At 35.5% G+C, this 442,450-nt stretch overlaps 1 protein-coding gene and 1 pseudogene across 6 annotated transcripts; both read right to left on the reverse strand.

Annotated features, from left to right (window-relative positions):
- Positions 1-55,356: 55,356 nt before the first annotated feature.
- Positions 55,357-55,618, reverse strand: LOC117011673 (60S ribosomal protein L38-like; annotated as a pseudogene).
- Positions 55,619-66,620: 11,002 nt separating this feature from the next.
- On the reverse strand, positions 66,621-371,604 carry NOL4 (nucleolar protein 4). Of its 6 annotated transcripts, none has more exons than XM_033087852.1 (11): positions 369,793-371,604; positions 289,317-289,466; positions 271,402-271,513; positions 270,396-270,508; positions 264,669-264,801; positions 205,484-205,767; positions 160,263-160,442; positions 159,345-159,536; positions 142,427-142,540; positions 100,473-100,653; positions 66,621-68,599 (listed from the first exon to the last, which is right to left on the reverse strand). In XM_033087852.1, exons 1-11 carry the CDS (start codon positions 370,054-370,056, stop codon positions 68,406-68,408), a joined length of 1,917 nt encoding a protein of 638 aa, XP_032943743.1. In that variant the 5' UTR covers positions 370,057-371,604; the 3' UTR covers positions 66,621-68,405. The 6 variants fall into 6 exon arrangements, with proteins under 6 accessions (XP_032943743.1, XP_032943746.1, XP_032943747.1 ...); XM_033087855.1 differs by lacking the exon at positions 369,793-371,604 and adding an exon at positions 368,845-368,952; XM_033087856.1 differs by lacking the exon at positions 369,793-371,604 and adding an exon at positions 368,654-368,713.
- Positions 371,605-442,450: the final 70,846 nt, after the last annotated feature.

Consider the following 442,450-nt stretch of genomic DNA (forward strand, 5'->3'; position numbering starts at 1 on the left):
AAAAGAGGTAAATCTTTGATTGCCTTCTATTGACCAATTTAGAAACATAAGCACTGATATTGTTAAATTAAGAACATGTAAAATGACAGCACATGTTTGTTCAAATTATGTTTCTGAATTGTTTGAGAATCAATTACTCAAAATTTATCTTATGAGTTTCAGAACAGTAGCAGTTGACATACTTGTATATTACTGAGGAAACTGCTAATGTTGTGTAAGCAACACAGGAAATACATTAAGACCAATTAAAGTATTTGTTGCCATGCTTTTATAAAATTAAATACTTGCTGACCACCTGTATGCAATAGCCTTCTCCACTCCACTCTCTCTCTCTCCCTGCTTTATTTTCCCTGCTTTATTTTCCTCTGTATAATTATCATTATTGAATACAAAGGTTAGAGAGTGGCTTTGAATAAAAATAAAAGCACAGAAATCAGTTATATAACATAGATATGGCACTTTTATATTTTTTCTGATCTCAAGTCAGCTTAAACATGAGGTTATGTTTTCTTAAGAAAGAAAAGGAAGAAGAAGGAAAAAAGGACAATTTTCAAACACAAGCTATCTTCAAAGAGCACTGAAATCTATTTGAGATTTGATCATTACTATCACTTAATTCATACTGTAATATTTTTAGACATTCTTATTTAACTTTGTAATCTAACAAATTCATGCATTAGGTGATTAAATCTTTGTTTAGTATTTGTTTACATTTTTAATTCCTATTCAGTACTTATATATCTTATACTATAATCAATATTATTAGCTTGAAGCAGAGGTTATTAAGTATTAGTGTGCCAAAAACTAACTTGGATGCTTGTTGAAAAGGTACATTCTGCGTCTCTGCCATCAAGAATTGGTATATCGGGAGTGGGGCCCAAGAATCTATATATGCAATAGGTAACTCAGGTAATTCTGATATGCATAGTGCAGATATTTAGAGAATGTGATTGTCACCTGACATGTATTAAGGTATTATATCCTGACATGTAGTGTAACTCTAATATCTCTTTAGAACGTAATAAACTCTCTTTAGAACGTAATTCCTGGAGGAAAGTGGGCAGTGAAAGCCATAATATAGATACCTCTGACAGGTAAGCTTACATTGAGAAGGCTGATTTGTTGGATTTGTGGAAAAAGTATATAGGCTGGGACTTTGCAAACATGAAATGAGCTCATTTCACAGTTTTGCACATAAGCAAATGATATTTTTCCTTTCCCTTGCTTTTTAAATTTAGTTTCAGCTGCAGCATTTATGTCTCTTCCACTTTACTTTTTTAATTTATTTGACTGTTCACCCTGTAGGCTATTTGAGTAGGGGGAATAAAAGTAAGTTTTTGACAAATTATATCCACTCTATGAGTTTTCATATACTTAATAATAATTTTCTATTAGCCTTTTCACTCAACTGTGTTTCATCTGAAAGATAAATGTGTCCGCTGGTTAAAAGTGAAGTCTCTTAGCTTTAATTTATTTTCTAACTTGTATTCAGCCCTTATGCTGAATCGGAATTACGTAATTGTTTATCTCTTCTGATGGAAACCAGAAGTGTTTATTTCTTGAAAGGAAACTTCCATCGTTGAACAGGTATGTGTTATTTTAAATATCTTGTGTCTTTATTTACATACATGTGGAATCATATACTACAAATTTAATACAGAGTTAATTTATTTATAGGGTTAATATTATTCTATTCATAATATCCTCCAACTAACTTTTTGAATTTTCACAGCTAATTGCTAAACAAGATCTTGGCTAATTGTGTAGCACTTGCCTTTGTAAATACTAATACGCAATTTAATAATTTTAAGTTTTCTCTTCTCTACTTCTTCTATTTATGCTTTGGAAATAAGTACCCATAGTCAGAATTTGAAAAGAGACTATTTCAGATATTGGGTAATTAACTGCTACTGTGTTAAAAATTGACTGTTGTAAAGTGAAATAGTTACATTTTTCTCATCCTCTAGATTATAAAATAGTAACAAACCATAACAAATTAGATTACAGGTGAAGCCTTTGAGCTTTTGATCCACAGTGACCAGATGACCTGGAAAAAGCTCATAAAAGACACAGCAATAAAGATTCTTTAGATGTGACTAATTGAGTTAACTTTGTTCTCATTTCATTCCTCAGTATGGTTCTTTGAACCATTACAGAAATAAATTTGACTCATTGGTTTCCTGTTCTGTGTCATATATATTTCCTGTTCTGTGTCTACACAATGGCTATCTCTGTATTATCCTCCTGAAATGTACTGCCTGGCTTTCTCAGACTATGTGAAATTTGCTATTTCACATATTCAGGTGAATTTGCCATAAGCATAAAGTAGCTTGCTTGAAAGAAAAGAGTGTGTTTTATTTTTGGTTAATTTCCCACAGTGCTTTTTAAAGCACTCCAAAGGACTCTAGAGTCTTCTAAAATCTGGGGTTTGAATCACATCTTCGCCATTAGTAACTATGTGAGTTTTAATTCTCTGATTTTTAATTTTTTTTGCTATTTCGCACACATTACACTGAGGCGTACAAAGAAAATGTATCATCTTTATGTTCTATTTAAGAAAAGCATGAGGGAGATTCAGAAATCAAATCTAATCAAACCTGCTAACCTCAGTTTGATCATAACGTCAGTTAGATCTAGTTATTTAAAGATATTTTTTAAAGTAACACTCTTTTGTTTTGTTTTTTATAATTGACTTAATTTTTGGAGCAGTTGTTAGATTTACAGAAAAACTGAAGACATGGTAGAAAGAATTCCCATATACCCTGTACTTAGTTTCCCCAATTATTAACATCTTACATGAGTATGATATATTTATTATAATTAATAAAACAATATTGATGTATTATTATTAACTAAAGTCCCTAGTTTATTTATACTTCTTTAGCTTTACCTAATGTCTTTTTCTGGTTCAGGATCCCATCTAGGATACTACATTACATTTAGTCAGCATGTCTTCTTAGGCTCCTATTTGCTGTGACAGTTTCCTGGACTTCTTAGTTTTTGATGACTATAATAGTTTTGAGGAAAATTGATAAGGTATTTTATGGGATGTCCCTCTGTTGTAATTTGTCTGATATCTTTCTCATGATTAGACTGGGGACATAGGTTTGGGGGAGGAAGAACAGAGGTAAAGTGCCATTCTCATCACATTATCTAAAGAGTTAATACAATCAACATGATTTAGCATTGTTGAAGTTGACCTTGATCACCTGGTGGTCTTAGTGTTTTTTAACTTTGGTTTGCAATGTTTTCGTCAGTTCGGCTTGTTACTGGCCGCCCTGACCTCTCTTCATCAGTGAAATGTTCTCTCCCCTCAGAAAAACGTTTAATCCGTTTATACACTGCCATTTTCTTCATGGCATTATCCCCATAAACTTAGACTACCATGTTCCTGATTTCACTTCCACTCTTGTCAAGTTTAACAAGAAATTTAATGTTTGTTCTTTGCTTTAATTCAAGCTCAGATATTCACTCAATGGCACACAGAAACACACAATAATAATGAATGCCACTCAGCAAGACATCGCCTCACATCACCTTGAACACAGCTGTGAGACACTAATATACCAAGGTTATGAAACCTTACCAAGCTGCTTGTACAGTGCTGCCAATGTAAGCACACAGTGGCAAGTTCACGAACTTAATTGTCAAACTCGTATAATCCTAGTCCCCTCCCATTGCTTATCTCTAAATTCCCACTCCATAGTAAGAAAGTTGGCTCCCACAGTCAGCCATCCATTTGTTTAACTGTTCAGTTCTAACATACATGCATAGCAGTATCAGAAGTGTCAGCCCACACCACAGTGGGAAACGATTTTATCAACTAGAGTACAGTGCTTATGTGGAGTTCCTATTGCTGGTAGTCTAACAAACTCCACTCCTTCCCAAATTTACTTAGGTCAGCATCTTTTACTACAATCCCTATCAGTTAGGTTGTTTCATACATTTATAATACCATTAGATTCTCTTGATCAGTCTGCATTCCACCTTGCAATCCCCTGACCTCATAAATGATTGTTTTTTAATTTGCTTACATTAACGTTACTCTTCTTTCTTTTTGAGTTAATTTTTTTCACATATGATTTCACTGATATGTGGTGTATAAAACTGGAAACAACAAAGGAACAAGACAAACAAATGAAGAAACAAAAATTCATAGACACAGACAATAGTTTAGTGGTTACCAGAGGGTAAGGGGGAAAGGGGTTAGTAGATGAGGTTAAAAGGGATCTAATATATGGTAAAGTTACTCTTTATTCTATGGGTTTTGACAAATGTCATGTATCTACCATTATAGTATCATACAGTATAATTATACTGCTCTAACTATACCCTGTGTTTTACCTATTTAACCTGTTCTTTTCCCTCCAAACCCCTAGCAACCACTGATGCTTTTACTGTCTCTATAGTTATGCCTTTTCTACAATGTTATATAATTGGAATCATACATTATGTTGTCCTTTCAAAATTTCTTGTTTCAGTTAGCAAGATACATTTAAGATTTATTCATATCTTTTCTTAGCTTGATAGCTCATTTCTTTTTTTCACCAAATAATATTTCATTGTGGATTTATCACAGTTAATTTATCCATTTATCTATTAAAGAACTTCTTGGTTGTTTCTGATCATGAGTAAAGCTGCTATAAACATTTGCTTCCAAGTTTTTGTGTGAACCTGAACTTTGAAATCAATTGGGTAAATACAGAAGAGCATACTTGTTGAATCATACTTGTGTAGTAGACTAAGTTTAACTTTATAAGAAACTGACACACTGTCTTCCACAACAGCTGAACCATTTTGCATTCCCACCAATAATGAATGAGAATTCCTGTTGCTCTGCATCCTCCCACCATTTGGTATTGTCATGTTTTTAAAGGTTAGCCATTCTAATGCATGTGGGGTGGTATCTTGTTGTTCTAATTCACAATTCCCTAATGACATTTATGCTCCGCATATGTTCATAGGGTTATTTGGCATCTGTATATGTTCTTTGTTGAGTCCTCTGTTCAGATCTTTTGTCCATTTTTTAATTGAGTTGTTTGTTTATTATTGAGGTTTAAGAGTTATTTGTATATTTTGGATACATATGTCATCAAATTTGTGTTTTGCAAATATTTTCTCCAAAACCATGGATTGTATTTTAATTCTTTAATAGTGTCTTTAGCAGGGTAGAAATTTTTAATTTTAATAAATCCAACATTTTTGTTTTTGTTTTTGTTTTCATGAATTTTGCTTTGGTGTCATACATGAAAACACATCTGCAAACCAAAGGTCACATAGTCTTTTATGTTTCTTCGAGAAGTCTTATAGTTCTGCTTTTTACATGTAGATATTCAATTGAATTTGATTTAGTTTCTGTGAAAGGCACAAGATCTATGTCTAGTTTATTTTATGCACACAAACATCGTTTTCCAGCACCATTTGTTGAAAAGACTGTCCTTTCTCTATTGACTTTCCTTAGCTCCTTTGTCAAAGATCAGTTGACTATTTTTGAGTGAACCTATTTATCATTATGTTCCATTGATCAAGGTGTCTACCCTTTCATGAATCTCATGCTGCCTTGATTACTGTAATTGTACAAAAAGTCTTGAAGTCAGGTAGCATCAGTCATCTGAATTTATTGTTCTTCCTCAGTGTTGTGTTGGCTCTTCTGGACCTTTTGTCTGTCCATATAAACTTTAGAATTCGTTTGTAAATATCTACAAAATAGCATGTTGGGATCACGATTGGGCTTGCTTTGAATCTGTAAATCAAGTTGAGAAGACGTGGCAACAATCTGAACTGTAATCTATAAACATAGAGTATCTTTTCATTGATTCAGCTCTTCTTAGATTTTTTAAAATCAGAATTTTGTCATTTGCTGACTACAGATCCTGTTCAGGTTTTGTTAGATTTATAACTAAATATTTCATTTTTTTTTAATTCTGTTGTGAATGGTATTGTGTTTTTAATTCTAAATTCCAATTGTTCATTGATTGTATATAAGTAAGCAATTGGCTTTGAACAGTAATTTTGTATCCTGAGTATGGTATTAGTTGTAGGTTTGTTTTTTGTTTTTTTTTTTTTTTTATGTCAATTTGAGGATGTTGCCCTCTCTTGCTAGTTTGCTGAGAGTTTTTATCATGAATAAATGCTGAATTTTGATACATGCCTTTTCTACAACAATTGATATAACTGTACGTTTTTCACCCTTTAGCCTACTGATGTGATGGCAACCATCAAAATGTTCTCAGTATCTATGAGTTTGTTTCTGTTTTGTTTGTTTATTTTGTTCATTAGATTCCACATATAAGCAAAGCCATGTTGCATCTGTCTTTCTCTGTCTAACATACTCCACTTAGTACAATACCCTCCAAGTCCATCCATGCTGCCACAGATGGCAAGAACCCATTCCCTTCCATGGTTGAGCAATATTGGATATATATATCCTCCTCTTTATCCATTCATCCCTTGACAAAAATTCAGGCTGCCCTCACATCTCAGCTATTGTAGACAATGCTGCAATGAACGTATGATTCACAAGTCCTCTCAAAGTAGTGTTCTGGATTTCTTCGGATAAATACCCAGAAGTGGGATTACTGATTTTTTGTTTGTTTGTTTCTCGTTATAGCCTTTGTTTTAAAGTCTATTTTGTCTGGTATAAATATTGTTACCCCCAATTTTTTGTTGTTTCTTTGTTTCCATTTTCATGAAATATCTTTTTCTATCCCATTACTTTCCGTGTGTGTCTTTCAATCTCAAGTGGGTCTCTTGTAGGCAGCATATATAAGCGTCTGGTTTTCTTATCCATTTTGCCATCCTGTATCTTTTGATTGGCGCATTTAATCCATTTACATTGAAAGTAGTTGGTAATAGATATGTAATTATTGCCATTTTATTATTCGTATTATTTTTTTATTTTATTTTATTCATCTTAAAGAAATCCTAACATTTCTTGTAATACTGGTTTGGTGGTAATGGACTCCTTTAGCTTTTTCTTGTCTGAGAAGCTCTTTATCTGTCCTTCAATTTTAAATGATAGCATTGCTGGGTAGAGTACCCTTGGTTGTAGGTCCTTACTTTTCATTACTTTGAATATTTCATGCTAATCCGTTCTGGCCTGCAAAGTTTCTGTTCAGAAATCAGCTGACAACCTTATGGGAGCTCCCTTATAAGTAACTAGTTGCCTTTCTCTTGCTGCTTTTAGGATTCTCTCTTTGTCTTTAACCTTTGCCATTTTACTTATAATGTGTCTTGGTGTGGGCCTGTTCTCTTCATCTTGTTTGGGACTCTCTGTGCTTGTATGTCTATTTCCTTCAGCAGGTTAGGGAAGTTTTTGGTCATTTTTTCTTCAAATAGGTTCTCAGTACCTTGCTTTCTCTCTTCTCCTTCAGGTACCCCTATGATGCGAATGTTGTTAAGCTTGATATTGTAACAGAGATGTCTTAAACTATCCTAATTTTTTAAATTCTTTTTTTTTTTTTTGCTGTTTCAAAAAAACCCCACAGGTAAACAGTTAATTAAACAGTTCCTACTACCTGTCTTCCAAATCCCTGATGCAATTCTCTGTTTAATCTAGCCTACTGGTGATTCCTTCTAGTGCATTCTTCCTTTCATTTATTGTACTCTTCACTTCTGACTGGTTCCTTTTAATGGTTTCTATGTCCTTTTATATGCTTGCTATATCTTTGTTGAAGTTCTCACAAAGTTCCTTGAACATCCTTGTAATCACTGTTTTGATTATATCTGTATCTGGCAGGTTGTTTGCTTCTATTTTGTTTAATTCTTTTTCTGGAGTTTCCTCTTGTTCCTTCATTTGTGATGTATTTCTTTGTTTTCTCATTTTGTCTGCCTCTCTGTGTTTGTTTCTATTTATTAGGTAGATTTGCTATGTGTCCCAGTCTTAGCCACGTGACCTTATGTAGTGGGTGCCCTGTGAGACCCAGTGGCACAGTCACCCTGGTCCTGCACCAAGTGTTCCTGGCATGTCCCTTGTGTGGGTTTTGTGTGTCCTCCTGTTATAGTTGAGCCTTGATTGCTCTTGGCACATCAGTGGGTTGGATTGACCATCAGGCTGGCTGGCCACATCCACAGCTTATGGACTGCTGTGAAGGGGGGCTTACCCCACTGAGTGGTATTTGCCCCAGTGGGCTCTTGTGCCTACTGAGATGGCCCTTTGGGTATGCCACTTGTGGGGCTGAGTGGGTGGTACTCTGCTGGGGTCTGAAGCTGACCTCCAGGTATGTTGGTTCTGGGGCCTCTTGTGAGGGGCTCCAGTGCAGGCCCAGGTCAGCAACTGCCTATGACCAGCCGGGGACTACCTGGTAATAGCTACAAAGTGATCTGTGGTTGGTCTCTGCTTCTGCTAAACCTGGAGGTGCATGGGACAGGCCAATTTGCAAACTGAAGACACCTGCCACCTGCTGCCTCCTGGCTCTCATAAGGTTAAGCCGCTGATAAAGCCTCATGAGGTACTCAAGTTGGGTAGGGTGGGGTTACAGGGAGTCACCAGGGTAGAACAAGCCAATTCAGAGTCAGATTTGATAACGGGCATGAGGGAAGGGCTCAGCACAAGAAAGATGGCACCCGTCTGTTGGCTGCAGGTTTGAAGGGGACCTCACACAGGGAAAATGGCAACTGGCCCTCCATTCCTCACCTGGAAGCGATACCACTCAGTCTCTCCCCATATGTCTGTGACGCATACCCCACCCCATCCCAAGTCTATGTTCCTCCCCTGGAGCCCAAGGTGAGTGCCTGCGAGCAAGTGAGTCTGTGTGCAGGCCCTTTAAGAGGTCATGTGGATTTCCCGCAGCTTTGCCTTCCACCCAGAGGGTCGGAATCCCCACTAAGAACTCCTTAAATAAAGCCTGTGCTTTAAAGTGCTTCACACTAATCCACTGTTATTGCACTGGAGCCCTATTGACATAGTGATAAGGAGTCAGGGAAAGAAAGCCTTCTATAATCTTATTATTAAATCTCATTCTTTTAGTGGACTTGAGTCCCTGGAATATAACTTTTATAAGTGTACCTCCTCCCTCTCCACCCCCCCCCCCCCCCACACACACCTTAGGTGGGCCAAGAAGCCTCGATTGAGATGGCTGGAGTTGTGTAATTGTCTTCTGTTGCCTAAGTGAGATAAGGTTCTGGTAAATTCTTTCTACCTGGAGCGTAGACTTGTCTTATGGAGAATTCACTGGGAGTATTTCATAATGACTACTTTTACCTCCTCCAGTCAGAGACAGGAGGTGATTCTTCTTGGCAGTTCACCATAAGAATCTGGTTCGTCAATGTAAAACCCATGAAAGTATGGGTACTTTGATCCCCAGAAGTTTCTCACTTTCAAGTTAGCCCACACTCAACCTCCAGCAATTTGTTAAAATTACCACTTAAATATTCCTACAGTTATGGCTCTAGCAGCTTCTGCTTCAGATAAGCACATCTCGACTGTGTTTCTCTCTACTCATCTGTCTCTCCAGATTTCAGGGGAGCGATTTGCCCTGTGATGTCAGTTCTCTCATGGATCCATGAAAAGTATTGATTTTTAGCTTTTTCATCACTTTTTGTTGTTGTAAGTATGGAAGCAGCTATTCTAAGTTCGTTTCATGTCCAGAGCTGAATCCAGAAGCCCAGGAAACCTCCTCTTTTAAATAACTGTCTCCCTCTTGGATTTCCCTTCTCTTTCCTCTGGTCTTGTCTAAGATGGCATCTGGGCATCTGGGAGAAGAGGTATATGTGATCTTATAGTGGAGGGGTACAAGGGAACCTTTCTGTATGTTCCCAGGTTCTTGTTCTGCTTTGTGTCTTATCAGGTCTTCCCATAAATGTCACATGCCTATCTGGTTACTGATTATTCAGCAAGTGTCAGCAACTGAGGTCTGTGGCTAGTGAGTCAATGATCTTTCTTTTGTGTCTCCAGTGGTCCTCTCTGCTGACCCAGCCTCAACTTGGCCTTGCTGGAACTGTAGACCTCCACAGTTATGACAATGTAGGCCATTTGATCTGCATCTGATTATTCTTCATGTATCTCCTCACCAGGGCAGGGGCCAATCTGAGAGAGAGAGGAGTCTTTCTCAGAGTCCCAAATAGTCAATGGGCTAAAATCCTCTCTGCTTTTGACTTTGCTCTCCACTTATTTAACTATGTTTCCTTTGGAATTTTAGCTCAAAAGGAAATTAGGTACACTGATATCTGTTTAAGGGCTCTCTTAAAGATTAGGATAATATAGTTACAAACCATTTGGGAAAGTTTTATCATTATACTAATGTGAGTTTTTATTAGTTGATACCCTAAAGATAATTGCTAATCACTGTCATATAAAATAATACTAATACCATAATTCAGGGGTATATTTTATGTGTGTTTGAGGCATTGTATTGGAAATGTTCAGCAAAGAAGTGTCTACCACCTGTATTTCTAAAGATTCTTAAACTGGCTACTTTAATTCTGAAGGAAAAGAATAGTAGCAAATGTTAGATAATTGTTTCGATAATGTTTCAGCCCATTACTCGCTATAAAGTTCTTTGTTTTGCCTCAAGCATTAATAATAGATAAAGTCCTATGGTTGTATTTTCTTTTCCCTTGGGGAAATATACCTTAGGCATCTCAAAATAATCCTAAGGAGGAAAGATAATAGAAATTCCAAATAGTAGACTCATACCAAACGACTCATCATTTATTTGATTACTCTAAAAGTTATCAAAGGAATATATGCTGTTTGGGGAATATCATGAATCTTCCATCTGGTTCAACTAGACTGCAGAATAGACATCTTTTAAACAACAAACACACAGAAGAACAAATTCCTCAGTTCCAAAGCGGTAATGGACATTTCAGGAAAGAATTACTGTGTTCCTATCATAGGCAAGGCCTTGGGGTAGGCTGTGGAGATAAACAATTAACAATGGTAAGTGTACTAAAGGTCTTTTAGTTTAGATGGGAAGATGGCATGGAAACAGACATTTTAAAATAATGTTATAGATACTGTGATACCATGTTTCCCTGAAAATAAGACCTAACCGACCATCAGCTGTAATGCATCTTTTGGAGCAAAAATTAATATAAGACCCAGTCTTATTTTACTATAAGACCAGGTCTTTAATATCATATCATATCATATCATATATCATACAGCATCTTATATTGATTTTTGCTCCAAACGATGCATTACAGCTGATGGTCCGGCTAGGTCTTATTTTCCGGGAAAAAGGATATAGATAACTGTGGAAGCACAGAGAATCATCACCTACATCAGATTTGGGGTTGAAAATTGGCTTTTGGAAGAAGCAGTGCTGAACCTGAATCTTGTATATTGAGTAGAGTTTATCCAGGGAAAGAAAATTAAAAGAAATATTCAAAGCAAAGGAAGAGCAGAAAAATACATGACAGTATGGCAGAGACAGGAAATTGTAAGCTACTTAGTATTGCCGGAGCATAAAATGTAAATAGGGAAGTAGTGGTGGGAAAACGGCTGGAGCGGGGTAGCAGAGCCAGGTCGTGGAGGGTCTCCTGTGCCACACTGAGGAGTGTGGGCTTCAGCCCACTGGTGATGGTAAGCCTGTGAGGGAGTTTTAGCAGAGCTGACACATGGTTGGTTTTACTTTATGAATAAACCACTGTGATGTCACTGTAGAGAACAAGGAGAACAAGAGAGCAACACAACAGACAGAGGCCCTCAGGCGGAGCCTGTTGCAGTAGTTCAGAAAAGAGATGATACCAGAGATCATAGGGGATAGATCTGAGATATTTAAAACCTAGGTTAAACAGATTTGGGGAACCCCTTTAAAGTGTGGGTGTAGTGGGGGAGGAAATGGATAAATGGCAGGGAGGATGAGTCTAGGATGACTGTTCTTTTTTAGTGTTGAGTGAATAACAGCACTGATATGTAAGGTATCCAATACGGGAGGAGCACCGTGTAGGCAATGGTGTAAAATGCAACTGGATACTTTATATATCTGTGAGACATCAACATTATAATTGTTATCAGCAATTGAATACATTATTCTGAAGCCTTGGAGAAAGATGTGGCCAATGGTAAATATTAGAGTGTCATCCGCTTATAAATGATTGCTCATAGCATTAGAATGAATGACAGTGTTCAAGGTTAGTGTGTGGAGAAAAGAAGCCAATGGCCTGAAGACAAAACTCTGGGAAACACCTCTGTCAACAGGGCAGGACACACCAGCACTCCCAAATGTGACTCAGAAGTAACGGTCTAAGAGAAAGAGCGAGAAGAAATGCCATGGGGGGCAAGCGTGTCAGCAACATCACACACCGTTACCAGGGCCAGTAAAAGTCAGAATCTAAAGATGTCCCGTGCATTTGGACTTAAGATTTTCCAAAGCATTTTTGTGATACTTCACATATATGTCGTAAGTGACAGAATGAGTAAAAGAATAAAGTTCTACAGTAATTCAGGGTGTTGTTTGTTTGTTTTGTTTTTTGAAGGGCCAGAGGTCATAACACTATGGGTTGAGGAGTGAATGAAAAGTAAGAAATTGAACACAGCAAATATGGACAAAACTTCCCAGAAAATGGAGAAAAATGGGAAGATGAGTAATAAGAAAAAGGTGATGCAGAGTTAAGAGGGTTATGTTTTGTTTCTGTTTTGCTCTTTTAATTATTTTTAAATGGAAGAGACTTTAGCATATGTATCAATTGAATTTCCTTCAGCCAGGGGAGAGAACTGTTGAAGATACAGGGAAGTGAGGAACTATTGGAGGGACAAAGAACTAGACAAAGTGGTATAGAAGTAAGTTGAAAATATTGGTCTTTGGAGGGACTAGATTGGGGAAAAGAAGTTAGGATAGCTGCAATACAGATAGAATGCGGGGCTGGAGAGCAATCAGTCCGTTCACTCACCGAAAAATCATGATCTGCTGAGAGGAAGGGAACTGAGCATTGAGTGCATATGTAAATTTTTCATGACTCTTACTAGGTAAGGATTGCCTGTGAAATCATTTAATTAGAAGTGCTTATTGAATCAGTGCTTCAGAGCTCAGAGGCTTTGTGTTTTCAAAGACACTCAGAATTGAAGCCTTTCATGTGGATTGTCAGGCAGAAATACAAAAACAAGCAGTCACAATATTGACTTTCCTTCTGATTAACCTGCCCATACCATTTTAGGATGGAGTAAGAAGAATCGTATTATGCCAGAGAGCCTTTTTGTGTGTTGCCCTCTGGGTTGTACGGTGCCATGTTTACCTTCCTGTCCTCCCCACTCGAGACAGTGTGGTACAGTGGGGAAAACTGGAGCTTTGGAGCTACAGAGTTGCATCTGTAACTCTGGGTTGCATCTTACGGGTTCCATTTAGTGGCTGAATATCCTTGGGCAAATTACTTCTCGTCTCTGATGTTGCTAACCTTTTTTTTTTCTCATATCAGAGGAATTATTCATTATGAATTTGTACCAACTGGACAAACAGTTAACCAAGTTTCCTATTTGGAAGTGCTGAAAAGGCTGTGTGAAAAAGTTAGATGAAAATGACCTGAATTTTTTACTAACAATTCATGGCTCTTGCATCATGACAATGCACCAGCTCACAGGGCACTGTCTGTGAGGCAGTTTTTAGCCAGTAAACAAATAACTGTATTGGAACACCCTCCCTATTATCTAATCTGGCCCCTAATGACTTCTTTCTTTACCCGAAGATAAAGGAAATACTGACAGGCAGTCATTTTGATGACATTCAGGACATCAAGGGTAATACGACGACAGCTCTGATGGCCATTCCAGAAAAAGAGTTCCAAAATTGCTTTGAAGGGTGGAGTTGGCACTAGTGTTGGTGCATAGATTCCCAAGGGAAGTACTTCAAAGGTGACCATAGGGATATTCAGCAATGAGGTATGTAGCACTTTTTCCAGGATGAGTTCACTAACTTGTCTGACTTCATGTATAGTTCACAGACCTGCACAAATTTGGTGCAACACACAAACTGAATATATGGAACTTAGTAGGGTTGTCAGTCTCAAGTCCTTTCCTAGGCTGTTGACCCCTAAAGAGCTTAGTCCTGGATTCCTAGTTCTTAGCACAACCCTGGATACACACACACACACACACACACACACACACACACACAAACTCACTCTTAGTAAACGTTTTATTGGTTCAATGATCAAATAAATGATTTAAGGAAGTTCTTCCACTGTTAGTATTTTTTAATTAAAAAGCAAATCTTAATGAGTGCAATATACACTGATTTGTTTTGAACATCTTTAAGCAGAAGCTAATCTGGGTCCCGACCTCCTCTTAATGCATAGCACAATGATAAATGGTAACTTTTTTAAAAATGGAACTTTGTGTTAAGGGTGCCTTTGATACCTAATAAAAAATAACTGTTCAATTTCATTCTCTTTGTGATTTGGCATATTCTCTGGTAGAGTAGCTAATGGATAGTATAATGTGAAGGAAAAAAGCAAAACAGACACCATGTGCAAGTGTATTTCTGAATAACAAGAGTTGACTGTGCATGTGTGGTCTCCTTTTCTGTGTAAATTTTCTCATTATTTCCTCTCTAGCCTACTGGTTAGACCTAAAAACTATACATATATAAAGACAATGTGCAGTTCTTTGTTTTAAAAGTTTTCCAAACCCTGTAAAACAGGACACCCATAGAAATCTGATTAAAATCCAGTTTGATTTCTGGGTTATCAAAAACTGAGTGGGGGAAGAAGGCATCAATATAAAGAGGGAATGAGAGTGCTAACCCTTGCAGAAAACAGATTTTAAAAAGCTATTGGCGGGCCGGCCCGGTGGCTCAGGCGGTTGGAGCTCCATGCTCCTAACTCCGAAGGCTGCCGGTTCGATTCCCACATGGGCCAGTGGGCTCTCAACCACAAGGTTGCCAGTTCAATTCCTCGAGTCCCGCAAGGGATGGTGGGCTCCGCCCCCTGCAACTAAGATTGAACACGGCACTTGAGCTGAGCTGCCTCCCAGATGGCTCAGTTGGTTGGAGCACGGGCGCTCAACCACAAGGTTGCCAGTTCAACTCCCGCAAGGGATGGTGGGCTGCACCCCCTGCAACTAGCGACGGCAACTGAACCTGGAGCTGAGCTGCGCCCGACACAAGTAAGACTTGAAAGGACAACAACTTGAAGCTGAACGGCACCCTCCACAACTAAGATTGAAAGGACAACAACTTGACTTGGAAAACAGGCCTGGAAGTACACACTGTTCCCCAATAAAGTCCTGTTCCCTTTCCCCAATAAAATCTTTAAAAAAAATAAAATAAAAATAAATAAATAAAATAAAATACAAAAAAAAAAAGCTATTGGCACATTTTTCCATGGTTACAGCTGCTTTACTTATTTATTCTTTATGTACAGAGAAATTGGTAACAGCATGGTTAGTCGTTGAGTGGTGGTTACTGTGTTTTCCATACACAGAATAAGGCTGAGTGGGAGGGATCGTGACATTTGCTTGTAGTGGTCATGTATATATTGCTGGCTCATTAGTGGGTCCTTACAGCTCTCGCCATTCTTCTCTTCCCTGTATCTGGACAAGCACGGGGGAAATTGAAAATAGCAGAATGGATCCTGACACCTGTCTTCTGCTTCCACCTAAGGGACCTGGGTAGAATTGCCACTCATACTTTTTCTTTCCACAGCTTAGGTTGTTGCCTCAGTTTGCAATTAATTAGTCTGTTTATGAAATGCAAATCATACCTGACATTCTGTGTGGAACATAGAGGACGGTAGAAGAAGGAGGCTTTCCGTCCATGCTCGGGACTCAATGGTTTTCTTTCCCTTCAGGTTTGGCAGGGGCATTGGAGGAGCACAGGCTCCCATGGACGGGAGTGGAGAGCTGCAAATCAAAGGAGGTGTTTTTCCTAAAAGGGGATTTGTGGGTTTAGACTTCTTTCCATCTCTCTATGTCATCTGGTATCCCAGGGGAGTGTTACCAGATGGCCTTATTTTAGGAAATTTTATTTCACTAGTCATTATAACTCACTATCACTGAGCAGCATTGATTTGGGCAGAACATTTCTTTGAATGGATTTAAAGATGGATTAATACTGTGTCATAAAAAGGGGAAATAATGCAATTTATTTGCTTTTGTTTTCTGTACGTAGGTGACCAGTAAAGTATGAAACTGAAATACTCTTTTCCTTTCTTCCTTCTTTCCTTCTTTCCTTCCTTCCGTCCTTCCTTCCTTCCTTCCTTTTTTGTATTTATAGAACAAAATTACCCCTTCTATAAGGACATCATTTATTTTAAAATTGCCTACTATTTTGCCGGTCATAAGCTTTTTCTACACTATGACACAAACAGTTTTTCTCTCCTCTTTTGGACATTTTTTTTCCCCCCAAAGCTTCTTTACTTTATCTAAGAGCTGTTGTCTTTTAATGGTCTTCCCCATCAAGAAAAGAATTGATTACACATTATTTCAATTCAATTTCCTTGGTATTGATTTTTACCACTTCGGAAATGTAAAGCTGGCATTTCATTATCCTAAGATTTATACTTATTACGTATTATTAAACTGATTTTTATCTCTAGTCCTGTGTTAGTTATTAATCATTCATTTTTTAATTTAATTTTTTCTGGTCCTTCCTCACCCTCTTTCATTGGGATCAACATTTCCAGAACAACAGTGATGGTCTGTATGAACCACTGAGCATATACCCATAGAGTGTCTAAGTGCCTTGCGAACAAACTCATTTCATCCTCACAACAACTATGAAGCACAGAATTGTCACTTGACTCCCTCCAAATTTATACACAGCTGCTGCATGGCTGACCTGGGACTCGCGGTCATATATGGCTAATAAAGTCCCTCTTCTTTTCACTGAGTTTTACTGGAACCTTTCAAGCATTTATGAAGCATTTATGATTATGTATTAAATATTTTAGAAACCAAAACTTTTGGCCTAAAAAGAAAGCTTAATTGCTGGTATGTAAACAGTGATTAATGCCTTTAAATGAATGACTACTAAGTAGAAAACATGAAAGCTAAACTACTACATCAAATGCAATAGCTCCATCTTTGTACTTGGACTTATGAAACTGCCTTTTAATCTATTAAAATCTATTTTATGTCTTAGAAATGCTTTTTAAAGAAATGTTTAAAGATATAATTATAAGAATATTAAATGCAATGAAAAATGGAAGCAGCATAAATTTATCTCAACAGAGGACTATTAATATAAATTGTATTTGCCAGCATAATGGTATTCTCTGTAGCAATTCAAATGAACAAAATCCTATATATTTTGACTTGGAAGAATGACAGTGAGCAAAGCAAGTTACAGAGCAATATATGTGCTGTGTTATTATAGTTTCTGAATAAAAATACAGATGTGATTTTATGAACATATGGTTATATCTGTATGAGTAGCAAAAAAATCCAATGTGGAAATATTTTAAATTATATTAACCACAAATGTTAATAATGATTACTTTTGAGGTCTGAAATGAGAGATAATTTTACTTAGTATAAATACTTAAAAAGGTAGTGATGGGATTAGGATGATTTTTATAGCATTTGGTTTTTAAAAATCATTTTCTTTATTAATTTTAGTATCTGTCCTATACCTTAAGAAAGGAATTTCTCTGTGCTTCAGCAGGGATACTCTGTATCGATGGGGCATATATAATCTTCATACAGCATCCTCACTCCACTGAAACTGTAAAAAATCACCAGATAACAACAAAAAAGATCATACATTTATTTAAAACTAATAAAGAACTATGGATACATGAAATACAAGAACTAAATTAGGACAATTGCTGAGGTGGAGGCAAGGCTGGTTGAGGATCAGCCCTGCACAGTGTTTGCCTACACAAGGAGAAATCTTTAAAAAGCCCCTCCATTGGCATGCTGGTTTTAAATTGTAGGAGCCTCAAAAGCGAAGACAATTCTTTCAAGTCATTTTCTTACATAGGAATTTTGACAAGTAAATAGAAGCCGGGGGTGAGGCTGGAAAGTGGAAAGAGATCTCTACAACCCTGTGATCTGCATTCCTCGTCTTGAAGTCTCATGGTCTAACAATCTCATGGCTTCACAGATATGCAGTCTTGAGGTCTTCAAGTCTTGTAATTTGGTCCTGGGGAACTAGTGTAGGGAGAGGACTAAATGTCACACAAGTTAAAGCCAGAGATGAACTGAATCTAATCAAATTCATAACCAAACTTCCACTCAATTTAACTTCTGATGAGATCAAATATGTCAGTGCTGTGGCAGTGTAAGTGAGGCTGAAGAGCAAAGAGAAATCTATTAAACTCCTGGTGTTCTCATTCCAAAGCTCTGCTACAGGAATTAAAGCCACAGCCAGTTCAACCTTTGATTGAGTCAAGCTGAACAGCTTCCCTATTTCACTCCAGCTACCTAACATTATCAGAAGAAAGTTTTTTTCTTTCTTCTTTTTTAAAAGAAATGCACACATATATTTTTAGATACACTGTCCGTCATAAAAAGAAAATAATAATAATAAAAAGACATGGAAGAAAAGCTGGATGACTCACAGTAAAGGAGAAAAAAATCAGTCATCAAATACAAATACACAGATAATAAAGATGTAGGAATTATCAAACAAGAATTTTTAAATAGCTATAATAAATATGTTAAAGAATCCATAAAATAACATAAATCTTATGAGTGAAGGGATGGAGAATTTCAGGAAATATATTGAAGCCCTGAAAAGGACCAAATAGAAAACCAAGAAGTGATGATTACAATTATTTGGAAAAATATTATTTACTGGGGAGGTAGTCAGGGAAGTTAACACCAAACCAGACAGAAGAAGGGATCACTGAAATTGAAAACAGGTCAATAGAAATCATCCAAACGGAGGCCAAGGGAGAAAATGATTGAAAACATGAGAACAGAGTTTTAATGGGAAAATATCAAACAATTTTAACATTCATGTAATTGGAATAGCAGAAAAAAGAAGAGAGAATGAAAGAGAAAAGAACATTTGAAAAAACATTGGATAAAAATCATCAAATTTTATTTAAAAAGAAGATAGCCAGTCAGGATATTTAGAATAAATACTAAGAAAACCTCATTTAGGCTCATCCTAGTCATACTGCCAGAAAAAGCAAATTATGATAGAGAAAATTGTTAAAAGTAGGCAGAGGAAAAAAACACACAAAAAGAATATACCCTCAATCCATGACCTACCATCAAGAATTGTTTCAGCTCTTCTAGTTCCCTAGGGTTTCTATATAAAATTTTAAATTAGTTGATTATCTATTTTTTAAAAGTCTGCCGAGATGGTTTTCATCATGCCTCAGTCTTAGGTAGACACAGTCCTTGGGTATTGTAGGTGTGGCCTTCTAGGGTTCCTGTTTCTCCTCGAGCTCTAATTCTGGGCCTAGTACTGTCCACTGCCAGAAGCAGTGGTAACTTTTGTTTCTTTCCCCAGCTGCAAAAGCTTACTCAGGTGTCCTAAGGACATCCGCATAGACTGCCCCTATCCTGCCTCATTTCAGTATGAGAGGAGAGAAGGATCTGGGTACCTTTCTTGCAGCAGCTCTTGTCCCCCTCTTTCCCAGACTTTGCTGTCACCAATTTTCTAATCCTACTCTTTCCAAGTACCTGACCCTTCAGCCAAATCAGTAGCCATTGCCTTAGAATCATGTGGATCCGTGTTTCTTACCCTCTCACTCCAGACGGTGAACAGCCAGATGTACTGCTCAAGGTCCTGCCCAGTGAAAAGATTTTTCTTTCACTACTGTCATTCAGGGGTACCCCAGGGACTGTAGTCTAATCCATTTTCAATTAGTACCATCATATTTTAAAGACCCATTTGGAAACCAGACTTGAGTTTTTTTTCTTCCTCAGACAACTGGTCATAAGAAATACCCCAGGAGGCCGTAGGTGTATTATTGAGAGGCAGGCAATGCAACATTACTTGATGTTGAAAAAGTCAGTGCCACCTGCCCAAGCAACTTACTCATACCTTCCAGATCTGCCCAAGATGCACTATTTTTTACCATTTCCGTTTGGTGATAGATTGCTGCTGCTGCTGCTGCGGCTGTCGCTGTCCAATCTTATGGTTATGTAGATCAGACAACCCCGTTCATGAAGGCATACTCAGATCAATGGGACACGGTCACCTGATGTCCCATTTAGCCGTCCAGTCTCTACTAACACCCAGTAGAAAACCAGAACAAGAAGCTGTTTCTTAAAAGAATAGTTTTCTGTATATACATATAGATATAAGCATAACTGTATATAGAGAGAAATAGAAATAGATGCAGATGTAGATAAAGTTTTTCCAGGGTCTTAGAGATACAAACTTTGATTTTCCCTGTTGATGTTTGCCTAGGTCTCCATGCAGCTTCCTTATTTGTCACAGATACTGAGTATCATCAGATATGCTGAACCATAAACCCCAAGTGATAGAAGAGCGTGTACTGCAGAACTTACTCCAGAGTCTTCTCTCACTCTGGTCTCCAGTAAAAATTGGCAGCCTTAGGGATGACTCTTTAGCTGGGTTCAAGTCGACATTCAAATGTAATGTAAGTGGCCTACAAAATCTAAAAAGGCGTATGCCTGCCAAGCGTTTTTTAACGGTGGGTGATGCACAGTGCAGCAATTTATCTTTCATCTTGACGGAGGTATCTCTACATGCTTCCGACTATTGATCCCTCAGAAATCTTACTGAGATGGGCCCCAGAATTTTTGTTTACCTGGCACACTCTAGCTCACCTGTGTGTTACTAAAGGCATCTAAAATGCTTCTCACTTTCAGTTGATCATAGATAATATACACAATATCATCAATATAGTAGACTAGTCCAGTATTTTAGTGAATGTCAAACGTCAACGTTTTTGCAGACTATGCTCCTGCAGAGAGTAAGACACCTGAGGGAGGCCTCTGAAGGTACACTCCTGCCTGCATATGAATGGCAGGGCCCATGCTGTTCCACTGAAGCTATTACATCTAGAGTAGCAGCTACGTATTCATTCTCCAATATCTACATGATTTCTCCACAGGTTCAGTTGTTGAGTAATATATGGGTATTAGAGGTTTCACCACTTCTGCTTCTTTCAACTTTTTGATTATGGCATTAATATCTGAAATTTCCCCAGTTATGTGGGATGCTTGTGGTATCCCTTCATAGGGAGCAGGAAGTTTCAGGGCCTTTCACTTAGCCCTTTCTATAATGTCCAAACCCTATGAATCAGTGTCAATATGAGAATTTTGACAGTTGCCAGGTCTTTCTATTCTAATTACACATTCAGGCACTGGGCACATAATCCACCAGGGGGGTCTAGAGACTAACTTGGCTCACTGGAAGTTGGACTTACGGTATCACTCCATCTATCACCCAACCACAGAGGCATTTTGGGTCCCCAGGAATTAGCTTCAATTCAGAGCCAGCCAGTGTCCAGTAATCCTCCAAAAGTTTGGGTGTTCCACTTCACTAATGCACAGTAATTCTTGTAAGTGGCCAAAGGTCCCTTGTGGGGAGCCTTCGATAAAGATTTATAATATGTAGCTGGGGCAGTGGTACAGAGTCCTTCTTCAAAGGGACCAGAATTTCTCTTCAATCAAGGGTATCTGGGTCTGTGAATTGACTCAGGTTTAGAAACTGGATTCAACAGTACAGTAAACCAAGTCAGGTTTGTGTGTGTGTGTGTTTGTGTGTGTTTTCTGATGCCAAAACTGTATCAGGCAGAGTTCAAGCAGAAGATAGAAACCACACACAAATTTGAACAAGGAAAATTTAATATACAAAATTATTACCTTTAACAGGGATTGGCATAATGAAGGATGGACTAGGGAGAAGTGGCATCTAGAGCTAAGACAGAGTGCCCAAGGAAGAGACATCCACTTCCAAAACCCAGCTCTAAAACTTGTTACACATGGCATGGCTATAGCTCATTGGGTGGCAGAGAAGTCACTAAGGTGCTGGATTAGTGAAACTTGCAGGAAGTTTGCCTTCTGTATTGATGGGATAAGCTGCCCTGAGAGAAGAACTGACTCTTGAACTCACGGCAGAGCCTCCTGCGGAGTGCCAGGGAAACTGCTGGCCACTGGGCCCTGGAAAAGCCACACCATGCAGGAGCCTAGAGAGAGGAGCACACCAGAACCGGGAAGAAATACCTTCCTCTTCCCGTATCTCTCCAGTAACATCTACTGACAAAACGTGACATTGTGTCAGTTCACAAAAGGAAAATATTTAGTCCAGCTCCCTTATCACAGAGCAAGTGACAAAGGATGAATTTGGAGCCACATCAATAACTTGATAACTGGCACAGGGGGAGATGGAGGAGTACTCTTGTAAGCTTCTCATTTTGCCTATGAAGTACCATATTTCTCCACAGTAGGTTGTGATAGTTCCCTCCTCTGTGCCTCAGAAAATTAGCCTTTCTTTACCTGAAAACTTTTTGATGACCTCAACTGGAGTGGATGCCTTGGATGTGTAAAACCTGATTCCTCCACAAAACAACAAACAAACAAAGTTAATCAACCAACCAAAGAAGTATAGCTGGTAAGCAAAAGAGAGAGAGAAAGAGATAAAATAGAATCATAATAGTGCTCAATTAAAATAAAGAAAGCAGGAAAATGAAAAATAGGGAATATTATAAATATTATAGAAAAATAACTCTATAACAGTAAACTTGACACCTTACGTGAAACGTAAGTCGGCAAATATTTGTATTTAAATATTTATAACATCCTATTATATTTGTAGTAGCCAAAAAATTAGGAGCAATCCAAGTATCTTTTAACAGATGAATAAATAAACAATTTATGGCATACTAATACAATGGATTACTACTCAGCAATAACAATGAATGAACTACTGATACCCATAATCACGTGGCTGAAACTCACAAGTATGTTGGGAAAAGCAGTCTGATGAAAGAATATATTGTACGCTTCCATTTATATGAACTTCCGTAACAGGTGAAATTAAATATAGTTGCAGAATTGAGATCAGTGTTTGCCTGTTGGAATCGGGAGGGGAGGGGAGGATTGTTGGCATGAGAGAACTTTCTTGGGTGATAGAGATTTCCCATACCTCGATTAAGGTGGCAGTTATATAAGTGTATACATTTGTTAAAACTCATTTTATTGCAGATTTAAAACTTCTACATTTCTTATAGGTAAATCATACCTCATCAGAGCTGATAAAAATGTTAACTGAATAATTATTTAGGTTCTATTACGTGTAAGGCACGATTCTGGGTGTAAAGCCTTAACATACCACTTTATGTTACTTAGAAAAGTTGATCCCCCTTTTGTATGTAGCTGTTAGCCTCCCCGCAAACTATGTTTATTGATTTCTCCTTCCTGCTCTCCACCTTTATCACTCACATGCAGTATCAGTTATCATGGGTGTTTGTTTTTGTTTTTTTAGTTTTTGAAACTAGCTTAAGGAAGAATAATGATTTTAAGACGTTTTGTTTGTTTTGTTAGTTTTGAAAAGATGTAGCCTCATCTGTGTTGTAAAAAAATTGGCACACAATAGACACGAACAGATAAGCATCCGGCTTTCACTCTGACCCCTTCTTCAGATATACCCCTACCAGTTATTTCAGACAATAATTCCATGAATGTCAGTGGGTTATTGTTTCTGTACTGATGAAGACCCTGAAGCTCAGGCCAAATAATGTTCTCAGATTCACATACCAAGACAAAAACTCTGGGATTCAGGTGTCATAATAATCCCTTTTATATCTATGAAAAATTAGTTTTCATTGTACAATTCTATTTACATACCTCAAATACTCATCTATATATTTCATGAATAAATAAGGCCACTCCTGTCCTACTGTAATCCACATCACGACACTTGCCCCTTCTTTGTATCTGAAATATCTCTTTTCTTTTTGATGTTGCTGCAGATGTTAAAAGAAAGGATAGAATAAAAGAAAAAGAGTGATCTTTTTCACTGTTTTCTTCACACTCCATTTATATAACCTATAGGTCTTGGCTAAAATCATCTAATTGTTCTTTGGAATTTCAACAAATTGAATTCAACAAAACCCTAGAGATTTCCCCACAAATTTCTGAGTATATTTCTTTCCAATTGTACATTACTAGTATTTTAATGGTTAGTTAGTATGACCCAAGAAATAGTTGAAAAGTGAAAATTTACATTCTTACCATTATTCTTCATTTATTATGTATAAGGCACATACTTTTATTTTATTAAAAATATATGAATATATGTGTTTGATATAGCAAATTAACCAGCTGCTTCAGGGATGTTATAAAAATAGTTATTTGGTTTAATAAGAACTTTGGGCAGTTACACAATTTTTAGAAATGTTAAAGTGAAAAAAGAAATATACTTTGCAGAAATGCTCTCCCAAATCAATAGTAATAAATAATTAACTTATCTCATTGGAAATATTCTTCAACCTCAGACAAGCTCACAATTGCATTATTCTTTTTGATAAAAAAGGCATAAATAGCCCATAAGCAAAATATTCTGTTGGCTTTAGAATCTGAAACAGACTTTTGATCGTTTGCCTTTAGGCCTATCCAGTCTTTGTTCTATTAGGCTGAATTTTCTGTGTGCTTGTGATGAAAACAAACAACCTAAAACTTTGTGTCTTCTAGTATATTTCCACCCATGGTTCACAATACTCCTTTTTTCTCTCTTTTTCTCAAGGCTGAGGTTATATTGTTGTGTGTTTCTCCTATTGAAAATGTACTACCTCTCTGTTAAACCAAAGCCTGGTTCTTTACCATTTTTAGAAAACAGTCAAGTCACAAGCAGATTTGTTCTGAGGATTAAATTGCATACAAATTAATTATGACCAAAGCCCAATGCATTGTCGTCTGATGATTTTGAGAATATCAAGTGATTTGCTCTTTGAATTAGCCTTAGGTGGTTTGTCCTTCTCCACCTAGAAGCGCTTGTGTATTTTAGTCCAATCCAGTGCTGTCTCCATTCAGAGAATCGTTTCTGGATGGTAGAAGTTGTAAACAAGGAGGAAAATTCTCATGAACACCTTGGGATTGTGCTTCTCCATTGCTCCCTTTGCTTTCTATTTTTTCTGGCCTGTATTCTCTAAAGCCTGAACTGTGTTTCTTATGGAGCCTTGGAATAGATCTTGCTAAAGTCTCAGAATAGTGGATGTGTGTTTATGGAGGGTGAGGGGAAATATCAAGTGGGGGCCCTATCAAACGTGACTTCACTCCTGCTTCAAAAGATAAAAGCTGAGCTACCTGCTCTCACTTCATAGACTGTGTTTCCCCGAAAACAAGACCTAACTGGAAAATAAGCCCTAGCATGATTTTTCAGGATGCCATCCGCTGAACATATGCCCTCATGCATCTTTTGGAGCAAAAATTTATATAAGACCCGGTCTTATTTTTGTGGAAACACGGTAGTAAAGGTGATAGCTATAGAAGCCCATAAAACACTGAAAATTATCTTTTTAAAAAATCCAGCTGGTCTGTTATAAACACATATATTTTGTGGCAGCCCCATTTTTCTGGTCCTGGAGGCTGAAAACTTGGATCTTTGGGTAGTCAGTGAAAGAGTGTTCATTTGCACCACTCCCTTCCTCCAATCTAGATCTGTAAGTAGCTATTGCTCATAACACGGAAATTAGAACATTAGAGATAAGTCATCTTTTCTCATCATCCTCAAAAGAAGGCAGAGAGGGAAGGAAGAAGAACTAAAAGGAACTGTTCATAAGGCAAATTTAACTATTCTGATTTTCATATTGAGGGTTTGAATTAAATGCCCTCAAGAGGCAAGCAGGGGCTAAGTATTACATATATGAGTAAAAGAATCAATACTCTAATTTCTACTAATTTCCTAGGTCACTGGCATTAGGACCCACTGACTGAGTTACCTGGTATCACCTGATTGGCCAGTAGTAAGGTCAGGACTCTGCCCCAGCAGGTGCAAAACCTGTTGTTTACTTAACAATGTTTGCGGCAGCAGCTGCTGCCTGTGCTGTTTCAAAGCAATTAAAGAGTGTGCTGTTTATTAGGTTGCCAGGTGCTGGCTTCCCTAGGTGCTGTGACAGGTGGGGCAAAATTTCATGGAAACACCTGCCAGCCTCCAAGTCAGGCCTGTGCTAACTGGCTATTATGTACATAGCATTTAATCTTCCTAGGTTTAGCTGACAGAGCAGAAAGAATAGCTACAACACCCTCCACCAAGGGCTGGAGATATGATATGTAAGCACTTTCTTGCTTGCCCCGGTAGACAAGCATATTTTGGATATTATGAAGATTTTATTACTTTACATTTATCAGCTGTTCTTGGAGAGCACAGAAAACACCCCGAAGAGGGTAAAAAACTTTTATCTAGAGACATAACACATTAATTTTTAATTGTCGTTACTGAACTGATTTATGAAACAATAAATACAATCAAACAATTTTCTCCCAATGCTGAAAATCTCACTGTCTTTTCCTTTGGTTAAAGTTCTCTTCTTCTTGGAATAGTTGATGCAGGAAAAGTACCTTAATATTCATACTGGATATAAATAAGTATAAAGAATCACCATAGCTTTTGGATTTATTTGTTTTGTTTGTTTGATTGGTTTTCTTTTGGAATACTTGTGTGACTTGGATCTTTAGTTGCCTTTTTACACACAATGGGAAACATCTTGTGGAAGAAGTAGAAATCTAGAGATTTCCCAAAGGTAAGATTAAAACTATTTTCTCTTTGGTAAAATAATCCCAGGTGAACTCAGGAGACACACATAGAGGCTTATTTCTAAAACATGGTTGGTAGGTCTTAGCAATCTACCAGGAAAAACATTCTTCCATCAATTTTATTGCTGTGGAAACTCAATAAATTCAATAAAGTGTAATGATGCTATCTTAGAGCTGTATCCTTTGTATTTTGAATTTTTCATTGAAAAAGTGTCTGATATTCTGTCCCCAGTCAAGGTGGCCATAAAGAGCTAACAGTGTGTGGTATTTGAAGTGTACTTTGAACCTACCTTCAAGCATCACTTTTTCCATTTACTTTCCTTTATTTAAAGTTGCCTTCCAGAAAGAAGTTTAGAAATATTCTGTGGGGAGAGAGCCAGGAGTGCAGTTTTCAGGCTCTCATCCTCACATAGAAAGGTGCTGGCTCAGGTAGTAAATGGCCATTGACTGTGATTGGATGGCCATCAGCTGTGGCTAGTTGGCCGTCAACTGTAACCACTGAGCCATTGGCCACTAATATAACTGCTGTGGCTACGCTAGCAGCAAATGGGGGCTAGCAAGAAGATGGTGGGGGGCTAGCAAGAGCGGGTTGCAGCTAGCAAGTGAGGTTGGTTGGCAGAGAAAGAAGTGGACGGCGGATGGCGGATAGAGTTGCTCCTGCTTCCTGTGTCTCCAACCCAGCTGCCAGCGAGATTATAGTGGTGTGACTCCCCTATCTATGGCTCCTTAGGTGTTCCTGTTTGGCCTCACCATGTCCTGCGTTCTTATGTGGGGAGCGGGACTAGAGACCCCAGAAGAGACCCCGCCAGACATCCTGCATGACATATTCACACTAAAATATCACTGGCTGATGTCAAATATTCTGTTACCTGTCCCTAGAAATTTGCTTTTAGGATAAAATGATAAATATTAAGTCAAGGACAAACCAAAAAACAAAAAAACACCTGAAATATTAAGAATCAGCAAAGAGAGGAGGGTATTGGGAATGAAAGCCATTTCCAGTTTGCTTGCACATGCTTAATGACTGGACCTTTCTTGTCTATCCTTAATGAAGCTCACGTGTTTCCTCAGAAGAGGGTAAATGTTGGGTAGAGCAGTGATTTGAATCCTACTTGCCCACTAAGTCAAGCATTGTCTGCCTCTGTCCCCTCATCTGTGAAAAATGCAGATAACAGTATCAACACCTTCAACAGAAGGCTATTTTGGAAATTTCCATTAAAAGGCAATATATGAAAACACGTAGGATAGTCCTGGTGATTTTGTATATAGTTGCCAAAGATCTTTGGCAAGTGAAGCAGTAGAGAAATTGTGATTTCTTCCTTTGCTTAAATGCAAATCTAGTTGGTGTTTCTTCAGTAAAGTTCATTCTAAAAGTACCCTTCCTGGTTCGTATTGACCAATTGGAAACTGGCCACATCTTCGCATTTATGGTTGTAGGGGACCACTCAGCATATGATTTATTACTTTCTGTGGAAAAGGCTTTTGCATGAAATGTGAGTCTTTGATGCTCTCCTCCCCATCGTTCAAGGAAATAGTTCGTAACCACTGATTTACTGCTTGTGAAACTCAAAGTTAGTTTTCTTAAGTCTATCAAGCTTCGTGTGACCTTCAACTTCCCATTTCATCCGGCACAAACCTTCATTAATGTTCACCATTGTGATTAAGGTTGCATTTAAAAACTGTCACAGAATAATTTAGAGGTGATTATGTCTGAGAAAAAAATATACCACCGTTTCCAGGTGTCTGCTAAGAATCTACAATTGCCTCCATCAAAACTTCTTTGAAACCATGTTAAGAAGCTGATTTTTTAAATCAGGAAAAGCACCAGGTGGCAACGATACATTTTTATATAAAATAGATTTGACCTTTTTGCCATTGCTGAGCACAGGAAGAGAAGAATAAAAGGCTATGAAGTAGAAGCAGATGGAATTCACACAGGGAAAGAAAACTTTGTCCTGTGACAGGCCAAAGATATACACCAGGATGGATAACTGTAAGAAGTTAATGTTATCAAATAGAGATATGGGACAGTTGATCTTAAGGGGAAAGCAGGTGGTGTTTTTATATGTAAATAACATAAAAGAATAAAAGTCATTTTCTAGGTAGGGAGTCAAGAGGAAAAACGAATAATGAACTGTATGATGAACAACAACAAAAAGATTGTAAAGAAAATAGAGAATATACATATCAGAGAACAAATATGAAAAAAGTATACTAATAAAAGTCCTAAGACTATATTTACAAATAGTAGAAATAAAAGGGAAATTATTCTTTGTTTACTTCTGGTTTTAGAAGGACTCAATATTGTCGGTGTGGCATGTGTTTGTTTTTGATGTTCATGTTACAATTTTAGGTTGTTTTGTTGTTGCTGCTGCTGTTTTACTGACAGTGACTGCAGATAAAAAAGGATATTAAGTGTGAACAGGATACTATAGCATATACTTGATGTGACTTGGATGTTGGAAACAGTAATGATAAAAATAAAAGAATAAATTGAGCCAAAGTCTGGCTTTTTGAAATTCCTGCTTTGTGCTTTGGGCAAGTTATATTCCCTGTTAATCAGTTTCATCTTTAGTAACATGAGATGAACTTTTATATCTCATAAGGTTACTGAGGAGATTAAATAGATAATGCAAGTAAAGCATTAAAAATAGAGCCCATCTCTCAGTAAATAAACACCAATTACTATTGTTTTTAGCTACTAAGATTAGATTTTAACTCATTTTTTCTTTTAGTATGTAATTTTCTTTGAAGAAGTAATTCCTACAGAATGCACAGCAAACAAGTCCTTTTCTTTCTTGTTTACTTTCTGACCTCCAGAAAGTTCCTTTTTAGATAGAAATGGGAAAACTTCCTATTGCAAATGTATAATCTCAAAATTGTTTTCTGCTAGTGTAATAATCAATGAAGATGAAATCTGAATTTATATTAGGCTGTTAATGTAATATTTATTGGCTCTCCATCCGAAAGTCAATAACAAAGGAAATTGGTGTTGAGGAAAGTGATTATCATAGTTAAAAGAATGTTATTAATGATTAAGGACATATGGACATGGCTGGAAAGAACAGCCAATTAGAATAGACATATAACTTCATCATAAAGAAATTACTACCTAAGTTAGCTTAAATCGTTTTGATTCACAGAAGAAAGAAATAATTAAAATTATGCCGACACACATAGAGGGTGATTTTGTGTATAGTTGCCAAAGAACTTTGCATTGAAATACAATTGTGGTCTGCGGGAGGCACTGCTTTATTTCATTGGTAATCTATAGGAGAAAACTAGACCCAGAGACCTGAGTGTTTTTCTAACAGAATAGCCTATGTAATTTATCTCCTGATACACAGGGCTGATCAGTTCATTTTCAATTTAAATAAAAATACTTCACTCTCTCTAACAAATATATTCTATAGGTTCAATTAAAATTACAGTGTTTTGCATGCTTCATGAAGGTTGAGTGTTCTGTTCCTGGGAGATAAAACAAGAGCTATTTAATGTTCCAGGAAAAACAGACACCAAACTAACTTGCAATTCCCATTGATTATCCCCTGAAGAATATTTCTCCTTTTTCAGTATCATTTCAGTATCTAAACTAAGACATAGTAAAAGACAACCTTCATAAATGTAAATAGAACCTTCTCCCCCTTCCGACTGTCTCCTACTATGCACTTGGTTTACTTTGCATCTATAATCACCGAATATAAATATCCTAACTCTCTCATCATAAGACTTTTAACTGTCAAGTACTGGCCAAAAATATTCTTTCCTCCAAGTTTATAAAATATTTGTGTGACCTATAGTTTAATTTTAACAACACTATCAAAATTTTAAGCTTATAATTTCTATTTCCAAAATGTGGATATTAAACCCTTGTAAAATGTAAAATGTTATGCAATCTCTCATGATCATCACCAACTATTTAAGGAAATCTCCATTCTTTCACTAGATAAAACCGAAGTATAAAATCAAGGCCCCGAGCTGACAATTTTGAATCACAAGCAAACAATGAGAAAGTTCCTCTTTGAGATTATTAACCAACTACAAGGGAAGAAAACCTTTTTCAGATGGCAGATTCCCTCCTTTGGGAATCTCTTTGAATTAAGTACTCATTGGGTGATATTCATGATTACACCACGTAAACATACATAGGAAAGAAAACCATTAGATTTTTAATCAGGGCACTATAATGCTATTCGAGAAATTTCTAAAGAATTCAGGTCCTGGGGCTGCTGAAATATCATTTCATCCACTACTCTACTTACTGCCCACAGATTCATGAGTCTTCTCTACCTTGACAAGTCCACAGTAATGAATTTTAAGAGAGGAGGAGGTTCCTCGCCTTAACGTCAGTGTTTCAGTTGGGAAGTTTGAATGTTTCTATTCCCTGCTTAATCTTCTCACTTTCTCCTCTTATCTTTCATTCTGATTTTATTCATACAGTTGTATGGTAGCATGCTTGCTTTTTTTAAATGATGATTTGGCAATCTTTCCAAGTCTGTATGCATAATTCTACTTCATTCATTTTAATAATTATATAGCATTACAAAGTATGGATGTTCATTTACTAAGTAGTAATATTTAAGATAAAAGAGATAAAGATTACTGATTATGAAATCACTGTCCAGTTTAAGAAATGACATATTACCGATATTGTGGAAGCATGCTCTGTAACCCCTTCCTGATACCGTGCCGTTCCCTTCCTGCCCTCTCCTCTTCTCCAATAACTCCAAACCTGAATTGGAAGTTTACTATTGCTTTGCATGTCTTTCCACTTTCTTTATACTTTTTAATTACATGTTTATGTATGCCTAACTACTATATAATGTTTTTGCATGTTTGCAAACTTTTATAAATAGTATCAAAATAAATTTGATATTTTCCCTCAACAAAATGTTTATGCTATTTAACAGTATTGAGAAAGTTCTAGTAACTTTTAGTTTTTATTGATATAAAAAATGTATTATATAAATATAACACAGTATATTTATTCACTCTCCTAGTAATGGCCATTTACTTGTATGTGTTTTCAACTTTCATAACTAAAAATCACATGTTGAGAACTTCTTGTTTCTGGTCCAGCATGGAAAGAGTTTAGAAGTCATTCCTATCCTCAGAAAAGCTGAGCACATTGAAAAACAATAACTCTTCTTACAGTCATTAGAGAATTAAAGACAAACTGTTGACACCAAAACTGAAGAAACAGACAGACACTGAGTATCACAGCTTACTGAAGCAGAAGCTCAGGAGCAGAAATATCCTCAGAAATAAGTCCCAGGGTAGAAAAATGTAAACTGCAATTAACAAATTGCTGAAGGCTCAGGACAGACAAATTTGATTGTCAAAAATTCCAGTAGATCCATATTCAGGGAACCCTATATTTTTGTGAGTCTTACTTCCAGAAACCCCACCAAGATCTCACAGTAAAGATCAGAAAAAAAATCACTTGTGCTTATGGCAGGAAGAGTGGAAAAGTAACCATATTGAAATATGCCCAAAGCATTCTATTCTTACCATATTTCCCCAAAAATAAGACTGGTCTTATATTAACTTTTGCTCCAAAAGACGCATTAGGGCTTATTTTCAGAGGATGTCTTATTTTTTTCTTGTACAACAATCTAGATTTATTCATTTATTCATGTACAAAAATCTACATTTATTCAAATACAGTCATGTCATCTTCTTCTGAAACATTGTCATAACTCTCCAAACCCCGAATTCTGGCTTGAATTTCTTGCAACTCTATTTCTTGTAAAACCACTGGCCCCAATCTCTCATGTCCAGCAATAGAGTTCTCCTTAAATGAACACTTCTTGTCCATGTAGCCTGCTCGTAGTGCATTGGCAACTCAACTGTCTGTGACTTTATCCCATGAATTCTTCACCCACGTCACAACCTCTTGCAGGCTAGGCTTCATAAAGTTTCCACGCTGATGTCTCTCCATTCTGTTTTCAATGTAGTCATTGATTTCCATGTACAAATGGTCCTTGAATGGCTTGCGTATTGCAATATCAAGAGTCTAGAGATAGGCAGTCGGAGATAGGCAGTCATTCCTGTGGGAATCATTATTTGAGCTATTCTTCTCTCTACATGGAATTTCTTCATGTCTTTAGCACGGTGAGTGCTGGCTGAATCCCAGACTGGCAGACCTCTTTTGCCACCTCGCAAAATAAGTGGCAGCATTAAATCGACCCACTTCCTTATAACTGCTTGCTTGTGTGCACCAGGCTTTTTCAGTTTCAAGAACATAAATGCCTGAAACATGTTCAACCTTATCTTTCTTGCCCTTATTGATGAGTAGAGGTGGGGCTCTCTTTCCATCCAGACAAATTGCCAAAATACAGGTAACACGTGCACTTTGTAACCATTGGAGGGAATGTAGGTTGACGAGGCACCCCTCTGATCAATTGTTGTTTGAGATCCTTGGCCCATAAACACTGCAGTTTCATCCATAGCAATCATGTAGGAGAGCTGGTATTTAGAAAAGTCGATGCCATCAACAAAGGAATTGAATGCAAGTGCACGTTTAATAACTTCAGTATCTTCCAACTTGAACAGTGTTGTAGATATTAGAGATAGTTCATATCGCTGAAGGAAGCCAGCCAGTGTTGTGATGAATTCTGGGGATATTTCTAACTGTGGTGCCATTGCAAGGGCAAATGCTTGAATATCAGCTCTGTGCACAACCAAAGAATTTGCTCTCCTGTCAGCAATCCATTCACAGATAATGTCTTCCAGCTCAGGAAATAATGGTTGCTGACCTGATCCACACTTGAGCTTCTTAGCATTTCCCTCGTCCACCTTGTTGACTGAGGTTATCGTACTCTGCTTGCCATTTTTGGACCATTCAGAGATCCAACTTCTTCTCTTTGCAGGAAACTGTAAGATTCTTGCCCCCGGAGTCCTCCACGATTCCTTTCTTGTACTTTATGGAATAGCTCTTTCTTTTTGCACTCATTTTGTACACTCATTCTTTTTGTCTGGGGGTCAATATATTATTTCCTTTAAATCTACCATTAAATCAAGTGTTGATTGAGACAGGAATGGCAACAAAAGTGATGATAGTTAAGAATGATGGTCCACACAAAAGCGACAAAAAAGTTGCAGGCACCAAAACTCAGAAAACGTTTCTTTATTTCACAAGAGTCCATTAAGTACGTCCGTTACAACATACGACATATTGAATTATGAAGATTCGTATTAGACACAACCACGTCCATTCGTTATCAAGTGCACAAGTTATTCATGTGTTGTGTCTGTTCTCCGATTGGTCATTCACCAGTAAAAGTCTGGCGTTCATCTGTTTACATATAGCATTTACCTCTCATCCAAAGGCGCCCGCTTGGGTATTTACAAACACTTAATGTGTAAATTTATATTATATTAATTTATATTATCATTTATTTTAAGTATTAATGTCAATGTCATTTATTTATATTTAATTATATATTATTATTTTCTAATTCAATACATCCATCACGTGTTGCACAGACGTACTAAATATGTCTGTCTGACTGATGATCTTAACCGGGGCTTATTTTTGGGGTAGGGCTTATATTGCGAGCATCCTGAAAAATCATGCTAGGGCAGGACATAAACAGACACTGTTTTACCATAGCCCAAACAACTGGTGTTTCACCAGAGTGTAACTGACCCAAGGCAAGGGAAATAGCCAACTCTAGCCCCCTCTAGTACTTCCTGTCTTACCTGGGGGGCGGGGGAATAACTGAGAAACGCTGATAAAAGTCACATACTAGAGGCACAGGTTCACTTAAAGACTGAGACCTAATTATAAGACTATAGAATACTTCCTTTCTCCCCACATCTTACACTATACTAATCGGGCTCCGGCGCAGTAACAGGAAAATGCAACCCAAAGAACTGCCTGTCTCAGATGTTATTAAGACGTCGCTAGAAAAATCCAAAGATAGACGCAAAGACTAGACAAGGAAGACCAAATTAAACCCAAAGTAAGCATAAGAAAATAAATTTTAAAATAAAAGCAAAAATCAATGAAATTGAAAACAGAAAATCAATAGTGAATAATTAATGAAACCAAGAAATGGTTCTTTGAAAAGATCACTAAAATTGATAAATCTCTTTCCATGTTAACTAAGAAAAAGAGAAAGAAAAGACATAAATTCCCAACATTAGAAATGAAAGAGAGACTATCACTAATGATTTCATGGACATTAACATAGTATGAATAACTCTATACTCACAAATTTGGTAACCAAGATGAAATGAACCACTTCCTTGAAAGACACAATCTAGCCTGACTCACACAAGGAGAAATAGGTAATCTGAATAGGTCTGTACCAGTTAAAGAAATTTGATCTATAATTAATAACTTTCCAAAACATAAAATACGAGGCCCATATGGGTACTCTAGTAAATTTTACCACATTTAAGAAAGAAATCATACCAATTTTCTACAATCTCTTCCAGGAGATAGGAGCACCTGGGATTTAGTCCAGGTATACAACGCTGGTTCAACATTTGAAAAACAATACATGTAATCCACTGTATCAATAGGCTAAAGAAGAAAAATTGCATGATCTTTTCAATAGATGCAGAAAAAACTCTTGACAAAATCCAATACCCATTCATGGTGAGAATTCTGAGAGTCTAGGACTAGAAGAGAATTTCCTTAACTTAATGAAGAACATCTCAAAAAGACCCAAACACTAGCTGCTCCTGGAGGATGCAGTCCATGGTAAGACAAGTAAAATTTGGGATGATTGTACTGTCAAACTCCTTTTGCTATAAAAATGTTCCAAGGTCAAAGATGAAGTTGTGTGGGATATCATGGTAATAAACAAAGGACTCAGCTGTTCCAAGTACAATAGTTTGGCAGTAACATGTTGGAAACGGAAGGTAAAGCCACATTTAGAACACATTTATTCTCAGGAGGAATGCAACCATGGCCGGAAGTGTTGCAAGGCATATACAAAGAAAAGGGAAAATACCATGATGACCTCTCTCTTTCCATGTCTTCATCGCTTTCTGTGCCCCTCATTAGCCAAACTCACACGGAAGCCAGAAAGTAGGGATCCCAGTCTGCACACAGTAGGCACAAAAAAAAAAAAAAAAAAAAAAAAAAAAACTTGTTTAGAAAAAGAAAACTGGTTCAGAAAGAAAACTAAGACTAAAAACATTCACATTCTTGTATTATTCTACCAAAAAATAATAATGTGTGATTGATACATTCTGAATCTCTGATTCTGTCTCTAGTACTGTATTGAGATCAGAAGAAAAACTATTTCAAAATGGAGAAGGGGTGGGGCGGCCTGGGTATAAATTGCATGCCAGCAAGCCAAGGAAGAGAAACACATCTGATTGATTGTTCTAGTAAACTGTCAACAAGCATGTGGCCAACTTGAGCTGGTAATAATAAACATAAATAGAACCTTCATGTAATAAAGCATCTATCATGGATCAAATATAGTTACTGACACTTGTTGCTTCTCTCAGAATAACCAAGTGCTAGAAGGCAAATGATTATTGTGAATAGAAACATTCTATTGGCAATTAAATTAAATGAGGTGGGCCCAAAGCCAGAGAATATTCTTGATTGGACCCTTATTTTATTGCTCTAAATTTAGGAAGCCTAATTTTGGTAAGTATCATCCTATTCAGTTTTTGAAATGGAGGCTTTGGCATTTATCATAAAAAATCTCATTTTCATTTCAGAAATATCATAAGGCTCTATAATTACCCACACATAGATCAGTCTTTTTCTTTGATACAATATACATAGGATACAGTGACATCCCAAATTATATTACGGTTAACAGGTTGCCCTGGAGGAATCCAGACATAAAGATTTGGAACCTTGATGAGAGGAGGTGGGAAAAAACTGTCATTTACAAGTTGCCAGTGGTTTTTCTCTTCTCTAGAATAAAGCATTTAACTCACATTTGGGGCAGCCTTCTTTTGTGTTAAGGAAACTCCAGGAATTAGCCCTTCAGTTACACAAATATAAAACATACATCTACACATCATGAAGCAGAATGCCGTTTCCTGCACAACCTTAATATAGTTGTAATATTATTCTTTTGGTAATATAATATTATATATTTTTAAGCCTGAGCGGGGGGATAAAATGTTTTTGGAATTTGTTAATCAAGCCCATATTTTTCTAAAATCCTACATATTTTTAAAGAGCTAAAAAACAAAACAAAACAAAAAGCCTTACATTTTGAAATAATTCTAGATGTAAAGTTGCAAAATAGTACAGAGTTCTTATATACTGTTCAACCAGTTTTCCCTAATGTTAGTATCTTGCATAACTAGTATCATAGCACAATTTTCAAAACTGAGAAATGCACATTGGTATAATATTGTTAACTAAACAAAAGACTTAATTTTGGGATTTATCAGTTTTTTTCACGAACATCCCTTTTTCCCTTCAGTATCCAATCCTGAATCCCACATTGCAGTTAGTTGTGATGACCACTTAGTGTTCTCCTTCCTGTTATACAGGTCGGACAATTAAGTTCCTGAACACATCCTAGAAAAAGTGCTACATACCTCACTGCTGAGTATCACTACAGTCACCTTTGAAGTACTCTCCTTGGGAAGCTATGCACTGATGCCAGTGCCTAGTCCACCCTTCAAAGCAAGTTTGGAACTCTTTTCCTGGAATAGCCATCAGAGCTGTTGTCATATTACCTTGATGTCCTGAATGTCATCAAAATATCTTCCTTTCAATATTTCCTTTATCTTCAGGTGAAGAAAGAAGTCATTGGGATCCAGATCAGGTGAGTAGGGAGGGTGTTCCAATACAGCTATTTGTTGACTGGCTAAAAACTCCCTCACAGACAGTGCCGTGGGAGCTGGTGCATTGTCTTCATGAATTGTTGATGAAAAGTTCAGGTCATTTTCGTCTTACTTTTTCACGCAGCCTTTTTAGCACTTCCAAATAGTAAGTAAACTTGGTTAACTGTTTGTCCAGTTGGTACAAATTCTTAATGAATAATCCCTATGATATCAAAAAAGGCTAGCAACATTGTTTCAACAAGTTCGTGAACTTAATTGTCAGACCGTGTATAATCACACCATCTGCATATTATGATAATTTTATCTCCTTACCAATAATTATTCTTTAAGATTTTTGTTTCACTGTTCTTGAATAAAATTTAAAACAATATTAAATAGTAATGGTGAGGCATAAATGGGCCTTCTTCTCTTGTTGCTGATTTTAATAAATCCAGTGAAATATTCCCAACATGTACTCGATGGAACACTAGTCCCACAATAAGAACTGTGAAATGAAACCAAAGGATTTCATAATTGAGGAAACACTCCTCGTTATATTGCCCTTCTTGGAAGTTAACAGTTTGCTCTCTTCTATCTCGTCAAATCTTCTGTAAAATACATTTAACTAGGAAATGATTTTGTACTTAACTTCACGGGGTTTTGAATTTGGAGGGCGGGAAGGGGGATACAAAAATGAGCTGACACTGTTCTCAAGGAAAGTTTGGATGAGCTCACAGGGGCAAATCAGGAGTCCCTGTTACATTTACAAGGATACAATTGGCAGTTTCATCAGCACATACCAAGTAGGGAATGAGATTTCGTCTTCCCCTTCTCGCAGGCATCCCCAGTCTTAATGAATGATTGTTTCAGACAGTTCCTCTCACGTGGTTTGTAGCACAGGGCAAGAGCAAGGAATGCAGGCAGGCAGCACAACACTTTCCTATAGGCCAGTGATTGCGGACAGAGCTTGTCTCTTTCTGTGCAAGCCCTATTCTCCTTATGCAGCCTAGGAGAAGTTGAGCATCTAGGCGATGGTACAGTGGTACCGGAGGCTTCCAAGGCTGCCTCCTAATAAACCCAGGGCGGATGAGGGTAATCTGACCTCATTTTTTAATCGCTCTCTTTAAAATGTGAAGCACTTTTTTCTCTTTGTCCTCAGCTAAGAGTTCTAATGGCCATTTCCCAGAAATAGAAAATGTTTATTGATCATGGTATTAAATGTTTTCAAGGAACGCTAACATGTTTACTGTAGGTGGGGAAAGATTTTTTTTTTTTTTTTGTAAATTAGATATTCGATATTCAGTCTGGGTTTATTGGAAGAAGAAAGTGTAAAGATCTTTGAAAACCTCTCAAAGAACCTGATGTGTTTTATGTTGTTGTTGTTTTGTTTTTTTTTAATTGGTAGCTTTGCAAATAATTATCAGTTAATAGCAAAGAGTAGAATAAATGATCCTTTGAAATAGATCCCAACTCTAAGATGTTTCTGTGAAATGACAAGTGTAAACCACATCACGATAATAATCCTTGTTATTTTGCTGGCAATTAATTAATGCTTTTCAAAGAGTGACGAGTACTATAATAACTATGTGACATAAGAAAACTATATAAAAGATGACAAACCCATAGTGACATTACTGCTCCCTAGTGTGGTTCAAAGACAATGAGGCAACTACAAAAATAAATAACTTCATCAGTGATTAAAAGGATAACTTCATCAGCGATTAAAAGGATAAATGCCATTTGGTTCACTCTAAGTGATAGCTATAGTTCATTCTAATATTCCTCAGGAGTATACTTAAAACAATACTAATTCATTTTGTTTTATTTTATCTGGTTTTAAGGTAGCTTACAAAGACCCACATTATATAGCATGGGGGAAAAAAGTGGAAAAAGAAAACAATGGGGAAAATGAGGCAAAAGGAGTTTATGTAAGGTGAATTCAGAGTAATGTGATTTAATCCCCAAAAAGCATGTCATAAAGCACTTTCTGGGGAACTATGCAAAAAAAAAATCACCAAAAAGTACATGATTTAGGAGATCCATAATTTAGATCAAAATCAGTTCCTATGGGAAGCAAAATTATATCTGATACTGAAAGCTGACACCCAGAGGTGTTCATAGAGAAGGCACCTTTTATTTCAAGAAAACAAAGTACCAGGTGATATTATTAGTGTAAACACAGTAAAGAATTTCTTGGGACTATTACAAATTGTGACATTTTAAACTAATGTAAGCCCATATTAAAATGACACTCATAACTTTTTGTGTAGTGCAGGTACCTATAACAGAGTAGTCTTAATTCCCCCATTCAGACCTATGACATCATTTATTTCACTTATTCATATGTCGTTACATTAGTATTATTATTTTAAGCAAATTATTATCTCGTAGATTAATGAAGGAGAAAAAAATTTATTTTACTTTAACATATTTCTTCTCCAGTACTTTATCTAGATCCAAATTTCTAACCTATATAATTTTCCTCCCCTTGAAGTTCTTTTAACATTTCATAAAGACTGGTCAGCTGGCAATGATTTGTGTTATTTTTTGTTGTTTTGTTTTCCTGAGAAAGTCTTTAATTTCTCTTTCATTGTTGAAGAAAAATTTTGCTGGATATAAAATTATACGTTGGATTTTTTTTCTCTCAAAACTTTAAATATTTCACCTGCTATCTTGTTTGCATGGCTTCTGACTAGAAGTCTGCTTTAACTCTTATTCTTGTTCCTCTGTAAATAAGATACTTCAGCACACCTTGGTTTATTTCAAGAATTTTTGTCTTTGTCTTTCATCCTTTTGAGTATGTATACCTACCTGTAATTTGTTGTTGTGTTGTTGTTGTTTTAAAATTAGAGTTTACTTTTTATAGCAATTTTAGTGTCATAGCAATTTTGAGTAGAAGATACAGAGATTTCCCATTTATCCCTTGCCCACACACATACATAGCTTCTACCATATCCACAGCTCCCATGTGGTGATGCATTTGTTACAACTAATGAACTTACATTAATACATCATTATTACCCATAGTTCATACTTTACATTACACTTCACACTTAATGGTGCACATTCTATGGGTTTGGACAAACTTATGACATGTATCCACTATTCATATCATACAAAGTAATTTCCTTACTAAAAATCCCTAAAAAATTCTCTGTGCTCTACCTATTCATCTCTCTCTTCCCATAACCCCTGGCAACTATTATTTTTTTACTGTCTCCGTAGTTTTTCCTTTTCCAGAATATCATGTAGTTATAATCATACAATATGTAGCTTTTTCAGATTGACTTTTTTCACTTAGTAATTTGCATTTACATTTCCTCCATGTCTTTTCATGGCTTGAAGGCTTATTTTCTTTTAGTACTGAATAATATTCCATTGTATACATGTATCACAATTTATCCATTCACCTACTAAAGGATAGCTTGGTTGTTTCCAAGTTTTGGCAATGATGAAAAAACCTGCTATAAACATTTATAAGCAGGTTTTGGTGTGATTATAAGTTTTCACCTTCTTTGGGTGCTCTTTCTTGGTGAATCATATTGTGTGAGGTTGAGAAGAACGTGTATTCTGCTGTTGTTGGATGAAGTAGTCTGTAGATGGCAATTATATCAATCCAGGTGACTGACAGTGCTCTAGAATTCAACTGTGTTCTTTCTGATTATTGTGCCTGCTGTTATCTGTCCATTTCTGAAAGAGAGATGTTGAAATTTCCAACTATGGTAGTGGATCTCTCTAGTTCTTCTTGTACCGTGTTTCCCTGAAAATAAGACCTAACCGGAAAATAAGCCCTAGCATGATTTTTCAGGAGGCCATCCCCTGAACAGAAGCCCTAATGCATCTTTTGGAGCAAAATTTAATATAAGACCCGGTCTTATTTTCAGGGAAACACGGTAGTTCTATCAGTGTTTGCCTCACATAGTTTGACGCTCTGTTGTTAGACACACACATGTTAAAGATTGTTCTCTTTTTGAAGAACTGATCCCTTCATCATTATGTAACACCATCTATCCCTGATCACTTTCCTTGTTCTGAATCGGCTCTGTCTGAAATTAATATAGCTACTCCTGCTTTCTTTTGATATGTGTTGCATAGTGTATCTTTCCCCATCCCTTCACTTTTAATCAACATATGTCTTTATTTTTAAAGTGGTTTTCTTGTAGACCACATATATTTGGGTCAAATTTTTTGACCCACTCTGGCAATATTTGTCTTTTAATTGGTCCATTTATGCCATTGGTTTTCAAAGTGATTGTTGATGTAGTTAGATTAATACCTACTATATTTGTTACTATTTTTTATTGTTGTCCTTATTCTTTTTTTCCTACCTTTAACTGCCACTCTTTCCCTGCCTTTTGTGGTTTTTAACTGAGCATTTTATGATTTCATTTTCTCTCCCTTCGTGGCCTGCCAGTTACATTTCTTGCTTTTAAAAATATTTGTAGGGTTTACTCTTGAATATTCTGTATACATTTACAACTAATCCAAGTTCATTTTCACATAACACTATACCACTTCACAGGTAATCTGAGTATTTTGTAATAACGAAATAACTCCTCCTCTCATCCTTTGTATCATTGCTGTCATCATTTTACTTATACAAAAGCATATATGCATATAATTGAATATATTATTGCTATGATATTTTGAACTGATGGATGTTGTGTTCATTCATGGCCTAATTCAATTCAGCTCTTTATTCTTTTTCGAAATTTTCAATTAAAATTTATTGGGGTGACAATGATTAGTAAAGTTATGTAGGTTTCAAGTGTACAATTCTGTAATCCATCATCTATATATCACATTGAGTGTTCACCACCCAGAGTCAGTTCTCCTTCCATCACCATATATTTGATCCCGTTTACCCTCATCTACTACCCGCTTTTCACCCTTATTCTCTGGTAACCACTAAATTATTGTCTATGTCTATGAAGCTCTCTATTCTTAATTTATTACTAAATCCTTTTTTAGTTTTGGTTTCATAAGAACTTTCATATAAAATCTAATGTTCCTGAAATAGAAAATGTAGCCCATTTCTTCCCACCACATAAGCTGCACCTTAACCTAATGATTTTATGCTTAATATTTGTGCTTACTGTAGTTCCTTTTTAGGGTTTGCTGAAGATGGAATTATATAGGCTGTATTAGCAAAAGTTAGCAAGGTTTATCAGGTTTTATTTTTTATACAATAGGCTTCTTTAGAGGGATATAAAGCACCTCCAAGTCCTTTGAGTTTTAGGCTGTTACTAGCAATATTCTGGTGACTAATTTTGTTCCAGAAATTGTTTGGGTTTAGGGCTAAGCATACTGGGGTATTTAATCCCGGTTTGGGTCTTAGTTATAGTGTAGTAAAGATTCTTAAAGTCACTTTCGTAGCTTATTTTTATTTTAGCTATAGCTTTTACAGCCTAGTTAAAATGTAATTTATCTGTAAAAAATCTTTAACACACTTTACACGCAGGGTTCTATTAATATGGGTTAATCATTTGACCATGGTGGCTGGTACAAAATTTACCAACCCTTATTGGTTAATATAATTTAGTCAAACTTTCATTTATGGCTTAATTTTTATCACTACTGTTGCCCATGGGGGGTGTGGTTAAGCAAGACGTTATGAGTTACTTTTAAGTATGCTTGATGCCTGCTCCATTTAATCATTTTTAATTTGATTTAAAGAGCGTTCTCACTAGGATGCAGATGCTTGCATGTATAATTTTACTAAGAATTAATAGAAAGGCTGGGACGAGTAAGTGCACTCCTCTAAGTATTTTCAGTGACTTGCTTTGATATTAAGATATATTAACAGATTGAGTTTAGGTTGCATTTAGATAATGGGTTGGTATAAGGCCTGAAGTGTTAATTGGACCCTAATTTGGGAATATTAGTGATTTTGGTAAATTTCTGGATATGTATATATGGTTGTTTTTGGATAATTAAAAGGACATGACAGATTTAGAGGGGTAGCTGTCTAAGGAATATTAATTTATCAAAGTAGCATGGTTGTATCAAGGGGAGGATTTTTCTTTTGAATGGTTTCATAATGATTAGGCTGAGTAGATGTTCAATTTTGCTTGATTATATATAATAGGGTTATTTGTGTATATATATAAAATGGTGGGGGATAGGCCTTATGTATTATTGTATACTTAATCTTGTTTTGGGAGTTTGGCAATATATTAATAATTGCATACATTATGTTTAACAGGGTGGTAGGAGGTGTTTTTTAAGCTAGTTATTATTAGTACAGGCTAGCACGTGTGCATATGCATAAACGTATGTGTAAACATAGGCATATACATATATATGTAAATATATATATATATATATATATATATATATTTACATATATGCGTAAACACATGTATAAATCTTCATTATGTCCTGTAACCATTGACTAAATTGTACCTTATGGTTTTTTCATGCTGGCAGATAAAATTTAAATCATTGTACATTTAGACCTGCCATGCGAGGAAGCCATGATTATGTCCTGTGACCATTAACTGAACTACATTTGGTAGTTTTTGATGTTGGTGATATATTCAGTATAAGCTCAGCTACAAGTTGCTTGATTGTGTGAAGGCCTTTGGAGGCCATACCTGGATAAATTTAAAACACACCATAAATTTAAAACATACCAAAGACATGACACAACAGTATGTATCTACATGGGCTGATTAGTCATTAATCCCTCTAGATGTCTAATTTAAGGGGAAAGAGTGGGTGATTTTAGGTGAGATGATCCTGAAGTAAGAACCGGATGCTGGGAAACACTAATGATCAATGGGCCGAGAACGATAAAAGGGGTACTTTTGTGGAAGGGTTACTGTTTTCTTGAATCTTGGTAATTAAGAATTGATTATCAATTATGATATGCATGTTTTGACTGGAAATGATTTGCCAATGTGGTATGAACGATCAATAATAGTTTGTACTATGTAACATCAAGCATGTTATTGCGGCATGTAAAGTCATGTGGTGAAATAAGACTGTCAGAGGGCCATTAATGTGTTATATAATACCAGGGGTGCCAAAAAAATGTATGCACATAACTTTTATTCATCTTTTGTTATTAGTATATATTGGGTATTACAATTTTAATAGTTTTTTTCTTTCTTAAAATGTGTATACATTTTTTCACATCCTCTGTATATATAGTTTAACATACATGCTTATATGCATGCGGTAAATAATACACAGTTATACATAGTGTGTATTACGTACTATAAATCATTTATGTACTATGTATGTGGTATATAAGCTAATGCATGAAGTATAGAATGATGGATGAATTGTAAAAATATTTCAATACTGGCATAATACATAAAATTAATTTCATTCCACTCATGTAGGACCTTCCAAGGAGTAGCTGAAGTAGAACTTCAACTTTTGGTGCTGATGGTGGTAATTGAGCTTCTTCCTTGATGTTTGGGGGAATTATTGTTCTCCTCTGGTTTACATGAACAGGGTAATAAGTACACAACAAGACTCATTTAAAGATATTATTTTCTGTAATATTTTAGGGTTAATTATATACAAATAAGGAAAAAATGTAGACTGGATGCCAGTAGGCTGATGATAATAAATAAATGTTCAACTAGTTGTCCTCCAATTCATGTCAGTGTAAATAAATCTGCTACTAGTACTCCGACCAGGCATTGGCAAGGAGGTCGGAATGTCATGCTCCCAAAACATCCCATTGTTTTGGGGTCTGGTATACAGGTATAATAGCTAGGATTAAGACTGAGAAGATTAGGGCTACTATCCTTCTTAGTTTGTGGGGAATGGATAAGAGGATTGCATAAGCAAATAGGAAGTATCATTCTGGCTTGATGTATGCGGGAAGATTTAGGGGATTGGCTACGGTGTCATTATCTGGATCTCCTGGGAGGTCAGGTGAAAATAAGAATAATATTAATAATGCTAAAATTAGGAATAAGTCCTAGGATATCTTTGTATGGTATGGATGGAATGGAATTGTATCTGTGTCAGGTGGAATTCCTGTAACGGTTGTTAGATCCCATTTTGTGGTGAAATAGTGAATGGACAATTACTAGGGCTGAGATAATCAGTAGAAGGATGAAGTGGAAGGAAAGAATCAGGTGAGGGTGGCTTTATCGACTGAGAACCCACCTGAGATTCATTAGACCGGGTTGGTTCCGACGTAAGGGATTGCTGAAAAGAGATTTCTAATGGCTGTTGCTCCTCAGAAAGATACTTGACATCGTCTTTAACTATTACAGTGAACGGTAAAGTTATTTCAGTATTTCATGTCTTTCAGAATGTATAAGATCCCTAATATAGACCCCATCCTACATGGAGAAAAAAGCAGATAAAGAAAGTGGATTCTCTGTTGGTGCGTGGATATTGGATAATTCAGCTGTAATTTATGTCCTGGCAGATAAGGGTTACAGAGGAAAAAGCAGTTATTGTGTCTGATGGTATAGTGTATAGCTAGAAAAAGTCCTGCTAGGATTTGTTGGGCTAGGTAGATTCCTAGATAGGATCCAAAGTTTCATCATGAAGAAGTATCTGATGGGGCTGGTAGGTCAATGAATGAGTGATGATAATTTCAATTAGTGGGTAGGATTTTTGAATGTAAGGCATTATTATTATTATTATAGTTGAAATACAACAATGGTTTTTCATGTCATTGGTCACGGTTAGATTCCATTAAAGAATAATGATAACATATATTATAAGTACTATTTTTGTGGTTTTGTTGTCAGATCAATTAGGGATAAGAAAAATAAAAGCTTTTAATTTTTTCACCAATTCTTTCTCCAGCACTCTTCCTTTCTTTATTTGGATCTGAGTTTTTACCTCATCATTTGCCTACTCTCTAAAGAATTTTTTTTAACAGTTCTTTGAAGATATGCCTACTGGCAACAAATTCCCTCAACTTTTGTTTGTACAAGAAAGTCTTTATTTTTCCAGTACTTTAAATATTTCAGTTCATTCTCTTCTTTCCTGCATGGTTTCTGGGAAGAAGTTGGATGTAATTCTTTGCTCTTCTATAGGCAAGGTATTTTTTTCCTCTGGTTTCTTTCATTATTCTTTTAAAGTCTTTGATTTTTTTAGTAGTTTAAAGATAATATGCCTACATGTAGCTTTTTGGGGAATTTATCCTGCTTGGTCTCTGAGCTTCCTGGATCTGTGCTTCGGTGTCTGATAAGAATTTGGGGAAATTCTCAGTCATTATTTCAAATTTTGTTTCTTTTTCTTCTTCTCTAGTATTTCTATTAGGTGTATGTTATAAATTTGTAGTTGCCCCACAATGCTTAGATATTGTTGTGTTTTTCAGTCTTTGTTCTATTTACTTCTTGGTTTTCAGGGTTTCTACTGAGCTATCCTAAGCTCAGAGATTCTTTTCTGAGGTATGTCTACGCTACTAATAAGCTCATCCTAAGCTTTCTTCATTTTGGTTAGTGTTTTTTGTTTGTTTGTTTATTTGTTTTTATCTCTAGCAATTCTTTTTGGTGTTAGGATTTCCATCTCTGCTTGCTTTGCCCATCTGTCCTTACATGCTATCTGCTTTATCAGTTAAAACACTTAGCATATTAATCATAGTTCTAAATTCCCAGTCTGATAATTCCAATGTCCCTGCCATGTCAGGTTCTGATGCTTTGCTTGCACTGTGTCATCAAACTGTGTTTTTATTTTTGTTTTTCCTCCTAATATGTCTTGTTATTTTTTCTTAATATCCAGATATGATTTACTGGGCAAAGAGAACTGCTGAAATAGGCCTTTGGTTAATGTAGTAAAATGCGGAAGGCAGGGAAGCAGTCTCTAAACCTGTAATTAGGTCTTGGTCTTTTAGTAAGCCTGTGCCTCTGGATTGGGAACGTCACAAAAAGTTTCTTGGATTATTCCCCTCTTAGGTGAGACAGGATGGCTGCAGTGGGCTAGAGTTAGCTATGTCCCTTCCCCCAGGTTGTTTGATGAAATCCAAGTAGATTAGGCTCTAGTGAGATAGTTTTTCTTGAGGGTAGGTCTTATTAACAAAAACAGAACACTCTGGTGTATTTTCAAACTGATTCCTTGTCCCCTCCCACTGCTGGAAGCACAAGGGGATTTTTCTCTGAAATTTGTTGTAAGGATCAGGTAGATCTGCTGGAGATATACCTCAAAAAGTGTGTGGGGATGAGGGGCTTAAGACTGTATCCTCCTGGAGTTTTTAATTCTCAGATTTGTTCACACTGTGCCTCTAGGAGTTTGTTAATTACAGTCCAGGTTTTACAGTCCAGCTTTTCCTACCCCAGAACTGGTTCCCACCTAGTTTTCTGCTTATGGTGTTTTGCCCCAGTAAGTTGTGATTCTCTGTTCATTGCTGCTTTCTCCAATTTTGGGAGCTGTTTTGCCCTATGATCTCACTTCTCTTAAAAATCTAAGAAGAGTTGCTTTTTCAGTTCAGATTTTTGCTTGCTGTTAAGATGGAGAGGCAACTTCTAAGTTTGTTATATGCTGGATGGATTATAAACCAGAAGTACTTGCCAGTTTTTTGTTTTTGTTTTTTAATGTTTATTTGCTTGATAAACCTGAAGTTTCTGTATTCCTGTATCTGAGCTACCTATACTTGTGGTTGTGATTCTGTCATTCATTTTGTAATGTTCCAAGCCATTATTAATACAAATATTTCTTCTGCTTCATTTTATTTTCCTCTTCTTCTGATATTCCAGTTATGCATATGCCACATCTTTTAAAATTGTTCCATGTTTCTTAGATGTTTTGTTTTTTAAAACTTTTTTCTCTTTTCAGTTTGAGAAGGTTCTACTGTCCTTCCTTCAAGTGCACTGTTTTTCTCATCTGTGTCCAGTCTCCCAATAAGCCCAGCAAAGCCTTCCATTTCTGTTACAGTGTTTTTGATTTCTAGCATTAATTTTTATACCTTCCTAGAGTTTCCATCTCTCTGTTAACATTACCTGTGTTCTGTCATGTTGTCTTTTTATCCAATAACTATATTGATTATAGTTTTTTTAAATTCCCTGTTTGTTAATTTTAATATTTGTGCTATATGTGTCTGGTCTGATTCTTGCTTTGTCTCTTCAGATTGTGAGGGTTTTCTGTTGTTGTTGTTGTTTTGTTTTGTTTGTTTTGCTATGTATTTGTATGTCGTATAATTTTTTGAAAGCCAGACATATTTCAGTGGGTAATGGCAACTGAAGTGAATTGGCTTTTAGTGTGAGGATTTATGTTCATGTGTCCAGGCCTTGTGTGTGTTTAATGTTTGCTGTAACTGAGGGTACCAGAGGCTTCAAATTCCTTGAGTGCCTTTGATTTAGGGTTGAGTTGTTTTGTTTTGTTTTGTTTTGTTTTCCTTCTTCTTGACTTTGGCTATCTTAAGTTCTCCTCAGAGAAAATAGACATCCTACTTTTTGTTTAGCTGTAATCCACTAATATAGTGAAACCCTGTTGGTGTAGTGGTAAGGTGTGTGGGAGGGAGAGCATTCTACAATGCTATGACTCAATCTCAGTCTTTTAGCGGTCCTTTGTCTCTGGGCTTCCACCTTCTCATAGGTTTCTCTGGTAGTGTAGCTCCTCACCCCTTACTTGAGACAGGAAGGATTGGGGGAAAATGCAGAGAGTGGGGATGTCTTTCCCCAGTTGGGATAAAGTTAACTTTGTTCAGCTTTTTCTTATTAGTATGGGAGAGACAACTTCCAAGGTCTTTACATGTCAAAGCTAAAACCGGAAGGCCCCTTTTCTTGATTTTTTTGTTCTGTAACATTAAAATAATTATCTTCATCTCACTGTCCTTAAGGGAGCACTCCTTCTCTTCAATGGTGGGGCTATGTGTGGAAATAAGACTGCTTTTATCCTTTAATGGAGATGGTTGGAACTTTGAAACAAGATTTTTCAAAGGACTTGAGGATAACACAGGCAAATTATCATCACAGAGATTATCTGGTTTATAGGATACAGATTATTTCATTTAAATTTAGGATTACCCATCAGTGACCTCTTTGCCATGCTTCCAGGCTGCTTCTCTGTGGCAAAGATCATATTATCTCTGACCTTCTGGAGCCTTCTCAAATATTTTTAGATTTATCAAAGATCAGAGACATTGAGAGAGAGAGGAGAGAAATCTCCCCAAGCATATTCTAGTTGGAGATCTGGCCTTTTCAATTGCCTTCAGTGGGCAATTCACCCTCTTACCTTGTGTTAAAATCTTGTCTCAAGGTCTCAGTTAGGTCAACCCTCCCCAAAAGGTAACAATCCATCTTAAGGCAGAAAAAAATTAGGAAGGAATAGGTTTATGTGCCTACTGGTAGTAGTCACACAGCAAACAAACATTTGTTTAATCAATGAATGAATGAACCTAAATGTAGGAATTCGAAGCAGAAGAAAATAGATTTAAGGAAAGATAATAAATTAGTTTTTGGATGCTTTCTGATGATCTCTCTTCTAGAACACAGGAGGAAAATATTGAACATTGATTAAAAGAAAAATATCTAAGGAAAATGGTTGTTGCAATAACTTGCCTTTATGAAAGAAAAGAAAAAAAAAGAAAACGAAAAAAGGAAATGAAGATATTTTGGGCATTTGGAATTGAGACTGAAATTAAGGCTATTGTTTTAACAAGCATAGTGGCTTAACTCATATCTTTGCATCCAGTCCTATGCCTACTCCACACACAAACTTTTTGACCTCCTCCGATTTATTCTCCATTGTGCACTTGGAATTTTCCAAAATATGAATCTGATTAATTTCCCTGCTAAAAATCTCTGAAATTCTACTACCTAAATTTAATCACATATTTATTTTGGCATTCAAAATATTATCTTGCCTCGAGTCTCTCTTTCATTTTTTTTCTAGCTGCAGCTCTAGCCATTCTTCCTCAAATAATGTGTCCTCCAATCAAAAGTCTCACAGATTCCAACATAAACCACACATTTCCACATTGCCTATAGCTACAGTGTCATATTTTGCTTGTTGAACTTCTATGCATCTCTTAAAACTCACCTCACTATGTAAAGACTTTACTGAAGAGGCCTTCCCTTTGGCTGGTTCAGATGTTCTGTGCACTATTTCGTTATTTAACCTTTTATAGTAGAAAAAAGATTACGAGTTTTTATTGCATTGTGTGCGCAGCTGTGTACTGTTAACCAGCGGGCCATTATTTGCTGAGTAGGATGGGAAATGTGACATCAGAAGCCATGTCCACAGCTAAGACCACAGACTGGCGTTTCAGCTGCCTGCATCTGAAAGCCCTGCTCTATCTCAAACTGTACAATTTATCTAACTTTTGTTAAGTTATCTCACCTCTACGCCTAACATATGCAAATGATAATAATAAAACTAAAACCTTTGGGTCTTTGTGAGGATTAAATGAGCTAATCGTTAGAAGAGTGTTGGACATGTAAGTACACAATAATGTTTGTTACGGTCATGACCTTGAGGCTCGTGGTGGTGAGGATGAAGATGACATACAGAATTGGGGGCATATTGAATTGCTTTGTCTCATAAGTGGTAGAGACATTTGAACTTCGTTGGTGGAGGGGGGGAATCCAGGAGGAAGAAAAAAGTTAATGAGGCCGGGCAGTAAAGGAGCACATTTCTGGTACTGTAGGGCAGAATAAGTTTCAGACAACAGAACCATTTGGTTAAGGTATTAAATACTTTTCTGGTAATTCTGTGGTGTTACTTTTTGCTGTCCCCATCTTCCTCCATATGAGAGCCCTAAATGTACATTAAGAATAACACTTTGGGTAACACAGGATTCCTTCTGAGCTGTGAGAAGTATTGAGTACTGCTTCAATGTAGTGTGGGGCACAAATACCATTTGCAGGTGGGGACAGATGACTTCACATTTCAAGTGTGTGTCTTCTAACAATGCGTTCTGGAAGGCAGTACCCTTATCTTATTTATACTGTAAGTAACATTCTCCAGCTTTCACTGCCTAAGACAAAAATAACAAGGGTGACAAGAATATTAGTATTGCCCCTTAAGTGAAACCACTAGAATACTAGCATTTTCTCTTTCTTTCCACTCCTAAAAATTATTCCTTAACCGTCACCTGTGGGCATTCCTGAATAGTTCCCTTAGTCACACTCAGTTGGCTGATAGTGAACAATGATAATGCATATTTCTTGCTGTTTTCTTCCTTTGTTAATAACCCTGTCGCCATCTCCACTCCGTTTCCCCAGTAAGACAGACTTGCTCCATCCAGTTTCTTGTGTTGCAATTTTTTTTCTTCACCTTTTTCATTTTCAGGCACGCTCCTTTTGATACTTGAAATACTTCCTTAAGGCTGATCAGAGAGCAATAAAATTAATCCTTCTTGTTATGCAGCCCAAACATTCTATCCCCAGCGATTAGGTACCCAGAATAGAACCCTTGAGGAATGATCCCCATTTATCTGGAGGGGCACTCCCCAAGAGGTAAAGACAGCCTTTGTTCCTCACTTGTGTTTGAGAGCTTAAGTCATGAGGACACCGAGCCATTTTGACAAGTTTTATCCACATTTGTCCCAGGAGGGCTCTAAGAGTCTCGTATAAACCAGATCTGTCTGTTCTGATGAACTCCATACTGGCTTCCCTCTTACACCCTTTAACCAGAATTGGACTCCGCTGGAAGCTTGATGTTAATGTATTCCAAACTCAGGGCCAGTGGACAACAGCTGTCCTGTGCTCCTCTGAAACTCACTGAACATGGAAACCCATCAGCACATTTGACGTTTTAAGAGGTATCTCTTTTTTATTAAACAATAACAGCAATGAATTTATTAAACAATAACAGCAATGTGTGCCATCAAAGTAACCTCATATGAAAATAAAATGTTTTTTATTTCTGGATTTTCCTGCACACGGAAGATCATCATATTCTAAGATGTGTTTTCTGAAATTGAGGTGACCTTCCTTAAGAGTATTTTACAAAGCAGAATATTAAGTAAGCTGGTTTGAAATAATTGGCCACAGAGGCCAAACTTAATTTAATCTACTTTATTTATAATTTAAATCTTGTTCAAGTCCTTAAAATATTTAAAGTCAGACTATATTAATAAAGGTGATATGAAACAGATCAATTATATTAAGTAAATCAAAGAAGGAGCGGGACAGACGAAGATGGTGTCTGGGATGAATTAGTTACAGCAAAAGAGTGGGACATTTACCGTAGCTCTGAGCCTCCTGTCAACAGGGTCAGGAGCAGAAACAAATTTGCTGCAGACATGCCTTGAATGCATACTGTGTGTCAGGCCTAGTTCTGAGGGTCTTTTTATGGGTGAATTTCTTTTGCTTCTACAACTACCCTATGAGGCAGGTATCATTGATATTCACATTGTACAGATGAGTAAACTGAGGCAAAGGAAGGTAAAAGAACATGCCCAAAGTTACATAGCTAGTACATAAGAGAGTTGGAATCTGAAAGCAGGCCATCTGACTTCAGAGTTTATGCTTTTAACCAAAATGGTTCTTCCTACCCTCCAGTAAAAGTCTACTAAAAAGTAAAAGCTTTGCCTTGTCGTGATTTTAAGAAAAATGGTTTTAGTATATAGGCTTATAGCTTTAGACTGGTTGATGATATAGAAACATTCAAACCAAGAACTTGGTACCAGTTTTACAAAAGAAAAATATATTCTCCACATGGAAACTTCTTGTGTCACAGTCCTAAAGTTAGAGGAACAGCATTAACCCATAACGGGGAGGCATAGACGCTTTGTTCTATAATATTGTAACTTACCTAGCACAAGGGTAGGGGTTAAAGGTACAGGGAGATATGGTAGTAAACCTGTCTCTTAGACTGTCTGGGTCATATATCAGACATTTTAAACAAGATTTTGGAAATGTCAAAAAAAGCAATGCGGAGTTGGCTTATTTAGCCAATGCTTAAAAATATATAGTGCAGATTATTGATTAAAGCCATATACCTGCAGATGTCAAAATGCTGGTTTGTAGAATGGTGTCCTCCTCTGGATGGGCACAGGATTATGTGTTAGGAGTGGCTTTATTTACCTCCACACAGATATGGGCTTTGGTAGGGTGAGTTATGGAAATGGAAGGGACAAATTTGGGCAGAAGAAAAAAATCAGTCTTATCTATAAAAGAAACATATTAATAGTATCTCATGAGAGTATTTTTAAATCCACAGGCTACATTTATATATTATTAAGAGTTCAAGAGAAACTGAAGTAAATGAGCTAATATAATATAAATATGTGCTATCTCCAATATTCAGAAAATGTTTAATTTTTAGAAGTCAGATAACCCCTTACAATTACATTTTTCAAGAGAATGCCAGATAGTAAGAGTTTATATAAACAAGTAATTACTAAACAGCTCACACTTTTTAAATAATTATAGAAAAATAAAAGATTATTTTTGTTCTTAAAACATGTCCTGTATTAGGCTTCTTTTTTTCTATTTCACTGGAAGCCATCTTATATTCCTGTTGCTTCACTGTTTGTTTATTTTGGAAGTAGAAGGAAATAGAGGGGAGAATGCAACTGAGTATGTAATTTACTCTAGCAAAGTGAAAAATTTTGTTTCCAGATTAAAAAACTGTTGAAGTACTTTTAAACTACTAGTTACTATTTGTTGTTACTCTCTCTTCCAGTAGGGGACAGGATGTAGCAATCTGTGAACTCCCAAACTTCTAAGGGGTTAAATGAGGAATCCTATCATGTTGATTTGGAGTTACTGTTTAACTAAGTAAAAAGCTGATATTTTTTTCCTGACATATATGTTCCTGATTAACTCTATTAAGTCCCCAAAAGAGTGACTGTGGTAATTTGCCAATTATACTATATTGCACCAAATCGACACCTAGCCCAGTTCTCCTCCAGAGTACTTATATGCTTCCCGGGATCTCAAGAAAGTATTTTCCACTGTTGCTAAATAAATACATACAAATTTACTATATACTTCAGTTTCTACCCAGATGTTATAGTTTAGGAAAGAAGACAATATAAACATTTATTATTACTAGGAGAGCTAGATATCAAATACTGACTGACTGAACAGCAACTTGCATGCTTGACTTTCATCCAGGCTGTGAGTTGAAAAAGTGAATGGAACTTAAAGCTCTGCTTGCAAGGAGACTGCATTCCACTGAAAGGAGACGGAAGATCCACGTAGAAGTCATCAACTAAATAAAATGATTGTAGGAATTCATAATTGTTAGAAAATGAAATAGGTTAGAGTGGAGGGATTGCCAAGTGGTCAGGAAGACCTCTCTTGGGACGAAGAGGCAGTCCTCAAATTCTATATGGGCTGACCTCTCTAAGGCCCTTTCCTCAGGAATATCATGATTATAATATAAATAGCAAGGTTATTGGGAGCATTAAAGGTAACTTTAAAAGGGGCCTAGTAAAGTGTCTGCCATACAGTAATAGTAGTAGATAACTAAAATCTATAATATGATCTTCTAGACCAGGAGTTGACCAGCATTTTCTGTGAAGGGTCAGATAGTAAATATTTTTGGTTTTATGGAGCATATAGTCTCTGTTACATCTATGTAACTCTCTATTAGAATGTGGAAACACCCATAGACAGCATGTAAGTGAATGAATGTGGCTGACTTTCAACAAAACTTTATTTACAAAAATAATAAGCAGGCTGGAATTTGCCCACTGGCCATAATTTTATGACCCCTGTTATGGAAAACATTTACCTATATAGATAGATATCTATATCTATATATCTGTATCAATAAAAGAATCAGTAATTGGAGTATAAGGGAACCCAATCACCAAATGTGGCACTAATTCTGTGATAAAAAGCATCCAGAGAAAGCTCAGGGTGCCGGAAACTTGTCTCTAACCTGTTGGACAGAGAGGGACTGGACTGTCCTAACCACCCAGTCTTTTCTTGTTATAAATCAGAAGTCCATGGCCAGGGGCCATCCTTCTGTCAGACCAGAAGCTGCAAAGGGATAAAGTGGAGTCTGTGGGGTGAGAGAGAGGTGGTTTATTTGTTGGGAAAGAAGCCACAGGGTTCAGAGCTTCTCAAGAGCATAACATTGTAGAAGCATCTCTCTCTCTCTCTCTCTCTCTCTCTCTCTAATTTTAAAATTTTAATACAGTTCAGATCAGCATGTCTAGTTCATTTCAGCTCCTTCACTGCCAAACCTGGGGGCAGGAACTGCTTCAGTTCCTCTGCCTTCTCTTTGCGGTGACCAAGGTGTAAAGATATCTGCTGCTTCGAACTTTAAACTTCACATTATCCTTATCTTTCTTGATGTGACAGGTTTGTCCTTTCGCCTGTCTTTGAGCAGGAAGTCCTTGATTTCCTCAATTTTGTGAGGCAAGACTATGAGGCGCGGAGAGTGCACGGCCGCACCTCCCAGAGACACTTGTAAGAGCATCTCTCAACTCTGGGTTCTCAGGATGTCACTTTATTTTCCTTCAAACATGTCCACTTATCAGCCCATTTATCCCCTTTCTCTGGGTTAGAAGTTTTGAAACTATCAAGGAGTCTCAGAATCATCTGGGAGAGCTTACAAAAATGGCAGATTGCTGTGCCCTAACTACTCTGTGCCCCCCCCCATGCTGATTCAGATACAGCTATGGGGGTGCTTAGGGGTCTAAATTGTTAACATACACACTGTTAATATGTTTAATATGCCTCAGTTCACCTTTTAAGAGTAAAATCTATTTGAGCAAAAATTGATTCAACAGGGTAGCATCAAACCAGAAGCAGTTAGGAGCACTCTGCCAACTGGAGCCCGGGGAAAAACCTGCACAGATAAAGTACAGAAAACACAAGAAAGGAAATTACTTGATTGACTATAGCTTAAAGCCTAGTGGGCTGTTTGGGATTAGTTGTCCTTAGCGTTTTGATTTTGTAAACTTGAGACATTCACAGGCATAGATTTTGGCTTACTTAGCAGGCCACCACTGCATTAGCACTATATCGATGTAATAGTCTCCTTGTTTAGTTAATTTAACATACCCTAGCTCATTAAGCTGACACGTTCTGAAACATACTGCTCTAGGGGAAAGAATTGTTTGGCATTTGAGAGATATAGACTGGCATAAAGGCAGGGCTTGCTCTTTTCTGCCCTTTCTCTGTCCTTACCATAGAAACACCTCTCATCACTTTAAGTTTGGTACCCAGGGAAGTACACTGCAGAACTGAGGGTGATGAGAGGGAATTGGGAGGAAAGAGAAGTGGAAGCATGCATAAAAAGTATGCAGACTGGTGGGCTGCCTACTTCAATTTGCCCTTGAGCCTTGGCCCAGACAACGGAAACTGGCCCAGTGTTAGGTGGCCCCTATTCCTATGACAACCACTGCTGAATAAGCAGTGGTTGTCATATGAATCATGAGAGAAAGTGTCAACAATTTCACAATTAAAACATACGCATCTTAAAAAAAAAAAATACACATCTTGCATATTTCCCTCTGTCCTCCTCTCCACACGAAAAGGTAACTAAAAGATTACTCAGAACTAATTCAACATCATTTTTTCCTGAGAAATACTGCTCTAGCGTAAAGAATTGTTTGGGGTCAGAGATATAGACTAGCATAAAGATGGTATTTATGGCTTAAAAATGGCATAAAACTTTTTTTTGGAATTAGAAAATTAAAGGGACCAGGAATTAGGCATGTACATTTGTGTTTATAGTGAGTTCATTTTATTTTATGATCATAGGTCAAGGCTTTATGTGAATCTTAGGATTTTTCACTGATGTGAAATTATTAGCAAGGTAGGGTAGCATGGTAGTTAAGATTCTGCTATTTTTTAGCTGATTGGCACTGGAAAAGCATCTTCCTGTGCTTTAGGTTTCTCATCTGCAAAATGAGGATAATACCGCCTCCCTCATCTATACATGCATACATATACAGTGGTACCTGGGTTTTCGAGCATAATCCGTTGCAGAAGACCACTCGAGTTCTGAAACGTTAGAAAACCGAGGCACGGTTTCCCCACAGAAAGTAATGCAAAATGGATTAATCCATTCCAGACATTTAAAATCAATCCCTAAAACTGCAAATTTAGCATGAGTTTTACTATCCAATGATACCATAGATCCATAAAATTTACGATGTTCGTAAACCGAAATGTTTGTCAACAGAAACATTTGAAAACCGAGGTACCACTGTATATGTACATAAATTTTATATACATATATACACATATATATGTGTATATACACATATGTGTGTGTGTATATATATGTGTGTGTGTGTGTGTGTGTGTGTGTGTGTGTGTGTATGTGTGTGTGTATATACCTGCTGATAAAGGGGTAGGAAGTATACCTGCTAGAACAGCATTAATAGATAGTACTGCTTAAGACCCGCTAGCTATTATGGACCAGGGCATCATAAACTTGATCTGGTAGTGCAGAAAAGTAGTAAATCCTGCACTGATCTTACTTTTTCACTTAAAAAAAAAAAGTAACAAGAGCTAAGGTTTTTTGTGTTTGGTGGGAACTTCTTATAGAATTATGGGATACAGGGCACAGGTATTTCAACAGAGTAGCCAAAATCATGGGCTCTGGAGCTAGACGGAATAGCTCAAATCACCTCTTCACCACTTGCTAGTGTATTGTGAAGGACAAGTTGTTAAGCCACCAGTGCTCATGGACAGTTTCCTCATGGACAAAACTGGGGTGATAATAAGATATATATAATTGAATTCACACTGGGATTGAGAACTAATATATGGAAAACCCTTAGTTCTTGCCTCATAGTAAGAGCTCAGAAAGTATTAGTCATGGATATTATTTCAACGTCAGAGGGGAGGTGATTGACAGAGGAAGGGGATGGGACACAGAAGGAATCCCATGGCTCAGCAGGGAAAAGGAGGCCTCGTGACTGATTTGGTGCCTGTCTGGATCAGAGTCTTAAAGAATTAGCAAAAATAATCCATACAACGTAAATTAAACTTTTATGTATGATCCTTTGTTTTTGTTTTCAAACGTTCCTTTATCCAATTACTAAATAACTGTGTCCAAAACAGAGCCAGCAAACAGATTAAAAATTAGGTCTGGCTCAGCTTCATTTTCTGAGTCTATGTTGCTTTCAGTGAACATGCAGACCCAACAGGAACCTTGTGTGAGCAACCTTTTAGATCATCTGTGAATATTGCATTCTGCCTAGAAGTGCAGAGTAGGGCTGAGAAGCACGTTTCCTGTAAATACTGGGGCAAGCACTTACATTTTTAGTTTTCTTGTTTTTTTCAGTTAAAGTTTATTGGGGTAACAATGGTTAGTCAAGTTGCATAGGTTTCAAGTGTACAATTCTGTAATACATCACCTATATATCACATTGTGTGTTCACCACCCAGAGTCAATTCTCCTTCCATCACCATATATTTCATTCCTTTTACCATCATCAACCACCTCCCATCCCTTTTACCCTCTGGTAACCAATAAACTATTGTCTGTGTCTATGAGTTTTTGTATCTTTGTCTTGTCCCTTTGTTGCTTTCAGTTTTATATCCCACATATCAATGAAATCATATGGTTCTTGACTTTTTCTGTCTTATTTCGCTTAGCATAATAATCTCAAGATCCATCCATGTTGTCGCCTGGCACTATTTCATCTTTTCTTATGGCAGAATAGTATTCCATTGTGTATATATACCACAACTTCTTTATCCAATCATGTATGGAAGGACACTGGTTGTTTCCATGGTGGTGTAGCCATTATGGAAGGCAGTGTGGAGGTTCCTCAAAAAATTAAGAGTAGAATTACTATATGACCCAGCATGTCTTCTCCTGGGTATCTACCAAAAAAATCTGAAAACATTTATCCATAAAGATATATGTGCTCCGATTATCATTGAAGCTTTATTTATGTTTTTAGTTTTCATTTGGTTACATTGGTCTGGCAAGAATTGTTCTTATTTTCCAACACTAAACAACACTGCTGAGGGCTTCAAATAGAAATGCAAAAAGGAACAGTACTCTGAGATTCTAAATTTTATTAGTGTGTACCTCAAAACCTGTTCTATTTTCATATTTACTGCCATGTTTGTATTTGTGCAAGAGCTTATTCTCATTTTACGCATGGACAAATGGATCTGGCCCAGTGGCTGTCAGCATAAGGCCTGGGCCAAAATCCTCACTGGTGACTTGCAGACCCTTCAGAAGCATGTGTTTATTACTAAATCATCCACTTCTGACTCCAGAGGAGCGTGGGGTTCTGCCGGTTACAGGCATTTCATACATTTTGGTTGAACAACTTTCCTAATGAATTTTTATTAAGAAAAAAAAAAACAATCTACATGCCAAGGAGGGGAGAACATCAAGATATTTTGGTTTGAATATTTCCAAAGTTATAAATGTGTCAAAGGATAGGTATCATAAATGATTAGGAAAACATAGATAATGTGTGTTTGTAACATGTAAAAGAATTCTTTGAAATGCAATGTGAAATAATGGGACTGGGTGGGAGTGGGAGGCAAGGAAAACACAGGATTCAAAATTAGGAGACCTAGCTTCTTATCTTGGCTGGAACAGTTAGGAGAGTCCCAAAACTCTGAGCTTCAGTTTCAGAATGTGATTATAAAACCTTCTGTCTTCTCTATGATATGGATCAAATAAATCAATATCGCAGATGACAGTGATTTCCTAAAAGCTTGCAAAATTGTCCACTAAAACTTGTATTTCTAAACATAAATATTATGTGCTTATACGTATGTACTAGATGAAGAGTACCTCTGCAGTTTCTTACATCCTGCTTTTTATTTAGTGATGTATTGAAAGGGGCTTGAGGTGGTGAAGAGGGTGATAAATGATTGTGTCGTGTTGGTTTGTCCAACTGAACCAGGCTTTCCTTTCTGAGCATCAATATCTGCCTGCATATTTAGGATTCATTTCAAGTGTCACTAGAGCTGGCCTTCTGTCACAACACCAGCAGCGATGTTTAGATTCATGAGAAGAGGACTGAAGGACTGGCCACAGAGCAAGGTGCCCTGTGAGCAGACCCGCTTTATTGACGGGCAGATCCCCAATTCACAAAGGTCTTTTCTGTTTCCAGCTGTTTCTCCTTACCCTCCAGGCTTCAGCCTGGCCCGAGGGTCACTGTGGCTAAAAGCATCTGCAGCAACTCCCCCGGGACCCATGAGCAGGTGAGGGGTGGGCTGCTGTGAGAAAAGATTCCCAATTATAAGTGGCTTTGGGAAAAAAGACACACCAGTTAAGTCCTGTGGGGCGAAACGTCCTGTGAGAAAGAAATCCTATGCAAACATGATGTTGCAGGCACTATTCAGGAGTACAACTTCCTGTTTAATTCAAAGATCTTATGCAGAAATCTGAATTTGACCTTTGGCATTGGCAGTATCTGTAGCCGAGCTGTGTAATAATGAAGAGGAGGAGGATAATTGATTTAGGAGTGGGACAGGCACATCATAGCATTCCTGCTGCTCTAAGGTCCAGCACTACTCCATTCTTCAAGGGACATACAGAGTACAAATGTCACATTGTTACATCTTCCAAAGGAAACACACAACTCATGAGGAATTCTTATGTCATCAGCAAAACTAAAACAAAACCCAACACATATACCGTGTTATGAGGCTGCAGTTTTATTGTCAAACAGGTCCCTCTCCTGTGCCAGGCCTGCCACAGAGACTTCAATGGTCTTTTTTCCCAGCTTCATATGTTCTCCGTGGTCTGGCGTGAAATATAAGGCATCCCTCCTATGTTTCTATAGTGGATAGAAAATGTGTGCAGTAATAGACTTTTTTGTTTTTAATAGCTATTTATGAAAGATTTCTTATAATGAAAGGTTTGTCATAGGGGACCTTGTTATAAGTTAGGGTTGTCAAATGAGGTGAAAAATTGTTCCCTGGTCTTATGGTTGAGTGTTACAAGCAAAGCATTGATGGTAGAAGTTTTATTTTATTTCAAGTATATATTTTTTAACTTTTACAAAGTCTTCTTCCCTGTCCATCTTCCTTCCTTCCATTCTTTGCTGTTGGTTGGATATGTAGGTGTTATGCTGTTGCTTTACATTTTACTCATATTTGTGGGTCCTTGTTAAACGTACTATTTCTCCTCAGTATGATTCAATGCTCCCTGGCATCTCTTTCTGCCTCTCTCAAACTCTTTGACCTGCATGCAGCTGGATGGTTAGGTATTCCAGTTCCCTCTGCTTTTATTTTGCTTGAGGGTATGGAGAGCAGGAGCCTGGAATGTGTTGCTGGCCTTTGAGATTGGGGTACCAGTTTGTGATTTTCTTTTGCAATATCACTGGTAGTCCAGTTTCATAACTCACCACACTTAGGCAGGATTGGATGCCACTGGTATTTGGTGATGGGAAATTTGTCTAAAGATTCCCAAGTCCCCCACTTTCAGGGTGGACCTCTTGAAAGTTTGCTTTTGACAGAGGCAAATGAGACCCAGTAATCCATTTCTCTTGAATCCTGACACTTTCCCCGAGCAGCTTTGCCTGTTTCCCTCTTATAAGAGGCAAATATGACCAATGGGGTTCCTAAGTTTGGGCCACTGTGTTGTAATCAGGGGTGGGGTGGAGGTAAAGGAGAGGAAAAAGGGGACAGGACTTGAAGAGGGGGATGCTGGCTGAAATCTCCACTTACTTTTGTAGAAAACTTGCCCTGGGTGTCACCGTCTTTCTGCCTTTACTGTTCAGCCTTTCTTTTCCACCAGAGAACACCCAAAAAGTCAAGTCTATCCTGACAGTGGTTCTATTTCTGGAGACTTGAGGGCAGGGACTTGCATTCTTGAAGGGCTATGTACATACTTACTCCCAGGTCGTTCACCCGCTCCTCATTCTCCTTTCCAAACTAGGGATTTAAGAGTGGGGTTTTCAATATTCTTTCCCACTCGTCTGTCTTTGTTTGAATCTGTTTCCTGAGAAAGAAGTCACATTAATCTGTGACATTGACTAAATTTTCCTGGCTCCCACTCAATGTCCAGAGGACAATGTCTAGAGGACATTGTCCTCAATGTCTAGAGGACAAAACCATTCATTCCTTCCTTGTTGCTATGCTGCTCACATAATAACTTTTGGTTTTTACATTTAGGAATTTAATTTTCTTTTGGGAAGGGATGTCCCGTGATCCATGCTTACTTCTAATCTCCTTCCCCAGAAATTCATGCACATAGTCAACAGAGAAGCCAACAGACACGTGTCACTCCACTAACACAGCAGTGTGTCTTCATCCTCTACAGGACACAACCGATCTGCTTCGCACGGCAGGTCAGGCCCTGCACATCTGGCTCCTTCATTCCTCTCCAGGGATCTCTCTTTATTCTCAGATTCTGTCCTCTAGCAACACTCAACTGCTTGAGTTACTGTGCATACCATGCTATTCCGTCTCTTCTTTCCTCACGTGTTGTCTCCTGTGGCTAAAAAGCCCTTCACTGACACATCTTTCTTTCTTCTTCTATCCTCTCCAAACATACCCAACAGTTTTGCCAAGTATTCCCCACAGCTCCAATCTGTGTGACCATCTACCCCCCAGCTCTCCCCTCCCCCACCATGGCAGGGACTATGCCCTCCTTTGATCTGTCAGGCATGTTCTTCTGACATGTTGCACTGTTACTCTTCATCTTTTTGTATTATAACCATCTGCACTTCTGTCCCTCTGCTCCACTAGATGAGACGTGTATGAGACTCTTGAAAGCTGGCATAGATTTTCTGTACCAGAGACAATGCCTAGCACATAGTAGGTCAGAGAATACACACTGGTTAAAATAACAATTAAAATGAGCTGAATGGGTTACTACTCTATGGTGTTTACTTCATGGCATAACTTTGAATCCTTCCACCAGCAAAGAAACAAAGAAAAAATATTGTGAAATCTCTGGCCACTTGTTCTGTCACTGCAGAGGAGTACCTTAAATAAGTTAGAAGGCATTTCTCACAGGCAGCCTGGTCAGATCCATCCCTCAATAAACAAATATGAGAAATCCAAACTTGCAAGGGACAAAACATGTGGCAACCTCACGCTGTGAGTAATAGCATTCGCTCTCTGTGGTCTATGCATTTATTGTATTTTTTCGCTCGTAGCATTAAAAATGGTCTTGAATTATCTTTGATCTCTTCTTTCAGTGAATAGCCTCTGAAAGAAAAAAAAATGAGGGGCACTAAAACATTTAATATGTAAAGAAAAATAGTTTTCTAGCAAAGAAATAAAAGCAAAAGGTTTAATTTCTAAACTCAATTGATTATCCTAAATTCAATAAATGTTATTGCCGAACTCTTAATTTTAAAAGACCTGCCATCTAATAACATTTAATGTTAAAATGTCTTTTAATTGTTCAGAGTAAATAAAACTCTACTCGTAATTACCACTAGGTATTTTATGAATGTGGTTGGATTGCTTACAAAATTTAATTAAGCTTTGGATCCCCATGTCACCCCTTCTGGCCTAATGAATTGGAGCCTTTTCAAACATATCTCAGGTACTTTCTAAGAATCAAAGTGGAGGAAAGTCTCCAGAGACAGTTGTTTCATTACCTGTGAAAGATTTAGCTGCACTTCTATCATATTTATTTGTTACACTTAATTTGAACATGAGACATTTGAGAAAAATACCATCAAAATTTCCAAAAGACCGGTGCTGCTAATTTAGGATCTTTGCTACAAGAGAATGGACAAATACAACTGGGTACAGACAAGTATTTTTTTTTTAAAAGAAGGAAATTAAGGTACTATAATAGGCAGAATAATGCCCCCCCCAAAGATAGCCACATCCTAATCATCAGATCCTGTCAATATGTTTTGTTACATATCAAATTATAGAATTAAGTTTGTAGATGAAATTAAGGTTGCTAACTAGCTGACCTTAATATAAAAAGCTCATCCTGTTTAACCATCCTGTGAGCCCAGTGTATTGAGTAAAGGTTCTTAAATGTTGAAGAGAGGGGTTGAAGAAGAGGTCAAGAGGTACAGAAAGACTTGAAGGTGCTAAGCTCTTGGCTTTGAAAATGGAGGAAGGGGCCACCAGTCAAGGAATGCAGATGGCCTCTAGAAGCTAGAGTAGGCAAGGAAATGGATTCTCACCTAGAGCCTCCAAAGAGGAACACAGTCGTGCCAATATCTAGATTTTAGCCCACTGAGACTTCCAACCTATTGGACTGTAATAAATTTGTGTTGTCTGTGGTCATTGTTATAGCCACAGTAGGAAACTGATACAGGTGCATTTATACAATGTAGTACTACACAGCCATTAAAACTAATACTTGAGAAGAATACCTGATGTAGAAAATATCAATAGTATATTGTTAGGTTAGAAAAGCAGATGAGGACGCTCTATATACAATAATATCAAATACACCCCTTTAGATAAAATCTGAAAGATATAAAATGTCATTCATTGGTTCTCTGTGGATCCTGGGATTATTTTTTCCTTATTTTTCTGTATATCCCAATTTTCTTTTGTAATCAGAAAAATGAAGCATTATGTGATTGAGCTTAAAACTGGACATGTGACTCTACCAGTAGCATTTTAACTCTTAAAAAAAAAAGTTTTCAAGAAGAGCTGAATTGTAATTAATATCGTAAGCTTCTGTAGGTTAGCTTGTACTCAATCCTTACTTTACCAAATTTCTGCATCCCAAACACATGATTTCATTATTTAAAAGATAAATAATGTTAATGTCTACCTGCTTTATTTTTGGATCTTTTCTATGAACTAAAGTTTGAAACCTGGGCCATATGAAATTACAAAGTATTTTTGTCATACAACGATTAATCTTTGCATGGTATTTGTATTAATGGTTTCAGGATTAATTACACTAATCACACTCACAGGGATAGCACTTATATAGTGCCCAAGACTAAAATCTCGTGTGAATGAACTTAACTTTCTCAGTTCAGAACTTACCTTTCTAATTTTAACTGAGTGATTCCTTTTCTCCTTTTATACCTGATTCACTGCTGACACCCATCTTTGTTAAAAAGTCAGACTTCTCTTCATGCTTTACGTATTTGATTTTCATTAGTGGTGAGTTTCATTGTTGCTTTTTAGAAAGAAATTAAACCTCTTTAAGCAGAATAAAACTCTCAGTGTTTAGTCAAATGATTTATTTGATATCAAGTGCATTTTTAATAACTGTTATTTATCTAAACTAATAAAACTGCTAAACTTTAGTGTAAAGGCCTGGTTCTAAGTCACAGTGCTGAATGTAATTATGTAGTACCTGGGAGGCAGCAGATTACGGGTGACAGGTGTGCCTAGGTTCAAACAATCGCTTCATATCTCACGATTTCTGAGCTCCTGGCAAGTTGCTTCACTTCATGAGCCGCCTTTGTAAAATGGACAATGACTATCCAGATCTCCTGGGGTTATTGTGAGAAGTAAAGGAAACAACCAACATGTATTTCCTTGTGTAAGTAGTCAGTAAATAGCGGTTATCCTTATATCTGAATGCCCCTTTTTTGGAGAGTTTACTTGAATGACATAATTTAAGAAAATTCAGTAACTGCTTGTGTTTGTATTCTCTGTGGTTATTTCAAGTGTAATACTTCTTATTAAGTGTGATAAAGTAATACATATGTGACCAGAAACTGCTGTTGTACTGAAAGCTTACTGACAGAAGTGACAGAAACGTGTATTTGATCTCTGTGTTTTTGACAATTTTCTATCACCTCATTTGAATGACAATATGAACCCACAGCTAGTCTCTCCAAAATGTTTTATAAAGGGGTTGCAATCTCTCTATTCTCCTGTGACAGTGTATAAAAGGGCCAGAGTATTTTCAGGTACAAGTCATAAAGGAAACGGAGAACAAAAATGATATTTCATTTTGGCACCTGAGCTCTCCCAGGGAAATGATGGATTCCCAGTACTCTCATTCATTTAGATAAATGTACAAAAAAGAGAAGACACTGGTAAACTTAGTCCTGGGTGGACGGGCATAAGAGTTGTAATTCAAGATAAAAATTTAACAAAAACAAGAGTACCTTGTTGGAACTTAGCTTCTCAACTCCATTTGTTTTATTATCACTACTAAGGATTTTTTTTATGTATATGCCAAACTCAAACCTGAGTGTTACTTTGTGAAATAACAACTATGTCAAAGCCTCAAATAGTATTACAACAAAACCCAAAGCATAAGACAGGCTCTTATAACAGGTATGTTTCTCCCAAGCTAAATCTGGAGTGACTAAAAGACTCAGATTACTCATGCAAAAATGAGGAATGAAAGATAATAAATTCTTAAATCATATTTAAATAATAAATGAAATATTCTTGGGTTTGCTACTTTGCTTTATCCCTTCTTGGAATAAATTATTTATTAGACTGAATGTTGAGACTCTGGGACCTTAGGATATTCTTGAGGTACAAATTTGTCAATTTTGTAGGGGTGAAATACCATTTCCTATTTTAAAAGCAAAAGGTAAAAGTCTATCATTCAGAAAGTTTATAAGGTTTCGCAATAGCTGTTTTAACACAGAAATCTGTTTATTAAACCCAACAAAACAGAAAATTATACCAGCCCTCAATTTTTGAATTTTCATTTAAATAAGCAAACTCTAAATCCACACCTTAAGAGATGTTTGTGCATCTATGTATTTCCAAAATACTCATATTTCAATAAGATTTTCACATTATGTTCACCAACAGTATCACAAAAGGTTTTTTTTGTTTTGTTTTTTTGTTTACGTAACTGTAAGGAACAGTAATTCTAGAAACACTAGAAGAAAAAAGCATAGCAATGTCCACAGTTACAAGAAAAAGTGCACATTACTTGGTCACAATCACAGTCATTACTTGAAAAACTATATGTAACAAGTAGGTAAGAAATATCACTGATGCCTTAAACTCATTATCAAAAACTGAATGACATAAATTTTACATAAAAATAAGGCAAATTCATGAATGCACAAATAATCTGTAATGCAACCAAAGCTAAACAGAAAAAAAATTGTACAAGAAGCATAAACTGATGTGTTTCTCCTAAATATTTTAAAAATAGGTTTGCCTCAGTACACAAAGAAAACACCATCCATGTGTACCCGACACACTGAAATAAGGAAGGGCAAAGTATGGGAAATGGGGGGAACCGTTCATTGTAAGTTGCCGCCGTATCCGCTTAGAGTTCTTTACATCATTTTTACCTGGAACTGTAAATCATACAAATCATATCAGGAGAGGTAATGGTCTTTTTTGGAAACTATTCCTGAAATAGAGAAATGAAAAGAAAACTACACACAAGAGTGCAAATTTTCAGATTGTCACTTGCAATCTCTTAACATTCAGTCATCTACATCCAATTGCTGCTGTAAGGATGTCTGTAAGACAGCAGCGGCAATCTGGGGTGAGCTGGAAGAAACCAAGGTGTGATTTTTCCCCCCAGTGATAGGTCTTTTTAATATTAAAAACTTCTGTGATGCAAACCTCTATGGTAAAGCTGCAGTGTGGCGTGGGATGCTTGAGTGCAGAAATGCAGGCTTCTCTTGGAAGTAGTTCCTGATATGATGATTTAAAGAACGTAGACAAGGGTTGTTTATTTTTGTGTTTTTTTGTTGTTTTCTTTTTTTTTTCCAGCATCGTGTTATCTTTGTAGAAAGAATTTGGAAAGAGGAGAAGGCAAATGGATGTGGAAAAGGTACTTACAGTAGTTTCTCAAAACAGTTCTCTTTTAGGACCTATGGAAAAGTTACCAAAGTAAAAATGACAATTTTGAATGAAAAACAAGTTTTTTTTTATAAAAATTACATATATATATATTTTTTTTAAAATACAAGATCCTTTTCATTGTTATATCCTGTAGCAACAAGAAATTTTGGCTTTTTATTTATTTTTTTGCCAGATACTGCAGCTTTCAGTCCAATAGGTCAGTCGCAAATTCCACTAATATTTCAGTTGGATCTTGAACAAGTTTTATACCACAAGTTTCTTCTCTTTTATCCTTGAATTTGGAATATACAACCTTTTTTTGTTTGTTTGTTTTTGTTTTTGTTTTTGTTTTGCCCCAGCTAGTTATGCTGACACACTAAAAACAAAAAAAACCAGTCGGCTAGACACAAAGTATCTCAAGTACTTCAGAGGTCAGAGTTCCTTTGAAGCACCTTAATACATCACGTTAAGGATCAAGAAAAATGTGGCATAATGGAAGTATTTCTCTTAAGACTGCAGTAAGACCACAAGCATCTCTGCTGGGAAATCAAAATGTCATTAGTGGAAACGGCAAATTTAGACCTCAGTGAATAGGCCCGTCATTTGAGTCAGTTCTGTTGTAAAATAAGATTTTCCAGTTCATCTGCAGAACGTAATAAAAATGCAGCCGATTCTCGATATCCTGCCACGAGCTGTCTCACGGCATTGATTTCAGTTGGACTCAGCTGAGGTCTGGAGCTTGAACTGCTAGAGGATCCTGAGCCAGTTGCCAACTGCCTCTTCATGCTGAGATCTGTGGGGCCTAGGAAACAATAACGACAAAATTAGATGCGAACAATTTTTGTTCTGATACTGTGAACATAAGCATCAATCACCGTTGACTTAATTCCCAAATTCTTTCGTGAGATGCTGCTGATACCCTTTAATCAAGGGCGTCTCTCAGAAAGACTAAAGAGCAACACTGATGCAAAATGAGCAGCTAGGTGTTCTCTCAGACTCCTGGTCTAGCCTCTGGCAATCTCCTCTCGTGGTGGCAAGTAAGTAAAGACCTCTCTTAACATGTGGTTTTTGGAAAATTCAATTTTAAGTCTCCTTTCCACAGGTAGAAGTTTTTCTGAAGTAGTTTTAAAACGATGGGACTTACAAATGCTTTTTATTGGCTATGTTCGTTATCAAATAATTTATTAGACCCCACCAATTCAGAAGTTGAAACATCCTAGATGGTGATGCTAATGACACTGAATTACAAACTCCTCTATTTAAACCAGAGGAAACTGAGAGCTGGGGGAGTTCAATAACATGTTTAGAGTTCAACTTTTAAGTGGCACAATGAGGATGCGAATTGGGTAATTTTTCATTTCAGGCCAATGCTTTTTTCCCACCAGGTTGACTAGTATTTAAAACTGTGGACATACTAGAACGAAGTTTGCTTTAGAAGTGTGCAATAAGTAAAGGATCAATACAAACAATTCCACAAAGAAACTAGACTTGGAATACTCCTTTAGGTATTAATGTCCCTTCTGTGTTTATCTGCACAAAATACTCATGTGTCAAAACTTTTCTTCTTATATATATATTTAAACCAAAACAGATACATCTGTTTTTTTGACACTTTGTAAATTTTTACCAAAAAAATTTATATTTTGTCATTTTTATGTACATATGTACCTCATCTTCTTTATCCAATCACCTGTTGAAGTACACTTAGGTTGTTTCAGTGTCTTGGCTACTGTGAATAATGCTTCAATGAACATAGGGGTACATATATCTTTACAAATAAGTGTTCTCAAAATTTCTATGTACATACCCAGAAGAGGGATTGCTGGCTCATATGGTAATTCCATTCTTAATTTTTTTAGGAACCTCCATACTGTTTTGCATTGTAGCTGCACCAATTTACATTCCCACCAGCAGTGTATGAGGGTTCCCTTTTCTCCACATCCTCTCCAACACTTTTTATTTCTTGTCTTATTGATAGTAGCCATTCTAACAGGCATGAGGTGGTATCTCGTCATGGTTTTGATTTGCATTTCCCTAACAGCTAGTGAGGTTGAGCATCTTTTCATATATCTGTTGGCCATCTGTATGTCTCCTTGGGAAAAGTGTCTGTTCAGGTGCTCTGTCCATTTTTTAATTGGATTTTTTGTTGTTGAACTATATGAGTTCTTCATGTATCAGAGGTATCATTTGCAAATGTCTTCTCCCATTTGATTGGTTTCATTTTTGTTTTGTTGATGACCTCTTTTTTGTTTTGTTGAAGCTTTTTTGATGTAGTCCCATTCATTTATTTTTGCTTTTACTTCCCTTGTATTTGGGGTAAACTTCACAAAAATCTTCTGAGACCAAGGTCCATAAGTTTAGTGCCTATGTTTTCTTCTATGTATTTTATTGTTTCAGGTCTTATATTTAAGTCTTTAATCCATTTTGAATTAATTTTGGTATATGATGTTAGATATACCAAAGCATGTCTAGTTACATTCTTTTGCATGTGACTTTTCAATTTTCCCAACACCATTTATTGAAGAGCCTTTTCTTTCTCTATTGTATGTTTTTGGCTCCTTTTTAAAAAATTAGTTGACCATTTTTGTGTTGGTTTATTTCTAGGATCTCAATTCTATTCCATTGGTCTGTAAATGATGAAATATTGTCATTTGAGACAATATGGATGGATCTTGAGAGTATCATGCTAAGTCAAATATCAAATAGAAAAGGACAAGAACCATATGACTTCAGTTATATGTGGAATATAAAACAAAGCAACAAATGAACAAACTCATAGACACAGACAACAATATGGTGGTTACCAGAAGGGAAGGAGGTGGGGGTAGGACGAAGAAGGTAAAGTGGGTCAAATATTTGAGACTGGGTGGGGAGCAACCAAAGTAATATACAGATGTTATATTATAGAATTTTATATCTGAAACATATATTGTTATTAACTAAGGTTGCCCCAATAAATTAAATCGATAAACTTACAAAGTTATTTTAAAATCTTTAATTCAGACATTTGTATTAAGATGCTTTGCAGCAGTTATTGTTGGATTAATACTATTTTATTGTATACCTAAGTGTTCATTGTTATAGTTCTTACCTTTCCTTAAGCAATTGCTGTAATTAATTTGCAGTGAATAATAACTGTAAAATCCTTGAATAAATATTACTAAGCATATAACTAAAGGTATTCTCAAAAACTATAGGTATTTTATAACGTGAAAATATTTTAACAGATTTATTTCTAAACATTAACTTCTCAGTTCATTTCATGTACTATACAAGGGATGTTATTTTATCCTTCTAGTTCTCCTTGAGGCATGGAGACAGGTCAAGACCCAATCCCCTCCACCTTTACCCTAAAGGGAGACGTCTTCTGTCAGCCAGGAGGCAGTTGTCCCATGAGAGAGAAATAGCTTCACTTGGAATTTAATTAGGACAGAGACAAGACTAGCACACAAGAACTCTGACATCGGAGAGAAACTTATGTCTACTTCTGCCATGACCTTTCAAAGCTTTGATTTCCGAGCAGGAGTTAGCTTCCATTTGTTCGTGTTATAAAATCATGATACTGACATAACAAGCTGGAAGGGAGAGATGGAGGGAGGTCATACTTGCAAACTGAAATTACTGAATAAGTATTCAGCCACCAGTTTATTTGGAAAGTTTTGAGTGGATTTAAAAAACTTCATGACATAACAGGGCTTCTGATCTCTGGATGAACTATTTCAAATAGTTTTTTCTTTACATTCAATAATCCCAGTTCCCAGTACTAGTACAGATCTTTATGAAGGAAAGTTGAAAGAAATTTCCTCTCCGCTATGTAATCTCTAGTGTCTGGTTGGCTGATGATCATTTTTTCAGTAGAAGGTATAACATTTTATGAGAGTTTTGCTGACTAGCCAAGTTGCTGGTTGTCATCCTTAACTGAAATTGACAAAGTGTGGGATTAAGGCTCCAAGTTCTTTTTGAGATGAGAGAGATTGTGATTTTATTTGAATATAGTTGCCCCTTGGTATCCATGGGGGATTAGTTCCAGGATCCTCCCAGATACCCAATTCTCTGGATGTTCAAGTCCCTAATAGAAAATGGTGCAGTATTTGCATATAACCTAATGTACATCCCCCTGTATAGTTTAAATCATCTCTATATTACTTAATACCTAATACAATGTAAATGCTATGTGCAAATAGTCGTTGTACTGTTTAGGGAATAATGACAAGAAAAAAGTCTGTACACGTTGTAGATCAAACGACAGAGTACATGTCAGCAACAACGTAACTTTTTTGTTTTCAAATATTTTCGATCTTGGTTGGTTGAATCTGCGGATGCAGAACCATGGATATGGAGGGCTGACTGTATTGCAGTTTATGGATTACTCTCCATCTCTGGCTCAAGGCTATAAGCTTCCAAACTAAGATTATGGCTTCTACTTTCTTACAGATCATTATTAACATAGACAACTCTATAGATAGCTCAGTAATTTAGAAGCCACTCATACCTCTGTTAGTGTTCTGGAAGAAAGTTGACTTCATTATCTTGCGTTCTTTTGGATCTACATGATTTGGATTGAGTATATAAATCAAAACTACAAGGAATTATTCTGGATGAGTGTTTATTATTCCAATCTTCAAAGTTATGAGGTTGGGCAAGGAAGCCAAATATATATAAAACAAAAAATCACAAATGGACAAATTATTTAAGGGGCCTCTCAGCACCTAGCCCCTCACTAGAGACTCACACTGTTGCCCTTTGAGCCTCTCAGCATTTCAGTGGGGACAGTAGAACAAGATGACTGGTCCCATTTTAAAGTTGGGGAAACAGTTCCAGACAGGTTCACTGGCTTGTCCAAAGCCATAATGAGTTCCTGGTCCTTCCTCCTGCACCACTGTGGCCCAGCTCAGAGGAGATTTGAGTAGTAGGATAGAGGGGGACGACTGCTCTGACAGGAAGAACAAGGAAAAGTGTGGTACATGGGACACTGAGGGGTGCTGGCTGTGGGGAGCCAAGTGGGGATCGGGTTTAATATAAGATCCTACTGAGGTGGTGTCTGTTGGTGGCTTCGTAGTCGGGCCTCAATTTGATCATGGTTATTACTTGTCCCAGTTGTTCTTCTAGTTGGCTAGTGGTGATGTCCTCTGACTCCTGGCATCTTTTGTAAGTGGACATCAGTCCATTAGTGATGGAAATACCAGAAACAATGACTAAATATTTGCAAAGTAGTTCAGTATCCTTCTTTCATTATCCTTTGAAACCAGGTCCTCTGATTATCAGCTTGGGTACCTGAGATCATGATGAGTCTCATCTGGAATTGTGTAATTCTAGCCATACAAAATAAACCTGGAAGTGTTCCTTCCTCTTCTATTTTTTTTGGAAGAGTTTGATAGACTGCACCGATAAAGACATCTGGTCCTATGCATTTGTTGGGTGATTTCTGATTACCTCGATTCGATCTCCTTGCTAGTAATCGGTCTGTTCAGATTTTCTATTTCTTCATGATTCAGTCTTGGTAGGTTATTTATTTCTACGAATGTATCCCACTTCTAGGTTGTCCAATTTATGATCCTATATATTTCAATGGTATCATTTGTAATTATTCCTGTTTTCATTTTTGATTTTTTAAGTCCTCTTTTTCTTGGTGAATCTACCTGAACTAAAAAGGACTACAAATTTTGTTTATCTTTTCAACACACCAAGTCTTAGTTCATTGATCTTTTCGATTGTCTTCTCAGTCTGTTTCATTTATTTCTACTCTGATCTTTATATTCTTCCTTCTACTAACTTTGGGCTTTGTTTGTTCCCTTTCTATCCCTTGAGGTATAAAGTTGTTTGAGATTTATCTTTTTTCTTGAGGTAGGCATTTATTGCTATGAATTTTCCTCTGAGAAGTACATTACAGACTGATTACTTCCAGTTGAACACTAAGGTGGAAGTTCTTCAAATGAATAGTGAAAAGGATTTCGAAATACGGGAATCTACTTTTGCTATTGCATCAAGGCCCCAAAACCATCTCTGAGCCTATAGTGTGTGCTCAGTAATATATATCCACTAGAAATTTGAGGGAATGGAGATTGAACTTTTTGTTTTATTATACGTTTGACAGTATGGGAAGTTTTTAAGCAGCTAGCCGTTACTTGTGATCAAACAGTGTTGGTCAACTAGCACAGCACAAGCTTCACATAAAAGCATTGTTTTGCCTTGTAATTTTAAATTCATCAAGGAACTGTGTAATTTCTGTAGCAAATGCTAATTTCCAAAGCCATTCAGTGTTTGATAATAAAACTTGAGGGCAGTTCTTGTTCAGAAAAAATTAATATTAGCCCTGACCTGAAAAAAAATTGCAATAAAAATTTACCACTAAGCCATCAAACTACTGTGTGGTACTATATATTAGGATATATATATATATTAGGATATTCAGAATCTATTTCTGACAAAATTTCACAGAAATGATTAAATTGATGAGAACAAACGAAGTTTAAAGTTGACACTACTGTTTCAATAATGCATGTTAGATTCAAATGTTTTCCACACTCTACCTGCTGATGAACAATTCAAAGAACAACCAAATGCCTTGTTTTAACAAACTGAAAATTTGTCCAAATAAGCCTGTTTTTGCTTCATGAATCTTAGCAGATTCTACAAGTTGTACTTAGTTTTTTCTTAACTTTGAAAATATTCTCAGCTATAGTTATTTCATTCATACTATCCATAGATGCCAATTCTGTCACTTCAAACTCATCATTGATTCCTCAAATAAACAGTAACAGTAAGAGTAACATCTCAGTTTATTAAAATACAAGGAAAACCACTTGAAATCAGTTGACTTGTTTTTTTAATTGGCTATTGATATTCTCAACATCTCAATTTCTTCAACCCTCTAAGCACTGTTTTTGCCATAATGCTAATAGTCAAACAAGTTTATTTTCTCTGGACACATTCCTTCAGCTGCTGCAATCAATTTAATAAACTTACCAGGAAGTGAAGTAACTTTTCCTAACTGACAAATACATGAGCTACTTGGAAACTTACTTTGTTTGCAGGCTGATTTTCATTTTATATTTTGATCACATGTTTAATAGAGGTATTTCATTAATATTATTTTCATACTTTTATCTCAAAGAGTGAAAAAAATTATTCTTCAGCATCTTAGCTAAATTAGCTAATGTATTTAAAGCATCCTACGCAGCACCTGGGCTATAGCAGATACACATTACTAGAGTCAATATGCTAATGAGCTACATTTATATTCACAAGTGATTGCAATATAATTTGCCTTTTTAATACTGTTCTGGATGAGAGGATTACTGTAGCATCACAAAATGAGCCAGGGTGATTTCCATTTCTTTTTCTTTTCCCCTTTTTTTAGATCTGTTTGTGTAAAATGATTATCTAGTCCTTCAAGTTTTGGTAAAACTTATTTGTAAAACCATGTTGGTCTGATTTTTTTTAATGAACAGATTTTTATAATAATTCAATTTATTTAATTATTATAGGTTCCTTTGGAATAGTTATTCTTTAGTCTATTGGCCAATTATATTTTGGTAAAACAGTATTGTATCTCTAAATTTTCAAGTATACTAGCATAAAGCTATTAATATTTTTTATTTTCTTTTTTGAATTCTTATTTTATGCATCCTTTCTCTTAGTTCACCTTGTCCAATATTTTTTAAGACCTTTCAAAAATTCTGCTTTTGATTTTGTTGGTCTTCTCTATTACTTTTTCTATTTAATTTCTCCCTTTATTTTCTTTTAAAGTTTGCATTTTCTAACTTCTTGAGTTAAATGAGTAGCTCATCAATTTTCTATTTTTTTCTAATGTGTATGCCAAAATACCACTGTAGTTCTATCCCACAAATGGAATGTGTACTGCTTTCATCTTCATTAATTATAAATCTGAACATAATGCTATCAAGTATATTCTTTGTCATCATTGCTTAAATGATCAACATGTCTGAAAGAATATGTATTATCAGATAGTTGGGGACAGGTTCTAGATATAACCGGATTAAGTTTTAATTATTTTTTCAAATCCAAATAATTTTCTTTTCTCTCCATTAGTTTCCAAGAGAAGTGTGTTAAAAGTCAATGGCTATGATTGTGGATGTGTCAATATCTTCATTTAATTTAATTAATTTGAGGTTATGTTATTAAGGCACATAGTTTCTAGACAATTGTGACTTTCTGATAAACTATTCCCTTCATTATTAGGTAATAAGTCTTTCACACTCCAAAGCTTTTATCTTAAACAATTTTTGACATAAATAGATATACACACACTCATGTGTGTATATGTATAAATTTCCTTTACTTCTGGAAGATTGTTTTGTGTGGGTCCATTTTATCAAAATACAGCTACATTTTATTTACACATCTATCTAAGAATCTGTCCTTTAACAAAGAATGGATTTCAGTAGAACAAGACATGAGGTGTTAATGTAAGGCCTGGGGTCACTCCATCTTCAGGGATTTAGAGAAGAGAGATGGTCAGAAGCTACAGTTCAGTGGGAAATGTGTGTCTCCTCTGAAGTCTATGTTAAACTGAAGCCATTTTTAACCCATTTATGTCCACTGTAAACCTAATGATGGTGCTTCCAAATACTTAACTTCTCTTGACCTCATTACATACCTTATCCACTTGACAAACACTGATTAAAGAATATTAGGTTACCAAGCAACAGGGTATTTATCTGTAGGTTATGTACTAAGTTGCTGAGCATATTTTACAGACATCTAAGAAAACACGAAAAGCAAGATACAGATCACTGCCAGGGCCAAGTAGCTGTTTAAGGCAATATGCAAGGGAGAAAGGAATATATAAATTACCCCTACTCTCCCCACAAATTATGTTTCCCATGATGATTTGTAGGCAATTTTGATTGTTTACTTTAGACTATAATAGTCAATATCCCATACATTAAAAAAAAAAAAAATTATACGTGATTGTCCTGGGACAAATTTAGCTGTCTTTTATGTGCTTCAAAAGCTCTTGGAGCTGCCTTTAAAAATTCATGTATTAAGTTTTCCTTTTACCAGGTCTTCTCTAGTTCATCTTTTTTTTTTAAATTTCCATTGTTTTTAATCCATTTGCTTTATTTCTAAGTGTATCTTGTTTTTAAAAAAGATCAAAGAGAAAAATTGTAGTTGAACAAGCATCTCAGCATTTTTGTTCCCATTTCAATGTGTTTTCCTCTACAATCAATTTGAAAAGACTCAGTCACGGTCTTCCTAATCTTTCCTCTACTTACATTTGCTCATTCTTGGTACTCAGCTCTATAAGCTGCCTGTGTTTATTCAATGTGTGAGCTTCAAATGCAATGTTTTGCAGAGACCTGATTAATCATTTCGATAAACTCAAGGATGAACTACAAGAGTGAGTTACTATCCCAGCAGTCTTAGAAATTTGTGAGGAGAAAGACTTTTAGCATGTTTCTGTTTTCTGCCTATTTTTGGCTTGTGGGAAAAGACAAATATTACAGTAGAGAGAGAGGAGTTACTGTTTAACTTTAGTTGAATCAAATATACTACATGATAGCATAATGAATTACTGCATGATTTATGGGTTTATATATTTACATACATGTATAACTTCTTTTCTCAAGTAACAAAAAGCAACCTCTAAAACCAAAAAAGAGTGTCCATTATTTTTCAGAGAGCTGGGGTAAAAAATATCATAATTGTTTAGACAATTGGGTTCTGCCTTTTTTGGCCACTGTTAAAGTCTTACCTTTCCAAAGATTTGCAGTAAGTGTAGTAAACAATGATCAACATAAGATAAAAACCTCTAGAATGCCCTCAGGAAAGACTAGATATTTGCTTTTAGATGTTTGTTTTATTCTTCGACAGTTTTATTTTGCTCCATTTTTACGGGAATTTTTTAAAAAAATACTAAGCCACAATTTTTCAATATCAGTTGTAAAATGTATCTATTTTGGGTATTTGTTCAATATTTCCAGAAATATTTGAAGACACTTTAAAGATGTAAATTAAATGAAAATTCTACACCTTTGTTAAAACACTGATAACTCAAATAGTAAAAACCTACTAATGAATTTGTAGTTGGACAAACATTTTATCTGCAAACGATGACATCTCATTTAATACTTAAAAGATATAGCATACAGTGATAAGATCATAATACTAGCAAGTGGAAAACTTGGGTTCAAATCTTAATGCAGAAACTTTCTAGATATGTGAATTGTGAATTTCGGTAAGTCATTTACCATCTCCAAGATTCACAAGTAAAATCTGACTAATTCTTAATTGGGATCCTACGCTTGCCTAACTTATCAGTAATCAGGGTTATTTATGTTAAAGTTTAAACATTTATTTAAAATGACGTATCTCATTATAGGAAAGGTTCTCCAGAGAAACAGAACCAGTAGGATGTGTGTGCATAAAATACATGAATTGGCTCCCTCAATTGTAGAGGTTGGGAAGTCTCAATATCTGCAGTTGACAAACTAGATCCCCAGGAAAGCTGATGGTGTAGTTCCAGTCTGAAAGCTGGAAGGCTCAAGACCCAAGAATTGCTGGTATTTTAGTTCAGGCCCCAAAGCAGGAGAAGACCCATGTCCCAGCTCGGTTAGGCAGAAGGAGTTCCTTTTTGTTCTATGCAGGCCTTCATTTGATTGGATGAAGCCCAACAATAGTAGAGAGCAATTTTCTTTACTTAGTCTACCAATTTAAATGTTAATCTCATTCAGAAACACCCTCCCAGACACACCCAGAATGTTTGTCTAAATATCTGGTTCTCCTCTTGGCCAGTCAAGTTGACATAAAATGAACCATTACATTCATATACCTTACTCAAGATAATTCCCTGTCTGTTATCTCAAATGGAAGTATTCTAAATTACTTTTAATGTTTTCAGATACATAAAAATGTTTACTGTAAGATGGATAGATGCCTGTTATACAAAAAAAAAAAAAAGATTTAATAAAAGTTGCTTTTTGTTCTACATTCTCAAATAATTGCCAGATAGTGAATACACAGCCACATAACAGTTTTTATACCAGTGATTTAAAAACATAGAACAACAACCATAGCAGAAATACTGATGGCTTATGAGGTAGGAGACATGTAAATTAGTGAGGTAATAACTCCTCTGAAATTGGGATTACTAGTAATTAACAAAGTTAATAGTTACTATAGTAATATAAAAATGCAACACTAACTCAGCTTGGTCATTGTTACGGTGGACAATAATTTTTAGCAAAAATTCCTTAAAGTATGGTAGAATAATTTGTCTCACTGGCTGTTTTAAAGGACAAAATTATTTTTTTCTTATTTAACTATTTTACAACGATCTTGTCACTATCAGCAACCTGAAAAATGTGTAGGTCTATGACATTGTTTCTATTCATGTGTTTTCATATCTCACGTTGTTCACTATAAGTAGATAATTATGGAAAGCATTTACAGGATATAACATTTATAGGATCCCATATATATAAGCTTATAGGTTATATATTTATAGAATTGGATGTGATACAAGCATCATGGTGGAGTAAGAAGACTCTTTTGCATCTCCCCTTAAATCTTTATAACTAGTTGGACATCTATACTCCAACAAAGGTTCCTCTGCTCAACACACTAGCACACCTGAGCAATCTACACACGGTACACATGAAAGTGAATGTATTAGAATACATAAGGGGGGCAGCCAGATGGCTCAGTTGGTTAGAGCACAAGCTCTCAATGAGAAAGCCTCATGGGATGGTCCCCTGCAACTAAGATTGAAAATGGCGACTGGACTTGGAGCTGAGCTGCACCCTCCACGACTAGGTTGAAGGACAACGACTTGACTTGAAGCTGATGGGCCCTAGAAAAAGACAAACAAAACAACAACAACCAAAAAACACTGTTCCCTAATTAAAAATAAATAAATAAATAAATAAATAAAAAGAATACATAAGGAAGGCAGGATGGGCGGGGGGTGGGGGGGCGCGGAAAGACAGTGCTCACAGATGTGATTCCCTGGGTACCACAGCTGAACCCATGGCTCCAGCTAGCATGGGAGCAGTGGAGGAGTTGGGGTGTGGCCCCCACACAACAGCCCAGCAGAAGGTAAGAGGGGGCAGAAGCAGCACCAACTCCATCCCCCCATTGCTGTGGTGGAACCTGGCAGCAGCAGTGGAAACATGTCTGTGGCCTTCCAGCTATAGCACAGTAGTGCCAGCAGCCAGAGGGAACCAGATAGCACGATGGGCTCATGAACCCAGCTTCACCCCACATGCCATATCCTCTCACCATTAGTCATGCCCTGAGACGAAGGTGACCTGGATGCAGTGGGGACACCTACCACCATGGTCACCCAGGTGGTGACTCCAATGACCATAGCAACACCCTGCCTGAGAATCTCACCCCCCCCACTAGATCCATAGGCACCCCAATGCACTAAGTACTAATACCACCCTTCCCCCCACTCTGCAGCTGGCTCCTTGTTTCATGCTCAGAAGTATAATGTCAAGAGCAAGTCCAGTAAATGGAGAGCTATCACTAAAACATAAAGATCTGTGGGCAGAGGAGAAACCACAAACTTGGACTATAATGCTAACGTCTGTAAAACCCATAAGATGGAGACGAACCCCAATTATAACAACTCCAATAAACAGTACAGCCACCCAAAGGCAACTTGTAAAGATTTAATGAGATGTCTGCTACACAAAACTACTAGGAACATGTAAAATCAGGAAAACATGTCCTCACTAAAAGGTAATAATAATTTTCTAATAAACAAGCACTGAAGCATGGGATTTTGTGATCTAGCTGAAAAAATAATTCAAAACAGCTATTTTGAAGAAACTTAACAAACTTACAAGAAAACCCAGAAAGACAATTCTATGAGTTCAGGAAAAAATGTACAAATAAAATGACATTTACTAATATTATGAAAAAGACCCAAACAAATTTGGGAGCTGAAGAATTCAATTCATGAAATGGAAATTGCAATAGAAATGAAAATTGCAATAGATAACATCTGTAGTTGAATAGAGGAAATGTAAGACAAAATAAGAGGGTTAGAGGACAGAAATTTTGAAATAATCCACTGAGAGCAGAACAAAGAAAAAGAATGAAAAGAGTGAAGAAAGTCTACATGATCTTATGAGATTTGATCAAAAGAATAAATATTAGAATAATTAAGATTCCAGAAGGGGGAAAAATAGAGAAGGGGGCAGAAAGTTTATTTAAAGAAATAATGCCTGAGAACTTTCCAAACCTGGGGAAAAAGCTGGGCATCCAAGTTCACAAAGATAGTATCTCTATTATTCAATGCAAAATGAAAAACTCTAAGACACTTTATAATGAAACTGGCCAAAATCAAAGAGAATTCTAAAAGCAGACAGGGAAGATAAGTTTGTAACATAACAAAGGAAACAGCCACTAGGCTATCAGAAGCTTTCTTAGCAGAAAACCTACAGGAAAGAAGGACATGTCATATTCAGAGTGTTTTTAAAATGTTGAAAGAAAAAAAAATGGCCAACCATGAATACCCTATATGCCAAAGTAATCCTTCAGATATGAAGGAAAAATGACTTTCCCAAAGGAAAAAATGCTGAGGAAGTTCATCCACTACACCTGACATGACATGAAAAAAATGCTGAAATTGGGTCTTCAAGGTGAAAAGAAAACAGGCTAATCAGTGACATAAAACCATACAAAAGTATACAATACACTGATAAAGGTAAATACACAGAAAATCTACATCTGTAATAGGATGTTATTAAACATTAAAAATAATTATAGTTACTCTAATGAATCAAGCTATAAGTAGAGGTGAATAATGATATAAAAAATATGAAAAGGGGCAGTAAAAAAGGTAAAGCTTTTGCAGGCAACTAAAGTTAAGCCGCTATCAACTTAAAAAGGGCTTTTTAAACTATGAGATGTTTCATGTTAAGTCTTAGGGTAACCACAAAGCAAAAACCTACAGTAGATTGACTAAAGAAAGAAACAGGAAACAGAACAAATCAATATAGAAAATCACCAATTTATAGAGGTAGAGAGAAACAGAGAAAAAGAAACAATGAAAATACAAAACAACCAGAAATATATTAAGTTCTTGCACATCAAAAATAACTCTAAGTGTAAGTAGATTTTACTCACCCATCAAAAGTCACAGAATGTCCAGAATAGATTAAAAAAACAAAAAACAAAAAACACGAGACCCAACTATATGCTGCCTACAACAGACTCACTTCAACTTTAAGGACAGACATAGGATCACAGTGAAAGAATGGAAAAAAGGGGTCAATGAAGAAATAACATTCATAAATATATATGCATCCGACATCAGAGTACCTAAATATAATAAGCAATCACAGGTCTAAAGGGAGAAATAGATAACACAATAATACCAAGTCTCTTCAGTACTCCATTTTTAGTAATGGGTAGATCATACAGATAGAAAAATCAACAATGAAACATTGGACGTGAATCATACATTAGACCAAATAGAACTAACAGATATTTGTAGAATATTCTATCCAACAAAGGCAGAATACACATTTTTCTGAAGTGCATACAGAATATTCTCCAACATAGATCATATTATGGAATACAAAATAAGTCTTAGCATATTTAGGAAGGTGGAAATCCTATGAAGTTTCTTTTATGATCACAATGGTATGAAACTAAAAACCAACAAAAAGAGGAAAGCTGGAAATTGTACAAATATGTGGAAATTAAACAATACACTCCTGAACCAATGATAGGTCAAAGAAGAAATCAAAAGGGATATAAAAATATATATCAAAACCAATGAAAATTGAAACACAACATACAAAAACCTAGGGAATACTGCAAAAGTAGTTCTGAGAAGGAATTTTATACTGATAAATGCATATTTCAAGAAAATAGAAACCTGAAATAAACAACCTAACTTTACACCTCAAGAAATTAGAAGAATGAAAAAAAAAAAAAAAGAACTAAGCCCAAGTTAGCAAGTTAGCAGAAAGAAGGAAACAACAAAGATCAAATAAAATAGAGATGAGAAAAACAATAGAATAAAATCAACGAAAATGAGAGCTGGTTTTTTGAAAATATTTTTTAAAAAATTGACAAATCTTTTGCTCGAGTCCCTAGGAGAAAAAGAGGATTCAAATAAAATAATACATGAAAAAGGAGACGTTATAATTGATACCACAGAAATACATAGAATCAAAAGAGACTACTATGAACAATTATATACCAACAAATTGGACAACTTAGAAGAAATAGATAAATTCCTAGAAACATAATGTACCAAGACTGAAACAAGAAGAACTAGAAAATCTGAATAGACCAATAATGAGTAAGGGGATTATAAAAGTAATCAAAAACCTCCCAGTACATAAAATCTCGGGACCAGATGGCTTCACAGAGGACTACCACCACACAATTAAAGAAGAATCAATGTCAATCCTTCCTAAACCCTTCAAAAAATTTGAAGAGTGATCATAAGAGACTACTACAATTATGCACCTATAAATTAGACAACCTAGGAAAAAAAATGGATAAATTCCTAGAAACACAATTTAATGATGAATCATGAAGAAATAGAATATCTAAACAGACTGTTACTAGTTAGGAGATTCAATCAGTAATCAAACACCTCCCAACAAACAAAGTCCAGGACCACACAGCTTCACTGGTGAACCAAACATTTAAAGAAGAATTAATGCCAGTCTTTATAAAACTCTTCAAAAAATAGAAGAGGTTGGAACACTTCTATTTTCCAAGGCTAGCATTTCCCTGATACCAAATGAGACAAGGACACAACAAAAAAAAAATTGTAGGCCAATATCTCTGATGAATATAGATTCAAAAATCTTTAACAAAATATTATTAGCAAACCAAATTCAACAGTACATTAAAAGGATCATACAGCACGATGACATGGGAATTTAGTTCAGGAATGCAAGGGTGATTCAGCACAAGTAAATCAATAAATGTGGTACATCACATTAACAAAATGAATGATAAAATTATATGATCATGTCTATTAATGCAGAAAAAGCTGTTAACAAAATTTACCATCCATTCATGATAAAAACTCTCAACAAGTAGGTATACACAAAACATACCTCAACATAATAAAGGCCATATATGAAAGCCCACAGTTTCCAGATATAAAAGCCCACCATACTCCATGGTGAAAAGCTGAAAACTTTTCTTCCAAGTGCAAGAACAAGACAAGGATGCCCTCTCTCACCACTTTTATTTACCATCGTATGTGAAGTCCTAAGCAAGAAAGTTAAGCAAGCAAGAGCAGTTAAGCAAGATAAAAAAATAAGAGCCATCCAAATTGGAAAGGTAGAGATAAAACTTTCATATTTGCAGGAGACACGATGTTATATATACAGTGGTACCTCGGTTTTCGAACGTAATCCGTTCCAGAAGACCGTTTGAGTTCTGAAATGTTTGAAAACCGAGGTGCAGTTTCCCCATAGAAAGTAATGCAAAATGGATTAATCCGTTCCAGACCTTTAAAATCAACCCCTAAAACTGCAAATTTAGCATGAATTTTACTATCTAATGATACCATAGATCCATAAAATTTTCAGCGTTTGTAAACCAAAATGTTCGTCAATGGAGACGTTTGAAAACTGAGGTACCACTGTATAGGAAACCCTAAAGACACCATCAAAAAATAGAACTAATGAATAAGTTATGTGAAGGTGCAGTATACAAAATCAATGTAAAAAAATCTGTTGCATTTCTGTACACTAGTAAGAAATATCAGAATGACAAATTAAGAAAATCTCATCTACAATGGTATCAATAAGAATAAATACTTCAGAATTTAACTAAGGATGTTAAAGACCTGTACACTGAAAACTGTAAGACACAAAGAAATTGAAGAAGATACAAATAAATGGAAAGATATTCTGTGCTAATAGACTGGCAAAATTAATATTGTTAAAATATTCATACTACCCAAAGCAATATACAGAACAGAGACAATACAATTACTATCAAAATTCCAGTGGCACTTTTCAATGAAATAAAAGAAGCAATCCTAAAATTTGCGTGGTATGGCAAAAGCCCCAAAATAGCGAAAGCAATCTTGAGAATGAGGAACAAAACCAGAGGCATGATCATGTTCCTTGATTTCAAACTATATTACAAAGCTACAGTAATCAAAACAGTATGGTATTGGCATAAACAGGCACACTGATCTGTGGAACAGAATAGACTGCCCAGATATAAATCTACATATATATGGTCAATTAATTTATGACAAAGGAGCCAAGAATATACAATGAACAGGAAAGTCTCTTCAATAAGTGGTGTTGGGAAAAGTGGACAGCCAAATGCAAAATAATGAAACTGGGTCACTATATTACACTGTACACAAAAATTAACTCAAAATGATTTAAAGACTTGAATGTAAGACCTGAAACCATAAAACTCTATTCTAATAGAGGCAGTAAGCTACTTGTCATTGGTCTTGGCAGTAAATTTTTGGATTTCAGACCAAAAGCAAAGATAACAAAATAAAAATAAACAAGGGGGGCTACACACAACTGAAAAGTTTTTGCAGAGCAAAGGAAACCATCAACGAAATGTAAAGGCAATCTTCTGAATGGCAGAAAACATTTCCACATCACATATGTGATAAAGGGTTAATATCCAAAATATGTAATGAATGCAAACAGCTCTATAGCAAAAAAAAAATCTGATTTAAAAAATGGGCAAAGGATCTGAATAGACATCTTTTCAAAGAAGGCATACAGATGGCTACATGAAAAAGTGTTCAGCCATCACTGATTTTCAGGGAAATGCAAATCAAAACTACAATGAAATATCACCTCACTACTTTTAGAGTGGCTGTTATGAAAAAAAGAAAATAAATAACAAGTGTTGGCAAGGATATGGAGTAAAGGGTACCCTTGTGTACTGTTGGTGGGAATGTAAATTAGTATGGCCACTATGGAAAACGGTAATGGAGGTTCCTCAAAAAATTAAAAATAGAAGTGCCATATGATACAGCAATTTCAACTCTGGGTATTTATTCAAAGAAAATGAAAACATTAACTTAAAAAGATATATGCACCCCATGTTCATTGTAGCTTTATTTACAAAAGCCAAGATATGGAAACAACCTAAGTGGCCATTGATGGCTGAATGGATAAAGAAAATGTCTCTCTGTCTCTCTCTCTCTGTCTCTCTCTCTCTCTCTCTCTCTCTCTCTCTCTCTCTCTCTCTCTCTCTCTCACACACACACACACACACACACACACACACACACACACCTGAAGCTGGAATATTACTTAGCCTTAAAAAAGGAATCTTGCCATTTGCAACCTGGATGAACCTTGAATACATTATGCCAAGTGAAATAAGTCAGACAGAGAAGACAAATACCATATGATCTAATTTATATGTGAAATCTAAAACAAAACAAAAAACTAAGCTCATAGATACAACAGCTTGATGGTTGCCAGAGGTGTGGGGCTGGGCAAAATGTGTGAAGAGGGTCCAAAGGTAAAAATATCTAATTATAAAATAAATAAGTCATGGTGATGTAATATACAGTATGGTAATTATAGTTAATAATACTGTATTGCATATTTGATAGTTGCTAAAACATATCTCATCACAGGAAAAAAGTTTTTGTAATTATGAATGGTGACATATGTTAACTAGACTTGTGGTGATCATTTTGCAATGTATACAAATACCAAATAATTATGTTATACAACTGAAACTAATATATTATATGGCAATTATACCTCAATTTAAAAAACAGCATTTTAAGAAGCTGTATTTGGAGATATAATACATGTGCCTGCTTTTCCTCAATGACTTCTTATCAGATATTTTCTTTGTCAAAAATCAAGAGATTTAAAAGTTAAGCACAATCATTTTTATGAACCTAGGCACAATATTTTCTTGTATGGGAAGGTAAACAAGGTTGATGGATTTCCATAGATGTTAATGTTCTCCTCCCAATTTCTTAACCTTTGTTTTAAGTTGCATGGAATACAAATTAATACCTTACAAGAAACAAGAAATCATGGGAGTAGACCATAGTTGGACAGAGTGGTGGGAGAAGAATGGCCTGTGGAAGATGAGAATATGAAAGAGGTGGGTATATTATAAATAAACAAAAACATGTCTGTTTTGAAAGATCACACCAAAAATTAACATAATATGACCAGCCTTGTTTCACAATTATGAATAAACTGTATTCATGAATATCTTTTGAGGAACAAAGTGTTAATAAAACATGATTATCCCTGTAATATTGCCCCAAAGAACAATAAGTATAATTTATATTTCCAGAAATAGGAACCAGAAAAAAACTCCTCAATTAGAGTAATGTACAAGCTACTTTTAGAATCATTCCGAGTACTCAAGAGGATTATATTCTCTAATAGGTTTAAATTACCAGAAATAATTTGTTTCTCCCTAAGACCCTCGAGATATTAGCCAGAATGTCAGTCACCACACATTTAATTTTGTAATTATTTGTTACTTCTGAATTTGAGTGACTGGACCAAATATCAACACCAGAGGAGAGTTTGCACTGTGTGCACTCTTATTCAAACGCATATACTTCCACAAGTTCTAGCAATTATACATGGACTGGAGGAGGGCTTTCAGAAAAAGCATTTGTATGTTAGTCAAGAGCCAAATGTCATTTGAAGTGACCGCAAGCCTTGAAATCACAAAAGGAAATATTAGCAATGTACTTGTAATCATACTTGGCATTTGACATTTTTAACATGAAAGAGGAAATAAAGTAAGGCAACTCTGGCCTTCCTACCCTCTGAGAGTGATCCAGGCCGACAGACTCCAGATCTCTAGTGAGGCTAGGGGAGCAGCCTTGTGTCTATTTCAGGAAGATGAATCAGTACCCAAACCCAAGGAAAGAGGAATGTAGAAAATGGCTAATTCAATTTCCATATAGAGTGTGCTATTTCTGACTTACTAGAAAAGTAGAATATTCTGAACTCCCCAAGAGAGCTCCTTGCTGAGGAGTAGCAGAGGGCTGTTGAGGCCAGTCAAATGTAACTGATTTGTTCAGCTAGATTCCCAGGGGACATGTCCAAGTTCAAAGGATGTTGTATAAAGGAAACAACTAAAGCCAGCCATCATGAGTTCATACCACCTGGAAAGCCCTGAATGACATACCGGAATACTTATGGAGTCTTCTTTTCATTCCTCCCCTTCCGTAAGTAGGTACAACACAAAATTCTCAAGAGGACCTTTAAAGTACATAAAGATCCGTTTTACTGTAGAGAATAGGCTTTCAGGAAGCTGCTGCCCAAAAAGGCTGATCAATATTGAGCTGTAAAACCATTACATGTGCTGGGCAGTTCAGGAAACAAACAGGGCCACTCACCTCTCTTTTCAGAACACTTTCCCTGAAGCTCCCTGACCTACAGAAATACAGAAGCCTAGTGAAAGATTTGAGCGCTCAGTCCAATAGACTGACGACAGATGGTTCATTTTATTTTGCAGATAATTAATCTTTTTCCTTTCAATTTTCCAGCAAGTGATTAACATAATTTCCAATCATTAAAGTTTACAGATAAGCATCATTTCTCTGAAATTCTGTATCTCAATATGTATGTGTGTAAATCGTTCATAGTCTCAGTTGAGTTCTAGGTTATTACAGTATAGGTGAAAAAGCTGGATACACAGAATAAACTCCGGCAAAACGGTGGTCACATTTCAAGTAGTTTGGGTTTGAGTTTGCTTTCTCTAAACATCACACAATTTTAAATTCTGACACAATGAAATTCCTTAATTTTTTTTTTTGTTTTATGAAAGAATTTCAAGCTAAAGTGGAACCAGAGGATATAAAATGGGAAGTTTCATCCATCTGCCCTTGCAAAAACAAAACATAAGAACTGAGAGACTGATTTCCCATAAAGGCCTGATGTACAGAAAACTAGTAATATTGGAATTCTTCAGTGATACGGAGCTCATAAGGGGTTGCCTCATATCAACCTTGGAAAGTTTTGCTTTTGGTTTCCAGAGGTCTGAACAAGAAATAAACCCGGTCAGGCGGATGTTACAAAATGAGCTGAATTGAGCTTTGTTTTTATAACTGGACTGGTTTTTTCTCCTCAGGGAATTTTCAAAGCTTGTCTCCATTTGTTTTTTTATTTTAACAGACTCTAACAGAACCTTGCCCCCTTTACGTTCCTTGCCCATAAATACAGTCTACCCCAAACCCTCAGTGGACTGGACTCGCCTGGAGCTTGCTACAATTTGTGTCCTGAATTGCAATTCCTCTGCTATTCCTGAATAAACTCATTTTTTTTTAGCTTGCCTCAGTTTACCTCTTTATTTCGGTCGACAGTTTCTTGTTTTAAACTCATCCCAGCATATGTCACAGAGGTTTTCAATACCTATGTTACAACTTATTAGCAATTATCAGAACCCTGAAACAGCTTGAAGTTATTTAAAAGCTGAGCAGGTGGAATTGAAAACATTACTAGGTAAGAATCACTGTTCAAGTTTCCATAAAGTTATTCATTGACTCCACTTATTTCACTGAGTGAACGGTACATACATAATTAAATGCGAGGAGTCTGGTGGAATAAATGTAGCAAAGGTTTTCTGCAATAATAAAACCATATAAAGGCCGATATAATGGTGTAAGGTGAGAATAGTTGAATCTAGATTCAGTGTTCTTGAATACAGTAGCCAGTCACCATTTTAACAAATGAGCCATTGATTGAAATGTGTCCCAATGTGACCGAGGAACTGAATTTTAAATTTTATTTTAATTTTAGTTTCAATAGCCACATATGTCTATTGTATTGTATAGCACATACGTATGTTGATAAACTCATATTTGAAAGAAAGGGAAAACAAAGTAAGGATAAAAATGATTAGGGTTTAAAGTATGAAAATATTAAGTCAGAACATCAAAGAAATATACATGGGAGAAATTGGCTTCCTCCAGAATAGACAGTCACAAGTTGGACTCTGATAGAAAAATCTCTAGTGACAAACAAAGTTTCACTATGTACTATAGAACATGCTTTGACAACTCACTCAGGTTTATTGGAACTCTATTGAGATATAATAACTGCACAATCCCAATTATGTTGACTTTAATTAGATCACACAGTCACCTTTCTTCATATGATAATGTTATCACGAGGATCTTCCCATTGTGTAAAGGGCATACAAATTAAAGAGAAGGGATTGCTTAACTTTTGTGAATCAATTTTAGGCTCTACTCTATAAAATCATTATCTACACAGTTCAACATAATAGACCTTACGCATTTTTCACACAATAGAAACACCCAGCTGGTTTCTGGGAGCAGGATGACAATGGTTCTCTCCCCACGTATCTGCACTACTGTGCATGTGGCTAGTGAGCCAGAACAAGTTATTGAGAGGATCAGGTAAAGAATCTTCCCAGTTTCCTGGATAATTATGAGAAACATTCTTTCCTGAATCAGGGAAGTTAAGCTGAATATGCTTTAAAACAGAATTTCTGTGAGTATTTCAAAATATTTGTCTGAAATGTTTGATATGAAATACTTCTCTTCTTCTGATATTGTGCTCTTCAGGGGTATTAAGAGAAAAAGAGAACAAACTTCCACAAGACATCCTCAACTTTATTTATTATTCCCATGCTCAGCTGGATTTAGTTAAGTTCTCCAAAGAGGCACAATATTTTATCGGAATAATTTATTTCACTGAGTCTTTCATTTATCCATTTAATATTCATTGAGCACCAAGATAAGCCAGTTACCTACTGACACTGGTGATATAATAGTCATAAAAAAGTCATCTTGCCTGCCCTCAAAGTGTACATAGTCTAATACAGAAAAGAGCACATCATAGACAGGTTGAAATAAGACATATGACTACGGTATTGTGGGAACATCCAGGAAGGAAACTTAATGGGTGAGGCAACCAGAAAATTACCACAGAGAACATAAATAATAGCTGATGACATGTCAGGTTCAGGGGAGGGCATTCCTGCATAAGATAACCTCAGAAACAGGCAATAGTATGTGTGGAGATGAAGAATTCATTTTTAAATAACCAAATGTTAGGTTTCTTGGGATGTCTAAATCAAGCTATCTGGTAGACAACTGGATACAAAATTTGAAACTGAGGGCAAAGCATGGGGAGGATACACAACTTTTGGCATATTCTGCAGATGAAGCCATAAGAGTCAGTAGGCTCTTCTTTAAGCAGTGTATAGAATGTGAGAATGACACGACAAGCGCAGGGTGCTGGGAGGAACCCAGCACGGAAGGGCATGAGTACTGAGAAAAAGCCCAGGAAGCTGGAAGAAGGAGGATTATCTGAGGAGCACAAGGTGACATGAGAATATTATCATGGAAGCCAAGAGTGAATGTTTCAAAGTTCTAACCATCAACAGATTCAAATATATCCAAGAAATCTGGTAAGAAAAGAGCAAATATCATCTTTAGTTTTGCAATAAGTGGAATCACTGGTAAACTTAACCTGATCGGTTTCAGCAAAATGCCGGGGAGAAGTCGGCTACAGAGGATTAGAGTGAGTGATAGATGAGAAGGGAAGACAGTAAATGAACAGAAACACTCCTTTGAAAATTTCAGATCAGTGATGTTTCAGAATGTTGATACCTAAAGACAGCACTATCCACATACACAGCCAGTTATACCAGGATGAACCAGCTCTAGTGTGAATCTTATGGCCAGCTTCCTACGACTCATAATTATAGGCCCTTATCCAAAACATCTTTATAGACAGTGATCCTGAATGTTAGTGAGGAACAAAGAAGATAATGGATGTAAAGATTCGGGCAAACAAGAAATTGCCATACAAATGTTAGTTATTATGGTCATTATTATTACAATGTGGTCTTGTTTGATTTTGGTCTGTATATCAGCCCAGTTTACATGAGAGTTGAAAAACAAATTGAAAAGTCTGCCCAATGGAATTCGTGGAGAGGAAACATCAGTAGTTAACTTATGCAGCATGCATATAATTTAGACTCAAGAGACCCAATGAATAACCACAGTGAAGTACAATTGCCCTCTTTAGACAACTCAATGTGAACATCCTGATAGAAAGTCCTATGTAATTGGATGTGATTCCAAAGTCCTATGTAATTGGATGTGATAATAATGGGAGGATTGGCTGCTTGCTTGCTTCTCATTTCAGTTGGAAAATTTGAATAAATTCTTTATGCAAATTGTAACTGCTGTCATTTTTATAACACTCCAACTTGAAAATTTAGATTGTTAGGTGCAGACTCTTGCCAGCTCTAAACAAATGGAAGTTGGCTAACGAAGGATTTCAAGGGCACCCTTTCCATGCTAAGAAGTCAGTGATATGGGCAAGCTTTTCCTATTGCTACTGTACTCAAAATTAAATAGGAGTTTATAAAACTCTTGGGCGCCTTCCTCTTTCATCAACAGAATCCTCAAATTCATTTCAATCTTTCTTCTTTTCTCTGATTCCTTTGCTTTATCAAAGAAAAAAAATGCTTCACCCCTGTCATCCAATACACATAAATAATTCTCTTTGCACCTTTTTGTCTTTAGGCAACAAGTGTTCTATTTTTAAAATTTTATTCATTTATTAAGCCACCAAGTTTGGGCACTTATTCAGGGGATGCAATAGTGAACAGGGCAGAGTTTCTGCTTTCGAGGAGTGCATATCTATATAGGGAAATATATTTGAATATGTCACATTTGTCACATTTCAATGAAATAAGTGCTAGAAGAAAGGCCCATGCACGAGGCTGGAAGGGTGTCCAGGTAGAGTAAGGTTTCACAGAGGACATACTACTTAATCAGAATCAAAAATTTTGATGTTTAGACAATTTTTTTAATCTCTAATTGATGTGTAAGTTTCTTCAGGAGAATGATTCTACCTTACCCAACTTCGTTTCTTTTAAGGTACCTGCTATAAACTTTTTGTTTGCATTCGCCTCAAAATTCACATAGGGAAATCAAATACCATTGTGATGGTATTTGGAGGTAGGGCCCTTGGGCGGTGATTCGGTCAGAAGGGTGGAGTCCTCATGAATGGGATTAGTGCCCTTTTAAGAGAGACCCCAGAGAGCTCCCCCACTCCTTCCACCATGTGGGCACACAGCGAAAAGATGGCCATCTATGAACCAGGAAGCAGGTTCTATCCAGACACCAAATATGCAGGTACCTTAATTTTGGACTTCCCAGCCTCCAGAACTGTGAGAAATACAGTGTTTTGTTGTTGTTGTTGTTGTCGAAGCCACCCAGTCTATGGTATTTTTGTTATAGTAGCTTGAACAGACTAACAAAAGTAGCTATTACAGTTATTTGAACATGAGAACCCTAAAATACTTCTTAAATTAAATCCAAATGCTGGTAAGTTATCCTTTTCCATTCTTCTGCCTGTACCTTCTTCTTGAACATAGTATAATCTGCAGGGTTCACATTCTTATTACATCGGTTTAAGAGGTTCTGCAAACATTGTATTTCCTACAATCTTTGCCCTCCTATTTATGCTACCAATCCACATCACATTTCCCAGTTTCTGTTACTGGTTAGCATTCTGGTATCTTCATCTGCTTTATACATTAAGTCAGATGTATAGCTATTATACTTCAGCTTGGTCTCTTGAAACTTATAGCTGTCTTCCTCACTTTTCAGAAGATTTCTACGAATCCTAAATTCAGTAAGTCCCAAACTTAGATTAACTGGAGTTGTCAGCCATCAGATATGATGTTGGCATCTCATATGCTGCTAATCTTCTGCTATGTCCTTTTTAGCTGTCACGATTTATGTATATGTATGTAGTTTCTTTCTCCACAGGTCCAAACCTGTCACAGGGAATGGCTTTTCCAATGTCTTAAGAATGAAGAAATAAGCTAAAGATAATACTATTTTTAAAAGTCAGAATGTTTGGGATTCTCAGAATTTATGAAGAAAGTCCTCAAATAAAGGAAATCATGGGCCTTTTCTGTGATTAAAACAAGCAAAAAGTCAACAAAATCAAAACAGCGGTAGCCAATATCAGTTTTATAGATAATATGTGTTTTTATGTCTTTTTAAAATTTATTGGGGTAACATTGGTTTGTAAAATTATATAGGTTTCAAGTTTACAAATGTATAATACATCATCTACATATTGCATTGTGTGTTGTTATTTGTTTTGTTTTGAGAAGAAAAGTTATTTAGAGCTCTTTCACAACATGGAATTAACCATTTCCTTTGCTACCATTACTATAACTGGAGTCCTTTCTCAAATGTGAGCTGGAAAATTCTTTTTGGTCTAAGTCTAAAGCTGCTATTTGCTAAGACTAGTCTTTCGTCATTTTTATTTTTTTCTTTTAACCCAGTGATACTCCGCCCAATGCTACTGCTCAAAGAAAGTCACATCATTTTTTATTTGCTTCATGCCATACTGGTTATTCTGCTACTCTGTTTGTTTCTTCTCAGCAGTGCACAGATAGTCTGAAGAGTTCAAAGTTGTTCTTTGCTGTGTCCCTAAGAGATCTTTATCTCGTCATACAGAAGCCCAAAGATGTATGAACTGAACACCCAACAAAGCAACCTATATAACCTCGAGCAAGTCCCCTAACTTTCCTGGCCTATTTCTTTCTTTATGCTATTTAACAAATAAAGATGTTGTTATTGAAATATTTCTCAAGTCCTTTTAGGTACTATCTATGATAGTGAGGTTTTTCTAGGGGGGACAGGTATAGACAGGTGGTCCTTACCACAGTACCATAGTAGCTACATTCAAATTGTGAACTTATAAAACCTATTTTCTAACTACTTACATGACCGTATACCTGGAATCTATACCAGATCACCTATGGGCTTAGGAGCACTACTGAATGACACGACTGAGTTATGAATATCAATGTATTGTGATTACATGTGTGTGCACGTGGGTGCCCTGTGGTATCTGTTTCAAAGGACAACTTCAAGATGCTGAGATACAACTATATTTAATCTAGACCTAGAGTTCAGGATTTAAAAGATGAACAATAAATTAGGGATGTGAAGGTGAAAAAAGGCAGGACAAAGAAAAGTTCAGGTGTGGGGACACTGAGGAAAGCATGAAAAGCTGGATAATGTCCTTCTCCTAAGAACAGGGAAAGTCAACCAAAGGGTTTTAGAAAAGGACGTGATGTGGTCAGATTTTCCTTTTCTTAAAGATTACTTTGTTTTCTCTGTGGAGAATGGGTTGAAGGGCAAGAAAAAGTTTTGGACCCCTGTTCAATATTTCATAGCAAAAATTTTACTTTAAATTCCCTCCAGTTTTTATTCATAGTTGGCAGTTGCTCCAAAGTTCTCTCCTCTCTTCTCGAAAAGCTCTCTCAAAATATTCTCCCTTGTGTCTTTAATCTTTTCCTTTTACTTTTTTTGTATATATATATAATATATAAATATATATTTTTATATATAAAAATAATTACATTTCCCCCCCACAAGTAGCTTTTTCTTGCCTTTTTCATGAAAACACAATGCTTCCTCCAACTTTCTAACTAAGTAAATTAAAGGAACAAAGTGGGGCAATGAACATGTGTCATTCCAAAGGACCCTGTGCTTAGAAGAGTCGGATGCTTTGTTGTCACCGTCCTGAAATTCTTAATTTTTAAATAAGAGGCCCCACATTTTTATTTGGCATCGGGTTCCCCAAATTACTTAAGCCATTTATGGAGCAAACATTAAGTTATTTTGGTTATTTTTGAGTAGAGATGAGCAATACTCAATTTGTTCTATATTCTTCTTCATATGCCACTACCATGTCCAAAGTTTTGCCCATTTCTCTTCCTTTTCAGTACTTCCACTATAATCCAAGTTACCACTGTCTTTTCCTGATGTTATAGACATAGCTAACACTAGAAAAAATAGACTTAAAGGTTTACTAGTGATAAAGAGGAATATTTTACAATAAAAGAGTGACTTCATTAAGAAGACATACCAATATAAACAATATATGTACCTAACAAGAGAGTCTCAAAATAAATGTAACAAAACTATCAGAATTGAAGGCAAAAGTAAACAATTCAACAATAGTAGTTTGGAGACCTCAATACCTTTCTTTCAATAACGGATGGGAAAACTAGGTAGGTGGTCAAGAATATAGAAGATTTAAACAACACTTTAAACGAACTAGGCCTACTACACATTTCCATAGTACCCCACCAAAGGCAGAGTATACATTCTTCTCAGGTACACAGGGAACATTCTTCAGGATAGACCGCAATCTGAGTCATAACACAAGCTTCAATACATTTGAAAGCACTGAAGTTATATAAAGTATGTTGTCTGGTCACAATGGAATAAAATTAAAAATCATTAACGAAAAGAAATTTGGGGAATTCACCAATATGTGGCAATTAAAGAACATATTCCTAAAAAAACAATAAGTAAAAGAAGAAATAATAAAGGATATTAGAAAATAAGGTGAATGAAAATAAAAACAACATACCAAAGCAATGTAATGCAGATAAAGTAGTGCTCAAAAGGAAATTTATAGCTATAAATGCCTATATATAAAGAGAAAAAAAAGACTTCAAATAAATGTCTTCCTTTTCAAGTTAAGACACTGGAAAATCAGAGCAAAACTAAAGCTAATGTAAGCAAAATGAAGCAAATAAGTATAGGAATAGAAATCCATGAAAATGCAAATAGAAAATAGAGAAAAAAAATCAATGAAACCGAAAGCTTGTTCTTTGAAGAGATCAAGACATTTGAAAAAACCTTTAGCTAGTTTCACCAAGAAGATAAGGGAGAACACTTAAATGACTAAAATCAGAAATGACAGTGGGGACATCACTATTGACCTTAAAAAATTAAAAAAAAAAAAAAAGCCTGGATCCAAAGAAAGAAAAAAAATCTCTGTCTTTGCAAAAAAATAAAAAACAGAAAGAATTATGAAGAAATATTATGAACAATTATTAATAAATTAGATAATCCAGTTGAAATGGACAAATTCCTGGAAACACATAAGCCACCGAAACTAACTCAAGAGGAAATAAGCAATATCAGTAGATCTATAACAAGAGGTTGAGTTAGTAATCAAAACCTCCCAGAAAATCCCAGACACAGATATTCCAAATTCTACCAAACATTTAAGGTATTACTACTGTTCCTTTACAGACTCTTCCATAAAATAGAAATATGTAGACTAATGTTTTAAGGAAAACATTCTATCTATAATATCATCACAAAGGGAAATACTTAGCAATAAAATTAACAAAAGAAGTGCAAGCTTGTCCTCTGAAACATAGTTGAGAAATTTTAAAGAATGAAATAAACTTAAAGATATCTCATGTTCCTTCAAAATGTTATAGAGTTACCACATGTATGAACCAACAACTCTACTCCTAGGTATATACCCAAAACATTGATTATATAGTATACTATATATATAATTTGTAAATAAATGTTTATAAAAGCATTATTCATAGTAACCCAAAAGTAGGAAATACCCAAATGCCCATCAATTGATAAATGGCTAAACAAAATATGGCATATCCATAGAATAGAATGTTATTTGGCAATAAAAAAGAATGAAGTACTGACACATGCTATAACATAGATGAATCGTGAAAATACCATGTTAAGTGAAGGAAGCCACACATGAAAGATGATATATTGTATGACTCATTCATTTATATAAAATGTCCAGAATAGAGAGTTTCTGGAGACAGAGAGTATATTAGTGCTTACCAGGGACAATCACTTACCTCAATATTTACTCTCATTGCACAGATTATTAGTTCAGTAGTTTACAATGTGAATTCTGATGTCAGAGTGTCTGTGTTCAAATCCTGGCTCCTCCCTTTAAAAGAGAGGCTTTGGGCAAGTCACTCAACCTCTCTCTGAGCCTCACAAAATAGGTTTCAATCATGTTAGAAGAAAAGGAAGTGGTGCCTGGGCATTATGTTTTAGAGTGGGGCAAGTTTAATTTTATAAAATCTCCCCGCCCTCCCGACCAAATTGCAGAACATATCCCGTAAGACTGTGTAAGGATTAAATGGAGATTCCACTGACATACTCAATAAGTAGTAGTTATTGTTATTAGTTTATGTTAAATAAATTAATAACAGAATGATTTTTGAAACCTAGAGGACCCAAACTTTGTGTCCATAAAATCTTTAGTGAATACACTCTCCCTTCCCCACCCCCAAATTTTTGATTTGGTGGTTAAGTTCTGAAATACTTATCCGTTCTTCTTAAGTAAAATATGAAAAAAGAAATGTTAGTGTTTCCAGCTTTATAGGCTAAAAGCATGCTTAGCTTTTGTTTATGGTTCCCTTTTCTGATCTTGGATTTGCTCTTTTCTGCTGATTTGCTGTCCAAATAAAATTGAGACTTGAAAACAGCTGAGAAGGGCTCACTAACTTTTGAAAAACTAAATATACAATTGAAATTTAATTTCTTCCTAAAAGAAGCTGCTTTCTTTTTTTCTCCTTCCACTTGAGGCGCCACTCTTTTGAGCTGGAAGGCAATGGATATAGACCAAAACTCAGTGATCCTGTCCTTAGTGGACCTTTAATTTTAAGGCACACCAAAGAGCCCCAATCTTCCAGAGGAATCATTCTTGAACACACATGCAACAGATTCCCAGTCCTATAAAGGTAAGTGATTTTCTAGAGTACATACTCATTTGACCCTAATAATGCAATTCCCTCCTAAGTATAGTAAAAGCACACCAAGCCTAATTCAGCTCTTCAAATTCAAATTGGTCTTTTTTTTAAGGCATTTTCAGTTGGAACAGATAGGAAACACGTTTTTTAAACAACAACAAATGAGTCCTCACTGTTACTACCAATTCAAATACAAGAATTATGGTGTTTTTGCTTGAACTGATTGATTTTACTTACATCTGTTTCTACTTTGCCCCCTACCGAAAATCCTAGCTTTCACATACACCAACATAATTACAAATTTTGCTTAAACCACAACACACAGATAACAATCCCAAAATAATAATATGATTACTGAAAATAGTTTAAGGTTTTATCACAGGCTTCCATGTTGTGGAGTCAAAGTATGATTTTGTTTTAGATCATGTGGAAAAGTTCCTCTCTATGGGGCAATGCCAACCACTCAATAAATAGGTAAAGTTGATTTGCATTATTTTTTCAATATTAGGGATTCTTAAAGTCAGTTTCTTTCCTAACTATGTGAATATGTAAATTGTTACAAAGTTAAATTTACTAAACAAAATATAAAAATCCAGTAAACACAGAGAATCCAGACTTACATTCCATTCCCCATTCTGTTTTCCCCCATCCCTGCCTCTTTTAAAAAATTATATGAATCCTTTTTTAATGAATACTATAAGTACTTTTCATCTCTTGGAGTATATAAAGAAATTTTTCATTACTTTTAATAGCTGTATGTCACTCTCCTGTTTGGATGCACTATAATTGAATCAACCAGCCATCTATTGATGGGCATTTTTATAAGGTAACTTTTTTTTTTTTTTGCATTTGTAAAAAATGCTGCAATGAATACCCTTGTGCATCTATGTATTTTTACCAATGGGTCTTTGCGATAAATTCCTAACAAGAGATTCCTAAAGAGATTGCTGGGTCAAATGGTAAATGCACATGTAATTTTGCTAGATAATGTCAAATTCTACTCCAACTTTTTGCATTTCCACAAACAAAGAATAAGAGTACTCATATCCCCTACAGTCTTGCCAAAAGGATATTGTGTAAAGATTGGGATTTTTGCTAATCTGACAGAAGCTGAATTTCTCTTATTAGGCGTGGTGTTGAGTAACTTTACCTGTATTTATGGTACATTTGCACTGCTTTCCCTGGGAACTGTGTGTTCATATTTCTAGCCTTGTTTTTTTAATATATAGTTTTGGGTATTTCTTTTTAGAAAACCCTCAGGTATTGGCCTCTTAATCCTTTGTAGTATAAGTACAAAGGTAGCTAATAATTTTTCCACTTTATCATTTATTTTTTAATTTGCTTATCAAGTTTTTTGTTGTGCAAAAGTTTGTGTGTATGTGTGTGTGTGTGTGTGTGTGTGTAATGAAATTCATTTTCCCTGAGGTTTATAGTTTAGGAAAGCTTTTCCTACAACCCAGTTATAAGAAATTCACCCATGAGTTTATTCTTAATATATGTATGACTTTATATTATATTACTTTTGGAATTCATTCTGGTATACAAGCTCAAGAAATTCCTAAACACTTAGCCAGCATGAGCCAATATGAGCTGGCTCCAGTACACCATTCACATTCCATGTCATTATCACTGAGAAGCTACTGGCTGAAGGGCCATAGATTGTTTCCAGGGGTTATTTCAGTTTGTATGTTCTTAGGTATAAGAACTGTGTTCCTTCAAGTTCCTTCAAGTCAGTAAAGTTCCTGGTGCCTCAAATTTTCCAAATTAAAAACCCCTTTAAACATTGAGAAAATGTGTCATTATTCTTGAAGAATAGTGCATTACAGCTTTAGGGAAGAATGTATAGCTATTTGGTTAAAAAAAATTGCTATTTCTCTAGTTGAGAATTTTTTTTTTTAAATGTAAAACAGCAATCATTCAGTTGCGTAATAGTGCTGCTACTTTCAGAAACAGCAAAAGAATGGGGAGATATCCTTGTAGGGAGATGTATGTTATGTATTAAACAGTCTTGTTTTTAGCAAATTGGCATTGACTATTGCTTGTAACAGTATTATTTATTTTCTTCTCTCCCATTTAGAGAATTTACTACCCCCAAGTGGACACAAAAAATGCATTATGTAATATAGACTTACCACTACTGGAAGCATCATTCAGATTGAGCAGTCCCCCTCCTAGCCCTCTGTAACTATGGTAACTGTAGGTCCCATTTCCGTTGATGTACAACACCTCCTGTGAGCCTGAAACAGCTGAGGTTGAGTAAGTGGCCTGGGCCGCCTCTAGTTTACACTGTTTGTCACCTGGAGCCGACTCGTCCTGCAATGACAACAACAGTCAATTATTTACCAAATCCTTGTACTATTTCACTAGAACAGAACTATCTTATTTTATCTACATGTCTGCATTGAGTAAGAAAAAAATATATATATATGCTAATCCATATTAAGTCAGCACATATGCACATTTTTAATAACCACTAAAAACTAAAAAAGGAAAGCAAAGTAACAATGTGAGATATATTGGAGATGGAGCAATTTCCAATTTCCAATGAATTTAACATTATATGGAGAGTTGTTGGCAATAGCCAAAAGGTGGAAGCAACCTAAATGTCCATTGACGAATGAATAAAAATACGGAATATAAATACAATGAGATATTCAACGTTAAGAAAAGAGGAAAATCCTGTCATATTCTACAACGCGGGTGAACCTTGAGGACATAATGCTAAGTGACGTAAACCAATTACAAAAAGACAAACATGTATGATTGCATTTACACAAGGTATCTAAAGCAGTCAAACTCAGACACAAAGTAGAAAGGCAGTTGCAAGGGGCTGGGTGGGAAAGATGGGGAATTGTTCCCAGGGTGTAGAGTTTCAGTCATGCAGGATGGGGGCTAGTTCTGGGGAGTCTGTTGTACAACCACGTGTCTGTGGTTGACAATATTGTACTGTACACTCAGAAATTGTTGTGAGGGTGAATTTTATATTAATTTTTTTAAAAGAACTAGCTAGGCTTAAAAAATTACATGAAGAGAAATTACAATTTGCCAGAAAACATTTGCAAAAGTTGACATTCTTGAAATCTTTTTTTTCTGCTCTCTCTCTCCCTCCCTCTCTCCTTCTCACTCCTCTTTTTATTTTATGGTTACAGAAAAATTTATTGCATGCTACCCCACACTAGGCCCATTACACACATCACAACAGCCTGACAAAGACCTGAATAAATCCAGGCTTTTCAGCTGGTTTTTCCTTTCTTAAACTCCACCAGTGTCTACAAACTGTGCTTTAAAACTTCTAACCATGTCAAGTTGTAAAGACGTTGAAATTGAAATTTGCATAAACTTGTATATATTTTCAATAGTAAAACTGATTGAATGAATTGCCCTTCAGCGGTGAGTATAAAATCTAAAACATGTACAACATATATGACTTCACTTGCCTACTGCACTCTTCATTTATTCCTTTCTTTTAATAAGAAAGAACTATAAACAGATTTCTAGTGAATCCTTGGGAGTGTTTTTGTCAATCAGAAGTATTTTGCAGCTCTTAAAATTAGAGTTAATGTTTAGGAAAAATGTAACTTTGTAATACAATTTTTTGGTGGCACCAAGTACTAGGAAAAGAGGAAACAGAGCAAGTTTGCTCTATGAACCCAGTAGTATTGTTATACTCAGAAATATTCTAATCTTTCACATAGTGAAAGCACAGCCATAACTATCAGAATTATGCAGTTATTATTTTGCTCTTATTCTTTTGATTTTTTCAACTCTAACTGATCTATTCAACTCTGACCTTTACATTCAGCTGCAGACACATGATCTATGAGCTTTTCGTCTTTCCATTTCTAGGTAAATAAAATTATGAAATAAACAGCAACATTCCTTATTGAAAACTGAACTAAAAAAAAAAAAAAAAAAAAAAGATTTTTCCCCCCCAGAATTGCCTTGTAAAATAAAATGTGAACTGGCTGACCTAAACTGGTGTACAAACTGAAATGTCTGATTAATTCTATTTTGTTATTTAAACCTTAGAAATCCCTGGGTGGGTGAATTACTTTAAAATAACACTTTTCCTGGGCACTAAAGAAGGGACCAAGATTGAATCAAATTTTGTTGGTATCACAGGCTCTGCTATTTAGACTAGGAAGTGAGCAAGTTCTGCTGTTCTCTACTCTATACTCATTAAAATCACTGTAAAGCATTATGAACACCACCGGGCTATAAAGTATTCTTTCTGTAAAGACACGTAGCCATTGAAACCCTGAAAGAAAGCAGAATACTGTACACTTCAAAGCAATTCTGAGGTCCTTAGGAAGAGGCTGGCCTCAAACAGTTCCATCACTACTAGTGTAACTTCCCAGTTTTGTGACTGAAACTAACTTGGGCAACATGATAAAATTTGAGTGTCTAGTCTGGGAAAATGGGTGGTTCCTCTGAAACATATCTGTGTTTAGAAAATGACAATAAAATCCACTCACAGGAGAAGAGTTTCTTAATGAAGAAAGAAAAGGGAGAAGGCATTGTCTGCACAATACTTTTTCGTTGTTTTTTGTCTGATAGAATTAATTTGTTTTATTAAACATAAACATACTATATTTAAAATTTGCCTCACTCTTCCATTATTAATTGTTATTCCAAACCACAGTAACTGTACTGAGCGGGCAGATAATTAATTCCATTAATAATCGAAGTAGGCCTTGTAGGGAGTCACTTGTAGTTAAACACAGATTTGCATTATTAATGTTCTTGGCAGGCCACTATATGTTGAGAAATACAACGTAAGAAAATTCTAATAAAATCTGGTCTGTAGTGTCTTTTGGGCAAAAGTTTAATATAAAGTTAATTCATGTTTTTTCTCTTGAATGATTACTATTACTGGTTTCAAAGAAACATAGATTTTAATGACATAAAAAATAATATCCCCAGGAGTCACATTTTATCTCTGTAAGCAACATTTAATCATTAGTTCCCAAAGTCTCAAAGCTGACAGCTTGCCCCCTGGGCTGCTATGAAGACTATTTTCAAAAGAAGATAATATTAATATGTTACAAGACTGCATATACAGGCAACAAAATAAATTGTACTCATCAAACAGAAAAATTCCTATCCCTATCCCAGCTTTTATGAGACATATTTCAAATTTTCTTTTAAAATTCCATGAAAATAAGATAGCATCAATGACTGAATGACCACCAGCAGTGTACTAAATAATGAAGAGTTGTTTTGATTCAGATTTCTTTGATTAAAAATATACAACAGATTAAAGAAATACTTATGGTGATTTCTGTAATTTGGCTCTGTTCTCATCAATAAATATACCCTTCAAGGTCCATCCATGTTGCAAATGGCAGTATTTCAACTTTTAGTGGCTGAATAGTATTCCACTGTGTAAATATACCACATCTTCTTTATCTAGTCATCCATTGATGGACACTTAGGTTGTTTTGATTTCTTGGATTGTGAAGGTATTTACTTATTATACTAAGTAAAATATACTAATATACTAATTGTGAAGGTATTTACTTATTATACTTATTATACTAAGTATAATATTATACTTATTATACTAAGTAAAGTATACTAATATACTAATTTACTTATTATACTAAGTAAAATAAGTCAAATGGAAAAAGACAAATACTGTACGATTTCACTCAGATGTGGAATATAAAAGCAAAAACAAAAACAAAGTGAATGAACAAACAAAACAAAACAAACTTATAGAGGCAGACAACAGATTTGTGGTTACCAGATGGGGATGGGATAGAGGAGGGCAAAATGGGTAAAGGTGGCAGATGGAAGCTAGACTTTTGGTGGTGGGCATAATGCAGTACATACAGATGTTGATTTATAATATTGCACACATGAAACTTACATAATACTATTAGGTTGGTGCAAAAGTAATTGTGGTTTTTGCAATCATTTTTAGCCTTTTAAACTGCAATTACTTTTGCACCAACCTAATATAAACCAATGTCACCTCAACTTTAAAAAGTAAAAATCTGACCTTAATATATATAATTATGTATTTCATATTTTTAATCAATGGGCTTACGATCGGCTGGTAATTACTTATAGATGGTGGGCAAGAATGGAACGATTTACATAAGTAAATGTTGTCTCTTCATGACCCCCTCATTAACACATTCTTTGAGAAGACTGGTTTCTACTCCTTTGTACTCTATCCATAAAATCTGGACAGAAGCAAACTTGAGTTTGCTGAAACTGATCTGGTACTTGGTCCATACAGATTGAATTACTAACTCAGTACAGATGCCTAAGGAATCCTTTGCTTAAATAACTTACACAGACATTTTAAAAATGAATTTTGATTGATTCCACTTAACTTTCTGAGAGTAGGCTTCAAAAAAAAAAGCATGAAAAATGTTACATTGCCTTTACTGTATCTCCCAAGACCTCTATTTTTGCTTAGACTTTATATCCTCTACCATCTATTAAATATGCTGTACATTTTCTTTAACTTTTTTTTGTCTATGATCAGAAAACGCCAATAAAACTTACTGCTAGATTCAATAATCCAGATGCCTTCCTTCTGTTTGCCTTTTACCTTACACTGTTACAGCAGTTGGAGTTTGCAAGGCATTGTTGCAGCAATATCGAATTACATTTTTAGTTCATCACTGAGGTGGTCAGGGCACTTACTAGTCCACTTTTTTTAAGGTAAAGAAATAGACTTCAAATAAGCTTATTAGTACAAAATAATAAGCACATGATTAATCCAGACATCAATTTGTCTGAAATTTCTAAAAGATTGTTACTGGGTTTCTCCTACCTTTACATGTTCTTTGTAATCTATATGATAGAAGCATTTGTACTTAAGTTACTACTCTAAATTTCTTCCTTGCTCTGTTAGTACAGATGGGGTGAGGGAGTGCAATTTATTTTATATATAAACTACTGGAAAACATCTCTACCTTCTTAAAGCTTCTCTACTTGCATTTGATAGTAAGTGTTCCAGAGCTAAGTACATTGCTAAGAGTTTCCAGGGAAATTCATAAAAGATCTGAGAGAACCAGAGATCCCATTTAAACTGTTTTCCTGCTAAGAAAAAAAAAATGGTCTGCACTTAAAGTAAATGTGCTTACTATTTGGGAGAATGACAAGTGACTTACGATGCCATCAAAACACACACACACACTCAGATATATTGTAACACCCGGGAAGTAATTGCTTTCATATAATTAGGACCATTCCATAGTTTCCTCCACTTGTTGGCCATACTAATGATTAAGATGTTAAAACAGAAGATGGGTCTTTGCAAAGATGCTCCCAAACCCACTAAGACAAATTGCGAAAGACGTGCTTTGACTAAATCCAAGGAACCTAATGATAAGATTTGAAATAACGGAAAAGCCAGATTAAGTTTGTTTCTAACTTGAGAAGCTACAATCACAGCAGGATTGCTGTTATCTGAGCTTGAAGAACATATTATTATGTTAACAAACTCTCTTTGTAGCAATATTTATATTTTCCCCTCCCCCTCGTGACTTTATATACAATACAGGTTAGAGAACTGTTGCCTTAAAAACACAAAATAAATAGGGTCCCCAGCTCAACACGTTTGGCTAGTAATCCAGTACACTGCAAAGTTATCCACTCTAAAATTCTTCCTGATGGCCAGTTTTTTTATTAAAAATAAAAGTAGAGACTTAGCATTTTTAAATCACAATGTTGAATCCCATTTAGTTATTGAGCGAAAAAAATCAAATTTAAAAAATAAACGTCTTTTTATATAGATTTCTAACACTCAATTTTGAGTTACTTTGTTAATATGACAGAATGAAAATTTAAAAAGTAATGTTTCTTTGAGGTTCTAAAATCTGATTAAAGATATAAAATTTTTAGTCATTAATTTTATATGCATATTATAGTATTTTTCACCTCAGAAAATTTTCAGTTTTAACAGAACAACCAATAACCAAATTGGTATCTGTAACATTAAATTTTAATATATTTTAGGTATAAGAAATATGTTCTTCATACATTTTTGTTTCTCTTGTTTTTCAGTTTTCTTTTTCTTTTTTTTTAAATCTACATTTAGAAAAACTCAAGACATCTTTGAAATCACCCCTTTAGTTGCCATTGGTCTTATTGATTAAAAAAACAACAAACAGACAAAAAAATTTAAATCATTTTTTAGAAGTACCCTTGAATGCAATATTCTCTTGTGATAATATACTTGTAGTGCTCTACCTGGTTTTTCTATGGTACATATGGTTTCAGATATTAACTATATAACAGTTATTCTCACATTCTTACTTACAGCCGTCCCTCTGAGGCTCATGAATTTCTTATTATTCAGTTACATCAAATTTAACATTTCAAATTAAATTTATTCTTTCTTTAACTCTAGATATCCCCTGCAAAAAAAATTGTAATTAAAAAACAATACCTGTTCTATCACCAATGTTTCTTGGTCTAGTTAATGCATCATGCTAAGATTTTTTTCTTTTCTCTTACACTGGCTTCCCTCAGTTAAATAATACCTAAGTCCTCTCAGCTGCATCTTGGAAACGACCCTCATTGGCATATATGTGAGACACACTCAATGCTAATGCATAATTCAGAGTCCCCAATAATCTCTCATTTGGGCTTTTGGGCTAACCTCTTGACCAGTGTTTCCACCCTCATATCTTGTCCACATCTTCTCAAATGTGTCTTTTTAAATTGCTTATGTTGATTTCCCTTTAAGAACTTTTAAGATTTCCTTTTCCCCCATCTCCCCCTGGGAATTAAAACCTAAAACTTCTGGCATCCAAAGCTCTTCATAGTTTGAGAACAATCTTTACAGACACATGTTGTATCACTTCTTTTTGTATACTCTATACTCTGGTCATAACTTAAACTAAAAAAAAAAAAATCTTACCACTGTAATACTCTGAGCCACCTAAATTGTCCTGCATGTGCACCAATATAAAGTTTTTCATAATTATTGTATGAGTTATATTCTATGATATATCATTTAATGTTTAATCTTATTTCTAGAATTTTAACACGTATGTAATGTTAAATAACAAACTAAATTTTTTCTTAAAAGTTTTTTAGTACTCCCTTTTACTTTTTCTGTGAAGTAAAAAAGTGTTATCTAAATAAAGCCGGCTCAGAAATGGCTTTCATCAGAAGTAAGGAGGCATTATTAAAAGAAATTGAACTTCTTCAATTTCTTTTAATAATTGAAGAAATGGAAAGATATTTCATGTTAATGGATTGAAAGAATCAACATAGTTAAAATGGCTGTGTTACCCAAAGCAATATACAGATTTAATACAATCTCCACCAAAATGCCAATGGCATTTTTTAAAAAGAAATGGAACAACAGCGGCAAAAATCAAATTTTTATGGAATCACAGAAGACCCTGAATAGCCAAAGCAATCCTGAGAAAAAAGAACAAGGTTGGATGTATCACACACCCTGACCTCAAATTAAACTACAAAGTGACAATAATCAAAACAGCATGGTTTTGGCAGAAAAACAGACACACAGACCAATGGAACAGAATTGAGAACCCAGAAAATCTGTATGTATATGGGCAGATAATTTTTGACAAATGAGCTAAAAACACAATGAAGAAAAGAAAATCTCTTTAATAAATGGTACTGGGAAAATTGGAAAGCCATGTGCAAAAGAATGAAACTAGAATGCTATATTTCACCATATACAAAAATTAACTCAGAATGGATTAAAGACCTAAATATAAAACCTGGAACAATAAATTGCATAGAAGAAAGCATAAGTACTAAACTTATAGAGAGGATTTTATGGATTTGACCTCAAAGGAAAGGGAATTAAAAGCAAAAATAAATGAATAGAACTTTAGCAAATTTAAAAGCTTCTGCACAGCAAAGGAAACCTTCAACAGAACAAAGAGGCAACCAACCAAATGGGAGAAGATATTTGCAAACACCACCTCTGATAAAGGGCTAATATCCAAAATATATAAAGAACTCATAAAAGTCAACAACAGAAAAAAATCCAATTAAAAATGGGCAGAGGACCTGAACAAACACTTCTCCCAAGAAGACATACAACAGATATACAAAAAAATGCCAACACAAGTATATTCTAACAATTAGAAATTTCCATCAAAGCAAGAATCTACACAAGATAGTTTTGTTAGAGTCTTTAGCTATAATACATTACAGCTGTAATAAAAATGCAGAACAAATCAATATTAGTTATAATAAAAATTCAGAACAAATATTTTTAGCATTAACTTTGAGAAGCACAACGGATGGAGGCTGATAAGTTTTTTTTTTTTTTAAGCAATTAACCATTAGCTGTTACATAAAGATCCTATTAACATGGTGCTGTCAGAAGATCAAGGCTAATACATAATGGCTAGCTCAGTGTGATGTTGGGCAGCACTAGATGCATTATTTTATCTACAATGTAATCAAATCTGTGATCCGTGAAGGAGCTTTGTCAAGGGATTTAATTAGTTCCTGGTAGTTAACGATTCTAATCTGATAATGTGGCTACATATTTATTTTATGTTGTCCATATATCATATGTATATATTATAGATGAATGCGCAAATAAACTCAGAAGTATCAATGCTGTTTTGACTGTAACATTTTAGTTTAAATCAAATAAAAATAAAGCATGCCACTTTAAAAGATAAATTAAAAGAAACAAACAAACTTTCTTTTCATGTCCATGGATATTAGCTTTCCCAAAGCACAAGGTTAGGCTATAATTTATGTTGAAACTATGGTTGGATACATTGTCACAAATGTCTAAGTAAGCATGAGTCAACAAAACTCAGGCCAATTATTTTTAAAGTGACCTATCAGATACTATGTATTTATCCCAGATGTCAGTTACCCCAAATCTTCTAAGTATGGTCCTGGGAGTTTTCACTACTAGCTGAAGAAAATAAGGCTGAACTAGGAAACAGTCAATTGAAAAATACAATTAAAGTTTTTTTAAAAACCTGGCCATGGCCGACACTTTTCATCTTTTCACATTTCTTTTTGAGTAAATAGAGAAACTTGACTAATGATGCTATTTCAACACTGATGTTGGGAGGTAATCATAAATGGTTTCAAAATTAGAAACAGGTGTGTCGGCATGGATGACTGAGCAGACTGAAGAATGATTCCTTCCTAATGTCACTCAACATAATGGATTCCTTCATAGCTACTTTCGATGAACATTATGTTCAATCATATAGTAAACATAATTCCATCTCAACTGTATATCTTGAAGGAGCCATATAATTGAGATCTTAATTCCTACACTTTGGAATAAAAGTTTACAGGTTATTGTAATTTAATTTAAACTGGGAGTAAAAATTACCCATCCATTTTGATATTTCAAGTATATTAATTATGAAATAGTCAAACTAAGTTAATTAGAAAAGCCATCAAAATGGTGATGCCTGAATCACTGAGTGATTATAATGCTTTTACATTAATGTGAAATTAAATTTTAAAGGGAACATGCATCAAACATGAAATAATCTAAAAATAATCTAGTGATGAATTAAAAACACATTGCTTAAGCCTGACTATGCAGGGGTGTTATGTATATACATAAGTAGAATACTATGTCTTTTGTTAATGTTCCTCTCCTTAATACTTCTGCTTCTGTTACTTATAACTTAGTTAAGTGCTCTGATTTACAATGTTGACTGTGGGTGTAGAGAATGTAGTAAGCACAGAAATATCACTGTTGACATATTTCTTCATATGTCAGATATAAAGTTTGAATTTTTTCATCTATAATGAAAAGCTCATTTGTTATTCAGAAAGTCATTAATTTTTAGAAGTTCTCTAACTTCTCAAAAACATACACAAGTAAACCCATTAATGTTCTTGAACACAACTTGTATTTGAAAAGTAGAGGTATTATTTTCCTTTAAGATACTGGATTATATTATCCTACTCCATAATAAATTTTGGTATAATAGAAACAATATAACTTAGCTTCTCTTTTCTTTCCATTTTGATTCTCTTTGTGCCTGCTACTTTCTCTGCATAGTTTCCCTGCAAGATGTCGTCTGTATTTATGCCTTCATCTAACCCTTCTACTCCTACTAAAGACCTCTAAATCTAAATCTGTAATTAAGACCTATTTACAGGCCCACATTTCCAACTACCCACTAGACATAAATACTCGTACCTACATACAACACAGGTGCTTCCCAGCCAGTATGTCAAATTATATACTTTATCTTCTTATTGTCTCACTTCTTCTGCCATAATTTGCTCTGCATCCTGAATTCTTAATTTTGATAAACAATACCTTCATCTATCTAGTCTCCTGAGCCACATTCAATAGGCACCCTTTTTACTATTTCATATGTACAACCCAAGACAGTCTTATACAATCAATTTTATTGATTAGTGAATTATTTAAACAATGTTCTATTGAATGTCTTCTATGTACTAGGCTACACATTCAGCTAGGTGCTGGGAATGTATCATCAGATAAAATAGAAAAATCCCTGCTCTCAAGGGACCTACAGCGGCATGCGACAGGGGAAAGACTAGGCAAAAGGAAGAAATGAAAACTATAAGATAATAAGTTCAGCGGGATAACCATTAATAATAAAATAAAATAAGGTGATGTAAAAAAGAATGACTAGAGTTGGGTGTCCAAGAGGGAAAGCTTTTCTGAGAAATATTCATAAGCCAATTACCCAAAAGTAGAATAAAAAAGAGGCATTCCTGTGAAGATACAGGAGAAGTTCATGTGTGCATGTGTGTGAGAGAACATGACACAGAAATCCATTCTATACTTGATATGAAACATTCTTCATATCCAAAGGTCTTTTGATTATGATTTCCAGGGATGTGACAAAATAAAGCAGAGTGTGCTAAAAGATAGCATCATGAGGATCGTTCACAGCTAACAGAATGACCACGTCCAAAGGCTGATGAATGAAATGGATTGGTGCAATGAGAAGCAAGGTCTTTAGAAGTCATACCACAGGGTTTTGTCCTAAACCTTAGGCCATTCAATATTTAAATTGAGACACATAAGTACACTGATAGAATACTGAACAATTTAGGTGATAACAAGAAATAGGATGCAAAGAGGAAGGGAGAAGACTAAACAATATGAAAGTCAATAGTAACAGGATTTGAACAATTTCATTACAAGCTGATATTTCATAATATCAGGCTAGAAGTTTAACAGGGCTAAAAGTATAGCCTTAAACACTAAGTCTAAAATATTATCTGCACAACGTGAGGAAGAAGTATCACATAACATTAGCATCTCTGAAAAAAATGTACAGTTATAATTAACTAAAACATTTGTTAAAATATTTATTGAGCACGTACATTGTGCAAGACACTGCAGTTGTAGTGAATGACAGAGAGAATGCTGGCTTCCAGTAAACTTACATGATACCAGTGGAAACAGATAACACTTTAGAATTAATTATAATCAATTTAAGTCTAACGGAGAGACCGATTAATATTAGGAATGTATACAATAGGGGACCTAATGTATAAATGAATTAGACCAAAAAAAATAATGCCATCTTAGGTTGCATTACTAAACGTATATAATGCTGAGAATGCTGAGCTGCTGGCACTTAATTATGCCTTGAATAAAGAATGATGCTAACTCAACAACAACAACTACAACAAAAAGACATACATATTATATTATCAGGTAATATTTATTGAGCATTTACTATATGCCAGGCCCTATGCTCAATTGACTGTCATATCTTAATCCACACAACATCCCAGTGAATTAAATGTTATTAAACTCTCATTTTATAGACTGATGAAACGTAGGCACAAAGGCTGCAAAGGGATTTATCCAAGTTCCTATAGCTTCTAAGTATCGGAACTGAGATAGAAACCTAGGAACTCTGACTCCAGAGTGTGCAGGCTTCACCAGTATGCTCTGCTGAACAAGTCAAACCTTCCGGATGCCACACTATGAGCCATCAGAAACTGAACCTGTCCGGTAAAAAAACAAACAAACAAACAAAACAACGAGGTGGCTAGAAGATCTCAAAACTTAATATGAAATGAAAGGAACTGGAGGTATTTAACTAGAGAAGACAAAAAGTAATATTCATTTGTTTGTTCATCAGGAAATCACCTTTATCAGGCTTACTCTGTCAAACACTGTTGGGAACTCTTTTATAAGTGGCTAGATTGGATGGAAGGAAATTGGTAATCAAAGCAGATCTCACCAACTCTGTCATCCACAGTATAAGTTCATTGTGTTAGACAATTAGGGCACACACACACAAAAGGCTAGCCATATTATTTTAATAGTCAATGCTTTGTTATTTTAATCTGCAACAATGTGACAACAGAATTGAGACATTTTTTCATATAAAAAGTATCCCATTTTCATATCTGTTTATTGAATAAACAATACTATAATAGATGCTAAATGTTAAGTTTTTTTAGCATATGTAGTACTAAACATATTTTTAGGTGTATCTTCACATGTTAATAGGCAAAATTCCAACTTGTTTTTTTAATCTTTTAAAATTTGCCAAGTGCCCTAAACTGTAGCATCAAGTACAAACATCATTCAGTTATTAAGGGCTGTTTTTATTCAAAGATAACCGTTAAAATAAAATTAAGCAAAGTGAAAAATAATGGAACCACACAGGCTATTTCTATGTGAATTCAGCATTATCTTCACTTCAAAACTTCCCTTTGATGGGATTTGCTGTTTGTTTTCACTCAGGCACTGCGCAGGAGGCTGGATTTGGTGATAAGCAGTTTCTCCATTTCAATACAAAATCATGAAGGTGATTAATACTTCTAATTTCCAGGAGCCTAAATTATGCAAATACACTACAACTTTTTTTCCACCTCCTTTGCCTTTTGTGGCCCTTGTAAAAGGAATGATGGGATACAGTCCTGTCTTACCGTGTTTCCCTGAAAACAAGACCTAGCCGGACCATCAGCTCTACTGCGTCTTTTGGAGCAAAAATTAATATAAGACCCAGTCTTATTTTACTATAATATAAGACCCAGTCTAATGTAATGTAATATAATATAATGTAATATAGTATAATATAATATAATATAATATAAAATATATGTTATATATATAATAAATATAATATAATAAGACCGGGTCTTATATTAATTTTTGCTCCAAGAGACGTATTAGAGCTGATGGTCCGGCTAGGTCTTGTTTTCAGGGAAACACGATAACCTGTGCACAGGGTATAAGAACACTCCATTTCCTGTCTGTGGCTCATCTGAATGAAGTTGCAGTAAAATTGTGGACCCAGCTCTCCACATTTTTTTTTTTTTGTCCTGGTATGCTTTGGTGGACAAAGGGGCACAGTTCTATCTGCCCTGCAGAATCCATCTAAATAGGGTTATATTAATTGTTGTGATGCTTTTTGAGTACTGTAGAGTAAAACGCTGTATAAATAGAGTATTCAATACCACCACCACCCAAAAAACAAACGAAAACCCCCAAAACCAAAAAAACAATATGAACGTCTTAAACTCTATAGAAGGCTAATTAAAAAATGAGGACCTCGTTCTCAGATGTGTGCCTTTTGGGGGTTGCTGACTGAAGGCTGCCTTTCCTTACTGGGCTCTCTCACTCCTTCCACGGCTTTAAAGTGTTTCATGAGCTAACTGGCTTTCAGGATGCTTAATCCCAGCATCCTTCATTTCAAAGAACTTTATTTAGTGAATTTATTTTTTTTGTTTGCCTCTTAAATGGCTTATCATTCTAGCTTAAAGAATCTGGCCCCATTTTTAAACTAAACATATCTTTGCCATGACCAAACATAAATGTTGTGTTTACTTAGTGGGGGGACCCAGTGGCTTTCCTCCCTTTGAACTTGCCAGGAATAACAGGTAACTTAATTCAAAACAAATGCTGATAGACACATGCCAAGAAGGTGGGAAAAAAAAAATTTTGCTCAATTGACCTTTTATGTTTTGCACCACGCAAGGCTACTGGTTTCAAGTAGCTCACAGAAATCACACAAAAAGGTAGGATTTTAAATACACCTTAATTCAGTGGTTGGTTAAGGACAAAGTTCATAATTCAGCTTGAATTTGATGTATAGTCATATATGCTTCACATATTGTTACTGATATATGTATTATTTCCAATATTACAAGTATCCTCACAAAGGCAAAACTACATATTTTTCAATTCTAAAATATAGAAAACAGAAGAGTCAAATTTAAATAGCTTTCTTATTCCTACTCTTTTAACATAATTTTCTATTCTACTACAGCAACATGGAGCGATAGTATCTGTGCATTCATATAAGTTGGAATAGTAAAACATCTAAAGACTATCTTATTTCTCATCCTAATTATTTTTTCAAAGGATTAGCAAAGCTTTAATTTTTAAAGCGGAAACATTGGCAAGTATTTTCAGGTGATAAAAGACTGCTACTACTAGGGAAATCAAAGTCTTGATATACCTCAGGTGGCAAACTCAACTGCCTCTAGGGCCCAAGTAAGGTAGTTAAGTGAGTAAGGAGATTACAGGGCAATAGGAAGTTGTGGGGACTGGCAAATTCCAGAGCCCCATTGTAGAGCATTCAAATGCAAACATTTTATAGCCAAGTTCAGGCCAAGCGAAACACTTCTATAGTCTATTACCTAATTGCTATCCTTCCTATACACTTTTGATATATGTAGGTTTAATGTACTGAGCAGTGCTTGTCTGAGTTGGTGACGCAAGTTATGCGTTATAATGCAGGGGTAATACTGAATTATTCCTGGAAATACTTGTAAGACCTACTGAGTGTGATTAATCTGCTTTGAACCCTGTGATCACAGCTACAGCCCAGCCCCATGTTCCCCATCTGTGCTTCATGAACAGGGTCTCCTGAGTTACCTGAGACAAAAGCACCCACTGCATTTGCTTCATATCTGAGGTTCGAAAAACACAGGGGCCCTGACATGTCATGGACAGATACCTGAGTGGCTTGCTCAGGAAGGGGTTAAGGGAAGGAATTTGTAGCCAGGCAGCCCTGATATTTATCCCCTCAGTCTTGCATGGGGGTGAATTTGGGCTGGTAATGTGCTTGCTTTCATGCTAAGATGCATATAACTTTTCAGAACCTTGAGTGGGTGCCTCCATAATTAATAAATCACTGTCAAATTTTCTACAGTGCTTTGATATTTAGAGAAAAGCAATAAGGTAATAAAAGAAACAGACATCTATATACACATACACACACACACATATGTTAATTTTAGTTTGATTTTAGAACAGAATATACACATTTAAAGTAAAGCTTGGTCAGCATTTTATAGCTAATGAATGGATAGTACTTTTCAGGAAGCAGCTTATTAAAAATTGATTTCCTCCTCATCAAGAAGCACTTATTAGTAGTCTAATTACAGATGGCCTCAATTAGGGGATATGTACAGGGTATGTATGCATAAATCACTGCATTCTATAAAATCTTTGCCTCTAACGCAGAAAAAATCATTTTACATGCACATAGTATTCACATCTTACATTTCATATTTATCACAACTAAGCACAATTTTTAGGAAAAATAAGAGATTGAGATTTGTTTTTAGAAAAAGAACCGATTTTGTGGTGTGGATATATCGGGGTCTGAAGGTACTTTACACAAAGTATTTATTATGTGTTTGACAGTAACAACATACGAGATTACGTATTTGCTATCTGCATGAAAGAGCAAAGCGCATGTCAATAGGCAGTAGGGCTAATATACATCTTTTTTAAAAATTCCATTTCCAATGTTATTACTCACCACATTTATCACTGATTTCGGATGACTAGCATTTCTGAATATTTTGACATAAACTTTCATTTTGTGTAAGAGTTTATCTGTACTATGTACACTACTATGTAAGAGAGAAAGAGAAAGAATCTATGCCAGTTCCCTGGTGATAAAACTCATGCAATAAATAAATAAATAAATAAATAAATAAATAAATAAATAAATAAATAAACAAACAAAGATATTGACCCTACCCCAACTTTTATATAAATAAAACTCAAAGATAATTTATGTTTTCTTACCATTTATGTAGCATTGGAAGTAGTTATAGATTTTTCCATTTACAGATATACTTTAAATTCATCCCTTCAGGAGTTCTGCTGGTAAATTCTTATTAGGTGTTACTCGTGGGCATAAAGCCATATACACATTTTTTCAAAAAATGGAATGTAAAAATTGGAGTTAGTCCAAGTTATGGGTTGAATTTGTCAACACAAAGGAACCAGCACTTGATTTGGAAAATTGTCCAGAAAGCTCACTTTGGAAATAGGTGTGGCTGGAAAATCCTATGTTAACTAAAGAGATTAGTTGTGTGACTTAACAGGATCCAATCAACCTTCTCAGCAGAGGCCAGGGATAAAGAGGTTATCCAGGAAGGATGTTTGAGGAAGAATCACATCAAATGGTGTGGATCACCTTGACATCCACGAAGACTGACAAAGGTTTTGAGAATTTTATACTGGCAGAAAAATGAGAAGCCTGAAAGAGACAGAAATGGGATGGAATGAAAGAATGACTCCAAGGGCAAAGCCGAAGAAGCAGAGACCAGAGAGGGCAGAGCTCACTATGGCCAGCTGGACCAGATGTCCTTGGGCTGAGAGGACCCAGGTGGGCTAAGAGGCTAGGACTACTGCCCAGGTGGGCTGGGAGGACAGAGTTGGAGCTGTAGATCACTATTCTCGGACCTTGAAATTGAGTGTAATTTATCCTTCTGGGTTTTGGACTTGTTTGGGACCCTTAGCCATTTCTTCCTTTTTTATCCCATTTCTTCCTTTTGCAATGAGAATCCTATGCCTGTACCATTGTTGTATTTTGGAAGCTTATAACTTGTTTTCTAGGTGTCACAGGTCCACAAATGGAGAGGAATTTTGCCCTATGATGGTCCATACTCTGAGTCTCACCCATACCAGATTTAGTTTATTGAGAAAATAAAACTTGAGACTTTTTGAGTTGATTACATTTAGGTGAGATTTGGGATTTAGAGTTGAAGCTGGAATGGGTTAAGACTTCTGATGATGTTGGGATAGATAAATGTATTTTTTTGCAAGTGGGAAAGACATGAATTTGGCAAGGAAGGCAGAGAGTTGACTGTTATGGATTGAATTGTGTTCCCCCCAAACACATGTTGAAATCCTAACCCCTGATACCTGCAAATGTGACCTTACTTGGAAATCGGGTCTTTGCAAATGTAATCTAGTTAATAAGATGAAACCGTACTGAATTAGGGTGAGCCCTAATCCAATATGACTGGTGTCCCTATAAGAAGAGACACAGGCACAATATGGAGGCAGTCACTGCTGCCACAAGCCCAGGGATGCCTGGGGTTACCAGAAGCTGGAAGAGACAAGGAAGGATCTTCCCCTAGAGGCTTTGGGGAGAGCAGAGCCCTTCCAACACCTGGATTTTGGACTTCCAGCCTGTAGAGTTGTGAGTAAATAAATTACTGTTGTTTTAAGCCACCGAATTCATAGCACTTTTTGATGACAGCTCTAGGACACTAATGCAGCCCTACAGAGTGAACGTTATTTTTCTTTGGCCTTTCAGCACTCATCTGCTTCCCTTCACTCTCTTACTAACTATATCTGATTTTCCTCTCCCACTCTTATTCCATGTGGTTCTGCAGAGCTGACTATACGCATGAATCCAAAACTGAGCACGACTCCTATGTGTATTCTGTTCTCCTGGCTTCCGAAGTTGCGTCAGCGATGAGTGTGTAACCCAATCGCAGTCCATGGGGCTAGATGGAGCTGTCTCACCCATATTGCTACCATGAGGGACGACCTGGCTGAGAACAGAAACAACAAAGATGGAACAGAGCCAAGAGATCTCTGAGAGAGACCCTATTCATCTCTAAAACAATCCACCACACATAAAGCTGGAATTATTAGTTACTGATAGAATTTTTAGTTCCTGCAGGTTATAAATTCCCTTTTCTTAAATCATTTTCGACCACATCTTCTAACACTTTTAAGTAAGAGATTTTTGTGTGTTCGATTTCCCACTTCTTGGCACTGCCCTCCATCAGTTGCTTCCAATAGATCCTGAATGCCAGATCACTCTCTTGGGTCACTTCTAAACTGAAAATAAAAATGAAGTGAAGCTTTTGGTCTGGTGTTTCACTGATTACCTAATGTGGGAAATGCTTTGAAAATTCCTAATTCAGATTATCTGAGGAAAAAACGTTAACCAGGTTTCCTCATCTCTAAACATACTCACTGCATACTTTGATGTTTATCATTTCGTCCTGCTGCTGCAGTCTACAATACAGAGGCTGTTAGGCAATTGCATCTCGGTGGCCTGGGGGAGCAGACAGATGTTCCTTAACTTTTTCCTGGAGGAATTATACAGAAGAGTGTCTCTCTTCATATACAGTATTTGGATTTAGATTACATTGGATATACCTCGACTTCTGTGTCATTGAGGTGAATATATTTTATGTTTTTAAATACATTCTTAATGGTAAGTTCATCATAATAATAAACTAAATTTTACATATTCTTGTGTCCAAACTGCTTCCAAGCTTTTTGGAAAACTCCCCTACAGCAATTTTGATCCTAAATCTTAAATTTAGTTTATCATGTATTAAGTTTATTATATGTGCATTCTTTTGTAATTTATGAAATGCTGCTTTGAAATTACTATAAAGTCAACGTATATTAATGTTCCTCAAGCTTTAAGCAAAAATAAAATATTACTATTCTGATTATATTTCTATTTTTTCCTTTGTCACTAGCATCATTTACATTTTCATCTGCACACACACACAAGAATGAAAAAATGCAATGTTTAAATTTCCCCTAAAGGTGAAAATACATCCTGATTGAGAAAGAAATGTGGGGGAGGGGGAACTACCCTCATGGATGTACGTACACTAATATTTTTGATTTTTGCCTGATGTCTGTTCCATGGTACCATGAGGTCATGGTTTAGAAAATATTTAGAAACTCTTTAAGGTCACAAATTAGAATATGCAGTTTCTCTGTTGATCAGTATTTTTATTCTTTTTTTGTTTTAGGTAAGATCATCCATGATTATCATACATCTTACTTATTATTGGATGAGAAATCAATTTATTTTTGCTAAAAGTTGTGCAGTTGTCAACATTTTATCTGCATGTTTAGATTATGTATGCATTAATAATTATAACTGTTTATCAAATATGATTGTCTAATAATATATAACAATGTTGCTATTAAGACTTCAGTTTTGGGAGGACATGTCTACATTAATACCAAATTTAGCCTACTAAATCAAAAGCACTGTTTTAAAAACTCAAATTACTACTCCAGTAATGATCCCAAAGCCTTTTTATCAGACATTGACATATACCCTCTAGTTTATATGAATATAATGTATTTACATATATGTATATCTTTTTATACATAAATTTAAATAGCTATCTTTTGTGTATAAGACAGATATAGGAGGTACATGCATATATTTGTGAAAAAGCAAAGAGTAAACAAGAACAAAAATCATTTATCTGCTAAGTATAGACACAGCATGTATAGCTAAAAATTAGAAAAAAAGCTACACCCAATTTACAACATCTAAACTTTTCTCTTGTTAGCAACACTGTTTAAAATATCTTCTCCCCAAGGAACAATACTCTACACAGGATTTACTCATGGTGATGGCTCTACAAATCATCCAAACACACACAGTTGTCATTGCCTTTGAATATGGACTTCTTATGAAATGAGTACTTAAAAATTAGATACACACTGAATAGAGGAGAAAGATGGCCACTATTAAGGAACGATATACATACTTGTATATTAATGTTCAAATGTGTTGCATTTAGGGCTAAACTTCCTCCAGAGCTCGCAGTAGCACTTGTATCAAGCTGCTCAATTCAGCCTGCTGCTATGACAACTATCCAGGGGCAAATGTCAGGTCAGCTCTCAGCATCTGCGGCTTGCTGTAATTGCTTTGTCAGAAACCTAATAGCTGCTGCCTTTTTCACACTGAACAGTAAAAAGCAACAGTGTCCAAAGAACAAAATGTTGAAACATTCTTTATCCTCTCTCTCCTCAGCCTACGCCCTTGGTTCCTTGGTTCCTATCGTATTGTATTTGTGATTTCCCTTATTTGATGCTGAAATTGTGTTTATTAGGCTGTCAGACATTTTAAATGGCAATATTAATTGCAGTGATCACTGTTCTATTTGGCCATATTTACCATTCTCAGACTTGAGCATTCCTATTATGTTAGCACACATCTCATTAAGAAGCTCTTTCCTTCCTTAAAACTGAACTTTCTATCATGCTACATCAAGCCACATGTGGAAATTCATTTTGTGCTTACCCTAATTTCAGTATATAACTAGGAATCTTTCGGGGCTCACAGTGGTGAAAAGCCAAAATTGTTTTAATCCTACAGAGTGATACAAAATTGTAGTCAATATTCCAGAAGACACCTGGAGGTCATTATAATGTTAGCTGGGTATTTAATCAAGTATTAAATGTGTAGTACTGATAGTGGTGGCTACATCGAGAACCAGGAAAGGCACATGATTTTGTGGGCTGAGATTTGATCCAAGAGGTGCTTCTTAAAGTAGGTGTACTTTGAGGTTGATGTACAAATAAACATAGGAGTGGTACTGGAGCCAACAAAAAGCCTGGGTAAAGATATACTGGTGCAAAGAGAGAATTCTTAGAGAATTAAGAATCCTGCTCTAGACTTTTGGTCAAGATGGCGGAGTAGGTAATTGCTGTGCCTGCATCCTCTATGACCACGTCAAAATTACAACTAAACTACACAACAACCATTATTGAAATCTACCTGAATTCTAGCTGAACAGAAGCCCTCTAACTATGGATATATAGAAGAAGCCACATCGAGACTAGTAGGAATGGGGTGACATAGACAGACTACCGCATGCAGCGGATAAAAATCAGGAGAGGGATATATTGGCTGTGGAGGTTGCCCCCAGATGAGCAAGGAGTCCCAGCCCCACATCAGGCTTCCTAGCCCAGGGTTCAAGTGCTGGAGGGAGAAGACCCCATAACTTCTGGCTGTGAAAACCAACAGACATTGTGGCTGAGTGAGACTCTTGGAGTCTCAGGCATTCCTCTTAAAGGGTCCATGCACAGATTTACATTCACGGACAGACTCACTTTCTCTAAGCTCCAGCAGTGGGGCAGCAGCTCGAAAGGTTCCAGGGACATACAGAGAGGAACTGAATTGTCTGGGTTCATGGTGAGGGCTGGAGGAACAGTTTTCTCCCAGACATGCTGGCAGAAGTCATTGTTCTTTTGTTGAACTCTCTCCCCTCCCAGTGTGCAGATGCAGGTGGCCTCCATATTTGAGTCTCCAGCAACCAGTCTCCATCACCCTCCACGCAGCCCTGGTGATTCCCTGAGATCCCACCCCACCCAACTTGGGGACCCACCTGAGCCACTTACAGTGGCTTTTCCATACAAATGGCCTGTCTTGGCTCATGCTGTGGATCTTCCTAAAATCTCTCAAAGATTCACAAACCCCATACAAGCAGCATTTGGCCTCAGCGGGCCCCGTACCTCTTGCTAAGCAGCCCCAAGTCCAGCACTAGAGGCAGCCAGCCTTGGTTCATGGCTTAGCCTCTCCCAGGCACTGCAAGCCCAACAAGTGTGGAAGACATCTACGGATCACTTTGTGGCTCATGCCAGGTGACCTTTGTAAGGGCACTGGTGAAGGCTGAAGTTGACCAGGGGTATGGCTCCTCATAAGAGGCCCTGGGGCCTGCATGCCCTTGGCTGGGGACCACACTGGAGCAACACCAGGCCACCTCCACATGCAATACACCCAAAAGACAGATTTGACAGGCACCAGAGCCCTGTTAAAGCAAATCTTGCTCTGTTGGATCAGCACCTGCACAAGAACTCCTCCACTCTAGTCATGGACAGTCATCACAACCAATCAGCCTGAGGTTTAATCCCTCCCACTGATGTGCTAACCTTAACCAAGGCTCAACTGTGACGGGAGGGCACACACAACCCATACAAGGGACATACTTGGAGCACCTGACTCAGGTGACCAGGGAGATTGCACCACTGAGTCCTACAGGACACCTAAAACATAAGGCCACTCTACTAAGACTGAGAGACACAGTAGATCTACCTCATACATAGAAACAAACACAAGGAGGCAGCCAAAATGGGGAGACAAAGAAACATGTCCCAAATGAAAGAACAGAACAAATCTCTGGAAAAAGAGCTAAACAAAATGGAAATAAGCAATCTACCAGAGTTCAAAACACTGGTTTTAAGGATTCTCAAGGAACTTAGAAGAAGAGTAGATGAACTCAGTGAGAACTTTAAGAAAGACACAGGAAATATAAAAGTGGAGAGAGACAACATAAAAAGCAACCAGTCAGAAATGAAGAACACAATATCTTAAATGAAGAATACATTGGAGGGAATCACCAGTAGATTAGATGAAGCAGAGGATCGAATCAGCAGTTTGGAAAATAAGGTAGCAGAAAACACATAATCAGAACAGCAAAAAAAAAAAAAATGAATCCAAAAAACTGAGGAGAGTTTAAGGGGCCTCTGGGAAAACGTCAAGCATACCAACGTAAGTATCATAGAGGTACCAGAAGAAGAGAGAGCAAGGAATTGAAAACCTATTTGAAAAAATAATGACAGAAAACTTCCCCAACCTGGTGAATAGACATACAAATCCAGGAAGTGTATAGAGTCCCAAACAAGATGAACCAAAGGAGGCCCACACCAAGACACATCATAATTAAAATGCCAAAAGTTAAAGACAAAGAGAGACTCTTAAAAGCAGCATGAGAAAAGCAGTTAGTTACCTACAAAGGAACTCCCTAAGACAGTCAGCTGAATTCTCAGCAGAAATTTTACAGCAGAAGGGATTGGCAAGAAATATTCAAAGTGATGAAAAGCAAGGACCTAAAACTAAGATTACTCTACCTAGCAAGGCTATCATAAAGAGCTTACCAGACAAGAAAAAGCTAAAGGAGTTCATCATCACCAAATTAGTATTACAAGAAATGTTAAAGAGACTTCTTGAAAAAGAAGAAGAAAAAAGATTAAAAAATATAATTAATAAAATGGCAATAATTACATATCTATAATAACTACTTTAAATGTAAGTGGATTAAACGCTTCAATCAAAAGACACAGGGTGGCTGAATGGGTAAGAAAGCAAGACCCTTATATATGCTGCCTACAAGAGACTCACTTCAGAGCGAAAGGTATAGATTGTAAGTAAAGGAATGGAAAAAGATATTTCATGAAAATGGAAACAAAATTTTTTTTTAGAAAGCTGGGATAGCCTTTTTTTTTAGAATTTTATTTATTTTTTAAGTGTATTTTTTCAGGACCCATCTGCTCCAAGTCAAGTAGTTGTTTCAATCCAGTTGTGGAGGGCACAGCTCACAGTGGCCTATGGGGGGATTGAACCAGCAATCTTATTGTTAAGAGCACCGTGCTCTAACCAACTAAGCTAACCAGCCACACTGGGTAGCAATTCTTATACCAGACAAATTAGACTTTAAAACAAAGGCTATAACAGGAGACAAAGGAAGACTCAGTAATTCTACTTCTGGGTGTTCATCTGAAGAAACCCAAAACAATAATTTGAAAACACATATGCATCCATATTTTCATTGCAGCATTATTGTCAATAGCCAAGAATTGGCAGCAACCTAAGTGTCCATCAATAGGTGAATGGATAAAGAAGAAGTGGTACATATATACAGTAGAACATTACTCAGCCATAAAGAATGATGAAATCTTGCCATGTGCCACAACATGGATGGACCTAGAGGGTATTGTGCTGTGGGAGTAAATCAGAGAAAGACAAATGTTGTACAATTTCACCTGTATGTGGAATTTAAAGAACAAAATTAACGAAGAAACAAAACAGAAACAGACTCAGAGATTCAGAGAACATTTGATGGTTGACAGATGGGAGGGGTTTGGGGGGATGAGTGTAAAGGTAAATGGATTAAGAAGTACAAATTGGTAGTCACAAAATAGTCATTGGGGATGTAAAGTACAGCATAAGGAACATAGTCAATAATATTGTGATGGTTACGTATGGTGTCAGAGGGGTACTAGACTTATCAGGGTGATCACTTCGTAAGATATATAAATGTCTAATCACTATGTTGTACACCTGACACTAATACAATATTTTGTATGTCAATTGTAATTGAAAAATAAAAATATATATATTTTAAATAAAACAATGATGGATGCCTTTCCTCAGATTTCAGCATAAATGAAACATAATATTCTGTACTTTTTGTGTGTTGATATAAGAAAGAAAATACTTTTTCTAGTAATAATGTTTGGGAAACGGAAGTAGGTGGTTTTGAAGTAGGTGGATGGTTTTGACAAGGAGGAAATGAGGAACTGGTATTTTTTTTAAAATCATGAAATCAATTAGGAATAATGGTTCCCTCAAGTGGTTCAGAGTTATTTTGGTTGATGGTCTTGGATTATTTTTCTAAATGGACCTTATTTTTTAGACCATTTCAGGTTCACAGCAGCACTGAGTGAAAAATATAGAGATTCACACGAATTAAAATTAAAACGTCAAATGTTAAAGATAGAGAATCTTAAAAACAGCAAGATAAATACAACTTGTTATGCACAGGAGAATCCCATCAGCAGATTTTTCAGCAGAAACTTTGCAGGCCAGAAGAAAGTGGCATAATATCGTCAGAGAGCTGACAGAAAAAAAAAAAAAAACTTTTGGAGACAATGGATATGTTTATTATCTTGACTGTGGTGATGGTGTCACGATTATATGCATATGTCCAAACTCATCAAATTGTATACATTAAATACGTGCAGTTTTTTTAACATCAATTATACTTCAATAAAGTTGTTTGTTCAAAGAAAAATGAAGAATCCTGCTTTACCTTTACATACCTGTAAATCCTCCAAATACCGTTTATATAAAACAGCAGTAACAACAATAAGGAACTACATTTCCTATTTGTGTAATTTTTAGTCACAAATAATAACAGCAATAATGTAGGCTTCACTGAGTTTTGGTAAAAAGTTAAATGAAGAAATTTATGTGAATTCAACATTAAGGTATACATACATACATTAGTATACCTAGGTATGTACATTTCCCATACATGTCCTGATTATTTCCTGAATATAGTGAAGCTGATACTTTGAATGGTTAAGAACTGTGAATTTAAATCTGAATCTGAGTATTTGAAATGGTTTTAACAAATTTTGTCCTTAGAATATAAATTACCAAATAAATGGTAGCTCAAGAAATTGAATGTAAAAAAGTAAAGAAAGGATTCTGTATTTTTAAAAAACTACCTCGAATGCAGAATCGTATATAAAGAATTAAAGAAAATACACAGATAACTGGGCAATTTCCTAGAAAGGAAATTTTCCTCACACATATGGAGACATACAAAAACTTGACAGCTTCATTGGACTTCTCCAACTTGCTTCATAGGCAGTAACAAATGATAGAAAAATGCAATTGAATTAAACTAATGTGACCTTCTGAGTTCCGCATCTAAAATAGTATTCAAATTCTTGCATGCTATGAATGTATGCTGGCATTAATATCTGAAATTTATGAAGCATTCTGATTTTCATTACTGAGAACATTACCCTGAAATAAAAAAGGGAGCTGAATTCTTTATACTGTATTGGTCTCTTTTGTCTTTTCTTTGTAAAGAGAAATTCTGTTTCTAGTGAAATATGGAAAAATCATAAAGAAAGAAAAAAAGAAAAGAAAGAAAAGAGGGAGGGAAGAAAGGAGGGGGGAGGATCTAAACTGAATATAATTTTTCCAGGCCTATTTCTTACATAAATTTATTGAAATAAGTGGTCCGTGAGGTCATCTGTAGCTCTAACTTTTTAAAATGAGTGTAATATGTCCCATATAATAATTCAATCATTTGAAAAACAGCCTCTTCTTTTGCGAAGATGTACATTAGCCATCCTGTATAGCAATTTCATGTAGACACCTACATATAAATTAAAAACATTCCACTGCAGCTGATTCTCTAGACTCTGTTTTCCAAAGACCTGACTCAAAGGCTATCTTCTTCCTCTAATTCCTCAGGTCCCACCCCCTAAATTCAATCAAGCAGCAAAGATGAGGAAATAACCAATAAGAAAGATATTGGTATAGTTGAAAATTTTCTTGAACTGCTGTTTTTTGATGGAAATCGTAATGCCTCTGGAATTCAGATAAACTTTTCACTTACATCTACCTACTTTATACTTAAGTTTACAGTTATAGCTATGACGTTTTTTGTACTTTTGCTCTCTGCCCTTGTTCTAAAACCCAGAACTATGACATGACTTCTATTCAATCTCACTGAGATTTTCATAGAGGAATTCGAAACAGGAGGCTAATCACAAACCTCAGGGATGAAAAAAAGTGACTATTCCCGCCACGTGCTGGGAGTTCCCTGAGTGTCCTTGTGTATCAGGGCCAGGATATACTTCGTGTTTCCTAAATAAAACTAGCACCAAAACCAAAAAAATAAGAACATGGAATGTCCCTGGAGAAATGATTTAATGAGAAATTTGATCTTAACGGAGGATCTCACTGGACTGCAATTTAATTTTATAATTTAAAATGCTATGGTGATCTTGCTTGTATTCAAGGCAAAACATTAAAATGAGCTTAGAAATAAAGGTGACTTGGTATTTGCTCTATATGAGCATCAGTTTTCTGTTGATCAAAGAGTACAGGTAAGGACTCTTAGAAAATAGTTTTGCATAAACTCGCAAAACCGTGAGAGGCATTCCTTCTTACATCCCATTAACAGGCTGCAATTAAAAATGTACGTTGTTGTTTAGAAATCTATACTTGGGTTGAAGCAAAAAAAAAAAAAAATTTAATTTTGTTGACAAGGCAAAGAACACGGAAGATGGGTTTTTTCATGAGGTTGAGAAACTTGTAAGTGATTGAACCATTTCAGTAAAATTGATTGAAAAACATCAACATTGCTGGCAAGCTTATCAAAAAGTCAGGCTCCCTTCACCATTATCAGAAAAACATAAATCACCAAAGAAAGCAAGTTGACCTGCCGGAGGGATTTTCTCTAGGATCACCTGTCTGTCATGTGTACTGCAGGACCTATATCTGTAGCACCGCACAATCCTTAAAATTTATGATCAGAAGACATCTGTTATGAAATGAAGATGCACTGATATTTTTGAAAGATTTCCACTAAAAATGAAAAGTAAAACCATTTCAAAAGAAGACTAATCCTCAGCTACCTAGATTACAGGGTTCTCCAGGCTTTACAGAAACGCTGCTTTCCTCAAGAGCTGAGTGACAGAGAACGACAATGTGTTTCTTGAGGCCACTGGTTTCATTGCATCTACCACATGATTCATGTCAAACATCATAAATCTCTTTAGGAAGCATAATCAAATTTATCAAGCTATTATATTATCTAATTTTATAACAAATTTGTGACAAGGGCTAAATTTCCCCAATACACACAATATTGTCGTTTCACAGTAACTAATGGGGTTTTAAAGTGGTTAGATTACAGAGAAAAGACAGGATAAGGAATGACCATATTATGAGAAAATAAATAATAAAAATGAATATATTGGCATAAGCCAAACATGTCAGATTCTTCATTTATCTGCTAAGCCTAAAAATAATAGGTTTTAAAAATAAATACTATTAACAAAAATGCTGTCTTCATGGGGAGCCTAATAAACCATATGCTCCCCTGACTGGCATTGAAAACTGTATCAACATATTACGTTGAATTTCTCTGTCTGAATTCAAACCACCTACTCATATCCTGACATTTATCCACTTGAAATTAATAACATACTAAGCCAAAGATGTACCTAAAATTAAAAAAAAGAAAATCATTTCTATAGAAATGTGGGAGCATTCTCAATGAAGCCAGAACACCAAATAGTAGAATGAATAACAGAAAGACAAAAAGGAAAAACAAACAAACAAAGAAATTGAGGCTTCTTCTTACTTCCCCCCAAAAAACTCATACATGTCACCCCTCTAAAAGTAAAGTTTCTCAGCTTCAGAGTCCCCCATCCATAAAAGAGGAAAACCATTTGATCTACATGTTTCACAGTGCTTTTGAGGGACCAATGAAACAATGCACTGTAAATCACTGCTCAGATAGGAACTGATTTATAAGGAAAATATGTGCACTAAGGAAAAATACACAGAAGTAACTTTATTCTCCATTGAAGAAAAAAAGATAAAAATTTGTCTGAAAACTGTAATGTCAGTGCTTTGAGACACCATCGAAAGACAGAAAAAGATAAAAAGACATTTAAGACAGAAAGAATAATCTTTGTGTATAGTTACATAAGCTAAAACCAGAGGAAAACATTAAACTTTCATTCCTCATTAGCTGAGCTAACATTGTCATGGAAGAGTAGGTATTCCCCAATCACTCATTTTTAGCTTAGAAATACCCTATAACCATAGGAGTATTTTGTACCAGATTAATCTTCATAATTACTTTTTGGCATATGCTCAAATTTATGTATTTACATAGCAATACATAGCAAATCTGAAATGAGAGCTGGTAGAGAAAGTAATTTCTTGCTGAATCAGAGCCTCATTTTTGCCCTTGGTCTCATCTACACCTCCTTGTCCCTAGGGTTCTGAAGCTTCCTAAAAATTGTACGTGTCACTCTCCTTCCCCCTCCTCTCTGGCATGTACTTAAAAATCCAAACAATTTAACAGGACCTATAATAGCATGCACCATCTAGTTTAATCCTTCATGTCCAATTCCCTCTCATTTCTTTCCCAATATTTCACGTTTCCCTCACAGGAGATTGCTGGTTTTAATACTCAAGAAACTTTCATGTGTGGAAATACTCCATGTGTCTGGAATATCACCCTGTACATTTTTTGTCCCTCAAAATCTCCTTCACTGCTCAAGGTCCTGCTCAAATAGTGCCTCCTCTGGGAAGCCCCCCTGGGTTTCCCAGGAGGAATTAGGAGCAGTCTCTCCTGGCTCTCACAATCTGATCACACCCTAATTAAAAGAATATATCTGCAAAGCACAAAGTAAATCCAAATAAATCTAGTATATGACAAAACCTCAGTAAAAGTTTCCTTCTCCTTGTTTTCAACCCTCTGTACTGAGCAAATTTTCTTCAATGTTAGGAATGTTTGCTAAATAAACTATTTTAAGGCTTATTTATAAGTAATTTTCTCCTCTCAATCATATTTCTTACTGATACAGATCTACGAAATCTTTAAGGAATTACCTAGAGCAATTCAAAAACTTGGAAAAAATAAAATTTAAAACTTGTCCCATTTAAAAGTTATCTTGCAAGAAATAGAAGTTGGAATTATTAATAATTCATATTTGAAGTCCAGCCATATTATTAAGCTAATGCTGCAATTCATAAAGGAATTATTTTGCTCACAAAATACTAACAGAATTCAGATAAAATATCCTTCCCTATCAAGTAAATAAATATTCCACTAATCATGCTTCTCAAATATTATATAATCTACAAAAATTTTTAATTAGAATGGTCAATATACATTATAATTAGCCATAAGTGATATTTTATATGTGTAAAGTATTTGAATTTGGCATATATGTTTACTTTTCCATAGTTTTTATGTTTACAAAATTTTCTATGTTTGCAAACAGATAATGTAACAGATATAACATTTTCATATTGTTATTATTTAAAAATGTGATTATTCACCACTCCCAGAGTCTGTTCATAGAAAGAGGTATGATTGTAGGTTTGCAGTAGTGGGAATATTTATCATCAAATCTCTCTGGGCTGGTTTACTAATTTGTCTACCTCATGGTGCTCATGAATTTAAGGTCATGTTTTGATATATCCATGAGTCTTCGCTATTTCCCATATAGAAAAACCTCTGTTCCTTTGGAATATGATTACTTCCGGGACATACCTGGGCATGTTAGAGACTGTGTAAGTATTAATAGATGGTTCAGTGTACACCCTCATCAAAACAGGAATTGCCTAGTCATACCCTCCAAAGGTGAATGTGCGAAGAGCATATACATGGGTGATTTAAAATGATAAAAGCGTGCATCTTTGAACATTATTGAGTCATATCTCTTTGTGGCATTCTATTTGGAATAAAGTGTTAATTATTGTGGCATTTCTGTTTGTCAATTTCTTAAATGAAATTAATTGATGGTGATTTTCAAATTATAAGCAAATATTAATGTAATCTCAGAGGATACTTAAAATAGTTGAATGAAGATACAATATGAAATTGTACTTCAAGAATACAAGAATTAGAAATCATATGTGGCTTAATTTTTTTGACTGGGGGCATAATTGATATAGCCACTGATATTTAATTGCCTCATCATTGCAAAGAATTAAATTTAAGCCAAAGGGCCTGCTTAAGTTATTTTTATCTTATACCATGCAATTCTTACATCTAGGCTCTGATAAATTTAACAAAAAGTAAAAGGAAGGAAAAAAGAAAGCATGAAGGAAAATTTATTTGACATGATGACTGTAAAGCCTACAGAAAATATGTCGGTTTTGCACCTCAACGTCAGCCTATTCAAAATGGGAGTAACTGAGTTCTCAGTTTACTGTCAAGGTATAGATCTGAGAATTTATAATTCCCATTCCTGTATTCAAATCCTAAACTCGTCTGTCCATAGACATGCTTTTCAAGGACAGAGCAACCACTCGTCGGGGACACTTGGAAAATACAGAGCAGGTGATATAAGCATGAAGTGGGTGAGAGACCAGTTTACTAGAAGCTGTGACATGCTTCAGGCAGTTCCAATTGGTTAAGAATTGTCCCACTTCCCACATGAATTTCAAAAAGTCCTGCTGGATATTTTTATAGATACAATCCTATATAAAATGATCTGAGCCTAATAGTTAACTTAATTTTAGGTATAAACACCTAAAATAAGGCTTTGATGTATGCTTTTAAATATATATTGGATTATCTCAGGATACACTACCATGTAAATCAAGGGAATCTTGTGCTATGTTTTGTATGGAACTTTACCAATAGTTTCCCAGCATATGCTGGGAGCTGCCACAACACCCATACATCAGACAAGTTGTAGCTGTTGCTTCCTCACTGATTTGATGGACAGATGCAAACAGCTGATGACTTCCCTGTACCTTCTAGTGACACAGAATCCCACATTTCAACACTATAGTGTTTGTTATTTGATTATATATTACTTTCCTTTAGTGTATTGTTTATATTAAAATCAGGAAAAAAATATATATATACACACACACATTATTCTATGCTCACAATTGTACATACATATACATACATAAACATATGAATATACATATATAAAATTGTGAGCGTAGATAAATTACATTTTAGGACCTCAAAGTGAGGTATTTCATGGCGTTTTTGTAAAAAGACATGGTATGTTGAGAGGGTTAGGAACTAGTGGTTAAGAATAAAAGATTCCTAGTTAAAACAAGCTTCACATGGGCATATGCTTACCAAACAAGCTAAAATCCTTATTTTTATAGGAATAAGGCACAGATTTAGGGCACCGGCCTTATGCATATCAAGAGTTTCAAAACTTGCTGAGTTGTTTTTTTTTGAAACAATTCTCGTAATTTAGTCTAAAGAAATCGTTGGTGAGGCATTCTTTTCAGTTGCAAATTATGCCAGAAAAAATAGAATCGATACATAACTTAGAAAACACTACATGAGAGACTATTAAGTGGCTTTAAAAATAATCTGTAAGATCATATAGTGACAGCAAATACTCAAAATGTTAGGCTAAGTAGAAGGATGCAATGTGATATATTTCTGCTTTTTGAAATAAGAAGTTTTGCACAGAAAAAGTAGCAGAATTATACTATAAAATCAGTGGGGGAATTACTAGCAAATTGTATTAGGTTGGTGCAAAAGTAATTGCGGTTTAAAAGGTTAAAAATAATTGCAAAAACCTCAATTACTTTTGCACCAACCTAATATTTCTTCTTTATACATTTATTTTTCAAATTATCAAAAATAAGCCTGCATGTCTTAAAACATTGTTTAAAATGTAACAATAAGCATGATTTTTAAAAGCACAGGGATTGGATCAAAGTGGGGGTCCATCCTGAGCAACTCTGTAAACTAAGGGCTCTTAGCCTCCGTTTCTTCACTTCATTAAAAGCCATGACAATTACACAAAACAGGCAAAGCACCCTGCACAGTGCTGCACCCATAAATGTTCTCCTGTTGTTATTATTATTAATGTTGTTATTAATATATGATGAAAATAAGGTTTATTACAATTAGATGACTTGGGAAGTATATTCTATGCCAAACAGTTTAAAATTACACGTTACAAAGGAAATACAATGTATTTCAAGAACTACCCTTGGTGGTACTTGGTTTTTCTTATACAACAAATTTTCTCCTTTGGATGAAAGGGCCATGATGAAACAGGTTGAAAGATTCAAAGCCAGAAGCTTTTCTTCAAATACTGTATGTAAGAAAGGAAAATGCTAGGAGTAGAATCAAAGCTGAGGATAATTCAGAATAGGGACATGGGAGTGTGTCCCTAATAGGGACACAAAAGTAGGTTTCAAGCCGTATCTCAGTTACTATCTCTTTGTTTAAATTAAAGTATAAAACCCTATTGAAAACTGTTGCTTTTAGCTATGTATTTGTTAAAGATTACAAATGTTTTCAAAAGAACATAGAAATACAAAATGAAATATGAAATGATAGCTGCCTGTCTAAAAATTTGTCTTATATTTTTATTACAAATATAGCTAACATACAATATTATTTTAGTTTCAGGGGTACACCATAGTTATTCAACATTTATATAGCTGAAGAAATGATCACCAACCATGATAAGTCCAGCAACCATCTGACATCATACCACACTATCACAATATCATTGACTATATTCCCTATGCTGTATATTACATCCCATGACTTACTCGTTTTATACCTGGATATTTGGACCTCTTATTCCTCTTCACCTACGCCCCATTTTTTTCAATTATAGTTGACAATCAATATTATTTTATATTAATTTCAGGTGTACACTATAGTGGTTAGACATTTATATGATTTAAGAAGTAATCACCATGATGAGTCTAGTACTCACCTGGCACTATACATAGTTATTACCATGTCATTGACTATATTAGCTCTGCTTTACTTTACATCCCCGTGACTATTTTGTAACTACCAATTTGTACTTCTTAATCCCTTCCCCTTTTCTCTCCCAATCCCAACACCCCTCCCATCTGGCAACCATCAAAATGTTCTCTGTATCTATGAGTTTGTCTCTGTTTTATTTTGTTCTTTAGATTCCACATATTCGTATAAGCAAAATCACATTTCATCTGTCTTTTTCTGTCTGTCACTCCACTCAGCACAAGACCCTCCAGGCCCATAAATGCCACTGCAGATGGCAAGAACCCACTGCCTTCCCAGGCCAGGCAATATTCCATTGTATGTATTTACCACCTCCTCTTTATCCATTCTTCCATTGACAGAATCCCAGGCTGTCTCCATATCTTGGCCATTGTAAACAATCCTTTAATGAATATACAGATGCACATGTCTCCTCAAAGCAGCGTTTTGCGTTTCTTCAGATGAATACCCTGAAGTGGGATTACTGGGTCCTTCTTTGTCTCTTGTTATAGCCTTTATTTTAAAGTCTATTTTGTCTAGTGTAAGTATTGCTACCCCAGTTTGTTATTTTTCATTTACATTTTCATGAAATACATTTTTCCATCCTTTTACTTTCAGTCTGCGTGTGTCTTTCAATATGAAGTGAGTCTCTTGTAGGCAGCTTATGTAATGATTTTGTTTTTTTTTAATCCATTTAGCCCTATTTCTTTTGATTGGAGCATTTAATCCATTTATATTGAAAGAAATTGTTGATGGATATATAGCTAGAGCATTTAATACTCATAATTTTGATTTTTTTTTTCCATTTTAAAGAAGTTCCTTTAACATTACTTGTAATACTGGTTTGGGAGTGATGAATTCCTGTAGCTTTTTCTTGTCTGGGAAGTTCTTTATCTGTCCTTTGATTCTAAATTATAGCATTGATGGGTATAATACCCTTGGTTGTAGGTCCTCTCTTATCATCAAATTGAATATTTCGTGTCAGTCCCTTCTGGCTTGCAAAGTTTCTGTTCAGAAATCAGCTGACAATCTCATGGGAGCTCCCTTATAAGTTACTAGTTAGTTGCCTTTCTCTTGCTGCTTTTAAGATTCTCTTTTTGTCTTTAACCTTTGGCATTTTAATTATGATGTGTCTTGGTGTGGGCCTATTTTGGTTCATCTTGTATGGGACTCTCTGTGCTTCCTGGTCTTGTATGTTTATTTCCTTCACCAGACTAGGGAAGGTTTTGGTCATTATTTCTTCAAATATGTTCTTGATCCCTTCTCTCTCTCTTCTCCTTCTGGTACCCTTATGATGCAAATGTTGTTACGCTTGGTGTTGTCCCAGAGGTCTCTTAAACTATCCTCATTTTATTGGACTCTTTTTTGCTTTTTCTTGTTCCAGTTGGGAGTTTTATGCTACTTTGTCTTCCAAACTGCTGATTCGATTCTCTGTTTCATGTTGTCTGATGGTGACTCCTTCTAGTGCATTCTTCATTTTAGTTACTGTATTCTTCACTTCTAACTACTTTTTATGGTTTCTGTGTCCTTCTTTATGCTTGCTATCTCTGTTGAAGTTCTCACTAAGTTCCTTGAGCATCCTTATAACCATTGTTTTGAACTCTGTATCTGGTAGGTTGCTTGCTTCCATTTTCTTTAGTTCTTTTTCTGCCGTTTTCTTCTGTTCTTTCATTTGGGATGTATTTCTTTGTTTCCTCATTTTGGCTCTCTCTCTCTCTGTGCTTGTTTCTATGTATTAGGTAAGGCTGCTATGTCTTCCAGTCTTGGCCAGTTGGCCTTATGTAGTAGGTGCCCCATGGGGCCCTGGCACAATTTTCCTAGTCACCTGCTCCAGGAGTGTCCCTTGTGTGGGTTGTGTGTATTCTCCGTCATAATTGAGATTTGACTGCTATTGGCATGTCAGTGAGTGGGATTGACTTTCATGCTGATTGGATTTGGGGTTTGGCCATGTGCACAGCTCATGTGCTACTATGTAGGAGGCTTACCTTACTGAATGAGACTCGCCCCAGCAGACACTGGTGTCCATTGAGATCTCTTTTTGTGTGTGTCGCTTGTGGGGCTAAGTGAGTTGTGCTCACCTATGGTCTGAAGCAAATCTCCAAGTATGTTTGTTCTTGGGAGGGTCTCCAGGGCAGGCACAGGTCACCCACTGCCAATGACTGGCCAGGGACTACCTGGGAGGAGCTAAAAAGCGATTCGTGGTTGTTTGCTACCTGTGCTATCCTGAAGACACGTGGAAGAGGCCATGCTGTGAACCAACAATAGCTGCCACTAGTACCAGGCCCGGGAAGTTCCACAAAAATCCAGGACACCCTGAGGCCTGCCACCTGCTGGCTGCCTTAAGGTTCAGCCACAGTTAAAGCCTCGTGTGGTATGCAAGTTGGGTGAGGCAGGGTCTCAGGGAGTCAATAGAGTGGGAAGAGTTGTGGTCACTAGGTTAACGTAGACTCTGGTTGGATGCCATTGCTAAGCCTGGAACTACTCAGCAAAACTCTCAGAGTAAATGGAGGTCAGTTGCCGCCTGCCTGAGGACCATGGACTCTGACAGTGTTTCAAGAAAGAGTGCAATGTGGGCAAGGCTGGCTGTTCCCTCAGAAAGTGCCTCCAGCGTTGTGGGAGTTAGGTAGGGTAGGGTCCCTCCAGAGCTAACCAGACCCATTTAGATTAGATTTGGCTGTGTGTGGGGAGGGCTCAGCACAGGAATGATGGCACCCGCTTGCTGGCTGCACAAGAGGAGGACCCCACACAGGGAAAATGGCAACTGTCCAGCAGCCCTGGCTCCGAAACCACACACCTCATATATGCTTCTGATGTGCCCCTCTATATGCTTCTGATGTGCCCCAAGTCACTGTCCCTCTGCTGGAGCCCAAGGTGCATGCCTGCAAGTGAGTGAGGCTGCGTATAGGCCCTTTATGAGGATGTCTGGGTTTCCTGTGGCCTTCTGTCCCACCCAGATGGTTGAAATCCCCACTATTTTTCACAACCAGGTATTATGGAGGCTCCTCTTACCAGAACCAGTACTCTGGGCTGGAGAGCCTAGTGAGGGGTTGGGATGCCTTGCTCCTCCAGGGGACACCTCTGTGACTGAGATATACCTCCTGATTCTCAACCGCCACACAGAATTGCAGGGCTGGCCCATTCTGCATCTCTGCTCCTCCTACCAGTCTTGACATGGCTTCTTCTTTATGTCCTTAGTTATAAAACTTTTGTTCAGCCAGACTTCAGATGATTCTCTAGGTTGGCTGTTTCTGTAATTTAGTTGTAATTCTAATGTGTTCATGGAAGGAGCAGGCACAGTATTTATCTACTCCACCATCTTGGATTTCTCCTAAAAATTGTCTTCACCATGGTATTTCAGATAGTTTTCAAATACATCCATGACAAAATAAAAAGTCTGTATGAAAATTGCCACGACACTTATCTGGCTATATTTCAAATCTCTGTACCTACAATTACATTGCTTTTTATAATATGCCCACTCCTTAATACTCTAACACAACAAAGGAAAAATCATGAAGAGATACAGGCTGCAGTAAATTCACCATTACTAAAGAAAACAGAGTAGTAGAAACTATGGGCTTACTAAACATTTTTAGGTCCTGGGCCCATGTTTTCATGCTGGTTTTCTAGCAGTGATTTTCTTTCTTTAACTTAGTGATATATCAGTTGTAAGTATTTTATTTCTTGCAATCTCACCTCTCATTGTGTCACAAACAACTAACATGCCGTGTCCTCTATCCCCCCACAGTGGTCTTTTCAATAGAGTCTAAATGTCACATCACATCTGTCCTAGTCACGGCAAAAATTCAGTCACCCAGCACTCATACCGCCATGTCTTTCAGGAGGGCTGTATTTGTTGCTGCCGGGGAAGCCCCTGACCATTGGTTTTATGTGATCCCTTCGACAGAACTACAAATTAATTTGACTGAATGAACCAAACAGAGAAAAGCAAAAAACACACACCAGCAAAAAAGCAAAAAGTACACACCAATGGAAGATAAATCACCAGCAATTAGCTGGGTCTATTCTCTCTCACTTTCTGCCTGTCTCTCTGTTTAGATAAATTGTAATCAAGAACCTTGAGATATCTTTGTTTTTAAGAAAACAGCAATGAAATAATACCAAATAGTAAAGTTAGAGAAAACTACCATTTTTCAATCTGTGTCATAGATTTATAAAAGTGAACTCTGACATTGCCCATCCTTTTGCATTGTCAAAGTAAGAAAGAATTTCCTAGATAACATAAAAGTTCCAAATTTTCATGTTAAAAGAAAGCAATGCTGAATATATTCTATAACTCATTGGGGACTGACCTCAGTTCTGTAAAATCTGATTCCTGATGGAGCAGAAGATGGCTGTCCTTGCCCCTGGCTTGCTTTAGGGCTGAGGCTGCATAATAACAAGCCTCCTTTGGATTTTGGTGCAAGGTGGACGTATGAAATAAGGTATTTAACACATCCATAATTCCTTTCATGTTCACAGCTCAAAGAACTTTATAAAATCCAATTAATTCATCAAGCTTCACAAACTCAGAAGGGCACACATATTTACAGTCCTACATGTGGCTACCACCAGCAGCCAGTAGTCAGATGCATGGCTTAATATAATCCAACTTTAACTGTCCAATTTTTTAACTTCCATGTAACTACAGATAGGCAGGGGCACAGTGAGAATCTGAGTCATCAGAAAATTCTAAGAATTGTGAGTTAGGTTAAGAGTGCTCACAGCAAAGGAGGATCTCATTGGCAACACCCAAAAGACCTCTGGCTAACTCTACTTGGACAAAAAGAAGGTTTAGATCTAATTAGGAGAGGGCTCCCCCATCTCCATTTCTCGGTAGGAAGTGCAAAATCACTTGCTAGAAGCCACTATGTGGCGTGCCAAATGAAGTTTATAGAATTCATAGTAAGAAGAAATAGTTTAGATATTTTAAAATATCTGTTTAATATATTAAACTACTAAAAATATATTAAATATAAAAATAAAAACCACAAAAAACACAACATTAAATCAGTGTTCACAGTGCATAACCCATTCCCTGGATGATGTGAAGCACTTTGTGGGAAGTTTATAACCTTTTTCAAGCTCACATCAAAAGAAAAACATCATGCTTGGAATAAATTGTTTACTGGGGAAACCTGGTTTGCTAGTTATGGAAGAGTACAAAACAATCTTTGTGAATGAAGCAGACAGTTTTCCAACAAAAAACTGCACTGTCAAAAATATTGTGAGCAGAGGCACAAATAATGAGTCTGAAGAGTTTGTACCTGAACATAGGTTTTTCCCTTAGTGAACATAATGATAAGGTACAGGATCGTGGAGAGATGACAAGTGTCAGCCTCACATAATAGGAACTTATACCCTGACTGCCCAGGCAGCTGAGCAACCTTGTAGAAATCCTCCCACTTCTCTGAACCTGAGTTTCTTCGTATGAGGTCTGACAATTAAGTTCGAGAACTCATCCTAGAAAAAGTGCTACATACTTCATTGCTGAATATCACTATTGTCACCCTTCGAAGTACTCCACTTGGGAAGCTACGCACCGATGCTAGTGCCTAGTCCACCCTTCAAAGCAATTTTGGAACTCTTTTTCTGGAATGGCCATCAGAGCTGTCATCGAATTACCCTTGATATCCTGAATGTCATCAAAATATCTTCCTTTCAATATTTCCTTTATCTTCAGGTAAAGAAAGAAGTCATTGGGGGCCATATCAGGTAGTAGGGAGGGTGTTCCAATACAGTTGTTTACTGGCTAAAAACTCCCTCACAGACAGTGCCCTGTGAGCTGGTGCATTGTCGTGATGCGAGAGCCATGAATTGTTGGAGAAAAGTTCAGGTCATCTAATTTTTTCATGCAGCCTTTTCAGCACTTCCAAATAGTAAACTTGGTTAACTGTTTGTGCAGTTGGTATAAATTCATAATGAATAATCCCTCTGATATCAAAAATGGTTAGCAACATCATTGCAACAAGTTCGCAAACTTAATTGTTCGACCTCGTATATAAATGTGAATATTAATACCTGCTTTCATGGGGTTATTGAAAACACTAAATGAAGAAAAAAATGTTAAGCTATTAGGTTTCCAATAAACCATAGAATGTATTATCTATGTCATTTCTTCCATTTTCCCCATGAATCCCAAGTCCACTGAACTCTTCTAGGGCCTGCAAAGAATATTTCTATGGGGCAATTGAACATCCTCCATTCCCAAGTGACAGAGCGTTGCAATAAATGACCACTATGTGTAAGGACACAGAAAAAGAAATAGCTAACAAAGGAAGTAGGATCAAGGACCATTGGTCCTGAACCCTTCCATTCCCTACTCCCAAGACTATAGTAAGAAGTGACATGCCTCAGTATCGCTAGCAACTATTCTTCATAGGGTAGAAGCTCTAGGAAGCAAACTTGAGCTCAATTTAATGACCATCAGAATGATTATATCTCTCTGACAATAGGATACATGTTTTAGTAAATAGTAGGTCTTTCTTTTTGTGGAGGTAAGATTGTCCTATCACTTGAGGTATTCAAGCAAATGGTGAATATAATCTATCTTTAACAATATGTAAACTTATTAAATGCAGTACACTTTTATATGCACCGCCTTATTAAATCCTCAAATAAATCTATGAATTTGATATTTGTATCCCCATTTTACAGATTAAGAGAAGAGTGGTCAAGTAATTGACAACGTATTGGTGGAAGACTACCTTTGGGGATTTTGTAGAGTGATATCATAGGTAGTGGTAGTAGTACATTATAGAATCAGTTATTTAATTTTCGTAATCTAACAGCTCTATAACTGATACTATACAGGGATATTCTATTAGGTTGGTGCAAAAGTAATTGTGGTTTAGAAGGTTAAAAATAAAGGCAACCACCGCAACTACATTTGCACCAACCTAATAGAATACAGGTTAGGTAGAATATATATAGAGGGTGCCAAAAAAAAATGTATACACATTTTAAGAAATGAAAACTATATTAAAATTGTAATACTCAATATATAGCAATAACAAAAGTGGAATACAAGTCACTTTTGACTTCTGCAATTACAGGAAGTGATCAAAGTGATTACCACCAGCGTCCAGACACTTCTGATTAGGGTAAACTACTGCTTGAGCAACTATGACCAAAGTGTCCACTTGTATACATTTTTTTGGCACCTCCGGTATATTGGCAAGACAACAACCAGGAGAGCGCATTCAATCCCAGAATTCTACCATTCTAATTTCTCTAATTATGATCTTTTCTCAAATAGACTTAGTGTGACTTCAAAACTCCTATATATGTGATAGTACTATTAATGCTTCTTTCCGGTTTTACTTACATCAGTTCACTGACAGGAAAACTAGAACATCAGTTGAAATATTCTTTCTTAGGCTGCATTTATTGATGCTTACTATATGCCAGGCAAATACTAAGTATATAATATAAATGTGTCATTTAGAGTTCTCAAACCACCCTATAGGTTTATTATTATTATTATTATCATTGTTAATTTTGCATGTGAAGAAATCTAGGAACAGAGAACTGGAGTAGCTTTCTGAAGGTCATACAATTAGTAAAGGTAAAGCTGAGAATCAAAACCAGATTTATCTAATTCTAGAATGTGCAATCCTAATCACTATGCTAGATGGTCTTGTATATAGTGCTTGCATATAACTCATTTTAAGTATGCTAAATTTTAGAGTTATAATAATGATAGAAGTCTCAACTGAGGACATGCATCTGTGAATAAATACTGCTAGCAAAGAACGATTAGCCAATTCAAAACCAGCTTTTTCATATACATTTTATCTGAGACTAATACAATTTTTTATTTCACTAAAGCATTCATTTTTTACATTAAGAATTATTAGCATATGCCATATTAGTAATAAGCACATGAATTAAAAATTAATGCCATTCTGGAACATTTTTCAATATGCTAATCCTGGAATAGAAAAACTTTTTCCTATTTCTTTGAAGCTCATTGGCTCACAGGAAAAATAAAATTGGATTAATAATTTAGTCTTCTCATCCCAACCTCAATTAGAAATATGAAGCACCCAGATCATTTGTTGTAAAAATAATGTAAAAGTCGTAATAAAGCATAATTTTATGTGTAATACTTAATATTATACCGTGTTTCCCCAAAAATAAGACAGGGTCTTATATTAATTTTTGCTCCAAAAGACACATTAGGGCTTATGTTCAGGAGATGTTATCCTGAAAAATCATGCTAGGGCTTATTTTCTGATTAGGTCTATTTTGGGGGAAACACGGTATATTATAGTTTAGTTATTTATTATAGATAATTAAGAAGGAGGGCTGGAGAGAAAAAAAAAACAGATGAAGATATTCCAGACATGAGACAGGAAGACAGACTAATGCACATAAACCAAGGGAAAAACTGAGTCAAACATCAGTGAAGAATGCACAAAAAATATACACGTCTACAGGGATTTACATCCTTAGAAAAGAGACAAAGGAAGATGATTCTTAATTGGTATACAGTAAATGATTCATTAACGAGGAAGCAAGCCCTAGACATAGATTTTCATTATTTTATACCTCCATTTTATGGCTTTCTAGTCTTTCAAATTATCTTGTGCTTTCATCATTCCCAGCATAATCTATTTTGATGTTTAGTAGTAAACCACAGTAAATTAAAGTTCATTTTCATTCAGATGAATACCAACACGTCATTATCATAAACGGTCAGGTAAATTGACAAAACTACCGTAAGTGACCAGTTAGAATCTCTTATTTAAATAAGTAATTAGCCTTCACCTTGGATAGTGAACAGAGATATAACTCATTAATTTTACAACTATCCATTGTTCGTCACAGAGAATTTTTGCTGTTGAATCTTCATTGATTTCATTAACACGCATTTTCAAATGGAATTCTTATCATAGGTAAAAAACCCTATACATTTGTGTACTTCAAAATTCATTCAAGAATTTTTGCTGTTCTACATAAGTCAGACTAAATTAACCGTATTTTCTACGGCTGGTGTACACCACACCCCAAAACTCCTCAGTACCTGTTGTCTATCCAGACGCATTCTCTTGGCGGCATTTCTACTCTCACTCTCACAGGCTGAAGCCAAGATACTCTCTGCAACTGCTGAAGTAAGGTGGGAAGGAATAGGTCGAGACTAAAAAAAAACAAAAAAGAGAGAGAGAGAGAGAAAACAAACAAGAAAAAATTATTAACAGTATCGTTAAAAGGCCAATGCTACTCTCAGAAGAGCTCACAGGATGTGCAGGAGTATCCATTTATTTCAACTGAACTTATTCAATAAAAAGAGGAAATGGAAATTGCAAAGGTGAAAACTGAAAGCTAGTCAGAGCTTAAAGCTATAGTTACTACACAGATTCATCATTCATTCCCATAACTCCATCGTCACAAGTATTTAGTCTGGGCCATTAAGCTGGAGTTTGAACAGGCAGTGGAAAAACTGCTGACTGGATTTCACAAATAAAACAAGTCCTTTAATTTTTTTGTAACATATGACAAAACAAAACAAAAACAAATGACAGGGCTGAAACATAATTGGAAAAATTGACAGACATTCAGACCATGTCAATCTTAATATGAAATATTATAAATATTTACAGTCTAAGTTGTGAAAATTGATATGATTAAATCCTTTAACAAGTACTTACTTTAGTTTAAATACAAAGTAAAAAGTCAGTCCTAGGACCATTTTGATATAACAAAAATTTGATGTTTTAGATTTGAGATGTGTATGTGTCCACATGTTTTATTCATAAAATATGAGTTAATATTAATTTAATAGTTATACTTAGAAATCCATCATCTATGTAGCCCACATACAAATTAATTAACCCCCCCAACTAAGCTCCTAATTAACTATAAATTGTTTGCAACTAACCATATCATTTGTGATAATCGGAAAAGTTTTCCATTTTCTTTCCCCATAATTACATACAAAATCATCTAAGTGAAAGATGAAGTACTTAATGACATTGAGGAGTTTTTAAAATAAAGAGAAGTAAATGAAAGATAAGTAACATGAAAATTAAATCAGATTTTATAAGATAGCAAAATATATTACAAAATAAAAGAGTCTTTCTGGAATTTAGCGTATATGGTGGCATGACATCTTAGGGTTTTCAAAGTCTTAATCTAAAATATGTATGGATGACTTATTAGAAACCTCTGAACTAATAAAGAACTTTTTCTTTTTGTAAATGAATTTGAACACGTCTTTATGGTACTTGATTCATTTTGCTAACATTGGCATGTAAAATGTGCTGTTTAGCAAACTGACCCATGGGGTTTATGTCTCAAATAATATTCTAGAATAGCTAAATTTAGACCACAACGTTGAAACAGATACTCTTCAGTGGAATTTCTGTACTGTAGAAAGAGACCAGGCTCTGACCTTGCTTGAACTAGGAAGTAATTTCTGTAGCTGCCTCAGCCAACTTCCTCATGCTTCCACCTCCAAAGTAACCTCTGTAGACAATAGGTAGGAAAGGTAAATCATACAGTCTCCACCTGCTAACCTTGTGAGATGACTGAAAGGATGGTTAGACAACTTTGACAATAAAGCATATTTGTAATGTTATTTGTAATGTAAATGTCAGGATATTTGTAATGTTATTTTTTGCAAAAGAAAGAGAAGACAGTCCATTGAAGTGGCAGTTAAAATGCAGCAGAAGTGTTGAGAAGGAAATTAGAAAGCTAGGGCTGTGTGAGTGTGTATGCTGGGAAGAGAGAGAAGAGTCAAATGAGGCAAACCTAAAAAATTATCATAAAAATGTAAATATAATTTTAAAACTCATATTGCTTCTTCATTTCATTCTGTATTTCACTGAGTACAGATAAGTTAGTTCAGCCAAGAACCAAAAATATATTAAAGCTACAAAATCATTGTCGGATTAAAAGATGGCCACAGCCTGACTCAAAAATATAATCTAAATCACATGGGAGTTAAGTACTCAATGTTGTCCTTCTCAACTGAATTATGTTTTGAGGCAAAGGTGTTGTGGGAAAAACTGGAACAAGAACTTTCCATTACAAAAAACAAAAACACATTTATTTGATTATAACTAGCATCATTCAAATAGAAATGAATGTTCACACCTTTATAAACTATATTATTAGAACCTTCATCTAGCTCTAGGGACTGAATTAACAGAATCTAAATAAAATAAATATTGATAGCTGCATGAAATTCAGAAAGATGTATTTCAATTCCTCATTTATTTTTCTATCTTTATCAGGTATCTCCATTCAAAATTATGAACATGAAAGTTTGGAATTATATGTGTATAAATATATAATACATAATTTTATTAGGATGATTAAATTGTAGTAATGAACACACAAGTATTTAACGCATAAAATTTTGTTGAACAGAGAACACAAGGTAAAATATCCCTTCAATTAAAATCAGTAGCATTTTCTTTCAAATTCTGTTTTAATTTTAAAAACAAAATAGAAAATGACTTTTACTAGAACAGTACAAGTTGTTATGCATGATAATTTATATAATTTCCCTTTCTGAGAAAATGATAGAGTTGGGTCTTCCCCAGATATATTAAATTGGTCTTCTCAAAAACTAGAACGTATTGGCTGAGTGGATCTAGATATTTTTTAAGGTCACTGGATAACCTAATACTTCAAGATTTTAGGGGGAAAAAAATCAACTTCAGAATAAAGCAATCATGCATTCTTTTGTATGAAGTGGAAAAAATAAATAGAAGCAAAGAGATATAATTAGACATTGCCAGTGGTTAAATAGAATAGTTTTGAAAATAGAGTTGTTCTGAGTTTATTGCAGAATTATAATCACTGCAAATGCCATGACAATCAGTGAGTACCAAGTTTCTTCTCTAAAGTCTGAAGAAACTGAAACCCCAACAGATGAAATAATTTGCCAAAGGACAAATTGAGCCTGATATAGAACCCAGGTTTCATGTGTACCAATTCTCAACTTTTTCACTCTCTTTACATTGTTATTCATTATTAATATAAAATATTATTTCAAAAAATCTTTATATATAAATTGTTATGCTCAACCAAGAAAAAAGTCAAAGATAGCCCTTTACATGTGTGTATTATAATCATAATATCAGATTCAAGCTCATTGGAGAACAAAGCAAGAATGAATTATTAAAACCTATATTACAGTTTAAAACATATGTATGTATTTTTCAAAGAATTCACTATATCATAAATAAATATTGAAATATGTACTTCCAAGTAGCAAACAGTACTATAACCTAATTTTACAATAAAAATTACTACCTAACTCATATTTCGTGCTTAGGATGTGTAGGCATTAATACAAAAAGCTTAGATTCATTATCTAATTTAGTCTTCCAAACAACCCTTGAGAAAAGTACTTATATTACTCATATTTCAGAAAAAAATTAATTGAAGTTATGAGAGATTATATATCTTGCCCAAGATCACACAGCTATGGATGTGGAAATACCTGGATTGATATTAAAATCTGATCAAAAATTGCAAATAATAATCCCTAGTAAATAATGACATATTCTTATTTTACCACTAGAGCTCTTACATAGTACACATTCCTGCAGAGGAATCCATTTACAGTGAACTCCATTTTGCATTTAAGCAAAGAATATATTAGGATCTCTCGAAAAACCTTCTCTTAAAGTGATTGAAATCTTCCTAATATATTTCCTTATTAATTCTTCAAAATTCCCTTCATTAATAAATAGCACAAAGGTAAAATGTAACTTACCCCAGTTCTGTTCCATGTTCTAAACTGATGCAATCTAAATTTACAAGATTTTCATGTTGGAGCGACCATAAGTGGCAAGAAAGTACTGTACATGAAATGTAATAAACCTGAGTTTCATACCCAAAATGAGAATGAAGAGCCAGGCAGAGAAGTTCTTTCTCTCCTGTGAGGCGATCCTGCTACAAATCCCCTTGGCCCTAATACTGACAAGCTGATAATAAATGCAAATGCACCTCAATACATGCAGAGCTCAATTACGCTGTGCCTGGTTATAAGATCTTACGTATGAAAGTTTCTTCGACTGCATAATTTGGCTTTTTGCTTATTTTACAGGTCAGCAGTACTTATATTAAGATGGAAAGAAATTAATCAATTTTGCTCCTTATAAAGCAATTTTATCATACAGAAATTTAAACCTATTATTTAGTATGAGTTCTGAGAACTATCTTCACGGCAACTCTCCTTTCATTTACCACATTTAATAGTAGAGAGCTTATTTTAATATCGCTTTAGCGTCTCTCTGAGAGGTCACCAGCAGAGTGTGTTAAGGGCTGTAGTCATGGATTCCACTAGGGATAAGGGCTAAAGAGTTCCTCTTACATCAGTAGAAATAGTCATATAGCACAAAAGCTTCCATGTAATAACTTCAGATAAGACTATTTTAATAAAAAAAACCAAATGCAAAGAATTCAATAGATAATTTATGAAAAACAACACTTCTTCTGGTTGAATATAGCTCAACAAATATGCTATTTATTAATATGTAAACTTAATATACATATTAGTTTTTAAAATAATGATTAAAAATGTTTATAACCTTACACTCTACGTGATTTACACCTAGATTGAGATTTGTTACCTATTTCTTTCTCTGGATATAAAATAATGGTAACCACCCCTGCACTAATTATCTCTTCATAATTAATTGTTATTCTCAACTGAGATGAGTTGATCTTTCCCCAGCACTGTTCTTATCATAATAATTATCTATGCCCAAATCAGTGGTGGTTGTTTCATTAAACAGATGGCTAAACTGTCACATGGAGCTTTAGGAGTTCAAAAAAAAAATCATATTTTAATCAGCGATTTAAGATGTGACTGCTGTTGTCACAATATGCCTCTGTTTTTCCTTACATATGCATGTAAAATTTACCACCACACCAACAGGCTATTCCATTTTTTAATCTTAAAACTATAAAGTAAACAATATCTGAAACCCCTGAACTTCTGTTGTATATTTAAGATGTTGCACGATTTTTAAAATCATAACAATGTACAAAGAAACTAAAAATACAGATTCTGTTCATGAGTTAATATGGCAATACTTTCTAGACTTTAGTGTTTAGGTCTAGCCTCATCATGTATTAGACAAAGCCAGATTGGGAGCAACAGTGATATCCACCCAAGATTTTAAGTAGAATGAGCTCTCCTCCAAAATAAAGTAAATTATTCAGTAATCAGAGTTTAGGGGGGAGTCTACATTAAGATTGTTTCTCCCAATCTTGTTATTTTACAAAATATATAATTTAAGAATTTTGCAGCTCAGATGATATGCATATCCTGTCTCCCTCAAATGGTGTATCTACACCTTTAGGCATAATTGTTACAGGCTGTGTGAAAATTTTCGGCTCCTAAGGGAGCCCTTCTATTAAATAGGTAGCTTTAGTTGTAGATATCAGTGGAATCAAGTAACAGCTAAGCAACTAAATCAGATTGACCTGGATATTACTGTGTAATCAGCTATTGGCAATCTTTATGATTGCTTTTGCTATTTAATACCTCTGAACTTCAGTCATCCTGCCAGATATCGTTATTTCTATTTCTATAAATGGCAAAATTGAGACTCAGTAAGTTATGAATTGAAAACACATAATCTCTATATCATGGGGCAGTTGTTAAGAATTACTTCCGTTAAGTAATGTACATAAAATCACTGATATCCTCACTTATTTATTCAACAAATATATTTAATTAGCACTTACTATGTCAGGAACTGTGCCAAGTCCAAAGATAAGAAGGTATACAATACTATTTCTGCCATTATAGAATTCGCAAAGCAGTACAATACACAAAGGGTACAACATACATCCAATAAAGTATGTTTATTACAGACCCAGAATATTTATCAGCAATTCTGAAACCTTGACATGGTATAAACTGAAAGATTTCTTAAAACTTGGGGCAAGCTCAGTTGGCAGAAAAAACTGACATGAGAAAAATACTATAACTATAGTATTTTTCTTACTTTCTGTGCATATTTATAACTTTTGTGGCAGAAATAATAATATATTTATTATTGGGGTGTTTTGCCAGATCTTGCTGTGAGTGTTATGCAATAAACAGAATATGTACCCTATCATGTTCCCAACATCTAAAAAGTTCTGAATTCTGAACCATAGATGATCCAAGATTTCAGATAAGGTTAGTGAATGTGGACTAAAACAGCAGGTCAACCAAACCACACATCTCTAAGGTTTTGGCGGAAATGCTAAGCAATGTGCCTCATTGACCTGACCCTGGCCATATGATTTAGGGTTGAATAATCACGGGAGCTGATCTCTTTGTTCTCAGTAACTGATCCAAGAGATGGATATATGATCCAAACAGGGCCAATCCAAGTCCATTCATGGCAATGGGGGCCTAGAGCTTGAAGATTGCTCTTGGGTTGTAAGTTTTAAGAAGAGAGGCTGAAAGCTGCTGATGGCAGCATTTCCCAACAGTTAGCAAGGACCCATCTGAGAGGTAAACCAATACTCAAGGGAAGCATAGTTAAGAAATGAGAGAATGACAAATCCCTGACATTTGAGCCCAGGGATCCAGCTATGTGTGAAAACTTGGACTTTCCAGTTTCTTAAGAAAATTTCCTTGACTAATTTAGAATGAGTTTGGAAATTTTTAACTAAAACGCTAATGAACCTTCAACGAGGGTCTGATTTTAAATATTTCATTATGAATTAATAATCTGTGCTTTGGACTTAATGTTAAAACATTATGGGCCTTTAATAATGATCTTTCACTAATACTTGGGGAATTAATGTCTTACAGTCGATGCCTAGAAGCCTAGTTTAGCTAATGTCATCTGACAATACCTCTGATCAAGGCAAGATAAACAAAATTGTCAAATGAAATGACAGATTTTTATTTTTAACTAAGTGACCACTTATTTAAGTCTACACTAGGAAACATCTTTTAATTTTGAAAATAAGTGACTATATACATTATGATTATTGGAAATCATAGCATTTTTGTCCAAATAGTTTACATGTGTAACCTAAAACTGTACACAAATTCTATTCATACAATTAATATCACTACCTATGCATACTAATTGCTAAATAGATGAAAATATTTTAAAAATAGTATTTCAAGAGTTAAAAAGATAGTTAAAATTAAATGCTACATAACTGCCTTCTTTAGGGAAAAAAATTCCCTAAAGATTTATAATATATTAGGATAGATTTTCAGTTAGCAGTAGCTTTTAAATTCAAATACCAATTGCAGAATACTACGACACACATAACACACAATAAAAATGTTTCTCCCAAGAAATTTCTACCACAAAGTAACACCTTAGTAAGTATCCATTCACTCACTCATCTTTCATTCAAATTTTAATTCAAATGAATCGAACTTGTATTGAGCAGCTCTCATGAGCTACTAGTTGCACTGTGTAAGACGTCGTGGGTGATACAGAGACGCACACATTTAGAAGCATAGTATTCAAGAAACATAATTTCTTATTAGGGAGTTAAGTTCCATATATAAGTAACAGTAATATAAGACAGGATAAAATAAAACTACAAAAGAGGTATCACAAAGTACAATTTGCACACAGAAAAGAGAGAGATTTAGCTACTCTTAGCTAGAAGTAAGGATTACAGACACAAAGACATATTTGATTCAGTCCTCCAAGTAGTTCAATAGATTGAGGCAGCGAGGGTTTGCCAGTAAAGCAATTTCAGATTAGACTGCATTTTACCATGTCCCTCAGATACCATGTACTAGGCTAGGCAGGAGTTTTTATATTGTTATTTCAAATGTTACTGGTTTTCATGTGTAAGGTGAGTGCCATTTGTTTCCATTTTTCCCAGGAGGAAACTAAAAGTCAGCTTTATAAGGTCCACAAGTAACAAGTGGTAAAGCACAAATAAAAACAAAGATTCACTGACTATAAAAATCAGTGCTTTTCTTCAGGTTTCCTCAGCAGTGCTGCTAAGTTTCCACTGTTTCTATCCGGGTTCAGTTTCCTTCTTCTCGGAGGACATTTTAGTTCATTCAGAAACAGCCTGTGAATGGTAACCTCAGTAGTTGTCTCAAGTATCTCTTTCTTCCTCACTCTGGAAGTGTAGCTTAACTGAGCATTGATTTGTAGATGAAAAGTAGATTCTCTAAGAATTTTGAAGAGGGTTTTTTTGTGTGTGTTTTTTTTTTAATATTTCGAAGTTTGTCTTACGACATCTATTTTGAAATTAAAAATCGTGTTCATTCTGTCTTTCTGTTTTAGATAATCTCTTGTTTCTTCTTGATGAAATTTAAGAATTTCTTGGTCTGAGGTTGTTTCACTATGATGTTCACAGGTATGGATTTATTTTTATTTACACTGCTCAGGACTGGTCTAGTTTTCTGCGTTTAGGATTCAATGCTCTGCTCAATTCTTAAAAAAAAAAAATTCTCCCTGGTTGTCTGTTTGAATGTTGTCCATATTCTAATTTCTCCTCTGGAAGTCCTATTAGATAGCTCTTTATCATTCTATTCTCCATATTAACTTCCCCCCCCCCCATATTTCCCTTCTCTTTTCTTCTGTAATTCCCATAGCTTTATGCTTATGGATTTTCTCTTTGGTTGAAACTTATTTTCTAGTTAACTCATCTAATAAGGTTTTAATTTCAATGCTTATAATGCCTATTTTATTTCTCAAAGTTGTAACTGAATATTTTAATTCCCCTTTAATAGAGAAGTAGCCTTTACAGGGTTCCAGCTTTATATACAGTTTTCAGACTATGTTACAACCCAAAATTCATGTCTTCTAAACTTGAGTGGATATTCAGACCCCACATTTTCTATCTTCCTTTTTTGCTACTCTATCAAATTAAGGGCTTACAACTCTGGCTTTGAGGGGTTTTTGTTTTTGTTTTTTATTAATTTCAGGGCCTGGGAATTTTCTTTTCTTTCTTTTTTTCTTTTCTTTCTTATGAGTTTAGCTAGATATTTAAAAATTACAATATGTTATTCAGGATTTGCATGTATTTGTAGAGGAAAGGTGAGTGGGGTGTGTGTGTGGCATGGCCGGGGGGCAGCGGTTGGGGCGGTTTCCATGAAGCTCAGGTCAATTTTTGCTAAAACTAAAAGATCCAATTATGAGTAACTCTGACAACTATGTTGGCTATATTCTTTACATTCTAGTTATTTTTCAATTGTAATACATTTAGTAAATAATGAGGGAATAGTACCCATAATTCCTGAGTCAGGAAAAATCAGTGGACCAAGAGAACACACGTTGAGAGAAGGGGCAATAGTCCAATGTGATGGCCTAAGGTGTGAAAGAAAATAATTAAGCATATCAAAAGAAAGGGTAGAAAGAGGCTCCATTATATGCTAAACATTTTATATACATTATCACATATATTATCCCAACAGCTTTCTCCTTTAGAAAAATGGAAAATAAGAAACAGCACATAAAATTATACAGTAATTCAATGAAGCCAGAAATTGAACTTGGGTTTTTAAGTTTCAAAAAGCTATACTCTAGTATGTTCTAGTAAGAAATTTAGAATTTCTTCTAAGATGACAAATGTTTGACACTATCAAAGTTAAAATTAATGAATACTACTCCAGGGGCAAAGGGAGATTTTTTTCATAAAGCCAGTGAAGGTTAGGCAACAGGATACCTCAATTCGAGGGGACTCCTGAAGTTTCTGAATATTGTAAGCATTCTAGGTAGGGAGGGGAAGCCAAGTTAAACATCAGGAAGTATTTACATGCAAATATGTCTGAAAATTGTCTAAAAAGATAACAATAAAAGGCTATGAATCTTCAAGATTTCTCTGTTAAAAAATTTTTGTGTATGGTATCTTTTCTAACTCTAAATCAATATTCATCTTTTTACCTAATGTTTTGCTCATAATTCTGTAATTTGTCTTTTGTATAAAGGCCCTAATTTTATCATTTTCAGGCACAAATCCTAGTTCTGTCTCTACCTAAGAATAGAGGGTAGAGAGGGAGTATGAGACAGAAGTAGGAAATTTAGTTAAAAGGATCATGCAAGAGAATAGGCATGAGGTATGAAGGGTACTAAAGGTACTAAAGTGATAGCAAATAAAATTCAAAATGATGAGACTGATTTGGGACACACAGCAACAGAAGAATAAAGAGAATCAGTAAGTGGTAGGATGCAAGCCGTAAGTGTAATGAAGAGTCAGATCTCATTCCAAGGTTATGAATACTGGTGTAAATGGTAATAGTGATACTATTACCAGAAACAGGCAAGCAGAAGGAATTTACAAGTGATTTGGTAGATAAGGTGGAAGATCAGTAAAAAGAATGGGTGATGGAGAAAGAGTTCGGTGAGGATACAACAACACATTTGTCAAGTGTGTTGTTGGCATTTGGAATGAAATAACCAAAGCTTTGTAGATGACTGGGATTCTGCTTTGAGAGTAGAGTGGACCTCTACAGCCGTGGATAGGGTAACATACAGTACACGGCCAAACCCAGAGTCTGAGGAAAAGGCCCAAAGCAAAACAGGACGCAATTTTTAGCTTTGGTGCACAGGTAGTCATGTGATCTTCCTAGGAACCAATTCAACATAGAGGTTTGGTGAGAACCAAACTTTGAAGGTGAGGGACTACCAAGGGAGTTGGTAGTAGTAGGTATGATCTGTGAATATAAAACAATCTTACAGGAAGCCTGGCAAAGAAAAAAGGACTCAGATTCTGAAAAGGAAATAATGAGATTAAATATTTTCCTGGAATTTGGGAACTTATTCAAGTAGAAGAGAAAATTTTTCCTCTCAGGGAAGAAGGAAAATGAAATGTGAAAGAGTTGGGGTAATTGTCAGAGCAACATTTGAATAATATTGGCTGTACAGGTGTTATAAAGTTTTTAATCAAGACCTTGTATGAAGGGCTAGGTATATTTCGGATCAAATTTTTAGCTTAAAGGAACACTTTCATTCATTTTTCATAATATCTCTATTTGCTAAATAAGGAATAGCAAGTGTCAATGTAACTTCTGTAATGTTTCTGATATCAGGGAAGCTGTGAATTAAAAACAAATTTTGATCCTTCTACTTTGGGCTGCATTAGACAAGTAGAGGCAAATGATGTGATTAGTCAAATTCCCTTAAAAAAGTACTATCTCCAAAACATTAAATATTTATATTCTGATGAAAGAACTGTGATATCAGAAGGTGAGATATCAACTGAGGGTTGCTAGATGGGAGGGGGGTGGGAATAAGGGGGAAGGTGAGGAGATTAGAAAACAGTCAGTAACCACAAGATGGCCACGGGGTTCAGAAAATTAATTTGGGGAATGTAATCAATAATGTTGTAAAGATTTGGTAGGGTATCCGATGGACAGTTGTCTCATTAGGGAGACCACCTCAGGGATGATGTAGATGCCTGATTACTGCATTGTACACCTGAAGCTGAAGCTGAACAATAATGAATGTCAACTACAAGTTTGTATGTATATGTATGTGTATATATATATACGTATATATATGTGTATATATATATATATATATGCATGTATGTGTATATGTATCTACTTATAAGAAGCGGAGTACAGCATTACGGATAGAGACAGTGGAAATGTAATGGCTGTGTGTGATGTCAGAGGGATAGTGGATGGGGGCGGGGGGGTTCACACAGTGTGAGGGATATAAAAGATAAACGTCTAAGTATTACTTTGTCTTGTGCACCTGAAACTAATAAAAAAAAAAAAAAAGAAGGTGAGATATCAAAATAGAGGAGGGTATTATAGGATATCATTAAAAAGAAATACTATGAATAAGAATTTAGAACATGGATGAAAGTATGGTGTTTACATAATTAGATTATTTACATACTTGTTTTTAAAATTTATATCTCAGTTTTTTCCCTAAAATAGATATCAGAGCCACCAAGAAAATATGCCCACTAAAATACATTAAGCAAAAAGATAATTGGAACCTTAGAAAGACTTTGGCTCTGAATTTCTGGTATTAAGGTACAAAAGTGAACATACTAAATTACACTAAGTCCTAGTGATGAGGAAACTTAAAAGTGTTCTATTTCCACAGGAGAAACAAATTTTTCTTGCATTACCTTCTAAACGAAGTTTCTGAAATGAGGTCATTTATAGTGGACATTAAGTAGCCTAGTGGACAATGTCCTTGATGAAATTTTACAAAATATTGCATGTGACTTATTTATTTAAACACAGTCAATTACATAATACTAAAATGCAAGTAAATAGGTAATTTTTCAAGAGGTTGAGCTTACTGAATTGAAATATGTATGACACGTGACCTAACTTGGTACAATGTAAAATTTGAGATACAGGAGGAAGGATGAACAGCCCCAAAATTTTTCATTTGAGTTTCATAAAAATGCATGTAAACTTATGCAGCATAGTGCAAGAGTTGCTAACAGGCCGGCCCGGTGACTCAGGCGGTTGGAGCTCCATGCTCCTAACTCCAAAGGCTGCCGGTTCGATTCCCACATGGGCCAGTGGGCTCTCAACCACAAGGTTGCCAGTTCAACTCCTCGAGTCCCGCAAGGGATGGTGGGCTCCGCCCCCTGCAACTAAGATTGAACACGGCACCTTGAGCTGAGCTGCAGCTGAGCTCCCCGGATGGCTCCGTTGGTTGGAGTGCATCCTCTCAACCACAAGGTTGCCGGTTCAACTCCCGCAAGGGATAGTGGGCTGTGCCCCCTGCAACTAGTGACGGCAACTGGACCTGGAGCTGAGCTGCGCCCTCCACAACTAAGACTGAAAGGACAACAACTTGAAGCTGAACAGCACCCTCCACAACTAAGATTGAAAGGACAACAACTTGACTTGGAAAACAGGCCTGGAAGTACACACTGTTCCCCAATAAATTCCTGTTCCCCTTCTCCAATAAAATCTTAAAAAAAAAAAAATCTGAGCGTTGAGTTAAAAGAATCTGAAAGATCAAATTTAAAAAAAAAAAAAAGAGCTGCTAACAATGCAAACTCAGAAAACAAAAAGAGAAATCATATCACATAGCACAGATGATACTCAGGTATGGGTCAACCTCACCTTTTTTATAAAGCTTTGTTTTATGATCGTATCTATTACTGGTACTCTTGAATTTAGGATCAGGATACCTTGGAGAAACACATTTCTTTTCTGGAACAATCAACAAATATTCTTCAAAAATGTAACTGAAGTAATTTGAGAGTCAAAGCCAAACAATAGAATCAATAATAATTTGATATTTTTGTCTAAGGATTAATTTAATGGCTACTTAACTGGGTTTTTTTAAACCTATAAAATAAAATAATACTCTGGATCGAGCTTATTTAATTTATTTTCATAAAACATGCTCTTTTACATTCAACACTGAGGATCTTGTGATTTGAGATGGTAGATAACAGTGAATCGGTGAAAATATGTAGAAAAGTATAATGTGATATTATACTTCATATATTATAGAGACTATTTGTAGCAATGACACAGAAAATTTGGGTGCTTAAGCAATCAAGATGTGTGGGATCTTGGTAATTCCAGTGAAATAAAAATGCATAAACACATACTCTAATTATTGTGTACAATCAATTAAAATGAAGTCCATTAAAAGCATTTGTGTTGGGATGTAAATTCTTAAGGGCTAGTATAAAATAATTAAACATGAATAGATTTTGTATTAATAACAACAGAAAATTAGTCAAAGTGAATCTCAAATATAGTACTAAAATATGCTGTGATAAACCATTCTATGGGAATATCTCTTTGAATTTCTTAATCAAATTCAACTGGAAACATACAATTCAATATTTTGTGTTTCACTCTACTTAAGGAGTCTCCTGGCTTAGATACTCCAAGTAACTGGAAGAGCTATACACAGAGGGTGCCAAAAAAATGTATACACATTTTAAGGAAGGAAAACTGTATTAAAATTGTAATACTCAATATATACCAATAACAAAAGATGAATACAAGTCATGTTTGACTTCTGCAATTACAAGAGGTGCTCAAAGTGATTACCATCAGTGCCCAGACACTTATGATTATGGTGAACTACTGCTTGAGCAACATTGACCAAAGAGTCCACTTGTATACATTTTTTTTGGCACCTCCAGTATATAGCTCTGTATCATAAAATGATACATTTTCATTTTACAATACAGAATCCCCTACCAAATAATCCTACACTTAACAATTCCATTTTGAATGTATATTAAAAACTTCTTTAGGTTGCCTTGTTGACTTGTTAAGTATTGCAGAATAATTTGCATGTAAAAACAATCACATACTGAAAACGATACATTTTTTTCATGTTTACCTACACTAAACACAATAGAAAAAAAATTTGTTTAATGTTGTTTCAATATTAAAAATACCTGTGGATGTTATATCAAAGTGAAATTATGATGGCAAAAATATTCATGTACAATATCTACTTGTGATTACTCTGTCCTACTCATGACTTTTCCTGTCTGTTTTAGATCAGGATGAGTATGCAAAATGACACATAATCCTCCCCAAGCTCCAAAAATGAAGCAATACATAAAGTAAATCAAAATTCCAAGTGTCAACTAGATGGTACACTTAATTTGTTATTGCCAGTAGTACATTACTGACTAATGTATAAAAAATGTGTATGTATAAACTATAATATCAATTTTCATCCATGTTGTTCATTTATCATTTATCATTAGGCCTTCTATTATTACTTAAGCATTTCATTTCCCATAACTTGTCACCTCAATGAATCATAATAATCAGGGAACATGTTATATTTTCCTAATTAACAGGTCAGACAGCTCTTCTATTTCTCCTTACTACTTTGTATAATGTTATATACATTATACATATATTGAATAAAGAGTGAATGAAAATTATTAAGTTAAATTTAGTAGTATTTCTTTACAGTATATTTCCTTCAAGATTAGTCTGTAAAACTGCTTGACGTTGAATTAGTCAACTTTTTGTCCTTCTATATGCATAGCACAAGATTTATAGCAAAGAGATGTCTATTGAAGTAAATAAATACAATTAATTAAAAAAACCCATGAATGTCCCAAATATGCCTTAAAGAAATTAAGAATTCTGCATGAAATGATATTTCTCTAAAATAACGATTATTAAAAAATTTGTACCATGAAAATTCACATAAATTTTACCAAAGAGAAGAATCTCTAAATAACATTAAAAGATTAGGAAGAAATAGTAATGCCAGATGATGTTAAAATAAAAATCTTACTATATGATATTATCTTTTTTGTTATTGAAAGAGAAAGGTGGCACATTGTGCTTTACACTCTAAATGAGACATAGTTTTAACAGGAATTTTATATCGATTGCTAAGTGATTCTGAACCAGATGTCAATGCCAGGATTCTAGGCTTTTACACTTGTTTAGATATCCTTTTTGTCTGTCATCCCTCTCCTATCCGGTAGCTGATAATAATTTTTAAATAACTCAGTAATAGGGAAAATGGCTTTATTTTCTTCAAGCAGTCTTTCCCTCTCCCTTATACCATGCCACCTCTATTGTCATAATTTAGTTTGATCAGGTACTGCTACGTCATTTTCATTTTAAAATGGCATGCACCACAAACTCTGACTTCAATGTAATCCTTCTGAGAAGTAAGCAAACACTTAAATGTAGAGTTCCGTGATTGTATAATATAAACATTTGGGGCAGCTTTTTTCAGACGATGTGTTAAATAATATTTGATTGATAATATTTTCAGATTTCAGATTTATTGACTGGCTACTACATGTCAGAAATAGTTTGTAGAGCTTTACATGTGACAATTTGTATAATTCTCACAGCTTTATAAATTAGGATTATCGTCATCTCAGGAGGAGGTATCTCAGTATAGGCTGGTGAAGTGACTTGTCAGGTCACACAGCTACAAAGTGGTGCATGTAGGACTCCAACCAGGCTCTCTGGGGACCAAACCTTGTTCTCATTACCATCTAGGCAGACTGCTTCTCTATAAGAACAGTCATTTTTCTCTTTAAAAATATGACAGATGTTTTTGCAAGCCAATGATTGAAAACTGATAATAGACAGTGGATTTGTTACTTTTGTCATTTCATTTACATCTGAAAAACTATTTCTCATAAATGACATACTGTGAAACCTCTACTCTCTACACCCACTCCTATTCCATAGCACCTAATAAGTGAGAAGCACAGATCACAAACACTAATAGTATTGGCTTTTATAGAGTCAAGAGAGAGAAAACAACAGAGAAAATTCCAATACATTTCTGCTCACATACATAAAGCACAGAGAAATAAAAAAATACATTGTAACTGTACGCACTATTTCTAGGTGTAACAATTAGAGAGCAAGGTGAAAAAAATCAAGTTAAAAAAACATTGGTATCTGATTTTCACCTCTAAGTAATCTAATGTCAGCATACTCTCATCCATCTATAAAGCCCAGCTGACTATAAGAGCTCATTACCGTCCACAAGCACACAGATATATTGAGTACACAAAGCTTTATATTTCATATGAAGATCTTCATTCCCTGCACTTTATTTTCAAGGCTTCCTATCTGTTAACCATTGGTATGAAAATGGTGTTACTTAAATAGATCCATCCATTTCCTCTCATTTCACAGAAAGACGTTCTCATACCATTAAAGCAACAACTGGTACTTCAGTTCAAGACTTGATTGACCTTATATCCACCTTCAGTAGTGACAGAAAGAAAACAAACATGCATGAGATGCTGGTTCTCATGGGATGGTACTCATATCACCCTCATTGGCTACAACAGGGTACCTACCATGTGGGGCTGTGAGCACTGGTTTCACAAGGTATTCCTTATTGAATAAACAAAGGGGATAAATACTTCAGGGAGGTGAAAAGGAGAAGGGAAGAAAACAAACAAGGCAAACAAAAACCCCTTTGACCTGACATTATGGAAAAAATAAAAAAGACACTAAGATGAAAAAAAAAATAGTGCCATGGTTTACATGTGGGATTTTGATGGAGCCTAGGGTTGTGTTTTAATTCAAAACTCACCATCTCAAAACCACTTCTTTTCATCCGCCTGCAGGACTTGAGGTAAGTACGTATACGTTTTCTGGCACGCTCTTGATACTCAGGGAATTGTCGCCTGCATGAGTCAATGATAGCCTGGATCTTTTCTTTGGGCTGCTTAGAGATTGGGACCATTCGGTCCAAGTTTTCATCTACAAACAGCCTGACAAACATCTGTTGGCAAGAGGGAGACAGAGGAGAAGGGTTTGGAGGGCTGCTCTCTGCTGTTTCTAGCTTCCTGTCTTGACAACCGATAGGAAAATACTCTTTTCTGGTTTATTCACTGGAGAACTTTGCAATGGAAAGCCAGAAATTTTAAGCAAACACCCTTTAAAAGACTTTCTAAATGGTTGGATAAAAAATAGAGAGAGAAAAAGAGAGAGAGAAAGGCAGACAGACACAGACAGACAGAAAAGTATAGACTATTGTGTAGAAAAAAATCAGGAAATAACAGCAGACTGCGACAATTAAGCACCCCATAAAGTTCTCTATTAATGATAAATACGACTGCAACATTGCTACGCCACACAGTGTACTAATCTCTGAAAAGAAACAATCGACTCTTTTGTCATGCATAATTAGATAAGCTGAGAAAGCAAAAGAAATAAATGATGACGGGCGTACTCTTCGGAGAAATAAGCTGAGGCCCCCTTCATCCACTAGGTAAACATGCATACTCACACAACACAACTCCAGTTTTCAGCTCACATTTGGCTTTAAAATTCTAAACAAAACACAGCAATTCTGGTGTCTGGTTGGCAAAGTGTGTTTCATGTACTTTTTAAATCCTTCTGTAAATTAAACAAACATGTCTCTAAAATATCCACATTTACCAACAAGCAACAACATGAAAGTGAAGTGGTAAAAATTAAGCCACACTGGAAGTGTGGCAGAACTCACATTAAAAGCTTTCAGCCGCTCTGCCTCAACACCATCTGTCTCGTTAACTTTCTCAGAATCGTCATGGTCATCGTGGTCATCTTCATCTTCATCTCCCCTGTTTAGCGACAGGTCCTCTGCACCTCGGTCTACACTCTCATTTTTGCCAGAGTCATAGCTTGAATAACTATGTGCAGGAGACTGAAAAGAAAGGAGGAAATTGCTACTTTTAAATTAATTGCAAAAGCATATGCATTTTGTTTTATTTTTAATTTCAACCATTTCTCAAAAGTCTTGTTTAAATGAGTTGATTCTAGAGCTGTGGCTTTTTAAATTTCAATCCAAATTAATTAAAATTAAATTAAAAATTCATTTCCTCAAACCAGTCACATTTCAAGTGCTCAACAGCCACATGGAACATTTCCATCACTGCACAAAATTTACTGAATTTAGCTGTTTGAGAGCAATTACTGTTTCTACTCAATATCCATGTTCCAAAGAAAAGAAAAGAAAAACTACCCTGTAATCAGTTTTTAAAGAGAATCATTGAATCACATGTTCTTCAAAATGGAAATGACCTCTGAGCTTAGTCAGTCTAACTGCATTAGTATTCTTTAAATAGATAAGGAAACTGAGGGTGGATATGTTTAATTGCCTTGCCCAGCAAGGACTATACAAAATGCTATTGAGACTAAGGGTGTTATTTGTATGCCAACATGCTTTAAAAGAGTTTTAAATTGTTTATGAGTCTTGAGATGACACCTGATTTTGGTTTAGATAAAAGGAACCAGGATTTCTCCAAATCATCTGTCAAGCTTAGCGTTTCCTAATGCATAAGAAATGATGAATATCAACTAAGACAATTTTCACAAATTGATAATTGTGTCCAAGACCAACCATGGGTCCTGCTATGCTATCTCCTACTTCTCTGTTAGCCCAGCATCTTTTCCTTTCAGAAACAGCCCCTGCTTCACCAAGCGAAGGTGCCAATCCTATGGGCATCAACCCTATCTACTCGAGCCATACGTTCCTCAACTTCACCTCTAGGTGAAGAAAGATTGCCTATAACTGAAATCAAGTTGAATCCAGCAGAGCTAAACAGAACAGAAACAGTCCTAATAACATCATTTGAACATCTAGATTCAACTGTGCCTGAAATTAACCTATAGACACTTTAGTTGTGTGATACCATACATCCTCTACCCTCCTCCTCATTTCATTTTTTGGCTTAAATCTAAGTTGAAGTCACATGAAATTGAGGCTGTAGTGATACAGAAATCAATAATTATGAGGCTAGATTAATGACACAGATTTCACACACAATAACCTAGACATATAGGTGGCCCCAGCTAAATAAATAATATCTGTAAACAGCATCAGCTATTGTCAACTCTATCAGCAAAGCCAAATCCTTTTGAAAGACCTTTACAAAGTGAAATTTAAAATTAACAGTGTTCAAAACTGGGTGTGGGAATAACATGTGTAGCATGCTTTAAGGATCACACTAATATAACTATATAATCAGAGGAAAGATAATAAAACTAGAATAGACCACTGACATTAAAAGTGAAAGTAAAGCTTCTGGTCAAAATGGCAAAGTAGGTAAATGCTGTCCTCACCTTCTCCCATGACAATATCAAAACTACAACTACACAACAACCATCACTAAGAATCGCCTGAAGTCTAGCTAAACAGAAGTGTAACTAAGGACACACGAAAGACACCTTGAGATTGGTAGGAAAGGCAGAGAGTGGAACAAGCTGGTTCCACACCCACGTGTAGTCATTAAAAATCAAGAGGGATATCTTAGCTTCGGAGGCCCCCCTTTCTGAGGAGTGAGAGGTCCCGCACGAGGCTCCCCAGCTCATAGATCTAGTGCCAGGAAGAGAAGTCTCCATAACTTCTGGCTGTGAAAACCAGTGAAGATTGTGGCTGAGTGAGAAGGAGGGTGACTGAAATCCCAGGTGTTCCTCTTAAAGGGCCCGCCCATGAACTCACTTGCTGACAGACTCACTCGCTCTGAGTTCCAGTGCTAGGGCAGCAGCTTGAAAGGCACCAGAGATATATGAGAGGAACTGAATTGTCTGGCTCCTGCGTGAGGGATGGAGGAGTGGCTTTCTCCTAGACAGAAGTGCTGGCAGAAGCCATTGTTCCTTTGTTGAACCCTTCCCACACCCAGCAAGGAGACACAGGCAGCCTCCATATATGAGTCTCCATCAACCTGGCTAACACCATTCACCCCACCCTGGTGATTGTCTGAGACCCGCCCACCCCAACCAACTAGCTGGACCACTAAAGCCACTTCCATACACTGGCTTTTGTGTATAAATGGCTTGTCCTAGTCATGCTACAGACCTTCCTAAAATCTCTCAAAGGTTGACAAACCCCAAAGAAGCATCATCTGGAATTGGCATGTCCCATACCTCTTGCTAAGCAGCCCCAAGCCTAGCACAAATGGCAGCCAAACTCAATTCACAGTTCAGCCTCTCCCAGGCACCTCCAAACCCTGCACAAGTGACAACCATCTGCAGTTCACTTTGTAGCTCATACCAAATCACCCCAGGTAGGACACAGGCAGTGGCTGAACTTGGCCTCAAACAGAGTCCCTCCCAAGTGGCCCCAGAACCAAGACACCTGGTAGTCAGCTTCAAACCATACCTGAGAAGCACACAATAACCTCCACAAATGGCATACCTAAAGGGAAGACTGGGCTGGCCCTAGAGCCCTGTTAAAGTGAATCCTGCTCTGTAGAGTCAGCCCCTGCACAACAGCTCTTCCAATGTAGTCATGGCTAGTCCTCACAACCAATTAGTCTGAGTTCAATCCTTTTCACTGAAGTGACAATAACATCAACCAAGGCTCAATTACAACAGGAGGGCACACACAATCCACACAAGGGACACACCTGGAGCACCTCACTCAGTTGATCAGGGAGACTGGGCCCTACAGGACTCCTACTTCATAAGGCTACTCTACTAAGAACGGATGATACAGCAGCCCTATCTACTACATAGAAACAAACACAGGACAGAGCCAAAATAGGGAGATAAAGACATGTCTCAAATAAAAGAACAGAACAAAGCTCCAGAAAAAGAATTAAACAAAATGCAAACAAGCAATCTACCAAATGCAGAGTTCAAAATGCCGGTTACAAGGATTTTCAATTATCTCAAGGATAATTTCAATAAAGAGATAGAAAACATAAAATTGGAGATAGAAAACAAACAAAAAAAACAGAAGTGAAGAACACAATAATTGAAATGAAGAATACATTAGAGGGAATCAACATAGATTAGATAAAGATTAGATTTGCTTAATCTAACCTGATTAGAAGATTGAACCAGCAATTTAGAAGTTAAGGGAGCATAAAACACCCAATCAGAACAACAAAAAGAAAAAAGAATTTTTAAAAATGAGGATAGTTTAAGAGGTCTCTGGGACAACATCAAGTGTACCAAAATTCACATCATAGGAGTACCAGAAGAAGAGAAAGAGCAAGGAATTGAAAAACCTATTTGAAGAAATAATGATGGTGAAGGAAAGAGAAATATAAGCCCAGGAAGCACAGAGAGTGCCAAACAAGATGAACCCAAAGAGGCCCACACGAAGGCAAATAATTAAAATGGTAAAAGTTAAAGACAAGGAGAGAATCTTAAAAGTAGCAACAGAAAAGCAGTTAGTTACCTACAAGGGAGCTCCTGTAAGACAGCTGATTTCTCAGCAGAAACTTCTCAGGCCAGAAGGGAATGGCATGAAATATTCAAAATGATGAAAAGTAAGGACCTAACACCAAGATTACTCTACCTAGCAAAGCTATCATTTAGAATCAGAGGACAAATAAAAGCTTCCTAGACCAGAAAAAGCTAAAGGAGTTGATCACCACCATTTCAGAATTACGAGAAGTGTTACAGTGACCTGTTTTAGAAGAAGAAGAAAAAAAAAGATTAAAAAATATGACTGATAAAATGGCAATAAGTGCATATCTATCAATGAAATTACTTTAAATGTAAATGGATTAAATGCTCCAATCAAAAGACATAGGGTAAATGGATAAGAAAGCAAGACCCTTGTATATACTGCCTGCAACAAACTCACTGCAGAGCGAAAGACATATACAGACTGAAAGTAAAGGGATGGAAAAAGATTATTTCATGAAAATGGCAACAAACAAAAAAGCTGGAGTAGCCATACTTATACTAGACAAAGGCTAAAACAAGTATAACAAGAGAAAAAGAAGGACCCATTAATCCAATTTATGGGAATTCATTCAAAGAAACCTAAAACACTAATTTGAAAACACATATGCATCCATACTTTTATCACAGCGTTATTCACAATAGCCATGACAAGGAGGCAACCTGGGTGTCCATCAATGGATGAATGGGTAAAGAAGAGGTGATACACATATACCAAGGAACATTACTGAGCCATTAGAAATAAAAGAAATTTTGCCATCTGCAACAACATGGATAGACCTAGAGGATATTATGCTGAGAGGAGTAAGTCAGACTGATCAAGACAAATACTACATAGTTTCACTTATATGTGCAATCTAAAAAACAAAGTGAACAAATAAAACAAACTCATATACAGAGAACATTTTGATGGTTACCAAATGAGAGGGTAGTTGGGGGGACAGGTGATGGGGGTAAGAAATTAAGAGGTACAAATTGGTAGTCACGAAATAGTTGTGGGGATGTTAAGTACAGCATAGGAAATAATAGTCAATGAAACTGTAATAACTATATATATAATGTCAGATGGGTACTAGATTTATCAGGTGATCACTCTGTAAGTTATATAAGTGTCTAATGACTATGTTGTATACCTGAAACTAATATAATATTGTATGTCAACTTTTAATTGAAAATATTTAAAAATTATTTTAAAAAACAGTGAAGTAAAAATTTAAAAACCAGCATTTTTTTACAGCTCAAATCATTAACAAGGTGGAATTACCTAATAAAATAAATACAAGGCAAATATTCTGTAAATTTGAAAAATGTGCCATCTGTATTTTTAAATGGCAATGTGCAACATTTGAAAATGTTATAATATACTGTACTTATCTGAATGCAAATATGCCAGACTTATTCTTTCTCCACACCCTGAGACACACAAACCAGCTGTCTGCTGCAAACAGAACCCCTTGGAAGCATGAAGGATGGTCCTCGTCACTTAGGGTAAAGAAAGCCCAATCTTATCAACCATAACAAATGTAGGACTCTGCTGAGTGATGTTGATAATGAGGGCAGGTTATGAATGTGTAGGGGTTAGGGGTACATGGGAAATCTCTGCACCTTTCTCTAATTTTGCTATGAACCTAAAACTGCTCTAAAAAATTAAAGTCCTTCCAAAACATGGGAAAATGTGTGTATTGTGGTGATAACGCACAATCACACATTAAAAATTACTATACAGGCATCCTAATAACCCACATAAAATATGGCAGTCATTACCCCATATATCCGGCTTGCCTTAATAAGAACTTTGGATGACCAGACCCTAGGAAGCCTTCATTTAAGAAGCAATTATTTTCATATTCCAGATATGCGTCTAAAAAATCCAAATGAGATCTTAATGTTATACAAAGACATTAAAGATTCACAACTTATGCTCTGTGGAAGATGCATGCCTGCTTACCCTTAAAACACGGGTGTTGGTTTATGGGGATAAGGTATATTTTTGCCTTAGTTATATATTCCATTTGTTCTTCTTGAGATAACATGTGGCCCTCCTAAGCAAAGACCCTCCCAAAAATACATTTGCACTTCCTTTTATCATATGTTCCCAAAGTTATATAACTGCCATCACTGGACCTAAAAAAAATCCGCACAGGGAGGAAGCTAAATCTGTTAGTGTACTCTGTGGCCAGAGCATAGGATGGCTCAGACAGCAATACCACAGTGCTCAATATGAGATGCAGCTGGGGGTGGGGTGCATTTTTGATATACAGCCAAGAGACAAAACTTTTATTTCTTCATTATGCCCTAAATAAGGGAAGAACCACATGAATTCACTGCCAGGAATCCACCTTTTCATATTTTCTATACATATCTCTGTCACAGCACTGATTATAAAATATTGTAGAAGTTAGCTTATATGTCTATATTCCACAGAGATTAAGACTTACTTTGGGGTTGGGGTCACTTAGAGACCACGCCACTTCCATCTTTATAACCATGCACAATGTCTAGCACATAGTGGAAATAAACTAAATGTTTTCTGAACATTTTTACAGAAGATGATTTAATCTTTTTTAACTGTAATTTTAAAGTGTATCTTGCCAGTTACTTTTAAAATTTCAGTATTCATTATTGAATGTACTGGGCAATCTTGGCATCATTAAAAGTGTGATGACCAGACAGACACTGTGCATTCTGACATGATGTAAAAGGAAGCATGCAGCATCACTTAAAAAGCAAGCTCACCAAAAGAAAAAAAAAGAATTTGAATCTAATCCAACCAAAGTCTAAAAGCAGTAGTTCTCAAAGTGTGCCTGCTAGATCAGCAGTATCCACACTTCCTGGGAACTTATTAGAAATGCAAATTATTGGCCCTCATCCCAGACCAACTGAGTCCGACACTTTGGGACAGGACCCAGCAATCTGTTTTAACATGCCCTCTAGGAGATTTTGATGCACATTCGAGTGCCAGTAGTCTGGAGCTGACTTTCATTTATGGAATACAAGGCAGATAGAATAACAAGTTAATGATACTAGAGAAAGCACAGAGACAAATTCAAAATATGACATTGTACAGGATAGTTGACTCTAATTCTGCAATAAGTTAGTGACATGGGAAAAAAATGTGACATAGATTTAGGAAATGTATTAACATTAAATGTTTTTGACCTTGCTCGTATCATAATTCAAATAAACCCAATGCAAAAAGTCACTTTTGAGAAAATTGGTAATATTTGACTATGGATGGGAATGTTACATGATAACATTGAATTTTTATTAATTTTATTAAATGGAATGACCTAATATTTGGTTAGTAAATATTTGTGTAAGAAAATGGCCACATTTGTCAGAGACACAAATTGAGGAATGAAGGGATGAACTGACTTGGATATCTTGGATTTGATTTAAAATACTACAGGGGGGAAAAAAGGAAAAGACTGAAAAAGCAAACAAATGTGGAAAGTCTTACTGTTGAATTTGGGTGATGGGTACTAACAGTTCTGTGTATTATGTCCTCTATTTTTAAATACATTTTAAACTTTCAGCATAAATTTTAAACTTTATAAATTCTGTGATGTTTGGCATGTCCTCAATTTTGAATATTTTTTATGACAATCATTTATTCAACAACATTTAAAGAAGCATTACTTTATGCTTAGAGCACTGTTCTAGGCTCATAGGATTGAATAAATTCAAGCTTTGTGAGGCCCGAAAGTTATAAAATTGGAAAGGGGCTCACTTGAAAAACGAGATACAAAAGTACATGTTTAAAATGAGAAAAATCATAAAAAATTACAAGATTCATAAAAACTTATAAATGCTACAAACATCACAATAGCGGAAAAACAATATTTTAAAAATAACTCCCTGGTCCATCTCTGTAATACTGTGTTCTTTCCACATTTCTTGACAGCATGCTTCTTTTGTGTGTGCATGTGATGAGAATTTTTTGTTATTATTAAAACTTACTGGGGTGACAATGGTCAACAAAACTACATAGGTTTCAAGTATACAATTGCATAATACAGCATCTATATATTGCATTACAACTGCTTCTTCGTGTGACAATGCTTTTGTATTAGCATGTTCTACAGAGAGAAAATAAAAATTATTCAGCCTTTACTTTGACTTAGTTGATAGAAATGTATCTTTTATTGTTGAAAGTTTAGAAAGTTTCCTTTGTTTTTCAAATTAATTATTGCTAATATCATGCAAATTGTTAGATTGTTCTGTTTGAGGAAACTCTTAATCAAGTTCCTTTCATGTCTGAACCATGAATCTTTAGAGCATTTCAAGTTTTCCTGGGAAGTGACTGATAATTTCTTCATTAAGTAGCATTTATGAGTTTTATATTTTCTTCATTAATATCAGTATTTTCTCTCATATCCCATCTGAAACTTAAATTCCCCAACATGTTAATATAATTAATTCCTCTTCATTAAATTTATTTTTTTTCCTAAAGAAATACTGCCTTTAGTAAGACCTGAAATTTTTTTATTATGAGCCACTAACTTCTCAGTGTCAGAATAACAAGGCCTATTGATTTCACTTTTATTGATTTTTAAAATATTCCATTAATATTTTATCTGAGTTTTCCTTCAATCCTTTATTAAATAAAGACAACAAAATGATATAGCCTTCACATATTTCCAAATTAGGAGTAACTTCTCATTTTATCCAAAAGATCCAAAAGACCTTTTCACATGACAGTTAAATGTCATATTCCACTGTGTGAAGGGTACACAAGATATATCTGTATTATTACTTACAACTGCACGTGAACTGACAACTATCATTTGTATAACCATGGAGTGGTATTTGTTGTTTGGTTTACTGGTTTACCATTGTGTATACACTTTCCCATAATTTAGATTCATTCTTCTTAAGCACTTTTGGATTAATCAAGTCACATTTGACATTTTATTTTGACATTTTCCAAGTGTTTGTCCAAAAACGAATCAAATTTAACATTTACTTTGAAGATTCTCATGAAATTTTTGTTATTTCAAAATTACTCCATTTACTCATAACATCTGAAAGGAAATCTTGCTCACTTAATTTTAAAACCACATCTACATTTTTGGCACTTCAAAATGATATGAAACACTTTTTCAAGATTGTTCTTCTGGATGTTGGTTGGCTAGCACAGTGGTTCTCTCATTTTGGCATGCATCAGAATGACCCCAAGGATTTTTTAAAACATTGATTGCTAGGCCCCATTCAATAGGCTGGAGTGGGGGGCCAAGAATTTAGATTTTTAACAGGTGCCCAGATGAGGCAGATGCTGCTGGTCTTAGTTCATCTGGGCTGCTAGAACAAAAATACTATAGATTGAGTGACTTATATAACATTTATTTCCTATAGTTCTGGAGGCTGGGAAGTCCAAGATCAAGGTGCCAGGAGATTCAATGTCTGGTGAGGACTTGTTTCCTGGTTTGTAGATGGCCATCTTCATTCTGCGTCATCACATGGGGGATGGGGCAAGGAAATTCTCTGAGGTCTTTTTTTAAATAAAGCCATTAATCCCATTTATCACTATGTCATTCTCATGATCAAATCACCTCCCAACGGTCCTACCTCCAAATACCACCACACTAGGATTTCAACATATGGATTTGGGGAGGACACATTCATTTCATAACACTGCTGGAATGGGGAACACATTTTGAGAAGTTAGCGTATTTTTATTTTATTTATGTGCAATCCAAATAACCATAGCCATTATGAGCTCCATGGAGTCTTCATAACCTTTAAGATTTCTTAATATATATTTATCCATTCTATAAACCCAGATATGTAATGTCTGTTTTGTTCAAAATAGTTTACAAACCAAACAATTGGATATGTGACCTTTGGTTTTCAAAAAAAATTGCTCAGCAAATCATATCAGTTTGGCAATTCTCTTTCCATTTTTTCCATAAAATATGTTTACAAAGAATTTATTTTTTTCATTAATGTTCTGTTGAAATTCTAAATAATATTTGATCAAGGTTTTGGGGGGGAAATGCCTATTTTCTTTTCATTGAATGGTATTGAATGAAGTCAATTCATCCTAAAAGGCCATGATGAGATACCACAGTAATTATCAAAGTCTAAATGAAATTGCTGCAGACATTTCTGTGTATTCTCTTGACCTAACAAATTATATTTTTCTTTACTATCATTTTAATCTTCCCTTTGTTCTGTTTCCTGTTAGAAAGGGTCTTGAATCTCATCATCTTTACCTGTTATTTTCATCATGTATATTCTCTTCGTTGTCATCATTCTTTTCCTTATTTTCACCATTAAAATAAATTTTTAACAATAATTTTGACATGTTGACATTTTGAAGCTCCTGCCAATATGTCACGTTTTGTTTTTGACTTCCTATAGGATACTTTCTTCTCCTTAAGTATGAATTGTGAAATGACCAAGAATTTTGAATATACAAAATTAATCTAAAATTAAGACTTATGCATTTCTAAATCACTTCTGTTATTTTGAGCTACATAACAGTATTATCACATTGTCCTTATACCATATACATTAAGTTATTGGTGAATCTATATAGAGATTTTGTTACTGGACAACTTATTTCTTTAAGCCATTTTATACTGTCAACAGTATGCCCCTTCTTCTGGAACTTCCAGGATTCATCTGGAAAGATTGCATGCTTGATGCAATATGTTAAGCTGCAATTTGATAGGTAAGATGCATAAAACAAGTTCCTTCACATATACATGTATTAGCTATTTTCAGATCTGCTAGGGCAGGGGTGTCAAAACTTTCAACGTTTTTTTACGAAGGGCCATATGCGGTAAAATACACAAACAGCCGGGCCACTCACTCGAGGTGAAGTACGTATTGCCTCACCTGGTTTATTTAAGTAAACTAAATATATTTTTGGAATTTGCTGCGGGCCAATTAACAATGGATTGTGGACCGCAGTTGGCCCGCGAGCCACAGTTTTGATACCCCTGTGCTAGAGGTTTATGTCATACAACGAAAAAATTCACATGAAATCTACTTTGTGGAATACCCATAAATAAAGAAAAACAATATATAGTGTGCTTATTGAGTATCTTCTTCAAAGGACTGGCCTTGACTTTGGACTCGGTATCAGTAAGAAGCAAATGTTCCCCTTTTTAAAAATTTACATATGTTATTAGAAGAATGTACAACGTTCTAAATTGTGGCTACATCATTAATTATTAGAGAAATGGGCATCATTAATTATTAGAGAAATAACACTCTAATAGTTCAATCTTTGTTTCTCGTGTCTCAATTTCCCATATATTTCTGATGCCAACAGCAGCACATGTTCACATCAGGACGTGTGTGGCCAAAAACACTTCATGGCACAACACCGGGGCAGTTGGTGTTAGGATTATTCCTGGGAGCTCTTCCTATGTTGGCAGAACTAGCAGTAGTTCAAATACACCCAGAAGTGGTGTGGATCTCTTCTTTTCCTCCATTGTTTTATAGAAAGTGCTCTACGTGTGGTAACTTTATAGTTTAATCTAGCCATTACAAGATGGCATCTCAATAAAATGAGGAAAAAAAAAAAAAGGACATTATTTAGAGATTCCAAAGTTGAAAACTGTTATACTATCAATAAAATTTTTACTTAATTTCTTTTTGTAGAGGAAGGACATATTTTCAGTTTACTAGGGGGAGTTGCATTTTATGAAGTAGGGAAGCATTTTGATATCATAGAAGTGCAGGTATACGATATTGGATGAAATAAGGGGAAAAAAAGGTAGACATTTGTCACTTTTTCCTATTTTTGAGGAAATCTCCTTGTGAGCAGAGTCCAGCTCTCAACACATAAGCTTAAAATGCCTGCCCTACAGTCGGGGACACCCTTGCCCCAGACCTCACCTACCGGATATACCCACCACAAACTTTAAATGCTAAGCAGAAATATAAAGAAATAGAAAATATTTGCAATCCATTCTGGCCAGGGTGGTGGTCAGAAGGCAGCCGTATATTCAGCTCCAGAGGCAGCAGTATCTGTGGTTCTAGGAGCAATCGCCTGTGCTCAGTCTTGTATTTCTATCAGGTGACTTTTACAATGTGAATTAGGGAATTGTTCTTGTCTATGAAGAGTCCAAACATGATTCTCCACCTCTCCCAGAGACTTCTTAACATAATTTTTTTTTCTGTTGCAATTAACCAGTATCTGCAACTAAAATCCCTGAATGCTATAAACATCAAACTCTTTGATGGGAAAGTTTACATTTAAACTGAAAAAATGAATTTTCAGTCCACAGAGTAAATCACTCTTTGCACTGCAAGTTTTAAAAATACAATTTGAATATATTAAGAATGCCTACAACTCAACAAAAACAATCAAACTGATTTAAAAAAAGCTTAAATAGATATTTGTCCAAAAATGACATACAAATGGCTAACACGCATATGAAAAGGTGCTCAGCATCATTAATTATTAAAGAAATAGGCATCAAAACCAAAATAAGATATCACCAAACATCCATTAGGATGGCTACTAATCAAAAACCCAGAAAATAACAATTATTCACAGTTAAATGATTGGTTATATATATTTAACCAATTTGTCAAGGCTTATATTATACAAATGATGACAGAAATATGTGTTACTAATGACACTTAAAGTTTCTTTCAACCCTAAGCTTCTATAATTATACCACTTTTAAGAGACAAATCCAATTAAGTATATTTTCTTGAAGCTTCTAGAGATAAATATTGTCAAGGATACTGATTTTATATTTTACTACAAGGTTAGAATATACTCATATTAGAGAAGCATTGTGACCCAGTAAGTAATAATGTACATTCCTGATTTAACTGAACTTCCACACTTTAAAAAACAACTATTAAAGATATTAACCTATTACCCTAAGGAGAAATCCCCAAATGGCAAAATTCATCTTCTAATATTTCAGTTTAGTTCTACAACTAAAATCATGAAAGGTAAATGTAGGCATCAGTTCTCTGAATGCCTATTGTGAATATCTGATCTCAGAATATCTATTGTAAATATCAATTAGATTTTGATCAAGTACTCTAAAAATGTTGAAAATGTTATGTATACTGTAAATGCATTTCCCTAAGCCCTGATTTTACTGTAGTATCATCTCAGATGTTTTTAGAACACTTTTCTTTTTAGAGCTAAATTTGAGTTGAAAGTGATTTAAACTCTCAATCATTAATTCCATTACCAAACAATTCAAATGATTATAATATTGTAATGGTTTTGAGGCACTATTATAATTTTTATTCTCAAGGGAATAGAGTTAAATATACCAGACACAATCTTATCCCTTAAAATTGTAAATACAATTATCTGTTCACCTTTTTTTTAACCCATCCATTAAATGCTATAACCTTATCGCCTGTCTAGTTAATTGCATAATAACATACCACCTATTGAAGAAATATCTTGAATTCTGAGATTAAAATATATTATTACAGGTTCATAATCTTTTATTTGAAACACTTGATCCTAGATATGTTTGGGACTTAGAATTCTTTGGATTTAGATATAGCATGTGGGGCATAAACTACATAGCTTGAAATATCCCAAAAGCACACAAAAACATCTTAATATTTCTCCAGAAAATCATATGAATATTTGTAATAAAATAGATAAAGACCATAAATAGTTTCATGTCAATTAAGGTCATGTTTTACCAAAAATGAGTTTGCCACAAATTTATGTAAAAAAAATTATTTTTGAGAAGCTTTTGGATTTTAGAATTGTAGAAAAGGAGCTATGGGCTGATAATCCAATTAAATCCTCAGTATTTAAATCAGATATTGTTTTTAAGCTGCCTATTCATGAAGTAATTTTCATGAATTACAATTATTTAAATATTTCAAAATTTTCAAACAACTTTTGTATGATCAAATTTGAAACAATGCTTTTGTTGGTTTCTGGTCCAGTGTATTAAAAAACTCAAAATATATTACTTATGCCTAACAAGTAAAAAGGTGAAAAAAACAGAAAAGTCAACAACTCTTTCTAGATTCATCAGAAGTGAGGTCACAGGGTAAACCGCTGCATACATAGAGAGACAAACAGATAGATAAAGAGAATCATGACTTACTGGAATAGAAACCCATGTCCACAGAAACCAGTATTAGGGTAGGAAAGCCTCAACGGTAATTGATGTATTTCAGGAAGCTGAATGTAAATAAGTTGAGAGATTAAAAACTCAAGGGGGACCAAGTCATAGGGGGACCTCACAATTTGTGTTTTACCTCCAGGAGCTCTACCAGGTTATAACAGTGAAGATTAGAGAAAAATCCCTTTGGGCTTCCTATACGGGCAGGTCAAAAGTAATTACTTTCAAACAAGTCAGATAATCCCACTCTTCTTAAGAAGGCCTGCTCTAAAAAGAAACTATTCTACCAGATCCTAAACTATTAGGGTTTCATCAGAGCTTAACTGACCTGGTGAAAGAAGAATACCCAACTCTAGCCTACTCTATCCTTCCAAGTGGAGGAAAGGTAATACCCAATACCAGCCCCCTCTTGCCATCCGATACCATTTAAGGGGGTGAAAAGAAAGGGAAAAAGACTGAGAAGCACTTGAGAAGTTCACAGCTGAGGGGCATGTGCTTACTAAAATACTGAGGTCTAATCACAGGACTATAGAACTCTACTTCACACACACTTTACCCCTGTATTACTAAAGATGAGATTTGCCAGAGTTCCTTTTACCTAGTACAACATGACCGCATTTCAACAAAAAATTACAAGGCATACTAAAAGAAAAGAAAAAACAAAACAAAACAAAATACAGTTTGAAGAAACAGAGTGAGCATCAGAACCAGGTCCAGATATGTCAGAGATGTTGGATTTATTAATTTTAAATTATGACTAATATGGTAATGGCTTTAATGGAAAAGGTAGACAACATGCAAGAACAATTAGATAATATAAGTAGAGGGATGGAAAATTCTGAAAAAGAATCAAAACAAATGCTACAGATAAAAAAATATTATAACAGAAACTAAGAATGCCATTGATGTATTCATTAGTAGACTAGACATATTTAAAAGGAAAAAAAATCTCTAAGCTTAAGGATATGTCAATAGAAACTTCCAAAACTGAAAAGCAAAGAGACAAATGAGAGAGAGAGAGAGAAAGAGAGAGAGAGAGAGAGAGAGAGAGAGAGAGAGAGAGAGAGAGAGAACAGAAGAACAGAATATCTAAGAACAGTGGGACAACTACTAAAGGTGTAACATATGTATAATGGGTATATCAGAAGAAGAATGTGAGAAAGAAACAGAAGCAATATTTGAAACAAGAATGAGTGAGAATTCCTTAAAATTAATGTCAAACACAAAACCATAGATCCATGAAGCTCAAAGAACACTGAACAGGATAAATGACAAAAACAAAACAAAACATAATCTAGGTTTATCAAATACAAACTGCAGAAAATCACAGATAAATAAAAAGTCTTGAAAGAAGCCAGAGGAAAAAAATCACCTTACCTAGAGAGGAGCAAAAATAATAATTATTCTTCTCAGAAACCATGCAGACAAGAGAGGGGAGTGAAATATTTAAAATGTTGAAAGGGAAAAAACACAGCAACTTAGAGTTTTATATCCTATGAAATCAACCTTAAAAAGTGAAGGAGAAATAAAGTTTCTTAGAAAAACAAAAATTGAGGGAATTTGTTGCCAGTAGATCTGCTTTGCAGAAGTGTTAAAAGAAGTTCTTTATAGTAAGAATATATGATATATGCCAGAAACTTGGATCTATTAAAGAAAGGAAGAGCATTAGGGAAAGAATAAATGAAGGTAAAATATTGTTTTTCTTATGCTTATTGATCTAACAGATAACAGTTTGTTAAAAATAACACAAGCAACAATGTAGTCAATGATTATAGTTTATATATAAGTGAAATGAATAACAGCAATAATACAAGAATTAGGAATCTGTTGTTATTATAAGACACTTGCACTACCTGTGAAGCAGCATAGTTTTATGTGAATGTGGACTGGGATTAGTTGCAAATGTATATTGCAAACTCTAGGTCAACCACTCAAAAAAAGAAGTATCTCTCATAAGCACTGATGCAAACATCCTCAAGAAAATATTAACAAATTGAATCCAAGACTGTATAAAACGGTTATACACCATGACCAACTTGGATTCATCACAGGCATGCAAGGCTGGTTCAACATTCACAAATCAATTACTGTAAACCATTACATAAACAGATCACATGACAAGAAAAATTACATGATGATATCAATAGATGCAGAAAAAGTGTGACAAGATCCAACACCCATTCATGATATAAACTTCTGGCAAACTAGGAATAGAGGATCTTCCTCAACTTCATAGAGAACATCTACAAAAATCTATAGCTAACATCATCATACTTAATGGTGAGAAACCAAGATCAGGAACAAGGCAAAGATATCCCCTCTTACCACTCCTTTTTGACATCACATTGAAGATCCCAGCTAAAATAATAAGATAAGGAACGGAAATAAAATACATACATTGGGAAGGAAAAAATAAAACTGTCTTCATTCACAGATGACATGATTTTCTAGTAGAAAATCTAAAAGAATCAACCAAAAATACCCTGGCATTAATAAGTAATTATAGTAAGGTTGTAGAATACAAGGTTAATATACAAAAGTCCATAGTTTTCCTATATACAATCAATGAACAAGTGGAATTTGAAATAAAAAAAAATACAATACCACTTAAATTAACACATAAATAAATGAAATACTTATGTACAAATGTAACAAAATATGTGTAAGATCTATAAAAGGAAACCTACAAAATTCTGATGAAAGGAAATCAAATAAGGAAATAAATGTAAAGATATTTCACTTTCATTGATAAGAAGAATCAGCATTGACAAGAAATCAGTGCTTTCCAATTTGATCTAGAGAGTCAATGCAGTCCCGATCAAAATTCCAATGAGTTATTTTCTGAATATCAACAAACTGATTCTAAAGTTTATATTGACAAGCAAAAGACCCAGAAGAAACAACCTAATATTGAAAAAGTCAAAGGACTGTCACTTCTTGACTTCAATGTTTACTCTAAAGCTACAGTACTATATGCAAGTATCGTACTGGTGAAAGGATAGATATATTAATGGAACAGAGCCCAGAAATAGACCCAGATAAATATAATCAACTGATCTTTAACAAAGGAGAAAAGACAATACATGGAGAAAAAAACAGTCTTGTCAAAAATGATGTTGGATAAACTAGATATCCACATGCAAAAAAATGAATTTAGACACTGGCCTTTCACCCTTCACAAACCTTAACTCAACGTGGATCATACACCTAAATACAATGTGGATCATACACCTAAAAGCACAAAACTACAAAAGTCCTAGAAGATAATATAGGAGAAAATTAAGATGACCTTGGGCATGGCCATGACTTTTTAAATACAATCAAATATAATCTATGAAAAAAATAATTGATAAACTGGAATTTGTTAAAATTAAACATGTTTGCTCAGTGAAAGACTTTGTCAAGAAAATTAAAAACAAACCACAGATTGGGAAAACAAAATATTTGCAAAAGACATATGTGACAATATGCAAAAAGCTCCTAAAACCCAACAATAAGAAACCTAACAACCCAATTTAAAATGGGTAAAAGATCTGAGTAGGCACCTCACCAAAGAGGACATATAGGTAGCAAATAGCATATGAAAGGTGTTCAACATCGCATGTCATTAGGAAATTGCAAATTAAAATAAAAATGAGACACTACTAAACAGCTATTAGAATGGGAAAAATCCAAAACACTGACACCACCAAATGCTGGTAAGGATGTGGAGTAATGGGTACTCTCATTCAATGCTGGTGGGAATTCAATATGGTACAGCTACTTAGGCAGACAGATTGACAGTTTCTTACAAAACTAAACATACTTTTACCATATGATCCAGCAATCATACTTCTTGGTATTTACTCAAATGAACTGAAAACTTATGCACACATAACAAACTACACAACAATTATTATAACAACATTATTCATAATAGCCAAAACTTGGAAGCAAACATATCCTTCAATAGGTGAAAGGATAATTTGCAGTATATCCAGAAAATGGGATACTTGGTGTTAAAGAGAAATGAGCTATCAAGCCACAAAAATACATGGAAGAACCTTAAATGCATATTACTTAATGAAAGAAGACAGTTGGAAAGGGCTATACTGTATGATTTACTATATGACATTCTGGAAAAGGCAAAACTATGAAGATAATACAATGACAGTAAAAAGAACAGTGGTCCTGGTGGGGGGTAGGAAGGGTTGAACGGTGGGAGGGGTGAATAGGCAGAGCACAGACGACTTCTAGGGTACGAAAACTATTCTGTATTGCACTATAATTGTGGATAAACGTGATTATACATTTGTCCAAACCCACAGAATGTACAACGCCAAGAGTGAATCCGACTGTAAACTATGGACTTTGGGTGACAATGACATCTCAGTGTGGGTTCATGAATTATAACAAACGTCCCACTCTGGTGAGGAATGTTGATAGTGGGGAACATTGTGTATGTGTGGAGATGGGTGTATATATGGGGACTTTCTGTAGGTTCCACTCAATTTAGCTGTGAACCTATTAACTACTCTAAAAATAAAGTATATTTTAAAAACAACAACAAAAAACACTTTCTGTTTCTAATATAAATCCATTGTTGCTGTCAAACCATTCACTGGATCTTTGGCATTCCTTTTTTCACTTCCTTTCAATGTTCTTTAACACTCAGCTAAGCCAATAACTTAGTTGCCCATTCGCCTTTATATTAGACTAAATCATATAAATTTGCCATTTCTCGTAAGTCAAAAAGTTAAATATTGGCAATGTCAAATTGCACAAATAGTTTAAGGCAATAAACTACAGTAAAAAGCCAGTGCCTAACTTGTAAAAATATAACAGTTATTAAAGATGATTTCTTTTGTTTGCACATGAGCTGAGTAAAACTAAAGAAATCCTCTGAATGTTAAACAAGATACAGCCTGTGAAAAATACGTTCCAGGGTCATAGGAAACTGTGTCCTCACATCTTACATATGATAAGATGAACCAAATATTTTTCTTGCAACAGGGCCATATCTGTTTGATAACAAGGAAACATTTAAATGATATATTATTTTCTTCACAACAACAAATTAAATCAGAATAAATTCACAATACACAATAAATTATGAAGAAATGTAATGCAAGCTCAATCTTGATCCAATTTTCACTCTTACCCTACCTTAGGCCCGAATATCCAGGGAAATACACCTCCAGAAAGATACCACCTCAGACTGACATAGAAATGTTCTCCTGGGTTGGCACATGTAATTACAAGCTTCCCAGGGCTGGTCAATTTTATCATTAGAAAACAAAAACAAAACAAACAACAACACAAAACCAAGTGATTTTTGTTCTTTTATCAACTCTGGAGAAATATAATGTGGCTGTAGGTTTTACAAATTATCAACATTTGTCCAAGAGCTGTCTTTAACTTAAGTAATTCAATTCTCCCTCCCTTATTTGCTATCTTTATGACCCTGAATGATTTATTTCACCTGAGTCTCAGGCTCTTCATTAAAACCTGAGGATACTAATAGTACCTGTCTCACAGGACTGCAATGAAGAATAAATGAGACGGTGTTTAAGAACAAAAACTGATTGAAAATTATTTCCCAAAGAGAGAAATGCTATAAAGAATTAAACTAGTGTCTAAAGTGAAGGCCATAATATGATTTAAAAAATTTTAAATTAGTTTAAAAATTCTTGTAAAAATTAAATCAATTCTAGTTACACCAATTGTAAAACCTCAGGAAATCATTTTTGAGAGGACTGTTTTGACAGCTGGGGAATTGGAGCATCTGAAAGTGTTTACTCAGGCAGCACATACCCTCTGATCAATGGGGAAAATAAAACCCTCACAGGCACTTAATTGTGAGTCCTAAATATTGTACCTTCCAACATTTTGACTACTTGAATTTCAGTACTTTGTGTTTATTTTAAAATGCTATAAAATTTATTTTGTCTTCTATTGAGAAAAAAGTGGTAATGGCCATCACTATAATTTATCAATGGTTTATTATTCACACTTCTGCCTGACCCTAAAAATCTCCTTTTAGACACTCATATTTGTTTCTCCTGTAGACTAATATTTGAAAATCTTCATGTCTTCGTCTTCCTTCATATTTTTTTTATTATGGAGAAACATACAATAGTGGATAATATACAATACAATCAAACATTTCAGTTTTACAGCAAAGACTATACATTCAACAGATTTTAGGTCAAATTCTAACCATAATCTCTTTGGTGTGTGTTGGGAAAGGTATGAAATATACAGAAAGATATTTTAAATGAACTCTTAAGTTCTGACTTCCTTAATCTCTATAAATGGATTGCCTCATCATCATACATAGACTTAAGGAGATAAACAGCCTGTAGTGCAGGGGATCCTGCCGACTACGCCAAGTGTCATGCAGGGCAGCCTGCGGGGTCTCATGAGGGGTCTCTGGTCCCACTCCCCACACAAGAACGCAGGATATGGCTAGGCCAAAAAGGAACACCCACGGAGCCATAGGTAGGGAAGTCACACCACTATACTCTCACTGGTGGCTGGGTTGGAGACACAGGAACCAGGAACAACACAATTCTCAACCCTCACTGTGCCGCTTGCAGATTCAGCCACCATCTTCCTGCTAGCTCCCCCCTTTTTTTGCTAGCCTAGCCACAGCAGTTATATTCATGGCCAATGGCTCACTGGTTACAGCTGACGGCCAACTAGCCACAGCTGATGGACATTTGATCACAGTCGATGGCCATTTACTACCTGAGCCAGCACCTTTCTATGTGAGGCCGAGAGCCTGGAAACTGCTTTTTGGGGCTCTGTCCCCACACAGCCAATGGTTAATACCCACTTTGATTTTTACAGATGAAGAAATTGGAATATATATGTGTAAATAAATAATCACTGGAATTGGTTATAAGCTTTTGATCAAATCAAAGGCAATATAAAATAAACCAATATAGAAAAACAAGTGTGCCTAATATGAAATATCTTTCTACCCATGTTGGGCTGTAAGTACTTTATAGCTCAAACTATGCAATTTTAAAGAGTTACTTTGAAAATAGTAATTATAGCTGTTTGAGCTATTGATTTGTCTATTAATGCACTTTTAAAAACTTTCGACAATAATATTTTATTTTACAACTGGGAAGAGCTGTAAACCAATGTATAATGTAATAAAGTGAATTCACATGAAACAGGGAATTCCAAACAGCATTCTGCTAAATAAAGAGCTAAATCATATACTTAATTTTGCATGAAAACAACTATTTTTAAGGAAAATTAAATTTGAAATTTAGAATTAACCACCAAGTTTATTATTTCCATTACATAGATTCACTGATTATACTTCTGCTATTTCTGAACTTCTGACAAGAGCATGCAAGAAGAGATGGGCAATGAAGCAGAAGGATGGAAATCCTAAGGAAAAACAAAACCAAAAAGAAGTGCTAGAGATAAAAATACAAACAAATAAACAAACAAACAAACAAAAAAACAAACCAAAAAAGACCTGTAACCGAAATAAAGAATGCATTTGACAGGCTTATTAGTAGACTGGACACAGCTGAGGAAAACAAATCTCTAAGCTAAAGGAATTATCAGTAGAATCCTCAAAAACAGACAATAAAGAGAACAACGACAAAAAAAAAAAAATTCAGAATACCAAGTAATATGGGAAAGCCAAAAAAGGTGTAACATACACATAATAGGAATAACAAATAGAGAAATGGAAAAAAATATTTGAAACAATAATGACTGAGAATTTCCCCCAAATTAATGTCAGATACCAAACTACACATCCATAAAGCTCTGAGAACACCAAGCAGGATAAACGCTCCCTAACATCTACACCCAGGCATATCATTTTCAAATTACAGAAAATCAAAGATAAAGGAAAAACTTCTGAAGGAAACCAGAGGAATAAAACACCTTACCTATACAGAAACAAATAAAAGAATTGCGTCCAACTTCTAAGAAAACATACAAAAAAGAGAGTGAGTGGACTGAAGTGAAACTTAAAGTGTTGTTGACAGAAAAAATCCACCAACCCAAATTATGTATTTTGAAAATTACCACTCAAAAGTGAAGAAGAAATAAAGATTTTGTCAGACAAACAATAATTGGGAGAATTCGTTGCCAGTAGCCTTGCTTTGTAAGAAATGTTAAAAGAATTTTTTTAGAGAGAAGCAAAATAATATGTCAAAAATTTGGATCTAAATAAAGAAAGAAAAAACACTGAGAAAGGAATAAGTGAAAACAAAATAAAAGCTTTGATTTTCCTTATTCTTTTTTTCATCATCATCAAAACAGTTTATTAAATACTAAATGAAATAAATACATTCAGTGGCGTGCTGGTAAATGTTTAACAATCAGCTCTTTGGGGAAAATAACGAACATATGATAGATAGCACTTGCAAATTTCTGTAGTGTAAAATACTTCTACCCTAGCCAACTTCAAGCTACTAACATGACATCAGTGAACAGAGAGTTAGGAAGAGATGCACAGTAGCACACCCCTGTATATGATTTCCATCAGATGAATATAATAAACATAAACTCAAGAGTATAGATAAAAATAAACATAGCAAAATGATTAGGAAATGATGATTTTGAGTATTTGTTAACACTATTTTAAAAATAATTTATTTAAATGTAATTCAGTTTTATTTAATTGTTTAAAATTGAGGTAATATTGGTTTATACCATTATATAAATTTCAGGTTTGCCACATTATAATTCAACATCGGTATATACTACATTGTATTCAGCACGAAAGGGGTCAATTGTATGATAATTGATGAAAACTAGACTTCTATTTTCTTATTCTTAATTAATCTAACCTATAACAGTTGGTTCAAAATAATAATAGCAACATTGTATTCAATTATGCATACTTACGTATATGTCTTCTCTGTGTATATGCATATATGCTTATGTATGTGTATATATGTGATATTAATGAGAGCAATAATACAAGGAATAGAGAAAGAAATCAGGATATTTTGTCATTATAAGGTACTCATACTACCTGTGAAGTGGTATAGTGTTATTTGAAAGTGGACTTGGATTACATGTAAATGTATATTGTAAACTTGAAGACAACAAATAATAAAGTAAAAAAAAAGTATAATTAATATACTAAGAAAGGGAAAGAAAGAGAAATAACATAAAATGCTCAATGAAAACCACAAAAGGCAAGAAAAAAATAAAGGTAGACAAAAATAGGAACAAAGAACAAGAACAACAAATAGAAAATAGTAACAAATATGGTAGACATTAATCCAACTACATAAATAATAATGTCGAATGTTAATGTTTAAATGTACCAATTAAAACACAGAGATTGTCAGAGTGGACTGAAAAAACAAGACCCAACCATGTCTCGTATACAGGAAACGCACTTTAAATATAGACACATAGAAATGAAATGTAAATAGAGAAAAAATAATAACATGCTAGCAATCAAAATAAAGTAGGAGTAGCTATATTAATTTCAGACAAAGCAGACTCCAAAGTAAGGAAAATAACCAGGGATAAAAAAGAACATTACATAATACGAGGTCAATTCTCCAAGAAGACATAATAAATTCTTAACATGTATGTACCTAAGCAAGAGACTATGAAACTACATGAGGGAAAAACTGATAGAATTGCAAGGAGAAATAGATGAAGTCACTAGCATAGTGAAACCACTAAGACATGGAACTATAAGTATGAATCCCAAACGCATTTTGCTAAGTGAGAGAATCCAGACTCAAGGCTACTTACTATGTGACTCAATTAATATGACATTCTGCAAAAAAGCAGAACTACAGAGAAAAGTCAGATCAGTGATTGCCAGTGAGGTAGGCATTTACTACCGTGGAACGAGGACTATGGGGGCAATTTCTTTTGTTTGTCAGAATTCACAGAAGGGTAAATTCACTAAGAAGGGTAAATTTCACTGCATGTAAAATATAGTATAAAAATAAGAGTGAAAAATAATACCAGGGCCTCATTTTACCTGACCATGACCATCACTGGAGTATGGAGAAGTAAGTCATTCAGTAGTTGGACGTGACCATGAAAGCTTCAGAGAAGCATGTCATGGGAAAATGACAAATGATTACCAGGATGATTGGAAAATATTGCTTAGATTTTCCAAGAACTACCTGGGGAAAAGAATAGGAGGAAAAATTGCACTCTTTGTGACTATGGCCAAGGAGGGGCTCAGAACCGTTATGGCATGAGCAATAAAGAGGCACAACCTGATTTCATCATCTTAAACTGGAAAAGAAACACATACTTATTACATATTATAGTCCTTTGAAGCTATGATGCCAAGTATAAAGTACGTTTGGGTTTAGGACCTGTGATGATCCTCACTATAAAATAAACAAGAAAAACCAAAACACAAATTAGAAGAAAAAAAAAAGAAAAAAAAAGAACGAAAGAATTGGTATTCTTATTTTACAAATGAATTATATGAGGCTAAGAGAATGTTAACAGTTAACCCAAAGTGACACATTTAGCAGAGCTAGGACTCATTCCCAGGTCTCGAGTCCAAATACTGTGCTTTCCACAGGATACTAGTGATCCCCATCTAGCCAACTGTGCACTAGGGGCAACCTAGACTGATGGATATTTTAGTGGGTGGGTGCAGATGGGAAGCCTAAGTTGGGGAGGCCTGGAGCCGCCCCAATGCTCCAAAGCATATTACCACCAGAAGACTTTTGCTTTTATCAGTGAAGCAGAGTGCAGTTAAAGTGCTTTTGCTACTCTACCCAAGAAACAAGAACTCTTCATTTCTTGTCCTTTCTTAGAGGAGGTCAAGCAACATAGGGTGATACAAATGCTCACTTAGTGTGTAAAGACTTGGGGTCCCAGGTCAGAAAAAAAGGTCCAAATGTCGTTAATACAATATAAAGTTTTCATGAAGACCATAAGATAAAGTGTTTTTTTGGAAAGAACTAATGTCATGGAGCAAGGCTTGATTTATTTATTTATTTATTTATTTTTATTTCTGAGGAAAATACAACCTTAGCTAGAGAAGTAAAGTGTATACTGGCAACATTGTTTTTCCAACCTTCTCTACCCTACACAGGCTACCACTACTTCCTCTTCTCTCTCTCCTCCTTTGGAGTTCTCAAGAAACCAAACAGGTGGAGAGCCTCAGAGTTTCAAAGGAGGACAGAAGTATAAAATTTTCAAGCATAAGAAGGTACTTGAATCTTGATTATTTCTTTAGGGAAGGATAATTCATTCCAGGAAATGGCTGAGACAGTAGAGTCCTACTCACTTAAGAAAAGGCAAGATACGTGGTATTAGGAACTGGAAGGGGGTAGTTCTCTTTTACAGTCATTGTGATCATGGGCATCAGACTCATTGTTCACACTGAAGTGCAAGGAGCATCCACCAAATGATAACCATGGGCCAAGAGGAACCACCGGTATGGATGATGATGTAGATTGTGACCCAGCTGAATGGTGGGTAAGATTGATCACGCATTCACACACCGCCTCCAACCAAAGTTGCTACACATGCATCCTATGGGAAAGGAAAAGACACCTATACCATATAGTACATACAGTTTATATATTGGAATTCTGTCAAAGGCTAAAGAAAAAGACTACCTTGAAAATCCCTATACTATATATACTATCTTCCCTTTCTGTGAACAATAGCACCAAGTACAATTGAGAAAATTCCATCAAAATTACTTAAAAGAGATGTTTAAAATCAAAGTAAAGTCATCCTGAATCAAGCCCTAAAATACAGACTGATTACTGATATTAAAGGAATTTGCTGTAATTCACCACTGCATCTTAGTGAGATGCATGATAGCATCTGTTAAATAATTATGAAGCAGCTGGGTAGGAAAAATACTAGAAATTCATGACAATGAAGATAGTTTGTTAGAAGCCAAATCAATATATAAATAATATTTTTAATACAGCATCTATTAATAGGGCTTTAAGTAGTTTATATATGGCATCAGACAAGAAGGATATGTTTTTATAAATAGTGCCTGGCCCAGCAAAGAGCTACTAAGGATATTCACTTAACCTTATTGTAATATTTATTTTTGTAGAGACACAGATGCTAAATGACCGTCTTATGTTCAGCATTTTTCAATGGTTGAAGCCAGATTTTTACAAAACCCAAAGCAAATTCTTTAGGGAACTACTAAGGCAGTATAACAATTCATAATTAATAATTAATGAGTTAATATTAGTAAAGTTATTAGAATAACTCCTGGCATGTAGAAGCACTATATAAATGCTTGGTAAAATAAAAATAAATACCATAGCCATATTAGGGGCACTTCATTATGTACAGCTCACTATTGCTTTGGCATGATTTTGATGTACAGTATGCAATGTACCATGTCCAATAAATTAGGCATAACCCTTTCAGCCTCGTTTTTTTCCACTCATGATAACATAGCAAAATGTAAATGAGTGATTTAGTTTACCAAATATTTATTAAACACTTATTATGTACCAGGCACTGTTCTGAGGACTGGAGATGTAGTAAGCAATCAAACACAAGATCCTACTTAGATGGAAGACCACCTTCAAATAGGGAAAGAATATAATCTGGCGACATTTAACCAGGATAATTTCAGACATTGATATGTATCCTGAAAAAGAACAAATGACCTATTAGAATAGTGATGGGAGGTTGAAGTTACCAGTAGCATCAAAACAACTTTATAAAATAATTCCTTTTGGAAAATAGAAGCCAGCTAATTTCTCATATCTCGCTTCTAATCATTTTGGTCACAACCCAAAATGTAAACACTTCATCCATTCTCTCAAGCATCGTACCATACTATGCATCTTTCTCATAGTTTGCACTCCCCATCTCTCTCCATTCCATGGTAGGCACACCCTTCTGTCACTTTAACTTTGCACAAGAGAACATGCCTCCTCCCTCTCCTTACCATATGTCAAAGATAGTTGTCCTTGAGACCACTGCCTTACGTGTGGAGTTTGCCCAGATATACTGCACATTTGTCCAGTTCCTACATATCGCCAAGGCCTAGACATCAGGCTATGCTTTGTTCATATATTTTATTTTCTCCATACTATGATGTTTTGACATTTGAAAAGCAAACCTTTCTGACTGGGGAGAGACTGCTCCTTCCAGGGCTAGCCCAAGGTAGTAAAGGGCTCAGCCTGGATTACGCCTTTGATATGCAAACTAACAAACTCAGTGTCATACCTCCTCTGTCTAGCTCCAGCACTTCAGAAGGCAATATTCCTCTGTCTTAATCATCCTGGAGCCGGGTACCAGGCAACTAAGGACTCCACTACAGCTTAGAGTCCCCTGAAATTATTCAAGTCAGCCAATTCTTATTGTTTACTCTGCCCTGCCTTGCCTTTCCTGCAGAAACTCAAATAGCCTAGGCTCTCCCCTAGCTCATGCCGCTTCTTCCTTCTGACAGACACTGGTGCTTCTTCATACAGCCCTGCTTGGTGTGCCCTGCCTCCAGTTTCTAGGACTTACAGTATAATAAACTTTGTTTTCCAGAGCCTCTGGTGGATGCACATGACTGACCATCAATCACATAGGAAAATACAGAATACATTGCTACCCTCCTAGATTCATACTGCCCTTTCCGACCATTTATTTTCCACTGTTTTGTGAAAACAACTCTTACTTTAAAGTCTATTTTGTCCAATTACAGAACTCCTTATCTCTCCTTATTTGTTATCCCTTACCTGTCCTTCTTTTCCCTGTATTTAAATTTGTATTTATCACCTGGCCCAGTCTTCCTTTCCATCCCAAATGGTGCTAATTTCCTGAGTGATTTCAATGTCTTTACAGGTGATGTATTCATCATCCCAGCCGCACAATACTATGTACTCCTCGATTTAAATGACATTCATTTTCAGGCCATTTCAGCCACATACACATAAGATTATATCTTAGATCTTGTTATCAAAAGAAAGTATTCTTCTTTTGAAATATAAAACCTCAATTATCAATTCTCTGTTTGTAACTTACTATCTTTATATCTTTTTCACTCTTACACTCACTGTCTGTTACCTGTCTTCATGAAGTTTTCTAATACTTTGCCCAAAATTTCTCCCAATTTACCAGTCTCTGCTCATTTTCATTATCTTATTCAAACTCAAATGTTAACCATAATTTTAAGCATTCCCTTACCAATACTCACAACTAATTTATCCCTTGATCTTTAGCTGAATCCAATATAGAAAACACCTACTCTATATTCCTCATCTGAGAAAGTTACACAATTGTGAGTAAGGTGTCCCCTCAAAGTTGTGATTGACAACCTCGCTAGGTCTCATGCTGCCCAGCCCTGCCTGTGTGTGACCCTACTCATCTGTCTGCTCCAATTTCTATATCATCAGAGTCCAAAATTCTCCCGCCTCTTTCAAGTCCCCAGTCCTATTACCTATTTTCATTCTTCCCATCCTTCACAGTTAATACCCCTGTCCCCCTATCTACATAGATAATTTATTTCTTCTGCATCTATCCTTCTCTTATCCTAATTCAGGATTTCTAATTGACCTCTATGTCTTTACACTGACCTCACTGCCCTAGTTTCGCCCACCTTCAATCCAGTTTCCACACAACCGCATGACAATGATTACATTTCAAAAAAGAAAACTGATAGCCCTGTTTTAAATCCTTCAGTTACCACCTTCAGGATAAAATCCAATATTCTTACAATGCTGGACCTCTCTTTCAAGACTCATTGTTTTGCCTCTGCGTTCACGTCCCTCTGCTTCAATCCAGGAAGCCTTTGGTCTAGCTGAACTAACATGGTTCCATTATCCTGTTCTTACCATGTTGTTTTGTTTTTCTCTTCTTTATACACACTACTCCTTGAGCTTTGTCAACAGGTGAACTCCTACTCATCTTTCAACACTGTCCACAAGGCAGTCTTCACTGATCCCCACCCACCCTTTCCAAATGGCTCAGGCATCTGTCCTGCGCATTCCATGTCACAAACATTAACACATTTGCTCTCAATGATCTCTACTTGTCTGCCACCCCTCTACACGGGAGAGTGCCTTTTGAGCAAAACCAATTTCATCTTTGGTCTCCAGGACCTACTGTGGTGTGAAAGAGAATGATTATTTAACAATTAACGATCACAATTTTTATATGAACAAAACTTTCACCTGTTTATTTATACATATTATACTATCATCTTATATTGCTACACATTTCTTGAACCTTTCCTGTAAAACACCCACCTGAGAAAAACTTTACAAATTAATACATATCTTCATTTCAAATTTAGTTTGCTTCAAAAAATGATAGTGAAAATAAGAAATATTAACTTAGCGGTTTTATCTCCACTATTTAACAACCACTCTTTTACCAGTCATTAAATTGTCTTATATATTTGGTTTCTCTGAAACAAACTATTAACCTTATGTCATTCTTGTTAAATTGAAATAATAATACAGCCTTTTTTTTTTTTTTTTTTTTTTTTTACAATTATGGGTGGTGGTGAGTGTTAGTCTGTGTGTGTTTGGAACAGGGAAAGGTAGGGAGGGTCAAGACAAATGAACCAATAGAGCAGAATTACCACTGTGATGTTCAATACAATAGTGTCTAACCAGATGTGTCTATTTTAATTTAAATGAAGTAAAATAAAAAATTTAGTTATTTAGTCACGATAGCCATATTTCCCATGCTCAATAGCCACATGTGGCCAGTGGCTACCATACTGGACAGGACAGAACATTTCTATCATTGCAGAAATTTTTATAGGACAGTGCTGCTCTAGCTAAACTAAATTCCATACCACAAATGGATAGGTATCTATGGAGACATAAACCGAGATAAAATTAAGTCCTAGGCTTTTTCACACTTGACACATCTGCAAGTAAAATAAATAAAATCATTTTTGTAAAATTAGTAGTGTCATCCCTAATTGTAAACAGCCAAATTCTTCAAGCAGATATCTGTAAGCTTTTTATGGAAAACACTTGACATTACAGATTCAGAGGTTAATTCTCCCATCAGTGCACGCATAAATCTTCTATAAATGCTAATGGAAGAATTTTAATGACAGTTACTCTAAGATCAACACAGGAACAATTTCTGTACTTTGGAAAACTATTTTCTCTCCATTCTGATTTACTTAACTTGAAATTATGCTTAGCATTTACATAACTTTAAGTTCTGATTTATAATTAAATAAAATCCCTTGTTAATGGCTTAACCCTCGATCTATTTTTCTTTTGTAGTCCAAAATTTGGAGCATTGTAGGATACATTGAGATGTTCTCCTGAAAATGCATTCAACAGTTTAATAATTCCACTTAAATTTCATTTGTTTAATTAGCTTTCTGGCTTTCAGTCCCTATAATGAATATGATAAGCTATACAAAACATTCCTGACAGAAAGCAAAGCTCTTTCTCTACAAAATGGGGTCCACAGGGGTGATGAAGAGAAATATTGCCTTTCTCTGAAGTTCAGTTTTGACCTGGCTCTCCCTTCCCATCTGTACTGCATCTTGGTTATCACAGACTTACCCTAAGAAAGATGATGAGAACTCATAAGAACAAAAATAGTAATAATTTATTTCAAAATGAATTTAAAAAACTATAACAAAAAATTTAGGAGAAGGTAAAGATCAGCTCAATAGTCATGTGCTTTTTTTAGGAAAATGATTCTCTGATGGAAAAGAAAAAAAGCCACCCCTGAGCCTGTGGGCACTAAACAGAAATGTAGCTCTGAAGATTTTTTCAACAAAATAGTTGAAAAGAAAATGCATGTTCCTTTTGTTGTTATATTTCAGTTTCTTATTATTTTTATTTTTTCAGATTTTTTTTTAATCGTTCCTTTGATCAAACTTTCAAAGATGGGTTGATGTCCCAGCGGCATTTGCACACGGAAGAGAGATAATTTATATTTCTTATACTAGGCTTCCTTCTAATATAACACCAGATCTTCAAAGATCCTCAAAATCTTTCAAAATTACTTGGTTTCACTTCCCAAGAGTTGAAAGGACAGGCAAAATTCTGGCATGACAGCATGAGGAGCTCTGTGCATCCACATTCCCAGCAACACTGGTAAAAATTATTTAAAAAAGTAATAATTTCTCTGGAAAATGTCCTAAGGGCATGCAGCAAATGAAGAAATGTTTATTTTTAAAAATTTACTAAAATTTGCTAAAAACAATGAGAGTCTATGATAGTTAATCCAAGACGACACGCACACTACTCTCTTCCAGCTCAGTGAGACAGAAATTCTATTCCAGATTGATGCAGCCAAAAACACAGAGCTCCTCTCTTTGCAGCTCCCAGTAAGAGGGTAATCTTCCCAGGAGGGGCAGGATGTCATCATTTGTCATCCTGCCTTCAGCTCCTAGTTGCTGAGACTGTTCTGGTCAAGTTCAGTTAAGGTGGGAGCTCTCTTCTTCCAACCAGTCCCCACTCATGGAATGAAGCCTCTAGCTTCGGAATGGCAGCATAGAGCAATGGGGCCCTAACTGCCTTTGACCCAGACCATAAGGCTGTAGGTACATCCTGGAAAAGAAAGTCAGGGAGCCCTGAAGCTGCTGACCCACAGCTAGATGTCAGCATCTAAGGCAGGATGTCACTCCAACAGAAGTGCACCATTGTCTGTAACCCCAGCTCCAGAGATTCCGCCTGGGGGGAGAAGCAGGCCATAAAATAGGTAGCTCCTAATTTCTTCCCAAAAGAACCAACTTCATTTGTAACAGAACAGAGAGAAGTTCAAGTCTAAGGAAACTCTCTAAGAAATAGTGAAAGTTCTGGAGAAAGGCAATGGAAAAAACAGTGGTACATCAATTAAAGATTTAGATTAAGCTGTAGGCTGGCTAGTTTACAGGAGAGGACTGGGGAAAGAGACAACTGGGAGGAGCCCTCCTGGGGTCTGCAGATACTGAGAACTGTTCCTTCGAAGGAGCCTGAATTTGACTGCATTAGCCTGTAGAGCAATTATGTCCCAGTGTATTGTTGAAAAATAGAACTATTAGCCAACAATTAGTGGCAAATAACAGCTGGGTGTGACCAAGGAAAGAAACAGACAGAGAGAGGCCTGACACCTAGGATGACTGTAGGCATACACAGGCTTCCCTCCCCTGAAGAGCAGTGTCAAAGGCTTAATGTTGTGTAGTAGAGGGAGGAGAACTGGTTTCACTACATAATCCAGCCCTTCACTAAGCAAATAACAATAACAAACCCAGGGCAATTATAATAGAAAGAGATTGGTAGATTGGAAGCACACCACCCAGAGTTTCTAGAATATATGTATTTGAAACGACAAGTTTCCAACAAAACAATTCTGATATACACAAAACCCAGGAAAGTATGACCCATATATTGGAAACAAAGAGACAACAGAAACTGTGAGAATGACCAGATGTTGGATTTAGTACAACAGACTTCAAAGTAGCCATTGTAAGTATGTTCAAAGAACTAAAGGAAATCATGATTAAAGGAAGGTATGATGGCATTGTCACATTAAATAAAGAATAGCAGTGAAGAGATAGAAATTATAATAAAATGAAATGTAGATATCCTTTAATTATGTGTATCAAACTGTATGAAATATTATTGATGTCAACATTATCCCCATTTTGCAAAAACAGGAGTTCCAGGAAAACTCAGTCATGCTAAATCTCTGTGTTCTTGCATAATATTTTTGCAGGAGGTGCAGACATAGTTTTATTTTACATTTTGCTTTTGGCATTTTGTTCTGAAATCTACCCTTTCAGTGAACTTAAGGACAAGTGTTAAAGTATACAATTATCTTTTGGCTTTTACTGATGCTTTCCAGTGATCCGAAACTCTTTCGTGCAAGCATGCAGCCTAGTGCATATCTTTATTATTGCATGTGTTTTATTATAGGTAGTTATCTATGTATGTAACTGCCACACTTATGACTGGGCTCTTTAGAACAGAGACAGCATTTTATTCATCTCTGCATCCTCGCAGCCCAGCATGACACCTGGCCCACAATAGGTCCTCAATACACGCTTGTTTGATGGGTGAAATAAAATTTACCCTTTCACTTTTGCAAACGTAGTACTTTGATCATATTAAACACCGTAGTAATTTAGAAGAGCATACTATTTGGCATTCTAAAATGCAAAGGGAATCACATCTTCCCCCTTGCTGAAACATCCTGCTTTTGTTCCCTTTGCTCTGTAAAATAAAGTCCAATCCCTTCAGCATGCATAAGAGACCCTTGTTGATCTGTCCCTTGCCTGGTTTCCTCTCACTCCTGCCTCTCCATGGGTCTGGAGTGAGCATGCCCCACCAACTGTCACTCACACTCATCCACTTCACATTCATCCTATTCTTTAGCAGGACTGGCTGCTTATCCTTTGCTTAACCAACTGCATTGTTTCCTTCATTTACAATGATAACACAAATAACGATAGCTCCTTTTCATGTTGTCCTAAGTCTACACTAAACATTTTACTTATTTTTTTTTCATTTGAACTCTCATCACATTTTCCATATCCCTAGCATTTAACTCAGGGCATGCACCTAGTAAATAGTACATATATGTTGATGACTAAATGAAGAATCAGTAGCAATAATGATGTACTATGGAAAACTATTTTCTCTCCATTCTGATTTACTTAACTTAAAATTATGCTTAACAGTTGCATAACTTTAAGTTTTGATTTATAATTAAATAAAATCCTTTGTTAATGGCTTAACCCTAAAATCTATTTTTCTTTTGTAGCCCAAAATTTGGAGTGGTGTAGAATACATTCAGATGTTTTACTGAAAATGCATTCAACAGTTTAATAATTCCAATTAAATTTCATTTGTTTAATTAGCTTTCTGGTTTTCAGTCCCTATAATGAATATGATAAGCTACACAAAACATTCCTGATAGAAAGCAAAGCTCTTTCTCTACAAAATGGTGTCCACATGGGTGACAAAGAGAAATGTTGCTTTTCTCTGAAATTCAGTTTTGACCTAGCTCTCCCTTCCTATCTGTACTGCATCTTGGTCATCACAGACTTAACCTACTCATTTTATGAGTAAGTAAATTGAGTTAAAGAGAGATTAAATAATTTGTAAAACCCCACACAATTTAGTCAGTTGCAGAAATCAGGATCATCTTTCTTCCCTTTTCTGGTCGGAAACTATTTTTCTTTTAAAACCCAGGTATTGGTATTTTCAGGAAAATCTTTTCTGACCACCCCATATCCCACTCCCTCCACTCCTCTCAATAAAATGAATCATCCTCTTACAGATGTGACTTATTTCCAACCTTAAAGGCTTGCACTTAGCAGAGTATCGTATTATCATGTGTTGAATGTCTCCTCCCTTTTCCTGATGTTCCTAGAACACAGATCTTTATCTTTTTCATTTCTTCATTCTCAGTGCTTAATGCATAATTGGTGCTCACAACTATCTGCTACATTTGGTTGAAAAGTCAATATTAAGACTGTGTTAAACTATTAACTTAAACTGATACTTCATTTTTATAATCATACTATTACTATAACCAAATATAATTTTAAAAATCATACAAATCCAATGAACCCTTTTACTGTACATGCCTTTTTCTGAGGAAACCATATATTGACTCATGCCTCAGTTCTTTGGGATCTGCCTTTCTTCTAAGCACTCAACTGAAACTGCCTTCTAGAAAGCCTCCAGCGACTCCAAGTCAATGGCTCCTTTCACTTTTCCTTCTCCCCTACCTCTTAAAATGATCCACACTTCAAAATGATTTATCACCTGTCTTTCTTGTACTCTGGGATAGTTTCTCTGTATTTTCTGGCTGGGGTCTGTTGGCTGGTAGCTTCCTGTCTGGCCTCCTGTGGACACTCTACAGATGACTCCTTCTTTCTTCCCGTCTTTCTCTTCGATGTTGGCCTCACATTTCCCCCTGCCAGCCAGGCATAACTAACTGACCGTCTAGCACCTGAAACTCCATATCTCAAAACAGGCTGGCACTACTCCTGCCCTGGCAAAGGCCCTGGACCTCTCCCCGGGGAAGGCTCTCTCGACCTCCTGTCTCTTACATCCTCAAACCACCCCATGTAGGGCTGCGACCTCCATCTTCCTGCCCAAGGCTCATGACCACTGCATTAGTCTCCTGCTCATATCCTTCCGTGGTTCTCTATGGTCAGAGACACAAACCAAGCAGCACATCAGGACTGGAACTGGACAATATCCTTTCTGACTAGCTTTTATGCACCCCGTAGTCCATCCAAACCCATGGTTATTTGCTCACAGATCACTTTGGTGCCCTCTTACTTTTATGACTATATTCTCTTTCTTTTTACCTCCTTAAACTTTTCTCATCATAACTATCTTTATTCTTTGAGTTCATACAAATGTTCTTTCCCCCATGACGCCTTCTTTAATTCCCTACCTTATGTTTTCATATAACGTTTTTGAACATAAGAATTGACATTCATATATTTTTATCTTTTATTTTTGTTTATGTGGTAGCTCCTTTCAGAAGCAATTCTGTAGCCCCACCATCCCTGGCAGGGCACCCTGCCTATACAAGAACTGAGGAATAATTGATAACTTGGACGATTGTGACCCAGAGACAATTTCTCCAATACTAGTTTTGTTGAATTATTTCAGCATTGTAGAGGCACCTATGGTGAGAAAGTTAATACCAAGAATATCTTAGTTAATAAAATGTAGAAACAAACATCACAGGTTCATTTTGGTTTCTAAAAATTTGTTTTAAGCAGGGGAGGGATGACTAGGTGGAGCACAGAGGATTTTTAAGGGCAGTGAAAACATTCTCTATGACACCATAATGATGGATACATATCAATATACATTTGTCCAAATCCATAGACTATACAACACCAAGACTAAGCCCTAAGGTAAACTATGGACTTCAGGTAATTATGAATTATTGATATAGGTTCATCAATTGTAACAAATGCATACTCTGGTGGGGGGTGTTAATAATGGGGGAGGCTCTGCATGTGTGGGGGCAAGGGGTATATGGAAAATTTCTATAACTTCCACTTAATTTTGCTGTGAACTTAAAACTGCTCTAAAAAAGTCAAGTCTTAAAAATATTGTCTTAAACACCAAAGTGAAACCAATTAAAAACCACTTAATTTTCTTTACATTAAGTTTGCACATTTGAGAATCACAACAAAGACCTCATAAACCCCCAATTTTCTCTTTTACCAGCTGGCTATGATGCTATCCTCCTCAATCACCATATTGGAAATTCACTTTGTTTTACTCACTGCAATTTTTGTTTTCAATTGAAATATATTGGGAACATAACATTGTGTAAATTTAAGGTGTACAACATGTTAATTTGATACACATTTATATATTGTAATATGATTGCCATTATAGCAATAATTAGCACCTCCATCGTGTCACATAATTATCGTTGCTTTTCAGTGGTTGGAATAATTAAGATCTAGTCTCTTGGCAAGTTTGATAATTATAATACAAAATTGTTGCCTATATTCACTATCCTAGGACTTATTTACTACTCATTGCAAGTTTGCACCCTTGAACTACATCTGTCGCATCTCCCCACCCTTTATCCCCTGGTAACCATCATTCTGCTCTCTGTACTTATGAGTTAGTTTTTTTCAGATTCCACATGTAAGTGATATCATAGAGCATTTATCTTTCTCTGTCTAACAGTCTCACTTAGTATAACGTCCTCATGGTCCATTTATGTTGCTGCAAATGGCAATATATCCTTCTTTCTTATAGCTGAATAATATTCCATTGTGTCTCTGTGTATACACACACACACACAGTGCCTAAAAAAAAGGGTGTACACATTTCAAGAAAGGAAAAAAACTATTAAAATTACGCTGGTGGTAACCACTTTGAGCACCTCTTGTAATTGCAGACGTCAAACGTGACTTGTATTCATCTTTTGTTATTGGTATATATTGAGTATTACAATTTTAATACAGTTTTTCCTTTCTTAAAATGTGTATACATTTTTTGGCACCCTCTGTATCTATGTATTAGGTTGGTGCAAAAGTAATTGCGGTTTAAAAAGTTAAAAATAATTGCAAAAACTGCAATACCTTTGCACCAACCTAATGTGTGTGTGTGTGTGTGTGTGTGTGTGTGAGTGTGAGTGTGTGTGTGTGTGTGTGTGTGTATATATGGTATATATACATATATATATACCATTTATATATATAATTGTATTTATTCATCCATGTATTTATCTATTCATCATGGAATTGTCCACTTTTCCTCTAGAAATTCAGAGGATAAGAGGGTCTTGTTTCATTTTGTTTTTTTCCCCTTGCTGAGGTGATCAATATAGGTATTATGAAGGAAATGACATTTGAACTGGACAATGGACAGACTCCAGAAGGGTCCAGAAAATTTTCACAAGCAGAAATTGCAAGGTATCCTAGGATTTATTTCTGAGTACATGTTATACATTCACAGAAATAGGGCCTAGAATAAGTACCTATAAAATGCTTCTGGAATGTGTTATGTGCTACTGATTTATGGAAAATAGGTATAAATAAAAGGAAATAAGGAAGGAAAAAGGACAAAGTGGAAGGGAAGGAAAGTAGTATTTACTAGTTGAAATAAATTAATATGCTTCTCCAAATTGCCAATCTCAGTAAGTAATTTGTAGGTTATTAAAAATGGATATTCAACTTGCCAAACAAATATTTATGAATTGAGAACAATTTTGCAGGATTCAGCTAAGCCCCAAATTCTGGAGCCAATTACAAACACCACGGCAATTCCATTTATTAGGTACTTATCTGAAAAAATTAAGTATTATTATCCCTATTTTACCAAGGAAGTTTTGAGACTTAAAAGGTAAAGACATACTCACAGTCACAGAGCTGATAAGTGCTGCTTCCTGATCAGGAAATAGCTATGAGGCATAAAATAGCAGCTGGGGGATCTCAACATCAAGTCAAATTTGTTGCTACTCATTTTCAGGCCCTACCCTATGATCTCAACTTATATTGTAGTGGTTGAAATGAGAGCTAAACTATTTGGGGTGTAAATCCAAATTCTAGAAATTCCTAGGGTAGCCATATTCGTAACGTCTTTGGGTCTTAGTTTTCCCATCTATAAAAATGGGAATAATATCTATGTAACTTTGCTAACAATTGTCACCCAATAAACTCTTATTTAAAAAAAAAGAAAAGAAAAAATATGGGAATAATAACAGAGCCTAATTTCATTGGGTTATTAAGATTAGTTCTTACAATGGTGCCTGGCAACAAATCTTACCTTTCATTATTGTTTCTTGGGACCAAGTATATGACCTAATTTTTTAAAAATTCTGCCATCCAAGTTATCTTCTTGACCCCAACCAACCCCAAGATCTCCATTTCAAATATATATTTTAAAAATGTTAATAGCAAAGATATAGACAATTGCTTTTAGGGATATACTTTACGACTCAGCAAATATTTAATATTAATGAAAATAATATAAACTATTATATTAAGACAAATTAAAATGTATAGATCTCTGTCTCTGATATTAATTTTTCTTCTTTTATTCTTTCCCCAAATTTGAGTTAATATTGAGATGCTTCAATGAGTCCTGGTAATACCAATGATTTGAGCAAAACAAATATTTGTATCAGAAGTGTCACTGCACATATTTGCTATTTATCAAGGAACTAGTCACTCATTCTGTGTTTCCCCGAAAATAAGACCTAGCCAGACCATCAGCTCTAACGCATCTTTAGGAGGAAAAATTAATATAAGACCCAGCCTTTTTTCACTATAATATAAGACTGGGTCTTATATAATATAATTAATATAATATAATATAATATATTGTAATATAATACAATACCAAGTCTTATATTAATTTTTGCTCCAAAAGACGCATTAGAGCTGATGGCCCGGCTAGGTCTTATTTTCAGGGAAACACGGTTGTATTAGATCTTGGCTTCTCTGAATAGTTTGCCCATCATAGTCACCATATGGCCCATAGAGATGACTAGTCTTACACAGCATCAGCCAGTGTGGGTGTGGTGAAAACACATGGGCTACAGAGTCAGGAGTCCTGGGTTCCACACCAGGCTCTATCACTTAACAAATTGTATAATTAACAACATCAGTCAAATAACATAATCCACAAGATTGTATGCCCTTATATTTAAAGGAGGTTGGTAATTACACTCGCTCTCCTTACCACACTGAGTTCGTTTGAGTTATGAATATGAAATCATTACACAAGTGTTCATTTTTAGAATTGACATGACATCGCGGTATCAGAACCAATACATCCTGTATCCTGTAGCTGTTAGTTTCCTTCACACCCTCCATCATTTACCTACTCAACTCCCAACTCTGCCCAGTGAACATTCTAAAATTTCTTAAACCTTTCCATCCCTACTACCACCTCACTAAGGCAGGACCTCATCTTATAAGAGCGGCCTCTTCTCTTTTTACACCATTTAAAGCCATCTTGTAACAGAGATGCCACAATGATTTACCCCTAAACACAATGTGACCATCTTATTTTCCTTTCCTACATCCTAAAGTGTATCCCTGTCAACTACAGAATGAAGTACAAGTTTTAGAAGGATATTCAGCCGCCCTAGTCCGACACCCTGAACTACCTCTCCAGACTTAATCTCTCACCACTTCCATCCTCAGCATTTATAGGCTTTACCTTAATGCTGTTTATTAAGAATTTCCTAATCTCTTTTGCCAAGTGGTTATCTTAACCATTAAAAATTAACTTGGAACTTTCCAAGGCATGGTTAGAAGGCCTTGAAGGTACTCCCACATACAAATTAATTTCCATACTATAATACACTTATTTACTTAATGTGTCCATCTTTTTGACTAAAATGTGAGTTCTTAATGAGAGACCCTTTTTTTCCCCTTTGTTCTAGCACCCAGGACCATGCCTAGCACATATTAGGCACATTTGTTGAATATATACATTGCTGCTACCCTGAAAAAGATCTGGACCAACATCTCCATATAACACTAAGAAGCTAGCCACTGAAAAATCATCAAGTTAAAACAATAATGAGCTGGAATGTCCACAAAAGAAAGACCAACATAGTACTGTTCCAAAAATGAATCCATTTCACTTATGTTTGAAAGGCAATCTCATTACACCTAAATTATTTCAGAGAGATATTTTGAATAATGTGCTTCCATTCATCATATTCAAATGAAATTACATAGCAATTATTAATAGTAATTATGATAAATATTTTACATACTTTAATTTGAATGATAATAAACATTTTGGTAAAAATTTAAAGTAAAGATTAGTCGAATAAATGTCACATAGACCACATTGGGAGAAAAAAATATTACTTAAATAAAGTGAAGATTGAAGAGCCTTGGGAACTTAGCCAAAAACCAAATATGCAGTAACCACAGTGACACATCAACCTTCAAACAGTAATGACCCTCTTAGCACAGTTATTGCTTGAAATAGTATTCTTTTGGGAGATTGATTCAGACTATTTTACTATACTAAGTAAAATGCAGCTGCATCACAAATACTAAAAGAAAAAGAGAAAACTAAAAAGAAACAAAAATGATACAGTATTTTAGAGTTAGGTATTTCCCTCCATTAGAGTTCTAGCTTTGTTTTTATTCTCACTTATTAATAATTTTAAACATATTTATACCCAGATTTGTGAATTCTTAGCCGTTCTTTTTCTATTAGTCCCTTGACACTTCCTCACAAGTCTTATTTTCCAAGACTTAATCAATATTTCTACTTTTTTTCTGAGCTCTTATGTTACTCTTTGTCCTCTAAAGATGTGGCCATCTGCAAGTAAAACATAAATAGCACCTAAACTCTTTCAATGCAATATATTTATTCTTTAGATTGATTAATATGATTCCCAGCTAAGCTAGTGAGTTAATTTGCATAACAATAAGCAGTCAATAAATGGCATAGTCCGGCACAGATATTCTTATTAAACATTTCTATTAGTGTTTAGTTTTTTAAATGCTTTATAATCAGTTTTGTTTGATATTTTTGATAATGAAATTGTGAAATAAATCAATACCAAACTCACAGGAATCTAAGCTTGTCAGAGATACTATATAATTCAGCTTTTATATTCCTCCAAGGTAAAGGAGAGGCTAGCCTAAAACCTAATGGAAGAAATTGGTAGTAGCATCACTATAAATTTGCACAGAAGTGATGGAACAATTCTAAGGGCTACAAAAGGTAGCCACGACTGAACAAATGAGTGCTAAACTTTTAGTATGAAGTTCACCTGATAGGCTTGGGGTAAGACAAGTATTTATCCAAAGCTAGGAACCCTAGAGCACTCTGCGTATGGATTCAGATTGCAAGAAGAATCCCTGAAACAAAATTGCAGACATTGTCTCCTTCACAATTAAAATGATTCAGGTTTCCTACCCACACTCTACAACTGTCTCCAATCCAATTTCCCACTAATTCTGTTTGTTTTTCTTCTGCCATGTGGTGAATCCAATTTTTAGAATGAACTCTCTTAACCATTGCCCAAGTTTACATCTAGGTCACTTCACCTAAGAATTATTCCATTTAACCACTTATATCAGTTTTGAAATGCCCTACACTTTGGCTTCTAAAATATCTCTTTTTATTATCTGGTTGTCTTCATTTTTCCCCTTTAATGCTTTTTGCTCCACAAACCCCTTTTTATGCCACTTGCCCCTGATGGGCTGGTATTCTGCAGGATGATATATTTTAACTCTCTTCTCTCCTCAGTCTTTATTCTGAGGTCATCTTATCAACCACAATACTTCTCTAGAATGTTTCAAATGTTTCTTTCTCCAACTGGATGTTTCTTCAGAGCTGACACATAAGTTCCCCCAATGCCTATTGAACATATCCAATGGATACCGTATAGGCACCACAAACTTTACCTGTCAAAAACTGCTTCAAATGTTTTTTTCATTCCAGATCTTGTTAAACTGCATAATCATCCACTCAGGCAACAGGCCAAAAATCCTGGAGTCATTCTAGAATGCTCTCTATCTTCAAAATATTTGAGAAACTCCTATGTACCAGATATTAAGCCAGGTGCTGGACATACTGTAGTAAGCAAATAAGCGTCACTCTTATACTCATTGAATTTACATCCTATTGGGATGTATAGAGGTAAAGAGTTTATTCTTATTGTGCTCTATGTGAAAGACATCCCTAGGAGTTTGGCAACAATCCATGGAGCTTTGTATGGTGGTCCTACAAATAAAATGTCAAAAGACAAAAGTAACATGTTCATCTTTCTTTTTTTCAATATCCCAGCATTATTTTCTTTCTGGATTGCCACAAATGCTCTCGAACCAGTTTTCATCTTTTTTTTCCTAATCCCTATCTTATTCATCCACTATAATGTTGCCAGAAAAATGTTGCTAAAATTCCAAGATGACCACAACCTTATCATGCTAAACTCTACCTCTAGGATACAATCCAGAATCTTTAAATTGGCCCACAAAGTCTTTATCAATGGAGCCTCTTTATACTCCATTCCTCCACACGTATTTTCTGCTGTGGCCATGCTAAGCTCCTTGCAAATCTCCATGCCAACTATGCTCTCTCATGGCTCTATACCTCAAAACGTGCTCTATCATATATAATCCTCCACATCTGAATAACTTCTACTTGTCTTTACATTCATGCCTGGCATCAATCTCTGGATAAAGTCTTCCCTAAGAATCACTGTAGTCCCTTGGGTGCCCCACCTCTGCACTCTCATTTCACTCGGCTATATGTCCATCATACTACTTATGAAATCAGATTGTAATCACAAATTTGCCTCTTTCCTGATAGATAACTTTTTGAGGGGCAGGGACTCTGCTTTATTTATTTCCATATTTTTGCTTCCCACAACAGCACCTTGCATGCAGGAGTCTCTCAGTAAATATTTGGTGAATAAATCAATTGGTGGCAAATAGTCTGTCTTGCATAACATCAGGTTCTTCCTCAAATACCATGTTCCCTACCAATGGTTCCCTACCATATGAGATCAACTCATGTTCCATCTGTATTCTAGGCCCTTCACAGTGTCTAACAGGAGACCCCTTCTGAAAAAAAAAATAGCAATATCTTATATTTCCTACAAAGTTCAAGGCTCACTTCCTCTAAGAAGCCCTCTTTAGTAGTTCAATAGAAATAATATTTTCTCACTTTGAACGATCAATATTTTAACACAGGAGTAGATCTTTGCCAATACTTTGCCTAAGAAACTTCTCTGCATATATGTATGTTCTTAGCCAAAACTATTTATCAAGGGGGCCTTATGAATAAAGACTCTTCTCTGTGTTATCTCTGCTAACTACTCCATTGGTACGAGGGTGACAGGTATTTAATATGTCCTTTTTGAAGGAGTGAATAAACAGTCTCTCCCTAGTGTGCTACCAAAACGGTTCTTGAAACAGGGCCCGGTTGGCACCCCCATAGTAAAGTCCTCTCTCAGTACGGCCTCACCTTTATTTGACTTACCTATAGCTTAACAATAGATCAACCCCCTGTGGCTGGAGCTCAGAATGTTCCCTGTGCCACCCAGTTCCCTGTTTTAGAAAATTACCCTGAAACTTATTATTAATATCTTTAGGCTTATTGATCACAATCTCTATGGTCTAGCATTCTTTTCTGGCTAATGACATCATTGTTCCTGGGTTCCTGACTCCACCAGAGAATCATGTGGCCAGATGGAAGACTCCATGCAGACCCCCAAAATTATCACTAGCCTCTGGAGGAACGCCTAGATTTTCCTTTAAATACCCCACGCTGGACTGTGAGCATTCAGGCAGTTTTTAGAGGTGTTAGCTAGCTGCCTTCTCAGACCACTGGTCCTCTGATAAATGCTTATTCTGTGACCCACGTCCTGTGTTGGTCTATTGGCCAACACATGAGCCCCGGATTTGTTTGGCCTCCGGTTTCATTCTCACAAGTTCAATTATTTCCTATGTTCATCTTATTTGATATCTCAGCATTGTCCATCCGAGCTGACCACTCTTTCTTGAAAAGTGGACTTATACTCAGCTTCCACACACTATACCCTTCTGACCTTCTGATTTTATTTCTGTCTCTCTGGCTACTCCTCAGTCGGTTGTGGAAGCTATTCTTCCTTTATCAAACCATTAAACTTTCAGTTTCTCAGAGTTGCCTCCTTCTCCCCAGGCCCATTTCTCATCTTATTCCTCACATACAGCCCAAACTGTGTTTTTTATAGCTCCATTTTAATAGAGGTAGAAATGTAACTTCCTTCTGTTTGATGTATGCTAGAACGTGTTTTAATGAACATCGTTCCTATAGTAATAATAAACAAGGAGATAAAGAGCAAACCACTGGATAATTTTAGAAAAATATTTGACAGATACATAGCGTAACATTTTATGATTGTTTAGATTTTATAAAGACAGGATTAGTGGATGGCAGGAAAACTTGAGGGTTATTTTGTTCTGTAAAAAGTATTACAGTGATCCAGATTCTGTTAGTGAATATAAGTCATTTGTGATGTGTGACGTGGCTTTAAGCTATTGAAGAGAATATTTGCACATTTACCACAGCATAAGTTATAACGGCCTCCCTCAGGCAGAAGTGCTTAAGTGTCTGATAATGTCTAGTGACTTGCTTAAAGAGTATAAAACAACACACCCTCAGGCAAGTAAGAGGATTTAAATAGAGTCAATTTAGGAAGCATGGTGCCTCAGCAAATTCAGAAATTAATTCAGATTAAGACATTGTGTTTTCAGGATCTCTGTCAAAAGACCAGTTCTACAAATCTAATTTAAATATGAGGACTGAGAGTGTGTGTGTGTGTGGGGGGGGGGGGGGGTGTCAAAAATGTATATTCTATAAAAGTCCTCATGTGTTCAAAAGTATACCTTCAAAAATTATACAGCAACACCAGTGTGCATTATTTCAAACTAGTAGCAATGTGAGCTTAATTTTTAAAGAACAAATCAATTGGGAATGGGGAAGATTGTCACTTATTCTAATATAAAGAATCTAGAAATTTAGATAATATGTCTGAAACATGTTTCTGTCTTTTGTATTACACAGTTTATGATAAATTACTTGTTCAAGTAGCTATTTAATCCATGCGTTTCATCTAGAACACTGACACATTTCTCTTATGTACGTGAAATAAATTACTGACCAAATTTCTCAGGTCTTTAAAGCAAACTTGAGAATTTAATTGAAACTTTATTACTACATAGAGCTATCCAATCTAGGAGAAACAAGATAGTGATTTTTTTATAGTTGAAAATTGTGTTCTGAGAGCTATACTTTCACATCTAAGCTCAACAAACTCCCAGAGACAGATCATAAGATTATATAAACAAGAAACATTAAATCACGTGATTCCACATATAAAAACACCAACAGTTTTGCCTGAGACATGATTCATTTAGCTCACTGTTATTCCTGAAATGTATTGTTTATATTATATGGACACATGGTATCTATGGTTGTAAGTTTCCTGTACTGTATAATTGGAATTCATTTAAAATGTTTAGTGACAATAATCTTCATCTCTTGTATAAATATGTATTTCTTTGTGACCTTTTAAAAATTCCCTAAAAATTGTAATGTGACCTTACCTTGCTTCCATTTTCTGTTGCCTCTCGTTCCATCTTGATGTCAGAAATTAGAAGATTCTTATATTTGTTTTTCCCATTACTGCTGTGGTCATCTATTCTGTATTCCGAAGTCAGCTGTGCTGAAAGGGGACTGTCACTCAGGTTCAGTGGCTGCTCGTCCTGCTCCAGCCCAGTTTTGCCATCACCATTGGAATCACCGATCTCCCTGCTGTGTGTTCCCCCTGAAGCAACTGAACTGTGCCCCAGAGTCTCATTGCCATTAAAGCTCTCTGCAGCGGAATCATCTGTTGGAAAGAAAAATTTATATTTTAATTAATGTGCTATTCAGTTTCTATTTCAACTAGCATTCATTGAGCTCGTATTATGTGCATTGTGCTAATTTTACATATATGTGTAACTTATTCTTAGCAATACATTCGTGAAGCAGTCATTGTTATTTTTAATCTAGTGGGCACATTTAGGCACAAGAAGAAGTAAACAAAAGAAGAAGAAAAAAATAGAAAAGCATTTTAAGCTCAAATGCAATCTCAAAAAGTAAATTTAAACAAAGAGAGTAAGATAATTTTCATTTTTCCAGTAAGAATACCCAGGTTTGGTAAAAATGTTCTGATTAAAGCATCATCTATCCTGCGATTGGGTATATAGTGGTTCAAGCTTTGTGAGTGTTTAATTGCATCTAGAACATTAGAAGTGCTCACAAACTTTTCTCCAGCCATTACATGTCTGGACTTTGAAAGTCTAAGGAGTTTAATCATTGTGTGTATTTCTGTGCAGGTGAGAAGAAATTTATACCAGTGTTGTTTATAACAGCAAAAATGTATCAGTGATATATATTAAGAAGAAGAAGAAGAAGAAGAAGAAGAAGAAGAAGAAGAAGAAGAAGAAGAAGAAGAAGAAGAAGAAGAAGAAGAAGAAGAAGAAGAAGAAGAAGGAGAAGAAAAAGGAGGAAGAAGAGGAGGAGGAGGAGGAGTGGCTTAATACATGTGGCAATGATTAGAATATTTTGGAGTTATTAACATTCCATTTTAAAGATATGGAAAATGTGAGTCATGAAGCATTAAATGGAAAAATCTAGCTACAAAAGAGTGTGGTCAATATGATCCCCATTTTGTGAAAAGAAAACACATAAACACAGAGGGAAAAGGCTGAAAAGATATAATCTAAAATGTTAATATTGATTTCTTCTTAACTGTATGGCACTGGATTTTCTAATATTCTTAATTATCTACAATATATATAATTTTCCAATAACAAAAATAAGATACTATAGAAAAAAGCAAAACAGAAAAGAAGTGGAAGAAGCAGAGTTAATTAAAATTTTCTGGCTTTAAAATAAATAATTTGTTTAGCAAATAGTATATTAATGACATTTTAATGAGAGCAAGAAACAAGTTTATATAAAAATATCAAACTCTATTTCTCTTAATTTCATCTTTACACACATAAGAATTTGCTATTAATTTTAAATGATTACAAAGGACAAAAATGTTAAATTGTTTCCTTTAGCTAAAAGCTATTGATGAAACCAAATAAATAAGAGTAAGCAAGAGTAACAATATTCAGTATTTGGATTTTTGTTTGATTTCTGAGTATTTTCAAGTATGCTTTATTTTTGCAGGCGGGGGCAATGAAATATTTAATGCCTTCTAATCAATTAAATTCATGAAAATAATATTTAAATTCCTAAGTAGTATAACTCACCTGTTCGTTTATTTATTCAAAATTTATTGAGTGCCTACACTTGGCCTAAAGGGGGTTAAATATTTGGTCTATAGAGAGTCTGCCTTCAATAAGTTCACAGATAACTAAAAGAGACATAATTTAAAATGAAGAACAAAATAAAGCAATGATCCAAAGCAAGGGATAAAGATATCACAAATGTTTTCCAAAAGATAGTGTCATACAACTGAATTCCAAAAGATGGGTAGGCCTTAACCAGGTGAAGAAATTGGACAAGAGCATTTTCCCCCCAGAAGTCAACAGATGCAAATTCACAGAGGGAAGAATATGCAGGGCTGAGCACAAAGGAGAAAGTAAAGAAAGAGAAACCTAGAAAGGGAGGAAGAGAATGCCAGGGAAAGTGTTTTGCATATCAGAGAGCTTGGATTGTACCTAGAGAACAAACAGGAGCAATTTCAAGTTATTGTGGAAAGTGATGTTAACAAAATTATGTGTTAAAGAGATTACTGTATTTTGCCGTGTGTAATGTGCTCCCATGTATTATATAATGCGCACCCATGTTTTCGGCCCAAACTTCCAGGGAAATAAATCTTTCGTTTTAATTTTTTAATAATTCAAGTTTTTATTTGTTTACATTTAGGTACCTGTTTTTTTAATTATAAAGAAATTTTAGCATTTATTTTTTAACGTATTATGGTACAAGAAATTTTATATAACAAATAATTACAAAACACAAGAACAGATACAAGGTACAAGAAATTTTGTGTAATGGTAACAAATTTAGGATATTTATTCATCATAGAAGGCCAAAACCTCTTCGTTGTTGCAAGTTCATCGTAAGTTCAACAAAACTGATTATCATATTACAGGGTATTATTTTGCATATGGATATTGTTACTGATTTCTAGAGTTACACTTTTAACTCATAAGCATAAATAAAATAATTAAAAACATGTATATAGATACAGAATTAATACTACCCATGTATAATGCTCATCCTTATTTTTCCCTCACAAATTTGGCAAAAATTATACACAGCAAAATACGGTACTCAGACTCTGATGAGAATGGTATGAAGACAACAAAATGGAAGCTGAGGAGACCAGTTAAGAGATCTATAAGTCATCTAAGTCAGCACTGTTTAAAGCCCAACCTAAGGCAGCAAGAGTGAAGAAAAGGGGACTAGAAAAATCATAAGCATAGAATAGGTAAGACTGGTAGTGGGATAGTAAAGGGTTGAGGACGAAGCAAGGTCTCTTGCTCCAGAGCATCAATGTTTAATTTTAAATCAAATAATATTTTAAAACAATTTTTCTAAACTTATTTTGAGAAAAAGTTAACGTGTTCAAAGATTCTACTATCAAATCACTGTTTGAAAGGTAGCCATTCAAGAAAAGACTTTATGTGGAGAGAAACATACATAAGAGAATTTAGAAAACTGGCCATAAATAATATGACACGGCTGTTTTTATAGCTATTAGGTTGAGAAATCAAAAATCTCCTTTTAACAGTGAAATATGTAATGTTTTTGAAATACAGAATTAGGGAATGATATGTATATAATGATATGCATGTATACACACATATGTAATTTGGAAAACTGTGCATGTTCTTTTATGCTAAGTCAAATCCTTATGTTAAAATATGAAAGGTCATTTCAGATTATTTTAAGTTACTTCTTTCCAAGCAAGTTCAAAGGTAAGTATCATTGACATATTCATGTTCAATTACCTAATCCATGAAGAAAAATGTGATGTACCATTTTCTAGTAAAATTCTTTTAAAAAGGTTAAACATGTCACGAAAGAAACTTTTTATCAATGTGGTAAAAGAATGAATAACCCTAAATAAATATTACATTTTAAAATCAAATCTACATTAGCATAAAATAAATCCAGTACCTAGCATAGTTTAAACATGCTAGGGTGGCGGGACGGCTCAGTTGATTAGAACACAAGCTCTCAACAATGGAGTGGCAGGTTCGATTCACACATGGGCCAGTGAGCTGTGACTTCCACAACTAGACTGAAAGCAACAAGCTGCCCCTGAGCTGCCAGAGGGGCAGCCAGATGGCACAGTTGGTTAGAGCGAGCTCTCAAAAACAAGGTTGCCGGTTCAATTCCCGCATGCAGCAACTAATATTGAAAACCGCGACTGGACTTGAAGCTGAGCTTCACCCTAGAAAAATAATGACTTGGAGCTGATGGGCCCTGGAGAAACACACTGTTCCCCAATATTCCCCAATAAAATTTAGAAGAAAAAGAAAAAAAAATATTTAAACATGCTATATTTGTTTCTTTAACCTGAAATCATCATACATATTTAGTAAATAATGTACTACTTATTCATTTTTCAGGTAAGATAAACATTTATTAGGAGAGTCTTTAATAAAAATCAGGTATGTATAATTTTGGTACAAACAAATGAATAAAGAAGAAAATATTTTTAGACAGAGTAGTTCACTCCAGATGTTACCACGGTAACTAAATTCAACAGCTTTACATATTTCATTCCTGAGTAAAGCAGTATGCTTTCTGAAGAACAAATAAATGATTTACTCATTTGTATCAAATATATATTCACATTTTTATAAAGTAAATAGTAAAGAATCAATAATGTCACATGCCACTATTTATAAATCAAAATTTAAAAGAAAGTTTTTGATGTTTGTATTAGAAAAATTCAATATAAAGAAGTGAGCACACTTTAAACTGAGGATAAATTAACCATTTTTCATTGTCTAGTTTTGGGTAACCACATTAACAGTTTTTATTCTCTCTTACTTAAAGACACTTTTTCAGAATTAAAAATCACAAATCTCAGACTCCTGTTTATCATAACCAATTCAGTTTACCGCTTTAAAGAGAAAATCTGCCTCCTTACCCAACATAGTTTGCTGCATCCTGAGTGGTTGCTGGTTTGTGGGTACCGGCTGCTACACAGAGGATGTACATCTGTGGGTATGGCCTTTAGGTTCACAGGCCCAGGGCGATGATGCTTCTCTCAAGTTCTAGTCTGGGTATCATAGCATTGGAACCAAAGACTCTGTATTTGAGTCCCAAAGAAAAACAGCACCTGGAGCTTTGGAAATTAAGAGTGCCCAGGGTACCTAGCAACAGAGGAGAATGTGGAATGTGATGACAGGGAAGTGTGGAATCTAGTGACATTAGGAGGGCAGTTGGATGTTTTGGGCTGCATTTGTGCTGAGGTTAGTTTTAATGGGATGGACATCGTATTGTGGAGAGGGCTGTCCAAATTAGCTCGGCTGTGGCTTTTGTCTATTAAGGAACAGTAACAGGAACTATAAGTGGCAGGCCATTCACTGTCTTCTTCTTCCTTCCCTACTCCCCATTACCTCTACCAATTAGTACAGACCCTAGAGGTACTATTTATTTCAATTATTTCAACATCCCCACCGGCATTTTGTATAAAATAGTTTCATCAGTATCAGATTCAATGGTTAGCTCTCTCTATATAGAGAGAATTAACCTGTAACAGTATGTATGTGTGTGTATTTAAGTATACATCCTACATCTATCTATCTATCTATCTATCTATCTATCTATCTATCTATCTATCTATCTATCTATCTAATAATATGTGATAAATGTATTTGAAATCTCCCAAAGCATCTGACCTACTTTCTTACTCAGTTACTTTCAGTAGCTCTTCATTATGGCCTTCAGGCCAAGTGCCTTGGGCAAAGTGAGTAGGAAAAGATATATATTATCCTTATTTTAAGATTGATACTTGGAAATTTAGTCCTAAAATCCAGGTCAGATATTGACAGAGTCCAAAAGCTTTTTATCATTTGTCCCCAAATGTACCACAGTCCTCCAGCTCTAGTACTTTGATACCTACTTAGAAAACGTCCCTTTCATATTTTGCCATAAAACTAACTTTTAAACCCAAAATATAGATGTATATAATCTTGCTCCAGATTAACACCATAATACCCCCCCAAAAAAATTTAAATTCTTTGAAATCTATTTGCAAAGTAGAGTTTAGATGAAATTCTTTGTACCACTCCTGATCTCTGTTCTAAGTCTTCTACCAGCTTTAGGGTCCCCAATTAAAAAAAAAGAAAAAAAGAAAAAAAAGAAAAGTAAGCTTATCCATTACTAGACTATACCTTACATCTTAACCATAGCGCCCTCTACTCTGCAATACAAAGTGAGCGATCTAGTCTAAAGGATCCTTTGCAGCCCTCCACTGTCCCATTCCTGACCCAAGCCCAACTCCCTGACTCATTCCTGCCCTTGTCACCCTTTTGCCCATCTAGAAATTCCTTCCACATTATTCTCATTTCCCTTCTTCAAATCCTTCTGATGACCTTTCCATTCTTTGAATTTCTGTTTTCCTTATCTTCTATAATATAGTTTTTAAAACTTAAGTAAACTCCTGTCCAGTGTTTTATCATTTGTTTTCTTATATGCAAAAACTCCAATTATTGACTACAAAAGTCCTGTACTTCCAAATCTTTAATACCACAAAAACCTTTGAAAAGATAGTCAAAATGCAATCATCTGTTTTTGTTGGTATCTTCAAAATATTATCCAGATTGTATAATACTTAGTAATGCTCTCTTAAACACGTACAAAAAATGAATGATGCTACATTTTGAAGTCAAAACATTCCACACTAAGAAGTTTACTAACGTAAATAAATACATACATGTGTGTATATACGTATGTATGACTACTGCTAAAAGGTTAAAGGACATTGATTTTAAAATGATAAAACCGATATTGCAGGTAAGAAAGTAACAAAGGGATTCAGTTTTCCACTAAATTAAATTCTTCAGGGGTTGTTACCCTTTTCTGGTCATTCCTAATTCAGTCTTTGGCATTTGAAGAATGGGCTCTAATTTAAGGAGCAATACAGAGAAGGCACAGAGATGAACTGGATGTTTCAAAGCATATAACTAAAGGTCAGCACAATAAAAATAATTTGCATTATCAATAAGGTGGTGGTGTATATTCTTTCTATTACTTTGTTTAAAACTTTTAACCAAATATTCATTGTGTGCTAGCCACTCTTCTTGGCACTGTGAATCCACTAAGACTCCATATGGAGTCTGTTCAAAACTTAGATTATAACAAAATAATCACAGTGCAAGGTAGAAAATAGTGTCTAACACATGAAGAGTGCCCTATAAGGCACAGTAAATAAACAGGGTTCGTCACAGAAAGAAAAGTCAGCCATAATCGCTGGGGATGCGGATGGTGCATCAGGAAAGGCCTTTGACTTGTATAAGAGATGCAATTTGAAGAAGGTGAGATATATGTAGAGAAATGATGGTGATGGTGGAGGTTATTCCAATGTAGGAAAATCAATAAGAAAAAGCACCAAAAGCAGGAAAAAGCTGGAAGAGGGTAGGGAATTGAGTACATTCTACATGCTAAGGCAGGGAATTGTATATTTTAGAGAGTGGTGGATATTTTACCATATAGTCCTTTTTCTGGATCACTTGTACAATTATTAATTGTTTTTCCAGGTCAAGTACTTAGAGAAACCCACTAATTACAAATCTAGTCTGAGAAAAGTCTATCTCTGTTCCTACCTCGGAGCCACTGTCAACTGACCAATAACAAAACTTGCTCCCAATTCTAAGGTGACTCATTTTTTTAAATGGCCATCAACGCAAAAACATATCAGTGATTTCTTAATGAAAATAAATTATAGACTACTATTTTCATGCTTACTGGTTAGCTGGTTTAGGGTTTCAAAGAACTAGATATTTTATAGAACAGGCTATGCATAAACATCTTTCATATTTTTACAATGTGAATTGAAAATATCTATGATTTCTTTCTGTTGATTCATTACTATGAATACCACTGTGTTTGACTGCCTACATTAATAATACAATGAAATGTTAAATTTCAGTTAGAAGTGAAAATTTACATATACATATATTCTCCTCCTAAATCATGACCCCCGTGACTTATCCATGAACTCCAAGGCAAGTGGTCTTGAGCTAGATGATGTGCTACCTTTTTTTAAAAAATTATTTTAAATTATACCATAATAATCATAGCTGTCACAGATTTTCAAATCCCTACACCAACCTTCATATTCTAGATTCCACTGGGGCTTTGTTTAGTCCTTTTTCTCACCTCACAATACCTTGTCATCTTATGACTCTAAAATCTATGTTTTATTTACCAATTAGACTCGAAGTGTCCACAAGGCATGTATTTTACATCTTATGTTTCTTTGTGCTCTTCTATAGAACCCAGCTTAGTGCTTTACACCAAGTTGACATGATAGATAGATATATGTCTGTCTTGCAGATAAATAGATTAACTGATAAATAAGACAATGTGATAGTATAATACACTAATGCAGTTGTGTATGGCACTCACACATTGGCTATTTACTGCTACAAATGAAAAGTAAAACAATTGCTACTGTGGGTTTTCTGATGTTCTGTTTTATACAACAAGCAGTCTATACAATGATAAATTCTCATTTTAAATTTAAAGTGAATCTAAGACAATCATTAAATAGCAGTTCATTGTTTTCAAAGAGAGTTGACAGCCAACCACTGGAGAAAAATGTCTCAGAAAACACATGAAATTGACAATAGAAACAAAAAACAGTATGATATAGTATTATTATAAAGTCATTCTGTTCGAAAATGATGTGACAATTTATAGAAGAAATGGCTCAGGGATTTATCATGAATTATGCTAAACTGATAACTAAGTTAAATTTAAAAAAAAATGTCAAAGATTTGGGGTTAATTCAAAAAACAAGCTAAAATTAGTGTGATCCAAAAGGAGTTTCCCTAACTTGGCATTTAGCCAAACAACAACTCAAGAGGTTTTCTGCTTGCCAATAATAAATCAAGAAATACTTTATCCTGAAAATCTGAAGAGCAATAAAATAAAGAAGACATAACGATAACAAGCTTATTATTTGAAACAAGTGTCACAAAGCTGAGTAGGACCTTGGCTCTCTTTACCTATTTATCTAGATTTCTTTGTTTCCTATCAAGTGTCTGAAGATTAAAAACACATTCCTCATTCCTTAAGTTTTATTTATACTGTTGTATATACGGTGTGGTGATAGTAGATAACTATACTAGTTAGTCCATTAAGTGTATAATTTCAATTATTATAGAACTAAAAGAGGAACGAACACCACTTGGTGATCTCGCCACAGGAAAGTGGGACCCTTCATTATCAACTCTGAGTACACTAGCTGGACATGACTTAGATTTAGTTCCCTTGGGGGGAAATTAGGTTATTTGTGGTTTATGTGAAATTGGTGGTAAGCATTCAGTGGAATTTTCTAGGGATTTATGAAAAAGTTGTGTGCTGTGTGATGGTGTATATGTGTTCTAGCAGCCAAATGATGGTATGTCCTAAGCACCTATAGGGATGGAAACCTTGTGCATACAATCCCCTCCTAATACATAAACATAGGTTCCAGGAGGCATAATCTCTTGCCACCCTGGATAAGTTTGGAGCTATGAGACAGAAAAAGAGACTCACTGGACTTGGTCTTTTTATGTTAACCTCTAGAAAGAAAGTGTAAAAATTACTATCAGTGGAGTTCCCATCATTTTTCTAAAATTTGGGCTGCCTTTAGTTATTACCTTTCCAGATTATTGGGGGACTGATTCCTTTATGAATTTTGTGAGAAACTCCAGTGCTCCTCCAATAAAGTCCCATTGTTTGTACTGTTTTTGTTTAATTTAGCCAATGACAATTTTTTTAATTTGAAAAAGCAACTTTAACTAATGCATAATATCTGTTTTACTTCTGAAAAAAACTGAGAAACAGACATGTTAGGTGACTTGACTATGTCCAGTTAAAAATATAACTTATATGTTGAAGGGACTTGAAATCATGTAATAAAATACAGTCAAAGAAGTAGGGGATTCTAAACCTGAAAAAAGAACACTCTAAGAGATTATTGGAAAACATATAAGTGAATCAAACATTTGAAAATTTTAAAGTGTTTTATTACCTGTCAGAAGTTCAAGGATTTAAAGTTATACAGAATTAGTTTTTTTGTACAATATATGGGAAATGATTCCGACAAAATTATCAAAATGTCAAATAAGTTTTGTCTATCTCTAAGAAGTGTGTATGAAATGTTAGCTATTGAAGGGTAAGTTCAATATAAAATAAATAATACTTATTACTTTATCAGTTTGTGATTGGCAGATAATAAATATTCAATAATTATTTGTTGAACTGGATAATCACAGGAGATCACAATCAGATATTTAGTGTCTATTTAAGATTATGAGTCTTTTTCCATTCTTATATATGTTCTTGAACTACTTATTGTATGTTTTACTGCATTAGATATTGTGGTAGGAAATGTAAAAGTGCCCCTCCCTTCCCCTCCAAGATTCCACACAGTAATTCCCAGAATCAGTAAATATGATATTTGATATTGCTTGATAGTACTCATATGATTATGGTATGTCATATGGTACAGTGGATCTTGAATAGGGAAATTATTGGGATGGGCACTGAATTATTCACATGAGCACTTAGCACACAGCTTTCTCTGGTTAGTGGCAGAAGAGGAAGTCAGAGAGATTCAAAGCACAAGGTTTTTCAGTGTACCATTGATGAACTGAAGATGGAGGAAGTCATAACAAGGAATGAATGCAGGAAATCTTAAGGAGCTGAGAGAGATCCCCACTGACAGCCAGGAAAGAAATAGGGACCTCAGTCCTACAACCTCAAGGAATTAAACTTTGCCAACAACTTGATTTAGTTTACCTTGGTCAGGGGCAGGGAATTTAGAAGCATTTTTCATATAAGAGTTTCGGGGCCACATGTAGGAAATTAGCATAGATATTATCAAACAACTAATTGGTTGAATATGCTATTGTGGGAGGCAACTGGTCATACCAAGATAACTAAATATGACTGACAGCTGTCAAATCTAACTTTAATAAGACTGAATCTGAGGTTATTTTAAATCCATTTACTAAATCTCTAGTAAATTGTCAGAAAAAGAAGCCAGTAGGACAAATATTCTCTCCTTTGACTAAAACTAATGAACAAGAGCCAGTCTAGTCTCACTTTTTAAGACTCATAAATGGCTTTGATTTTGCCCAAAGAGCTTATGTGTTTACTAAAGGGTTGAAAATTTCAGGGAAAAGGATCACCTTGATTACCTTGATTACCAAACTCCTGGGAAAAAAGGTGTTTACTGAGGTCAAGTGCATGTTTGCAAAATCAAGAATTTTTACTCTGTCCATAAAGCAGAGCTGTGTACCATCTACGGGTTCACGTGTGCTGAAATCATTGTTGGTTTTGCTCAAATAGTAAGTAAAGAGTATCATTCTAGGGAAAATTACCAAAAATCTTCAAAGTTTGTTCTCTGGGTCCCTCATGTTCTCTTTTCCATTTTTGCGGCAAGTCCTCCAACTATTTGTATGCACACTGGCTCTCTGTAAGTCATTTTCCAGAAGAATAGATTGACAGATTGATTAATTGAATATCCTTTGACTGAAATGCCTCCACAGAAAAATATTCCATCAGCTGGGCACTTGTAATTTAAATCTTTTATCTCTCATTGTGGAATAAAAGGCTTTTTTCTCTTGATATTTTCGGCCATTAACAAGTAGGTAAAGAAGTATATTGTGCTTTGGCAGTGTGTGTAGAGGGAGAAATTCTGCAATTATACTAGATCTATTAAATTCCCAGGTTTTAGAGTAACTTAGAAGCTGATGATTAAAGTGTATGTTCCATGATGTTTTCTCCTAAGTGCCCCAAAATTTCCTCTCTGTAGTGGGTGAACCAGGACTACTCAATAGAGAAGCTGAAGCTCTTGTCCCAACATTCTGAGATAGCAAGAAACCTAAACCACCAAGCACTTCTTGGACTTAAAGAATAACTCAGTCCTAAAATAAGTATTCTGAAAGGTTCTCCCCAACATACTCCTTCACCTTATACTGGTAATTTGCTGGTTTGCCCTCAGATCATTTCTTTGCAAACCATTTCCCAGATTCCCTTGCTTATTGTCTTATGACTTGGTTCAAACAACAGGAGATCCTGGCAAGAGATTGAGGATGGGGATTGATTCCTTGGATGTGAACTTGTGGATACCAAGGGCTGAATGTAGATATTTATGGAGATAAGATTTGTAGAGATAAGACTAGAGATGTAGAAACACGGGAAAGATCAAGCGTTTAATTAAATATGTTCATTGTAAGATGCCTTTGAGATAAATGTTAAGTTGGAAGCTGGATACCAGAGCCTAGAGCTCAGACGAGAAGTCTGGGCTGAAGATAGGAATTTAGGAGTTTTCAGCACATGTGGTCGTTGGTATTTTAGTCAGGAATGTAAGAGATAACCTGGGGAGAAATGGTAGAGTAAGCAAAGAGTTAGGATTGAGTCCTGAGGAACCCAGCAATTACAAGATGAACTGAGAACTTTACAGAGGTGTCTCAGAAGACATGACCAGAGATAGGCGGAGAACCGGGTGTCAAAGAGTATTTGAGAAAAAAAGGTAAACCTAAATGCTGCTGAGACATTAAGTACAATAAGAATGTAAAGGCTGTCTACGGTTTTTGACAACATGTAAGTTATTAGTGATCTAGCAAGAGCCCTTTTGATGGAGTGGTAGGGGTAGAAGCATACCATCTATATGGTTTATATATGTGAGATGTCTAGAAAAATTATATACCATTTAAAGTCATTTGGAGTGGGGGGGAGGTTAAGTAAACTTAAATATATTAGAAAAAAATATACAAATTATACGTGTATACCTTGTGAAGAGCATGACTTTTCACAAAATATACACACTTTCGTCACATCAGGAAATAGACTATTACTACAGCCAGAAATCTCCCACCTTGTGCCCCATCTCCCATTCACTACTCCCCTAAAGGTAACCAGTGTGACTTCTAACACCATGTATTGTTTTGCTTGTTTTTGAATTTTACTCATATACTATGTATTCATTTATGTCTGGCTTCTGTTGTTCAATGTTATGCCTGATGATCATCCGAGAAGCATTTATTTACCCATTCTACTTTGATGAACATTATGCTATTAAGAACGTAACTATGAATGCTCTTGCTCATTCTTGTCTTTTGGTGAACATATGTATAGATTTTTGATGGGTATATACCTAGGAACAGCTAGGTTAGAGGATATCTGTATGTTCACCACTGGAATATACAGCCATACTACTTTCGAAAATGATTGTAGTGATTTGCATGCCTACCAAAAAAAGAAAGAAAAAAAAAGAGAGAGAGATTGAGGATGGGAGAAAATCCTTGATTATCCCTGTTCCCTATCCCACGCACACACCCGGTTTGATTCAGATGACCTCTCTGTCTCCAGCATGAAGTGCTACTTCTCCATGTCCCAACTCTTTCCAGGAAGTATCTTTGGTGAATCTCATCCTACCAGGTAGCTCTGGCTCTCGGGATCTAGTAATACCAACTCCTCCCCTGCACTTCCATCACTGGTCGTAGCAGCATCTTTCTTCTGTTATTAAATCCTATGTTGCTTTACTATCCCATTCGGCTTTTGAGCTCTTCCAACACCATCGTAAATAGTGTTTTGTATTAAGTTTTTCTGATGAATGACATGGAAAGGGCTCCATTTTCCAGACAGGATGGCAATTGATATATTGTGCCTTACTTTGGTCTCTAGACTTCTGTTTTCTAGTACTTGTGATATTATTATAGTCAATATTTTGTGATTTTTTTTCCTTACTGTCAATTCATTACTCGATATCCAAGACATTTCACCAAGCTTTCTTCACTATTTCTATCTCAGGAGTTGAAATTCTTTATCATTAGTAACAGTGGTATTAATAAACTTGTCGGCCATCTTACAGGATTCAAAGTCAGTAAGAGTTTTGGGTGGCAAATTATAAAGTATTATTATTTAAACACTTGTCAAAGGAATAGTATCTTTTTTAACAAAGACTAAATTATTCTGATTTATTTAAACAAAAGGGCTTATAAGAGATTCACCTGAGTAATAACAATTGCTTTGAATCATTAAATACTTTAATTGTACAAATCATTTTGGTAGTCATTGCCCTTACAATATTAAAAACAGACCTGAGAATAAGAAAACACTATCCAGGCTTCCTATTTCAAAGATCTTGGTACAAACAAAATGAAGAACTTGCTCAAGTCACACTGACAGTGACAAACACAGGATTAGAGACTGGTTTCCCAACTCCAGGCCAAATTTCTGTCTCAACCCTACTGCTACCCCTCAGTAGGAAACACGTTTGGATATTGTGAGAAGACTATGAAAAAGACAGGTGGTGTGCTATATGTGGGGGAAATTAGTTAACTTTAGATTTAGGAGGCTCCTGAGGTTACCCATTTGCAGTACTTCGTAAAATCAGTAATCACAAAGAAGAGCCTGCTACCACTTTCCACTAACAGTAACAAAAGCCTACTGCCTACCTTTCTTGCAACTAAATAAATTGAACAAGCATGATGTTTTTATAAATGTAGATGAACTTTCAATGTCACCATGATTACAGGAAGTAATACAGAATGACCAATTACATGGTATTGATAACCAAAGACAACTGTATTTGACATTAAGGGCTGAATGATATCAAATGAAATCATGAAATCATCTTAGGAAATTTGCTAAAGATTTGAATGAATGGGAGGAGAAAAATAATAAGGAAATAATTTACAAATATATGAGATAAAAGAAGATCAATATTAACATCAGTATTTGGAGGATACAGAAAATGAAAATCCTATTGTTGAAGGAGAATAGCAACATATTTGTTACTTTTCTATTTAAAAAGTGATTTTCCCAATTGATCTAATATATACTTCCTACAGACCCAGTAAGGTAAAATAGATAGGCATTAATTACCTCCTTTTACTAATGTGAAAATGTTTGAAGCTTAAAAAGATCCTGTGATTCACTAAAGGTAGCACAGTTAACGGATGGCAAAGCTGGTCCTTAATGGCAGATGTGACATCCAGCACGTGGAAACAACTATGCTATGTTGATTTCCAAGGAAGGCGGGCTTTAGAAATGGTTTTATATCAAAATAGAATAAAAAGAAAGTGAACTAAGGAGGAAGAGGAGAAGCGATCGATTGGGAGGAGGAATAAGACAATGGTGAAGGGGGCTTGGAAAAATTCTAAAACAAGGAGCTGTCAAGTAGGCAGGAGAATAGGTATTTGGCGAAAGGTACAGGAGAATAGGTATTTGGTGAAAGGTACAGGAGAATAGGTATTTGGCGAAAGGTACAGGAGAATAGGTATTTGGCGAAAGGTACAGGAGAATAGGTATTTGGTGAAAGGTACAGGAGAATAGGTATTTGGTGAACGGTAATGGGGATAGCCATCATGGGATTAGGGAGAAATATCCTGGGAATTGTCATAAATAAAGTGATAAACTGATCATTAATGCGTATTAGTATAGGAGACACTGAAGTTGAAGAAATATCCTCCAGGGACATAACCTCTTCCTCTTCCGCTGAACACCAAATCCGCGAAATTACAAACAGTGAGAGAACAGAGGCGAGGCCTTTTTTCTTTGCTGTATGCCCTGAAGCTTTATGATTTGTGTGCAGTGGGCATTCAGCAAATGCCTAAAGAATTAAATTGATGATTCCAAACTACATCGATCCTACTTTCTAAGCTGATGCCTTTCATATTTCAAAACTTTTTATATTATACACTAATTTCTCACACATGTAAATCATATTTTCCTAGATGTTCATGGGGAGTGTGGACCTTGCTTTAACACTCCTTTGCATAAAGTAGTATATGTAAAGTCACCAAGTAGAAACACAGTTTAACAAAGTCAATAGAAGAAGGGAAAACATTTTGTTTTGGCTGATGCTTCATTTATCATTATAAAAAGCTTGGCAAACAGTAATGTCAGATTGAGCTTGAGAAAAATGAAAAACAGCTAAGAATTGAAGAATTCCCAGGTAATGAGTATTCTTTTTATAGTAGTGGTACATTTGCTCATTTTCATTTATACTGTTCCACACATGGTAAGTCACTGAATTCTCTTCAAATGAGAATTACAAAATCTGTCTTGGTTGACCATCAAAACACAATTTCTCTAAGTTTCAATTTAAACTGAATAATACCAAGATGAGAGCTCTTACAATGTGATTATTTCTAATTAGCTAAGAGCTGTTCAAAATACACACCCCACCCCCACCCCCATATTTCATGCTGCTACACCAATGTTACAATACCATGGACATTTGTAAAATCTTTCTTTGGATAAAGTGAAGGGAATTCTGGTTTGAAAGCCCTTGTTTCTTTTTTTTTTTTTTTAATTTTATTTTTTAAATTTATTGGGGTGACAATTGTTAGTAAAATTACATAGATTTCAGGTGTGCAATTCTGTATCACATCATCCATAAATTACACTGTGTGTTCACCACCCAGAGTCAGCTCCCCTTCCATCACCATATATTTGATCCCCCTTACCCTCATCTCCCACCCCCCAACCCCCTTACCCTCTGGTAACCACTAAATTACGTTCCCCAGATTAATTTTCAAACCCATGGCCATCCTGTGGTCACCAACGCCCTCCAATCCCCTCACCCTCCCCCCCACCCCCCACCCCTCCCGCCCATCTAGCAACCCTCAGTTTTTCCTCTTTGTCTCCAAAACTGTTTCTGGAAAGCCCTTGTTTCTTGAGTTAAGCCAGTGAGGAAAATTTTTCTGAGCTTTGAATGACCTGCTTTAGAAAGCTGTTGACTCCTGCTGACACCTTTGCAAGCTCCTTCCTCAGTGTCTCCATGCAACGAAACTATAAACAGGACAACTAATCATATTGAACATATTTTAGTGTAGGAATCTCCTCTCTATACTTCCTTCTAGAACAAATTAACTTACCAACAGCCTACTGCCTTGATAGTTACATGACCTCCTTCCCCAGGACCCCAACTGACCAAAGGACCATCAAACCACAAAAGGGCAAAGCCACAAAAATATCTAGTCAAACCAGAAAGGTGGATTCGATTTAAAAGATTCCATATCTGAGATTTGAAGCTAACACCCTCCTCAATGTTTGGGCTAATGACAAACAGCATCAAATTCACCTGTTAATATTTTTAAAGGATACTCACAAGAACAACGCATCCTAAGGTAGTATATGCTGAGGTTAATTATCCACAGAATCCTGACTTCCAGTTCTCTTGGTACTTTTGTTTCTATTTTCTTTTAGGAATAGGAACAGGAAATGGGAGACCAGGATATAGTGGCAGGCAAGGCACACTGCTTGCTGCATAAGGGGCTCAAGAACTTCAAAATAAATCACCCAATAGACGAATGAAAGGAAGGAAGGAGGTGATGGGAGGAAGAAAGGTGTAAAGAAAATATAAAGAAAAATGTGGAATACTTATTTGTTGACTCTGATTGCTAATAAGATAGTTAATTCTATTACATAGATGGATAAATTTTCTCAAATATATATATCAGAGTAGGTCAAAAACAAATGAAAGATCAAGGGGGACAGACAGGAGGAAGAACAAGTTATGGCAGGAAGGGAGAGAGTGAGGAGGAGCGGTGAGCAGAGGGGGAAGATAGGAGAGGGAACAGAAGAGAAGGTAGAGCAGAGGGAGCAGTAAAGGAGAGAGGAGGAAAGTGGCTGAGGAAGACCCACTTAGACTTTTTCTACTCTAAATAACATAATCACTTAGATACGATTATCTGATTAACATCTGGGTCTCCCCCAGGACTCCAAGCTGAACTAGGTTAGTTTTGCTCTCTGCTGTATCTAGCACAGCTCCAGGACCTGAGTGCAGTGCTTCTCAACTATCGGTGATGACGAATCAGGCCTTTTTATTTCCAATGCGGCATGGACAAAGTTTGCAAAATAAAAAACAAAAAACAAACAAACAAAAATAAACCTGGAACATGACCTACAAAATACAAGCCCATTTATTTATTATTAAATTCTACAGACATAAAGTTGTTCTGTTCCAAATCCTGTACTTAGATAGTCATGGACCAGCAACAGTTTTGAGGAGCAACACTGGTCCGCTAACTGCTCCTTCAAGAACCTGACCTGGTAGAAACTCATTAATAACATGGAATATCTAAGCGATATAGACAGCAGAACATTAACAGTTCAGCAATAAATTATATCATGGCTTTTCTGGAATTTGATCTATTTATTTTTTTCCAAGCATTTTATTGCCACCACAAATCTGAGATGATCACCCCTATTTTTAAATAGTTATAATAAATTGAGGACCAAGGACAGGCTTGTTAACTGATGGTCCCTCATGGAGTAGCAAAGTATATGGAGACTCAGTTCTCTTGACTCCCAGTCCATGGCTGTTTTTCGTAGGCCTCCATGGTTCTTTTAGTCTGCACACAAATTGGACATACAGCTTTAATTAGTGAGCTGTAAGCACTTTCGTTTTCATTTTTGGCTAGCAGACTCCAGTGAATCTCTAATTTACGCATTTCAGCCTGCACACATTTGCAGACCAATATTTTAAGAGCTAGTTATTAATTTGGCTTAGCCTCCATTTCTGTGTCTATAATGTTAAGATGCACATTCAAACAGCACTCCAGTAGAATTAATCATACCCAAAGGTAAGTGTGTCGTCAGTCTCATTCTACTCTTCTTTAATCTGTAAATTGTCTTTTATAGCAATCGCTAGTATAAGAACAATATAAATGCAATGACAACTACAGCAAATCATTAGCAAAATGTTCTTTCCAACACTGATTCAAAATAATGATAAAATAAAACTTATATTTGAAATCTTAGGAACCTTTTTTTTAAGGATATCAATTGAACTATCTATTCTTTATCTACCTTGACTAGAAAAATACATATACCGAATGGTTAACAGTACAGTGGATTGAGACTAGAGAATACAGAACACTTCCTTTCTCTTTATACATAGGAAAATTTTCTCATGAATATATATTTAAATAAATATGTAATGTTTTATTAATAATATATTGGTGATAGAAGCCATTCTAGTAAGTCTAAAGACTTTCATTATGTATATGTTAAAACAAATGTGTCAAATTTTACTACTTTATCCATTGAACTTTGAAATAAAACATAGAAGGCAGGTTCTTAGCCCTCTAGTAGATAGATGAGGAAACTGGGGTGGAGATATGAAGCTGAGATTCCAAAACAAATATGTATAATGCCAAAGTCTGTATGCTTCCCATTTCCCTATGCTGCAGGGCAATGAAAAATGAGTACATTGTATCAGTTAATGGAATCTCTTTGTATTTCTAACTTGTGTACCATGGAGTGGAAAAACAAAAAAAAAAAACCATGTGAAACACCCACCTGTGAGTGATATAACCCAGAATTCAGGGTAGTCTTATGCCAAAATTGTTCATGTAAGTTTGGTCAGAAGTATATTTTATATTTTAACTACCCTACTGAATTTTTTCTGTTATTGTAAAATCAGTAAGATATCCCTTTAGTCTCTAAAAAGTTAGAGACAGGTTCAGAGAACATGTTGAATTAGCAAGGATCACATCCCACTGCAGATAATTTTATCTAATAACCAAAAATAGTCTAAGATGGGGAAAGCATAATGACAATATTTGCCAGATTATAAATCTGATTTTCTATCACAGGTCCAGTAACACATAATTTGCTTCTAATTGATAATTCCCCAAAACCTAAATGCTTAAAATGAGAGTTACTAACAATATCATGCTAGTCCCAGCACGGCTATTTCTCTTGACCAGTTACAAACTATGATATACACTTTAAGAGCCGGCGAGCCACTAAGAAAATGATATCCTGGGTTCAAGAAGAAACAACGCTAAATTAACAGGTTAAAATGCTGAGCTCTGAAGAAACCTTAAGAGAGCAACTTGGGAACAATGCTGTGAGAATTTGTAACAAAAAATGAGCAGGAAGAAAAAAAAGAAAGTTACATTCTTGGGCTTTTTTCCCCACTCCCCACTGTGAAGAATGGCAACCAGAGGAAAGAAATAAGGGCAAAGAGGATCACTGATATCCTCTGTTTGGCAGGTGTTAAGAGAAGCACATGTCTCCTTCCTAATATGGTAATAGTTATCTCTTGGCAACTTACTAGCTAAAGGGGAAAAAAAAAATCTTAGTTATCACCCTTAAATTTCCTACTCACTTAAAGCAATTTCTAGAGAGAGGAAATACATGTACAGCATTCTCTAATAAAGTCATGGCTTCTGGGATTTTCTAAGTTTCTAAACTTCTTTCCAAGCACTAGAAAAGCATTATATGTGATTTTTCTTTCTTCTATTAACTAATTGGGCTGACTATTTTAAGGCAAAGTTGGAAGGTATAGGCAGCATCAAAGTTAATTTTTTCCTCTCTTTTTAAATATTACGTTAGATTTATTCAACAAATCATTGTATTAGCCATATTGTAATGTAGATTACTGTTCTTAGTATTCATTATATAGAGCTAAACTGTATAATCTTATAGTTAGCTTTTACTAAAAGGTATGAGATATAAGTGATTCTGTCATAGACAAAGCAATAGCCTTCAAAGAGTTTACTGTGTGGAGTTTTGGATGTGATTTAAAAGTATAGAATCGACAGCAATATAAAATTATACATAGATATGCTCTCAGGACCAAAAAGTGAAAAACGTTTTCTACAGATTACAAAGTTTGAATATCATTTAGGATACTATACTTTGAGGTTTTGACTCAGATATTGACCCACTGACTTCATTGAAGACCTGACTATAAACTTTGCCCTTTCTGTTCTCTGGCTCTAATTTTCTGACCCTTTTTTAAAACACATTCCGTGAAACTTGTGCATGTAGACTGCATACAGAAAAAGGCGAATTCCCTAGCCAGTAATGGTATCCTCACATTCAAATACGAAAAACTCTTAAGATATTCCCTTCAGGCCCCTTGCTCTCTGTAAGTGAAAAAAGAAAAATTGGGCCAGAAAATATGATGGTGTTTTCTAAAGTTTTGAAATATGTCCACCATTTCCTATCCCAATTGTTATGAACCCCAGTGGATTCACACGAAAGATCAAATGTTGGGAAAGTCGTCTGGATCTTTAATTAATCATCTCCCAAACTCTTAGGCAAAGTGAAGGAAAGGTAGCATGTATATTCACAGACTGCTTATGAAACTAACAACCAAAGAAATCAGAAAGAGAAAGAAAAGGAAAGAAAACCCTGAGCAGTCACTGAAACTTAAGTTGGTACATGAGTGATAGTACGTGTCTCCTACCTTTTATTAAGCACCTAGGACAGTGCATGTTTCTTTGTATTAGTTATCTCCTTTAATTCCCCAAACAATCCCATGAAATAGTTTATACAGAAAAAATTGTATCTGCTAAAGAAAAATTGTGTCTACTAATGCCTTCCTAGATGACCTCACCCACGTTGTCGCCATACTTTCTGTCAGTACTGTATCTTCTACCAACTTTTGTCATAGCACTTTTCACACTTGTGCAATAAATGGAATAACACTGTGGTTAAGAGAATGAGTTTTTCAGTCGCTGAAACATAGATGCAAACCTAGGTCTGTCACTTACAAGTTGGGCGGTTTGGACATAACCTCTCATAAAGACAACAGGGCAGGTACAATATATACATTAGAGAACAACTGATACGATTAAATGAGCTAATGTTTGCTGAACATCTTGCCTAACACCTGGTCCATATCAGCAAAGGGTTTAATATTATCTTTGAAGGGAGAGGCCGCCTCCGGTTTTCATTTTCCTGAAGTATGCCTATGCAGAAGGAGCCCCACAAGAAGGGCTTTAAATGTGTGATGAATGCATGAGCAAATGGATGGATGTATGAATAATCCTTTGAATCTTAGAACAGCATGTGTGGGGACAGAGCCCCAAAAAGCAGTTTCCAGGCTCTCGGCCTCACATAGAAAGGTGCTGGCTCAGGTAGTAAATGGCCATCGACTGTGATCAAATGTCCAGCAGCTGTGGCTAGTTGGCCGTCAGCTGTAACCAGTGAGCCATTAGCCATGAGTATAACTGCCGTGGCTGGGCTAGCACAAAAGGGGGGAGCTAGCAAGAAGATGGTGGCTGAGCCTGCAAGCGGCACAATGAGGGTTGAGAATTGTGATGCTCCTGGTTCCTGTGTCTCCAACCCAGTCGCCAGTGAGAGTATAGTGGTATGACTCCCCTACCTATGGCTCCGTGGGTGTTCCTTTTTGGCCTAGCCATATCCTGCGTTTTTGTGTGGGGAGTTGGACCAGAGACCCCGCCTGCCGCCCCGCACGACAAATGGCGCAGCGAGCAGGGTCCCCCGCACGATACATGGCGAAGTCGGCAGGATCCCCTGCACAACAGCATGCTTTTTATTAAAGTTCCAATTGTCTTCATCATTTTCCTTTTCCTGGAGTAGAATACATTTCTGTGATAGTAAGTGGCTGCTATCATTTTTAAGGACCTAGTGCAGTACAAGTTTCTTTATGTTAGTTATCTCCTTTAATTCCCAAAACAATTCCATGAAACAGTTATTGTGTAGAAAAACTGGTCCAGACTGCATCCAACGGCCTGCTGATTTATAACATAGGGCACATGTACACATAGATACCCAAGGCAAAACCAAAAATAATTATTTCCTTATCATTACCTCTTCATGAAGCATCCAAAAATAAGTTTCTACAATGTCTCATTTAAGAAATGAGAATGTGCGATGCAGAGGGAGCTGAAATAATCCTCTGCAATTAGTTTTATGACTTTAAAAATATCCTTGGACCTTTCTAAGCATCAGTTTTTCTCATTCCTAAAACACGGACGTTAATAATTATATGTGCCTGGCAGTATTGTGATAAATGAGATAATGTATACTAAAAGGTGTACTGTGTAAGGATAAAAGGATAAATTTTCTTTGAGGAGAGAGGCAGCTGCCTTTCCAGCATCCCTTCTTTGGGGTGTCTTTTAGAAAAACATACAGGTGTGATAAGAGGACCACCAACCTTTTGATTTTCAGTGCAAAATTGGAACTTCTGACCCTTCAAACTCTAAATGCCTGCCTCCATATTTAGTCAGGGCTTTCTCTCACAAGATAAATAGGAGATAATCACAGGTGCATCTATTTATGTGTCAAGGAGATAGAGAAGTTGCAACTGTTCTTTATTCTACTTTACTGTATAAATATGTGTGAAATCCTATCCAGACTTTGTAGTCACTTTCATGGTGGGGACAGAGCCCCAAAAAGCAGTTTCCAGGATCTCGGCCTCACATAGAAAGGTGCTGGCTCAGGTAGTAAATGGCCATCGACTGTGATCAAATGGCCAGCAGCTGTAACCAGTGAGCCATTGGGCACTAATATAACTGCCGTGGCTAGGCTAGCAGAAAAGGGGGAGCTAGCAAGAAGATGGTGGCTGAGTCTGCAAGCGGCACAGTGAGGGTTGAGAATTGTGTTGCTTCTGGTTCCTGTGTCTCCAACCCAGCTGCCAGCAAGAGTACAGTGGTGTGACTCCCCTACCTATGGCTCCGTGGGTGTTCCTTTTTGTCCTAGCCATGTCCTGCGTTCTTATGTGGGGAGTGGGACCAGAGACCCCGCCTGACACCCCGCATGACACTTGGCGTAGTCGGCAGGATCCCTGCACGACAAATGGCGCAGCGAGCAGGGTACGGTGCCGGCCAAAGCTCTCCGAAGGGCGGTGGAGCAGTTTGTGCATATGAACACTCAGTTGCAGGAAGACCAGGAGGAGCAGCTGTCTGAGAGCTGGACCCTGTGGAGGGGTGGGAAGACGTGGACGGTTCCCCAACCCGCAAAGGCTGGAGAAAGCAAAGGTCGTTGCGGCCCTGTGGGCTGGGAAGTGCTTGCTGAGGCAGCCTGGATGCAGGACTTGTAGTCCCAGGAGGAAAGGCTCGCTGAGTCCTCCGTGGGAGCTGAGGGTGAGGTCAAGGTCATCCCTCACCCCCAGGACAGCCCTGGCAAATGACTATGGACTATGGGGAATTGCCTTCCATCCCTAATTTAATGGACAGCTTGACTATTTGGGAACATACCACCATGTAGTGGAACTGGCGGATGTTTGCTTTTGTGTCTTGACCAGCCACCATTGAGAATATGTAAGCACCTTGACTGTGAGCTGCTGTTGTTCCAGCACAGTGCCATGAGAGGCTTTCGCTGTGCCCGGGGAGACTGGTGGTACCCTAAGAAGTCCAGGAAGTCTGGCTGTGCCCAGAAGTACTGGTGGTGCCCTGAGAAACCCTGGCTATGCCCGGGGAGACTAGTGGTACCCTAAGAAGCCCAGGAAGTCTGGCTGTGCCCAGAAGTACTGGTGGTGCCCTGAGAAACCCTGGCTGTGTCCGGGGAGACTAGTGGTACCCTAAGAAGTCCAGGAAGTCTGGCTGTGCCCAGAAGTACTGGTGGTGCCCTGAGAAACCCTGGCTGTGTCCGGGGAGACTAGTGGTACCCTAAGAAGTCCAGGAAGTCTGGCTGTGCCCAGAAGTACTGGTGGTGCCCTGAGAAACCCTGGCTGTGACCAGAGAGCTTGGCTGTGTCCAGGAAATAGCATTTACCTCCAGGCTCCTCGCACAGGGCCCCTCACGGAAGATGCTTGTCGCGTAGATTGTGAGGCGAGACCCTGTAGGGGTGGAGTGTGGGGACAGAGCCCCAAAAAGAAGTTTCCAGGCTCTCGGCCTCACATAGAAAGGTGCTGGCTCAGGTAGTAAATTGCCCTCGCCTGTGATCAAATGGCCATCAGCTGTGGCTAGTTGGCCGTCAGCTGTAACCAGTGAGCCATTGGGCACTAATATAACTGCCGTGGCTAGGCTAGCAGAAAAGGGGGAGCTAGCAAGAAGGTGGTGGCTGAGCCTGCAAGCGGCACAGTGAGGGTTGAGAATTGTGTTGCTCCTGGTTCCTGTGTCTCCAACCCAGCCGCCAGTGAGACTATAGTGGTATGACTCCCCTACCTATGGCTCCGTGGGTGTTCCTTTTTGACCTAGCCATGTCCTGCGTTCTTATGTGGGGAGTGGGACCAGAGACCCCGCCTGACACCCCGCATGACAACACCTTACATCCTTACTCTATAATAAATTGTGTTTTCTTTCTTTCTTCTATACAGGTACAGAGGAGTCATTTTTGGCAGGATTGTTTTATTTCCCCAACAATTACAAACTGTAAAGGGCCAAAAAAATCTCAATTGTTGAGGTTGTTATTATAATTATTATAATCATTATCATTTCAGGACTACACTGATAGAAAACTATGCCAGTTATCCACATAAAAAATAAAATACTCTGTCCCTAGCTAATCTGGTAAGTCCTACAAAAGTGGTTTCCTCAAAAATTCAGGTGAATATATCATTTTCCCCATGTATTTTTATCAGATATCAATGCCAAGACAGAGTACAAAAGTTCCCTAGTTAAAAATTATTAAATTTTAGAAATGTCAGACTCCAGTAATAAATGATAAACTTCTTTTTCATCATCCTAAAAAGTCATCCTTGAAATGGAAAATTCGTGTCAGGTTTTCACATATTCTAATTGCTATACACAAATATCAAAGAGGAAATAGAGAGAGTAGTAAAACAAATATTAAAGATGCTACGAAATTTAATGCAATAATGTGACCTAAAATAAACTACATTATGAGTTAACTATTATAATTAAATGCAGTATTTGTTTTTACAGCTTATAGATCAAATTGTCTATAATCAAATTTACTGCTGACTCCATTATCATCACTGTTCTCCCCACAAATACCCTCTTCCTATTGACTTTCCCTGTGTAGTAGTGGCACCCATGGGTTTCCAGCTTTGACGGTTTTTTAATGTTACCCAATCATTGACCAGTTCTATCATCTGTGTTTGCTTTGTCACACTGCTATCACAAGACATTTTGATTTTTCAATCAGTCATCTCCACCAGACTGAGTGTTTTTGAATGCCTGCCTGAACTTCAGCATTTTGCCCTGTAATTCTTATCCTCTGTCTTGTCACCTGCCACTTGACAAAAGCCTAATACACCTTGGTTGAATTAATTAATACATGAAATTCCATAGATTATATGTCTATGATTTCTTTCTCATCTATTCCCTACTTTTAATATCAGTGTTTCTATGCTAGTTTAGGCTCTCAGTCCTAAGCATCTCCCCTAACTATTGCCCTTACCATTTATTCATCCCACTCCACCTTTGTAAGGTATAAAGCACTGCCCCTGTTTCTCACTCCTGGTGCGTAAATGTCCACTGCCTTCCAAGGTAGGTCATCAAAAGTATCAAGCCCAGGCTGACATTCTGGTCTTGCTAGAATCTAATTTCACCAACTGCTTCAGCCATTTTTCCCATACACCAACCTACCCATTTGCTTGCATGCAACCCGAAGAAAACAGATAAGTTTAGAATCTTACATATTTGTCCTGAGACATATAAAGTCAAACTTGGAAAATACAAAGAGAAAACTTTTACATCAGCATAAATCCTCCCCCAAAAGAGAAGAATCATTGCTATGTTACAGTTTTCTAGAGTATCACAGAATTTAATCTTACATAGCCAAATTGAACCTTAATTTGATTTTTAAAAGCAAACACAAAAAGTGTTCATGTAACAATATAACCTTTTGTGCTGAAGATTTTTATTTTTCAATATTTATATAATATACATGTCAACAATCAACTATACTGGGTAGTTTTAGAAGCTATTCTCAGTTTACATGAAAACTGACCATTATGCAATCATATGTTTATGACTCCCTTGTGATTTTGTTGAGTGTTCCCTAGCAGAAGTTTCTATTGTGCCATTATTTCCTTTTTCCCTTTTCTGTACTCTGGTTTCCCATGCAAAAGTTCAGACCACTTCCAGGTCACCTACTAACCTCAGCTTTCAGAAAACCTTGATGTCCTGAATATTTTTTTATCTTAAACTGATTTCTGGCCTTTCCCAATTACATTCCAAACTTCTGAGACCAGTTCAAGAATGGAGCAACTTGTTTTTTCAAAGATTCCTGAAGGGGGGCCTTTCAAGGGATAATTAGGCTTTGGAGGATGAATGACCTGTTCTTCTCCAAGCAGGATCTTGACAGAGTAGTGAGGGCCCAAATCAAACTTGCCTGGGGAGGTAACCAATCCCCATCAGTCTTCAACTTACAGCATTTGGCTCCAATTCAATCACTACTTAATTTCCAAAAGAAATAAGCACAGAGGATGAGAAATGGAAAGTTCTAAATGATATAATAAGTTTTTGTTTCTTTTCTTTTTCAAAAGCGGTTAAGACTACCTCAGAAAAACTTTGGTTAAGGTGGTGAACAGGCTAAATCCCCGACTTAATTACTTTTGAAACATTAGTCATTTTCTTAATATATTTTATTCTGTTATCTCAATAAATGATGCCCGTTTTTTGTTAGCCATCATTCTTCTTTCCCAGTTCTATTTTATTAATTCTGAGCTTAGCATCATATAGCGAACCCTAAGTTTCTTTTTTTAGGATAAGGTCATCAGTTTCCTCATTTTTGCTCAAAATTTATGAAGACACATAAATTACTCTAGTTTGTTTTTTTTTTTTGGGGGGGGGGGCAGGCGTGTGTGTGGGGTGGGTATGGCAGGGAGGGCCTGGGGAGAAAAAGCAGATTTGCTCTTTCTCTTTGTGATTTTTTTAAAAGTCCTATCCTGAACTATTGATAAAAATCACTGAAAAGAGGTTGTCAGAATAATTAGCAATCATTTACTGAAAGGGGCTTCTGACTCTCCGCTTTGTCTCCATTTTCTTAAGAGTATGGAGCTTCTGCATAGTTACAACCTGAATGCTATTAAGCCAAGTATGACCCTTTATGGTTTTGTGTGTATTTCCTTACATACAAAGAGAGTAATTTTACATAGCCTTTTAACATGATTGTTCCTTCAAGTCTAAGATCTACAGTCTATTCTAGCACTAAGTTTTAGAGAAAAGGAGTATATATGTGTGGTCTGTGCTCCGCCTTTACAGCAACACCCAAATCTCTCTCATTCTGATAAATACAAGCAGCACACTTCTAATGACAATTACATATTTTTATGATAATGGCTGTATTTAGCATAGATTGTGTTGTTAATTGTAATGTGGTAGCACATTAATAGCCTAGGATTTGGTACATGGGAAACAAAACCCAGTTTCTAAATACACATTATAAACATATGGCCATGATCAAAACAATTGAAAAACATGATGAATGCGGCATAACACAATTTTCACTAGGAATACTTTAAATTGAAAAAAATATATACTTTCAGGGACAGTCAACACACGGATAACCAAAACCACAGTTTGTCTATTAGTAATATAGTACGTAAAATCTATATATTCTTGAAAAAGTTTTTATTATTTTTGGATGTGGATTAAAGTGTACTTTGAAGTAATTAAGTTTTTAAAAGATTAGACATCTCCATAATAGCTATCAATATCAAATATTTCAAATCCATAATGTTTCCCAAATCTTAAGCTAAAATTAGTAATTCTGGAAAGAACTGTGCAAATACAAACCAAGGGGGAAAAAAACTGAATAAACCCACAGACAGCTCCCCCCAGAACAAAATCCATTTGAGGCAAAGCAACAGAAAATCCTGGAAGATTTACACATTGCACTGCTTTATGCTGACAAGTTGAAGCAACAGCACCAAATAAAAGAGCTAAGTAAAGGAATCTTCCCCAAAGAATACCTTTTCATCATATAATAACTACCTTAAAAGAACTAAACCATTTGTATGCTTCTAAAAAGGTGTTGAAAAAATGTATACATAATTGAAAAAGAACATTTGCAATCCTAAAATGAAATCTCATTACTTTTGCTGTTGGAAAAAACACACCTTTTAGACATGCAGATTTTTTCATGACTTTTTTCTCTCTCTATGGAATTTTAAACTTAAAAGCACACATATCTACGGTAAAAACAAGTGCCACAAGCATATAATACTTTTCTTTTCATCTAATTTTGACATGCTTCCAGGATTTTAAATGGATGTTTCCAAACTATCTAAAATTTTTTTCTCAAGTTTCTCATGTGGTCAAACCTTTAAATACCACCTAAACTGGGAAAACACTGCCAGTCTTACTTATCAGAGTCCCCTTCTGTCATTCTACTGTTGCATGGGACAGTCTTCAACAAGACTTAGACAAACCTCATTCATCAATATTCTACTCTGGAGGAACTGACACTTACTGTGAATTCGGCTCTTCAACTTAAATATCAGTGTCTGTGGAAGGCCAATTCTATCATTGCAGAGACAGCATCCCTCAGGCGAGGTCCAACCTTTCTCTCCAAGTGCACCCAGGGATTAGTCTGACTTCCCCTAAATTCTCTCATTTGCACAGTAAGAGCTAATCTTTCCTGTATGAAGCAGGAGATGGTGTTGCTATGACAACAGAGCACATTCTAGCAGTGGGACTACTGAGATGAGCCTTCAAAGACTCAGGGAAACAAGCACTCAGTTTTCCTCCAGGGCGATGGGCTCCTTCCTTTAGGATTTAATCCCCCAACAAGTTTACCGACAGACTGGGTTGTTGATTATCTATGCATTTTGTTACAGGGAGATCACTGGGTAAGAACACGGCTGGAAGATCACAGAATTACTTAATAAAAGTGCCATTCTCGGTTATATTAAATTTCCAGTTGTAAATGCTCTGCATAGCTGTTTAAAAACACTACCTTCATTTAAATTTAAAGCATTCTGCTTACTCTAAGTTTTTCTAAAATGATACTAATGTGTTAAGATCTGCATTATCAAAGGGAAAGCTTTATCTTTTTTTGTTTTTATATCATCACCATTGTGTCAACTTGAAGGTTAGATACACACACACACACACACACACACACACACATACACACACACATCCATTTTCTCTCTCCAGCATCAATGTCTGGAGCCTTGAGGCTTCAGGGTGGGGGAAGGGATATGCTAACAAAAGCAAATCCTTGAAGCCACATTTTGCATACATCTATTAGCCAGAGACTAATCACAATAAGCGTTAATCATTTAGAAAAATAATCACAGTGTAATTTAATTATCTATGCAACAACAGAAGAGATCTAGTATCAGGTCATATTATATGAGGGCAGGTTATAAATATTATTTGCAAAAATCCAGTTCCATTTTTTTGAAAATCATTAACACATACATTATTAGACATTTTAAATAGTTGATAATGCATGTTAATAGTCCGAAGTGTGTGCTATTCTGAATATTCATTTTTCTTCAGAAACATTCCTGTGAATTCAAACACGTCCATCTCTTTCATGGGAAGGAAAGGACAGGGGGATGGAAAAGGTTTCCCTTCTCAACAGCAGAGGTTCAGTTTACTACACCACCTTGAGTGAGGTTGCCATCCATGGAGTCATCGGAACTGCCTTTTTTTACTCCTCAATTTCCCCACTATCCTTTCCATTTCTCAATCCTTTATGTCTGGAGCACTGTTATTATACACCAGCCCTCCCCCACACTGGGCTGTAATTATTCTCCTTTGGGCTGAAGCAACATAATCCACATCATCTCCACCTACTATTTTGAGTGCCGTGAACAAGACTTTATGTCACTCACAGGTGAGGGGATCTACAACTTAGAAGATTCAAAGTCCTATGGGCCTTCTAGGAAAATCATTTAGTTACTTCTTGCTTATCACCCAACTATGTGTGTAAAGCCTTAATATATCAATTAGAATGCCAACATTGCAAATAATGTGTGTATTTACATTTAGTAATTCATATAAAATTCACAGGGCCTGTTAAACCTCATTTGGATTTGTGTTTTTAATTCCTATCACAGTAAAAAAATAACAGTTAAATTTGTTTATTGTATGCCTTAGTATACATCTCCAGGACACATATGTACTCACCTCCTAGGTATAATCAGAACATTTTTCCCTCATGATCCTATTCCCACAGCTTGTTCTGAAGACACATTCTCATAATTCAAAAAGTTACAGCAACTGTTTTCATTATGTTCATTACTATCTAATTAGGAAAAAGCTCTTCCCCCCGCCCCCATTTTTCACTCTCATCTTCAGGGAAACTGGAAAAATGCCAAAACATGTAAACAGCATATGGTTTACTTTCAAAATCAACCAACTAGAATTGCATATTTCTGAGGAATCTTGTAGCTAAAAAAAAAAAAATATGTTAGGAAGAAATAATTTCTTGCTCTAATAGCTAATGTTTACCATCTGCTAATCCTTTTAAGACTAAATACCTGGAGATCAGTCATATTATATATTTTCTAGATCAACCTCCCCCAAAAGAGAAGATTTTTTTTTTTTTAAGTTTTTTAAGTAGGTCATACTGAGAGTGCCACAACTTAGTTTTAAATTTTGAAAGCAAGTTATGACCAACTAAGGTTATCTAAATGCCAAAATCACTACGGTTAGAAATTTAAGTTTTATAATTACCTCCCATTTATTATTGTTATGAATCCCCTAAGTTTTCAACATAATAATCAGTATAACTGTTAAACTATAATAATATGTTTGTCTCGTGAGAAACGGGCAGGGAGAGTAAGAGGAATAGCATTTTCCTCAAAACTGGTTTTGAAGCTAAATCCCAAGGCAGTTCTGAAGAAAGAGGCTGAGCTACTGGGTCCCATAGGAAGAGGAGCAAAAAAGGGTGGTGGTCGAAGGGCCATTTTTCGAAAAACCACTTTTTGAATAATTAACTTTTTTTCAATAACATTTAACATGCATTATATTAATTTAGGTGTACAACATAATGATTACACATTTATGTAACTTATAAAGTGATCATCCTGATAAATCTAGTACCCATCTGACACCATACATAATTATTATAACATTGACTATATTCCTTATGCTATACTTTATATCCCCATGACTATTTTGTAACTACCAATGTGTAGGTCCTAATCCCTTCCCTGTTTTTATCCATTCACCCAAACCCCGTCCCAGCTGGCAACCATCAAAATGTTCTCTATATCTATAAGTTTGTTTCTGTTTTGTTCATTTATTTGTTCTTTATATTCCACAGATAAGCAAAATCATATGGCATGTGACTTTCTCTGTCTTACTACACTCAGCACAATACCCTTTAGGTCCATCCATGTTGTTGCAGATGGCAAGATTTAATTCTATTTTTGTGGCTGAGTAATATTCCATTGTACTCATATACTTGTAAATGTACCACTTCTTCTTTACCTATTCATCCATTGACAGGCACCCAGGTTGCCTCTATATCTTGGCTATTGTAAATAATGCTGAAATGAACATATGGATGCACATGTCACTTCAAAGCAGTGTTCTGGGTTTCTTGGGACAAATATCAAGAAGTAGGGTTATTGGGTCCTTCTTTGACTCTTTATAGCCTTTGTTTTTTTGTTTTAATTTATTGGGGTGACAATTGTTAGTAAAATTACATAGATTTCAGGTATACAGTTCTATATTACATCATCTATAAATCCCATTGTGTGTTCACCACCCAGAGTCAGTTCTCCTTCCATCACCATATATTTGATCCCCCTTACCCTTATCTCCCACCCCGCCACCCCCCTTACCCTCTGGTAACCACTAAACTATTGTCTGCTTCTATGAGTTTTTGTTTCTCATTTGTTTGTCTTGTTCTTTTGTTGTTTTTGGTTTACATACCACATATAGCCTTTGTTTTAAAGTCTATTTTGTCTGGTAAAAATATTGCTACCCCAGCTTTATTTTTTACTTCCATTTTCAAGAAATATCTTTTCTATCCCTTTACTTTCAGTCTGTGTGTGTCTTTTGATCAGAAGTGAGTCCCTTGTAGGCAGCATATGTAAGAGTCCTGTTTTCTTATCCATTCAGCCCTATGTCTTTTGATTGGAGCATTTAATCCATTTACATTTAAAGTAATTGTTGATAGATATGTACTTATTGCCATTTTATCATTCATATTTTTTATCTTTTTTTTTTTTTTTTTTTGTCTTAAAGAAATCCCTTTAATAGTTCTGGTAATACTGGTTTTATGCTTATGAACTCCTTTAGCTTTTTCTTGTCTGGAGCTTTTTCTTGCCTGGGAAGCATTTTATCTCTCCTTCAATTATAAACGATAGCTTTGCTGGGTAGAATAATCTTGGTTGTAGGTCCTTGCTTTTCATCACTTTGAATATTTCATGCCAATTCCTTCTTGCCTGCAAAGTTTCTGCTGAGAAATCAGCTGACCATCTTATGAGAGCTCCCTTGTAGGTAACTAACTGCTTTTCTCTTGCTGCTTTTAAGATTATTTCTTTCTCTTTAAACTTTGGCATTTTAAGTATGATGTGTCTTGGTGTGGGCCTCTTTGGGTTTTTCTCATTTTGGACTCTGCGCTTCCTGTGCTTGTATGTATGTTTCCATCACCAGGTTAGGGAGGTTTTCAGTCATTATTTCTTCAAATAGGTTTCTAATTCCTTGCGCTCTCTCTTCTCTTTCTGGTATCCTTATGATGTGAATGTTGTTACACTTGATGCTGTCCTAGAGGCCCTTTAAACTCTCTTTTGGATTCTTTTTTCAATTTGTTGTTCTAATTGAGTGTTTTCTGCTACCTTAATTTCCAAATTACTGATTCGATCCTCTGCTTCACCTAATTTACTGTTGATTCCCTCTAATGTAGTTATTGTATTCTTTATTTCTGACTGGTTCTTTTTTATGTTTTCTATCTCCAATTTTATGTTTTATGTTTTCTATCTCTTTGTTGAAGTTCTTGAGATCATTGAGCATCCTTATAACCAGTGTTTTGAACTCTGGGTCTGGTAGATTGTTTGTTTCCATTTTGTTTAGTTTTTTTGTTTTTTGTTTTCCTTTCCCCTGGAGCATTGTTCTGTCTCCCCATTTTGGCTGCCTCCTTGTGTTTGTTTCTATATGTTATATAGGGCTACTCTGTTTCCTGGTCTTAGTAGAGTGACCTTATGTAGTAGGTATCCTGTGAAATCCAGTGGCACAGTCTTTCTGGTCACCTCAGCCAGGTGCTCTAGGTGTGTCCTTTTTGTGAGTAGTGTGTGCCCTCCTCTAGTTGTTGAGCCTTGGTTGCTGTTTGCATATCAATGGGAGATATTGACCCTCGGGCTGATTGGCTTCAAGGACTGGTCGAGACTCCAGTGGAGAAGCTGTTATGCAAGGACTGACTCTATAAAGCGGGATTTGCTTCAGCAGGGCTCTGGTGCCTGCCCAGTCTACCCTTTGAGTGTGTCTTCCACTACTTCGAAGAGATATGTGCATCCATATGTTCATTTCAGTATTATTTACAATAGTCAAGATATAGAGGCAACCTAGGTGTCCATCAATGGATGAATGGATAAAGAAGAAGTGGTACATATATACAAGTACAAATGGACTATTACTCAGCCATAAAGAATGAACTTGTCATCTGCAACATGAATGGATCTAGATGGTATTGTGCTGAGTGTAGTAAGTCAGACAAAGAAAGTCAAATGCTTGGTGATTTTGCTTATCTGTAGAACATAAAGAACAAAATAAACAAACAAAACAGAAACAAACTCATAGATATAGAGAATATTTTGATGGTTGCCAGCTGGGATGGAGTTTGGGTAAGTGGGTAAAAACAGGGAATGAATTAGGACATAGAAATATGTAGTTACAAAATAGTGATGGGGATGTAAATAGCATGAAGAATATAGTCAATGTTATAATAATTATGTATGGTGTGAGATGGGTACTAGATTTATCAGGGTGATCACTTCATAAGTTATGTAAACGTGTAATCCTTATGTTGTACACCTAAAATTAATATAATATTGTATGTTAAGTATAACTGAAAAAGAAAGTGAATTATTTAAAAAAGGTGGTTTCTAGAAAAATGAATGGCCTTTGTACCACCACCTTTTTTTGCTCCCCTTCTCCAGCATTTCAGTCTCTTTCTTCAGAACTGCCTTGAGATTTAGCTTCAAAACTAGTTTAGAGAGAAATGCTCTTCCTCTTACCCTCCCTGCCTCCGTTTCTCCCAAGACAAACATATTATTATAGTTTAACAGTTTTACTGATTATTATGTTGCAAAGTGATTACCTCCGAATATTGGTCTTCCCACAACTTGGGGGTAATGTTCAATCTCCGAATATTGGTCTTCCCATCAACTTGGGGGTAATGTTCAAATACCTCATCATGGCAAAACAAGTATTAAAAATTACCTAGCATATTATATATATATATATATATATATATATATATATATATATATATCCCTAGAATATATATATGCCAGGTATTTGATATAATTTAATCCTCACAGCAACTCTCTGAGATAGAGTGCTGGTCCTCGTTTTATAAAATGCCCCTGGTTCAAAGCCCTGTCTTCCTCTCCAGTCTTCTTTCTCAGAATTTACCAAAAGGGGCTGTACACTATTCTCATATTAAATAACTGGAAGTTCTCAGAACACATCACACTCTCCTCTGATACCACGTCTTGTACGATGTCTCTCTCTCTCTCCTCTGTCTCTCTCTCTGTCTCTCTGTCACTCTCTCTCTCTCCCTGCCTGGCATATCCTTCTGTTTCTCATTCACTGGCTAATTCTGGTTTTTCCTTTAAGGTCTAGATCAGCATCCTCTTGTTCTTGGAAAATTCTTCTGAGTGCCTCCAGACTGACAGATGTCCCTTGTCAATGTTTCCACAGTACGCTGTGCACATCATAACCACTGTCTTCTGAAATTGTTAGTCTCCAAAAATGGCCCTGGATGATATGTGCTTCCTATAATTTTCCCCTTGTGAAATTCTCTCCCTGAATCTGAGCTAGTCCGGGACTCACTTTAACCAGTACAATGCAGAGGAAGTGCCCCTGTGTCAGTTCTGGACTTAATCCTTTAATAGGCCTTGTCAGTTTCTACTTTTACACTTTGTGGACCCCTGTGCCACCAGCTAAGAAGTCTAACTGCCTGCTGGAACAACCATATGGGGAAATCATGTGCAGAACAATGTGGAGACGCCACAAAGAGAAGAAGAAGCTTTGACACATGGAGTGAAAGAAACAGAACCAGCTATCCCAGTGTCCCAAATGTGCCAATGTTGCAGCTGAGATGAGACTTCCAGCCTTCTCCCACCAAAGCATCAAGCGTGTGAGTGAGCCACCTCTGGAGGTCCAGGCCAAGAAGCCCTCAAAGGACTGTAGTCCTAGCCAACATCAGGAGAAGCAGAAGTACTTCCAGCTAAACTCTGTTAACCCACAGAATCGTGAGATAAAATGGTTATTGATTTAAACAATTATGCTTTGAGGTGGTGTTTTTATGCAGGGCTAGATAATCAAAATATCATGTCCTCCAGTCACTGAGCAGCATGAGAACAGAATTCACACCATATCCATTCTTGTACTCACAACCACTAGAACAGCATTTTGTACAGAACATTTCTCAATAAATGTTTACTAAATTGAATTAATAAATTCAGTTCTCCTCAAATTTAAATATGCAAAACCCCAAGCTAATTTTTAGTGATCTTGCTCTACATACTGGGGAACTTAAATTATTTCTGTTCCAATCAGATTAACCTATTTACCTGTCCCCATACCGTGAACTAACTTCCCCTTCCCTACTTTATTTTTTCCTTTGTTTTTATCTCGCATCAAAATACTATGTGTTATTAATTTGTGGTCTCACCCATACCATCCCTTTCTACTATTAAAATATAAGTGTTAGGAGGACAAGCGAAAATTGTTTTTCCTATTTGATTTACTGATTTATCTCAAGTACCTAGAACTACAGCAGCACAATATTGTTGGTTGAATTCATTCATTATTTCAGGAGGAAATGGACATATTTGTGAGCCGCAATGTAGAGTAAACCAGGACTTAAAAGAGAAAGTACATAGTCGGTGTCTAAGGAGGAGGATTACATGATCAGAGACAAGAAATTTTACTTCTCTGTGTTTTGGCAATCATTGCAGAAAGAAAATCTGGATGTAAATGAGATAATGTATATGAAACACCCTGACATCCTCAGAATACAGGTGCTATATAGATGCAGGCAGACATCACATTTTGCCTTGCTATATGATTTATTCCACGATGCAGAGATATTTTTCAGATATTCGGCATTTTTTTCTCCAGAAAACAACACTTTAAATTAACTTAGAGGAATGTACAAGGCTGACATGACCTAAGTGGCCTGAGTTTCATACAGAAAGAAACCCTACGATGTCTTACAAAACAAAAACAGCTCTATATTGTCATGTAGCAGTTACATAAATGTATTATAAAGTATAAAAATGTCAGAGAGAGTATAATTAAGAACTAGGAGTATATACATGTATTTAGTTAAGTCACTAATTCATAATAGGTATCTGAAAGATGTTTGCTGAATTAGTGATGAAAAAGTAAATATTAACCTTACATAAATTTAATAATAATATTTATTAAGATGATAAGCATTATCTTGAGGATGCTCTTCAAGATATGGTAAAAAAAAGAAAAATGCAATGATGTGTTATTACCAACATTCTAATGCTGTACACCTAGTTGTATGGGGAGAGAAGAGCTCTAATAGTTTCTCATACTGTTCATTACAGTGGTTCTAAGTGGAGAAGCTCAAGAGCTCTTGGGAAGAATTCCATTACACAAGATGACCTGATGGGATGGTGGCCAGGGCATTAAAGTATTCCTACAAGAAGGTCAACCAGTAGTCTGGTTAAACACTTTTTTTTGAGTTACATATTCAGCATTGCTGGAGTTGCACTACTGGTTTGATTATCAAGTTTTTAGTGATCTGAGGGATGATAAATTTGTTGTTTTCATCAGCTCTACATTAGTGGAACCATGCATAAATGAAGAAAAGGAAAGCATAGTCAATTTATTGTAACATCTATAGCTTATTTTATTTATTTATCATGTAATATTTTTAACCAGCAATATTATAAATTCATTAAAGGGACCATGTTTTAAATTCCTGTTATATCTTACAGCATTTAAAAAGAATCAACAGTTAGTACACAGTTAACACTGTTTATCATAGTTGCTACAACTCCTCTAGATAGGTTATTAGGAACTAACTCTTGCTTAAATTACCAAAGGAACTAATTGTGTATTATTTAGAAAAATATATACCAGAGAAGACATTAAGTCTGTCACCATAGGAAAAAAAATAAAGCAGAGACATGGAAAAAGTGAGCTAAGGAAAACACTGCGTGAGTTAAGACAAAAATGGGCAAAAAAAGAAAGCGAGGAATTAAAATAAGAAATGGCAAATATCAAAGCGTGAAATATTAATGAGTAACATGAAGATTCATTGAAAGAACAAAAAAAGGAGCTGTGGAAGTCTCATAGAAGACAGATAACAGAAGATAATAGTTAAATACTTTAGAGAAGTACAGTAATACAGCTCTTTGAAAAATTTGAAATGTAAAACAAATATGTAGTATTAATAGTAGCAGATGTGATACTCATGAATTGTGATATATAATTCAATATTATTAATCATGATATAAATCAATTATTATATAAATTCCTGTATTTTGTCTTTAGGTATCATTATTGTTATCCATAATAAAGGGACAGCAAAGTAAATAGAAGAAGATCTTTACCTAATTCCGTTAATGAAATGAGCATGCTTGGGTTTCAAAATAATAATTAATATGTTAAACAATTTATAGCAAAAGATTGAAATACAGGGTCTAGTAATAGCATATTTCAGTACCAAATTGGAAGCTCTAAAAGAGTACCAAATGGAAATGGAATTGGAGAACACAATGTCTGAAATTAAAGTTGATTGGGTGAGTTTAACAGAAGATTGGACATGGGTAAAGAAAAGATAAGCAAATTTGAAGGCAAGTGAAAAGAAATTAAACTAAAGCATAGAGAGAAAAAGATTGTAAAAAAATGACTGTCGATTATCTGTGACATAATATCCATTAATATACCTGCAATTATGCAATTGGATTCTTAAAAGGAGAGATGAGAGCAAATGGGACTGAAGTTTTTGGGGATAAAAACGTCTGAAAAATTGAAGAAATTGATTTAAAATTTCAACCCAGAAAGCTACCACGTTCAACAAGCCCTAATCAGATTTTACACCACACAGACACATACACACACCCCTGGGCAAATCTTAAAAGAAGACAGAGACAAAATATACAAATAAAGAATGAATGTACAAATGGACAATGACCAGATCAAACACAAAAACGGAACTCTAACCCACAATCTGCAGCAACCATTCCAGGAAACTAACCCATTTTCAACAGTAACTAGCCTAGGAAGTCAGCCTCATTCTGTAAGTCAGATTTGTAAGAAGTCAGAAAATTATTTCTAGCAACCAGCCTAAGAAGCTGAACAATAATTCCTGTCTCAATTAGTCCAAAATGGTCAAGACTTGATTAATAACTCACAGCTTCCCTAATTTTTGTCCACATATCCAATTTAGAACAAACTAGAGAAAACCCTATGCACTCCCAACTAATTGCACAGGATGTCCCACTTCTAATAAGCCCACTTCTAGTTTCCCCATGCCAACTACCTCCAATTAGGGCATACCTGAAATCTTGACTTTTTTTTCCCCCACTTTATAGCTTTCCTACTCCTCTGCCTGCCTTTGAGTCTTTGACAAACACTGATGGTGGCTATCTCTTGCTACAGCAAGCACTGAATAAACAGCCTTTGCCTGTTCTCATTTGGTTGGTCTTCATTCATTTCCACCTAATATAAAGAAGAACAAAAATGATAGCTGATTACGCATAATAAACAGTTCAATCCAGAACACAAAAATCACAATCTTTAAGTGTTTGAGGGAAAAATACTCATAAGCTAAAATTCTACAATCAGTGAAAAAGTCCTTGAAAAATGCAAAACAAATATATAGCCAATAAACAACAGCTGGGAGAATTTGTCACTAGTATAATCTACACAACAAAAAAATAAAGTAAATCCCTCAGTACAAAGGTACATAATTCCAGATGAAAACTCAGCTTAAAAGAAAAGTGAAATTATATATATATAGGAAATATAAAATACAATTTTAAATATTTCTGACTCTTATAGAGTATAAACATGGAGTTTATAAATTATGAAGTGAAACATGAAAACAATAGCACAGAAATGGTAGCAATTGGAAATATATAATTTTAAGATTCTTACATTAAAAATAAAATGGTAAAGTATGAACTAAAAGTGTGCTATAATAAGGTAGACACATATTGAAATTCTTAGATAATCACAAAAAAATAAAGTAGAGTTAAAAATAGAACTTAAATTACTCCAATTACAAGGTAGAGATTGTCAGACTGGAGATATATAATAGATCTAGATCAATGGATCTATTTATCTATCCATCTACCTACCTGCCTATTTACAAAGAGAAAGGTGGTAGGGTCCATGCAACTACATGGTGTCATACAGAGGTATATTTTAAATATAAATAAACAAGTAAAAAGTAAAATAACAGAAAAGGGCACGCCATTCAAACTCTAATCATATGAAATCTGGTGTGCCTAATCAATATTAGACAAAGTAGATTTCCAGACAGAAATGCATTGCCAGAGATACAAAGATACATTTGATAAAGACAAGGGTCTATTTATCAAAAAGACATGTTTTAAATGTGTATCCATCTAATAACAGAGTTTCAAAACACATGAAGCAAAAATGGACAGAATTAAAGGGAGAAGTAGATTAAACGCACAATTATGTTGGAGATTTTAACATTTATTCCTAAGTAATTAATAGAATGAGTAGGTAAAAATCAGTAATGACGATAGACTTGAAAGACAATATCAACCAAGTTTATTTCATTGACACATACATGTCAATACACACAAAACAACAACAGAATATTCCTATTTTCAGGTGCACATGAAACTTTCATCAAATCTTATTGTACATAGGACCAAGGAACAAGTCTCAATCAATTAAAAGTATTGAAATCATACAGAAGACAATTTAAAAATCTTTAAAAAAAAAAAAAAAAAAGCCCAACCCACTTGCAGACCGACCCAAGCTGCTTCTAGTGCATTTTCCATACAAATTACCTATCTTGGTTCATGCTGTGAAATTTCCTAAAATCTCTCAAAGGTTCACAAAACCCAAACAAACAGTATCTGGCTTCAGAGTATCCCATGCTTTTTGCTGAGCAGCCCTAAGCCCGGCATTAGCCGCAGCTGGCGTTGGTTTGCGGCTTGGCCTCTCGGGGCACCTCCAAGCCCAGCACAGGTGGCAAACATCTGTGAATTACTTTGTGGCTCATGCCAGGTGGACCCAGGTAGGGCACAGGCTGAGGGTAAACTTGGCCTGTGGTAGAACCCTCACAGAAGTCCCGGCATGCCTGGTGGCAAGCTTCAGACCCAGCCAGAGCATCAACCTAGCTGCCTCCGAGGAAGATGCACACAAAGGAACCTAGAGTCCTGCTAAAGCAAATCGTATTTCATAGAGTCAGCCCCTGACAATGAGTCCTCCACTGTAGTCACAGCCAGTCCTCACAACCAACCAGTCCAATGGTAAATCCCTCTCACTGACATGCAAACAACAACCAAGGCTCAACTACAACAGGAGGGCACACACAACCCACACAAGGACACACCTGGAGCACCTAGATCAGGTGACCAGGGACTGCACCACTGAACCCCATGGGACACCTACAACATAACATCACTCTACTAGGACCGGGAGACATAGAAGCCCTACCTAATACATAAAAACAAACACAGGGAGGCAGCCAAAATGGGGAGACAGAGAAACATGTCTCAAATGAAAGCACAGAACAAAGCTCCAGAAAAACACACACACATACAGAAAAACTAGATGGAGACAAACAATCTACTGGAAGCAGAGTTCAAAACACTGGTTATAAGGATGCTCGGTGTTCTCAGAGAAAACTTCAACAAAGAATTATTCCAAGAATAATTTCTGGAAGTGAAACTATAATTCAGACATAAGCTGAACAGTCTGAAAATATCAACAAATCTTCTTGGATCCATAAAAGAAAGGAAGACACAGAGCAGAGAGAGGCCCCCAAGATTGAAGGGTCAGACAGGAGAACATAGGGAGTCTTAGCTTACCAAAGCAGAGACTTGTAAGAGGAAACCACCAGGGGAACCAGTGGTTAGGTAGGAAGACATAAACTGTAACTCATGAATTCTGGAGGCTCAGTGTGGACAACTCTGAGAGTAAAAAACTCCAGTGATAGAGGTGTGGCCCACAATACTGTGAAATTTATCTTCAGGAGCTCAACCAGATTCCCACAGTAAATATCAGAGAGAAAAAACCCCTTGGGCATTTGGAAGGGGGAAGGTAAAAGGAACCGTTTTGAATTTCTTTGGTTAAATATCCAGGAGTGGAATTGCTGGGTCATAAAGTAGTCCTATTTTTAATGTTTTGAGGAATATCCATACTGTTTTCCATAGTGGCTGCACCAATTTGCAATCCCACCAATAGTGCACAAGGATTTCCTTTTTTCCACATCCTTGCCAACACTTGTTGTTTGCTGATTATATGCACCTCTATGTTTCTTGCAGCGCTATTCACAATAGCCAAGATATGGAAACAACTGAAATGCCCATCAATAGACGACTGGATAAAGAAATTGTGGTACATTTATACAATGGAGTATTACCCTGCCATAAAAAAGAATGAAATCTTACCATTTGCAGCAACATGGATTGACCTAGAGAATATTATGCTAAGTAAAATAAGCCAGACTGAGAAAGACAAATACGATATGATCTCATTTGTATGTGGAATCTAAAGAACAGAATAGATGAGCAAACAAAACAAAAACAGACTCAGAGATACAGAGAAAAACTGATGGCTGCTAGATGGGAAAGGGTTTAGGGGAAGGAGGAGAAGGTGAAGGGATTAGAAAGTACAAATTGGTAGTCACAGTCACAGGGATACGAAATACAGCACAGGGAATGTAGTCAATAATGTTTTATAGATTATGTAGGGTTCCTGATGGGTACTGGATTTATCGGGGGGATCACTTCATAGATTGTGTAGATGTCTGACCACTGTGCTGTACACCTGAAGCTGATGTAGAATAATATTGAATGTCAACTAAAATTAAATACATATGCATATGGTCGTGGGATGTAAAGTATACATGGAGAATATAGTCAATGAGATAGTAAGAGCTATATACGATGTCAGAGGGGTAGTAGACTGGGAGGGGAGTTATGACTTTGTGAGGGGGTATAAATGTCTAATCATTATCATGCTTTATACACCTCAACTAATAATAAAACAAAGTAAAAAAAATTAAATAAAAACTAAAATAATATTTACCTAAAAAAGTGGGGGGAGTTATTTCAATATAGTTCTGTTTGAGTATTATCAGAGCTGAACTTACCTAGGGAAAAAAAATATCCAAACCCAGCCCACTCTAGCTAGCTATCCCATCCCACCTAAGGGGATAGAAAAAAAAAAACACACTGAGAAATGCTTGTGCACATGCCCAGTCCAGAGGTCCAGAGTCACCAAAAGACATAATCATAGGACTGTAGAATGCTTACCCTTCCCCCGTACCTCACCCACCACCACATCACTAAAGGCTTATTTACGACAGTTCCTTTTATTCAATATATCACGTCTCACTATCAAGAAAACAAGTATCAGAACCAGACATAGCAGGAATGTTGGAATTATCAGACCAGAAATATAAAACAACTATGATTAATATGCTAAGAACTCTAACTGATACAGCAGACACTAATAAGAACTGGTTCCCTTGGCAGTTTCCACTTACGAGTTTTTACTCTGGTAAGCTAAGACTCCCTGTATTTGTTTGATTCTCCAATCTTGGGGGCTACTGTTTGTCCTCTGTCCCCCCCTCTCTTAATTATTAATTTAAGTAAAACTTTCATTAAAATGTTCCTTTCTTAAAAGTGAAACTTGTATTTCTGATTTTTGTTCTAAAAAAAAGCAGTTTTAATGGTCCATATTTCCTTTCATATACAGGATTTAGTGTTTCAGTTTATATCATTTATTAGGCTTTCATTTGTTAGAATATAAATTCCAAGATAACGGGTATCTTGTCTTCCTTGTTAATTGCTGTGGTTCTAGCAATAAACAAGTGTCTGGCTCATAGTAAGGACTTAATAATTGAGGAATGGATGAATTATTTTTGAACACAGTGTGTATTAATCATAAGTCTTTTAAATCATATTTAATGCTTCCAGAAGTAGTGAGTGAAAAAATAATTTTCATTCATTATATCATCTTGCTCACAGTTGAGTAGAAACAGAGAAGGGACTAATGTCCATGTAGGTTTCACTATGATCTTGGCACAAGAGGCATGGCCAAAGTGACACAAAATTCTAAAAGTCAAGTGTTGTCTCTTTCAGTGCCTTTCTTTCCCCAATTTAAGTACTTTACAAGTGAATAATTTGTGAAACTGGGGGATGAGTATATTCTACTATGAATACATACACACTCTACTGTTTATTTGTATGTATATGTACAATATTTTTGTAAATTTTTTTGGTGTGTGTGTATGTGCGCATGCGCATGTGTATTTCATAAATGCAAGATAAAAAGGTTTTAAGTTTCTACGGAGCCTTCCCAATTGGGTATTGGTAATTTGAATTTAAGTATTCTTCCATAGTTGCAAAGGTTTTATTTTGAGGCGTATATGAAGTCTGACAATTAAGTTCACAAACTCATCCTAGAAAAAGCGCTACATACCTCATTGCTGAATATCACTACAGTCACCTTCCCTTTGGGAAGCTATGCACTGACAGCAATGCCTAGTCCACTCTTCTAAGCAAATTTGAAATTCTTTCTGGAATGGCCATTAGAGCTGTTGTCCTATTACCATTAATGTTCTGTCATCAAAATGTCTTCTTTTAATATTTCCTTTAATTCCGGGTAAAGAAAGAAGTCATCGGGGGCCAGATCAGGTGAGTAAGGAGGGTGTTCCAATACAGTTATTTGTCTACTGGCTAAAAACTCCCTCATAGACAGTGCCTTGTGAGCTGGTGCATTGTAATGCAAGAGCCATGAATTGTTGGCAAAAAGTTCAGGTAGTTTTTGTCTACTTTTTCCACATAGCTTTTTCAGCACTTCCAAATGGTAAATTTGGTTAACTGTTTGTCTAGTTGGCACAAATTCATAATGAAGAATCCCTCTGATATCAAAAAAGATTAGCAACATCGTTTTGACTCTTCATTTGGACTGACGGAACATTTTTATCATGGAGAATTGGCTAACTTCCATTGTGCACTTTAATGCCTTATTTCAGGGTCGTATTGGTACACCAATGTTTCATCACCAGTGATAACACAGCCCAAAATATCATCTTGCCTCTCCAAAAGGTCTTGGCAAACTTCAACTCTCCTTTACTTTTGTTCATCGGTGAGCTCCTTCGGGACCATTTTTGCACACACCTTTCTTATGCCAAGATTTTCAAGTAAGATATTCCTAACTGTTTCTCTATTGATGTTTCCTTGGCCTGCTATGCTTCTCACAGTCAGCCAATGATTTTGATGCATAATTCGATGAATTTTTTCAATGTTTTCATCAGTTCTGCTTGTTACTAGTTGCCCTGACCTCTCTTCATCAGTGACAAATTCTCTCCCCTCAGAAAAATGTTTAATCCATTTGTACACTGCTGTGTTCTTCATGGCATTATCCCCATAAACTTAAACTAATATGTCCCTAATTTCACTTCCACTCTTGCCAAGTTTAACAAGAAATTTAATGTTTGTTTGTTGCTCTAATTCAAGCTCAGATATTCTCGCGATGGCACACAAAAACAGGCAACAACAATAATGAACTCCACTCAGCAAGCCACCGCCACGCATCGACACGAACACAGTTGTGAGACACTGATATACCAAGGTTATGAAACCTTACCGAGCTGTTTGTACAGTGCTGCCAATGTAAGCGCACGGTGGCAAGTTCATGAACTTAATCGTCAGACCTTGTATACTGGGGGTGTCAAGTATTAATTTTGATATGGGAGAAAATATAAGAAGCTTCAGATACCAAAGGTATAATGGTACAATCTTATATCCCATGATAGGTAAATGAGGGAGGTATTTTAGTAGGGGGCAGAGAGTCACATGCACATGGGACGCCTTCAGAAAACTACAATAAGGCTGGCTATTGGCAAAAGGTGCTTCTTCTTGTCAGGTGAATTATAGAAAGATGCTCATTCCTCTGGGAGGAGGCAGGCTTGCAGCAGCATTCTTGGCTTGGCTGAGCAGAACATGACCTAGAATCAGCCCTCACACACCCCAAGGCCAGCAGCCTTTGTAGACTGCACAAACTTCATTATTTCATACACTTACACAGCAGCCAAAGGGGAGACATTTCTGGCATCCTCAAAATCCCTTACATCAGCAGTAGCCTATTCTGCTTACTCAGAAGTTCATCCTGGATAGTGTAAAATATTATCTAGCAACACGTGGCAAAAAATAATGAGTGCTGGCTAACTGGACTAAATGCAAGTCACCCCTTATACTACATTCATATTTTTGCCCCTGCCTCCTAGATAGAGTGATCTCTGAAAATAAATTAAGGGGCAATAGCATTCCAAAAAAATTGTAGATGTGATGTTTCCTTAAATTCAGACTGATTTCTTTATTACAAATGTATTCATCATTGTTTTGGCTAATGGGAAAAGGAATTCCAGAACTAACACATTTCCCCTCCTCCTTTTCCCAACAAGATGACATCACATTTTTAGTTTCATTTTTCACCTTTAAAGAGAATGAGGCTGGAGATGGATAGGAATGTGAGAATAATGAAAGTGACATATCTACTAAACTTTACAAACTGGGACTTATCAAAGTACTTACTGTAAATGCAGATGACTCTGGGACTACAGGGTTTGTCTTAGTTCCTCAAATGTCACCTGTGCTCCACTACAGGAATGCAGAAAAGTCCCTTGAACAGTGTTTACTGAGCATCTCCTAAGCACTGAGTTCAAATGTAGGCTCCTTAATTCTTTCACACAGATTTCAATTGCTATCTCCTTGTACATAAAAGAATGTAAAATGGCAAATCATATTGAAAAGCACAGTAACATTTACTATTTCCAGGGTTCTTAGACACACATTTTATACAAAATGGTGGATAGCAACATTTATTATTTCTAACAAAATAGAAAGCATCTATTTTCAGCAACATGACTGATAACATCAGTCCTCTGCTTATGTTTGATTTATATGCACATTGCAAAGTCCCTGAAAGTGAGGTAGATGAAAGGTAAGCTGCAGAGGCAGGGATGGCTGCGGGACAACAAATCTCCACCCTTCTGAAATTATCACCAGACCCCAAGGCAGGATGGACCATTGGTGGTGTAGGAGCCTGCTTAAGACTAACTGGGACCCGCGGAAACCAACATGGTGAGCATTTCACCTAGCAGTGACTCTAAGGTTCGTTATACATTTATTATAATGCATTAGCATGCTAAAAGACACAGCCTCTGCCACCATTGTCAGAAACAGAATCACCATAAAAGGACACAAAATGGCCGAAGAGGTCCTTCTGAGAAATTGCTGCCCTTTCCCAGAAAATCCTTGAATATCCCTCCTACAAATTTGGATGTACAGCCCCTAATTAAAGGGACATAATTAAAGGGACACTTACAATAGGCTTAAACCTCGTCAGGAATGCTCCTGCTCTGTCTATGGAGCAGCCTGCTTCTTCCTTCTCTGCTTGAATAAACGGATCCTTGCTTTACTTTTATTTTGGCTTGTGCGTGAATTATTTCCCATGTGCTGCCAAGAACCCACTGATTGAGGCGCCTTCTCTGGGCCTGGTGAGGAAGCGGGGAGCGGTTAAGGGGTGAGCATCACCTAGCCTCCTACAACAAACGTATATTCATAAGTCAATGTGAAAATGTGTAATACCAGGCAGTAAATTCTTGCTTTAGGATCAAAAGGAATTCACAGAGTCTAGTGAATTAAAAGCAAGACAGGCATTTTTAAAACTTTTGTTATCATACACACACACACACACACACACACACACACACACATTTAAATAAAGTACCCAATGCCCACCAACCACTTAAAATGTAATTTTTTTAAAAATTAATAGTCATTATATAGTATTTAAACAAAACTTGAGAGGAAAACAAAAACCTAAAAAAATAAATAAATAAAAAACCCAAAACTGCCAAAAACCCTTAATTTTAAGTGGAATTCAAGTCCACAGAATGAAAGATACATACAACAAAGAAAATGAAATTCATTTAAATTAATGTGACATCATTAATTTTAAACATTTGTAGAAATGAAGGATGTTGGCAGAAATTTGATATCAGAAGACCTCTAGTGGTTATTAGAGTAATTGATGATTTTACTATTTTCTATTACTGCCTCTTTCTACGTAAAACATTTTGTTCAAGTGTTCCAGGATATTACCTTCCAAGACAACAGTGCAAGTAGTGACAAATATCTATTCATATCTTTAGAAAAACAAAATAATAAAACTAACTTTCAAAGTAGGGTGACCACAATTACCAAAAAATATATTCTATTATTTTCACAGTTAAAAATGCCTTTATAGGTTTTTAAATTCAGACATTTACCTTTCCCATTTTAAAACAATTTCCACAAAAAGAAGATCCAATATATATTTGTGTGTTGTAATATTTCTTCTTATCTCAGATAACTGAAATATTTTAGCATTTTCTTGAAGCCAAGATGTTTCAGTCTAAAATTAAATATGTGAGCAACAAATATATGATTTTACTTGTAATGGAAACAATAAATACATGTTTTCTTTTTATATTAGAATGAAATGAATGTCAGCATTGGTCAGGTCACAGAAATTCACATTAGGTGGATGTAAATTGGATTCTAATTGAAAGTGAAATGTCTCAGGTGAAGTTCAATTCCTTCTTCTAAATTCAAGTCATTCTTATTAATGATGTCTTTTGCCCTTTATTAATAAAGACTATTGGAAAAATGCAAAAGATGTCTTCAAACAGCATCATTTTTCAAGTGACATTAGATGTTATAGATACAGAATTCCCACAAGACAATGACACACACCGCCAATGCCATCACTTTAACAAACCAGTTCCCACAAGTAAGAATGCATTCTTTTGCTATATGTGATCAAATAACTCATTTGAAAAAGGTAAGTGTGAGACAAAATAAAACAGTTTATCAGTCATGTTCAATACAACTATTTATATATAACAATAAGCCAATATGAAAAGCAGCAATTCAATAATTACTCATACAGGGTCAAAATATATAGCCTAGTTTTAAAACATCTGTCTTGATCTGGAGAAGCATTTCTAAAATGCCTAATGATTCCTTATAAAATAACATAGTTACAAAAATGAGCCTGCTTTCTAATTTCCTACAAAGTGTTAAAAAAAAAAAGTGGGAAACTGATCAGGATGAAAAATTTCAAATAACTATGAAGGTACCTTAGAAATGTTAACTTGTGTGCTCTGTCTCAAATTTAACGATGATTACAACTGACACTTGCATTCCATATAGGACATTAGATTGACACGGTCACCAACTCAAGTGTACAAAAAAGAGGGCATTTCACTTTTTAACTGACTTCAGTTTATTTGCCCCACTTGTGGTCAGGGAGGTAAATTTTAGGCCAAATTAAAGGTAGCTCAGTCATTTTCAGTGAAAACTCTGTCTTTTGGGTATAGCTACTCAGTCTCTCTGGTAAACTAGTCAGGATTCTAACCTTCACCAGCCATTCCCCTTCTCCCTAGGAGCCTTAGTGACATAAAGTCATATGAAGTTCCAGAAGGGTGGGCGAGAAGGAAAAGGAAGCCAGTTTATTTTGTCCTCAATGTCTTTTAAGGAAGAGTAGCTTTCTCATCAGATGTCTCTCCTTGTTGAATTTGCTGGTGATGATCATGACATTAGCAGGGCTCCCAAATGATCAATTAAGGACTTTTTCATCTTGACCATGGAGATATTCCAGTTCACCAGACCTCTTAGCTGCTTCTTCCTGCCATTCCATCCCACGGTGGTGGGTGTGTCTGTGAGACTTTCCTTTGGCCTATTACCTAAGTACCTCATGCTAAACTATTGCATTCTTCAGACACCAGGTTGGATACAAAGCGTCTCTCTATGAGGTTTGCAGTCTTCCTGACTACACCTAGGTAATGAGACCCACACTCACTTGGTACTTTATCTTTCAAGCCTCTTCTCATTACCCTGCTGCCCTGGCCATGGCCAGTAGGCATTTCCCAGAGATTCTCGCATCTCAGCTCTCTCAGTTGCTCTTTCCCACACAGAGTTGGACTGTTAACTTCTTTTGGGAGGACAAAGTTCTTAAGTAATTATGCATTACTGTCCTTCCTATAATTTATTCATTCAGACCTTTAGGCTTTTGCTCCTATTTAGAGCCAATTTCTTAGAATTCTTTTTTGTGTTTGGATCTTGCCAGTAAAAGCCAAGGTTTTAAAGATGTATCATCTATGCTATTAACTTTAAAATATCTACTTAAGCACTCAAACGCCAAGCAATTGATTCTTTATTCCTTCTGTACTATACTTAGCCTCGGGGCAAGTCATTTGGAAAGCCCTGAATTCTGCTTGAAAAGGGATGTGACAGCAGAAGTAAAAAGATTTGAAAAACCAAGCACACATAACATCAAAATATTGTTCCACATACCTTAACAGTTTACAAAGTACATGGTCCTGAAGTGCTCTCTGTTTCTTTTCATCTGTGAACTGTTCTTCTAGATGTAAGTCACCTCTTCTGAGAGGCATTTCCAGTTCCTCCATGGCTAGATTAAATCAGTGCCCTGGCTATACTCTCTAATGCGGCTCCTTCCATTCATAGTGGTTGTCACCATTTGTAGTTATACATTTAGTCTTGTGTCCCCACCCTACTAGATTACGTATCAACGTTAATAATGTAGACCCCTTGTATGTTTTGCACACTGCTAAATTCTCAGCACTTCATATAATTCTGGCAACAGTAGGTGGTCAATAAATATTTCTTGTAAATGACTATATTATCTTATTGGTTCCTACCATAGACCCTGCAATATTAATAAGACAAATATTACCCCTAATTGAAAATGGTGGACTCGTAGACTAATGCATATGAAATGGCGTATATCAGGACACTCAGGTTATGTCATAGAACTGGGATCTAAACTTCGGTCCTGTGAACCATGGTCTACTGCTGTCCGTTATGCCACTTCCTTGTCCACTGTCATCTTTAATAATAGTTTGGAATCTGCTTTATAAAGAATTCTTAGTAAGCACTTGCTTACCAAGTTAAAACATTTATAGTAGCAGAAAAGCAGCATGGTTGAACAGAAAGAAAACAAAAGACAGAATCCAATTTTGAAATGAGAATAGTATGTGACTCTAGAGACTACTCTGATAAACCATATGATACTTATTACTTTAACATTACCACAATGGGGTAAGAAACTGTTTTCAAAAGAAAGTCAAAATAGCTAGTCTGTCTGGGAGTTATTTATAAAATTTTCACACACAGAAAAACATTTGGTAGTCTGCTTTTTAAGAAAGTAGGAGTAGGCCCTTATCTATAGAAGCAGTTGCAGGAGCTGGCCTATTTACAGATTGCCCAACTGACAAGCCCTATAAAACATGTAGGGACATTCATAACCGTTAGACAAAAAATACGCCCAGCTGGTAACTGGTTCTATTATTAATCTCTGAGTTCACCAAATATAGGTTCTCAAAGCCACCATATCTCACAAGCATTTAATCAACTTTATTGGTCTAGTTTTGTTCTTTTCACAAATGCAAGTATTTCAACTTCTAATATTAAGGGTTTCTTTTGACGTTTGATGTTTTCTTCAATTTTGAAAGTTTGCTCACATTTGGGTTGGGCTGAATATCCCATTATTACATAAATTTACTTAATCTGCATAAAATTTCCACGTTATGCACCCTTTAACATTATGCACCCTTTCACATTATTTTTAAAGACGTTTTTATTAGAGTAATATGACTATTATTATCATAGAAAGCATATTCTAAGACATGTGACTTGAATGATTGATATTTCAAAATAGCCTATTATCTGAATGCTTTATGTAGGAAAATAATACTCTTTATTTTTTAAAAAAAAGTATAACCTTTATTGTTATTTCACACAGCAAAGCTGAAATATTATTAAAAAAAAAAAGCCTTACAAAATAAAAGAAATCATTATTGTCATGAGTGGATGGTCGTGAATGAAAAATGGTCTTTTTTCCCTTTTGCCAAAGCTTGGTCTTATTATTTAGAATAAAGCACAGTAACATAAAATCAGAAGATTCAAAATAATGAATGCAGTACAGGAGGTCAATCACTATTTCCTATTGTCCTTTTCATACAAGGGAAGAATAGGGGAAATGAAAGAAATTGTCAAAAGTCAATTACATATTTAACAGATAAAAGGAAATATGAATTTTAAACAGGGCGATTATTGTCAAGAGATATTATTGAAATAAACAGAATTTAAATTTGCTACTCCTGTTTTAGAAAGCTAGACGAAACCAATAGATTTCAATGGCTAGAATAATTTCTTCATGGCAATACAAAAAGGATATGTGCATGAAAATAGGAAAGTATGGGGAAATATCTATAATTAGCTATTATACACAGATTAAAAAGCACAGGGAATACTAAAATATTAGCCAGAATAGTAATTCTCTGTTCAGAAAATAAGAACATGCTGGATGGCTGAACATGCATGGCACAAAACAAGGTGTGTAAGCAAGCATAAGTTACAGAATATAATAAATTCTGCTTACGGAGGTGAACGTGTGGCAACTTAGAAACTCCTCTCTAAAGGCATACACTTCAGGTCCAGAATGTCTGTGTTTCAATCCTATTTCTAACATTTAGTAGTTGGGTGATGACAGGCTATTTGTTTCATCTCAGTATCCTCATCTATACCATCAAAATAACAACAGTCCCTACTCGATAGGATTGTTATGAAAACCTAAAAAAAGTTCATTCTTGGGACAGTGCCTGGCATAAAGTAAGCAATCAAGATATTTCAGTTCTTGTCATCATCTAGCCTCACTTTCTGTTGGAAATATCTTAAAACAGTAATTTGATTTTAGGTGGTTGAATCTAGATAAGAATTTAAATGTTTTTCACCAATTCTAAAATAGAATTATGCACATGACATTTTAGATAAACTGCTGATGTTGTTGACATGCATTAAGAAAGTAAGCATGTCCTTATTGAGGCCAGTTTAGAACACTGGCATCAGTGTTTAGTGTACTAAACTCCCAAGTACCTGTAATGCTAATCTGATTTTTCTTCATTACTTTATCATAGAGTAGCATTTTGTATTCTATATGATGCTAGGATCTACTCCCCAAGATGTTGTTATGCCATAGCAATAATTTTAGTGAAATAAATCCCCTTCCTGAAAGATGAGCTGATTAATGATATTTGACAACCAAAAACCCTCAAAATTTTGAAAACACATTTAAGGCTGCCAAAGCTTTAATGATGTTGCTATTGAAAGAAATCCTAAGAAACCCCCCAGTACCTAAGGACTTCAGGATGTATTTTAGAAAAGCACTTGAAGGAAAATAATCATTGTTGAAAGCACTAAAACCCTCCACATAACCATGGGTATGTGTGTGTGTGTGTGTGTGTGTATGTAAACACTTATGTACACACAAACATTCAGGAAATAATAAGGGATAAAGGTTCTTATAAACTATGTTCATAAAGAAGAGGGAGAAAAAGGAAGAGTTAATTTCACATTTTGGCAATACCCACAAGTCTTTGTGTTTGCTACACTTTCTTACCAAAGGCATGGAGGATGGGCAGCAGGAACAAAGCAGAGAATAACTGAACGATTCTTACAGTCAACACTGGTGGGAAGTCTGTTCTGTCAGTCATCACCCCAGTTTTCTAAGTATTTCTCGTATGTGCATCTTGGAAATAAAATGGCTCTTTAAAGATAGGAAGGGCTGGCTGGGAGAAAAATGGGGCTGTCTCCATCATTTTTTAATCCCTTTCTCTAGTCTGAGAAAACACCTCAACCAGTTTAGAGGTATAGAAAACGATGGAGTCCCATTTATTTTTTCAAAGGAAGGTGTTTTGTCAGGGCAAAGACAACATAAAATGTTGTAGATGGGAAAGAGAATACTAAAAGGGTGAACACTCCAGTGTTCTGGAGCTAGAAGGAATCTCAGCGGGTTAGCTAAGCTTCTCATTTACACATGCAGAAACAGTTTCCCAAAGATGTTAATAATTCTTATACAAGGTTGCAAAACTAGTCACTGGCAGAGCTGTGATACGAAACGAAGTCTCAAGATTTAAAATGAAGTTTCTTCATGCTGCCTTCTTAATAAATTCACTTTAGCATCTCAAAGCTACTTTATTGTTCCATTGTTCCAGAGTGGATTTGGGAGGTAGACAACGGAGACAGCATAGGCATCAGGAACCCAAAGTGAAAAGGACAGAATATTCATTCACCCGCCAGGAAATCAACTACCTATCTAAAGTTTGGCAAGAAAGACTGAATCCAGAGGGTGAGTGCACTTTCACTATAGAAGTAAGCAGATGGGGAAGAAATTTCAAAACATTGTTTCAATTCAAAAATTATATTCCACTATATGTCAAATACTGCTTGGTTCCAAAGGCAAGAATGCCTAAGATATACTGTTTCCTGTCCCCAAGCCGCTCCCAGTCAAGTGAAGAAGTGAGACTGATAAGAAAACAATTAGACTCTACATTTATGATGAATCTCATGAAATATCCTTTCAACTGCTTTCTTCAATACCCTCCCACCGTTCTTTTATCAATCCTCTATCTAATTTTGATCTCTGTAAACCTGGTAAACAAAGATTGTTATGGTCAATTTAGCCCCATTTTGTGGCTGCTTTATCTCTCTGTACAACTCTCATGCAACATCAGCTTCAAAGCCCTATTCAACACTGATTTTTTTTTTTGCCTAAGGGCTAAAGCTGTTTTTTTTTTTTTTTTTTAAAGTAATAACTAGCTGACCCACACTAGCAAAAAGGAAGTTGTAAAGTGAAACAGCATGGTGTTTGACTTTACAGGAGAGTTTACAAAGGCTAGCCAGGTGAGAGTAAAAACAAATTTAAACATCAGAAAAAAAGTTTGCTGCTCAAGATTTTCAAATTGGGAAGATTCAAGGGGTTCTGATTCTATAGTACAGCTGGATACATGGATTTAGAGGTTCAAAATTGATTTGAATAAATGCTCGAAAGACATACTTTCTAACATCTCTCCAGTGTCATATGGATTCTTGACCTGATGTATGCATTATCAGACAGGCAAAATTCAATATTCAAGGCCTAAAGGATCAAGTATTTGCTACTTTGTTCTAACAGAATTTTGGTATCTCCTGGAGGTGCTGAAACATTGAACATTGGATCCATGTGGACCATTGGATCATTCATGGACCAGTGAACACTGTCATGAAGACAATGACAAATCACAAAGCAATATCTCAAATCAAAGAACTCGCCGAGAAGTAAAATTCCAAATTAATTTGACATCTTTCATTGATGTCATTGATCAGATTAGACTCTCCAAGGCAAGCCTGGAACCTAGACAATTTCCCCTAATTTTTCCAGAGGCCCAGGACCTAGCTAAGACTGGACTGGTCTCGGGGGTATACAAACTTCAGACTGAAATCAATAAGCTAAATTTCTAAATAAGCACTCACTTACATGAAAAACTACTTCTGTAATATAAGTATCAAAAAGCAGAATTTTAACTTAAGAGAAAAGTAAACTTTCAAATATTATGACACTAAATGCAAGAAAAAAATAATATTCCCTACAAAACTATTTTAAATAAATGCATAACTTAAGCATCCTTTTTCATACTTATGATGTATATGTAAGCTAAATTGCTATTTCTTCCTCTGCTTTTGGAAATAGAGAATTATTGCTTAAAAATACTTTCAAATGATTAAATGCACACACAAGCGTACATAATATTACTAAAGAATCTAGCAATCAAAATTTCCTCTAATTTATAGTAACATTCCTTCTAATTATTTTATCTAAATTACTTATAAAGATGCTTTATATTTCTACAAATTATGATACAATTATTTATAGAGCAACTTCCATGAAGAGAAAGTTTTCTAAAAGCATCAGCGTAACTACTTCAACCCACAAAATTATTAATTCCATAAATTTGTCCTGTAAATTATTTCTTAATCTGGCATGAGAACAACTTGAATTAAGAAAAAGCAGCAGCACTGTATCATTTTCAGGTATTTTAAATCCAGAAGTGCATGCAACTTAAAAATTGAGAACAATAATACTGTTAAGAACAGATTCAATTTTGGAAGTCAAATACTTTATTAGATTTATGTAAAAAACAAAAAAAAACCATTATTTTAATCAATTTTGCTTTATGTAAAATTTTCTAAGCAATTAGAATCCATTAAAAAACACACACAAAGATTCAGAACAAAGGAAATGTCTTAGACAAGACAATATAACCTCAGTAGGGAATTTGGTGGTCAGCCTAAAAAACGCTTTAATAGCTTTTCTAATTAAAACTCACCATCATAAAAAATTAACCACTAAATTTAATTTCCTATTAAGTATACTGTGTTACATCATTTTTATTAAAAACATGTTTTATTAGATTTTTCAACTAAATTAAATGGTGAATAGTAGTTGCTTTTATTGCTGGCTTATATGCTTTAATAATTACTTCAGACTATCCTATTCAGCTAAATTAGATGTACTTTTAGTGACAAACATATTTTTACTAAAGTTGTATTCAGATATACACCGAACAGTCAAAGAGTGTGTTTGTGTGTGTGTGTCTTTAAATTAAATCCAATGTGTGCAATATTCAGATAGGTTAAGACTGCAAACAGACTGTAAAATTTATTAGACTAGTAGAAGGGTGTTCTCAAAAGTATTAAAAGAACTGCAGGACACGACAATGTTACAACTAAGAAAACTGTGTTAACTGAAACCCATATAAACTTGCATATCAATCCTCACTCAGGTAATGCAGAAGGTAACACTGATCAAAAACAGCATCTGAGCATGAACTGCATCTCCGTGACTCAATGTCCTTTAGGCAGCTGTCATCTTGACACTAAGATTGCCAGGTAGAAATGTGAGGAGTGTTTTCGAAAGTGTGGTCTGGCACATTGGCTCCATGCTTTTCCCTTCCTGTTGTCTTAGTTATCTCATCTGAGGTGCATCTCATTAATCTGCATTTTTTAAATTTTTAAGTTCCCCAGATAGGAGTCTATGCGGCTAACTCAGCGTGTAATGTAAATTAGGACAGAATAAAAAGTGAAACTCCCACTGCCACATCTCTTTCACCATTTATTTATCTCACACCTAAATTGCTGTATTTTAAATTTACTCCCTTCTATGTTTCCCCTCAAAACAGCACTATGGTCATTTTACAAGTATACAAGTCCACATACACAAGATGTATATATGTATGTGTTGTTCTGAAACAGAATACATCCCAACTTCAAAAACATGCTGCTTTCATATTTTTCATGTTCCATTTTAAGTTATTTTAGAGCTTGGACTATTAAGTTGAACCAACATGGCAATTTCACTTAGTACAACCTAATATGGCATGTCCATGCCTGTAGACTCACTGTGTGATTCATTCTAGGATTCAATAGGTATTAGTTGAATGAATAATGAAATATTGGGTCCCTCTTCATTTATCCTTGCCTAAGTATACTCAAGGCTCCAAGTAATATACTTCTTAGAACTATTTCTCTGAATGAGACATATGCCTCCATATTGGCGACCCAGTCCCTAAACATGGTTCCTATTTTGGGTGAATGCTGTATCATATAAGTCTTAGTAGGAGGCAAAGATCTCCACTACAGAAGCCAAAAGTGACTCAAAGGATCTTGGAAAAATATTTAACAGACATTATTTTTTTCAGTGCATTTCTCAATAACACTTTTTTGGAAACCAGTACACTATGGATTTTACTATGGAAAAAGTGTTTTAGACTAATATGTTCTTCTATAAAATATCTATGTATTCCTGGAAGCAAGAATTTAACTGTAGATTCTAGAGGAGAATAATTGTTACAATCATTTGTTATACAGTCTAACTAGGCTTTGAAGGACCAAGTGGACATCAGTGGGATTCAATTTTTTTTTTCCCTAAGGAGAATCAAAACAAGATGTTTTTCTACGTTTTAGTAATTGTCTTCTGACCTTTTGATCCTGAGAGCCACAACATTCTTAAAGGAAAATTATGATTTTACTCAAAGTTAAGCAGTTTAAATCATTAGAATGCAGAATACTTACCTATTATTTAATTAACTTATATTTATAACATATAAATTATTACTTAATTTTCATTAACCTGATATTTATGGTAAAAATTCACCTGTTCTTTGCAGTTAAGCAAGACCTAAATTTCTTTAAAGTTTATTACAACTAAGCATGATTTTGTAAGATAGATCTATCTATATATCTATCCATCCACACACGCTGTAGTTTAATATAATGTTGCAGGTTAGCCACTAAATTCCAATTCAATTTTTTTCCTGTTTATCAAAAATGGCCTCACCAATTGAGGCCTATCAAAACATTTCTAGGATACAAATATTATGCAGAAATGGGAGAAATTTTCAAATTCTGGCAAATGTGGTATGCATTTCTAAATGCTAATAGAATTATCAAATACATCTTTGACTGAAAAGTTGCTTGGATATATTTTTTTAAGTACATCATGGGTAGAAGTTGATGAACTCTTTTAAGAGAATTTTTAACTCACAAGTCCTTCTCCTTCTTTTCTTGTTACTAGACATTACCACTCCTTGTTGCAGGGCACATAGGATGGACCCTGTTAAGGTTTAAATGTATAAACAAACCATTATTTGATACATTAATGAAGTACCAAATACTGCAAATAAAACTACATTTAAAATTTTCTACTTTACTCCACTGAGTCACAGTTTTTAATAACAAGCGTCATAGAAAGCAAGGAAAAATTTTATTTCCCTATCTACAGATGTATGCACAAAACTATAGTCATAAAAAGTTTATGTAAACTTTTTACAGGCATAATAAACTAATGCAAAATAAAATAGGCCAATTTCCTTCTATTTATAACTCTTCATTTTCATCCACAATTACCCAAGTAAGATACATTTACTTGTATGCATAATTTTATACTTAAAAAGAAAAAAAATCTACAAAGGAAGTTTTTAAAGATCGCTGAAAATATTAGACCCAAAGTGTTTTAACTACCAAGTCTCCTTTCTCTACATATCCAGTTTTCTTCCTATCTAGAACAATCGGGTAAGTCAAGAATCTTCAATGGACTCAGGAAAACAGAGATCATGATCTTTCTCTCCTTTACAGTTGGTAAAACTGCATTTTTGTATCAATTGTTTTTAGTAACAACTCTGTTTTTTAGAAAAAGAAAAATGTCCAAATTACTTTTGGTCATATTTAAACTCTTAATTCAGTCAGTAGAATGGTGGCCCAAGAAACTAAAGCTAGAAAACATTACCACAGGAACACTGATACAACACATTTGAAGTTCAGGGAGCAAAACATGGGCCAGTTTGGAGTTTTACAACAGACATCTGTTTATAAATCAGTCTATCACCCTAGTTTTGAACTAAGTACTTGAATCCAAAAATAACGAAGTGGATGATGTAAGTGGGTAATGTAACTTGAGTATACAGGAAAAGTCCCCATAGAAACAAATAAAGAATTGACACAGGAGTAAGATGTGGTTGTTTTAATACATTATGACTCCGTTTTTTGTTATCGTTTTGTTTTGTGTATTTGTTTGCTCAGTTTGAATGGCTTACCATCTTGCTGGCCGTGAAGAGCCTGGGGACTCTGCATTCTTTCCTCAAGGTTGGAGCTAAGATCAGAGTTCACAGCTGACATCCGTGTGGAATCGCTCATATCAAATTCATCACTTTCTATTGAACTTTCATCCTGAAAATGGTTTTAAAATATGAACAAGAGTCATAAAATATAACATCTTCAAATAGCAACCATTTTATCACTAGGACCAATTAAAGCTTATCCTGTATGGAAGGTTTTATAGAACTCAGTAAAATGTTACACATTATTAGATACTTGAAATAACAAATAATGGAATAATTTCTCCCTTTAAGGAATATCATGACTTGTGAAGATTCAAACAATGTATCTATACACAGAGGATTTAAAAGGTAAAATAACGTGTTTAGGAATAATATAGTTGGGGAATTATCATGAATAATGAAAAAGGATGAATATTTTTATTAATTAGAAAAAGCTTCCTAAAAAAGTCAATCACAAAACATGGCATAAAGAGAAATACATGTTTTGATTTTTAAAATATATGACCTGATAAAACATTACAAGCAAAAATCTTAGAATGCAATAAAAAACCTTAACCAAAAACATTCATTGGCAAACAGGATAGACTCTGATAATAGACACACTGACATGGCTGGAATCAAAGTCCACATTGTTGGAGAGCAAGATACCTTAGCACAGCCTTTCTTTTTTCATAAGTATATATAAATTGTATTGCAACCACAAAAAGGAGTTCTAGGTAAAATGTGAAAGATGTATTTACCAAAAGCCAGTTCACCAAATAGCTAAATTAGCCAAAGGCCAGTTTGCCAAATGGCAAATTCATCAAAACTGTCAAATATTAATGCAAACCAAATCTAAAATATTTTGCTGTAGTCATTTCACTGAAGCAAACTCCTTTTGGAGAACTGACTTTTAGACAAATGGTGTGCTTATGTAGGCAGGAAGGCCTGAGAAACCTGTGTAAAATATTATAAATATTTCATTGAAATCACTACGTCTGACTTTAATTTGACATGTGTGATCTGAAAGTTTAACATTAGCAGTAGCAGAAGTAGCAATGCTATTTATGTTGCAGACACTGTCATATATATATGTATATAGGTATGTATATATGTGTATATATGTATATATATGTATATATATTTCATATTTGTTCACTCACTTCATCATCATCACAACCTATGAGTTAGGTACCAGGATTCATCCAATTTTATAGATTAAGAAACTGAGGCACAGGGCAATTAAATGATTTATCCCACTCTTATATACCAGAACTAAAATATGAAGTCACTCAGGCTTGAGCAAGTAGCTTCTCTGAATAGTAAGAGTTACCTTGGCTTCATAAATGACATCTTGGTATCAGTAAAGAAGTTGCTATGGTTAGCGGACAGGAATATTCTAGTAGACTAACAAACGGCATTCTGACTCACAGATCAGGTCAAGGTGATTTTCGTGCCTTTCCTTTACCAAAAGACTGATCATGCCTGGGTATACTAGTTCTTCATTAATTCAGCAAGGAAATGCCACTCTGTGTGGCCTCTGGACAATCAGCCAGATAGACTCCCTGCGGCATGCCCTCTCTCTTGTTGCATTATGTTTACTCCAATTCTAAATTCTAAGAAAATCCAAAGCATCTGAAGCATATAGATGTTACAAGGAGAAAAAGTAACAGAATTCACTGTGCACACTACATACATAGTGTATGTAGTGTGCCATCAATGTGTGCCATCTACATACATACACATGCACACATAACTAGATAATATAGTTATTCACTATATACATATATAAAGTGTCTGTGATGTCATAATATTTTAGAGCACATTCTCTAGAGCTAGATTGCCTGGTACAGATCCAAGCTCTGCCACTTATTAGATGTGTGACCTTAAGCAAGTTACCTACACATTTTGTGCCTCGATTTCCTCATCTATAAAATGGAAATAATAATAGCTTCAATCTCATAGGGCTATGTAAGGATTGCAGGGGTGCGATATATTCAAAGTAGTTAGAATGATGTCAGATTCATAATAAGCACAAAACTGATATTGTTATACAGAATAATAAAACATTCTATATTATATAATAAGATTAATATTTACTATGTTATATGAACACATAAAAAATAAATTTAAATATAATGGTAAAGATGATCAACATGTGTCTGTAAAGTAGCTTTGTATTCTATATAAACATAGTCTTTATAATAAGCATTTATTATATATACTATAAGTGGCTAATTATATGTAACCTAGTAAAATATAATTTCCATGGTGTGTGTGTGTGTGTGTGTGTGTGTGTGTGTGTGTGTGTGTGTTTAAAGAAAAGCTAGACACAAAGAGTCACGTCAGTCTCTGTTCCATGGAATGGTTATAGAACTGCTACAGCACATTATGAGTAATCAATATACTTTTTAATCACTAAATGACACTCTTGTCAGCATACTTTTTAAGAAATGTGGACAAGAGATTAAAATGGTTATGTAACCAAATGTACCTGTTCTGTATTTTTATTTTTTAAAACTCACCATTTTAAGGTATTTATCATAAGTGGCTTAATGATTATGACTATTTTAAATATTTTCCTCCATGATTTCCAACGAAATATAATTTGCTTTTCACAGTTCTACTACTTCTTAGAATATGAATTATCCAATTGCTTACATTTATAAAGGGCTTTAATGAAACCAAGTGCATGCATTCATTCTGTAAGTCCTATTCTAATTATTAACTGATTAAATTATTATCTTTCAAAAAGTGGCAAAAGTATATAGAATATAATATTGTGGTTTTTTTTAATTATCAACATAGAGAAAATGATAATCACGCTGGGAAAAATTATTGAATATTTCAAAGGGTAAAGAATCAGAAAACTTGATCATATGATTATTAAGTATTTTATCTTATTCATGATCATTTTTTGGCCATTCATCTAAAACCCTCTCTCTGCATTTTGTTTGGTATGACAACCTGTGGAGAAAAAGAGTCTCCACATCCTACAATGTGAGCTTATTCTTTATGTGACTCAAATCTCAAGATAATAAAAGCTATGGCAAACCATAGAATTCTGATTCCTTGAAACTTAATTTTTAAAAATTAGAATAAACATTTTACTGTAACAAATAATTTTCTTCCAGGTCTTTTCCCTTTTAAAATTGACACTTATTATATATTTCCCTTTTAAACTGGCACTTACTTAGTTTTTTACAATACTTTATTATTGAACTTTTATTTCAATTTTGAAAAGGTGCTTGAAATTCAGATCCCTAATCTGATCCATATTTCATTTTAGTTTTCAAGTTCCAGTTTTTACCTCTAGAGAGTCTCTACTATGTACCTCCTGATATCCATTGCTGTTGCCCCATTGGTTCAAGATCTCTTTTGCCATTTCCTGAACAACAAAATAATAGTCTCCTAGTTATCTATCCACTTCTAATTTCTTTCCCGCCAGTCCTGTTTATCAACTTCTGCCAAATTAATCTTCCCATTTCAGAATAGCCATTTCTCGGCTCATAAATTTGCAGCTATATACAAGTTAAAGTATACCAAGTAATGTGTAAACTCCTCAATCAAACATTTAGGGTTTTCCATAAGACTGCTTGAAAACCACTCCTACCAATCTCCCCTTGTTCCATTTTTCACTTACCTTATGCTCAAGTCAACTTAAAGCCTATATTATTAGCCTGTCTGAAACACCCCGCTTCAAACCTTAGTGTACATGAGTGTAGACGATGTTAAAAATTCAGATCACCAGGTCCCACACATCAGATTTAGAATTATAATCTTGGGGGGAGGGTCCTGCAACAGGCAGTTCGACAAGCGCTACGGGTGCCTCTAAAGCTTGGTATTTAGGCAGTGCTGTTCGAGAAAACATTCTACAACGATGGAATTTCTCTATAACATTCCCTATTCAGTGACCACCAGCCATACTTGGCTATTGAGCACTTGAAATGTGGTGAGTGTGACTGAAGAACTGAAAATTTAATTTAGTTAATTTTAATTAATTTTCCGTTAAATTTAAATATCCACATGTGGTTAGTGGCTACCACATTGACAGTGCAGTTTTAACAATTTCTCATTGTTGGATCCAATCATTTCCTATTAGCAATGCAATAAACATCCTAACACATGAATTACCTCACATATCACATTCCTTCGTATAAATTTCTAGTCAAAGCATATAAATAATTTTTTAAAGTTTTATATAATTATTGCCAAACTCTCTCCCAGAAAGTTTATTCTGGTGTAAACTTCATCGACAGTTTATAACAAGTTCAACTGATCTTACATTGGATACAATATTCTGTAATCCTAAAGGGAATCCCATTTCTGGCCTTCATTTCTCAGAAGAGCTTTTAGCATCTTCTTATATACATATTTTCATTATTCCATTCCTCTTGTCTGCCCTCCCACTAGAAGATAAATTTAATAAAGGCAAGACTTTTGTCAATTTATTCACTGTTTATCTCCATTATCTATAAGAGTGCCACTTACATAGATGGTACTCAGTAAATACTGGTTAAACTAATTTAATGAACACTTACTATAATTTAAATATAACTGATCACAAAGGAGTACCTCACTTGAACTTTATTTTAACGTGACTTTGACTGACTTAACCACCTTCCTATCTTTCAAGAATTACAATTTCTAAAATGTTATAAATAATCTAACTAGTCATTTATCTGAATATTTTTAAGGCAGTGTACATCCAATTTGGTATTTTCAAAATGTAAGGATAAGAGTTATTTTCCTAATCCAGTTATAAATTTAAAAGATTCTATTTTCTTTTTGTGAAATACTTATGATTTTAGAAGCCAGAAGGACTCAGCATATGTGAGCTTTATTGTTGGCACAAAGTTGATCTTCTTACTTTTTGGCCTAGAAATAAACATATCAACATCGAAATGAGCTTCCTACAAATAATTTTACAGCTCTAACTAGTTTATGAGGTTTTTAATTTCTTTCAATTATGTCATGAATCATGGGAATAATTTTCCCATTTTCAGGAATGGATAGACGTTAATATTTTGTTGTCATTGGTCCTTAACTAAAGGTTTTAATACTATTGATTTAATCATTTATAGGTAGCCATCTGGTAATATGGAATCTGATACTTTCACTGCATTAATACAGATCTTCTAATAGAGTATACCCTTAATAAAGTCTTTTGAGATAAAACAATTTTATAAATATCGTTTTGAAATTAAATCTGCTCAAATAAAGAGGAAAACAAAAAATTTGGTTTGGGTTTTATAAAGTTAGCTCAATCAGGTAATTTTAAGAGAATTTAATAATACTTCACCCAATAATGCCATATTTGAAAAATAAGTATGATTATACTTGAAATACCTATTAAATTGACTTTTCTGATTTCCTGGAAAAAATAGCCTTAGTACTAACGGCTTGGACACTTTCCTTGGATACTCACTCATTTGGGATACTTTCCCTTAAAGTTTCTAGCACTTTACCAAGCTTAGCTTGATAGAGGTCAATTAAGGAAAATGAACCTTCTTGTCAATGGGCAAATTCCCACATAGCACTAATGTAGATATTTTAAGACAGGGAATCTCTATCATCTCCATCTGTGCAATCCTGATGACATTCCTGTCATTAAAAGATAAATTACCATCTTCAAAATGTCATCATGCTTAATATGACAGTCATGGTTATCAAACTTCATTCCGACTTGTTAAGTGATAACAAACATAGATATTTCCATTTTACCTCATCTTGCTGCGAGTTTAGCAGCTGCAGTTTCATGTGCTTCATATAGGCCATGGTAATTGGCATGTTGTAGTCAATCATGCTGGTCACCAAAGTGGGAGGTTTTCCATTATCTGTAATAAAACATTTTTAATGGGTAATGAAAGTGATACTGCATTCTACCTGTAATTTCAGCATGACCCAATTTGTTCAAATCGAAATAAGATTCTAGATACCAACTGTTTAGGACATTGGAAGCATTACAGATGGATTGTAGAAAAAATAACCAGGTGTATTGTGACAAATTAACACTATGGATAAATCAGTTATTTCTAACTACAGGGGAGCTTTTTGATCCTGGTTAACAATGAGTGAAGGCAATATGGTGATTAAACACAATTATTTGTATTTTTGTATTTTTCTCTTGCTGCACACTTACTTCCTATATGTACTTCTGAAATATTTGCTTTTTTCCTTCTTTTTTCTTTTTCTTTTTTGCCAGTCTACTCATCCTATGACACAGGGAAATGGGCTAGCCTAAGGGTATCTTTGAGATTAATTTAATTGCTGAGAGAATTTCATAGAATAGGAAAATAATCTAGATAATTTTTAATGAAACCTAAACCCAAATTATAATTTGTATATAAAATTTTCATTGAAGGAACTCCATACTATTCAACACTTTTAGAAATAAGTAATTGGCAGATTTAAAAGGACACAAATGGAACATCAATTTCCTTGTTGAATATATCTAAAATACCATGAGATACACAGAATGAATGAATATTAAAACATTATTATAAGAAAAAAGTTATTTGCTACAGTCAAAACTGTCTTTCCTCTGAAAATGGGCACTGAACTACTCTGTAAGTGGCTATTCAAAATTCACTGCCTCCTACTTGAATAAATGAGATGATCTGACTTGTTGAACTGTTTCAGTCTACCACGTTTTTTATAAAAATGTGAGATATAAATTGCCATTATGAATAAAATTACTTTAAATCTCACTATTTGACACTGTGGCTACCTTTATGATCTGTTCCATCTGGGTTTAAATGCATTCTTTTCTGGCACTCTGAGCAGCTCATTAGAAATCGTGTCACCGCTTCTCTTGGTAGGAAGGCATAGCTCTCTGAAATCTGCAATGATTCACAAAATAGAAGTGTTATTATATAAGCTGACTGAGTGTGATTCAACAGAAATGATCATTGTATTTCCAAATAAGACGCATTATTCCATAATGGCAGGAAGCACAATGAAAGCATGCACTGCATACCATGCATCATTTCAAGAAATATCTATCCAACTTGATTGCATGTCTCTTAATAATAGCTAATAATGCGATGTGGAGAGAAAAGAAACCAACCACATCTGAATGGGTATGTTTCTATTTTTGCATTTCTTTTAGTAAGAATATCACAGTGTACAGATATTCTTGTGAATTTTCCTTATTAAAAATTGCCAACATTGTTTTTAAAACTTACTTACTGCTAGCATCATGAAAATTTTATCCAATTTTACATATCTATTTTAAAATTTTGTCCCAAGTAGAAGCAATAAATGTTGGATTTTGCATTAATGAGCATTTCTTCATTATTGCCTTTCAAAATAGTTTAAGTGAAAATAAGAGAATTCTAACTAAACTCATATATATATTTACTGCAGTGAATCAGCCCTTCCACAGAAAATGACACATCTGGAAATGCATTTGGGCCACTTATTTCATTTGTTACTTTATGTAAGTTTTTCACAATTTATGTCCACAATAGCTCACATTGGCAGAGAAAGCTTTCCCAGTGCCCCATACAGATAGAGCTTCTATTTTCAGAACCATGATCTAAAGTCAAGTTAGAAATCAATACCCCTGTCACTGATTTTTAAAAAAATATTCTTTAAAAAAAAAGAAAAAACAAGACATTTCTCTCATCAAAGCAAATCATTTCTGCAGTGAAACTGACAAATTGTTAAATATCTCTAAAGGAAAATTAACAATGACTCAGTTCTACTAAGACGTCTGATACAGGGCATTAGTGTTCTACCATAGAATACTGGTACAGGAAATATGAAGTAAGTAGGAGGAATAAATAAGATGTAAACTAGAGATAAGTTAAGTGCCACAGACGATTTCTCAGGCGCATGCATGGCCGTTATGAACACTAATATATTTTTTATTAAATTGGGGTGACAATGGTTAGTAAAATTACATAGGTTTCAAGTATAAATTTGTATAAACATCACCTATATATCACATTGTGTGATCACCATCTAGAGTCAGTTCCCCTTTCATCACCACATATTTGACCTCCTTTTCCCTCTTCTACTAACCCCCCATTACCCTACGATAACCACAAAACTGCTGTCTGTGTCTATGAGCTTTTGTTTGTTTGTCTTTTTCCCTTATTGCTTGCAGTTTTATATCCCACAGATGAGTGAAGTCACATGGTTCTCGACATTTTGTCTAATTTATTTCTCTTAGCATAATAATCTCAAGATCCAACCATGTTGTCACAAGTGGCAGTAGTTCATCTTTTCTTACGGTAGAGTAGTATTCCATTGTGTATATATACCACATGGAAAATATGCCTCTCATGTATAATTGAGTACAAGTCTATACCAATTCTACTAATGGCGATGGGGTCAACTTTTGCTTATCCACGCTACAGAAGGAGCACAGCACTGAGGAAACCCTTCATACTAAGATCTAAAATTGCAAAGTATATTTTTCCCTGAATTTAACATTTAAATCAATCTATGTCACTTAGCCTATCCCGCTGACTCTCAGGAAAATAAGCCATTAAGAATACCAAAGTGAAGGAACAAGTCTGTAATTAAAATCTGGCATGGACAATCTATACACAGGTAATTTACGTTTAACTTTACTAGGATTTGAAGTATGACACTCTGATTTTTGGTATAGCAATCATTTGTAAATTAAGATGTCCAGCTTTTTAAAAAATACTTCTTCATACGATACAAGGAGATGTGATAGAAAAATAAGCAGAAAATTTTGAAAGTATTTCAAACTATTCTATATTAGTTATTAAATAAGGAAATATATATTCCCTTATATATGGGAAATATAAATTCCCATTTGCTCTCTCTTATGCTCTTTCTCTTTACACACACATGCACATGGACACACACAAATTTGATTCCTATTCATCTATTTTACAGCAGGAACTAACACCTTTGCCTGATTTATTTATCTGATTAGAGGTCATTTTTTCTGACTCTCTGAAAATCTATTTTACAATCATGCATTAGTAAAACAAAGTTTATGATGCATGCCCAGTCCTGATATTTTCTATTTTAACTCACAGAGAATTATAGTCCATTGGGACAAATGGGGTTGACCAGTACATTCGTTAACAAATAGGATTTGAGGAAAATGCTCCATTGATTTTCATAAAGGATTTCTATTAAAACTTTCCTCTCCTTATATAAAAATCTTCCACTGAAAGAAAGATAGACACATGGCGGAGTTGCAGGGATGCTCCATTGGCTTCCATAGTCATAATGAGCTCCATAACCTGCCTTTTCCCAAAAACTAATAAAGCACATGTGTAGGAAACCCCTTCTCAACAGATTTATGATTGACCATACACAATCGTATTACTTGTCCTAGCTCTACTTAACTCCAAATCAATTTGTCTTAGAATCATTATTAATCATATGACATTTATTTTACAGCTTTACTCTGAAAAACAAGTACCTGTAATGGTCACAAATATGTTTGCATTCATGTGCACCTGTGTGCATTGAATAACAGAAAGCCCCATTTTGTATCCTAGGAAAGATTTTTAGCAAGTATTTTATCACATTATTATTTGTGGTGGTATTATTGCATAGCGTTCAGAATGTCACTATATGTCATATAAATGGATAAATGGGTGTACTTTTCTTGGTGTTCAGAATTCATTTAATAGGCAGACCTGCGGAGGCTTCCCACCGTCCGCAGGTTTTTCACTTCCCCACCTCATGCTCACTTGGGCCCACAGACTATGGAGTCTTCTTAGGTACAGGAACGAAAGATCCTCTGAATGGACTCTTCAAGTCTCACACTGACTTCTGAAACAATATTTATCCTTCCATGGAAGTGAAGAGGGAAAATCATTCCTTTCTCCTTATCTAGAATTGTTCCTCCCAGACCTCTTTGAAATTAAGAGTCGCGGGCAACCTTCATTGCTGAGGTTCTCAGAACATTTTTTTTTTTGGGGGGGGGGGAGGGGAACAGGACTTTATTGGGGAACAGTGTGTACTTCCAGGACTTTTTTTTTTTCCAAGTCAAGTTGTTGTCTTTTCAATCTTAGTTGTGGAGGGTGCCATTCAGCTTCAAGTTGTTGTCCTTTCAGTCTTAGTTGTGGAGGGCACAGCTCATCTCCACATCCAGTTGTCGTTGCTAGTTGCAGGGGGCGCTGCCCACCATCCCTTGCGGGAGTTAAGGAATCCAACTGGCAACCTTGTGGTGGAGAGGACCGCTCCAACCAACTGAGCCATCCAGGAGCTCAGCAGCAGCTCAGCTCAAGGTGCAGTGTTCAATCTTAGTTGCAGGGGGCGCTGCCCACTATCCCTTGCGGGAGTCGAGGAATTGAACTGGCAACCTTGTGGTTGGGAGCCCACTGGCCCATGTGGGAATCGAACCAGCAGCCTCCAGAGTTAGGAGCATGGAGCTCTAACTGCCTGAGCCGCCTGGCCGGCCCACGCTCACAACATTTTTAAAAATGAAAAAAAATCCTTAAAAAATTATTAAATCATGATCATTAGAATAATTACATTTTCAGAATTAAAGCCATTTGATGAAATTCTATCTTTGGATCCTGCCGATATCCTTTGATAACCCCATCCAGAGATAACACTGAAAACCTACATGTGAAGCATTTTTTGAAGTTGGGTCCCAGGCTAAATGCCCCAACGGTCCCTGCCCTAATGAAAGGCCGTTTCCATGAATGTTTAAAATGCTAAATCAACTCTAAATAGATGTTCATAAATGGTGATAAAACTCAGGGACATGTTCTTCCAGGCTGTCTATTTATCAAAGTCCTAACCCCTTTCACGCAATCTGTAAAAGCAGTTGCATATAAAACCTAGTAATAAGGGACAGAAAAGGAAAAATATTTTGATTCAAATACTTGAAATACCATTCTACTAATGCTATAAATAATTATATAAAATGCTATAATAATTCATAAATGTCTATTTTTTAACCCACTTTTCAAATCTAATCACTTCTCTGTTTCTAGGAGAGAAATCAGACATTGAATATACAGTACAGAACATTTTCTAGAACATTGGGGAGGAGAATGTTTCATTTGAAAATGTATTCTTAGAAACACCTTTATTTGGGAAAGATAGAGAGTATTTCTCTAGAATTTGTTTAGGAACACAGAAATGTTGCATCTTGTTATTAATAAGAAGCAAAATATAACATGAATGGCTATTATTAGCCTTGCTCCCTCTGAACTAAACACTAAAGACAACTGCCATGTGACATTCCACATATGTTACTTACAACAGAAATAAGGACTGGAACGTAGCCATATGAACAATACAAACTACTAACCTTAACATTAATTTATCAGGTAAATAATTTCAAGTATCTCTTTATTAGAAATATTATTTTCTATAAGTCTAGACTTGTTTTCTTACGTGTATATAATGCTTTATACTTTTCATTGGGTTTTGCAATCATTGTTTTAGACAGTGGCTAAAACAGATTTTATGGTAATGCTTTGATAAATAGATTGACTAATACAAAGAGATGAAATGAATTGCCATGGTTAGACAGTAGAAGGCAAAGCAAAGAGCTGAAACTCAAACCTGGATCTCCAAAATCCTGATTTATTTCTATAAATTGAATGGATCATGGTGAGCTTATCCAATAGACAGATTAGACAAATGTTTAGGATCCACGGAAAGCAGGAACATCAAAATAGGTTTTTTTTTTTAAATTATGTATTTCAAAAAACATCAAAGTGTTATCACAGGATAAAGTCAGCACTTGTGAAACTTCCTTAAACTTGAGTTATGGCTGTAGATTTGTTGTTGAACTTAGAATTAGCTAGCATTGAGGGGTGGGGATGTTGTGGCACAACGCAATATTTTTATTACTTGTCACTTCTAAAGATCTTAATCTGTGTAGTGAATTTTGATATTGTTTTAAATGAAAATATTACATTCAAAGTCCACTAAGACAGGAATTCATCAGTAATGCAGAAAATAATAAATAACATATAACATAAATTACAAGTAGAATGATTCTCCCATCAAAAAAAAAAAAATACAGCACTACTTCTACATAAAAACAATTGCACTACAGCATCTTTAGATGTACTAAACAATAAAATTGGCCTCTGGAGCAAAGATGGTATGACATTAGTAATCTAATGATAAACTAATCTATGTGAAGAAGGCCTAATAAAAGTCCCATAAGGGGCACTACTATTGATATTCTACTTATGGGGAAACACACACACACACACACACACATTTCTGAAAAGTTTACTGACAAGTACTATAACAGAAAGGATGATGAGCATTTTACCTTGCCAACGTTCCTGACTTTCTGAAGAAAGAAGAAACAGACTTTATTTAAAACCCTACAACTATAAAGTCAAATTCTGGCAGTTCTCCAGTGCCACTTACCTTCCCCTCAACACAGCTCAGTTAATGTAAAAATGTCAGTTATCCAAAAGAAATGAAATAAAAAAAAATCCATCCTAGTTAAATAATTTACAAATCTCATCTTATAATTTCGATAACATATAATTCCTAAAATTTTCTTACATTTAATTTTGAAGAGCAGAGTTTTATCTTTAGAAATAAATTTTTCTTACTGGGATCGGAATATATGAATATAAAGTTAAAAACATTAAAGAAGTTAATTAATCAAAACAATGTAATAAATCATTGCCTTGCTATAATTTTTCAGACTGTGTCTCACAATTACATGATGGAAGTTTATCTTATTAACTCAAGCCATAAAATTTTATAAATTGGGAGCAAAATTGATAACGGAATTTTAACACAGGATTATTTGCCTTATGTCTCTCTTCTTCAGTCCCAAGCATCCTTCCTCTCTAATTTTAACTGTTTCATTTCTGAATATTTCCAACAGAAAGGCCCTTTAAATTTATTCAGTTTGTACATAAACCTGCAATTCCCTAGTTCCTGAAATGGTAGAGACTTGACAATTGTCAAAATTAAGATTCTCATTCATTATATGATAACTATTAATTGCTTTGGCTGTTTTACAAAAGAGGAAATATTTCCTAAATGTCTGTCATGTGAGAGACTCTGCTTGCTGCACCATTTGTCGTGTGAGGCAGCCTGCAGGGTCTCTGGTCCCGCTCCCCACATAAGAACGCAGGACATGGTGAGGCCAAAAAGGAACACTCACAAAGCCATAAATAGGGAAGTCATACCACTATAGTCTCACTAGTCTCACTGGAGGCACTATAGTCTCACTGAAGGCTAGATCCACACGACCTGCAACCTGCTGTCCGCTTCTCTGCCTGCCAACCAACTGACTGACCAACCAAAGCATCCATGGCAGTTATATCAGTGGCTAATTGGCTAACTGGTAACAGCTGATGGTCAATTAGCCACAGCTGAGGGCCATCTACTACCCGAGTCAGCACCTTTCCACGTGAGGCCGAGAGCCTGGAAACTGCTCTCTGGGACTCTGTCCCCACAATGTCACATGTATGTTTACATTTTCCATTGATTGAGTTCTTAATAAGTGGATTAGGCTAAGTAAGAATTTTACATGGATTTTATCATTTAATCCTCACAACAATCCCAGGAATAGACGATTATCATCACTATTATCATCTCTGTTTAACATATGAGGAAACTAAGCTTGAGAGAGGTTGTGTAATTTGTTAAACAAGTAAGAGAGAGAAGACTAATGTGATAATCTGGAATCAGAGCCTCTCCCTTTAATCACTATATTTTATAGCTTGGTTATCAGTATTACAAAAGAAATTGAGAGAGAGAGACTGTCTCATCCATGAAGAGTTGCAATATTAACCTCACAGCATAGGTTAATTATGCTAAAATGTTTATAATGTTCCCTGGTGTGAAGTTCTTTATAAAATGCTCTAACCTGTTTGAGGTGACCTTTCTGAATACAAGAGGCTGCCAAGTGCTCTGTACCTTGTCTCAGGTTACAAAGTTCAACAGGAAACACATCAGACTATGCAGTAACAATACAGAGCTCCACCTGGAGGAAATTAACAGGCCATCTGTTCTGTTCCAGCAGAACTGATAGCTAAAGTGATGACTTTGTAATATTGTAATAGCCAAGACTAAATGCACAGGACTTAGGCTTTTAATAGAAGGTACAAGAAGGAGTGTAAGTATCCTATTTCTAAAGGAATAAGACTTCTAGTTAAAAGGAATTCACCAGTAGAGAAGTCATTCTTGGTTTAAGATTTGAACCTAATGCATGAGCTGAAGTAGAGACATCACATGACACTAGTGAATCATGAGCATAAGCAATCACTTTTTAAAGCAAAAAAAAAAAGCTAAATTCAAAAGACTTATCAACCCAAAATCACACCATTCTGTCCTGTTTATAAGGATCTAGCAAAACAAACAAAACAAAAAAACCCCAGAATTAATGTTGTTAAACATCAGTAATTAGAAAAAATAGTAGGCAAGTGTTGAAGTTTTTAATAAATTACATTACTCCACAGAGTGATGCCCTGGCATAGTTATTCCATATCTAATGCCGAGGTTTAGTGTAAAATAAAATTGGACTAATCACAATATTTTGTAAAATTACTTTCTCCACCTTTGCTTCATAAAATGAATTTAGAGAATAGCAATTATATCTTTATTTTACTGGAATAATAACATTAAAACCATGGTTTTTTTGTTTTTGTTTTTTTGCCAAATATGCAGTACATTCATGGAAGACTTTGCCCCTTAAGAGCGAAACTTGATATTTCCTCTAATGAACACTCTTGGGATTATGAATAAAGAAAAAAACTCACAATATTCTCCTACTGAAATTTGTTTATCTTACCATATTTAATATTACATATTGAATATTTAATATTGTGATATGGTATCACAAACCACCTGCAATATACATAATTAAATAATGAAACTATGGAAAATTTATTTTTAAAAGCTAATAAAATTAAATATACTTGAAAAAAGTCTATAAACCCAAATGCTATAAACACCCTAAATATCCTTATTCATAAAGACAGAGCACAACATGGTCCAGAGAGACCCTTGTCTGAGGAAGGAAAGTCTTGCTTCTGGGCAGCATCTCCAACTTAACAAAGACCACTCTGCTTTTATCTGGTTTACACATTGTATTTCTTTAAATATGTTTGTAAGGAGGGCATTAGGACACACACACACACACACACACACACACACACACACGTATATATGGATATACAGATATCTAGATACATATTGCTTGGCTTGCAAATGCTATAACATTAGGCCCAGGCATTTTTCTAGATGTGTTACAAAATTTAAATATCCAGCCAATGGTTTGGTTTTATATTGGTTCTCTTTCACCCATTTCATGCATGATTAAAGATGAGTAGTAAACATCACTGTACTTCTACAGAGGAAATTATTAATTTGTGGATGTGCGTATGGAAACTGTCTTATAAAGATGAAGACATTTTTCAACTAAACTTTTATTTATTCAACAAATACCTATTGAATGCATAGACACTATAATTCTCTCTGAATACTGCTACATACGGTTCTATACCACTAATGTGCCTGGGTACATCAAATTATTGGAATCACCTATTGGTCATTGGTTAATTTTGAAGTGATTCTGAAAAATACTTTTATCCAGACAACATAAATACACGAGTGCATACTCTTAGTTAAATTTCATTTATATAATAATCAATTAGAGAGGAAGCCAGAAGTTTGGCCTGTCTAATCGAATCTGTATTCACTCTGGACCACAACAATTTTTGCTTCAGAGCCAACCCTAGCTACAACTGCAGAAAGACTTTGTGCTATGTTGTTATCTGTCTACCTCTAAACATCTGCTAAATAAGCAACGGAATTCTTGTACCTTAAAAATGTCTCTAGTACCAAAATCAAGATGCTGCTGGATTTGCACTTTAACCCCAAATTCACCACTGCTCCCCTTGTGGAGGATTCTCATTTTTTGTTTGGTTCCTATCAACCCTGTAGCATTACTTGCTTTGCTATGACTCTGGTAATGTTATCATTTACTCCAGTATCAGTTCCTATCACTGTCTACTATTTCTTTCTCTTCTTTCTTCTCTGATCATTTCCTACATTCAACCTTCATACCCATTAATCAACTTCCCTTGCCTTTTTCATTTAGTTAGTTAACAGAGAGGGGTGGTCTGGCCCAGTCAGAAATATCTCCAGTTGATTTTTAAATAGGATTAAGCTAGATAAAATACAGCACAGCCACTTAAATTTTAATTCCAGATAAACATACAATATTGGGACAAACATACTAAAATTTACTGTCTATCTAAAATTCAAATATCATTGGGCATCCTATATACATCCTAACCACCTTATAGGATACATTTATCTAAGATGAATGAAAATATGGGTTAGAGCCTAAATATAATTTTAAATTTGGAACAAATTGGTATGTCAGGAAAATCTGAGCATATACTAAGAGCAGAAGTGAGACGCAGAGTAGGTGGAAGTGATTCTTGGGCGTCTGCTGGCAATTTGAAATCACAGTGCCCATTGAAAGCAATGTTTTTCAATTTTTTAAACCAACAGCACAGGTATGGATATATTTTATACCATAAGCGAGTACATATTCATATTTATGTAATAAAATGGATCATTTCTATTCTCTTCTTTTTCACTTTTTAAAAGTGATCACAGGCCACTAAATTGCCTTGACAGCTCACTAATGGTTGTGATATGCAATGCAAAAATCACTGGCCAAAAGAAGAGGTATGCAGTCTTGTCAATACAAAGGTATTTGTTGCGGTGTTGAGAGAATATGGTGGTTATGTGGTCAAGTTTAAAATAAAGGCTGGCAAATCCAAAGGAGATCTAAAATAGGCAGGACTATTTCTAGACAGTTCAGATCATATTTTAGACAGCCAAAAGTCATTTGGAAATTTGAGGCGAATGCATCAAGTGCAGGGTGAGAGAAATGAACAGTGAATGTGGTGCAGCAGCATAGGTCAGTATCCTCCAGGGATGGAGAAATGGTACATGAGGGAGGCAAAAGGCAAAAACACTCAGCTTGAGCAAAGGCACAGAAATCCACTACAGGACAAAAAGAAATGAGAGGAGGAAAACAGAGTTATCGGCATTTCAGGGCAAAATCAGATGACTTTGTCACATCACTATGCATTAGTAGATCAAGGTATAGGCAAACAAACAATTTAATGTGATTTAAGTTCATTACAATTAATCGATTTTTATTGGAAATCATTTGTTTCATTGATTATACTTCAAATTTAGCTGTACTGCTCTGTAAAAAAGAATTTTATTTTCATTTGTTTTGTCTTTAGTATAATGATGAATATCTTTAATTTGGAGTTGTTATTTTGCAATAATTAAAAGTCACCAATTGAGCAAATGCGACGGACAGACAATATCAAAAAGAGACATAGTCAAACAAACTGGAGGTATCTCTAAATTTGTGTGTGCTATTTCTGTGTTGCTTCTTATGTTAGAATATTTAGCTGTTAAGGAACAGACTGTCATAACGAAAGATTCTTACATTAGATGAAAAAAAAATGAGCAGATGGACACTGAAAAACTTTTTCTTCCTACATGTTTCCTAATAGTAAAATAAAGAGAATCTCTAAATATTAAATAAAATGACTCAGCAAATCAAGTGTTTATACAATTACAGCATGAAAACTACAGGAAGATATGCAGCCACACATGAGAAGTATGGGACATTTACTTCCCCTCTCAATTTCTCTTGAAAAGTGTGTATAATATGATATGTTAGTGTTTTTACTGAGTTTTAGGGGAGAACAAGTAGAATTTAGCCTTCCTGGTCTCAAATGCACTGGCCCGCACAAGCTCTCCCTGGTTCCTGTTACAATTCCCTCCGTTCAAGTTTCCCTGCTAGTCTATGGGAAGCAGCATTTCTTTTGAAACAGGTAGCCAAGAAAATTGTTGCTGCAGTCACTCAAAGCAGACAAGAATTAGCCATCTTAGAAGAAAGAGAAGAAAATGGAGAAGGCTAGACTTCATTCTACTAGAGTCTCATAAGTTGTACTACCCTCATATATTTATGCAGGCAAAGTACAGGATCTGTGAGATGACAATAATGTGCCATGAATGCAGAATTCAATGGCCTCTTGAATTGCTCGACAACTGGCAAATAATGAAAACATTTTTGTGATATACCAATTAGAGAAATAGCCACATGGTTTCCTTTAGAAAATGGCATTCAGCTTGGGGTGTTTACTGCGCTGTAGAGGTGCTTTTGAAAATTGGGAGTAAGGATGCATTTTGATTATCACAATAACTGGGGCTTGTGTTACTGGAACTTAACACTCAGGCATTAAGAATAAGAAAATGGCTTGGAGTACTTGGGACAATGACAACTGTCTGCCCAAAAAGCTTACAGTGCCCTATTGAGAAACATGGCTTTACACTATACAAATAATTATACAATTAATGGATGCGTATAACAAAAGATACCATGTTTGCATGTTCTCTACTGAAGAGAAAAAATACATCAAGATAGACATTTCTTGGTCCAAATTTCAAATCCTCAGAAGCAGCAGCTAGGTCACCACAACAGTTTCTTTCAGGATTCACCTCCTTTCCGATTAGTACGTAAGGTCAAGGGGCAGAGCCATGCTCAAATATGGTCATGCTATATAAGTTGACTGGGAGAGGACATTCCCAGAAAAACGAGAGTGGAGGGGAAGATGAAGAGTAGAGCAGATAAACAGATAAAGAATAGGTAAAGGTTGGTTTGTTTTTATTTATCACAAAATGACTAAAACTGCAACTGATAAGGCTAGAGAATAATAATATCACATCTCGGAAACTCATGAATGAAAACATGATTGGGTGGTATCCATAGGTCACTGAGGGGCACAAGTGATACAAAGAAAGAAATAGACCTTTCAATATCTATAACAGTTAATAGAAAAAAAAGTTGTTCACAGCATCTGTCACCAAACAAACAACTTCATATGTTTTTAAAAAATCATGTTTCTATTCACTTCAATATGATAATGTTTGAAGCAATTATTATGTTAAAACCTTTACATATATTATTTCTGAGCTCCAAAAAACCCTATAAATAATACATGCCAAAATCACACATATATAACTTTCCTCATCAGGATTTACACCCAAGTCTATCTGGAGCCGGCACCATTTTCACAACAGTCACACTCACATCCTATTTATTCTTCCTATTATATTCTATCCTAATTAAATACATATATATGTATTTACACAGGTGCTCACATGCATATACTTTAGGAAATTCAAAAGATTTTATTTCTTGCACCATCACAGTACTCAGGAATACCTGAATCTCTGGATCTGTGTGATACTAGGCATTAAACGTTTAGTTTTAAAAGCTGCATTGGCTCATTTTCACCACAAGGGTGCACTGAAGTAGCAACTTACTAGGCTGGACATAAAGAGTTAATGAGGTTTCTCCAAAAGGTTAATCCCCTTTTCTAGAATATATCTATTTACTGGGACATTATTGTTTAATATGGAAATTATTAATGATAGGGTTTGTGACATTAGTTGATGATGAACTGGTCTGGGTGAGCTCATGTCTTTTGATGGTCTCCACTACCAAAAAGACAGCTTCTGAATATAAAGCATTGCACTACGATTCTGTCCACCTGTGATAATTCTAACTACACCTACACCTGACAAGAAATAAATCAATTCTGACGAATAGCAGTACACTGTTTTAAAAGTATTATTTAATATTCTAATTGCCATGCCACCGATTTTTTTCATTCTGAGATGTTTTACAGATGTGACTTATTAGTCTGAATACTAGTTTTAGTTTTCAAAAACAATGGGAATGTTCTAACATAAAAGTGGATTTAATATTATGTGTATTGTGTTTAAATGTAATAGCTGTCTTCAATATTTAGAAATCACCTGTGTGAAACCTGATTTATTGTATAACAGTATCACTGAGTTCAATATTAAAGAATGTCTATAAAAATTAAATTTTTGGAATAATTTTAAGTTTTTAACTCTATTTTGATATACAGAACAGTTTATAAACAGAATTGTTTATAAAATGAAATAAACAATTTTAGAAAAACAGTGCCCTATATTTGTTTATTTGCTATATTATTTTGCTTTTTCTTTATATTAAGTCAAAGATGGTTTACAGACATAAAATTAATTGGTGTTATTCCTTCAGAATTTGAAGAAAACTGTAATATAGCTCTCTCATTTTATATGTGGGAAAACTGTAGCCTAAGCCAAAAAGAGGTTAAATTAATTGTTTGGAACGCCTGGATTTTTATTAGTGCTATTTTTTCACACCACAATGGCTACAAATTTTGCTCATTAGTCTCATTATGAGTTGACAAGAATTCTGGGAATTTTTATGTAACCAGCTAGCAGAAACTGGTGCAAGTTAAAATACACAATTGAGGAGTAGAGATGCTGAACCAATAGTTTTTTGTTTGTTTGTTTGTTTTTTAAAAAAAGGACCAAATGATGCCAACTGAAGTTTTAAGGTTAATTGTTCTAGATCTGGTAGAATAAAGATTTTCCTTTAAACAGTAGGAATGTAGCTATTCTGCATGATATGTTATTTTTCTACAGTATATCCCTGGAAATAAATATTCTTTAAAGAGAGCCAGTTTTTTTTTTTTTTTCTAGAAAATTAATTTAATAAAATTAACCTTTGGGAAAAGCAAACAAATAATTGAAATTCTCATAAACTTCATCTAGAGGGAGAGCTCCTAAACACAAGAACTCTGGCCTTCTTTCATATTTTCCATCAGCCCAGTCAAACCCTGGGTAAAAGTTACACTGTATACTTCCAGGATTAGTGACATCTACAGGATGTACACAAAAAGGCCTAAATTATTGCTATTCCTATCTCCCAACACAGAGGCAAGGGGCGGGCAGAGGAAATTATATCCATAGTATCATTAAGGCAGTAATAGAGCTGTGTTGATTGTCCTGCTTGTCCTTCTACCTGGAACATGCATAGTGATTGGATAAAGAAAGAGAAATAACATTATTCAAAAGTTTGCTGTATGTCAAGCACTTTACGCATCTTAACTCATTTATTTTACCACACATGGGTATCATGATCTAGCTCTAAACAGAAAGAGAAAAAAATAGTTAATAATTTGCCAAAAGTGACACAGATAGGAAGTTCTAGATTTGAAATCTGAAACTGAGTTTGTCTGGCTTCTAGCCTATTTTCTTCTAGCTGTAGCATATGCTCTCCACTCTGAATTAAATGAATGTAATTATTGGCAGCTATGTATGAAATACACGTAAGTTTACTGTATCACAGCACAAGTTGTGTGTGTGTGTGTGTGTGTGTGTGTGTGTGTACACATATATATATATATATATATGCAGACTGTTCTCTATTAAAAACACTAACTTTCCCCCTTAGTTCCTGGATTTCCACCGTTACACTAATTTTACATGTAGCAAGAAAGAGCCTTGAAACATAATCCTTTAATGAGACCGTAATTTAAGAAAGGATTCTGAAAAGGCAGCTGTGCTTAGCCTGTGTTAGAACAGAAGTGATACAAGACAACCAGAGAAGAGTCATGCATTCCCTGAAAGTGAAGTTCAGGCAGAAGTTGAGAAGACTTAAGGAATGGGAGAACAAACAATATTCCACATTAGTTTTTTATAATGTTGTATCATTAATTTTGAAGTGACTCTCCAAATTGCTAAGTACCTGTACTTAATTTTCAGTACAAAGATATATTTTAAGTTCAAATGTAAGTGATAATTGAATGATCCACACCTCTTCTCCACTTTGTTAATGTAAATAATCAAGAGCTTACCATAGTCAAACATATTGAAGGAAACACATTTAATGCACCAATAACAGTTAATACGGAGACAAGGACAAGTGCAGAAAAATGTGAAGACCTAAAAGACATTAGAATTCAACAATGACTAAAAATAATAATTATGATAGCCTTCACATATTCCTAAAATGTGTCATTTTATGTGGATTTTTTCAAAGAACTCATGAGTAATAATAGGACATATACCCTCCAATTCTATCTACAGTCAGATCAGTTTGCAATAATATTTAAGTTGTATAATGCCTAGATATTTCAAGGAATGATATACTGCAGATAGGTAAAAACAAATAGCATTCAAAAGTTAATCCAATATTAAAGGACCACCATTTCCTGCAGAGTGAAAACATAGAAAGATTTGCAAAAAAAGGCAAAGTAAATAAAATGATCACTAAATTTATTGATAATATTATTAAGACAATATGACACGCTTTCATGATTAGTTATATAAGTATGGTTTCTTGGCCATGTAGGAAAAGGAAGAAAAAGAAGGTCAATAAACATAATCATGCATGCTCTATGAGCTAATGTGTTAGAAGTAGAAAAAAATCTTAAACTTAATGGTATCATTAAAATTTCAATAGGTATCTAGCTAATTCTACCAGTGACTAGCCAATTCCTGCATTAGTATTAAGAACTAAACTCTGACCCAACAGTCTAGGTCACTCATAGCACAAAACGATTCCATTTCAAATTGCATTTAGTTTTATGCCCCATTAATTGAACATTTATATTAATTTTTAACATCAGACTTAAGTTCATTATAGAGTCAAGTGCACAGTTTTGCTGGTATTGCAGCAGTTCTTTTTTTTTTCTATAATGAGTTACTACTCCATAAAAATCGAAATGTTTCCTAACTAGGATTCAATTTAGAGGTACCCGAAGGCAAAAGGTTAGGCCAAAAAGAACCTTTATGGTATCAGGAAAAGGTGAAAACACTTAAGATGTGAACATAAAAAAAAAAACTTGGGAAACAAAAGGATCTTCAAATAGGATGTTCTCAAGAGGGAATGGATGATGTTTCAGATGCTGCTTATACTTTCAAGGTTGATATCCCTACCCCCAAATGCATAAAATGTCCTCATAATGTTAATGCAAAATGATATATGTTGGAGACATGTTTGCCAATTTATTGAAAGTGTTTAGTATGCAAATGGCAATGGATCAGATTCTCTACGTTTCATTTAAGAAAACAAAGGCTAAGAGATTTGGGTCTATGTCACTGACTCATGTTGTCACTTTAAAGGTGCATTTGAAAGATTAAATCATTTTAAATTGCTTTTGGCACCTAATCAGATTTGGCTGCCACACTACTACTAATAATGAAGCCATTTGGTTTTTGTTTGTTTTTCATTTAATACAATTAAACATATGTATTTCTACCTTACTAAGTCCTATCAACATCAGGTAGCTATTTCATGAAAATAAATTATCATAAGAGTACAGTGTTAGTGATATTAGTAGATCAATACACAATGTTTTCCTATTATCATCCAGAGATAAAACCCTGGCTTAGGAGACAGGTGAAATGAGTATGTTCAGTAATATTAGTCTACATAAAATATCCTAAAGAAGGTAGGTCATTGTCATTAGTCATGATAAGAATGTCTCCTGAGATATGTAAGTCAAAAGAAAGTTTATGTGGCAGAATTATGTAAGGAAACTTACAATAGTGCCTGCCCACAAACCATGCAATTTGGAAACAGCCAAGAAACAAAACCATAGAGAAGGAGAGATAAATACAACATGTATTAGGGGTTATTATGCAACTACAAAGATTCAATGTGACCCTGGAAATATAGCAAAAAATAGTTATGGAAAAGAAGCTATTTCTTATGCTCAGTAGCTAATTTTCAAACATATGTACCTGTATTTGAAACTTTGAGCATTTCACACATTTTTCTGTATCTGAAAAAAAAATGGATCCAGACTGATATTGTGTATCAATATAGCTGAAAACAGTTAATATAAAGGCAGCCAAAAGCAAAGTTAAATAAGATTTCTAAAAAAGGATATTATTCTGATTGCTCATAAAGTACTTCTGATGTACACTTTGCTCATATTGGAAAAGAATAATTTACTGTTCCATTTTCCTAGAAAGGATGAAATATCTATATTAAGATAATTTCATAAACTTTTAATTAAAGAAAAAGCTAGATTAAAGTGTCTACATCAAGCTGTAAGTGTAATTAGACACTTGAGAACTAATACATAACTCCATTTTGACTATATATATATAAATATTTCAATATTTAAAAGTTAATTAAATCTTCTTTTCACATAATTTATGATAAAAAATATTATATATATTCATTTAAAAATGTTCAAGGGCATTAAATCTATGAAAATAACACATATCTTTTAATAATCTATTCTGGAAAACTAGGAAATGTATACCCTTAGAGAAAGATGTATTTAATATAAGGAGACATAAAAAAAGTACATAAAATTTTCTCATTCATGTGATTCAAAGTATTAAATAGGAAATACCTATACACAGTAATATGATTTAAAGGTGAAGGAATGTTAAGACTATAGTGGTAGTACAAAACTTTCATATGTTCCAGTCCATAATTCATATATTGTGATACAGTGAATAAATAACACAAATATATCTTCCCATTTGTGGGCGTTTGACTGGGACTACCACATTTTATGTATATTTAAAGAAAACAATATAAGAATACCAGAGACAGGTTTAAATTATATACAATAGACTTGGTCAACATATATCAAAATATAATCAATAAAAATTATTAATAAATTATAGTTTAAATGTTGGGTGTGACCATATGGTCCAATTTATGTTGAAGATAAAATATTTATAATTATTTAACCTTTTTTTAACAAGCCTTAATAATACCAAATTTCAAAATGCATGCCTTTTTTTTCTTTTCTTTGTCATGTTTTTTTTTCAACTTACTGCTTTGTAAGTTCTCTTTTGTCCAGCATGTTTCCGAATTTGTTCTCCATTTGGCCCTGTTTCCACATGCATCGAATAGATAATGTCAAAGAAATCTTCAACCACAGCTACCCGCCGTAAGGACAGCTTCTCATCTACCCCTATCCCATCCTGGAAAAAAACAAAAAAAGCACAAGATTTATTTTTTAAAATGTGCATTTAACACAAAGTTAACACATAAAGTTGATTAAATAAAAACATTTTCGTAAACTGAACCAAATCATCTAGATAGGAAATTTCGAAAGATCATGAATAAATCTCTCATCATTTTATACATATATAACTTTAAGAAACATGAAAAAAGATATCTAGCATAATTAATCATGCTTATTCACAAATACCATCTTTTTTAAGGTCTTATAATGACTTCTTTGTAGCCATCAGTATAACTTTCTGAAATTATTCTAAAATATATTTAAGGCCCAGTAATAGTCTTATAATAATTTCATTTTAGATATTGATTCATTCATCCAATCGATATTTATTGAGTTGCTGAGAACAGGGAGTTGTTATTAGAGAAATAAAAATTGAATGTCTATCCTTAAACGTTATATAATCTAGGGGATAAAATGTATCTATCATGCTATCAGTATTAGACTAAGGGACAGCATGTGTTAAAGGTGAAAAATGTGAATTCTAGAGCGTATCTAGGTGTGAACTTTGAATCTTCCACTTGGAAGTTGTATATTTTGTGAAAATCACTTAAATCTCTCTAAATTTCAATTTTCTGAATTGGAAAACAGAGATAATAGAGCCTACTTAACAGAATTGTAAGAATTAAATGAAATAATATATGTAAAAGATGCAACCCAATATTTGGCATATAGTTAACACTTAACAAATGGTGGCTCTTGTCACTTTGATGGTCATGGTAAAAACATAAGCAAAATACGAGTTTAGAGAATAAAGATATCACCTCTTGCTGAAACAGCTTCTTTGAAGAAATAGAATTTGACATGGGTGGTAGCTCAAGCAGGGCAAAAGCCATGGCAGTGGGAAGTGTAGCAAAGAGCCAAAAGTTCCCATAGATGATAGAAAAGAATAAGAAATAAATTTGGAATGAGAATGAAATGTAATGTTACATGGCTACAACATGAGGTTCCTGCTTGCAAACACACGTACACACAGTGTTCTTCTTTTGACCCTAAGCCATAACCTGAAGTAACATGACATGGCCATTAATGCTAGCACACAGCACAAAGGGGTGATTAATTTCAGCAAAATTATTACGCAGTCAATGAGTCGAATGGCAAGAGCCTCTTTGAACAGTAGTCCCAGCAGACAACTCACTGAAAACCTGAAAAGAAGTTGCATGGTGCATTTAGTTAATTTTTTTTACCTGATTTACAATAGGCCTCAGGAGTAGCAGAGCCTAAAGCTGCCCACTCAAATAACTACATTTATAAGAAGTTGTATACAAGGCCAAATAGCCAGGCATTTCATTTTTGTTAAATGTGAAGTGCTCTCTCACAAATTATCTATGATGCATGTGGATCCGCATTAGGTTTCAGACCTTTCTCACTTCTCTCCTTTACCATCTCCTTTATCATTCTTCTAAACTGGGTTGCATGGATAATCTCTCATTGTCCTGTGATGCCAGACCATTATGTAGTCAGTACAAAGCAGCTACATGAGACACGGCAGTAAACAGCCTGGAAAGTTGTTATAGCTTAGAGGACAGTGCTTGGAAAGCGCCATTTCAGATTCTCCCCACCCACCACCACCATCACCACGGCCTAGTCCTTACTCCTCAGTGAACTCTACATTTCCTAGGCTGGAAATCCAATTTCTAACTCTACCCAGCAGCAAAACCACCCACAAAAATTTGTCTTCTTTTCTCCTAGTCATAAATTTTTTAGTTTCCTCTCAGTCCCTTTGCTGGTCAAGCAGAAATATAGTAATTTTGTATAGTTAGTACATACACTATGAGTGATGTGGTAATCACAGCCTACTTAGTCATTCCTTCACCAGATATCCCACAAAGACCAAATATCTCCAACCCTCTGCTAAGTGTTGAAGTTATCGAGGTGTATGAGACATATAATCCAGGTCTTTGTGGAGTTCACTGTCTAGTATAAAAAAATATAGAATAAATTATTGCCAGTGATGTATATTAATTCCCTGAGGCTTCTGTAAAAAATTACCCCAAAATGGGTGGCTTAAAAAAGGGAAATTTATTCTGTCATAGTTCTGTAGTCTAGAAGTCCAAAATTAAGATGTCTGCAGAACTGCACTCCCTTTGGAAGCTCCAGGGAAGAATCCATTTTTTGCCTCTTCCAGCTTCTCTTAGTTGCCAGCATTCTATGGTTCAAGGCTGTATCATAATGCCTCCTCCTCTTTGAGGAATCTCTTCTCTGTGTAAGAACCTATCTCACATGATGGCATTTAAGGCTCAACTAGATTATGCAGGGTAATCTCATCTCAAAATTCTCAACTTCATTATATCTACAAGGACCCTTTTTTCCAAACAAGGTAAGAACACCACCAAAAAAAACAAAACAAAACAAAACAAAACAGAAAAGAGCATGGATAGCAATATTAGTATGAGAGAACATAGACTTCAAACAAAAAACACTAGACATCACATGCAAAAGAATGAAACTGGACTATACTGTTATACATAAAAATTAAACCAAAATGAATTAAAGACCTGAATGTAAGACCTGACATTATAAAACTCCTAGAAGAAAACAAAGCAGGTAAGCTCCTCGGCATCAGTCTTAGTGATGTTTTTATGGATCTGACTCCAAAGGCAACAAAAGCAAAAAATGAACTAACGGGACTATATCAAACTAAAAAGCTTCTGCACAGCTAAGAAAACCATCAAAAAACTGAAAGGCAACCTAGGAAATAGAAGAAAATATTTGCAAATTCATATATCTAATAAGCAGATAATATCCAAAATACATAGAGAACTAATGCAACTCAATAACAACAACAAAAAACAAAAAACAAAAAAAGAAAGAAAAGAAAAATCGGATTAAAAAATGGGCAGAGGACCAGAATAGACATTTCTCCAAGGAGGACCAATAGAATATACAAAGATGCTCAACATCACTAATTGTCAGAGAAATAGAAATTACAACAACAAGATAACACCTCACACCTGTCAGAATCGCTATTATCAAAAAGACAAAAAAATAGCAAGTGCTGGTAAGGATGTGGACAAAAGGAAACCCTTGTGTACTGTTGGTGGAAATGTAAATTAGTGCAGCCACTATGGAAAAAAGTATGGAGATTCCTCAAAACATTAAAAATAGAACTATCATATGACCCAGGAATTTCATTTTTCCATTTCTGTTATCTGAAGAAAACAAAACACTAATTAAAAAAATATATGTACCTCATGCTCATTGCAGCATTATTTACAATAGTCAACACATGTCCATCAATGGATGAATGGATAAAGATGTGGTACAGATGTACAATGGAATGTTACTCAGCTATAAACAAGAATGAAATCTTGCCATTTGTAACAACGTGGATGGCCTTTAAGAGCATTATGCCAAGTGAAATAAGTCAGAAAGAGAAAGACAAATACCATATGATTTCACTTATATGTGGAATCTAAAACACCACACAAAGGAACGAATAAAACACACAAAACCAACCTCATAGATACAAAGAATATTTTGGTTGTTGCCAGAGTGGAGGGGAGTTGGGAGTTTGTGAAATGGGTGATAGGGATGAAGAGGTACAAACTTCCAGTTATCAAATAAATAAGTCATGGGGATGTAATGTACATCACGGGAACTATAGTCAATAATATTGTATTGCATATTAGCAAGTTGCTAAGAAAGTAAATTTTAAAAGTTTTCATCTCAAGGGAAAAAATTGTAACTTTGTATGGTGACAGTACATAGACTGAGTATAGTGATCATTTTGCAATGTATGCAAACATCGAGTTATTATGTTGTACACCCAAAATTAATATGTTATGTCAACTGTACTTCAATAAAATAAAGTTTAAAAATACAATGGGTGAAGATTTTAGTCTGGACAGAATCCTGTGTTGGAATATCTATGGCTTAGTTGAATGTAAAAATCAGGATCTAACTTGAAGTTTAAAATGAAAGCCAGGAAGGATGCCACAAATGGACCAGATATGTTGAGGAATATTTTGGGAAGTTATAAAGTTGATAAAATTGACTAAATTAGAGTTAATAGAACCATACAATAAATTGCATATATTTAAAATGTTAAAACACACACACAAATGTTACTAATGATAAAGAGGAACATTTCATAATAAAAGGGTTGATTCCCTACAAGGCATAATAATTATAAACATACGTGCACCAAACAACAGAACTCCAAGTGACCAATAGACATATGAAAAGATGCTCAACATCACTAATCATCAGGGAAATACAAATTATAACCACAATGAGATAACACCTCCCATCTGCCAGCATGGCTATTACTGTGTTTCCCTGAAAATAAGACCAGGTCTTATATTAATTTTTGCTCCAAAAGACGCATTAGGGCTTATGTTTAGGGGATGTCATCCTAAAAAATCATGCTAGTACTTATTTTCTGGTTAGGTCTCATTTTAGGGGAAATACGGTATCAAAAAGACAAGAAATAACAAGCATTGGCAAGGGTGTGGAAAAAAGAGAACCCTCATGCACTGTTGGTGGGAATATAAATTAATGTGGCCATTATTTTACACACACACACACACACACACACACACACATTGGTGAAGCAAAAACTGACAGAATTAACAGGAGAAATAAACAATTCAAGAACAATAGTTGGAAATTTCAAAATTCCGCTTTCAAAAATAGAACAGGAAGACAGAAATAAACAAGGAAATAGAGGACATGAACAACACTATGGAAAGTAAACCTAGTAGACATACAGAGAGCACTCCACACGACAGTAACAGAACATTCTCCATGATTGACCATATCCTAGGATATAAAACAGGTCTCAATAAGTTGTAAGGAATTGAAAATATGTTTTCTTTTCAAAATAGAATTAAATTATGAATTAATGACAGGAGGAAAATTTGAGAAATTTACATATATAGAGAAATTAAACACATTTCTAAAAACCAGCTGGTCAGAGGAATCAAAAAGAAAATTAGAAAATACTTTTAGATGAATGGAAACAGAAACACTGCATGCCAAAACCAGTATTTACAGAAATTTATAACAGTAACAGCCTATATTTAAAAATTAGAAAAATTTCAAATTAGATATTTATCTTTCCACCTTAAGTAACTAGAAAAAGTATAAACTAAAATCAAGTAGAAGGAAGGAAATATTTTAAAATAGTAGAAACAAATCAAAGAGAATAGACTACAGTGGACAAAATCAGCAAAACTAAGGGTAGTCTTTGAAAAGATTTTTTTTAAATAACAAAACTTTAGCTTGACTGACCCACATAAAAAAAGACTCAAATTATTAAAATCAGTAACAAAAGGAGCATAACTTCTGACTTTACAAAAAAATTCTTAAAAAATACTGTAAACAACTGTATGCTAATAAGTTAGATTAACTATATGAAATGAACAATTCCTAAAAATATACAAATTACTGTAATTGACTGAAAAAATAGAAAACTTCAATAAGTCTGTCACAAGTAAAGTGACACATTAGTATTTAAAAAACAGAAGAAAAAAAAAACTTTCCACAAAGAAAAGCTCAGACTCAGAGGGTGTCACTGTATGGACCAAACATTCAAAGAATTAAGGAAAATTCTTCACAAAATTTTATAGAAAAATAAATGAGAAAACCCTTTTCAAGTTATTACATGAGGTCAGGATTACCTTTATATCAAAACTAAATAAATCACAAGGAAAAAAATACAGACCAATACATTTTATGAAGTTAGATATAAAAAATCTTCAACAAAATACTAGCAAACAAAATCCAACAATATATATACGTTATTATGTACTATAATCAAGTAGGATAATCCCACATATACAACATTTGTTTAACATAAGAAAATGAATTAATGCAACATACCATAGTAATAGAATAATGGACTTAAAGTATATGATCACCTCAACAGATACTGGGAAAGTATTTGACAAAAGGCAACATACTTTTCTGACCAAAACTCTTAGTAAACTAGAAATAGAAAGAAATATCCTCAATCTGATAAAGAGCATCTATAAAAACCCCACAACTAATATATTATTTAACGGTGAAAGACTGAATGCTTTCCCTCTAATAGGGACAAGATAAGAATGTCTGCTCTAGCCACTCCTATTTAGCATTGCATTGGAGGGTTTAGTCAGAGCAATTACGCAACCAAACAAGAAAGAAAGAGAGAGAGAGAGAAAGAGAGAGAGAGAGAAAGAAAAGTCACCTAGATTAAAAAGCAGAAAGTAACATCTCTATTTGCAGATGACATGGTTTTGTATATAGAAAATGCTAAGGAATCCAATAAAAGAAAGTTAGAACTAATAAATGAGTTCAGCAAGGTTAAGATTCAAAATCAATATACAAAAACCAATTGTATTTCTGCTCACTAGCAATGAACAATCCAAAAATGAATTAGGAAAATCAATTTCATTTACAATGGAATACTAGGTATAAATTTAGATTTTACGAAGTTAAAGTTAACAAAAGAAGTGTAAGACTTGTACATTGACAGCTACAAACGTTATAGGAGACTTAAAATGATCCAAATAAATGGTAAGTCAGCTTATGTTCGTGGATCAAAAGGCTTACTATTATTAAGATAATAATACTCTAAAAGATGATTTACGGATTGAGTACAATCCTTACTAAAATACTAGCTACAGTTTTTGCAGAAATTAATAAGTTAAAATTTATAAATGCACGGTACTAAGAATAACCAAAATAATCTTTTCAAAGAAATTTGGAAGGGTCTCACTTCTTGATTTCAAAACTTACTATAAATCTAAATAAAGACAGCATGATACTGGCATGACAAGAGACATACAGATCAATGGGATAGAATTGTGACTCCAGAGATAAACCCTACACTTATTTCGAAATAATTTGCAACAGGAGTGTCAAGACAATGTCGTGAGGAAAGAATCATCTTTTCAACAAATGGCAGTGAGACAACTGGATACCTACATGCAAAAGACTGAAGTAGAACCCCTACAAGAAAACATCGGAGTAAATGTTTTTAACCTTTGGTAAGACAAGGTCTTCTTAGTTATAACACCACAGCAAAAGCAACAAAACAATTTGATAAATTGAACCCATTACATTTTTTAAAAATTTTGTGCTCCAAATGATACCATCAAAAAAGTGAAATGACAACCTATAGAAATGGGAGAAAAATATTTGGAAATTGTATATCCAATAAGGGACTTTCATCCATAATACATGAATATATTTACAAGTCAGTAAAACAACCCAATTAAAAAAATGGTAAAGAATTTGAATAGCTATTTCTCTAGAAAAGATATTCAAATGGCAAATAAGCCAGAATAAACAGGAAACAATGATCAACATCATTGTTACAATAAAAATAATAATCATTAGTGAAAATACAGAAAAATTATAAGGTCCAGCAATTCCCTCATGCTTTGCTGAAGGGAAAGCAAAATGATGCAGTTTCTTTGGAAACAGCTTGACAAAAACTTTAAAAACAAAACATAAACTTACTAGATGACTTAACAAGCCCACACATCTGTGTGTATTCAAGAGAAATGAAAACATATATTTACATAAAATATATTGTACAAAATATAGCAGGCTATTCAAAATAACCAAAAATAGTAGAAACAATTCAAATGGCCCTGAATTGATGAATATATAAACAAAATGTGGTATAAACATACAAAGGAATATTATTCGCCCCTCAAAAAGAATAAAGTAATCGATTCATGCTATACCATGGATGAATCTTGAAGACATTAAGCTAAGTAAAAGAAGCCAGACACACAAAAAAACACATATTGTCTGATTCCTTTTATACGAAATGTCCAGATGAGGAAAATTTATATAGATGTAAAGTAACTTATTGGTTGCTTAGGACTCATGAGGAGGGAAAAAAGGGAATTGATTGCTAATGATTACAAGAGTCTTTTAGAAGGGATAAAAATGCTCTAAAATTAGATGATGATGATGCTTTTATATCCTGTGAATATCCTGAAAACATTGAATTGTACACTTTTAATGGATGGATTGTGTGGTGTGTCAGTTATATCCCAATGAAGTTATTAAAATATGGGGTCTCGAATAGATTTAGATTTTGAGTTCAAATATTTTAAAAAAGGAAAAACAAACATACAGAAAACAAGAAGAGGACCTTATACAGTACAAATTCAAACAGTCCACAAACCCATGAACTTAGAGTGGAAGTGGAAGCAGCTCAATGACCAAGGCTTATAGTGGTATGCTAGTAAACATTTACCAACTGTCTCACAAAAAAATACAGAAATATATGGTTATTATCAATTTTAATTATATAAAGGATGTGTAGTATACAGTTTATAAATAATAATAAAATATACAATACTTTCTATTATAATTTCCATGCAGACAACAAATTCTCACAGAATGTTTTTGTTGACTATTGCTGAACTCCTGTTATCTACACAGCCTACAGTTTCAATTGAACTATATGTCAAATGGAATTTCATTGCAGACTCCATTCTCAATAAGATTTTGTAATTTAATATGATATGTGATCTACCATTGAACTATTTCTCCCTTATATAAATTTTACTTATTAAATTGAAACTTCTTTCAGCTTCAGCACAAAGACAATAAACAAAACCATAAATCTGGCTCTGATTTGTGGCATTTACTGATTTCTGTAGTGTAAGTACTTCTACTGTGGCATATTTTAAGCTACCAATGTGAAGTCACTGAATCCAGACTTGGGAAGAGATGCACAATAGTGTGCTGTTATATAGTATTTTCATCATACTGATATTATAGACCAGAATAACAACAATAAGAGTATAGATAATAGTATATTGTAGTAAAATAGGCAGTGATAAGTTTTGATTATTTACCCCTACATTCCTTAATACGTCTATATTATTTAACTTTAATAATAGTTGTGTTTCACAAATGACTTAAAAAATTTCTAAAAATTTAACTATTAGCTCTCATAAGCTAATAAAAGCTACCTCCAAGACACCACTGTTTTTAGGTCATTCAAGATAAGTGACTGACATTTTTAAAGAATTAAGTGACTATCTTATAGTATAGTTCCTATGGTCAACTGTTCAAAAGAAAGCCTCTGATAACAGAATCTCAAAAAACTAACGGATCTAACCTGACACTGCAGCATGTTATAAAACATATAATTTCTATATTGTAAATATAAACTTTATATTAAAGATAATATGATAGCAAAACTAATCAAATTTGTAAATTGAGTTTGTGATGGCAAGTGTGTGCTCAAAAATTATTGGTTTATTTAATGCACTTATTGTATTATATTAACACAATAAAATGATATTAAAGGAAAACAATGGTTAAGCTCAAAAATTAGTCACCCTCATTTAACTTTCTGCTAGCTTACTAATTGCCAATTGATGAGATATACATATGTACACATTAAAATTTAAAGCAATCATATGAGATTGATAAATGAGAGACAACAAACTTAGTGATACTAACACTATTATAATGAAATTAAAATGTCATTTATGTTAAAAGACTTTCATGCAGTTCTACATGTTTCTTTTTGGTCTTACAGAATCTATTTATTTGTAAGATATCCCTGAGTTTCAACTTGAAATTCCTCATTTCCAACTGTATTATGAAGCCAGACAAGAATAACTGATGGGAAACAAAACAAAACAAAACATTATGGGGTAAATCTCTCTCCTGCAATCCTTCCTGACTCCCATCCTCCACAGAAGATTGTATCTTCTTGGGAGGTAATATGGCAAGATATGAATAGCCATTGACACTAGTTTGTAACTCAAGCATACTATTTAGATCAAAACAGGACAGTTTTCCACTCAATTAAAAATGTTATTTGTAGTGAAAGTTTTTATATTTCAAATATAGCGTCTACTGAAGTAAGCTTTATTTAAATTATAATAGAGTACTCAAATTAAGGTTAATAATATAGAACATTTATTGTCTAGGAATCAATGAATGGAAACAATTATCTCCTTTTTTCCCTCAGTCCAGTTGTTACCAAACAGATATCTTAACTGCCAAAATCATGATCATAAACTAGTTGATATGATAGGTAGCAATTTTAGTGAAATATTTAGAAATAAAAGCAATATGAAGGGCTGCGAATTCATAAACAACATAATAAAGAGAAAGACATAGTGAAATACCTATAAATTCCCAATATTCAATTTTCGAAAGTCTTAAACTCAAGAATTTACAGAGACCATCTGTAAATAACCTAATATGATTTTCACTAATACCTTTGATGCTCTACCTAAACTGAAAAGGTACCCTTGCTCTTATCATATTCAGTTGACTGCATAAGCTCCCTTTCCATTGGCAGATCAGTGTGCCCACTCTAAGATACAGTGGTGAGAGATGAAAGACGAGGGGGATTCAGTCTGTGAAGATTGAAATGTACCCAAAACATAGCTTACCGCAATTACATAAAGACATTCAGATGCCTTGGAATACAGTTCTGCAAGAGATGCAATCAGGAAGCGTGAGAGTGGGGCAGTATGAGGAGATGCAGGTACTGGCAAGGCTTAGGAAATTACCTCTGCTATGCGCAAGACACTGTGATAGATCACTTTGGCTGATTTGAAAAGAAAAAGAAAAAACAAATCTCTAGTTTCCCTACCTAAAGAGTTACAGTCTACCACTAGAAGTTTTCACGGGTATGCCAGAAGAGACTGTAATAAGTAGGATATGATAAAGCCAACGTGCTCTAAGACTTGTTTTCAACCTTGGCTACACACTGGAATCTCCTGGTGAACATTAAAAAATTGTCTGATTCCTAGATTCCTCCCCCAGTAAATGTGATTTAATAGGTCAGGGGTGCACCTGGGCATAGGGTGTTTAAATATTTGCCTCAGTGATTCTAATGTGCAGCCAATGTTGAAAAATTAGGTAGAGAAGTTAGTAATAAATGAACATGGAACCGAATGCTCAGGAAGACTCAGTGTGGTAGCACTGGGTGTCAGACTTGGTAGAAATATATTATTTTACATGTAGTGAGAAACTATTCAAGGGTTTGTTGTTTTTTTTTTTAAAACATAAGAATCCCCAAATCAGCAAAATCAGATCAGTGCTTTAAACAACTACTAAAACAGTAAAATGTAAAGTATATCCAGATTAAACAAGGGAGGCAGTGATAAGAGGGGAAAGAAAGGGACAGTTGAGAGAAAATATGGGAAAGTAAAATTGAGCCATTGTTGGTGACTGTGTCAATGTGAGGGTGAGTTGAAGAAATCAATAAATGAGTTTAAAAGGAGGCAGAGAAGTGAATGAGACACACACACACACACACACCCAAAAAAAAGAAAAAGAAATGAGGGAAAATTAAGGAGTAAAATGAAAGAGAGAGGGTGGTAGATGGAGGGGAAGCTACAGGGCTGAGGGAGGAGGAAATAAGCAGCAGCAACAGCTGTGCATGGAGCCTGCGCAGTGCTCAGGCAGGCAGCCCCTCTAGTGTGACGCACACATGGTCCTTTAGCCTCGCAGCCATCTTTGGAGTCAGGCACCGTTACCATTCCCAGTTTTTATGCAGAAAGCTGGGCACAGGGAACATAAGTAACTTTTTCAAATCACATAGAGTGTGGGAGGACACACACCCAGGGCTCCAGAGCCCAAGCAGTTACCCCTATGAAGATGAAAGAGATACGAAAATACGCATTTTCACTCTTATTCAAGCAGAATGTGCTAATTTTCAAAGTGGCCATCTGCAGCTCTAAACTTTCTTTTTAGCCTTAGGGGCAGATCCTGCCATTTGGCACTCAGGGATTTAGTTCACTCACAGATTTAAAAACAAAAACAATAAAACATCTGGTAAATAATTTGTAAGAAATCTTGAGCTAAAAAGTATCTTCAATTTCATTTTTGATTATTGAAGAAAATCGCCTTAATCATATGTAAAATAGTATGCTTATAAACCAAATTATGACTTTTAATCTGCAGCATATTTTAACAACTACAGTGTTTGAGTTACTATTTTCAGAAAGGAAAACAACAAGATAATTTGTAGAATTTCAAACAAACAATATTTATGGGAAAAGAAAAAAAATAGTACAAAGCAAAAGTAGCATAAAGAAAAAACTGAAATATTTCTACCTAAAATACTTCAACCTAAAAAAATAAGTTTTTCAACAGGCAAAACTATACAAAAATGTATTCATTTTGTACCAGCAATTCACTTGCAAAAATAGAGAAAATTTAATACCACTTCTTTCCAAAATTGATGATTTACCCAAGAAAACACATTGAATTCCAAGTTTATGTTTCTGCGTGAGAAGATAATTATAATTATTTATGGAGAATATTCATTCTCTCTTCAGCACACACAAAAGTCCAAGTTACTAGGAGTCCAATCCCTTCCAGCACAAAAGAAGTCTGGAAAAACACTGCTTTGCCATATGTTCAGATGCTGGCAAAATGAGCTTTACTTGTCAGATATTGTCTTATGGGAGTGACTTTGCACCGCTTCCCTGACCCATGCTGTGGCTGCCTTTGAAACACAAATAACTTTTGATTTTGAGGGCCTGATTAATCACACATTACTCAGGCTGCATGCTTCCCTGATTTCTCATTATTTCTTTGCAGTAACATCTATTAACCATTTATGTAGTAACCAAGAAAAAGGTAACAAATAAAAATTTCTTTCCTTCAAAACTGACTTATTTTATATAAATTTAGCATTCATCTGAAGATTTAGAATCATTCGAGCTACCCTCTTTGGGTCATCACTGTGGATAACTCATTACTGAGCTGTGTTTGAGCAGTACAACTGCATCTTGCATTTTCCCTTATCTAACAGACAGAAACATTACCTGAAAGAGTGGTATAGTCCCTTTGTAGCTTTAGTACTAAGAACCAGAGCAAAGCAAATAAAAATGAGTTTTAGAGATGCTAATGTTCATTGAAAACGTAATGATAACAAAATCAATAGGCCAAAAGACATATGGTGTCCACGGCCAATGGCCTATAATGCGTGAATATATTTGGAAGGAGATGCTAACGAGATAAAATATAATTTAAAGCCTTTACAGTTAAGAAGCCAATCTTGTGAGTCATAATCCCAGAAAAAAAGAAAGACTAAATTTTAGGAAGATTCTGAAAGTAGTAACTGAGTTATGTACATTTGACCACAAAGTAAAAATGTTTGACCTAATTATAAGGAAGAAATTAAAGCCTAGAAAGAAAGGTTCTTCTGTTATAAATTGATCAGAAGAGCTACATCAGAGTTTCACTGGGAAGTAACTGTGAAACTTAATCAGATGTGTCAATGAGATCTTTGTCAAAACTTCATCATATTTCCCCAAGAATCCAAACACATTCTATGCCCTGTGTTACTGCTATTACTATTATTATTATTTGATTACGGTTAATGTTATTGTCACCTAGATTCACAATCTAAAATTCTGAATCATTCTCTTATCCAATAATAAAATAATTCTACCTTTGGGGCTGGCTCTCCAGTACCCTCCTTCCCCCTTTTCTACTGGGCTTCCAATAAACTAACTCAGGAAATAACTTTTAGAGCTTAGACCAGGAATCACAAATAGGTTTCATTACATGTGCTAAATCTATTTTTGATACTGGCTATCTAATATGTAATGACTTGTTTTGACGTGGTGAGGAGGCGTACTATTATAGGTTAGCACCGTCTACTAATGGCCTCAAAAATACGAGGTAGCACATGTACTGAGTTCCTGCCAGCCCTGGCTTAGACTATGGAAACAGCATTATCTTTATCACTTTTCAATGCATTTCTCCCTTTCTCCCTGTTCCAATCTGTCCTCAATTTCCAAAATAATCTTCTTTAAAAAATTATAACTACATCAACTTAAGATTTATTTTCCACTAGACTTTCGTGCCTCTAAGATAAAATTCAAATTCCTTAATCTATTATACATTGAAATCTTAATATAGTTCCAATTTACTTACCACTACTCACCTTCTCTCTCACTATTCCAACACATTCTAATCACAATGAACTCAGCTTTCCCTGAAAATTCCATAAAACTTATGACTCATGACTTCCCCATTAGAATCTAAGCTTTCTGCATGCAAAGACTTCATTAGTCTTTTTCACTGCTATATCACAGACCTAGAATTGTACCAGGCAGAGAATTGACTATAATTTTTTGCAGATAAATGAATAAATTAAGGAATTAATAAATGAATGTTCTCTGCCTTCTTCCTAGAATGTCTTTCTTCAACTGGAAAATTCCTGTTCACCCTTCAAAACCCATCTCACATGTCCAGTCTTCCATAAAGCTTTCCCTGACTCCTTAAAGCTAAGTTACTCACTTACTCCCGTGTTCCTACCTCCCTTTATTTGTTCCCGTTTTTAGTATTTAATATACTATTATGTGTTCTTTTTATTTTTTATAATTTATATACAATGAAGTGCTCAGAACTTAAGTATACTGTTCAGCCAGTTTAGGTAAATGTATCAAACAACAAATATTTCTATCACCCTAGATAATTCTTTCATGTTATTTCTTAGTCAACTCCATGTAAGCAAGGACTGATGATTTCAATCACCAGAGGTTAGTATTTGCCTATTCCAAACAGTTATATAGTGGGATTATAGAATAGGTACATGTGTACTTGTTTGTGTCTCATTTTTTTTTATGTAACATAATAATTTAGAGATTTATTCATGTATTTGTATGCATCAATATTCCATTCTTTTTATTTCTGAATAATATTCTACTGCATGGACAAGCAGCAATTTGTCCATTTTCCACTTGATGGGCATCTAGGTTGATTCCAGTTTGGGACTATTGCGAAAAAGGCTACTGTTCTGTTGTATTTATATTTCATCATCACTATAAGATCCGTACTCTACACAATGCACTCATTAAGAGAAGCTTCTTAGTGATAATTACTTTAAAATTTTAATACCTGAGTAGTCCTTGGTATATAGTACTTGATCAGTAAACATCCAATTAGAGTCTAATTTATATCTTTATAACCTGGATAATAGGTAGAATCTCTTTCCCAAACAGTTGGCTCATGCTTGTAGATATTAGGAAGTGATACGACATTATGCCTCTTTGAAGCAAACCAGCACATTCCACCATTTACTTCCTAAGTTTCCTTGGGCAATTCCCTTACAATTCTTTGGGTCTTTATTTCCTCATGTGAAATATGAAAATAATTATAGCACTTATCTGTTTGGCTTGGTTTGAAGGTAATTTGAAATTTGCATGTAACTCAGTAAGCATTCAACAAAGATTACTTGTTACTTTTTCAAAGATAATGTGTGTCCCTACAATAAACCTTTTACATAAAGAGACAGAGTCTGGGGGATAGTTCCTTTAAAAATGTAAAAGACACTCAGAAGTGTCAACACAGTATTAAAAGAGAACAACATCAGAGGACTAACACTATCAGACTTAAAGACTTACTATAAAACTACTGTAATCAAAATAGTGTCATATTAGTTAAAGAATAGACAAATGAATCAGTGGAACAGAATATAAAGTGTAGAAACAGACTCATGTAAATATAGTCAAGTTATATTTAACAAAGGAATAAAGGCAATACAATGGAGAAACGATAGTCTTTTCAACAAATGGTGCTGGAAAACTGGACATCCATATGCAAAAAAAAACAAAAAAACAAAAAAAAAACTCGACAGACCTTACACTCAAATTAACTCAAAATGAGTCGTAAACCTAAAGGCAAAACTGAAAACTATAAAAACCTTCTAGAAGATATCGTAGCAAAAAACCTAGATGACATTAGGCATGGTAATAGTTTTTTTTTTTTGTGATAAAAGAAATAATTGATAAACTGAACTTCATTAACATTAAAAACTTCTGCTCTTTGAAAGACACTGTCAAGAGATTGAGAAGGCAAGTCACAGATAGGGAGAAAATATTTGCAAAAGACATATCTGATAAAAGATTGTTCTCTAAGGTATACAAAGAACTCTTAAAATCCAACAATAAGAAAACAAAAAAACATGATTAAAAAATGTGAATTAAGATCTGAACAGATACCTCACTGAAGAAGATGTACAGATGGAAAACAAGCATATGAAAAGATGTTTCACATAATATGTCGCCAGGAAAAATGCAAATTAAAAAAAATAAGGTACCACTACACACTTATTAGAATGGCCAAAATCCAGAACACTGACAACACCAAATGCTGACAAGAATGTGGAGCAATAGGAACTATCATTCATTGCTGGTGAGAATGCAAAATGGTAAAGCCACTTTGGAAGATAGTTTGGCAGTTTTTTAAAAATCTAAACACACACTTACCATACCATCCAGCAATCATACCCCTTGATTTTTACCCAAAGGAGTTGAAAACTTATGGACACACAAAAATCTGCACATATATTTATAAGAGCTTTATTTAGAATTGCCAAAACTTGAAAGCAACCAAGATGTCCTTCAATAGGTGAATAAATAATAAATTGTGGTACACTCAGTGCTACAATGAATGAGCTATCAAGCCATGAAAAGACATGGAGGAACCTTAAATGCATATTAGGAAGTAAAATAAGCAAATTTGATAAGGCCACACACTGTATGATTCCAACTATATGACATTCTGGAAAAGGAAAAAGTATGGAGACAGTAAAAGGATCAGTGATTGCCAAGAGTTAGGAGGGAAGCAAGGATGAAGAGACTGAGCACTGAGGATTTTTAGGGCAACAGAATTACTTTTTATGACATTATAGTGGCAGATAAAAGTGTTGACCCCAAGAAAGAAGATACCTACTAAGAAGGGCTAACTGGGTTCAAATTTACAAATGTAGACTAGTAGCCATTGCTAAACAAGGGCCTCTCACACAAGCTGCGATTCAGGGAAAAGCCCACACTAAACTTCCTGCCACTGAACTGAACTGCCTGCCTGCTTGCACTGTGTTCCTGTCATCTGAATCAACCCTTATAAAGGAGTGTGGGGACAGAGCCAGGAGTGCAGTTTCCAGGCTCTCGGCCTCACATGGAAAGGTGCTCACTCAGGTGGTAAATGGCCATCAACTGTGATTGGATGGCCATCAGCTGTGGCTAGTTGACCATCATCTATAACCAGTGAGCCATTGGCCACTAATATAACTGCTGTGGCTATGCTAGCAAAAAATGGGGGCTAGCAAGAAGATGGTGGCTGGCAAGCACAGAGTGTGGCAGAGTGTGGATTGTGGATTCTGTGTCTCCTGCTTCCTGTGTCTCCAACCCAGCTGCCAGCGAGAATATAGTGGTATGACTTCCCTACCTATGGCTCCGTGGGTGTTTCTTTTTGGCCTCACCATATCCTGTGTTCTTATGTGGGGAGCAGGACCAGAGACCCCACATGACACCCTGCATGACACCCTGCATGACAAATGGCGCAGTGATCAGGGTCCCCTGCATGTCAAGGAGTTTCTGGAATCATATTTCAACCAATAGGACTGAGACTTTCCCTATCCAATCAGAGCTGCACAACTAGATCCTCATTAGCATACTGACCAATCAGGAGAGAACTTTTTGGACCAATCAAACTGTCAGGATTTGGAGTCCTCATTTGTATGAGGACAGACCAATTAAGGATCAGGGTCGGGAACTTCTCCCTAAATAAAGTCAGCTTCCCTCTAGCTTGGGAGTGCACTTTCTTTTTCCACCCAAGACTGAAGGCTGCATTTCCCCAGCTGTAGCTGAAACACTGAATATGTCTTGCCAGAGCATAGCAGAGAGAACAAAGCAGGGCAGAGCAGTTGGAGTAGACCAGAGCTGTCTAGTGGACACCTTGTGCCATCTTGCCCCAGGGCCGCCTCACAGCCATGCTGTTTCATAGTTGAGCTGTAACAGTACTAAGATGTTCCACAGCTGTGCTGTATCATGATTGAACTGTTGTTACATCTTAGTTTCCTCCTTCAGTGCACCCCAAATAGGGGATTCCTCTTGGCGTTGAAGTGGCACCAGTAGCCATCAGTTGACACACGTAATTATATTATACATTTATCAAAAACCCATAAAATGTACAACAAGAATGAATCCCAATGTAAACAACAGACTTTAGTGATAATGATGGGTCAACGTAGGTTCATCATTTGTAACAAATGTACCACTCTCGTGTGGGATGTTGATAATGGAGGAGTCTATGCATATGTCAGGGTAGCAGTTACATGAGAAATCCCTAGTTTTTGCTCAATATGCCAGGAAACTAAAAACTGATCTATTTTAAAGGGATAAAAAAATAAATAAAAGGCCATGGACTCCTTTTGAGAGTGAAAACCTTGTTTTCCTTTGTGATCACAGTGAAAAGTTACTCAAATGGACTAAAAATCATCTCAAGGCATTTTTTGTAAAGTAACCTTGGTCAATTAAAAAAAAAAAGTCAATTGAAAATTCACAGAAAAAATATAACAACGAAATTTATTATATCTCTTTTAATTGCATATATTTCTAAAAACAACAAAATTTATTATATGTTTTTAAATTGCATGTATTTCTAAAAACATTCTTCATATTTTTTAGAAGAGTTCATACTGAAACTAAAAATCTGCTAAGGATATAAAACATTCACTTCTATTAATATTCTTTTAAAAAAGAAACTTTCCACCATAAAATAATTAGAAATGAGTACTAGCAAGCAGAGTTTAAAACGCAGAGGTCTCAAAGTAATGCACATTTCTAAGTTACGTGAGTAATGGGCCATAAGACTTGAAACAGAAACCTCCATATAAAAACAGGACCCTCAAAAAAAGGTAAACACATGTTTACTGAAAGGATGGGATAGAAAAAAAATCTGCCCATTTGTAAATAGAAATGACAAGGTGAAGGTGATTTGTCTTTCTTTCATTTGCCTATTGGTTGGGGAAAAAAGTCTCACCTTTTGGGGACCTCAAAACATTTTAACTTAAATAGAAATGTATTTCTCTCTCATCTAACAGTCTAGTGGGCTGGAGCCATCATGGTAGCTCCATCAGAAACATGTGACTACCAAGGATTCTCCAGACTTCACTATTTCCCAGCAAGAAGTGAAAGTGAAATAGAATGTACAAGAAATAAGTTGCACTCATCATGTCTGCTTATGCAACTTTGGTCGAAATTTGATCACAGGACCACACCCAGAGGCAAGGCAAGTTAGATCACTTAGCCAAACTTAGCCTCTAAGCTGATCAATGCAGTCAATGTACAGCTGATATTCAAAGGATTCTATTTCTAAAAGGAAGAAAACAAACAATGAATATAATGAAAAAGTGGATGCCTCTGCCTCATTTACTAGTCAGATCTAACAGAAACATAGGACATGTGCAAAGATATAAAATAAAATGACTAGGAAAGTAGGTTTAAAATCCAACTGGGGGAGGTTGATGCCAATCTGAAGTGAGCGACCTAATATAATAGTTAATTAAAAAAATATTTTAATTCAAATATAACCGTCTAAAATACACAAATCATAAATGGACAGCCTGCTAAATTTACACAAATTAAATATACCCATGTAATAATCACTCAGGTTGAGAAATATAAGAGTAACAGCACTCCCACACACTCCTTCAGGCCTCTTCCCAATTACTAACATTTTTCGTCTCCCCAAAGATAACCACTACCTTAAGTTCTTAACATAGATTAGTGTTGCCTGTCTTGATATGCTATTACGTTTGTGGGGTTCATACAAGGAGTGTGTAGCAATATTTTTTTAATGTTTTACTGTTGCACAGTATTTTATTATAGAATATGCCATAATTTTTTAAGCCATTGTCCTCAAGATAAACATTATAGTTGTTTCCAGTTTTCAGTTATTAAAAATAATACTGCTTTCGTGCTTTTGGTGTACCCATCACTGATTTATTTTGGGTATATACCCAAGGAGTAGAATTGCTTCATAGAGTTATACATATGTTCAACTTTTGTAGCTCATACTAAATGATTTTTCCAAGAAGCTGTATCAATTTATTGTCCCTCTAGCAGTATATGAACATTCTATTTGTGCTACATTCTCACAAACACTTGGGAATGTCATTCTTTTTCACTGTAGCCATTCTGGTGGGTGTGATTTTCATTTATCTGATGACTATTTAGTGGTTCTAATTTTCATTTCTTGATGACTATTGAGGTTGAGGATCCTTTCTTATGTTTATTAGTCATCTGGAGAGCCACTTTTGTTGAATATTTCTCTTACTCACTTGCCCATTTTGTTATTGCGTGATCTGTCTTTTTAATTTATAGGAGTTCTATATAAAGTCAGAATATGAATCCTTTGCCAGTTTGTAACTTTCTTCTCAGTGAACAGCTTTTGAGTTTTTTGAATGAAAGAGTGGCAAGAATAGCTCCATACTTTGAGAAAATTAATCTGCGTGGAATATGTAAAAGTCAAGCAGAGAGATGTGAAAAGAATTATGTATATATTCCTTGAGAAAAGTAATGAGGGTCTAATTTAGACAAAGCGCAACAATAACAGGAAGAAAAGGAAAAAAAGTGAAAGATATATTTCACAAAGGACTAATTCGTTCACATATTTATTCAATACTGAGAAGACTTGATAACTGATGAAGGAAATTATGAGATAGGGGCCATTTAGGAAAGATAGCGATAACCTGATAAAATGAGGCAGTCAATATTGGCAGATGGGAACCTATGAAAATGTAAGTGTGGAATTACTGACGAGTGCTTACTATGGAATCAGCAAGACATAAAGAAAATAGATCAAGTAGCAGCAAGGCCCGATTTTTCCCAACGTAAAGGCATTCTACCATTTTTGCCATAATTAACAACTCCATATTCATTGTTCTTTCAGAGCACTCATAAAAAGGAAAATAAAATGACAAAATGTAGAGTTAAAGAAAGTGAGATTTAAAAACTCAACATGGAACAGCAAACCCTATTCTCAAAGAGAATTTTCCCAAGAAGGGACGTTTGAGGAGTAGCAACCTGAGGATGCCTGTTTGTCAATATGTTTCCCATTTCCTTCTACCCTCAAGACTAGGCATAATGCCCTTCCTCTTCTGATTCTTAGACTTACTTGTAAGTTAGAAGTAAAGGCTGCAGAACTTCCCCCAAGTAACTACATGAAAATCTCCGAGTATCGAGATCTCAAGATCTCTATCATAACCACCAGCACCTACATCATCATTTAACATTTACTGAGGACTTACCATGCACTGTGTATCATATGCATTATTTAATCCCTGTAAAGTCCTGACAATAAGCATTAGTATTAATATTATTATCATTGCTATTCTATAGCAGAAAGGTTAAGCAATTGTTCCAAAATGAAACAGCTAGTAAGTCAAAGAGCTTTGATACGAACCAAGGCAGCTTGACGCTAGAGCCAGTTTTCTTATATATTGTTCTCTACATTCTCCTTGTCAGCTATCATGCAACTATCACTGACAGTTAAGGCTATGAAAGAATAAGAATCATAACAATTCAGATTTAGTAGTAAGGAACTGGATGTGGAAAGCCCCCATATGGCATGGCACATTCTAAGGACAGAAATGAGGGATAAAGACCACTGAAAATACCTCATGTCTGTTCACGTACCCCCTCTCCACTTCCACATCCATTATCACTAATCTTCTAATCACTAACACTTTGTAGTCTTTAATTTCCTCTCCACCTCCAAACTGTCACATATCCCCCCCCCATTCATTCTCTACCTCAAAGCCAGAATGATCTTTCCAAAATTATAAAACATTGCATGCCACTCTTCTTAAAAATATTCAGTGGCTTCCCACTGAACTTAGGAAAAAATCCAAACTCCTTATCAGGGCCCATAAAGTCCTGCAAAATCTGTCCCCAGCCTCTTTCTTCCACCTTCACTGCTCCCCACTTGCCCCTTCTCACCATGCCCTTTGGCTTTTATGTCAATTCCTTGAACACAATAAGCTCTTCTCTACCATGGGAACTTTGTGACCATTCTTCTCTGTTGCATGATCTGTTCTTTCTCCAACTTACATGGGTGGCTTCTTCTCAACTCAACACATAAAACTGTTCTTTATCACATAGCACCCTGGTGACTTCTGTAGTAGTGTTTCTAAAACGCTGTAATTTTATTACTTAGCTGGAAATGTATTATTCAGTCTTTCCCACTATAATCAAGCTTCATGACTGTGTTTGCCTGGCACATGCTAGATACCAATAAAAAAATCTGATTAGATGAATGTAAGAATAAATGGCTCCATGTTTCTTATCTTGGGTAACTGGGAGGATAGTAAGGTCATTAACTGAGATATGAAACACAGTAGGAAAAGCAAGTTTAGAGAGGAACATACTTCAGTGAGGGATAGGTTGAATTCAGATGCCTGCAGGAAAGACAAGCAGAAATGTCCATGAAGTACCTGGAAATAGGGGATTAACGTTCAGAGAAATGTCTGCTCAAGATAGCATAGATTAAGAAGACGAAAATAATAGGGCAAATGAAGCTATGGATGTGGATGTGAAGGCCCAGGAAAATATGCAGAACAGATGAATAAAGCATACATATATATTAGGTTGGTGCAAAATTAATTGTGGTTTTTGCTATTATTAACCTGTTAAACCACAATCACTTTTGCACCAACCTAAATATATATATATATATATATATATATATATATATATATTCATTTTTTGAAGGAAAAGGAAGAAGTGAGACTGAGAAATAGCCTTTTAAGATGTCAGAGAAGTGCCAGGAGAAGATAGGGAGAGATTTTCAAGGAAAATGACAAATTAGATCAAGAGTGTCAAATTCTTAGGAGAAGTCAAGTAGGATGAATCAGGTTTGGTGTTTAGGAAACCCTGGTAGTCTCTAGGAGATGTTGCAACCAAGTGGATTAGGAAATTAAAAACAAACGTGTTTCAAATCCATTGCTTAGGGCTTGGACTGTATAAAAATTTCTTAGTGGCTTTGAAAACCCCATGACACAGAAAGTGTGAAAAAATCACAAATTATTAAGTATCTCACCTGTCAGCTTTAGGAAAGAAATCATTATCCTGCATTGTTGGGATTTTCTAAAGAGTTAGTATTAAAGTGAGTTGAAAAGACTGGTCTATTCAAAATTGGACAACCATGTAAGGAAACTCATGATTATCAGCAGCAAAAGCTACCAGGATGCTTTCAGAGAATGAAAGCTGTACCATATACACATTACACAGGAAAGAAAAATTGAGAAGCAAAGGGTTATGACCAACAGCAGGTCATAGAGCCTGCCAGGGCATGGTTGGCAATTCAAGATCACAGATGCTCAACTTACTCTAATCTAGAAGAGTACTTCTTGCTAAGTGCATTCATGTTGGTGGTCAGTAGAGACACATCCATGCATTAAATCTTGAACCTGTGCAAAGTATATTCTGGGGTATTTCATTTACTCCCACCCAGTTCAAAGGCAAACCCATACTAAAATAACCCCCCTGGCAAAAACGAAAACTGATCTCAAGCATGGAAGAAACAGAGTCCAGAAAATATTATTTTAGCATTGGATTGGCATATAAAACTGGAAAACAAACAAACACACACGGAAGGCACTTCTGAACAGTCTATTCTTTATTATGTACTCAGATATTCCGACACATAATTATTCCACTCATTTGTCAAAAACTGATTAATTTCAGCAAGAGGACATTCCTATAAATATTGTCCATATCCTATGAATGAAAACTACTCAAATTTTTTAAAACTTTTAAAACCTTTCTGTTGATAATTAGATTTGGCCCTGGACAGTGTTCTGTAGAACTAAGTAAGCTGTTAACAGAAGAGGCGTGTGGCAGACGCAGTATAAAGGGAGCCACTTTTTCATCCCCTAGACCGTTTATTGTGGAAAATACAGAGATACAAAATTCTGGATGGAAAGCCAAATAAAGGCATGGTGGAGGAAGCCAGAGTAAATTTTGGACGTCTGCCCTCCTATTTCCTGTTTGTGGGAGGCAAGCAGTGGCAGCTGCTGGGATAGAGTTACTGGAAGAGACCGATGGGGCAAAAGAGGGCTTCGGTTGCTGTTTTTTGTACTTTGGCGGCGGTGGCTATAGCAGCTGGTGCAGGTGAGGTTGCCCTGACGCTCTCCATGGCAACGCTGGAGTGGGTAGGAGTGAGAAAGGCACCCTCCATCCTGCAAGCACCCGCCTCTCCTCCCCCCGACCTCGGGCTCGCTTTGGGCTGATCCTCCAACCACGCACGCTTGGTTCTCACAGCCGCCCTATGTTCCCCCAAGCGGAGCTGTGCTCCAGCCTCCCCAGCGTCCCTGGCTAACAGCACAGTTGCCTTGGCAACGGCTGGGAGAGGAAGGCCAAGGCCCTTTTCCCTCCAGCGCATTTCAGCCCCTGCCTGGAGTGTAAGAGCCTGGAGGAGGTCTGAGTCTTCCTTAAGCAGAGTGGGGCCACGTGGGGCACTAGGAGGAGTGGGTGACGTGGCTGGACACCCCAAATCCGACCCTCCAGCAGCCAGTATAGCAGCTCAGCTCCATCGCCCTCTCCAGGCACCACGGGAGGTGTCTCCTCTCTCCTTAACCCATAGGGACAGGACCTGGGAGGCGCAGTCACGCTGGAGTTATGCATGTCACCTTCCAAAAACAGAGAGTCCGATAGAAGATTGCCCACCCCAATCCATCCCCACCCACATGGAAGCAAGGCCGAGGCCACCTTCCAAAAGAAGTCCCAGAGGAGTCCCCGCTGGCTATGGGCTCTCTCCCCCCATTTCCTCCGTGTCTCGGCCCACTCAGCAACACCCTCCCCCAGCCTTTCACGCCCACCCAGGATTATCTCCAAAGACTAGAATACTTAGTCCTCTCCCTTAGTCCTCGGCCCTTCTCCCTGGGCTTCAGGGAGCAAAGGGTAGCACTCCAAGCCACGCAGGAGAAGGAGGCCAGTGCAGTCAGGGCTCTAGAGGACGTAGGCTTCCCCCAGGGTCAGTTGCTCTGCTCGCCCAGGCTTCCCATAGGAGAGGGACACGAGGTTGGGGAATGGGGATGCGGGGTGTCACCAGGCAGTGTCCTGCCACCCCCAGCGAGGTAAACCGGGTCCAGCAGAGGCACCCTAATGGATGATTCAAAATTGCACACACAAACCGATTTCGCTCAGAGCCTAAAAGAACTGAAGCATGTATTTATTTACTGGAGCAAAACGAGCACAGGCGGAGAAGGTTGTTTTGGCAGCCAAGTCAGTGGGGACTGTTGCCTTGCTTTCCACGGCATCAAAAGGCACTGTGATTTTCAAAGAAATGAACACTATTGTTTAGATGTAGACAAAGGAAAAGCCAAAGAAACTACTTTTCATTCTCCGGTTGAAATTTTGAGGACAGTTTTCCAATGTTTACAATATGGATCTGTCATCTTGAGCAATTAATATTTTATTGCTATAACCAGGACTTTCCATAATGAAAGCTTTTGTTGTTTTTTTTAACATCAGCAAAATTTGAAAAATAATAAATTTGAAAGCAATACATGTATTGCTGAATATACATTGTATCATTGATTTTCCCAAACATATATGTAGATGGATGCTTGATGAGTCAGTGTGTTATTAAATAATTGTTGGTTCCCTAACACTTATGGCAAAGACAATTTTTAACTGGAGAAAATATGTAGGGAAACAAAAACTATTTATCAACTAGAATTAAGTGTAATCATTTGCTTAAAAACTTTTGAAATGATTTGTTGTATATATTTGATATATGTATATATATTTGGATACTAAAACATAAAGAATCATTGAATGAGCGTTTTGAGATTAGATATATGCATTAAAAGGCAAACTGAAGTGCCATCTGATTGGTAACCTGAATTACCTAATACCTGGTGTGTTTGCACTGAAATATTCAACTATATAAGGCAGTTATTTCGAAAGATGATTTTGCTAAAGAATTTCATTTATATGTGATGTTCAGTGAATATGAGATTAATAGACAATATATCTTTAATCATCTTCCCAACTGCCAAATTATTTCTATACTGACCAAAATCTTTCTAGTATCTCCCTAAGGATATTATCCAGTACTCAAGTGCCAAATTTGCACCTCTTTTGCCCACATTGATTAAAGGCAAATGCAGTGTCACTTAAAGACTGGGATACAATCTGAGAAATGGGTCATTAGACGATTTCATTGTTGTGTGAACATCATAGAGTGCACCTCTACAAACCTAGAAGGTTTTCACCTACTACACACTTAGGCTATAAGGTATAGCCTGTTGCTCCTAGGCCACAAACCTGTACAGCATGTTACTGTACAAAACAAGAGAGATTAAATCAAGCACAAGAGAAAATGATGAAACCAAGAGATATGGTAAACAGGAGATATATGAGGCTGCTGCTGGTTTAACACAGCATACTGTTTTACAGCAAGCTTTCTTTTTATAAGGAGAAAGAATACACTCTAAAGTAATGATTTAAAGTATGGTGAACACATAAGTCAGTGACTCAGTCATTTATATTATCAAGTATTATGTACTGTATACAACTGTTTGTGCTATACTTGTATACGTCTGGCAGTGCAGCATCACGACAAACATGAGATCTGTATATAAGTCATAGAACGTATACGAACTGATGTTTAATGCCACAGTTTACGTCATCAGGATCTCAACAGAAGGATCATGATCAGAGAACCCCATGTTCTAGTGTGTGGAAGTTTAACTGCATGCTAAGTAGGAAAACTTTCAGTCTTCAGGACTGCTTATTTTGCCATTTGAAAAGGTTAGCCCAGCTTCTCACACCATACATTTTGCATGGCATTAGAAGCCTCAGCAGGTCTGGCATGCTTTCAGTTAGGTCTCAATGTCTGCATTTTCAAGTACTTTTCCATTTTCTCAATGCACAATTTATACTGGAGCATTAAAATATAGAACATAACAGAACTGCTAATAAAGCTTTCAAAACGAATAATTATTTGATCATTTAACATTAGTGTTCACTGGAATTAAGGAAACTGGAATAAGAGAACTGATTAAGAAATGACTTTTAAAGAAACATCACATACTCATATGTAATTTTTGTTAATAGATATCTCTAGATAGTAGAACCAGAGGTTACTTCTTTCTTTTGCTTTTCTTTACTTTTCAAGAAATCTATAATAAGCAGGTATTAGTTGAATAATAAATATTTATATATATTTTTAAATTAATAAATGTCTACATTTTAAAAAGCTTGTCATACATTTATTTTAATCTATCAGTTGTGACTAACAATACTATCTTTTTCAATGTTCAAAATCTTTAAGTTGAACTATATACTAGAAAAAATGCCAACTGAATAAAAATTTACAAAATACGTTTTTCCAAGAGCTGGGAACATTTCACAGGTTATTAAAACCAGAAACAGAACCAGAGAAACTTGTATGTAAGTCTCTAAGTTACTTACTAACTAGTGTTATAAAAAATTGTTACATTTAAGATATTCATTAACCTTAATATAAAACTGTCAAATTTCCAAAGCATCATATGATGGAAAGCCGACAGTTTTTATGCACTGTTCAATCAGAATATAACCACATCGTAGCTTATCTGGGCTAATAGGTACCAATTAATTTATAAGTTGGAGTTAAAGCGTTTGATAGAAAGACATTGATAGAACAACACAGGAACGCAACATAAATCCAGCCACCTTGAAATTCCCACTTCAACACGGCATGGCAGTTTAGAAGATAGATCCTGCACCAGGATTTAAAATAAATAAACAGACTATGATAGGTGTGCAAGGGGGGGACTGAAAAATGATTGTCTTTTACAGCAAGTAGATTATACAAAAATTTGTCTTCTCCATTTCCCCAATGTCTCATTATCAGAGGTACATCATTTGAACTTGAGCTGACAGTAAATGTCTATAAATGCAATAATGTCTACTAGAGCAATAGAACAATATTAACTAAAGCTTATACATTTGTAACAATCAATCTGTTACTCCAACAGATATAGAATTGATATACAATGTTCTGTTAAGCTTTACAATAAATCATCTTTGATTTCTTACACCTCCCACATATCCAGTTACTAAACTTAACTATTAAGCCATTCTCAAATCTGCTGATACTTGCCTATATTTCTTGCTTGGATTACTTACTCAATTTACTATGTGTTCAACCTGTTTCATTTTTGACTCCTATAATTCATTCTTCTCAGAGTAGCCTAAAGTATCTTTCTAAAAGGAACTTCTAAATGTGTGTGTGTGTGTGTGTGTGTGTGTGTGTGTGTGTGTAGAGAGAGAGAGAGAGAGAGAGAGAGACAGACAGACAGAGAGAAAGAGAGACAGAGACAAAGGGATTTTAAAATATTATTGAGGTCACACATCCCCTGAGAATGGGAAATCCACAAGGATCCAAAAATTAAATTTAAAATAAATGGTAAAATAGAAACCACAGGAGTAAGCTATGACAGAACACTAAAGCTCAGGCTTATCTGGGAGCAACTGCTTATAGGAACCTACGGCATCTGTGGACTGGAGGGAGTAGGAAGAAGAGACTAAACCTTGGCTTCCTGAAAAGTAGGGTAAATGAAGCTGATTTGTAAATGCAAGGAATTACAGGGAAAAGAATGACAGAAAAATGACAGCATTTGGGGTAATATCTTCACATACAGATTTCAGTTCACTAATTCTTTTTTCCAATGTGATCTAAATTTCTACTGAAACCTTTTAGTTCCTACTTTCACATTTTTTTCTTTTATTTTCTTAATCTGCTAGTACTATTGTATCACTTTTCCCTTTAATTGAAGAATTTTCCCACAACTAGTAACAGTCATAAATTCAGAAATTTAGGAAATATATAACAAAAAGAGTAATTGTTTAAAAATCTCTGCCTAGACACATTCTAGTGAATCTGAGTAACACCAAAGAAAGATAAATAGAAAAAATTTAAAGACTGTCAAGAAAAAAATACAGATCATCTCCAAAGAGAGGACATTAGCACGTGCAGCACATTTCTGAACAGGAGGTGTAATGGAATACAGAAAAGAAAATTACCTTTTATAAAAGGATTTAACAGTTAAAATAACAGGTCTAAATAAAAATATCTTCAGCTCGAAAATTAACAAATTACCCACAGGCTGAAACTAAAGGAACTTTTAAAGCCCTAATTCCAGGGGGCGGAAATGGTCCTGGAGAAAAAAACTCCAACAGACTAGGAAAAGTAATAGGAAAAGAAACTAATGAATTTGAAGATAACTAAAAACAATAGGATCTATTAAATAAAGATAATTATGTTGCATATAATCTATATTTTAAAGAAATAATTATATAAAAGAACAATCATACTGTCTACATTTTGGGGTCAAAAGAAAAGGAAATTAAACTACACTCTTGATAACAAAAGATTGTAATTCGCAACAGTAGGGTAGGAGTCAAATGATTAGCAGGATGGTCAAGATGTAGAATTTAGGGGCAGACGGGTGGCTCATTTGGTTAGAGGGCGAGCTCAGGGCAACATGGCTGCCAGTTTGATTCCCACATGGGCCACAGAGCTGCGCCCTCCACAATTAGAATGAAGTCAATGAGCTGCCGCTCAGCTCCCAGGTGGCCAGATAGCTCAGTTGGTTGGAGTGCAGGCTCTCAACCACAAGGTTGCAGGTTCGACTCCTCGATTCCCAATCATATATAGCTGTTGTTAGTTGCTGTGCCCCCTGCAACTAACAACAGCAACTGGAGTTGAGCTGCGCCCTCCACAACTAAGATTGAAAGGACAACAACTTGACTTGGAAAAGTCCTGGAAGTACACACTGTTCCCCAATAAAGTCCTGTTACCTTTCACCAATAAAAAAAAAAAAAAAAAAAAAAAGATGTAGAATTTAAGAAATACATTTGGTCAAATTTAAATGACAATCACTAAGATAAATCTATTATATAAATTCCAAATCAGTAAAGAGAAAAGGTAGATAAAAAAATTTAAATGCCATGGTAGTAGAAAAGGGCATACTAAAAACAGCAAGGTAAATAGAAAACAAAGAATGAGACGTTACAATACAAAGGGTGCCAAAAAAAGTATACAAATTTTAAGAAAGGAAAACTGTACTAAAATTGTAATACTTAATACATACTGATAACAAAAGATGAATACAAGTCACATTTGACTTCTGCAATTACAGGAGGTGCTCAAAATGGTTACCATCAGCATAATTTTCATACAATTTTTCCTTTCTTAAAATGTGTATACATTTTTTTGGCATCCTCTTTATATTGTGCAAATCCTCTTTATATTGTGCAAATATATTTGGCATGTGCAAATAATCACAATACCTTTGAAAAATGAAGACAGAATATCTTTTCAGATGTATAAAGCCAAAATAATTCATTACTAATAGACCTATACTATAAAAAATGTTAATATCCTTCAAGCAGAAATGTCTTTCAGGCAAAATGAAATGATACCAGATGGAAATATGGATCTACAAAAAGGAGTGAAGGGCACCAGAAACGGTAACCACATGGATTATATATATATTAGTATATATTTCATATAATGTATATCCCTTGAAAAGATAATTGATCTCTGAATAAAATGCATTATTGTATTTATCACATATCTATAGGAAAAATATTTCACAACAATAGCATAAAAGTCACAAAAGGGGAAGTGAAAGTACACTACTGTAAACTTGAATTATGCAAGTGGTATAATTCTTTTTTTTTTTTCTTTTTTTTTTTTTAAGGAGCGCGCAGCTCACAGTGGCCCATGCAGGGATCCAACCGGCAACCTTGGTGCTACCAGCACCATGCTCTAACCAACTGAGCTAACTGGACAACTCCAAGTGGTATAACTCTTTAAGGCAGACATTCATAAGTTGAAGAAGTATAACATATGTGTGTGTATGTGTATATATATACATATATATGTATGTATGTATGTATATATAGTTTCAGGTATACAGAACAGCGTAATAGACATTTACACCCCTCACAAAGTGCCAATCCTCCTCCCCCAATCTACTACTCCTCTGACATCATATATAGCTGTTACATTTCCACTGACTCTATTCCGTATGCTGTACTACACATCCTGTGACTATATATATATATATATATATATATATATATATATATTAAATTATAGCTGACATTCATTGTTTTTCAGCTTCAGCTTCATGTGTACAGGACAGTGGTCAGGCATCTACACCATCCCTCAAGTGGTCTCCCTAATAAGACAAGTGTCCATCAGATAACCTACAAAATCTTCACAACATTATTGATTATATTCCCCAAACTGTCTTTTGTATCCCTGTAGCAATCTTGTGGTTACCAGTTTGTGCTTTCTAATCCCCTCACCTTCTCCCTCATCCCCTAGCAACCCTCCATTTTTCTCTATATCTCTGAGACTGTTTCTGATTAATTTGTTCATTTATTCTAAAAAAAAAAAGAAAGATGTATACTACACACTCTAAAGCAAACACTGATATTTCATTCAAAAATTCACAAAAAGAGGGGGAAAAGAACAAAAAACAGAGTGGAAAAATAGAATACAAATAGCAAGTTGATAGATTTAAACCTAACCAGACTAAATATAAATGTTCTAGTGAACACCCAATTGAAAGGCAGAGATTAGATTGAAAAAAACAAGATCCAACTGTATGCTATTTATAAGAAATGCACTTTATATGTAAAGTCCCAAATAATTTACAAGTAAAAGGATGGCAAAAAGATATACCATGCCAACACTGTGGGAGGTGGGTTATCACTGGAATGCAAAGTTAGTTTAAAGTTTGAAAATCAATTAAATGTCATTCATGATATTAACTAAAAATGAAAAACCTCATGCTTATCTCAACAACACAGAAAATATTTGACAAAATCCAACATCCATTCCTGATAAAAACACTCAGGAAAGTAGGAATTGAAGGAAACTTCCTACAGGAAAAAGGACAACATTTTACTACATTTTGTATTTAATATGCACTTAAGTAAAGTACATACTCCTCAATAGGAACTGCCAAACCATTCATGGCTTGGCCCTGTGAATTATTTAACCTTGACTCTCACAAGTCTCCCTGTCTTAATTCTACTCTCTAGCCATGCAATTCTTTTTTCAATTCTTAATCTATTTTCTCTCTAGCTTTTCAGCCTTTGTACATGTTGTTTCTTCCATTTAACCCCACCCCCAACTTTCTACAGATCCCTTCTGCAGGCTCCCTTTCCTTGCCTTTTCCACATTTGAGAGGCCATCTGCATTCCTTGGCTCAAGGCCTATTCAAAGTGTATCACTCCATCCTCTGCTTCTGTCCTCACATCTCCTTTGACTAGCCCTTCACCTCCCTCTTATATGGATCCTTGAGATTACATGGGACCCATCTGCAAATTCCAGGATAATCTTCCTATCTCAAGATCCTAGCCTTAATCACATCTTCAAAGTCCATTCTGTCCCATAAGATAACATATTCAAGGTTCTGGCGATTAAGAGAAGTACATCTTTTGGAGGCCATTATTCTGTCTACAACAATGCTCAAATATTTTTTTTTTTGAATAAAGGAAGTTAGGTTTTGAATTTACTAACATTTCAATCTATTTTTAAGAAAAATAAAATAATCTCACTAGGAAAATATCAAAGTAAAATTAACTTTTGTCAATTACAAACTTGATGAGAAATGTGGAAAACTAAATTTCCAAGATTGTTAATCTGTAGCTTAATATGGCAGCCCATGATTTTTCAATAAGCACTGAGGATAAAACTTGCCATATCTATAGCAATTAAAATAGATATTATTCTTGTTACATTTCCAGCTAGTGTCCTATTGTATTTATCGGGTTTAAAATCTCAGGACAATTTACTAATTCAGATACTGAATAAGACATTAAGGGGAAATGTCAAAGACAGATTGAATATTAAATATCATGAATATATTATATATCAAAACCATATATGTTTCTTTGATGGGCATTGTACAATCAATATGACTTAGGTAGAATTTATAAGAAGATGGAGTTTTATAGCATTTTAAATATAAAAAAGACTTGAGTTATGAGTCATTCAAACCTCATTTTATCATGCTATCCTCAACTTTGACCTTCCTTCCAGAATCAAAGGCCTCAGTCTGTTGAATATACAACCTTAATATCACCTGTTATTTCTTTGATTAATATATTATTTTATTATTGTTCCCATGTTACTCAAGTACATATATTTTCTCTTGCAATCTGGATATGGTACTACTTGAGACAGAAAACAAATATTTTATTTAAAAACCCAGTAATTTCTAACCTAGGATATTACATATATGTGTGTGTGTGTATATATATATATATATATATATATATATATATATGCTATGTATTTTCATATGTTTGTATACATACTGTACCTATATGTACTAGGGGTGCCAAAAAACTGTATATACATGACTTGTATTCATCTTTTGTTATTGGCATAAATTGAGTATTACAATTTTAATAGTTTTTTTCTTTCCTTAAAATGTATATATACTTTTGGTACCCTCTGTATATGTATGTATATACACATATATATTGTATATGTGTATCTATATAATATACATAATCAGCAAATTATCACAAAATATACTTTGACAGCCTAACTGAGGTTCTGTTACATATCTGAAATTATATATCTCTGTTATGTTACCACCCAGTATTATAATTGCAAATGGCCTAAATACTTTTGGATAATTACATCAATATATTAATATAATCTACTGATTAATATGATTTTGAATCATTCAGTTTTAAATGCTGATTAATATAAGAAATTGTCATATGTTCAAATTAAAACTTTTCAAATTTTTTTATATGAAAATAAAGAAGTAAATGTTTTGTAAATAAAAAAATCAGTTTTTCTTGTATCCACCAGATAAATGGTAGAAAACATTTAAACAATATCAGTTTAAGGGGTACCAAATTACTAAGCTGCTCTCGGGCTCGGGCTCCACATATCTTGACCTATATTCAGAGTATGATATGAATTCTTGAAAGGCAAATTTTTGCCACACTCACAAATGTTACAAATGTATGAAAATCAAATCTTGACAGTGCTACATATTGTCTAAATGTGCTTTTACTGAGGAAAAACATCATCTCAACATGAGTGATACGTTTTTTTCAATGTGAATATAATATTTATTTTACTTCACTCACAATAATTGTTCCCCATTTCCTCATTTGGGAACCTCCTTTTGATGTCAAGTGATGCTTTTTATTAACTGTTGCAGTTAAAGTTTAAAAATACCTTAGGAAATACATGACCTCATAGAGTGAATCCAAGCAACTAAATAGTAAACACCACTTAACAATCAGAAAAGTGGATGATGGTTGGCAAGGTGCCTTGTATTATTCAGTGAGTAGTGTCACACCAGTTTGCTAGCCCCTAGAGTGATCCTGAACTAAAGTGCCAGTGTAAAACCCAAAAATTTTGGCAGGATGCTTAAAATGAACTATTCAAATTCAGAGTATGGAAGTGACATCAGCTAAAATGACAGAGTAAGGAGATCTGAAAATCTGCAATGAAAAACCTGGCAAAAATTGTCAGAATCAACTTTTCCAAAACACTGGGAACTCAACACAGGCCTACAACAACCCACCAAGCATTTATTTAAAGAAAAAAAGGCTAAATCATGGAAAGAACAGGGAAATGTATAGTGTTTTAATTTGTTCTTCAGCAGCCTTAAAATATAACAGCCCACATTATTAGTGCAGCCTGGTAGCCACCAAAGGGAAGAGAATAGAACTGGAGCTTTTTCAAAGCCGCAGTCCCAAAGTACCATCACATTATCTTGGAGTTCCCTGGAAGACCCTACTTAACAGGTTGTTTGAAGTTGACCTGACTCAGAGCTTACCCAATGCAAAAGCCTTCACCCAGGAACACTTATGGAAAACAATTACAGAAAAATGTTTTATCTTTGCAGCTGCCTAAGACAGTAAATAACATCTGAGTCAAACAATAGACTAAATAAAAGCTTAAAAGTCAACACTATGGAATGAGATGTATATTAATTTTTGAAATGCTCCAAAATACTGATGTGTGCATGTCCAGGGAAGATCTAAGAAAGCCCTAAGGTCTCACTTCTAATTGACCTTGAGGCTCTACACAAACAGGAAGTAAAGGTTAGGAAAGACTAGTCAGCTACATGTCCTAGTGTCAAATGTTTGACTTAACACAGAGAGCCCCTTAGGAAATACTGAGACATTTAGTGGTTCAAGAAATTTAAGGAAATAATTGTTCTATCATTAGAGAAAAGATGCTAGTGGCTAACACATGACAAGCAATACAGACTTTACAAAATTAATTCAGACAAATTCATTAAACATAAAACAATATATAACTATAACAAGCAGCAAAAACAAACCCTGGAGAGGAAAAAAAGTCATTTCCAGCATTCTACACCATGCTATTTAAAATGTCCATTTTTCAATAAGAAATTGAATGACACATTCAAAGAAGCAAGAAAGTATTACCCAGACACAAAAATAACATCAATCAATAGAAATTCTCTCAAAGGAAACCCATTTATTAGAATTATAAGAAAAATACTTTAAGTCAGCTATTTTAAATATGTGCAAAGAGCTTAAGAGAATTCTGTATAAGGAACCAAAGAAAAGCATGAGAATAATGTCACATGAAACAGAAATATCAAAAATGAGAAAGAAATTATTTTTTTAAGAAAGGACCAAACAGAAATTCTGGATTTGAAAAGTGGAATCATGGAAACAAACATTTTACTAGAGGGGTGCGACAGAAGAAAGCAGAAGAAAAAAATGCAGAATCTATTTCAGCAGGCCAAAGATTCAATGAACATAAAGTTAATTGAGATTATCCATTCTTAGAAACAGAATTAAAAAATAATAAAGACAAATGAGCAACACCTTACAGACCTGTAGGACACCATTGCAAAATGGGAGTCCCAGATTTGGGAAGTGAGAAAGGAGCACAAAGAACATTTGAAGAAATAATGGGAGGAAAGAACCTCCTAAATTTGATGAAAATAAATCTGCACATCCAGAAAGCTCACTGAACTCCAAATAGGTTAAATTCAGATAGATTCACACCTAGTACTATGGACTGAACTGTGTCTGCCAAAAATTCCTATGCTGAAGCTCTAATCCCCAATGTGATAGTGTCTAGAGATGGGGTCTTTGGAAGGTAATAAGTGTGAGATGAGGTCATAAGGGTGGGAACTTCATGATGGGTTAGTGCCCTTATAAGAAGAGATATCGGAGAATGTGTACTCTCTTTCACTGTCATGTGAGGACAAAACCAGTAGGTGGCCATCCAAGCTAGGAACAGAATTCTCAACAGAAACTGACCATGCTGGTGCCTTGACATTGAACTTCCAGCCTACAGAACTGTGAAAAGTAATTTTGTTGTTTAAGCCACCCAGACTATGACATTTTTTTAAGGCAGCCCAAGTAGATGAAGATACCCAGATATCTCATCAAACTGTGGGCAGCCAAAGACAAAGAGAAAATATTGAAAGCAAAAAGAAAGAAGCAACTCATCATATACAAGAGATTCTCAGTGCAATTAATAGTTGATTTCTAATCAGAAACCAGAGTGGGCAGAAAGCAGGAAAGCCAGAAACCATATATTCAGTGCTAAATAAAAACAAAACAAAGAAAACCTGTCAACCAGAATTTTATATGTAGCAAAACTATCCTTCAAATAGAAGGAGAAATTAAAGCATTCCTCGACAAACCAAAACTCAAAGAATTTGTTCCTAGTATACTGTACGTAGAAAATACACTGAAGAGAGGTCTTCCAGCTGAAAGGAGAAGAAATGAGACAGTGACTTAAATCCACATAAAGAAATAAAGAGCTCTGGTAAAGATAATTACACTATAAATATAAAAAGAGATGTAAATATAAAACAATGTATTTTTTTCTTTGAAAAGCTTTTCTCTTACCTAATTTAAAATACAACCTCTCGTTTCTCTACAATCACTCTTTATTTTGCCCTTAGTTAAGACTTTCACACTCTACTATCTTTCCAGTCAACAGTCCACTTTTCAGTTTCACTTGCCTCCTTACCTTAGGCTCCCCTGGAAAACAATGTATATCTTAAAATCTGGATAATTCTCTGTCAACAATTGTGAAGGATCTGAAATTTTGCCCTACTTACAAGCTAACAATTTAGCCTGTCACAGTTTCGTGGATGGTGGCAAAAGATATGACTCCTGCATCAGTGACAAACGACCATCAGTTATTTACAAAAAATGGCAGTAGCCAGAGTATCCATATTTGCATCACTTACCCCAAACTCCAATACTCACAGAGCAATGGGAAGAATGCCAGATGTCATCTGCACATGTAGTGAGGTGTACTAGAGGAATGAAATCCCACGCTCATGGAACTTGAATCTTCTATGAGTAGTAAACCTACCTGGACTTTGCCTTAGAAGAAGCTATCGTCATTATTATACTAAACAGTGAGCAAAGCTACTCTTTGACTCAATGGGAGACACCATCTCTATCCTCCAAGTCTATTCACTCTACACATGTCCTTAGAAGACAGTCCTGAACAAAGGCAGGCAGTGCCTCTCCTCATCAGACAGATATAGAAATGCTAGAGAATCACTTTCCAACTCTCCTCAAATTTTCTCTCCTGGTGTTTGGGCTATATCTTCACTATGAAAAGTTATTAAATTACACCTTATTGCATCCTTTATGAATTCATGAAAAAGAATTTCTGGCAGCCATCACAGATACTTACCATTATTATTTTCATCTTTGGCTATATTAAAGAAGCCTGATTGCACCCCTCTGATTCACAGAGAACTACTGATAATATGCAAAGGATGTTCTCAACACAGTATACAAACCTTTACTACATAAATGCACCTAACTGAACCAAAATCCACCTTCCCAATAATTTGAAATTGAGACAAAAGACTGGTACCAAGAATTCGTGCCACGGCAAGATAGTGCCATGTGAACCTGAAGACACTAGAAGATAACTAGCAAAGTCTTACTTAAAAAAAAAAAGAAAAAGTAATCTCCAGAGAGAAGAAAGGAATGTTTATGCTTCCAAGCCACCATGAATCCCACGAAGGAGAAGAAAGACAAACTCTTGTCAGGCTAAATTCTACTTTCTTTAATTGTGTTCCATGAAAATTTCTTGTTTCCCATGAAGTTTCCTTCATATCCCCAAGTAATTTTGCATTTTCTTTAACTTTTTAGAGTGAGTTTATGGACATCTACCAATTCTTGCATAAGACTTGAATACAATTTACCTCCCTAAGAACATCACTACACCACTCCAATCATGGCCTATTTCCTACTTCACTAAGGACATAAAGACAATTGTCATGAACTTCTCTTACTCCACCTCAAAAGACCTGTAATATCATCTATCTAGAATATATATGTGATAGCAATTTTACTTTTACCCTGAATGCTCAATATGATGTGACAACTATCAGCTCTTTGATAAAAAAAAATTTTTTTCCCTTACTGCATGTTAGTGACTTGACTTATAACTAATCTAACAACATAATCAGAAATAATCATGCTTGTTTGGCAAAGATACGTTCAGTTCTGAAAAATGTCACTTTACTTTTTGGCCTTTCCTGACAAAAATGATCCATTCTTTTGTGGAAACTGTTATCTTACTCTTGCTCTGAAAAACAGTTTTGATTGCTTTGCCAAGAGATCACAATGTTTTCTTTTTTAGAAATTTAAGCAAAATGTTCATGATGTCAAGCACTGTCTGATAACTTCATTATTGCCCATGTGCAGGAAAAAGAGGGTAAATAGACACACAGTCGAAATCCAATTTTCAGATATTCATTATATTCTCTATGTAACTTTTCTTTTTGGGCTGCTTGGTAGAAATACTACACTTGCAAATCCATTTATCCTGACATATATTATGTATTCTGTATTTGGTTCACTTCACTTTGAGTTATATTACTTTCATACTTCAAAAAATCATTTTATTTCCCTTGCCCCCTTTTGTGAATTCAGGATACAGTGCAATACAATAACATGCAAATTTCACAAATAGAAACAATAGTAGGAAAGCACTTTAGCCCACCTGACCTGTTCCCTGTCAACCGAATGTTAACCACGACAAAGTGACTAATGCTTTCCTCATAGTACTTGAGCAACCAAGGATATAATAGTCATGTACCATTATTGAAAATGTAACTGAGGATGTATTAAGAACATAATCTGATGATGATGACATATTCAGTCTTGCATTTCATGTTCATTAAATGTATTTCAAAAAATGCTTCATTCCTTTTTTTCTCTGAACAGCTAAACTGCTTGTGGACCATTCAATACTAGGTCAAAGATTTCGCTTTGAGAAACGCTAGTCTGTTAGCTTCTTGAAAGCAAAGATTTTCACCCATTCCTTTGACTATCACACACATAGACCAGCTGAGAACTAGTATACGAGTGCCCGATAAAAGTTCACACAACTGAAATCTATGTAATTCTACTAACAATTGTCACCCCAATAAATTAAAAAAAAAAAAAAAAAAAATATTAAAAAAAAAAAAAAAAAAAAAATAAGTTTGGAAAATTGAAAAAAAAAAAAAAAAAAATTCACAGTCCTTAAATGTGTGTATTTCTTTTGTCCTTTTCTTTACTCTCCTTCACATCCTTTTGACTCCAAGGCGACAACTTTTATAAGCATGACTTGCCAATCCAGTTTGGCCTCCCAGAGTTTCTGAGTCTTATGGCTACTTCCCTGCTAGAAATTTTTCAAGTGGTAAAAATCTTCAAGTCTCACATTTCCAAAACAAACTCATTACTATGATCTACCTACCATCAGACACAAATCTGTCTCACATTTCCCCTGCCACTTAGAACCTGGTTGCACTCGCAATCCATGCTCAACCTCCAGGTCTTTTATTTCCTCTTTCTCCCTTACCTATTGTCAACATTAAAGCCCTATTACCCTTTTAAAATATGTTTATTTCTTTATAATTATGTTTAAAGTGCAACTGTAATATGGGCTTATTTTAAGAACTAATATGATCTAAAGCTGCATGATACAATAGTTGACTCTTCAACCCCAGTCTCCATGTCCAGTTCCTTTTCACAATCAGTGTTTAATTTTGGTCTATGAAACCAAGACTATGATACCAAATTGATTCTTCACACCCAAATTTATGCCAAGTCTCTTTTTCCATTTTCCACTGCAACTACCCTAGCGCTGGTCTGTCCTACCAAAATGACAGTGTTCTCCATGTTCGAGTCTCTCCACTTTGTGCATAATCCATTCTGCTCATTCCACCAGATTGATTTTAAGATCATGTTTTATTTTGCTCCTCTCCAACATAAAAAATATCACCAATGGCCAATTGAATAAAATCTAAAACTCCTTATTTTAACATTAAAGTATCTTCTGTAGTTACTAAAGCATAAAATAAAAAATTTGGACTAGGAATTAGGTGAACAAATTTATTCATTACTAACTGTGTTATCCTACCTCTAAGCCTCCTTCATTATCTATGGAATGAGGAATGCGTGTCTCAAACAAGCATTCTAACTAGCAGTAAAATTATACAAGTCTATCTTTCATATCTTAGCTTCCATTACTCCACTAAGTGTTCTCTGCTGTTCAGTCCAATGAAACTATGTATCATTCCACAGAAAGTGATTTTGAGTACAACCTGCCAAAGTTTTTGCCCTTGACATTCCTCTTGCATGCAATATTTAATGTTACCCCTAATAAAATCTTATCCATATATCATGGTTACATCTTTCACAAAATTTTCCTTAAACAGAACTAATAACTGTCTTCCACAAATTCCCAAAGCATGTGGATTATGCCTCCTTTTGAACACTGCACACCTTACTTTATAATATAGCTATTTAAAAAATACTTTATATTTTAGAGCAGTTAGGTTTCACAGCAGAATTAAGTAGAGGGTACAGAGGTTTCCCATATACTCCTTGCACCCACTAATGTACAACTTCACGCAATATCAACATCCCACACCAGAGTGGTACATTTGTTACAACTGATGAAACTACATCATCACTCAGTCCATAATTCACATTAGGGTTCACACTTGGTGTTGTACATTCTATAGGTTTAGACAAATGTATAATGACATATATCCATCATTACAGCTCCATGCAGAATACTTTCACTGACCTAAAAAATTCTCTATGCCCTATCTATTCATCCCTCCCCTCTTCTATAACCCCTAGAAACCATTGATCATTTATTGTCGCCATAATTTTGCATTTTCCAATATGTTATATTTTTGGAATTATACATTAGTTAGCCTTTTCATATTGGCTTCTTTCACTTAATAATGTGCATTTAAGGATCCTCCAGGTCATTTAATAGCTTGACAGCTCATTACTTTATAACACTAAATAATATTAATTACACTGTCAGTTTATTTACCATTCAGCTACTGAGGGACATCTTGGTTGCTTCCAAGTTTTGGCAATTATGAATAAGCTGCTATAAACATCACTGTTCAGGTTTTCGTCTAGGCATAAATTTTCAACTCATGTGGTTAAATACCAAGGTACACAATTACTGGGTTCTGTGGTAAGGGTTTGTTTAGTTTTGTAAGAAACTGCCAAACTCTCTTTCAAAAAATGGCTGTACCATTTTGCATTCCCACCAACAATGAATAAGAGTTTCTGCTGCTCTATATCCTCACCAGTGTTTGGTGCTGTCAGTGTTTTAGATTGATGCCATTCTAAGAGTGTGTGTAGAGTCTCATTACTGTTTAAATTTGCAATTCCTTAATAACATATGATGTTGAGTATTGCAACTACTTTCCTACGCATTATATCTCCATTTCAATTATAGACTTCCTAAGGGTAGCCAAAGTTATTCATCTTTCGTCATCCACTGAATGTACTATAATGCCTTGAAATAATTGAATAAATGCTAGGATTTGAGTTTAAAAAATTAAAGAAATTAAAAAGGATTGTGTCAGTTGATTAGAAGGATGAATTCTGCCTCTGATGTGTCTTTAAACAACACAGTTAGTCATTGTTGGAATTGTAATAATTTTATATATATATTTGTATATTACTTGTTCACAGATGATGTTCTTTCTCATAATGAAATAGATTTGTGGTCCTAAGGTACCTAGCCTTAATATTCTACTACTGGTGCTTTGTTTGCACAGACAGAGAGATTAAAGGAGTAATGAGCTATATACATTAACTTCTAGTCAGGACCTCCCCAAACTTAGAGTAATGGCCATTTGATTTTCAAAGTTAATTCATTCAACAAACATTTATTGAATGTTTACTATGTTTACTACATTAGGCACTAGTCTAGAACAAATAAGATATTGTGAGACAAATCAGTTTCTATTACCAATAAAGTTAATGAATACCAAGTTATACATTTATGTTTTTCACCTTATATCAAATAAAGTATTTCAGGATCATACGTCATTCAGTGTATTTTGAATTAATGTTACTCTAGTTTAGAAATAAGTCAGTCTAAAATGATTAAGTCTAAAATCCTTTAACCTGAGTTCAAAATATTTTATTTCCATTCCTCAACCTCAAAATATATATTTTTAATTTCCATATGGTGAGGTATTTGAATCCGGAAAATTTGCACTGACACTTAGAATTAGAGATACACTTTTAACCATCTTTTTGCTTGTTGTTATGACTTCATCAAATTTCCCTTCCTAACTACATATTGGACGATCGTTTTTCTTACAATTTAAATAGAGAAAAAAATTAAAGTATATATATATATATATATATATATATATATATATATATATATATATATATATATAAACTTTCACTGCATACAGATAGTATCCAAATGAATTTCAACATCTCTGTTTTGGCAGGAATTCAGATTTATAAACAGCAGGCTTCTGTCTGGAATTACAGTCTATATAAAGAGGCAAAACAGATTGATTGATATTCATTCACAATAATTTAGAAGAGCTGAGGATGCTTATCTTTTGATAAGAATGGCTAGAGGCCATCTGTAACAGATCACATGCAAACAAAAGCTTGAATACAAATTACAATAGTCTCTCAAAATGTAATGCAACTGGACAAATGATATAAATGATTTTCTATATCTCCCAAATGCTCTTCTATAAACAAATGTCAAATAACTTTAAATTCAGTTCAATTCTATTATGTTTATATGTTCAATATTTATGTGAATTAATGTGCTGTCCTTTATATATATGAAAATAGGATTACCCAGTCACCACAAGTATAGTGTATGCTCTGAACTGTTGGTAGGATTTATCAGTTTATAGCGAGTCACATTTTCTTTATTCTATTTGTGGTATATACTCATAAATTGAGTGGAATGGGCCAAGGGAAGAGTCCAAAAAGTGTTAATATGCAAAAATAGTAAATGGAATTTTAGGTTTTGATAGTTCAAAATTTTATTTAAATACACACATAACCATGTTTTGACAATGATTTTAAAGTTATTTTGCATTTTATTAGTTGTATATTTATTTCCCATTGTAAAGTAGTATGACTTCATTCATATCAGTATATTATAGGAACTTCTTTGTATTTTAAAACAATTATAAATGGCAATTTATATATGGGTCTGGTACATGATGTAAAATTATTTCATATGCAATTACAAAACTATGCTAACAGAACCAAAGAAGCCCATTGGGGCCTATGAGTCTTAAGTATCCTTTATTTAAAATTATGGAGATATTGCTCAAAAATTACTAAATAAGCTAAGAAACTTTAGTTTGAAGTCAGAGCACAGAAATGAGAACCCAATTTTAGCTGTGTTTTCTTAAAAATATGGCTACATAATTACCAAAAAGTTTCAGGAGATATTGGATATACATGATAAATCAAGATAATTCCATAAATACTTGAGTGTATCTCTACCCAATTCTAATTAACTTCATAGTTTTGCAACAGACTGCCAGTTGAAAAATAGTAAAGTTTCCATCTCTTCATTCCAATTTGTGTAAATGTTTTGAAAAATGAATTATAAAATAGTGAAGAAAAATACACAGACACACACACACATAAGCTCACATATATACACCTACATATAACATACACGATGAACAATTGACACTTGTATCAGTTAAGATGATATTGTTGTAACAGAATAGCCGCCTTAAAATTACTTATACAATTAATATTTTGCACACAAAAATTTCATTGTTGTTTCAGATTTGGTTCTGAGTCAAGCAGGTATTATTATGACCCAAGTAAGTACTTTCCATTGGTCTCCTCTATCGTCCTCTCCATGTCAGCTCTCTCTGGTGATTGCAAGATACAAGATAAGTCCTTCATGTATATGCACCACCAAATCCAGCAAAGAAGAGTGTCTTATACTTTTCATCTTTTTCTTTTTTATGGAAAATTAACTTTTCCTGAAGCCTCCTAAAAGACTTTCCTTGGTTCGATTGACGAGATTGAGTGTCTATTCCAATGCCCTAGCTGCAAGGAAAGCTGGGAAAGAAAGCACATAAGCATATTCAACTTTTACAAGGGAAAGCAGGCTCTACCATCAGAGAAGGGCCAGAGAGGGCTGGGGGTTGGGGTGGGGGGTGGGGGCGTTAATCTATAGGTCTGCCACATCTCTACTAGATTTGTCTACCATACATTATTCAAAATTCATCTTCCTATCTACCTATCTATCCTCTCTCTCTCTCTCTCCCTCTCTCTCATACACACACACACACACACACACACACACACACACACACACACATGCACTTTTTTCCTGCAACTACTGGCTTCTGTGAGATGCTGTTTATTATAATGTGCTAAGACATCATATGTACATCTGTCCACTATGTCCAGAATGTATACTAAATCTCTTAAATCTTGGCTAATTTTCTTTTTTTTCACCTAAAGGGAATCAGACCACTTTGTTGGCATCTGCAAATACAAACAGCTGTCACAGGTTTGCAACTCTTTGAAATGTACTGTATTTAGTATTAAAGGTGGGAGGGAGAGAAAAGAAGAAAAAGGAAGAGAAGAAAAGTAGCCAAAATTTTTGTTGGACTTAATACTGATCTTTTAAGTTAGTTGGGGAAAATGTAATCATTCCCAGCATTGCTAAATGCCTTTGTTCAAAATCCAAATTTAAAAGCATATTACACATTTTGTTTTACCTTATTCATTTTCCAAGAGCAACGAAGTTAGCTCTTTCATCTTCAGTAGTTTTTGGATGATACGGCTGTGTCAGTAGTTTTAACTGACTCCAACCTAATTCGAACTGATAAAAGTTTACAGTGAAAAGGGAATTTCAAATGACTTACCAGAATCTTTTAATTATAGGAGGCTTGTATAAAATCATTTACAAATAATGTTGAAAATGACATTTTATCAGAAATTATTGAGAGAATGTTCATAAACACTAAAGCATGATCATTTTTTATCAAATGTGCGTTTTATGGATTTTATTACTAACCTGTGTATGCTTTCTAATTACTCTTTCTCAAAATCAAAATTAATAAAAAGAATAACCTAAGGATGAGTCACAAATAGCAAAATTAATATTTATCAGCATAGAAACCCAATCAGCCAAGTGAAAACAGAAGATGCAAATCCTGATGATTCTATTAATGCAAAATAATGAAAAGACCAAACTCAGTTTGCATAAAGTTTGGGTCTATTGATAGATGGTGACCTTTTAAAAATCATACCTACGTGTTTTCCTTTAAGTCTCAGTGTTTATAAAATAAATGTTAGTGTTCTCAAAACGAATGCTATTTAACTTTAATAAAGCTATGTACCTATATATGCTAAAATAAGCTTTTATGTTACCATTGCATTGAGGCCAATTATGCAGTTTTACAAATGGATGTATGCATTTTACTTTCCATTAGCATTGGTCAAGATATCTAAGACTTTAATAAATGTCACCTTGTCTTGAATTCTTTACTAGTGTTACTTCAGTAGGGTGAAATATCATTGATTGGCATCAGGTGCACAAGTGGATTAATATGTATTTTTTAAAAAAATCACTGCCAGTATATAATGAATTCATTTTTCTACTCTTCATACTAATCTCTATCCAACTTTCCCCATGAAAAAAATTAGATAATTATGGAAGACCAAACTAAGGACATAGATGTATTCATGAAAACCCATAAAAGGTAATAAAGTCTCATTTTCTGACACAACCGCCCCCCCCCAAAAAAAAGGATCATTATGCACCATGTGCATGCACCTTTTCTTTCTTATGTCTGGGGAAAATGTATTAATTATTAAATAACAGATTCCCTTCAGGAATGTCTATGCTGAAAACTGTTCCCCTCACATTTCTTTAGGACACAGAGAAACTTATTTGTACTATTGTACTTTGTTGGTGAAATCTTAAAGCTAGGAGAAGATGGCCACTTGAATGTGTGCACTTATTTCTCTTAGAAATACTAAGGACAAATAGATTACAAAGTCTCAATCCCTCTGTTTTAATCAAAGTGTGAAAACATCACAACATCTAATGGAAAATGCTGATCAGAGCCATTTGGAAATGGAAACCATATGTATTCACAACTTAAACCAGGCAAGGTCAGAATCACAAAGTGCTTTTAGACCACAACATAATTCAACATATATTAAAGGAAATGGCCTGTGCTGGAGGTGAAGTTGCCATCCCTGCACTATTTTCAGGAGAACATGAATTTAGATTAAATATTCACAGCAGGCATTTGAGGGCCCTCAAGCAAATATTTCTGAAGAGATTCATTCACACTTTTACTGCAAAACTTATGAATTAGCAGCAAATTTCCGTACAATGAAAAGATTATTTGGCATTTATAGAATCCATCAGAAAGACACTTTTCCCTTGCGATACTTTCACTTATTTTCCATTAACTTTTACTTTTCTCTGTGTAGAGAAGCTACACTTAAAAGTTTAAGAAATAATATTCAACAAATGAGTGTTTCCTCTAAATTGAATGATTGTAATTTAATCAAATATGGTACAGAAACACACTTTTATACCTCCTTAGATATTTCTGATAACACTCTTTAAGAAGGTTTTCTTAAATTGATAGGCAGATATTTTAGAGCTTTTGAAGATGTACGTCTGCTGCCTTTGTAGTCTCTCAAAAGTCCTTTAAAAAACTAGATATTGCTTAAGGTTTTGAGTTCTGTTGAGTTTTTTGGAGTGGAGAATGTAATGATGGATTTGTGCAGATCCATTACTCTAATTTATACGTAATTATTTGTGGGTAAAGAAAACAATACAAAAAAGTGCTAATTCATATAAAATTCCAATATATAACACAGTAATTGAGCTAGTTTCAGTGACAGTCAATATACTATTCCATTTCATTGTACCTTTACAATTAAGAAAATGGAAAGAAACCTGAAACCTATCATCTGGTAAGTTCAGAAACCTTTTCCTGGTAAGTTCATCCTTTTAAACCAACAGTAGGTGAAAAATATCATTTCAGAGTTGAATAGATTCACAGGTAAAGTCTAGCCCAATGCCTTCATTTTATAGTTCAAAAAGGTGAAATAAAAAAAAAAAAGAGGCAAATTAAATATTTGACTTGTCTACACATGTGTATGGATTGAAAAATACTATAAAAGAACAAAGCCATATGTTTTTACTCAACATTTATTGTATGCTTACTTTGTGCTATGGGCTGTACAAAGGTGGGGAAAAATTTAAATTGTGTCTGTTTCATTTGATGGAAAGGAAAAGCTTTAATTAAATAATCACACTTAACACACATATTATCATAAAGTGAGATTAGTGCAAACAAGTAATGTTAATGAGACAGAAGCCTGTATTATGTCTGAAAAAGGCATTGCCTGAGATAAGATCTGAGGAATGTTCAGTTAACTTGGAGAAAGAGGTTATGGGAGGATGGTTTGAAACATATGCAAAGGCCCTTGCTGGGGAAAGAGCACCATGAATTTAAGGACATGAACAAAGATAAATCAATAGAAATCACCTAATCTGAAGAGAGAGGAAAGGGACTGGAAAAGAAAAACGAAAAATTAACACAGCTTTGATGATTTATGGAAAAATATCAGAACCTCCACAGGTAATTGAAGTCCCAGAAGGAAGGGAGTCAGAGAATGAAGCACAGAGAACGTATTTGAAGAAATAATAGGTAAAATTTTCTCAAATTCGATGAAAGATATACATAAAAATTTACAAGTGTTAAGAATCTTATCAAATGCCATAGAGAATAAATACAAAGAAAACCCCACCTAGTCATATAATAGTGAAACTGCTTAAAATCAAAGATAAAATGATCAATTTCAAAGCAACAAAAGAAAAAATGACAATTATACTTTAAAAATTGGAAGTATTAAATTTTAAAAAAGAAAAAAAACCCACACACTTCATACAGTAACAACTTTCTCATTAGATTTCTCATTAGAAAGCATGCAGACCAGAAGTCAGTAGAAAAATATCTTCTGAAACTATTGAAAGGTTTTACTAGTTTCTGCTATTTTAGTATCTCCTTCCTTCAGATAATTATTTTACTAATTTCATAAATTGAAATATCCCACTGCTTTTTAGTATTCCTCATTGTCTATAAAGAGGAGCATTAATAGTGACAAATACCAATTTGGCTGCATCACAAAAAATTCTAATATAAGAATTTTTTTATAATTTAGTTTAAAATATTTTCTAATTTCCATTTTTATTTTTTCATTGCTGAATTATTTAAAAGTGTACTTTTAAAATCTCTGATTATATTTTTAATAATTCATCTTTAATTTTAACTTAACCAATTTGGGTCAAAATGGAATGCATGAATCAGAGTTTTAGTAATTTATTGAAACCTGTTCTTATAGTATAATGTGACAATTTTGAGATGTTCTAAGTTAAATTACAGTGACCAGAGAATGAGAGAAAGAGACAGCTATTAGTCTGTTAATGGCTGAAGGCCAACTCACAAAAAACTTCTCACACTGCTTTTATGTCTGTTGGAACTTCAGATTAATTTCCAGGTGGCTATTTCCTTAGATTATTTTAGCCAGGCACAAGTTGTGGGCTTTCTGGACTGCTGATAATAGGAGCACAAATTTCTTTCTACCGACTCTGCACCTATCCCAGAGCTGGCCCCCCTTCATGTTTTCCCACCCCTTTGCCTATATCTAATATAAATTCTCTTAGACTGGTTACATCTTTCTTCCTTACCCCTCTACTTGATGTATAAAAACACTTGCAAACACCCAGAGGATGAACATATATATTTTTTTCCACCTAGCTATGCTGTTTGTGCTTTAGATTTCATGCCCCTAAATAGGTCTTCCTTTTGGCTAGTATTTGGCTCAATAAAACTTTTATAAAAAAAATACTTTCAACTGTGGAAGTTAAAATTTTTGTTTAACAACTTGTATATCCAATTTTTACAAATAGCGAACACATCAAGAACAATGTGAATGTGTTACCTGCTAGACAACGGTTAAATATATATTCATTAGACCAAGCTTATTTACTGTTAGATTAAACCTTGTATTTCTTTAGCAAACAGTAGTCAAATCAGATAAAAACTAAATGGTAGATATGTGATAAACTTCACACTATTACAGTGGCTTTCTCAATTGTCCATATAATTTTGTCAAATTCTGCTGAACATATAATAAAAGTTATAATGCTATTAGCATATGAGTTTAGAATATTTAGTTTCTATGTCTATATGATTCTGTTTACCATAAAAATATTGTTACTAACAATGAAATTCTATTTAGTCTGACATAAATATACATTCACCTACTATGTTAATATTCATTGCACTTTTAATTTTAAGCTGTACCTTTTCAATTTGATATATCATGTGTAAAGACCATAGTAATGAGGAACAAGACAAGGATGCCCACTTTCACCACTTTTATTCAACATAATATTGGAAGTCCTAGTTACAGCAATCAGAGAAGAAAAAGAAATAAAAGCCATCCATATTAGAAAGGAAGAAATCAAACTGTCATTATTTGTAGATGACATGATACTATACTTAGAGAACTCCAAAGATTCCATCAAAAAACTGTTAGAATTAATAAATGGATTTAATAAAGTAGTAGGATACAAAATTAATATTCAGAAATCAGTTGCATTTTATACATCAATGATGAAGTACCAGAAAGAGAACTTAAGAAAACAATCCCATTTACAATTACATCAAAACAACAACAACAAAAAAGACCTAGGAATAAATTTAACCAAGGAAGGAAAAGACCTGTACTTAGAAAATAATAAGACATTGAAGAAAGAAATTGAAGAAGATAAAAATAAACAGAAGCACATACCATGCTCATGGATAGAAAGAATTAATATAGTTATAATGTCCATAGTACCGAAAACAATCTATAGATTCAATGCAATCCCTATCAAAATACCAAAGGCATTTTTCACAGAACTAGAACAAATAATTCTAAACTTTATATGGAACCATAAAAGACCACCAAAAGCCATGCTAATCATGAGGAAAAAAAGAACAAGTTTGGAGGTATCACGCTACCTGGTATCAAACTATACTATAAGTCCATAGTAATCAAAACATCATGGTATTGACATAAACACACACACATAAATCAATGGAACAGAATAGAGAACCCAGAAATAAACCCATGCCTATATGGCTATTTATGACAAAGGAAGAAAAAATATACAATGGGGTAAAGACAGTCTATTCATTAAATGGTGCTAGGAAAACTGGACAGATACATGCAAAAAATGAAACGAGCCATCTTCTTATTCCACATACAAGAATATACTCAAAATGGATTAAAGACGTGAAAGTTAAGAGCTGAAACCATAAAACTCCTAGAAGAAAACATAGGCAGTAAACTCTCAGACATTACTTTAGTAATATTTTTTTCTGATATATCTCCTTGGGCAAGGGAAACAAAAAAGAAAATAAACAAATGGGACTACATCAAACTAAAAAGGTTTTGCACAGCAAAGGAAACCATCAACAAAATGAAAAGACAACCTACTGAGTGGGAGAAGATATTCGCCAATGATACATCTGATAAGAGGTTAATGTCCAAAATTTATAAAGAACTCATACAACTCAACATTAAAAAAACAAACAATACATTTAAAAATGGACAGAGGACCTAAATAGACATTTCTCCAAAGCAGACATACAGATAGCCAATAGACATATGAAAAGATGCTTAACATCACTAATTATCAGAGAAATACAAATTAAAACCACAATGAGACATCACCTCACACCTGTCAGAATAGCCATCATCAATAAATCAACAAACAGCAAGTGTTGTGGAGGATGTGGAGAAAAGGGAACCCTCATGTACTGTTGGTGGGATTGCCAATTGGTGTAGCCACTGTGGAAAACAGGATGGAAGTTCCTCAAAAAATTAAAAGCAGAACTACCTTGTGACCCAGCAATTCCACTTCTGGGTATCCATCCAATAAAATCCAAAACACTAATTCGAAAAGTGGGTATTTATCCAAAGAAATCCAAAACACTAATTTGAAAAGATATATGGACCCCTATGTTTACTGAAGCACTAGTCACAATAGCAAAGATATGGAAGCAACCTAAGTGCCCATGAATAGAAGATTGGATAAAGAAGAGGTGGTACATAACCAGGGTGCCAAAAAAATGTACACATTTTAAGAGATGATATCTATATATTACTTTTCGAAGTTGAATTGAATTACAGTAGCAATGTGTAGTATGATGTTCGCTCAAAAGATGGCATTAATCAAATGAATGCTAGTGACATCCATTGCATTCCAATTTTAATACAGTTTTTTCCCTTTCTTAAAATTTGTATACATTTTTTGGCACCCTCTGTATATACAATGGACTATTACTCAGTCATTAAAAATAATTAAATCTTACCACTTGCGACAACATGGATGGACCTAGAGCGTATTATGCTAAGTGAAATAAGTCAGACTGAGAAAGACAAATATCATATGATTTCACTTACATATGGAATCTAAAGAACAAAAATAAATGAACAAACAAAACAGAAACAGATTTATAGATACAGAGGACAAACTGATGTTTACCAGATGAAAGGGGGGTTGAGGGACTGGGTGAGAAAGATGAAGGGATTAAGAAGTACAAATTAAAAGTTACAAAATAGTCATGAGGATGTAAAGTACAGTGTGGGGGATACAGTCAATAATAATATTGTAAAAACTATGTATAGTGTCAGGTGGGTACTAGACTTATTGAGGGATCACTTCATAAATTATATAAATGTTTAACCACTATGCTCTACAGCTGAAACTAAGATAAAATAGCACTGAATGTCAACTATAACTGAAACAAATAGTCACAGGTATGTAAAATACACTATAGGAAACATAGTCAATAATATTGTAATAGCTACATACAGTGTCAGATAGTTAACAGACTTACTGAGGTTATCACTTTGTGAGGTACATGAATGTCTAATCACTATGTTATTTTGTACACCCGAAACAAGTATAATATTGTATGTCAACAGTAATTAAAAAATAAATTTTTTAAATTAAAAATTTATGAAGACCATATTAGCTAGAATTAGATTTATTTAAATCTAACATTGTAATTTTTCCTTTTTAATAAAAAAGTCTAGTCCTTTTTAATTTACGGTATTTAATTATGTATTTGGGTTTAATTCTATTAGGTCATTTTATGCTATTCTTTCTTTTACGTTTCTTTTTTCCTCCCTTGATAACATTTTTGCAATGCACTAAAGTGATTTTCCATATTTCACTTTTGTTTCTCTAACAAATTACACATTATGTTATTTCTATTCTTACATTAATAAAATTTATAATTTTAAAATGCATATTTAATAAAGTCCAAACCTGAACAATATTTCAGCCCTCCTTTTAATACAAACTTAAATTGCTTTAAATCCAATCAGTTATCTTCCATTTAAAATGTTCTGTCCAGAACTTTGTTTCCACTTTTTCTTTATTTCTCAGTATTACCTATCATCCTTTTATAATAATATTTAATATACCCTCACGTTTTCTAATTTTTATGTTCATCATTTCTTCTGACGATCTGATCATTCTTCTTGAGATTTCTGTATTCCTTCTTTTTAAAACACATCCTTTAAAATTTCCTTGGTGAGGCTCTATTAATGGTAAAATCTTTCAACTTTCATATGAAAACGTCTCATTACACTTTTATTCATATTCTATGCTCTACCAATGGAACTCTAATTAAATGTATTTTAATTTAATTGTATTTTCTATCACTTTGCCCATCTATTAAATCTAAAGAAATTATCCAAGTTTATCTTTCAGTTCACAAATTCTCTATTAAATTGTATCTAATATTCTGTTTAACTTCTGCACTGACACTGGGAAAATGCCATGTGAAGACTGGAATTATGCTGCCATAGCCAAAGAACACCAAAGATTGTCAGCAAACCAGCAGCAGGTAGGAGAGAGGCATGGAATAGATTCTCCCTCCCAGGCCTCAGAATGAACTAACTCTGCTTATACCTCTATTTTGGACTTCCAGCTTCCCGAACTTTGAGATGATACATTTCTGTTTTTTTTTTATGCCACCCAGTTTTTGGCCCCGGGAAACTGAGACATATTTTCATGATTTTTTTTTTTTTTCACTTTTAGAAGTGTGTGGTTCTTGTTTAAATCTAATCTTTTTTTGATAAACATTCTATTTCTTATATTTTGATTCTATACATTGAAGGATATTTAATCACCACATATGCTATACACAATGATTCTAATACCTTAGGTTCTTGGAGAACTAATTCTTCTTTTTGCAATTTCTGCTGACTCTTAGTTATGGGTATAATTTTGAATTACAAATTTAAGTTCATTTGGGCTTTCTCAGTTGAAATCCTGGGGGGCGGCCTGTGTTGAATGCACGTCATTCCAAAGGGAATTTGCATCAGCTTCTACCAGCTTCACACTCAGGTGTTACCAACCCTGACTCACTTGCTACCCAAAACAATTTCTTTGCTTGGAATCTAGCAGACTACACTGCTGCTGTATATTTGAACCCTAAATCACCATACATGGGGGTCAATTGTTATAAATTCTCAGAAGTTTCATTTCCTTTCCAGAGCCAACCCTGACACAGAGAAATTTTCTTATTATGTCCTAGTCCATTCTCCACAGAGAACGAAATTCTTTAATGGTTTTAGCTTTGTATGAGGGGGTCTCAATTCCAACTTCCTCCTTTATATGGTCCCTGGGCTGTATCTCCTGATCCACAAGCAGGCGTTACAATGCTAAGATCTGTCTTGGTATTTTAAATAGATGAAATCGGATTAAAACGGGATGGCAGCTTCAAGTGGACAGAGGGGCAAGAATGATCAAAAAAAGATACAAAAGGTGACAATCAGGTTTACCTGTTTACAAACAAAAAATTGAGCTTCTTAAGGGAAAAAAAATCTGGACTTTTTAATTTTTGTATCCACAGCATTAAATGTAGTTTTTACTACTGTGTTTCCCCCAAAAATAAAACCTAGCCGGACAATCAGCTCTAATGCATCTTTTGGAAGAAAAATTAATATAAGACCCAGTCTTATTTTACTATAAGACCGGGTATAATATAATATAATATAATATTGGGTCTTACTTTACTATAAGACTGGGTCTTATATAATGTAATGTAATGTAATACCAGGTCTTATATTAATTTTTGCTCCAAAAGATGCATTAGAGCTGATTGTCCGGCTAGGTCTTATTTTCACAGAAACACGGTACATTCTTCACTTGCCCAAACCATAAAAACAATATAAAATTTTATAGGTAACACCAAAAGATGAATCCTCATCTTATAGTTCTAGCTATTTTATTTAATTTTCCATTAAAAAATATTGTTTCACATCAAACTGGTATGATTTAGAGAGGGAGGAGGCAGATTGCTATAAATATACAATTGTAAATAAATGATGGCTGGTGTCAATTAGCTCTTTCCAGCCTATTCTCATTACTGTATACCAACAATAAGAGCAGCAGCAACCTAAATCGGGGGGAAAATGGTATATTACGTGCCACCTCTGTTATAATTTCTACCTTTTTCTTCAGCTTTCATTTTAGTAATCGTTATGCAGTTTGTCAGCCCCTGGCACCATGGATAGTGTCATTACAGCAGTAGGCAAAATTAGAGTTGACAGGGAAATTAACATGTTCGATCAGAATAGGAAAAAAACCCCACTACTGTGAGGAAGATCCCTTTAGAACCTTCATTTTGAGTCATGGCTTTCACCATTTCAAGAAATTGGGCCACACAGCCATGATGATTTGACAGCACTTCAATGGCTATTCTTCTACAATCAACAGACACTTGGAATCAAACCAAACAAAATATGTATCCATCAAGACATGAGGTTGTCCCAGTTTTGGTGCCAGTCCATGATATCGTTCTCACTATTTGAAGAGAAATAATAAAAATAAAGTTAAAAAGAAATGAGTTTTTCATTAAGTTAAACTCAATCAATTTAAAATGTGATTCTTGATTCTCAAATTAAATCCTTCCTAGTTTTGTTGTCATAGTTCTCAGGGTAAAATTTCTGTTATTTTACAAAATGCTGGTAGAATAGATGACAGGATTATTTTTCAATGCTCTTATATCCTTATGTGGCAAAACAAAAATATGGAAAATTTGTTTTGGTCTCATTATTTTTCCTTTTTAATTTACTAGTCCATAAAATGAGTCCCAAGAACTTGTCTGAGAAAGTAACACGTACAATGGTTCCTAATCCATTGAGGTCAGACACTTAGCCTTGACCCTGAGGTACCAAAAGACAGCTGCCAATAGGAGAGAGAGAATCAGCTAAGAGGAATAAAAAATATACTGTTGGAATGAGTAAGCAGGCTAATTCAGTGAAACCATTCAATGTAAGAGATCTGTGTGGCAAGAGGAGTTCCAAAATGAAAGAGGATTTTCTTTTCCGGAATGGCCCTATACAAAAGAACAGTTCCTTATGGAACAGAGGAAATTTCACAACTGACGCTCAGCTTCTGATCAAAAACAAAGGCTCATTTTTGTCTTGATTTGAATCAATTGACTTTAACAGTATATTTCTCTTGTAAGTTTCAACCTGTATATAAGGTTGACGTTTGTGTAACAAGAGAGAAGAAAGACAGAAAGGGAAAAAGACAGACAGATAGACACAGAGACACACAAAGATAGAGATAGAGGAGCGAGAGAGAGGAGAATGATGTTCTGTTTGCTTTTTACCTTGTCATTTCCAAACACACAATTTTTACATAGCAATCACTTCTATAACATGTCCTATGTACCAGGCATTTTTCCAAGTGTTTCACAAATCTTAAGTCATCGAATCTTCATAAAAGTCCTGTGAGGTAAGTACTACCTTCAATTATAGATGAACAAAGTAAGACACAGACACATTAGCTATCTTGCCAAAAGTGAATACGTGGTAGAGCTGGCAATCAAACCCAGGTAGTAACCTGCCTTTAGAGTTCATGTTCTTAACTGCTACCCTTGCTGCCACCATATGAATTAATGGTAGGAAGTGTATAAAGCAAAATTATCACTTCTAAGGACTGTGCAGAGTAAGTTATATAAAGTATACAAAAAATCCTAATTAGTTGATACTTTTCCTTAGCATCTTTTCTATATTAGACATAAAAAAAAAAAGTTTCTTTCACTGCTTTACTTCTTATCCCACCTAAGTGACTATCAGGACAACCACGTCCACTAAGTTTCTTAGTTCAAAACTTTGATCTGGGGTTCTCATTTCAATACCTAACAGCCTCTTGGAATTTTTCAAAATGCTTCCAAGGCCAGAATTACATTTTAAAAATATTCGTAAATTTTCTATTTGAATCTGTCCTTTAAGTACACGTTATCATAAATGCAAACCTTATATTCAGTGCTATGAGAATACCAATGTTCTATGTAAATTTGCTCTAGTCAAGAAATAAATTACTTCTATTATCATCTAGACCTATGTTTATTCCATATAGAAAATTTTCTTATTACCTAAGTTGTGTAAATATCTTCTTTATTATCAACACGTACATTTGCTGATTTTCCTTTTTTGAGCATTAAAAAAGTTAAAGTAAAACAATACCATTGAATTTTATTTTTTCTGAGTCTGGGAATCTGTTAGAGATTTAGGACCAACAAAGCTGATTTCAATTTCTATTGACCTAAAGAGCAAAGTCACAATTCCACTTTTGCTACAGGTTTATTCTTTAATTATATATGTACTAAGTACTTACTAAGAGTTCGATACCACACAGAGTTCTAGGGACACCAAGATTAATGTAAGTGTTGCCACTTTCGGGGTGATTATGCTTGAAAGACAAATTTTGGCATGACCTATTCAATCCACCGGACTGAAATTATTTGTTAAGTAATGAATTACAAGTCTTTATAATTTACTGTAATGTAGATTCATTTCAATATCTTTGTGCTAGAGTTAAAAATTGAATCCTTCCTTTTATCACCTAGAAACATGAGCATGAAAAGTATTTATTTCCACAGTTTCCATTTTATGAAGTTTCTGGCTGGGTGATTAAACATGTCGATTTTTCTACCCTTGACTATAGCGTAGAGCACTATTAGGACTTTTCAAAGGACCTGATATACATCCAGCCTTTTAGGTAATAGATATAGATGCTGGAGACGATAAATTCAGAAAATATCCGTAACTTTTCTAAATATCCGTAACTTTTTCTAAAATAAAAACTGTCTGAAAACATATGATACCTATATGGTTGTGTTTGTGTCAGTGACAGTTATCTTCAAATACCAACTGGATAATTGCTCAAGGAGAAAGTGTTGCTTTTTATGTTGTTATTGGCATCAGTCAAGGTCACCATTCATTTAAAAATGGACAGGATAGGAAACTGTATCATGTGTACATAGCCGGTAGGAAAGTAAAATGGTACAGACATGCTAGATAACAGGAAGTTTAACAAACCGAACATGCAATTACTCTGCAATACCTCCTTTGCACTGTAGGACATTTATCCCAAAGAAATAAAAACTTACGTTCACAGAAAAACCTGTACATGAGTATTTATAGCAGCTTCATGTGTAATAGTCCCAAACTGAAATCAGATCAGATATCTTTTAACAGACTAACGATTAAACTACATCCATACCATGGAGTACTACTTAGCAATAAAAAAGATACAAACTATTGATACACACAACTTGAGTAAGACTCCAGGAAATCACACTGAGTGAAATAAAGCCAATCCCCAAAGGTTATAGACTATATGATTTCATTTTGAACTTACAAGTTTTAGAAATGTAGTCTAGATCAGCGATTGCTGGAGGTCAAGAGTTGGGGGTCATGGGGGGTTGAAGGGGGCAGGAGAGAGGTGGGTGTGGTTATAAAAGGGTAGAACGAGGGCCTCTTGCATTGCTAGAATTGTTCAGAATTTTGCGTGTGGTAGTGGATACACAAACTCATGCACAAAATGAAACTGTGTAGGACTTAACAGACAAATACACACAAATCAAAACACACAAATAGACACAAATCAAAACAGGTAAAACTAGGGAACTCTAAATAAGATTGGTGAGTTGTACCAACATACTCATAATTATCTTGGGTGTGATATTATACTATAGTTTTGCAAAATGTTAACCACTGGTGGGAAGTGGGTACAAGGGTTCTCTGTAATATTTCTTAAACTGCATATGAATCTACAAATATCTCAACAAAAATTTCAATTCAAAAGTGGGGGTTAGAGCTGGAGCAGTCTCTCTGTCTCTCTGTCTCTCTCTCTCTCTCTCTCTCACACACACAACATGCACACACACACACACACACACACACACACACACACAAAACACAAAACCCACACACACAACTTTCTGCCTGGAAAACAGCATGTCTGACAGAAGTAAAGTTACTCCAGCAAGTGAGGATGAGAGCTGTGTACTAAAGGTAGTGAATAGGAATACAGAAGGAACATTAGTCCTTTGTAACACTGGGACTCCCTCACATCATCCCTAGACTCCTACATTTGGCCTTTTTTAAATGAGAGAAAAATTAATTTCTACTTGTGTAAAAAATGCACAGAATGTGACAAGAGCTAATAAGGCAGCACAGACAGTATATACGAGTACCTCTCCTCATTACACCCTAACTCATTTGATGCCACCTTATATAATTCTAAGTCATTAAAAATACTTTTTCCCCAAAACAATTCTCAACAAAACCTAAATACGTGCATACAAAACACCCTGTTCCTCCACAATAGCATTATGACATATCTCCATGATCTGATTGTTATAAATAGTCTTTGCAACAGGAGAAGAACCTGTACCCTTTGACAGTGAGTTCCAGAACCCTTTTTTGCACATAAGATCAGCCAGTGATTAATTCTGTGGTCTGCAATAAGTGTTTTTAATCCAATGGTCCATAAGGCAATCTTTATCATCACACTCTCCATAATGTTTGTCTTATATTACTCTTTTTTATTTCAATATTCTGAGTTTCCCTAATCCTTGGATTTTTATAATTTAAAATATGCGGTATTTCAAATTAATCACTGGGTTCACATGAAGAGACTACTAAAATGTGTTATGGTCAAAATACATCATGGATAATGGGTAGGAATAAGAATGTATAAATAACTCCCTACCTTTCCCTTGGCCAGCTGTGTTCTACTCTGGTGCCATGGGCCTAAGCCTCTCTCGTCAAGCACGTTATTTTTCTAAATTGTTTCATAGATAATTGAATAGGTTCTAAGACATATTAACACTCTCTGAAGATATAGATGATACTTCAGAATTCATGTTTATGCCAATTGTATTTATTGAGGAAAATAAAGAGGTGACAGTGACTTTTAGAAAAGAAACATTAATATTTAAATTCTTAGTTGTCAGAAACTGACACATACATCACATGCATTGACTCATTTAATCATCACAGTAACCATGTGAAATAGATATCATTTACTCTCTCCATTTCACATATGTTGGGAGACTTTTTGAAGTGTTAACTGATTTATTCCATTTGCATTTCTGTTTCTATAAATGGTCCTTTTCCCAAAGAAAACCAGACATTCCAGCATCACCACCCTGGGCATAGGTTGCTGTAATGTAACGCATTTTTTAAAAACATTCAAGTCTTGGATTTATGTTTCAAAGTTTAATTGGAGTTGCAAGAGCCTGAAATTTGGAGCTTCAGAAACCTAAAGCCTGGAGAACTCATCACATAATGTTTATGTCATAAGAAATAATGTTGATGTGCATACATGATAATGAAGTAATAAAGTTTTCACATTTTCAATGAGATAACAATTCTCTCAGTGGGTAAAGAGACATGGAAGGAAGAAAATGTAACCTACATATTTATAAGTCCCTAGAAAAAGCCCTGCTTTCCATGCTTCCCTAAAGTCCAACTTGAAGAGTTCTGGGAAGCTAAACCCAGATATTTTTAGGAATTTGTGCAGCCTCAAAATATAACGGATAGATGGCATTTTTTTTTTTCACTTTTCCACATCCAATGGAGTTTATGATCACTAGAATAGAGACGGCTGAAGCCAATGCATATTGTGTGAGACAGTCTCTCAGGTTCCCACAGGAGAATAGAAGGGCACCAAAATACCAAAGAGGTACCATACTTGCATATTCCCTAAGCAAGGTGTGCTACCTTACCAATCTACATGATAAAGCAAATTGTATGAGGAAATTATATATCAGTAGATGCCAATGCCAACAGCAGATAAGCAAGGCCCAGTCCTCCCCAGTCTGAGTCTATTACATTATGGGAACCATCCTCAAACCTTAGAACCCCAAGCAAAAAGGTACCACTCAGACTAAGATAACCAGGAATTAACTAAAATTAAATTTCTGCTTTCACTGGGTTTCATTTGCTCTTCTTTTTCTAGTTCCTTAGGTAGAAGCTTAGATTATTGACTTGTAACATTTCATCTTTTATAATATGAACATTTACTGCCACAAATTTTCCGCAAAGCATTGCTTCAGGTGCATCCCATAAATTTTGATACCCTACCTTACAATTTTCAATCAGTCCAAAGCACTATCTAATTTCCTTTGGGATTTCCTTTTTCAATAGATTATTTGGAAATATGTTATTTAATCTTTAAATGCTTGGTGAATTACCAGCTCTGTCTTATTGATTTGTAGTTTAAATCCTTTGTGGTCAGGTAACATCCTTCAGATGTTATACAGTCATATGTGTCACATCTACATAGACTTAAAACCCCACCAGAAAATGGTATAATTTTGCTTTCAACATTTAGACATATTTTAAAGAATTTAGAGGATTAAAAGGAGTGTGTTTACCATTTCTATTGCTCTTCCTTTATTACTGAAGTTCCAAATTTTCTTCTAGTATCATTCCCTTTCATCCTTCATTTTGCATTTACTTTACAGCAGGTCTGCTGGGAAATAATTCATATTTTTTCTTCATCTGAGAATACCTTCATATCACCTTCTTTCCTAAATAATATTTTCACTGGATATAATTCTTTACTTTCAACACTTAAAAAAATTGTATTATTGTCCAATGGCTTTCATGGTTTCTGATAGGAAGTCTGTAATCATTTCAATTCTCTGGCTGTTTTTGAGGTTGTTTGCTTTTAGCAGTTTCATTATACAGTGTCATATATATATATATATTTATACGTATATATGTATGTGTATATATATGTATATATACATATATACATATATACATATATATGTGTGTGTATATATATATTTTAAGTTTACATGTACATATATATATACACACACACACACACACACACACACACATATACATATACATATATATATATATATTTTAAGTTTATCTTACTTGGGTTTCACTGAGCATCTTGAATTGGCCTGTCACCAAATTTAGGACTTTCAGCCATTCTTTTTCCAACTAATTTTTTTTTCCTACATCAATTCCTTTCTTTTCGTCTTCTATGATTTTAGTGGCACAGATGTTAGATTTGTTGATATTGTCCCAAAGATCGCTGCGGCTGTGTTCATTTGTTTCAAACTTCTTACACTGTTTTTCAGATAGAGTAATTTCTACTGATCTGTCTTAAAAATCATTGACTCATCTATCATCTCCATCCTACTCTTGAGCCCACCCAGTGAATTACCACTTATATTTTCCAGTTCAAATATTTGCATTTTATTCTTTTTTATAGTTCCTCTTCCTCTGCTGAGACTACTTTTCCATTCATTTCAAGAGTGTTTGCATTTTCTGCATGAAACATTGTTATAGCTGTTTAAAATTCTTCATCATTGCAACATCTGGCTCAACTCAGAGTTGACCTGTGTTGACATCTGTTGATTTTTTTCCTTTTAACTCTTAAAATTTGTCCCATTCTCATCATTTTTATATGTCAAATAATTTCAGGGTATATTCTGAACATTTTGAATATTATTTCATGAGACTCTGAGTACTGTTAAAATCTTCTGGAAAGTATTGTAAGTTTATAGCATGCAGCAAACCCTCTTAGATTCAGATCATGAGTTCTGTCTTGCCTTCTCACCAGTGATTCCAATTATCAGTTCAGTTTTCAAATGTTGCTATGCTCTTTGGGTCTATCCTGCAAATGGGTAGCTCAGGTGTTAGTCTGAGGCTTACAGTGGTTTATATCATACTTCTGTTCTCAAAGACTTGGCTGTAGTGCTTTACGTATGTTCTTTACATTCACAGCTTGCCAATAAACTCAGTTCACACAAAGATTTAGGAAATCTCTCTGGTATTTCCCTCAATCTCTCTTGTTCCCAATATCTACCTTTTTTCTGATTCCTCTGGCCTGAAAATAATCTCAGTTCCTCTCAGAGTTTCAGCTGTCTGTCCTTTGCATAGTTCCATGAGGTTAACCCGGGGCCATCTTCAGAAAAATGTATCAGGAGAAAAGAGAGAAACTGGTAATGAGTTCTCACACATACTCTTTGGACTACAAGGGCCCTTTCCCCCTATTCCTCTAGCCAAAAAGACAGGTTTTCTGTTCAAAGTTTAGGTCCCTCTGGATTGGGGTTGCCCTCATGGTAGGAATTTCAGTGGAAAAAAAAAAGTGATTCTCCAGGCAGCAAGGGCCCCTTTTTCTCATCCTCTGGACAGAAAGGAGGTTTCCTTTAGAATTTTATTGTGTGCTCTCACCATAGTGTTTCATGAATGAAACTACCTTTGGATTAAATCCAGTACATAAAAGGGGGAGGGAAACAAGAAAGAATACTCACACCTTGTACCATTGCACTTGTAGTTGACTTCCATGTCCATTCTTCTTGCTACTGTTTATTTTTCAGAATTCTTGGGTAGTTGTGTTTTATATTCTCTCCAGAGTTTTTAGTGTAATAAGGGGAAGAGACAGTCCACCTGGGCTTATGCCATTTTGACTAGCAATGAAAGCCTATATGGTAGCATCTTATAAATAAAGAATTATGAGCCTCACCTTGACCCAGAATCTCCATTTTAACAAGATTCCCAAAGTGACTGGTAAGCACATTACAATATGAGCTATCCTGAGCTAGATGACAGGAACAGATTCAAAATGCTCTTAGAATGTAAAAAAAAAAAAATGTAAAGTCCTTCAACAAGGTCCAAAAAGTCAATCTTAACACACACGCACATACACATAGATTTTTAAATGAAAGAGTAATGATAATTCACTGGAAAGGAAAACTTAAAATAAAAAATAAATACAATGATACAACATATAGAAATGGAAAATAAAATTATGGTAGAAATACTTGATTAAGTATTTGTGAAGCCATAAAAATAATGAGCAAGACTATGTAGTAACTTTGGAAAATGTAATGATAATTTTAAATGAAAGAGCACAATTCAAAAATATATTAAGCTATTATTATAAGTCTAAAAAATATGCCAGGTAACATATTTTAGGAAATAACTAATTCAAAAGAGAACAGCAACGAGGATGTCAAGGGAACTGGAAATCAAGAGAGAAATGATCACATAGATGGAAGAATTGTAAGTCAGGTTATGGTGGACCCCATTTTGTTGCCTCCCTTGCATCCATTTTCTCCTCCCTTTCTCAAAAGCTCTCCAGTGTTTGTTTGGAGATTTTATCAGTGTGTATAAGTTGATTAGACATAGTCATTCAAAACTCAACCAAAATTCCAAAAGATTGTAGTATAAACCTAAGATTACTTAATTTACACTGAGAAATATAACTGTTAAATATTCCCGACATTGTCAACAGTTCTACCAGTGCATTCTCTCTCTTTATTTAAGCCACATGGGAACCCAAATAATCGAAACATGGCTTATTAAATGTGGTTTTAAAGAAGATATAATAATACCAAATGATTAAGTTAAGGTGTCAGACACTTCTGGATGGAAATATTTTTCTCCATAATAGGGACATACATTCAGGAAACACTAAATTCTTCTGTCATCATGACAGTATATTATTTTATGAACACCACCAATATTTGTATCTTTAACTCATTCTATGGCTGAATAACACCACTTAGTATCACTTGCTTTCTATAGTAATACATGAAACTCTTCCTCAACAAAATATTAGCAAACCAAACTCAACAATACATCAAAAGAATCATACACCGTGAGGTGTATGTAAACCTCATACAAGTGTATGTAAACCTCATACAAGTGAGGTTTATTTCAGAAATGCGAAGATGTTTCAACACCTGCAATTCAATCACTGTGATACACCACATTAACAAAATGAAGGATAAAATTTATATGATCATTTTAAGAGATGCAGAACAAGCATTTGACAAAATTCAACATGTATTTATGATAAAAACTCTCAACAAAGTACAAATAGAAGAAATGTACCTTAACATAGTAAAGGCCATATTATATACGACAACTACCACAGCTAACATCACACTCAATGGTGAAAGGCTGAAAACTTTCTATCTGAGTTCAGGAAAAAAACAAAGATGCCCATTCTCATCACTTTTATTCAACATAGTACTGGAAGTCCAGAGCAATTAGGTGAGAAAATGAAATAAAAATCATCCAAATTGGAAAAGCAGAAATAAAACTATCACTATTTGCAGATGGCATAATATTACATATAGAAAACCCTGAAGAATCCACCCAAAAAACATTAGAACATATCAATGAATTCAGTCAAGTTGCAGGATCAAAATCAATATACAGAAATCTATTGTGTTTTTATACACGAATAGTGAACTAACAGAAAGAGAAACTAAGAAAACAATTCTAATTACAAATTCATCAAAAAAATAACATAAAATATCTAGGAATAATTTAACCAAGGAGGTGAAAGCCCTGTACACTAGAAACTATAAGACATTTCTGAAAGAAATTGAAGAAGACACAACTAAAGCGAAAGAAACTCCATGCTCATGAATTGGAAGAATTTATATTAAAATGTTAATACTACCCAAAGAAATCTAAGATTCAGTACAATACCTATCAAAATTCCAGTAGCATTTTTCACAGAAATTGAACAAACAATTCTAAAATATGTATGGAACTACAAAAGATCCCGATTTACCAAAGCAATCCTGAGAAAGAAAAACAAAGATGGAGGCATTATGCACCCTGATTTCAAACTATATTACAAAGCTACAGTAATCAAAACAGTACGGTACTGACATAAAAACAGACACATAGATCAATAAAACAGAAAGAGAGCCTAGAAATAAACCCACATAATATGGCCAACGTATAACAAAGGAGCCAAAAATATACAATGAGAAAAGGACACTCTCTTCAATAAATAATGTAGGAAAAACTACTCAGCCCCATGCAAAAGAATGAAACTGACTACTGTCTTATACCATACACAAAAATTAACTCAAACTGGATTAAAGACTTCTAGGACCTGAAACCATAAAACTCCTAGAAGACAACAGGCAGTAAAACTTCTTGACATTGGTCTTGGCAATGAGTTTTTGAATATGACACTAAAAGAAAAGTCAACAAAAAGAAAAATAAACAATTGAGACTGCATCAAGCTAAAAAGCTTCTGCACAACAAAAGAAACCATTAACAAAATGAGAGACAATCTACTGAATGAGAGAAAATATTTGCAAATCACATGTTTGACAAGGGGTTAATATTCAAAATATATAAAGAATTTAACAGTAAATAAAAAATCTGATGAAAAAATGGGCAGAGGATCTGAACAGACATTTTTCCAAAGAAGACATAAAGAAGGCCAACAAGTACATGAAAATGTACTCAACATCACTAACCATCATGCAAATCAAATCCACAACGCAAATCAAATGCAAATCAAAACCACAATGACATACCACCTCACACCTACTAGAATGGCCATCATCAAAAAGACAAGAGATTATAAATGCTGGCAAGGATGTAAAAAAAAGAGAACACTTGTACACTCTTGGTGGAAATGTGAATTGGTGCAGCCACTATGGAAAAAAGTATGGAAGTTCCTCAAAAAATTAAACATAGGACTACCATATAATCCAGCAATTTCACAAAACATTAACTTACAAAGTTATATGCATCCTCGTGTTTATTGCAGTATTATTCACAATTGCCAAAATATGGAAACAACCTAAATGCTCACTGATGGATGAATGAATAAGGTAGTGAGATATACATATATATATAAGTACATATATATATGTATAGATACATATATATATATACACACATACATATATATGTATAAGTCACACAATGGAATATTATTTGGGCATATAAAAGAATGAAATCTTGCCATTTACAACAATATGGATGGCTCTTGAAGGCTTTATGCTAAGTGAAATAAGTCAGACAGAGAAAGACAAATACCATAGGTGGAATCTAAAGGAAGAAACAAACTCATAGATACAGAGGACAGATTGGTGGTTACCAGAGGCAGATGGTGAGTGGTGGGCCAAAATAAGTGAATGGAATCAAAAGGTACAAACTTCCAGTTATAAAATAAATAAGTCATAGGGATGTAATGTACAGCATGGTGACTACAGTCAATAATACTGTCTCGCATATTTGAAAGTTGCTAAGAGAGTACATCTTGAAAGTTCTAATCACAAGAGAAAAAATTCTTTACCTGTATACAGTGATAGATTTAACTAGACTTATTGTGATGATCATATCATAACACAGAGAGTACCAAAAGAAATGTATACACATTTTAAGAAAGGAAAAAAACTGTATTAAAATTCTAATAATATATACTAATAACAAAATATGAATACAAGTCACGTTTGACTTCTGCAATTACAAGAGGTACTCAAAGTGGTTACCATCAGCGTAATTTTAATACAGGTTTTTCCTTTCTTAAAATGTATATACATATTTTTGGCATCCTCTGTATATATATCTACAAACAGTGCATCATTATATTGTACACCTGAAACTAATAATGGTCTATGTCAATTAAACCTTAATTAAAAAAACAAATAAATAAAAAATTAAAAAAACAAATAAATATAAAATACGTAAAGCTCGTTATCCATTATGAAGTTGTTCAGTATACAAAAAAGTTAAAGTTGGAAGTCATAAAAGATAATACACACTTTAATATCAAATTTCCATTTAATACACATTATGTGTAATTATTTGCTAAACTTTCTTTTGGCGAAACTTTTGTGATAGGACAAAGATCCTTTCTTTAAGTACAGGTCTACCGATTAACATTCCAAGTGGATAAGCCCCCTATAATGCATTGCTCTGATTTCCAGCCTCAGTCACTGTAAAGTAGAATGAGAAGTTAGTCATTACTTATAATAAAGCAATCCAGGCAGTGCAGAAACCTGTTTTCTTACTTTTTCCCCGTTGTGTTTAGTGATTCATACTCATATTTATTTTGAATCTTTATAAAGTACTGAATTGAAGTTCTTATACTCATTTCATCAGTTTATGAAATATTTAAATCACATACTGATAACAATAAATGAAACTAGCAAAAAAAGAAAAAAAAGGTAGGGGAGGAATATAATCACTGCTATGCATACAGGTCAAGTTTATGCGCACAAATTGCAAGTAACTACACGGTAGACTGCTGTGACTGAGTCTGTCCCTACCAAGGGAATCAGTGTATTGTAGAGGGAAGAGAGAGTTTTGGTTAGTTCACTAGTTAGTGATGCTCTATTAAGAGAGCTTTTATTATATTTTCAGGCAAAATACCATCTAATCTTACATATTGGTAGTCCTTCTATCCCTGCAAAGTGACTTTGAAGATCACTGCACTAACTTCGTTGATTTTAAAGTTTTAATTCTAGAGGGATATATTACTTCCCTTATTTGAAAATTCTAGGAGACACATTATTATTATGCTCTGTGTATTGACAACAAACTCAGTAATGCAAATTAGCTAAAGGGTACTTTATTCATAACGCCTACTTTATTAAGTAGTGAGCCATTTATAATGGAATGGACATATGAATTGTTTATATGAGGATAGAGCTGGTTTAAGAAAAAGTCTTTCTCATTATAGAGGATAAGCACGCCCTCTCTGCTATATTATTAATTATGTATTTGTAGATAAATCCTATTTTAATATGTACTTCAAGGTGAATGGCATTCTACCCCTGTTCAAATTAATGCTAATTCTAAATCAACATATTCCAAATTAGTGAGACCAAACAAATCAGCAAATGAACTGTTTTGTAATGGTAGCTTTTAAAGAGAAAAATGAGCTGAAGCAAACAGCAAAACTCCTTCTTGACCTCAGGTAAAAAACAATGAACATGTAAACAGAGACTAGTAAGAGAACAAGGGGCCCATGTCTGAAATTCAAACAAACCTTTGATATTAGACTTGAAAATCTCATCTAATTAGGTCAATTGGTTAGAGTATGGTACTAATACGACCAAGCTAGACATTAGATCCTCATATGTACCACTCAGCTTTGGCCCTAGGTTAAACCCCTAAAATCCTCCAGCCATCTGGCAACTGCAGTTAGGACTGCTGAAAACCAAGAGATAGGCTGCCTTTGGCTCACTTCAGGCCAATGAGTATCCTCCCCCTACTCACCCACCCCCATATTCCACCAAAAAAAAAAAGAAAGAAAGAAAAGAAAAAAGAAAAAAGAAACTTCAAAGACATTGGCCAATCTTATTTAGATGATTACTATCTTTATAGTTAATGATGAGACTCAAATATTCAAGTAATATTATCTAAAAACACAATATAACTAAAAAGAAAGAAGAAAAATTACTAATGACAAAAACACCAGCTCTCTACCTGTAAGACAGGCTATTCCTTCTTATTACCAAAATTAAGCCTTACAAATTCCTGAGCTTATACTCTGAATCTCCTTCTAAACCTTCCAGTTTTCTAACAGTTCCAAACACTTGAAATATCTGTAGTTGTGAGAATAACTACCACAAGTGAATACTTGATTAAAATTAGGAAGAGTGGAACATAAGAGCCTATTGAATAAACCTCATAGAGAGAAAGGAAGAAAATCAAAATAAAGATTTCCTTTCTCTACATAAAGAGGGAAAAATTATTTCCACTTCCCTCTGATATCTTAACAACTGAAGAAGATCTACCTATTACTGTTACTTTCTGTATTCTATTCCTCAAATACTATGTAGATGTTCTTTAAAATGCATACTATATTAAAATATTTAAAAATGAAATGACAGAATGGCTATTTCTAATAAATGAAAATGAATGTTACAATTTGTTGTAGTTTCTTCTATGTATTGTTTTCAAAAATATTTAGATGTACATTAATATAATTATGTGAATGATAATCTCTTTTAATATATTCACTCCTCTGTCTCCACCTTCTCACGAAAAACTTAAAGCAGTAGGCCATCTTGTAGTCTATTTAGGAGATAGATGGAATATAATGAAATAAAAAATGTTTAAAATTAAAACATCGAGGGAAAAAAATATATCTATATCTGTCTACCTACCCTGTTTCCCTGAAAATAAGACCTAGCCGGACAATCAGCTCTGATGTGTCTTTTGGAGCAAAAATTAATATAAGACCGGGTCTTGTATATTATATTATTATTATATTATATAAGACCCGGTCTTATAGTAAAATAAAACCAGGTCTTACATTAATTTTTGCTCCAAAAGATACATTAGAACTGATTGTCCGGCTAGCTCTTATTTTCGAGGAAACACGGTATCTATCTATCTATCTATCTATCTATCTATCTATCTATCTATCTATCTATCTATATCCCTAATGGAAGCCATAATTCAGTATTTTAAATGATCTGTTAAAAATTATATATTTTACTAATTTATGGACCAACTCATCAAAAATTATGAAAATGGCAACACATTAGGAGGAAAGAACATTTAAATTGTTCCCAGCTGTATCTTAAACCACAAATAATCTTAGTTAACACGCTTTTTAAATAGTTGACTTATTTTAACTGCACAAATGCTTTGGGGAAAATTAATACCAAAGGACTATGCATTAGTTTTCTTTTGCGACATAACTGATCATGACAAATTGGGTGACATCCCAAACTTATTAACCTACAATTTCCATGAGTCCAAAGTCCAGCACATTTCAAACAGATCCTCTGCTCAGGTTCACATAAAGTTAAAATCAAGGTGTCGGCCAACTACATTTTTATTTGGAAGCCCAACTGCTAGGAAAAGATCCACTTCCAATCTTCCTTGGGTTGCTCGCAGAATTCGAGGGAAAAAGGTAGAAAAAAACTCTTGTGGTTGTAAGATTTAGGTCCCCACTGTTTTGCTAGCTGTTGTCAAAGCATGCTCTCAGCTCCCAGAAATCGCTGTCAGTTTGTAATTACGTGGCCCTCTCCATCTCAGCAACAGAGAACCTCCCTTGCACTGAATCCATCTCAGAATTTGCAACTTTTTGACTTGTTCTGCTCTGGGCCAGGAAAAAAACTCTCTTTTAAACAGGCTAATGTGATTAGTCACACCTGATAGACCCCCTTACTTAAGTCAACAGTATCATACAACATAATAGAACTATGGGAGTAATAGCTCATCAGTACACAGGTTCCACCCACACTCAAAGAGGAGGGGAATATACAAGCAAGAGGGCCGTTTGAGAGTTATCTTAGAACCCTGTCTACCATTAAAAAACATAAAAATTGAAGAACCATGTTTCCCAGAAAGGTCCTTAGGGACAGAGATGAGCATGTGGGTATAAAACCCAAGTAAAAACAAGAAACAACTTGGGGTAAGATCTAGAATATTGCCTTAAAGCTTAAATTTCACATTTTAAGAACTTTTTGAATTATTTGCTTTACTTAGAAAAGGACTATGCTTGAATAAGTATTGTATATAGAATTCTCCACTTGTGTTTTTGGAAAGATTTCTTTGGGAAGTCTTTGTAATTGTGGATGTAGTAACAACTAGGAGGTCAATAACTATTTCTCCTCAAGTCCAAAAACAAAACAAAACAAGACACCTTGTTTATTACAAGGTAATTTGATCCATACATATTCTTTTTAGGTACCTTTAAATATATTCTTTCTTAAGTTTCATAGAACCTTATTTTTAATATTTTATTGGAATGAAGTCTGAGATCTACACAGCATGATTCAATTACACAGCAACAAGCTATTGAATAATATTGATTTACTGCTTGATAATTTGATTTTAATACCTGTATAACATTTATGACTATAATATTTCAAACAACAAATTGAGTCAAAGAAACTATTTAACTTTCATTCTTTACTCATCTGATTTATATTCTGCAACATAAACCACTGAGAGACATCAAGCCCCTACCTATAAGACGCACATCGTGACATCTCTACTTAAACATTTTTCTGTAGCTGCCACTTCTTACAGAATGAAGTCCAAACACGGTAGTAGAGGCTTCCCATACTATTTCCCCAGCCTTCTTTTCAAGCCTCATCTTCCACTGTAACCTGCACTTCAACTCTTCTTAACTGTGCACCATCCCCTGAAAATGCCTTTGATGAAATAACCTCTCCCTTTATACCAATACCAAATGTGTATAATTGTTTTATGGGTTTCACAGAGTTGTATGACTTAGATATTATTTTAATATTGTGTTAAGTACAGAGGAGGTGATATTTTTGCTGAAGTGTAAAGTCTTAACCACAATGTTCAACTGTGAGGCAACGTTGTACTATGGATTAGAGTAATGGTTTGTAAATTGGTAGGTACATACCCCAGGGAGTACATGAGATGACCTATTGAGGTGAAGAAGAAAATACTAAAATTTATATGTGTTTTCATATCAGTCCTAAATAGTTATACTTTAATATGTTTTATAATGTGTTAAGTATTGATACAGTAGTAAACTTACGTAATTTATAAAATTACATATTGAGGGAATGTTCAATTTTTAAAAAAAATTGGAGTGCATTATTTAAAAAGTCTGGAGACCAAAGCAAGGACTTTGGAATCCAACGGAAATGGTTTCTCATCCCAACTCTAATACTTTGAAGCTTTGCGACTTCAGACATTCACCTTAACTATAACGATAATTTTCTAATGTGTATAATATAAAGCGTTAATACCACAGGACTATTGTGAACATTAAAGGCGACCTTTTGTATCAAGTGATTAGTCCAATCCTTAACCTATACTAAGAACTTGATAAATTTAAGGCTTTAAAATATTATTACTAATTATGTTATTACACTCAATACTTGCAATTGCCTAAAGAAGTATACTCACTGAATAATTCTAGATGAGGAGCAAAGTCACCATTTCCTTAGCCTTAAAAAGTGCCCACCCTTGTGCACCATTGGTGGGATTATAAAATGGTGCAACTACTATGAAAAACAGTATGGCAAGTCCTCAAAAAAATAAAAAATTGAACTACCATATGATTCATCAATCCCATTTGTGGGTATACATCCAAAAGAATAGAGAGCAGCATCTTGAAGAGCTATTTGCAAACTCACATTTATAGCAGCATTATTTACAATAGACAAGAGGTGAAAGCAACCCAAATGTCCATTGACACATGAATGAATAAACAAACTGTGGTATACATACAATGACATATTATTCAGCCTTAAAAAGTAAAGAAACTGAACAAGTGTTGGCGAGGATGTGGAGAAAAGGGAACCCTCATGCATTGTTGGTGGAATTGCAAACTGGTGCAGCCACTATGGAAAACAGTATGGAGGTTCCTCAAAAATTAAAAATAGAACTACCTTATGACCCAGCAATTCTACTCCTGGGTATTTATCTAAAGAATCCAAAACATTAATTCGAAAAAATATATGCACCCCTATGTTTATTACATGGGGGTGTTTATTCACAATAGTCAAGATGTTTATTCACAATAGTCAAGATATGGAAACAACCAAAATGCCCATCAATAAATGACTGGATAAAGAAATTGTGGTACATTCATACAATGGAGTGATTAAAAAAAGAATGAAATCTTACCATTTGCAATGACATGGATGGACCTAGAGAATATTATACTAAGTGAAATAAGTCAGACTAAGGAAGACAAATACTATATGATATCACTTATATGTGGAATCTAAAGAACAGAATAAACGAGCAAACAAAACAGAAATAGACTCAGAGATACAGAGAAAAAACTGATGGCTGTTAGATGGGAAGGGTGATGGGGGAGAAGGTGAAGGGATTAGAAAGTACCAATTGATAGTCACAAAATAGTCACGGGGATGTGAAATACAGTATGGGGAATATAATTAATAATGTATAGATTATGTAGGGTGCCAGATGGGCACTGAACTTTTTTGGGGGAATCACTTCATAGACTGTGTAGATGCCTGATCACTGTGCTATACACCTGAAGCTTATGTAGAACAATATCAAATGTCAACTCTAGCTAAATATATATATATATATATATATATGTATATGATGTAAATATATATATGTATATGTGTGTAATACACACACACACACACAAACACATACAGGATGTAAAGTACAGCATAGGGAGTACAGTCACTGGTATTATAACAACTATATATGATGTCAGAGGGATAGTAAACTGGAAGGGGGTTATCACTTTGTGAGGAGTGTAAATGTCTAATCATTATACACCTGAAATTGTATAATGAAATTGTATAATTGAAAAAGAAACCAACAACAACAAAAAAAAGTAAAGAAACTGTCACACACTACACATGAATGAATCTTGAGAACACTATGCTAAGGGAGGTAAGTCAGTCACAAAAAGACAAAGTATGATTCCACTTATATGAGGTATCTAAAGTAGTCATGTTCATAGAAACAGAAAGTAGAATGGTGGTTACCAGGGTCTGGAGGGAGGGGAGAAAGAGAGAATTGGTGTTTACACAGTTTCAGTTTTGAGATATGGAAAAGTTCTGGAGATCTGTTGTACAATAATGTGTATGGTATACTTAATACTATTGAACTGTACACTTACAAATGGTTAAGACAGTAAATTTTATGTTGTGTTTTTTAACCATAATCTAAATAAATAAAACAAATATTTTTAAAAGAGTGTTCAGTATGGCTATGAAACTAGCTATTGTGTTGTGGTAAATAAGAAGGTCCCATCATGTGGCTTGTTCCTTATCTACCATTGGAAAAAGTCAATGATATGTACAAAATTGACATCTGTAGTTGAAAAAAATAATTCAACCTTTTAATATTTTCCTTTATCTTTTCTATTAACTTCAGAAAAAAATACCTCTGAGGAGCATCTATTAGCAATATTTTGAATTTTATGTATTTGTTTTTCTTTTGTTACATTTTGTTAATATTATGTTTTATTCCTCTTACTTAAATTAGCATATAATTATCATCCCAATTTCAGAAAATTATTTCTGCCTGTCCATATCAATCATTATATCCATCAATCTTTCTGTCTAATTCTCTGGTATAAATATTTAGAGAGACATCTATAATGATGCTCGTAATTAGCTAATGGTGCTTCTTTCTGGGTAGGGGATTTTAGTGTGACTTTTTAACTTTTTTCTTTCCTTTTCATTTATATATTTTAAATAATGAGTGTATCACTTTTACAAAAACAGTCATTTCTGTTTTCTAAAAATGGAGTAGGCAGGAAAACTATCTGAATCCTACATACATATGTATATACAGAGGGTGCCAAAAAAATGCATGCACATTTTAAGAAAGGAAAAAAACTGTATTAATTGCAATACTCAATATATGCGTATACCAACTGATAACAAAAGATGGACACAAGTCACGTTTGACTTCTGCAATTACAAAAGGTGCTCAAAGTGGTTAGCATCAGCGTCCAGACACTTCTGATTACAGCGAACTACTGCTTGAGCATAGATAACATCTCTTAAAATATGTATACATTTTTTGGCACCCCCCCCCATTATATATCTTGTATTGTATCTCTGTTGCAGTGTGATTTTGAGTTCATAACATATACCTAATTATAATCACATCATGGTGTTCTTGCATTCTTAATAATACTTAGAACAGCTTCTTTTTTTTTTTTTTTTACCATTTACTATGTGCTGGGCATATGCTATATGCTTATGAGTTGTGATTATTAATTCGTATTCAAAATGAGTTAGGCAAACATTATTACTGACATTTACAAAAGGGAAACTACATCTTTAGTTAAGAAACTTCCCCTAACTCATAGCTCCAGTAAATATCAAATCTAGGATTTAAATCTTGGTCTAAAATATATACCCTGCCATCTCTGTTGTCCGTGAAGTTTATTTTATCCTGTTATCCCAGGGTTATGCAAATGAATGTAACCTAAAACATATTAAATTCACTTTAATCTTCCCCAGCTATCAGGGAAAGGTATTTATGCTCTTCACACGGGATTGAAACTCTTGGAAGTTTTGCTGCCACATTCCTGTATTTGCTTCTTCATCTTTATCTTATGCAGAAAGTCTAGAGTATGAAACCTTGAGGAGTAGAATCTTACTGACTCAGGAGGTTTATAGAAGGCATATACATTTATGAGTGCTGAATCTTGCCCCTCATCCCCACAGTGGTTACTGATAAGACAAAGAACCAATGGAAAAGTCAAGAACTGGTATCTTAGGAAATAAGTGTGGGATAGTCTTCATATATTAGGTTGATGCGGTTTCAAAAAGGAAAAAAAAAAAAAAAAAAAAAAAATTGCAAAAACCGCAATTACTTTTGCACCAACCTAATATTAACAGGGTCTGACTTCCTCCTTATATTCAAGGGAGTTACCTCCACAAGCCCATTGATCCTTAATTCTCATGCCAGACTGGCTTCTAGTAAAGGTTCCCACTATTCCCTGAGAGCCTGACATAGGTCCTATGCTAGGGCATTGCCATATAGGACTTACTGCTCACAACAACTCACAAGGAACCACTAAATTCAGCCAATAAGCCATATTGCTGCGATTCATACTTGGGGAATTTTGACTCCAAAGGCCTATCTATAGTGTCCCAAAATACTTAAATGAAGAGAAAAATGCATCGGTTATCAATAGCAATGCCCACTGTGAAAGTATAGGAGATGAGCAAAAGTTTTTCTCTCGTGACCTCAATTACGATTTGTCTCTGTGTCATAGATACAAGGTATCATAATATTGGATTCATGCAAAAGTAATTGAGGTCTTTACAACTTTTTTAACCTTTTAAACCACAATTACTTTTACACCAACCTACTATATAGCTGGTCCTGTTCCTCAGCTCTGTTTTTTGGCATTTCTGTAGCAAATTCTAGATCAAGGTTTAGTATACGTGATGTGTGTCTCAGTCATGAAGTTAGGCCAGGTAGAAATGTATACAGACTCCTTATGAGGCATTATTTCCTTCACTCTGATGTAGCATAAAGAATTTATGACCAAATCCATAGCCAGAGAACTAAAAAACAAAAAATCAGTAACTGTTTATTAACCAGTCCATGAATATTCATTCTAATCACTGTACAGTAATCAATTAGTAGCATACATAGCAAGAACAATATGAAATCTGAGGCTACAGATTGCAGAACTGAATAAATCATTTTTAAATGACAAAAGTAAAGGTAACGCATTTTCCTTTCTGCATGAAAAATTCATTTCATGTTCCCCATGAATATATATAAATACATATTAAAAAAAAAAAACCCTGAAAGGCAAAAATTAGACCTAAGTATCTGTTCTTACAAATACAGGTCAAGAAAAGCATCACTCATATTTGATTTTACAGTTTGGATATTCATTACCTTGTTTGCGTAAGACTGAAAAACAAATAAAAATGTGAATTCACCAAATTTCTTAATGTTAAATATAGTGCAGTAGGCTTTTTAAAGATACACAATAACGCATTCATCATATGACTAATGGAAAAGTTTAATGGATTTTCTGGTTATTTTCTAAGTTTATCTTCCATAATATCAAGTGGTATAATGTGTTTTGGTAGTATAAATTGTGTGATGTTTCAACTAATTGTTGCCAGAAAAAATGTCAATCAAGATGAAAAGCTTCTAAAAACAAACTAAATTAGGACTATCAAAGATGTAGAGTAACTATAGTGATGCTAATTTAAAATAATCACTGATTCAACATTTTTATAATTAATGTCAGACATTTGCTGTATCTTTTTCAAACTGTTTTAAGTTATTCATCATTCCATTATTCTAAATTTCTGACACTTTCATAAAAACAATAGTGATAACAGGGAGAAAAAAAAAACTTGGACGTGATGCTCAACAAGCTGCCTGTGTGTGCGTATGCCTGAGCATGCCTGCATGCACAAGCAAACAGGTCCCACTCTAGACCTAAAATGGCTGAGTTGCAGGATGTTGTTGCTTGGTGACCAAACAGTATCTCCTCAGCCACAGAGTAATCTAAACAGTGACAGATATGTCCCCTCAGCTTTAGGCATGGCCAGGACAAATACTAAAGGACATGTTTATCTTTTCCAGTATGCTACAATTTTATTTTAAGCCATTTGTCACTTGCTTGATTTTATCATCAGTTAAATTTAGGCTTTAGGGGAAAGAGTATTTGCAAAACTACCTCTATTATTTTGGGAAAATAAGAGGTAGAACCTAGCTTCTTTCAGATTGAAAGATAGCTATGTTTCAAATAAGTGTCTGTGGGGTGTCTACTCTCTTCTAGTACAATCTCCCAGGGGCTATCTGTCTCCCTTTTTTTCATTAAACACAAGTAGTTAATTATCCCTAGCCTGTCCTCTCCCCTTGTCTCATTCCCTTTTCTCAGTAGTAATGATGTCTAATTATCAACAGCAGAGGGTTACTGCAACATCAGGTGCAAATCTCTCTCACTGACACCAAAGCCAGCTTCAGATAGCTAGAATGATTCTTAGCCTACTTGAAAATACCATTCAAATACAATATTTTATTCAACCAATATATGCCATTGAAGGAAAAGACAATATATTTTTGTTGTTTCTCTGGTGATTGTATTCCTGTAATTATAAAGAAAAATTGACATATTTTTAAGAAATAATTTAAGATGTGGAGCAACGTGATAAAAATGGATTTTTTTTATTTATTTTTAAACTCATTGAAATGACGATTGGCTGTCTCTTTGAGAAGGAGGAGCCTATAATTCTATGTCAGACGCAGCATAAAATTTTCATAAAGAGCAACAGAAGAGTTCATGAATTAAAAACCTCTTCAACATTTCAATATAGGCTGAATGAGGAGCAGAGCTCTTAAATACTACGTGGAAACCATATCTAAGAATATCACTTGATGGATTACATTTTCTCCCATAAATATATGGAATCTTTACTGAAAAGAGAAAAACGTGTTACTTTATTATTAACTCTGGAGTTGTTACCCTATATTAGATGTCTTAGCAATAATTCTTTAACAACTCTGTATTAATTTTTGAAAGAAAATATGGGTATCTAAGTATGAGAATTACTGACATGTTTATAGTAGTGCCTCTATAACCATTACAGAATTTATTTAGAATTTTTAATTAATGTTTTAAAAGGGCACATCTGTTACATACATTTAATGGGCATAACCAATTCCACGCAAGCATAAACGCATTGGGCCAAAACAGGTGAAGTTATCAGACAGGTAAACAGAGGGACCTAAGTTTAAAACATGAAAAGAAAGAACAACAAACTTCCAAGGTAGCAATTAAAAAAACACATAAACAATATTATTAGATAACATTTAGTAAATATATCTTATATAATTATTTTACTCATTTAATTAGCCCAATATTGCGCAAAGGAAAATACATTATTAGGTTCGGAATTCCAATTTACTTTGTCAAACAATTAGTTATTTTCAAAATTCAGGTTCTTAATGTTACTCCCAATATAAATGAATCAAAGCACTTCGTTTTCTACAACAGACTTCTGGCTCATCCAGATGGAAATAAACCTCAGTTCTAATCCGTGCCCATCTAGTCTTCATTATTTAGTAACGCAAGCCAGTAATCTCAGCATTGTCTTTAGCAGTGCCACATGTTAGAGGAGAAGTCTTCATTGAGATATATATATATATCTCTCCTAGAAACCTTCCAAACAATAGCACATTTAAAAAACAAAACAAAAACAGAACTTTTATGTATGTTTCCATTTCACCTTTATTTACATTTCCCTTATACATTCAAAACAAATATACTTCCCTCATACGAGTACACCTAATTAATCTCGGGAAACCATAAACTGTTTTCCAAACCTAAAAAGAGTCCTCCAAATAACCCTTTGAAAACCCTCTTATGCACTTTACTTTCAATTTAATATACCTCCGTTTGAGATAGAAGAATGGGTTTCAAGACATCTCCTTTCTATCATCCTCCAGGAATACTGCACCGGGAAACAGTTGCCAGTAGAAAGGGAGGAAAAGGAGCAAATGCTTAAGAAACCCCAACGCGAGGCAAAACATGCAAAGGATGCCATATACCCTCCCCCACTCCTACTCCAGGCGAGTACCCACCGTGGCATGATGAAGAAAGAAGTCTCATGGATCTGATCTGCAATCCTACTTGTAGCCCACAGTTCCCATCTTCTTAAAAAGGAAATTGACGCTGCTGCCGCTTTCCTCTGCCTTGTGAGGCTGAAATACACTGGGCTTTCAATGCCATTACCGTGCAATGCCTGGGCTTAGAGCCTTGTGGCCATAAAACTAGAGCCATTCCAGAATGAGGAATAAATACATACATCATTTGATTGCGCCCAAACCCATCTCTCTTTGTTGTCCATCATGTAGCTACAGCTTTATTTGTGAAAGGGGGAAGTGAGGAAGGAAATGGGGGCAGGGAGGAGGAATCTCCAGGACCTTATCTACAATCTAAATAGTCGTGGCAAGATCTTTGGAAGTGATCAAGGCGATCCGACAGCCCCATGTCACCCAGGCGGTGGTCTAACAATAAAACCTGATAGTGTCGGGGGAAACCCCTTATTCATGACTGGCGCCACATTCGGGCTTTGTACCAATAAGGAGGCACTGTAGACTATCGATCAGAATCGTCTATTATCAGAGCGTGTGGCTGGGGTTCCGGCGTGGCCTTTATGCGCGGTGGGGACCGCGGGACACGCGCCAGGAGCCCAGCGAAGGACATGGGACAATGGCCCAGGCAGAGGACGCGGAATGCCGCCCGATCCGGGGATGGAAGCTCCTGTACAGGGTCCAGGAGCCAGGAGGCGAGGAGCGCCGCGGTCTCTGGCGGTGCGCTGCCGCTTTAAAATAAAGGACCACAAAGACTCCACGGTGGGGGAAACGCGCCTGGCTAATGCGAGTGGGAATGACTTGGGGAGGGGGTTGAGGAGGGTGGGGGCACATGAGCCAACGGTGGCTCACGGCTCCTTCTTTCTCTCCCCTCTTTCCCCCCTCCCCGCCAGGCTGCTCTGGCAGACAAATAACAGAGGAAGGCGAGTCACTCACCGTGGTCTTGACCGGCACGTAGAGCACTTGCTTGGCGCCGCCGCCGCCCCCGCGGACCTCGTCCGGCTGGCCCAGCTGGAAGCCCTTCGATTTAACCCAGAATTTAAATTTGGCGTTGTCCGTGGAGCTTGACTCGGAGCCGTTGAGGAGCTGGACAATCCGCTCGTATTTTTTACGGGTCACCGTCTTGGTCTTGCCTGAGTCCCCGTAAGTCCTGAGGCACCAGTCCTGGAACTGGCGGTACATGTCGCGCTCGCTCTCCATGATCCCTGCGCCCGGCCGTCGGCCGGATGTCCCCAGCGCACTTCGCACCTGTTCACCCCGGGCTCATGAAAAATGCAGCCCCCGCCACCAAGCAGGGACCCGAGGTCCCGGCTGCCGCCGGAGCCGGACTCGGGTGGGGGAAGGAATGGGGAGAGGAGGGTCCGGTTGGGCACCAGCAATCAATGTCCTGTTCTACCAAGTCTCTGGTTCATTCGTAATGGCAACGGATGTCTTGGACGCTTTTCTCGCCCTCAGTGATGGGTCTCTTTAATATTGTGTGACTAGGACCATCCCAACAGCATCTGGTCCATAGGAGCTGGGTTTTGAATAATTAAAATCCCATTCCTTGGTTTATTAAAAAATCCCAATATTGACTTCGGGTGGTCCCTCGACGCCTCGCCTGGGAGCTGTGTCCTGAGCCGGGCAGGTGGAGCGCAGCGCCGCCTCCCTGCGCGCGTCCCAGAAGCTTCCCCAGCCGCTGGCCCTGCGGTCCAGGGGCGAGGGCTGCGCCTCTCTCGAAAACAGCCGCCCGGCGAAGCGCCTTGGAGCCCCAAAGGGCACCTGGGTCCACGGGCTCTCCTTCCTCCAGGGTCCTGTTCTGCTTCGGCCTTCGTTGCGCGGCGTGTTAAGGGACTAAAAAGAAAGTTCTTACCTGTCACGTTGTTAAACCTATCAAATCCTGCTACACAGGAAATTTTTTTAAAGGTATTTTTAAAACGGCTTAAAATGTCATTTCTTCAGAGGCATTTAGGCTAAATTCCAGATCTGCAGGTAGGTCCCAGGAGTTAAGTCACAGAATTAGCAAAGCATTCATGGAGATTTGGCCATAGTTCTATAGTATAGACAGTGGTACCCCAAACAGATCTCCGTTCCAGGGGGATGTGGGTAAATGAAGGCAGGCCTCTGACGGCGGGTCTTCCGGATAATGATCTCCAGACAGGGTCTCTTCTGGTTTCTGCTGAATTGGGTACAAGCATAGAAGTAAGTTTATGGTACAGATGCTTAAAACCCTTTGCATGAAATTAAAATATATATAGAGAGATCATTTTCCTCTTGCTTGGTTACAGTTTGCAGTTCACACAGGAGGTTTCGGGTGTCTGTTTTCCCCCTGCCACGTCATGGACACCCCCTCCACTGCTCAGAGTGGCCAAATATGAGTTCCTCTGTACGATTTTCTCAAGCAAATGAAATCTGCGGTTCCTCCATTCAGGATTCCCATCCGTTTGTTACAGAGCTGGAAATAGGGGAGTTCCCATCCTCCTCGCGCTGCGATTGCGGCCGCTCCTCTTTATTCTACTCTCTGCGGATGCCCGCGCGGGTCCCGGGAGGTGGCCCTGCCAGGAAAGCGGCCCGGCCAGTGCCCGGAGCCTGGTCCGCGTTCTAGCCCACCTTCGCCCCTTGTCGTTGTCTCAAAGACTGAAGCCCCGAATGGGAACGCGGAGTGTTTGTACCCAATGCGCCTCAGCCGGTCCCGGCACTTGCAGAATGGTCAGTGGCTCCTGCTCCGCCAAGCTGAGTGTGTGCGTGTGTGAGCAAGGGAGCGAGGGTGTGCGGTGTGCGGGGGGTGGGGGGTGCACTGTGTGTGCGCGCGTCTCCGGGAAGGTCTCGCGGCGGCTGGAGCCGGGACTGACAGCCCGGGCGGAGCGCGAGCAGCTCCACACACTAAACCTCTCGCCTCTCCCCTCACCCCCACCCCTCCCACTCCCCTCTCCTCCCAACCCCCCCTCCCCGGCCCCTTCCAAGCTCTCTGATTGGTCAATGGGACAAAAGTTTCTGTGGAGACGGCTGGGCGCTGACGTCACGGGCAGAATTGTCCCATTTAGGGATCCCGGGGGCAGTGCGCATGCTGCAGGCTGCAGGTTAGAGGCTGGAGGAGGTAGCAGCGGGCCCGGCGGCAGCCAGGTGGCGGAAAGGAGCACTCAGCATCCAGGTGGGGGGACGACTCCAGCAGGGTTTCCATGGAGATTCCTCTGGGTCTAGCCTAAAAACAGCAGATCAGCTGACACCATTAGCTCAGGACCTAATTACTGCTTATTGGAGCAACAAATGAGGGAGAGGGCCAGCTGCAAAGGAATAGTTTTATCCACCCCCCCCCCACCCCCCCAACCCTCTTCTTTTTCCCCTCTCAGTCGCTCTTGAGTCCCCGGTGAATTCTCATTAACTTGCAAGATTCCTACAACAACAGCTCCCCTTCTCTAGAGGCTACCCTGACTTTTTTTTTTTTTTATTTCCTTCATATGTGTATGTGTATATATATATACACACACACACACACACACACATATATACATATAAATAAATAAATCAGTTGTCCTGAGTCCTTGACTTTTTGCCCAATAAATATTAGAACGAAAAAGCTCAGAGAGTTCACTGTTAGTATCTTAAATACATAAATATTTGGAATAAGCACTTGAATAGAAGAATCTTTTGAATCACTTAAGTGTGATATACCTCACAGGAACAACTCTGTTAAAAGTTTCCTTTCTGGCATCAGAGATGGAGGATGATTCTAAGCCTGGAGATCTAGATTTTATTGTATATTGGCCATAGGTTTCCTATAAGATCCTGGTCCTAGGGTGGTCACTCATTCAAGAGTAAGATGATTCTGTAGAGTTTACTTTCTCTTATGGTTATAACTTAACTCACAATTGCAGAATTCTTTTTGGTAGCTCTTTCACCTGAAAAATCATCCCATCTACTCTAAGTCTCATTCAAGTACTTTCAGACCCATAAAGCCTTCCTTCTTAATTACTCTAATTAAAATAATGTCTCTTTAAACTCCTCTGGATAGTATCTTTGAAACACTTTTTTAACTATATCTCATAGTAAGACACACATTTTACATTGACATACAGTGCATAAATACATTTGTCCTCCAAAAATTTTATGAAACAAATATTTTATTACATGCAGTACACAATGATATATGCCATTTTCTCCCTTTTATTATTATTACTATTATTATTCTGTAAAGTGTGGTCCTAACCCAATAAGTTTATTTTATGACCCAGCAAAGGATGATTGGCGACCTATAGTTTAGAAACATTGTTTTAGATCATAGGAACTACACCCTTCCTTGTACTATATTTATATTTTCACATAAGTACCTTTCCTTGTTCAAATAGAATCTTGAATGGAAGACCCTTGAGAGTTGGTATTTTCCTGTTTTCCAAGTAACTCTAGTACAATGAACAATGCATAGTAAGTGCTTAGTAAATATATGATGAGTTAGTTAATAAAGGAAGAAGAAAGAGAGGAAGGGAAGGAAGGAAGAAGCAGGTAGGCACAATCCCTTTTGACTTCCGCTGGGTAGTGTTTGGATGAATTGGTATTTACTTAAGGAAATGCCAGGCCTTACCACATAAGTGTGTTCATTATATTTATGACTATACATGATACTCCATTGCATGGAAATTACAATACTTGAGACATAAAGAACTCACAGAGTACAAGCAAATATGTAATCAACCCTCAGCTATAATAACTAGATTTGGTATACAAGCAAAAAAAAAAAAAAACACCTACACAAAATTAAAAGAGATCATATAAGAAACATTCTTTTTAAAAGGAAGAGATAAATGATTAATTATCGAAATAATGTTCACATTGGACTAAAGGAATAGAGAGACCTAGGATTGTAAGGGCTGAGCTCTCAGAGCCCTGTGGACTCTTCTTTTATCTCCAGGAGAACCAGGGTGTACTCTGTTCTATACTTGTACTCGATTGCACGGGCTGCATCAACATCCTTTACCATATCTTGCCCCACTAAGAGCATAAGCACCGGACAAAATCTAAAATCTGTTTCAGAATTTACTTTGGATTTATTTCACTCCTTTACTTTTAACTTCTCTAGACAGGTATTCCCAGCTCCACCTGGAGGGTCACTCTGATCCTTTCTTTCAGCTATATGATTCATTTGAACAGGCTGACTGGAATTTAATTTGACATTTCACAAGGCGCTTACTTCAGAATTGCCTCTCCACAGAGTACCTCTCTCCAAAAAGTGACTCTTCACCTCCTATATCTTAATATGAATCCCTAACACCAGTCCAGGCTGCTGGTTGCTATTTATAAGGAGAAGTCAGAAATTATTATATCATAAAATCATTTTAATTAAAGATAATCCAAAATTTGAGGAAAAACTCAAAATTTCTCCCAACTTCATGGTAAGCTTGCATATGAAAGTAAAATTTCTTATGAAAGCAAAATTTATCCTAACCTCATGGTAAGCTTGTATATGACAAAAACAATCTGAAAATCTTGCATTTTAATTTAATATCAATCACAAATATTCATGTAACACTAGGTATTTATCAGCAAAACGCTGTAGTGTAAACAACATATAATCTGTAATCATAAAATAGGGTTCAAAGAATAAACAAGCCTTCATCCATCCATATAATGTGCTTTCATTCAACATAAATTTATTGAGCGCCAATTACTCTGATACACTCTAGGGTTAAAGTATAAGACAGATGGATATACAGAGGGTGTCACAAAATGTATACACATTTTGAGAAAGGAAAAAACTGTATTAAAATTGTAATAATATATACTGATAACAAAAGATGAATATAAGTCATGTTTGACTTCTGTAATTACAAATGGTGCTCAAAGTCGTTACCATCAGCATAATTTTAATAGTTTTTTCCTTAAAATGTGTATACATTTTTTGGCACCCTCTGTATACAGTCCTCATCTAATGGAATTTGAATTTTTCTAAGGAAACTATAATAAACAAGGAAATAATTGGTGCTTGAGATAAATGCTATTCTCTCTGATTAGGTAACATTTATCATGAGACCTGAAAGATGGTAATGGAGTCAACCATACTAAGATCCCTGAAGAGGAGATATAGTCACAGCACAAAGGTCCTACAGCAAGAGTTCTTGGTATGTTTGAGGAATAAAAAGAAGGTCAGTGCAAGTGGAGCTTATTGAGCCTGAAAGAGAGAGCTAGGGTTTGAGGTCTGAATAGTCTTCTGCAGCCAGATCTTGTAGGGCAGTGCCCTCCACAATAAGGAGTTTGCATTTTATTATTGGTTCACTAGAAAATCAAAGGATTTAAAAAAGGAGAATTACATGATCTGAGATGCATTTTTATGTTTCACTGGCCACTTTGAGGTGAAAGGATTGTAAGGGGGCAAGCGTGGAAGCAAGAAGACCAGTTAGGAAGCTTGTAGTAGTTGTAGTAAATTAGGGGAAGTATTATGGTGATGGATTAGAAAGGTAATGGTCAAAGTAAAGGGAGAGAAGTCATGGATTGAAGATATGTTTTACATATAGAAGAAGGCTTGCAGTGGATTGCATGTGGCAGCTGAGGGAAAAGATTGGGTCAAGGGAAAAGAAAGGATAACCATATATGTCTTACAGCTTTAGTAGTATGGCTAGTAAGGCCATTGCCTTAGAGAGGGGAGTTTGAAGGAGAAAGAGATTGGGGCTTGGAGGCTGAGGTAGGAGCAGAAACAGGTTGGGTGGAGAGGCAGGAAGAAGGAATTTAATTTCAGAGAATTTAAATTTAAAATACCAAGAGAGTTGATCATGTAGGCTTTTGAACATAGAAGCTGGAACTACAGAGAAAAGTCTGGGATGGAGATGTGACAGGGGATTTACACCCGTAGGAATGAATGACATCACCTCTACCCACATTTCTCCATCCCTTAAAAGGGAAAGCCTCTATCTTTTGATACTGATTTTGTACACACTAATACTCCATGACTAAAATAGAATGTGATGTACTGAATAGCAGAAGTTGGCTTCTATTGGTATAACACTGATAGTGGAAAGGCCTGAGAAAAAGAGCAAAGCCATTTGGATCAATCCTTGAGTCGACCTAAACGTCTCATAAGTTCCAATATTTATGTGGCTTTAAAATAATTTAAAATTTAAAAAGGAAAGATTGAAAGCTTTGGTTAGGCCTATTCTAGATTAGACCGTGACCTGGAGATGTGTTAAAATAGAAATCTAAAATTTGAGAATGGCCTCTGTGCAAATCTGTCATTGAAGGGATCGAACAATGACTGTCTACAGAGTTGAGTCAGTAAGAGAATTTGAGCCCTTTTAGCTGGAGATTGTACTTCCTACTTTGAAACTGGGAAGTTCTGAATATCTTTATGCATTCAGATGCTTAACAGTCTATTAATAACTTTCAAGCAAAGGGAATTTGTAAAGGAAGCAAATGGCCAACTCAATCAGCAACTTGATTACCATATAGCATGGTAACATTTCAAAATGCAACAGAAAAAACAAAAAAGCAGAAATGTATAGCTCATGCAGATAGGGAAATTTGGGACTACATAAAAAAAAGTCACAAATTTGATTTTATTAGTTGACTTCCATTCTATTGACTCTTCTCTCAAAGTATTTTGAAAAGAGCCTATCTTTAGTATACTGTAGCTATCCTTTCATTCAGGAAAGAAATGCTTTTGAGAGAGTTTAAATATTATCCTGATTTTTATGGCTGTCATTACTAAGACACAGAAAAATAGCTCTTTTTATTTGTAAGCTATAATATCAGTATCTTTATTCCATTTTCTAACCAAAAGAAAAAATATATAAATTTAATGTTTGTTGTCTGGCTCAAACATTAAATTGATACTTTTGTTTGGTAAGGTCATCAATAAATATGATGTAGTGCTCAGAAGTTAACTTCCATAAATACTTAAGAATGAAAACTAAGAATAAATTAAATTTGACAGTCTAGGGGATTTGCTGAATTTCTCGTTAATTCCTACCTTTAATATCTTTGTATGAGCAAGTCCATGGCACAGCGAGTTCAACATTTATTCAACATTTATCCATCCAACATTTTTATCTAGCTGTTTTAACTATGATAAAGTCCAAAGTTAAGTCTGGTGTTCTTGTCCCTTCTAATAGACAAGAATATACATTTTTTTCTGGTCCCAAATATTGCTTTATTTCCCACCAGCCATATGGCTTATCTTGTCTTCCAAAATATATGTCTTAAAACAGTAATCCACATATTCATCTTCATCTCAGTGGACACTACTATTGTAGAATTTTTATTATTTTTAGAATAGTTATTTTGTCATCGAAAATAACTCTTTTGAGAAGAGGGAGCAACCCACCTCTGTTCAACTTCCATTATATTAAATACTTTTCCATATTTCCAATTTTTACTCTGATTTCTGTTGAGTGAATCGATTAATATCATAATCATCTAGGCTTCATATTTTAATTGTAATATATTGTTATTTCATGTAAGACATTTGTTTAACTTGCAAGATAAAGTGATAAGAACAGACACAGAGATTTCTTTGCTAAAACCACAGACTCTAGAAATAGTTTTCACAGGGGAGCCATTTGAGTTCAAACATCAGAATCTGAAAAATAGCTGTAACAGTGCTAAAATACTGTTTTTTGTTTGTTTGTTTGTTTTTCTGTTTTTGAATAAAAGGGAAGCTCAAAGAATAACTACTGGTAGTTTCACTGAGACTATAGTAATAGGCATTGAAAAGCAAGGCAGAAAAAACGTTTTAGATACTTCTTTTTTTCTCTTCTCAAATGAACATCTCCCAAGTCTGTAGGAAACTCTTTAATTAGGCATCTTGATCAACAAGCAGAGTAACCACTTAGAGGTTTCAAACATCTAAGTTATTTTTATAGCTTATATTGAGTTTTGGAAATGAGAGTTAACTTTTTACAAATGGAAATCTTCATCTTATGCAAAAGTATCTATTAGGCAATTCAATTCAAACTGTCTGCTTTGGTGATACACTGCTAGCACCAACATGGAGATGACACACTTCCATTTATCTTAATGAATTGTGAATTTCAGATTAAACTAATCTTCAAGGCAGAGTTCTACACATTTGTGCATGACACACAAATTGTCTAACATATCATACAGCATAATTTAAGAACAACCTCACTAAATACAATAAAGCTATGAGCCAATCAAACATTTAAGAGTCATTTTAGTCATTAATTTATAATTCGGTGTGATTACTGGATAACTCCCATATACAAGGGGAAGGTGAAACATCTCCTTGAGGATCAGTGATAGAGAATGGTTTACAAGACAGCTATGTTTCTGAGTATATTTATGTGCTAATATGTTCTTCTAGAAACACAAATATACGTGAATTTTGAAACAATAAATCATCCTTGAAATATCAAGATTTCTTCAACTCAAATAAAATCATTTGAGTATACCATTTTGTTGGAGTATTAAATTTATTAATCCTAAGTACAATGAAGTGATTTCATGCCTTATACCTTTAAAAATTGTTTCAAGATATTCATGTGACCATTATTTTCTAAAATATCAGAAAACTATGCCATTTATAAGTACCCATCTGTTAATTAAGAAATATATAGTAATAATATTGGCTCTCTTTCCTGTCAATACCCATCAAGGTAAAGGCATAGTATTGATTTATACATTTTAAGAATAAAATTAATATATGCTTCTAGTGCAATGGCTGACTATAAACTCTAGGAGGCCCTTTTTCAAGAAAACAACTCAAGGATGTACAATGAGTAACTTGAAATGCATCACTGGGCTCATAGGACATGGGGAAAGTATCTCACTTCCCTGCTCTAAAAAAACCCATCGAATACTGATTAGTATGCAGTCAACACACCAAAGGGGTTAGAGTATCTTATAAGAAAAATCATTGTCAATACTTATAGTAGGAAGACAGAGCATTAGATTAGTAGTACAATGTTGGATTTGTGCCTGAAACTTCTGTATTAAGCCAGAGACCCTTGAAGGGTGCTAAAATAGTTAGGAGGTTGGCTTTGCCTCCTAGCTCATAGTAAAGTAAATATAAATTCTTTATAGAGGATTTATATCCTCTATAAAGGAAAACATCCACAATTTGAGTAGTCAGGTTTGTTTCATATTAAGACCAACCAAATGTGAGCATACAATTAGAAATGTCCAACAAGAAGAAAACCAACTATTATCTATGAAAGCCAGCACAAGTAACAAAAAGAAAACTAAACCACCAGAGATTTCATTCAAAAACAGACAAAACTACTATATGGTAGTAGAAGTCAGCATAGTGTGTTGTAGTGATTGATACAGGACACTAAGAGGGTTTCTAAAATGCTAGTAAAATTCTGTTTCCTAACCTATGTGATAATTACACAGGTGTGAAACTGCACACTTTGTGAAAATAATTACACACTTTGTGAAAATCCATTGAGTTATATACTTACTTTTAGTGCACTTTTCCCCATGTATGTTAATCTTCAATTAAGTAACTTACTTTTAAAAAGCAGTAAACATGCAAATTCTGTAGAGCAAGCACTAACAATATTTTTAAAGTATTAATATACTTGATATTCTGAGAGAGGAGGTAAAATGGAACCATAAAGAATAATTAAAACCAGAGGACACAGAGAAAGATGGGAGAAAAAGAAGAAAAGAAAAAGACAGCAAATAGAAAAAAAAAACAAATACAAACATGAGAGATATCAATATGATAACTTTAAATGTGAATGGTCTAAACATAACAATTAAAAGACAGAGATTTTCAGAATGGATAACAAAATAAGATACAACCACATATCGTATATAAGAAACTAATTTAAGTATAAGAATTCATATGATCAAGAGTAAAGGAATAGAGAAAGCTATACCATGTTAACACATTCAAAAGAAAATAGTCTACCATATTAATTTCAAACAAGCATACTTCAGAAAAATAAAAATTATTAGGAATACAAAGTGGTGTATATAATGATAAAGTGATCAGTTTTTCAATTACACATAACAATTTTTTATTAATGCATATGCACCTAAAGTAAAAAATATGTCAGGCAAAAACTGATAGACTTGCAAGGAGAAATAAATCTACCACTATAGTTGAGACTTCAACAGCTTTCTGCCAGTTTTGATAGATAAAGCAGGCACAAAATCAATGAGGATATAGATAGTCTGAACAGCACTATCAATCAACTTGTCTAAGAAATACTTAGAGAACAATCCATCCAACAACAGCAAAATTCACATTCTTCTTAAGCTCACATGGAACAGTTACCAAGGTATACCACATTCTGGTCCAAACAACAAAACTTACAGATTTGTAAGAATGTAAATTATACAAAGTATGTCCAAAGACTATATGGAGTTAAATTAGAAATCAGTAACAGAAAGATAGCTGAAAAAAATCCCCAAATTTTGGCGATTAAACAAAACACAAAAATAATACATGGGTTGAAGAAAAAGTTTTGAGAGAAATTTTAAAAATATTTTGCACTAAATGAAAATGAAAATATACCTTATTAAGAATTTGTGAGATGCAGCAAAAGCAGTGCTTAGAAGGAAATTTCTATCATTAAATACATATATTAGAAAAGGCGAAAAATGTAAAAGTGGTAACCTACCTTCCACCTTAGGACGCTAAGAAAAAAAGAGCAAAATAAGCCAAAACAAGAAGAAGAAAGGACATAATACAAAATAAGAGGAGAAATCAATGAAGTTGAAAATAGGAAAACAGTAGAGAAAAATAAATCAACAAAATCAAGAGCTGGTTCTTTAAAAAACACAATAAAAGCAATAAACCTCTAACAGACTAACCAAGGAAAAAGAGAGATATATAAATTTACAAATTCAGAAATGAAATTTATCACATATACATTAAAAGGATAGTAAGAGAATAGTATGAACAACCCTATGCCCACACATTTGATAACTTAGTTAAAATGGACCAATTTCTTGAATCACAAAAACTGCCAAAACTCACACTAGGAAATACACATTATCTGAATAGACCTCTATCTATTAAGAAATTGAATCAATAATTAATAACCTTCTGAAAAAGAAAACACCAAGCCCAGAATGTTTCACTGGTGAATTCTACCACTTAGGGAGGCCATCATTACCTTAATACCAAAACTGGATAAAGACATTTCAGGAAAGAAATACTATAGACCAATATCTCTTATAAACATAGATGTAAATATGCTCAACAGAATGTTAGCAAAATCACATATAACAATATGCAAAAACATTATACACCTCAACTGAGTGGGATTTATTCCAGATAAAGAAGTTTGGTTCAACATTTTAAAAACAATCATGGTTATCCACCATGCCAAGAGGCTAAAAAATCATATGACCATATATATCACTTGACAAAGATAAAGCATTTGACAAAATCCAACACCACTGATGGTAAAATTCTCCGTTAAATAGGATTAAATGAACTTTCTCAGATTGATAAAGAACACCTACAAAACTCCTAAAACTAACATCATATTTGATGGTGAGGAACTAGATAATTTCCCCCAATATTTGGGGACAAGGAAAGAATGTTCTATCTCACCATTTCTATTCAACATAGTATTATAAGTCCTCGCTAGTGTGATAAGATGAAGAAAGAAATAAGGAAGGGAAAGAGGGAGGAAAGAGAAGGAAAAAAATACACAGATTGGGAAAAAAGAAATAAATCTTTTTCATAGAGGACATGATTGTCTATCTAGGAAGCCATAAAGAATCTACAAATCGAAACTCCTGGAACCAATAAGCAATTATAGCAAGACCGCGTGATACAAGCTCAATATACAAAAATCAATTGCTCCTATAAAGTAGCAATGAACCCTCATAATTTGAAATTTAATAACATTCGTAATAGCACCAAAAAAACTCTGAAATTCTTAGCTATAAATCTGAAATAAAAATGTACAGGATCGATATGCAGGAAAGTACAAAACTCAGTTATTTTGCAGAAATTAACAAATTAAACCTAAAATTTATATAGAAAGGCAAAAGACCTAGAATACTCAGCAGTATAATAAAGGAGAACAAAGATGTAGGGCACACAAGACCCTGTTTCAAAACTTATACAAAGCCACAGTAATCAAGACAGTGTGGTACTGGTAACTGAAGAATATTCATGTAGATCAATGAAGCAGAATAGAGACCCTGGAAATGGACCCAAACAAATAAACTGACCAAGGAGCAAAGGCAATTCAATGGAGAAAAGATACTCTTTTCAACAAATGGTGCTGGAACCATTCATATGTAAGAAAAACAAAAGAATGTAAACACAGACCTTACACTTCTAATTACATAAAAATTAATGTTTAAAAAAATCATAGCCCTAAATGTGAAATCTAAATTTATAAAACTTCTAGAGAAAACATGGGAGAAAATCCATGTGACCTTTAGTTTGGCAATGAGATTTTAAGTACACCACCAAAAGCACAATCCATGAAAGAAATATGTAATTTGGACTTTATTAAAAAGAAAACTTCTGCTGTGTGCAAAACACTGTTAAGAGAATGGAAACACAAGCCACAGACTGGGAGAAAATATTTGCAAAACTCATATCATATCTGATAAGGGACTCTGAGGTTTCTACCCAACTGATATGAAAATCTGTGTCCACACTTAAGACTGCTTGTAAAAGTTTATACCAGTTTTAATACCAAAACCTGGAAGCAACAAGTGTCATTCAAAAGGTGATTGGGTGCAAAAACTATGGTACATCTATGCAATGGAATATTGTTAAGAAATAAAAAGACATAGATAAATCTTCAATGCATAATGCTAAGTGAAAGTCAGTCTGAAAAGATTATATACCATTCTTCCTAATTATATGGCATTCTAGAACAAGCAAAACCATAGATACAGTAAAAGATCAATGGTTTCCAGGTGTTTGGTGTGGGGATGGTTCGAATAAGTGAAGAAGAGTGGATTTTTTTTTTTAGCATGTTAAAACCATTCACTATGATGGTATAATAGTGAATCCAAGACACTGCCTTTGTCGAAATCCATAGAACTTCACTGCAAAAAGAGTCAATTTTAATGTATGCAGATTTTAAATCATTTTGGATGTCAGGGATCCCAGAATGGAATGTAGAATATGATGAAACAATCTAACTGAATCACAAATGTTTGAATACAATATCACTGAAGGGGAAAATAATACTGACCCATGTAACGTGGGGAATAAGTGGAATCCATGACACTGAAGACAAGAGAAACTTTATCTAGTTGATAAACATATGTCCCATGGGGGTAAGGGTTAACATTTTTCATAATTCTATACATTTATACTTGAATTGAACAAGTAAATGCATGTCAGGTGGTTGGAGCCAGATCTCACTGCTGAAGTGGGAGTTTATAGACAAGCAAAGGGAGAAGGCTAGAACAACCTACATGCTAATATTAGTTGGATTAGAATTGGAGACATCTGTATGAACTCATGTTTAACTTAATATAGATACAGATGTTTACATATGGAAATATTTATATGTATGTAGATACCCAAGTTAGAATATACATACATTGCCTTTTTCTGTTATCTGAGAGGGCCTACAATATCCCAGTAGTAATGAGCATACTTAATACCCACATTTCGGTTTTTAATACCCTTCCACAATAGAAGGAACCAGAGCTCCTTGGAGCAATGGCTAATTATTGGACTGGGGCAGGAAATATAAAAGATGAGCCTTGAGTATCTTGTTGTGCCAAAAAGTAAGTGTAAAAAAAAGAAAAAGAGAAAACTCAAAACAAAAACATAAAAACACCAAAGATGGGGTGTGTCAACGGGATACAGAAGCTATTTGCAACTGCTACCAATGTCCAAAGCTAGAAAATTTGAGCAACCAGTATAGTACTTTGTGCAGTAAAGTGTTTTGTGCTTTGAAACTGTATGAATTAACTAAGGATCACCACCATCACTCCAACTGTCAATACTGTACTTCTCCTAAGGATGGAAGACCGTAACTGTCTTTCCAGTGCTCATCGCTGTTACAATATACATTTGTTTTAAAGCAAATATTGTTTATACTGTTTTTGGACCATAAGAATCCTAGAAACACACAGAGCTGAGAAGACTGCAGGTATACAAAAGGGAAAAAAATTAAAAATCATCATTATCATCATCACAAAATTAAAAATTCTATATTCTACATTTACGACCTATACCAAAAAGACTCTCTTAAGGATATAAGAAGGTCATACCAAGGCACCATAATGCAAGGGCAAATGCCTGAGTAAGAGTTACACTTGCCTTTGTGAGACACTCACTGAAAATTCCCCATGTCCTTGCTACTATTTATAATTTTCACTTGAGTTTATTTTAAGCCTTTGCAGAATGCAAGGCAAAACCCATATCTCAGATTGCTGGGAGGTATAGCGAACCCCAAGAGAAAAGAGAAACTTCTCTAAAAGTTCTTAAGTTTATTAAAACAATGACAACAAGAGGCACTCTTCAGATGTATACTACCCTGCATATACCCTGAAAATGTTAATGAATTCCCCGATCTGAGCAGAACCCATCTGAATAGGTGGGTATAAGAATTGACACTTATTTTCAAATAGTCTAACATTATATTTGATATACCTATATAAAATGCTATTGTATATAATGATAATATATTTTTATATGTAATGTATATACACCATATATTTGTATATATGCATGGTTTATGTATATTTGTATATATGTACATAATACATATGTATATGAGGTCTGACAATTAAGTTTACGAATTCATCCTAAAAAAAGTGCTACAAAAAAAAAAAAGTGCTACATTCCTCAATGCTGAATATCACTACAGTCACCTTTGAAGTACTCCCCTTGGGAAGCTATGCACTGATGCCAGTGCCTAGTCCACCCTTCAAAGCAATTTTGGAACTCTTTTTCTGGAATGGCCATCAGAACTATGGTCGTATTACACTTGATGTTCTGAATGTCATCAAAATGTCTGCCTTTCAATATTTCCTTTATCTTCAGGTAAAGAAAGAAGTCATTGGGGGCCAGATCAGGTGAGTAGGGAGGGTGTTCCAATACAGTTATTTGTTGACTGGTTAAAAACACCCTCATAGACAGTGCTTGTGAGTTGGTGCACTGTTGTGATGCAAGAGCTTTTGTTTTGATGCAAGAAGTCTAACTTTTCCACGCAGCCTTTTCAGCACTTCCAAATAGTAAAGTTGGTTAACTGTTTGTCTAGTTGGTGCAAATTCATAATGGATAATCCCTCTGATATTAAAAAAAGATTAGCAACATTGTTGCAACAAATTTGCGAACCTAATTGTCTGAACTCTTATACACACTACACCATACATCTATATAAAATGTCATTATATGTAATGTTAACATATATACTATATCCAGTTGTACTACTTCATTCTGCTTTCATTCTTGTCCTGAGCTGTCACCCTATAAACATAGTCTGGATCCTGATATACAGAATCATCTGTTTGGATTTGGTGGAATCCCCTGCCTTGTAAACAGTTTGGTGGTTAACACTTCATGGAATATTTGGAGCTGTTTCTGCACAGACTCCAGAATCTCAAATTAGAAATCAATAACCAAAAGATAGCATCAAAATAAAAATACTTGTGTATAACTCTAACAAAATATACACAAAATCTGTATGTGGGAGGCTACAAAATTCTGATAAAAGTAATCAAAGAAGATCTTAAAAAATGGAATGGTATCCATGTTCACATATTGGAAGACTTCATATTTTTAAAATGTCAGTTCTTTCCAACTTGATCTATAAATCCAATCAATCCCAATCAAAATCCCCATAAGCTATTTTGTAGATATCAACAAGCTGATCTTAAAATTTATGTGGAAAGTTAAAAGAACTAGAATAACCAACACAATATTAAAGAAGAACAAAGTTGAAGGACTTACATTATCCAATTTCAAGACTTGTTATAATGCTACAATAAGCAAGGCAACCAGTTATCGGTGAAAGAATAGACACATAGATCAATGGAACAAAACATACAGCCCAGAAACAGACCCAAACATAATAAGACCAACTGACTTTGCAAAGGTGCAAACACAACTCAGCGGAGCTAGGTGGTCTTTTTCAAGACATGCGCTAGAACAACGGGATATCTATATGAACCTAGACATAGACCTTACAGTTTATAAAAAAGTTAACACAAAATATGTTTCCAGTCCAGCTATCATTCTGTTGTTGATTTAGAATTTAATTCCATGTGGTCTGAGGACATACTTTGTATGATTTTTATACTTCTAAAATTCTCTAGAATATGGTCTATTTTGGTAAATGTTCCATATGAGCTTGAAGAATGTGCATTCTGCTGTTGTTGGATGGAAGGTTCTATAAATGTCACTTAGATCCTGATGACTGATGGTGCTGTGCAGGTCATTTATATCCTTAGTGATTTATGCTTGCGCTATCAATTACGGAGAGAAGGAGGCTGAAGTGTGCATCAATAATAGTGGATTTGTCTATTTTTCCTTCAATTCTCTCAGTTTTAGTTTCGTGTATTTGGAGACTCTGTTGTTGGCTGCATACATGTTACTGGTTATTATGTATTCTTAGGGTATTGATCTTTATCATTATATAATGTCTCTCTTCATCTCTGATCTTTTCTCTTGCTTTGATGTCTGCTTTGTCCAAAACTAATATTTGTACTTCAGCTTTCTTTCGATTAATGTTAGGGTGATGTATATTTCTCCATCTATTTACATTTATTCCATCTGAGCCTTTGTATTTAAAGTGGGTTTCTTGTACATAACATATGGTTGGGCCTTGTTTTCTTATCCACTCTGATACTTTCTGTCTTTCGATTGGTGTATTTAGCCATTCACACTTAAAGTGATTAATAATATAGTTTGATTAATATCTACCATGTTTTTGTTTTCTATTCATTCATTGCATTTGTTTTTTGTTTTTTCCCCCACCTCTCTTTCGGCCTTCTTTGGTTTTAACGAAGCCTTTCGTGATTCCGTTTTAATTCCTCTCTTAGTTATACTTCTTTCAAAAGTTTTTAATGGTGGCCTTAGTATTTACTATATGCTTTGTAAACTAATACAAGTTTACCTTCAAATAAGACTATACCACTTCACGTTTAATTCAAGTATCTTGGTATCTTGCAACTGAGTATTACCAATTTCTCCCTCCCATGCTGTGGCATTGCTATCATTCATTTATAGTATCCATTTGCTACAATAATTCAATAAATTGTTACTATTAGTATTGTTTTAAACAATGGTTATCTTTCAGATCAATTAAAGTAAGACAAAGAAAATATTTCATTTTACCTTCATTTATTCCTGCTTTAACACTCTTTATATAGATCTGAATTTCTGATCTGGATCATTTTTCTTCTATGTGAAGAGTTTCATTTAACATTTCTTGCAAGGAATGTCTACTAGTGATAAATTCCCTGAGTTTTCATTTATCTGAGAAAGTCTTTCTTTCTCCCTTACTTTTGATTGACAATTTTGCTAGATACAGAATTCTAGTTTGGCAGAATTTTCACGTTTAACATTTGAAAAATTTTATTCCTCCATGGTCTTCTGCTTGCTTGATTTTTAGCAAGAAGTTTGCTATAATTCTTTTCCCTCTTACTCTATAGATAAGGTGTGTTTTATGATATTCTCTTTGTCTTTCATTTTCTGCAGTTTGAATATGATGTGCTTAGCTGTGTATGGGTGTTTTTGTTTGTTTGTTTGTTTGTTGTATTTATTCTACTTGAGTCTTCTCCAAGCGTCCTTCTTCATGGATCTGTGGTTTGTTGATTCTATTGACATACCTTCAAGCCCAGTGATTCTTTCCTTGACATGTCCAGTCTATTGATGACTCACAAATTTCTTCTTCACTTATGGTATAGTATTTTGATTTCTAATAGTTCCTCCTATACCTTTCTTAGAGATTTCATCTTTCTGCTTACATTTCTCTTCTTGAAGGTTTTCTACTTTTTTTTTCCCATTAGAAGCACGTAACATGTTCATCATAGTTATGCTAATTCCCTGTCTGATAATTCTAACATCTTTGTCATATCTAAGTCTGGTTCTAATGATCGCTTTGACTCTTCAAGACTGTATTTTTTTTTTATCGTCTTTTGGCACCACTTGAAGTTTTTTATTGAAAGCTGGACATGTTGTGGCAGGTAATAGCAACTGAGGTAAATAAGCCTCCAATTATTGTGAGGATTTATGGTTACTTGGGTAGGAGTTAGGCTATGTTTAATGTTTGCTATAGTATAGGTGCCACACTTTCACAATGCTCTTGTGTCCTTGTTTTTGTCTCCTCCCTTGACTTTGATATTCTCTAAGTACTACTGCTCCCCAGACATAGTCTGTGTTTGCAGTTCTCTCAGCTGTAATCACTGTCATGATATTGGAGCCATGACCATCATAGGCAGGTGTCAGTGAGGGGGCATATATTTTAATTAAATCTCAATGTTTGACTCAGCCTCTATCTCAAGACTGTGATCATCAAAATTGTTTTTCAGTGGTATAGCTTTTTATTTCTTCTTACCACCTTCTCCCTTCCCAGACTACAGTATTCTTAACCTATTTCCTTGAAGCCCTGACTGCTATTGACTGTTTTTCCCCCCTTTAGGTGAGACAGGAAGGCTAGAACTACTCTTCCCCCAGCTGGGGTAAGACTCTGGCAGGGTCTTTTACCTTCAAGGGTAGGACGGGAAGGCTTTGGGCATAATTCAAAATAATTACTCTTCCTCACCTCCTGCTGGAGCTTTGAGGATGTCTTTCTTAGATCTTCATCCTGAGAACCTGGTGAGATTCTTGGAGGGAAAGACCAGGAGAGTGTGGAGGACCTCCTAAGATGATGGTCCCCATGACTTTCATTCTCATACTAGTCCATACTCAGCCTCCAGCAATTCATCAAAATTACTATTTAAGTGTATCTACCACTTTATAAGTCCAGTGGCTTCTGTTCCAGTAGGCAAATCTTGGCTGTATCTGGCTGGATGTGTCTATCTTTCGAAATTTCAGGCTGGCCATTTGTCCTGCAGCCCCAATTCTCTGATGTGTTCAAGAAAATTCATTGATTTTCAGTTGCCCCTGCGTTGTTTTTTGTTGCAAGGACAGGACTAAGGATTTCCAAATACTTTACATATCAGACCTTGTACTAGTTCGTCAGGCAGCTATAATAGAATAATACAGACTGGGTAGCTTATAAACACAAACCTTTATTTCTCACAGTTTGGGGGCTGGTAGTCCAAGATTTATGTGCCAGCGTGGTTACACTCTCCTGAGGGCCCTCCTTCTGGTTCATAGCTTAAACCTTTTCACTGTGGTGGAAGAGGCTAGGAATCTCTCTGAAGCCTTTTTTATAAGGAACTAATCCTATTCATGAAGGTTCCACTCTCATGACTTAAGCACCTCTCAAAGGCCACACTTCCTAATACCATGACATTGGGCATTAAGATTTCAAAGTCTCCATGAAAATAGTTTGTAGTTTTGCAACATGCATATTCTGGATTAGTAATGGGGTTAAAATAAGCCTTTTTATTGGTCTTTGTATGTAACTATATACACTAGAAACAGTAGAGATGTAGTGATACATTAATCCTACAATTTCAAACTATCATCTAGATCAGTGTTTGTCAAAGTGTGGTCCAAGGACTAGCAGTGTCAGGCCTTCCTGGAAACTTGTTAGAAATGCAAATTCTTAGGCCCTTCCCCAGACCTACTGAATTGGAAACTCAGGATGGTGTATCCAAAAAAAAATCTTCATTTTGACAAGCCCTCCTGATGCTTCTGATACTATCCCAAGTTTGAAAATCACTGATCAACACTAAATTCTAATTGCAATTGTAACTGGAATACAATTATAATTTTCTTATTAAATTGTCTGTTAGTTTTGTACCTGTTGTAAAAAAAAAAATGTTACTCAATTAGTCACTATTAATGATTCTATTACTCTGGAGATTACCTCAAGCAGTCACAATATTAGTTCCTAAAATCATACAAGGTTTGACTGTGTGAAAATACAATGGCAAATTTACAAGCTTTATATCTTACGGGGATTGGAAGGGAAAATTCCATTTTACCAGGTAAAAATGTTTCTTAATTAAAATATTTTCTAATAGTTTCCTACTTGCAAAAATAGTACACAGAATTTCAGTATACCTTTCATCCAGTTACCCCTACAATTAGCATTTTACATAACCATAGTACAGTGATCAAAATTAGGAAATTAAAACTACTTTTAAACAATCTGCAAATCTTTTTCAATTGTCCGGTTAATATCCCTTTTCTAATCCAAGATCAAACCCAGCTTGTACATTGCAGTGAATTGCCATGTCTCCTTAATTGCCTCTAATGTTAGACAGTTCTTTATTTCTTTGACTTTTATGACGTTGAAACTTTTGAAGTGACCAGATCAGCCAGTGATTTCTATTCTTCAGTTTAGGTTTGTCTATTTTTTTGTGATTAAATTCAAGTTATGCGTTTTTGATATTGAAATGATATTATGCCTTTTACAGTGCATCATATCAATTATATTACTGGTGCTGTAGTCTTCGATCCCTCGGTTAAGGATGTCTGCCAGGTTTATCCACTGGAAAGTTACTACTTTTCCCTTTATAGTAAATACGTATCTTATGGGGGAATAATTTGAATTTATGGATATATCCTATTTCTCATGACATATTTCCCACTAATTTTAGGATCCACTGAAGATTCTTGCCTGCAACAATTAATACTGTGGTATATTCATCAAGTGGTAATTTTTTAAACTTTCATCAATTCTTCCTCACTTGTTAATTGGAATTCTATTATAATGAGGAGTTATTCCTCCTTACCTCCCTTTAATTTTGTATCCAATTATTTATTTATACCAGTATAAGCGCATAAAAAATGTATTTTAATTTATGGCTTATACTCCATCAATATCATTATTTATTTTTTGCTCAAATTGTTCCAGATGCAGCCACTGGGAACTCCAAGTTGGCTCCAGTACCCTTTCAACAGGCTGTCATAATTTTTTAAGCACTTGCTTACTTTTTGACACCACACATTATTCTAGGTTCATTTTGTACTTTCTCTGTCCCAACACTGGAATCAATGTTTCTCCAAAGAGCACTAGTTTATTTTATTAAAGAGTGATACTTGGAAACTAAGATCTGAGTATGAGGTGTGTTCATTGCTAAGTGGTCCAGCTTCTAGGCCCTTTCAAAGGAGAGAGTTCAGAAATATATGTATACACACTTGCGTACATCTATCTCTATTTCTATATCTATCTATCTATCTATCTATCTATCTATCTATCTATCTCTATCTATATATAGATATAGATATATATATCTATATATAGATAGATATACACATAAGAAATTGTTAATACTGATGCCTCCACTTCCAATCCAGTACTGCATGGTTCATTCTAACTATAGTCCTTTGTAAAAGTGTATTATAACTACGTTCCATGAAAAATAAAAAAGAAACTTGGCTATCACTATCCACATATATTTATTTTCTCAGTGCCAGACCACTCATAAAATGGCATCAGAATTGCTAACACATACCTCTGTGGAAAATAAATACAGTCTAAAGTAGAATATTTGTGTGCAGTCAGTCCATTTAGAAGAACATATTGTAAAGTCTTAATGTTTTGCATTTAGATCAGTACATATTTTCAGAATTTTGTATTGTTATTCAGCACATCTTCTTCCCAATGAGCATCCATCCAGGTTTAAAATTTTCCACTGTTAGCATCTAATTAGTTTCAATTGTATAAAATTATGTATTCTACACTTCTCATTTTATTAAAGATTCCTGTATTTTTCTAGGTTTTTGTCTTGCATTTTTATTTAGAAAAGAGAACAAATTGTAATAGCATATAAACACCCCAAGGCAGGGGTTTTGTTTCTTGGATTTTTATTTTATTTTTTCTACTGTAGCCTTAATTCCTGAAACAAGATTTGACATATTAGCTACTCAATAAAAATTTGTTGACTAGAGCATTCAAGTAATTACACAAACATTTGTATAACATTAGCAATTGTGCCAAAATTAAGCTGTTAGCGGACAAGCAATCACCACTAGGTGACAGTATAAAACATTTATACCTTAACTAACACAAATGTTCAAAATTGGCCCATGAAAGGAAAGTTAGGGATGTCACTATATAATATACCTAGCTTGACTTCTGACAATCTGGTGGTACCTCGATAAGAAAAGCATTAAATCAAATGTACAAGCCTACTAAGTACTCATCTGTGATAACAGAACAAATATTTTAGGAATAGTAGTCATGCTAGAAAGAAAACAATGGATTGGGTCTCAGAAAACTTGGTCTTTAGTATTGGTGGACAGGTGATGTGTAGTAGAAAAAGCAGTGAATGAGGTGGGAGCTGCTAAAGCCACAGGGCCAGTGGTAAGGTATGTGTTAACCAAGGATAACGTGAGGATTCTTATGTTGAATGCAGTTGTAAGACACTGCCAACCTGAACAATAAAGCAACACGTAGGGAATGTTGGTACTATTTTGTCACTTTTTTAAGAAATTAGAATACTGAGGAGAGTGCTTATCTTATGTCACACAGCTATTCTGATTCCAGAATTTCTGCTTTTTCTCACTATTTAAACAATCTTGTTTCTCCTAAACTCTTAGTAAAAATACTGATTTTGACACAGTGCCTAAAATTGCCCCAAGATAGGGCTTATAAAAACTCCTAGGAAAACCAGACTAGTAGCTGATTTTGTTTTGATTTAAAATTATTTGTGAAGTTATTTTTGCTCAAGAATGTTGCCTGTTTCACAATTATGTGAATTATAATAGATGAATTTCATTCTCACCTTTTCATAAATAAGAGTTCTTACAGCTGGTTACTGTTTCAATGAGAAATTGAAAAAGCGAGGGTGAAATTAAAATATTCTTTTATCTCAAAGTGTTTCTTCTTTGAGGAAACACAGAATCTATTTGAGTAAAGTGTGTTTAACCTGGAAATCTGCTTCCCAGATATTCCTAGAGAGAAGAGATGACTTCACTGCTATTTAGAATGTCTTTCCTTTGAAGACATCAAATACTTGTGCTGAATAATAAAGAAAAGAAATAAAACACATAAAATATATTGTTTAGATTTATTGTGCTCTATTAGTTTCTTCTAGAGTAGAACTGATTATTTTAAGAAAGTTAATCACTTATAAATTAACTATGATTTTAATCAAATATCTTTAAGTGTCAAAGACTAATTGGCAGGCAAGATTTGAAGTAGAAAACAACTAGAAATTCATTATTTTAGGCCCTTTACTCTAAAATCTTAATGTGTTTGTCTTAACTAAGCTTTTTGGGTATCATTAAGGTTATTTGACTGTGTCTGATGTGATCATGTATTTGCAATTTAAAAGAATATTTGAATTGTATATTTTTAGCAAAGAACTTAGTATTTCATATAATGGCAGCTATAAACATCCAGTAGAGTAATACTTAAAGACAAATTATTATTCTTCAGGAAAATTTCTAAATGTAACTTTTTATTAATTTTTCTCATTATTCTTTCATTAATTGCCATATTTCTAATAATTACCCATCCCTATTAGTACAAAATAAAGAGGAAAAAATACGGCAAAGGCTCTCATGTAAAAGAATAATCAAAATGGGAGAAAATATTATTTGTTTATAATAAAAGGAGTTCAATTTCTGACCAAAAAAATATAAGTATATTAAATACTATGTAGTTTTATTACTTTTAAATATTAGATTGGTGCAAAAGTAATTGTGGTTTAAGAGGCTAAAAATAATTGCAAAAACCACGATTACTTTTGCACCAACCTAGTATTACATAAAAGAATAACACTAACAAATGTGACTAATGAAACATATAGTTACTAAGAGATCAATATTAATTAAATTAATAATAAATATATGCTTTGACATATATCATGTACTCCATAACATAGTTAAACATATTCCAAACTAGAGTCTAAATTATGGAAGCATTAACTTAATGCTTTATGAAAAGATAAATTTACACACTGGGTCTTGACAATTTAATTTCTGGAAGACATAGCAAATTACTAAAGATAATTAGATGAATTATAAAGCTAGACCATTTATCAAAAACAATTAAAAATAAAATTGTATTACCTATTATGTGCTATGGGTATACCTTAAAGTACACATCCAGAAAAATCCTCCAAAGTATTGAACAACTAAAACATTTGGATTAAAAAAAGATTTCCCCGGGGGCATGCCCGGTGGCTCAGGCAGTTGGAGCTCGGTGCTCCTAACTCTGAAGGCTGCGGGTTCGATTCCCACATGGGCCAGTGGGCTGTCAACCACAAGGTTGCCGGTTCAACTCCTCAAGTCCCGCAAGGGAAGGTGGGCTGCACCCCCTGCAACTAGCAATGGCAACTGGACCTGGAGCTGAGCTGCGCCCTCCACAACTAAGACTGAAAGGACAACAACTTGAAGCTGAACAAGCAACAACAACTTGACTTGGAAAAAAAAGTCCTGGAAGTACACACTGTTCCCCAATAAAGTCCTGTTCCCCCTCCCCAATAAAATCTTTAAAAAAAAACAGGTGAAAGTAATTAAAAAAAAAAATTTCCCAAAGCTTCAACGTTCTATATCCAATATTTAGAATAAACAATTGTTCCCATTTTGCCATGTGTGTATATGTATATGTATGTATATATGTGCATGTATATGTATATTTGTGTATATATGTCTATTTGTATATATGTATGTATATATTTGTATATGCATTTGTATATGTAAACTGTAGTTGTATATACATATAAATATGTTCTGAATCATTGAAAGTTAGCTGCAGTGATACACTTTATCACTATTTATGCATGCATCTGCTAAGAATAAGAACTTGCTTCTACGTTATTACAACAATTTAATAGTTACATTATATGTCAATGTGGCTGGGCCACATATCCAAATATTTGGGAAAATATTATTCTGGATGTTTCCATGAGTGTGTTTTTAGATGCGATTTACATTTAAATCAGTAGACTTTGAATAAAGAAGATGACCCTCAGTAATGTGGGTGGGTCTCATCCAATCAGTTGAAGGCCTCAATAAAACAAAAGTCTGATCTCCTTGAAAAAGGAGAATTTTGCTAGCAGGTAGCCTTTGAACTTGAGCTGCAACATCAGCTGTTCCTGGTTTGCCAGCAGAATTCTTTTGGCCTGAAACTGTAAGTAACTCTTTCCTGAGTTCCAGTCTGCCAGCCTTTCCCATCAGATTTTGGACTCACTAAGCATCTACAATTACATAAACCAATTCCTTAAAATCATACATATATAAGTGAACACACACACACACACACACACACACACACATACACGTCCTATTGGGTTTTTTCCTCTGGAAAACTCTAATATGAACATCATAATCATATTTTACAATTTATAAATTTTCAAATTTTCATTTCAAATTTTTAAATTTCCCCAATATTCTCCAAAAACGTATATTTAGTCTTCTTTTTTTTTTTTAACTTTGATTCAATCAAAGTTCATGTTTCCTACTTTTTTTTTTTCCCTATGCCATCTGATATTTTGAAGAGACTTAGTCAGTATAAACAAGATCTCACATTCTGGGATCATATTTTCCTCCTGGTGAGAATAATTTTTCTTATTTTTCTAATCCCCTGCATTTCCTACAATCAGGAAGTTAAATCTAAAGACTTGATTTGATTCAGGTGTAGTACTTTGTGTAGGACGACTTTGTATGTCCTGCAATACTTCATTGGGAGGTATACAATGCCACATAGTCCACTGTTAGTGAGACTACTTTTCATCAGGTGGTTCAAGATGGTGACTCCCAGATCTCTCCATTGTAAAGGTGTTTTTTCTTCTTGCCCACTGAAATTAGTAAGTGATTTTTAGGGGGGTGATACTTCGGTCTCCAGCATCCTGTTTCTCAACTATATTTCCTCTAATGATTTTAGCCTCTAGTGATGTTCCTTTTCTGAATTATTTTCCTTAGGGTTAGAAAATGGTCATTTTTCTAATTCTATCATTACCCCTCCTTTTAAACTAGCATTTTTAAACTTTTGCTTAAAAAAAGAGGAAGAGAGCTTTATCATTACGATGGGCTGAACTGCACATCCTCCAAGGGTGATGCTAAATGCTTAACTTTTCCTTTAATGACCTAATTTTGAGGATAAGGAGTTAGTGTAGTAATCTCCTCATTGGAGCATATCTCTCACTCTCAGTCACCACAATGGGTTCATAGATTTTTATATATTTAAAGGTTACAGTCAATTATGTTCATTATTCTTTTTGATGCTCAAATTGTTCCAAAACTGGTTTCTAGATCCTTGTAACATGTCTTCATTTTCTCAGATTTTTTTTGTGTCCTGGCATAACAAGATGTATCAAGCTCAGTGTGTACTTTCCCTAAGCCAGTCCTAAGCCAGAGCAACCATTTCTCCAAAATGGTATTTAGAAACCACAAACTGGGCACAGGTGTGCTCACTGGATATTTTTAAAATAATGTTTAAATTCATAGATGAGCTGGCAGATAGAAGAGGTTTTGGAGACTTCTAGGGAGGAAAGGGAACGTTATGCTGACATATAACTTGGGCTTTAATGAGGCACAGGCATGGAGAATGATCAAAATTACTATTTGGGGAGAACTCAAAAGAGGAAGGTTGAATCCGAAACCACCACATAGATAGAGCCTGGGATCCTGAAAGACAGTGCACTCTGAGGTTGAATTACAAAGGGACAAAAGAAAAAGAAAAAATACAGAGGGACATCGTAGGATATTTGCCTAGCTTGGACATCAACCTAAACAGAGCTGGAAAGAGAAAAGAACATTTCCCCCTGAAATTTCTCAAGCATAAGTGTACCTTCACTTGAAATTGAAAGAAATTACCTAACACTACCTATCTGGCCCACAAAAATCCATATATCAAATATTAAGCGATCCTAGGTTGTTAGTGTCCATATTCATCTGCAGAAACCAGAACAAATCTTCCCTGAAGGAATTACTTTTGAACCTCAGCCTCACAAAATTCCCAAAATCAAGTAAGTAGCTACCATCAGAGAGAGAGAGAGAGAGAGAGAGAGAGAGAGAGAGAGAGAGAGAGAGAGAGAGAAAATATTAGCAGGAAAGAAATGTTTTAAAGCCTGCAGAATAATACCCCAAACACTACATATATTGATATTATGAGGTAAGGAATATAAAACAAGTAGGCTTAAGAGGAACAAGATGACAAAACTATGATACAGAGCAAAAGATTTTAAAAAATGACCAGGCATATTTTTCATTTCTAAATAAAATATAATCATTAAATGAGAGAAACATTTTAGAAATGAAAAATACAATCATTAAACTGAGAGACTCAATAGATGGGCTAAACAAAAATTACCACTGGCCAAAGAGAGAATTCATGAAGGAGAATATTAAATTTAACAAATTACCCAGAATGCAGCACAAAATTATAAAGAAATTAAAACATGAAAGAGAGATTAGGAGATGTTGAGGATAGAATAAAAAGTCACTATGTGTCTATTCAGAATTCCTAAGAAAAGAATATGGAAAATGAAAAAAGGCAATATTCAAGAATTTTCCATAACCAATAAAGATATCAATTCTCAGACTCAGAAAGTCCTAGGAATTCCCAACAATATTACTAAAAAGAAACACACGCCTAGACATAATACAGAAACTACAGTGGAACTGTAGTTCAATAAAGATAAAGACTTTAAAAAGTCAGAGAGAAAAGACATTTTTTTAAGTGAAGGAACAACAAAACAGCTGAATTCTCAAAAACAAAAATAGAAGCCAGAAGCTAGCTAGAAGAGTATCTTCAAAGAAGAAAACATAGATGCCAGCCAGAATTTTATGTCTACCCATAGCTATTATTTAGGAATGAAGGTGAGATACAGACATGTTTAGCAAACAACAACAACAAAATGAAGATGTAGTCAAGATTACATTTAGACAAAAATAAAACAAACAAAAAATCTTTATAAGGGAACAGTGAATGAATATACTTCAAGAATAAGTAAAATTGTTTCAGAAAACAAACTGATCACTCAGACACTTAAAAAATTTTAAGTACGCTGGTAAACAATGCTTCAAGCAATGAGTAAATATGAAAGAGGACTGGAAAATACACTGGAATAGTGATAATATTACTACACATCCAAAAGTATTCAGTGCAGTAGAACTTTGCTCAGAGGAACACCAATAGACTCAACATTCTTATACTTGAAAAGCCTTGAAATTAATGAGGTAATATTCCAATTTAGGAGGCTAGAAAAAAAGAACAACAGAATAAATATAGAATATAGGTAAAGGTAGAAGAAAACAGGAAATAAAAATGACAGCTTTGAAATTCATGAAAACTAAAAAATAGCAATACTTTTTGTGAATTGTTCTTGGAAAAGATCAATAATCTGATTTTCATTTGGTATGACTAATTAAGAAAAAGAATATGCACCAGAAATTTGAAATGTATAACACATTTAAGTTATTGTAACAAATATGTTTCAGTATACTTGGCTTCCTGTGTAATTTTGTGTGTTTTATTTTGTGCATTTAAAAATGTTGTTTTGTGAAAGGGTCCATAGGTTTTACTAGATTACTAAGGAGGTTCAGGAGTTCATGATAAAAAAAAAAAAAGTTATAAACCCTAGGTGCAATTTAAATATTGTTACAGAGTTTTAGGGTCAATATCTTCTTCTTTACCTGGAAGACTCAGAAAGTTGGACATTTTTTATTATTTTCTTTAAGACCTGCTGGATAGATGGAAGTCAGTATAAAGTAACAGAGAGACAAATGAACAGATGAATTAATAGATAAGTGAATAGGTATAACTCCCAAATGTTGGTCTATCTACCCGCAAACACATTGAATCTGTATATCAGATCTGCAATTACCAATACATCTTAGGTTTGTTTCCTTTTTGAGTCTAAATTTTTCATTCAAATGTTCGTATTGTCTGTCATATTTTCACTATTGTTTTCTTTTTGCAAAATCTTGGTCATAAATTTAATGAATCTGGTCATTGATGTACTAGAATTAACCAATATCTATATGCATTTTCCTTTTAATTAATGAAAATCTATCATCAGGCCTTTTAGCGGAAGATGTCAAATTTTATGCAAATAACACTCTGTACACCCCCTTCAAGACCACTGATATACATATTTTGTTAATGAAAATACACATATATAAATAAATTTAATTATGTTATATATAAAGTTATACATAAATAAATGAGTTTTATATATATTTTATATATTTTTAAATATGTATTTTAACAACATAGAGGTTCAATTCCACATTGCCAATGTTAATATAATAAGCATTCCAGGAGGAGTTAATGATTAATAAAGGAAAGGAAATAATCAAAGAAATAATAGAAATGTTTTGATTAAAAGGACCTATGAGCTCAGTATATAGCAGAAACTCACATATTGATATATTCTAGTGAAATTTCAGGACTTCAAGGTAAGGAGGAAATAAAGAAATCTTCTAGGAAAAAATAATAAAAAAAAATATGTACAACAAATGGAACCAAACTGATTTTAGTAAAACTGGATGCTCAAAGACAGTGGAAAACACTGTCAAATTTGATTGCAAAAATGATCTTAGATAATAATTCTTCATATAGTTATCTATCAATCAAGTTTGAGAAAATAAATACATTTTTAAGATATAAAGACAGGGAAGGTTTGCAAAACATCCCTATCCATTATGAATAAATACCGCTTGGAATATTACAAAATAAGAAAAAGAAAGGCAAGAGAAAGAGTGTCATAAGAAGCCTGAGTATGAACTAGAAGAATCATCCTCAACCCTGTACAAACATTAGAATACATCTGGGGCTTTAAAAAGTACTACTGTTCAAGGAGAGGAGCATCTTCGATGCTGATAATGTTCCATGATTTGGATTAGAGGTACACAGATGTGTTCACTTTGCACTATTTAATCACAAAAAATACACATGCCTAATTTCCACCCCAGAGTTATTAAATCAAAAAATCTAGGAGCTGGGTTCCAATGTGGGCATTTTTTATAAGTTCCTTGAGTCATCATAATTTGCATCCAAAATTCAACCACTACTCCCAAAAGAAGCTAAAATGAAAACAAATTAATATTTTTGAAACCCTGGTGCAGAAAGGTGAAGTTAATCATGGTCCTTGACTCACAGTATATTAAGTACCTCTTTTGTTTTATTCTTTCTTTAATTTATACATTCCTTTATTGTCATCTCCTAATCCAATTCTCCATTCTGCCCCCAAACCACCTTTTGCTTATATGTTTTTTATAAAGTATGAATTATTGTATGTGCTTGTAATTTTCATTTAAAAGGTATTATGTTCAATATCTTATTCTGTTACTTTAGACAGCTACCTAATGTAAGTCAAGAATTAGAACAATCATTATAAAATGTGAGAATATAGTGTTTAACACTAAAATTAACTACAAAACAAAAACTGTTTTATAATATTTAATTTTAGAGAACAGAACTAGGCAAGGAATAGATATTTCATTTTATTAGACATTAATTTTCAAGACAACTTCTTTCTCAAAAAGATCAACTCCTTTTACTTTGAAGGCATGTAGTACCATTATGGCACACTGTATGCAACACATGTTTAGTTATTATTTCTCTTGTAAAGTTTGAATTTGAATATTGTAGGAATTTTAGGTTTATTAGTGTCATGTTTTGGACTAATTCTTATGTTTTGCCTAGCACCATATAGGATAATTTCAAAGTCCATGGAGTGGATATAGGCTCCTATCTTGAATATGGAAAACATTCTTTACAAGTGATATTTATCTCTGGTTGCATTGCTTTGCTGAAAAATTTAGCTTCCAACTGACAAATTTGTGACCTCCTGAAAATAGCATATTAAAAACGTGAATCTGTCACTGGACAAGTATCATAATTTGACCTGGAATAATAGCACATATATTTGTGTGTGCATAACTGAGTGTATATACACACTGGAATGCATTTAATTAAACATGTCGAGATAGGAAAGCATATGTAAAAGCCCCAGCAAAAAGAATAAAATATGTAGAAAGATACAAACTCTTTGGATATTTATAATATTCTGACTGTTCATGAATATATGTGGAACGATGAGGTAAATTCTTCCATTGCATGGATGCCAAGAGAGGAAGAAGAGCTTCCAAATGCCATGGGGAGAGACAGCTGACTACATAGCCAGAGGTGCCTTAGGAGTTGGCCAAGATGGGTCAGACAGTGAGCACCAAGCTGAACCCACAACAAAAGGAAAAAGTAATTTTATATGGTCATACCATTAGTGAGTTTCTTGTTGAAATGCCTATATAACTGGGAAGTTAGAATTGTCAAGGCCATGCTGTGATATGATATGGAAGATTAAATAGAAGACAATTTTTAAAATGTGGTGCAAAAACGCATACATGCATGCACATATCTGTCGGAAAACATAGGACTTTAAGTCAAAATTTTACCAATTATTACTGAATAATTTTTAATAGTTCCATGGGTGAAGAAATCTTGAAGAAGGTATGCATCTTTGGAAGCTGTTATTACTTTTTCAGCAGAAAAGTGAATGAACCTAATCTATATTCACAGACAGTTACAAGCTCACAAAATGTGTATACATAGACAGAGAAGGCACAATCCATTTAAAAGAGTAATTTGGGGTAAGGTTGAATCTGATGACCCTATTACCAACCTATACGTCGTCTTGTTGTATATATCATTACAGGGAAAAAAGAATGAAGTTTATCTATATTCTTACACTACATTATTTAATTTGATCCACTCAATAACCCTGAAAGATAAATAACACTAGTGTTGAGTATTTCCATGTTACAGCTGAAGAAACTAAGAGTGAAATAAATCAAATGACTTTCCCAAGGTCCTACAGCTAGAGTCTGTACGCTGCATGGAGCCAGGTCATCAGATTCAATGTCATTCTGCTACATATTTTATCGTATTACTTCAAACAATCACAGAAGCTGCAGTTTTATGTTTATTTACAAAGTAATTGCTAGTTCTCTGCCTTTTTAGCAACTTTAGCCTTGATGAAAATATCCATACAGCAGAATAATTTTCCCCAAAGATGTCCATCTTTTAATCCCTAGAATTTGTGAACATATCAAGGTTATATGACAAAACGAAACTAAGGTTGATAATCAACTGACCTTAAAACTGAGAGATCAAAATAATGTAATAGACATTTCACCCCTCCAAAGAGATAACCCCCTGTCTCTAATCTATTGCCTCTCTGACATCGTATATATCTATTACAATTCCACTATGCTGTAGTTCATAATATCCCGTGATGATATATACAATTATAGTTAACATACAATATTATTCAGCTTCATCTTCAGGTGTACAGTGCAGTGGCCAGGCATCTACACTGTCCATGAAGTGGTCTCCCTAATAAGACATGTGCTCATCGGACACCCTACAAAATCTTTACATTATTGACATTGTTTTGTACACTTGAAACTAATAATAATTTTAAAAAACAATTAAAAAAGAAAAACTGAGAGATAATTCTGAATTAGATGGTTGAGCCCAGTGAAATCAAAAGTGTCCTTAAAAATGGAATAGGAAGACAGATAATCAGAGTAAGATGTAACTAGAGAAGAATGGCCAGAGAGATACAATATTACTGGCTTTGTGGAGGGTGGAAGGGAGCCCTGAGCCAAAGAATGTAGGCAGCCTCCTGATGCTGGGAAAGCTAAGGAAACAGATGTTCCCCCAGAACCTCGAGAAATTCACATAGCCCTTCCAACACCTTGATTTTAACCAGTGAGACTCATTGTGAGCTTTCGCTACAGCACTGAGAAAGAAATTTGACTTCTTTAAACTGATAATTTGTTACAGCAGCAACAGAAACTCATACATATACCTTAGGAGCTTACCATGGCAAACATTCATTTCTTGCTCAAATTACCTGAAGGTAAGTCAGCTGTGGCTATAACAGGCTCTGCTCATCTCTGTGAGTTTTCTCATTCTGGAACACAGTTTGAGGAAGTAACTACAATCTATCTCTGGGTCATGCTCTTCTCAAGTAAAGGGTACACAAGAAAGATATAAAACCAGAACTAAATAAGTAGATTCAAAGATTTTGTTCAGATGTGCAATATCACAGCTTCTCACATTTCACCAGCCAGAGCAAAACCACATGACCAAACTGAAAGCAATGGAATGAGAAGCACATGGTTTACTTGGCAGAAAGGAAAGGGAATATGTAATTGGCAAATATGTAATACAATGTGCCACAGACATGAAGAACAATGTCTGTAGGCTATGAGAAGCTAAATTTTCCTATTCACCTTTTCCTAAGCTAAATTGACCATCCCTGTGAAGGTCAAAGCAATTGTTCTGGTGACGATTCTCCATTGTTCTTCCAAGGGACCGAGAGTGCCTGTTCTAAAACAAAAACCAGTACAGAAAGATCTCTAAGCCACACATGCTTTTATATCTCCAGCTTCAGAATTAAAGTAAGCCTACATGTAGACATTATTCTACAATACTTAAAGCTCCCTCCATGCTGCGTACTTTTCGCTCAATACATATTAATGTGCCAGGCACTGTCCTAAACACACGAGAGAGTATTTTGCTGCAGAGAAGAATGAAACTAATGGAGGGAGGAGAAAACTTATGAGATGAATCCAAAGCAGTGTTGCAAAGTAAATTAAATGTGGTTCTGCCTTTGATACCAGCTTCATGGTTTGTATATTCATTTTCCTGGCAGTGCCTCTTTCGTTACACTAATCTCTAACATCAGGGACTCATGCTATACCTTGTCTGTCTGTCCAGGCCCATGACACTGCCCCACCTGTCCAGTCCTCTCCCACTGACTTCCCGTGTTCTCGAGTATCTCTTTCTTCCCTTGTGCTGTTAAAACTAACCTGTCTTTTGTCCAGCCTTGTAGGGCTTTCGGAAGAATTTTCAACAATTTTCAGTTGGTCCTTTTTCCAGACCTCTCTCCACCACACTCATCAATACCCATTACTGGCAGCATGGACCATCTAACAAAATGCAAAAGTGTTTCCTGAGAAGGATATTACTTAAACTCCACTATGAAGTCCACCCCATAAACATTTATTAAGCTGGCATGCCATTTGAGGTAGTGTGCAGGGACTACAAAGCAGGAGGAGGTGCATTTCCTGTTCCTAGGTAGCTCACATTTGTAGAGGGCAGGCACCTACATAAACAGGACCAGCTGTGTGCTGGTCCTGAGCTGGTCTGCCTTCTGATGCATACCTCCACCTTGCCCTGTTCTCCTCCGTAACACCATGCGCCAAGACCTGCAGGATGTTCCGTCAGTATCCTGTTTCTCGGGATGCTCTGTCAGCTGGCTTTCTGCCGGATTCAGGCAAAGGTAGGTGCTGGTTAGAGACTGGAGGGCATTAGAAAAAATAAAAAAAGTTAGTAAATGAAAACTGAGGCATGGAGAAGTTTTTAACTTGCTAACACAGTTTGTAGGTGGCAGAGGTGAAATTTAAAACCTGAACTAATCAATAAAGAGCCCTCTTTCTCACTATCCTCCATTTAACACAGTAACCTAATACCATCCAGTGCCACTTAGCAGAGCTGTGAGGAAGTAGAACAGGGACAGATTGACAGATATGTTCTAAAGCAAAGTCCAGACAGAGAGAAGATCTTAGAACCTGGGGAAAGCAAGGGAGAACTTGCCTATGTGACATTTCCTGTGCAGTGTCCAAAAACAGTCAAAGAATGAGGTAGAGGAAGGGAATTCAGGGGGTGGCAGTGATGGGAAAATGGGGTAAATTAGAAGGAAGTGGCAGAGGGAGGGTTCTTAGGGCTTATCCTGGGTGGAGGTAAAGAAAACTGAGATAAACGCACAGAAGGGGAGCATTGTACAAACACTCTCGAGGGATCCTTCTAAGAGAAAGGAAGCTCTTCCAGCTTCATATTCCAGGCAGAGCCCTTGGGGCAGATTTGTAGGTGCCTCCTTTCGTGCCTCCGTGCTCACCACCAACTCAATCATGAGAACTAGTTGCAGAACAGGCACTTTTCTCTGAGTTTATATGTGTCAACAGCCCTGACTGCAAGTGATGAGTCCACAAAACAAAGCAAAGGCACAATGTGGGGTGACATAGAAACTAAAAATAGTCTAAGTCTTTGTCTTTTTAGGTTATGTAGGCATTAGTTGAGGAAGAACAACAACAACAACAAAAACCCACCAAGTAGAATAATAAGGGCATGTCTATTCATAGAAAACTGACATTGTTGTAGTAAGTACCCTTGTCTGTTCTCATAGCCTTGCTTCTATGTTCCTAGGCATTTGTTCTTCTCTCCACCTTTCCTCTTGATCTGTAAAGCGTGCTGGGAATGATTAGGGCCGTAGGAAATAGGCAGTATCTGGATCAATGTACTTCTGACTAACATGTAATTAAAACAGGAAAGAAAGGAACAGGGGGCATACTTGTGTGTCCACGTTAAATACAGCCAGAGGAGGTACATAGGCCGGAATTTATTTGAGGGTCATGCTATTAAACTGAAAGGACACCATGGGAAACACTGCAGAATTTTACATATACACAATTCCATAAATAAATGTAGTGCATCAAAATATGAAGCCCTGGCTGTGTACTATAAATGATTTGAGGGCGGGGGGCTGAGCTACACAAAAGAAGCTTAAGCGTTATGCTTAACCTCCTGGCTGGGCACTTTGGCAGAGCAGGCCAAATACCGAAGGTTCTTCCCATGGCGACCTCAAGGAAAGCACAGGAGTGAGTTGATACAGATGGCTACGTACCACTATTGCCTAGCCTAGCTGTTGAATTAGCAGCTATGACAAGTGGTAAAAATGACTAGGAAAATCTTCATTCCTCCGATTGGTTTTCTGCAGCTACTATATGCCAAATAATGTGCCACGCATTAGGACTGTAATGGTGAGCAAGTTAGGTATTGTCCTAGTGTAGAGGCCAGCGAGGACATTGAAGTTTAGAGAAATTATAGTTTGTAACTTGCCAGAAGTCACATAGCTAGTAAAAGTGGAACCAAGATTCACACCAGCTTCTGTCTGACCTTTAAGCCCATGCTTTCAAGCACTACCCTATACTATGTTGCCCCGAAAATAAGACCTAGCCGGACCATCAGCTCTAATGCATCTTTTGGAGCAAAAATTAATATAAGACCCAGTATTATATTATATTATATTAGACCAGGTCTTATGGTAAAATAAGACTGGGTCTTATATTAATTTTTGCTCCAAAAGGTGCATTAGAGCTGATGGTCCGGCTAGGTCTTATCTTTGGGGAAACACGGTATGACTGTTTTGCTCCCTTTTTCACTCTGAAATTTTGTCTCCTGTAAATTTTAGGGCCATGATTTGTATGGGGCAGCTTGTCCAGTTGCCTTATGAATATTTCTTTAAATATTTGAATTCGAAGGCTCCTGGAATTGTATCTGGTTGCAATTTTGTCTTATCTGATGAGCAGTGTGGAGCTGGATCTGCCAAGCCCTGGCTGGACTGAATTAATCAGCCTGAGGCTGTCCCAGGGAAGCCAGTCACTGCAATTGTGCAGTGACTTTCCCCATACAGATGGCCCCTTAGTCAGCTCTGAGAGTGCAGAGGAAAGTCTGGCTTGGCGTTTCAGCAGCAGACTGGGTGGACAAAGGCCTGGGTGGACACAGATGCCCAAGCAATTGTATTGAGTCTATTTTCTGTCATTTAAACCCAGTGTCATTTATTATTCAACTCCGAGTGTATTTTGGAGATTCAATTTGTAGGGTATATGACACACATAGTAAATTGGTAGGTATTGTCTCAGTTCATTTGCTGGAGGACAGGTGTTCATATCACAAGGACCAACAGTCCCATCGACAGTAATTGGTACCTTGGCTAGCAGTCTGAGCCTAGAGGGCAAGGACTAAAAGTGCATGAAGAATGAACTAATAATCATTTCCCCATGCAGCATAGTGTGTTTTACTTGAGGCTCTCAAAGCACATTTTAGGCATTCATTCACCCTCACTGCAACACTGCCTGGGCTTGCTATCACTCTCCTGCTATAGCCAGGAAAACAAAAGCAAAGAATGGCAGACTCAGGTTCACAGGAGAGAACAATGACAGGATGGGGATTAAAAACTCAGGAGGCCTCCATCTTTGCTCTCTCTCCTTGGAATCTTACCACTTCCATTTTCCTCTCATTTATTTTTTAATGTCTTAGTCAAAATATTATTAAGGAACCTAGACCGATGAATTCAATCTTGCCCAGGTTAATTAACATTAAAATGTTTGCAAGTCTGCATGGTGCACAAAATCACACTCAACACAAATTAAACAAACAAGCAAACACACTTTCAGTAACACAGAGACTGCCTGGTTAAGTATTTCAATGTGAACGAAGGGATCTGGGTAGGATGTAAAGATATGTGTAAAGTGAAGAAACCCCAGAGCCTAGATGTTATCTTAAATACATATCTAATGTCATTTCAGAATACTTTGCATGCTAAATTCACTTAAAAATATGAAATTAGCAACCCCTGTCCTTGTGGGTTTTGCTAATAATGAGCAGGGAGAAAACTGGAACTTTTGCCCTGAAGCTCAGGTGAAAAGACATAATTAAGAATACTGCACTGGAAACAGTGATTTCTACTTCCCAGGTGGCATTTAGTTTCTGCATACTTACAAATAGCCATCTATAACAAAACCAACACTCAATTAAGCTCCTTCGACTTATAACAAATGCAGTTTTCTTTATCACCAGGTGAGAAATTCCAAAGGATAAATTGAATTAATGTAAAACTAGACTGACTGCCATCTTCTCTTTCCAAGGGTAAGGTACGCAAACATGAAGTGATTTAAGAGTCTTCTGACCTTTGGGAAATTAAATTTGACTGATAACATGATGAAGGTGTACCATGTCACTCCAAACAGCCATGCAGGCAGTACACAGTACAACTTCAGGGCACCCCAACATATAATACCTCAGAATGAGTGAGAATGGAGACCCCGGGGTTCAGCAGTCAGTGGCTCTGCATCCTGACTGTTTGGAGAGGATAAATGTCCTTTGTACTAAATCCAATTTATCTAGTTAACTGACCCAGTCTTAGCAGAAGATAAAATTATCTAAAATTCTTCATAGAGAACAAGCAGTTGTCAGCATTTGTTTGACACAAATACCAAGATATAATTAATGAGCTCTACCATCACGATGTTTTCAATATAACTCTCACTTTGATCTAAAATGAAAATAGAAAGAAAAAAAAGGGGGTCCCCAGAGAAGCAACACAATGTGAGGAGAAAAAAGACTCAAACAGCTAAGTTAATTGGTCCAACTTAGTAATCAGAGGATCTAGAAAGATGTGACCCCAAGGACAAGATCTTCCGATTCCATACAAGTCCTTGGATTTCATATCATTGAGAAGTGTGACCACTCTATTTAATGAGCTTCTCCCAAAGCTAGGTTCCATAACTGAATAGGGTGAAACTCCATTTGGAGAGTAAGCTCCATCTGTAGCTTTGGGACCAGGCTGTCAACAGGAACAAAAAGGAGGCAAGCCATGAACTCAGTGTCTCCCTGGCCTCATACTCTGCTCTATTAATGAAGTCCTTGCTTTGTTCTGGAGACATAGCTCCCATCTTGTATCCCATCTACAGTGACTGCCTACTGTGTTTTCTGATGTCTCAGTCCCTCTCTTGAAATTCAGTGTGCCTATTTTTCTCATTGCTTTTCCCCAGTCACCTGCCAGGACCTGCCTGGTTCTTGGAACATGGCCTCTCCCTGGTCATCATGATGGACTATCAGCACCTGCTGTTGTCATCAGGGAAGTCAATTCCCTAACACAAGAAAGAGAAGCAATCTAGAATATTAAAGCAAGGAGCAGGAAGGAATCTGTTTATGATTACCATGTTATCCTTGATATTAACTTCTGAATTTTCTTCCATATGGTCTTTGCCTTCATTCAATTTTTTGGCTCCTGGAACAAAGGTGATAATTGAATTCATTTCCTGGCTACACATGTCTTTCTATTGGTCCCTTCTCTTTCATCGATGGACACATTTATCTTCTACTCATTAATTCAGCTGGCGTGGCTTTGTCAGCATATGTTCACTGAAAGACATTTAGATGATCATGACCTTAAACTCAAGAGAACAAAAACCCTAGTCATTTAAAGAATTTTAACAGAGTTAGTGTGCTAAATGCCTGTTAGGTCATCTGAAGACCAAACATGTCTTCATTTATTCTAAAACTAAGACATGTCAAACAAATTTTTATTTGTTTCCATTAAGAACAGAAGATTGCCTGGTACATGCTTGTCACATATACAACATTGTCTAGTCCATAAAAAGCCCTCAATAAATACTTGCTGAATTAATAAATTAGGTAATTTAAGAGTATTTGAACGGTAGATTTCTTCCCTTCTCAATATTTCCCCTTCCTTGTCTTGCATTCCCCACAGTATGAACCAGAGCTTTCCATCAAAGGTAATGAATGTCAAATAAATGGAGATTGGTGAATGACAGACTCAATAACACCAGTTATAACATATCTGTATGATATGATATCCGATATGTCTAAACACATTTATGTAAGCATAGAAAACATTGTAGCGGGGAATACAGGGTGATAAGAACAGTAGTTATCCCTGTGTTATATAATCATATTTTTACTGTTTCAATTTTTCTAAATTTAATATGGATAACTTTAATTAATATTACAAAAATCGTTGTACTTGTGATAAAAGGAATTTAAACAATATCAAATTTGTTTAAATATAAATGTTGTTTCCACAAATCATACTCCCCAAAGATAAATATCATTAACACTTTGATATGAGAACACAAACACACACACACACACAAACACAAATAATATATAAACATAAAATGGATCAATCATACTATATATATACCGTACTGTAACCTTTTAAGTTCAATGATCTGATATATAGCTATAGACAGATAAAAATATAGACATAGATCATATATGATATACCTTACTCTGTTTAACAGCTGCTAATTATTTCATTGAATCGATGCACTTATTTATTTAACACTTTTTTAGTGAATGATTAGGCTGTTTTCAACTTTTTGACTATAATAAATATACCATTTCACACTTGTTTAATGTTTTCTTATATTAAATTCTTATGAATACGTTTATAATTCAAGTTTGATGTATTTTGTCAAATGAATCTCCAGAAATGATATATCAATGTACATTCCAATTATGCATAAGATTTTGCTTCCCTATGACATTTACTAATATCGAACATTATAAAACATTTTAATCTTTGCTCATTTGATAATTTTAAAATATCTAATTGATGTTTTAATTTAGAATTCCTTGGTTATTACTAATGCTATTTTTTTCATTTTTATTGGATATTTGCTGTATTGTGAAGTATAGCTTATGCCCTTTGCCCTTTTGTATTCAGAGGTATTAGTCTTTTTTTATTGATTTATAAGGTAATTTTTTAAAGGATGAAAAATTTGTATTCCTATTACATATTGCAAATATCTTTCTTAATATTTCATTTGTCTCTCAGTTTATTTTTATTTTGCCACAAGTTCTTCGTATACTATGCAGTCACAAATGTTAATGTTTTCATGTCATTGTCTTTGGGTTTTACATTTTGCTTGGAAAGTACTTTCTGTATCAAGAATATTAAATACCCTCCTACATTTTTCTAATACTGTTATTTTTTTACAGTTGTATTTTAAATCCATCTAGAATTGCACCTGTATATATAATGAGATGCAGAGATCTGAATTAACTTTCTTGTCAAATAAACATCCAAGTGTGCCAACATCAGTTATTGAATAATCTCTTTTCTTCACTGAATGTTTTTAAGCAAGGAAGTAACATAATTAAAGTTGTGTTTTAAGTAGATTAAATAAGGTATAGAGATGCTTTGGAGAGTACATCTGAGATTTGATGTGTTCTGGCAGTGGAAAACAACATTTGGCTGCGTGTCAGTTACGAGTCCCCCAAATTGCCATATTTAGATGTTATATATTTATTCAAAGCCAAAGCATAAACATTCATGTGCAAAAAAAGTGAATCTACACCCAGAGCTCAAAATGCAAAAATCAACTTGAAATGGATCTTTTGCAAAACATATATCTGATAAAGGGACTTTATTCAGAATATATGTAAAGAACTTTCACAACTCCACAAAAGTAGGCAAAAGATTAGAACAGATAGGTCACCAAAGAGTTATTGATAGCGAATATGCACATGAAAATTTGTTCAATATTAGTCATCAAGGAAACGCAAATTAAAACCACATACTTATCACACAGCTATTAAAATTAGTAAAATTTAAAAACCGACAATATCAAGTGCTGGTGAGTATAAAGAGTAACTGGATCTTGCAAAGTGGTACAGTTCCTTTTTCATACACTTTGGAGAACAGTTTGGCAATTCTTATCAAGGTAATTATACACTTACCATATGACCAAATAATTTTACCCTTAAGTATCAACTCAAGAAAAATAAAATGTATATCCACACAAAAACCTATGCCAGCTATTTATAGCACTTTTATTCACCCCCAAACTAGAAACAACCTAAATGTACATATACTAATAAATGGATAAATTATGATACATACATGCAGCAACATGGATGAGTCTTAAAACAGTTATGTCAGTGAAATCAAAGTCACAAAATTTAGTTTTGCTTTTTTTTTATAGGCAGCACCCCACTTCCAGCTACCAATTTTTGTATTGCATGGTACAGAATGTTATGTCATAGTAACCTGAAACTCTAAATCTCAGGCTTAAAAAAACAAAATTACATTTCTCACTCACCATATACATTGACTGTAAATCAGTCACTCCATGTTCTTTGTGGGCCTGTTGAGAAGTCTGCATCTGAGATGTTGATAGCCTTATGGTAAAGAACAAATAGAACAAGTCAGAATCAAATTTTGGTACTTGAACTGATTCTCTGAAAGTGAAACACGGCAGTTTTGTTCATATTTCATTGGCCAAAGCAAGTCTCATGGCCAAGCTTAAAGCCAATCGGATGAAGAGAAATATTCTTTTCATGAAGATGGATAGTGAATCTTTTTAACAAAAAATATGTTCAACTATAGTAAGGTGTGACTTTGTAGCAATTAGAGCTGAATAGCAGTGCAGTGAGCAATAAAAGTATCTCAACAAAAGCTAAAAAGTGTTCACCATTATAATATATGTAGCTACCATTTATTAAGTACATAATAAAATCCTAGACCCCTGCCTCCATTTAATCTTCATAAAACCTAAGCAGTGATGGAAACTGTGACTCAGAGAGCCACTTTACCTAAAATTACATAGCAGTAAGTGACAAAGCTGGAATTGCTATCCAGGTCAGCCTGAATTCAAAGTCCATTTTGCAACACGATGATAGCTACAAAATGATTTCACGTGGCAAGTGAGGAGGTGGACTGATATCCTCTAACACTGGCTTCACTAGGATTCTTTGAGGACATTTTTAAATTAGAGGTTTTGATGAACTCTTTATTAGGACTAGGATTCAAGGGATTTAAATTGGCAAAATGATATTGTTAAATATTTTTAAACCTTTGTGCTGGTTGGTAAAATCAGCCCCCACAAGTACTCCTTTCAGACATGGTTGAGGACCCGTAAGTCTTCATTTTAATTCAGCCAATAAACGGTTAATTCTGCCCCATTAGGGTTTCCTCAGGACCCTGATCTAGAGCCAGGGCCATTCCTTGTCAATTGGTCAGTGCCAGTACCTTACCAGTTGATAAATATTTTAAATATCACCCTACTCTACAACTTTATTGAGTCATAAGTGGGCTAAATAGAGATTAAAACATTCTGAAGGGAATAATTAGTCAATTAGAACAGAAACTGTTCATCAAAAAAATGAAGAAAAGTTCATTATTAGATGTGAAATACAAAAGGGTCATATGTTTAAAAGGCTTAATCATGAAAATGCATAATTTATTCAATTGAAATGGTCAGATTAATATCTAACTACATACGTGTTTTCATTCGTTGAAGACAGAATGGGAACTATGTTCATGTTTTCTTCCAGGCTATTTTGTATGATCATTGATATCAAAAAAAGTGAAATTTAAATATTCTTTTATCAATAATTGGTGTTAAATAGGAATCAGTTTCATAAAAAGTATTCATGTTGAAGGTTTAACATAGTAAATAGAGAAAACACTAAATGTCTCCATGCATCAGTGGTTCTGTCTTGGCTACACATTGAAATCACCTTGGGAACTTGTCTAGGACGCCCATAGAACAATTACATCAAGACTCCTGGTGGTGGGACACAGGTTTTAAAGGTGCCGAGGTGATTCTCATGTAAAGCTAAGACTAAGAACTCCCACCCTGTATTATCCAAAATGCTTCCAGACCTTCCTTTTGGAGATTATGCTTCTTAGGTTAGACCAATTGCATTCCCCTACTTCTCAGGTTTCTCATGCACATCTGCAAATAGCCCCTGAAAAAAAGGGTGCAAATAAACCTGGAACTAGTGTGAGCAAAAGTCCTGGTTTGCGAGGACTGACAGCTTCCCAGGATGTGGGACTTCCAATATTAAAACACTACACAAACAATCTCCTCTGCCCTTTCTCTGGGAGGGAGGGCGGGTACAGCTTACTCAGGTCTGCTCTGTAGGGTCTGAGATCAAAAAATAAAGTGAATGAAATTGTGAAGGGATTGAATAAGTTTATGTCCCTTTATGAAAGAGTTTATAGTCTATAACAGTATAGAAATGTGACACCTATGAAAATTCTAGAAGAGTGGAATTTTTCCATCATCAGGGATTTTATTTTGTTGAAGCCTGAAATATTTGCACATATAATAGCAGTCAGCCTTTCCTTATTCTTCTTACACCCTCAGGCACTTGATTCACTGGCCCCTGCTAGGCTGGAATTTAGCAAGCTTAGCCAAAATAGGCCAATTTCATCAGCATGGGGGGGAAAACTATTTAAGGGGCTAGACTCTTTTCAGGAGGGAAAAAGCTGCAAAATTGTTCTGTAACTTCATGGATTTCTGTTTTTCTTTTTCTTTTAACCAGTTACACCTAACCTTCTAATTTTGTGTCTCACACAACTCAGTCAGCAGTATTTGCATATAAAATACTTTGCTTTTTTAATTTGCAGTGAGTGCAAAGGGAGGTGTTTGCTGGCATTTGGGATAAATTTTGACTCATAGCGCAGGATAGTTTATATGCAACACCTAATTACAGCATCACTAACATTAGCACTCTACCTTATTACAGTTAACTCTTCTCTGAACAATAGTGAACAGGCCACAGACAGCTGTTGGGTTGCCTTAAGCATGACATTGAATATTGATGTGCTTTGAGATAATCAAAATGAATGGAATTTAGCGTGCCTTCTCTCTAAATGTTTTCTGTTGAGGTATATGAAGCCATCTGCATGCCTACAGTGTTTTCTCAGTCCTACCTTCTTCCCTGGGCACAGTTATGCTCTGGAGAATAAGAGGGGAGCACTACAATGCCCTTAGAACTTGCCTCCCACTTTTTTTCTTCGTTTTGCTTACTGTCGCTATCTTGCTGCTATTCCTTCCACTCTTTGCTATTTGTTCCTCTTCTTTATCTTGACTTCTTTTCCCTTTTTATTTCATCCATTTCTGGTACTGCTTTTACTTGCACAGCAGCAAGTTGGCTTTAAAACCAAACTGGTTTCCTTCTGGTCAGTGAACGACGTTATGTCAGACACAATCTTTGGGGTGTCTTCATACAATGTTTTTCCAGGGGCTTTTCCTTCCTGTCAGTGTCTATTTTACTGGTTCAGGCTTTCTGTATGCTTCCAGGTCCTTGAAAACTGTCTTCTAGATTCATGAGACGCTATTACGTTTTTGTATATTTAAGCATCATGGAGTCGTGTTCTCCAGACAATGAATTGTCTATCTGAGTCAAGGTAAAAAAAAATTCTATATTTTGGGAGAAGAGTCCAAAAATAAATAATTATCCTCAATCAGAAATAATGGTGGACATAGTGAGGATAATTTGTCGATTATTACACTTAGTTTTTTTTTTATTCCACAAGCTTTCATTAAACACTGCTCTGGGTCAGGCCCTGGGTTGAATGCAAGGAACATAAAGATGAAAAGGTTGTGGTTCAAGTTCTCAATGAAACCTCAAGTTGACCTGGGTGATAGACCTATAAACAACGAATATTTCATTTTCTCTTCAAATATTTCATTTTCTTTTTTTATTTGTGAAACTCAAATTTTAAAACATTTGATTTTAATGCAGTGTTTTCTTAAATATCTTTCTGACATTAGGAGATTTCAAAAATACTCTATCAAAATTGACACTGTACCTTTCATATGTGGGCATTATTTAGTTATTTAGCATTATCCTCTTTTGAGGATTATTTAATATTCAAATAATATATTTGCAATTACTATCATTTATAAAATGAATTAGAGACATTTGAGATCATTGAGAATGTTTTCATATTTTGACAATGTTAATAAGTGGTAGGAAACGTATTACATTTTGATGGAAAAGTTCAATTTATTTTTATTGATTTTTTTTGCACTGTTTATTAAAAAATCTGTCTATGTCTACAGGTATAAGTTATGAAAAAGAGTAGTCTAACACTTTGGTGAGTATGAAACTATAATTGTTATTCAGAAAATAATGTATTTATGTATGCTTGTGTGTGTGTGTGTGTGTGTGTGTGTGTGTGTGTGTGTGTCTATTTCTGTGTGCATCTGTGGAGATGAGGGGGAAAAAAAAGATCATTTTAAATATCTGACCTAAAATTAAATTTACCAACCAAGTGAAAACATGGAATATAAATCTTAGTTTTATGTTGCACTATCATTCTTTGTGGAAAATAGATTAATATTTAGCAGATTCCTTGAAGGAGTATGGCTTTTAATATCGTATTATAAATATATTAGAAGGTTAAATGTTTTAATAAATAGCCTTTTATATTTTGTTTTAAAATTGATATACTGGTGTGGCAAAAGTGCTGAGTCTTTCTCAAATTTTATATTATATGACATATCTTGAAGTCCACTGATAGTGGATGCATCTGTAAGTCGGCTAGCTTAAAACATCACCAAGATAAGATCTTTCCACTCACCTTCCTCTTAGAGCTGTGTCTTTGGGGCTCATTTTGAGAGATAGTTCAAATCAGAGCTCCAGTTGCTCTATTTGACTTACATTTTTGTAGAATTTTTTCAGCATTAATTTTATCAGCCATTTATAACACACTCTGGTATTCATCACTGGAAAGATACTATTGAAAGGGAGCTTTAATTAGATGAGATTGCTTCTACCACCATTACACATGCTATGTGTATACAGCTAAAACAGAAATGGGGAAATATGTTTTTCTCCCTCTGACATACTACTTAAGTGTCACTATTAACTTATTAACTTATTAAGAACTAGGAGCTAGGTGAAGTGTATGGCTTTTGTTTTCTCAATTCTGATTGATACTGAAAATCAAGTGGTAGCTCTTTTGAATTGCTGCTCAATGATTTAAAACAAATGCAAACCATCTAGAATAAAATAAAACCTTTCTGAATAATCAATTCAGCACAATTATTTATAGAGAATCAGGCTATGTCTCTAAAATTTAAGTAATCATACTGCAGCATGGGTAAGGTGGTTATTTAAATTAGGATTGCCACAGAGTCCATATGATTATCCAAATATTATACATTAATAAATTCTAAAATATTCTGAATATACCACAATAACTTTTTCCTTTTCAAATGGATACTCCGTTTCCAGTAACTACTAAGGGTGGAAAATTAAGGAACAGCATAAGTATTTCACCTCATATGTACCTTTACAAAAACAAACAGAGGTCCCACTTTTTGCACAGATACCAGAGCCCGACTTTTGGGGAAGTAAAAAGGGAAAAGCCTTCTTGGTAGGAAAAAATCTAGGACGGGGGAGAAAACAGGGCACACTGGGCAAAGCAAAACCTAGAGGAGTAAAATAAAACGCCCATCCAGAGCAGGAGAATCTGAACACAGTAACAACAAGCAGATATAATCATGAAAATACATGCCCACTCCCACGCTCCATAAACGGGACACAGACAAATAAACAAAAAAGTTAAATTAGAGGACATCTATTGTCTTATTGAGACGCTCCACAATGCTGAGCCTCAGGTAAAAGCTTTCATTCAGGCAGTTTATTTTGGAGACTGATCCTAAGGAACAAGAATACAGAGCATACAGGGATGACTCAGGGAAGGAAGGAAAGGCCGTCTAAGGGATTGGTGGGTGTGATAAGACCCGGCTTCTGATGGGAAGCCTTGGTGATACAATCCCTTGATGCCCTGTGATCAGACACTCACCCTATCCTAGAGCCCAGTAGTAGCATGCCCAAAGCTGCTTTTACAAATGGCAAATAGTTCCCTGACCCAAAAGGTATGGCCTATATGATGTTGCCTAAGGATCCCAAGTATCTTTGCCTTGACTCTCCTCTTTGGACTAAACAGAAACTACCTAGAGCATCAGATCTGTTTGTCACATAGACTGGTTCCAGAGTCCTCTCTTACTCTGGTCCCCAAAGCATCGACCTTCCACAACACCCAATAAGTAGATTATAGCAGTAATCATAAGCACAGTATATGTAGCTTCCAAGATAAAAAAAAAAAAAAGTCACCAAGAGCTAGAGCTATGTCTCTTTTTTGATACGAGTACGGTGGCTACACTTGTCCTTTGCTTCAGAGGGAATGGCAATATTCCCCAGGCCATTGAACTGCACTGATATGGCAGGTTCCTGAATCTTCATGGTGTTATTCTCCCACTTTCCGGCCTCCATGTGTCTTACGAGGGAATACACAGTACTTGCCACTTCCAGATCACGAAATTTAATTAGCATATTGGTATCAATATAGTAGACCCATTGCTGTTCTTCAGAATATCAAATTGATTAGGGTCCACGACAATTATATTGTGACAAGGAAGTTAATGGAGCTCTGGGGCTAGAGAGTTGATGGTCTTCCCACGCATCAGAACTGCTTTCAGTCTTGTTTACTAATGGGATTAGGGAAAATGCCAGTTCAACACTCACATATCTAATGCCAGAGACTGTTCTAGCAAAGATTCCATAACCAACACAAGAGATGCAATTGGGACTACCATTTGATTAAGTTTACGGCAAATCATCATCATGCATCACCACCCACTGAGGTTTTGTGGAGGCCTTACAATTGAATAGGAATATAACGGAAACTACTATTCCTGTATCCTTAAATTTTTCATGTTAGCTCTAATCTCTGCAATTCTTTCTAAGGTGTGATTTACTGTTTTGGCTGGGCTAGGCGTTGGCAGGGAAGTAGGACAGTGTCAGGGGCTTCCACTTGGCCTTTCCTACAATATTGGCTATTACTCCATAGTCCAGGGAACCCATACGAGGGCTCTGCCAGCTGCTAAATACATCCACACCAATTATGTATTCAGGGACTGAGTAAATAACCACAGGCTGGATCCACGAACCCAACAAACCCCACATCAGAGAGACTCAGGTCTGGATGTTGTTTATCTCCTGGTTTCTAATCACTCTATAACCACTGAGTCATGTTGAAATGCTGGGTTGCTGAGTGTCAGGTCAGATCTGGTATCTGAAAACACTTAAAATTTCTAAATATTTCCCCTTCTCCAAGTAAATGGCAAAGAATCACTTTGGGAATGAGTATATATTTGCAATAGCATTGCAGGGTTCTTCTTCAAGGGGACCCTGCTTCCATCTCAGTCAGTTACTCTGAGTCTGAGAACTGGCTTAGATCTGCAAACTAGTGGTGTCAAGCCCTGACTTGAAACAATGTCAGAATTACCAAGATTTTTGTGGGTGGTGGATTGGACTGTATGTGATGGAAGAGGAAACACTGGTTTTCGTAATAGCTAATAGCTAGGGGTTCTTCAACAGAACAAGGACAAAGTTAGCTGTAAAGACTGTGGAGTTGAATGGCTTATTGTAAGTGCTTTGAGAAACTTTGAAAACAACAACAACAAAAATCACAGGCTCAGGTCAAGCCACTTACTAAGTAAAGACACATAAACAAAGGCCATCTATGAGATCTTTCTTATACTCATGCTATTGGTAGCTTGCTTATTTGGATCTAAGCTGTTGGCTGGCCTTCCATTAGCCCATAGGCTTGTTAAAATGTTGAGATTGCATGAATAAAAGTACTATAGCAGAAACAACTGGTCAGCCCACAACAGTGATCACCATGCATTCCTGATATGGACTGGTGGTTTTACATGAATGGCACTCTCCCTGCTAGACTGCATGCTCCATGTCATGACTCCTGGATGGGAACTGTAGCTCTGCAGTTTGCTCTGGCACATTGCCTGGCACATGGTAGCTGCTGAGCTCTTCTCAAATGAATTCATCCGTGAAAATTCATGGCTTCATGCCTCAAAGTAAGGTTTAAGTAAATAGGTTTGGAGATTAGATGAGCCTATTATTATGGCATATTGTTTGGCATATTGTATAAAACCACAGTGTAGGTGGAGTCAATGTTGGGGTGAAAATGCTGCCTCTCAAGTTGGGATGATGTGATGCATGGGAGCTCTGAACAGAAAAAAAGAAAAGGAGACAAGTATTTTCTGTTAGAGTTTACATAGGTGTGTTAACTTTTTTTTTTAAAGAATCAATCTCATTGATCAAAATGAGGTGCACCATTTGTCTCAGAGCCACAGGAAAAAAAAAAGTTAAAGGAGATTGAGAGAGAGAACAGAACAACTGCAAGGAGACGCTTATTACAACAGCTCTGCCACTGCCAAGTTGAGTGGATTTTAGTTATGTCTTTTCACCTTGTTAAGCTTCCACATTTATAATTTAAGAGTTCAATGAGATGATATGCAAAGTTTTCTCCTGCTCCTACATGTTCCAGCTTCTGGAATACCATGACCCCCAAACACATGTTCACATATCTTTACACTGTCTGCTCCTACTAGAAAGAGAGTTCTGTAACTTAAACTGTGTGACTTGGGGCCCCAAACAATTCCCCATAATGAGAAGGCGGCAGTTACCCTGCTAAGGGATAAGAAGAAAACCCAAGTCTTGGCTTCTATTGGAAAGCCCCTTTACTGCTTGCAAAGACCTGAACACTGTCTTATTTCCATTTTTCCTGAATGTGCTATTCCCCTCCATGCCCCCTGTTTATAGTTCACCTGCAACCATTAATCCATACCTTCTAAGAGAATATTTCATCCAGCCTGGACTGCCATGAGTTGCCCACAATTTTGCTGATGGTCAGTAATGTTAAATGACTCATTGCCGTCCCTGCCTTTGTGCTAGCTTCCTTACTGTGAAAGTCATTCCAGCTTGCTCTCCTTTGAATACCTTTTGAAGTTTACCTTGCTCTCCTCTTCACACTTGCTTACACAAATGCTCCCTACACCATTTTGCTTTAAGACCAGTCTTCTGACCTCCATCGGAGCCTTCCTCACCTTCTCCTTCTTCTGCCTGCTTACTGCCCACCTCTCAGCTCGGCCCTCAGTGGGATTCGAATTAACGTCCTAGTCACTGGAGCTCCTTGTCACTCTCCAGCTCTGTCCCCGTCAGCCAGGATAATTCCTGTGCTGCACATTGAGTTCATCTTTAATATCGATGTATTGTGGACTTCACAAGGGACACAGTGTGGCTGTGAATACCCAGGAGTACCAAGATACTCAGGATCTCTCCCTTTTCCCCAATATATTGTTTTTTCCAAAGTACAGACTAAATGCTACATGATTCAAAGCTATTTAACATGTTCCTTTGCAAAGGGAACGTGAACAGGAGAGGTGTTTGGTACTCTTGATAATTAGTGGGTTCTCTGAGTTCCCCATTAAGTCACTAAGAGAGACACTGCGTACCGTGAAAGCTGGGTCATGCTGCTACAGCCTGGACCTGGACTGCAACAGCTCTCGGACTTTGAGAAGGCCGGGCAAAGCTGTGTACGAAGACTGCCTTCCGAGAAGCAGAGACTGTTTTAATAATTATACTCCCAAAGCTTGGTAATTTCTGGCCTTAGATTTACATTTGGCCTTTTTTTTTTTTCAATCAGTAGTAAATGAAGGAAGAAAGGCTCTGCTTTCTTTTTAATACATGCACCATCACATTCATATGCACAGATGAAAATAAACTCTTGATCAAAATAAAAAAAAAAATACGTTGCATTATATTATAGGCCTGGAATTTCACTATTATCAAACCAGTACCTGAAATACAATATTTTGGTATTGGATGAGAGAAAAATGACTAAAATTGGTTTCAGAAATAAATATAAAAGCTGTGTTTTAGCAGAAGCACACTTGAGTAGAAATCATACACCAGTGAGAAAGACAACAGATCCCTACAGCTCTGTGTGTATAACAAACACAAATAGTCATAATTATCCCTGCCCCAGAGATTTAACCCCTTCGGGAAAAGGCTAGACTTCCATCCTCCTTGTCAAACTAAAATCATTTTGAAATATATTTACCATGTTCTTCAGCTCTGTTTTAAAATGTTTATAGATAGATACTATTTGTTTTGTTGTTTTTTTCCCCTTCTCTTCATTTTGTTTTCAGTATTCATACGGACAATTAAAACCCAGGCTGTAATAAGGCATCTGTTGTAAACAAGTTCAGACAAAGGAAGCAATTTCTCTGGCGAGTAGGGGGCATGAGGACTGCATTATAGAAAGCATAGATAATAACAGAAAATAAACCCCTTTTTACCTCCACACCACTCCTCACCTACAATGTCGATCTTGGTGGTTAAAATGGTCAGCTTTGCAAGTTGTTTTTGGAATCATTAGACATCAAAAATATTGTTAATCCTCAAAGTTTACATTATTTCTATTCTTATGGGTCTTAGCCACATCCATTCATAGATTTTCCAGTTTATATCCATTCTAGACTAAGAGTAAGCAGGTACAGCATCAACAGAAATACTTCCTGTTGGATTCCCTTATGGCACATGCATGCACACACGTGCACAGACATGCTCACACAACACAACACATGAACACAGCACACAGTCAGGTGAAGAGACGCACATGTGTACCGACATGCACACTCACATTCTCACACATGCAAAAACATACACAAGCTAATGGCACGCTCACAAACATACATGCGCACAGGCCTGTGCTCACAGAGACACACTCGCACATGTGCAGGAACATTCACCTGTGTACACACACACACAGACACACACTTGCCTGGCTGGTCACTGAGAGAGGGTATCTGTCTTCCCATGCCCTGTTTCAAGCCTCTGGGCTTCTGAGCTCATGCTCATTTTCATCACTGAAAAAAAAATCATCTTCCGCCAAACTCTCCTTAGTGCCTCAGGGAATGTTCTTTCCTATCGCTTCCTCCATAACCCCTCCCATATTAGGCCCCAAAGCCAAATCTTTCCATTTCAAAGAAAAATCACTCTCCCCAAACTGGGCAGCACCTGTACGAAGGCCGGTTTGACAACCCTGCTTTGCACATCTCTCACTGATGTATAGGAAGGTGACACAGAGTTCTCAGAGTATTCCTTTTCAGGAAACTGCTAAGTGGTGGTGACCTGCCCCCTCGGCCCTGGAGCAGCTACTGGAGAACTAAGTTGATTTCCTCACTGCTTTGGGCTGGGATTGTGTCTTATTCATCTTTGCATCTGCAGTACCTAGCACCGTGTGTGTGACACAACAGAATCCAGTAAAGATCTGCTGAATAAACAAAATCCCAGCATTAGATCCTTTTCCCTCTGTTTCTCAATCTAGGTTGACACACTCACAGGAGTATATGCCTGTGTGTCAGGGAGCATGAGAGGTCATGGGATAAACACAGCACATCTTCCTGGAAAGTCCATTTTACCTCTGTTAGGTCAGGTTTAAAAGACTATTTTTCTACTAAAGCAAACACTAGATAAGGAGAATCTAATAAATGTCATGTTGGTAGTTATAATAAAGATCTGGGGCTTTGAAGACAGTTTTGAATTCTATACCTTCCACTGATTAGTCATGTGACCTCTAGTATGTTTTTAAAATTTATCCAATCATTTTTATTCTCAGTTGTAAAATGGAGGTATTGATAACTGTTTCTTAGAGATTTTGAAATTCAAATGGGAGAATGTATGCAGTGGAAGTCAATAGTGATATTGGAGGCAGCTGCTATCGCAGTAAATATGAGGGCAGCAGTACAGTCATATTGGTAGTTGCCACAGTAATGATATTAACAGGGGCAATTGTAACAGCCACAGAAGTAAATGAGGATGCGCAAGGCAGTGTGCAAGGCAGGACGTGATTGAATAAAGGAAGACAAGTTAACCTACATGTAAGGGAGCCAGACTTTCAGGTCAATAGGCACCAATGAGAATCACTTTATCCGACCTATCACTTTGTTTTACAGACAAGGACACTGAAGCTCAGAGAACTTGACAAAGTGACGCACCCAAGTCCATCACAGTTACTGACAGTGTCAAGTCTAGACCCCCTTCGCTATTCCAGGTCTAGGTATTCTAGGCTACAGTATCATCTCTCACCTCTGAATGGAATCATTATTCTTAGGCTGTGATAAAAAGAAATACACATGCACAGAAGGGGCTGATGGATGGTCACACATACTGTAGCAGAATGACCCTGGACTACAGAGTCCTGAGATCGAATTACAGCTCTGCCATTTCCTAGATTTCTAACTGTGGCCAAGGTACTGAATCTCTCTGAAAATTGTTATCCCCATGTGGAATGAAGAGGATTTTTAATCTACCTTTCAGGTTGATGAGTGATTTAAAGAAAATATATCAGAGTGCCTATCCTAGAGGCACATAGAAGTCACTAAATGATAGCTTTTTATATATTTATCCATTTTCTTTATCATATCATCAATTCTTAATAATCCCTACAAATACACTTACCAATCCAGCAAGAAAAATAATGATCATGCCCATGATATATTCTGAACACATCAGAGGGATAGATTAGAAATTCAGGGGGTTGGTGGCTTGATCCTGCCAGTCACTGGAATATCAATGACAATAATAATAACTGACTTTTCTATGCCTAAGTTTTTTCACCACTATAGTGTAAAGGGGGGGGTCACTGTAGAGGGTATATAGTGTAAAGGGGGGCCTTATAAAGTAATTTAAAGAGTTTAAAGGCAATGAATTTTTTAAAGAATAAAAGTAAATAACTGAAATACAGATTAAACATGTGAAATAGTTGGATCATAATGTTTTCATTTTGGATGTGGTTTTCTTTTCTCTTTTAAAAGATCTCCCCCTACACTCTGAAGAGCATGATGTCATACTTATGTCCTGATCTAGAAATCAAAAGGCCGATATTGTATTCATAGCTAAAAAATGAATTATGGAAGAACCATACAAGTAATTTCTCTGCATTTCAGCTAGCTCACCCCTCATCACGACCAAAAAAAAAGGGGGGGCGGAAGGGGGTAGGCAGTATACTCTCCTAATAAAGTTATTTAAACAAAAAAATATTTAGGATAATTTAAAACTTACTAAAGTGTTCTCATTTTCTGATTTCCCCTTATCCTGGTGAAAACTCCACCATGGAGCAGCACTGGCTGGTTGGAAGAAGCCAGAGACTAGACCAGAAATCCGAAGGCTTTGGCCAGAGCCAGATGGGCCAGGCTCCATGTGACCCTGAGTTGTTTCTGACTCTCTATCTCTCCTGGTCTCAGATATATTGAACTCCATTTCTAATGACTTTTCCAGCTCTAACTTTTATATCCTCTGACTTAGCCCAGGAGGGTGATAAGGATTACAACCATAACTCTTCCTAAGGCAGAGTACACTGTGGCCATCCCCGAGGCTTGCTGCAGTGCCCATAGCAGAACAGGGGTGAGGGGGTGGAATTAAAATAAATCAACTCCTGTGAGATAGTATGCCAACCCCTGGTATACACACACCTTCTCCCAGAAATCAACCAAACACTAATCTAGGTGCTGTTGTGAAAACATTTTGCAGATGTAATTAAGGACCCAGATCTGTCAATCTTAACCAAGGGAGATTATCTGAGGGGGAGTGAACTGATCTAATCAAACACAGGAGCCCTTTAAAAGTAGAGATACTTCCTCCCCCTCTGGTTGGTTTTAAAGGAAGACATGTTCTGCCTAGCCTGGAAGCAGCCGAAACCATGTTGTGAATTGCTTATGGAGGCCACATGGCGAGGAACTGAGAGTGGCCTGTGGCTTATAGCTAATAGGAAAATGTGGACCTCAGTCATGTAACCACAAGGAAATGGATCCTGCCAACCACCACTGAGCTTGGAAGCAGATTTTGTCCCCCTAGAGCCTGCAGAAGAGAACTCACTGCAACCTTGAGATACTCTGAGCAAGACCTCAGCCACACCATTGGCAAACTGCTGACCTACAGAACCAATAAATGAGTGCTTTTTAAGCCACTTAGTTCATGGGAATTTGTTACCAGCAATAGAGAACAACTAGAAAAAAATAACAGATAATTTAATAGTCTTTTCTGTTATCAAAAAAGTACTTATTGAATAATTAATTTATAATTTCCTCTTCACATAGCTCAGCTGAAATGTTATTCTGCCTCCTGTGAATTATCTATCAGAAATCACTAAGTCAGCCTTTCTCCTGGTGTGCTGAATGGGACTGGACCTTCCTCTACCTTAAGGCAACTTTCTCTCTAAAGAAAACACAGGCTCCCCAGAGGCAAAAGGCACTGCTGTTCTACAGCGTTCTTTACTCTAGGACTGAGTGCTTTGTGCAGATTTGAAGTTTAAAGTGGAATGACTTCATCCGGAGACCTCATCCATTAAACCTCGTTTTTCTTGATCTACTTAGTACTACTTATTTTACTTCAGGTGTTTAGATCGAGTGAGCAAGCTGTTGGTCTGGAAGCTGGGGTGTGCTGAAAATTCCCCGGTGATTCATTTATGAAGAGGAGGACAGGGGCTCTGAATGGGCAAAGAGAGGAACAGTCACAAGAAAGAATTAGCAATATCTTTGAATCAGCCTCCTATTGTTCAGAATCAGGCAGTTTCCGGTCTTCACTTTTGGGTCCCAGTGGCTGTAACTAATTGCATGAGTCAATGTCAAGGGTACCTGGAGGCCTCTGAAACAGGAGAATGATACAGGGGTGACATGGAGAAAAATACTAGCGAGACCATTGTCTCCTAGGAGCATCGAAAGCTGAGGAGTGGATGTTTGTTTTTGTTTTTGTTTTTTACTTCATGTTTTGATCAACCCTTTTCCTAAAAAGAAAACACTAAGCTATTTCACTAAAGGCACAACCAGAGTGCCACCATGTGGTGAAGCCTTTATGGACTGACACAGGCTTCTAGTGCGTTTGCAGACTGAGAGAATATTTCGAGAGGAAAACCTGTAAGAATAGGTTGACACATCATGACAAAACCCAGGAAACTCAATGCCAAAGATTATGTGTCTTCGAAAGCTTGGTGATGATAGGCTTGATTTTTTTTTTTTAACTATCATATTCCTAGAAGATGTGACGATGACTCTCACTTTCATAATGAACACTACAAACTTATCATTGATGTGACTTTTAAAGGGAAGTTATTTTATGTAATTGCCTTGATTATTTTCAAAAAGAACATGGCTAGCACTAGCACCCATCACAGGACAGAATGGCACTTGCTCTGGTTCAGGAATTACCATCTTTATGCCAATTCCTCATGGCTATCAGCTAATACTTGAGTGTTGTTGATGATGGTGGTATTTGTGGATTTGGGGTTTGTTTTGTTTTGTTTTGGGTTTTTGTTTTTGAGCAGATAAAAAAATGTCACCCCACTTCTCAACTAGAATGATCAGTTACAACTATTTTGTGTCTTACATGACGTCTGCTATACGTTTAAATTCTGGAATAGAGTGTTTGATTAACTTTGCTTGATTTTCTGATCAACTTTCATCCTGAGACCTTGATTTATAGTCTGACCAAGACTGCATGCAATGAAGGGATAGTCCCCAAAAGGAAAACTAGGCTGATAGGAGTAAGGGAACAGGTGAAAAAGACAGCAGATAACAACCCCACTTTGTGCCATTTCAAGGACTAGTCCACCACTGTACACTGCCACAAACGAAAGGTGTGGCATATGTGCCATAACGTCCAGTGTCTATTTGCTGATTTCATTGCCGAATGATACAGAGCTCCTTCTGATCAGTCTCAAGTCTTCTGGTTGCCGTGGCATTCTGCCATTGTGGGATCCCCAATTATAGTTTCATTATCAAAGTCACTGACTGACGTCACTTGCAACTTGATTATAAGCCTCCCAGGGAAGATACAATATCTGAGAGCCATTTCCCACATGAAGATGTTTGTGTTTTGTTTGTAATGCCTCATACTGACCTAAGTCTCAATTTTCCCCTACATGAATGGAAAAAAAATATCAGGAAAATAACCAAAAGGGCCTGAGGCCCTCTTGACACCTCAGTGAAATAATTTTTCCTTTTTGTAAGGAGATTAAGGCATCAATAATACTGTCACTGTTGCTTTGGTGTAAAGTGTGCTTTTGTGTAAACTGTGCCCTTTCCAAGAAAGAACTTGCTTGTGATGAAAGAGACTCATGCAGTTTCTGAAGATTCCTTCTTAAAAGTTTTTCTTCAATATTCATGCCGCATTTAAATGTTCTTTGCCAAAAGAAAACATCTCCCTTTCTTTGAGAAATTATGACTGCTTGCTTTTTAGATATTACATAGTCTATGCATAGATTAGAGAGAAATCTTGTGATCAGTGTCCCAAATCGAGGAGCAAAAGATTATTATAAAGTGTCATTTTGGCCCCGTATTACCCGGATGAAATTATGAAGTGGGTCAGAACATTCCAGCCCCCCAAGTGGCCAGTTGTAACTGAACATGCTCGTTCACAGACCTCCAGAAATCCCTGAAGATTTGACCTCCGTGGCTGAGATTGTTTTGGTATTTCATGTTTTTTATTTCATTGTAATCAAAGCATTGGTACATCTGGCCTCAGAGAGATGGCTCCGACTTGCAGGCCTGCAGATGGACTGTCACTGCCAGGCTTCTGACAGGTCACAACTCTCTCCACAACCATATTATTATTCTCATGTTGGAACATCATGGACATAAAGAGTATTAAAATTATAAAAATTAAAATTACATACAAATAATTATTAACATTAAACATTATTAAATTATTTCAATAATGAATATTAAAAATATTAAGATTAAAAGGAATATTTAATCATATATATGTTATCAACTATCAACTAGCTCTAAAATCCCTTTACAATCTATTGCTATTAGGTTCAGCCAATTTCTGGGCAGAAAAAAATTCCAAGATTCTCTTAACACTACAGGTGGTTTTAATAGTTGATTTCTGAGATTTTTTTTTTCTTAAAGAATTATTTTTTAAACTATTATCCAGATAAGTTGTCATAAAATCTACTAAGCTACAGGGCAATTTTTCATCTCTGCAGTTGACTCATTTTAGCATTTCATCTAAATGCTATTCTCTCTAGTAGCTTTTTTTCTAATTTCTACAGAAAAGTCATTAGAGGGAGCAATTTTCTCCAAAGTGTCCCATTATTTTTAGGAGAACAGCAAAAACAATTTGTTGGTTGAAGACAGAATTGGTTGAGGGGATGTGTCATTGATATATGTGTATGCTGCCTTTGTCAGGTTCTTGATAATTGCTGTGCAGAAAAAATGTACATAACTGAAGAAAAAAGATTATAATGCATCCAGTAATCTAGTCATTGGTAATTATTAAAAATGTTAAAAATAAGAATTTTGATTCACTTTATGCTTTTTCTTCTAATAGACTTTCCATCTCTTCCTTTTGACGATGAACAAGTTGATTTTATACTAGATTTACAGGACAGAAGCTCATTTTGTGACTCCCGAGGGTAAAATCCAACTGCTTAAATTGACATATGAAGCATTGCACAATGTAGCCTTAGTCACTCTTACTCAGCTCATTTTCAGCATTGTTTTAAATTTTATTCTATCATTGCTATTAACCACAAATACATAAGTGGTCTGACAAGTAAGTTCGTGAACTCATCCTAGAAAAAGTGCTCCGTACCTTATTGCTGAATGTCACTACAGTCACCTTCAAAGTTCTCCCCTTGGGAAGCTATGCACCAATGCCAGTGCCTAGTCCATCCCTCAAAGCAATTTTGGAACTCTTTTTCTGGAATGGTCATCAGAGCTGTCGTCGTATTACCCTTGATGCCCTGAATGCCATCAAAATGTCTTCCTTTCAATATTTCCTTTATCTTTGGGTAAAAAAATAAGTCATGGAGGGCCAGATCAGGTGAACAGGGACGGTGTTCCAATACAGTTGTTTGTTTACTGGCTAAAAACTCCCTCACAGACAGTGCCATGTGAGCTGGTGCATTGTCGAGATGCAAGAGTCATGAATTGTTGGCAAAAAGTTCAGGTCGTCTAACTTTTCACATAGCCTTTTCAGCATTCCAAATAGTAAACTTGGTTAACTGTTTGTCTAGTTGATACAAATTCATAATGAATAATCCCTCTGATATCAAAAAAGTTTAGCAACATCGTTGCAACGAGTTCGCAAACTTAGTTGGCAGAGTTCCTATGCTTTCTTGCTTCTGATCTTTTACTATACTGTTACCTGTACTTGGAATACCTTTATATTACTCATCCCTCCTCACCTGGATTAAGGGTCAGTAACTATGGTTCATGAACCAAATCTGGTCTTCTGCTTTGTCTGGTTTTATAAATAAACTTTTATTAGAACACAGCCTATGGTCTATGTCTGCTTTCACACTACAACTGTGAAATTGAGTAATTACAACAGAGACTGCCTGGCCACAAAGCCTAAAATATTTACTATCTGGCCCTTTGTAGAAAAAACTCGCTGACTTCCAGCCTCCATAAATACCACGAATTTTGTTATGAAGTAATCATTCCATCTTAGTCTCCTAATCACTAGATCATTTCTGTAATTCTAGAGCATTCTTGGCAAGACACTAAAGAGTACCTACCACTGTTTGCAAATTTGTTTGTCTATCCTTCCCAAAGCAACTGTTTCTTTCTTGTAGACAGGGACTATTTTATTTATTGCTATATGACCAGTACCTAGTGCAGTGCCTGAAAGAGAAAATGTGCAGGCAAGGTTGGTGGCATAGTAAATAAAGTATATGTGGGAACAACTAAAACCTATAAAGCAGAAAATTAGAAAGAAAGCAAAATGTTTTCTACTTTGTTTCTTTGAATATGTTACTCATTATAGCTTTACAAGGATTAGAGATTTCTTGACTGGGGCGGGGGTGTAGGCAACTGTTCTCTACTTAGATGTCTTACATAAAGTACAATCAAATGGTGCTATAGTCAACAAAGGCCCAAGGTTACACTATTTCCAGGAAGTTCAATGTAAAAAGGGTGGCTATGAAATATTGTCACTGATTTAAAAAATCACCATCAAATATATCAACTAAATGAACTTAAAAACCCCTTTTTAAGAATTCGTTGTAGGAGACTATTTACTCCTAGACATTCCACCATTAATTGAAACGTGTTCAAATTACCTATTTAGCAAATTCATTTCCAGTCTGTGGCACTTGCATTTAATAATCTCCAATGGTGATAAATCCTCTGCCTTGGGGTGAGGGGGTGTTTATTTTTTAAAATATTCCAAAGTCATCTAGTGACATGTTATGAATAAGATAGCTGATGAAAACTGGGAAATGCTCTTTTGACTTTAACAAAAGTATTCTTATGAAGCTACTTTTTCTTTTATGTATTTGTAATTGACTCATTCAACAAACTCCAGTTGAGTTCTTATTGTTCAAGGCATTGTGTTCAGAAGGCAATTCCAAATGGGGTGCTTCGAAAATGTTCTGAGAATGGCAGCATCAAAAGAATACCTGTGAAACCCTGCAAACATAATGAGTATTTATACAAGAAATCTAGCCACAGAGACTCAGGTAGGACTAGAGGGCTGATGCAAACACTTACTTAGAATATCAGACCAAAATTGGGCAAGGGAGAATCAGCCCTTACCACTGTGAGGGAGAGTGTCCTCCTTTTCAGCTGTCAGTCACAAGAATGAAGACAACATTGGGTTGGTATATAAGATACAGAAATAGAACAGATAAGGTCAGAGGGGGCAAAACTGAAGTGAAGAGCAAACTTGAGGGTCCAGTTGGAAAAGTTCAATTCAGAATTAGATCTCAGGGCTAAGTGTTAGGCTATTAGCAAGAAAACCACAGATAAGCTGCTGAGTGAACACAGAAGCAGGACAGGGGACAAGAGTGAGAATAAATGACGATGGTCTAAAACTTCATGACCAGCATGGCTCCTAGAGGTCCCTTTTATTGGATGAAGATAAAGGTATGTGGGTCAGAATGGTCTGAAGGCACAAGGTCAGAGCAGAATTTAGACTCTGTGTTCAGACTGGAGGAAACAATAGAAAACATCAAAAAAATCACTCTTAGTCTATTTCTGTTTAGTTTGCTCGTTTATTCTGTTCTATTAGATTCCACATACGAGTGAGATCATATGGTATTTGTCTTTCTCCGCCTGACTTATTTCACTAAGCATAATATTCTCTAGGTCCATCCACATGATTGCAAATGGTAAGGTTTCATTCTTCTTTATGGTCGAGTAATACTCCACTGTATAAATGTACCACAGACTCAGAGATACAGAGAAAAAACTGATGGTTGCTAAATGGGAGGGGGGTGGAGCTGGGGGAGAAGATACAGGGAATAGAAAGCACAAATTAGTAGTCACAATATTGCTATGGGGGTGAAAGGCAGTTGGGGGAATATAATCAATAATTTTGTAGGGATTTTGTAGGGTGTCAGATGGGCACTTTTCTTATTAGGGAGACCACCTCATGGATTGTGTAGATGCCTGACCACTGTGCTGTACAACTGAGGCTGAAGCTGAATAATACTGAATGTCAACTATAATTTTATATATATGATATATATATATATATATATATCATATATATATTATATATAGATGTATATAGTCACGGGATGTGGATACAGCATAAGGAAGATAGTCAATGGAATTGTAACAGCTACATACCATGTCAGAAGGGTAGTAGATAGGGGGAGGGGAGTTTACCACTTTGTGAAGTGTGTAAATGTGTAACTATTACATTGTTTTGTACACCTGATACTAATTTAAAAAAAAAAATCACTCACTTTGTCATCTCCTAGCCTCCTCTTGCCTGTTTCTCATTCTCTCTCTTTACTTCTTCCATCCCTTTGCCTTTGTCTATTTCTCACTCTCCTACCTTGTTCGGTTTTTTCACTCCTGCTTCTTCCATTTGTCTGTTTCTCACTATCTCTGTCTTTTCTCCTCCTCATCCTGCCTCCTTTCTGCCCCCTTTATCTCTCTGTTCTCCCCTCTGCCTTTGTCATTTCCTGTTTCTTTTTAAGCTATTTTTCACTGCCTTTCTCTTTGTCTCTGGATCTGCCTTTCCCACTGTCACATTCTTTTGCTTTCTCACTGTCCCTATTTCTCCATGATTCGAAACCTTTCGTGCTCAGTTTTTTCCTTGTTTCTCTTTCTCTCCTTTGGAACCCACCTCCATGCTGCCCTGCCCCTTCTCCCTTTCTGCTCCTCTCTCCTCATTCCCTTGGTCCCTTTTTCTCCCCAGTAATTTACCAGCTCTAAAAAACAGGGTCGCCACAACCTGTTGGAGAATGAAGACACAGCACAGTTTGTCCAGGTCAGTAAGAGCTTCCCACACCCTCAATTCAACTTGAGCCTCTTGAAGAACCACACCACCTATCCAGTAGAAGACTACAGCTACGACCTCATGCTGCTCCACCTGGCAGAGCCCTCCCAGATAACAGATACTATGAAGGTCCTGGGCCTGCCCACCCAGGAATCCCGAATGGGGAGCACCTGCTATGCCCCTGCTGGGGCAACATCGAAGTAGATCCATTTCTAGATGAGTACCCAGATGAGCTCCAGCGTGTGGAGCTCAAGCTCCTGCTCAGCGATGTGTGTGCCAATGCCCACCCCCAGAAGGTGACAGATGTCATGCTGTGTGCTGGACACTTGCAGGGTGGCAAGGACATCTGTGTGAGTGACTCAGGGGGCTCGCTGATCTGTGATGGTGTGTTTCAAGGAATCACATCTTGGGGACGCACCCCGTGTGGCCGACCCAATATGCCCGGCATTTTACCAAACTTCTGTCCTTCCTGGACTGGATCAAGGAGACCATGGAGCCAATCCCTGAATGCCCCTGTCCTGTCCCTGATCCCCAGTAAAACTAAATATGCATCAAAAAAAAAAAAATCACTCTTAATAGCAACCTGTTACTTCTTTGTTTTCATGTCGGAAAAGTATTTAGAAATAAAAATTTAGGCCACATCTTAGGATATAGCCTTTAAAAGCTGGTGAACACAAAATGCTTCTACAAGAAAACTGCTTCACTGATAATTTCTTCTGTGCTGTCTTCCCTCTTTCCATTCCTCAGAAAAGCCCTATAAGGCAGATACAGATGAAAAGTCTGTCAGGAGGCTCTCCCTTTATGACCCATATATTTATAGTCTCAAGCACTGTAAGACATATAACTCCTCCATAATCCACAGAAGGATTTATAGTGAGGCCTCTCTCAAAAAGAAAATGCCTTACAGGCACAAATCATTAGCCCATTTTTATTTTGTGGTACGAATGGAGGTTATATTCACCTGCAAGTGAAGTACAAAGAACATTGCAATTCAGAATCAAAGATCGGTGCTTGCTCCTTACTTTTTGTACTGAAAAGGAGCTTCCTAAAAATAGAACTGCAATAATGTTGATTTTCCTGGCACTCAAAAATGTAATGCTCTTCTGATTGATATTCAACTGTCTGTAACATTCTTGAAAACTAAGAGTAAAAAATGACTAAGCGACCACAAAGCAAGCATTCTGGACTTTATATAAAAGAGGACACTGAAAGTATCTGTTTTTAAAGCATAATGGACCTTCTTAAGCCTGAACTGATTTATAAGGAGGTAAGGAGGAATATACCGAATGGGGTCTTTGTTACAAGATGGGCCCACTTTATGTACTGGAATCCTCTTCTATTTCCCTCTTCCAGTTTCTCCCTGAGAGGCAACCACTCTACTCCTATACTAAAACCAATTAGTCTTTAAAAAATCATAGGGAGGAAGGGAACTTGAGAGGACATCTGGAGGTACATTTCCAAGCCAGGCTAATTATCAGACTCCTCTGGGAGTTATCAGAGACTACAGAAATAAAGGGAACAAATCTCTGGGCTCCACCCCAAGAGAATATTGTTCCTAAAGTTGGGGTGTGGTTCCCACTTTTGCATATCAAAGGACTCTCCAGGTGATTCTGAAGACCAGCCAGGTTTAGGAACTACTGATCTGTTCCATTCTCCCCACACAAGAAAAGCCACCTCTAAATCACTCCCAATGAGACAAAAACTCCTTTTTTAAAGAAAGTGGAAATTTCCTGGTTTTCAGTGTAAAATATGCTTGCACATTGAAGCCAACCGAGAAATAACCTGTATAACTGGATTCTATTTAAATCATTACGTTTCAATTAAGACTTCACTTCCAAAGCAATTCATGACTGAAATTACACACATGATCTCTCTTTTCTTGTTATTTTTATTGTTATGAATTTTGAAAATAAAATACCAAAGAACACAGGTAAGCAAAGGACAAAGGTAAAAACCCGTTGTCCCCAAACAGAGTATGTTGATTTATTTTTGTATTTGCCTCAGTTTTTTTGTTGTTGTTATTGTCAGTTTGTTTTGAGAAATAAAATTTTGGAGGAGATGTTAAGTTTCCTCTATTTCTCTCAGCAGTTTTGTTGTACACACCATCTCTCCTTCTCCAACAAGATAAACACTATCATGGATTTGCTATATAAACAGTTCACAATTTTATGCTTTCACCCCACATCTGTATGCGTTCACAATATAAACATGTTGATTATCTTTTAAAATTTACAGTAATGATATATTGTATTTAACATCCTGAAACTTGCTTTTTTTCTTTCAACATTATATCTTCAAGATCTAGCCATGCTGATGCATATATATTGAATTCAGTCATTTTAAATACTATATGAATGTTCTGTCATATATATATATACTACCATACTATATATATTCATTCCCTTATTGATAGATATTTTAACTTTTAAAAAGTTGTTGGCCTTCACACACAAAAAAATGCTGCTGGAGCATCCAGATATTTCCCTCTTAATGGAGGTGCACAAGAATTTCTCTTGATATATGAGTTTAACTGCAAAATTGTAAGGTATATGCATTTTTCAGATTTATTAGATAGTGTCATATTGTTCTCCGAAGTAGTGATTACAATTTTGATCAGCAGTGTATGGTGAGGTTCAGTTTCCCACACCTTTGCCAAAATTGACATCAGTTCCTTCCAAATTATGTGAATCTGATCACATCTCGGTGACGTTTCAATGGGTATCTACTAAAACTCCAACTACTTGTTACATTGAGCGCATTTCTGTATGTGTATTGTGCTTTCAAAATTCCTTAACACATTTATCTTCTCAGCAAAAACATTCCCTTAGAGAAATGTCTTGACCTGACATTTCTCTGCATTTCTTCCCATTTTTACTGTCCATTCACCCAGTTGTTTGCATTTATTGTTAACAATAATGGACCTATTCATGGTATTATGGTGAGAGGTTCTTAAAACAACTCAGTGAAAATACCCGATCACTTCAGCATATTTTATAAATACGTATTTATTGAGTGCCTACTAAATGACACCACAGTATCATGGTGAAGTATGTGTTGTCTTTGGAGCTGAACTATATGGTTTCAAATCTTGGCTCCATCATTTTATAGCTGGGCGACCAAGGACATTTTCCTAACCTCTCTGGCCACAGTAGCCACAGATAAGATGGAGGTAACATTAGTACCTGTTGAAAGTTATATTAGATAATAAACTTAAAGCATTTGGCATAGTGTTCAGCACATAATAAATATTCAAATACTAGTTATTAGTATTGCTGTGAAGGTGTCATTACTGATTGGAGGGGAGTAGCCATGAGTGTCATGTGCTGTTTTCCAAATAAAGTAGACTCTAGATATAGAAGTTTCATTAGGGAGTGCTCTTGGGATTATCGTATGAAATGAAAGGGAAGAAAGGAGGACTAGGCAAATGAAAGAGACCAGTATTGATGTATTTTTGCAATGAATCAGTATCCATATTTATAACTTATCAGAACTGTCAAAAATATTGCTCTGAAACCATACTAATTATAAGAAGGAGGGGGAGGGAAAGGGAAATGAGGAGGGGGAAAGGAAGAGGAAAAGGCAGAAAACAATAGTCTCTGGAACTATGCTAAACATTGTACATATGTTGACTAATATAATACTCACAAAATCTATATACACAATCCTGGGTTAACAAATGACAAAAATGAGAGAATTTTAATAACCAGCACACTGTCCCACAGCTAGGAAGTAATATGGCTAGAATTTGAACCCAGACAACATAGCTTCAGAAATCATGTTCTTAACCACTATCCAGTACTGCCAAGATGAAGGTCAATACTACTAGCAGGCTTTATTAATTTATCATTGTCATTTCTAATATTGCTCTCTATCAGACATTATGCTAGGTGTTTTCACTTACATTATAGAATTTAATCTGATCCGTTTAATAACTCACGAAGGGCTGTATTTTATCCCCATTTACAGCTGAAGAAACTAGATGTTAAGTTACTTCCCCAAAGTCATGCAGGTTAGTACCGTGTTCCCCCGAAAATAAGACCTAGCAGGACCATCAGCTCTAATGCGTCTTTTGGAGCAAAAATTAATATAAGACCCAGTCTTATTTTAATATAAGACCTGGTATAATATAATATAATATAATATAATATAATATAATATAATAATATAATATAATATAATACCAGGTCTTATATTAATTTTTGCTCTAAAAGATGCATTAGAGCTGATGTTCCAGGTAGGTCTTATTTTCGGGGAAACACGGTAGCAGGGCCAGGATTTTTATTCCATGCTTATTTCACTCTGAAATTCAGTCTTCTTTCCTATTATAATGTGTTTTTATTTTTGACAAAGGACTTTCTTTTCCAGCAAATTGATGACTATATTGTACCTCTTTGTCATGTCTTCCCTCGATAAATAATATCAATTTGTTAGCTTCCTTATTGTTTGTATTATCACATATTGTCATCCTTTGAATATTCTCCATGTGCATTGCCATGTGTAGTGATAGGATCAGAACTGAGTATGTAGAGGTTTTGACAATTTTGAGTATCTAATGGGAAAGGTGCCAAGTGTTTCCTACATTCTGAATTCTCGTTTAACATTTCAATGCCATAATTACCTTTCCCGGATAGAATTACTGTATTGACTCATATTTAATGTGCTTTCTGAAGTGACCATAGACCCCTTTCTATGGTGCCCTTAGTTTAGAGTCCCGGCATGTTCTATTTGTATAATTGCTTTAAAAGTATCCTGAGAATTTTTACTGCTTATAAAGTTTGTGCAACTATTACCTGATCCTAATTATCCTATTTTAAAATTAAACCATTTTATAGATAGTAAATTTTTTCAAAATCTTTCCTTACTAGATTTATCCCAGACAAACTTTTATATAGATATAAAATAAGGGAAGTTTTACATAAATTCTAATATTTATCTATCACTACCCAAGGGTACAACTTAAATGTTGCTCTCTTTCTAAAATATCTTACTTCTAATGAGGCATCTCAACTACTTCTTAGCAATGCATGTGTGTGTTTCCATGAGTTTATTTATTCACATGTGTATAAATTGATGAAATAGGACTCTAAGAAGCTAGAACAGTATAAACAATTTGTAAACTTCAGCCTTCTAAGAATATCTCAAATATATCTACGGGAGAAACTGTCTTATTTTGTTGGGAAACCACCACCGTGGGTCTTTTAGTTTTGCAAAGATAAAGCAAGCAATACACATGTTTTCTTGAGGAAGACCCACCATCAATATCGTGTAACCTAAATGTAGTTGTTTTAGTCTGAGACAATAAATATTCTGGATAGTCATATAAATTAAGTCTCTACAGACATTGAAACTATGTTGGACAAATGTTTTTCTCTCTATGAATTTAGACAGCTGTATACTTGTTCTTAGATACTCTTTTTATCCAAACAGTTAGCATCACAGAAATCCTAACTGGAACCCTAGAGAGTCTAGATGGACATGCATGTATATTGCTGGCCTCAGAGAGAGGATATGCCTGAGGACAGATCTGTGCTTGATGGAGTGCCACACTGACTCATCTGTTGTGAGTCAGTGACCCACCATTCTCACAGGACTGTGGGAAACACTCTGAGGTCAGATTAGTTCATTTTGATGAGTTTTGGGGGTTCTAGAATAAGTCCATACCATTCTGGATAGTGATGTTTACTTTTAAGGGAACGAGTTTACCTACTGAACTGTCAGTCATGATTTTTCTATTAATATATACATCCATCCGCCTGATGACATCCAGTCACACAGCATTAAAATATGCACTGAAAATATCTAAATTTTTATAGTTAGTTCAAACACCTTCCCTACTCCCCAGATTCATAAATCCAATTGCCTACTCAAGACACTCACTTGGATATCAAATACATCTTACACTCAACATGTGTTTAAAACTGAGCTCTTCATCATCCCACAAACTTATTCTGCCTTCAGTTTTGTAGTTTTTGGTCCCATACAATTCTATTCCTCCAGCTGTAAGCCAAAACCTTTGGAGACATCTTTGATTCCTCTTTGTTTCATACCCAACAACAGACACATCTCTCAAGGCTACATTCAAAAATATATGTATAATGTGATTGACTGCAACCACTCAGTCCAATACACCAAAATCTTTCCTCTGGATTATTGCAAAACTTTCTATCTGATCTCGCTGCTCTGCCCTAACTCTTCCTGCAGGTGGTTCTCGACCTAGCAGCCTGGCTCAGATAGTGTTACTCCTCTACTCGATGATCTCGCCTCACTCAGAGCACCTTATAATCACCGTCAAGTTCTTTATGATCTAATTCCCTTCATATCCTCTAGCCCACCCCAAGCCTGGTCCATCTACATCTCTGACTTCATCTCCTAATATTTCCCCACTTTTCATGTCATGGCAGACATATTGGCTTTATTGCTATGCCTCACACATACCAGAAATTCCCCCAACTCAGGGCCTTTGCACCTGTTGGTCTTTGTGCCAGGACTATTCTTCCTCCAAATACCCACCTGGCTTGCTCTCTTATCTTCCCAGATCTTTCTTAGATGTCTCATTCTCAGTGAGGGCTTTTCTAACCACTCTACTTACCCTGTATTTAAAATAAATCACATCAACATTCTTCATCCCTTTTCTTGATTTATTTTCCCCCCCAAAACTTATCACCATGTAATAGCATCTGTATTTTTCCTTAAGTATTTTATTAATTGACTTCTCCCACTAGAATATAAGCACTATAAATCACTATAAAAATTTGTAGTTTTTTTTTTTGAAACCACTGGTTTCCCAGGACCTAGCATATAATTTTCCAATAAATATATGTTGAATAGTTTATTGAATGACTCCTGGAAAAAGAAGAATCTGGGATAGGAGATGGAGAGGCATCCCCAAGATCAACTTTGGGGCCTGGCATCACTTTGATCTGTATGGCCAGAGCACTTCCTGTGTAGCGGAGGGAGTGAGGATGGGGTGCTCTGGAGGAAGTCCTAAGAACATGCCAAGGGGCCTTCAGTGATTTGGAGGGTAACCAGCTGTCATGCAGGGATTCACGCGGGGTCTCTGGTCCTGCTCCCCACATAAGAACACAGGATATGGTGAGGCCAAAAAGGAACACCCACGGAGCCATAGATAGGGGAGTCATACCACTATAGACTCGCTGGCAGCTGGGTTGGAGAAACAGGAAGCAGGAGCCACACTATCCGCAACCTGCTGTCCACTTCTCTCTGCCAACAAACCTCACTTGCTAGCTGCAATCCGCCTCTCTGCAATCCTCAATCCACACTCTGCTGCCGGCTAACTCAGCCACCCTCTTCTTGCTAGCCCCCATTTTCTGCTAGCGTAGCCACAGCAGTTTTATTAGTGGCCAATGGCTCACTGGTTACAGCTGACGGCCAACTAGCCACAGCTGACAGCCATCCAGTCACAATTGATGGCCATTTACTACCTGAGCCAGCACCTTTCCACATGAGGCCGAGAGCCTGGAAACTGCACTCCTGGCTCTGTCCCTACCCCAGCTCTACATGTAGAATATCTTTGATTACACTGACAGAAAAAGAGCAAAGCCACCATACACGTGTTCTAACCAAAGAGTCTTCTGCTACAAGCCATCATGCAGAACTATTAAATATAATTGAGAAATTTTAGGATAGGAGGGAGCAACACTCGTTTATGATAGAAGTTGAATCACCAGTTTAGGTTTGGGGAATTGGTCTTATTGAAGGTGTATGACTCAGCCTCCAGAGGACAAATCCTTGATAAATAAGGTCTCAGCCTCATGACTATTGGTCTAAAGGTTTCCCAGAATAATCTTACGGACCTGGTCAGAATCCATGCCCTCCGGATGGCTTCCAATGTAGGACCCTAATCATTATCGGAAAGATGCAGCCATATAGGCACTTCGACTCCTGTTAGGCCTTATTCAGAATACAGTAGCTCCAGGGGGAAACTTAAAATGAAATAGAATATATATTTTATATATTTATATATATTATATATAATATATTATTTATATATATTATTTATATATCTTATATATGTAAGATATATATACATATATATCTTATAAGATATATATACATATATATCTTATATACATATATATATCTTATATACATATATATATCTTATATACATATATATTATATACATATATATCTTATATAAGATATGTACATATATCTTATATATATATAATATATATCTGTGAAGAAAAAAGGCCTAGCTTTTTAAAAATGATTATGTAGGACATAAGAACATTATGGCCACAGTAGATTTTTAGAAAGGTGAGCTAGACATACATAGCTATATAAATGAAAAAACCTGGTAAGGTACTGCCAAAAAGAAGGGTATGGGTGTTTAGGACGCTGAACAGAGGCTCTTAGGTGAACCAGGAGCCACCTGACATTGTTTACCTCCTAGTTTGGATGTGTCCATGGCTCTGAAAGTAGGAGGTTCCTTGAAGCATCACCTGCTAGTAGGTGCTATACACCATCCAGAACACCTTTAAACCCAAATGCTATTGCTTTAGAAGCCTGGCTTGGTGCTTTGTGAAAAGAGATTCTGAGAAAACTGGTGAAGGGGCGGGGGCTCTGTCACTGAGTACAGAGAGAAAAGGAAATACTGCAAGCAGATGCAGTATCCTCCATCAGCAATCACCATAGCTAAATACTCGTAAGTTACTTATGTTTCACAGGGTCAGCGAAGTCCCACCAACCTCCGGTTTTAGAGAGAGAAACAGGAGAGAGAGAAAAAAAAACGATGAGAACATGAAGGAGATAAAAGTAAATAAATTGTTTCTGACCTTTTATCCCAAGCATTTTGCCACAACAGTTGTCTTCCTCACTTCCTGCCTGCACAATATCCACCTATGGGAGTAATGAAAGCTCCCAGGAAGCTGTGTAGAGACAATCAAAATGTACGAGGTACTTAAAGTCTCATTTTGCATCCAGAGAACAGTTAATTTCACGTTTCTCATCCCTATTACAGCCTTAAATGCCGGTCCCTTAGGTCATCTCTTTCTCTTAGCTGATTCATTCTTGACCTAAGCAACTTCTCACCTAAACATCCCATTAAGTAGTAATTTTGAACTTTTACAAAATACAGTTGACAACCCCAATCTGAGAGAATTAGATTCAGTCGGTTTCAGCAAATCCTTAGACATGAGTGATTTTTAAAAGTCTCGGGAGTGATTCTAACGTAGTCAGGTGAGAATCATTACCCTGCACCTTCCTCACCTCCTAGTCTTATCTTAAACTTCATTTTCCCCTTCAAACATTGCTTTCTTTTGAGTACTTTCAAGTTTAGACACTTTTTCAGAAATCCCAAATGCGTCAGGACAAGCGGTGTCCCTTGTCTTTTGGCTACTAACTTGTTGAATGAACTTCCTGGAATAACCCCTCCTTCCATGAATATCTGAGGTATTTGGCTACCTCACCCTTTACCTTTCATCATTGACATTATTTATCCACCTTCTGTTCACTTTCCAAGCCATCTTCTGCCACCATTCTGGGGACTTCAATGAACATGTGTGGGGACAGAGCCAGGAGTGCAGTTTCCAGGCTCTCGCCCTCACGTGGAAAGGTGCTCACTCGGGTAGTAAATGGCCATCAACTGTGATTGGATGGCTGTCAGCTGTGGCTAGTTAGCCATCAGCTGTAACCAGTGAGCCATTGGCCACTAATATAACTGCCGTGGCTACGCTAGCAGAAAATGGGAGCTAGTAAGAAGATGGTGCTGAGCTAGCCAGAGCAGATGGCAACTAGCAAGTGAAGTTGGTTGGCAGAGAAGTGGAGGGCGGGTTGGGGATCCTGTGGCTCCTGCTTTCTATGTCTCCAACCCAGCCGGGTGTTCCTTTTTGGCCTCACCATGTCCTGTGTTCTTTGTGGGGAGCGGGACCAGAGACCCCGCATGACAACATGTAAGTCACCCATCTGTCACCCTGGCTGCATAGTTCTTTGACCTTCACAATTAATTCCAATTATCCACTCCTTTTCAGCCTGACGGAAACTTGCACTTTGTTGGCCATAGCAGCTCCACCTCAGAAAGTGTATGCACCAATGCTCAATCAGCCCGGCATAATCTCCTGTCCTCCCAGCTTTCATCTACCATACCTCCAATCTCCACCTAGTGTTTGGTCCAGTCT

This window comes from Rhinolophus ferrumequinum, chromosome 19, assembly GCF_004115265.2.
Source record: "Rhinolophus ferrumequinum isolate MPI-CBG mRhiFer1 chromosome 19, mRhiFer1_v1.p, whole genome shotgun sequence".
In the NCBI taxonomy this organism is placed as follows: domain Eukaryota; kingdom Metazoa; phylum Chordata; class Mammalia; order Chiroptera; family Rhinolophidae; genus Rhinolophus; species Rhinolophus ferrumequinum.

Coding starts and splice junctions, on each gene's coding strand:
- NOL4 (XM_033087852.1), bottom strand. CDS start 370,056: ATGGAGAGCGAGCGCGACATGTACCGCCAGTTCCAGGACTGGTGCCTC. Junction 264,802..270,395: donor TAAACTCGCAGCAAGATGAG/GTAAAATGGAAA, acceptor AACCATTTTCAG/GATGAAAGTTCAATAGAAAG. Junction 205,768..264,668: donor TCTTCACGGCCAGCAAGATG/GTAAGCCATTCA, acceptor TCTTTCCAACAG/ATGATTCCGCTGCAGAGAGC.